The sequence below is a fragment of the Dama dama genome, chromosome 19 (genome assembly GCF_033118175.1).
Source record: "Dama dama isolate Ldn47 chromosome 19, ASM3311817v1, whole genome shotgun sequence".
NCBI lineage: Eukaryota > Metazoa > Chordata > Mammalia > Artiodactyla > Cervidae > Dama > Dama dama.
The window spans coordinates 81,253,809-81,830,524 of NC_083699.1; the positions used below are offsets into that span (position 1 = coordinate 81,253,809).

A 576,716-nucleotide genomic window follows, 5' to 3' on the forward strand; every position below is an offset into this window, starting at 1 on the left:
AAACAAGTTCTTTCTTATAGAAAATATCTCAGTGTGGCACCAAATGTATTTATTAACAGTCCTAAATGCCTTTAGTTTCTGACTTCCTGAAACAGTGTTCAGTACTTAATGTTTTGGCATCTTGTTTTATTTGGAAATGACCTAACTCTTCAATAAACTTCCATCATTTACCTTAATTTAGCACAATTCTAAAATTTCAAGTAAAAAATATCAAGTGAGATTATTTTTAAGTAAACACTCCTAAAACAATTACTCCATAAACAGTTCAAAAAATCTCATCTCATTTACATTTATTTATAAAATATTTCATCTACCAAGTTTTGTTTTCTTGCTGACAAATTTGCAACAAATGTAACAAGATCTTATTTGATTTTTATTAATCCTAGGCACAATAAAGGTATGATACTTAATATTGGTGATCTTAAAGATATGTTTATATCAATTAAATCAACAAACTTTAATAGCAGATATTAAATTAATATTGAATATTTCCCAGTTCCCACATGTACCTGAAATTCATTCTGCCTTAGTTTGCTTTTATATTTTGGAGCATTTGTATAAATGCTTAATTTCCTTTAAACCAATTTAGAGCTTATTTACAAATTAATTTTAATAATACCATGTTCACAGATATGTAGATAGACACAGCCAGAGATCTCATGCTTTATTTTAAAACTTAGTCATGAATCAGGTATTACAAATACCCACTATATATACCTACTAGTTTATAAATAACAGTTGGAATAAGTTAAATTTTAAAAGGCCTCTTTCCCCCCTGTTTTTCCTCCTGGTTCTCAGGAATCAGAGATGGTCTAGATAAAATAAGTGTTCCTGAGAGCCTTGATCTCAAGGCACAGGGAGAGAAAAGCAAGCTGTCCTAGAGGGACTTTTTCTCTCAGGGTCAGAATTCTGAAAAGATGTTTTATCAAGCCAGGCTTCTCTAACAACTGTGTATGCAATAAAAGAACCCATCTTAGTCATTTTCAGGTCAAGATTTAACTTTAATTCCTAAGTAAGTACTTGTTAAGTAAGTACTAGCTTGTATAAGTTTTGGACATACATAAAATTGACTGAGTTGGAGGCTGACTTTCTGATTCTTCTCATTTCTCTGTTTGAGAGGCTCTATTTCCCACTTTAAAGTTGAATTTGCCACGATAAAATTTGCTAATGAAATTGTGTGGTGGCCAGTGTGCTTCTTGTGAGCTTAACTCCTCTAGGCATCACCCTAGAGTCATTTCAGCCCTCTTAACTGTCTTGTTACTCCCTTTGGTGGTCTAAGACCACCGTGGGTGGTTGGATCACTGAATGGCCAATTCTTATATGTGATCCCTAGATGATCAAGTCTTTTCATTAAAGAGTGGGTCTATGGAATCATTGCATAGTACAAGGACTCTGCCTTTAGCATTTCTGGTAAAATTTTTAGTCTCCTGAGAAATCCAGTATTGACTGGGAGAAGTCTTGTCCTTCTTCTTTAGCGCAAAGCTTTCATGTAGTATATTTATGTTTATCTCAACAAATTCTATTGAGGCTGTTGAATTGAAGTAAGGCAGCAGATCATCCTTTCACTCAATCACTCAATCCAGACCATTCAGTGTCATTCAACTGAGCAAACCCCAGTATCTTCCAACCAGCAATCTCCACTATCTTTCAACCGGGGGGAGCAGACAACCTAAGAGCCATTTTAGGTTCACAGCTAAATTGAGAGAAAGGTACTGAGATTTCTTATATACCTCCTGCATTGACACCTGCATAGCCTCTCTCATTATAAGAGTGATACTTTTGTCACCACTGATGAACCTGCACTGATGTAGCAGAATCACCAGCATAAGCTTTTTAAAACTTTTGGTTTTTAAAACTTGCTTACATTGTTCTTCTCAGCACAAGTCTATTCTGTGTAGCACTAATGTTCACAGGCATCATAGTCAGACTGTATCAACAAGATGGCAAATTCTAGTCTCAGACTTATCATTGACTCATTACTGCTGTATAGTGGTCCACAGCTCAAAATTTTATTTTCACATTATCCTAGCTTCGTAGGTATATACTTGGGGTTATTTTTATATAGTGTCATGAGATCCTTGGGCAAAATGGAGGACGGGACAAATTTCAGAGGATTAGCTGTTCCCAGCCTCCTTCTGAGACACTTCTAAGTCAAATGCAGTCAAAGCCAATTAGCTCAGAGGAGAGATGCTGACCCTGAGAGATACCCGCTACAAGAAAAATGATCACCTGAAGTAATCAGATTTGGAAAGCTGGACTATAATTCAGAGTCAGTGAGTTGATGATATGAGTAGACCCACAGGGCAAAATGCAGGTAAAGAGACTAGCAGAGTTGCACAAGCAGGTGCAAAACTGAGGGATCAGATACAGGTATGTGTTTTTGGAGATTTCTGAGGCCTGAATGAACTCCAGGGCCCCATTACTCTAGAGCTTCAGATCTTTAGTTGAAGGGCTGCAATAGGTGGATGGGCTTCAGCGTATCTATGAATCCTCTGATAGTGTATGTAACATTTTTTGCCTATGCACATTTTTCTGGGGTGATGTACCATTCATAACTTTCTATAGACTCTTAAAGGTGTCTCTAATGCAAAAATGGTTATAGATAGAAAAATCTAGGCCTGTTTGTTTTGGGATTTTTCCATAGATCAAATATCTTTATTCTCTATATTAAAATATTAGGGTTTCTTATAATTTCTCTGAATCGATTCTGCATAGCTATTTTCCTTAGATCTCTCCCAGCTTGACATTAATACTTTAATCTTGAAAGAAATAGAGAAGTGTCTCTGTCTGATACATAAATAAATAGCACTGGAAAAAATATAGAAAGAGTCAAAAATCTCATTTTAAGTTGTAAAGTGACAACTTTTTATGGTTTTATGTTGTCCTTTCGAGTTGAAAGTACATCTACCTATAAAACTGTGTACTATGCTTGTTTGGTATCCTTCCTTCTTGCTCAGGTATGTACTCTGTTTCTCTCATCCACCAAATGTAATTCCAAATTTCAGAGGGTGTAGGAAGAAAAGGGAGAGATCATTATCACTTTGATAATGAATAAAAGAATGAAAGTCTTTGAAAAAATGCCAAAAACCCAGCTAAAGCTAAAAAACAAAACTGTTTCATTACAGTGTTGAAATCTACCCATAAGGAGAAAGGAGAGAGCCAGTGAAGTCAGTTTCTTTAAATGAATACAAGAATAAAAATCCTTGAAAAATGCCAGAAACACAAAAGCTGAAAAATAAAACTCTCTCTCATGAATGTGTTAAAATCTACCCATAAAAGAAGACATTTTCAATTGAAATTACTTTTTTTGGCCTTCAAATAATGTTTCCATATACTGAGACAGCTGCTGCCGTTGCTAAGTCACTTCAGTTGTGTCCGACTCTGTGCGACCACATAGACTGCAGCCCTCCAGGCTCCCCCGTCCCTGGGATTCTCCAGGCAAGAACACTGAAGTGGGTTGCCATTTCCTTCTTCAATGCATGAAAGTGAAAAGTGAAAGTGAAGTTACTCAGTCGTGTCCGACTCCTAGAGACCCCATGGACTGCAGCCTACCAGGCTCCTCTGCCCATGGGATTTTCCAGGCAAGAGTACTGGAGTGGGGTGCTATTGCCTTCTCCGACTGAGACAGCAAAGCAGACTAAAATCATGACCTCAATTTATTGGAGAGAAAAGGAAAACATGGAGTCAATGTAACCCATGGGTGCTCAGTAAGGTGGTAGCTCTCCTGGGTCTGGGATTCAGAGTGTTCCTCTCCAAGGCCCATGATTAGATCAATGATCCATATACCCCTCATGCTGGGTGCCCACAAGAGAAAGGGCAGATAATGGATTAGGTGATTTGAGATGAATGGTCAACTAAAGAAGGTCATACACAGGAGCTCATGATCTCATAGGTTGGTCCCTATTGAAGAGTCTAGAAATGTAAATCCTTGGAATGCTCCAGTGGTGGCTTCCAAACATTATTTTCACTTTTTTTCCCCCTTTGGATCAAAGACAGTGCTAATTTTCATTAAAAAAAAAAGTTATGTTTTAATTCTGGCCTATTAACTCTTTTTGGAAAATGTAATCACTTAGAGAATAGGAGTAAGTAGAAATTTTCAGTGAGAATTGAAAAAGTGGGTAGTGTATCAATTTTAAAAATACACACACATATTAAATCCAACAATAGATTTATTGTTGAATTCCCTTGGCAATGTGAAGGGCAAAAATAATCTTGTCAAGAAACCTAAAACATATTTCCCATTTTTCTTGCTTAAAAAAAAATTAAATATAACAAACATACTACAATGTGTCTAAAATGTCTTTGTTGTGTGGTATTCCATTGTGAGAATATATCACAGGTTATTTATCCATTTCCCTGTTAATGGACATTGGACTGTTTCCATAAAGGTTATTACAAGAAATGCTGCTTGCTATGAAGATTCTTATATTAAGTCTTTTGGTGCACATAGCATGTTTCTGCAGAGTTTATGCCTGGGGATGGATTGCTGGATCATTTAAGTATGTGTATCTTTAGCTTTATTCAATACTGCCAAACTTTTTCCAAGTAGCTATACCACACTTTGATATTTCTATTTTTAGCTATTATAATGATATGCCCAAGTTATGTGCTTAAGGACTGCACCTGGTTTTCCTGGCAAGAATAGGTTGGTAAATTGGTTTGGGAACAATTCTGTTTGCCAGCTCTTATTTTCCTTGATTAAATTTCCCCCACTGATATACACTACTTCAGACACTGTCTTGCATTTGCCATGATAATACAGTCATTTTAAAATCAACCTTTGATCCATATCAATATAGCTATATAAGATGGGAGTAAGAGACCCAAAAGAAAGCCAATACCAGGGAAACAATTTGCATAGGACAAAATTTCCCTTGGGCTTAGAGCATTTGTATTAAAGCTTCTGTGATATGTAATACAATCTATCTTTTAATTCCTTTTTAAGGTTATTTAAGTGATACCAGTGTAACAGAATGATTTAACACAGTTAATGCCAAACTGGGATTTTAAATACCAATGTTTTCTTCTTTAAAGTTGGATCCCTGCAGGATATTATGAGAATGCAGGCATCTTCATGGCAGTCTGTCACCTTGTGGCTCCAGAAATTGAAAGCTCATCATGTTCATGGATCAGCACCAGTTTTACTTATTAATATTTTTAGTGTCTGCCTATAAATCAGGCACAAAGTAAAGGGTGTTTAAAAATAGCCTTCTCAGTCTACTCAGGTTTGATACACTCTGCTAAAAGGAATTGTTGAAATCAGCATCTCCCTTCTTTCCCTTGCTGACTTTTCCCTGACTATGGGATGCACCTGTGTTGGATCTGGGCCCATCAAGATCTCCAAAGGTTTACATCACTGACCTTTGCTTCTGAAAAACTCTTGTGAAAATCATCATTTTATTATTTCATCCAAGGGCAGGTTTCAATAATTCAAAACTTGAAGCCAGAGTTTGGCTTGTGGCTAAGTTTTGGTTCAGCTTACCTAAGCACTGGGCAATAAAGAGATCTCACATTAAGTGAAGTAAATCATTTACATGATCAAAGTGAAGTCAAAGATGGTTTGGTTTGTGACAATTATGACAATTATACGGTATTAAGGTTTAGGAGGACATACAGGGACAAACATATTTTACAAATTTGTCATTTTATGTTTATATAAAGGGAGATCAAAATATAATTCAGGAGATTATACAGATATAAGGGAAATAACTAAAGAGTGAGTGTTAGAACTACAGCATAACATAATAGGATTTTAGGAATTCAGTAAGGACTAATTCCACAAAGTTAGATGCTGAAGTGAGGACCAGAAGAGAGTTTGAAGGAAGTTAGGCAGGGTAAGAGCACAGTCAGGAAAAGTACCTATAAGACATGATGATGGCATGTGAAGATGGCAGAGAGGCTGGATCATGTCTGAGAGCTATGAGAAACGTGTTGGCTTCCTAGTGTGGAGACCCATTCATGGAGAGCTTTACATGCCAGGTGGAGAACTGGCTAGGGGTGCCAGTGAATTTTCTTTAACATGACAGAAAAGATGAACTCATCATGATAATATCAGGGAATGGACAGGCAAGAGGAAATATTCTGGCCTCATTGAAAAAGAACTGGTTAAAGACGTTCATTGCCACACACAGTTGAGCAGATGGTGCATCATGATATAAATGGCACCAATAGAGCCGTGTGTGTACAATCTGAAAGATATTTTGTCTGGTGACAGAGAAATCTGGGAGAGTAAAAAGCCATCTCATATTTCATGGAAATCATAGTATTAGAGGCTTATAAAGTACCCCCCCCCCAAATCAACAGAACTATATTTGTGCATTAGAGCTTGATATATAGACTAACATTAACATCTTAAAAGTATATTGTTTCTTTTCCATACAAGTTCTAGTCTCAGAATATTCACAGTCTATCAGGTAAATGGGAAAAGAAATTGGAGCACATCCACCAGTGGAGTAGCTCTCTACAATAAAGGAGAATATGTTTCACAGATATTATGGTAAGTAAAATGAAGCCACAAAAAACAGCACACACTGTATCGTTTCATTCATACAAATCTATAGAGACAGGAAGCAGGTTGGAAGTGACCTGGAGGCCAGGGACTGCAAAGTTGCATAAGGAAACTTTTGGGAGTGAGGAAGTTCTTTATCATGATTACGGTGGTTTCAGTAGTGTATCTGTTAAAAAGTCATTAAATTAAACACTTTAAATGTTTGCAATATACTGTACACAAATCATAAGAGAATAAATTCAATTAAAGAGAGAAGCTAAGTTCTAATATACACTATGGAATATTACTCAGTCATTAAAAAGAATTCATTTGAATCAGTTCTAATGAGATGGATGAAACTGGAGCCCATTATATAGAGTGAAGTAAGCCAGAAAGATAAAGACAGTATACTAACGCATATATATGGGATTTCTTAGTTTTTAATCCTTCAATGTATTTTTAAAAGATCTCTATGTTTTAATCACTGCTATTAACAAATTTTGAAAATGTAATCTGGTTCCTTTGGAGAATGGGAGAAAACAGATATTAGTATGAGTCTGGAAATCAAAAGCAACTAAATTACGAGAATTAAAAAGTTATTTTCCCACTCACCTTATCTGATTTTGCATTTTAAAATGCAAATACATTTAGAAATTTTGTAAAACAGTTACTGTTACTACTTTTCCTGATCTTTCCTGATATTATAGAAAATTCAAGTTGAATCAATAAACTGGATCATTTCCTAGACAGTTTTTCTCCTATTAGGGATTTGCTGGTTTAGCTCTAGTGAAAGAAAAGACAGCTTGTGACATACTTGTCACAGGAACCAGGGAAGCTGAAGAGTGACAAGTAAACTTTAAAGGGCCTTCTTCACATGAGGTGGCGGTGGCTTGCTTTCTTTATAATAATCTTTTCTTTTTCTCCATGGAAGGTGAGCCAATTACAGTCATAACTCAACAGGAAGGTGTTCTTATACCTTTGATCATAAAGATATTAATCATCATTCTGCTAGTGAATCTCTGTGGTTTGGTCACATCAATTATTAATTTGTAAAGTGTGAGTTTGTCATTTCCTACTGAAATGCAGGCTATACAGATTGGTATACAGTGAAATGGAGGTTGAGCAAGGAGGCTGTCCCTTCACCATTAGGAATATCAGACCCTGTTTGAAAAAAAAGTGCAGTTTAGAAAATGCTTTGCTTTTATACATTCAGCTATTACCATCCAGGACTTGAGCCTTAAACCTTTTAAACATAGTATTTGTAAAGTCCATTATAATGCATTTAGAGCAGTGGGGTTCAACCTTGGTTGTGCTTGTGAATCACCTGAGGAGCTTTTTATTTTATTTTTTGAAGTCTTCAACAAAAAGTTAATTTATTTTTTTTCATTTATTTTTATTAGTTGGAGGTTAATTACTTTACAATATTGTAGTGGTTTTTGCCATACATTGACATGAATCAGCCATGGATTTACATGTGTTCCCCATCCCAATCCCCCCTCCCACCGAGCTTTTTAAAAATGTCAAAGCTGGGCCCCACTCCCGGAGATTCTGACTTAATTGGTCTGGGATAAGGCCCAGGCAAAGGTATTTTTAAAAAGCATCCCAGGTGTTTCAAGTGTGCAGTCAAGATGGCACAGCACTGATTTTTAGAGGCAGGACAGTGCTTTTTAAATGTTCTAAAGAAATGGAATATATATAAGTTTTTTTTTTTCTCTAATGAGATGGATGAAACTGGAGCATATACGTTTTCATAGACTATATTAATTCAAAAAGGCATTAAAATGGGTTCCAGAAATATATTCATCTAAAGATTTTTTTAAGTAAATGAAAATTATGATTATAATCTGAAAATTATAAATAAATGGAAATTAACACAAGAGGTACCATTTTCCCCTATTGGTAAAAATTTAAATGATTGATGATATCCAATGATGATGAGAATACATGGAAACAGAAATGCTGATAAAATACATATAGGAGTATTAATTTGCTGCTAGTTTCCTGGAGGACAATTTAGCAACATCTATCAGATCTTTCAGGTCTTATACCAATTTGTCTCTCAATTTCAATCCTAGGAATTTACTTGCAAAATTTCATCAAGATATAGGTTTACGGACATTCATTGCAAAATTTTTTGTAATAGTGAAAGCCTGTAGAAAACCAAAGTGTTCATCCTTTAGAGGACCAGTTAATTATGTACATTAACAAGATAGACTATTAGGGAGATATTTAAAAAGAAGTGCTCACTCTCTATGTGCTCAGACACTCAGTCATGTCTGACTCTTTGCAATCCCATGGACTATGGCCCACCAGGCTCCTTTGTCCATGGAATTCTCCAGGCAAGAACACTGGAGTGGGTTGCCATTTCCTTCTGCACCCTCTATATAGGCTGATATCAGAAGATCTCTTAGACATATTATTAGGTGAAAAAAAAAGTGTACAGGAAATTATGTACAGCATGATCTCTTTCGTGTAAATGTAAGTAAATGTAATTTTAAATGCTCACAGATGCACTTTTTTTCCTTGAAGGAAATGTAGTTATCTTTGGGAGAATGAGCTTTAGTAAAAGCAACAAGCCTTTTATTTTCATTTTGTACCTTTCTGTACAGTTTGAAATTTCTCACCAGCTACATATAGAGATATATAGGGCTTCTCAGGTAGGTCAGTGGTAAAGAATTTGCCTACCAAGCAGAAGACGCAATTTCAACCCCTCGGTCGGAAAGATCCCCTGGAAAAGGAAATGGCAACCCCACTCCAGTATTCTCACCTGGGAAATCTAATGGACAGAGGAGCTTGGTAAGTTACAGTCCCTGGGGTCGCAAAGAGTCAGACAGGACTTAGCAACTAAAGAACAACAACAAATTATATATACACATACATATATATATATACACATATGTATGTATATGTATGTATACACACATACACATATGTATGTATATGTGTATATGTATATATACAAATACAGATATGTATATGTATACCTGATATATACATATATGTATATATATATATATGTACATATATACATATGTGTGTGTGTGTATATATATATATATATATATAGCAACTAAAGAACTTAGCAACTAGGACTTAGCAACTAAAGGACAATAACAAATTATATATATAAACACACATATATATATACATATATATGTATATATGGAGAAGGCAATGGCACCCCACTCCAGTACTCTTTTGCCTGGAAAATCCCATGGACGGAGCAGCTTGGTAGGCTCCAGTCCATGGGGTCACTAAGAGTCTGACACGACTGAGTGACTCCACTTTCACTTTTCACTTTCATGCATTGGAGAAGGAAATGGCAACCCACTCCAGTGTTCTTGCCTAGAGAATCCCAGGGACGGGGGAGCCTGGTGGGCTGCCGTCTATGGGGTCGCACAGAGTCAGACACGACTGAATTGACTTAGCAGCAGAAGCAGAAGCATATATATATGTGTGTGTGTGTGTGTGTGTGTGTGTGTGTGTGTGTGTGTGTGTGTGTGCTTTGCTCAGTCGCTTTAGTCGTGTCTGACTCCTGACTCTGTGGACTGTATATACAGACAGAGAGACGGGTAGACCACAGAGGTATTGCAGATTTGGTCCCTGACCACCTCAATAAAGCAAATATTTCAATAAAGTGAGTCACACAAATATTTTGGTTTCCCAGTGCATGTAAAAGTAATGTTTACATAACAATATATACTGTAGTCAAGTAAGTGTGCAATAACATTACATCTCAAAAACAATGTACGTGTCTTAATTTAAAAATTCTTTATTGCTAAAAATGCCAACCATCATCCAAGCCTTCAACAAGTCATATGGTAACACAGCAGTAACATCAAATCATTAATTCACCACAACAATTGTAATAATTGTTATACATATCACCATAACAATTGTAATAATAATGAGAATGTTTGAAAGATTGTGCAAATTACCAAAATGTGACACACAGACAGAAAGTGAGCAAATGCTGATGAAAGAACTGCACCAGTAGATTCGTTTTGATGCAGGGTTGTCACAAACCTTCAATTTGTGAACAATGCAAAATCTGCAAAATGCAATAAAACAAGGCATGCCTGTATATACATGACATACAACTGAGTTTTCTGGGAGCTTAGATAGTGCTCCATTTTTCCTTATCATATAAACTTTTAAAAGTGAGGAAACCAGGAACAAGAGTTTTTTGAAAGTTTAAAAATAAAAGTACAAGTAATTTAGAATACAAAATACATGTCTTAAGGTCTCTGTGACTGCTGACTGCCACACATTTGGCACTGATCTAACAGCCTATAAAATAACCACTACCAAATCAATTGCTTGACTCATGATGCCTGTAAGATAAAAATGCATTTGTAGGGGAAGCCCAGCAATTCATAAAACTTAAGTGCAAGTTTTTAGGCAAATCTTAAAAAAGAGGGAGAGAGAGACTACTGTGTGTAATTACAGGGACATATCCTCAACAGTTGTTCACAAATAGGTGGGAAATTTTTATCTGTTTTGTAGAAGAGAAAGCTCAGTTACTGGCCCTCTCTATTGAGGTAGTAGTGCTCTTCGTTGCAACAAATGGCCTCTTTAGCCAGTGTTGCTACCGGTCACAGACACCATAGATAGCACTGGCCATGCTGAGCACTGGTACCAGAATGTCGTCTTACTGCTCCCAGAAACCAAACATCTTCACTGCCACCATCCCCAGAAAGCAGATCCCCTTTGTTCTTTTACAAACCAAAGTGTCCTGCATGACATTTGATTGGTGGACCTGAAGTCATCTGACTTGCTATGGCCACAAAGATAGTTGGAAAGCGGGCAGGTCTGATAATGTGGTGTTTCTCCCAGCATGAGGGCAGGATATTCCCATTCACAAGATGCAAGTTGGTCAGAAAAAGGATAAACGCTCACCAAGATTCCAAAGTTGATACAGGATGAGGGTCAGACAGCAATCAGCATCTGCAATTATGCTTTGCATTATGTCTCTTGTTTTGCTATCAGGAAGCTCTACTTACACTTGGTCTTAACTCTAATGTCTTTGCCAGTTCCAACATGTATCACAACAAACATGTAAACTAATATGAGCTAAAGGTTTGAGCATGCCTTCTTCTCATAGCTCCATATGCTTGATAGACATTTAAACAAAAACAAATTAAAGTTCAAAGCATAATGAAACCTGGAACAGCCCAAATACCTTTCAACTGGGAGATGGATAAACTATGGTACAATGTACAGTGATCAACATACAGCAGGAATGAGCTGTTGTTGCAGCTCACATGCATCAACATAAAAGAACTTACAGAACATTATGCTAAGTGAAGCAAGCCACAGTCAAAAGGCTACATAATATATGATTCCATTTATAACATTATTGCATAAATGAGAGGCCAGGGGAAGGGCTAGGGAGGTCAGGGGAAGGGCTTGACTATAAAGGGGCAGGCAAGGAGGAATTTGGAGGATGGCAGACCTATTATATATCTTGATTGTTGTAATGGTTACATGACTGCAAATGCTTGTCTTATCTCTCGGAACTGTATACTAAAAAGATAAATTTTTCTGCATATAAATTATACCTTAATTGTTAAGTGGAGGAAAAAACCCGATGAAAAATACCTGCATTCACTTTTCAACAAATCCTTACTGATCATCTACTGTGTGCCATACACTTTTAAATGACCATATTTTTAAGCAAATTGATTTCAGTGTATACAGTACATTGGAAATGACCTAAATTATGCTCCCAATTCCTTAAACTTGATTTACAGCCAAAAATAATGCATGAAGAACTTTAGCAGTGATGGGAAAGCATGGCAAGTAGTTTCTTTAATCCATAACAGACAAACTACTGAAGTCTGGTGTGAAGACATATTGCAGCCAATGGATTTGACGCCCCCCAAGTACCAATTTAGAAAATCATTTTAGGTGATAATTGGCTGTGAGAAACACATTTTTGGTGCAAGAAGGCTTGGAATTCCTGGTGGAAAGAAGTGGGGAAGGAAAATGGTGAGGGCAGCCTGAAGTAGGAAGGTGGAGGAAGCAGAGCACTAACCTGGAGATCTCACTAGTCCTACTTCTGACTTGGGTAAGATTACTCTGCCTTTCTGCATTCAGTTTCCTTACCCATAAAATGAATGAACTGGAAAAGTGGGAGAGCACTGACTCCTCAATAAAGGGCTCTTTCAGGGACCACCTGTGTGACCATGGACAAGTCAGTTTTAGTTTCTTTATCAAATGAGAGTTTAATTCCACAAGAATGTTGATACCACTAAACTGTACACTTTAAAATGGTAAATTTTATGTTATATATATTTTACTGCAATAAAAATTTTTCTAATTGAAAATGATTTAGACAAAAGGATCTTTGGGGTAATATAGTTTGATCTTTCCTCTTTCTCTTGGCATTAAGTCCAAATTCCTTAACAAAGCTGCCCATAGAGTGTGCAGACTCTGGGCAAATATTTCTTCTGGGCTCTCTATCTATATAAACAGTTTGAGTCATCCAAAATCAGTTTGTCATCACCATTCTGATGACCTAAGCTCACGTTGATTTCACACAAGAAATACTGCATCTTCTAGCAGGAGCAATCTGCTTGCCAAACTGACACTCTGGAGCCATCACTTGGCTCTTGAGCCCCAGGACAATCCCATAGTATGAGTTCTGAGGCATCTGGTAACCCCAAAAATGGGATAGAAGATTAAGAGCCACATGAAGGAGAGACACAGAGAGTCTGTGCAGGTCCCAGTCTGGGCTCTGATACTGTCATACTCAACTAGTTCAAAACACTAGAGAGCGACTTGGAAATTTTTGAAAAAGGCCTTCCAAAGCACAGGCCCTTGAGTCATGGGTCCAGGTTGGGCTCAGGGTGATGGGGTAGGAGTAGGGGTGCTTAAGGAATTGCCCATGTCTAAGTGTGGTACTTCTTAATTTGGCTGATAAACCCTCTCTGTTCTATATCTAATGTGCCAAGGAGCCTCTCATCCTTGGACTATACACCTGTATGGGGTTTCTCTGCTAGGAACACAGATTTCACCTTCTGCTCCAACACTCGTTATCCTGTTTACTTAAACCTATCCATCTGGGAGCCTCCCAGAAATCTTTTCTGATCCCTGATCCTGAGTTAGTGACCCTGATGGGCTATGTTTTTAGGTGGATCTAGGATTTTGGAAACTGTCTTCTCTTTTTCTTTCCCAAATCAATTCACCAGAATATTCAAAATAAAAGATAATAAAGTCACTCAGGAGTAGAATACAAATTTTAAATATGCTTCCTCTTTCCAGAGCCTGGAGAGGAATGAAATAATTTTGCATTGACCCCTCAGGGGAGAAACCTGCATTTAGAAGAGGGAGATTGATATTAGCCCTTCCTAAAGGTATCTGGGAGAAATTCCCAGTGGCTTACTGGTAAAGAATCTGTGGGCAATGCAGGAGACACAAGAGACACGGGTTCAATCCCCTGGTTGGGAAGATCCCCTGGAGAAGGAAATGGCAACCCACTCCAGTATTCTTGTCTGGAAAATTCCATGGACAGAGGAGGCTGGCAGGGCTACAGTCCGTGGGGTTGCAAAGAGTCAGATACAACTGAACATGCTTGCATTTATATAAGGTATCTGAAGCCTGTTCCTTGTAGAATTATACAGCTTTCCCTCATTCATAAATTTATGCATCCATCCATCCTTCATTCAATAAGTAAATAAGCGTTTATGTCTCCCTGCTTTACTTATGGCACTAAACTAGATCTGGGGTTAGCTAGGAGTTGGGGGAGAGTCAAACAAGACATGGTTCCTTCAAGATGCTCGTAATATATTGGACTAACCCACTCTGGGATGTAGTTAATAGTGTTATGCCAGGGACCATTGGAGAATCCTGAAGATATGTCTGGGGGCTTTCCTGACAATTTGCCATGGTACAGAGAATATGTCACTTATGAGCACATGAATTCAGAAAACTTGTTAGGAGAGAACAAGGCTTCAAGGGTTAGACTATGCCATGCCCTGGAAGCTGAAGGGAGCATGAAGAAGCATGGAATATTCTGCTTTCAGACCCTAGATCCAAAGACTGTCTCTATGCTTGCTAGTTTGTAGCATATCCTATAAAAAAAACAGAAACCCAAATGAGAAGCCAAGAATCATAATATGAGGTCTTTACTGTCAAGCACCCTGAATAGATGAGACACTGAAGAGAAAGAAGTAATGCAAAGTCATTTTTACATGACTTGACCACAAATAAACTCCTTAATTCGCTCCTCCAAAGACTAGGGGTCAATCAGGGAATGTGGTGGCCCCTAATAGCTATCCTTTGCAACAGCTTGACAGTTAAAGGAGAGGAACTTCACCCACAGAGGTGCTGAGAAACCAGTGTGGGTGATTTCTGAAATTAAGAGGCTTTGCTGAAAAATCTTTCTGACTAATGTCTAACTCTGTAATTGATTTTGGACTGATAAAAAATGGAAATTTCTCCTATTTGCCCCAAATTTCCCTATACAGAAAAGTTCTAAAGCATTTGTTCCATGACTGATATTTCTTCTGTCCCCAAATAGAATAAGCAGGAAAGATTAACAGACTGCCTGGTGTTTTCTCAGTGCCCTCTGCTTGGGAATGAACTATTTTGAGTCTATAGCTCCTTTTAGAGTGAGATGAAAGCTATGGGCCTCCTCCCCAGACAAATGTACATAAGCCTAAACACAAAGTTTTCCATATAATTTCAGTGGATTCAGAGACCCACTTGAAAAATATCCATATAGCCTAGGGAATCTGTGCTCCAAGAAATATTTAAAATGTAATTTGTTGCAAAATAGCACTTCTATTTAACTGCATTAATTAACAGGTCTCCAGAGATATTGGACAGTGGTTCTAAGGTTAGAGGTTTGTGGGATAGTTCCAAGGGAGGAGTAAAGTCAGTGGCTTGGAAGTCAGTATGGAAATGGGCACAGTGACAGACTCTAACCATGTGATAGTGACCCTATTCCTCCTAGTTAGGGTGGCCTGATAAAATCCAGGATACCCAGTTAAATTTGAACTTCAGATAAACAATAAACAGATTTTTAGTATGTCCCACACATATTAGGGATATTGTTTTTGTCTGGACTACTATAACAGAATATCATAGATTAGGTGGCTTAAACAACAAACACTTATTTCTCATAATTCTGGAAACTGCAAAGTCTAAGATTAAGACACTGGCAGAATCAGTGACTAGTGATAGCCCACTTCCCGGTTCAGGTATGAACATCTTCTCATTGTAACCCCATTTGGCAGAAGGGGCAAGGGAGCTCTCTGGAGTCCCTTTTAAAAGGACACTAACCTCATTCATGAGGTGAGCTCTATCTATCCTTGTAACCTAATCACCTCCAAAGACCCCCACCTCTAAATCCCATCACATTGGTTATCAGGATTTAACATACATATTTCAGGGGGATACAAACATTAAGTGCATTGCTTATACTAAAAATTATTCTCTGTTTATTTGAAATTCAAATTTAACTGGGTATATTCTATTTTGATTTGCTAAATCTGGCAGTCCTAGTCCTGGTAAATTCTTCTTTGGCAGGCTTTCCTATCTTGCACCTGTTATACCTCTGTTCTTTGTGTGTTTCTTTTGACAAGGTCTTTCTTCTTCCTTATCTCTAGATGTACCTTAATTTGATGCAGCTCTGACAAGAAGCTAAGGATGATTGTTACCATCTCTCCCAACAGCACAGGAATAGTGAAATTGTGTGTGTTTGTATACATGGATGCATAAGAGAGAGAAAGTGTAAAAGAGAAAAGTGATGAAGCATACAGGAAGAAGTTTAAGTGTTAGTATTTTGAGATAAACATGACTATTAGAAAAAGAAGTCTAACTTCCAGTGACTACAGAGAGAGGTATTAGTATAACTAGTACACGATTAAGATAGAGAAGTGAGTTCTTGTAACAAATTATGAAAAAATTCCTTGAGGTTTACAGAGCCATGAACTGCTTGACAATGGAAGTTAAGTCTTCTTGAAAATCAAATAGTTTGGGAGAACTGTTAGTTGCTAATGTCAATATCTATTTTCTTCTTTTCCTTAAAAAACCTCTGACCTCTGATTTTGGTCAAGGCAGTAGTGTGTCTAGCTAAAACACATTTTTCAGCATTGTTTGCAGCTAGAATAGTCACATGACAACAATTTCCAGTGAGACATAATAGAAGATTGTTGAGTATTTCTGGGAAATAATTGCTTTTCTGATATAGGTGCTACCTTTTTCCTCCTTTTGGCTTCCTTCTTGCTCCTACCCAGAGTACAGAAATAAGACGAGGGGTAAAATAGCCATCTTGAGATCATGAACCAATCATGAACATGAAAACCACATACTTAGAATGGCAGAGCAGAAAGGAAAATGGAGTCTGGGCCATTGACATCTGTGGTGGATATTGTGCTGTAACAGCATAAACTCCCCTCAGAACTGCAGTCTTTGATTCCCCACTGCTGAGACTCTCGATAGCAGGTGTCCCTCATCTGTTAGCCCTCACTGGAAATTGTCTTTGCCTGGATACAGACACCCCACACCGCATCTTAGGCCCTTCTGATGGTTAGTCAGCATCCAGTGATGCTGGTTGATAAGAGGGTATAAAGCCCTGCTCTCTTGTTCCAGCACAGAAAACTCTGAAGGGCCAGTTTTAGAGCTCCTCATATGATTGTCGAAGATCTGCTGTGACCACACCATGGCCCAGGTTCTTCCTTTTACCTAATCCTGTTGCCTTTCCTTACCCCACAGATATTAATCCCAATAGAACTCCTCAGCATTCAGTCTCCATTGCAGAGTCTGCTTTCCAGAAGATCCTGACCTGCTGCAATGATCTTGAACAGCTGCTATGTTAGCCTGCCTCTGAAATTCTGGTGGCATGAGAAGAGATTTTTTAAAACTATTGTATAAACCCCAGAAGCCATAATTTTCATATATCCAGCCCAAATCAATGCCTGTCCAAAATGGAGGGGTGTTTTATATCTTGAACCATGAGCTTAAAAGTCTACAAAAAGGATTGAGTCACAAGATTAGCATGTGTTTCTGAAGGCTAATGTAATATAAGTGAAATTTCTGGATTGACAAGGAAAAAATAATTCTCATCTGATTTCTGCTTTGGGACATGGAGATGAGGAAAAGTTGTTCCCTAAAGCTGTAGGAAAAGGCAGGGCCTTGACAGTTCTTACTGGAAGGCTAATGAAGGATGAACTCCTAAGAGACTTGGCTAGATTGAAACACAAATATTGACTACAAAAGCTGGCAGCCCTCTTTGACAAAAATAGATGAAGGCATAGGAAGAGTTGGTCGTATGGCCCAGAGTAAACAATTTTAGCACCAAGGATTTAATGTTTAAATGCAGATTTGTGTTGCTATTGACATACTCCTCAGACATCATTAATGCTGGAAGTTCTTGATAACTAGAGATGTTAAATCAAGAAGACCTCACATAGGTACCAAAAAAAAAAAAAAAAAAAGCCCCACAAAATTAAAAAGTAAACAAATCTAGAAATTAATAAAAAATGGAAGCAAATGACTTCTCTTTTTCCCCAGTGAATGGCATATAAGGATAAGTACACATTTGATTATCATAAAATCTGAAGAAAATGAATTTTAGGTGAAATAAACAATGAATCCAAGATCTCTTGAAAGTATAGAAAGCCTGAAATTAGTATTCTTCTTAGTGTCTCTGTTAGATGCATTGTGATTATGCTGTTTAAGGTGAAGCTAGAAAACCTAAAATCAGGAAAAAGTAAAGTAGTCCTGAGAGCTTAATCAATCCTTACCCAAGATCATTGCATCATTACTAATAGATCGCTGCCTTTTCTTTCTGGGTTTTAAAATTAGCACAATAGACCCTTCAAATAAGATAGTCATTGACATGAAAATGAGAAATGTGTACTTGGTGCATATAGGTTTTGGCTGCAAAGATATTTCCCAAAGTAATTTAAATCTAATGACTTCTCAGACATTTGCTTGCCTTGAAACTGGGGCAATGACAGAGAAGTACATCTGTCATTTCAAGAAAGTCCCAGCAAAAGCAGGGATTCAAGTTTTAATTTGTGTGCCTGGAATTTTTAGCATAGCTTTTCTTTCCCATTTCTCTACTTTACAAAAATCTGTACTATATTGAAAATGACCACATTTGGCACAATAATTTCAGTCCTTTAATTTAATGTAGTTCTATAATAAAACAGTCCAAGTCACTTTATACTCAGGCTAGAGGATTGATCTAGAGACCGCCAAAGATCATTCAAGAGCTGGGAGAATGTCTCTGGAATTCTCTTAGACCTAGTGTTTCAGAGTATGGGCCATATTTCCTCTTAGGATATGTGGCCTCCTTTCTTTTTTAGTCATGGAATCCAGATTTTATCCATGACAACAATGTACTCTGCCAAAAAAAAAAAAAAAAAAAAAAAACCACCCTACGGATCTCAGCTTCCCTTGCACTTCACAGTGATCACATAGCACAGATCTGAGAAGGAGCTGGGGAGATTTCAGGATGGGAACTGACCATGTTAGCCACGGGATGTACCTGTGGCCCATATCTGATTTACAGATATGTTTAGCTTGGTCCATAGAGATTTATTTTAAACATGATAAATTCTCATAAAAACTCAGATTTCTAGGTTATTAAAAATTTATGAGATGTGATCTATTTGCATTCCCACATTGCAGTAATGGGTTGCAACTCAGTAACAACGTGGCCCCTACTTCTTTCTATTGCCTTATCGTCTGCTATACTCCTTTCTACATTCAACCCACTCCAATACTCCTGCCTGGAGAATTCCATGAATAGAGGAGCCTGGCAGGCTAAAGTCCATGGGGTTGCAAAGAGTTGGACATGACTAAGGGACTAACACATAACACATACACCTGCCTCAATCTACCAGCAGAGTAAACTTGTAAACTTGCTTTAAACCATAGTCTGTCTCTCTCATTCTTTTTCCTTTCTGTCTTATGTTTTATCTATCTGTGCCTTGGCCCTGGATGACAGATTTGTCCTAAAATTCACACAGGGATCATGCCTAGGGAAGACTTTCTCAAATCTGCCACATGCATGAGTGAATAAATAGGATTATTATTCACTCACTTTAATATTTTAGTTACTGGTCTTGAACTTGGATCACAGGCCATATTTCAAGGTGAAATGGATTACATGATCACGATTACTTATGTGGCCTTAAGGATTAGAACTGAATTAAAAGACAGACCTCAGGGAGTTTTTACCATATACTTTTTACCAAAGGCAGCACCAGGGATATGTGATAGGAGGTAAGTAGTCCTCCCTTCTATGAACAATGAAAAACTAACAATTTATGGTTTTATTCGTCCACTTGACAAAAACACATTTTGATTATCTTTATTTTCCCTACTCACATCAGTCTCAGGGGTTGTGGTGGTGGTGGTTTAATCACTAAATCTTGTCTGACTCCTGCAACCCCATGGACTATAGCCTGCCAAGTTCCTCTGTCCATGGGATTTCCCAGACAAGAATACTACAGTGGGTTGCTATTTCCTTCTCCATGGGATCTTCCTGATCCAGCGATCAGACCTGCTTCTCCTGCATCGCAGGCAGATTCTTTACCTCCGAGCCAGGGAAGCCCCCTCAGGAGTTGTGCTATGCTAAGTCACTTCGGTTGTGTCCGGCTCTTTGTGATCCTATGGACTGTAGCCTGCCAGACTCCTCTGTCCATGGGATTCTCCAGGCAAGAATGCTGGAGTGGGCTGTCATGCCCTCCTCCAGGTGATCTTCCCGACCTAGGGACTGAACTCTTGTCTTTTACATCTCCTGCATTGGCAGGTGGGTTCTTTACCACTAGCGCCACCTGGGAAGCCCCCTCAGGAGTTGAGGGTACCACAGATTACACTCATTGAATGAAGCAGTACCTTTTTCATAAACTTCCCCAAGCTCAAGTTTCACAGGACCTTCTGCATTCCAATATTTCAAAACTGAGTGATCATTCTACGTATACAGTCCTTGATATTAGAGGTTATTATTGTCCTACTTCTTAGCTTCTACCATTCTGAAATGAAAGAAAACCTCCCCCTTTCATTTGGCCTTAGAAGGCAGCTGTCTGGTGAAACTCCTGCTTTCAATCAGGCTAGCTGTTCTTTCCTGAAATATTTTCCATTGTAACTTTCTTGAATTTCAGTAAGAAAAGATACATAAAGTTTTGTGGAAAGAAAAAATACATTTCTTTTGAATTATATTCAACAACTGGCTGATCATTTGAGTTGTAGTGCCACACTGAATTGACATCCTGGAATGATGTTACTCCTTTGGTCATAACCAATCACAGTGAGTAATTACTGTCATACATGGAATACTTATTAATTACGTTTTCTTATATTGTTTGGGGGTTTGTTATTTAATGACACGTTACAGTGATTCTAAATTGTGGTCCTTAGGCAAAAGCATCAACATCCTCCTTGACCCTGTTTAAAATGTATATTCCCAGCACTCACTGCAAATTTACTGAATCAGATACTCTTGGGGTAAGATCCAACAATTTTGTTGTGTTGTATTGATTACAAGCCTTCTAAGTGATTTTAATGCACACTCTAGTTGGAGACCCACTGGCATAGTGTTCTGTAAGTGACTGTGACATAGTGACAGAAAAATTCATAAGAAAGGAAGAGTCTACCTAGAAAAACTAGAATGTAAAGGAGTGGCAGAAAGTGAAGAGGAACTACAGAGCCTCTTGATGAAAGTGAAAGAGGAGAGTGAAAAAGTTGGCTTAAAGCTCAAAATTCAGAAAACAAAGATCATGGCATCTGATCCCATCACGTCATGGCAAATAGATGGACAAATAGTGAAACAGTAGCAGACTTTATTTTTCTGGGCTCCAAAATCACTGCAGATGGTGACAGCAGTCATGAAATTAAAAGACGCTTACTCCTTGGGAGAAAAGTTATGACTAGACAGCATATTAAAAAGCAGAGACGATACTTTGCTGACAAAGGTTCGTCTAATCAAGGCTATGGTTTTTCCAGTAGTCCTGTATGGATGTGAGAGTTGGACTATAAAGAAAGCTGAGCACTGAAGAATTGTTGCTTTTGAACTATGGTGTTGGAGAAGACTCTTGAGAGTCCTTTGGACTGCAAGGAGATCCAACCAGTCCATCCTAAACCAGTTCCATATCAGTCCTGAATATTCATTGGAAGAACTGATGTTGAAGCTGAAACTCCAACACTTTGGTCACCTGATGCAAAGAGCTGACTCATTTGAAAAGACCCTGATGCTGGGAAAGACTGAAGGTGGGAGGAGAAGGGGACGACAGAGGATGAGATGGTTGGATGGCATCGCCAACTCAACGGACATGAGTTTGAGTAAACTCTGGGGGTTGGTGATGGGCAGGGAGGCCTGGCGTGCTGCAGTCCGTGGGGTCACAAAGAGTCAGACACAACTGAGTGACTGAACTGAACTGAACTGAGAGGAGTGGAATATCAAAAGTATTGTTTTGTAATTTTTTTCAGTTTGTTAAGATTTATGGCTATTGAAGTAATCACTGGCAATATGTATGAGGTGCCCATGAGTCATAATTGATGTAGTACTGTCTAGGTTTGATGATCTTACTATAATTAGTAGGGGGAAAGGAAGACATTCAGGAATGGAGAAAAGAGTTTAACCTGAGAGGAACTTAAATGTTTACACACACTCTTATTAGCAGAGAGAACACAAAACCTGGAAAGGAAATGAAACATAAGTGAACGGTAATAATAAACCCTGTCAATAGGTAATGGCAATTGCCCAGTTCAGAGTAAAATCGTCAGAGTTGCCCACAGAAGGAGAGGGAGAATTCTAAGGATGAGAGCTTCCATTCACTTCATAAATGATTATTGAGTACTTACTCTATTCCAGGCATTGTTCTAAGCGCAATTGTTCTTGTTCAATGAAGGACAAGATAGAAATTCTAAGTTGCCCTCACAGAACTTAGTCTAGTAGGGGTCATGAGATACTGAATGGCCAAGTTTGATACATTGTGACAGAAGCCATGTTAGGGGATGTGCCAAGTAGTGGGGGCTCAGAGAGGAGGCTCTGAACTTAGATGGGAAAGGGGAGTCTTGGTAACGGCCATTACCTAGAGCAGAGGCATAGTGTCGGAGAAAACTGAAGGAGATTAGTAAAGCACTTTTCTGCAGCTCATTTCAAATGATCTCTCTGAGGTGGAAAGCATTAGTCCCAGCTTGAGGTTTTAATAGAAAATGTGTGTTAAAATGACATGTGACAGAGAAGAGAGATTTAGGACTATGGATAACAAAATCCTTGGCAGAAGCACAGGACTGGGTCCAGAGTCCTCTTTGAAATGATTTCTAACCTTAGGAAGGTAATCGTCACACTGCAGGGAGGGCTCTAGCCAAGAAGAAATGAACCTGTTAAAAAAAAAAAAGTCTTTGAAAACAGAAGACCTGAATGTTCTCCCTAATGGGTTGCTATTCTGAGATCTCAGGAGAGGTTTGAGCCATACAAGCTCTTAAGCAAAAATAGTTGTAGGAATATATGAGGGTCACATTGGGGGGCCCCCTTATTAGTAGTAACTTTTGTCAGAGGACTGTTGCTGATGGAGCAGGAGATGGCTGATGGAACTCCAAGGAAATCTCAGTATTAAAAAAAAAAAGCAAATAAAGGCAGGGGAGAGGGAGAAACAGCCTGTAACTTATTTTATTTCATTTTTATGTGTTTATATTTTTATTTATCTACTGAAAAAAATTTCATTTTAAAGCAGGTAACACTTACTGAATGTTTATTATGTGCCAGGCTTTCAGTTTGTTTTAAAATTGTAACTTTAAGTGTAATTGGCTAAGAAAGTCACAGGTGGTAGTTAATGTCAACACCTGCAATGCGGGAGACCTAGGTTCAATTCCTGGGTTGGGAAGATCCCCAGAGAAGGACATGGCAACCCAGTCCAGTATTCTTGCCTGGAGAATCCCCATGGACAGAGGATCCTGGCAGGTTACAATTCATGGGGTCGCAAAGAGTCAGACATGACTGAGCGACTAAGCACAGTACAGCGCAGTTGATGTCAAAAGAGATAAGAAACAATAGAAAGAGCAGGGTTACATTTAATTCTTATCAGATTTAATCAACTAGCCATTTCATTAAGTTATTTTAAGTCAGGCAAAGTCAGGAGACTACAATTGAGGTTCAAAGTCCTTGAATATTTAAGCCAAAGTAAACTTTGTTTGGGATTATCTTTTCTTAGGTCTCTTCTGAGTCTTTTTGTAAGAATAGGCAACAGTTACACATTTCACCCCTTCAGTTATACAAGTCAGCCCTTTCAGTGAGCAGATTCTCTCTCAGTCCTTATGGTTTGTCCACATTGATTTTGTTCAACTTCGTGAAGTGTTCTGTTTACATGGTCACTGTTACAGTTGAATAATTCTAACTTGCCGGTCTTTGTGGATAGTCTAGTAAAGGAAGTCACTATATTACTCTTTCAGTATCTTAACTTGCAGCAAATAACTCAGCCTGTGAAATATGCTCCTTCCCATTCTTGAACAAATCCTTTATCTCACCAAGATCAAAGGATTCCACTTATTCTTGAGTGACTTCCTTCCTTGGCATGTTAAAATAACCTCCTTTTATTGGTTCCAGAGACATGTGTAAGGTGCTCTTCAAAGTGTTTTTGTTGTAGTTATTATTCTCATTTATAATCGATTGGTTTCTTTTTACTTTACATTAACGCCCTTACCAATTTAGGGGAAGTGCCCTCTTTTATATCTGATAATTTATATGGGACTAGAAGTTCTCTTTTTAGCCCCTACCTCTTCTTATTTTGGTTTCTTGGTTAAATGCTTTTCATGGAAAGCAAACTGCAACAAAAGAGTATATAGTCTTTCATGTGGGTTATTGACTTTTTAAAGTCCTTCCTTTCAATTGTCTCCTAAATGGGGCCTGCATTTATTACATTTCCCTTTTAAAAAATCTAGAGTGTATGGGATGGGATTCTTGGTTTTCACCTGTCCCATGAGGATGTGAAATTTAATTATGTTATTAATTTTTGCCAAGTGTCTCACCCACAGCAATCTCTAGGGTCCATTTCTGATCCTGTTTAGGATGAAAGTTCTCTTCATTTCCCCTCCTTGTGGCATTTAGAAAGCAGTCCTCAATTTATTAACATCCAGCCTTCTACCCCCACCCCCATCTCCCATCCTGATTGGGCAGTTGGTTACTTTGTGTTTTGATAACTCAGCTGGTAAAGAATCTGTCTGCAATTCAGGAGATCCTGGTTTGATTCCTGGGTTGGGAAGATCCACTGGAGAAGGGATAGGTTATCCACTCCAGCATTCTTGGGCTTCCATAGTGGCTCAGCTGGTAAAGAATCCACCTGCAATGTGGGAGACCTGGGTTCAATGCCTGGGTTGGGAAGATCCCCTGCAGAAGGAACCAGCTACCCACTCTAGTATTCTGGCCTGGAGAATTCCATGGAGTTGCAAAGAATCGGACACAACTGAGTGATTTTCACTACTTTGTGTTTGGATGATTAAAGTCTCCCATTATTATTATCTAGATAAATTCTTCAGCTCCCTCATTTAACATTGTCTCAACACTTCGCCTGTTGCTGTTCTTCAGTCGCTTAGCTGTGTCCAACTCTGTGACCCCGTGGGCTGCAGCACTCCAGGCTTCCCTGGCCCTCACTGTCTCCCAGAGTTTGCTCAAACTCAAGTCCATTGATCGATGATGCCATCCAACCATCTCATCCTCTGTTGTTATATTCTCCTCGTGTCAGTCTTTTCCAGCATCAGAGTCTTTTCCAATGATTTGGCACTTCACATCAGGTGGCAAAAGTATTGGAGCTTCAGCTTCAGCATCAGTCCCTCCAATGAATATTCAGGATTGATTTCCTTTAGGATTGACTGGTTTGATCTCCTTGCTGTCCAAGGGACTCTCAAGAGCACCACAGTTCAAAAGCATTAATTCTTCAGTGCTCAGCCTTCTTTGTAGTCCAACTCTCACATCTGTACTGAAAAAACCATAGGTATGACTCTAAGGACCTTTGTTGGCAAAGTAATGTCTCTGCTTTTTAATATGCTGTCTAGGTTTGTCTAGCTTTTCTTCCAAGGAGCAAGCATTTTTTAATTTCATGGCTGCAGTCACCATCTGCAGTGATTTTGGAGCCCAATAAAATAAAGTTTCTCACTGTTTCCATTTTTCTCCATTTACCATGAAGTGATGGGACCAGATGCCGCAATCCCAGTTTTGTTTTTTGCTTTTAATTAATTTATTTAATTGGAGGCTAATTACTTTACAATATTGTGGTGTTTTTTGCCATACATTGACATGAATCAGCCATGGGTGTACCTGTGTCCCCCATCCTGAAACCCCTCCCACCTTCTTCCCCATCCCATCCCTCCAGGTTGTCCCAGTGCACTGGCTTGGACTGGTGCATCGAACTTGGACTGGTGATCTATTTTACATATGGTAATAGACATGTTTCAATTCTATTCTCTCAAATCATCCCACCCTCGCCTTCTCCCACAGAGTCCAAAACTCTGTTCTTTATATCTGTTTTTGAATATTGAGTTTTAAGCCAGCTTTTTCACTCTCCTCTTTCACTGTCATCAAGAGGCTCTTTTGTTCCTCTTCACTTTCTGTTATGAGGGTGGTATCAGCTGCATATCTGAGGTTATTGATATTTTTCCCAGCAATCTTGATTCTAGCTCATGATTCATCAAGCTCAGGATTTTGCATGATTTACTCTGCATATAAGTTAAATAAGCTTAAATAAGCAATATACAGCCTTGAAGTACTCCTTTTCCAATTTGGAACTGGTTTGTTGTTCCAAGTCTGGTTCTAACTGTTGCTTTTTGAGCAGCATACAGGTTTCTTAGGAGGCAGGTAACATGATTAGGTATTCCCATCTCTCGAAGAATTTTCCACAGTTTGTTGTGATTCACACAGTCAAAGCCCTTAGTGCAGTCAATAAAACAGAAGTAGATGTTTTTCTGGAATTTCCTTGCTTTTCCTATGATCCAATGGATATTGGCAATTTGATCTCTGGTTCCTCTGCATTTTCTAAATTCAGCTTGTACATCTGGATGTCCTTGGTTCATGTACTGTTGAAGGCTAGCTTGAAGGATTTTGAGCGTTAGCTTGCTAGCATGTGAAATAAGGGCAATTGTGTAGTAGTTTGAGCATTCTTTGGCATTGCCTTTCTTTGGGACTGGAATGAAAACTGACCTTTTCCAGTCCTGTGACCACTGCTAAGTTTTCCAAATTTGCTGGCATACTAAGTGCAGCACTTTAACAGCATCATCTTTTAGGATTTGAAATAGCTCTGCTGAAATTCCATCACCTCCACTAGCTTTGTTCATAGCAATGCTTCCTATGGTTCACTTGGCTTCACAGCCTAGGATGTCTGGTTCTAGGTAAGCGATCACACCATCATGGTTATCTGAGTCATTAAGGCCTTTTTTGTACAGTTCTTCTGTATAGTCTCATCATTTCCCTTGAGTAATCTATAAAACACATTTTTTCAACATGGGGAAGCTTCAACATGAAATCCTTTTACTATGGAAAGTTTTTATATGAAAAGTTATACCACAAATCTATCCTGTGAAACTGGGCTTCCCTGGTGGCTCAGCAGTAAGGAATTTGCCTGCAAAGGAGATGCAGGTTCAATCTCTGGATGGGGAAGATCCCCTGGAATAGGGCATGGCAACTCACTCCAGTAGTCTTGCCTGGAGAATCCTTTGGACAGAGGAGCCTGGTGGGCTACAGTCCATAGGTTTGTAAAGAACTGGATACAACTGAAGAGATACTACACAGGCATGCACACATCCTGTGAAGTTTATTCAAATAATGCTTTTTGAGTGTCTGTTATATACCAGTTCTAGGCACTTGTGATAAGCAGAGAATGAAATAAAAATCCATGTCCTTATATTCTAGTGAGGGGTAATGTAGGGAGACAAAGAAATAATTTGTCAGATGTTGATAAGAGCTAAAAAGAAAAAAAAAAAAATATATATATATATGTAGGATGCTAGTTTAGAACAGCCCTTTTCTACCACTTCCACCAGAGAATTAAGCTCTGGTGCCCAAAGGTACCCTTTAAATACAATGAATTAACTCCACCCCTATGCAACTAGAATGATACCAGCTGGTACCATCCTTGGGAGATGGGAGAAAACAGTCACTGAACTCATTTTCTATGGGGCTTAATACCTTCATGGAATGCTGGTAGAGAAAGTCGGCATTAGAGAGTCACAGTTGTGGTATGGCGTGGGTGCTTTGGATCGTCTGACCAGGAAAGGCCTCTCTGACAAAAAGTCCCTTGAGCAGAGACCTGAATGTAGTGAGGGAGGAGGGCCCTGCAGAGGCAAGGTGAGGGTGAGGGTAGGGAGTGGTGGCCAAGTATTCCAATCAGAGACAGGAGTGGATCTCTTGTATTTGAGGAACAATTAAGAAGGCCAGTATGGCTGGAGATGAGTTATCAAGAGACATAAAGGTAGAGATAAGATCAGAGAAATGGCTGGTGAGGGGTGGAGATGGGGTGGTGGGACATGCCAGAGGCATTTCAACTTGAGTTAGTTCACCAGAAATTTTCTGAGCTCCAACTGTGTGTCATGACCCGGGGGTTTCAAAGATGAATGAATCATGGTTTCCATTCGCTTGCAACTGGCAATATAGATTATATCACTTGACTAACACTAAGTAGTGTGACAAATGCTATAACTTAACAATCAGCAGACAGGTGGCTATAGGTTGAGTCCTACCAGAAGCAGAGCCTAAGCCAGGCACTCAGGTGTTAGTGATTTATAAAGGAAATATCCATAAGGAAGAACAAATAAAAGCCAAGCAAGGGTGGGATTTCAAGCAACAGATTCAGCCTGATCTATAGGGAATTTTGTACTGTAACTTACACTGCAGAGTTTGGCACATTTTAAAGCGAAGGAGTTGTTAGTCATTAACTATGGGCTGCCCAACAGAGTGGTGTCACTCTCAGGCATTTTGGGTTCTATATAAATGAGGTGGCTCCAGTTTCAAAGGTAATCCTCTGAAGATTATTACAGAGGGAGTGGAGGCTGGGGATGGGGGTGGGAATACAGAGCTAGTGAAAGGAATCCAGGGGCATCTTGGGGTACCAACAGTCTCCATTCTAGGGCTAATAAAGTTTCTCAGCCTAGAGGGTAGGGCTTGAAAGATGGGCAGACGATAGCAAGCTTTTCTTTGGTGGAAACCATGACTGTTGGCTTAGTGTTATGTCTTCAGCATCCAGTTGTTGAGAACTGCAGAGGTGTTTCTAAGTGGGAATGAATGAATGCATGAACAGCATCCCTGGCTCAGGACTTAGTCTTGAGAATTTTTAAGAATCACTTGGCAGAAACCACATGTGTCAATATTACATCTTCATAAAGGATGCTAAGCTCTTCTGCCTAGGAGTGGAAAGGTGGTAGACATATAGTTCAGCAATCTGGGAGATAAAGTCATAAAAATGTCATATACTTGTGTGTGAGTGAGAAGTAATCCATCAAAGGGACAAAAGTCCAAACTACTTAGAGTATGACGTGTTTTATTTAAAGTTACAAAGAAAAAAATCAGTGAAAACAATCTCTAAATTATCAAGAAAATATTTTGTGTGTGTCAGCAGCTAGTTTTTTGTGTGTGTGACTTGGTGTTGGGAACTGAGAGGGTCTTTCTAATCACAGAAAACTTGCTTAAATGTAGATAAGAATCAGTATAGGTGAGTGGCACTAGGATGCAAAGCTCGAAATCAGAGTTGTGTCAGGTACCAGAGAGGGCTGAAAGGTTTCCCCAGGTGCCAATTCTCATTGGTTGAAGTATCATTGTTTTTGTTCTTCAGTCGCTCAGTTCTGTCTGACTCTGTGACCCCATAGACTGCAGCACACCAGGCTTCCCTGTCCTTTACTGTCTCCCAGAGTTTGCTCAAACTTATGTCTACTGATGATGCTGTCCAACCATCTCATTCTTTGTCATCATTCCATTCTCCTCTTGCTCTCAATCTTTCCCAGCATCAGGGTCTTTTCCAATGAGTTGGCACTTTGCATCAGGTGGCCAAAGTATTGGAGCTTCAGCACCAGTCCTTCCAATTAATAGTCAGGGTTGATTTCCTTTAGGATTGACTCGTTTGATCTCCTTGTTGTCCAAGGGACTCGCAGGAGTCATCTCCAGCACCACAATGCAAAAGCATCAATTCTTCAGTGTTCAGACTTCTTTATGGTCCAACTCTCAACCGTACATGACTACTGGAAAAACCACAGCTTTGACTATAAGGACCTTGGTTGGCAAAGTGATGTTTCTGCTTTTTAATACACTGTCTAGATATGTCATAGCTTTTTTCCCAACGAGCAATCATCTGTTACTTTCATGGCTGCAGTCACCATCCACAATGATTTTGGAGCCCAGGAAAATAATATCTGACACTATTTCCACTTTTCCCCTATCTCTTTGCCATGAAGCGATGGAACAAGATGCCATTATCTTAATTTTTTGAATGTTGAGTTTTAAGACAGATTTTTCACCCTCCTCTTTCACCCACATCAAGAGGCTCTTGAGTTCCTCTTCACTTTCTGCCATAAGGGTGGTGTCACCTGAATATCTGAGGTTGATATTTCTCCCAGTAATCTTGATTCCAGCTTATGATTCATCCAGCCCAGCATTTTGCTTGAGGTACTCTGCATACAAGTTAAATAAAAAGGGTGATAATATACAGTCTTGAAGTATCCCTTTTCCAATTTTGAACCAGTTCACTGTTTCATGTCCGGTTCTAACTGTTGCTTCTTGATCTGCATATAGGTTTCTCAGGAGACAGACAAAGTGGTCTGGTATTCCCTTAAGAATTTTATCCATGTTTAGAATAATACTGTTAATAATAACTAACATTTATTTAGCATTTCTTACATGACAAACATTCCTTAAGCACTTTGAAAGCTTGCTTGCTTAGTCGCTCAGTTATGGCCTAGTCTGTGTGAACCCATGGATTGTAGCCCGCCACTCTCCTCTGTCCACGGGATTTTTTAGGCAAGAATACCAGAGTGGGTTTCCATTTCCTCCTTCAAGGGATCTTCCTGACTCAGGGGTCGAACCCGTGTCTACTCTGTCTCCCTCTTGGCAGGATTCTTTACCTGCTAAGCCATCAAGGAAGTCTGCTTAAACACTTTATATTGTTTAATTAGCTACTAATAGCTGTAAGAGGCAAGTGGTTTCATTGCCATTATATTTCCATTTTGCAGATGAGAACACTGTGCAATCATTTATTCAATATCTTCCAAGGGATAAGCTCTCCAGGTTTCTACAGCTGGTAAGTGGAGGAACTGGGATTTGGTCTTGATTCTTCTCACAAGGATAGAGTTGAATGCCATGACTGACTAGAAAAGAGAGGAAGGTCATTTGCCATCCTTGCATTCTGGTCTTTTTGTTATCTTTCAGTCACCTTCCATCTCCTTTCACAGCCAGTCAAATTAAACACCTTTCTGCTCGCCCTCTGCTGGCTTTTACTGGTGCTCTGAAATTCAGTTCAGGTATTGCTTCTCGCAGAAAGTCTTCTCTGATCTCATTAAGAATTGGTGTTCCTTCTTTCTTACAGTGAACGTGCCTCACTTGTAACATAAAACTTTTTATTTTGAACTGTGATGCCTTAAATTTAACTTAAAATGAGCTAAGAGCCAGGTTTCACATAGTATTTTTGTTGAATGAATGAGACTTGATTCCTTCCCTTATTTCTGTTGCACAATCCTTATGTAGTCTTCTAAAAGTTACCTGCATAGGAGTTGTTGCTGTTGTTGTTCAGTTGGCCAGTTGTGTCTGACTCCTTGTGGGATAGCAGCTGAACCACATGGAATGGAATCACAGAAGCTGAACACATGGAATTTCCAGTTTTGTTATTCTTTATCAGTTTGGAACTTCTAAACATTTTATTCAGTAAAAATTATGCTTATGTTTATGTTTTCTATTATATGTATACATATGGTGTTTTCTTTCATAAATCTTTCTCTCTCCTTTGTGGCTAAGCTTGCTAAGTGTGGTATCTCCATTTAAAGAATTAACTTGTTGGAAGGGGACCATGGGGTCTGTATTAATAATGTTTTATTTCTTAAGATGGGGAGGTATAGATGGGCATTACACATTTTAAGTATGAAATAATATATAAAACATTATAAGGAATATTTATAAATCTTTATAGATAATATATTTGTCACCCTGCTTATTTAACTTATATGCAGAGTTCAGTTCAGTTCATTTCAGTCACTCAGTCGTGTCTGACACTTTGTGACACCATGAACCACAGCACACCAGGCCTCCCTGTCCATCACCAACTCCCGGAGTCCACCCAAACTCATGTCCCTTGTGTCGGTGATGCCATCCAAACATCTCATCCTCTGTCATCCTCTTCTCCTCCAGCCTTCAATCTTTCCCAGCACCAGAGTATTTTCAAATGAGTCAGCTCTTCACATCAGGTGGCCAAAGTATTGGATTTTCAGCTTCAACATAAGTTCTTCCAATGAATACCCAGGACTGATCTCCTTTAGAATGGACTGGTTGGATCTCCTTGCAGTCCAAGGGACTCTCAAGAGTCTTCTCCAACACCACAGTTCAAAAGCATCAGTTCTTCGGTGCTCAGCTTTCTTTATAGTCCAACTCTCACATCCATACATGACCACTGGAAAAACCATAGCCTTGACTAGACGGACCTTTGTTGACAAAGTAATGTCTCTGCTTTTTAATATGCTGTCTAGGTTGGTCATAACTTTCCTTCCAAGGAGTAAGCGCCTTTTAATTTCATGGCTGCAATCACAATCTGCAGCAATTTTGGAGCCAAGAAAACTAAAGGCAGCCACTGTTTCCAGTGTTTCCCCATCTATCTGCCATGAAGTGATGGGACCAGATGCCATGATCTTAGTTTTCTGAATGTTGAGCTTTAAGCCAACTTTTCCACTCTCCTCTTTCACTTTCATCAAGAGGCTCTTTAGTTCTTCTTCACTTTCTTCCATAAGGTGGTGTCATCTGCATATCTGAGGTTATTGATATTCCTCCCAGCAATCTTGATTCCAGCTTGTGCTTCCTCCAGCCCAGCATTTCTCATGATGTACTCTGCATATAAGTTAAATAAGCAGGGTGACAATATACAGCCTTGGCATGCACCTTTTCATGTTTGGAACCAGTCTGTTGGTCCATGTCCAGTTCTAACTGTTGCTTCCTGACCTGCATACAGGTTTCTCAAGAGGCAGGTCAGGTGGTCTGGTATTCCCATCTCTTTCAGAATTTTCCACAGTTTATTGTGACCACACAATCAAAAGCTTTGGCATAGTCAATAAAGCAGAAATAGATGTTTTTCTGGAACTCTCTTGCTTTTTTGATGATCCAGCAGATGTTGGCAATTTGATCTCTGGTTCCTCTGCCTTTTCTAAAACCAGCTTGAACATCTGGAAGTTCACAGTTCATGTATTGCTAAGCCTGGCTTAGAGAATTTTGAGCATTACTTTACTAGCATGTGAGATGAGTGCAATTGTGCAGTAGTTTGAGCATTTTTTGTCATTGCCTTTCTTTGGGATTGGAATGAAAACTGACCTTTTCCAGTCCTGTGGCCACTACTGAGTTTTCCAAATTTGCTGGCATATTGACTGCAGCACTTTCACAGCATCATCTTTCATGATTTGAAATAGCTCAACTGGAATTCCATCACCTCCACTAGCTTTGTTTGTAACGATGCTTCCTAAGGCCCACTTGACTTCACATTCCGGAATGTCTGGCTCTAGGTGAGTGATCTCACCATCGTGATTATCTGGTCATGAATATCTTTTTTTGTACAGTTCTTCTGTGTATTCTTGCCACCTCTTCTTAATATCTTCTGCTTCTGTTAGGTCCATACCATTTCTGGCCTTTATTGAGCCCATCTTTGCATGAAATGTTCCCTTGGTATCTCTAATTTTCTTGACAAGATCTCTAGTTTTTCTCAGTCTATTGTTTTCTTTTATTTCTTTGCATTGATCACTGAGGAAGGTTTTTTTGTTTGTTTGTTTGTTTTGTTTTGTTTTTAATCTCTCCTTGCTGTTCTTTGGAACTCTGCATTCAAATGGATATATCTTTCCTTTTCTCCTTTGCTTTTTGCTTCCCTTCTTTTCACATCTACTTGTAATGCCTCCTGAGACAACCATTTTGCTTTTTTGCATCTCTTTTGGGGATCGTCTTGATTCCTGTCTCCTGTACAATGTCACGAACCTCCATCCATAGTTCATCAGGCACTCTGTCTATCAGATCTAGTCCCTTAAATCTATTTCTCACTTCCACTGTAGAGTCATAAGGGATTTGATTTAGGTCATACCTGAATGGCCTGGTGGTTTTCTCCACTTTCTTCAATTTCAGTCTATATTTGGCAATAAGGAGTTCATGATCTGAGCCACAGTCAGCTCCTGGTCTTGTTTTTGCTGACTGTATAGAGCTTCTCCATGTTTGGCTACAAAGAATATAATCAATCTGATTTCAGTGTTGACCATCTGGTGACATCTGGTGATGTTTTCTCTTGTGTTGTTGGAAGAGGGTGTTTACTATGACCAATGTGTTCTCTTGGCAGAACTATATTAGCCTTTGCCCTGCTTTATTCTGTACTCCAAGGCCAAATTGCCTGTTAGTCCAGGTGTTTCTTGACTTCCTACTTTTGCATTTCAGTCCCCAAAACAGGACATCTTTCTTGGGTGTTAGTTCTAGAAGGTCTTGTAGGTCTTCATAGAAATGTTCAAGTTCAGCTTCTTCAGCAATTACTGGTCGGGGCATAGATTTGGATTACCATGATACTGAATGGTTTGCCTTGGAAACGAACTGAGATCATTTTGTTATTTTTGAGATTGTATCCAAGTACTGCATTTTAGGCTCTTTTGTTGACTATGACGGCTACTCCATTTCTTCTAAGGGATTCCTGCCCACAGTAGTACATCACGCAAAATGCCAGGCTGGATGAAGCACAAGCTGGAATCAAGATTGCTGGGAGAAATATCAATAATCTCAGATACACAGATGACACCACCCTTATGACAGAAAGCAAAGAAGAACTAAAGAGCCTCTTGATGAGAGTCAAAGAGGAGAATGAAAAAGCTGGCTTAAAACTCAACATTCAGAAAACTAAGATCATGGCATCTGGTCCCATCACTTCATGGCAGATAGATGGGGAAGCAATGGGAACAGTGACAGACTTTATATTTTGGGTTCCAAAATCACTGCAGATGGTGACTGCAGCCATGAAATTAAAAGACGTTTGCTCCTTGGAAGAAAAGCTATGACCAACCTAGACAGCATTTTAAAAAGCAGAGATATTGCCAAGAAAGGTTCGTTTAGGCAAAGCTATGCTTTTTCCAGTAGTCATGTATGGTTGTGAGAGTTGGACTATAAAGAGAGTGCTGAAGAATTGATGCTTTTGAATTGTGGTGTTGGAGAAGACTCTTGAGAGTCCCTTGGACTGCAAGGAGATCAAACCAGTCCATCCTAAAGGAAATTAGTCCTGAATATTCATTGGAAGGACTGATGCTGAAGCTGAAACTCCAATACTTTGGCCACCTGATGCGAAGAACTGACTCACTGGAAAAGACCCTGATGCTGGAAAATATTGAGAGCAAGAGGAGAAGGGGCGATAGAGGACGAGATGGTTGGATGGCATCGTCAACTCAGTGGACATGAGTTTGAGCAAACTTATGGCTATTGTGATGGACAGGGAAGCCTGGCATTCCGTAGTCCACAGGGTCGCAAAGAGTCAGACATGACTAGCGACTAAACTGAACTGAAATGACAGATAATATAAAGATGTAAAGAATGTAAACTTATCTTAAAATGTCCAGTGTTTTAGGCTAAATCTACATACTTTTACACTATAAAGTGGAAAAAAGATAGCAGCTATTAAAACAAAGATACACAGACAGAAAATGGTTATCCTGGCTGGATTTATATGATAGGGACTAGAATCTTGGGTAATCAGTGGGTCTTCATGTATGAAATAAATGAAGTTTAGAGAAGCTATTTATTGCTAGAGAGATGAAAACATAATTAGCAATCATAAAGCAGTCCTGTGGAGGTTCTGATTATCATGGAGCAATGGGTGGATTTTTGGAGACTTGGCTGTTTATATCTAATCATTTTCTTTTCCTTTCAAATATACCTAAATCTCCTACTAAGCAATTTTGTGCTGGGGAAATGGGGAAGGGGGATTGCATAAGCTAATGCCTGATTTATATCAGATACTAACATTTCCATTTCCTGAGACAGAATAGCCAGGTTATACCTGTGAGGCAAACAGACAGAAACAGAAAATGAATGACAGCCTGGGTGTTCCTTTTTTTCCCCCAAATTTTTGTCCTCCAGCAAGAATTTCTTTTGTTTCTTGATGCATCTTTTTGAAATGAAGATATTCACAAGATAAAATAAATGCTTTTTTCTAGTTAAAAATTTAAATTACTGATGCTAGTTAAATATCAGTGAAAATTGTCCTTATTTTACCCAGTGGATAAAGCTACAAGTTTATGAGGTGAGAAAAATTTCTCCTCCTTTTAATTCTGTGAAATATATTTTTAAAAGTGTCAGAGCAGAAGGAAGTTAGATTTCAGACTTACACATCGGATTCCATATTTCTAATGTGGCAAATCAAATCATTTTTGAGCAAGATGGCTGTTGTTGGCAGAGTGTTCTGAGGGTACCTCACTAATTCAGTTAAAAACTAGGTCATATTCCACTACAGCAAATATCACTCCATAGAAAAACTCTGTGCAACAACAGGTTTCCAAGGTCCAGGCACTAATCATTTTATGTCACAAAATATAAGAATTTGGTAAAATCTCAATAAAGAGAATTGAGACTCTTTCAGAATACCTTAAAATGGACTCACCTCCTTCATTTCATGGCATTTCATTCATATCATGGCAAACTAAACTAATAGCAGAGCTTGAGAGTTTGAGATGTTCTGTAACAGAAGATACAATGTAGATTCAAGTTTAACTAGAGTTGGCTTCAGAATTGTTACAGGAGAGAGCCTAGAGGAAGTTTGGGGTGCCACCAGGGAATCTGTGCTTTCACCAGGACTCCAGGTGGTTCTGTTGCAAGTCCTGGGAAAAGCCTCAGAGAATAACTCTCAATAATGCTCAAATAGAAATCTGCTTTTAGTTAAGAAGGACACAAAACAAGTCAAGATAGCACCAGAGATTTCATCAGTTTGGAGTGGTTGTCAAAAGGTAATAGTTTTTTGGGGGGCAATATTTACTTAATCAACTGGAATTAAACCTAGTTGTGAACCTGGCTTTTAGATTTAGTCCACTAAATAGTCTTTGGAATATTTATTACCTATGAATTATTTTTTGGTTTTAAAAAAATCTGTTCTCACAAATTATTTGGAAGCTTTCCCTCTGTTTCCAGTCTTTACGTCCTTAGTGATTTGTGTTGCAGAGTTGATTTCCCTTGTTAAAAAATGAGTCCCTCAATCTAGCAGCTTATATAGGTATTCTCAAGCATGGCTGGATACAAATCACCGGTGGAACTTTTTAAACCTATTGTTGCCCAGGCTCCACTCCTCACTCCAATCAAAATCTCTAGGCACAGGATCCCACCCCCCCCCCCACCCGCCCAAATCTACTTCCTTAAAAGCACTACTGCATTTTCATTTTGTTTTTAGCTTTCTTTGCTGTGCAAAAACTTTTAAGTTTAAGTAGGTCCCATTTGTTTATTTTTGTTTTTATTACCATTTTGACAGATGAATGGATGAAGTAGTACAGGTAGGTACAATGGAATATTATTTAGCTGTTAAAAGGAATTAATTTGAGTCACTTCTAGTGAGATGGATGAACTTAGAGTCTGTTACACAGAGTGAAATAAGTCAGAAAGAGAAAAACAAATATCATATATTAATGCATATAGCTGGAATCTAGAAAAATAGTACTGAAGAACCTATTTGCAGGGCAGGGACAGAGGGGCAGACATAGAGAACAAACTTGTGGCCACAGCAGGGGAAGGGGAGGGTGGGATGAACTGAGAGAGTAGGACTGAAACATTTACATTACCATATATAAAACAGATAGCTAGTGGGAAGTTGCTATATAACACACGGAGCTCAACTCAGGGCTCTGTGACAACCTAGAGCAGTGGGAGGGATATTCAAGAGGGAGTGGACATATGGATACTTAACGACTGATTGACATTGTTGTATGGCAGAAACTAACAAAACATTGTAAAGCAATTATCCTCCAATTAAAAAAAAAACAGTGTTACTCTATACCCAAGCTTGAGAACCACTGGTTTAAAGATAGCAAAATAAACTTTCTCTGAGATTTTCAAACATATTCTTCTTAGTTGTTTACTCTTGCCGCAACCAGAACCATTGCTGCGCTAGATTCAGTGCATTCTTGTAACTCGGAGTTTTGTGCTATGCTATCTCTGATAGAGTCACTGGTGAACAATAGCTGAGATTATTAAGCAGGCTTCACTTCTGGGGCTGATAAGCCAGAGGCCCAAGGTATACTGACAAGGATAGAAGTTTTCTCTAAGTGACATTGTGATCACCTTGAGGAGCAGTGAGAGAAAACTGCTGAAGCAGTGTCGCACCACCCGGCCTGCAGTAGAAGAAGGTTTTGGAGACTGTAGCACTTAGACCTTTGAATCACACTGGTACGCTATTGGGGAATAGGACTATGCTGAACAACAAAGAGTCTAGCCAGTCTGAAAATACTCAGATTTAGGTCAAGTTTGAGAGATGACAGAGGCACTGGGCTTCCTGATTCCCAGACTCTGGGATTACTGACAGAAGTCTATCTGGGCAATTTCAAAGATTCCTAAGATAGGATATTACAAACTCTCTGGCTTATATTGGATAGTTCTGACCTGAATTTTCCAAGGAGCTGCAGCAATTAGCTCCCTGGATTTTATTCCTACAATGCTTCTTCCCGCGTTTGCCTGTGTAGTTCTGTTACTGACTGCAAATTTCCAAAAAGCAGGAACCATTTATGCTGATTCTCTGGACAAGAATACAGCACAGTGACACAACATGTCCAGTACTTCAGGATGACTTAATGTTCTCAATGAGGAGCGTCCACCAAATTAGTTACTGCCCCATGGAACAAAGATGGGTGATGTTCAAATCAAACATGCCTTCCCTCAGCCTGTGCCCAAACTACAAGCGTCACCAGAACACCCCTTGTTCAGTCAGTCACTGGAATGCTTTATCAGTTGAGGAAGGAAGAGGTTTTGAAACTTCTAGATAACATGGAGCAGGGGGGTATAACCATCATTTTTAGACAAGTGCCTTTAAAATCTTGCTACCCAAAGCGTGGTCCTCAGACCAGGAGCATCATCACTGTCTAGAGATTGTTAGGCAGAATTTCAAGCGCCCGTCTCAGGCTTACAGGATCAGAATCCACTTTTTATTAAGATGCCCAGGTCATTCTTGTTCATATTTAGAATTTGAGATATCAATAGATCTAGTAATTGATCAATCTAGCACCAATCAGCGCCCAAAACAGAGATTCAGCCCTTTGTACCCGCCTCTCACCCGATCCACTCTGTAGCAACCGAACCCCCGGAGACATCGGAACGGGAGCTGCCGAGGGCAGCTTGGTGATTGGCTAGTCAGACCACGTGACCTGCGCTGGCCCTCCCGTGCTAGTGGATTGGCTCTCGCGGACGCTGACGGACGGGGCGGGGGCGGGCCAAAGCCAGGTCGAAGGGGCGCGCGCGGTGGCGCGGAGGGGCGAGAACGCGAATGCGCGTGCGCGAGCGGCGGGGCTCTTTCCCCGAGCCGTCGGAGGGAGCGGGAGCGCTTCTCCCGAGGTAAGAGCTGCCGCGGGGCGGGCTCCCTGTCCCTCCGCGGCCGATTGCGGGCGAGCGGGGCGGGGGGAAGTCTGAGGTCCGCCTGCCCGGGGAGCCTCACTTGGGAGAGGATGCAGACCCAGGCTCAGTCGTCTCCCTCGGTGCCTCGGTTTCCCTTTTCTGCCCGCTAATGCATCTCCCCATCCTCCTCACCGCGGTGCCGGGTCCACCCGAGGGGACTTGCCCACCTGGTAGCCTCGCCTTCGCCTTTGTTTCTCTCCCGGAGGGATGCTGGTACTGGCCCCCTCCCCAGGTAAAGGATGAAGGGTGGTGGGGCGGGGACGTCTCCGGCGCAAGACCTGGCCTAGAGCCGGGAAGAAGATGGCTTTAATGCAGTGGGACCTGTCACATGTGAGAATGAAGAAAAAAAAATGTAGTGTCACTTTGGCCAAGCCACGGGACTCGAACTAATCCGGCGGAGGCGGCGGCGACCAAAGCCGTATTCCTGGCGCAGCCGTGCAGGCGGGGGTGGGGGCAGGACCCGCGGGCCAGCCCAGGTGCGCCAGTGGAAGGCTTCTCCCGACCTGCCTGGAGCTCTCACCCCAGAGTTGCACCGAAACGCTTTTAGCCTGCAGAAGGGATCAAGAGATTCGTAAAGAGAAGGGGGAAAAAAAAATATTTTAAAAGCCGCTGGGCACTGGCGGAGAAGGTCTAAGTGAGAGGCTACAATGAGAAATTACAGCGAAACTGGTGGCTGGTAGTTGTGAGGGGGAAGATCCCTGCAGTGAACTGCAGAGCAGACCATCACACGGAGATTCTCCTTCAAGAAAACCTAATATATATATATATATATATATATATATATATATATATATATTTGCCGGGGGGTGGTGATTATCTCTGTAAACTGAGGTTTTTCTGGGCTGCCGAATCAAGTAATGACTTATTTTTAGCATGTTAATGGGTGCTAGGGAGAAAGGAAGGCAGGTTACACCCGTTTAGATCTCCTTAATTCTTTCAAAAGTGCGTGTTTAAAGAAGGCCTTTGGATGCCAAAAGCTGCGTGTGTGTGTGTGTGAGAAAGAGAGAGAGTGTGTGGTTTGGGGGGTGGGGGAGATGTCTCCTTGAAGTCATACTTTACAAAAGGCATCCTCTGCCTCTTTCCTTCTCAATTTCCCTAGACCTGAAATAGCAAGAGCATACTGTACAGCTCATAACAAAGTATAAAAAGTCCCTTCAATTTTCCACTAGTTAATTTATTAGATATACCTGTTAGTTTGCTTGGTACGGAATGGTTTAAACTATCATTAGGAAGATTTTTACTGTATTTTGGAATTCCACTATAATTCATTTACAACTTATTCTGGTAGGAAATGGACAAGGATCTGTCTACCTGATTCCTCAGAGACATCCTGACAGGGGTTCAAAGGCTTTTTATTACTCTTACCTTCCCCATACAAAGTTTTGTTTCTTTAGGAAATGATGTGATTTTTTTTTTCAAACACCTCAGACACACTGCATGCCTGTGAAATGCCCAAACGTGTTAAGAAATCGATTTACTTGGCAAGTTCAAACTAACTAAAGAAGGAACACTTAAATTTGTTAGGGGGAATCAGAATTAACATCAACTGTAGCAGATCAACTTTTGGTGGTTTTCTGGGGTGAGCAAAAGTAAAAGAAAAGGTGTTGCAAAGCTTGTTGGGAATGTAACAAATGACCTCATAAAGTAAAATATAGATTGTCACCTGACAGATTGGTACATAAAGCAAATTAGAGTAATTTTAGAACTTGTCAGTGATTTGTTTCTAGCTGGTATCCATGGGGAGAGGAAGGAATTCTGAGCCTGGGGTGGGGAGTACAGTTTGAAAAGATATATGCTTTTGTGTTTAGAGAGAAAATGTCGCTTTTGTTATATAAACTACACAAAGGACATGCAGTGTTTATGTTTAGTCTGTGAATGGGAGGCAAGGGTTTTGGAAAGGTTGAAAAACACTTATTAGGTTAAACAAGGGAAAGCAGAAAGATTGGCAGGTTTAGTTCATCTTAAGGGAAGCAGTGACCTATAGGACAAGGTTTATTCTCTGATTCAGTAAAAGCCCACTAAGGTTGCTTCCAAAGCAACAACAGAATCATTTCCTTTATGTCGTTTCTGTCCCCTGGGTCAGGGAGGGAAGAGTGAATGAGAGATTAGACTCTGACCTGCATGCCTAAGCAGTATTGTCCTTTGAGCGGGATCTGTGTCACACTGTGTAAATCTAAGAGCCGTCACATTGATAGAGGTCTGAGCACCTCCCCTGGACTCTTGCTGTAAGATAGAGTGGGATAGCATTGCCACAGGTGGCAGCAAGGTGAGATCATCTGATACGGAAGCCCTAGGGTGAAGAGAGCTAGGAAGTGTTTAATTCAGTGAAGCTCTGCCTCTGGAGCTTTGAGAAGGCAGAGCTGCCTCTCTACTGGCTTGACTGGCTGGGTTTTCTACGGCTTCCCAAGGACCTGCCCTTCACGATGGGAGCTCCTGTGGATTTCTGTGTCTCAGGTTGTAAGCATCAGTTATGCTTGTAATGTGCTCTAGAAAGGGAAGGCTCACAGAAACACAAATCTAGGCTGCCGTTCTTTCAGGCATGTCAAACGCAGGCTTCCAGAAAACGAGTTATGCCCTCCCTACCAGTAGATGGCACTGCTGTCTCTGGGAATTCCTGGAGGAGATGAAACACGAGCTGGCAAACCAGTGATGTGCAGCCTCTGGTCTAGAAGATTTTGAAAGGCTGTGTCAGTTCCCAAAGAAAATCCTTAAAAAAAGGAAAAAAAAAGTTATGAAAGCCAGAAATATTGATACAAAGTAGGAATGATGGTTGTGGGGGTTAAGAATGGGTGCCATTACTTTGCTGGCTGTGTGTGGGAGATGGAGAGGGTAAGCTGACAAGCATTGGAGCACAGGTTTGAAAGCCCTTGAATACATATTGTTGGCTAATTGAAAATGAGGTTGAATTCATGATCCAATCAAATTTCCCAACAACTTCCTAGTGTCTACCTCTTTGCTTATAAAACTCATCTGTACACATGGACGGGACTATGGAAATACACATGTAACTTTTAAACCTAATCAATATCCAGTAATTATGTATCTGAAGATAGTGGTGAGAGTATTAGTAAAAATAATGCTCATGCTTTTAGGGCTGTCCACAATAGTAGGTCAAAGTTATTCTGAATCAGTTTCTTGTAAAACTTAAAAATTCCTAACAAGTATTCTACAATTTTAAGATTTTATTAGCGATTCACATCCTGAACTTTGGTTTTATTGACCTTATTAGCCAGGGTTTATTCATTTATTCCCCTCTTTTGAACTACCTTTTCTTTCATTTTTAAAAAATAATTGACTGTTTTTGATATGAATTTTGTAGCCATATATTTGAAGGAGGTGATACTGTTGCTAGTGAGGTTACTGTGCATATGAGCTTTGACCCTTCTGGAGGCATAGAACTCTGCTCCTGGGAGTCATCACCCGAATCACCTGCTTCCTCATGCTGTCCTTATGCTATGGCTCAGCTTTTTGGAGTTTATTTCCACCTCTCTTCAAGTGAACTCATGAGCTGATTTTTATTACCAATGCCAAATCCTAAAATCTTGCTGACGCTGGACAGCAGTAGTCACAACAGTTTGCTAACATTACCTCATTATGTGACCTCAAATACATTTCTTTGCCTTTCTGAACCTCAGTTTTCTCACCTGGGTCACTGGAATTGGGTGAGATGTGATACATGTCTCTTGAAGAAAAAAAAAATCCTTTCTAAGTCAAAATTCTACGGCCAGCTGATTCTCATAAAGTGTCCATATTTCTGAATCCCCTGAAAAATTCTTATCTAAAAGGTATTTTCATGCAGTGAACCTAGAGCAAAAAGAAATCTCACTAATACTTCTTCTCAGAGAATCCTAATAATTCAGAGTTGTAAGAAACCTTAGGGATGGTTTAGCTTGACCTCATTTTATAGACAAAGAGTTTCACCTCAGAGCTGAGTGATTTGCCCAAGCTAACAGAACTAGAGAATGGTAGAAAACTGGGACCCAACCTCATGTCAGTCCTGCCTTTTCCAGTGCTGAATTTCTTCACCTGCCATCAGTACACAGAAGATGCTGTGTCTACAGGGCTGGAGCCAAGAAAATTCTGAGTAATTCCTTAAAGTAGGGTTTTTAAACCACAGCATGAATAGTATTGTGTTGGGCAGAAATTCAAGGTCTGACTTCTTTTTTGCACCTCATTCTTTTCTTCACTGACTGTTCTTGAGTAGTATTCTTTACTATACATCCGTGTGTTTTTTTAAACTTTCCTGCAGAAGAAAAAAAACTTTCTTCACCCTAGAAGAGTCATTCCCCAATCAGATGTTTTTAAATTGGGTCCATGGCAAAAACAAGAATTTTTATTTTCCATACATACACACTGAGTCATTGCTTGAAAAACTTGGTTTGCCCTGTGACCCGCTTCCCTTTGGACATGTGAGATATAACTTTGGTGGTGATCACTGTTTCGAAGAACATTTGCTTGAAAAACTTGGTCTGCCCTGTGACCCACTTCCCTTACATTCCGTATGATGGTGGTCCATGCTGTTGAATGCGTCCTTCTGGTACCTTTTTAGATTTGGGCCAGAGCAGCCATTTACTCTCACTTTAGCAGAAGAAAAAGAATTACCTTTTCTTCTTCAGCAGCTTATCAATTGAATTTTTGTAATAACAGAAGAAAAAGTCCAATTTCTGTACTCTGATTCCAGCACACTGAGTTAGTATGAGATTTGAGGGACATTGCTGACTTCTGAGTTTGTTTCCTTGTCTGGAAAATAAGAGGGGAAAGCAGTGACCACTTAAATTCTTTCTAGTTCTGAAATCTTGTGACTCTTTGAAATTTTACCTGGTATCCTGAAAATGGGGATTTTATGTATAATCAAAGTTGGTGCCAGTTCTTTGTGTCTGCAGATCACTTTGTGGTATACAAAAATATTCTCTAATTTTTAAAATCTCTTTTGTACTTCACGTGTGGTCAAAGAACAGCATCTGGGAGTTTGCAACTCAGCATTTTGTCAAGATACCCAGGAGCTATGCTTGCTGTTTTGTCTCATTTTTGAGTTTCACATTGACGCATAGGTCAATGAGGGAAGCAGAGTATTTCACAGATGAGGAACCCAGATCTCAGAGTCATTAAGAAACTAAGTCAGATTTACTGTTAGTGTCTCACCCAGAACTCCATACTCTAAACCTAATATCTTCTTTGTCGGGCTAGAGTCAGGCTTGTGTGATACTGATTATTAGCTACCCAGCAACCCATGGATTTAGGTGTGGCTGTGTGACCAAGTGGAAGTGAAAAAGTATTGTGGTCCATTTCTAGGGGAAAAAAGAAACAAAAAGAGAGCACCCATGCAAGTTCCTCCATGCTGTTTTATACTCCTTGTAGGCTGGAATGGAGAGGGTCCCTATGAGATCTTGGGATGCTGTGTTAAAGGATGGCAGGACTTTTGTCAGCCTGGCTGCCTGGATTGCTGTTAAGGGAGACAGTTCAATTGTCCAGTATGTATATAGGAGCAAGAAATAAGCTTTTATTGAGCTTAAACCATTATATATGTTTGGGTTTATGTGTTAAGTACTGACAGTTAGCCTGTGCTAGCAAATTCATTTGAGGAGCAGTGGCTTGGAACTTGAAGTTATGGATCTTCTGGCCCAATGTATTCATTCATTCATTTTTCATCTTTGGTAGTTGGTGATCGATTGGTTGTGATCCACCATGCAGAAGTGAGTGATGAAAGGCAACAGAGCTGATGGGTCATGAGGATGTAAGTGCATTTGAAGGCTCTCACACCCTCTACTCCAGGGTAAGTCAAAGGCATTCTTTGCCATTGTTGTTCTGGTTTTACTCTTGTCTTAACTGAGTAAGACAAGATCCCCTCTTGGCATCAGTGCAGTGGGGTGCCCTATCTGTGAAAGTTTCCCAAAGCCTTTAGTGATTCAGGTCATAAACACTGTTAAGATCAGCACTTACAAAGCTAAAACTATGGTCAAGGTGATGGGATAGAATCTGCATGGGAATATCTCAACATAAGAATTTTTTAGTGAGTTTGTATGGGGCTTGATTTACATAGAGGGTGAGGGTGTTGCTGGGCCTTCCTGAGAAGGGAACTAGACCTGAGTGCTGTTTTCCTGTAGCTATATCATATTGTTATCTCTGCTGACACAAATTCCCCTCTCTCAGCACCCTACTCTTCCATGGATCACTTTGCTTAACTTTTCCTGCATTAATCACTTTTTTTTTGGGAGATGGAAAACTGCTTACCAGAGAGTTGATGATTTCCAATTTGGTAGATAATAGTGGTAGCAAAGCACATGCTTCTGCCCATGCCATTTTATTTTATCCAGTGTCACTGGAAGTCACATGCCCATTCCCTCCTCATCTGTTTGCAGTCCTTAGTGCAATGGATGTAGGCACCAGGAGTATTATAACTAAAGCTGCTTTGGATTTTCATCTGTCGTGAAGATTTTGAGACTAAAAGGAGATTTGGTGTGCCCTTCTCAGAGGCAGTGGAGGGCTGAGAGGGAGGAGTGAAAAGGACATCCCATCCTTTCTGAGGTCTCTGGCTTTTAGAGCTTAAACTAAAACCAGACTCACTAAAGAGAAAATAATAATTAATACAAATCTAAGCAGAGCTAAGAATGGTTAGGAAAAAGGGGGACAGCAGGTTATATTTAGAAAAAAAAGTACTCAGCTGAGAAACTGGATGGAGGATTGTTTTTAAGCATCTTAGTTCAATACTGTGGAGTCCTTGCTGATAATGTCCCATTACCCATGCTCAGACAGAGGGCACCCAGTAAGGCTAATGTCCTTCTGTGCCTCACGTGGCTCAGTAATGAGTACAATTTACTGAACAAAATAGACAATTAGGAGCTGTAGATCTCTGGAGATTCCCGTAAGCATGCATCATTACAGCTCTGGAGTGATGCATGTGCTTGGAGATAAGCAAAGCAGAGGACAGGGAGCTGTAGGGCACATCAACAACTGAAGAATCCAGGTGAGCATCCAGACACAGACCCCATCTCAGCGCCTGGGGGTCACTAAGGAAAGGGCCTGGGCTCTGCTAAACTTTGTTATTAGAGGAAAGGAGCCAGACTTTGCCAGCTTTCCTCATTTTCCTCTGTGGCGCCAAAAAGCTTAGCATGACAGAAATAGCACTCAGCTGGTACGTTTCCATGTAAATGCTGTATGAGGATCAAATTACAGAGGGAGCCATTCTTTATTGATTAGGAGCCAAAGAAACTAGTGCTGGAGATGCCAGAGGATCAGGGGTTCTCATCCTCAGCACCATGGGCATGCTGAGCCTGGTGAATCTTTGTTGCGGGCTATCCTGTGCATTGAGGCATGTTCAGCAACATCCTTGGCCTCTACCCTATGGATGCATGTGGTTTCCCCGACCCCCACCACAATCATTACAATCAAAAGTGTCTCCAGACATTGCCAAGTGTGCCCTGGGGAAAAAACTGCCCCTGGTTGAGAGCCACTGCGGGAGGTGATTTAATTTTGCTCTTGAGTTTCTCTGGGACGCCATTTCAGTAACTTAGCCTCATTATGCTAGTTTCCCTACCTGTAAAATAGACACAATGTTTCTAAGTCAGTAGCCTAAAGAAGGGCTGTATGAAGCACTGTGTGATTACTTGAGAGCTCTATGAATGCTAGTAAGTACCTGTCTCCTCAAATATCCAGGACCCAGGGATCACTCTTAATCCTTATGAAGGCAGTAGCTGAGGAGGAGGGGAGTTTGAAGGGTCAGTGGTGTGGGAAATGATGCATAGTGCCAGACTGATTTCACTTGAAGCTTTCATATTTAGTTCATTTCAACAATGTACTCTTGATAAAGGCTTTTTTTTTTTTTTTTTTTAAAGGGAAAAATGGGAGAGTGGAGGAGAGAGAAATAAGCTTTTAGAAGAGCAGTCCAGGAAATTGCTTTTAACTAGGGGTGGGAGATTGCGGTAATCTCTTAGAGTGACTCATATAATTAGTGCTAAGTTGCTTCAGTCATGTCTGATTCTTTGCGACCCTGTGCAGTGTAGCCCACCAAGCTCCTCTATCCATGGGGATTGTCCAGGCAAGAATATTGGAGTGGGTTGCCATGCCCTCCTTCAGGGGATTTTCCTGACTCAGGGATTGAACTTGAGTCTCTCCTGTCTTCTGCATTGGCAGGTGGGGTCTTTGTCACTAGCGCCACCTAGTGAGGGGAAGTCACTAGGACATAAAGTCACCAAAGGACATAAAGAAGTAACCCTCCCAAAGAAAAATATCCTCCCAAATTACTACGGATCCTAGAGCAGATTTTGTGAGTAATACAACAAATACCAGAGAGTGTTTGAGGAAATCTGTTTTTATTCTATAGCTTTTCCATCTTTTTCTTCTCTGCTTTGAAAGTATAGAAAAGGGGTTGTCTTCAACCCATGCCCTTTGAATGATACATAAAATGTTTTAGGATCACGGTTGTTCTGCTCATCTTCTAGAACTGTGCTGGAATGGTGAAAAGGGCTATCACCCTGGCTTGGGCCTGAAGTAGTCATGTTATTTTACTAGAAGATCTCAGTTTAGGAAGAGCAAGTGCAGGGATTAGATGTAAACTGTCCTGGCAGGTTTGAGTTCAGCCTTGCTGAGGTGTTGGTCTCTGTACTTACTAGATACACTCAGCAAACTTACACCAAGACCATATTGACATAGGCACGGTGTGGACAGAGCATGGCCATCATCGGGGAGTTCTGTTGGACAGCACTGCTTTAGACTATAAAGACTCTGTTTATCAGAAATCCATACTTGTAGTGACAGTGTGCGTACTTGTTATAACAAGACCTCCCCTCATTTAAAACAGAATTGTGTTTTGGACTTCTCCATCCTGGGTCACTTTTCAGTCTGTGAGAGGACCTTGCTGAACTTTTTGGCTTGCTGTAGCACCTGTCACAGAAAGTGCCATGAGCCTGTCTCTCTGACATAACTGAGTGCTCTGCCTCAAAAATATTTGTGCTTTAATCCCAGGCTGCTGAGCTGTCTCTTTCCATTTGGTGTCTCCACACCCTGACCCTCGGTGGTGAAGCTTGTTTGTGCAGGATGTCTCTTTTGATACTGCCTAGAGCTTCACACAGGGTCTGGGACAGGTGGTGAGAGAGTTTTCACCTTCCTTCCTTCCAAGCCCCAGCGTGGCTCAGAAAAGTGTTTCATAAGAAGGCATTAGTTCACAAGCTTAAGCTCTGAGGCGTTATCCCCTAAAGAATTAGTTTGTAAAGTAGTATAGGACATATTTAGTAGTTAAGCCCTTTAGCAACATGGAAGAATTTTCAGGTGATATTATCTCTCACTAGTACCAATATTAGTGGCTCTGAAACTATCATAATTAGAACAGATGAAAAGATGTAGAAATAAAGACGTATTTTAAAAGATGTAATTTAAATCTAACTGAGCCCAAGACTGTTTTGCATGGTAGAAGGAATGAAAGCAGAGGGTTTGCGTGCTGTGAGTTGTGTTGCAGGAGACAAGGCATGGAGATGGCTGGGCTGAGATGGTGCTCGGATGGCCTTCACTGACCGCGCCTCTCCTGGCTGTGTGGTGCTGATCCTCGTATTGCCCTCCTCTCTTCACTTTGTGTTTCTGTTCTGCTTTGGTCTGCTTGGAGTGTTGGAGGGGTCTTAGTGTTTCTCACAGGAGGTGCTCTTAGCATTTTGATAGAATGACTCATCCTTGTGTGAAACTTTGCTGCCCATTATAGGACATAGAGCATCCCTAGTCATTGAATGCTTGTATTACTCTGACCAAGTCATCAAGTCAACCAACAAGGCCCCCTGTATTTCTAAATATGGCCTCTGATTGAGAATCGCTGGCTGCTAGAGCCTTGGGGGGTTTTAGAAAGGGGGAGTAATTAGAGTTGCAGAAGGTGCAGGTGCTCGAAGGGGCTGGCTCATTAATTTCTGATATGACCTGACCTATTCCCAGTGCTGGAACTGCTTTGGGAGCCAATATTCTTCTATAGAGACCAGAAGAATCAGTGGAAAACTTGGTCCCTAAACCTCAAAATCAACCCAGAAGTCACAGGGGGGACGTCTGTCAGTGCCACAGAGGGTGGAGAGAATACTGAGGCTCCCAGAGCATGCTGGTTTTTATTCTTGACTGAGAGAAAAAATGCAGCAAGGGAGATTTAAAGACAATCCAAGAGAAAGGGGTTTTGCCAGCCATTTCTTTTCTTTCTCTGTGATTACAAAAACTGGCAAAGTAGCCCTAAATTTGTGAGGTTATTGTAGACTCTCAGATGGGAAATCTGAGGTTGTTTTATAGTTAGTAAAGAGGAAAAAAAAAACACTTTCAGATGTCTTACTGTGGGGCATCTATAAACATCTCTGATTACAAGAACAAAAGCTCATTCAAGTTACCTTAAGAAATGGCAGGCTTAAGTAAGGATACATGGGAAAATAAAACAAATGTCAGACGTGTGGCAAGTTGTGGGTAATCCCAGAGGTCTTTCAGGATGAGAAAGAGCTGTCATGTGGCCAGACCTCACGGTGACAGGAACTAACTCAGGACGAGGAAGATTATTGCCTGATCTGTTGCAGCTCCAGGGTTTGTCTGCACCAACAGTGCTTGATCAGTCTGCATTCTACTTCTCCACCATTTACATGGCTCAGGATTCCTGTTTTGGCTTCTCTACTCATGTCTTCCTGTCCCTACAACCTAACTGATGGTCTGTGTATGGACCAAGAAGGAAAAGCATATGATAATTCTGTAGTAACTATCAGCCCTCTGGTTATAGAGTTCCTTCTCCCAGGCAGTCTTAGAGGTACTGATGCCCTCTCTTGGTCCACACAGCGGTGTCCTGAGTCTTCTTGCCTCAATAAAGACTGTGGTTTCTCTGGAAGGGAGCAGTGGTAGGGTCAAAAGAATGTGAGACCTCTCTTGTGTAAGGACACTGAATTCTCAACTCTTAGAATCAACATAAACAGTGTTTGTGGGTTATGTGTATAATAAAGAGTTGAAAGATTACTTTTGAAGCCGCTGCATTCAGTAGCAATTATGAAAAAGCCTGAATTCGTTTTTTTAGGAGACTGGCTGCATCCCAGAGCAGAATGGTAGGGAAATTGCTGGGCTAGATGATTGGGAAATCAGCAGTTGTATTTTCCATATGGATATTTTATTTTTTTGCATCTGTCAAATGTGATTCTCTCAACCACCCATGTATCTTGTAGGAGTAATGGCTAGGTAGCTGTCTAAATGTTGAAAGACATTTTGACATCTCTGACAAGTGTTATTCAACAGCTGGGTTTGTAAAATTCCAGTTCTGACAAAGTAAAATAATTTGGCTTATTACTCCAGAAATAAATTCCATATAGATGGTGTCATTTTTGGAATTACTACTTTAAAGGCAGACTTTAAAATGTTTTGTGTTGTAGTGTGTTCTGTTTATTTACCCCCAGTCTTGGAGAGCTAGTTTCATTTGAGCTAATGCTTGAATATGACTTTACAAGGGAGTGCATCCTCATATTTGCAGAAGGCTCTCTCCTTATTTATGATTCTGTGATAGGGTAAGATGATGGTCCTGGCTTCATGGGCCCTCACAGCTGTGAAGGGCATGCTCTGTGACATCACACACAGCCCAGTGGCTCACTGAATTCATTTAAGGCTCTTACTCTTCTCAAGTAGCTGGAGCATGGGAGTGACACATAGAGAGTTAGTATTTCCTTAGCTGCAACTTCTGTTGAAAGTGGCAGAAGAGAAAAGTTCACTGGGGCTTCTGCAACTGCTAGTTGAGCAAAGAATGTAGGCTGTTACTGAAAGATGATTGGGATCAGCTTTCTCACTCAGCTGCTCGAAGGAGCAGAGATGAATTTTTTGCTTCAGTTTCTCTTCTTACTCTGGGAAGATCCCTATCCCCTGTATGGAATTTTTTTAATGAGAAGGGAAAAATAGAGAATTGTATCCAATACATTTTAAAATACATGATTGTATTTCTTCTGAAGAGGAAGATTTGTGTATAGTAACCATATATCACCAGATTAAAATCTTCAATTTTAATTTTAAAGAAATTCTAATCTTACAGTATAAACCAAAGATAAAGTCAAATTTTTGCATATATAATTTATTTTTTATAAAAATAAAACAAAATTATGTTTGTTCTCATAGAATCAGGAACTAATATGCAGCCCTTACATGAAGATTCTATAGCAATGGTAAAGACATCTGCTCTCTCCCAGGTGTAAAGAGATGAAAGATGATGCCTGAAAGATGCCTGAGAGTCCCAGGTCCTGAATCCTGGGATTTTGTCCTACTCTAGGCCACTCCCTAGATAAGTGTTGGAGGATAAGTGTGATAAATGGACACAGATGATTGAGGGGAGGGCTGAAACCTCCAGCTTCGGTGAAGTGTCCTGTACTTCCCATGAGACACAGGAGGAGTAGATCCTACCCAGGCCTTTCCCTCCTGAGCCCATTGTTGAATCCTGGCCTTAGCCTTTCTAGGAAACAAAACTATGGCTGAAGTAATATCCTCAAACATGATTTCTTATTAGCATGTCCCTTTTAAAAGAAGCTTCCTGGACGAGGAGGAAGGCAGACAGATGCATGCTTCCCTTAGCTGTCAAAAGCTGTCTCCTTTCTATTGGAAAGTGAAAGTGAAAGTTGCTCTGTCTTGTCCGATTCTTTGCGACCCCATGGACTATACAATCCATGGAATTCTCCAGGCCAGAATACAGGAGTGGCTAGCCTTTCCCTTCTGCACGGGATGTTCCTAACCCAGGAATTGAACCCAGGTCTCCCACATTGCAGGCAGCTAAGCCAGAACGCTTATTAGATCACTTCTCAAATTTTTAATTATTGCCATTAGTAAAATATTTTCTAGACATGAAGCAATAAGACATTAATAGAGACCCCCAATTAGTGTCTTTTAATTTGAGAGCCCCAAATCCCATGTTAATATGGTACTAGACTTCAGCTTCTTGTTCCTTCTGGTGTTTCTCTAAATGCATTTCCATCTTTTTCCTCCTCCCACTAACTGTGTTATCTAGTTTAGATCCTTTGGTCTGTTTACCCCCTTTCTTATATCTTTCTTGATTTCCAAAGTCCTGTGATTCCCAGCAGCCTGAAGGACAATGTGCTTCTTAACTAGGCATAAAGACAGTCTGCAGTATGACTCCAACTTACTGTCTGACTTTCTACTCTTTCTCTTCACAAACTGCTCCTTACTTAGACTGGTCCTTGGTCCAGTTGTCTATTCTGTGCATAGAATGCCCTTTCTTTCCAGTGACCATATCTGTTTGGTAGCATTGAAAACCTTGGTTCCATTAGATAGATGTGCTTTTTCTTCTTGTCTCTATCAGATTTTAGAAAGGTGACTTTGGGAAAAATATTTAGTTTCTCTTAACCTCAATTTTCTTATTTGTAACAAGGGACTCAAAATAGCCCCCTTATAGGATGCTTGTGAACGTAGTACCATGTCCTCGCTTCTGACTGCCCAGCACAGAGCTGTGTGTGTAGGCTAATCATGTGCACTTGCTGACGAAGTTACTGATCAGATTTGCCCAGCTGATCTGGATCACATTTCTTGATTAGCCATCCTCTTCCTACAACTGCCACACCTTCTGTAATCACGTTTCTTCTCCAGTACTCCTAAGTTGATCAGTAAGCACCTGAAAATATATGCTCCTAGGGTGTGACAGAAATGGGACCCTCCCACACTATTGGTGGGAATGTAAATTGGTGCAGACACTGTGTAAAACAGTATTGGAGCTTCTTTAAACTACAAATACAGTAACTATATGACCCAGCAATCTCACTCCTGGGCATATATCCAGAAAAGACAAAAACTCTAATTGGACTTCTCTGGTGACTCAGTGGTAAAGAATGCGCCTACAGTGCAGGAGACATGAGAGACACAGGTTTGATCCCTGGGTTGGGAAGATCCCCTTGAAGAAGGGAATGGCAACCCACTCCAGTCTTCTTGCCTGGAGAACTCCATGGACAGAGGAGCCTGGTGGGCTACAGTCCATGGGATTGTAAAGAGTTGGACATTACTGATCAGTTAACAATTTTTCTTTCTTTCTTTCTAATTTGAAATGATACATGCACCCCAGTGTTCATAGCGGAACTGTTTACAATAGCCAAGACATGGAAACAGCCTAAATGTCCATCAACAGATGGATGGATAAAGACAGTGTAGTGTCTTTACTACACACACACACACAAATACAGTGGGATATTATTCAGCCATAAAGAGAATGAAGTAATACCACTGGCAGCCCTGTGGGTGGATCTAGAGATTGTCATATTGAATGAAGTAAGTCAGAAAAGACACATATCATATGATATTGTATGTGGAGTCTAGAAAAAAGTACAAACGAACCAACTTACAAAACAGAAATAGACTCACAAACATAGATAACAAACTTACAGTTATCAAAGAGAAAATGGGAAAGAGGGATAAATTAGGAATTTGGGATTAACAGATACACACTACTATATATAAAATAGATAAAGATGTTGCTGTGATTTATGTCAGAGTGTTCTGCCTATGTTTTCCTCTAGGAGTTTTATAGTGTCAAGTCTCATAGTACCATTTGCTAAAGACATTGTCTTTCTAACATTGTATAGTCTTGCTTCATTTGTCTTAGATTAGTTGGCCATAGGTACATGGGCCTATTTCTGGGCTTTCTATCCCATTCCATTGATACATATTTCTATTTTTGTGCCAGTACCATACTGTTTTGATGAATGTAGCTTGGTAGTATAGTCTGAAGTCAGACAGCCTGATTTTTCCAGCTGCATTTTTCTTTTCTCAAGATTGCTTTGGCTGTTTGGGGGTCTTTTGATCCATCTCCCAGAATAATGAAAAGAAAAACAAAAATAAACAAATGGGACCTACTTAAACTCAAAAGCTTTTGCATAGCAAAGGAAACGATAAACAGAATGAAAAGACAATTCACAGATTGGGATAAAATATTTGCAAATGATATGATCAATAAAGGATTAGTCTCTAAAATTTATAAACAGCTATTATGTCACTTAATGGCATCAAAACAAACAACACACTCAAAAATGGACAGGAGGCCTAAATAGATATTTCTCCAAAGAAGACATATGGATGGCCAACAGGCGCATGAGAAGATGTTCAACATCATTAATTATTAGAGAAATGCAAATCAAAACTACAATGAGATATCAACTCACACCTGCCAGAATGGTTATCATCACAAAATCCACAAACAATAAATGCCGGAGAGGGTATGAATAGAAGGGGACCCTCCTACACTGTTGGTGTAGGTGGTGGGAATGTAAATTGGTACAGCCACTGTGGAGAACAACATGGAGGTTCCTTGAACTAAAAATAGAGCTACCATATGACCCTGCAATCCCAGTCCTGGACAAAAGCATGGAGAAAAGCATGGTCTGAAAGGATACATGCACCCCAATGTTTATGGCAACACTATTTACAATGGCTAAAGCGTGGGAGCAACCTAAATGACCATCAACATATGAATGGATAAAGAGAATGTGGTACATAAATACAATGGAATTTTACTTAGCCATTAAAAAGAATGAAATAATGCCATTTGCAGCATCATGGATAGACCTAGAAAGTGTCATACTGAGTGAAGTAAGTCAGACAGAGAAGGAGAAATATTGTATGACATCCCTTATATGTGGAAACTAAAAAGAAAGGGTACAAATGAACTTACAAAACAGAAAGAGGCTCACAGATTTATAAAACTTATGGTTGCCAGGGGAAAGGGATAGTTAGGGAATTTGGGATGGTCGTGTACACACTGCTATATTTAAAACGGTATAACCAACATGGACCTATTGCATAGCACATGGAACTCTGCTCAGTGTTATGTGGCAGCTTAGATAGGAGGGAGGTTTGGGAGAGAATGGATACATGTGTATGTATGGCTGAATCCCTTCACTTTTCCCCTGAAATGATCACAATATTGGCTACACCCCAATACAAAATAAAAAATTCAAAAGTAAAAAAAACAAGGACTTATAGTATAGCACAGGAGACTATGTACAGTATCTTACAATAGCCTATAATAAAAAAGAATCTAAAAAATAATATGTGTGTATGTGTGTTAGTGTGGTCATTCACATCCGACTCTTTGTGACCCCGTGAAGAGGCTCTTCTGTCAATGGGATTTCCCAGAGAGGAATATTGGAGCAGGTTTCCCTTTCCTCCTCCAGGGGATCAAACTTGTGTCTCCTGCATTGCAGGTGGATTCTTTACCACTGAATCACTTCTGTATATATAGCTGAATCACTTTACTGAACACCTTAAACATTGTGAATCAAGTCTATGTCAATAAAAATAAATAAATGAAAATGAAAAAAAAATGATTGAATAAACATGTTACTTTGGGAAAAAAGGATACTGTTCTCCCTGCACCTGTTATGGTGAAAATTATCCTGGACCTTCATAATGTCCTAATTTATCTCCCACATTAGAAATTGAAGGCAGTTTTAGGGTCACTCCATGCAACCTGAGCACTGGTTCATTATCTTCATAGTTGATTCCTTTTATGTATAGTGAGATTATCATGAAGATCAATGGTATGATTATAGCTGTCATGAGAAGTTATACCTCTTTGAAACAAAGTTTTCCCAGGCCCAACCAACAGGCTTTTTATTCCAAACATCATTTAATAAAATGCAACATGACACTAACAGGATTGCTTGTACGAACACTTGGAGTTCATTTAAGCACACTCTGCCCTATATTGATTCTCAATTATAGCATGTTTAGCATGAATAAACCTGCTGGTGTTCTCAAACAATGGTAATGCTGTCTTGGCAGTTCTGCCCTTCTGACTGTGGAGCTGAAAGCATATCAGTGTTTCTTTTGTTCACTCTTTTTAAATTGTGGTTTTCTACCTCTTGCTCAAGTGATTTAAGCCATACTTTAGGCTTATAAATTGTAGTTTTTAAAGCATATCTCTTTCTGGCTCTTCTCACTCTTTCCTTTATTTCTGCATTTTTCTTATTGTATCATGGACAAAATAAGACTGAAAAATTTTTTTTCTACTCAAGGTAAGAAAAATTTAAATACTTGTATTGCTTTTCTGGAGAAGGCAATGGCAACCCACACCAGTACTCTTGCCTGGAAAATCCCATGGATGGAAGAGCCTGGTTGGCTGCAGTCCATGGGGTCGCAAAGAGTCGGACACGGCTGAGCGACTTCACTTTCACTTTTCACTTTCATGCATTGGCGAAGGAAATGGCAACCCACTCCAGTGTTCTTGCCTGGAGAATCCCAGGGACGGCGGAGCCTGGTGGGCTGCCGTCTATGGGGTCGCACAGAGTCAGACACGACTGAAGCGCCTTAGCAGCAGCAGCAGCAGTATTGCTTTTCTGGTTTGAGATTCCTTTTTTAGTTATTAGCATTGGCTGCAATTTCGTATATACTTGTGGGTCTCTCACTGCATTTATTTTGTCTCTTTTCTTGCTTGTTTTTCAAAAAAAATTTATTGGTGCATAGTTGATTTGCAATGATGTGTTACTTTCAGGTGTACAACAAAGTGATTCAATCATTCTTTTCAAATTCTTCTCCAATATTGGTTATTATATAATATTGATTAGAGTTCCCTGTTCTATATAGTTGTTGTTGTTGCTCAGTTGCTTAGTCGTGTCAATTCTTTGTGACTCCATGGACGCCAGGCTTCCCTGTGCTTCACCATCTCGCAGAGTTTGCTCAAACTCATGTCCATTGAGTTGATGATGCCATCCAACCATCTCACCCTCTGTCACCTCCTTCTCCTCCTCACCTTAATCTTTCCCAGCATCAGGATCTTTTCCAATGTGTCAGCTCTTCACATTAGGTGGCTGAAGTGCTGGCGCTTCAGCTTCAGCATCAGTCTTTCCAATGAATATTCAGGCTTGGTTTCTTTTAGGATTTACTGGTTTGATCACCTTGCTGTCCAAAGGACTCTCAAGAGTCTTCTCCAGTACCACAGTTTGAAAGCATCAATTCTTTACCTCTCTGCCTTCTTTATGGTCCAACTCTCACATATATATGTGACTACTGGAAAAACCGTCACTCTGACTATATAGACTTTTATCTCTGTTTTTTTTTAATACGCTGTCTAGGTTTGTCACTGCTTTTCTTCCAAGGAGCAAGCATCTTTTAATACTACATAGTAGTTCATTAATGCTATATAGTAGGTCTTTGTTAGTTATCTAGTTTACATATAGTAGTGTGTATATATTAATCCCAATCTCCTAATTTGTTATTTCCCCCATGTTTCCCCTTTGGTAACCACAAATTTAATTTGATTTTGAGATCTGTGAATATGTCTCTATTTTGTAAATAAGTTCATTTGTATCATTTTTCTTTTAGATATAACCAATGTCATATGACATTTGTCTTTCTCTGTCTGACTTACTTCACTTAGTATGATAATCTCCAGGTCCATCCATGTTGCTGCAAATAAATGGCATTATTTCATTATTTTGATAGCTGAATAATATTCTATTGTGTATGTATATATATATATATATATATATATATGTATATATATACACACACACACCACACCTTCTTAATGGATACTTAGGTTGCTTCCCTGCTTGGCTATTGCTGCCATGAACATTGGGGTGGATGTATCCTTTTGAAGCATGTTTTCTCTGAATATATGCCCAGGAATGGGATTGCAGGGTCATATGGCAGTTTTATTTTTAATTTCTTAAGGAACCTCCATACTGTTCCCATAGTGGCTATTACCAATTTACATTCCCACCAACAGTGTAAGAGGGTTCCCTTTTCTCCACACCCTCTCCAGCATTTATTTTTGTGGATTTTGATGATAGCCATCTGACCAGTGTAAAGTAATGCCTCATTGTAATTTTGATTTGCATTTCTTTAATAATTAGCTGGGGCTTCTCAGTTGGCTCAGTAGTAAAGAATCCACCTGCCAATGCAGGAGATGCAGGTTCGATCCCTGGTTTGGAAAGATCCCCTAGTGTAGGAAATGGCAACCTACTCCATCCAGTATGCTTGCCCGGAAATTCCACAGAGGAGGCTGGTGGGCTACAATCCATAGGGCTGCAAAGAGTCAGACAAGACTGAGCACACATGCAGGCAGGCAGTAATTAGTAATGTTAAGCATCTTCTCATGTGGTTTGTGGCCACCTGTCTGTTTTCTTTGCAGAAGTGTCTATTTAAATCTGCCCATTTTTTTTATTGGGTTGTTTGATTTTGAGCTGCATGAGCCATATGGGAGAAAATATTTGCTTGAATTTATTGATGAGAGGTATAAGTAGAACTGCATGGATTTTTCTGCATTCTTTGGTGATATGAGCAGTGACTCACTGAACCCTTAACAATTGTCTAAATTTTGTGGGTTTTCTCTCTTTCTACCTTAGACTTTTGAGGGAAATTTATAAAAATCCATGAGAATATTTGTGGTAAGAAAGGATCCATTACAGTATACAGTCGGTCCTTCATATCCATGGTTCTGCATCCACGATTCAATAAACTATAGATCGAAGATATTTGAGAAAAAGAGTTACACAAAGTTCCAAAAAAAGGAAAACTTGAATTTGCTGCACACTGGCAACTATTTACATAGTGTTACATTGCATTTATAACAACTTAGATAGTATTTACATTATGTTAGGTAACATAAGTAATCTAGAGATTGCTTTAACACTGATGTTTTATATAAGGGGCTGGAGCACCTGCAACTTTCGGTATCTACTGGGGAATTAGCTGGGTCCAATTCCCCAGCAGATACCTACAGACGATTGAATTTTCCTTTCCAGATCCTCTTTTTGAAGATGATTTGTGATAGAATTGTTTGTTTGTTTGGGGTTTGGGGGACTCATAATCAGAAAGGTTATCTAGTGTAACTTCTTTGAATGGAGAGATATTTTAGGCATGCAGCAGGAGCCTCCCACCCTCTTCTCTCCATGAGCACTGATGGAGGGAGTGCCTCTGTGTGTGTGTTTAGGGTGACGGAAAGGGAGGGTGGTGACAATAAACTGGGAGACTCTATTGCATGAAGTTGCTTGTTAATCCTCCTGAAGGGGGAAAACCAGTGTCTCGGCCATGCGTTCTTCCTCACAGAGTTGCTCATAGTTGGAGGAAGCAAGAAATATACAGCCTATAATCAAGCTGGATTTTCTTTTAAGCTGTTGATTTTGAGTTTTTTTAAATTATGGGCACCGGGATGAGAACAGCAATGGGAAGATGAGGTGTACAGCAGCTGATACGTGGCCAGTTTGTGCCTTGTGTTAGGTTGAGTCTCCTACTCTTTCTTCAGTTTTAAATAAACGTCTCAATTTCCTGCCTGTGAGCTAATGAGAAACTTCTCCTACTGGAAGCTCTCCCCTGTTCCTTCAGAATTTAGGAAGAAGAGCAGATGGGATTATATCTTGCCTTGGGAGGATGATAGCCCCACTGTGGGTTTGTTCCTGAGGAAGGAAAAAGAACTCGCATCTTAAAGTACTTCCGGTCACATCCTGCTCGCGCCCTCAGAATCACAACTCTCAGGTGTGCTCTCTGCCACAGCCTGTCTGCCTGGGTTTCCCTCTTTGCAGCTGGGCAGACCACTAAGTGTTGGGGCTCATCCCTTGTGTCCACCACCTTTCTTCCCAGGGTGGAAAAGATGGGAGAGGGGTAATCCTCAGGGGCGAGAGAACCAACAAGAAGAGACCAAGAAGTACCAAGGGCAACATCCTGATTCCCAGTCCCACTCCAGGCCTTCCTGCTCATCTAGCTTTGCTTCTTTGGGCATTACAATTTGAGGCCACATTTTAGAACTAGGAGACTTTGTTACTAATGGGAATTGTTTTCCTCATTTACTTATTTGTCTCTGGAGTTAGACAATGAGGTCTCCTCAAGCGTGGACCCTGCCAGGAACTTCTTGTGCATTCTTTGCATGACCTACCCTATAGGAGGCACATGGCTAGGGTTTCAAAATAGGGAGATTTCATGGCCTTAATAGTTTGTAGCCTATCTTATTCATTCCCTTATGCGTGTGTGTGTGTGTGTGTGTGTGTGTTAGTTGCTCAGCTGAGTCTGACTCTTTGTGACCCCATGGACTATACGCCACCAGCTCTTCTATCCAAAAAATTCTCTGAGCAAAAATACTGGAGTGGGTAGTCATTCCCTTCTCCAGGGGATCTTTATGACCCAGGAATTGAGTCTGGGTTTTATGCATTGCAGGCAGATTTTTTACTGTCTGAGCCACCAGGGGAGCTTCATTACCATTTTAATGTATTTTTTCAATGTCCACTTGCTTGTTTCTCTCTGGAATAGCATTTATTTTTCCAGGTGGGTGAAAGTCTGAATGCCTCCAAAGCTATCTGCAGTAGGATTGATTTGGTCATATCAGACTTCATCTGTTGTTGAGCTGAATTTTACTTCTCTCTTGTAACCCTGTGTCAGGAACATGAGCCTCACTTTTTACTTTAGAGGCTTCCTTAACTACCAGAAGATGGAAAGGCTGGAGTTCTTTTCCATCAGGTCTCACTTAAATTGTCTGTGTGGTTACAGAGGAGTCAGTTCACTTCTGTGTGGTGTACTTTAATAATTAAGAGTCCATCCAGCTCCTCTTAGTCATATCACTTACTCTGTTATTTTTGTTTTCATTTAAGTTGTCCTATTCCTTTGTCCTAGTTGTTAAATGTAGTCTTTTTTCCTTAGCCAAAGCCATTTCTTTGAAGGGCAGGGACAAGACCTATTTCTCATGCATCCTTGGCTATCCTTTTTCTCCCTATAGACCAAGCGTAAGACTCTATTCAAATTAGATGATCCATAAGTGTTTTAACCTAATTAAACCCAAGCATTTATAGAATTCAACAGGAAGAAATGCCTTTAATACATTAAGATCTAAGCACATCTTAGAGGTCTTCTGGTCCACCTCTTTTTTGGATCAGTTTATTGATTCAGTTATTTCTTATTTCATCCTTCCTTTCTTCCCTCTATTTTGTGCCAGGCACTGCGTAAGGAGCAGGAGATCTGAGGTGAATATAGAGGTGGAGCTTACTGTCAAGTGGAGAGGATAGGCAATAAACAAATGATTAAATCTGAAAGCTGTAAGTACTGGGAACTCCAGAAGCCCACCACTGGGAGCTGCCTTAGGGTCCAGGGAGGCTTTTGTGAGAATGTAAGGTTTAAACTGGGGATTATCAACACAGAGAAAGGAAGTGACTTGCCCAAAGCCAGTCGGTAGCTCCTGTGTAGCAGAGGTCAGCCTGTAACCCAGGTTTCTACCCAGATTTCTTAGCAGAGGTTTGCCTGTAACCCACGTTTATTCCTCTGAATTTTGTGACAATTCTGTGAAAACCCTCGTTGTTAAAGTACTTTGATCTTCTGAATTTCATTGAGTACATACCATTTAGCTATTATATGAATAGGTTACATTTTGATGAGAAAGCCTTATGTATATTTTCCTTCCTTGCCACATGTGAAGCAATATACAATGTTTTAGTATCTTCCTTTCTTCTGGAGTACTTACTGGCTCGCCTTCTATTACGTTCTCTTGGTCCTGTGATAACTTATCTCCTTCATAACTTTTAAGTTTTATTTAATTTCCCCTAACTTATTAGGAGATTTTAAATTTTATTCTACAGGGTATTAAAAATTAAGGACTCAGGAATTATAGAAATTGAGAATGGCTAAAAGATAAGTGATAATAAGAATTTAATAAAAATTTCAAAATAAACTTCAGGGGCTCTCTGAGATGATCCCAAGAAGTTGGAACGGGATCTTTTTACCAGTTTTTCTTAACTCTTCAAAGCTCATTACATATGTGAGCTTGGCCAGAGATGGCAACTGGCAAATCCTAAAGAGAACTCTCCACATATTTACTCACAAGTGTTTTTGTGTAAGATGCATGGGAAGAAGACCAAGGCACTGGGAATGAAGTCCTTGAGAAGAAAGATATTAGAAAGGGGCCCACTTAACCTATAGATATAGTGAGTACTTTGAAAATTTATCATTCCATGGTAGTTTGCAGATAAATGCATAAAATATGATTTCCACAAGATCGCATATCAGGTTAATGAAGGCTTGAAATGTGTGACATTATCTGCAAAATGTTTACATTTAAAGACTTTTTTTTCTGGGTGTTTCTGGTTTCATCAGAATCTCAAACAAGGTTCTTATCACAAAATGGTTAAGAATAATGGTGCTAGCAGAAAATACTGATTTTAAAAAGTTTGGAGTGATAGAATCTTTCTATATGTGTCATGAATATCAGAAATTGTTTAAAAAATTATTCATTCATAGTATAATAAAACTTATACATGACAAAAATCACTATAAACAAGATTTACAGATGTGACTAACTGAAATATTTAGAGCATGTTTATTATTAATGTCTCTAACATGCAAGTAGAAATACATTTGCAGTGTGTTTCAACAGCATAATGGTGTTGGCAAGAGTGAGGACCTCTGGAGGACTTGGGTCTGTGTTGTTATAACTTGTTAGTTGGTTGGGTCTCTGTTGTTACAACCTTTGTTTCATAACATAGATGCATTCACAGGAATACCCATTGCAGGTTTATATTTGATAAGAAAAACTAGAAATAACCTAAGTATCCATTAGTAGGAGTCTTGTCACTAAATAATGATACATGTCTACCATGGAATACCTTATAGCCATTAAAAGTGACACAGTTCTGAACAGAAAGTCCAGAAATGAAGCCACATGTACATGGTCACTTAATCTTTGACAAAAGAGGCAAGGATGTATAATGGGGAAAGGACAGCCTCTTCAAAAAACAATGTCAAGAAAACTGGACAGCTTTTTTGACATGCTAAAGAGTCAAACTGGACTTTTTACTCATGCTATGTGCAAAAATAAATTCAAATGAATTAAAGACTGAAATATGAGACCTGAAGCCAAAAAACCGCTAGAAGAAAACATAGGCAGTATTACCAGTATGTCTTTTGATCTGCCTCCTCAGGCAAGAGAAACAAAAGCCACAGTAGTTGGACTAGATCAAACTCATGGCTTCCCTGGTGGCTTAGGCGGTAAAGAATCTGCCTGCAATGCGGGAGACCCAGATTCGATCCTTGAGTTGGGAAAATCCCCCGGAGAAGGGAATGGCAATCCACTCCAATATTCTTGCCTAGAGAATTCCATGAACAGAGGAGCCTGGCAGGCTACAGTCCATGGCATTGCAAAGAGTCAAACATGACTGAGTGACTCACACAACACAACAACAAAACTCGAAAGCTTTCCTCTGTGAAGGAAACTATTAACAAAATGAAAAGTCAGACTACTGAATGGGAGAAGATGTTTGTAAGTAATATATCCTATAAGGGGATTAATATCCAAAATATACAGAGAATTTATACAACTCAACATAAAAAATAAAACAAAAACTTTCTTAAAAAATGGACAGATCTGATTGGAGACTTTTCCAAAAAAGCCATATAGATGGCCAATAGAAATATGAAAAGATGCTCAACATCACTAATCATCAGGGAAATGAAAAATGGAAATCACAAAACCTCACACTGATGACAGTCAGAATGACCGTCATCAAAAAGGCAGCAAGGAACAAGTATTGGCCAGGATGTGGAGAAAGGGGAACCCTTGTACACTGTTGGTAAGACTATAAATTGGTACAGTCACTATGAAAAATAGTATGAAGGTTTCTTTAAAATCTATACTTATCACATGATCCAGAAATTCTACTCATGGGTATATATCCAAAGGAAACAAAAACATTAATTCAAAATTCCAACCACGGCCCTGCAGGATGGCTCCCGCAAAGAAGGGAGGCGAGAAGAAGGGCCGGTCCGCCATCAACGAGGTGGTGACAAGAGAATACACCATCAACATTCACAAGCGCATCCATGGAGTGAGTTTCAAGAAGAGTGCCCCTAGGGCACTCAGAGAAATCCGGAAGTTTGCCATGAAGCAGATGGGAACTCCAGACGTGCGCATCGACACCATGCTCAACAAAGCCGTCTGGGCCAAAGGAATCAGAAATGTCCCATACCGGATCCGTGTGCGGTTGTCCAGAAAACGTAATGAAGACGAAGACTCGCCAAACAAGCTCTGCACTCTGGTTACCTATGTGCCCGTCACCACCTTCAAAAATCTACAGACAGTCAATGTGGATGAGAACTAATTGCTGATGGTCCAATAAAGTTATTGAACTGCCAAAAAAAAAAAAAAAAAAAAAAAAGATACATGCACCCTGATGTTCATAGCAGCATTATTTATGATAGCCAAGACATGGAAGTAATTGAAATGTCCACTAATAGTTGAATGGATAAAAAAGACACATATGGAATATTATTCAGCCATAAAAATGGAATCTTGTCATTTGTGATAAGATGAATGGACATAGAAAATGTTATGCTAAGTGAAATAGGTGAGAGAAAGACAAATACTGTGTGATTTCACTTATATTTAGAGTCTCAAAAAAAAATGAACAAATCATTTGGAAACAGAGTCATAGATACAGAGAATAAACTTTATGGTCCTCAATGGGAGGAAGGTGGCAGGGTAAGTGAAATAGGTGAGGGAGATTAATAGGTCCAAACTTCCAACTATAAAATGAGTCATGGGGATGAAATGTACAGCATGGGGAATATTGTCAATAAAATTGTAATCACTTTGTATGGTGACAGAGGGTAACTAGTCTCATTGTGGAGATAATTTTGTAATTTATAAAAATATCAAATCACTATGTTCTAACATAACTAATGTAGTATAGTATGTAAATTACACTTCAATTAAAAAATACTTTATTTTTATGGGAAGCTATCTGGCAAATTAGTAGATTAAATTTAGGTTAAAATAATTATGATCACAGGAAAACTTAAGTAATGTGAGTCCATTTATATAAAATTGTTTTTATATATGTACTTGAGCAGAAAGGGCTTCCCCTTTCTGGCTCAGTGGGTAAAGAATCTGCCTGTGGTGCAGGAGATACAGGAGACACAAGTTTGATCCCTGGGTCAGGAAGATACCTGGAGGGGAAAATAATGACCCACTTCAGCATTCTTGCCTGAAAAATCCTACTGACAGAAGCGCCTGATGGGCTACAGTCCCAAGGGTTGCAAAGACACAACTGAGTGACTAAGCACTTGGACAGAAGGACTATTGAGTAACATCTTAGTAGTGTTTTTATCCAAGTGATTTTATTTTGTAATTTTTGTGTGTAATTTATATGCTTGTACAATGAGCATGCCTCATTAAAATTCCTAACAATATTTAAAACCTGCTTGAGCCTAGTGATCAAGTGTTTGTAGCACCATCTCAACAAGATAACATGTTAGTGGGCGGAAAGGACTGGGCGTTGTTTTTATAGAACATCTATTAAGTTCAACTTTATATACACCCAGGCATTAAGTGATAAGGATACAAATGAGTGTCTTTGTGCCTAGGAACTTAAAGTCTAGAATAATTCTAAAATGGCATGTTGTTCAGTAGGTATGCAGTTCATTGGCCTGGAATATATAAGTATCTGCATAGGAAAGCTTTTACGATGGATGGCATGTGTATTCAAATTTGTCATTTTACCTTGAATGTTTACCCACACGTGAAAGGAAAATCAGTGAGTGCTTCACTTTGAAAGAGATATTTGACACAATTTTATGGACCTCCAGAATCATTTAAGTGAATGTTGCTACTAGTTTTGACACTTAACTTTTAAAAGGAACTAGCAATTTCTTTCATTGGCTTCTTTAGGTATCGTAACCACCCACAATTTAAATCATGGACCCTGAGTCGTCTTCATGGCAGTGCTGGAAAATCGGGATGTGTATTCTAGGTGAAAAGGCCATTTATTCACTTTGCAACTAAAATGAGTGCTTAGTCATTCCTTCATCCAGTTTTTATTTCTCTGAGGAGGATGGTTTCCTCTAGCATCATCATATTATTTTTCCATATTGGAAAATTACAGCCTCTTGAGTGAAGGCAGAAATAATAGCCATGAACCTTTTTTAGAGTGTTTGGTGACTTTATTAATTCTCCATTAACATCTCATTATTTAAAACTTTAATTTTCTGTGGGCTTAGAAAGTAAAAACATCTATCTGCTGCTAATGGACATTCTTTTGGGCCAAAAGCTAGGAGATTTTCAAAGAATCTGTTTTAAGGGAAGTTGGTCAATGTCCTCTGCCATCCAATCTCCTCTTTTACTTTTATGGGAATTTGTGTTGAGGGAAATCTTTGTGAGCATTTTCTAACTCAGGATGTGTATATTGCCTGAGAAACTTGAAACAAGTCTCATGTGAAACTTACTTTCACAGAATTAAATTTGTTTCATTCTAAACTCTGATGACATTAATGTCAGTTCATTTCTGCAAAGATATATCAAGCCCTTATGGATTCAGGGAGAAGAAAGATGAGAGAACACTTTTGAGGACTTTAGCCAGTCCCTTGAGGCATGCTGAGGGCTCACTGGAGATCTTTGATTTGGAGTAATAGCATTTAGCAGAATTCTGTGACTTTCTTCTCTGAGCCTGTGTGTGAAGGAGTGGAGAGAGGAAGTCAAGCATGATGTGTGTTTACCAAGTGAGCAGGTCCCTGTGAGAGCGGGAGGAGGGAATGGTTCTGACAATTGAACATGGAATTTACACTGGTGAAAGAGGTGAGGCCAGACAAGAGGAGGCTGACAGAAAGTGAGAGGTGGGAGGATCAGTGGTTATCAGGTCTCATTGAGGTTGCTAGAGTTGGGGTACCAGAAGTGGGAAACTGACAGGATGGTGGTGGTTGGAGACGAATGTGGAGGAATTTCAGCTAGGAACTGGTATGTGTTCTTGGAGTTAGGGTGGAGAACAGGGACTGAGAAGTGGGGGGTAAGAAAGCTCATCTGTGTGGACACTGAATTCACCTAGAATCGTGGCCACCATAATGATGGAGTGTGACAGGGTGCCAGGAAACCATTTCTTCCTCGGCTTTGGGGGAGTGGATGGTACAGTCTGATTTTGTATGATTCAGAACTTCAGAGTTTTTATGGAAAAGGAGAGGAAGGACAGTGGGCCAGATGTGGTAGAAGCAGTAGGACCTCCACCCTACCTCTAAGGCCCTATGATTTGAGAATGTGGGAGAAAATAGACACCACTTGAGAGGGCTGGAGTGGGGGAGTAGTGTCCTCAGGGAACAGCCAGGTAGAAAGACAGAGGGAGCTTTCAGACAGGAAGGGAGTCTTCCTGATGGCTGCCTGTGAGTTCCAGAGAGCACAGGAAAAGGGCATCAGACCCTGAGAAGGAGGGGAGATAGAAGGTCAAGAAAAAAGTATGAAAGAGGCTGTTTGGGTATAAAAATTGGAGGAATGAGAGGTGATCTGGGCATCTCATTGTGTCTGTTGTCAACAGGAGTAAAAGGTGTAATGAAAAGAGTCCTGATAGTCCCAAGGCTTTAAGTATAAGGAGTGGGTTGGGGGGCAGGTAGTGTGGATATTGGGCATCTGGGGTTCTGGGTCTCCAGACAGATTCCTGCTTGAGGGGTCTTACACCAAACACAGAGGGCTTCCGTTTAACCCCAGCTAGAGGAGTGTGTGTGTGCATGCTAAGTCACTTCATTTGTGTCCGACTCTTTGTGACCCCATGGACTGTAGTCCTCCAGGTCCTCTGTCCATGGGATTCTCCAGGCAAGACTATCAGTGTGGGTTGCCATGCTCTCCTCCAGGAGATCCTCCTCACCCAGGGATCAAACCCATGTCTCTTAGGTCTCCTGCATTCACAGGTGGATTCTTTACCACTAGACTAGAGGAGGGACTATCTTAATTCTGAGCACTCAGCTCATCCTTACCCCTGCCTCGGGAAGGGTAAAGAGCTGCACAGGAACATGAAGGCTGTTCTGCTTTATTCAGCTTTGTGAATCACTTATTTCACACATAACATCCCTTTGGCTATGACATATTTCTTCTAATCACTTTGTGCCTGATAAAGAGCCCTCATTCTTTTCTTTTTTCTTTCCTTTCCACTTACACATTTGCACTGCTTATGTCTGGACAGATGAGGCTATAGTGGGTGCTAGTCTGAGGGCAAAGCATTGAGATGTGCCTATAGGACTCTGCTCAGTTAGATACTGTCTGCAAGAAGGCATTTGGCTTAAAACCAGGGATCACTTTTGCTAAACTCAAGGGCATCAGTTCTGTCTTCTGGGCAATCCAAAAATATTCCATAGTACAAGCCAAAAGAAACTAAACAACTAAATGTATGAACTGATCTTTAAGTATTTTGGGGAAGTTAATTTGTGTTTAACTCTTTGTAAGCACTGGATTTAAAATTCAAAATGAACTCCATGATAAGTCCTGACTGTCTACCTGTGGACATATGGTAGTGTCTTAATTCTCACAGGAAGAGATCCAAGAGAGATTTATCAAAAGGGCCTAATTTTAATTCTAACTCCTCTTTCTAGAATCCTGCTACCTTTACAAGGATATCGCACAGAAATGACATTTCATGAAACGTTTGAGTTGTTTTAACATTTCTCTTCTAAAGGTCTACTTTGTATGTAAGGGGACTTCTCATAAATTAATCATAGATTTCAAAACAAAGTAAGGGAACAAACATGAATATAAAGTTTGATTAGAGAAGGAAACTAATTTTTCTTGTGGAAAATAACAGCATATGGTAGAGGTTTCAAAGATGGACTGAAGCAGGGGAAGATGGCACTAATGAAATCATAATTTTAAAGGTACCCCTTCCCTCCTTACAAAGAAATCTCTCCTACAGATCCATGAGATGATATGTAAACAGTAAACACAACCCAAGCTGATTTTCTGGCATTTTTTTCAACTTTGCATTGACACTTACTTACATCTGCAATAGTCTTGATCATAGTTCAGTCCCTGCAAGATTCTGGAAGTCCTGAGTTAGCAAAGTTAAATCAGATCCCTGCCAGGCAGTAAACATTTAGAAAGCAGGACAAGACCTTTTATGTCTCACACACTGACTTTGGGAAAATGATCTCACCCTTTGGGGTGTGCTAGATGCTAAAGCCACAATGATGTGATATTTAAATGAATGTAAATGTGTTCAGTGTATATTTGTTGAATAAACTAAACTATGGTCTGTGTATTATTTGGTATTGTATATTCTTTTCTAATTCTGTGTCTGCTAGCAATCCAAATCCAAATGTGTAAGGAAATGTACAGATACACACATGTACAGGTACACACACACAGGCATGTTCCCACACAGGATATACCTGCATATACAAAGAGACACTCTGACTCTTTTTTTAATTAATTAATTTATTTTAATTGGAGGCTAATTACTTTACAGTACTTTACAGTATTGTGGTGATTTTTGCCATACATTGACATAAATCAGCCATGGAGACACCCTGCCTGTTAGCTAACAGAATTTTCAATTAGCCGGAACGTTGCCTTTTCCAACTAGGTATGTACATTAAGTTTACTGTAAATGTAGTTGCATTTTTCCAGTTTTAAATATTTTTCCTCATAGAGAAAGCAACCAGGTTTAGGAAACTGTGTCTTAGGAAATAAAAATAAGCTCAGGGAGGGGAATGTGTAATCTTGTCATCTCTTGGTGGCTTAAGCCTAATCTCTCCACCTCTGACCTAGTTTTGACATTTTCTTAAGCTCTAGTTTATACAGATGAAATCTGTTTTTTAAAACATAGTCTGTAAACAAACCCTTCTTTATGAAAAAGTGAAAGGGCCTCAACACAGGGTCATATTCCTTAATTGAGAGCTTCTATGATGAGAGGGAAGATCAAGGTTGGTGGGATAGGAGGATGTGGAATTCACTTCCCCCGACAAACACATAAAAAATACATCTACATATGGAACAGTTCTTACTGAAAACCAACTGGATCCTGGAAGAAATATGCCTATACAAACAAGGTTGTAAGAAAGATCCACATGGAATTGGGTAAGACAGGAAGAGAAATGTGCCCCAGGGAGGGGACTCTGAGGACAAGGAAGATTTTAAGGGCAGAGGTACTCCTTGGGGAGTAAATGCTTTGAGCTACATATTGGACCCCCTAGTCCTGCGGTCCAACACAGGAAAGACAAACTCTTCATTCGTTGGAGGACCAGTGAAACTAACAGGAGGGCTGTTGGAAGCCTGGCCTCCACTCCTGAGGAGTGCACCCTCACTTGCTTGCTCCCAAGGCAGGGCAAGGATGGCAGATTGAAACTGCGCAAGTGGCTGCGAGTTTCCTGTGACCGTCTGGGTACATGCCCCAGCCTGAGCAGAACAAGTGCTCCAGCTCCACATATTATATCATGTCACAGCTCCACAGTGGAGTGATGGTTATTATGGCCAAGGAAAGAGCTTGACTGTTAGTTCCAGAGGTGGCCCAGACCCCAAGTGATGTCTCAGCAGGTCAGGGACAGCCATCACTGGCATTTGCACAGGCAGTGTGTTAGAAGAGCCCAAACTCTATGGCTGGACCTCCACAGCCTGCACCCCATCACATGCCAAGAACTGTCACATGCTGAGAGCCTGCCTGGGTCCTTCTTGTCCCAGACTGCTCCCCTCTGGGGCAAGGGTGCCGTTGCTAGGGTGTGGGAGAGCTCACACTTAAAGCTAACAGAAACAGCTCAAATCCGAGCCTCAGGGCTTCTACTCCAGCAACCTGGGACCCAACCCTGCCCCTTGATAGGGCAGTGATGACCGCTGAGCAGAGGGGAAGCCCTGGCTCACACCCAGTTCAAGCCCTCGCCCCTCCTTCTCCATCATTACCTCCTACCTAGGTGAGAGCTGCTCACACATTCTGAGGAAGGATGTGACTCCTGTTCACATCAGATCCAGCTCTCCCACCAAAGCATGTGCCCACAAGAGAGCACATGTTCCTAGAAGGACACCCCTTCAAGACCTCAATAGGTAACTGTTTCACCTAATTTCACAGAGACAGAGGAAGTTAAGCAAAATGATAAGACAGAGGAATTGATCTCATTTAAAAGTAAGAGAAAACTCTTAAACAACAAGAGAGAAATCCACAATGAAACAGACATAAACAACTTACCAGATAGAGAATTCAAAGCATTAGTAATAAGAATGCCAACTGAGTTAGGGGAAAAAGTTGATGAACATGGTGAGAATTTTAACAAGGAACTAGAAAGTATAAAAAAGAACCAGTCAGAGCTGAAGAATACAAAAACTGAAATTATGAAAACACGAGAAGGATGGCCGAGAAATAAGACAGGGAGATCACATCTCTCCCCACAGATACATCAAGAATTCATGTGCATATGGAACAACTCCTACAGTACAGCTTCTGAATACCAGCAGAAGACCCTAGACTTCCAAAAAGGCAAGCCAGTCTCCTTAGAATGAGGTAGGGCAAAAGATAAAGTGATACAGGATTTCAGGGCACCTGTGAGCTGAGGAGGGAGTCATAAAGCAGGAAAAGTTTCTGCACACTCAGAAACCCACTCATGGGCAGAATCAGGGGTGAGCCTCAGAACTTCAGAGGGAAATGTAGCATCAGGTGCTCAAAAGGGAAAACGGAGAGAATTCACAACAGAAATTATTGCTAACCAGAACTTCCCAGCTGGGAAACAGGTTGCACGCCTGCATCTGCAGCCTGAATTTGCTGAGGCTTAGGCTCAGGGATCAGGCCCCAGGGAGGGCACTGGGGTTAGCTGCACATGAGGGCTAGCACAGTGCAGCTAAGGGAGCTCAGGAAGAAGACTGGGTGTCCTTGCTGGGGCACTCTAACCTCGCGCATCCGCAGACAGCATCTGTGTGCCTGGTGGCGGCTGCCAGAACTGGCAAAATTAGTAGGAGCACCAGCAGCAGAATTAGACATGACTGCAGTCTATGATCCCAAAGGGGGAAACATAAGCCACTGGCAACTGCCAAAGCCAGGAAGAGTGCCTGAGGCAGTGGACAAAACGCTGTGATGGCCCTGACCCAGAGGTGGCAGCAGCTCTCAGGCTGTGAGCAGGTACAGGTTACTGCCCAGACCTTGCTGGGACCCCAAGCAGCTTGGCTCTTCCTAGGGACCCAAGACCCTGGTCCAATTTCTCTGGGAGAGTGCAACCCGCCTCAGACTGTAACAACATTTGGCAGGTCTCTATTGTAGCAGGCACTCCCTGGTACATCCCAGTTGTGTCTGCCAAACCCCTCTTCCCAGTCCCATTGAGCAAATGAGCCCTCACACTCCTTGGCCTTCACGCCCTCTTGTCTGGGTGGGGAACAGACACCAGGGCAGCCTGCAAGCAGAGGCGGGGCCAAAACCAAAGCAGAGCACTAGGGGCGGTGCTGCCAAAGAAAAGGAAAGGAATAAATCCCTGCAACCTCAGGTGCAGTGGGTTAAATCCCTGCAGTTAGCCTGAGATTATGGACTTTGGTAGGAAGTACAGTCTGGAGTAAGGCCAAATCAGAGACAGAGCAGATCCCCTACTGCCCACAACAGGCCCAGAGATCTTCCTAGAAATATTGGAGGGCTTTCTGAGTAAGCAGATTGACTGGAACACACTGTGTGGAGTGGAAAATGGAGGAATCATGAAGGCATTCTTTTCACTATCACTCTATATATAATTTTCTCTTTTTTTTCTTTTTGTTTTTAATATTCCTTCTATATTATTCCTTTAATTTTTATTTTTTATAACCTACTTTTCCTTTTTAAAAACATCTTATTTTAAATAAGTTCATTTCATTTTATTTCCCTGTATTTATAGTAGCCTTTAGTTCTATACTTCAATACACAAGTATTTGTGTATTGAGTACCTCAATACACAAGGCAAATGCCAACAACTATTAAAGAGGAAATTGATACACAGTAATAGTGAGGAACTTTGGCAACCCCCTCACACCAATGGACAGATCATCCAGACAGAAAATGAATAAAGAAACACAAGATCTAAATGGAACATTAGATCAGTTGGATCTAATTGATATCTACAGGGCATTTCATCCCAAAACAGTGGATTTCACTTTTTTCCCCCAAGTGCACAGGAAACATTCTCCAGGATAGATCATGTCGTGGGTCACAACCAAGCCATGGTGAATTTTGAAAAAAAGTGAAGTCATTTCAAGCGTATTTTATGACCACAACACTTTGAGGTTAGCTATCAATTACGGGAAAAAAAAAACAAACCTAATACAGAAACAGATAGAGGCTAAACAACATACTTCTGAATAACTAAGAGGTCACTAAAGAAATCAAAGAGTAGATTTAAAAAATATCTAGAAGCAAATGACAATGAAAACATGATAACTCAAAATCAATAGGATGCCCTAAAACCAGTGCTATGAGGGAAGTTTATAGCAATATGAGCCTACCTCAAGAAACAAGAAAAACATCAAATAAACAACCTAACCTTATACCTAAAGCAACTAGAAAAAGAAGGGAAACAAAAACCCAAAGTTAGTAGAAGGAAAGAAATCATGAAGATCAGAGTAGAAAAAATTGAAAAAGAAATGAAGGAGACAATAGCAAAGATCAGTAAAACTAAAATCTGGTTCTTTGAGAAGATAAACAAAACTGACAAACCATTAGCCAGAATCATCAAGAAAATATGGGAGAAGGCATGAATAAGGAGGAATTACAACAGACAATGCAGAAATCATTGGATCATAATACATTACTGCATGCAACTATATGCCAGTAAAATGGACAACCTCATAGAGATGGGCAAATTCTTAGAAAAGTGTAATCTTTCAGAGCCAAACCAGAAAGAAATAGAAGATATGGACAGGCCAATCACAAGCATGGGAATTGAAATTATAATAAAAAATCTTCCAACAACAAAAGCTCAGGGCCAGATGGCCTCACAGATAAATTCTAACAAAAATTTAGAGAGTATAGAGCTAGCGCCTATACTCTTCCAGCTCTTCCAGAAAATTATAGAGGAAGGAAAATTCACAAACTCATTCTTTGAAGCCACCATCACCCTGGTACCAAAACAGGACAAAGGTGCCACACACAAAAAAGATAAATACAGGACAATTTCACTGATGAATATAGATGCAGAAGTCCTCAACAAAAGTTTAGCACATAGAATCCAACAATACATTGAAAGGAGCATGCATCATGATTAACTGAGCTTCATCCCAAGGATGCTAGGATTCTTGAGTGTATGCAAATCAAAAAATGTGATACACTATATTAACAAATTGAAAGATTGCATCCATATAGTCATATCAATAGATGCAGAGAAAGCTTTTGACAAAATTCAACACCCATTTATGATAAAAGCTCTCCAGAAAGTAGGCACATAAGGAACCTACCTCAACATAATTAAGACCATATATGATAAAAACCCCAGCAAACGTTATTCTCAACAGTGAAAAACTAAAAGCATTTCCTCTAAGATCAGGAATATGACAGGGGTACCCACTCTCACCACTGTTATTCACCATAGTTTTGAAAGTCCTAGTCACATCATTCTGAGAAGAAAAAGAAATAAAAGAAATCCATTTTGGAAAAGAAGAAGTAAAACTCACTGTTTGTAAATGGCAAGATACTATACAGAGAAACCCTAAAGATTCCACTGGAAAATTACTAGAGCTAATCAAGGAATATAGTAAAGTTGGAGAATATAAAATTAATATATAGAAATCACTTGCATTCCTATACACTAACAATGAAAAATGAGAGAAATTAAGGATACAATCCCATTTACTATTGCAACAAAAATAATAAAATACCTGGAAATAAACCTACCTAACAAGACAAAAGACCTGTATGAAGAAAACTATAAGATACTGCTGAAAGAAATCGAAGACAACACAGATGGAGAGATATACCATGTTTGTGAATTGGAAGAGTCAATTTTGTGAAAATGACTATTTTATCCAAAGCAATCTAGAGATTCAGTGTAATCTCTGTTAAACTACCAGTGGTATTTTTCACATAACTAAATCAAAAAATTTCACAGTTCGTGTACTAAAGACCCTGAATAGCCAAAGCAACCTTGAGAAAGAAAACAGGAGCTGAAAGAATCAACCTTCCTGACTTCAGACTATCCTACAAAGCTACAGTCATCAAGACAGCATGGTGTTGTCAAATATGGTATTGACAAAAATACAGACCAATGGAGCAAGATAGAAAGACCACAGATAAAACCATGCACCTATGAACACCTTATCTTTGACAAAGGAGGCAAGAATATACAATGGAGGAAAGAGAGCCTCTTCAACAAGTGGTGCTGGGAAAACTGGACAGCTACATGCAAAAGAATGAAATTAGAATACCTCCTAACGCCATACACAAAGATAAATTAAAAATGGATCTAAAGCTTAATGTTTATGGGGTCACAAAGAGTTGAACACAGCTGAGTGACTGAACTGAACTGAAAGCTTAATGTAAGGCCAGAAATTATAAAGCTCCTAGAGTAAAACAGGCAGTACATTCCTTGACATAAATCACAGCAAGATCCTCTATGACCCACTTCATAGAATAATGGAAATAAAGACAAAAATAAGTAAGTGGGGTCTAATTAAACTTAAAAGCTTTTGTACAGCAAAGGAAACTATAAACAAGGTGAAAAGACAACCCTCTGAATGGGAGGAAATAATACCAAATGAAACAATTGGCAAAGGATTAACCTCCAAAATATACAAGCAGCTCATGAAACTCAATACCAGAAAAACAAACAACCCAATAAAAAAGTGGGCAGAAGACCTAAACAAACATTTATCCAAAGAAGACATACAGACAGCTAAAAAATACATGAAAAGATTCTCAACATCACTCATTATTAGAGAAATGCAAATTAAAACTACAATGAGATATTGCTTCACACCAGTCAGAATGGCCATTATTAAAACAATCTACAAACATTAAATGCTGGTGAGGGTGTGGAGAAAAGGGAACCCACTTGCACTCTTGGTGGGAATGTAAACTGATACAGCCACTATGGAGGACAATATGGGATTCCTTCCAAAAAAAAAAAGACAACTAGGAATAAAGCTACCATATGACCCAACAATCCAACTACTGGGCATATACCCTGAGAAAACCATAACTGAAAAAGACACAGGTACCCCAATGTTTATTACAGCACTATTTATAATAGCTGGGACATGGACGCTACCTAGATGTTCATCAACAGATGAATGAATAAAGAAGTTCTGGTACATATATATAATGGAGTATTGGTGGTGGTGGTGGTTTAGTCACTAAGTTGCGTCTGACTCTTGTGACCCCATGGACTGCTCAGCTGAAAAAAGGAACACATTTGAGTTTGTTATAATGAGGTAGATGAACCTAGAGTCTATTATATAGAGTAAAGTTAGAAAGAGAAAACCAGATATCATATACTAACACATATGTATGGAATCTAGAAGGATGGTACTTATGAACCTATTTGCAGGGCAGCAGTGGAGGTGCAGAACTAGTAAGCAGATTTGTGGGCACAGTGGGGGAAGGAAAATGAGGGACACATTGAGAGAGTAACATTGAAACCTATAATGCCATGTGTAAAATAGACAGCCAGTAGGAATTTGCTGTATGATGCAGGGAGCTCAAACTCTGTGCTCTGTGACAACCTGGAGGGATCAGATGGGACGGGAGGTGGAAAAGCGGTTCAAGAGAAGGGACATATGTATACCTATGGCTGATTCATGTTGATTTACGGCAGAAAGTAACACAATACTGTAAAGCAATTATCCTCTAAATAAAAATAAATTTATTTTTAAAAGCACATAAGAAAGATCAAGAATAGACCAGGTAATACAGAAAAATGCATAAATAATCTAGAAGATAGAGTGATGGAAATCACCCAATCAAAATAGCAATAAAAAAAACAAATTTTAAAACATGAGCCCTGTTTAAGAGATCTCTAGGATAAATGAGACATGCCAACATTTGCGTTATAGGAGTCCCCAAAGGAAGAGAGGGAGAGATGGGGATTAAAAATGTATTTGATGAAATTATGGCTGAAAAATTCCCAAACCTGAAGAAAGAATCAGGTATACAGGTACAGAAAGCACAGAGGATACCAAAAAAGATGAATACAAACAGATGCACACCAAAATGTGTCAAAATGGCAAAGCTGAGGAGGGAATTCTAAAAACAGAAAATGAAAATGCCATATAAAAGACTGTAAGGCTATCAGCTGATTTTTTTTTTTTTTTAAATTTTGGGGCCAGAAGGGCATGGCATGATATATTCAAAGTACTGAAAGAGAAAAAAAACCTGCAACCTGGGCTACTCTTACTTATCAAGATTATTTAAGGAGAGAGAAAAAATTTCTCAGACAAGCAAAAATGAAAAAAAAAAGCTCAATAATAAACCTACCCTAACAGAAGTGTTAAAGGGTGTTCTCTAAGTGGAAAAGGCTGTATCAAGAAGTAAGGATCTATAGCAAAAGAAAAATATCCTACTAGTAAAGGCAAATATATAGTAAAGACTGAGGATAAACCACTTCAATAATCTAGCACAAAGGTTAAATGGCAAAAAAAAAAAAAAAAAAAAAATGTGGAAGCAACTCTAATAAATAGTGAATAGGTATTTACACATGAAGATGTGAAATATGATATCAAAAAATAGTGAATAGATATTTACACAGGAAGATGTGAAGTATGGTATCAAAAAACAAAGTGTTGGGGAAGAGAGTAAAAATTTTCTTGGGATATATAAATGACTGCCAATTTAGAACAAGTAGATAAAAGTTTAGGTCGGCGTATATGAACCCCAGTGGTAACCACACATCAAAAAACCACAGTAGATACACATAAACTGGAGAGAAGGGAAAATAAAGATACCACTAATGAAGATCATCAAACTACAAGGGAAGAAATTGAAAGAAGAAGAAAACACAGAAGAACTGGAAAACACTTAATAAATTGGCAATAAGTACATGCCTATCGCTAACTACTTTAAATGTCAGTGGACCAAATGTACAATTAAAAAACTTAGGGTGGCTGATCAAATTAAAAGAGAAAAACAGGACTCATCTATATGCTGCTTATGAGAGACTCACTTCAGAGCTAAGACACACACAGAGTGAAAGTGAGGGATGGAAAAAGACTTCCATCCCTCATGCCACAAAGGATGAAAAGTTCCATCTATTTCATGCAACAAGGACGTGACAGGAAAGTGGAGATAGCTATGCTCATATGAGATTAAAACTTACTTAAAAACAAAGGCCAAAAGAAAAGACAAAGAAGGGCATTATATGATGATAAAGGGATCCATACAAGAAGAGGATATTACACTCATTAACATATATGAACCAATATGACCCACATCTAAATATATAAAACAATTATTAACAAACATAAATGGAGAAATTGACAATAATACAAGGAGACTTTGACACCCCACTGACATCAATGGATAGATTATCCATATAGGAAGTCAACAAGGCAGCAGAGGTTCTAAATGACACAGTGTATCTGTTGAACTTAATAGATATCTACCAAACATTGCAACCAAAAAAGCAGAATACACAGTCTTCTCAAGTGCACATGGAATGATCTGCAGGATAGACCACTTGCTAGACCACAAAACAAGTCTCAATAAATTTAATACTAAAGAAATTATATTAAGAAATGTTTTCTAATGACAATAGCTTGAAACTAGAGGTCAATTAAAGAAAAATGAGAAAAGCACAACCATTGTGGAGACTAAATAACATGCTACTAGAAAACCAATAGATTGATGAAGATATCAAGGAGACAATCAGAAAATACCTCAAGACAAATTAAAATGGAATACATTTCCAAATCTATAGGATGCAGCAAAAACAGGTCTAAGGGAAAACTTTATGGCAATGAAGGTCTACCTCAGGAAACGAGAAAGATCTCAAATAAGCAACCTAACCTACTGTCTAAAAAAAAAGGAAAAGAAGAACAACAAAGCCCAAAGAGAAATAAATAAAATATAGACCAAAAGGCAAACAAATGAAAGCAATAGAAAAGAAAAATAGAAACCAAGATCTGCTTTTTTTTAAAGGTAAAATTGATAAGACTTTAGCCAGGATCATCACAAAGAAAAAAGAGAGGACTCAAGAGTGAAAGAAGGGAATAACACTGCAATACTAAGAGCAATTATATGCTAGCAAATTGGACAACCTAGAAGAATAGGGCAGATTTCTAGAAACCTACTACCCAGCAAAACTGAATCAGGATATAGACAATATGTACAGACCTATTTCTAGTATTGAAATTGAATCAGTAGTCAAAAACGTCCCAAAAAACAAACTTTCAGGACTGGATGGCATCTCAGGGAAATTTTACCAAGTATATAAAGAAGAGTTAGTACCTGTCTTTCCACAAACTATTGCAAAAAATCAAAGATGACAGAACAATCCAAAATTCATTCTACTTCACCATTACCTTGATACCAAAACCAGAAAAAGACACTATGAAAAATTACAGGCTAATGTCTCTATAATACAGATGCAAAAATGCTCAACAAAATATTAGTGAACTAAATCCAAAAATATGTAAAAGGATCAAGTGGCATTTATTCCAGGGATACAAGAATGGTTCAATATTCAAAAATTGATCAATGTGACCACTTTTACAAAAGGAAAGATAAAAATCACATGATCATCTCAATAGATGCATAAAAAAACATTGACAAAATCCAACATCACATTCTGTGATATATTTGGTTACTCCTCGATCTTATTTCTAACAAATTGTGGTATTCATCACTCAGCCAGTTTTTTAAATGAGAGGGTTTGTGTGTGTGTGTGTGTGTGTGTGTGTCCACATGGCATTTATGTGGTTGTAAGTATTTGTTTGTAGTATTCTAAGGATAAAAATGAATTTTACAATGAAAATTGCAGTACCAGCATGTCACTATTTCTACATAATTTAGCCACTTTCGAGGCTTAAAGTGAGTAGGATCCCATAAATGAATTTTTCAGTGTAATTAGAGTGTTAATAATGCTTGGCAATTTTGGGTCTATGAATAAGGAAATGTACTCTTCTGGAGGTTCTTCTGTATATCAGTTAAGTATATCTGTATATCAGTTAAATGTAGAAATCCTAAACCACCATAGTAGCTATGAAAAGCTACTCATATTTACTTTATTAATGTGGTTTCTGTGAGTTTTTGCTGTGATTATAATTCTTCACATGTACTTATAGTCCAATTACCTTACTATGCTCACAGCCCAGGAATGACATTCCTCACTGAATTTTCATTGAGTTGCTTAACACTCATATTTTATGTGAAGTAAGGATTTTCCTGAACTTGTATTTTAATTGGTATTATATTGTCATAACCACCAACTTTATTCCTATTTCCATGTAGAACAAGACCCTTTAATGTTCTGTTGGCCCAATTGCAGGATGATCCCTTCAATTTGCTCTATATTATCATATTATTTCAATGTACATCTCATTTCATACCATATCTTGCTGTATAAAGGATTTAGAATGTTGTCAAAAGATGCATTAAAATATAACAAGTTAAAATTTAAGACTGAATGTGAAATAAGGGAAAAAAAGATAAGGTAATAAAAAATAGAACCTGAATGAAGCTAAGGAAATTGCGGTTTTAGGCACTGTTATTCTTGCTTTTGAAGGGACAGATACATGGCCTTGGGCTTTGTAGCACCCATTTTGCAGGAGTCTGTGCTCTGTTACACAGTGTCCTTAATATAAGAACAAACCATCTACTTCTGTACTTTGGTCAATGTTTATTAATTGTTTGAAAAGAGTCAGTTGACCATACATAGAAGAGTAGTTATAATGTTATGAAGAGTACCTCCTGTGTACCTTGTGCATAGTCAAAAAATAGAACATTACCATTTCCTTTGAAGCCCCCAATATGCTCTTTTCCAACTGCATTCTTCTCCTTTCCCCTTATTAGAAGTAATCAGTATCTTAAACTTCGCAATTATTCCTTAAGGTTTTAAAGTTTTACATTATTTACATACAACATAAAAAATAATGAAAGCATCATGTGCATGTTTTTTTGTGACCTTGCTTCTTGTCCCCAGCATTGTTTGAGATTCCTCCATGTTGAAGTTTGTACCATAGTTCCTTTGTTTTCCCTTATGTGAGCATGCACTCTTTATTCCCTTATGCTATCAATGTTCCAATTTGTGTCTCCAGGTTCATGTCCTCCTTATGTATGTCTTACATAAGTACTGACATGTGAGACTTTCTCTAGGCTCTATAATTGTCAAACTGTTGTGTCATATATGCATATTCAGCTTTGCTAGACAATGTGAAATTATTTTTCAAAATCGTTATACTATTTTATAATCCAGCTACTGTAATTGGAACTCTTGGGCTTCATATCCTGATAATACTTGGTCTGACTCTTTAATATTTGCCCATCTATGGTGGATGGTTTATGCATTCTTTATAAAGGTATTGTGAGGTGGCTGCTGCTGCTGCTGCTGCTAAGTCGCTTCAGTCATGTCCGACTCTGTGCGACCCCATAGACGGCAGCCCACCAGGCTCCCCCGTCCCTGGGATTTTCTCCAGGCAAGGACACTGGAGTGGGTTGCCATTTCCTTCTCCAGTGCATGAAAGTGAAAAGTGAAAGTGAAGTCGCTCAGTCGTGTCTGACTCCTAGTGACCCCATGGACTGCAGCCTACCAGGCTCCTCCGTCCAGGGGATTTTCCAGGCAAGAGTACTGGAGTGGGTTGCCATTGCCTTCTCCAGTTGTGAGGCTAGAAGAGGTGAATTTCCTGCTCCCTGGATCAAAATCACTAATGTTCATAACCTGCTTAGGTAAAGAATTTAGAACATTTTCCAAATGTCTTTAGTTATTATTTTCTCAGTTAACACAGAAATCAGTAATTACTTGGCACTGTACCTACTATGTGCCAAGATGCGTGGTCTGCTCTTGGAGACCTTGTGTGTCCTATTAGGGTGCGGGCCGGCTGGGCTGCAGATGCTGTGCAGGAGGGGTCAGGTGCTGAGATGGAGATTAATACAGGAAGCACACCTCAGGAGGTGTGTCAGAGACAGCGTCTCACACAGGTGAATTTAGTTGAGACATAATGAGTAGGAAGAGGTTAGCTGGGAGATGTGACTACAGCTGACTCTTGAAATGCACAAGGGTTCATTTGCATTTACCTTATAGTCAGCCCTCTGCATCCATGGATCCTCTGCATCTGTGAATTCAACAAACCAAGAAAGTGTAGTACTGAAGTATTTACTATTGAAAAAGTCTTCATAAAGTGGACTCATGCAATTCAAGCCTGTGTTGTCCAAGGGTCAGCTGTACTGTGTGTGGGGTGGGTTGGAGGAAGGAGAAGGGACATTTCAGGCCAGGAAATGTACAATGTTCCATGTACAAGGAACTTGAGGCAGGTTAAAAACCCACATGTTTATGAATTGTAAGAAGCCCTATATGGTGGAAGGCAGATGCTGGATTTGGAAGATTGTGGTAAGAGATGAGGTTGGAGATTAAGAGCAAGCCAGACCATATAGAACCTTCAAGGAGGGTAAGAAGTGTAAATTCACACTTAACTGCAATAGAAAGCTGGTGAAGGGTTTGAAATGGAGGGGGTGGGGGAGGGTGACATGATATAGTTGAGCTGTTAAAAAGACTTTTGCTGATATCTGAAGAATGAACTGAATGACCTCCTGGTGAAGCATGTAAGAAAATTGATCATACTAACTGCCAAGTTTGCTGTACAAGGAAAATAGGCCTTAGAAACTCCGAAAAGGGAGAGATCACTGTGGAGGGAGCCACCAGCAAAGGCTTCCTGGGGCAGCTGTCAGTTCAGTGTGGACCTGGAAGCATGGGCAGAAGTTAAACAGCAGAGAATAGGGAAAGCATTCCAAGCAGAACAGAGCAGAACAGTGTAGACCTCTGGATAGAACAAAAGAAGGCTGGAAGGTGAATTTAGAGAGAGGGAAAGCTGTTCTCGAATCTCTTCCTTACTAGTGGAGTAGTAAACTGATAGACTTCATGGCTTCATGAAGATGTAGCTCAGACAGCTCTAGTTGAGAAGGTTTCACTAGGAATACAGTTTCTTTATGAATAGCACCACTTCATCTTTGATTGTAGACTGACTTTGTTGGCCCTGGATTACTATTTTATGGAACTTCACTAAGTCACATGGTTGATTTTAGTTTGTCGCTGGGTTTTTGTATAGAAGAACGAATTCTGTTTATATAACCTAAGAAGTAATTGGGCTTTTCTGGTGACCCAGACCATAAAGAATGTGTCTGTAATGCAGAAGACCCAGGTTCGATCCCTGGGTCACAAAGATCCCCTGGAGAAGGGAATGGCTACCTACTCCAGTTTTCTTGCTTGGGGAATTCCGTGGACAGAGGAGCCTGGTGGGCTACAATCATGGGATCACAAAGAGTTGCACATGTGAGTAACACTAAAGAAGTGATTAAACAAGTGCAGGTTTAGCTAATAAAGGCGCTTCTTTTACTCCCTCAAGGTTTTCATCTTTTCTACAGTAGTGGGAGGACATGGTTGAGCCAACATGCACCAGCAGGGTCAAGTCAAGTCTGTTGTTTTGAAGGATTGTAAGGTTCTATTCAGTACAGATCCTTCTGTTTATCATCCCAAACCCTTCCCCTCCATATCTCACCTTTTATTCAATGTTCAGATACCTCCCTAGATCTGCTCCTAAGTTGGAAATAGAAGGACCACCTGGTGTTTCATCCTGGATTCTGTCTTCCTTCATTTATGTGCGTAGCTGGGAGTGGTGTGTGGTCTGTTCCGTCTTTGTCTGGTCAAAGTCCGGCTGTATAACAATGTGTGATGCATGAGACAAGTGCTCGGGGCTGGTGCACTGGGAAGACCCAGAGGGATCGGGTGGTGAGGGAGGTGGGAGGGGGGATCAGGATGGGGAATACATGTAAATCCATGGCTGATTCATGTCAATGTATGGCAAAAACCACTACAATATTGTAAAGTAATTAGCCTCCAACTAATAAAAATAAACAGAAACAACAACAACAACAAAAAGTGTGCTTTCTTCAGTCTCCTTATCTTACCTGCTTTTTCCTCCATGTCTTTATACCTGTATATAATCCCTTGAATTTAACGATTTAATATGTATAACTTTTACTCACAAAACCTGATAGGGTCCTCTCCTCCAGAATGATAAATTTCTCTTTGACCGATGCTCCTCAGCCCCGTCCACCTTTAACAAGTGCTTCTAAATTTATTTTCCTGTAAAAGCCCATGGCTGCATTTTTGCCCATTTTCTCTTTTGGCTCAGTACCCCCATCATACCTCATTAAGTCATCCTCCCTGGGGCACTGATTGTTGCCATCCGTATAACAACTGTCATAGGTCCTTGCTTACCTTCCCATGCCTCTTCTCAGGTGACCCAAGCTATTTTGGTACCTGTCAGAGTCAGAGATTCAGAGGGACCCTCTAAGTGCCCAGTGTAACATCGTGCCTGGCTTCTGGGAGGCCTGCACTCTTAGTGGGAGAAGAGAGTTTATACATGTGAGGAGTGAGCCAATAATGTAAGGCTGGCTTCACCAAGTGGTCAGCCATCTGTGTTGAGCAGCCCAGCCTGGGCATTTGCAGGACTGTGGTTGCTTGCTACTACCATCCCCCATCCTCACAGTTTGTGGGCAGTAAGCTGCAGAAACTGAGGAAATTTAAAGTGAGTTTTCCACTGGAAAGGGTTTTAGACTCTGATGTGGCTTATGAGGAACTGCTGTGAATATGGATGTAAAGGAAAAATATAGTAAACCCTGAAGACTGGTTAGCCGGATTTAATCTCATTATAACATTTCATTATAAGGACTCATTCTCTATAATGAAGCAGTATCTGTGATGACCTGTAGAAAAAGCTTTTTGCTGGTCTGACTACGATAAACTTTACAGTGAATACTTCCTCTGATTCTTTTTCATTTAACAGCCATTTGTCATTAGAAGTAACTTGTGTTCTGAGCTACAGATGGGTTTCTGGGAGACAGGCTGCTAAAGTGACTCAAAATGTTCTAGTGCACCTTCCCTTTTAGACTCAATATTTACTGCCCTCAGGGAACTCTCAGTGGGGAGGTGAGGACCCTGGGCAGCCCACTGCTGCAGGTCTGATGTCCTTGAGGAAGGAGCCCAGTACCTTGTACAGTGCCTGATATGCAAAAAGTGCTCAGTAAGAATTCATCTTTTTGTTGTTGTTGTTTGGAAATAATTTCAACTTCTAGAAAAGTTTAAATGCAGTACAGAGATCACCCAGGTACTCACTGCCCTGATTCAGATACACTTACTGTTTTGTTGCATGTGCATGCTCGTGTAACACACAGTTTCTCCCTGCCTCTCTCTGGATACAGATGGGTTGTTTCCACTTTTGGGTTATTATAAACAATGATGCTGTGCACATTCACCTACAAGGCTTTGCGTGTGTATACTTTTTCACTTCTCTTGGATAGATACTTAGGAATGGAGTCGTGATACATTTATGTTTCTTTGTAAGAAGCTCCTAAATTCTTTTCTAAAGTAACTGTACTGTTTTACTTTCCTACTAGCAATGTATGAGGGTTCCAATTCCTCTGTGTTCTCACTAGTGTGTTATTGTCTGTCTTTTTAATGATAGCCATCCTGATAGGTAAAGAAGTATGTCATTATTTTAATTCATATTTCCTTAATGACTAATGATGTTGAACTTTTTTTTCCCATGTGTTTATTGACCATTTGTATATCTTCTTTGGTAAAATGTCTATTCAAGTATTTCGCCCATTTTCCTTTGGGTTTTTTGTTATCTTCTTTTTTATTTTTATATTCTAGATGTGAGGCCTTTGTTAGATATATGATTTGCAGGTATTTTTTTGTGACTTTTCTTTTTCTTAATGCTTTCTTTTGAGGTACAAAAGTTTTAAAGTTTGATGAAGTGCAATTTACCATTTTTTTCTTTTATGTTTCATGCTTTTGATGATTCTAAGAAAACTTTGAATAATCCAAGACCATAAAGATATTTTCTTATGTTTTCTTACATAGGTTACATTTATATTTATGATCCATCTTAAGTTAATTTTTGTGTAAAATGTGAGGCAAGGGTCCAAATTATTCTTTCTGTAAGTAGTTGTCCAATTCTCCAAGTGCCATTTGTTGAAAACACTATTCTTTCCACATTAAATTGCCTTGACACCTTTGATAAGAATCAGTTTAACTATAAGAGTTTATTTGTATACATTCAGTTGACATTCACCTTTTTGAAGAAAACTGTGTTTCCCCACAGCTTTTTTTAAAAAATAAACAAATCCAAAATGAAGAACACTATGATGTTTTCTCATAATTAGATTCAGGTTATACATTCCTGGCCAGGGTACTAAATAAGCTATATTGGATCCTTCTGAGATCATTACATTTAGAAGTACTTGATGTCCCCCTGTCCTACATTGGTGGGGTAATTTTGGTCACCTGGTCAAGATGTCCAATTTCTCCACTGTATAGTTACTATTGCAAAAATCTTGCTTCTCATAAAATACTTTCCCCTACACATAACATCCATTGATAATTCTTGCCTAAATCAGTCTTTCCTGGGATGGTTGCAAAATGATTTTTCCAGACCTACCCACCTGCCCTTTGCACATTTAACAATCATCACTAGACATTCTGCTTTTGGCAAGAGCTCTCCCTTTTCCACCATTTATACATTTCTCCATCTGTTTATGATTGGTCTGGACTGAAGGAGTACTGTTTTTTCAGTAGTTTATAATTCATTATGATCCTTAATTATTTTGGTGCTCAAATGAGCAGATTTGGCCAAGTGGACATTATTTGTGTTGAAGCTTTATATCAGTTGCATGAAGCTGAGCAGCCTCTTGGTGAGTCACAGTACAGTTTCATATCCAGAAATAGTCTAGCACCCAGTAGTCAGAAATCATCTGATACTTAAACACTGATACCCGTGAAAATAATTTAAACCTTCCTGAAGTTTCTTAAACAAGAACCAACGGGAAATCCCTACCATGATGCACAGTGCCACTTACCATATGCTGCTTCCCGGTCTGTCTTCATCTGCCCCACCGATCATGTCTCACCAACTGATCCCCCATCTCTTCCCTGTCAAAGCTCATGCTTGCTTGTCTTCTGTCTCTGTGTCCTTTTTACCTTGAACTTCTCTGTCTTCAAGACTCTGCCCATTTTTTATTTGGTGGCTTGTGTTTCGATGTTGAGTTGTGTGAGTTCTTTGTACAGCTTGGATAGTAACCCCTTGTTAGATATATTGTTTGCAGATATCTTCTTTCATTTGATAGGCTGCCTTTTCATTTTGTTGATGGTTTCTTTCACTGTGCGAAAACTTTTTGACTTCATGTAGTCCTATTTGTTCATTGGTCCTTTTGTTTTCCTTGCCTGAGAAGACAGATCCTAAAAAACAAAATTGCTAAGACTGATGTCAAAAAGTGTACTAAAGCCTCTTTTTTAAAATAACAGCTTTATTGAGATACAATTTACATATTATTCCATTCAGTCTTTTATAATATATAATTCAGTAGTTTGTAGTATATGCAAAGAGTTGTATAGCTATCCCTGCTCTATAGTTTCAGAATATTTTCATCATCCCTAGGAGAAACCTCATATTCTTTAGCAGCCACACCCTACCCTCTTGACCCCAGCCTCTGCCAACCACTAAATTTGTTTTGTATTTCTATGGATTTGCCTGTTCTAGACATTTCATATAAATTAATTCATTAAATATATAACCTTTTGTGCCTGGCTTCATTTACTCAGCATAATATATTAAAGGTTCATGTTGTTAGTACTTCATGTTGTTATTACTTTTTATGTCTATCTAATATTCCGTTGTTGGCATATACTGGATTTTGATTATCCATTGATCAGCAGATGAACATTTGGGGTTTTTTTTTTTACTTCTTTGGATATTATGAATAGTGTTATTTATGTACAAGTTCTTGTGTGCATATATATTTTCATTTTTCTTGAGTATATGCCTAAGAGTGGAATTGCTGAGTTGAATGGTAACTCTCTGTTTAATCATTTGAGAAGTTGCCAGATTGTTTTCCACAGTACTGTTACAGTTTGACAGCAGTGTATGAGGATTCCAGTTTCTCCACATACCTGCCAATACTGTTATTATCTGACTTTTTAATTCTAGCCACCTTTGTGCCTAGAATTTTTGATTTTCATTTCCTTAATGACTAATAATGTTGCTGTATATGGTGGTTGTTCTTGTTACACAGACACTTTAAGTTCAGAGCTTTGAGAACATAGCAAAAGTAGCAATTAATTTTGACTGATCTATCAGGAAGGTTATTTCAAATCCTAAAAGATGATGCTGTTAAAGTGCTGCACTCACTGTCCCAGCAAATTTGGAAAACTCAGCAATGGTCACAGGACTGGAAAAGGTCAGTTTTCATTCCAACCCCAAAGAAAGGCAATGCCAAAAATGTTCAGACTACCGCACAATTGCACTCACCTCACACACTAGCAAAGTAATGCTCAAAATTCTCCAAGCCATGCTTCAACAGTACGTGAATCGTGAACTTTCAGATGTTCAAGCTTGATTTAGAAAAGGTAGAGGAAACAGAGATCAAATTGCCAACAGCCACTGGATTATCGAAATTGCAAGAGAGTTCCAGAAAAACATCTACTTCTGCTTTATTGACTATGCCAAAGCCTTCGACTGTGTGGATCACAATGAACTGTGGAAAATTCTTAAGGAGATGGGAATACTGGGCCACCTTACCTGCCTCCTGAGAAATCTGTATGCAGGTCAAGAAGCAACAGTTAGAACTGGACGTGGAACAACACACTGGTTCCAAATTGGGAAAGGAGTACATCAAGACTGTATATTGTCACCCTGCTTATTTAACTTATATGCAGAGTACATCATGCGAAATGCTGGATTGGATGAAGCACAAGCTGGAATCAAGATTACTAGGAGAAATATCAATAACCTCAGATATGTAAATGACACCACCCTTATGGCAGAAAACGAAGAGGAACTAAAGAGCCTCTTGATGAAAGTGAAATAGGAGAGTGAGAAAACTGGCTTAAAACTCAACATTCAAAAAACAAAGATCATGACATCTGGTCCCATCACATCATGGCAATAGATGGGGAAGCAATGGAAACAGTGACAGACTTCATTTTCCTGGGCTCCAAAATCACTGCAGATGATGACCACAGTCAGAAATTAAAAGGAGCTTGCTCTTTGGAAGAAAATCTATGACAACCTCAACAGTGTATTAAAATGCAAAGACATTACTTTGGCAGCAAAGGTCTGTCTATTCAGAACTGTGTTTTTTCCAGTAGTCATGTATAGATGTGAGAGTTGAACCATAAAGAAAGTTGAGTGCTGAAAAATTGATGCTTTTGACCTGTGGTGTTGGAGAAGACTCTTGAGAGTCCCTTGGATTGCAAGGAGATCAAACCAGTCAATCTTAAAGGAAATCAGTCCTGAATATTCATTGGAAGGAGTCATGCCGCCTGATGTTAAGAACTGACTCATTGGAAAAGACCCTGATTCTGGGAAAGATTGAAGGCAGGAGGAGAAGGGGATGACAGAGGATGAGATAGTTGGATGGCATCACTGAATTGATGGATGTGAGTTTGAGCATGTTGGTGATGGGAGTTGGTAATGGGAGTTGGTAATGGACAGGGAAGCCTGGCATGCTGCAGTGCTTGGAGTCACAAAGAGTTGGACACGACTGAGCAACTGAACTGGCTAACTGATCAGGAAGGCCTAAAAGATGAGGGAGATGCTTTTCAATTTTCTGCTTTCTCCATCCTCACTCCATACCACCTGACTACCCAACACCTGCTCTTCCCGAGTGTCTATCTGCATTAAGTTCCATAGTTCATAAGTAAATCAAACTCAAGCCTGTCCTCTTGGAGCTCATATATCAATAGCCTAAATCCAGGCACCCATATAAATGGCACATGCATGAGTCAGGATAGAGTGTGCATGATTCCTCCTGCCTTTCTATCTCAAGACTTTTGTTTCTTTCCTTTTATTAATTCATAGTAGAGGTGACAAGCATCAGCTGACTAGCTGTTATCTCTCTCGATTGTGTGGAAACAGTACTACCATCAAAGTGTCTTTTGACTGTGTATGAGTATTTCTCTGGGATATATATACATAGAGTAAAACTGCTGGGCTGTACTTAATTTTACTAAGTAGTATTTAATTGCTCTTCAGAATGGCTGTATCAGATGGCTTCCCTACCAGCACTTCTTAGAGGTACTAGTGGCTTCCTGGGGATTTCCTCAAGTCCCCAGCAATGCTTGGCTTTATCCAACTTTCTAATCTTCCCTGGGCTAGTATGTGTGAAGTAAAATCTCATTGTTTTTTGCATTTCTTTGATCATCAGTGATTTGAACATGTCTTGCTGTTTTGCTGTGGTTTCTAGCACCCTGAAAGTTAGTCACTCAGTCGTGTCCGACTCTTTGTGACCCCATGGACTGTAGCCCCCAGGCTCTTCTATCCATGAAATTCTCCAGGCAAGAATTCTAGAGTGAGTTGCCATTTGCTTCTCCAGGGGATCTTTCCAACCCAGAATCAAACCCAGGGCACCCACATTGCAGGTAGACTCTTTACTGACTGAGCCACCAGGGAAGCCTTATAAAGCACCCTATTGAATAGTAATCTTAATTTTCAAGGAGTCTTAATTCTCATGGTAATCTTAAATCATTATCATTTCCTTCATCACTCTTCATAACTAGCACATCCCTCTGGTTTTAACTTCTCCCCTGTCCATATCCTTCTCCTTTGTACGTTATCCTTTGTGAGGTTGTAGGAAAGATAGCATATTATTTAGTCCACTCTGTGTTTTGTTTCTGGGGGATACAGGGAGCTTTCTCCTGCTTTGTACCAGCAGTGAATCACAGAGGAAGAAACAGATGGTTTAAAGGGTGAAAAAAAGCCACATGGGAATAATGCCTCCTTAAAAACCAGCACTCAACAGGAAGAAAGGAAGGAGGTTGAAAGAGTGAGGAAGACTGAGACAGGTGTCTAAGGAAGGGGTTGGTATCTGGAGATTCTGAGGTCCAAAGGAAGGAGGAAATGATCTAGAAGGTAATACAGCTTTGAATGATGAAAGACATTCTTTTTCTTTAAGTCTTTTTTTTTCTTTTTTATTACTTGTAAAGTTTTAGAAAGAACACATCTGAGTATCATTCTATTGGTGATGACAGTTGAACAATGCTCATAAACTGTAACTGTTCTTACATAGTAGTAAAAATTATAAGTGTTCTTACATACTATTAGAATAACTAATAATCATCAAAGTTTCTAATATACAGTATTGAGAAGTATAGAACAAAATGCAGTTTTTGGAGGACAGTTGCTCTACAGTATTGTGTTGGCCTCTGCCACCCATCAATACAAATCGGTTCAGTTGCTCAGTAGTGTCCAGCTGTTTGCGACTCCATCGATTGCAGCACATCAGGCTTCCCTGTCCATCACCAACTCCCAAAGCTTGCTCAAATTCATGTCCATTGAGTTGGTGATACCATCCAACTGTCTCATCTTCTGTCATCTTCTTCTCCTCCTGCTTTCAGTCTTTCCCAGAATCAAGGTCTTTTCCACTGAGTTAGTTTTTTGCATCAGGTGGCCAAAGTATTGGGAGTTTCAGCTTCAGCATCAGCCCTTCCAATGGATATTCAGGATTGATTTCCTTTAGGATTGACTGGTTGGGATTTCCTTGCAGTCCAGGGGACTCTCAAGAGTCTTTTCCAACACCACAGTTCAAAAGCATCAATTCTTTGGTCCTCAGCTTTCTTTATAGACCAAATCTCATGTCCATACATGACTATTGATAAAACCATAGCTTTGACTAGACAGACCTTTGTCAGCAAAGTAATGGCTCTACTTTTCAATATGCTGTCTAGGTTGGTCATAGCTTTTCTTCCAAAGAGCAAGCATCTTTTAATTTCATGGCTGCGGTCACCATCTGCAGTGATTTTGGAGGCCCCCCAAATAAAATATGTTGCTGATTCCATTTTTTCCCTATCTATTTGCCATGAAGTGATGGGACCAGGTGTCATGATCTTCATTTTCTGAATGTTGAGTTTTAAGCCAACTTTTTTACTCTCCTATTTCACTTTCATTAAGAGGTTCTTTAGTTCGTCTTCACTTTCTACCATAAGGGTGGTGTCATTTGCATGTCTGAGGTTATTGATATTCCTCCTGGAAATCTTGATTCTAGCTTGTGCTTCATTCAGCCCAGCATTTTGCATAATGTACTCTGCATATAAGTTAAATAAGCAGGGTGACAACATACGGTCTTGATGTACTCCTTTCCCAATTTGGAACCAGTGTGTTGTTCCATGTCCAGTTCTAACTGTTGCTTCTTGACTTGCATACAGATTTCTCAGGAGACTGGTAAGGTAGTCTGGTGTTCCCATCTCTTTAAGAATTTTCCACAGTTTGTTGTGATCCACACAGTCAAAGGCTTTGGCATAGTCAATAAAGCAGAAGTAGATGTTTTTCAGGAACTCTCTTGCTTTTTTGATGATCCAGTGGATGTTAGCTATGATCTCTGATTCCTCTGCCTTTTCTAAATCCAGCTTGAACATCTGGAAGTTCATGGTTCATGTACTGTTGAAGCCTGGCTTAGAGAATTTTAAGCATTACTTTGCTAGTGTTTGAGATGAGTGCAATTGTGCAGTATTTTGAGCATTCTTTGACAACACAAATCAGCCACAGATATTCACATGTCCCCTTCCTTCTTGAAGCCCCCTGCCATCTCCTACCCCATCATGCCCCTCTAGGTTGCCATGGAACACTGGGTTGAGCTCTGTTTCATATACCAAATTCTCACTTGCTATCTATTTTACATATGGTGATGTATATCTTTCCATACTATTCTCTCAACTTGTCCCACTCTCTCCTTCTGCCATTGTGTCCACAAGTCTGTTCTCTATATTTGCATCTCCACTGCTGCCCTGCAAATAGGTTCATCAGTACCATCTTTCTAGATTCCATAGGCATGCATTAATATATAGTATTTGTCTTTCTCTTTCTTACTTCCTCCACTTTATACCATATTCTCTAGGTTCATCCACCTCATTAGGACTGACTCTAATGCATTCTTTTTTTTTTATAGCTGAGTAATATTCCATTAAATATATATATGTACCACAATGGTCTTCCCTCATAGTTCAGTCAGTAAAGAATCTGCCTCCAGTGCAGGAGATCTGGGTTTGATTCCTGGGCTGGGAAGATCCCCTGGAGAAGGAGATGGCAACCCACTCCAGTATTCTTGCCTGAAGAATCCCATGGACAAAGGAGCCTGGCAGGCTACAATCCTTGGGGGTCACAAGAGTTGGACACAACTTAGCGACTAAACCACCACTACCTCCACAATGTCTGTATTCAGTCATCTGTTGATGGATATCTAGGTTGCTTCCATGTCCTACCTGTTGTGAAAAGTGCTGCAGTGAATATTGGGGTACATGTGTCTCTTTCAGTTATGGTTTTCTAAGGGCATATGCCCAGCAGTGGGATTGTTGGGTCATATGGTAGTTCTAGTCCTACTTTTTTAAGGATCTTTTTTAAGAATCTTGATCAGTTCAGTTCAGTTCAGTTCAGTCACTCAGTTGTGTCTGACTCTTTGTGACCCCACGAGCTGCAGCATGACTCCCTGTCTATCACCAGCTCCTGGAGCCCACTCAAACTCATGTCCATCAAGTCGGTGATGCCATCCAACCATCTCATCCTCTATTGTCCCCTTCTCCTCCTGCCTTTAATCTTTCCCAGCATCAGGATCTTTTCTAATGAGTCAGTTCTTCACATCATGTGACCAAAGTATTAGAGCTTCAGCTTCAGCATCACTCCTTCCAATGAATATTCAGGACTGATTTCCTTTCGGATTGACTGGTTCTCCATAGTGGCTGTATCGATTTACATTCCCACCAACAGTGCATGAGGGTTCTCTTTCTCTACCTCCTCTCCAGCATTTGTTTGTAGATTTTTTGATGATGGCCATTTGACCAGTTTTAGGTGATACCTCGTTGTAGTTTTGATATGCATTTCTTTAAAATGCTGCTGCTGCTAAGTTGCGTCAGTCGTGTCGACTCTGTGCGACCCCATAGACGGCAGCCCACCAGGCTCCTCTGTCCCTGGGATTCTCCAGGCAAAAATACTGGAGTGGGTTGCCATTTCCTTCTCCAGTGCATGAAAGTGAAAAGTTAGAGTGAAGTTGCTCAGTCATGTCTGACTCTTTGCAACCCCACAGACTGTAGCCTACCAGGCTCCTCCATCCATGGGATTTTCCAGGCGAGAGTACTGGAGTGGGTTGCCATTGCCTTCTCCTCTTTAATAATGGGCAATGTTGAACATCTTTTCATGTATTTGTTGGCTATCTGTATGTCTTCATTGGAGAAATGTCTGTTTAGATCTTCTGCCCATTTTTTGACTAAGTTGGCTTTCTGATATAGAGTTGCATGAGCTGCTTGTATATTTTGGAAATTAATCCTTTGTCAGTTGTTTGATTTGCTATTATTTTCTCCCATTCTGAGGGTTGTCCTTTAATTTTATTTGTTTCTGTTGTTGTACAAAAGCTTTCAAGTTTAATTAAGCCCCATTTGTTTAACTTGTTTTTATTTCCATTCCTCTAGAAGGTGGGTCAAGGAGGACCTTGTTGTGATTTATGTCATAGAATATGCTGCCTATAGTTTCTGGCCTTACATTTAAATTTTTAATCCACTTTGAGTTCATTTTTGTATATGATGTTAGAAAGTGTTCTAGTTTCATTTTTTTTACATGTAGCTATTCAGTTTTCCCAGGACCCCTTATTGAAGAAGCTGTCTTTTCTCCATTCTATATTCTTGCCTCCTTTGTCAAAGATTGGGTGCCCATGGGTGTGTGCATTTGTCTCTTGGCTATCTCGTTCCATTGGTCTATGTTTCAATTTTTTTGTCAACACCATATTGTCTTAATGACTCTAGCTTTGTAGTATAATCTAAAGTCCAGAAGGTTGATTCCTCCAGCTCCATTCTTCTTTTTCAAAATTGCTTTGGCTATGTGGGGTCTTTTGTATTTCCATAAAAGTTGTGAATTGTTTTTTGTTTGTTTTAGTAGGGGAAAACTTTAGATGTGATGCTGGTCTGACACTGTGAAAAAGAAAGCAGAGAGGAAGGACAACTGGATAGGAAGAGCCTCACACTTTGGTACAGCTCTGAGAAAGTCTTGTCTGACTCAAGAAGAAACTTTGAGTCAAAAATCACCTGCAGGGTGTCCCTGCTGGTGAGGAGTGGCAAGCCTTGCTCAGTCATTAGCTGATACTGCCTGGGGAGAGTATGGCCTCAGCTTGCGAGTTGAGGCAGATCCTAAAGACACACACAGCTGGGAACTATTGATTCACTGTGCTCCTTGCAGCAGATTCTCCCTGGAAAATAAATCTGAGCAACACACCTGTGACCACCACGGGCTACTTTGTATTCCCACCTCTACCACGCCACACTTCTGCAACCATCATTGAACAGATAAGAGTGCCTTCTTTGTGCTGGTGACCAAGCTTGCTGAGCAAAGCCAGGCTTGTCTGGGCCTGTGGTCTAATGGGGGAAACTGTGCAACTCAGATGTTCATACTGGCAGGAGCATGACTACCAACCACAGCTGTAGGAAACGAAGACCTTTCCATGGGAACAGGTAACAGAGGAACCTGAATTCCTTGAACTCATCTCAGCCTCTTGCCTTCTGTCTTTGCACATGTTGTCTGTCTGCCATAATATCCTTCCTCTGCTTCTGTGCTTGGCCAACGTCCTTCAGTAACATCAATGAACACCTATTCTGGGTGACCAAATGTCCCCTATATAAAGTACAATTCTAGTTGATTACTTCTGTTCCAGTATAAGTATTATCATTATGCTCAAGATATCTCACTTTGGACAATATACTGTATGGTCCTTTATTTGCCAAGAATTGGCACTGTTCTTGACATTTATATAAAATATTTGTTTTATACTCATATGCCTTTAAAATAGTAACTTAAAAAAAATTTTTTTTTCATTGTTGAACTGAAACACATGTTAAATTACTCCACCAAAGTCACAGAGCCAGTGATGCTGGGATTTGCACCGAGGCAGTGTGACCCTGAGTGTGTCAGACAGGCTGTTTTGCCTCTTTCATGGCTTTACTTGGGAAGCCCTCCTCTGGTGCTCTCTTGCACCCCTCAGCCTGGCCTACCTGTTTGTGTATGAGCCTCTGTTGTAGTACATTGTGAGGGCCCTGGAGACTGCCTCTCACTTCTCACCCCCTCACCCCGAACACCTCACACACTCCAGGCCTTAGGAAGTCTGTTGAATGAATGGTTGGAGACAGTGAGAGTCTTTGGTGTGTGCCATGTGGACTGTTAACTGGAACAGGCTCCTGGATGAGTAATTTTGCTCCTTTTGAGATGTTTTTTCTCTTTACTCAACCTTCAGACATTATTTACCTTCTCTTCCTGGCTGAATACTATCCCCAGACCTACCCACTTTAGAGCACTGGGGACTAAAAACGAGCTTCTTTGAAAGAAGTATATTCCAGAGGTCTTTGTTTTTTTTTTGTTTTAATTCTTCTTGTGGTGTCATGTTCATTGGGAAATGTACATTTCTTTTCATGTCCCTGAAGTAATACTTTATATTTAGATAGTTCTCATCCAGAGAGCATTCTGAAGACAGTGATATTTCTGGGCTTGTTATAAAGGAATATATAATTAAAACTCATGTTTTGCATTGTGCTAAGAGACTGTCAAAGAGATGAAACAGTAAAACAATTGGAAGATGAAGGTGTTGGCTTTACTGCTTTTCCTCTCACCTTTCGCAAGGGCTAGTCCTGGGGTAATATAGACAGGGGACATAGAGTAATTCTAAAAAGCTTCATGCTCCCTTTGCATTCATAGCTAAGACCTTCCAAGATAATTAAATTTCTTAACATGTTGAAGATGAAGTTCTGAAGCTCCTGACTTGGGTTGCAGGAAGCAGAGAAAATGCATCCAAGAGATCACTGTTTGTAATGGAGGCCTTTCCAGGAAGACCCGTCCCTTATACCCTCTGATGTAGTGCCTTTCTGAAGTACTGAGATAATAGTATCTGGTATATGTTCCCTGAGTTTTTCAAATGCTAAAAACCACCACCAAATGAAAAAAATTAATGATGATGATCATGAGCATGTAGCCCCTAGACCTTATGGCACCTAAGGATTGATCAGTTGTGTCCTACTCTTTGAGACCCCCATAGCCCACTGGGCTCCTCCGTTCATGAAATTCTCCAGGCAAGAATACTGGAGTGGGTAGCCATTCCCTTCTCTAGGAGATCTGCCTGACCCAGGGATCGAATCCAGGTCTCCTGCATTGCAGGCAGATTCTTTACCACCTGAGCCAGTAGGGAAGCCCAAGGATTGGTCACCATCAGCCAATCAGAGGATTGTGCATAAGTTAATCATAGACCCTGGGACCCCATGCCTTCACCTTGCCTTTAAAAATGCTTTGATGAAACCCTTCAGGGGGTTCAGGGTTTGGGGGGCACAAATCACCTGACCTCCTTGCTTGGCCGTATAATAAGCCTTTGTCTGCTCCAAATTCTCATGTTTCAGTTTGTTTAGCCTCATTATGTTGGACACAGGAACACAGTTCTATAATATCTTCAAGCAGGAAGTTTTCAGTCAATTGTGCAGTGCATACCCCAGTGTCATGGAGGATGAGATTTATTTCCATTAGGTTTTTAAACGTTTCATAGATTGAAAAAATCATTAGGAATTTTCAACTGATAAAATCTGGAAAGAACAGTGTCATGAACTGCATGCTCCCAACTTCAGCATTCATCTGCCCTCTGTCACCCTCATCCCAGACTTGCCTGCCTGAGTCATGAATGCTACGCTCTCTGGTCTGTCAGTTTTCTCCCAGTGCTTAGTTTCCCTTTGGTTAGGCTCCTTTTACTCTCACTGAAGAAATCAGTCTGTTAGACCTATTCCAGTTACTCTTCCCTTCTCTTCTTACTCTAGATAAAAAATGATCTTACAGCATGGTTTGGAGCAGGATGTTGTAAAGTTAACTCATCCCCAAATGGTGTAGACTTCCACGAGCTATTGCAAGAGCCACAGTGGCAGAGGAGAACAAGGGGGGCAGATGGGACAAATCCTGCTAGAATGATGAAAGCCTCAGAACTGGTCTTTGAAGTATTTTTAACTTTTGAAGAAGACTTTGAATGGATAACAAAAGAAATAATACTTGTGATTTTTTATAACCATAATGACAACAATAGATACCATGTTTGGCATGCATACTCCATGCCAAGCACTCTTCCAGGCACTTAACGTATATTATCTCATTAATTCTCACAGCAACAAACTGAGGCACAAGAACTGTTAATGTTACCATTTTACAGATGAGGAATCTGAGGCACAGGGGAGCTAGTTCACTCCAGGGTGCACACAGCACGTGGAAATGGAAGTTCAGACATCCATGGGCTCAGAGTGTGAGTGAGGGTCATGAAGACTGACTCCTTTGTTAAGGAAGCCATGACTCGAGGAGTAGGAAGCTTCTCCAGGACACATGGCTGGTGGGTGGGCAGAGCTGAGACTTCCCCAGGAACCAGACTTGGGCCGGGTGTGTTTCGCTGGTAGCACACGGCTGTCTCTGCTGCGAGAAGCTCCCCAGGAGGCCTCATGATACCAGTCTCTAACTTTCAGCATTTTGGGGATTGACTCTTCTCTTTCCAGGAATGTTTCTTGCTTTATATAATTTTTTATCTTAACTCTGCAAAATACTAAACCTTGGAAACATTTAGAGACTACAACTTATTCAGGATCCATAGTACAAAGTCAGTGTAAAGTTGGGGGAGGAATCTCTTGCCTCCTTATATGAAACTGTAAGCATAATGAATTATTTCTATTCCTTTTTTCCATTTCCTCCACCTCATAGTCTCAAAAATGTCTGGGGATAATTTTTTCTTCCTCTGCCACAAAAAGCATTGCCTACTGTCATGCTTATTCACTTTATTTTCCTTTTAAAATGGAAAAGGGCTATACAAAGCAAAAATAACAATGGGAAAGGAAAAGAACAATGGGAAAGCACAGAACTGATTCTTAATCAGAGGCTACAACAAGAGACGGGAATATAATTGAAATATAAGGGTTTCCCCCTTTTTTTTAATGCTTTATACTTATGAGTTTCTATCCATTTACTGTATTACAGTAATAGCCTTTTCCTCCTAAATTTGTCTTCTAAAAGTCTCTTTAATCTTGTTTCTGTGTCATTTTGACATAACCCTATTAATCTTTGAGTCGTTGTTGCTTGCTGTTTGTGGCAATAAGGTGTCCCAATAAGATGTCTTGTTGAATGTTCTTGCTAGATTTTTTTCTTTTTTGTAATTATTTTTTCTTTTGTGGCAGAATAGAAGGAATAGTGTAGATTATATGGATTTTAGAACTCCTTGGAAAAGTTTGAAAGCCATTAGTTAGATCAGTGTGCCATTTGTGTGTGTGTGTGTTTTTTTAAAGAATTTCAGTCTCCATCAGAGCAATATTTTTGGAGTGGAACATTACTTTGGAAGTAGAATTTATAAGTTTTCTAAATCAAGTGTTTCTATTTTTAACTAATTTCATCTTTTCTCTTTTCAACTCTTCACTTGTCTCTCTTTGCTGAGCCACATTTTTAAACAAGAGAGAAGAGAAAGAATACTGATAATTGCTCACTAAGGACATTTCACATGAAAAGAGACAGAAAGAATTCTCAGATGCTAATCCTGTGCAGAGAGCGGTGAAAGGGATGACATACCAGATATTTGCTGTCCTTGGAAACCATCTCTGCTCCCTGCTCCTTGAGTCTGTTCCTCTGTCCTGGGCCCCACTGGCCTGTCCAGGGTTGGCTAGAGGTAAAAACAGCTTACTTGACTTCAGAGCCAGATGTGCCTAGAATCACATTTTAGCTCTCTTCTTAGTTAATTTCTGGAGCATTCAAGTCCCCCGACCACCCCTCGGCAAGTATAAGGTGAAGCCAAACCACCCTTTTAAGTTGTAGGTGAGGATTAAATGATAAATTCTATACATTATAAGTGCAAGATCTGAAGCATTGCAAGGGTTCAGCAGTTGTTGCATTCTATCTACCTTGCATTATATTTATGCATGTGGGGTGTGTATCTGCCTCATTTCTATAAAGTTTTTTTTTTTTTGTTAAATATAAGACAACTATAGCAACAGTATCTAATAGTTATAGTTTGAAGAACTGTCATAAGATGAGCACCCTTTGACATCATCCATGTAAAACAGGTCTCATCTTCCTCCATTGGACAGGGTACATGCCAGAGAACAGGAGACGGTCTTGCTTCCACAGAATGGATGAGTCTAATAGCACCTTGCACTGCCGGAGGTCAGACATGGTGAACAGAGAGAACATTTCATTTAGCTAAATTAAGTTGGCCCAAATCCAGCAAAGATCATGTTAGCAGAAGGGAGAGCTCTTTGTCCAGTACACTGTGGTTTGGAGATTACTATGGGTTAGCTGCTTGATTCCACACTCCACATTTATGTCTGTGGAAAGAGTGGCCTGCTTTGTAGTTTTAAAGTTACAAAATGACCAGGAAAAATCTAGATGTGTAGAAATCCTTGTACATCTAGATGTGTAGAAATCCCAGGAATCTTAAGTTCCCACTTGTAAAAGGCAGTTGGGATTCCCTGAGGAGGAAGACTCAACTTTAGGACCTTGGCTTTCTCAACCTTCACTCAGTGGTGACCTTTGCTCATCAGTGTTTGGCTGCAGTCCTAATAAAGACGTGCCTGAATCACCCTATCTCCCTCTTCTCTGGGCTTCTCCCTTTTGTACTTTCTGCCTGTGACTCTGCTTTATGTATATCCTTGACTTGCTCTCCACTCTCCAGGACTCTGGGTTGGATAGAAAGTCTTGTTGAGTTATGAACACTGCCTTTAGTATTCCCTCTTACCTTGCCATCCCACCCTGACTCATCTTTCAAATTCTGTCCAGTTTGGATCTGGTAATCCTGGGGGGTACATATTCTAGAATGTGTCCCAGGCTCCATACCTTTTAACCACAGAATGTGGCCACTTGCCGACTTGTTCTGTTACCTAGTCCTCATCTGAGAGATCAGACATTGGTGGCTAGGGGTTAACCAAGGGAATGTCTTTTTGTTTTTGTTTTATGCTGGCCCTTAAAAAATGTGGTGAAGCTGTGGCATTGTGACAATTAGCTCTTGGCATTGCTTTTTGGAACCAGGTGAGGGAAACTTTCTTCTGTCTTTAAGACTGGTTGTGCCAGGCTCACACTGTCCACCTCAAAGCACCCTTCTTACACTCCCTGGCCTTGCTAATTAACTTGCTTTTGACCTTGTATCTCTAACAAGACTACAGATATCTTGAGAGCCAGGACCATGTACGTGACACCTGAGCACTTGGCGTGGTCATCTGTATACCATGTGTGGTGGCGGCAGCCAGGGAAGAGCCTTGGATTTACCATTTTGTTTTGCCCCGTCATCATGTGGAAGATCAGGTCATTGCCTGTTATGTCATTAGATTGAAGGTCAAACTAGGTAGTGCCTTTGAGAAATAATGCCTTCATTAGAAAAATTGTCTCCTCCCATTAGAGAGCCTTCAGAGAGCTGGAGAAAAATATCATAATCTTGGTATTGTACCTGCTTGGTGTAGGAAATCAGATTGTTACTGGAGTGTTGAAACTGACTTCAGGATTTTCTTGCTTAATCAGGGCCCAAATATTTTAGATAGGCATTGGAACAGTACAAGAATGGCTGTGGTCATTGTTCTCATGTTGTCAGTATCCTTGTTGGAGAGACAAGATCCACACTAAGCTAACCAGCAATGCAAGGGCATCTGAGAAGGGTGCTGTGGAACAGACAGCATGGGCTACAAGGGTGACAGTGCAGAAAAGACCTCACAAAGGTGGTAGAATGTGAAGGTCTTAAGTTGGACTTTCACAAATGGGATGATTCCTAAGAGCAGAGAGGCTGTGAGGGGTGACCCAGTTGTGAACAAATTAATGTGCAGAATGTGTCTGAAGGAACTGATGTGTCAGTTAGGCTGGAGTAGAAAGACGATGGGCTTCCCAGGTGCTCAGCAGTAAAGAATCTCCTGAAGTGCAGGAGACCTGGGTTCAGTCCCTGGGTTGGGAAGATCACCTGGAAGAGGGCATGGCAACCCGCTCCAGTGTTCTTGCCTGGAGAATCCCATGGACAGAGGAGCCTAGCGGGCTGCAGTCCACAATGTTGCACAGAGTCAGACACGACTGAAGCGACTAACAGCAGCAGAAAGAGGATAAAACAAAGAAGTAGTGGCAGGTAAATTGAACAGGGGCAAAAAATGCCAGACCAAAGGGTTTGGAGGTGAGAAAGGGTGTTCTAGTGAAAGTGATGTTCTCAGATTAGCCTTGGAAGAGCCTGTGGGGTAGTGGGGATGGGATGATGCTGAGAATAGGGTAATTGTGGGGATAGATTGCTGTTGGGGCTGTTTTTGTTTTTTTGTTTTTTAGTATCAAAGCTTAGGCCACTGTGTTTTCCTACTAAACTACTTCCAAACCATTTTTATAGATCTGTGCTAGCAGTTCATCACACAAAGACTTCTTGCATGATTTATGGTGCCAACCAGTGTGTTCACACTATATTGAAGTGTTTGGCTTTGAATAAATGTTGATGTTAATAATTCTCGTTAAGGACATTTCTGACTGATAATAGATATTTCAGTAGCTGCTTACTAGATTGAACCCAGAGTTATTTTGCTGTGGCATTGTGACAGCCCTTGACATTGCTGTTTGGGACTAATGAGGAGAGATTACTCTGTCATTAATATTGGTCGTGCCATGGCCACAAGTGCCAGAAGAAACCATCTAAAGTGTGCAGAGCCCTGCTCACTGTACACATTGATGCTTAGAAAATCAGAATGATGTCAGTTTTTTCGTTAATTTGCCAGTTTACATTCTGTGCCTTTTCAGTAATTTCAACATATTGTACTTTGAATTTTTATTTAAGAGATTTTAGTTTGTTTTTTTTAAAATAACATGCATATGAATCCTGTTTTGGGCCTGTAATTAATTCATTTTTATAGCTTTTTGGTCCGCTTTAATCTGAATGTGCCTCGTGACCTTTATGGTGTCATATGGCTAGATAAGGGCTCCCCTGGTAGCTCAGCTGGTAAAGAATCCACCTGCAATGCGAAAACCCCGGTTCAATTCTTGGGTTGAGAAGATGCCCTGGAGAAGGGATAGGCCACCCACTCCAGTATTCTTGGGCTTCCCTGGTGGCTCAGACAGGAAAGAATCCGCCTGCAGTGTGGGACACCTGGCTTCGACCGTTGGGTTGGGAAGGTCCCCTGGAGGAGGGCATGGCAACCCACTCTCGTATTCTTGCCTGGAGAATCCCCATGGACAGAGGTGCCTGGCGGGCTACAGTCCATGGGGTCGCAAAGGGTCTGAGTGACCAAGCACAGCACGTGGTTAGATAAACTTGGTGACCCCGATATAGGCTGTCATTTCACATGGAGAGTGACTGAGTAACCAATGAACCTGACAAGGAAAGAGAAGAGAGAAGAGTCTCAGGAGCCACAGAGAGCCTACTTTCTTTAATCTCAGATTTGTGCTGGACCTCATGGTTCAGAGGTGCAGACTAGCTTTCATTTCCTGACTCTTGAGGGGAAAAAAGCAAACAGCCTGGTTGGAAATCTTCTTCTTTCATAAACTAACCTGCTGAAGGTAGGTCTGAGTATCTTGAAGAGATGAAAAACAGGTCGGTTGACTGGTTGCATACCAACATTTGGTAAACATTCCAAGGTCAATCAAATGTCAGTTTAGCATGTGTTCAATATGTAGATTAAGTCCTGAACCAAAATACAGAAAAATGAAAGGTTCAACTAATGGAATTTAAAGGCAAGTTCACACTCTGCCAGCTTTGTAGGCTGAGCATAAGCAGAAGATTAAAATGAGACCAACAAAGATGAAGGACATAGTAGGGATGGAAGAAGTCGCCAGTGGGTCTTACTTTATGTTATGTTACTGAAACCCTGGAGAGCTTGTAGCAAGTGCCTAATTAGAAAATGAAACATTCATTACCTGAGAAGGAGATTACTGCTTTTAGAAAAAACATACAGAGCCCCTTTATCCTTCCTATCAAACCTCAGGAGCCAAACAAAAAGTTTGTCCGTGAGTATTTCTGAACTCTCTGGCATCTCAAGGCAGCAATATGATTCTCATTGCTTGATAAATATACAATTCTTCAGGAGAACCTTTTCCTCTGACTTAATTTTAAAAGGAAATTTCACATAGCTGCTGCTTTGTTAGGGTCCAGTCTATGAGTTTATACGGGTTTTGAAGTCCATCTATCATTGGCTCCTTCCTGTGTTAGCTCTGGGCAGGACCACTTTGGGACAAAGCTGTCAATATGCATCAGTAAGTCACTTCCCAACATTATAAAGATATTGTATACTAGTGTATTGCCAAATAAAGCTTGATAAATGCACCACCTCTCTTGTACTGATTCTGTAAGAAATTCCAGTTTCATTGTAAGAGTGAGATGAAGCAATCTTCCATGCAGCCAGCATCCAGAAAAACCCAACGATTAACAGTTTGGAATTTTTCCTTTCAGTATAATTTACATGCATATAAGAATGTACTTTTTATTTTATAAAATTGGAATCATACTGTTTATAATAATATGTGCCCTAAATTTCCACATGTCATATAATTTACCATGTCATTAAATGCTTTTTGAGAACATGAGCTTTTAAGGCTGCATGGTTCTCTATGGAAGTCCCAGAACTTACTTGCTATTGTTCTCCCTTAGTTAAATGAGCATTGTCTGCTGTATTTAATTACATAAAACAATGATAGTTATCCTTGCACATTCAACTAGTGTTTGTGAATTTTTAGGATTCAGTTCAGTTCAGTCACTCAGTCGTGTCTGACTCTTTGCGACCCCATGAACCACAGCACGCCAGGCCTTACTGTCTATCACCAACTCCCGGAGTCTACCAAAACCCATGTCCATTGAGTCAGTGATGCCATCCAACCATCTCATCCTCTGTTGTCCCCTTCTCCTGCCCTCAGTCTTTCCCAGCATCAGGGTCTTTTCAAATGAGTCAGCTCTTCACGTCAGTTAGCCAAAGTATTGGAGTTTCAGCTTCAACATCAGTCCTTCCAATGAACACCCGGGACTGATCTCCTTTAAGATGGACTGGTTGGATCTCCTTGCAGTCCAAGGGAATCTCAAGAGTCTTCTCCAACACCACAGTTCAAAAGCATCAATTCTTCGGCACTAAGCCCTGTTTATAGTCCAACTCTCACATCCATACATGACCACTGGAAAAACCATAGCCTTGACCAGACGGACCTTTGTTGGCAAAGTAATGGTCTTTGCTTTTTAATATGCTGTCTAGGTTGGTCATAACTTTCCTTCCAAGGAGTAAGCGTATTTTAATTTCATGGCTGCAATCACCATCTGCAACTGATTTTGGAGCCCCCAAAAATAAAGTCAGCCACTGTTTGCATTGTTTCCCCATCTATTTGCCATGAAGTGATGGGACCAGATGCCATTGTCTTAGTTTTCTGAATGTTAAGCTTTAAGCCAACTTTTTCACTTTCCTCTTTCACTTTCATCAAGAGGCTTTTTAGTTCCTCTTCACTTTCTGCCATAAGGGTGGTGTCATCTGTGTATCTGAGGTTATTGATATTTCTCCCAGCAATCTTGATTCCAGCTTGTGCTTCTTCCAGTCCAGCATTTCTCATGATGTACTCTGCATATAAGTTAAATAAGCAGGGTGACAATATACAGCCTTGACGTACTCCTTTTCCTATTTGGAACCAGTCTGTTGTTCCATGTCCAGTTCTAACTGTTGCTTCCTGACCTGCATATAGGTTTCTCAAGAGGCAGGTCAGGTGGTCTGGTATCCCCATCTCTTTCAGAATTTTCCACAGTTTATTGTGATCCACACAGTCAAAGGCTTTGGCATAGTCAATAAAGCAGAAATAGATGTTTTTCTGGAACTCTCTTGCTTTCTCGATGATCCAGCAGATGTTGGCCATCTGATCTCTGGTTCCTCTGCCTTTTCTAAAACCAGCTTGAACATCTGGAAGTAAATTAATGTAAATAAAGATATTGGTTAAATACATACATTTTAAATAAACATTACTAAAATGCACTGACTTTACTTTATAGTTCATCTATGACTATGAGAGGTTGTCTGTTTCAATGTGCTCCAATAATGCCAAGTATTACTGTTAAAAATTATTTTGCAGATTCATAGGTAAAGCATGGTATCTTAATTTTAATTTGTCTTTCTTTGTGCAAGATGTTGGATTTTTCCATACATTTGTATACTTGTATTTATTATTGTTTTGGCTTATTCTGCACTCTAGAGAGAGATCTTCTTTGCATATTGGCTTCCATATGAGATGAGTGATGGGGCAGTTGTAATTTATAACTTGCCACAAACCCAGACAAAGGACAGCCATTTTTATGGATTGGTTGATTAGATCAGTCCGTGTATCTACCTTTATAATAATCTACTTAATGCACATCTGTCATAACTTTCTGTTCCTTATTCTTTCCCTGACATTTATTGATTATGGTGCATAATGTAGTAAGTCAGCTTTAAAATTATCTGACGAGTGGTGTAGTCTTTTTTATTACAAATTTATGAATTCATTAGTATCATACCTTTAAACCTGCCTATTTTGTTAACTACTGCTCTTAGCTTATTCACCACCAACCTGATCAAATTCTTTGGTTTGAAGAAGACTATAAGATCATCAGGATCATTTTCTGCCCTTGTGTGTGTTCTAAGTTGCTTCAGTCATGTTGACTCTTTGTGACCCTGTGGACTATAGCCCGCCAGACATCTCTGTCCATGGGATTCTCCAAGCAAGAATACTGGACCGGGTTGCCATTTCCTCCTCCAGGAGATCTTCCAGACCCAGGGATCAAACCCACATCTCTTACTTCTCCTGCATTGCCAGGGGGGTTCTTTACCACTGGCTCTACCTGGGAAGCCCCTGCCCTTAGGCAAAGCCTAATCAAATTAGGCTGAAAAACGCAGTAGAGAGAAAGCACCATGTTAAATCTGAAGGTTTGGTTTTGAACTCTGGCCTTTTGAGTGACCTCGGTCAAGCCAGCTTCTCTGAGACTTAAGAGTTTCCATCTGTAAAATACATATAGTAATCACAGCTTTATTGGCCATAAAAAGTATTCATTAAAAAAGATATATATATAAATGTGTATATATATGTTGCATAAAACAGTTTGTAAAGTTTTATAAAGTGTGGAAATATAAGGAATTATATAACTTATTTTTATTTCATTAAGGAGTAGGCTTTCCAGGTGGCTCAGACAGTAAAGAATCTGCCTGTAATGCTAGAGACCCAGATTCAATCCCTGGGTCAGGAAGATACCCTGGAGAAGGGAATGGCTATCCACTCTAGTTTTCTTGCCTGGAAAATTCCATGGACAGAGAAGCCTTGGTGGGTACAGTGCGTGTAGTAGTGAAAAGTCAGATATGACTGAGTAACTAAACTAGCACTTTTTTATTTCATTAATGTGTTCAAATTCATGGGCCCAGCATGCTCCTGCTGTACTGCTCTGCTACCTGGAATTCAGGTTCATGAACTCTGTAAACACTGACTGTTTTTTACATGGCCTTCTGGTTTACAGGCCCCAGTTTTATACAAAGTTTGGCTCATACCTGAAAGGGCATAGTCCCTAATTCTCTAAACCTACTAATCTTGCTTCTAAAAGCTCTGATAAAGTGCTACTTCTTTGGTTTGAGAGTCATCTAAGAACTATCATGGTAGCATAAGAACATAAATGTTTGTTTTGATCTTCTCTGAAAACATACATTATTTGGTGCCTTCACCTGCTAAGTTCCCACTGGTCTGTCCCTGTCTAATAGTAAAATACTCGTCTATAAAGTGTGGTGACTTCAGCAATACTTACAGCTTCAATATTACAAGGCTTGCCATAGAAGGAGGCTTGCAGGTTTTTTTCCTCTGATGCCAAACTAGTGCATTCTTCTTTGTTGACTGTTGAAGTGGCAGGGAGGGGAGTCCATCATTTGAGCCTTGAATTTATAAACAGTTAAGTGGTAGAAATAAATCAACTTCATTCAGATCCAGACTGATAAGAAACCAGCAATGAGAAGTCAGCAGATTTCTTTCTCATTGATTAGTTGACACACTCAGAGGGCTGTGAAACATCTCAATTGTTACCTGAACTCCAGTGTGTAGGACCTGCATCTGATAGTATTCTGAAGTCTCTTTTACTCAAGTGATATTTAAAAGCTTTCTATCAAATGTAATAAGTATTTGATATAATATAACATAAATATAATTTGTTTTAGTTGTAAAATTTTAAATCTATCAAAATATTATAATAGTTCACTTTTTAGAATCATGGAAGTTTTGAAAAATAGCATTTGTTATTTTTTAAAAGGAAATAGTTTTTAAAATAGCATTCAACAGCTGCAACACAGTGGCAATTGTTATTTTAGTTAGTGCTTAACCTTTTTAGAAACATGGTTTTACAAAGTGTAATCACAGATTATATTCAGTATTTTTTTCCCTTAACATTAAATCCTAAAGGTTTTCCTGATTGATAGTGTCAGTTCAGTTCAGTTCAGTTGCTCAGTCCTCTCTGACTCTTTGCGACCCCTTGGACTGCAGCACGCCAGGCTTCCCTGTCCATCGCCAACTCCCAGAGCTTACTCAAACTCATGTCCATTGAGTCGGTGATGTCATCCAACCATCTCATCCTCTGTCATCCCCTTCTTCTCCTGCCTTCAATCTTTCCTAGAATCAGGGTATTTTCCTTTGAGTCATTTCTTTGTATCAGGTGGCCAAAGTATTGGTAGTTTCAGCTTCAGCATCAGTCCTTCCAATGAATGCTCAAGAGTGATTTCCTTTAGGATTGACTGGTTTGATCTCCTTGCAGTCCAAGGGACTCTCAAGAGTCTTCTCCAACACCACAGTTCAAAAGCATCAATTCTTCAGCCCTCAGCTTTCTTTATAGTCCAAATCTCACATCCATACATGACTACTGGAAAAACCATAGCTTTGACTAGACAGACCTTTGTCGGCAAAGTAATGTCTCTGCTTTTTAATATGCTTTCTAGATTGGTCATAGGTTTTCTTCCAAGGAGCAAGCATCTTTTAACTTCATGGCTGCAGTCACCATCTACAGTGATTTTAGAGCCCCCAAAATAAAGTCTGTCACTGTTTCCATTGTTTCCCCATCTGTTTGCCATGAAGTGATGGGATTGGATACCATGATCTTAGTTTTCTGAATGTTGAGTTTTAAGCCAAATTTTTCACTCTCCTCTTTCACTTTCATCTATAGGCTCTTCAGTTCTTTGCTTTCTGCCATATGGGTGGGTCATTTGCATATCTGAGGTTATTGATATTTCTTCCAGCAATGTTTCTTCCAGCTTGTGCTTCATCCAGCCTGGCATTTCGCATGATGTACTATACATATAAGTTAAATAAGCAGGGTGACGATATACAGCTTTGATGTACTCCTTTCCCAATTTGGAACCAGTGTGTTGTTCCATGTCCAGTTCTAACTGTTCCTTCTTGACCTGCATACAGGTTTCTCAGGAGGCAGGCAATTTGATCTCTGGTTCCTCTGCCTTTTCTAAAACCAGCTTGAACATCTGGAAGTTCTCGGTTCACGTATTGCTGAAGCCTGACTTGGAGAATTTTGAGCATTACTTTACTACCGTGTGAGATGAGTGCAATTGTGCGGTAGTTTGAGCATTCTTTGGGATTGCCTCCCTTAGGGATTGGAATGAAAACTGACCTTTTCCAGTCCTGTGGCTACTGCTGAGTTTTCCAAATTTGCTGGCATATTGAGTGCAGCACTTTCACAGCATCATCTGTTAGGATTTGAAATAGCTCAACTGGAATTCCATCACCTCCACTAGCTTTGTTCATAGTGATGCTTTCTAGGGCCCACTTGACTTCACATTCCAGGATGTCTGGCTCTAGGTGAGTGATCACACCATTGTGATTATCTGGGTCATGAAGATCTTTTTGTACAGTTCTTCTGTGTATTCTTGCCATCTCTTCTTAATACCTTTGCTTCTGTTAGGTCCACACCATTTGTGTCCTTTATCAAACCCATCTTTGCGTGAAATGTTCCCTTGATATCTCTAATTTTCTTGAAGAGATCTCTAGTCTTTCCAGTTCTGTTGTTTTCCTCTATTTCTTTGCATTGATCACTGAGGAAGGCTTTCTTCTCTCTCCTGGCTATTCTTTGGAACTCTGTATTCAAATGGGAATATCTTTCCTTTTCTCCTTTGTTTTCCGCTTCTCTTCTTTTCACAGCTATTTGTAAGGCCTCCTCAGACAGCCATTTTGCCTTTTTGCATTTCTTTTCCATGGGGATGGTCTTGATCCCTGTCTCCTGTACAATGTCACAAACCTCAGTCGATAGTTCATCAGGCTCTCTGTCTATCAGATCTAGTCCCTTAAATCTATTTCTCACTTCCACTGTATAGTCATAAGGGATTTGATTTAGGTCATACCTGAATGGTCTAGTGGTTTTCCCAGATTTGATAATGTATGAAATAATTTGCCAGTTTTGTCTAATTCTGTGATTTGTAAACATTTTGTGTGTTCAACAGTGCTCTGAATGGTCTGGCATTATGGGAAATTAATATAACTTACTGAGTAGAGGAAAGTTAATTCTGATGGGGGAAGAAATTTCTAAGAGCAGTTAGACAGAAGGCCCAATGCAACATCTTTAAAATATGTCTTATGTCTTTCCTAGCATTTCATGTTTACTGTTAAGACAGCTTATCTTTCTGAATTAGAAATCTAGCTATGAATAGAGATGCTTTCAATTCGTTTAAACTCAAGTGGTGAATAGTTGTGACTTCTTTTCTGGTTCCATTTTATCCTGCTGAGAAGTCAGTCCTTGGCCATCTATAAACCTTCTATTTAAATTTGTAACAACAACAACAACAACAAAAAAAAATTGTAACAACAGTATGACAGTGAGGGGAGCTGATGTGTGAAGCAGGCACCTTAATAGCGAAGGTCTTAGAAGCTTGAGTTGTTATAGTTCATGCTATGCTGTGCTGAGTCACTCAGTCATGTATGACTCTTTGTGACCCCATGGACTATAGCCCGCCAGACTCCTCTGCCATGGGGATTCTCCAGACAAGAATACTAGAGTGGGTTGCCGTGCCCCTCTCCAGGGAATCTTCCCAACCCAGGGATAGAGCCCAGGTCTGCTGCCTTGCAGGCGGACTCTACTGTCTGAGCCACCAGGGAAGCCATAGACCACTATTGTATAGACGGCAAATATTGTAGGCCACGTTTCCAGTCAAGTCCTTGTTTCCAAAAGGAACTTCTCTCATGATACGAAAATATTCAGATCTGTGTTTCTTAACCTTCTCATATCTCATGTCTCTCCTAATTAACCTCAGAGTTGATCATTCTCTCCTCCTCTTCTTGCATGTGTATGCACATAGACACACAGAGATGCTGCTAGCTACCTTGATAACCTTCGACACAAATGGAAAAATGCTACATTTATTTATTTTAGGGTAACTCGGTCGTAGAGTTAAATCAACCATCTACATCTCTGTGGCCTTGGATAATTTATCAGACTCCTGCTTCCTCTTCTGTAAAATTAGGGCTTTGGGGGTAGATAATCTCCAAGATCCACAACGTTATACTTTCTGAAGAATAAAGCCTGAGACATAAATAAGTGCAGGCCTCCCCCCAAGCATACTGGTAAAGCGTGGCATGCTGTCTGCCTCTGGAATTTCCTCCCTTTCTACACACCTCATCATTTTCTTTCCTTCCTTCCATCCCCACAGCATCTGGCACCAGTAGAGTTCTGCTGCTTCATGCCAGCTGGCTCCCTTAAACAGTAGGTTAGCATTTTTATGCCATTTCTTAAGCCATCTCTCCCACTTGGCATTTTCATGTGCTAGCCACCCTTCAGCACTTAGGCTAAATGCCTTTTCCATGAAGCCCTATTTTATCACTTCATCTATATTAATCTCTTTTACCTACTAACTTCCATACTAATACCATTTAAAAAATTCATGGTACTTTTTCCTGCTTTGTAGGTACAAATAATATTTCTTTTACTGGACTATAGTCCCATTGAGGGCAAAATTTATATCCCAGTTCCTGATATATCTGTTGAATGAATTAATGAGTGAATGAGGGAGGCAGTGAGTGAGTGGATGAATTAATTCATCACTGTATCCCCACTTGGTACTGTGATGTTCAGTTAGTAGATCCTCCAAAATTGTCGATAAATGCATAATTCCATTTTTCCCATCATTCCCTTCAGCCCTTTCTAGATAACTAGCTTCTTATTTTCTGATTAACTAAGAGGTCATTAAGAGCTGATAGCCTGATATGCTGGTGCTCAAAAGGAATTTGTGTTCTAGTAGTGGCTTCAAAGGCATGACTCATTAATCTTGTACATTTCAGATAATGGACTAGAAGAGGTTTGTGAGACTTGTGGGTGCGTGTAGTCAGAGACAGGAGATGGTTCCATCTACTATGCAGTGCCTGCCTCTCAGCCTCTGTAGAAAACTGCTCTAATTTACATGTATTAACTTCTAATTTATTATGCAAAACAAAAATTCTCCATAGAACACAATAATTGTGCAAAAGCTGAAAGCCATCTCTTTTGTTCCCTTGCAAATATTCTTTTTATCCAACAGCAGTTTTCTCACTTTTGCCATCTTGGTTATGAAGCTGTAAGCTATTCTAAAGAAAGAGGACTATCTGAGGTTATCCCAAAGAATGAAGATCCAGTGTTCATATGCTCTTTCACAGTATCTTCCTGGAGCACGTGAGCAATGCTCACTTATATTCCCTCATGAGTATGCAGAGGGCAACATTTTTCAACGTGACTGGAAGATGAGGGAGACTCTGAGGAACTTCTGTGCTCAGTCGCTCAGTTGTGTCCGACTCTGTAGCCTGCCAGGCTCCTCTGTCCATGGGATTTCCAGGCAGGAATACTGGAGGCAGTTGCCATTTCCTCCTCTAGGGGTCCTTCCCAACCCAAGTTTTGAACCAGCATCTCCTGCGTCTCCTGCATTGGCAGGCAGATTCTTTACCACTGAGCCATGTGGGGTGTTAGGATCTTAGAATGCCTCTATTAATGAGCAGCACAATCTCTCTTGTTCTTTGGATTGTATGTGAATGACCTCAACTCTTCCGAGCACACAATTCTGATGATTGTGCCTCGCCCAAATGTATGCGCTGTGTCTTTCCTATAAATCTTATGGTATAAGGTTTATCAGAGGAGACAATCAATGTTAAAGATATCGTACAAATTCTGAAGGCCTGCTTGATTGTGACTGCTTTTTCTCTTAATTCAGTCTCTGCAGTTTTTTGTGGATTATATTCCTCACATTTTAGAAGACCAAGTATATTTAAATAGTTTGGTGTAAAGCCCAGAAAATTATGATGAGTGAACTGAAATTGAATAAATGACCAGTGAGGAGAGGATGAAGGTTTGCAAATATGACAGCCAAGAAACCAGGGGATGATTCAACTTACCATGAACAGTTGACCCTGTTCAAGGGCCATGGCCGGGGGTGATGGAGGAGATGGCATGGTCTGTTATCTGTACTGCAGGTATCCTCTCCATTATTTTCTCCATCAGCCCCATTGCATATTAGAAACATTGTGTATACATGAAGGAAAAAAACTGAAACTTGGTTAAATTGGCTATTCCAAACAATGTTATTGAAATTACATAGAGGCCATGACCATGGGTCATTATAGGAGCAAGATACAGTCTTTGATCTGTCTTCAGAATGCCGTGTGTTTACAAAAGCAATCACACAAGGTTCATAGTTCTGTGTCCGTGGTATTTGGTATTTAAAGAATCAATTTAAACATCTTTTATTCAAACCAAAGCCTTAACAATGTTATGTGGTGGTTAATGCATTTTGAGTATACTTGAGATTTAAGGAGGAGACAGAAAGGAAAAGATTTCTCATGGTTTAGATTTTGTTGGTAAAAATCATTTTTTTTAAAAAAAAACTTAATTTCTTTAAAAATTTTATTCCATTTAAATTTATAAAAAAGTTCACTCATTACTCCCACCCCTAATTCTCATCCCCACATCTTGCAACCACCAGTCTGCTTTCCGTATCTATGAGCTTGTTTTTGTTCTTTAAACTCCACATATAAGAGTATATTGCATTTGTGTTTCTCTAACGTATTTCACTTAGCATAATGTCCTTGAGGTCCATCCATGTTGTCACCAATGGCAAAATTTTATTCTTTTTATGGCTGAATAATACTCCATTATACACACACACACACACACACACACACACACACACATATATATATATGTATGTATACACAGCACAATTTCTTAATTCATTCATCCATTGATGGACACTTAGATTGGTTCCATATCTTGGCTAAGTCTGTGATAAACATGGGGATACACATATCTTTTCAAATTAGTATTTTCATTTTCTTTGGATAAATACCTAGAAGAGGAATTACTAGATCATATATAGTTCTGTTTTTCATTTTCTGAAACCTACATACTGTTTTCTATATTGGCTTTACCAATTTACATTCCCATCAACAGTACACAAAGGTTCACTTTTTTGCACATCTTTGCCAATACTGGTTATTTCTTGTCTTTTTTATAATAGCCATTCTAAGAGGTATAATGTGATACCTTACTGTGGTTTTGATTTGCATTTCTTAGTCCCATGGACAGAGGAGTCTGCTGGGCTACAGTCCATGGGGTCAAAAAGAGTCAGACAAAACTTAGTGACTATACAACAGCAACACGGGTTAATGATGTTGAGCTTCTTTTCAGGTACCTGTTGGGCATCTGTATGTCTTCTTTGGAAAAAAATATCTATTCAGCTCTTATACCCATTTTTAGTTGGATTGTTTGTGAGATTTTTTGTTTGTTTTTATGTTTTTGCTATTGAGTTGTATGAATTCTTTATATACTGTTCTTTTGGATATTAGTCCCTTCAGTTCAGTCACTCAGTCGTGTCTGACTCTTTGCAACCCCATGGGCTACAGCACACCAGGCTTCCCTGTCCATCACCAACTCCTGGAGTTTTGTCATACTCATGTCCATAGAGTCAGTGATGCCATCCAACCATCCAGCCATCTCATCCCCTTCTCCTCCTGCCTTCAGTCTTTCCCAGGATCAGGGTCTTTTCCAGTGAGTCAATTCTTTGCATCAGACAGCCAAAGTATTGGAGCTTCAGCTTCAGCATCAGTCCTTCCAGTGAATATTCAGGACTGATTTCCTTTAGGGTTGACTGATTTGATCTCCTTGCAGTCCAAGGGACTCTCACTTGTCTTCTTCAACACCACAGTTCAGAAGCATCAGTGATTTGTCCCTTACCAGATACATAATTTGCAAATTTTTCCTTTCATTCTATGGATTTTCTTTTCATTTTTGGTGGTTTCCTTTGCTGTGCAGAAGCCTTTTACATTGGTGTATTCCCACTCATTTATTTTTGCCCTTATTCTTTTGCATTTGATGAAGATTCAAAAAATCATCACCAACACCTATGTCAAGAAGTTTACCACCTATCTTTTCTTCTAGGAGTTTTATGGTGTTATGTTTTACATTCCAGTATTTTAACCATTTAGGGTCAATTTTTGTATGTTAGGAGATAGTTGTTCAGTTTTATTCTTTTGCGTCTAGTTGTCCAGTTTTTCCAGCATCTTTTATTAAAGAAATTGTCCTTTCCCCATTGTATATTCTTGGGTCCTTTGTCACATATTAATTTACCATATACATATGGGTTAATTTATGGGCCCTCTGTTTTGTTCCATAGATATATGTGTCGTTTTTATGCAAATACCACATTGTTTTAATTACTACAGCTTTGTCGTATAGTTTGAAATCAGAGAGTGTGATACTTCCAGCTTTATTGTTCTTAAACTTGCTTTGTCTATTTGAGGTCTTTTGTGTTTCCATACAAATTTTAAGACTATATTATTTCTGTGAAAAATGCCATTGGAATTTTAATAGAGGTTAGATTGAATCTGTATGATGCTTTTGGTAGTATGAACAGTTTAACAATACTAATTCTTTCAATTAATGAGTGTGAAATATCTTTCCATTTATTTGTATCTTCTTCAATTTGTTTCATCAGTGTCTTGTGGTTTTCAGTATAGAGATCTTTTACCTCCTTGGTTTATTTCCTTCCTTGGTATTTTATTGTTTGATACAATTGTAATTGGGATTATTTTTCTAATTTCTCTTTCTGATAGTTCATTGTTACTGTGGTGTTAAAGTCTCCTACTGTTACTGAGTTGCTATCCATTTCTCCCTTTAGGTTTGTTTATATTTGCTTTATCTATTTAGGTTCTTGGTCCTGTATCAGGTGCATGTGTTTTTACAGTTATTATGCCTTCTTAGATTGATCCCTTTATCATTATGTAATGTACTATTTGTCTCTTATAGTATTTTTTAAAATTTATTTGATCTGATATAAATATCACTACAGCTTTCTGTTTCCATTTGCATGGAATACCTTTTGCCATCCCCTCATGTTAAGTCTGTGTATTTTGATCTGATTTGTCTCTCTTGTAGGCAGAATAAAGATAATCCTGTGTTTTAATCTATTCAGCCACTCTGTCTTTTAATAGGAGAATTCACTGTGTTCACATTTAAAGTAATTATTGCTAGGGGTGTGGTTATTGCCATTTTGTTAGTTCTTTGGAGCTATTTTTGTGGTTCCTTTCTTGCTTCTTTTCTTTTTTTAATCCTTTAATTTTATTGGAGTATAGTTAATTTACAATGTTGTGTTAGTCATAGGTATATAACACAGTGACTCAGTTATACAAATATTCATTCTTTTGTAGATTGTTTTCTCATCTAGGTTATCACAGAGTATTGAGTGGAGTTCTCAGTGCTATAGAGTAGGTCCTTGGTGGTAATCTTTATTTTGCAGAGTAGTGTGTTTGTTCATCCCAAGCTCCTGATTTATCCCTCCCCTCCAGGTTTCCCCTTTGGAAACCATAAGTTTGTTTTCAACCTGTAAATCTGTTTCTGTTTCGTTTCTGTTTCTGTTCACTTCTATCTTTTTTAAAAAATTAGATTTCACATATGAGCAATATTATATGATACTTGTATTTCTTTGTCTGACTTACTTCACTTAGTTTGATAATCTCTGAGTCCATCTTTGTTGCTACAAATGCCATTATTTCATTCTTTTTTAAGTGAGTAATATTCCATCGTATATATGTACCACATCTTCCTTGTCGGTTCCTCTGCTGATGGACATTTAGATTGCTTCTGTGTTTCAGCTATTGTAAGCTGTGCTGCCATGAACACATTGAGGTGCATATATCCTTTCAGTTTATGTTTTTCTCCTGATGTATGCCCAGGAGTGGGATTGCAGAGTCATATGGTAGCTCTGTTTTTAGTTTTTTAAGTAAGCTCCACCCTGTTCTCCGTAGTGGTTGTACAGTTTACATTCCCACCAAGAGTGCAGAAGGGTTCCCTTTTCTCCATATCCTCTCCAGCATTTAATATTTGTAAACTTTTTGATGATGGCCATTCTGACTGATAGGGAGTGGTACCTCATTGTAGTTTTGATTTGCATTTCTCTGATAATTAGTGATGTTGAACATCTTTCCATGTGCTTGTTGATAATCTGTCTTTGGAGAAGTGCCTAGATCTTCTGCCCATTTTTTTGATTGGGTTGTCTATTTTTCTGACGTAGAACTGCATGAGCTGTTTGTGTGTTTTGGAGATTAATTCCTTGCCTGTTACTTTGTTTGCAAATATATTCTCTCATTCTGTTGGTTGTCTTTTTGTTTTGTTGATGGTTTCCTTTGCTGTGCAGGAACTTTTAAGTTTAATTAGGTGCTTTTTTACTTTTATTTTTATTTTCATTATTCTATGAGGTAGATCAAAAAAATATATTACTGTGACTTATGTCAAAAAGTATTCTGCCTATGTTTTCCTCTAAGAGTTTTATAGTGTCTGGCCTTACATTTAGATCTTTGATTAATTTTTAGTTTATTTTTGTGTATGGTGTTAGAGAATGTTCTAATATCATTCTTTGATAGGTAGCTGCCCAGTTTTCCCAGTGCCACTTATTGAAGAGATTATATTCTCTCCATTGTATATTCTTACCCCCTTTGTCACAGATTTATTGACCGTAGGTACATGTGTTTATTTCTGGGCTTTCTATCCTATTCCATTCATCTATATTTCAGAAGAGTACCATACTATTTTGATGACTGTAGCTTTGTAGTATAGGCTGAAGTCAGAGGTCTAATTCCTCCAACTCTGTTTTTCTTTCTCAGGATTGCTTTGGCTATTCAGGGTCTTTTGTATTTTCTTAAAAATTTAAAATGTTTTTGTTCTACTTCTGTGAAAAATGCTGTTGATAATTTGATAAGGATTACATTGAAGCCATAGATTGCCTTGAGTAGTATAGACATTTTGACAGTATTGATTCTTTCAGTCCAAGAACATGGTATATCTTGTTATATGTGTTATGTCTGATTTCTTTCATCAGTGTCTTATAGTTTTCATAGTAGAGGTCTTTTGTCTCCTGAGGTAGGTTTATTCCTAGGTATTTTATTCTTTTGATGTGATAATAAATGAAATTGTTTCCTTAATTTCTCTTTCTGATATTTCTTTGTTAGTGTTTAGCACAAGAGGCTTCTGTGTATTAATTTTGTATCCTGCAACTTTACTAAATTCATTGAAAAGCTCTATTAGTTTTCTGGTCACATGTTTAGGATTTCCTATATTGTAGTGGCAGTTTTACTTCTTTTTTTTTTTCAATTTAAATTCATTTTATTTCTTTTTCTTCTCTGGTTGTTGTGGCTAGGACTTTCAAAACTATGTTGAATAAAAGTGGTCAAGATTGACATCCTTGCTTTGTTGCTGATGTTAGAGGAAATGCTTTCAGCTTTTCATCATTGAGCATGATGTCAGTTGGGAGTTTGTCATATATGACCTTTATTATGTTGAGATAGATTCCATCTAAGACCACTTTCTGGAGAGCTTTTATCATACATGAGTGTTGACTTTTGTCCAAAGCTCTTTTTGTATCTATTGAGATGAGCATATGGTTTTTATTCTTCAGCTTGTTTCATGCCGATTGTGGATATTGAAGAATTGAATCCCTGTGATAAAATACACTTGATCATGGTATATGAGCCTTTGAATGTATCATTGCATGTGATTTCCTAGTATTTTGTTGAGAATTTTTGTGTCAACATCAATGATATTGGACTATAATTTTCTTTCTCTCTCTTTTTTAGGGGGGGGTATTTTTTATCTGGTTTTGGTATCAGGGTGATGGTGGCCTTGTGGAATGAATTTGGGAGTGTACCTTCCTCTGAAATTTTTTTGGAAAATTTTATAACGGGTGGGTGTTTCCTATTCTGTAACAATTTGATAGAATTCACTTTTGAAGCCATCTGGTCCTGGACTTTTGTTTATTGGAAGATTTTTTAATCATAATTCCAATTTTGGTACTTGTTTGGTCTGTTCATATTTTCTATCTATTCCTTGTTCAATCTTGGAAAGTTGTATGTTTATAAGAATTTGTCCATTTCTTCCAGGTTGCCCATTTTATTGGCATATGGTTGATTATGGTAGTCCCTTATGATCCTTTGTATTTCTATGCTGTCAATTGTAACTTCTCATTTTAATTTTATTGATTTGAGTCCTCTCCCTTTTTTTCTTGATGACTCTGGCTAAAGGCTTATCAATTTTGTTTATTGTCTCAAAGAACCAGCTGTTAGTTTCATTGATCTTTGCTATTGTTTTTCTTTTACCTCTGTTTTCTTTATTTCTGCTTTAATCTTTATGATTTCTTTCCTCTACTAACTTTGGGTTTTGTTTGTTTGTTCTTCTTTCTCTAGTTGCTTTACTTGTAAGGTTAGGTTGTTTATTTGATATTTTTCTTTTTTCCTGAGTTAAGATTGTATTGATATACACTTCCCTCTTAGAACTTCTTTTACTATGTCTGAAAAGTATTGAAACATCATATTTTCATTGTCATGTGTCTCTAGGTATTTTTGCATTTTCTCTTTAATTTCATGAGTAATCCTTTGTTTACTTACTAACCTATTGTTTACCCAACTTGTGTTTGTGTTTTTTGCAGTTTTTTTTTCTAAAATTGATCTCCAATCCCATAGCATTGTGGTTGGAAAAGATCTTTGATATGATTACACTATTCTTAAATTTATGAAGACTTGATTTCTGGCCTAGGATGTGATCCTGGAGAATGTTCCCTATGCCCTTAAGAAGAAAATTTATTTGGCTACTTTTGGGTTAAATTATCTGTAGATATCAGTTAAGTCCATCAAGTCTAATGTGTCATTTAAGGCCTGTGTTTCCGTTTTGACTTTCTGTCTGAATGATGTGTCTTTTGATGAGTATGGGGTATTAAAGTCCTCCGGTATTATTGTGTTACTGATGCCTTCTCCTTTTATGTCTTTTATCATTTGCCTTAATATTGAGGTGCTCCTATGTTGGGTTCTTGTGTATTTACGATTGTTACACATTCTTCTTGGACTATTCTCTTGATTGTTATATTGTTGTTACTGTTCAGTCTCTAGGTCGAGTCTGACTCTTTGCACCCCCGTGGACTGCAGCACGCCAGGCTTCCCTGTCCTTCACTATCTCCATGAATTTGCTCAAACTCATGTCCATTGAGTCAGTAATGTCATCCAACCATCTCATCCTCTGTCACTACCTCCTCATTTTGCCCTCAGTCTTTCCCAGTCTTTTCCAGTTAGTTGGCTCTTTGAATCAGGTGACCAAAGTATTGAACTTCAGCTTCAGCACCAGTCCTTCCAATGAATATTTCGGGTTGATTTCTTTTAGTATTGACTGGTTTGATCTCTTTGTTGTCCAAAAGACTCTGAAGAGTCTTCGCCAGCACCACAGTTCGAAATTTTTCAGTGCTATCAATTCTTCAATGCTCAGCCTTCTTTATGGTCCAACTCTCACATCCATACATGACTACTGGAAAAACCAGAGCTTTGCCTATACAGATCTTTCTCAGCAAAGTGATCTCTTTGCTTATTAATATGCTGTCTGTGTTTGTCATAGTTTTTCTTCCAAGGAGCAAGCATCTTTTAATTTTGTGTTTGCAGTCACCATCTGCATTGATTTTGGAGCCCCAGAAAATGAAATCTGACAGTGTTTCCACATTTTCCCCATCTGTTTGCCATGAAATAATAGGACCAGATGCCATGAGCCTCAATTTATGAATGTTGAGTTTTAAGCCAGCTTTTTCACTGTCTTCTTTAACCTTCATCAAGAGACTTTTTAGTTCCTCTTCATTTTCTGCCATTAAAGTCGTATTATCTGCATATCTGAGGTTGTTGTTTTTCCCAGCAATCTTGATTCCAGCTTGTGAGTTATCTAACCCAGCATTTCATATGATGTACTCTGCATATAAGTTAAATAAGCAGAGTGAAAATATTTAGCTTTGATGTACTCCTTTCCGAATTTTGAACCAGTCTATTGTTCCATGTTCTGTTCTAACTGTTGCTTCTTATCCTGCATACAGGTTTCTCAAGAGGTAGATATTATGGTCTGGTATTCCCATCTCTTTAAGAATATTCCCAGTTTGTGGATAAACACAAGAGATGACTCTACACATGGACATGACAAGATGGTCATTACCGAAATCAGATTGATTATGTTCTTTGCATCCAAAGATCGAGAAGTTCTGTATAGTTAGCAAAAACAAGACCTGGAGCTGACTGTGGCTCAGATCATCAGCTCCTTATTGCCAAATTCAGGCTCAAATTGAAGAAAGTGGGGGAAATCAATAGGCCATTCAGGTATGACCTAAATCAAATCCCTTATGATTATATGTTGAAGGTAACAAATAGATTCAAGGGACTAGATCTGGTAGACAGTGTGCCTGAAGAAATATGGGTGGAGGTTTATAACTCTGTACAAGAGGCATTGACCAAAACCATCCTCAAGAAAAAGAAATACTAGAAGACAAATTGGTTGTCTGAGGAGGCCTTAGAAATAGCTGAGGAAAAAAAGAGAAGCAAAAGGCAGAGGAGAAAGGGGAAGATATAGCCAGCTAAATGCAGAGTTCCAGAGAATAGCAAAGAGAGATAAGGAAGTCTTCTTAAGTGAACAATGCAAAGAAATAGAGGGAAACAATAAAATGGGAATGACGAGAGATCTCTTTAAGAAAATTGGAGATACCAAGGGAACATTGATGCAAGATAGGCACAGTAAAGGACAAAAATGGCAAAGACCTAACGGACGCAGAAGAGATTAAGAATAGGTGGCAAGAATATACAGAAGAACCATACTATAAAGCTCTTAATGATCCAGATAACCAGGATGGTGTTGTCACTCACCTAGAACCAGACATCCTGGAATGTGAAGTCAAGTGGGCCTTAGGAAGCATTACTACAAACAGAGCTGGTAGAGGTAATGAAATTACAGCTGAGCCATTTAAATACTAAAGAAATGATGTTAAAGGGCTGTACTCAGTATGCCAGCAAATTTGGAAAACTCAGCTGTGGCTACAGGACTAGAAAAGGTCAGCTTTCATTCCAATCCCAAAGAAAGGCAATGCCAAAGAATGTTCAACTACCACACAATTGCACTCATCTCACACGCTAGCAAAGTAATGCTCAAAATTCTCCAAGTGAAGCTTCAACAGTACATGAACCGACAACTTCCAGATGTTCAAGCTGGATTTAGAAAAGGCAGAGGAACCAGAGACCAAATTGCCAACATCTGTTGGATCATCAAAAAAGTGAGAGAGTTCCAGAAAAACATCTACTTCTGCTTTATCGACTATGCCAAAGCCTTTGACTGTGTGAATCACAGCAAACTGTAGAAAATTCTGAAAGAGATGGGAATACCAGATTACCTTACCTGCCTCCTGAGAAATCTGTATGCAGGTCAAGAAGAAACAGTTGGAAGCAGACATGGAACAATGGACTGGTTCCAAATTGGGAAAGGAGTACATCAAGGCTATATATTGTCACCCTGCTTATTTAACTTATATGCAGAGCACATCATGTGAAATGCTGGGCTGGATGAAGCACAGCTGGAATCAAGATTTCTGGGAGGAGTATCAATAACTTCAGATATGCAGATGACACCACCCCTATGGCAGAAAGCAAAGAGGAAATAAAGAGCCTCTTGATGAAAGTGAAAGAGGAGAGTAAAAACTCTGGCTTAAAACTCAACATTCAAAAAACGATCAAAGATCATTCAAAACATTCAAAGATCATGGCATTTGGTCCCATCACTTCATGGCAGATAGATGGGGAAACAATGGAAACAGTGACAGACTTTTTTTCGTGTGCTCCAAAATCACTGCAGATGGTGACTGCAACCATTAAATAAAAAGATGCTTGCTCCTTAGAAGAAAAGCTGTGACAAACCTAGACAACATATTAAAAAGCAGATACATTACTTTCCTGACAAAAGTCCACACAGTCAAGCTATGGTTTTTCCAGTGGTCATGTATGGATGTGAGAGCTGTATCATAAAGAGAGCTGAGCACCAAAGAAGTGATGCTTTTGAACTGTGGTGTTGGAGAAGACCCTTGAGAGTCCCTTGGACTGCAAGGAGATCCAACCAGTCCATCCTAAAGGAGATCAGTCCTGGGTGTTCATTGGAAGGATGCTGAAACTGAAGCTCTGGTACTCTGACCACTTGATATGAAGAACTGACTCATTGGAAAAGACCCTTTAGTGTTTGCTTGTCCGAAAATTTTTCAGTTCCAAATAATGAATTTGCTCTGGGTAGAGTGTTCTTAGTTGGAAGTTTTCTTCTTTTAGTACTTTAATTACATTGTGCCACTCCTTTCTGGCCTGCAACATTTGTGCTGAAAAATCTCCTGATAGTCTTATGTGCATTCCCCGGTCTGTGGTGTTTAGACTTCTGATGAAAGTCGAATGTAACCATTTTTAAATATCTTAATGTTCTTTCTGTAGTATTTCCAGAATGCATTTATTGTGGTTCTGTGCTGTAAATACAAGCACAGAGGAGTTGATAATAATCCAATCTGGATGCTTTAACTGAGTATTGATTTTCTGTCATATGCCCTCTGCATGTTTGTGACATGCCACCCTTCAACTTACCTTTTTTTCTTTAAGGAATTAGAAAAATAACACTGGTGATGTTTTGAAAGAATAAATTTAGAAAATATTATATACTTTATAGAGTCTGTTTTTTCATATATGGTATGATAATGTCTTCATCATAGGAGGTAAATTAATGAATGAAATATATGTGAAGCCACTTTGTTTATTATCAGCTACCTTATAAATTTACTTTATTATAAAGTGAAAATATCATTTCTTGTGCAGTTTTTGTCACTTTGCCTTTCTGTTTATTGAGTAATCACATATGTATATAGGTGGCACTGAACAGGTTGCTTTAAAATTACTTACATTGTTTTCTTAACATGGATTACATTTACTATTACCTATTTTGTTGTTTTACTTCTATCTAAATGTTAGATTTCTATGTAGCTTTATTTGTAGTTTGGCATCATTTAGTAATTATCCAATGAGACAGACATGTGGTTTACTGTTATTTTCTTAAGACTAGATTTGTTAGTGAAGGAAGATAAGCCTTATCATATCCGTAACTCTGTATGGATGCTGCAATGATCTCATCCATGACTTTATAAAGAACTAGCTGTGAAGTTCCCATTGTAAGAATATTTAATTTAGGTTTCTTACCTAAACCTTCTGGTTAGAGTTTGAGTCAATCTGAGAAAGACCAAGTAAATCAAGGATAGAGCAGGACTGCTCTGTGAGGGTGGACTGAAAAAAGTGAGAATTTCAGCCTAGATAGATACTTATCAATGGGGCCATGTGATGTAATCAATAAAATGGTGAAGCATTAGGATTTGCTTATAACCCCCAAAAGAGTCCTCTTTAAAATTGTAAATATGCAGAGTTCGCGTGGCCTATGCCAGATACTGTCCGTAAGATCACAGTGACAGCTCCCATTGCCATACCACCTCACCGTTGTTTTACCAGCTCAGCAGGTACTTAACCTCATGTACTGACTGCTAACTTTGCTCCTCTCACTATACCAGCCTCAGTTAAAGCTTCATCGTTTCTTCACGGACTTACTTCAATAGCATCTAGTCTTGATTCTCCAAAGCATTCTGCATGTTTCCCACATGATCTTTCTCAACCAGGAATCTTATCACATCAGTGCCTCTTCTATGTTCTGAATGTGAAGCTACATATTCTTGCCTGTATGCAGAACTTGCGGTCATATTGCCAACTTCTCTAGCCTCATCTGTTGATACTTGCCTATTTACAATCCTGGCTTCAGTCTTCTTAAATTACAGTGGAAACCTTCTGATCTGAGACATAATTTTTAATACAAGTATTGGTTAAAATGGAGACCAAAAATGATACATTAAAAATTTTTATTTTAACTTAAAACATGTGTTCACATTTCTTCAGCAATCTTTTGATATAGGACCAAAGCCTTTGTCTTGAATGTGGCTCTACTTGTCAAAGTACCTCATCAGTTTTCTTGTGTAACCACACCCATAATATGTCTCATGATTTCAATTTTCTTTCAAGTAGAGTGAATAAAAGAGCAGAATCTTCTAGGTTGTTATGTTATATTTTCCAGTCTTTTATAGCCATCTCACTCACTTGTAAATTGACAGTAATTTTTTGGCAGCTAGTCTTTTCGAGTCTTTTTGACAGATTCAACCTAGTTTTCTTAGAAACAGTAACTCCTCTTTTTCCACACTCATATTTTGTTGACTTAATTAATTAATATTTAATTAAATAATATAATGTTTAACTAAATTAATTTTATTATAACTGGCACACACATGATGGGAACCAATATAAGTGACTCTTGGCAACCATTTCCCTCAACTGGGTGAGGCATCAAGTGCCCTGGCCCACTGGAGAGAATCCATTAGTATTTGGCTTGAATGTCAAGATGTCTTTCAGAGAGAATGGAGAGTGATAATTCAGGAGTTAGTTCTGTAGAAGTCAGTGAAATAAGTTTTTCAACTGTGTTTACAGCCCCTTAAATAAGTCATAGCCTCTTCTTTTTAAAATCTTGGCCACCTCTTTGCTCTCAGATCCTTACAGATTGAATTCTGCTAGCATGGCTTCTTCCAGAAAGCTTTTCTTCATAGCCCATCCCCTTCCAGCTAGTTGCTCCTCCAGTTTGCTCACTTAGTGTTACATGCTGTTGGCTAAAGTGTCCCTGTGAGTCCAGTGAGACCAGGACTGTGTCATTTATCTCTGACTCCATAGTCTTGGCTTTTAGAAAGCATTGGATAAATGAACTTGAATTTGTTTTTTCAGGAGGTGGTATAAGCTGAAAAATATAAATGCCATATCCTTATTATGGACACTCTTGATATTTCTGAACTCTTAATAGGACTTATAATAAATGTGTTTGCTTATAATCTCAGTAGCTATTATTGAATTGATGGTGTATCTTAAGCATCAAAGCAATGAAGTAGGTTAAGAAAAGCAAGACAGGTCACTTCAGGGACAGCTAAACCTTAATAAGCATAGTCATAGAGTGTAACAATGCTATTCTATAAACACCCCTCCACGCTGCTTCCCGAATCTCTCTTCTGGGCCAGTGCAGCATTTCTTTTTGACCTCTAGGTCTTAAGGGTGACTCAAGGTAGGAATGCTGTGCAGCCCATGGGTAAAAACGAAGACTGGAATCAGAGTGCCTGGGTTCAGATCTCGGCCCTGCCTCTTACTCTGTGCACTCAGACAAGTCAGGGCCTCACTTTTCTCATCTATAAAAAGGAGAAAATTCATAATTTTTAAATGATCCATAAAAGCCACTTAGAGCTGCTTGGCACATCTGTGCTGTCAAGGTAAGTTAACAGATGCTATTGCTATTATTGAGATACCAAAGAATTCATAAAAGTCATCTTATAGATAATATAATCACAGAAGAATTTATAAATGCTTTCATAAATAGTAGTGTCCCTTCTGCACACTCACTGAGAGGAATTCAAAGAGGAAATACTAGGTGGGTAGATATTTGAATTTGGAATCTACCATTTGCCAGTTGTCACGTTCTGGACTATTTTCTTCATGTCTCTTAGTCTTGGTTTCTCTACTTATGAAATAGAGATGATAGCAGTGTAAGGCTTGGAGGGTTATTATGAATATTAAATTATAGGATGAATATGAAGTATGGCTTTTGGAAGATAATAAATTTGATAAATGGCATCTGTCTCTGGCAATTACCAGTCACAGACTTGGTATGCAAAATAAAACTTTGTTTATAACTGGATTTTCTTACCTCTTGAACCTCCATTTCCTCCTTTGGCTGAAAATGAAATCTTGCCAACTTAATGGTAAATTCAGAAACTTCCAGACACTTCCCCTCAGTCTCTAGTTTGAGCAAACACTCAGTTGATTTGGGTGTCTTTCCTTCTGCCTTCTACTTTGCTTCTCTCTCAGGGTAAGTTTCTTGGGATTAGGTGTTATTCTGAGATCTGTGACACTTCCATTCAAATACAGGGTTTCCAGTGGTCTTTGGTTCTGCTGAGTGCACAGCTGAAAGTTTTCATTCCCTGCTGATACCTCTGGTTCCTTCCTCTCTGATACTTTGAGGGAAATTCTTGTTTTTTTTCCCTCATCTCACTAGAAAGCACAGACGTGTATGGTGGCCCCCATGCATGTCCCTGCTTTCCTTGTGCTGCCGGCTCTTCCATCCTTCCGGATCCTGCTGGGTGCTAAGCTTCTCTCAGCTTCTGAACTCACCAGAGGTTTCTTTTCCCCCATCCACATAGACTTGGTTCAAAGTGCAGATAGGGAGAGAAGCCTCTGTTTTCTTTTCAGAAACCCACGGCAGTATTTAACTCTTACTCTTTACATTGGTTTTCCATTGCTGCCATGACAAATTACTGGACATTTAGCAGCTCAAATAACGTGCATTTTATCATCTCACAGTGCTGTGTTAGGGGTCCGGGGTGGCTTAACTGACTTCACAGACTCGGGTTTTACAAGACTGAAATCAAGGTTCACTTCAGGCTTAGTAGGTTGTTAGAAGTTTCCAGTTTCTTGCCTTTGTATGCCTAGACCCACATGTCTTTGCTGCATGTCAACTGGGGGTTGTTCTTAGCTTCACGTGGCTCCCCACTTTCCTTGGCTCATGGCCGCCTTCTTCCATCTTCAGAGGCAGCAATGGTGGGTTGAGTCCTCACATTTTGAATCTCTCTGACCTCTCCTCCTTTCTCATCTTTTCTGCCTGCCTTTTCCTGTGCCTCTCCCTGACTTCTCTGACTGAGGTAATTACATTGGACCCACCCAGGTAATACCTCAGCTTTAGATCAGCTGATGAATAACCTTAATATCATCTGTGAAGTCCCTTAAGAGCAATACCTAGATTAACGGCTGGATTAGTAGCCAGGAACAGGAAATGTCGGGGGAGGTACATCTTTAGAATTCTGCCTGTTGCACTCTTATCCCACTCTTATCTTATCTTCTGACTCTCCTCTGTCAGTGGAGGGATAAACTGGCTGGGCATGTATTCCCCAGTTCTCCAGAAATCATCATTTATCCTAGGAGCTCAGCTTTTGATATCTGAGACATGTTCCAAAGTGCCAACTATTTTCTCTATCATAGGCGTCAAGATGCTCTGTCTAGAACTAAAATTAACCTTTCTCTGTTCTATCAGGTGTATCCCATGGACTTTGTGTGCAGAAAGGCCTTCCTGTCTCTTTGGATGGTGATTAAAGGATAAAGGCATGCTAGTTTGATTAATCAAACATTTATTGACTATTTTGTAGTAGACAGTGATATGAGAGAGTCTGACCTGAAGGAATGTATAAGCTAGTAGGAGTGAATTTTGTTTAAACAAATGCTTATAATAAATGCACAATGTGAGAAGCCTGTGTAGGAATACATACAGTGCTGTCAGAACTGAGAAGAAGATACTGGGACTTTCAATGGAGAGGAGAAGATTTAAGAAACAGTGATATACAGGCAGGCCTAGAAGGAAAGTGGTGGTTGAGAAACAATTTTACTTATCTGCGATCTACAAAGTAGTTTTCTATATTGAACTTCATTTAGTAACCACACTTACTTTTTTCAGTAGGGATTATAGTATTTCTGTTACAGATATAGGAGGTAAAACTAAGAGATTTGCTCATAATCAGACTCCAGGCTTTGACTGACTGAGATTGAACCCGGTTTTACTAACTCTAGATCATGTGCTTTTTTTTACTAACCATTTTAATATGAGCAGGAGGCGGAGGGGCCAGCCGTGTGGCAAAATGGCAGAGTGTGGTGGCTGGTGTGGTGTGTACAGCAGCTAGCCTCCAATAGACTCTTACAATCCCCACCTACTGGTATCAACACCAGTTAATATGTATGTATGGTCCCCTACCAAATGGGACTGGGCTGGCCTGTGTTACCAATAGGATATTACAGAAATGATGATGTCTGATTGTGAGGCTAGGTCAAAGCAGACCTTGTAGCTTGAAGCTGGCTTTCCTGAGTCTCTGTCTTTGAAGGGAAATAGCTGCCATGCCCTAAGAGACCAGCATTTCTTTGGGGAGGTGCCTGCGGCAAGGCTATGGGAAAGCCATCTTGGCAGCTCTAGTCAAGCTTTCATGTGACTGCAGCCTCATGGGAGACCCTGAACTAGAAGCAGCCAGTAGAGCTGCTCTCAGATTCCTGACCCACAGAATCTCTGTGAGGTATTTATTGTTGTTCTAAGCCACTAAGTTTTGGGCTAATTTGTTTCACAGTAATAGGTAGTTAATACACCATGGGTTTTACAAGAGCAAGTAATTAATATTATTTAAATGGTGTTAAACAGATTATTAAAAAACCTACTGTGCAGTCTAAGAACTTTAGTTTTTATTCTGTGTGAGGGAGACACTGTAGGGTTTTGAACAGCAGAGCCCTTAGAAAAATAGATTATTGGAGAGTCTTTTGCATATGGAACATTTACAGATTAACTGACTTTCATGCCATTTGGGGCTGGGAGGCAGTCACTGAGGAATTAAATATCTTATGAATACTTCTGTCTCATCTTTTTCTGAATTTGAAAATCTTAAAATCTGTATCTGACTCTTTGAATCCCAAGAATCATAGTTTATTTTTATTTTTCTGAGAGCTTCCTACTTGCAGCATCCCCACAAGGGTAGCACAAGGCCCTGAAAGAAAAATGTCTTGTCCTAAAAGTATGCTCAAGGCAGATCTGTGGGTCACCATCTGAAGAAGTGTACATGGTTTAAGCATGCTATGATTAGATTTCCGCCAAACACAGACATAGAGAGAAGTATCTAGTGGGAAAACTCTTATCAGGAGCTTCTATTCTCTGGCCTTCTGGTGCAGTCAGGCCCTTGGTTAGCTCTACCTGAAGGCTAGGGGCAGAATGATACAGTGGAAAGAACAATATATTAGAGTCAAGAGGGAAGTGCTAATTCTTACCAAGCCACTGGCAAGCTGTGTGACCCTGGGCAAATATTAAATCTTCTGAGTCTCAATATCTTTGCTCATAAAATGAGAAAGGGTTGGATTAGATGATTCCCAATGTTCATTATCATTACAATGTTCCATGACATATGGTTCCTTTAACGTGATATTTCTGTCAAAATTGAAATAACATGTATCTCTGGGGAGAGTTTAGAGTGATAATCTGACTATTCTAAAGGGAATAGGACAAATATTATAACCAAAAATATTCCTTGGAAACTTTTGTATTGTTATTAGACACAGTGTATATCCATTTGCTTGGTTTTATGTGTAACATGAGTATTCCTCTGTAATTATAAGAATTACTTAATTTCTAAAACTCATAAAGATTATTGTGGGAAAAATTAGAACTGCTGCCTGCCATTGCATGAGTTTATACGTAAGTCAGTAAGTCTCTGCCATAGGTATTGTTCAGTGTGTTTTATGTTCTGTTTGATAATTGCAGTTTTAATTGATTGTTGTGACTTTTACAATCATCTTAACACCTTGCAGGAGGTGCAGCCTTCTGCCTGTGAATATAGAGAGATCTTAGCTTTGGTGCAATATTAGCACACAACAGAAACTCTTAGACATTGCAATTTGTAGCTATTACAGATTTTCTTTCCAGGTTGGTAAGTGGAGACAGCACTCCTTATAGAACAGTACAGGATAATGAAATCTGCCCGTTAATCACAAATCCTGTATTTTAGCTTCCGTTGTAATTGTAGCTCTTCTTCACCAAACCTATTTTGACCACTTTTGTTTTCTCCTTTTTCACCTATCCATCTCTCAGAAAACTGGTGGGAATGCAATCAGATAAAAAAGCAAATAAATGAAAAGGAAGAAAATCAAGGGGCCTAGATGTTGCAAGAGCTTCATAAACTCAAACTCGGGCAATTCTGGGGTTGATTTGAGTGTAGGGAAGGAGGTTGGGGAGAAGGTCACCAGGTACAGTAGGTTGCCCTATTTGAGAATGTAACCCCAATTTCAGACACTGGCAGGCAGGATGACAAGCAGAAATAAGTAGTTGGTGCTGGATATGTGAAAGGATGCATTTTCACGTCATCCTTCCACTGTGGACCTTATTTACACACTCGAATAGGTGATTTTTATGGATTACACCCTCCATTGCTTTCTGTCCACAAATCCCCTCAGGCCATTTTATCAGCATGTTTGAGATATTTTTGGTTGTATCAGGAATTGACCATTCCTCTAATGGTCTGAGGAGGCAGCAAGCATTGCTGGGTGGCCAGAATAGCCAGAGGGTGTGAGAATTCCTTACTAACTTGTGGAGCAGGGCCAGAGGGATACTGGTAGTCTTTTTTTATTCTTTTCAAAACTCTGACTTGAAACAGATATTATACAAATTCTTGAACTTAATGAAGCAAAACTCTTACCTCCTCAGGCTTTGGTTCTTAAACTTGAGTTACCAACCCGGACACTCAGACTTCCTGATTCAGGATGTATGAAATAAGGCCTGATAATTTGTATTTCTGACAAGTTTCCAGATGATGTCATCCTGGAAACTGCTCTCCTAAAGGTTCTTCCAACCTGGAGTGATTGGAAATTAGGTTACAGACCCCTGGGGTTTCTCAATTCTCTCACTCCTTTGAGGCCAGCTTGTCTCTGTCCCACTGCTGCTTGGGTCTGGGGTCATGGGTGTCTGCCCATATTCTGTCCTTCAGACGCAGAGTGCTCGAGACAGCTGAGAACTCTGGGACGCCCAACCATCTGAATTTCTGAACATGGTGTAAAACCAGAGCTCTGGTGCAGAAGTTGTGATCCCCTTGTGACCTTAGGAATATTGTCATTTAATCTGGAAAATAACACTCTAGGTGGGAAGTATTCTCACTTTTATCTGTGAGGAATTGAAACTCAAAAAGTGGAAATTACTTGCCCAGAAGTAAATGGCAGAACCGGTATTTGAACCCAGGACTAAGGCTTCATTGCCTGATTTTCCTTCACCTAATCTCTGTTTCTCCTGGGTTCCATTTTGACCTCTTTCCTCATTATTATGTAACCAAGATTACACAGATTCTCTTTAATTAGGGTTTGAATTATGGCTTACATATACATATGTGTGTGTCTATCTATCTATCTGTATATATGGTGATATATATGATATACATGCTCCTTGGCTTCATTTTTATTATTTTGCATGTATGTCTAGTATAGTATGTAATATGTGTCCTTGAAGTTGCCCTGAAGCAGGTTAGAACAGGGCAAGAAATATATCTATGCCTAGTGCACATACATGTTATTCACATACAAACTGGCTTTTCCTCCATGCCTCACATTAAGTCTAAGAAAATCTGCCTCTTTGATTGCCATTGACTTATACTAAATTCCAGCCATACCCTTGACTGCCATCAGTAAATAAATGGAGATGAAACTGCCTTTGCTGCCCTTCCCTCCCCATATTCTCCCCAGCACTTCACGATAAAGGAAGAAATTTAGGGCATCGTTCAGTTCTGGGGAGGTGGTTGGCAGGTCTGTATTGACAGATCCACTCTGCTGGAAAACAAGAACAAGACCTGAGGGCTTTGAGAGTATGTCTGCAGTGAGAGTTTATATGCTTTGTCCACATTAATAGCAATGCGGGTATTTTGCTTTCCTATAGAAAACAGCTCTTTTTCCACTGAGAGGTGGAGCAGGGGAACAAACCAAAAAAACAAAAATTCTGGTGTCTGCTGTTGAAGGCTGTAGGGAACAAGGAACTGGGTTACAGGAAGAATGGTGATACAGAGGAAAGATTGGTAGTTGTAGGTACCCCCCAGGAACTAAATGACTGGGAAATATAAAATCACTTGTTTTTAAGTTTACTTGTGGAAGTGGGTGTTGGAAAGGTTACAGCTTGTAAGTTATTGTGAGTAGTGAAGGAGGATTGTTTGGAAACTGAAAGGAAATTGTAACAGCAGTTGTGGCTGGGTGGTAGGTTATCACTGGGTGAACTAGGTAACTGGTGGGTGTTGGAGGTACGTGCATGCTTGAGTGTACTTGGGTTCAGCTCTGTGTAGTTTTCTGCAGTCTCCTAGTGTTTCTCATGCTTTAAATTGTTCACAAGCAAACACAAAATTTGCATTATGCTCTAATTGTTCCCTAGTATATCAATTGCATTGAAACAAATTTTTGTTTTCAAAGAAGCATTATAGCACAACTGACTTTAGGTCAGTTCTCAGATGATTCCCTGTTTCATTAGAATACTTGATGGCTATCTGTGAGATGAGGGGCATGTGAAAATGCCTCTTTTATATATATTTCATTTCCTATCTCTTATAAAACTTTGTTGTTGTTGTTCAGTCCCTAAGTCATGTCCTACTCTGTGACCCCATGAACTGCAGCACGCCAGGCTTCCATGTCCTTCACTTTCTCTGGAGTTTGCTCAAACTCATTGAGTTGGTGATGCCATTCAACCATCTCATCCTCTGTCGCCCCAGAGGGGTGGTTAATTCTTCTTCTTTTGCCCTCAGTCTTTCCCAGCATCAGGGTCTTTCTAAGGAGTCAGTCCTTTGCATCAGGTGGCCAAAGTATTCGAGCTTCAGCTTCAGCACCAGTCCATCCAATGACCAGATGCCATGATCTTTGTTTTTTGAATGTTGAGTTTTAAACCAGCTTTTTCACTCTCCTCTTTCACCTTCATCAAGAGGCTCTTTAGTTCCTTTTCACTTTCTGCCATTAAAGTGGTATCATCTGCATATCTGAGGTTGTTGATATTTCTCTCGGCAATCTTGATTCTGGCTTGTGAGTCATCCAGCCCAGCATTTCGTATAATGTACTCTGCATATAAGTTAAATAAGCAGGGTGACAATATATAGCCTTGATGTACTCCTTTTCAAATTTGAACCAACCCGTTGTTCCATATCCAGTTCTAACTGAATATTAAAAAAATTAAGTAGTGCGTAAACCCCCCCATTTTGTGTAACATCACAAAATGGATGTTAAATTTTGGGGGGGAGCCACATAAAAATTTACCATGTAGCAAAAGGGCTTTGTTAAGGTGATCTGTTCTCACTCCATCTCCCACCCCACCACAACCTTCGAGCCAAGCCATGTGGGGCTGAGTCACTGATGACTGAATGTTGTTTGTTTTCTCCCTGATGATTTTCTTTGACTGATAGCCCAGAGAGGTACCTGTTGAAGTGGCCCTGTGTTGTTTGGTGAATTGTGTGTACTCATTTGTTCTAGCTCTCAGAGCATTTCCCAGGGTCACATTTATTGATTTCAGGATATGGCTGTGTGTATTAGACACTTCTTAACAATTGCATGCACAGTATTTGTGATAGTTAATTCTGGGGTACACTGGGTGTTTTATCCCTTTCAGGTCCGTCTTGGGAAAAAGAGAAAATTCACATGGAGAAAGAAGCAGCTTCACATCTTTGAGCCTACATTTGCAGGGGAGCCGTGTCTGGCAAAAACATAGATAAGGCAGTGCTTTTGGAAGGAATATCTGGTCATTTTCTTCAAGTTCAACATCTCTAAATGTAGCAGCTGGATTCTCATGTGTGCATTCCAATTACAGAGAGAGAAGAGTTGAACCACTTGTGGTGGCTCAGATGGTAAAGAATCTGCCTGCAATGCAGGAGATTCAGGTTCAGTCCCTGAGTCGGGAAGAACTCCTGGAGAAGGGAATGGAAATTCACCCCAGTATTCTTGCCTGGAGAATTCCATGGACAGAGGAGCCTGGTGTACTGCAGTCCATGGGGTTGCAAAGAGTCGGACACAACTAAGTAACTAACACTTTCACTTTCACTAACATAGTGTTATACCTGCTGGGAAAGGTAGTATCATTATAAACATGCAGGAAATTTTTAAAAATTTAAATGTAGGCCCTAGAATTTAGGGCTGAAAGGAAATGTGAAGAGAAAGGATATTTTTGTCCTATGTTTCATCTTACAATAAGGAATTTGAGTCCCATAGAAGAGGCATAACAAGCCAGCAGATCCTGTCTTGTTATAACATAAAGGAACCAGGACTTAAGACACTGGCTCTTCTTGTACCATGGTGTTGATTTTTGTAATTCAGTGAGTTCTGACCACTTCCGTAAGATCCCGGGAGCTCTCATTCTGTTGCTGCTGTTCCCTTAACCCTAGTATTTGTAACACGTGCTTGATTTGATTCCCCTGCTTTACCCACTTCAATTTTATTTTATATTTTAAAGCTGAGAAAAATGAGGGTTGCTTTTATTTAGGCCACGGCTACCACTAGTTGCCTTGCTTTAGTTGACATCCTTTCCTACCTCAGTGGATAGAAATATGATTAAGAATATCCTTGTACAAGGAGGACAAAAGTGCTAGCCTACTCTTTATGGAGGCCCATTTTCCAACAGTTCTATCTAGTCAATCGTTGAATGTGTTACTAGATATGTGAAGACCTAAAAAAGAAACCCCCCAGAAAATTTCAAGCAAAAATGTTTACCTCTTCAAGATAATTTTTTAAAACCAAATTGGAAAAAGGTGTATTATGAAAAATGTTTAGAATGAAATGCAGGATTTCACATATAAAGTGTTCATATGCTATGTTGCCTTTAATCCTTCAAAATGAATTCTTAAAAACTTATAATTGGAGGGTGTTTATGAAAGACCATTTATGGTGTCAGTTTAGTATAGTCTCCATACCCCAAAGACAAGCTAACGTTCACTAAGTGCTAATACTCACTAAGCACTTACTGGGTGTCAGACACTATTCTGCATGGTTCACAGGAAATCATTCATTTAATCCTCAATATAACATCTTGAGGAAAATGCCATCATTATTCATTTGATGGGGGGAAACTGAAGTTCAAAAAGTAGCTTGACTTGCCACTTGTACCTAAGGCCACATGCTAGTAAGTTGAGAAGATGGAAGCCTCCACTTGTATCCAAGCTTTCAAGCGTACTCTCCTAGTAGAAATGCAAGGAGGAGCTGGAAACACCTGCCTTAGTCATGCTTCTCACACTTATCAGGGCATCCATCCAGGCAGTTTTGTTCTCCAATAAAGGGGACTAAAAATAATACACAGTTTTCCTTTTCACAGATTTATTGTGATAATCCAAGAAGATAAGGGAGGGAAGTCATGTTTAATGAGCATCTACTACGAGCCAGGGACCACAGGAGTGGATGTGTTTCACTTAACATCAGCCGTTGCTGCTGTCCCTATTATCACTATTGTGCAGTTATCAAATTCTCTGTTGACTACTGAGTCACTGCCATTTTCAGAATGGATTAACTGCCATCTGTTCTCACATGTGGGTTTTCTAGTTGCCTCGCATGCCTGTCTTGTTCAGCTGATTTCACTGGAGGCAGGAGATTATTTTTACAGTGATACATGTTATTTGTAGAAAATTTGGGCAAAGGATTTGAAAAGGCAGTTAAAGAGGAGGAAACTCAAAAGGCTATCAAAGTATTGGAAAAGATACTCCAAGTCACTACTGATGAGAGAAATGCAAATTAAATGAGTAATGGCATGTATAGCATTTTAGAGGTCTCAGTTATGCGCAGTATTTCTGGGACTTTGGGGACCTTCATGCATTGTTAATGGGAGATAGACTGATGCTACCATTTTGGAGAGCCTGTGACACTACCTGTTTGAATTAGGGCCACTCACACCCGTAACCCAGAAATTCTACTCTGGAGATGTATGAAAATGTCTTTGTTTTATACACACACACACACACACATAATATATATGTATTTATGTATGTATATGTAAACACACGCATATATATATGCACACACATGTGCATATATATGCACACATATCCATATATCCCTTATGTATATATGTGTGTGGAGAAGACAATGGCACCCCACTCCAGTACTGTTGCCTGGAAAATCCCATGGACGGAGGAGCCTGGTGGGCTACAGTCTATGGGGTCACTAGGAGCTGGACACGACTAAGTGACTTCACTCTCACTTTTCACTTTCCTGCATTGGAGAAGGAAATGGCAACCCACTCCAGTGTTCTTGCCTGGAGAATCCCAGGGATGGGGGAGCCTGGTGGGCTGCCGTCTATGGGGTCGCACAGAGTCGGACACGACTGAAGCGACTTAGCAGCAGCAGCAGCATATATGTGTACACGTATGTATGCCTTTGTGCGTGCTAAGTTGCTTCAGTCATGTCCAACTCTGTGCAGCGCTATAGACTGTAGCCTGCCAGGCTCCTCCAATATTCCCAGGCAAGAATGCTAGAGTGGGTTGCCATGCCCTCCTCCAGGTTATTTTCCCAACCGAGTGATTGAACCTGCGTCTCTTTTGTCTCCTGCATTGTGTGTATGTAAAGCACCATTCTAGGACTTGAGTGTATTCACACAAGGTTATTGTGATGGTAAGAGGGAGTCTTACTGCTGAAGAATTGATACTTTTGAACTGTGGTGTTGGACAAGACTCTTGAAAGTCCCTTGGACTGTATGTAGATCCAACCAGTCAATCCTAAAGAAAATCAGTCCTGAATATTCATTGGACAGACAGATGCTGAAGCTGAAACTCCAATACTTTGGCCACCTGATGTGAAGAGCCAACTCATTAGAAAAAACCCTGATGCTGGGAAAGACTAAAGACAGGAGGAGAAGGGACGACAGAGGATGAGATGGTTGGATGGTATCACCGACTCAATGGACATGAGTTTGAGTAAGCTTTGGGAGTTGGTGATGGACAGGGAAGCCTGGCATGCTGCAGTCCATGGAGTTGCAAAGAGTCAGACACTATTGAGTGACTCAACTGAACTGAACTGAAGAGGGACTTGGAGGTAAACTGGTTGTCCTTCACTAACAAAGTGGTTAGTTCAAATTTAGTTAAAAGAGCATAAAGGAGTATTGCGCATCTGTTAGAAAAAATTGATTAGACGAACATTTATCAACATGACTGGATCTTAAGGACATAGTGCCAAATGTAAAGAGTAAGAAAAATGAGATACAGTACAAGTTAAATTACATGCCCACAAAATGATACTCATTTCTGTAAGTGCACAAAATGAGGCTGTCTGCTTTCAAGCTTATAGTCTTAGTAGAAATGAAGGGAAATACAGAAGAGGTACCAGTTAAACCTGTCAGAGTTGGTTGTGTGAGGGATGAGGGTGAGAAGTAGGTAGATAAAAAGGGAAATAATAAATAAAGCAAAAGAGAACCTTGCAAGAACAATGATGATAATGTGCCATAAACAGGGTAACAATAAATTCAACTCCTTGTAAAGGAAGAAAGTCAGAAAATACAAGTCAAAACACGAAAATAAAATTATGTGTAATTCTGTTTACAGATAACTGTTAAAACTTCAGTGAACATTCTTCTAGTATTTTGTATGTGTATATGTATATGTGTATTTTATGTTTATCACACATATATTTATCTACTCAGTAAATGAAATGTACTCTTTTTTTTTTTATCCTAGCTATGAAGATGTACTAAGTTATCTCTAAAATGCCTTCTAATTCTAAGACATTCTGTCTTCAGGGTGAATACCATATCATCAAATTCAAATTTTAAACTGACTTATGTTCAGCATATTTACTAAACATTCTTAGTATTCAACCACAAGATGCTAGTGCATTCAAAGAAAAATATATCTGCCTATGCTTTTAACTCGAATAGTACTTATTTTGGCTTGATTGTTAGAGATCATTTAAGTGCATTCAGACCATTTCACAGGCTGACAGTTTGCTCTAAGTTTGGATCACAGTATCAGATGAGCATTGATTCCAAATGGAACAACTTGGTCTAATGTAGCAGAGAACCTTCCCAGTGAGTGCCTGGATGGCTTTTAATAGGCTAGAGCCTATTAAAATGTCTTGCAGGATCTCCGTTCCCCAACATGGATCAAACCGAGGCCACAGGAGTGACAGTGTTGAATCCTAACCACTAGACCACCAGGGAACTCCCTGAGCAGTTTCTGGTGACTGTCCAAAAACAAGTAAGTTAGTGAATAATAGAGTCCTGAACCTGTAGTTTCAGCTTTATATGTGAACTATGAGCAACCTTTAATAAAGAGTTCATTCTTCTCTGCCAGGGACAAAAGCAGACCAAAGTCTATCCTGGCCTCTTAAAAAAAGCCAACAGAAACCTCCCAAGGGAGACTGAGATCTCAAATCATTGCACTGGCAGCAATGATGGAGTTTCCATTGGCTGTTGTTGCTATGGTAATCATTGCTGACCTCACAGATCCTTGCTAATGATGTTCTCAACAGGTTCACTTGTAGCATTTGTTCTGTGTGTGTGTATCTATGTCTTGTTTGCTTGTGACTAAGTTGTCTTACTCTGAATCCAGAGTCAGAAGGTAACAGGCACCAATGCCTTGCCCTTAATAATAAATGCTAAACAAAGATTTGTGAGGCTGGATTCAGTGCACTGGATTTGGGAAAACAAAGTTATAAGGAGTTTCAACAAATCTCTGCCGTTCTCAAAGTGTAGTCTTGGAAATCGATGTTGCTGGCTACTTTCTCACTTGAACAGTTCCGGCTGCTCATTAAGAGTCATCAGTAAACATGTGAAGTTTGCAACTCTCAGCCTGCAAAAGTTCCCCCCATGCCGCTCCCCAGCTAAGAGGGAGTAGTTATTTTGAAACTACCCTTCTTTAGAATTTATCATTACGCTTTTCTGGGAGAAGAGCAGCATGGACTTAACAGGCTACTGGCCATTCACCAGGTTTCTGAGTCTCTGGGGTTGGTTGATAGTGGTTCTCACAACCTGCTGAGTATAAGCCCTTCCTTGAGACTCCGGTGCCATCCAAGTGTGGGAAACACTCAATGGGATAATATCAAAACTGTTCTAAGACTTCCCAATTCTGAGATTTCCCCAAACCTAAATTGATAAAATTTTATCAGATTTTTGCTAGGCCTCCAATGAAAAAATAATCCTCCCACGGTAATATAGTATTTGTGGTTATAGAGTACCATGACTCTTAAATGGAATCAGTTTTCCCAAAAAGAAGGGAGTGTTGGTGTTCAGTCGCTCAGTCCTGTCCGACTCTCTGCGACCTCATAGCCTGCAACATGCCAGGCTTCCCTGCCCTTCACCGTCTCCCAGAGCTTGCTAACCTCATGTAGATTCAGTCAGTGATGCCATCCAACCATCTCATCCTCTGTCATCCCCTTCTCCACCTGCCTTCAATCTTTCCCAGCATCGGGGTCTTTTCTAATGAGTCAACTCTGAATCAGGTGGCCAAAGTTTTAGAGCTTCAGCATCACCATCAGTCCTTCCAATGAATATTCAAGATTGATTACCTTTAAGATTGACTGGTTTGATTTCCTTGCAGTCCAAGGAACTCTCAAGAGTCTTCTCCAACATCACAGTTTAAAAGCATTAATTCTTCAGCATTCAGCCTTCTTTAAGTCCAAATGTCACATCCATACATGATTACTGGAAAAACCATAGCTTTGATTAGATGGAGTCTGTGGGCAAAGTAATGTCTCTATTTTTTAATATGCTGTCTGGGTTTGTCATAGATTTTCTTCCAAGGAGCAAGCATCTCTTAATTTTGTGGCTTCCGTCAATGTCTGCAGTGATTTTGGAGCCCAAGAAAATCTGTCACTGTTTCCATTGTTTCCCCATCTATTTGCCATGAAGTGATGGGACCAGATGCCATTATCTTCATTTTTTGTTCTCGGTTTACGTACTGTTGAAGCCTGGCTTGGGGAATTTTGAGCATTACTTTGCTAGCATGTGAAATGAGTGCAATGGTGCAGTAGTTTGAACATTCTTTGGCCCCTCTTTGGGGTTGGAATGAAAACTGACCTTTTCCAGTTCTGTGGCCACTGCTGAGTTTTTCAAATTTGCTGACATATTGAGTGCAGCATTTTAAGAGTGTCATCTTTTAGGATTTAAATATCTCAACTGGAATTCCATCACTTCCACTAGTTTTGTTTGTAGTGATGCTTCCTAAGGTCTGCTTGACTTTGCACTCCACGATTTCTGGCTCTAGGTGAGTGATCACACCGTCATGGTTATCTGGGTCATTAAGATCATTTTTGTATAGTTCTGTGTTTCTTGCCACCTCTTAACATCTTCTGCTTCTGTTAGGTCCATACCATTTCTGTCCTTTATTGTACCCATCTTTGCATGAAGTGTTCCCTTGCTGTCTCTAATTTTCTTGAAGAGGTCTCTAGTCTTTCCCATGCTATTGTTTTCCTCTATTTCTTTCCATTGATCACTTAGGAGGGCTTTCTTATCTCCCCTTGCTCTCTTTGGAATTCTTTATTCACATGGTATATCTTTCTTTTTCTCTTTTGCCTTTCATTTCTCTTCTTTTCTCAGCTGTTTGTAAGGACCCCGCAGACAACCATTTGCCTTTTTGCGTTTCTTTTTCTTGGATATGATTTTGATCACCACCTCTTATACAGTGTCACAAAACTCTGTCCATAGTTCTTCAGGCACTCTGTCTATCAGATCTAATTCCTTGAATCTATTTGTCACTTCCACTGTATAGTCATAAGGGATTTGATTTAGGTCATACCTTAATTGCCTAGTGGTTTCCCTACTTTCTTCAATTTAAGTCTGAATTTGGCAATAAGGAGTTCATGATCTGAGCCACAGTCAGCTCCCAGTCTTGTTTTTGCTGACTGTATAGAACTTTTTCCTCTTTGGATGCAAAGCATATAATCAATCTGATTTCAGTGTTGACCATCTGGTGATGTTCATGTGTAGAGTCATCTTTTGTGTTGTTGGAAGAGGGTGTTTGCTATGACCAGTGCATTCTTTTGGCAAAACTCTGTTAGCCTTTGCCCTGCTTCATTTTGTACTCAAGGCCAAACTTGCCTTTTACTCCAGCTATCTCTTGACTTCCTGCTTTTGCTTTTCAGTCCCCTGTGATGAAAAGGACATCTTTTTTTGTTGTTCTAGAAAGTCTTATAGGTCTTCAAAGAACCATTCAACTTCAGCTTCTTCGACATTAGTGGTTGGGGCATAGTCTTGGATTACAGTAATATTGAGTGGGTTGCCTTGGAAACAAATAGAGATCATTCTGTTGTTTTTGAGATTGCACCCAAGTTCTGCATACTGGACTCTTTTGTTAACTATAAGCACTACTCCATTTCTTCTAAGGGATTCTTGCCCACAGTAGTAGATATAATGGTCATCTGAATTAAATTCACCCATTCTGGTCCATTTTAGTTCACTGATCTCTAAAATGTTGATGTTCACTCTTGCCATCTCCTTTTGACCACTTCCGATTTTCCTTGATTCATAGACCTAACACTCCAGGTTCCTATGCAGTATTATTCATTATAGCATTGGACTTTAGTTTCACCACCAGATACATCCACAACTGGGCATTGTTTCCAGTCTGGCTCAGCCTCTTCTTTCCTTCTGGAGCTGTCTCTCTGCTCTTCTCCAGTAGGATATTGGGCACCTACCAACCTAGGGAGTTCATCTTTCAGTGTCGTATCTTTTTGCCTTTTTATACTATTCATGGGGTTCTCAAGGCAAGAATACTGAAGTGGTTTGCCATTCTCCTCTCCAGTGGACCATGTATTGTCAGAACTCTCCACCATGACCTGTCCATCTTGGGTGGCCCTATATTGCATGGCTCATAGTTTCATTAAGCTACACAAGGCTGTGATCCATGTGATCAGTTTGATTAGTTTTCTGTGATTGTGGTTTTCATTCTGTCTGGCCTCTGATAGATGAGGATAAGAGGCTTGTGGGAGTGACTGGCTGTGTGTTGAACTGGTTCTTGGTCTGCTCTGGTGGGCTGGGCCATATTCAGTAAATCTTTGATTCAATTTTCTTCTGATGTGTAGGGCTATGCTCCCTCCCTGTAGTTTGGCCTGAGACCAAACTATGGTATGGATAATGGCAGTAATGGCAACCTCCTTCAAAGGACTTATGCCAGCATTCCGTGGCTCCCAGGGCTGTTGTAGTCAGTGCCCTGACCCCACAGCAGGCCACTATGGACCCATGCCTCCACTGGAGACTCCTGGACACTCACAGGCAAGTCTGGCTCAGTCTCTTATGGGGTCACTGCTCCTTTCTCCTGGACCTTGTGCCCACAAGGTTTGTTATGTCCTCCAAGAATCTGTTTCTCTGGGGGGCTCAGTCCCTTGCCTGATCTCCAGCGTGGGAAATCTGTTGTGGGCCCTAGAACTTTTCCAACAGTGCAAGAACTTCTTTGGTATAATTGTTCTCCAGTTTATGGGTCATCTGCTTGGTGGTTCTATGGTGGCACTTAATGGCGACCTCCTCCAATGAACTTATACTATATGCCACACTTCCTAGATCTGCTGAAACCAGAGCCCAAGTTCCCAAAGCAGGTCACTGCTGACCCGTGCCTTTGCAGGAGACATTCAAACCCTCAAAGGCAGGTCTGATTCAGTCTCTTCTGAGGGTCACTGCTCCTTTCCCTGAGTTCTTGTGTGCATAAGGTTTTGTTTGCACCCTCCGAGCATCTCTGGCGGATCTGAGGTTTGATTCTAAATACAGTTTCACCCCTTGTACTGTCTTGTTGGGGTTTATCCTTTGTCCTTGGATGCAGGGTATCTTTTTTTGGTGGGATCCAACATTCTTCCGTTTCTGGTTGTTCACCAGCTAGTTGCGATCTTGATGTTGCTGGAGAAGATGAGTGCATGTCTTACTACTCTGCCATCTTGGAGGTAATTTAATTAAGCATTTGTGTTAAATTTTATGTTTGCAAAATACATTTTAGTTGCCTCTCAAATGAGAGACCTACAAGCCTAAGCCACTCCTACCCCCATTTGATCTCAACTTTAGTAAGAAGGGCTCCCCAGGTGGCACTAGTAGTAAAGAACCTGCCTGCCAATGCAAGAGACGTAAGAGATGGGGTTCAATCCCTGGGTCGGAAACATCCCTAGGAGAAGGGGAAGGCATCCCCCTCCAGTATTTTTGCCTGGAGAATCTCATGGACAGGGCAGCCTGGCAGGCTCCTCCATGGGATCTCAAAGAGCTGGACATGACTCAAGAGACTTAGCACACACACAAGTTTTAGAACAACAGGTAATTCTCTTTGGACATTGCCCCCAAACAATGTTTTTCACTAGTGAAAGAGCAGATACAGATAAAACTGCTTAACATCTGAAAAGTGGCTGTTCCAGAACCTAAGTCCCTTGTGAAATCACAGTGAGGCTGAGGGGTATGAATCCTTCTCCACCCAGGGTTCTGTTTCCTATGGATATAAGAGATTGATGCTAAGGGTTGTCAGTTTACCATAGGGGTTCGTAAAAAAAAAAAAAAAAAAAAGTTTGTTATGTTTTAGGCAGTGTGGTATGGGGCCATTGCCACAGACCAAGAGTGAGAGGATTGGACTTGACAGTGGAATCTATCATTTCTAACAGTGTGGCCTTGATTGCATCATTAACCTCTCCTACTTGTAAAATGAAGACATCTGCCTTTCTTGTGATAGTGGTTGTATCAGATGAGTAACATGGATCATTCTTTGCAGTTTCTGGAGTGCTTTGGACATGTACTAACTCATTCATCAAGGTCTGATCATTCTGCACAGGCTGCAAAACATGTTTGCATGTGTGTCTTTCCTGAGTCTAGGCTGTCAGGCACCTTAGGCTCCTCAGTTTGAACAAGCTGACAGAGTGTATCCAAGAATACCAGATAGGGGAGAAAAGGAAAATAACACAGAAAAGGAGAGGAAAAGGGTAGGTACCCTCCTCTACCTATTCTCCTGCTCCATTCAGCACACTGATTTAATTCAGTTCTTTCCTGCTTTGTATGCATGGACAGAGCCTCTTGTGATAATGTGCATGAACAGAGGACTGTAAACCCACATTTAAAAATAACTTGAGATGTAGTTGACTGCAGCCAGCTGACAGAGCCCTGGATCTCTCTCCAGCAATGTCGTCCATTTGTAGCACACTGATTCATGGTCTTTAATAATTTTTTTGAGGCAAATCTGAAGTTTACTTTATCTATGAAGAAGGGACCCACCAAGCAAATGAAAAGTGTAAATAAGTTTGCTAGGAAACATACTAACCTGCTTAAGAGAAAGGGCTGTTTTCAAATGCCTTACTTGCATCTCTTTGCACCCTAACTACATACTGATTATGAGTGATTCTAGTCATTAAAGTAGTCCTATGAGGATTTCTACTTGGTAATATTTTATTAGCATTTAATTTGAATTACTCTAATAAAACTCCACTTCTTTAAAACTCGTCCGTAATTCAATATCGTCACCCAGATCTTCCTTCCATCAGGATGAATTTGTTGTAAGGTATTATTGTAATTAATTACATGCTTCTAAATCCCTTGGAAACTGCCTGGTACAATTACATCCTTTGAATAAGACTTTCAGTTTCCTTTGATTTCCTTAGATATTCATACAAATGTCTTGACACTTAAATGGCATTTCTGAAGTTTGGGTACCGAGAAGAGCAGCCTGTAGAAGCCAATTAGAGAGACTGATAATTAGTTATGTCCTCTGTGACTAAACTCTAGTCCAAATAGGAGGCCAGCTTCTTCCTGTGAAAAGTTGGTTGGATTTCTATAATTACGTACACAAACCTTTATTCATAAAACAACTTCTGCATTGCGCCTTATCTATAGTGAACATTGAATAAATATTTCATGAATGAAGGTATAAGAATATATACATCTTTGGGACTTTCCTTTTTCTTTCATATAGACTGTCTTAATGTTGACCAGCCTATATTATGATAGATACTCTGTAAGAGGATTGTGTTGTAAGTACTACCTGTTCATCCCATCCCACCTTTTGCCCATCTTTCAAATATATGGGGGGAACCTACTGTGGAACCACATTAAAAAGCAGAGACATTACTTTGCTGACAAAGGTTCGTTTAGTCAAAGCTATGGTTTTTCCAGTAGTCATACATGGATGTGAGAGTTGGACCATAAAGAAGTCCGAATGCTAAAGAATTGATGTTTTTGAACTGTGGTGTTGGAGAAAACTCTTGAGAGTCCCTTGGACTGCAAGGATATCAAACCAGTCATACCTAAAGAAAATCAATCCTGAATATTCTTTAGAAGGACCGATGCTGAAACTGAAGCTCCAATAGTTTGACCATCTGATGTGAAGAGCAGACTTACTAGAAAAGACCCTGATGCTGGAGAAGGTTGAAGGCAGAAGAAGAAGGGATAACAGAAGATGAGATGGTCAGATGGTATCTCTGATTCAGTGAGCATGAGTTTGAACAAGTTCCGGGAGACAGTGAAGGACAGGGAAACCTGGCATGCTGCAGTCCATGGGGTTACCAAGAGTCGGACACAGCTGAGCAACTGAACAACAAGAACTTTGGAACCAGTCAGGCATAGAGAAGAGACAGACTCTCTGCCCCCATGCATGTCATATTTAGTGTACAAACCATTTAACCTTTAGTAGAGAGATTTGCCTTTTACTGTACTCAAAGCTGATGCGTGCTTGGTCCAAGTCCAATCTCAACCGTCCTTCTGTGGTTATTGCTTTGAGCCTAACTGCACCACTAGTTACAAGGCAGATGCTATGAGCAATGGCTTATTCCTTCTTAATGTACCCCAGTTTTTCACTTTATGCTATGACTATGTAACATTTAGGGACTCTCCAGTACTAGGGATCCACAGTTCTAAATAAATAAAGTAGTTTTGTACTAAAGATTATAGCTAATGTTTTTGAGTGTTTGCTCTGTCTATGCCAGACACTCTTCTAAGAACATCTCATATGTTCTCTCATTTAATTCTCAGAGTATCTATGGAGTGTTATTATTATTTTCATTTTATGGATAAGGGAACTGAGTCATGGAGGAACACATTTGTATTTGACAGTTTCACACAGTGGAACCCTTGCTCTTTCTAATAGTAAGACCGCTTGGCACCATCCCCAATTTTTTCAGGTTGTTTTCATCTCACTTGATCTGTTACACCTGTCCCTATTCATTTACATGGGAGAAGTGAGGCATATGAGACTAAGTCTCTGCTTTCCATGGTTCTGCAGGTCCAGGACTGTAGTTCTCAACCAGGGCTTCTGAATCCTGGTCTAAGACACTTCCTCCTCCTTTCTGCTCATCTGACCGGAGCTCTACTGAAGACCTCTCACTTGTGGGAGATTTGGATTCTTGGTGACTGTAAGCAGTTATTGGGAGAGCATAATGTAATGTGTTTCATATCCCCTGCATTTAGTTGAGGAGCTAGTACCAACTCCCAACTTTTTTTTCTGCTCCTTTGTTGAATTAACATCTGGAACCTACCTTTAACAGTTCTAGAATAAAACCCAGTTCTATGCCCGGAAAATCAATACTACTTGGGAAATAAATCACATTGCTCTAGCTGAAAGGAAAAAACTCCCACAAATTTATGTGTCATTTTGATTTTGATTCATTCTTTCGTCTTTTGTAGTACATTTTCAGGGTCTCAGAGACTCTGCTCTTTCTGTGAAGGTGCTTGTTGAAGCATCTTCTTTAACATATGATCAAAATGGAGAGAGCAGTTCTTTTGACAGGAAACTTCACTACTTGTTACTGAAAACTGTCACAACAGTCATTATGTCTGGCTTTCAGAGACTTCCTGGAGTTAGGAGAACAATAGACAGTTAAAATGGCAGTGTCAAGAACATTCTGGGGTTTTAATAATGAGTACCACAGGAAATTTTTTCTCTTGAGTTTGTAAGAAAAAGGAATATTTAGGAGACTGGCATAGTATGAAAATGAACTTTAATGCTATATTTTTTCAATGAAGTGTTCTTTCTAACCTTTGGAAGTTGAAAATATTAATTTTATGCCATGGTCTTCACTTTCTTGTTACTGATGTGAAAGTGACTAAGGGAAATTTCTCTTCAGCTGTCCCCTTCTGCATTTTAAGTACTCTCCCCATTTTAAGTACTCTTCCCAAAAAGACACTTTTTCAGCTCTCTGATTTTTTATTTGATTAAACATCATTTAGAGTTCTTAGATCCAGTTTATTGGCTGTTAATTTTTGTGTATGTTTAGGACTTCTGAGGCTTATGATTTCTGATTTAGTAGCAGTACTTATTTCTCTGCTCCCTCCACCTCCTCTAAGTCTAAAAAATAACAACAAAAAAGACTCAAGCAATAGGAAGAGATGTTTATTTTGGGGGTTTCCCAGGTGGTGCTGGTGGTAAAATAATCTGTCTGCTAATACAGAGGATGCAAGAAACGCAGGTTCGATACCTGGGTTGGGAAGATTCCGTGGAATAGGAAATGGCAACCCACTCCAGTATTCTTGCCTGGAAAATTCCAGGGGCAGAGGAGCCTGGTGGGTTATGGGGTACCAAAGAGTCAGACATGACTGAGCTCACGCGCACACACACACACCACACACACACATACACACAATTTTTTTGTGTGCACTGCAATGTGTTTTTCCAATTTTTACCTTAATTTACATAGCTCTAATATGATTTCTTAATTTCTAATAGTTTTTATATATTTACCATGTTCAACACGTTGAAAGTACAGACTTTGTGAGCAATTTATGTGAACTGCTGCTTCCACCTCTGCAGTTTCTCACTTACCACAATAGCTGTGGATGGTTTAAGAGACTCCAACCCAGGGATAAAACCTAGGTCTCGCACATTGCAGGCAGATGCTTTAAACTCTGAGCCACCAGGGAAGTCCAGTATTAGTTACAAGGTTTACTTAAATGGTAAAAATAAGCTGCAGGCTTTATTTTTTAGAAAAACTAAATGATGGAAACTATATGAAAGCAATAACGAATTATTAACATTTTTAAAGTGTAAGTAAGGCTTCACAGTTCAGTTCAGTTGCTCAGTCATGTCCGACTCTTTGCGACCCCATGAACCACAGCACACCAGGCCTTCCTATCCATCACCAACTCCTGGAGCCTACCCAGACTCATGTCCATTGAGTTGGTGATGCCATTCAACCATCTCATCCTCTGTCATCCCCTTCTCCCTCCTGCCCTCAATCTTTCCCAGCATCACGGTCTTTTCAAATGAGTCAGCTCTTTGCATCAGGTGGCCAAAGTATTGGAGTTTCAGCTTCAACATCAGTCCTTCCAATGAACACCCAAGACTGATTTCCTTTAGGATGGACTGGTTGGATCTCCTTGCAGTCCAAGGGACTCTCAAGAGTCTTCTCCAACACGCTTACTTTGTTTTAAAATTGATCAACATTTTAAAAAGCTATAAAGTGAAAATAAGTCTTCCTGTTCTCTGATTCTCAAGTGTTATTTAAAGGTAACTAGGTTAAAGTTTCTGTAGAACCTTCCAGAAACGATCTAATGTTCTACACACACACACACACACACACTCACATCCACACACATGCATAAATATACATAAGTACATTGTTGTTGCTTAGTCACTAAGTCATGCCCAACTCTTTGTGACCCCATGGACTGTAGCCTGCCAGGCTCCTCTCTCCATGGGATTTCCCAGGCAAGAGTACTAGAGTGGATTTCTACTTCCTTCTCCAGAGGATCTTCCTGACCCAGGAATCGAATCCATGTCTGCTGCATTTGTAGATGGATTCTTTACTGCTGAGCCACCAGGAAACCTACATATACACATATACATACATATATACACATAACACACATCTGGACTTACCTATGCCTATGGGTTCTATTGTGCAATGTGTTTTTCTTAGTGATGTATCTTAGAAATCTGCTCATATCAGTATATATATTCTACCTTACTTTGTTGTCTATATAGTAGTGGTGGCATGTCATAATTTAAATTACCTTCTATTTATTAACATTTGGGTTATTTCTAGATTTATCCTGTCACAAACAATGCTGCAATAAATATCCTTGGACATACCTTCCACCTTTTATTTTATTTTATTTTTTTTGATGAAAGAGAAGTCACTCAGTTGTGTCTGACTCTTTGCAACCCCATGGACTATACAATCCATGAATTCTCCAGGCCAGAAGTGGGTAGCTTTTCTCTTCACCAGGGGATCTTCCTAACCCAGTGATCGAACCCAGGTCTCTCACATTGCAGGCAGATTCTTTACCAGCTGAGCCACAAGGAAAGCCAAAGCAGGGAAATTAACTAGTGAAGGTGTGTGCATTTTTAGATAATACGAAGTTGTCCTCCAGAATTACTGTATCAGTTCCAGCAACAGTGTTTCACTTCAGTATATACTTTATATGTTTATATGTTTTACAGTATATGTTTCACTTCAGTATATACTGAGTACTTACTATGTGTCTTCTGTGAAATAGGATCTCAGGATCAAAAATCATCCTTGTCAAGTCATGAAAGTGAGTATAAAGCATTGCCAGGGTCAACTTTTAGTTCTATTACTAGCCTAAATTGACAACTCCCCCCACTTCCCCCTTCTGTGTCAGTGGCTCTCATTCCTTGTGGAAAGCAGTAGCTTTTTTTTCCTCTAGGACCTCCCTTGATGATCCTGTTATTTTAGTTGCTTTTAGGAGCTAGGATGCACTCACTATTGGCCTCTGTTTGGAAAGGAAAGCATGGAATTCTATCAGCAGAACAGCACAAAGGCAGGAGAAACACAGTTTATTTATTACTGAAACTCCTTCACCTCTCTGGGTTCTCAGAGAAAGTATTTCACTTTAGGGCACTCAAGTTATGTTAAAGACACTGAGGACTTCTTCAGAATTCATTGAGGGGGGAAATGTGGATAGTAGCATTAGTCATTTGGGACCACGTTGGTTTCTGATACCAAAATTACCTAAATGAGTAAAATATAATCTGTAAGTTAAAATATCTGGTTGCTACTATGGCTGATTCATGTTGATGTTTGGCAGAAACCAACACAGTACTGTAAAGCGATTATCCTTCAATTAAAAATAAATTAAAACAAAACAAAATATCTGGTTGCTAGTCTGTTTAGTAAATCAATCAATAAATAGGAGGGTCCTTAGTACACAACATAATGGATGGATAAACCTGATTTTCTAAGTGGAGGCATATGCACTGATAATTCAACTCATAGCTGAGAATGAAAAAGATTTCTGGTTATCTAAGAACTGAAATTTCCCTGGAGGAAGCCCAGAGTGAACCCTTTAGAGCTGCCCAGTCTTGGGCCATTGCCCTGAGCCTGTGGGCATTATTTTACCCTGGGGTAAAAGAAGGCTGCAATTTGCCCAATAGCTGTGTGTGCTCCAGGCCACTACCAAGGGAGGCTGACTTGGCAGTTGCTCTTCCACAGCCAACCCACCAGCCTCTGAGTGTGTTCTAAAAGATAAAGAGAAAAAAGTAAGCCCCTTAGAGAGGCTGGAACAGGCTAGTAGTTGCTAGGCAAGTTATTCATGGGTCCTTGCCAAATGTCTGCAATGCAAATAGGGAACTTTCAGGGAAGAGGAGTGAGATGGTGGCGCGCGTTGGTTGCCATAGGAATGTTTCCCTGATTGGAACAAGACCACGAAGTGGAGAGAGCAAGACGGCTGTATCTATGGTTCTTTCCGCTTGGGGATGGGAGCCCAGAGTGGGCCATGGAACAGAGGTAAGCCATGGGGAGAAAGGGGCTAAACCCAAGAAACGTTCTGTGAGGCTAAGTATGTGCAAAAGGCAGAAGGACGCTGCATCTTGTGAAGGGAAGAAGGGCCTCCGCAGATGAGTCCCTAGATGCCCTGTGAAACTAATGGTTTCTGAAGCTAAAAACAGGCAGGAGAATTAAGAATAGTTTAACTCAGGGAAATTACATGATGAATCCCTATCCTGTTCTGAAGGTCTGAGACTTGGAGAAGCTATCATCTAGGATTAAGTCAGGGAAAATTCTGATTTTACTCTGGAAAAAATCTAGGTTTAAATTAGATGTAGATTTAAAATAGTGAGATTTAGTTGGAAGAGATATTTAATTTGAAGGTATTTTTTAAGTAAATATCATGCTAGATTATATCTTTATTTTAATTCATAAAACAAAGGTAGTGATAAAGATTTGTTAATTAATTATGCTGCTATATTTATTAAGTTCTCTTTTTATAGAGAGGGAAGCACAATTGACCAAGTTGTGTGCTACTGATGTCAGACCTTAAAGAGACCTTCTAAGATGGGCTTACTGCTCTGTTAATAAGCACCGTACATGTCTGGTGGCAGCTTCTGGAATGACGGCTCAGGGTCCAAGCAGAGATAAGCAACTTTCAGCGTTTTCAAATGTTGAACCTTTGTGCTATTTAACTTCTCTGTCACTGATCAATTATCAGCTCTTAAAATGGATGTGAGAGCTAATCCTTGCCTTTCTGGAATGTTGTGAGCATGGATGCTGCTGTCATTGAATACAGTTTCTGGAGGTGGTAGAAGATCCTGAGGGGCCTATGATGATAATGACAGGCTTAGTTTGTCATAATGATTTAGGTCAAAGATTTTTGTTTCAAGTTTTTTTCTTTAACTTAAAGGAAGCTTTGTTTAGCTGATCATTTTACTTATATATATGAAGTATATACATACATATATATATAATTATTATCATTTGTGCCATAGATTTGATTTGTGTTCAGAGGGTATTTAAAATAGTCTCATTAGGGTGTATATGTGTGTGTGTGTATTAGAAAAGTTGCTTCTTTTTTTAAATATTTATTTACTTACTTGGTTGCGTTGGGTCCTAGTTGCTGCATGCAGGATCTTTCTTTGTGGTGCGCAGGCTCTCTAGTTGTGACCCACAACCCATCTTCCATGGGTAGAGGGGACAGTGAGGCTTCTTGACCCAGTCACTCTGGAAGTCTGGAGCAAGGGGCTGAGGAGAAAAATTTTCTAATTCAAATTAATGTAAATAAAACTATGACCTTAATTAAGAACCACGTTGAAATGTGAACATTCGAATCTTCCACTGAAACAGAAACTAGAGCCACATGTGAAGAATGAAACAATAAGAAAGACGAAGGAGGGCCCATAAGCAGGAAGCACACTGATGTAAGTGAGAAACCTCACTGTCGCCTCTGCCCCAGAGAACATGGGCTCAGTAGTTGCGGCATACCATGTAGTTGTTTCTTTTAGTGTGGTTTCTTCTTGGGTCATGTAAAGAAGACTAATAGAATGTGATATTTATGATCAAATATTTGAATTATAGTGATGCATAAATACAAAGGATGGCATAGGACCCAGATTAGAGGTTACTGTATATTCTGTTTCAGAGTTCACTCCTTCATCAATGTTTTGGTCTGCACCTTTAGCATCATTTTTACTTTAATTGATCAGATAATGGTTGATTGACAAATTAATCTGAGGTAAATTTGTAAACCAAATGTCAAATTTTAATTTACTTGGAGAGTATAATTAGAAAAACTATCTTTGGACTCTTCAGATGGTATAACCTTTCTCTAGTTTGATCTTGCTTGCCTGGAAAATCCCATGGACAGAGAAGCCTGGTAGGCTGCAGTCCATGGGGTCGCGCAGAGTTGGACACGACTGAAGCGACTTAGCAGCAGCAGCAGCAGTTTGATCTTGACAAAGAAACTAAAATGTATATTGGTTATGTTTTAAGAAAAGTGATATTCTTATCTAGACCTACTAGAATTTAAGCAGCACTGTCTAATAAAAATATTATGTGAACCTCAAATGTGCACTTTCTATGTAATTTTAAATCTTTCAGTAGCCACTTAAGAGTAAAAGGAAACAGGTAAAATTAATTTTAATATACTTAACCAAATGTATACTGAGATGACCATTTTAACAGTAATTAATATAATTATTCATGAGATATTTTACATTTTTTCATATTAAATCTTGAAATCTAATGTACATTTTTCACTTATAGTTCATCTAAATTTGGACAGTACATTTTCACAGAAAACACATGATCTGTATTTAGATTAAAATTTGCAGTTGAAAAGGTAGATTCACATACCCAAGTCATTCCACACATGCATATCAACTTTGCAATAATTGAATCAGTATCTATTTCTAAATTTAAAGTTAAATAAAATTTAAAATAAAATTCAGTTCCTCTGTCTCACTAGCCACATTTCAGGCACTCAGTAGCAACACTTGGCTCGTAGTGGCTGCCATGTTGGACAGCATAGACAAGCCTGCTTTTCTCTAGCTTCCATTCCTCACTCCGACATACCTCAGTTGTGAGTTCTATCTGAGAACTCTAGTGGAGAAAGGACCTCACTTTGTAAGCATGGAACTACAAAGAGTTTACATTTTTAAAAGAGATTTCCATTTAAACTGTATTAGAACCCGCCTGGCAAGATTATCTGTTTGGTTGACTATACTATCTCCACCTTGCTCCCAGACATACCCTCAACAGATAAAAACATGCCATGTACCTCCCTCAGGCTTCTCTGGTCATCTCCACACTGGCTCGGTTCCTTCACATCAGCGTGTTTCCTGGTCATAGGCCCTCCTTTGTCTTTCTGTTTCATTCTTCACACTTGGCTCTAGTTTCTGTTTTAGTGGAGGATTCAAATGTTCACCTTTCAGCATGGTTCTTAATTAAGGTCATAGTGTTTGATTAATATTAATTTGAACTAGAAAATTTTCCTCCTCAGCACCTTGTTCCAGACTTCTAGAGTGAATGGGCCAAGAAGGCTCACAGTCCCTTCTACCCATGGAAATATTTTTCTTTGGGCAAATCAGGGTTCTTCACTATGGCCACCTGTGATTAGAGCTGTTAGCCTTTAAGAACCTCTTTTTTTTCCCTAGGCGGGAGGAATTAAGAAATACGTAGGTAGGTAGGTAATGATTTGGAAGATAACTGCCGCCCCTGCCTCCTTAGCCTTTCTAGAATTTTTTGCTTTGCATTTTGCTTGGGTCTGAACCTTGTTTGACATATAGCATGATTACCAAGAGGTTATAGAGCACAGAGTTCATCAGTTCCTATTGGATACTTGCCACTTTCAAGGGATATCATCAATGACAGTGTTGAAATTCACTCTGTGCATTCTGGGACATATAAGGTAAAAAGTACTTCCAGATCCTTTCCAGGTCTAAGGAGTCATGTTATCCAAGACAGTAACAAGTCCTCCCTTGGCAAGAAAACTAGCTCAGAAATTCACTCTATTGAGTCATTTTGAACTAATTTGAGTAGGAATGCACATTGTGCGCCTTCCTCATTACCGTCAGAATCAAATAATTTTTAAATAGGACTTTGTGGAATGATTATCAATGGCAGAAGGAAAACCTTGTATGCTAATCCCTAGTCCATGAGCTCTGAGGGGTGTGATATCAGGAAATTCATTGGCTTGCTTTGGGCCTCACTTCTCACCTGTCAAACGTTAGACCAGGTGGCCTTGAGGCCCATCTCAGCCATCACATGTTTTGATCATCTTGACTAATCCCACAGCTTCCCAGATAACCAGAGGCCTGTGAAGTCACTTCCTGAGAACATGTAGCAAGTGGGAGGCAGGTCTCTGGTTCTTAGTCATGCGTTTTGTCCACCCCAGAAGCTTCATCAGGCTCTTAGAGGCTGAACATGAACCAGATGAAGATATTCAGAAGAATGGCTGGTTCTGTCTTTCCCCATAACATCTTTCATTTTGTCTGCTGATATTTTGAGGTTGCTGGCCAAAACCTCTAAGACCTCCAGGTTGCCTGTTTTTTGCTACCTTCAGTAATTCAACTCAGGCATCTCTATGGCATAAAGTCCACCAGTGACCTCTAAACAAAATATATAAATCAGTTCTTTGTTGCTGAAGAGGTATGATGACAAAGGAAAAAGCAGCAGCTGGAATGCAGTTAACTTTGCTCAAATTTTTACCATTTAAACAACTATAACAAAGCAAAGCACAACAGAGGACCCCAGTGAAGTACTGCTGTTGAAGTTCCCAGTGTGGGCTGCAGGCCTGCTTCAAGTGTTGAGTCAGTAGTCACAGATAGGAAGCTGAACCTGACTTTCTCAGGAGGGCAGCTTTTTGCCAGGCAAATGCAGGAGCCTTTGTACTCCTGTCGCTCAGTTAAAAGACAAACAAAGGTGTCAAATAAGGAAGCTTATTGATTGCCTATTAGGTATACAAGGCATACTAAGTATTTTTTACATATTGGCTCATTTAATTCTGTAACTACTCTACAAGATAGATAGGTATTATTTCCATTTTACAAATCAATATAAGTACTCAGGAAAGTAATATAACTTCCTTAGGGTCACAAAGTTAAGTGAGAAGGGATTTTATTTGGCTCTAAAATCTAATTATTTTCCACTAATTCCACTCATATCCAATAGTAGTGATTTCAGTTTAGTTCCACTGAGTTTGAGGAGGATGCCTGATGCCAATCTGAAGATGCCAACATAAATGGACCAGAATGAAAGGGAAATATGTAAATAGAGTAATTCATTTATAAGCAGAGGTTGTTAAACTGCATCACAGAGATCCTTTGAAGATATCACAAGCAAAAATATTAAATAAAATTTTAAAATAGTAGGATTATAAAGGTACTCACTGATGGGATCATTGATCAGGGGCAAAAGGTTTAATCCTAAATCAAATTTAAGCTTCAGAGGTGGTGCTCGCTGCTTTTGGGGTGAAATATGGTGCCATCTTTTGGTTTTTAAGAAACTGTGTTGTTTGGGTTGGTGGTTCCTTTGAGGACATGAGAGGATGACATTTGCATTCAGTGTCCTTCCCACAGATGTGAATGACAACAGTTATCTAATGCTGCACAATGAAGTTAGTATCTTAAAGCAATGACCATGTTTATTTTGCCCACAGATCTGCAATTTGGGCAGGGCTCAATGGGGATCATTCATCTCTGCTCACTCATCAGCTGGGTCGGCTTGGAGGCTTTAGTCATCTGAGGCTCACTCACTTATATGTCTGAAGCCTGGTCTGGAAAGTCTGGAGTAGCTGGGCTCCTCTGGCATCTCTCTTCTTGGTGGGCTCTCCAGCATGAATTGCTGCAGGGTAGCTGGACTTCTGCGTTAGCTCAGTGCTCTTAAAGCACGTGACTCAAGAGAGAAAGTCAGGCTGTAACCTTATCTTTTGTGACCCACCCTAGGAAATCACACAGCATCCCTACAGTGCGTTCTGTTCATTGAAGCAGTCACAAAAGCTGCTCAGGTTCAGTGGGAATGGAAATAGATTCCCTCTCTTGATAGGGAAGTGGAAAGTTTCTGGAAGAGCATGTGGAACTGGAAATATTGCAGTGGCCATTTTTGGAAAATACAGTGTGCTCTACAGACAAGCCAGGATATGGGTTATATGCTGATGCCTAAGCCAGATGTGCCTCTGGGCATTTCTTGCCCACCCAAGGGAGCATATTGGTATGCAAATGAAATATAATTTATTTCCCTATAACTTAACCCACCATAATTTACACTCTTCAAAAAAGTAAATCATCTGCAAAATCTTGGCACTTTCTCTACCATTAGAAACAAATCACTTGTAAAACTTGAGTGGATTAGGCTAATGAGATAGCTAGTATACTCTTCCTGAATTTTCCATCATGGTTGAGCCCATGCCTCTTTAATGTTCCTGAATTGTCATCATATTTCTGCTTTTCTACATTGTGTGCAGAAGTAAACAGCCATATATTTATGTAAACACCTTGTATAGAAACCTTTCCACTTAAAATGAAAAAGTGAAGAAGACAGTTACACTTAAAATTGAATGTTTCCGGTAGGGGTTTATTCTAGTGTTTTAAAACATCTGCTGCCTCCTCTTTTGGAGATGAAATGATTATTCAAGACACATTTCTTAAACTTTACAAAATTAGTATCTTTTTTCAAGTGCTACTTGTAAAATGTGGGAATCCTGGGGCGGGGCACACAACAGGCTTAGGTACATTTTGCATTAATTGGGCTAAGTTTGTTCTAGACCTTTTTAAGACAGTAAAATATTCCATCCATATTAAAAAATTTTTAATTTATAGGTACAGCTTGAAGAAAAACATGAGTACTTGTGTATACACCCTGCAAGTTAGGAAGTAAACTGTCACCTTCCTTATCCCCTGGAGGTTAAACCCTTTCTTTCCTTTATAGTATTACCATATCTATAGCAAGACTACCCTGATAACCCAGATGGTAAAGCATCTGCCTACAATGCAGGAGACCCAGGTTCAATCCCTGGGTGGGGAAGATTCTCTGGAGAAGGAAATGGCAACCCACTCCAGTACTCTTGCCTGGAATATCCCATGGATGGAGGAGCATGGTAGGCTACAGTCGATGGGCTCGCAAAGAGTCTGACACAACTGAGCGACTTCACTTTCACTTTCATATCTATAGTAAAATCCTTTGTTTGAATCATCACATGATGCTTTTGACCTTAATTAAAGGTGTTTTACATTAAAAAAAACTTGTACATCTTTTGTTAGTTTTATAGTTGACCCTTGAGCAACCTGGGTTTGAACTGTGCAGGTACACTTATACATGGATTTTTTTCCTAGTAAATATGTACTCCAGTGCTACACAATCTGTAGTTGATTGAATTTGAAGATGCAGAGCTATGAATACAGAAGGCCAGCTACAGAGTTACATTTGAATTTTTGACTTGAGCTGCTCATTGACCAGTGCCCCTGATTCTTGTGTTGCTCAAGGGTCAACTTGGATTCTTAGGTACTTTATATTTTTGCTGCTGTTGTTAATGGTATCATTCTGATTATTGCCAAGTATGAACCTGCAGTTGATTTCTGCATATTAGTTTTGTGAAAATAAAATTTGCTGAATCTCAACTCAGGCATACTTATTTTTTCTTATTGTACTTCACAGATATTGCATTTTTTTTTACAAATTGAAGGTGTGTGAAAGTCTGTTTTGAGCAAATTTATCTGCACCATTTTTCCAGCAGTATTTGCCTACTTGGTGTTTTTGTGTCACATTATGGTAGTCCTTGCATATTTCATACTTTTATATTATTATTGCTACTCTGTTTTTTATGGTAATCTGTGGTCTTTCATGCTACTACTGTAACTGCTTTGGGGCATCACAAACTGCACCTGTTATCAGATGGTGAACTTAATTGATAAATGTTGTGTGCGTCCTGACTTCTCCACCAGCCAACCAGCTATTCTCCCATCCATCTCCCTCTCCCTGGGGCTCCATGAGACACAGCAATACTGAAATTAGGCCAGTTAATAGCCCTACAATGGTCTCTAAGTGTTCAAGTGAAAGGAACAGTTGCTCATCTCTCATTTTAAATCAAAAACTTTAATGATTAAGCTTAGTGAGGAAGGCATGTCAAAAGCTGATAGCTAGGCCTTTCCCACCAAACATCCAAGTTTTGAATGCAAAGGAAAAGTTCGTGAAGGAAATTAAAAGTGAACACATGAGTGATGAGAAAGCAAAGCTTCCTTATTGCGAATGTAGAGAAAGTTTTAATGGTCTGGATAGAAGTTCAAACCAGTCACAATATTCCTTTAACCCAAAGCCTAATACAGAGCAAGGCCTTAATTCTCAATTCTGTGACAGCTTGAGAGAATTGAGGAAGCTGCAAGAGAAAAGTTTGGAGGTAACAGAAGTTTGAAGAAAGGAGCTGTCTCTAACATAGAAGTGCAAGGTGAAGTAGCAAGTGGCTCCGCTAAACAGCAGATCTTCCGTGTAGACAAAACAACCTTCTACGGGAAGAAGATGCCGTCTAGACATTCATAGCTTGAGAGTACAAGTCAGTGCTTGGCTTCAAAGCTTCGAAGGACCAGCTGACTCTTATTAGGAGCTAATGCAATGTGAGTGGTGACTTTAAGTTTAAACTGGTGCTCTTTTACCATTCCAAAACTCCTAGAGCCCTTGAAGTATGCTCAGTGTACTCTGTGTGTGTTCTAGAAATGCAACAATAACTCCTCGGTGACAGCACCTGCTTAAAACATGTTTTAGTGAATATTTTGCAGAAGGAAATGGCAATCCACTCCAGTATTCTTGCCTGGAGAATCCCATGGACAGAGAAACTGCAGGGCTACAGTCCATGGGGTCACACAGAGTCGGACATGACTGAAGTGACTAAGCAGCAGCAGCAGTGAATATTTTAAGCCCACTGTGGTGCTCAGCAAAGATTGCTTTCAAAATATGACTGTTCATTTACAATGTACCTGGTCATCCAAGAATTCTTAAAGAGATATACACTGAAATTAATGTTATTTCCATACTTGCTAATGTGAGGCTGTCACGGCTAATGCCATGGCAGGCAGCCTAGATTAGGAGTAGGCCTGGTTTCCCGGGGTAACATAATTATCAGGCCTCCTGGAGCTAGCCAATCAACATATGCCTAGCCAGAAAAAAGGGAACCTATCAGGGGAAAGCTGAAAGCCCCACGTTGGGCCAACAAAAATTACCTTGCAACTGTGTAACCAATCAGCTTGCGCCAACTACACACTGTGTAACCAATCCAATTGCGCCAACTACCTGCTGCTTATTTTGACCTAATAAATACCAGAGAGAACTGGGGCTCGGGGCCTTTCGTCCTCACACAGCTGGTGAGGGCGGGAGGCCCTGGCTCGAGTCAGTAATAAATTCCCCTATTGCGAGTTGCATTGTTTCGAGGAGTCTTCTTTCCCGACCGGTGACTCGGACTACGGACAGAACAGCTAACACATTATCCTTTCTGTAGCCCTCGAATCAAGGAGTAACTTCAGGTCTTATTATTTAAGAAATACATTTCGTAAGGCTGTAGCTTCCACAGATAGTGATTCCCCTGATAGATTTGGATAAAAGAAATGGAAAACCTCTGAAGAGAAGTCGTCTTTCTAACTGCCATTAAGGACATTTGTGATTCATGAGAATAGTTCAGAATATCAACATTACAGGAGCTTAGAATAAGTTGATTCCCACCCTCATGGATGACTTTGAGGGGTTCAGGGCTTTAGTGGAGGAGGTAACTGCAGATGTGGTAGAAATGGCAAGAAACGTAGAATTAAAAATGGAGCCTGAAAATGTGACTGAGTTGCTGTTAATCTCATGATAAAAACTTCACAGATGAGAAATTGCTTCTGATGGATGAGCAAAGTTCTTGAGGAGGAATCCACTTCTGGTGAAGATGCTATGAAGATTGTTGAAATGACATCAAAGGATTTAGAATTTTATATAAACTTAGTTGATAAAGCAGCCACAGGGATAAAGCAGCAGTCAATCCTGAGAGGATTGACTTCAGGTTTGAAAGTTATGTGGGTAAAATGCTATCAAACAGCATTACATGCTACAGGGAAATTATGAGTGGACGCATCAACCAATGCAGTAACTCAGATGTCTCATTTTAAGAAATTTCCACAGCCACCCCAACCTTCAGCAATGCACAACCCTGATCAGTCAGCAGCTATCAACACTGAGGGAAGTTCATCCACCAACAAATAGATTAGGACTCACTGAAGGGTCAGATGATGGTAGCATTTTTTTAACAATAAAAATATTTTAAAATGAAGGTATGTACATTCTAATTTTATTATTTTTTTTTAACATTGTAATTTTAAACATAATGTCATTATGCACTTAGACTGCAGTATAGTGTAAACCTAACTTTCATACGCTCTTTCTGTTGTGGACCAGTCACTAGGTCATGCCCAACTCTGTGTGACCCCATGGACTGTAGCCTGCTAGGCTCCTCTGTCCACGGGGATTCTCCAGGCGAGAATACTGGAGTGGTTAGCCATTGCCTTCTCCAGGAAATCTTCCCAACCCAGGGATCGAACCTGCATCTCCAGCATTGCAAGCAGATTCTTTACAGATTGAGCCAACGGGAAAGCCTTTTTATATGCGCTAGAAAACCAAAAAGTTCATGTGACTCACTTTATTGTAATACTGATTTTGTTTCAATCTTATCTATCCTTATTGATTTTTATCTGCTGAAGCTGTCAATTACTAAAAGAATTATATTGCAATTTCTCTCTCTGGTGATTTGTCCACTTCTCTAGTTATGTCAGTTTTTTGCTTTGCATGTTTTCAGGTAATATTAATAGATACACACAATTTATAATTCTTGTGTGTGTGTGTATTTCCGTGTTTTAAATGTGTCCTTTACAATCAATGCACAGCTAGATTTTTATTTATTGTCTAAAAATATTAATTAGAAAGTGGGTCTTTTGCATTTATTGCAATTAATTATATATTTACTTTTATCTCTATCACTATTTTATATATTTTTATTTGTGAATGTTTTCTATTTCCCCCACCCCCACACATACACTTCTTGAGATCTTTTGAGCCAATCATTTTTTTCCTCAGTCTGGGTTTTTCCTCCTACTTCTTTTTAGGTTATTTGCTTAGTGTCTGCCCCCTTAGTAGCTGTTCTTGCTATTTCAGCAAACATATTCTAAATTAAAGTTTCTATTTGATGAGTATGTTATAACTCATGCTCCAAAATTCAAAGACTTACCTCTCCTCAGCTTCCCTATTTTTCTTCCACAAATTACACATTTTTCTTATAGTTTTAAATAAAGATTACTTGGTTTTATCCATCTACTTGTCATTATTTTCCCTTGTTACTTTCTTCCATTTCACAGTTTCATCTGTAGTCTTTTTCCTTCTTTCTGAAGTACATCCTTTAGAATTTCATTTAGTGAGTTTTTTAATAGTAAACTCTATACTACGTGTCAGTAATACAGAGATGAATAAGTAACACTCACATAAAGCATATAGTTGCAGTGTAAGTGTAGAATTCAGGATTAGGACAGTGTGTTGTGAGCATAGAGAGGAGAAGCTAAGTTTAAGGAGCAGGGGGTGGGGGCATCTCAGGATAGGAAATGTGAAGTGTGGAGGGCTCTGGGTGCTTTCATGGAACATTCATCAGTGCAGCAGGGGGGAGCTTAGGAGCAGGTTAGTGCCAGATGGAGCTAGAGAGGTTAGCTAGCTAGCGAGTGGGTTATGGAGAGCCTTAAATGCCAAACTGATGGCAGTAGCGAGTTGGGGGAGGTTTAAAGCAGTGGGGTGACATGACTAGATGCATTATTTAGGAGTGGTATGTGTGACTGATGGTGGGCCATAATCTGGGAGGAAGCTGGTAACTAAACCAAGGCAAGCAAAGGTAACGAAGAGGAGAACCGAAATTTTAAAGAGCATTGACCAGGTAAAGCTCTGTAAAGAAGATTTAAACAAGAGAGATTAGGTGATGCACTCCAAAGAGTATAATCTAGAGGATTAGCAGGATTGAGAGCATGGGAGGCGGTGTGCATGTTGGGGGTGTAGTGAGAGACCACTGCAAGGAGAAGATGAGGTGAGTTTGTCACATAAATGATTTGATATCTTTTGAGGACAGATGATGAGTCAGTCTTAGAAGAAATCAATGTTTAATAAATCAGGGATATCTCTGTGTTGAGAACACAGCAACATTTGATTTCGGTGGTTCTGGTCATTACTGTTTTTCCTTCTTTCGTTTCCTGAGTTAGAATATAGATCTCTGCTGCAGGCTGCAAAGGGTCTGTTTCTAGCAATAAATAACATGTAATTAAATAACCATTAGATTACGGGAATTTGAAATCTAGAACTATCTTCTCTGCTGTCTGCAAAATGATTGCTGCCATGCAGTGCTTGCTCTTGGCTAATGGGACCTCTTATTGGGTATCTATTTTTAACCTTAACACTGTCCACAGGCTGGCAGATGTGATCCAAAGTGTCTAAGAGCATCTGGTAAGACAGGAAGGAGTGGAAGGGAGGGAAGACAGAGGCTGAGCAAGGGAAGGGAAAAAAAACAAACCTCTATTTAATTAAAAAAGTATTTGCAACGCTTAGGCTTGCTACCTGCTGTTTTTAGCTGGCAAAAATCAGATTCCTCCCTGGAGATTGTTGCCTGGCCTGTGAGCCCAGATGGGGGCTTCCTTTTTAATGCATGAGTAATCACAGTGATTCAGTGACTTATTCGTCACTCACACGTAATGATCGCAGTGGACACTGCTGAGAGTTCAAAGGAACTTCTCCCTGTCAGGGTGGTAAGTAGCTTTAATAGCAGATGTGATGTGTCAGTTCAGAACATGAGCAGCTCCTTGCCTTCTACCTGGTGCCATCCTGGAGTGCTCTGGGCTTGGGCATGCGTCCATCAGTTCAGTATAGTCGCTCAGCTGTGTCTGACTCTTTGCGACCCCATGGACTGCAGGCCCCATCAAATCCAGGCATTTCTTGACAGAGGAGGGAGCTGGGAGTTTGGGGGAAAAAAATCATGTGCTCTAAAATGTTTTCTTTGGGGAGCTCTACTCTAGCTGGCAGCATCATGATCTGAAATATTCCTGGCCCTTTTCCATTTGTGGTGGTGGCTGACCCATGGGATCCTGATGTGTGAATTGGGTGCTGTTAAAATATCTCATCTTTTAGAAGTGACTCAGGAGGAAAAGTGTCAAGTAAAAGTTACTCATTTCAACCTGGCTGGAAAAAAATTTTGAGTTGTGAAGTTGCAGAATGATTCTTATAGTTCTTGTTGTTGCTATTGAAAACTACAAATATAGATTCTAAAATCTACTTAGAAATGAGTTTGTCACTATTAACACTTGCCTTTGGATGACGTTGGTAAGGTAGAAAGTTGGTGACACAGATGAGCACATGAGAGCAGTGTTTTATTGAATTTATCTAAATTTTACCTAAATTGTGTCATTTAATCAATTGTGCAGTTAAGGAAACTCAAAGAAGCTCAGCGAGTAAGGAAACTGTCCAAGGTACTGTCCAACTGAGCAAGTACATGGTGGACACAGTTCAAACCCAGGAATAATTAATTGGTGGCAAAATTTATACCACACTGCCTCTGGGCATGTTTTGGTATTTACTTTCGCTCATTTGAGAGAACAGATGTGTTTTCTGTGATAAATTCATCTTACCCAGGTGTTTCCCCTTGATGGAGACACCATGCCTCTATACCTGCCCTGAGTTCCAGCCTTCTATCCCTGGATGCTGTCTTCAAGTAACAAAAATAGGAGGAAAAAAAAAAAGCCTAAATAAGGGATTTGGTCCACAGTGCATCAGCTCGCCCTACTATAGTCTTTGCTTTGTACCCTTTCTTGAATGTCCATCACGCTATTTATGATGTTTAAACTATTAAAATTTCTGACTGTCCTTATCATAAATGCAGATTATACAAAGTTCTGAGAAGCAAAGACGTCAGCTGCATAAACACAGGGATTTATTTCTTCTTTTTTCCAGTGATTTAAATTTGACTAAATGCCAGGGATGAACCAAATGTCAAGCCATCAAGAACAACAGGAACATATAAAGGTTGTCTTGGGAGCAGGTTTCCTTGATACCAAACTGAAGTAACTTCCTGTATCCTACCATGCTTTGGGGAAACAGAGCTTTTAATGCACATGGAGTGTTCTTTTGCCTTCAAGAGAACTTATAATCAGTTGCTTGAATAAGCAGAATTTACAGTAAAAAAGCTTAAGGACATGCATAGATAGCATTTCATTATGAAAAGAAGCAGTGTTATAAAGACGAAACGTTTGAGATGAGATAATAGTTTGAGGTGAGTCATTTTCCCTGAGAGTTACAGGTACCCAACCAAAGACTTGGGTATTTTTAGCATGGGTTATCACCCACAAAACACACAAAATGAGCTAGATCCAGGAGTCAGGAGTTACGACAACATGAAACAATAAAAGGTAAGAGGATTGACTGAGAGCAATAACTGTGATAGATTGTCACTCACAGGCCAGGTGTCATCGGTTCTCCAGTGCAGCTTACCATCTGTTTGAGAGCCCCCAAGGAGTGACTCCTGAGGACCCCCTTCTAGTCTCTCAAAAGAAAATAAAACAAAGAGAAGGAAGACTGTATGTAGGATAAAGATTGAGGAAGATCTTTATGTATATTTGATACAGGTAGACCAAACTTACCTGACTAGCAAGGTAAATTTATTTTTAACTTTATGCTAACTTGTGGCAGGTAAATGAATTTCTGAAAAGTCCTATGGAGCCATTTGTACTAACCTCTGTTGATTTTCTACTAAGCTTATGGAAACTCATGTTCTTAAACTGCTCAAAGGCTTTGGTTTTACCACCTGTATAATAAAGGAGGCAATGCAGATGGTCTGTGATATATGATTTGTGACCACAGTGGGTGGATATAAATGAGTTTAGTTGTCAGTTGATGTGCTAGACACATGGTGAATGACTTAAGGAAAATCAGCGGAGGACAGGTAGCAAGTAGCTCATCCTGTCTGATCTCTGCAGAGCATATACAGCTTTCCAGACCACCAGAGAGAAGGGGGCTCTTAGCCAAGCTCTATTTGGCTGTTTCCTTCCCTGGATCTCCTTATTAAATATCTGGCTTGTCTGCCATGTTATGCTTGTCCCAACCTGTCAAGACCTCAGGCAACTCATGATGTTAAGCCTTTCCTGATTGTTTGCCACCAAGATAACTGTTGTTACCAACAGTTCCCAGGCAGGAATTTTTCCATAAAATCAACCCCCTGTAGCAGGGAGGTAGAACTGCCAATTCCCACAGCCTCTCCATCTGCTGAGGCTTGGGTAGAATTTTCAGGCATGAAGCTGAGGTGGGAGGTGGCAAGGAAGAGGAGCAATCTCTGACTATAAGGTCACAGAATCCTATTCTTCTTACTGAAGTTCAGTAGGTGTACTTGAATAAATCTTTCATTTATTATATGGCTTTGGTCAATTTCCAGAATTTTTAAGTGGACATTTTGTTTTGTTTTTATTTTTATTGAGATATAATTGACACATTGTAGTAGTTTCAGGTATGCAATGTAATTTGATATATGTATATATATATATACATATATATATGATATATGTGTATATTTTGAAATGATTACCACAATGCTCATTTAATATCCATCACCATACGTAGCTATAGTTTTTCCTTATAATGGGATTTTTAAGATTTACTCTATTAGCTGCTTTCCAGTATACAATAGGGTGTTGTTAACTATCATCGTCATTCTGCACATTACATTCCCAGGATGTTTTTATCTTATACCTGGAAGTTTATACCTTTTCATCACTGTGACTCATTTCTCCCATTCCTACCCCACACACATAACCCTGCCTTTGGTAACCACAAATATTTTCTCCGAATTCATGAGTTCATTTCTTCCTTCAAATTCCATATTTGAATGATCATACAGAATTTGTCTTTCTCTAATTTCACTTAGCATAACACCCTCAAGTTTTATTCATGTTGTCACAAATAGCAAGGTTTCTTTTTTTTTTATAGCTGAATAATATTCCATTTTGTGTGTGTGTGTGTGTGTGACAATTTCTTTATTCATTCATCCATTGATGGACTAGGTTATTTCCATGCCTTTGCTATTATAGAATGCTGCAATGAATATGGACATCTTTTTAAATTAGTGTTTTCATTATCTTCAGATAAGTATTCAGAAGTGAAATTGCTGGATTATATGGTAATTCTATTTTTAATTTTTTGAACAATATTCACATTATTTTCTATAGTGGCTGCACCAATTAACATTCTCACCAAAAATGCACATCCTTGCCAACACTTGTTATCTATTGTCTTTTGATGGTAGCCATTCTAACAAATGTTAAATGATGCCTCATTATGATTTTGATTTTCATTTCCCTTATGATTAGTATGATGTTGAGCATTTTTTAATGTTATCTCTTGGCTATCTGTATGTTTTCTTTGGAAAAATGTCTTTCCAGACTTACCCATTTTTTAAATCAGATTATTTGTCTTTTACTATGGGTTTATATGAGTTATTTTATATTTTTGGATAGTAGTTCCTTAAAGATATGATTTGCAAATATTTTCTCCCATTCTGTATGTTGCCCTCACATTTTGTTCATGGTTTCCTTTGCTGTGCAGAAGCATTTTGGCTTTCTGTACTCCCACTTATTTATTTTTTCTTTTATTACTTTGCATTTGGTGTCACATTAAAAAAAAAAAAAATCATTGCCAAGACCAATGTCTGGGAGCTTACCCCCTGTGTTTTCTTCTAGCTTTATGGTTTCAGGTCTTACATTTAAGTCTTTAATTCATTTTGTATATGGTATAAGATGGTGATATTGTTTCATCCTTTTTCATGTGGCTATCCGGTTTTTCCAACATTATTTATTGAAGAGACTGTTCTTTCCCCATTGTTTCATCGTTTGTCATGAATTAATTGACCATATAAACATTTTTTTCCTGGGCTCTCTATTTTGTTCCATTGGCCTATGTATCTGTTTTTAATGCCAGTATTATACTGTTTTTATTACTATAGCTTTGTAATATAATTTGAAATCAGGAAATGTGATATCTCCAGATTTCTTCTTCTTTCTCAAGATTGCCTTAACTATTTGGAATCTTTGATGGTTCCATACCAATTTTAGGACTCTTCTATTCCTGTGGGCGGGGCGGGGAGGGGTGGGGAGGGGATCCCATTGGAAGTTTGATAGGGATTGCATTGAATCTGTATATTACTTCGAGTAGTTTGAACATTTGATATTCTTCTAATCCATGAGTACAGCTTCTCTTTCTGTTTATTTCTATATTCTTTGATGTCTTAGGGTTTTCAGTATATGGGTCTTTTACTTCCTTGCTGAAACTTATTCCTAGGTATTTTATTCTTTCTGTTGCAATTATAACTGAGACTTTTTAAAAACTTCTTTCTCTGAAAGGTTGTTATTAATTTGTAGAAACACAATAGATTTTTGTGTGTTGATTTTGTATCCTACAACATTACTGAATTCATTCATTTTCTCTAACACATTTTTGGTAGAGCTCAGGATTTTCTATATGTAATATCACGTCATCTGCAAATAGAGACAATTATTACTTTTTTCCTTCTGATTTGAATCCCTTTAATTTCTTTTTCTTTTCTGATTGCTCTGGCTAGGACTTTCAATAATATATTGAATAAAAGTGGCAAGAGTGGATATCTCTGCCTTGTTCTTAATCTTAAGGTAAAGCTTTCAGCTTTTCATGATTATGATATTATCTGTGGCTTCATCATTTATAGTCTTTTCCATGTTGACATACAATCCCTCTGTATCTGCTTTGTTGAGAGTTTTTATCATAAATGGATGTTATATTTTTCAAATTCTTTTTCTGCAGCTATTAAAATGATTATCTGATTTTTATTCTTCATTTTGTTAATGTGGTGAATGACATTGATTGAATTGTGACTGTTGAACCATTCTTGCATCTCTGGATTAAATTCCACTTGATCGTGGTGTGCAATCATCTTAATGTATTGTTCAATTCAGTTTGCTAATATTTTGTTAAGGATTTTTACATATATGTTCATCAGGATACTGGTCTATAATTTTCTTGTGTCTTTGCCTCGTTTTGGTAACAGTGTAATGCTGGCCTCATGAAATGAGTTTGGATGCATTTCCTTCTCTTCCATTTTTTGAAAGCATTTTAAAAAAATTGTATTAACATTTAAAGAAATGTTTGGTGGCTAATGAGATGGATGAAACTGGAGCCCCTTATACAGAGTGAAGTAAGCCAGAAAGATAAAGAACATTACAGCATACTAACACATATATATGGAATTTAGAAAGATGGTAACGATAACCCTACATGCAAAACAGAAAAAGAGACACAGAAATACAAAACAGACTTTTGAACTCTGTGGGAGAATGTGAGGGTGGGATATTTCAAAAGAACAGCATGTATACTATCTATGGTGAAACAGATCACCAGCCCAGGTGGGATGCATGAGACAAGTGCTCGGGCCTGGTGCACTGGGAAGACCCAGAGGAATCGGGTGGAGAGGGAGGTGGGAGGGGGGATCGGGATGGGGAATATGTGTAAATCTATGGCTGATTCATATCAATGTATGACAAAACCCACTGAAATGTTGTGAAGTACTTAGCCTCCAACTAATAAAAAAAAAAAAAAAAAAAGAAAAGAGAAAAAAAAAGAAAAAAAAGAAATAATACAGCAAAAAAAAAAAAAAAAAAAAAGAAATGTTTGGTGGAATTCACCAGTGAAGACGTCTGGTCCTGGACTTCTGTTTGATGGAAGATTTTTGATTATTGACTCAGTCTTCTTGATAGTAATAAGTGTGTTCATATTTTCCATTTCTTCATGATTCAAGCTTGGTAGGTTGTATATTTCTAGGAATTTATCCATTTCTTATAGGTTATCTAATTTCTTATTGTATAATTGTTCATAATAGTTTCCTATGATCCTTTGTATTTCTGTAGTATCAGTTGTAAAATCTCCATTTTCATTTGTCATTCGGTGTATTTGAATCCTCTTTTTACTTGGTGAGTCTAGCAAAAGGTTTGTCTACTTTTTAAAATCTTTTTTAAAAAACACCTTAGTTTCATTGATCTTTTCTATTGTCTTTTTACTGTCTATTCCATTTATTTCCACTCTAATTTTGTTATTTTAAAGTTTCAACAAATTTGGTTGTTTTCAACAAATTTGTCCAGGTTTATCACTGCTCAGAGATTTGCCGAGCTCCTCACTCAAGCATGCCCCAAACCCCATATTTTCTTCATTTATTATACAGTTTTTTTCAAAACATATTTTAGCAGTTTATGTAACTTCAAATTAGAGATACAAAGAGAACATTTCATGCAAAGATGGGCACAATAAAGGACAGAAATGGTATGGATCTAACAGAAGCAGAAGATATTAAGAAGAGGTGGCAAGAATACACAGAACTATACAAAAAAAGACCCTAATGACCCAGATAACCATGATGGTATGATCACTCACCTAGAGACAGACATCCTGGAATGCAAAGTCAAGTGGGCCTTAGGAAGCATCACTACAAACAAAGCTAATGGAGGTGATGGAATTCCAGCTGAACTATTTCAAATCCTGAAAGATGATGCTGTGAAAGTGCTGCACTCAATATGCCAGCAAATTTGGAAAACTCAGCAGTGGCCATAGGACTGGAAAAGATCAGTTTTCATTCTGATCCCAAAAAAAGGCAATGCCAAAGAATGTTCAAACTACCGCACTCAGTAGTTAAAACTATTGCATTCATCTCACATGCTAGCTAAGTAATATTCAAAATTCTCCAAGCTAGGCTTCAACAGTATGTGAACTGAAAATTTTCAGGTGTTTAAACTGGGCTTAGAAAAGGCAGAGGAACCAGAGATCAAATTACCAACATCTGTTGGATCATCGAAAAAGCAAGAGAATTTCAGAAAAACATCTACTTCTGTTTCATTGACTATGCTAAAGTCTTTGTGTAGATCACAACAAACTGTGGAAAATTTAAAGAGATGGGAATGCTAGACCACCTTACCTGCCTGCTAAGAAATCTGTGTGTAGGTCAAGAAGCAATAATTAGAACCAGACATGGAGCAACAGACTGGTTCTAAATTGAGAAAGGAGTACATCAAGGCTGTATACTGTCACCCTGCTTTTTTAACTTACATGCAGAGTTAACTTATCATGGGCAGTAGCAGGCTGGATGAAGCACAAGCTGGAATCAAGATAACTAGAAGAAATATCAGTAACCTCAGATATGCAGATGACATCACCCTTATGGCAGAAAGCTAAGAAGAACTAAAGAGCCTCTTGATGAAAGTGAAACAGGAAAGTGAAAAATCTGGTTTAAAACTCAACATTAACAAAACTAAGATCACATGGCATCCAGTCCCATCACTTCATGGCAAATAGATGGGAAACAATGGAAACAGTGACAGATTTTATTTTCTTGGGCTCCAAAATCACTGCAGATGGTGACTGCAACCATGAAATTAAAAGATGCTTGCTCTTTGGAAGAAAACCTATGACCAACCTAGACAGCATATTAAAAGGCAGAGACTACTTTGCCAACAAACGTCCCTCTAATCAAAGCTATGGTTTTTCCAGTAGTCATGTATGGGTGTGAGTTGGACTATAAAGAAAGCTGAGCACCAAAGAATTGGATTTTGAACTGTGGTGTTGGAGAACACTCTAGAGAGTCTCTTGTACTGCAAGGAGATCAAACCAGTCAATCCTAAAGGAAATCAGTCCTGAATATTCATTAGATGGACTTATGTTGAATCTGAAGCTCCAATACTTTGGCCACCTGATGCAACGAATTGACTCATTACAAAAGACCCTGATTCTGGGAAAGAATGAAGGCAGGAGGAGAAGGGCATCACCAACTCAATGGACATGAGTTTGAGCAGGCTGTGGGAGCTGGTGATGGACAGGGATGCTTGGCGTCCTGCAGTCCACAGGGTCATAAAGGGTCAGACATGACTAAGTAACTGAACTGAACTTGAAATTAGTGCATGTACACTCTAGTTGTAAACATCTGAATCCATTCAGTTACCTCTATGGCCTTGCAGGTGCAGTTGATCATGACTTGACCATAAACCATGCTAATTTAATAATATAGTACAGTTTTATAGTGATAGTCACTCAGTCGTGTCCAACTCTTTGTGACCCCATGGACTGTAACCCACCAGGCGCAACTGTCCTCGGGATTCTCCAAGGAAGAATACTGGAGTGGGATGTCATCCCTTCTCGAAGGGAACTTCTTGACCCAAGAATCAAACCGAGGTCTCCTGCATTGTAGGCGAATTCTTTACCATCTGAGCAACCAGGGAAGGACAAGCAATCAATTATGTATATTACCTCATGATCTATTGGTAAAGTGAAAGATCGTGTCAACAGGCATTATCCTGTAAATGGTAGAATATCTGTGAATTTTTAAGTCAGAGGCTAAGTTGATTGAAGAAACTATTATTAGCTGGGCAATGTTATACTTAATAACTCCAATAAGTTTATAAGTTTTTTGTTTTTGAGAGAAAAGTCTGAGCAGTTAAGAGATGGTAAAGAGTCTTAAAAACACCCTTACAAATAAAAATCTAGTGCAAAATTGATTGTTCCTATCTCAGCCTATTCCTTTCATTTATCCCCATCCATTTTATGCACTGCATAAAACGTCTTGAACTGTAGTCACATTTGAGTGATAGAAACACATTACAGTACCAGAAGACAACAAATTTAAATGAAATAAGGCTTTGAGAATGAGATAGCAACTTATCTTGATTCATTTATTTTCTTTAATCATTAGGTATTTTGATTATTAAACTTTCCAGAATATTTGTGATATGTACCTTCTCATCCTCCCAAAATGTTGCATGTGCCGTCTTGATCTCCACCTCAGTAAGTGAAATGGACTGTGCCTATCAGAGTATTTTTTTTCCATTTATTTTTATTAGCTGGAGGCTAATTATAATATTGTAGTGGTTTTTGCCATATATTGACATGAATCAGCCATGGATTTACATGTGTTCCCCATTCTGATCCCCCCTCCCGCCTCCCTCCCCATCCCATCCCCCTGGGTCTTCCCAGTGCACCAGCCCTGAGCCCTTGTCTCATGCATCCAACCTGGGCTGGTGATCTGTTTCACCCTTGATAGTATACTTGTTTCAATGCTGTTCTCTCTGAACATCCCACCCTCGCCTTCTCCCACAGAGTCTAAAAGTCTGTTCTGTACATCTGTGTCTCTTTTTCTGTCTTGCATATAGGGTTATCGTTACCATCTTTTTAAATTCCATATATATGCGTTAGTATACTGTATTGGTCTTTATCTTTCTGGCTTACTTCACTCTGTATAATGGGCTCCAGTTTCATCCATCTCATTAGGACTGATTCAAATGAATTCTTTTTAATGGCTGAGTAATATTCCATGGTGTATATGTACCACAGCTTCCTTATCCATTCATCTGCTGATGGGCATCTAGGTTGCTTCGATGTCCTGGCTATTATAAACAGTGCTGCGATGAACATTGGGGTGCACATGTCTCTTTCAGATCTGGTTTCCTCGGTGTGTATGCCCAGGAGTGGGATTGCTGGGTCATATGGCAGTTCTATTACACAGAAATCCCTTGCATTCCTATACACTAACAATGAGAAAACAGAAAGAGAAATTAAGGAAACAATACTATCAGAGTATTTTAGAGGAGAGGCACTCACTGTGGAGGTTCACTTAAAAACCCAACCAGCTTTCCCAACCACAAGAGTGCTGCTCAAAGCTTTTGGAATCAAATAGAATTAAATCACAGCATCTATAAGGGAAAGGTCAGTATCCAGGAGGACTTTGAGGACAGGTGGTTTAAACTGTTGAGGGAAGTAGGCAAAAGTCTCTCTAATGGCCAGGCTGGTTCCACAGCTCTGATACCAGCAGAGCCATTGGTTTTGAAGTAGGCCCATGCTCAGTGACTGAGGTACTGAGAGCAGAGCACATCTCCTGAATAGCTGAGCCTGCTGAGAGTCAGAGGGAAAGGGTAGGACCTGAGTTTTAGGGTCGAGCAGGAACCCACTTAAGAATGTAGAGCTCATTCATGGGGACTGGACAAGTCTGGTGGTTAGTAAGAAAAAACTGCAATGAAGTGGGAATGTGGGTGCCCTGGAGTCCTCTCTAGTCCCCATAGGTATAGCTGGGTGAGAGCAACAGTATCAACCTCAGACCCTACCCTGCTCAGGAACAAGCTGATAATATCCAGGTTTCTAATCTGGGCTGAGGCTGCCAATAAAAGACTTCAGAGGCTGTAGCTGGGCTGAGATTAGAGACAAGGACTGACCTATATGGTTATCTTTTCAGTGCCAAGGAGATGTCATTGCCATTGTTCAAATCTCACTGTAAATAATCACTAGTACTCCTGCTACCAAGGTGACCACAAGGCCCAAACAATATAAATACAAAGTATTCCCTCTTGTTTTCCTGGTCATTATTGCAGGTGATAAGGAGCCCCATGTTAGTGGATATGACCCTGGAGTGGAAGTTGAGTTATTGCTTAGCTCATTGAGATAGTATAGAAAAAATCATGAAATGATTCTCATTTTTCCACTGTCCTGCATACTGTTGGATGAAGTTTCTCAACTGTGGTGCAGTGAATACCTTGAGCAGGTGATATGTTGTTATAAGGGAGGGCAGGCTGTCCTGTGCATTGTAGGTTGTTTTGCAGCATCTCTGGTCTCTACCCATTAGATGCAAGTAGTACCTCACTTTCCTAGCTGTGTAACCAAAAATGTCTCCAGATATTACCAAATGGTACTTGAGGACAAAATCATCCCTAGCTGAGAACCACTGCTGAAGTCTTGAAAAGAAGCCTGTGTAAATCATGGTTCTGTTCTCAAGAAATCCAGTTGGGTGTACACATCCAGCCTACATGTATAATGTGGTAAAAATTCTGTTTGGAATGGTGTGCTTCTTGGCATACATATGAAAAGAGTTAGAAACAGATTGAGATTGACTGACATGAGGAAATATGTTGAAGAGGAGCCAAAAGTGGAGCCATTCATTTAAGGATGGATGGCATATAACATGTGCAGGGGAAAAGTGCAGCTGGGAGCAAGGGCGAGCATGTTTGTTGGGAAACTGCGAGAACACTGCCCTGTTGTGGGGGCGGGGAGGAGGGGATGGGTTGGGATCTAGAGGGAGGGCGGCTGAGCTAGGAGCTGCTGCCCTGAAACAGAATTTCATACTCCGTGCTTCCCTGCAACTTCTTAAAAAGCACATCCTTGTCATGAAGTTAGTTCCAAGAAATGGATTTTACATGTACTCAATGTGAAGCTACTCTTCCTCTTTCCTCATGTGATTAAGTATGATAATAAAACAATTTCTAGTACTTTGAACTAACAACCCATGTCCCCTCATTAGGAACTCTACCTGATAAGATTATTAGTGGAATATATTTGTAGCTGACACTAAGCTTTCACTATGTTCCAGGCAGTCTTCTAAGTGCTTTATATATGTAAGTTCGTTTGTTGTCACAACAGTGCTAGTTGTATTATGTTGTCATTTTCTTGACTACATTTGAGGGGACTGAGGCATGAAGAAGTTACACAAATATCAATAGTAGGATGAATAAACGGGAATTGAGTACAATTGACCTGGCTTCAGCTTCTGTGCTTTTATTCCACACTACACTCCCTTCTCTACCCATGCTAATAACTTGCCATAATGTGGCAGAGATAGCAAAAAACTATATAGATAGGATAAAAAAAAGTATATGGCACTTGTGCCCACAGTCTCTGGCCTCTTGGAAATCCAAAAGTGTTGACTAAAGGCTTTGACTATGTGGATCACAAAAAACTGTGAAAAATTCTTAAAGAGATGGGAATACCAGAACACCTACCTGTCTCCTGAGAACCCTGTATGCAGATCAAGAAGCAACAGTTAGAACCGGGAATGGTTCCAAAATTGGGAAAGGATTATGTCAAGGCCATATATTGTCACCCTGCTTATTTAACTTATATGCAGAGTACATCGTGCAAAATGCTGGGCTGAATGAAGCTCAAGCCGGAATCAAGATTGCTTGGAGAAATATCAATAACCTCAGATATGGAGATGACACCACCCTTATGGCAGAAAGTGAAGAGGAACTAAAGAGCTTCTTGATGAAGGTGAAAGAGGAGAGTGAAAAAGCTGGCTTAAAACTCAACATTCAGAAAACTAAGACCATAGCATATGGTCCCATCACTTCATGGCAAATAGATGGGGAGACGATGGAAACAGTGACAGAATTTATTTTCTTGGGCTCCAAAATCACTGCAGATGGTGACTGCAGCCATGAAATTAAATGATGCTTGCTCCTTGGGAGAAAAACTTTGACAAACCTAGACAGTATATTAAAAAGCAGAGACATCACTTTGCTGACAAAGGCTTGTATAATGAAGGCTGTAGTGAAATGGTTTTTCCAGTAGTCATGTATGGATGTGAGAGCTGGACCTTAAAGAAGGCTGAGAGCCGAAGAAGTGATGTTTTTGAACTGTGGTTCTGGAGAAGACTCTTGAGAGTCCCTCAGACAGCAAAGAGATCAAACCAGTGAATTCTAAAGGAAATCAACCTGAAATATTCATTGAAAGGACTGATGCTGAAGCTTCAGCTTCAGCTTCAGCACTTTGGCCACCTGTTGCAAAGAGCTGACTCATTGGAAATGACCCTGATGCTGGGAAAGATTGAAGAAAGGAAGAGAGTGGGGTGACAGAGGATGAGATGGTTGGATGGCATCATGGACTCAATGTACATGAGTTTGAGCAAATTCCAGGAGATAGTGAAGGACAGGGAAGCCTGGCATGCTGCAGTCCATGGAGTCGCAAACAGCTGGACACAATTCAGCGACTGAACAACAGAAACAACAACTAGAAACGTATCTTGCTTTAGTCATTTTTTTCAATGAGATCTTTTGAATTTATCTCATTTCCAAATTTTATAGACTAATGTAGTCAATTAACACTTCCTGTAATATTAAAGTACCTTATATTCATCTAGGCCTGTTGTAAAATAATACCTTTTGTTTATAAAAGCCATTTTCAATTGCATTATTTTATCCTCAGAATAGCTCTAGAAGCAAAATCATTTATGACGCAGAAGAGTTTACAATGATATTTTCATTCCTTTGCCTTTTATTATTGCGTGGTATGGTAAGAAGATGTTGTAAATTGCTTTCCTGATGAGGAAACAGGGCTACAGAGAGAAGCAGAAGTAGGGTTTAGGTTTGGAATCCCCTTCAGCCCCGGGTAGATCCTGTGCTACACCCAACTAGGAGTAGAGACTCCATGCTCTACCTCAGCCAGACGGGTGCCCTGCCAGCCCAGTGGGTGCTCCTGCCTGCCCACACTCGTAAGTCCCTAGCCTTTAGTGTTCCTTCTCCTCCATCTGGTATGCTTCCAGTTATGAACATCCCACAGGGAGGGGAAAGCTTCTCTCTTACCAGTGTGTTAGATACTGGCCAAGTGCCTCGACTTCTCTGACGCCTCATTTTCTGATCTATAAAATGTACTCAGTATAATCTACTACCACCTGCTTAGAAGATTTTATTCAAAGAAACTCAATAGACATTTCAGTGTTTTCACCCCTCAGCCTGGCTTGAGACTCACCTATTTTGAGATCTTTCTTTGACTGAAACCTTTCTCTGATTAGAATACCCCCTGCTGTGAGTCCTTGAATGAATCCATTGTTGTTGGATTAAAGTTGGATATAACAATATGAACTCATGTTTATTTTAATGTATATATGGAAATTGAGTTATCGATGTAGCATGCATGCACACTCAGTTTCTCTGTCATGTCTGACTCTTTGCAACCCCTTGGTCTGTAGGCTCCTCTGTCCGTGGAATTTCCCAGGGAAGAATACTGGCGTAGGTTGCCACTTCCTACTCCAGGGGATCTTCCTGAACCAGGGATTGAACTTGCCTCTCTTGCATCTCCTGCATTGGCAGGTGGGTTCTTCAACACTACATGACCTGGGAAGCCCCTTATCTGTGTAGACATATGTATATTTTCTAGCTCTATTCCCTGAGAAGGCCCTAGGGACAGTAATACTCCTATCGCAATGAGCGTACCTCATTGCTAACACATGATGCCCAGATCTTGGTTGCTAAATACCATTTTCTAGTAAAATGAACCAGTACCACTTTGGGAAATGGCTGAATCTTGGGCTGATAGACGAAAATACCAGATAAATCTGGAGCATCCTATAATGCCAGGAAGTAAGTAAATACTCAAGGGGAAAAAAAAAAAGGAGGCCATGTTAAAAAGATACATGATTCGATGTATCTAAAAGAACCTCCAAAGACCAATGCTGAAGCAATTTTAGCAAATATCAATGATACCATACTAATATAAATAAATAGGGAGAGGGGATAAATATTTTTTTGGAAAGAATTCTAGGTATTAAATTTAGAAAAAATAGAGAGAAATAGAAAATTGTGATTCAAATACCACAATAAATTGCTGTAGGCAAGATTTATCAGTGAATACTAAATTTAGGCAAAACCTTGAGAGACAGAATATTTGGCATAGATTCAAAGTATCTCTCCCCAAATAGTTATTACTGTGGTGGTTTTAATATAAGTTGACAAGCCCTTTGAGGCTTATTCCTCCAACAAATGAAACTTGAATCCTCTCCCCTGGAGTGGACTGCGCTTAGTGACTCACATCTCATGGGTAGAGTGGAAAGGAAACATTACTCATTTTCCAGTGTCTAGGCCTGGCAGACACCACCTCAGCCAGGTGATCTAGGTGAACACCACCAGGAAAAAGTTGCATTGACATCAGGTACACCCTCATTTGATGTGATAAAAAGAATACTTCACTTCCGTGGTATTCTTCCCTGAAATTCACAGGCCCAAATCAAGGAGCATTCCACAAAATACTTGACCAGTACTTTTCTTAAGTATCAAGGTCATGAAAAAGTGAAGGCTAGGAAAGACAGAAACTGGAACGGAAGGAAGGAGCTAAGGAGGTGACAACTAAATGAAATGTGGGATCCTGAGCTGGAGGCAGGAACAGAAAAAGGATATGCAGTGGGGGGCGGAATTCTCTTTCAGGATCTCCAGCTGGGCTTAAGAACTACACTGACCTAAGACTATTAGCAGAAGAAAAAGCATACACCCTTCACTAAATTTCTGCTTGTACATGGGGGCCTTCAAAAGGGAATCAAGACCTTGAGGAAGTGGCCAGAGCAGGAAGCTTTTATACTTTTAGACAAAGAAATGATAGATTTGTGAAGAAATGGCAAAAGGGTTTGGGCCAGGGGCAACAAATTATGGGGAAGGCAATGGGACATAAACGGGGTGGGAGGGAAACCAGTGGAAGATAATATCACATCATTAGAGTAAGTTTGTACAGATCCACTTCAACATTAATTCCCAGTGTCTGGGAAACAAGGATGTTCTTTTCTTCCTGGTACAGAGGGCCACCTTTCTCATGAGAGATTTTATGAGCTGTTTTTGCATACAAAAGGCGAGGTCAGAGAGCCCTTCCTGAATCTGCTCCTTCAAGTGCCTTTAGTTCATAATAATCAATATGCCAAAGTGGCATATTTTGGAGTGCCATGTCCGGAACTCCTTCAAGGACATTATTGGGGAAAAATGAGTAAATTCAAATGACGTTGTAGTTTGCACGCATGCGTGCTTAGTCACTTCAGTCATGTCCGACTCTGCGACGCCATGGACTGTAGCCTAGCAGGCTCTTCCGTCCATGGGATTTTCCAGGCAAGAATACTGGAGTGGGTTGCCATTTCCTTCTCCCATTGTAGTTTAGTCAGTAATATTTTTCCAATTTTAATTGCTTAGTTTATAATTGTATCATGGTTGCAGAAGACATTAACGTTAGGGGAGTTTGGGTGAAAGGTGTATAGGAACTCAGTACTATCTTTGCAGCTCTTTTGTAAATCTAAAATTATTTCAAAATTAAAAGTTTAAATTTTTTTTCTCCTATATTTTTCTTGCTTTGCATATCTTCAGCACCTGCATTTACAGACTCCACAGGGCCACAGTTCACTAACATATCTTAATTAGGAATTCTGTTCTTTTCAAATATGTATGTTGCCCTCATTTTTATATAAACTCTATAAAAATTAACTTTTTGTAACCTCCTTGGTTCCAAGAGGAGGTTATATTTTCTTAAAATTTCTTTAATGAATGGATAAATAAATGAACAGAAACTGAGAAAACTGAAAGATTATTGAAATACACTCAATAAATATACAGTGTATACTGGTTTGTTACCTTTTTTAAAAAGATACTTGTCCTATGGAAAACAGTGTGGAGATTCCTTAAAAAACTGGACATAGAACTGCCATATGACCCAGCAATCCCACTTCTGGGCATACACACTGAGGAAACCAGATCTGAAAGAGACACGTGCACCCCAATGTTCATCGCAGCACTGTTTATAATAGCCAGGACATGGAAGCAACCTAGATGCCCATCAGCAGATGAATGGATAAGGAAGCTGTGGTACATATACACCATGGAATATTACTCAGCCATTAAAAAGAATTCATTTGAACCAGTCCTAATGAGATGGATGAAGCTGGAGCCCATTATACAGAGTGAAGTAAGCCAGAAAGATAAAGAACATTACAGCATACTGACACATGTATATGGAATTTAGAAAGGTGATAACGATAACCCTATATGCAGAACAGAAAAAGAGACACAGAAATACAGAACAGACTTTTGAACTTTGTGGGAGAAGGTGAGGGTGGGATATTTCAAAAGAACAGCATGTATACTACCTATGGTGAAACAGATCACCAGCCCAGGAGGGATGCACGAGACAAGTGCTCCGGCCTGGTGCACTGGGAAGACCCGGAGGAATCGGGTGGAGAGGGAGGTGGGAGGGGGGTTCGGGATTGGGAATACATGTAAATCCATGGCTGATTCATATCAATGTATGACAAAACCCACTGGAAAAAAATAATAATAATAATAATAAAAAAAATTATAAAAAATAAAAAAAAAAAAAAGATACTTGTCAGCCATGCCTGCCTTCAAGGATAAGGTTGGCTCTTTGAAGATATTTTTAAACAAATGAGGTACAGTTTTCTGAACTATGCTCATATAATAAACTGTAGAACAATGTCCTCAAAAACTGGGTCTTGGAAGGATACAGGCCACAGTTTGTATATGTTATTTCACTACAAAAACAAAAACAACAACAACAAAAAACCCAGAAGCTGACATTTGCCTATATTTTCCTAATTTTAAAAATATTCAGGGTCTTTTAATTTAAGATGAGCAGAAGTTATGACATGGTCTATTTGAGTTCCTAGCCAAATGTTTCCCAAGATAGAAAACTCAGCCTCATGTTCTGTAATTAAATTGTGCTTGTGGGGCATACATTGCCTGAAAAGTTTATGGCTATTGCTTTTGTTTTCAGGGAATCTTTAAAAGCAGTAATTAAAGTTTGTAATAAGTAGCTGTTTTTCTCTGGGCATTTGGGAAATGCATAGGATAACTTTGGAGCCAGAGTTTGGTTTTTCTGAGTTGACAGTTCTGTCCTTTTGTTCCTAGGGGCATTTGTTGTTTTTGTGTTTGTTTTATCTTCCATGAAAGTATTGCTTGTGTCATATGATTATGCTTCTAATGAGATGATCCTAACACTGGACAGAGACCTGAGGTTTCATTTAAAGATCTTCTGTACATTCAAAATATGAATCTACATTATTAACAGGGCAGGGCTTCATCATCATATTTTTTATAGTATTACATTCCTAATGAAGATCATTCAAGAAAGCTCCTCAGCTTTCAAAGTTACTGGTAGGGTTAAAAAAATTCATTTAACCCAGCTTATATAGTAATAAAAATGTCTAAATCAGTCAGATAGACTTCATGTCTGATATTATTGTGGAGAGGAATGTCCAATAGGAACTTGAGTTTTAGGCCTTGCTCACCCTTCAGCACCCACAGGCCCTCAGATGACACAGTTCACTTTTCTTAATCTTGGTTTTTCTGCCTAAAAAGTGAGAAGGGTTAGAATGTATGATCTTTAAATTCCCTTCTAAATCAAGAACATGATCAACTGATAGCTTTTCCATTTTAACAAAGATGTTATTTTTTATCAAAGAAAAATTCATTCAGTGGTTATGAAATGTCTATAATAGTTTATAAAGTGGGGTGGTACTATGGATGTAATGTACAACATGATAAATATAATTAATAGTTGTATATTATACATGAAAGTTGTTACGAGAGTGAAGCTGAGTTCTCACCATAAGGGAAGCTTTTTCAATTTAATTTTTATCTATATTAGATGATGAATGTTCACTAAACTTAAGTAGTAATCATTTCATGATATATTAAATCAAATTGTTATACTGTACATCTTAAACTTATACAGTGCTGTAGGTAGCACTGGTGGTAAAGAACCCAGCTGCCAATGCAGGAGACATAAGAGGCAAGGTTCTATCAATCGCTGGGTCTGAAAGATTCCCTGGAGAAGGAAATGGCCACCCAGTCTAGCATTCTTGCCTAGAAAATTCCATGGACAGAGGAGCCTGGCGGGCTCCTCCATCGCGTCACAAAGGATTGGACACAACTGAAGTGACTTAGGATGCATGTCAATTATATATCAATAAAAATGGAAGAAAAAGAAAACTGAAATAAAACAAATGAAGTCCTGCCAAAAAAAAATTTTAGTGAAAAAAAATAGCTGGGCAGGGAGGGTCAAATGGCATTGTTTGAGGAAAGGCTGAAGGCTACATACATACACATATTCTTAAAGTCAAACACCTTCATTTGGCTTCTACAACCTTTCATAATCTGGTCCCAGTTTACCTCTCTTGACCTCATTATCCCAACTCAACTGTATCAACAGTGAATTTTTCTTCTTTTTCTTTCATTTTCCATGTTCTCTCTCTTCCTAACCTGTATACCTGATCCTCCCTCTTCCCAGAACACTTTTCTACTGCTTCTTTAGCTCTTCTGTTTTATCACCATTCCTTCTAAGAAATCTGTCCTGAACCCCCTCTGGGTCTGAATAAGTGCACCTTCCGGGTGCTCCTTTAGCATGGATCCTCCTCTGTCATTAGCACTTGGCCGGGAATGTGTTTATCTTGTCCACATCCCCTGGTGCCTACCTCAGTTGCTGGCACCAAGATGCTCAATAAATACTTGTTGGATTAATTAATAAATGAGAAATAATAAATCTGAACCAGATTACTGGGAAGACTTTCCAGAGTTCACTCAAGAGATATTCAGTGGGAAAAACCACCATGGAAATCAAATTATAATCTACCTATGAAGATCACACCTCTGTAAGATCATTTTGTCACATATATTCCAAGAAGAATCTGCTGGACACTTGGGGTAGGGGAGGATCATAGGCATTATTAAGCCCAGGGTTTTAAGCAGTGGAAATAAATAACAGTAACAAAGAGCCTATTGTACTGCCGTAAAACTAGTCTTATAATTTGAGCTACTTTAATGAAGTATTTAAGTGCCATATCTTTTGTGTTTTATGTTTAAATAACAATAGACAAAACCCACTGAAGTGTTGTGAAGTAATTAGCCTCCAACTAATAAAAATAAATGAAAAGAAAAAAAAATATTATGCAACAACAACAAAAAAATAACAATAGAGTGACTATATAGCAGTTCCTAAATACTTTTAATTACAGATTGTCATTAAATTTTCTGTTATTCAAAATAGAAAGCCCAGAGATAAATCCATGCACCTATGGACACCTTGTCTTTGACAGAGGAGGCAAAAATATGCAATGGAGAAAAGACAGTCTCTTTAGCAAGTGTTTCTGAGAAAACTGTTCAACCACGTGTAGAAGAATGAAATTAGAACACTTTCTAACACCATGCACAAAAATAAACTCAAAATGGATTAAAGATCTAAATGTAACATCAGAAACTATAAAACTTTTAGAGGAAAACATAAGCTGAACACTCTGACATAAATCACGGCAAGATCCTCTGTGACCCACCTCCCAGAGTAAGGGAAATAAAAACAAAAATAAATAAATGGGACCTAATTAAACTTAAAATCTTTTGCACAATGAAGGAAACTATAAGCAAGGTGAAAAGGCAGCCTTCAGAATGGGAGAAAATAATAACAAATGAAACAACTGACAAAGAATTAATCTCTAAAATATACAAGCAGCTCATACAGCTCAATACCAGAAAAATGAACAATGCAATCAAAAAGTGGGCAAAAGAACTAAACAGATAATTCTCCAAAGAAGACATACAGATGGCTAATAAACACATGAAGAGATGCTCAACATCACCCATTATTAGAAAAATGCAAATCAAAACCAGAATGAGGTATCATCTCACGTTGGTCAGAATGGCTGCCATCAAAAAGTCTACAGATAATAAATTCTGGAGAGGGTATGGAGAAAAGGGAACCCCTCTTACACTGTTGGTGGGAATACAAACTGGTACAGCCACTATGGAGAACAGTGTGGAGATTCCTTAAAAAACTGCAGATAGAACTGCCGTATGATCCAGCAATCCCACTCCTGGGCATGCACACGGAGGAAGCCAGAATTGAAAGAGACACATGTACCCCAATATTCATTGCAGCACTGTTTATAATAGCTAGGACATGGAAGCAACCTAGATGTCCATCAGCAGATGAATGGATAAAGAAGTTGTGGTACATACACACAATGGAATATTACTCAGCTATAAAAAGGAACACATTTGGGTGAGTTCTAATGAGATGGATGAAACTGGAGCCTGTTATACAGTGTGAAGTAAGTCAAACAGAGAAACACAAATGCTGTATGTTAATACATATATATGGACTTTAAAAAGATGGTTATGATGATCCTATATGCAAGGCAGCAAAAGAGAAACAGATGTAAAGAGCAGACTTATGGACTCCATGAGAGAAGGCTAGGGTGGGATGATTTGAGAGAATAGCATTGAAACATGTATATTACCATATGTAAAAAGATGACCAGTGCAAGTTTGATGCATGAAGCAGGGCACCCAAAGCCAGTGCTCTGGGACAACCCAGAGAGATGGGTTGGGGAGGGAGGTGAGAGGGAGATTCAGGATAGGGGGGATACATGTGCACCTATGGCTGATTCATATCGATGTATGGCAAAAACCATCACAATATTGTAGAGTAATTATCCACCAATTAAAATAAAGTAATTTTAAAAATTTTGTGTTATTATCTCATTTTGTTTGTTTAACCATTCAGTGATACATTGGTTGCCTCATGCATGTTACCTTTTTTAGTGCTAGTGCCAGAGTAAAACATGAGATGGGTAAGAGAATGGAATGTTGAATGACATGGTAGATGCCAACAAGAGTAGAACAGACACTGTTATTCATCTACAGTTGACTGGCACAAAGAGAGTGACGGGGCATTTATTTGGTTATTGGAACTTCCATTGATCAAAACCGTATCTGACTTCTCAACTCCATGGGCAAACTTGTTCCGTTGACTGAGTCCTTCTAAGATACCAGTAGAGTGTTCACTTTAATCAGAGGTTCGTTCAAGTCATACTCCAGATACAAGAGACGGAAGAAAGCACTCTTCATTCATTGTCCATTTGAAGAATAACATTGGTCGCTAAGGAACAGCAATAGCATATTCTTGCGCAAACAGCTGGTTTGCTGGGAATTCACATTACTGCTTCAACCAGGTTCTTACCCTAGAAAGAGACAATATCTCTTTTTGGCTTCCCAATGTAATAGCAACATGCTGACTTCACTTAGTCTATTTTGGCCAAGAGGTATCCCAGGTGAACCTTCAAAAGGGCAAAGGAGAAGCTAGAATGGCACATCTGTTCTCTATTGAAAACTGATTTGATTCTGAAAAGAAAAAAGTATAAAAGAGGACACCAGTCTTTATAGTTGTTTTGGAAATTGCCACCATTTATTTGGGTAATGGCTTTGTTGCATGGCTCCTGTCTCTCTCTCCCCTGGGTTACAAAGGTCATGATTTCTGTTTCACAGAAATAAATTTCAGTGACTTACTTTGGAGGAATTGGAATTTAACTATCAGAGTCTGGAAAGCCTGGAAACCTGCAGAAATTTCCAGACTCATTACCTTGAAAAATACTTTTAAGTTGTTTTCTGAAATGCCCTTATCTAAGCCTTTTAAAAGAGAGCCAATTCAAGTTATTTCACTTTAAAGTGCTTTGCAGCACAGCAAGCACTTCTGTTAGCTTTTAAAATCCATGCAGTGTAGCAGTTAAGGGCAACTTAATTAAAAAACAACTGACAATATCATTAAACTGGTGAGCAAAATAGAACTAATTTCAGACTGGAGTCCTCGCCCTAGGCTGGAAAGAGCTTTGACTTAATACTTGGGTTAATTTCCTTTTGTTCTTAGGACACAATTTAACAGTGATCGGGATTGATTGTGTTCTATGTACTTATTAAATAAATGGGTTTTTCAGAAGAAATGAAAACTAACCAAAGTAAATCAACTTTGGTTCATGTAGAATCAAATAGACAGCTTCTTTATGTGTCAAACACTGTTCTAAATAAGACAGTCCTCCTAAATGTAAAATTACGGTCAAGAGACCCAGAGCCTATTTTGGCTCCACCATAAATTCTGTGATCCTGGACAAATCTCTTCAGTTTCTCTGGAGCAGATGGATTCCAAAGTTCCTTCCAGCCCTAAAATTTTCTTATATGTTAATATCTGAATTTTATTTTTTTTCTTTTTTTTTTTTCATTTATTTTTATTAGTTGGAGGCTGATTACTTTACAGTATTGTAGTAGTTTTTGCCATACATTGACATGAATCAGCCATGGATTTACATGTGTTCCCCCCCTCCCACATCCCTCCCCATCCCATCCCTCTGGGACTTCCCAGTGCTGAGCCCAACTGGCTCAGTGGAAGCATTTGGCAAAATTCAAAGGCAAGTACTACAATAACTGACATTTAGTGAGAAACTACTATGCATTAAGCCTGTTCTAAATGTTCATTGCATTACCTCATTTAATCCCACAGCAACCCTATGAAGTAAGTACCATTATTTCCCACAAACAAGGAAACTGAGGAACGCATGTCCTAGGACAGTTCCTTCTGTGGTTATATTAAGGCACATTAGATAAGCTAATGGAGAGTTGCCTTCACCATTAGCACCTCTGCTTGTTATTCAGACCTGGGTTCTAATCAGGCAGTTGGTTTTTGCGCCTTCCAGTCTTATCCCATAGGCAGGAGCATGGCATTCATTCCAGTGTTTCAGGACACATTCTGCCTGTGGGTATCCATGGAAATGGCATTATGACAGCAAAATGGCTCCTAGTGAATTCACAAAGAGAGGAGCTTTCAGTATCAAAATAAAGGTAAACAAGTCTGTGCAAATCTGTGGAGGCTGTTCTAAGAGTGATGCATTTTCAGGAGCATATGGTATGATTTGATGTGATGAAAATGGGAAGCACGTGCATGTCAAGTTTCATCCCTGTGAAACCTGTATCTGTAAAGGCAGGTAGCATCTGGAGGACATCTCTGAATTGAGCAGACTTAAGTTCTCCCTAACAATGAAGTTCTTGGTTTAATTTATCTAGTTGGCATCTTTCTTCTCTAATGCCCAAAGCATGGCCTTGGTGTTCAGAAAATAGTGATTCTGTTATAAATTAAACAAGACAAGCTTAGAAATATACTGCCTTTTATAAGATGAGATGAGATGAGATGTGGTGAGATTCTGTGAAAAACACAAAGTATATGACAATATGTTCTCAGAAAACATAAATTTAGCGATCTAGTACATGTATAATATACCTGAAGGGAAGAGTAATGTCAGATAATGTAATGAATAAATAGTGCAAATAAATGGCAAATTGGAATGCACTGCTTATTATGGGTGCAAAGACTGTACCATAGTAGTTTTTTAACTAAAAGATTAAGATTTGGAGTTCCAAACTGTTTGATTTACTATCTGTGTGATTTAAATAAGTTTTAATCTCTGCGAGCTTTAAAAAAAGAATGCTGATAGAACCCACACTGGACGTGTGCTGTGTGCGTGCATGCTAAGTCACTTCAGTCGTGTCCCACTCTTTGCAACCCTATAGACTGTAGCCCGCCAGGTTCCCCTGTCCATGGCATTCTTCAGGCAAAAATACTGGGGTGGGTTGCCACGCCCTCCTCCAGGGAATCTTCCCGACCCAGGAGTCAAACCTGCATCTCCTGTATTGGCAGGCAAGTTCTTTACCACTAGTGCCACCTGGGAAGCCCCTGTAAGGGTTGAGTAGAAATCAAATGAGGTAATGAGGGTGGAAAAACTTTGCAAAGTTCTTAAATTAAAGTTGTTATTTAGTAATAGCAGTTACTAATGTTCACTGAAAGTGTCCAGCTTAGTGCTTTTCAGACGTGTGATAGAATTGTACAGCCTTGCCACCTATGAAGTTAGGTAGGGCCATGTGACCTATTCTGGCCGATGAAACATGCGCTGAAGTGGATGTTACTTTCAGGTAGAAGTTTTAGCAGCCTGTGTGTGATTCACTGCTTTCTCCCTTCTTGCTCTGCCACTGTGATTGTGGAAGCATCATTGGGTCTTATATCAACCTACAGTCCCTTGTGTGGCTATGATGAGCAGAGCCCCCAGACAACTAATGTTGAGCTGAGAGCATGGGCAAGAGCATGAGCAAGAAGTATGTTCCTGCCATGGTAAAGTAATAAGAATCGGGGTTGTTACTGCAGCATAGTTTTTTTAGCACTCTGATTAGACTGTGTATCACTCATCTTTAATATTACTTGAGTACCTGTAGTATTGAGAAGTCCATGAACAGTATAAAAGTATATTGAGTACTGTAACTTTGAGAACCCCATGAACAGTATGAAAACATTACTTGAGTACCTGTAATATTGAGAACCTCATGAACAGTATGAAAAGGCAAAAAGATATGACAATGGAAGATGAACTCTCCAGGTCAGTAGCTGCCCAATATGCTACTGGAGAAGAGTGGAGAAATAACTCCAGAAAGAATGAAGAGACAAAGCCAAAGCGAAAACAATGCCCAGTTGTGGATGTGACTGGTGATGGAAGTAAAGTCCGATGCTGTAAAGAACAGTATTGCACAGGAACCTGGAATGCTCGGTCCATGAATCAAGGTTAATTGGAAGCGGTCAAACAGGAGATGGCAAGAATGAACATCAACATTTTAGGAATTAGTGAACTAAAATGGACCAGAATGGGTGAATTAGTTTAATGGGCAATGACCGTTACATCTACTATTGTGTCAAGAATCCCTTAGAAGAAATGGAGTAGCCCTCATAGTCAACAAGAGAGTCCGAAATGCAGTACTTGGGTGCAATCTCAAAAATGACAGAATGATCTCTGTTTGTTTCCCAGGCAAACCATTGAGTATCACAGTAATCCAAGTCTATACCCCAACCACTAATGCTGAAGAAGCTGAAGTTGAGTGGTTCTATGATGACCTACAAGACCTTCTAGAACTAACACCAAAAAAAGAGATGTCCTTTTCATCATAGTTCCCTGGCCAGGGGTTGAACCCAAGCCCGCTGCATTGACAGCATGGAGTCTTAGCCACTGGATCACCAGGAAAGTTCCCAAGAGTACTTTTAAATCTTGAGGAAGACTTTTGGATGGTGGCTAAGACAGCACACTTTATATTGCACTTTTTCTGCATGATAGAATATCCCAAGCCTACGTGTCACTAGCCCTAAGGATCTGAGCCATCAGCTAGAAAGAGGATTCAAGTGTTTCCCTCTAGGTGCAGGTGAGTTGGGTAAATAAGGCCCTCTTAGTTCTTAAATGAATGATTTGCCCATCCTCAGGCAGCATGAGTCTATTGAAAGACTGGTCAGTGCCAGCACTGGAGGTAGTGAGATAGGTATTTTGAGGGATTAGTCTCCCTAGACTGAATAGATTAACCCATTTTGGGGAGCAGATTCTACATGCCATATGTCAGGTACTGGAGCAATCATTTTCAAATGGGTTATCTCCTTTAATCCTTTGACAGTCCTGTGAGTCTTAGTCAACTTCCTTTATTTATAGATTAAAACAAACACAAAAAACAGAGGTAAGTTCTGCCTTCCACATTTCTCTCTGTTGTGCCTCATGTATCTTAGAGATTGGTTAGATGCAAAGTAAGTTGGCCAAAGGAAGGAAAATTTTGTTCTTTTTTTTTTTAACATCACAAAAATGATGCATTTTTAATAGATAATCAAAAATGCCAAAGTTACTAGGAGAATAATTCAATCACGCATGAAGAGTATTTGTTGAGACTTTGAAAAGCCAGCCCCAAGTGTGTATGTATAGAAGGAGAGGGGAGATACCACATCCCTCTTCCACAGGGTCATGAGCACTGAGTGTCTCAAGCATGCAGGGCAGGGGAATTGGCTCAGTAAATGGGCAATCGAGAGATGCTGTCACAGGGGTGATGTCCCTGGTTACTGCCTCCTGATGACCTTTCCTGTGGATGGCTAGTGTCAGCCAGCTGCTAATCAAAGCATGTGAAAAGTTGGCTAACACCGCAGAGTTGAGCTCAGCCCATGCATAGCTTACCAGGCTGTAAACACCACCAGCATTGCCCCTGCAGAGAGAGTGTGACTGTCATGCTATATCTGTCGGATCATGTGATGAATCACTTGGGAAAGGACAGCATAAATGCAGGCTTGCAATATACAAAGGAAAAATGTATTTCTCCTCAGGTTGCATTCACCTCCTCCCCAGATCTTCGCTGTGACATCCTGCTGTTTCTGACAGGCTGCCCTCCTAAGTTATCTCTCCTGTAAACCAGTGGTGAGGCCCTCCACATGGCAATGGTTATCATCCATTTCACAAGGATGTGTAGGAATCCATCACTCTGGCTATTTTGTGGTCTTCACCTGTTCATTACTTTTTATTCTAGTTTTCTTAGTTAAGTTAGATAAATCTCCACGGTCCATTTTCCTGGAATTTAGATATTTTAAAGCATTTATACACCTGTAGTTCTCTTGGGAAGACCCCCTGGAGAAGGAAATGGCAACCCACTACAATATTCTTGCTTGGAAAATTCCATGGAGAGAGGAGCCTGGCAGCCTACAGTCTATGGAGTCATAAAAGAGTTGGACGTGACTTACCGACTAAACAACGGCAGACAGTTCTCTTAGTTCTCCTTGGCTGCATTTATCCATACTCTAAATGGCAATTTTATTTTTCTCCATCTGTTCAAGAGGATCCATCCGTCTGACTACTTTGAGGATTCTTGTACATTACTTCATGTATTTCTGGTATAATTCTTTCCAAGAGTAGAACCGCAAGCTTACATTGAGTTTTAAGAAACCACAAGGATGATGATGTGATGGTGATGAGCACTTAGATCTTTAACTCTGGCCCAGACACTGCTCCACATGTTCCTGTTAATTTAATCCTCACAACAACCCTATGAGTGAGTACTGTTGATATCTGCAGTTTATAGATAAGGAAACTAAGTCACGGAGAGGTTAAATGAATTATCCAGTGTCATACAGCTACCACTGGCAGAGCTGGGGTTCAGACCCAGGCAGTGTGACTCTAGGGCATCTCTCCTTTCACTGCTCCTCTGTACTCTTTGATTCTGATTCCACTTTTCCCTTTTTCTGAATTCTTTCTCAATCTAGGTGAGGTCTCTCTCTGTTTTGTTTGGCAGAAGGCATCCTCCAGGGCAAGTGGACTCTACTTAGGGCTTACTTCGCCTTAGGGCTTCCTTCACTTTAACGGAGGTTAAAGTCCTCAAGCTCGTGAGGGCCTAACATGCAGGGAAATCAGTATTTGCTGGCTGGAGTCAGGAGTGGCCAGCACTCTATGATGGAGGGGCTGGTTCTGGAAAGTGGAGCTGGTGGGAGAAGAGGAACAGACAGCATTCAGTGGAATCATAGGAGGAAACAATTGTGTGTGCTTGGTGGGTAGATCCTGGGTGGACGGTTGCAAGAATATATATGTAGTTCCAGTTCTCAAACCCTAGAGAAGAGTTAAAGTTGGGTCTAAAACAAGACTGCGCTTTCATTCTAGTTTGTTTATGCAATCTTAGCAAACAAGAGCGCATTTTGCTTAGTAGTTTAGTATCTTTTCATTTCTGCTCTGCAGATCCCGGGCACTTGTAGGGCAAGCGGAAGTAGGAACTTAACCACCCTTCCACGGATGTGCCATCCCTTCCCCCTCACCCGCCACCTGGCTTCATGATGTTGTGGAAGAACTTCTGTTCGTGTATGGTCAGGCCGCCCAGGGTGGCTATTTTCTCACTCTCTGTGCATGGCCTGCTTGACCAGTCCCTGCTTCACCTAGACCCTACTCACCTGATTGACCTTCCTTCTTAATCATAGAGCCCAGTCAGTGCATGCCTACATGCCTGCCTGGGCCCCAGCTAGTAACTGTTCTAATCTTTAGATGAAAACATCTCCACCACCATAGCATAGCAAAGGGGCGGTGAAGGACGGTGCTCCTGGTTTCCTTGGTAACCAATGAGCCAACCTGACATCAGTTCCCTGTATAACTGATAACTTCCCTCTCCCCTGCCACCCCCGGAACAAAGGCTGCTGCTGTGTCCTGCCCACCATCTGCTACACACAGTGGGGTATTTCTCCAGGACCCTGCTTCAGACATGGACGCTTGCCCAACCGTAAAACCACTGATGTCTCTGTTGCTGACTCTGGGCTCTTTCTTGAGGCTGGGCAAGTGCAGGGCTTGCTGGCCTGCATAGTATGTAGAGCCCAATAGTTAGAAACTTAAAGCTTAAATAGGAGTGGCTTTATATATGACATGTTAAGTCATCTGTCATCTATAATCTTTGTTCAGGTGTTCTTTGAAAGAATGCTCAGATCCTTTTGAAGCTGGATTTAAATTCAGGGAGCACCCTGGCCTTGGCTCCGTTGTTACATAAACCAGGAAACAAAGGTCTGGAGAGATTTGCTCAAGTTCTCACAAGTAATTGTCAGAGCTGCAGCCCTGCTCTTTGGCCTGCCAGCCTTGTGTTCTCTTCTGCCACTTCATTTCTAACTTCTGCCTCTTGCAGGAGGGAACAGATATTACTTGGAATGCTTTGAAAGTTGACAGATACCATTTGCTAGAATTGTTAAACCTGTATTATATTTTAGCATGGCTGTCTTATTGTGGACAATTTATCCAACCCCTATCCCTTCATTTCTCCATACCCATTTAAACAAGTGTATCTGGAATCCTAGATTGAAAGATACCTTTTTCCTAGAATGCTTGATATTTACTTACTGTTGCCTTAAGGAGAGTGAGATGAGAGCAAAGAGAAGGTGGCTGAGAGAGAGATGGAGGCTGGGGAGAGAGGAAGGAAGAGAGAGAAAGAAAAGAAACAAGCAAACCAATAGGTACTTCCAACTTTGTGACTTGAGGAATCTGGTAACTTATCTCAACATCAAATTAACATGCTAGACTTGGGATACCTCAGTAATTAACTTTTGTTTCATTTACTTGGCGTCACTCATTTAACAGTGAAACACCAGCCTCAGCAGGAAGCTGAGATTTTGAGAAAACTGAAGCAATGAAAGGAGAAAGTAGTTGAAAGCTGCACTTTCCATGGCCTTTAATCCATGGCCTTTAATCATAGATTTTAGGTTTTTATTAAGTTTCAGGAAGTTGCTTGGAAAAAGGGCTTCTACTGGGTACTCTGTTCTGCCATCAAGAACCAAATAAAGCCTGGTTTGTACACTGAGGTTCTGAAAGTCCCTGGGCCCTGAGACTCATTCCCAAGAGTGTGAACACTGCCCCTTGAGACAAGGTTAAAAATATTTTAGCCCTGGACTGTGGGGCCAGGAGCCTGAATCAGAGCAGGGTTGCCTCGGGTTGCCACCTTTGAATGCTTTCCTGCATAGAAAAACTGACAGCTTCTCCCAGGGGGATCTTCTTAGTTGGCCACACCTTGCTATCACTGCTCATGGCCATGCCTTCAAATCTCGGTAACCTTGAAGATCTGCTCTTGTAAGTCACTCAGCCCAGCCATCCCACCCAACTTGTGTATCTAGTCAGCCCAGCACTGTCCTTACACCAAGCCCTAGTCCTTGTGTTTCATATCGCTCCCAGGGGGGTTGTTTGAGGACTTACTGAAAACGTGGCATCTGACATTAAGGCTATACTGTCTCCTGGGTCCCTGTAATGGTCTTCTACCTGGCCTTCCTGCTTTCACCCTGTACCCCCTCCCCCCTGCCAAAGCTGTTTTCTGTATAAAAACCAATTTGATCTTTTAAAAATGAAGATTCCATCTCATCACTCCCTTGTCTGAAGTCCTGCAGTGACTTCTCGATCTTGCCACATTGCCCCACTTCCAAGCCTGTGTCGCCCTGCGCCTCAGCTTCCTGCCTCTCTCTCAAATGTCAGTTTCTACCATCGCTCCCCTTTGACTCAGCCACACTGACCGGCCTGTTTTACCCCTCCAAGTATCTGCTGACATTGGCCCTCATGTAGAAGCTATTTCTGCTCCCTGATATGCTCGCCCATTGATCTTCGTGTGACTAGCTTCCTCACACCATCAGATCCCAACATCCTCAAAGAGGCAGTCTTTAATTGTCCAGTCTGAAGTAGCCACATAAATAGATTCTTTATGTCTCTTGTTTATGTACTTGTTCATCATCTCTTTACTTCTCATTTCATGAAGACAGAGACCTTTCATGGCCTGATCTTGCTGTTTTCCCAGTGTCAAGACTAGTGTTGAAAACATAGTAGGTGGGCAATTAATACTGAATGAATGACACCTGATAAATGTTCTATAAATGTTCACTATTAGTATTAATTATATTATCAAAAACAAAGAAGGTGAAACGTTAGTATAAGTGGGGTTCTATTTTGTCCTGATTCTATGCAGTAACATGTTCAGAAAAATAGGTGTCCAGCAGAAAAATATGACTGAAAGCAACTAAAATCTTTGCTCACACTCTTAAGAATATGCCCAAGATGGAAGGGTGTATTTTTCACCTATAGCAAAACTTGTTAAAATCCCATCTCACCATCTCTTTTGCCCACATTATCCAACACTCATGGCAGCCAGTCAATCAGTTTTCTCTTCCTATCTCCCCACCAAGTCCCAACCAAAGAACTCTGCTCAAAAACCCACGGTCTGGCTGAACACCTCTAGGTGTTGGACCCATTTTCTAAATTGGCATAACAAAAAGTCACAAATCCAACAGGCAGGATACATGAGGTTGGAGAGGTGGAGGTGAGGCTGGGGATATCCACAAGTTAACACACACACAGCAAAAAAGGGAAATTCAATAACAACCTGAGTGAATTCTGAGCTGAATAGTGTTGAAGAAGCACTATGGTGGCTCAGTGGTAAAAAAAAAAAAAAAATCTGCCTGCCAGTGCAGCGGACTAGGGTTCAGTCCCTGGGTTGGGAAGATCTTCTGGAGAAGGAAATGGTAACCTATTCCAGTATTCTTGCCTGGTAAAATCCCACGGACAGAGGAGCCTGGCAGGCTGCAGTCCATGGGGTCACCAAGAGTCAGACGTGACTGAGCACTACTACTACTCCTATACTAAAAAGCTCTACTTGGGAGCCTTGACTCTTAGGAACTTTTTATTACGACCCAAGTACACAGAAGGTATATGTCTTCATTCTTGGTTTCCTGCTACGGAGCGTTGAACCCAGGACAGGAGGGGGTGTCTCCTATCCCAGAGCTCTCTCTTAGAATCTTACAGACCCTGATTGGATGTAGTTATTAACTTACTGTATTATTTCATTTTTAACCATTGTGTATTAGAAGCTTTAATTTAAAAGGGAAGAGGAACAATTAGTAGCAGAGGAAAGAATGTGATGCCCAGCAGCCTGACGTGAGCAGACCGGGATGAAGCGTGATTTCATTCCCCTGGTCTGACAGCAATCCTGATCTCTCAAGTCCGGCCAGGTTCCACTTTACCTCTGAGTTTTTTCTCCAGTAGTGGATTCTGGCTTCGAGAGCCATCTGTTAGGCTTCCTCAGAGCCAGCGCACATTGCAAGACCAACTCTTGAGAAGACAGGCTACAATCAGGGAGGCAGGGCCCCACCCAGCACATTGCCAGGTCTGTCAGAGCAGCTTCCCTGAGCATACTGCTCCCACCAGCTGACCTCAAGTGACTCATCAGGTTAGGAGAGAGTGGGAATAGAAATCATTTCCCTGGGGGATCCTGGCTATATAATTGCTATCATTTGTATGCAGTTGAGCGATTTGCAGAGGAGCATGGCTCAGAGCTCCCAGCTGCATTCTGCCTGTTTATTTCTGGCACCATATGAAACACTTCAGAAGGTGGTTTCCAAAAGGTGATGTGGGCATTATGGTAACATCTGGGGCTGGGGTTTTCTCCCACCCCATCTAGATTTTGGTCAGAGGTCTGCATACAAAGAACCTAGGTTTAATGGCTGTGACTTGCTTTCCAATCACATGCCTGTCAGTTCTGCCCTGTGTCTGCCACAGTGCTGAGCCTCTTGGCTCAGGACTGCCCCAGAGAGTACCAAGGGAGGGAGTTAGACATAAATATTCATGAGAGAAAGAGAGAGGCTCAGAAGCCAGAGGTCAGGGAACCGTTTTTTCTGAAATGGGCTGCTGGCTTCTTACCTTACTTTCCTTCTTTCCCCATCCATCTTCTTGGAGTAAATTGACATTTAAAGTGGCCATTGTCTTCCCCATCCAGTGGGAAAGAGCCAGACACTGCAGGTGACAGAGCCTGGAGTGGAATGGGAACCGCACACGATCTCCTCCAATGACACTGTTTCACAGCACAGCTGATACCAGTCATGGGTAAATTGCCCCCCAAGTCCTCATTCATGCCAGGAGTCAGGAAGGATGGGATGAGGAGGGCAGAGAATTACAGGTGGCAATGGCTGTCATGGCTGACTGTGGAGGGGTGAGTTAGGAAGACTCTTCCTATTTCCCTTGGACTCTGCCTGGGGACAGGCATTCAGGAGCTCACACTGCCGCCTGCCCCCAAGGCTTTCTATACCAGGATAATCAGATCAAGAGAATGGAAGGCTTCAGTCTTGAAGGCTGTGGGAGAGGGAGGGTATTCCAGGCCTTTGCCTTCGGAGGGGTGGGGATGATGCTCAGTGGCCTGAATCTATGAGCCTTTGGAGAATTTTGCCCACAGTGGCGCATTCTCCTCTACTCACAGTCAAATCAGCACTGGTCACCAGGCTTCTAATGCTTGGGCTGCTGGCCAGGGCCCCACTTTGCCATATACCAGGGATCTCTTCTCTGACAGCTGTTTTAGCCTCAAGTTTCGATTTTCAGTTTTCTCACTATCCTAAACTAGGATTTTGCCAATTTCTAGTTACCCTCAGCTAGGTTTCCTCTTGTAATTTGCAATCAGAGATGCACAGTTTGATTAACTACCTCTTCATAATGTTCCTTTCCCTTTCCTTGCATTAGAGTTGGCCTCTTGAGTTTATTTATTAGCCATCACAACTATCTGTAGGTTCCTGCTTTTGTATGAACTATATTTAATGCCTTTTTCTATTAATACTGTGTGGCAAGAATAATTTTATCAATCTCAACAGATAAGACTGAGTTTCGAGTCACAGGAAGGGCTGTGGATTTCTCCCTGACTCGCTCTAACACTGGGAAGTGTTTCTTGACCCCTCCAAAGGCTCACCAATGGCTTAACACAGTCCTTAACCCAGCCAGTCTCATGAGCCACGTATGGAAAAAGCCTGACACCGTGACAGAGGAGGGTCCCTGAGCTTGTTGCAGAAACCACTAATCGAGAAACCAAGCACCGCACACGGAGAGTTGGAGAACTCAGGTTTATTACACCAGTGGGCCCAGTGGAGTTAACACTCTAAGCTCTTAGCCCCCAAAAAAGGGGTTACAGTTTTTATAGACCTACTATAGTGAGCAACACAACTGCTAATAGGCTGGTTTAAACTAAGGGGTTTTGCGCACTCGGGAACAGTAGTCAAGATGGGGAGGGGGATGCCTGACCTTTACATGGACAGGCATGATTAAGCAGGTTTGCAGGGGCTGGGCAGTTGCAAAGAGCAGGACAAGGGTGAGTGAGATAAGCTCCAGTTCCTAGTATTATAAGTCCCCACTTTCTGAGGCTTCGTGACCTATATGATCCAGACTTTGCAAGGAGCAAGCTGAGTTACAGAGGCAGAAGGAGCAAGAGGTTATGTAAAATTTTAACTTTTCCTCTTCGGTCCCCCCTCTTGATGCTTCTATCACTCATTGTAGAAAGCATCATCTCATGTTTTGGTAGGACATTCACAGCTCCCCATCACTTAGGGGGCTATATTGAGCTATTGCCATTTGTAACTTTATGGATTCAATTCGAGAGGTTATAACTGGGTAATAGCATTAAGAATACAAGGGCCAAACAAGAGCGCAGCAAAGAGCGTGATGAGAGGACCTGTTAAAGGGAGAAGCCACGATGCCCAGCTCCAGATACTGTTCCAATTATCCCAGGAATTAGCTGGTTTCTCTTTCCTTTTTATGATTTGTTCCCTTAGCTGTTGGGCCATGTCCCTGACTATTTCTGATTGGTTTATATAAAAGCAGCATTTGGATTAAAGATCTAAATGTAAGACCAGAAACTATAAAACTCCTAGAGGAGAACATAGGCAAAACACTCTCCGACATAAATCAAAGCAAGATCCTCTATGACCCACCTCCCAGAATATTGGAAATAAAAGCAAAACTAAACAAATGGGACCTAATGAAACTTAAAAGCTTTTGCACTACAAAGGAAACTATAAGTAAGGTGAAAAGACAGCCCTCAGATTGGGAGAAAATAATAGCAAATGAAGAAACAGACAAAGGATTAATCTCAAAAATATACAAGCAACTCCTGCAGCTCAATTCCAGAAAAATAAATGACCCAATCAAAAAATGGGCCAAAGAACTAAACAGACATTTCTCCAAAGAAGACATACAGATGGCTAACAAACACATGAAAAGATGCTCAGCATCACTCATTATTAGAGAAATGCAAATCAAAACCACAATGAGGTACCATTACACGCCAGTCAGGATGGCTGCTATCCAAAAGTCTACAAGCAATAAATGCTGGAGAGGGTGTGGAGAAAAGGGAACCCTCTTACACTGTTGGTGGGAATGCAAACTAGTACAGCCGCTATGGAAAACAGTGTGGAGATTTCTTTAAAAAGTGGAAATAGAACTGCCATATGACCCAGCAATCCCACTTCTGGGCATACACACTGAGGAAACCAGATCTGAAAGAGACACGTGCACCCCAATGTTCATCGCAGCACTGTTTATAATAGCCAGGACATGGAAGCAACCTAGATGCCCATCAGCAGATGAATGGATAAGGAAGTTGTGGTACATATACACCATGGAATATTACTCAGCCATGAAAAAGAATTCATTTGAACCAGTCCTAATGAGATGGATGAAGCTGGAGCCCATTATACAGAGTGAAGTAAGCCAGAAAGATAAAGAACATTACAGCATACTGACACATGTATATGGAATTTAGAAAGGTGATAACGATAACCCTATATGCAGAACAGAAAAAGAGACACAGAAATACAGAACAGACTTTTGAACTTTGTGGGAGAAGGTGAGGGTGGGATATTTCAAAAGAACAGCATGTATACTATCTATGGTGAAACAGATCACCAGCCCAGGTGGGATGCACGAGACAAGTGCTCCGGCCTGGTGCACTGGGAAGACCCAGAGGAATCGGGTGGAGAGGGAGGTGGGAGGGGGGTTCGGGATTGGGAATACATGTAAATCCATGGCTGATTCATATCAATGTATGACAAAACCCACTGGAAAATAAAAATAAAAATAAAATTAAAAAAAAAATAAAAAGAGAGTGCCTGAAGGAAAAAAAAATAAATAAATAAAAGCAGCATTCTTCATTCAAGAAGAGGCAGAGTCCTCTCTTTTCAGCTGTCAGTAGGTCTGCTTCTGCTACTGCTGCTAAGTCGCTTCAGTCGTGTCCGATTCTGTGCGACCCCATAGACGGCAGCCCACCAGGCTCCTCCGTCCATGGGATTTTCCAGGCAAGAGCCCTGAAGTGGGTTGCCATTGCCTTCTCCAGTCAGTAGGTCTAGCCCTCTCTTATTCTGTAAAACCACCTCAGCCAGGGACTCTAGTTGGTCCTGTAACAAGGAACACAGCAATAATACTGATTAGCGATAGAGGCTGGGGTTGACAATGAAAATCCATCGATATTTTGATAGCTGGATCCTCAAGGTTCCGCCGTGCATTGGCCAGCCAGCTACCGGAGTATGGCTGGAGCAAGGCTGAGGAATCCTCAAGCTTCTGCTGTGCATTGACTGGTCAGCTTCCGGAGTGACTAGAGCAGGGCTCAGCGTCCTTTGCGGGTGAGAGCCATTGTCTTTGGAACCGGACCTTGAGGAGGTTTTTGGGGTCCCAAACTGCTTTCCAGGTGTCCTCATCACGGGAAGTCACTGCCTTCTTGACTCTGGTGTGGTGGATCCAAGGGAATGAGACCTATAACTCTAATAGCAGTCGGGGTTGCCAGGATGACCGTGTGAGGGTCTGTCCAAACTGGCTGAAGTGTTGGTTTTTTTTTTTTCGTTCTAATCTTTAACCCATATCTCATCTCCTGGCTGATAGGATGAACCCAGTTGCCCAAAGGAATGGGTGTCCTTTCTAAGGTTTATTGGGCAATACGGAGGAATACTTTCTCCAGGGCCTGGAGGTGTTGGGACATCTCCAGGTCAGCTAGTTGTTGGTGGTCTCCCTTGAGCTTTTCTATCACTGGGGGTGCTCTCCTGTATAAGATCTCAAAGGGAGAAAGCCTGAGGTCCTCAGGGTATGTTTACAGAGGGAATTGAGAGTTCACAGAATGATAAGGCAGCTTGTTCCAGCATTGTCTGGGTGTTGGCTGGGGGATTCTTGTCATACTACTACTTGGAGAAACAAACTTAACAAGGAAGTTAAAGATATATGACCCAAAGATTAATAGAAGTAGGAAAGCTGTTGTGGGGCTAGGCAGGAGAACCAGGTCCAGACATTGGTTCGTGACAGTAGTGTTTCTCTAGATATGAGAAGATGCAAGAATTTGGATTCATAAAAATCTTTACCTGAAAACATCTGACTATCTGAAGGCCTGTTTTCCTGGGTTTTTCCCAGAGCACAGAGTGCCTTATCTTTTTCTCTACACCCTGAACTCCTTTCAAGGGGGTGTTGAAGGTCAGCATCTTGTAGCAGTCATGATTTAATCTTTGTAGAGTCAGTTGCCAAGGGCCAACTTCCAGTCAGCAGGGCCCCTTCAAAGCCACATATTTGACCATGTTTTGGGGGCATTTCATGGTCATTGTCAGAGAAGGCAATGGCACCCCACTCCAGTACTCTTGCCTGGGAAATCCCATGGACGGCAGAGCCTGGTAGGCTGCAGTCCGTGGGGTCGCTAAGAGTCAAACATGGTTGAACGACTTCACTTTCACTTTTCACTTTCATGCATTGAAGGAAATGACAACCCACTCCAGTGTTCTTGCCTGGAGAACCCCAGGGATGGGGGAGCCTGGTGGGCTGCCGTCTATGGGGTCGCCCAGAGTCGGACACGACTGAAGCGACTTAGCAGCAGCAGCAGCAGCATGGTCATTGTGTCCCATGGTTCTGGGAAGGCTCATTCCCAGGTCTAACAAAGGTTCCATTGACAGGCTACTCAATGTGTTATCACTGGACCAGGCCTTGTAAGTAGCAAAAGTCTCTGTCTTACTAGCCTCTTGGTCCAAGAAAATATTTCCTCCTGTTCTTTCTTTCCATATATAGAGTTACATTATTACAATTATTGATCTCATATGGAACTTCGTATCAGCATTTTATCACAGGCTCAGTCACACATTTAGTAATGTAAGAAATAATCTTCTGAAGCAATAATATATTAATATATATATATTATTTCTATAACTAGCAGTTATTAGTAAGATCACAAGCAAGAATTTAAGCCAAGAACTTTCGTTGGGTATAACCCGGTATACCCCAGGTCATCTGACTCAGATAAATGATTATGGCCAATTGTTAATCTCCTGGTTGTACATGTACCTGGTTGTACATCATTATTCAAAGATTGGTTACTGAGATAAGCTTTAGAAACAATCTTAGAGTGTATTTTTAATAACTTAATTAAAACTTTTAGCAATATAACATAACAAGGAACTATCTCAGAAGTGAGTCTTAGTAAGCACAGACCTTAATTAACAAAACTAGAACTTAATATTCAGTGAAACATAATTTTTTTCTTTTTTGGGAGAACTCATTGTGAGGGCATTAACTCTGTAGCCAGGGAAGGCTTTAACCCATCAAATAAAAATGAGGTCTGTCAGGGAACTGGGAAAAGGCAAGCAGCTGTCTTGGATTTCCCATAGCCCTGGCTCTTTGATTTTCAGCTGCTGTTTATCCATTTTTAATTTCCTGATATAGCAGACTATTGCCATGTTTTAAGGACATCAGGATAGCAAAAGTCGAACTGTGAGGGGTTATTTTTTGTAGAAGCAAAATGAGCTTTGTCTGCATGTACCATAATCTGAAATAATGTTAATTTACTTTACCAAAGTAACAAAAAGATTTTAAAGACAAATATAAATCACTTAAAGGCAAAGAAATTCATAATCTGTTATCGAAAGTTGCATTCTAAGAAAACTTTGTTCTCTAAACAGAGAGAAGACCAAATTCCAATCTGGTTCCAGCTTACTGTTAATAACAGCATTTGTTTATCTGTTTAACCTTAGAAAGTCTTTTTCATAAATCTTGAAGAACTAGCAGTATTCTTCAAAAGGCATGAGAGTAAAACCATAGAAAGCATGTTTAAAATCTGATTCTATTGCAGTTGACAGAGAAACCTGGTCATTGTTCTGATATGTAACACTTTAATATGATAACTAGAATTATAATTGACCATATTTTATCAGGGCATATCAGACCCATATGAATTTTACATAATGTTAGGATATCTATATTAGTAACATCAACAATACAGTATATCCTGAAAAGATTTATCACTCCTTTAACAGTACTTCTCATGTAATTTAACATGTCCAATGAACCAAGGTAGCTTAATAGCTCTTTGGGATGTCTCAGAGGCCCTCTGAAGCATACCAAAGTTAGCTAGAGATCAAGTTATTTGGGAAGTTTTGTCAATAAATGTCAAAAGGGTTTGTAACAGTCAGGTAGGATCATTTAAGTTACTGTGAAATAATAGTTATACACTTAGCCAAAGTTAGAAGATTTCAAGGGTAAATATAGAACAGATCAATTAAGAGATAAAGAAACTTAAATCTATTATTAAAAGCAGTTCAGCATCTGAAGAAAGTATGTCCTCTTAACAGAGAGAAAGGCCAAATTCAAGTTTTTGCACCAACTTACTTTAAACTCTTTTAGGTAAACTTAATTAAATTTATTTTAAACTTAGTCAGTCCTAACCACACACAGAACTGTTTTTTTCAGGGTCCACTTTCCAAAGACTTTTTAATCACTTTCTGTAACAGCCACCTGTAAGTCTGACCTACTTTCTTTTCTCTTTATAAAATGTAATTTAATATTTTATATCTTCTTTGCTAAAAACGTACATTCTACTTCCTTATGATATTAGCAAACAAACATTAATACTAGATATTTAATGTTGAATATTTCCCAGTTTACATGAATCTGAAATTTATTTAGGTTAATTTTTCTTGTATTTAGAATTGTTTGATTTGCAATGCTTACTTTTTTAGGCCAATTAAATTAGAATTCATTTACAATTTCAACAATATTATCAGAAAAAAACAAAAGACATGCACTGAGACATACATAAATCCAGACAGACAGACAGAGATCTTATAGTTTTCTTTTTGAGGTTTAAAGTATCTCTTTGACTCCTTTTTTTTTCTTTGCTTCAAGTTCTAATTTGCCCAAGGCTAAGGTCTCAGGCAAAGTTGGCTGTGTATTTCAAGGACATGGAAAGGGTAAACTTCAAGCTTTTTCCTAGGCCTTTTAACAAGCTAGTTGTTTTTAACTGCATATGTAAAAAAGAATTGATTTTGCAGTTTCCAAAAATAAAAATTTTTCTCATTCCATTCAATCATCAGTCACACACTCACAGTCATTCAGAGGCTATCACAGTGCCTCCCTTCGCCCAAGTCCCCAGGTTTCCTTAACTGTTGATCCCTTCCTGGGAGCTCCAAGAAGGTGATCGGTCTCCTCTTCTATCCGTTGGGGTAGGACCTGACTGGGGAAACCAGTCATCGAGAAACCAAGCACCACACTCGGAGAGTTGGAGAACTCAGGCTTCTTATACCAACAGGCCCAGAGGAGTTAACACTCTAAGCTCTGAGCCCTGAACAAAGAGGTTACAGAGCTTTTATAAACTTACTATAGTGGGCAACACTGGCTGCTAATACGCTGGTTTAAACTAAGGGATTTCATGTGTATGGGAACAGTAGTCAAGATGGGGAGGGGGATGCCTGACCTTTACATGGACAGGCATGATTAAGCAGGTTTGCAGGGGCTGGGCAGTTGCAAAGAGCAGGACAAGGGTGAGTGAGATAAGCTCCAGTTCCTAGGATCGTAAGTCCCCACTTTCTGAGGCTTCGTGACCTACGTGATCCACTTTGCAAGGAGCAAGCTGAGTTACAGAGGCAAAAGGAACAGGAGGTTATGTAAAATCTTAACTTTTCCTCTTCAAGCTGAATAGTGAAGACCCAGTAGGCTGTCATTGGTGAGGGTGGATGAAAAGCTTTCTATGTATTGGAGCTTAAGAGGTCAGCAGGAAGCAGTGTGATGTAAAAGGAGTACCGAACTTGTAGTGAGAGCCCTAGGTTTGGGAGCATCCTCACTCTGCCAGCTTACTGGCCAGACGACGTGGTAAAGATCTTTAGCCCGATACCATTTGGGTCTGACTGCTGTGTCCCTGGCACCATGTTTGACACTGCTAATGCAGTTGTGGGTGTGGCAGGACTTGCAGCTAAAGGTGACAACCCTGGTTTAGTTTTTACGGGGTTCTTGTGTGAGTCACTTCTTTTGTTAACTCTGTGTTCATATTACAAGTATTTTCAGTAACAACATTATTTACAGTAACAGGTATATTTTAAAGTTCACATGGAGATATCATTAATATATCCATCCAGGATAGCAGATTGAAAAAATTACACAGCAATGTAGATGGAGAATGCACTTTATCTTGTGGGAAAAGTTTCTTTATGCATTTATTCCCATACAATAGTAAAATGTAAAAGCACTACTGCCATTGATATAAGGGATATAAGTTGCTTATTAAAGATAATTTTCATGAAAACACATGCAGTCCAGTGTTCATAGCAGCATTGTTTACACAAACACATATACATACACACATACATACACATATATACAATGGAGTACTATTCACCCAGAAAAAAAGAATGAAATTTTGTCATTTGCAGCAACATGGATGGACTTGGAGGGCCTTATGATAAGTGAAATAAGTCAGAGAAGAACAAATACTGTATGATATTACATATAGTGTAATCTAAAAGATACAACAAAGTCGTGAGTCTAACAAAAGAGAAGCAGACTTATAGAGAACAAACTAGTGGTTAACAATGGGGAGAGGGAAGAGGGGAAAGGCAAGATAGAGGTAGGGGATTAAGAGGTCCAAACTATTAGGTATAAAAGCTACTAGAATTTATAAGTACCACACAGGGAATACAGCCAATATTTTATAATAAGTATAAAAGAAGTAACACCTTTAAAAATTGTGAATTGCTATATGATACACCTGTAACTTATATAATGTTGTACATCAGCTCTACTTTGATAAAAATAATAAAATAAATTTTCAAAGTAAATTTTATGAAACTCCACCTGATCCTCTAAAAAGCCATTTTTCTGTGTTCTTATTGAATACCTGGGAAGACAGCAGGCTCATAAAGAACAGCCTCGATTTACATAGCTTATTTCCATATCAACTCCTATAAGTGTCAAAAGCAGCAGAGTAGAGTGGTTGGAAGGGATGAACTGAGGACAGTCTTCAGATCACCCTTTCATGGAGATAAAGAGGCTCCAGAATGGCTTCTTTTCTTGTCTGGAGCCTGAAAGACAGCCCCTGGGATCCTCTTGAGAGATAGATACGAAAGGGAGATTGGGCCTGGGGAGACTTAGATTAGTATGCAAGTGGGTGATTCAGAGTAACTGAGAAGAACATTTTAAAATTACTAACTGTAAAGAGAGTTTACAAATTGGTAAAAAGACAATATCACATTAAAAACTCCTCATGACATACTAGTAAGTGGCAAAAAAAAAAAAAAAAAAAAGAGTAGACACTGTTTTGTACATATAATCTTATTAAATTTTGGAAGAGAAATATTTACAGGTGTGTAATGACATCCAATGGGATGATATTTTTCTGGGCCTACTTTTAGGCTTTTCTGAGTTTTCCAAGCTTTCTACAATAAGTGTGTATCTCTTTTACAGTCTTAAAAAAAATGGTGGTTATAAACAAAACCCTGAAGTATTATCTGTGCAGGAAGGGGACTATCTGCTGCTCACCATTTCATCCCCAGTGTCAGGGCTGTACATTAGAATCACCTTAGAAAATGGGTGAACTATACAGCTTTCTGAGTCTCATTGCTGGAGATACTAACTCAGTTGAACTGGTAGGAGACAAGGCTGCCAAGGAAAGTGGAAACAGATTCTAGACTAAGTCATACTAAAGAATATTATCAGAGCTGTCATTTCCCCTGTAAACTACAGGTTCATTGTAACATTGGGTAAAATCCATACTCCAGTTGAAGACTAACACTCTAACCTTCTGTCTATCTTAGCTCCAGTAGTTGCTCTCCCAGGGAAGGATAGATCTAGTTCAGTTTTCCCTGGAGATGCCTCATGGGCTTCTGGGACTTGGAAAAGGTAATTATCTCTCAAGTACCAGATGGCTGTGTAGATTAGCCCTGATGAGTAGAAACAGTGATGTAAACAAAGGATGTGATTAGCTGGTTGAATAACAACAGGTCATCTCAACACAGATGTACTGGAAACAAGGGTGGGGTTGGATACAAAAGTTTTTATTTTCTTGGGTTCATTAGCAATACGTTCATTATTTCAGTGGACATAAAGAGTGGCCTAACTTTATACCATAGCATTCTCATTTTTATTAAGGTAACACTTTCCTTAAAGCTTTGTGGTAAGAGATGACAATGTTATTTTCCATCCACTTGTAAAGAATAGTAATGTGTTCTTACTGGGAGATCTATCTATTTATTCATTTATTTAAGAATTCCAAACAAAGCATTTTTAGCTCCATTTATGACTGCTATGGAAAACTAATACTCATACTATCTACCTATACAAACACAGACCTATATTTTATTTAAAAAAAAAAAAAAAAAAAGGACAAGTGAAGCTACCCAAATATTTTAGGCCACCATTCCGTTTCTGCTTAGTTAAAAACAACAACAACAAATTGAAAGTTTTCAAGTTGCTGACTACTGAAAACCGTGCTATAGACTCCAGGGTCTCCAAGCTCTCAATTCCCTAAGGTATAAATGGAGAGAGAGGAAAAATCACAGACAATTTAAAGCGTGGTTAAACCAAAACTAGTCAAAATGTGGAACCAAAATTTTAATTGTCAACATATTTAGTTTAAAACGTGTTTAATATTCAGAAACATATTAACATTCTAAAGCGTAAATAATGTAGGTATTGATGGTGTGCAAGCACTAAACATCTACTTCCTCAACAAAGAAATGGTCAGAATATTAAAATAAAAAATATTTAAAATCAGAGTTTTAAAAAGATCAAAGTCTTTTAAAATATACTGCTTGGTTTTTGGGGTTTTGTTAGTTTGTTTTATTCCTGGGTTGGGAAGATCCACTGGAGAAGGGATAGACTACCCACTCCAGTATTCTTGGGCTTCCCTTGTGCCTGAGCTGGTAAAGAATCCCCGTGCAATGTGGGAGACCTGGGTTCGATCCCTGGTTTGGGAAGATCCCCTGGAGAAGGGAAAGGCTACCCACTCCAGTATTCTGGTCTAGAGAATTCGGACATGACTGAGTGACTTTCACTTTGTTCTATGAAGAAAGAGAGATGTCCCCAAGCTATGGTAGGAAATCCGATCTATTCATTAGTATGTATTTCCGATAAAGACACAAAGATGAAAATATTCATGCTGAATTGTGATGATTTTATTTTCTGACAGTTTATTATCCATGTATAGCTTTTGGGCATGGTTAATCTTCAGACTGATTTCTTTTCCACCCCTAGATAATGAATAGTTAAACCTCATATCACTCTGACCCATTTTCCTAACATTTAGGTGAGTAGTGAAGATTAGACAAGTAAAAGTAGTAGGTGTTACTAGCAAATACAGCTCTGTGAGGTGAGTTCATTGTCAGTTGATATTTTTTCATTATCTTACTTACTTGTAACCAATGACTCCTGATGTCATTGGTTCTGGCTTTCTCCTTTCCCTAACATCTGGATAATTTAACACCGGATAGGTGAAGCTGGTTGTAGCTGGCTTTCCATTAATCTATGCCACCATATTGCATTTTATCCACACTTACTAGGTGCATGCAAGAAATTAACAAAACTGTGGGATAAACAGATAGATGCTATGTGCTTTTAGAGAGTTACAATTTTATTTGAGGATGTTGGGGACAAAATAATGTAAACAAATTTTATTAATGATAAATAACTTTAAAATTATTTTATATTAAGTAAATTGTACATATTACAGAATATAAAGCAAAATGTGGTTTGGTTTTTAAAATGAAACAAGAGACTTGAAGGAAATTTCCTGCTTAGAGAGGATACTTTCTACTATACCCTGAGGGTCCAGAATGTAGGGTTAGAGTTGGGGTGGGTGGTATATATATTTTTTCTCATATTAAAGGTTCTTCTGTGAAAACATTGAGAAGCACTGCATGAGATAATCAAGAACAGTAGCATAACATTTATTTAAATCAATGTCCATTTAGTTATAGTTATGAAGGAATTCCATTCAGTTACTATACTTTTTCTGAAAAAGCCTACCTCTTAAATGAGCCAAGCATAATTCACTTACTATCCAGTTTATGAGGACTCAACATTTAGAAAACAGTTTAAAGAAATACAAATGGATAAATTCTCACAATTATCTGATAGAGAAGCAGTAGTTTCCTCATTTACCTACTTTAATGTCTTAATTACCACTTTGCATGTCAGAAGTCCCCATGACTTGTGCATACCTAGACACTTGCTGCCGAAGATTTCCTGCAGACTCTGATGGTGATAAAAATGATGGTGAAAGTATTAGTAGCTGAGTGGTATCCAGCTCTTTGCAACCCCATGGACTGTAGCCTATCAGGCTCCTCTGTCCATGGAATTCTCCAGGCAAGAATACTGGAGTGGGTTGTCATTCCATTCTCCAGGAGATCCTCCCGACCCAGGGATCGAACCTGGATCTCCCTTATTGCAGACAGATTCTTTACCGTCTGAGCCACCCGGGGAGCCCCTAAAGATGATGGTAGTCAGCACCTAATAGTGTTCACTGTGCACCAGGCACTGCTCTAAGTGTTTTTCATTTAAGCCTCACTAGCAACCCTATTGGAGAGGGCAATGGCACCCTGCTCCAGTACTGTTGCCTGGAAAATCCCATGGACAGAGGAGCTTGGTAGGCTACAGTCCATGGGGTCGCTAGGAGTTGGACACAATTGAGCGACTTCACTTTCATGCACTGGAGAAGGAAATGGCAACCCACTCCAGTATTCTTGCCTGGAGAATCCCAGGGACAGGGGAGCCTGGTGGGCTGCCGTCTATGGGGTCACACAGAGTCGGACACGACTGAAGTGACTAAGCAGCAGCAGCAGCGGCGACCCTATGAGATACAATTATCCTCATTTGCCCATTTTACATATGAGGAAACTGAGGCCTGGACGGTTCAAAAAATCTCTCAAGGGCATGTGGCTTAGAAATCGCAGAACCAAGGTTGGCCCTGGGTGATCTGGCTCCAGAATCTGGCTTGTAAACATTAACTTTTCCTGCTCTTTATTATAGAAATTATTAAATATGTACTGTTTACTGGGCTAGAATTCATGAAGTTATTGCAAGTAATGTTGGAGAACAGCTTGAGTCACGTGAAGAGCATTAACAAATGAGGAGCTGGTAGGACTGGGCAACCATGATGCAGTTGGTATTTCCAAAGAGAATCATTTGGCTAACAAAGGAAAGAAAATGAAGCCCTAAAATAGATTTTGAAAAATTGCTTTCATTATATTTGTTCTGTGAGCATCTTGTGTGAAGTAAAGAATGTCGTATGATACTATTGGGCCATTCTGGCTGCAAAACACTCCCCAAAACAGTCAATTTATTCAAAGAATGTGTTCTTTTTCCAGTTGTTTTCACATAAAGACAATCTGTACTAAAGTGTATGCTTAAAAGTTGTCTTCAGGACAGTAGGCAGTTATAGGAAGTTGATGGTGCCAAGTGCCAGTAAAGGTTTAAAGGAGTCTCATCGGTGCTCAGCTGTCCAGAAAAGAAGAGCCTGGTTGGCCATACCTCTGCTCCATCACCCCAGATTTCTTTATTTTTCTTTTATTACAAGGAAAGAGAGAGCCCTTCCAGCAGCTATTCAGGGGAGACATTGTTTCTTACCACTGCTCTGAACTTGGAAAGCATGCACATGCATGTTTAATTTCAACCTAGTTGATGGCTTCCTTCCTTAGTTCTGTGCCTTTTGAGGCAAAATCTCTGTTCTTTCTAAATACCAAATACTTAAGATCACTTCCTCATCACAGAAGTTGCCCCTCCCACAGCCTGGACTCAGTCAAAGATTGTCCTCTAATGAAGAGACCTCATTGCAGAGAGAGAAACATTTTGAGGCTTGTTTATGTAGAATATATAAAAGTTTTCAAGGAGTGATTTTGTTCCAAGAAAAGTTAAGATTTTAGCAGATTCAATCCAGAAGCACAAATTTCAGCTAAACAGAGGATTTAGTTTGTTAAAAGCTTAAGCAGTAAGCTTTTGCCTCTGAACCCCCAGTCTACCAAACCTAGTACTCCATCTGGTAGATCTCGCCCTGTCTAGGCAACCCCAGTTGGCTTTGATCTTCCATCATTTATCTGTCACATGTGTCAGCATCTAATAGTTTCTGCGTGTGCTTGACTGCTGGCTTTTTATTCCAGTTTTAATGGAAGCAGATTCCTTTCTTCCCGCAGTGGTAGATAATTAACCACACTGCATTGAGGGCAGGAAAGGTTAACTTTTCTTTTCAGGACTGATAGTCCTAAGCAGAATATAAAAGGTTAGATTTTGCTTTTATCTAGGAAAAGGCATAGATTGGAGTCTCCCCAGAGAGCTTATGAGAGTGGGCTCTTTAAAAGACCTGCTGGGGGTCAAGCTTTGGGGAGAAGAGCCTGAGATTTCCACATGGATTTACAACTGGGCACATCTGAGCATTAGCAGACCATGAGAAGGGAAACCTGGGAACCCCATGGTCATTAGATAATGGCGTGATCTTTATGATGTGGTCTTTATTTCTGCTACTTTGAAGTTTCATGATAATGCATTTCTTTCCATATTTTAATAGTCTTTTAATATGCCTTCTGCCTTTATTCACCTATGTGTGTGGGAGAAGCTACTTCAGCCAGCAAACCTCATTACTGTCTTGTCTGGAAGCATAGGGCCCAGCTGGAGGTATGCTGATACACCTGTCCTTTCAGTGAAGGTTTCTGGAGTCCAGGGAGGATTGTTGTTTTTTGTTGTTTAGTCACTCAGTCATGTCCAACTCTTTGCAACCCCATGGACTGTAGCCTACCAGGCTCCTCTCTCCATGGGATTTCCTAGGCAAGAATTCTGGAGTGGGTCGCCACTTCCTTCTCCAGGGGGTCTTCCTGAGCCGGGGATTCTGTGTCTCCTGCATTCACAGGCAGATTCTTTTACCACTGAGCCACCAGAGAGCCCCCCCTGCCCCCCGCCCAGGGAGGATACCTCTTATGAAATGAAATCTAAACCAAATAGGCCTGATAAGAAGGTGTTTCTGTAGGAGGTGCACCTGTCTGAGCTGTGGCCTCTCTGGCCCCAGTGTACTGACTGTAGTGTTCAGTCCAGACATCTATGCACAGCAATAGCAGGTGTTAATCCATAGCTAGAGGTAGAGGAGACTTTATAATAATAACAAAAGTATTAGTTGGCAGTGTTTGAACCCTCACATTGGAATTATATAAACAAAAACAAATGTTTATGTGTTCACAGATGTTAAACCAATGCATCTTCCCCCTCCTTCCCTTAGAGTCTGTCTCATTACAGCTCATCATTTGTAAGGCACATTGAGCTTATGGCCTTGGTGCAGGAGACTGGCAGGATGCTGAGCTTGAGAGCAGGCAGTGAGGAGTGAGAAGTCCCACCAAATTCCTCTACCTGATTCTTAGCTAAATGAAAACCCAGTTCACAGGGTTCGCCCAGTGTGGAGACTGGAGTCAGGAAACAAAAAAGATGATATAGGAGAAATAAAAGGCCTGCTGCTGTCCTGGCCAAGGTAAGAATGAAGCATTCAGGGAAGTGCCCGGGATTCTATCCCAGTGCTCCTGTTGGGACTGGGGAGCAGAAAGGAGCACAGTGCAGATGCCTCCCAAACCACTATGGAGCAGTTCAGTCCCTGAACACCAAGGATGCTCAGGTGAGAACCAGAAGCATCGCAGCAGATGTACGGTGGACTTGCAGCCCAGGGCCATGTGGTGCTGGGGCTGCAGCCAGCTGCAGCAAAGCTAAATAAACAATGGGGAAATGGCCAGATCTGGCTGGGAGCATTGCTGGAGGTAAAAGAAGGGGACAGCCTCATACTTTACTATCAGAGGCCAGAGGGGCACATGTGACCGGGAAACAAGCTCATTACTACGGACCAGTGGGTGCCAGGCAGTGCACACGTCAGGACTAGTACAAGGCTTGTGACACTGGGAGGGCCAGTTCTATTACAAGAGAAGGGGAAGCTATCAGAGAAGCTGAATGTTTTCTAAAAGAACTTTTCAGATTTTTGTATTGGACTAAGTTTTAAGCTTGACTGGGCATTCAGTTACAATAGAAGATATTACATCAGACATGATCAAAACTAATTTTTTACTAAGTGGTTAAAAGAGAGAATCATAAAAAAAATCATAAAAAAATACAGATATCTTTTAATGGTGACCTAAGACCTTTTCTTAGAGTCCTGCTGCTTATTTCTGGCATAAACCACCCCCGGAATGCTTTGTCTACAGTTTGTAGTTATATTTTCTTTATTGTGTCAATTACTCTTTGACTTTTGCAGTGAAATGTGAGCATAGAATCTTTGAGTTTTTACAGGTAAAATATTTTACAGTTGCCTTGACACCTAATTGAAAGCATCGTTAGAGGAAACTTGTATCAATTAAGTCTATTCAAAGCACTTGATTTAGTTTGCATACAGACAGCTTTCTCTTCAGTCCCTTTTTTCTCCTCTCACAGTGTGTTATGCAACTATGTTACTAGTCACTATGTTACTAGTTACTAGGTAACTAACATAACACATAAACTGGACATAAGCATATTTGGAGACACAACCTATTCTTGAAAGCAAACAATGTGGAGACACCCCAGAAACCTGTTACCTGTAAGTTCTTAGTGTTGCAGGGGAATCAGTCAGTGTGACATGGAGTGGAATGGAGAGTACTGGTTCATTTGCAGGTCAGTTAACTAAGGGTTGTTTAAGAGTGTAAATAGCATAACATTTTGTCTCTATAACATTTTCAAAGTTGTATTCTCCCCTGCACTTCCAAGTTGCGGGCAGTGTAGGTTACACTTTGAAAGTCCACTGCATACATTCTGTGATAAATTAACCAAACCATAAATGTATGTAGCTAGTTTATAAAAGGATAATCATGTAACACTCATTTTTTTCCTGCTGATTCTTTTCCATGATGTTCTTGACTCCATGATAGTAAAAACCAATATTGAGAAGGAAATGGCCGGTATTCTTCCCTGGGAAATCTAATGGACAGAGGAGACTGGCAGGCTACAATCCATGGGATGGCAAAAGAGTTGGACACAACTTAGTGACTAAATAACAACAACAAATAAGGTTTTTCTTTATTGCCTATAAAATTTATTCTATTAGGTTGACACAAATGTACTTGGGGATTCATACTGTGAATTTTAAATCATTATAACTAGGCTCAAACACATCTTTATCTGTCAAAATAGGAACCATTACAGTCAACACATTTTTGCCAATGAGAAATAAATTTGTTTATTCCTGTAGTGTAAAAATCTGTACCTCAGGATTCTGTGAACTCTTGGAAAGCATTTTCTGCCTCCTGCTGGTTGTGAAAGCATTTTCCCTGCAAAAAGTTTTCAAGGTACTTGAAAAAGCAATAGTTGTTTGGCGAGAGGTCAGGTGAACATGGTGAATGAGACAAAACTTTTTAGCCCAATTGATTCAACTTTTGAAGTGTTAGTTGTGTGACGTGTGGTCAGGCAATGTCTTGGAGAAGAATTGGGCCCTTTCTGTTGATCATTGCCAGCTGTAGGCATTGCATTTCTTGGTGTGTCTCATTGATTTGCTGAACATACTTCTCAGATGTAATGGTTTCGCCAGAATTCAGAAAGCTGTAGTGGATCATACGGATAGCAAACCACCAAACAACAACCTTGACCCTTTTTGGGTGGGAGTTTGGCTTTGGGAAGTGCTTTGACCTTCTTCTTGGTCTAACCACTAAGCTGGTCATCACTGTTTGTCATATAAAAAACACTTTTTGTCATATGTCACCATCTGATTGAGAAATGGTTCATTGTTGTTTCATAGAATAAGAGAAGAAGACCCTTCAAAATGACAGTTTTTTGGAATTTTGGTCGGCTCATGAGGCACACACTTATCGAGCTTTTTCACCTTTCTGATTTGCTTCAAATGCCAAATGACCATAGAATGGCTGATGTTGAGTTCTTCAGCAACTTCTCCTATAGTTATAAGAGGATCAGCTTCAATAATGCTCTCAGTTGGTCATTGCCAACTTCTGATAGCTGGCCACTGTGCTCCTCATCTTCAAATCTCTTGTCTCCATTGCAAAACTCAAACCATCACTGCCTGTATGTTCATTAGCAGTTTCTGAGTTAAATGTGTTGTTGATGTTAGGAGTTGTCTCCACTGCTTTACCACCCATTTTGAACTCAAATAAGAAAATTGCTCAAATTAGCTTTTTGTCTAACATTTCCATAGTCTAAAATAAATATGAAATGCACAGCAAGTAACAAGTAATTAGAAAAAAAAAGGCAAGAAATGTGCATTAAAATGATGTATAACATAACCATGTTTATTTAAGAATGTATTGCAATATCAAATGGCAAACTTCAACAATGCCAAACCTCAGTTACTTTTGTACCAACCTAATAGTTTCTGCTTAGCCACCTCATCTAAGGTTTCCTCAAATATGATCTTCATAGTTGTATTTGGAAGGAAGTTTACTTCCTGCCGGAAATTCTCCAGAATTACAGCTTCCTGATCTAACACTTAATTCAAGTTTGACTTGGCTTTGTTGCCCTGACTCTGTGTCTTTCTCTGCTCTATATCCTCTCTCAATGCGACGGCCTCATTAACTCTGACTACAGACTGAATAGGAGAGGATATTCTCAGCTGCTTTTGGTTGGAAAAGTAACTTCCTGTTTGAGGGTCCAAGCTATTGTCCAAACTCAGTCTCTGTTCACTGGTGCCAAATAGAAACGTAGAGACAGAGTTGGATGAAGTAGAAATGAGTAGCTTTATTGCTTCATCAGGCAAAGTGGGGTACAGTGGGCTAATGCCCTCAAGACTGTGTGACCCACCCTGAAGGTGTAGTGAGGAATTTTATAGGTTCAAGGAGCAGGGCATGATCAGCTCATGGATAGTTCTTGGATTGGCTGGCATCAAGGTGAAGTTTCAAGCATGAACAACTTTCTTGTTTGAACCAGTCTAGGGTCTGTGTTCTTGTGGTCAGCAGTTTTCATCTGGAGGGGATCTGCTTCCTATAAGCACAACTTAGGAATGTGTGTCAAGTGCTTATCTATATCTTTCTAGGAACTGGGAGTTCAGTGATTCTGCTATGTGGCAGAATTATAGTCTAAATAATTACCAGTTCCCTAGGCCAACAGTTATTCTTTGTTTCCACATCTTCACGTTTACCAATCCTCAACTCTTGAGTCAGCCCTTTACTTCAAAAGACAAGGACACAGGGCCTTGTACACAGTTTCAAAGCTAGAAACATTTCTTCCCGTGCATTGAATGGACATGTGGGTACTTTCTGCTTAACTCTTACATTTCACTCTGCCCTTCACCCTGCCTGCATTTCTCCCTGTCTCCAAAGGGGCGCCTGATTAACTGTTTCATGGCCAGTGCCAGGCAGGTTTCTCTTGTCCCTGCTCAGGCACTATTTCCTGTGCAGTGGTCTAAGGCCCCCTGAGCCTGGAGTAGAGCAGGTTAAAGGGAGAGTTGGCGAGCTCTTCCTTGGCATCGTGCCTGAGTGTGTGCACCACTTCTTGTTTGTAGAGCTAGAGATCCTACAGGTGAATTCCCAGCTGTGAATCAGGGGCCAGAATTTCAGCAAGTGCTCAGCAATTTCTCCAGCTATAGGAAAATTCTCACCCAAGAGTGAGCAGGTGCCTCGCTGCCTCTGGCCAATGAACTGAGGGCCTTCCCAGTCTGTCAGAGGATGCAGTCTCCAGAGTGGGGTTGACATCCTTCTCCGGTTGGAGAGTCTACAGTAATATCCATTTTTTGGGTTTCATTTGTTACTCTTTTCTCTAGAGCCAATACTGTCCAATCTATTAGGAACTGTTTAGGTTGCTTCACACTGTTGGTAACTATTTCTGATCCATTTGTGGCACATTTTTGAAATGTACTTTCAAAACATTGGAAGTGGGTGTTAGTTAGCTCTCCTCAAACTGATTGAGTTGATATTATTGTCCTGTTTCTGCTATTAACACAGCTCATAATTTATTTCTTACTGTCCTAGCTCTGATCCATGCCTGCAAAGCCATGTTGTGTAAAATAAGTTTTAAAAGCATCAACTGCAATGCTGGGGTCAATTTTTCATACTCTGAAAAGGTTTAGGAATCAAAACCCAGTTGAAAACTTAGTCTGTCCTGTTTGTGAGTAGAAATAGAAATGTCAGTCAAGATATTGTGACAAATCTCTGGGAAATGTGTCATCCATTGATTGGTGCAGTTATCCCTGGAAACAGCATGTAAAGAAATAAGTCTTCTCAATCCAAATTTCCTTTGATAAAACCTTGGCAACAAGGTTGGCAACAGCTTTTGTAATCCTAGGTTTCAAGTCTTTAAGAATAATTTTGCTGGATGATGCGTGCTTTGAGGATATAATATTTTAAATATCATCATCCTGCTTCCAGGCATCTGAGATTTTAATGTGCAAATTGGTATATCATTTTTCCTTTCTCTCTCTGTGTGTGTATGTGTATCATGTCATATCAAGTCAATCAGTCATATCAGAGAAACAGACCTTGGACAAGTCGGTTAGCCCTTCTGGGCTGTATCCTCACAGTGCAGGGTGAAGGAATTGCACTATGTTTTTATTTTAGACATTCTATTTTTATAACATGTTTTTACTTTAATGGGAAAGTACCTTGTGATCACATGCTTATGTATGTCCTCCATGTACAGATAACATATATTAAGGTTTTATCTCTGAGAGCCTGGACTGATATGATTCACATATATACAAGGACTGTTCTCTTAGCTTTTGTCTCACATTTTAATATATGTGAACTGAGAGGAAGGGGTTAAAAAAAAGACTAAAATATTTTTTGACTAAATATTAGATCCACCCCAAACCAGTCTTCACCAGTCAACCTGTGTTCGAAGCCATATAATAGAATAGTGCTACATGGGGCTACTGTAGGGATGAGAGATTGGTGGGGCGGGGGGGGGGTGGCACGGGGGGAGGAATTCTGGGCCTGGGTCTCCCAAAGCAGGACTAACTTATTCACAGGCAGGAGTAGTCTTGAGTGTGGTCTCATAGGAAAACATGGGTTTCCCAGCAATTTCCTATCTACATTCAGGGGAGGGCTCTATAACGTTAAATTTTGCATCTATCAGGGTGCTGACCTCTGGAAAATGAAAAAGATAGGAACAAATAATCAATGGACTTTAGAAAAAGTCTGGTGTCTCTTGTGCCATTTCTTCCTCAGAGCTGTTAAAGTCTGTCTTTTGGACTTAATTCTCTCTTAATTGTCTAACGTGCTAAGATGAGCACCATGGCTAGTCCTCTCCTCCTTTCTCGATTCTCACACCCCATTAAGATTGAAGCTAATTTGTCACATTGACACTGAGGAATGTTATTATTCAAAGCTGAATTTAAAAGGGAATTTATACAGAACAAAACCAATAAGCCAAGCAGCCTTGACATTTAATTTTCTTGGAAACCTTCCTCATCAAACCAGGAAAGTCTGCACACTACACGTTTGCAAAATGAAAAGTGGTGTTGGAGGAGGATAATCTCCCCATGGAAATGATGAGTGAATAATTGGAAAGATATTGGATGGTATAAATGGCCCTATCTCCTTCCCTCCTCCTCCCTGTCCCTGCCCTGAGTTGACATTTGTGAACTCCAGCTTCTGGAGCTATTTGTATTATTCCTTTTTTCATGGACATGGAGAGTTTGGGAAAGTAACAAGGACGAGGAACTTTATATTTGTTTTTGGCTATCAGTTCTAGGTTTGCACTAAATATCAAGATTTCTTCTTGGTCCTCAAGTTCAGAGGATCAATGAAGAGTGTCCATCTATCAAGAGTTGCCTCAAAATTCTAATATGGATTATTTAAGATTCATTCAGGACACTGAACTAGGTGGTCTAAACATATAAGAGGAACCATGTTTCAGGATCCACTTACTGCCTTTTTTAATCCAGGTAGGTAATACTGATTGCATTAACAAAAAACCCCAAATCTCAGTGTTTTGACATAAAAATTTATCACTCACATCCTGATCCAGTGTAGATGGCAGGAGTTGGGGTGAAGAAGGACCCTTAGCTCCATTTGTGTGCTAAGTCGCTTCAGTCGTACCCAACTCTTTGCAACCATATGGATTGTAGCCCACCAGGCTCCTCTGTCTATGAGATTCCCCAGGCAAGAATGCTAAAGTAGGGTGCCATTTCCTCCTCCAGGGGATCTTCCCGACCCAGGGATTGAACCTGCATTGCTCATGTCTCCTGTGTTGGCAAGTGGGTTCTTTACCGCTAGCACCACCTTGGAAGCCCCTGTTCCATTTAGGGACCTAGAATTTCTCTATAATGCAAGTCTACCTTCTTCTCAGATTCAGCATCCGTTTCCTGCATTCTCTGCATCTACCTGGCAACTAAGTGAGAAAGAGAGTAGAGGATCATGCAGTTTAGACAAAAGTGGGTCTGTATCCAGGCCATGGACTAGAACTTCTTGGCTACATGGTCCTACCTAACTGCAGGCAAGCTTTGAAAATGCAGTTGAGCCTGTGACCTGCAGGAGGAAGAAGCAAGTTTGGTGAACCCATAGCACTGACTCCACCTTGGTTTCCTTTCCTTTTGTACCCCTACCTGTGCACACTATCCTAGTCCTAGGGTGTTATGTGTAATTGTGTAATGACACCAGGGCACCTAAATAGACAGATCTAGTGGTTAGGAATATATCCATTTGACCCCATTTTATTCCATTTACTTTTCTCTGGAAGGAGAAGACTGTTATACATAGAGGCTTTTTCTCCTGTCAGGAGTAAGCATGTATAAATAGAGACCCTGCTTGAATCACCATATTTTTTAAGTGGAGTGGCTGCTGACTTTTGATATGCATACATGGAAAGTAAGAGGAGATATCATCCATCTATCTTTATATTAGGAAAATCTTTAAAAGATTGTTCCTTTCTACCAAAGTGTTCCTCTGAGGGAAGGAAGAAAACATAGAACTTCAAGATGGCCAAACGATTAAAAGAAAAACAAAGCCAGAGAGATTTCATATTAAATGATAATGGAATGGTGTAACACCAAGATATCTAGCAGCAGAAGATTACATGATTACAAGTTTAAGACATAGTGTTCTAGGGAGATTAATTTACACCCTTTAAACTTATTCCAAAATTCAAGGTCTAAGAGATTCTCAACTCAAGTTGGTTCTTGATTAAGAAGCAGTTCAGACATCTGAAGGACTTACTAGATGGGACCCAAAGCACTAGAGAAACATTTGACAAGGAACAGATAGAAATCAGGAACTGGCCTGTATACTCTGACTTTTAGTGAATCCTTCAGCAGGGCATGGTGAAGGGGTTTTATTTGAGCATCCTGGATTTCACAGGGGAAATTGCTATGCATTGACATTTAAGACCCATCAAATATGGTTCTATGTGCCTTTGCTTAGAAGCCGTTCCCCAAGAGGAATATATGAAAGTACTGTTCCCTTATTGATTATATACAACATCTTCCAGCAAAAGGCCAGCACTGCAAAAAAATCCCATCTCCATGGTAACAGAGATCTCAACTTTTAACTTGATATCACATGGTAAAAACTTGTTTTTTTTTTCTCTAGCCTTAAAGATTGCAGTTTTGTGAATGTGGGGAGTTATCTGTGGAAAAAGGATTTTGCTAGAGCATCTGGCCCAATGGGCTAATGTCCAGGGTGAAGGCCTTTTGAACTTTTAATATGTCGACCCTGATTTTATTTACATCAGGTCGAGAAGTGTTACTTTAACCATGTTAGATATCATTTTCCTACCCAGGAACAATGAACTTTTTAAAAAATGTTCAGGAGATATCTCAACAGTGGAAGAATAAGAAATTTAACTTGTTAAACTTCCCTGAATATTACCAGAACCCCAAAAATGGGGGAGGGAGGAACTAGTTAAATTGACCTCATTGGATGTAACTGCCTTCTTTTCTTGCTAAGTTCTTCTTCTTAAACCTCTGATGACAGTGGAGCCGGTCCTATAAGGGAGGGACACCTGATCACCCTGGTCTAGAAAACTGAGCTTCCCTAGAAGCTGTACAATAGAGAAATCTCCTGCCATCTCTGTTTTAAGGGCTTCCCTGATAACTCAGTAGATAAAGAGTCTGTGTGCAATGCAGGAGACCTCAGTTCAATTCCTGGGTCAGGAAGATCTGCTGAAGAAAGGATAGGCTCAGTTCAGTTCAGTTCAGTCGCTCAGTCGTATCCAACTCTTTGCAACCCCATGGACTGCAGCACACCAGGCTTCCCTGTCCATCACCAGCTTCCAGAGCCTACTCAAACTCATGTCCATCCAGTTGGTGATGCCATCCAACCATCTCATCCTTTGTTGTCTCCTTCTCCTTTTGCCTTCAATCTATCCCAGCATCAGGGTCTTTTCCAGTGAGTCAGGTTTTCACATCAGGTAGCCAAAGGATTGGAGTTTCAGCTTCACCTTCAGTCCTTCCAATGAATATTCAAGACTGATTTCCTTTAGGATGGACTGGTTGGATCTGCTTGCAGTCCAAGGGACTCTCAAGAGTCCTTTCCAACACCACAGTTCAAAAGCATGAATTCTTTGGCACTCAACTTTCTTTATAGTCCAACTCTCACATCCATACATGACTACTGGGAAAACCATAGCTTTGACTAGACAGACCTTTGTTGGCAAAGTAATGTCTCTGCTTTTTAATATGCTGTCTAGGTGGTCATAGCTTTTCTTCCAAGGAGCAAGCATCTTTTAATTTCATGGCTTTAGTCACCATCTGCAGTGATTTTGGAGCCCCAAAATATAAAAAGTCTGTCACTGTTTCCACTGTTTCCCCATCTATCTGCCATGAAGTGATGGGACCAAATGCCATGATCTTAGTTTTCTGAATGTTGAGTTTTAAGCCAACGTTCTCACTCTCCTCTTTCACTTCCATCAAGAGGCTCTTTGGTGGTTCTTCGCTTTATGCCATAAGGGTAGTGTCATTTGCATATCTGAGGTTATTTATATTTCTCCTGGCAATCTTGATTCCATCTTGTGCTTCATCCAGCCCAGCATTTCACATGATGTACTCTGTATATAAGTTAAATAAACAAGGTGACAGTATACAGCCCTGACGTACTCCTTTCCCAATTTGGAACCAGTCTGTTGTTCCATATCCAGTTCCTAACTGCTGCTTCTTGACCTACATACAGACTGCTTAGGAGGTAGGTAAGGTGGTCTGGTATTCCCATCTCTTTCAGAATTTTCCAGTTTGTTGTGATCCGCACAGTCAGAGGCTTTGGCATAGTCAATAAAGCAGAAGTAGATGTTTTTCTGGAACTTTCTTGCATTTTTGATGATCCAGCAGATGTTGGCAATTTGATCTCTGGTTCCTCTGCCTTTTCTAAATCCAGCTTGAACATCTGGAAGTTCACAGTTCACATATTATTGAAGGCTGGCTTGGAGAATTTTGAACATTACTTTGCTAGCATGTGAGATGAGTGCAATTGTGTGCTAGTTTGAACATTCTTTGGCATTGCCGTTCTTTGGGATTAGAATGAAAACTCTCCTTTTCCAGTCTTGTGGCCACTGCTGAGTTCTCCAGATTTGCTGGCATATTGAGTGTAGCACTTTCACAGCATCATCTTTTAAGATTTGAAATAGCTCAACTGGAATTCCATCACCTCCACTAGCTTTGTTTGGACGGGTGCTTTCTTAGGCCCACTTGACTTCACATTCCAGGATGTCTGGCTCTAGGTGAGTGATCACACCATCTTTTTTGTATAGTTCTTCTGTGTATTCTTGCCACCTCTTCTTAATATCTTTTGCTTCTGTTAGGTCCATACCATTTCTGTCCTTATTGTGCCCATCTTTGCATAAAATATTCCCTTGATATCTCTAATTTTTGTGAAGAGATCTCTAGTCTTTCTCATTCTATTGTTTTCCTCTATTTCTTTGCATTGATCACTGAGGAAGGCTTTCTTATCACTCCTTGCTATTCTTTAGAACTCTGCATTCAGATGCTTATATCTTTCCTTTTCTCCTTTGCCTTTAGCTTCTCTTCTTTTCTCAGCTATTTGTAAGGCCACCTCAGACAACCATTTTGCCTTTTTGTATTTCTTTTCTAGGGGATGGTCTTGATCACTGCCAAGATGATCTCTGTTCATTTCCAAGGCAAACCATTCAATATCACAGTAATCCAAGCCTATGCCCCGACCAGTAATGCTGAAGAAGCTGAAGTTGAACAGGTCTATGAAGGCCTATAAGACCTTCTAGAACTAACACCAAAAAAAGATGTTCTTTTTATTATAGGGGACTGGAATGTAAAAGTAGGAAGTCAAGAGATACCTGGAGTAACAGGCAAATTTGGGACTTGGAGTACAAAACGAAGCAGGTCAAATGTTAACAGAGTTTAGCCAAGAGAGTGCAAAACCCTTTTCCAGAAACACAAGAGAAGACTCTACACATGGAAATCACCCGATGGTCAATCCCGAAACCAGATTGGTTATATTCTTTGCAGCCAAAGATGAAGCAGCTCTATACAAAGCAAAAACAAGACCAGGAGCTGACTGTGGCTCAGATCATGAACTCTTTACTGCAAAATTCAGACTTAAATTGAAGAAAGTATGGAAAACCAGTAGACCATTCAGGTATGACCTAAATCAAATCCCTTACAATTATACAGTGGAAGTGACTAATAGATTCAAGAGTTTAGATCTGATAGAGTGCCTGAAGAGCTGTGGACAGAGGTTCGTGATGTTGTACAGGAGGGATAGGGTACCCAACTCCAGTATTCTTGGGCCTCCCTTGTGGCTCAACTGGTAAAGAATATGCCTGCGATGTGGGAGACCTGGTTCAATCCCTGGGTTGGGAAGATGCCCCAGAGAAGGGAAAGGCTACCCACTCCAGTGTTCTGGCCTGGAGAATCCCATGGACTGTACAGTCCATAGGGTCACAAAGAGTCGGGCAGGACTGAGTGACTTTCACTTTCTGTTTTAAGACCTTAATGTGACAGTGAGTCTGGTCAGACAGATCTCTTCAATAAAGAGGCAGGGAGGAGACGGCACAGAGGTACCTGACGTTCCTCGATCACAAGCTCTGTCCCGGACTCTGTGCTGGCTGCTCCCGGCTCTCAGATCAGAGTGTGTGTGGTCCTCCCTGCTCTTGTGAGCAAAGATGAACCTGGGCTCCTGCTGGTTGTCACTGGAGGCAATAACTTCTATATGAGGATCTAAACTAAGGGTTCAGCACAACATTCATTAGCCATTGATGTCAACGTATGATTCCATCAGAGTTGTTGATGGAGCTGGTATGTCAGTTAAATGGTGATTCACTGCAAGGAACAAAAATATCCTAAATATGCCAATCTGGCTCATTTTCACTCTTAATGAATGAAAAACATTAAATCCTTTTTCATTTAGAATTAATTGGAGGAAGCAACAGAATATATTAGTGAGTAGTACCATTGTGAGTAGAATTTGAGAATTGGGATGGGAGTGCAATAAGCAGAGTTTTTATTGTTGTTGTTGTTTTGTTTTGTTTTTTTAAGAAAAATATGGGGCATGAAGAGGCAGAACCAGAGAAGGGAGGCATAGTCCCCAACAGAGCCTTAATAACTAGGTTTTAAATGTGCTAATTTTCTCTTCAACTGTTCACTTTTGTTTAGTGAGCAAACTTTCACCTCTGTTATTATGAAATAGGCCTCTGCTCCTTTGGAGTTGCGAGAGATGTTTTTAAAAGTCATCATGTCTTTCTGGGTAGGCTGATTTGTGCTGTGGTGGCAAACAATCACGGCAGTTTGTTTCTCATTCACATTGTGACGAGGCAACAAGGATGGGCTGCAGCTCTGCTTACTATCCTTTTTACTCTGAGTTCTAGGCTGATGATGTAGCCTCTATCGGTAACATTACCAATTTTGTGGTCAAGAGGAAAGAGGATTCCTTCCCTTTAATCAAACACTGGCTGTTAAAGCTTTGGTCCAGAATCAGCACACATCAAGCCTGCTCATATCTCACTAGCCAAACAGATCACATTACCAAGCTTGGGCCGGGAAGGGAGTCCTTCTTCTCTAAACTTAATCTTATGCACCTTGAACTTAGGGGGAGATACCCTTAGTCTCTTATTCCTAGGTTATTTTGTCCACATGGGGGCTACCTGAAGCCATTCAGGGGCTTTTTAAAGGTTATGAAGGCCAATCTTTAATTTGGTCCTTGCCCTGAAACTGAGATTTAATTAGCCTTCATTGCTTAAGGGTCTTGTGAGTTTTTTCTGTTGTTGTTGTTCAGTCATTCAGTCTTATCCGACTCTGCAACCCTATGGACTGTGGCACGCCAGGCTTCCCTGCATATTCATATTAATCCTTCACCGTTTCTCGTAGCCTGCTCAAACTCATGCTCATCAAGTCGGTGTTGCCATGCAACCATCTCCTCTGTCATCCACTTCTCTTCCTGCCTTTGATCTTTCCCAGCATCAGGGTCTTTTCTAATGAGTCAGCTCTTTGCATCAGGTAGTTAAAGTACTGGAGCTTCAGTTTCAACATCAGTCCTTCCAGTGAATATTCAGGACTGATTTCCTTTAGGATTGACTGGTTTGATCTTGCAGTCCAAGGGACTCTCAAGAGTCTTCTCCAGTACCACAGTTCAAAAGCATCAGTTCTTCAGAGCTCAACCTTCTTTATGGTCCAACTCTAACATCCATCCATGACTAATGGAAAAGCCAGAGCTTTGACTATACGGACCTTATTGGCAAAGAACTATCTCTGCTTTTTAATACACTGTCTCGGTTTGTCATAACTATTCTTCCAAAATGGAAGCATCTTGTAATTTCATGGCTGCAGTCACCATCTGCGGTAATTTTGGAGCCCAAGAAAATAAAATCTGTTACTGCTTCCATTGTTTCCTTATCTATTTGCCATGAAGTGATGGGACCGAATGCCATGATCTTTGTTTCTTAAATGTTGAATTTTAAGCCAGCTTTTTCACTGTCCTCTTTCACTTTCATCAAGAAGCTCTTTGGTTCCTCTTCGCTGTCTACCATAAGGGTGGTATTATCTGCATATCTGAGGTTATTGCTATTTTCTGTTACAGTTTGGATTATAAAGAAATTGCCTCTTCTAATCCTATAAGACTTGGAATTTCTGGGCTCTCAGTCCTTTTTACTTCTGCTTAATAAAGTTTCACTTTCTTAAAAATCATCTCTTTCTCATGGTACCTTGTCAGACACAGCCAGCAGCAATCAGAGGATGCTATTAGCATTCCATTTTTTGCTCTCTCCACCTAGAGCAACAAACTCATTAGGTGTATTATGTGTGTTCTAAGTTGTCACAAGTGACAGTTTTAGCAAATATTTTCCTACTGCAGAATGGATTGCCATCCTTCTAGGCTCCATGAAAAGAATTTCTGCATGGGGCTACTGCCTGGCCCTAAGCCAGTGCCTTTGTTTTAGGGCTTTTTGTTGTTACTGGAGCACCCCATTTCTGATAACAACTACTTTATATATATAGTCAGGATATAATAAGTTATGCTGCAGCATCCAAAGACCTCCAGATTTGAGTAACTTAAAACACAAAAGGTTTACTGTTCCCTAACATAACATCCCCATCACAGATCATCTGTATCTTTATTCCTCTAACAAGGGCTATACTAGATGCCAAAATACGTGAAACTATATCAAGGCTTTGAGTGAATATATATTAGAAACCTAGCATTGTATTTATACTAAGTAAAGCAATTGAAATCTAAATGTTATATATCTTTTTAACTAGGCAAAAATTCATTAATTTTCTAAAATATTTGTATATATACATAGTATATATATATAGACACACACACATACACGAAAGCTTTTCTTTGCTATCTTAGCCAGCTTATATGCAGAGTACATCATGCAAAATGCCAGGCTGGATGAAGCTCAAGCTGGAGAAGTTTGCCAGGAAAAATATCAATAACCTCAGATAAGCAGATGACACTACCCTAATGGCAGAAAGTGAAGAGGAGCTAAAGAACTTCTTGTTGAAGGTGAAAGAGGATAGTGAAAAAGGCGGCTTAAGACTCAGCATTCAAAAAACAAAGACCATGGCATCTGGTCTCATCACTTCATGGCAAATAGGTGGGGAAAAATGGAAACAGTGACAGATTTCATTTTCTTGGGCTCCAAAATGCAGATGGTGACTGAAGCCTTGAAATTAAAAGATGCTTCCTCTGTGGAAGAAAAGCTATGACAAACCTAAACAGCATATTAAAAAGCAGAGACATCACTGTGCCAACAACGGTCCATAGAGTCAAAGCTCTGGTTTTTCCAGTAGTCATGTATGGATGTGAGAGTTGGACCAAAAAGAAGGCTGAGTACCAAAACATTGATCTTTTCAAACTGTAGTGCTGGAGAAGGCTCTTGAGAGTCACTTGGACTGCAAGGAGATCCAACCAGTCCATCCTAAAGTAGATCAGTCCTGAATATGCATTGGAAAGACTGATGCTGAAGCTGAAACTCCAATGCTTTGGCCACATGATGTGAAGAACCAGCTCATTGGAAAAGACCCTGATACTGGGAAAGATTGAAGGTGGGAGGCAAAGGGGATGACCGAGAATGAGATGGTTGGATGGCATCACCGACTCAATGGACACGAGTTTGAGTAAACTCCAGGAGTTGGTGATGGACAGGGAGGCCTGGCACGCTGCAGTCTATGGGGTCGCAAGGAGTTGGACACAACTGAGTGACTGAACTGAACTGAGTAATATAAGTAATTTCATTGGACATTTCCTTGAGCCTGTTTATGCCAGTTTTGCTGTGAGTAGTTTTCTGTGTCTGTTGACATTTTTTAAAATTATATCTCTTTTCTACTGACTAGATTCTCAGTCCAGGCTAGACAAAGAGAAATGAGTTCCCTCTTCTGCTGCATTGTTTATAGCAACTTTCTGAAAGTTCAGACTTATCAGCATCAAAGAGGGACATAAAAGCTCCATGATATTTTTGTCAGGATAAAATCTCATAACTTTACTTTCCAATAAGCAGGGAAGCTAATGCTTTTTCTGCAAGTTCACCTATTCTTACTTGCCAGAAAGCTGCCTAGGTATGATGGAAAACAAAACACAGGTTGGATACCAACTTTTGTTTGATGCCGAACTGCTTTCTTATATTGAAGGCTTCAGATTTCCTTTCTGGTTATAAACTCAATCTCATGAAATTGTAACATCTTTAACCCTATTTAACATAACCAAAATCTTGAGAATATAAAAATTTTCATTACAAAGACCTGTATGTTGACATGACAGTTACCATGAACACTAACACAGTAAAAAAAAAAAAAAAAAAAAAAATTCCAGTGTCAGACTTCAGTGAACTAATACATAGGGTGTGTGTGTCTGTGTGTGTCAGACAACTATTTAACAGTCTATTATACAAATCATGTATGATCTTGAGTCTGGAAAGAGAAAAACTTCTCTCATTCATACCCAGAAAATTTCCATATTTGAACATTTTGGTCCTGTTTGCTATATGTGGAAGAATAAGAAACACAATGATAATAATAAGTTAATTATATTTATATCTCTATCAGTTATAAGATAGTTCCCCCATATACTATTTAATTTAATACTTGCAATAAGTAGCCTCTAAATGGTTGTTGTTGTTGTTCAGTCACAAAGTCATATCTGATTCTTTGCAACCCCCAAGGACTGTAGCACTTCAGACATCCCTACCCTTCACTATCTCCTGGAGTTTGCTCAAACTCATGTCCATTGAATCAGTGATGCCATTCAACCATCTCATCCTCTGTCACCACCTTCTCCTCTTGCCCTCAATCTTTCCCAGCATCAAGATCTTTTCCAATGAGTAGGCTCTTCACATGAGGTGGCCAAAGTACAGGAGCTTCAGCATCAGTCCTCCCAATGAATATTTAGGGTTGATTTCATTTTGGATTGACTGGTTTGATCTTCCTGCTGTTCAAGGGGCTCTCAAGAGTCTTCTCCAGCACCACAGTTTGAAAGCATCAATTCCTCAGTGCTCATCCTTCTTTGTGGTCCAACTCTTATATTGGAAAAGTCATAGCATTGACTCTATGGACCTTTGTTGGCAAAGTGATGTCTGCTTTTTAATTCACTGTCTAGGTTTGTCATAGCTTTTATGGCTGCAGTCATGATCCATGGTGATTTTGGAGCCCATGAAAAAGAAATCTGCCACCGTTTCCATTTTTTCTCCATCTATCACAAAATTTCAATAGATCTAAAAATCCTAAGAGAATGGGACAAAATCCAAGATTTCTTGTTTACACCTTATTCTTTTCCCCTCACATTGATTGCTTTTTCATCTAAACATTCCTTTTGACATTCTGCCTACCTGTTGAGGTTCAACTGGGTTGTCATCTCCAAATGGGATTCTCTAGTCTTCCCAACTGGAGGAAATTCTTCATATTCTCAACTCCTGCAACCTCACATATTTCTGTTGTTGTTCTTAACCTACAGAGTCTTTGTGTTGTCATTATTACTATAGTATCATAACTGCTCCAAGACAATGAGCTCCTTCAGTCCAGGGGGTATTTAATTTATTACCACTTACTAGTGGCAGGCATTCAGGAAAAGTGTGACTGAGTGAGTGAATGAATATATATGAATGAGTGACATTCCAAGAGTCTCTGCCATAAAGCAGTGTTGTGATTACTGACCTCGCCAAGGGTCTTTCCTCTTAGATCTGCAGATAAGCAGGGGAAATGGCTCAGATATAAGATGAGGCTGAGCTTTGAACACAGAGCATAGTCCATGGCGAACCATGGAGGACACACCAGTTTGGGCTGGTCTTCTCTTTACAATTTATTTTTTTTAATTTCTCTTTTCAAGTTAGTATTCCTTTTGAGCCACAATAACTCTGGAGCAATCAGCTAGAAGGCTTCCCAGGTGGCTCAGTGATAAATAATCTGCCTGCCAATGCAAGAGACACAGGTTTGATCCCTGGGTCAGGAAGATCCCTTGGAGAAGATCCATTCCAGTATTATTACCTGGGAAATCCCATGGACAGGGGAAACTGGTGAGCTACAGTCCATGAGTTCACAAGAGTCGGACAAGACCTAGTGGCTAAAAAACAACAACAATCAGCTAGAAATGCCCCACCTTTGTCTCTTGGTATCTAACAGCTCTCTTTTCATTGAGAGCAGTGCAGGGACTTTCCACCTTTTACCTTTTGCCCATGGAAGCAGATCTCTTAGCTGTTGGTAAGCCATTACCACACTGGTTTTCTTGTCATCCTCTCATTGTTTTGCCTCTTTTCACCTCTGTGTCTTCCTTGACCACTAGAGTCACTTTGGAGCATTTGGGGAAAATTCTTTTCAAAGAAAGTCACACTGGCTGTCTTAAAGGTCAGCCTGTAATGAAATCACTATAGAGATAACATTGTATGTGCTGCTTTTCTTAATGGGCAACATGCTTAGAGTTGTTTTGACTAGGGCTCCCACAGCTTTTTCTCACCATGTAGCCTATGAGCCTGAAACCTACCAGTAGTATATTAGACTGCTAATCAAAGTGGAAATGAATTATCAAGGTAGTTACAAAACAATGCACCTTTCCAGAATATACAGCTTCAAATTTTAAGAGTAGCCATGTATTTTGATGTATTCCTTTTGTAAAATAATTTAGCAACATGAATTATAAATTTATGTATGTTTAATACATTTTTTGACCTGGAAATTTCCTTCTGGTTGTCTAGTTAAAGGAAATAATTCATAGAAATATGAATACAGTATACCAGGTATGGGATTGTACTCAGCAGTGTTAGAGAAACCATTATGTCAGCTTAACAAAATAGGCATTTATTTTTTTCATGTAGTAAGAAATAAGAAGACTAACACTCACAGCTGCTGGGGCATCTCCATGATCCTGTTGCCAAAAGCTCAGCATCTCTGTACACTGTCAGTGAGTCAAATCTTGCAGACAGAGGTTTGGGTGAAGTAGAAAAGGATAGCTTTATTGCTTTGCCAGGCAAAGGGGGACACAGAGGGTTCCTGCCTCGAAAAACTATGTGTCTTAACCCCAGAGGATTTGATGAGGGGGTTTATAACAATGGTTCAAGGGTGGGGGTCTCTGACAGGATTATGGTATGTGCAGGAATTGCAACCAACTCCAGTACTCTTGCCTGGAAAATTCCATGGACTGAAGAGCCTGATAGGCTATACAGTCCATGGGGTCGCAAAGAGCCCAGACACGACTGAGCGACTTCACTATTCACTATATTCTCATCTCAGGTGCTCAGTCTCCTAATCTTGATGAGCTTCTCTGCTCCCTTTGATTTTGCCTCTGGTGGTTTCTTGGCTGCTCTTCCCTTGATTAGCACCAGTTGAATCTTCCCCTTGGAACTCAGGGAAGGTCTTGGAGGGTACCTACAAAAAATGGGAAAAAGAAGAGCATCTGTGTCTTAGCTCAGCTGGTAAAGAAATCCGTCTACAATGCAGGAGACCCCAGTTCATATTCCTGGGTCAGGAAAATTCCCTGGAGAAGGGATAGGCTTCCTACTCCAGTATTCTTTGCCTTCCCTGGTGTCTCAGACAGTAAAGAATCTGCCTGCAAAGTGGGAGACCTGGGTTCGATCACTGGGTTGAGAAGATCCCCTGGAAGAGAGCATGGCAACCCACTCCAGTATTCTTGCCTGGAGAATCCCCATGGACAGAGAAGCCTGGCGGGATACAGTCTGTGGGGTCATGAAGAGTCAGCACAGCTGAGCAACTCAGCGCAGCACAGCCCCACAGGCCCCTTCTCAGTTTTAATATGATTGGATCACAGGCTTCTTAGATGGCGTTTCTCCTCACTATCCCTTGTGGTTGTAGGATGGCAAGTTAATCTCATGTCATTGTTCCAGGTGAGAATAGATAAAGGACAAGAGGACAGGTAAAACTTTCCTAGAAATCTCTGATGGACTTCTGTTTATTTCTCATTAGCTAGAACTATGTCTCCTCTAGCTGTAGGGAGATTGGGATAATTTCCCAGGTTTAGGTTTGATACATTGTCAGGTTAACCCAAATTGGGTTTTCTTAGTAAGGGAAATGGAGAGAATGGCTGTTGGTAAATAACTAATAATGTTTTCCATAGTAATCAATGTACTGAAGATAGTAAGTAAAATAGTAGAGGCATACTTAATATCCATTTGTAGATTAATGGATAAATAAAATGATCAAATGTGATGGAATATTCTGTAACTATATTAATTATAGTTAGGTCATGTAAACAGAAGCTGGTCTAGGTAGGAGGACTAGGAAATGTTTCATTACAGGGAATTAGAAGCTATACAATCTTTGGATGGCCAGAGGAGTGAATGTCAGGAAGACCCCTATCTTAGCTTAGATTCCTCACAAAGCAGAGCCTGTGATAAGGACTGTGAGCAGATAGTTTACTTGAGAAGTGAACCCAGGGATCAGCAGTTGGAGAGTAAGGGAAAGAAGAATAGCCAACCTAGGTAGGGTTGTGTTGTGGAGGGTAGGAGTTTGATTCTGTCAGAACCTACTGAGATACAGGATACCTTCCAGAATTGTCTCCCCAAAGATTAGAAGGCATGGGGATTTGTCCACTGGATCCCGAGAATTGCCCCCCAGAGATACTGACTTCCTATATTTATAAGCTGCCCATGTGTATGTGAGCCGGCTAACCCTTGTGACTTCTGAAATGTTGGAGGAACAGAAATGGAGATGTGTATCCTGCACGTGAGGCAGGATGCTGCTAGCATGAAGCGAGTTAAAGCTTGTGTGGAACTGTGTAACCGTGGCTGAAATCAGAGGTAAAGCCAAGAGGGTATGGACCATGGTACAGAGGCATCTGCTGCAACAATACCAGGAAATTTCACATAAAACAGTCCTAGGAGGGTAGTCCCCATAGAGGTGGTTCTCCGGGAGACACTCAGAAGCCTCTGGCAATGCCTTCCATCTCTCGTCTACCACTCTCCCACAGCTGCTACTGGGGAGGTAACTTCTCTTTACCTTTATAATGTCATGCAAGTGCCTCTGATTGGTGGGATCTAATGGGAAACCTGATGGCCAGGCCCTCTGAGAAATGTAGTTTCCAGGCTTCATACCCCTCAAGTACAAAGGAGAGCTCAGAAGGGTGGTGTTTGTCCTGAATATCAGTGAATGATGTCTGGCCCAGCAGCTACTGATGAATTATGTATGAGGAGTTTACAAAACTGGTTTTAATCACTTCCTATTCTCTTCACTGATGAAGGAGGGATCCTGCACTAGTGGCTTGGGGATGGCCAAACATACAACAACACTGGATAGATGAGATAAACAGCAGCTGATTAGTCACATGGACTCATAGCTGGAGGCTAAGGACAGGAGTGCCATGCAGGGCACATGGGACCTGTACTTAGAAACAGCATGAACATCCAAAGGCTGTGGGAAGCAGGCTTTGTAATATCAAGAGGCTAAGGAGCCTCTGATTCATGTGGAGGATGAGATTGGCTTGTCTGAAAAACTCCACGTACTTGGAGAGAACTGAAACCTCCTACTCAGGGTTAAGCGGGACCTGTGCCTGGTATTTTTAATGAGAGTTGCTTGACTAGGAGACTTTGACGACTGGAGCAAAGAGGGAAGCGAACTAGCAGGCCATTCAAGGCCTTCCCGGCTTTACCAGATGTCAAGGCAGACATATTAATGCACGTAAGCCTTATTCGTGGCCTTATACCACATAAATGGGCTTCCCAGGTGGCACTAGTGGCAAAAAAAATCCTGCCTGCCAATGAAGGAGACGTAAGAGATGTAGGTTTGATCCCTGGGTCAGGAAGATCCCCTGGAGGAGGAAATGGTAACTCACTCTAGTATTCTTGGAAAATCCCATGGAGAGAGGAGCCTGGCAGGTCACAGTCCACAGGACCACAAAGAGTTGGACACATCTTACCCGCATGGTGTGCTACTGTCCATGGGGTCGCAAAGAGTCGGACACGACTGAGTGACTGAACTGAACTGAAGCAACTTAATATGAACCCACCACATTTATTTTTCAGCCACTCAGTTGTGTCTGACATTTTGCAACCCCATGGACTGCAGCACACCATGGGGTCAGTCGTGTGCTCCACTCTCCCCCAGAGTTTGCTCAAACTCATGTCATTGAGTTGATGATGCCATCTAACCATCTCATCCTCTGTTGCCTCCTTCTCCTCCTGCTCTCAGTCTTTCCCAGCATCAGGATCTTTTCCAATGAGTCAGCTCTTTGCATCAAGTAGCCAAAGTATTAGAACTTCAGCTTCAGCATCAGTCCTTCCAGTGAATATTCAGGACTGATTTCTTTTAGGATTGATTTGTTTGATCTCCTTGCTGTCTGAGGGACTCTCAAGAGTCTTCACCAGCATCAGTTCTTTGGTGCTCAGCCTCCTTTTTGGTCTAACCCTTGCATCCATACATGACGACTGGAAAAACCATAGCTTTGACTATACGGACCTTTGTTGGCAAAGCAATGTGTCTCCTTTTTAATCTGCAGTCTAGGTTTGTCATAGCTTTTCTTCGAAGGAGCAAGTGTCTTTTAATTTCATGGCTGCAGTCACCGTTTGCAGTGATTTTGGAGCTCAAGAATATAAACTTTGTCACTGTTTCTGTTTTTTTTCCCCATCTATTTGCCATGAAGTGATGGGACTGGATGCTATGGTCTTAGTTTTTTGAATGTTGAGTTTTAAGACAGCTTTTTTACTTTCCTCTTACACCTTCCCTCAAGAGGCTCTTTAGTTCCTCTTGGCTTTCTGCTATTAGGGTGGTGTCTTCTGCATATCTGAGGTTATGGATATTTCTCTCAGCAGTCTTGCCTCTAGCAAGACTCATTCAGCCCAGCATTTCGTGTGATGTACTCTGCATAGAAGTTAAATGAGTAGGGTGACAATATACAGCCTTGACATACTCCATTCCCAGTTTTGAATTAGTTCTTTGTTCCATGTCCAGTTCTAACTGTTGCTTCTTGACTTACATAGAGGTTTCTCAGGAGGCAAATAAGCTGGTCTAGTATTCCCAGCTCTTCAAGAATTTTCCACAGTTTGTTGTGATCCACACAGTCAAAGACTTTAGCATCATCAATGAAGCAGAAGTAGATGTTTTTCTGGAATTTTTTTGCTTTTTTTTATGATCCAATGGGTGATGGCAGTTTGATCTCTGGTTCCTCTCCCCTTTCTAAATTCAGCTTGGACACCTGGAAGTTTTTAGTTCACGTACTGTTGAAGCCTAGCTTGAAGGATTTTGAGCATGACCTTGCTAGCATGTGAGATGAGTGCAGTTGTGCGGTAGTTTGATCATTCTTTGGCATTGCCCTTCTTTGGGATTAGAATGAAAACTGACCTTTTCCAGTCCTGTGGCCACTGCTGAGTTTTCCAAATTTGCTGGCATATTGAGTGCAGCACTTTCACAGCGTCATCTTTTAGGATTTGTAATAGCTCTGCTGGAATTCCATCACCTCCACTAGTTTTGTTCATATTAGTGCTACTATTTAAAATAGTAAGATTAAATGACTTTTATTTAATCATCTCATTTTGTAAGACAGCCCATTCTTCCCAGGATTTCCTCTGTGGCAAGCCCAAGAACCTCAAAAGGGTCAGACCTTTGTATAGTGTCCCCTAAAAAAGGATATTGACAACCTGTGTATTAATGAAGATATTGGAAGATCCTTGAATGAGTAAAAATGATCAAATGAATAAACTCATGAACCAGAAAGCAAACTGAGCCAAGAGAAAGAACCAGAACTCATCACTGCCTTTGCTTCTGCAGATGCTGTCATTTGCCATCCAGTGGTCACTCTTACCTGTTGGGGTGCCCACAGGTTCAACACCATCTTGTCCCTGATGGGAGAGGAATGCAGTCTCTCCTTAAATCTGAAACCCAGTCTTCCTTGCCTCAACCCCTGCTGCCACAGCCTTTAGTGGTTGAAGGGAAAGTGGGAAGAATCTGAAAACCATGAGCCATCCTACCCAACCTGCCCTTATCTGAACCACCTCCCAGAGTCAGAATTCATAAATAACATGTGTACTACATGCACAATAAAAGTATGCACTGCATACTTGTCTTTTGTTGCTTTTTCCTCCGCACATCTGTAGGCTCTATAACTGTACTGTCCAATATAGTAGCCACTTATATTTAAAATTTATGTCCCCAGCTACACAAGTCACATTTTAAGCCACCAGCTACAGGTGGCTACTGTATTGGACACTACAGCTTACAGAACATTCCTGTCATCACAGAATATTCTGTGACAGGGCCACAGTTTTGTGTACAGAACAGTAATTTGTAGGATCACTCGTGCATTTAGTCAATATGCTGGATACCTACCATGTGCTTGATCCTATTCTACAAACTGAGGATACATCAATGGATAAGATAAGCAAAATTTCTGCTTTCCAGAGACTTACACTTCAACTTACAAAGCCTGCATCCAAATGTCAGTGTGTAGCAATAGCTTGAAGTAGGACATCCCGGGGAAACAGATAGTTAATTGTTTTTTTGGTTTTTCTTTTAATCTTGGCTCATCACCAGTCTGATTTCTTTGAGATGTAGCTCTCTGTTTTCTTCTACTTTTAGACCTCTGAATTTTAGACATCTGATTTGAGCTGATTTGCACGGCACAGATGGCTTACACATTTGATTTACCTTTAAGTGTTGGCTGCCACTGTTAAGTTTTTTAGATTCTAAGTGAGAGATTTATTTGAAAGTAGTCGTTCTAGGATTTAATTGTTTAAATCAATTCTGGCTGCCTGTGTTTAGAATTTTAATTCAGTGAAAGGTCTAGTTCTTACTGATGGTATGTAACTACAGCAGAGACAAAATATGGCAATCATTTTGTCAGTTTTCCTACCACAAAGCCCATGTTTTAATACACACACCTATACAGGGGTTACTCACAGAGTGTTAACAATACCAGCCTAAAAGGTTGAATAATGAAAATGGGTAGTATTTCTAAATTGGCCTTTAGAATTCAGACACTGCTAAATGCTGTCAACAAGAGCCATGAATGCCAACACCAACAATCTGGTTGAACTAATGAACTGTAAATGTTTTTCCCACTGATGAACTGATGACTTATAGTCTGTTACAGAAGAAAGAGACCTTGGAAATGAGTCTTTCTGCTCCAAATCCCTCTTTCCTCACTATTGCTTCTTTGAAGAGTAATAATTTGTCCAAGCAAGAGTTGAAGAGTAAAACTCAGCTATAGCATGATAAAGGCGTCCAAAAATTCACCCATGCAAATCCTGGAGGGTTTGTTAAAGCACAAACTGCTGAACGCCCTCCTCAGAGTTTCTGATTCAGGGAGTCTAGGGTACAGCCTGATAATTTGTATTTCTAACAACTTCTTGGATGCTGCTGGTGATCTGAGGTCCACGTTTTGAAAACCCCACTTTGTAAACCACGTGATTATTCTACTGTGGAGTTGATGAAATGATGAGTGCCTGCACAGCTAGCCTAGAGATCTGAGGATCCAGCTACATGATCAGCTCTATCCAGGTGTGGACCTTGGTTTGGCACCAGCTGGTCATGACCATCTCGTCCTGGGTAGACATGATGGGAGAAGTTCTGGGTCCTGGAACTTCCAGGACAGTGAGATGCCAGCTATCTCATGGAGTAAGCATTTATTTGTTGTTCAGATCTGGGAAAACTGAGCCTCAGAGGCCCAGCTTCTGGCTCTCTGCTTCCCAACCACTGCCTGCTGCTTCCCTGTCAGTCTGTTGCCTCCGTATTTCCTTCCCAACCCTAGAAGATGAAATCTTGGACTCAGGCCTACCTGAGAAGCTGGAGAGCCAGTTACGCTATATCAAAAACTTCATTGTTTAGGAATTTTAAAACAGTCAGTAGTAGGTCTTCTGTTGTCTAATCATCCAAACTCCTGCCTCACTGTCCTCCCTCTGCAGCTTTGAGCTTTTCCACCTTTACTAGTCAAAATGCTTCTTCACCTTGAAAGTTAGTGAAGAGTCCATCTCCAAACACCTTGTCTGGTGCTCTCCAGAAGACATCATTTTTCCTTCCTCTGAAAGGATAGGGATATTATTTTAGTCTCAAAACAACCTTGTAGTGTAGGTGTGATACTTGTTTACAGATGAGACAAGAAGGATAACACATTTTCTACTTTGTAATAATTTGCTATAGTAAAATAACTTGTCTGATACAGCTGGTAGGGCAAAATCTGGCTGTAGAGTGATTTTTGGTATATTAATCTCTCATCATATATTAATTATGAGTGTAGGCACACATTATTTCATCAACACCACAATAGTATAGCCATGTGGCTTACAAAGTGGGGTTCTCAAAATGTGGTCAAAATTAATTTCTGACAAAACATGGTCCACTGGAGAGGGGAGTGGCAAACCACTTCAGTATTCTTGCCTTGAGAACCCCATGAACAGTATGAAAAGGCAAAAAGAGATGACACTGGAAGATGAACTGCCCAGGTGGGTAGGTGCCCAATATGCTACTGGATATCAGTGGAGAAATAACTCCGGAAAGAATGAAGAGGCAGAGCCAAAGCAAAAACAATGCCTAGGTGTGGATGTGACTGGTGATGGAAGTATGGTCTGATGCTGTAAAGAACAATATTGCATAGGAACCTGGAGTTCTAGGTCCATGAATTAAGGATAATTGGAAGTGGTCAAACAGGAGATGGCAAGAGTGAACGTCAACATTTTAGGAATCAGAGAACTAAAATGGACCGGAATGGGTGAATTTAATTAAGATGACCATTATATCTATGATGGTGGGCAAGAATCCCTTAGAAGAAAGTTAATAGCCCTCATAGTCAACAAAAGAGTCTGAAATGCAGTTCTTGGGTGCAATCTCAAAAACAAAAGAATAATCTCTATTTGTTTCCAAGGCAAACTATTCAATATCACAGTCATCCAAGTCTGTGCCCCAACCAGTAATGCCAAAGAAGCTGAAGTTGAATGTTCTGTGAAGACCTACAAGACCTTTTAGAACTAACACCAAAAAAAGATGTCATTTTCATCATAGGGACTGGAATGCAAAAGTAGGAAGTCAAGAGATACCTGGAGTAACAGGCAAATTTGGCTTTGGAGTAAAAAATGAAGCAGAGCAAAGGCTAACAGAGTTTTGTCAAGAGAACACACTGGTCATAGCAAACACCCTCTTCCAAAAACACAAGAGAAGACTCTACACATGGACATCGCCAGATGGTCAATACTGAAATCAGACTGATTATATTCTTTGCAGCCAAATATGAAGCAGCTCTATACAGTCAGCAAAAACAAGACCGGGAATAGACTGGCTCAGATCATGAACTTCTTATTGCCAAATTCAGACTTAAATTGAAGAAAGTAGGGGAAACCACTAGACCATTCATTCAGTTCAGTTCAGTCGTTCAGCCATGTCCAATTCTTTGCAACCCCATGGACTGCAGCACGCCAGGCCTGCGTGTCCATCACCAACTCCCAGAGTTTACTCAAACTCATGTCCATTGAGTTGGTGATGCCATCCAACCATCTCATCCTCTGTTGTCCCCTTCTCCTCCCACCTCCTCCTGTCTAGACCATTCAAGTATGACCTAAATCAAATCCCTTACAGTTATATAGTGGAAGTGACAAATAGATTCCAGGGATTAGATCTGTTAGACAGAGTGCCTGAAGAACTATGGACAGAGGTTCGTGACATTGTACAGGAGGCAGTGATCAAGACCATCCCCAAGAAAAAGAAACGCAAAAAGGCAAAATGGTTGTCTGAGGAGGCCTTAAAATGGCTGAGAAAAGGAGAGAAGCTAAAGGCAAAGGAGAAAAGGAAAGATATACCCATTTGAATGCAGAATTCCAAAGAAAAGATAAGAAAGCTTTCCTCAGTGATCAATGCAAAGAAAAAGAGGAAAACAGTAGAATGGGAAAGGAGAGATCTCCTCAAGAAAATTAGAGATACCAAGGGAACATTTCATGCAAAGATGAGTACAATAAAGGACAGAAACGGTATGGATCTAACAGAGGAGGTGACAAGAATACACAGAAGAACTATACAAAAAAGATCATCATGACCCAGATAACCACAATGGTGTGATCACTCACCTAGAGCCAGACATCCTGGAATGTGAAGTCAAGTGGGTGTTAGGAAGCATCACTATGAACAAAGTTAGTGGAGGTTATGGAATTCTATCAGGGCTTTTTAAAATTTTTAAAGATGATACTATTAAAGTGCTGCACTCAATATTTCAGCAAACTTGAAAAACCCAGCAATGGCCACAGGACTGGAAAAGGTCAATCTTCATTCAGTTCCCAAGAAGAACAATAACTAAGAAATGTTCAAGCCACAAAACAATTGCATTCATCTCCCATGATTGTAAGTGATGCTCAAAATCCTGCATATTAAACCGTAAACTGCATTACATGAACTGAGAACTTCCAGATGTCCAAGCTAGGTTTAGAAAAGGCAGAGAACCCAGGATCAAATTGCCAACATTTGCTGGATCATAGAGAAAGCAAGGGAATTCTGGAAAAATATCTAGTGAAGTTTCATTGACTGTGTGCTTAAGCCTTTGACTGTGTGGATCATAACAAACTGTGGAAGACTCTTAAAGAGATAGGAATTCCAAACCATCTTACGTGTCTCCCGGGCAGCCTGTGTGCCAGTCAAAAAGCAACAGTTAGAGCCTTATATGAAACAGCTGATTGGTTTAGTATTGAGAAAGGAGTACAACAAAGCTATTTATTCTCACCCTGTTTATTTAACTTGTGCTCAGAGCACATCATGAGAAATGCCAGGCTGGATGAGTTACAAGATGGAATCAATATTGCCTAGAGAAATATCAATAACCTCAATATCAATAATGATATGCAGATGATACCACTCTAATGGCTAAAAGTGAAGAGGAACTAAAGAACCTCTTTTTGAGGATGAAGGAGAATGAAAAAGCTGGCTTAAAACACTAAGATCATGGCATCTGGCCCTATCATTTCATGGAAAATAGAAGGGGAGAAGGTGGAAGCAGTGACAGATTTCCTCTTCTTGGGCTCTCAAATCACTGTGCATGGTGACTGAAGTCATGAAATTAGAAAACGATTGCTTCTTGGCAGGAAAGCTATGACAAAACTAGACAGTATGTTAAAAAGCAAAGGCATCACTTTGCCAGCAAAGGTCTGTATAGTCAAGGCTATGGTCCTTCCAGTAGTCACCTACAGTTATGAGAACTGGACCATAAAGAAGGCAGAGTACCAAAGAACTGATGCTTTTGAACTGTGGAGCTAGAGAAGACTCTTGAGAGTCCCTTGGACAGCAAGGAGTTCAAACCAGTCAATCTTAAAAGAAATCAACCCTGAATACTCATTGGAAGGACTGATGCTGAAGCTGAAGCTCCAACACTGTGGCCATGTGATGCGAACAGCCGACTCCTTGGAAAAGACCTTATGCTGGGAAAGATAGAAGGCAGAAGGAGAAGAGAGCAACAAAGGATGAGATGGCTGGATGGCATCACAGATGCAGTGGACATGAACTTGGGCAAAGTCCAGGAAGTGGTGAGGGACAGGGAGGCCTGGCATGTGACATTCCATGGGGTTGGAAAAGAGTTGGACATGACTTGGCAACTGAACAGCAGCAAGGATCCCTGGTTCTCCCGGAAGCTTCTCATGGTCCCTGGGGAGTTTGCTTGATTGATCCCTTATGTTCCTTTGTAGTTCTAACGTGCAGTCAGGCTTAGAGCAGCTAGATTCAGTCTTGGTTTCCATCCCTGGCTTATCATGAGAGTCAGCTTGAGAGTCTTTTAAAATTTTGCCCCATCTAAGAACCTAGAATTAGAATTCCTGAGGGAAGCACATAGGAATTTATTTTAAAAATAGATTCTGACTATCAGCTTGTTTGGGAAACAGCAGTCTTTGTTCTTCTGGATATTTATTCTAGCCCTTGTGGTCATCAAAGCAAGACAGAATTATCAACACAGTTAAATGAGCTGTTTAGTATTTTAGGCCCTCACAAGTGAAATCAAATGTATTACTTAATTCATGCTTCCTGAAGCAAGGTGTAAAGTTGAGGAAAAAATTGAGGTGTAAAGTTCATCAGAAATGCTTGGGATACCATGGCTTCCCTGTGGACTGAGCTTGTCTGCACAGGCCTTACCTGCGACCTTGATCCGTACTCTTCAAGTGATGCCTTCCGCTTTTGGTATTGACCCATCCCACTCTTGCCCACATAATTTTTCATGTCATTATAATTTTTATTCCAACTGCATATTCAACAGACTGTATCCTGTGAAATCACTTGACATAAATTAAGTATTTTCAAAGATTAAATGAAACCACAAATTAAAATGTCTTCAAACGAGTTCAAGCATTAAAGAAGCCTTTATGTGGATGGAGGTGGGATGGGAGGAGCTAAGGTAGGGGAAGAGAGTTTGAGGTTAAAGGTTTACAAATTAAAAATATTGCCTCCCGTATCAGTAAACAAAGGATGGTGCAGCCATCAAGCCACTATAGCCTCCGAAGGTGAGCTTTGAAGGAGCTCAGGATAGAGACAAATGAGTTAGCTTGTCAGGCTACCAAGCCCTCAGCTACTGCAGCTGCCCCAGTGGTATGCCCTGAGGGGTCAAAGGATGGGAAAGTATGCTGGCCCCAGATAGCTGAGGTGGATATCAAAGGAATGATTTCAATGAGCTGAGACTCTTGTGTCTTCCCATTCATAGAGAAGCACTAAATCTCCTTAACCTGAGATATCTGGTTTTCTTTAATTAACAGTAATCTTTTGATGTACCTGCTATCTGCCCTTTGTTGCAAAAATCCTGACTCCTCCCTTACCTCTTTGAACAGTCCTTCAGAGCTATCTGAGAGGCTGCTTCCCAGGCTTGATGTCCTCAGAAAGTCTGCCAAATAAAATATAATTCTCAACTGTTTGGTCATACATTTTTTTTCAGCCAACAAGTCAAAATTAAAATTTAGCAGTTGTTATGATATTATGAATAATTTCACATGCTGAAATATACTGCCCATTCAAATTGTGCATCATGGGTTTAAATAGTCTTTCCACGTGTAAACATTCTGATAACCGTTTTGCCTGTTTCATAAGGCCTTGCCTCTCTTTCCATTATAAAAATGTGGTGCATCTTTCAGAAGAAATGCCTGCTACCCAGAAGAAATACACACTTTTTTAGATCCCCAAATTCAATATCTGAGAATGTTTCTCAGACACTGCAAAAGAGAAAAAGAAAAATGCTTGAGTTAACTGTGGATGGGAAATAATCTTTTTCATAAGCTGGTACAGTCAAATGATAGAACATGTTCCTTTAGTATTTGGCATTGCTACAGTATCATGTAATTCCTTGACTTTGGTATTCAGTCTTTAATATCAAAACTATAAAATGGGCTGTGTAATAGGTATTTTTCACCTCACACAAGCACCTTTCTGTCTCCTCAAATGAGATAAGTGGTCTTAATACACTTTAATGCCAAAAGAAAAAGGTCTATGTCATTCTAATATGCCTCAAACTTCTGGTCCTATTTTTATCCTGCTACTGACTTCAATGGCTGTGGACAGCAGAATACCCACCCACAACAGATGCAAATAAAGTCCAGCTGGTCTTGAGGAGTGTTCAGGCAGTCACTTCTCAGCCCTCCAAGCAGAATCCACATCTTATGGATCCACTTTTGTAGGCTTTTCCTTAGCAGATGAATAATTTTTGCCCTTTTGTTTTAAATTCTCCTGAAATTAAATCTCAGTGGGCCTGACAAAGTCCCAGTAGTTTCTTTTCTTTTTCAGAGAAGGAAATATGAAGGGGAGGAGAGGGAAGGAGCTCTACTGAAGGTGTTTTTCATCCTTTGAAGTTTATTGGGCCCCAGGGCTCCTGGAGGACAGAGCCTGAGTGGAAGGCAGAGCTGCATGTTCTCTCCCTCTTCCCAGCCCCCAACAGTCACTGTGCAGGCTCTGCTGCAGGAGAACCCTTATAAGTCAGAAATCCCACAGCCTTGGCCCATATGAATTCATTGCTAGTACTGAAAATTTAGGGAAAAATTCTGAGAGGATTTTCAGTTTCTTTAAGGCAAAAGAAACAAAGAGCTATTTTTCCTGCTGACAAATGGCTGGAGACAAAAAAAAAAAAAAAAAAAAACCCCACTATTTTTTTTCTGCTTTCAAGTTCACCATAGTCCCCACTACTTCCTATAAACTAAACTCCCAGACCTGAGGCAAAGCAGCAGTCACTGTAATCATGCTCACACTGTTGATCCCAGAGTAGGGTGAACTAGTTCTTGCACAAAAATGAGAAAATTTGGAAGAAAGAGTCAGAGGGCTGTAAGTTTCAGGAAAAGTGAGAGAGAATATTTCTTTATGGAAGTGAAGGATATTCCTGTGTTTAAAATGCAAAGTGTTTCTATCAAAATAACTTTTTATTCTGAAAACACCATTATGACCCAGACCCAACCCTGTGGACGCATACACTTTTGGTGTAAGTGAACCTGAGGAACCATCACACTTGCCTTCCTGAGGTAACAGAGCAGCTCAGGCCCTGGGCTGACTTACCGAACATCAGTTCCCCCTATTTTCCTAGTTCTGTCTATCCCCATATGACTGGAAGCAGCATGTCTGTACACTAGTAGCTTGGCAGAAAAGAAGAGACACATACAATATATCAAGTACACAGTAAGTTCTTTACTTCACTGATTTCTCTCAGCAATCCTTTGATTTAGGTGTCAGCCCCGTTTACAGATGGTAAAGCTGTGGCTCAGAGAAGTAAAGTAACTTGCCCAAGTTCATGTAACAAAGCTCCTCAGGGGCAGGCCTGCCTGACTCTTTTTCCGAAGCACGGTGCTTCTAATGCTCATCAAAAAATGTTCCCTGAATTCCTACTTAACACAAAGACATTAGTGTTTATTGTGGATTGATAAGGAGCAGCCTGGCTTCCTAGGTGGCACAGTGATAAAGAACATGCCTCTCAGTGCAGGAGATGCAAGAGATAAGTGTTTGATCCCTGGGTCAGAAAGATTTCCTGGAGTAGGAAATGGCAACCCACTCCAGTATTCTTGGCTGGGAAGTCCCATGGACAGAGGAGCCTGGCAGTCTATGGGGTCACAACGAGTCGGACACAACTGAGCAACCGAGCACACACAGCATAAGAAGCAGCCATGGCAAGAATAGTCTATTTATATGCTTATCAGGAGACTTGTCTAATGATCTTTTCTTAGATTTTAATGGCAGAATAGGTTTATATTTCTGAACAAAATAGAGAATGTAGTTCTATTTATGCAGCCCCCCCCCCCCCAAAAAAAAAACTATGGTACCAGCTGTCCTTTTTGCCTTTATTTTCAAGAAGCTCCAAGGGAGGTGTATGTCCCCATTGCATCTTATGGTAAAATGAATTGCCCCCCTTCTCCCTGTAATTCTGGATCTCTCTTTCTGATGCCATTAATGTGCTTTGATTTGTTAGTATTTCTATTGTACAAGTTGTAGCTGATAGTAAACTTCCTCAGATCCTTTTTAAGGAAGACAAATGTATAAGTTCTAAATAAGAATCTTAAAGTTCAACTTATCCCATATAAGTAATTTCTAAAGTCAATTTAAATAAGATACTGGATTTACAGAAGGGGCTCTTTGGGGAATAGCCCAAAAGCTTTTGTTTTATGGCTTAAGGGAAGAAAAATTAAGATGGTTGGTGAGCTCTGGCTTGATTTGTTATCCTGCCTTCTGCATGGGTTGTCTCAGTCTTTGCCACAAGTATATCAAGGACTATTCTTATACCTTACAAGAAATGCAGGAATCAGGGAAGTCAAGAATCCAGCTCAAGGTCTCATAGATGGTAGGTTTGATCTTGAATAAAGACTGATTTCTTGACAAAAAAACAAAAACAAAAACACTACCAGGCACATGGAAGACATGAAATAAATTGTTAAATGGCTAAATAAAGGAGTGACCATAATTAATATGATTATTCCATGAGGACTTTTTAGAGAAAGAAAATCCTTCTTGTTCATCATACCTCTATTATAATTTTTATGATGAGAAATATAATGTCTAGAAAGGGCATGAATCTTAGATATCATATAAACTTCAGGGAGACCGGGGTTCAGTCCCTGGATCGGGAAGATCTCTTGGAGAAGGAAATGGCAACCCACTCCAGTGTCCTTGCCTGGAGCATCGCATGAGTGGAGGAGCCTGGTAGACTACAGTCCATGGGGTCGCAAAGAGTCAGACACGACTGAACGACTTCACTTTCACTTTCAGCTATCAAATTTTAGAGTATTAGAAATCATGTGGAGAACAAAGTCATTATTTCTACCTATAAAAAGACTATGGCTTGGTGTCTGTGTCCCTACCTGTAAAATGGAGGAGGATGCTCCATTCCAAACTTCTTCACAGGCCTGTGATGTTAATTGATATGTCAATTCTGCTATTCCTTTTCCCCTCTCTCTTTCACAGAGGGCAAGTGTTAGCTATCAGCTTAATCAAATCTTCCCCTGTCTCAAAGAGATGGTGAGCTATTATCCTGTTTTATTCAAACTCTACTATTGGCATGGATTGTTCATCATATTCATCCTTTGCTCTACAAAGTATTTTAAAGCTGAACTCAAATACCATGAATTGATTTTCATTACTTGTAATAGTTATGTTCTATAAAGTTGTCATGAATACTCAATGAGTAAACACTGAATCTGTGCTCCTAAGGGAAATATAGGGTTAGGTTCCTATTAGATCTGGTCACATTTTTGTCAACTGATCAATATATAGTCTTGTTTTATATGTGTTTCTGTCTAAAGATGCCTGTGTAATATGCATTGTATATTCATTAACTTTGAACTCACAGTCATAGCACTGTAACTCATGCCTGAACAAAGCTTATCTAAGACATGCGTTTTCTCTGTAAAGCTCATTACAGTCTTCTTGCACTTAGGAACACTAAACAACACCTCAGCACTATGCTTGGGGCCATTTCGAACAGAGATGTCAATAAAAAACACAAAATGCTTAAAAGCATGGCATTAAATTGCCTGTTGAAAGGACACTGTTCACAGTATGAGAGCTGAAACACAAAGACAAAGCATTGCCTCGCTCAGCCTTAGTTTGGAGCAGGTGTGTTGGCCAATTCAGATTTTTGCCATTCTGCTCATGTATGCAGACAACTGCTAAAGCACCGTGAAGATTGATTTGGGGGGAAATTTAGGGACTTTAAATCTTTCCTTCTTATAAGTTGAACATTTGTATAGTTTTTAACTTATATTTTACTTAATTATAGTTTTTACTGAGTAATTTTTTATGTTTATCTTTTTCCTTATTGCTTCAAACTTTGCCTCAGAGTTAGCAAAGCTTCTCTACCCCCAAGTAATACAAGAATTACTCATATTTCCTTCTAGTATTTGTCAAAGGCTTTTTCTGCATCTATTGAGATAATCATATGGTTTTTTATCTTTCAATTTGTTAATGTGGTGTATTACATTGATTGATTTGAGGATATTAAAGAATCCTTGCATTCCTGGGATAAAGCCCACTTGGTCATGATGTATGATCTTTTTAATATATTGTTGGATTCTGTTTGCTAGAATTTTGTTAAGGATTTTTGCATCTATGTTCATCAGTGATATTGGCCTGTAGTTTTCTTTTTTTGTGGCATCCTTGTCTGGTTTTGGTATTAGGGTGATGGTGGCCTCATAGAATGAGTTTGGAAGTTTGCCTTCTTCTGCAATTTTCTGGAAGAGTTTGAGTGAGATAGGTGTTAGCTCTTCTCTAAATTTTTGGTAGACTTCAGCTGTGAAGCCATCTGGTCCTGGGCTTTTGTTTGCTGGAAGATTTCTGAATACAGTTTCGATTTCCGTGCTTGTGATGGGTCTGTTAAGATCTTCTATTTCTTCTTGGTTCAGTTTTGGAAAGTTATACTTTTCTAAAAATTTGTCCATTTCTTCCAAGTTGTCCATTTTATTGGCATAGAGCTGCTGGTAGTAGTCTCTTATGATCCTTTGTATTTCAGAGTTGTCTGTTGTGATCTCTCCATTTTCATTTCTAATTTTGTTGATTTGGCTCTTCTCCCTTTGTTTCTTGATGAGTCTGGCTAACGGCTTGTCAATTTTATTTACCTTTTCAAAAAACCAACTTTTAGCTTTGTTGATTTTTGCTATGGTCTCTTTTGTTTCTTTAGCATTTATTTCTGCCCTAATTTTTAAGATTTCTTTCCTTCTACTAACCCTGGGGTTCTTCATTTCTTCCTTCTCTAGTTGCTTTAGGTGTAAAGTTAGGTTATTTATTTGACTTTTTTCTTGTTTCTTGAGGTAAGCCTGTGATGCTATGAACCTTCCCCTTAGCACTGCTTTTACAGTGTCCCATAGGTTTTGGGTTGTTGTGTTTTCATTTTCTTTAATTTCTATGCATATTTTGAATTCTTGTTTGATTTCTTCTATGATTTGTTGGTTATTCAGAAGCGTGTTATTTAGCCTCCATATGTTGGAATTTTTAATAGTTTTTTTTCCTGTAATTGAGATCTAATCTTACTGCACTATGGTCAGAAAAGATGACTGGAATGATTTCAATTTTTTTGAATTTACCAAGGCTAGATTTATGGCCCAGGATGTGATCTATTTTGGAGAAGGTTCAGTGTGCACTTGAGAAAAAGGTGAAATTGATTGTTTTGGGGTGAAATGTCCTATAGATATCAATTAGGTCTAGCTGGACCATTGTGTCATTTAAAGTTTGTGTTTCCTTGTTAATTTTCTGTTTAGTTGATCTGTCCATAGGTGTGAGTGGGGTATTAAAGTCTCCCACTATTATTGTGTTATTGTTAATTTCCCCCTTCATTCTTGTTAGCATTTGCCTTACATATTGCAGTGCTCCTATGTTGGGTGCATATATATTTATAATTGTTATATCTTCTTCTTGGATTGGTCCTTTGATCATTATGTGGTGTCCCTTGTCTCTTTTCACAGCCTTTATTTTGAAGTCTATTTTATCTGATATGAGTATTGTGACTCCTGCTTTCTTTTGGTCTCCGTTTGCATGGAATATTTTTTTCCAGTCCTTCACTTTCAGTCTGTATGTGTCCCTTGCTTTGAGGTGGGTCTCTTGTAGACAGCATATATAGGGGTCTTGCTTTTGTATCCATTCAGTCAGTCTTTGTCTTTTGGTTGGGGCATTCAACCCATTTACATTTAAGGTAATTATTGTTAAGAATGGTCCCGTTGCCATTTGCTTTGTTGTTTTGGGTTCACGTTCATACAACCTTTCTGTGTTTCCTGTCTAGAGAAGATCCTTTAGCATTTGTTGAAGAGCTGGTTTGGTGGTGTTGAATTCTCTCAGCTTTTGCTTGTCTGTAAAGCTTTTAAATTCTCCTTCACATCTGAATGAAATCCTTGCTGGGTACAGTAATCTGGGTTGTAGGTTATTCTCTTTCAAAACTTTAAGTATGTCCTGCCAGCCCCTTCTGGCCTGAAGAGTTTCTATTGAAAGATCAGCTGTTATCCTTATGGGAATCCCCTTGTGTGTTATTTGTTGTTTCTCCCTTGCAGCTTTTAATATTTGTTCTTTGTGTTTTATCTTTGTTAATTTGACTAATATGTGTCTTGGGGTGTTTTGCCTTGGGTTCATCCTGTTTGGGACTCTCTGGGTTTCTTGGACTTGGGTGGCTATTTCCTTCCCCATTTTGGGGAAGTTTTCAGCTATTATCTCTTTGAGTATCTTCTCATGGCCTTTCTTTTTGTCTTCTTCTTCTGGGACTCCTATGATTCGAATGTTGGGGCGTTTCACAGTGTCCCAGAGGTCCCTGAGGTTGTCCTCATTTCTTTTAATTCTTTTTTCTTTTTTCCTCTCTGCTTCATTTATTTCCACCATTTTATCTTCTACCTCACTTATCCTATCTTCTGCCTCCGTTATTCTACTCTTGGTTCCCTCCAGAGTGTTTTTGATCTCATTTATTGCATTATTCATTTTTAATTGACTCTTTTTTATTTCTTCTAGGTCATTGTTAAACATTTCTTGCATCTTCTCAATCCTTGTCTCCAGGTTATTTATCTGTAACTCCATTTTGTCTTCAAGATTTTGGATCATTTTTATTATCATTATTTTAAATTCTTTTTCAGGTAGATTCCCTATCTCCTCCTCTTTTGTTTGACTTGGTGGGCATTTTTCATGTTCCTTTACCTGTTGGGTATTTCTCTGCCTTTTCATCTTATCTAGATTGCTGGGTTTGGGGTGGCCTTTTTGTATTCTGGTAGTCTGTGGTTCCTTTTTATTGTGGAGGTTTCTCCCAGTAGGTGGGGCTGGGTGTTTCGCTTGTTGAGGTTTCCTGGTTAGAGAAGCTTGTGTCGGTGTTCTGGTGGGTGGAGCTGGATTTCTTCTCTCTGGAGTGCAATGGAGTGTCCAGTAGTGAGTTTTGAGATGGGTCTATGGGTTTGGTGTGACTTTGGGCAGCTTGTATATTGACACTCAGGGCTATGTTCCTGCGTTGCTGGAGAATTTGCATGGTATGTCTTGCTCTGGAACTTCTTGGCTCTTGGGTGGTGGTTGGTTTCAGTGTAGGTATGGAGGCTTTTGGATGATCTCTTTAATGTTCCCTGTAGTCAGGAGTTCTCTGGTGTTCTCAGGTTTGGGGCTTAAGCCTCTTGCCTCTGGATTTCAGTCTTATTCTTTCAGTAGCCTCAAGACTTCTCCCTCCATACAGCACTGTTAATAAAACTTATAGGTTAATGGTGAAAGGATTCTCCACAGTGAGGGACACCCAGAGAGGTTCACAGAGTTACATGAAGAAGAGGAGAGGGAGGAGGGAGATAGAGGTGAGCAGGAGGAGAAAAAGGGGGACTCAAGAGAGGAGAGACAGATCTAGTTGTACTCTGTTCCCTAAGTGTTCTCCACAGCCCAGAATACCCACAGAGATTCACAGAATTGGATTGAGAAGAGAAAGGGGAGGGAGGAAATAGAGGTGATCTGGGGGAGAAAAAAGAGAATCAAAAGGGGGAGAGAGTGATCAAACCAGTAATCGCACTCCTGAGTAAAAATGGGTACTGAAGGTTGGATTCTTAAATGTCCAAAATTGATATCAAATACTGAAAAACAAAGATTAAAAATCTAGGGTAGAGGTTAGACTCTTAAAAATACAATAGTAAAAAACCACAAAAACACAAAAAAATTTAAGAAATGTATATGGAGTTCACTTTAAAAATAGGGTCCTTTTTTTTTTTTTTGCCAGGTTATAGTGGGTTATAAAAATGAAAATTAAGGAGTAATAGAGGAGTAATAGAGGATTTTAAAAGAAAAAGGAAAAGTAAAAAAAGAAAAAAATTTTTTAATTAAAAAAAATAATAGTAGTAAAAATATATCTAGGAATTTCTCTGGAGCTGTTGCAGGCAGTGTGGGTTCGGTTCAGGTTCAGATAGCTCCTTGTTTGAGCTTACACTTCTCGCTATCTATAGGCCCCTTCCGGTGTAGTTGGTGTTACCTACAAGGATTTTAATCTGTTGCACCGGTCACTTCTGAAGAGGTTCCCTTTGTTTATTTGGCTTCTGTTTGCAGGTCTCTTCAGTGTCTAATTTCCACCCTGACACACGCGGGAGGAGGTGGTCTCTTGTTTAGATTCTCTTGTTCAGTCGTGCTGTGGGGAGGGAGGGGTGCTGCAGACAAATGTCACTGGCCTGTGTGGGGAGCACTCGCGGTTTTCCGGCCACACTGGGTTTGCCCCCACTCGCGGTGTGCGTGCCTTCCCCGTCCACACTGCTCAGGCTCCAGGCTGCCCTCCAGGGAGCAGGCCCTGAGTTGCATGCACCTCCCAGGCCTAAGCCACTCAGGTTTTCGGGTATTCCACAAAAGCACAGACTCGGTTGGGCCTGCGTTTTGTGCCTTCCCCGGTCGGAGTAGCTCAGGCAGCCAGGAGCTTGACTAGCGCACTTTGCTCGGGTGCAGGGCGCCTTATCCCCTCCGCGGTCCCAGCCTCAGTTTCCGTGCTGGCCAGTCGGGTGCGCCTTGTGTCAGTTCTGGAGAGCTGGACTCTAGCTGTGACCCTCCCGGCAGATGTCGACCATCCAGAATCTCAGGAAGTCTTTGGTTAGAAGCTGGAAGCCTGTTTGCAGTTTGGTAGGGGGTGCCGTCTTTGGGGCTGAGTTTGCCCCTTTCCCCTCCCCCCTGCCTCCTGCCTCCAGCGGGGGATGGGCCGGTCCGCCCTTCTCTGGTATTTGCTCAGTCCTTCGTTCTGGGAACCGGCAGGTAGTGCCTAAGTTTAGGGCTTTTCCCAACTTAATTCTCTCTCTCATGCTATCCCACAGTTTAAGTTGCTATCTCACGTTAGCTCCTTCTGATTGCCCTCAGGGCCCTCAGGCCCGGTCCTTACCCTAAGCAATGCCTCCCACTCCTCTCCATTCCGCCCCCACTTGCTGGTGGCGGATGCCAGCGTCTGGGGTACTTTTCTGCTGGGAGTTGCTTTTAGGCATGTAATCTGTGGGTTTTATTTATTTTTCCTCCCAGTTAGGTTGCCCTCAGAGATTCGAAAACTTCCCCCAGACCTGCCAGTGAGAGGGTTTACTGGTGTTTGGAAACTTCCTCTATTAAGATCCCTTCCCGGGACGGATCTCCATCCCTAACTCTATTGTCTCTCTTTTTATCTTTTATATTTTGTTCTACCTCCTTTCGAAGACAATGGGCTGCTTTTCTGGGTGTCTGATGTCCTCTGCTAGCGATCAGAAGTTGTTTTGTGGAGTTTGCTCAGTGTTCAAATGTTCTTTCGATGAATTTGTGGGGAAGAAAGTGGTCTCCCCATCCTATTCCTCTGCCATCTTAGTTCCCTCCGTCCTTCTTCTAGTATTTGTATTCTTTACTTTTTTTACAGTTAAAGGTCTGCCTTATTTGGAGTTTATGCTGGTATGTGATATTTGGAATGAGTACAGTTTTAACTTTATCCATATTGCTCTGCCATTATCTCAAAATTTTTATTTAAAAGCTCATCTTTTTGCTTGCTGATTTAATAATACTGTCCCTATTACATCATAAATATCCATATATAATTTGGTATATTCATGTGCCAGTTTAAAATTATATTAATTATAGAGGCTTTTGAGGATGTTTTAATGTCTAGTAGGCCTGACAGTCCCTCTCTCCCTGGCCGCATCTTCTTGGGATTTTTTTTTCCCCAGAATTTTCTTGGGTATTCTTTCTCATTTGTTGTCTGTGAACTTGTCTTTTCAAGTCAATTTACATATCAAATGCCAAGAGCTTTTCATTTGGTTCTGTATTACTTCTTCCCTGGGTACGTGGACATTTCTAAAGAGATTTCCCTCCCAAGTCAATAAAATTGACAGAACTGTTTCATTTAACCGAAAAGAAGAGGCAGGGTTCTATGAGGCTCGCACTTGTTAAGGAGTGATTCAGGTTACTTGCACCCTCTTATTTTCCCTGAGCTAATGATCAGCCAGGTCCCCACCTGTGTCACTGTCTCTGCATGTTTGGTCAAGTGTTTTCATTTTTATCCTCTCATTTTTCTTTTCTTTAGCCTTTTGGCTATAAAACTCTGTTAGAATTTCACCCCAGAAATTAGCTGTCATCATTGGAGTTCCTAAATTATTCCCTGAGGGACAAGACACAATTAATGTTAATACGGTTAATGGTTAATATGATTAATACAATTAATATGGTTAAAAAGAGGCTTTTGATGGAATCTCACCATGCCTCTCCATCCAGCCAAAGGAGCGCAAGTGACCCAAGAGACTCAGCTGAGAAACCATCGTTAGAACTCTTAAGTGAGTTCAGTTAGGTCACAAAGTAAATATACAAACTCAATCATTTCCATATAGAAGCGATTTAGAAAATATAATGGAAATGGAAATTCCATCCCGGTGGCAAAAGTACATATAGGTGTAAAATGCCTAGGGATTAAGTCGACAAGACTGCAGAACTTAAATGAAGGAAAAACATTACAAAACTCCACAGAAAGACCTAAAGATTAATTTTGAATAAATAGTAGGCCATATGGTGCTTGTAGTTAGAATAGCCCTGGGTAACCCTGAGGATCTCAAGTGTCCCATATTTATGTGCTCAGTTGTTTCTTTGATATTCGAATCACATGACTGTATTCCATCTCTCGTGACAAGTCTAATGGTTTCTTGAAAATCTCCAAGCATTTCCAGAGATGATTGAGGGGTTTATGTTCCTCTTGATCAACATCAACTACAAATACTTCTGTTCTCCTTTTACTTGATTATTCATTTATTCTTTCATTTATTTCTGTATTCACAGCACATTTGTTGCATGCTTACCAGCTCCTGAGCACTCTGAAGATGCCTACCAATCATTGCTTATGGTCCTTGTGGCTCTTATCTCCATTTCCAGTCACTCTTGCCTTAAGACATAGTCTCTTTCATTACCCAGCTGAGCATCGCTAACACAAGGCTGTTTTCTTTCTGAGGTTTGTGAGGGTCCTAGTGGTGGATAAGTGTTGTGGGAGAGAGAAGGAGGACAGATGTGGTGTCTAAGTACAAATAGCATAAAACAAGAAGCAATGAAAAATTAAATATTACACATATTAAAGTTTGTGGGGAATTTCTCACTCTATCCTTTATTCTTGTGTCTCACCTGCTGCTGTCTTTTGGAATTGCCTATTCTGCCTCACGGTATCTCCTGATTGTTATCTCCTCAGCCTCTCTGACTTCTAGACCACTCAATCCCTCTTTTCTAGCCTTTGGGAACTCAAACCTCCTCTTATATTATCAAAGTCAAAAGTTAAAGTTAGTCATACAGTCATGTAGCCTGCTTGGCTCCTCTGTCCATGGAATTCTCTAGGCAAGAGTACTGGAGTGGGTTGCCATTTCCTTCTCCAGGGGATCTTCCCAACCCAGGGATTGAACCTGGGTCTCCTGCATTGCAGGCAGATTCTTTACCAACTGAACCACTAGGGAAGCCCCCTCTTATATTATAATGGAGAGCAATTTAACTCTTTCTCTCCCTCTTACTCAGCTAGATCACACTGGGGGTAGGTTAGCCAAAGAAGTCATTGAGCTATTGTTCCCCCACCCTCTATCCCACCCTGCAAAACAAGAGCTCTTCTCTTCCTCTAAAAGGGATTCTTCTGATCTCCAGAGCTACAATCCTTAAAAAATTTAATTCCCTCAGCACACTTAGATTTTGATGAGATCAAGTCTCTCCCAGATTAATAAACAAATAGAAGATAATTTTGACTATAATCCTAATGATATTTTTTTCTGAAATTTAATAAAATTATCTTAAAGTTAATTTGGGGGAAGAACAAGCTCAAAGAACAACGTCCATCCATATGTGCTCAGTCATGTCCAACTCTTTGCAGCCCCATGGACTGGGGCTCCTCTATCCATGGAAGTCTCCAGGCAAGAATACTGGAGTTGGTTGCCATTTCCTACTCCAGGGGATCTTGTCGACCCAGGGATTGAACCTGGGTCTCTAAAAGGCACAGTAAGGCAGAACTAGTTCTACTAAGAATTTGATTTAAACAACACATATTGTTTAGTGGGAGAATGAGCAGACAGAGAAGTAAAACATAACACAAAGTTCAGAAACAGATCTAAATGAAATAAAAAAAAATAGCAGAAGAAAATATAGGCAACTATTTATAACTTTTTATGTACTCCTTAATTAAGTAAGGAAGGCATTTCTAATCATGGTTTTGTGTGTATGTGTGTATGTGTATGCATCATTCTTACAAAAATAAAATAAGAAAACAACAGCGTGCTTCACAACATGAATGAACCTTAAAAACACTATGCTAATTGAAAGAGCCAGGCACAAAAGGCTGTATATTCTATGTGAAAGGCACAGAATTGGCAAATCCATAGCACAGTAGATTAGTGGTTGGCAGGGACTGGAACGAGAGGATGTTAGGAAATAACTGCTAATAAACACGGGAATTTCTTTTTAGAGTGATGAAAATGTTCTGGAATTAGGTATTGGTGATGGTTGCATAACTTTTAATATGCTAGTAACCACTGAATTGTCTACTTTAAAGGCTGAATTTTATGATACATTAATTATATTTGAGAAAAAAATTAAAGATAGATCAGTTCTACTTGGGGTATTGTAAGGAAAAAAGAAAAAAAAACAGTATGCCAGTAGAGAATGGTTAAGGAATGTCTTTAAAAAATATTCAGTGACATTTGTTAAAGGTGGCAAGGCATACTTTATTCAGGATGATATGAATGGATGCAGGGACTATTGCAATGACATTTTATAGTAAGGGTGAGAGATTGGGCTCCACCCTGAATAAAGCACGGTCAAGTGGGAATAGATAGCCAAGGATCAGAATGGGAGTCAGTGGATGGAAAATTACTAAGAGGAAGCACCAGAGTAAGGGGTTTGGCTAAACTGACCTAACAAGGTTATGCTGAAGGCAGGATGGTAGAGTAAATCTGATCAGATATTGAGGGTTTGGGGTGCTGGTTAAACTGATTTGGCAGGGTTCTTGCTAAAACGAGTGTTACCATATTCAGGTTTGGCTGCTCACCACTCAAAAGCCAATAATTCAAGAGGCAAGTGTCAGTAGAAAGCAAAGATGCTTTAATGAGAAAATCTGGCAACCTCTGGGAGGAGGTGGACTCATGTCCAGAGACCAACTCCAAGGATTCTGCACAGCCATGATAGTTTTTAAAGGGAAAAATGGAGAAAAGAATGTCAGAATCGTCAAGGCAGGATGTTGGGTTCTGCATCATCTCTACTGAGTGCAGACTGGCTGACTCTCTCTCCAGATAATACCTTGCCCCCTTGATCTGCCTACAGGATTCCTTAGGGGGCCATTGTGAGGTAGAGAGCTAACCATTCTTTAACTAGTTAACTCTTTACTCTTACTTCTTCTTATCTTGTAGAAGAATTCATAGGTTAGACAAGGCATGGTGTGCATTCAGGAGAGTGTAAGTCAGTAGTTAGGTTAAATTGCCTAATGATCTTATTCCTACATTAAGTTCTTTAAAGATTAAAGTGAGTGAAGTCACTCAGTTGTGTCCGACTCTTTGCGACCCCATGGATAGTAGCCTTCACCAGGCTCCTCTGTCCATGGGATTTTCTAGGCAAGAGTACTGGAGTGGGTTGCCATTTCCTTCTTCAGGGAATCTTCCCGACCCAGGGATCGAACCCAGGTCTCCTGCACTGTAGACAAATGCTTTACCATCTGAGCCACCAGGGAAGTCCTTAAAGATTAAAAGGGGAGGAGAAATGGGCAAATAGGAAAGGGGCAAAAGAGCTGCCTTCACTCAGTTTTACAAGGAAGTGCACAGATAGGTCTACAGGAAAAGGTTCAGCACCTTAAACTAGAGAATCTTTGCCAAATGTGAATTTACAATTTTTTTAAAAAACTAATAAACATGTAAAATGCAAAAGCAATGAGATGAAATATGTGCCTATTTACTTGGCAATGATGGTAAGAAAATACAAGTTTCCTTCATTAAGTAGGTTGTAATCTAATGGAGATTTTCATAATATAGTGTTGGTGAAGGGCATCTCAGCAATATATTTCAAGAGCCTTAGATTGTGTCCTAGTGATTCCATTTCTAGGAAATTATCTTGAAAAAAATACTGTGTGCCATTTAGAATAAAGTTGTAAAATGCAAATTCCCTGGTGGTCCAGTGCTTAGGACTCTACACTTTCACTGCTGAGAGCCTTGAGTTCAAACCCTGGTCAGAGAACTAATATCCCATAAGCCAAGAGGTGTGGCCAAAAGAAGAAAAAAAAATGTAGTAAAGTGTAATAACAACAGAGGAAGATGTTTCTACTGCTAGGGAGAAAAATTAGAATGTACAGCAAAATAGACCAATAGAAGTGCACACAGGAAAAGCTGAAGAGATAGGTAATTTGTAGTTTCTTGTCCATTCTTAACTATATTTTGTTTAGCTACATTTTCCAGATATTCTACACTGGAGGTATCTTTTGTAATCAGAAAATAATAGAAAAATTGTTTAATATAATGCAATTTGAAATTGGTGAAGCTTTTGGGGGAGTGTTTTGTTTGGCGAACAGGATTGCAGAAATGAGATTACAAGTTCCTTGTTTCTCCTGTTTCAAAACTAGAGATGCAGGGAAGATGTTTTGTAAGTCTTCAGAATCCCAAGGCCAGATTCTCACCCTCTAGTTGCCCATATGAGTGATGTGTAGTTTCAAAATCTAACTGATTAATTGATAGTTTTATTACATAGATAGTACTGTGGTATATTTGTTCCAAGAACTTTTATCTTCAAATAAGGTATTTTGGGCTTTAACACCAGGATCATATTGAGTGGAGTTCGTTCTGATTACTGACTTGAATTCTGTCTCCCAGATGTAATGATTTTCTTCTCCCAATTTCCTAGACAGAATCATGAATAAACTGGAGGACAAGCAGGACCAGATGATACCATGAAGAGAAGTTTACAGGCCCTCTATTGCCAACTGTTAAGTAAGTTGATGTCACTTTTCTTCTGGCCTAGAATAGACCAATGTTATAATTTCACTGGTGCCAGAAGCTTACACACCTTCTGGAGGAAGACCAGTGTTTGGCTGGTGAAAGAGAACAGTACATTTTCCCTCTGCTTCATTTAGGTACTTGAGTATCAAGCATCAAGTCATTCTGTTGCCTCAGGCATCAGTTACTGTACATAATTATTGTAGACTTTTATATGATTATTCTAAATTGGCGTGTTAAAGCATAGTGAATTGAAAGTGAGTATCAAAAGTATTAATACTCTTGGTTATGTGGCAGAATTCAAAGGGGTTCTGGTATGATCCACTCTGGACTCTTCATGAAGAGGGACTGGTAGGCTTAGGATTTAGTCACAGGGACCTATTACCATTCAGTGACTGTACAGCCTGTACTTGCAATAGGTTTGCATAGTTCCATGTGTTCTTGAACAATGAGTGGTGAAATGTAATTTGTCTAGGTTTAGTGGTAGAATGGCGGATGTTGGATCATGATTTTCTTGGCACAATGCTCATGCGTTTTGTGGATTGTACCATAAAGTGCCAGTTGTCACATAGGGACTGTGTAATCTTTGGGACTGGATTGTTACTGAATGAATGTAAAATCTAACACCAGTTGGTGGGTTTGATGTTCAGATTGACACATGTGGGACAACAGACATTACCCACTCCAGGTCAAACCAAAGCCATTGAGTTGGGAAAACTTGAAATTCATTGTGCTTATCTTGCACAGGTAAATAGAGGACCTATCTTTCCTTGCTGAGGTAAATAGAGGACCTATCTTTCCTAGGCTGAGTGCTCCTTGTTAACTTTTGCCAAGAAAATAGCATGAAAAGAGATTGGGATGCAAATCACCAGTCAGCCCTTAGAATTTAGCAGTTCAGGTTATGTTGTGTCCCCAGTGCAAAGCACTTAATCTACAGACAGCATTCTTACTGGGTGTTTTAACTGACTCATTTTTGCTATTAAATTCTAATCCCTGAAACACAGATCACGTCAGCCTGATTTCATCCTGGTGGAACGTCACCGAGAGGTATAGGGACTCTCTCATGTTTTTCCTCCATATATTTTATAGGGTTTCTTGCTTTTTTTTTTTTTTAATGATAAGCTTGCTTATTAGAGAAAGGGCTTTATGGATTGAATTAGCAGTGTCATCAAGGAATGATTAATTCTGCCTTGATGAGAGAGGGAACATTTGAAAGATAAATAGGATTACACACACACTCAAGAAGGTGAGGCAGTTTTTTATACACAAAAGAAACCAGAAATTAAAAAGAACAGGATTGATTTAGAAGGCAGCAGAAGGTTTGTTGGATTCACCTATGCTGATTGTATGCCCCAAAGTTTGCGTAGTATTATAAGGTCATGATTATACAGTGGAGGTGATAAACAGATTCAAGGGATTAGACCTGGTAGATAGAATGCCTCAAGAACTATGGACAGAGGTTAGTAACACTGTACAGGAGGCAGTGACCAAAACCATTCCAGAGAAAAAGAAATGCAAGAAGGCAAAGTGGTGTCTAAAGAGGCTTTAGTAATGGCTGGGGCAAGAAGAGACATGAAAGGTAAAGGAGAAAGGCAAAGATATGCACAACTGAGTGTAGAGTCCAGAGAATAGCAAGGAGAGATAAGAAGGCCTTCTTAAATGAACAATACCAAGAAGTAGAAGAAATCAGTAGAATGGGAAAGACTAGAGATCTATTCAAGAAAATTGGAGATATCCAGGGAATATTTCATGCAAGAATGGGCATGACAAAGAGCAGAACCAATAAGGACCTTACAGAAGCAGAAGAGATTAAGAAGATGTGGCAAGAATACACAGAAGACCTATACAAAAAATGACTTAATGACCTGGATAACCATGACTTACCTTCCATGTACCTCATATATAAAATGGGACATGACCACCCAGTACATAAGATGGCATTCAGTGAGGTAATATGGCATATAGAAGACCTAAAATAAATGCCTGTTCCCTTATTGGGCCATCCTGTCTGTATGAAAAGGATACAGCCTCCCTAGGAGCTCTACTGTTAACTAACATTTGCATGGGACTTTTTGGTTCACAAAAATGTTTACAGGATTTAATCCTTAGAAACCTTATATGGCAAGTGGAACTTTGATCTCATTCTACAGAAGAGAGAGTTGACGTGATCAAGGCTGCCTTTCCCAGGTCATGTCGCAATTTTTTTTTTTTTTTAAAGTAACAATGGAAAGGAAGGAACATCATCACAAACATTTAAGAATGTGACATTACTGGGGAGGCACTGAGTTCTGAAGTGACAGATTTGGTCTTTGCCTGGGTGCTGTGTCCTGGAAATTTACTTCATTTTTAAGAAGACCAAGACAATCCTTTTGAGCTTATGAAAGTAAGTTTTTATATACCAGCATCTATTCAAATCAAAGTCGTTTGGATACTTACTCAAAGTTAAGGAGTAATGATGTTTAGTAAATTAAGCATTTGCTCTATACACAGGAATCTGTATTTCTTAAATCATACTCTGTATTATTGGCACATCTTGCTTATTGCATCCTCTGAATATACTGAACTGTGCAACCATACAAAAAATAATCCTTTGCCCAACCCAGAGAACTGTCCACAGGGCCTTATTACTCAGATGGTGGAAGATAAAGAGAATTCCTGTAGTAGATTTGGGTTCCTATTGTGTAGAATTTAAAAGGTAAGAAGTATCAACTTTTCCACCCTCTACCTGGACCATGGAGATTGCATCTGTCTCAGACTCAAATTATGCACACAGACACACATACACCCCAAAATCCATATTCCTCAACTCTCTAGGCTGTTTGAGGCATAATGAGAAGCTGCTTGAGAACAGAGTTCATTTCTGTTGGGATGATCTGCCTCTCATCTGATCTCTGCAACTGGGCATAAAGCCCTAAATTTACTTTACAATGAACAAACTGTCTTTTGTGTTTTTTCAGTGCTAACTAGCGATTTTTGCCAACCAGCTACCCAGTGACTTTATTCACTTCTTACTAATCATGTAACAATCCCTCTAATCACTTCTTAAACTAAAAATATCCAGATAGTAATATCTTCCACAGGGAGTTAACATTCTCCCTCTCTTTTCCCTTTTAATCCATAGTATACCCAGAGCCCTACCATGGTACCTACTAGGCCGGTTGCTCTAATGTGATCTGTGTTCTGAAGCTTTCCTGTGCTCATTAAGAAAGAAAACAATCTGACTAAATTAACTAATGCCAAGGTGTGCTTCATTGTCTAAGGAGAGTTGGGAGCTTTTCTGTAACCTTCAGGGATTATTTGCATTAATAAAAAATTAATTTTACTTTCTTAAGGCAAATGCTATGTCAGTGTTGTGTTTTTTTTTTTTTTTTTTTTTTAATATTTATTTATTTTTGGCTGCACTGGGTCTTTGTTGCTGTGTGAGGGCTTTCTCTAGTTGTGGTGAGTAGAGGCTACTCTCAAGTTGCAGAACATGGGCTCTAGGGCATGTGGGCTTCAATAATTGTGGCTCACAGGCTTAGTTGTTCTGTGGCATGTGGAATCTGCCCAGAGCAGGGATTGAACCCAAGTTCCCAACATTGGCAGGTGGATTCTTAACCATGGGACCACCAGGGAAATCCTCAGTGTCATTTTAAACCATACTGAGTATAGCAGTTTAAACAGGTAAGTTTGCCAGGGCCTGTCCATTTATTTGGATCTCTTTGAGTCAATGGTCTTGAATTTTCACATTATTTCTCTTTCTGGCTTATCCGATCTTGCCTCTTTGGCCAACTAAAAGCAGAAATGATCTGCTTGTGCCTTATCACCACCATTCTTCTGGATTTCCAGTGCTGAATACCTGAAGTTATGCATTTGGATATCAGTTCCCACAGACTCTTAACTTGTGAATCCATTTCTCTGTATTATTGTCTTTGCTTAAAGAAGGGCTTCCTATGGTCTTACCTGAGCCCTTTTAATAGTCTCCCTTCCTGCTGGCCTTATCTAAGGCCTCTTCCTTCTAATCCACCCTCACATTGCCACCAAACAGCAGCGTGTCCACGCTGATGATCTTTCGATGGCTTTGCATTACCAGCAACAGCAGTCCTCATAGTGTGGTCCAGGAAGCTCTAGGGACCCCTGAGACCTTTCCAGGAAGTTTGTGAGGCCCTCCTTTTCCAACAATATTGTCTCTATGAAGCCAGATTTTCTTTATATTCTTCAGCTATACTGCAACAGATTAAATGCAGAAGCCGATGTGAGAGCCAGCTATCTGTCTTTCATAAGCCAGACCTTAAGGAGATTTACAAAAATGTAAAACAATGGCACCCTTCTCATAATATTTTTGTTTTAGAAAGTATGGTTGTATTTTATTTAAAATGTTATATATTAACGTGTAGTGAGTTTATTGTTATTTTAATGGGTTAATATTTTTTGTTTCTCAGTTATAATAGCTGGTAAAGAATCTGCCTACAATGCAGGAGACCCCGGTTCAATTCCTGAGTCAGGAAGACCCCCTGGAGAAGGGATAGGCTACCCACTCCAGTATTCATGGGCTTCCCTGGTGGCTCAGATGGTAAAGAATCCACCTGCAATGTGGGAGACCTGGGTTTGATCCTTGGGTTGGGAAGATCCGCTGGAAGAGGGCATGGCAACCCACTCCAGTATTCTTGCCTGGAGAATCCTGGTGAAAAAAGGAGCCTGGCAGGCTATAGTCCATGGGGTCACAAAGAGTCAGACATGACTGAGCAACTAAGCACAGAACAGTACATAGTAAATATTAGTAGATATAACCCATATAAACAAAGGCTCTCTTTTAAGAGTATAAAGAGGTCATGAGACCAAAATGTTTGAGGATCATGAGGGATTAAGCCTAAATTTCTTAGATTAGCACTGCAGACTGGTTAGTACTCTGGTCCCAGATTGCCTTCTTCTTCCACGTCATCTCTCACTGATTCTCTCCATTTACATGGGTGCATGCACATGCACACATGTGTGTGTGCACACATGCACATGCACACACACACACACACACACATGCAGGCACGCACGCACGCACACTACTCCACCCTGGGGCATCCGCAGTGTGCTGACATTTCATCCTTCACAAAGCACAGTTACCCCTCAGGATCTGAGGGGCAGTTGGTCCCGGGCCCCCCTGTGGATCCCATTTCCATAGGTGTTTGGGTTCCTTACAGTCAGTCTGTGCATACTTAGAGTGGGGTAAGAGTGTATTTATTTAAAAAAAAAAAAAAACTCTGTGTATAAACAGACCCATGCAGTTCACACCTGTGTTTTTGGAGGATCAGCTTGTATTCACCTTTCCGTGTGCATATGCTTGTTTGCTTGTCTTCCAGTTCTTCAGTGTGGGGACTCCATTCATTCCCCTATCTCCAGTCTAATCTAGAGCTTGACTCATAATGGGGCTTAATATATGTTTAATGTAATTACCACATTTCTGCAAATCTAGAATGTCAAGGATGTCATTAATTGTAAAATGCACTGTTACTTTAATGAACCACTGAGAAAGAATTAATCCTTAACTGTAAAACTATCACAAGCCATCAACTATACATTACAATACAGAAGCACATGTATGGATAAAATACAGAATTATTAGAGTAGATTGTGGCTAACTGGGCAACATGTCCCTGGGTTTCTGCCACTAAATTCTCCTTTAGGACCAAGTCTCAGCAAACCAATCTGTATTCTAGCTCCTACCCTAAGTCAGCCCCATGTTTCAAATGAATTTCCTTTGGAAGCTAGAAAAAGATCCAAGTAAGTGGGCTATCCCTAACTGACTTTGGTGAGTGTATGCAGTCATCATGGTATGTTTTTCTAAGAAGTAAGAAGAGGTTGAGGTCCTTTAATGGACCAGAACCTGGTGGTCTGGAGTTGATGATAAGAAAGTGAAAGAGAAAGAAGTTAATATTCCCTGGGTTATGCAGAGAACCAATAAAGCCCTAGGACAGGGCTTGTACTGCTCACAGAGGCACAGGGCACCCTCTTGACGAGGTCTTGAAAGCCCAGGCAGGAGAGTGAGCTCGACAGATTTCCACATTCCAGAGAATTAGCCAGAGGGGGGGAGAGAGAGAGAGAGAGAGAGAGAGAGAGAGAGACAGGGACCCAACTTTCTGGTGGAGCAAGGGTGCTTTAATGATCTTTCTGTGAGTATATATAGGCTATTGTATAAGGAATTTCTTTCCACAATGATAAAGATCAGAAAACCAAATGTAGAGCAACCATTATTAAGGGAACAAGGGATTAACAATGGTCATAAGGTCAGGAGACAATCCATATCTCAGGAAAGAGGATCGAGACTAAGCAGTTTTGTCATAAGGAGAATGTTTACTGAAGGAGATTCATGCATGTGTTTCATCCTATGACCTCAGTCCTGGGAGCGGCGTGCTGTTCCACTCGTTCCTATTGCCAGGAACTGATAAGGAACAGAGGATTTGTCAGAAACAGCATGCAGGAATCCTCCTGTTAAACATTCCCTGACAATTCCCCCTTATTTATTTATTATATTTGTAAAAAGGGTCCTAACCATTTGAGTTTGTTTAGTTTTAACAATTTTTGCCTAAAGACAATGGTAAACAACAAATATAATTGTCAAGACAGTCACCAAAGTTCCAGACCTGATGCTGTGAGTAACACTCTGAAACCATCCGAGTGGGTCTAGCCCAGATAATTGATCAGCTAGTTGTTCAGCTAAAGTTTCCAAATTAGTGGAAGAGGGCAGATTTTTAGAAAAGGTTTCAAAGATTTCTTTTTATAATAATTGTACAGAGAGGCATTATCATGTGTTTTGTTTTATTTTGTTTTGTTTTTGTCAAATGTTTTATTGAGTGTAGACATCTGGAGTACTGTAAAACATGCATTATCTGTAGATTCAAAAGGAGCAAGCCACATTGTCCTCTCTGTCAAATGTGTCAGGCTTGGCATACATGATGGAGATTAATGAAGTATCATGAGAGTAATATGGTTCCTGAAAAGCTTCTACAATTTGGAGTAGGGTCTTAATCACGGGAAAAGCAAAGCTGTTCATGTTTAGTGAACTTGCAGCTCATTGGAGGTACACAGTATTTTAATTTTAAAATGAATAAAAATAATTGTTTGTGGAAGAGTCCCATCACCCCAACTTTACCTGCCCTTTCAGTTTTCAGAAATTTTAATTAAAAAAGAAAAGTATATGCCGTTTGGAAGTTGTACATTTATCTGAGCAATAATTAAAATTTATTTCTTCTTTGGTTGCTGAGGTGTATTAAATTTGAAGAAGATAATATCTCCATCTTCAACAATATAATTTCTGCCTTGTTGTCTGTACTTTGCAGCAGCCTTGACTGCATTTTCAGAACCTTCCTCTTTAAAATCTTCGTATTTCATTACTTCAGCCATAATGAATCCTTTTTCAAAATCTGTGTGAATCTTTCCTGCAGCTTGAGGAGCCTTCATCCCTTTCCTGATGGTCCATGCACGCACTTCATCTGGGCCTGCAGTGAAAAAGTATTCTAGTTGGAGTGCTGCAAACCCAGCCTTAATGATCTTTGGCAAAGTGCTTTGTGTCATGTTCGCTTCCAGATACTTCTGTCTCTCCTCAGCACTCAATTCTTGCAACCTGAGTTCCAAGGCCCCACTAAAAGGAATGACCAAGGCACCTGGGTCATACTCGTCCACCCACTCTTTAATTTTTATCAACCATTTGTTTTTCTTTCCAATGTAGTCTTTTTCGGAAAGATTAACCAAGTAGACCATTGGTTTTGAAATCAGAAATAAGTGTTTATTCAATACTTCAATCTCTTTGTCATTCCAATCATGATAGAATCGAACAGGTTTCTTTTGATCTATAACCCAGGATTTGACTTTGCACATTATGTCATATTCAGGTTTTAGTTTTTTATCTCCTCCTCTCACAGCCACTTTCTCTAGTTTATCTATAATGGGCCCAATCATTTCCTCATCTTTAAGCTGAAGCTCTTCATGTATTATTTCTATATCTCGAACAGGATCTACACTTCCTTCAACATGTGTGATATCGTCATCTTCAAAAGCACGTGTTAAATGAAAGATTCCATCACAGGCACTAATATGGGATAAAAAGGCATTTCCCAGGCCTTGCCCATTGTGAGCTCCTTTCACAAGGCCAGCAATATCCACTACATTTAGAAAAGCAGGAATTTTGCTTGCTGGTTTGTGGTACTGGCAAAGAAAGTCAAATCTTTCATCAGGCACAGGTACTCTGCTCTCATTTGGATCAATAGTGCAGAATGGGAAGTTTTCTGCTGAAGCTTGACTATTGGTTAGTACATTGAAGAAGGTAGATTTCCCAACATTTGGTAATCCAACAATACCAATTTTCAAGGAGGTTCCAAATCTTCCAATGATTGGGGGTGGTTTAATTCCATCACCTCCCTTTTTGGGGGGCATCGTGCTCGCGGCGCGCGATGACACGGGGTCCCAGCAGCAGCAGGAGATGGGTCCTGCCGGCAATGGGAGGCAGGGAGGAAGTATCGTGTATGTTTTGTAAATGAAATTTGATTTGTTCCCAGTTGTAGGCACTATGATTGAATTGAACAGGAGTAACACAAAATTGAGTAGAATTCCAATCACATTTTAGTATCACTTGTTTTTGTACATCTGTTCATTGATCTCCAACCCATTTGATGGCTGTTTTTAGTTCCCTATTTCATCTTGAATATCCTCATCTATCTGAGCCTTAGTGGCCCACATAGTATGAGCATCTTTAGTCCACTTTTGGATAAAATTATGTGTTTGAATTGAGGTTTGTAAAGCAACGTCAGCAATGGCAGCAGTGGTGCAAATAGCTATTAATCCCAAAATACCAAGAATCAGCCATCCAGTGAGTGGTTTAGATCACCGGGGCAGTTTAGTAAGTAACTGGGAAGCAAGTCCAGCCATGGGACCTTCTTCCCAGGGCCTCTGGAGATTTATTGGTAACCACAGACTACGTCAAGATCGAAGAATCAAAAGGGATTCATTTCTTAAGGAAACAGAAGAGTTAAGACAAGTATATAATTTGCAATTTATACAAGTTACAGAATGTAAAGTCTCATTGAATTGTAAACTCCCTATCGCTATAACAAAAGGAAGGGGAACACAAGCTTGTATGAAATATGATTGATTATAACGAAAGAAATAGTTACTATGATTACGACTGGTCCTTGTGAAGTGTCTAGTCCAAGTCCCAAGTTCTTTGGTGCTCGCAGCAAGTTTCCAGGTGTCCCATTGTTCAGGCCCAATCTGTTTACTGAAGACAATTTGAGGACAAGGGAAGGCCATTCCACTGTCAAGCCACCCAAGAAGTCCTTTGTCATGGTAATGCTCCATTGTAGTGTTAGTAACCTTCCATGCTACTTGAGTAGCATAGTCACACACAGTGCTGTTAATATCATCTGAGCAGTTAGATGACCACATACAATGGGGTCCCCATTCGACAATTGTATGATTAGCCAGTAATTTTCCTGATTTGGCTTGACATTTGTCCCAAGGAACAGGAGTATAAAGTTCTTGTAAGTAAACGCTTTGCATAATGTTCTTTGTTCTTTGCCTTACTCTTTCCCTAAAGTTTCAGTAGTATAAACATGGTTCACAGACAAAGATAGGGCAGTAAACAATCCAAGCAATGTCCAAAAGTCCTCTTTTGGAGTCAGGGTGAAGGCCCAAGTTTGTCGGCTAACGTTTATGCATAATTCTGTTGGGCCCATGCACAAAGGAAGGACTTCATAACCTAGAGAAATATTAGTTAGTTTCCCTTCTTCTTCAGGGTGTGAGGGCCCTTTAATGATTCATGGAGAAGGCATATGTATAGAGTCATTGGTTGATAGGATTGGTCCTTTCGCTGTCCATTCTACAACCTGTAGTAAAGGGGGGGTTGGGTATGTAAGCCCAGTAAGTATAATTAGTTAGTTCAGCTTGAGCAGGAGTGGGGAGCAGAAGCAAACAAGCAAAGTAAGCATGGCAACAAAAATATTTTCAGGACTTCGAGGCATTCCCTGTTGAGAAACCAGATTTTCAGCTTGAATAGTAAGGGTTTTAATTCGTCCCCAAGAGGGGAGATCATAAGGTTGATGCCGCCAAGGGCGGTGCTTCCTGGAGATCTTTAGAGCTGCCATGGCCCTTATTGGAATTTCTTCCTCCTGGGCTTTTTGTTGTTTTGTCTCTACTTTGAATGCCGGGGGGCCCCCTTGGGTTGAATCTTCCGAAGAGGAAGCCATGTGAGTTCATTGGATCCATCTGGAGAAATACAAGCATACCCCTTTCCCTGTAAGATTAATTTCCCAGATTTCCATTGTTTAGTTAAGCTCTCTTGGTACCAAATGGGCAGAGGAAGAGAAGTGTCCTTCAATTCCTTGAAATGTTTTTCTGCTCTTGTGAAGATATCTCCTTGTGGTAAGTTTAAAAAATTTAAAACAAATAAAGCTATATTAACAATAGTTATAGGTTTAGAGAATATCTTATGTTGGAATTTAGATAGTAGTGTTCCTGTGTATTCCCCCTTTTTAAATTTTTTTATTTGTAATTTTAGTGTGTGATGTGCTTGTTCGACTTTGTCTTATGTCTGTGGATTATAAGGAATACCTGTGATATGTTTAATAGAAAATGATTGTAAAAATTGTTTGAAATATCTTGAAGTGTAGGCAGGGCCATTGTCTGTTTTAATAGCACTAGGAGTTCCCGTTATAGTAAAGCAAGCTAATAGGTGAGTTATAACGTGTTGTGTAGCTTCACTGTGAAGAGGCATGGCCCACATAAAAGAAGAATTGGTGTCTATACAGACATGTAGGAAGGGAGATGGAGAGAGTTCAGGGCAATGAGTTACATCTATCTGCCATAGTTCATTAGGTTGCAATCACTGAGGATTAATGCTTTGTGCAATGGGTCGAAGATGTAGGGGTCTACAAGTAGAGCAATTGTTAATAATTTCTTTAGCCTGGTGGTATGGGATTTTCCATAGCTGGTGTAGAAAGCCAACATTGTTGTACAACAGAGCATGTTGTTCCTCCGGAGTAGCAAAAGAAACCAGTTTATCAGCCTGTTCGTTACCGTAAGTCATGGGGCCAGGAAGGCAGGAATGTGCTCAAATATGTGTAATATAAATGGGAGAAATGCAGTTGCTAGTAACAGATTGTAGTTCAAAAAAGAGTTGTTGAATAACAGGTTGATTGGAGTTTATGGTGGAGGTTTTTATGTTTTTTAATATGAAAACTGATTACAAGGAATCAGAGACTGTATTAGTGGGGTAAGGGTGTAGGCAAATAACTTGAATAAGAGCATATAATTCGTTTTGCTGAGCAGAATGGAATTTAGTGTAAAAGACTTCATATTCTTTGAGAGACCAGAATAAGGCTTTGGTGTTTTTAGTCCCATCTATGTAGAAAACTTCAGCTTGTGGTGTAGGCTGTGAGCTGATGATGTGGGAAATAATAAATTCAGTATTTTTGAAGAAATTCCATAGCTTGTTAGAAGGATAATGAAATGAAATTTCTCCAAAATATTTTAGAAAAGCTATTTGGAAATTGGTGGAAGTTTGTAATGCATTCTCAAATTGAGATTTATTGATAGGTATTATAATTTTATGAGGATCAGAGCCAATTAGAATTTTAGTTCTTTCATTGATAATGATTAGAGCAATTAAATCAAGGTAGGGTGTAAGTGACTTCATTCCTCTAAAATGGGTATAGATCCATTCTATTGGGTGTTCTTGTTGGGCAAGAAGTCCTGTGGGAGAATGAAGAGAGGGAAGTATAAATAATTCTAGAGGTAAATCTAGTCTGATGCGAGTAAGAAACTGTTTTTATAATTTATCTTGCACTAAATAGAGTTCCTCTCGTGCCTCTTGAGAAAGTGAACGAGGGCTATTTAAATTAGGATCTCCTTTCAAAGTATTAAATAGATTAGTCAGTTGATAATTAGCAATGCCTAATGAGGGTCTGGAGAAGGCAATGGCAACCCACTCCAGTACTCTTGCCTGGAAAATCCCATGGACAGAGGAGCCTGGTAGACTGCAGTCCATGGGGTTGCTAAGAGTTGGACATGACTGAGCAACTTCACTTTCATTTTCACTTTCATGCATTGGAGAAGGAAATGGCAACCCACTCCAGTGTTCCTCCCTGGAGAATCCCAGGGATGGGGGATCCTGGTGGGCTGCCGTCTATGGGGTCACACAGAGTCAGACATGACTGAAGCACTTGGCAGCAGCAGCAGCAGCAATGAAGGTCTAATCCAATTTATATCACCTAAGAGTTTTTGAAAATCATTTAAAGTTGATAATGTATCAATACGAATCTGTGTTAGTTGGGGAATAATATGTTGTCTATTAACAACAAATCTTAAATAATGGTAAGGTGTAGAGGTTTGAATTTTTTCAGGGACAATGATTAACCCAGAGTTTTTTAAGCATTGTTGAGATATATCAAACATGTGTTGAGTTTCTAAAACAGATGGAGCCAAAAACAATATATCATCCATATAATTAATAATAAGAAAATCAGGAAACTGTTTTCTCACAGACTCAAGCGGTTTAGCTACATAGTATTGACACATGGTGGGAGAATTCATCATTCCTTGAGGCAGCACAGTCCATTGATATCATTTATGAGGCCCAATGTGATTAGGAAAAGGGAGAGAGAAAGTGAATCTCTCTCAGTCTAAAGGGTGTAAAGGTATATTAAAAAAGCAATCTTGTAAACCAATAATAATAATGTGCCAGTTTTGAGGAATAGTAGTAGGTGATGGGGTCCCTGGTTGCAATGCACCCAAAGGTTTCACAGATGCATTAACTTTTCTAAGGTCTGTTAAGAGACGCCATTTGTTAGATTTCTTTTTTATAACAAAAATAGGAGAGTTCCAAGGAGAGCAAGATTCCTCAATATGTTTCAATTCTAATTGTGTGTCTATAAGTTCTTTAGCAGCCTGTAATTTTTCTTTCGTAAGGGCCACTGCTCTGTTCAAGTAGGCTCGTTGTTCTTCCAAGTTATTTTAATAATTGCATTATTTGTTAAATGAGCAGTGGCCCCTAGGAAAAATGTGGAATGTATATCTGAGTTTGTCATTGCATAAGTAAGTCCCTTTCTATTAGATTAAGGGATGCATCTATCACATCAGGTCTTAATGTTTCAGGTTGGCCTTCTGGTCTCTCACATGGGTAGATTTGAACAATTTGATAAACCTCTTGTACTTTGGTTTGAGAAATTTCTGCAGTTTGGCAAGAGATTTTTTGTGTAGGCCAGGATTTGGGCCATAAGTGTTTGGAAATAATAATAATCAGATCCAGTGTCGAGGAGACCAGAAAATCTTTTACCATTAATTTTGATATTTATATTTGGTCAGGCATATTCAGATACCAATGATGTCCATAAGGATTGTTTTTGATCTGTACTGTCAAATCTGTCTGTCCGTACATCATTAGAGGAGTTAATAGAAATGTAAGGTAAAAGAAGTAATTGAGCAATTTTGTCCCCCTTTTTGAATTGTCATAGAATCTGAGATGACATCATAATTTGAATTTTTCCTTTATAATCTCAATCAGTTACTCTGGGGTGAACAGTAATTTCTTGGAAGTCAAATTAGATCGGCCAAGTAAAAGACCAAAGGTTTGTAGGGGCAGGGACCCAAAAAGTCCAGTAGGTATTATAGAAGGGACTGTTTGAGGGTAAAGGAGAAAATCATTTAGAGCTGGTATATCGATGGCAGCAGTGTCGGATGTTGTGGGTTTGAGGGAAAAGATGGGATTTGACCCTGGTTTTTGTTGAAGGGGACCTGGGGTGTCCCCTGCTTGGAGTTTCCCAGAACAGGCTTTCCTTCAATATCAAATTTAGATTTACAATCTTTGGCCCACTGTATTTCTCTACGACAGCGAAGGCAGATTTTTGGAGGTCTTCTATTAGCCTTCTTAGGGCAGTCTCTTTTTAAATGCTTCTTATCTCCACATGTAAAACATATTTCATTTCCTTTTCTAAAGGCAGCAGCCATTGTTTCAGCTAGCATTTGCATCTTTTGAGTTTCTGATCCTAGATTGTGACAAGCCTTCAAATAATCAATAATAGTCTCAGTCTCACAAATCAGAGCAATAGCTTTTTGACATTCCTGATTTGCATTTTCATGAGCAAGTATTTTTTCTAGCTGTTTTTTGGCTTTTTCTCCGATTACAGTACAGGAAATAATCTAGCTAAAAAATCAGCATAATTTTCATTAGGTTCTTGTAATATTTTAGTTTAGCTACTTGTAGGCTCTCCTTGAGGATTAATTCAATCTCAAGCTTCAAGGGCCACTGTTTTTAATTGTTCATGCAACAAGGGAAGGCATTGTATTTGAGCTTCTATGGTATCAAATTGTCTGGTGCCAGTTAACATTTCAAAAGTAATTTGGTTTTGGAGAGCACCAACTCGAGCATTCTTGTTAGCATGATCTCTGGCTATATCATGAAACCACATTGTCCATTGAAGATATTTTCTTGGTTTAAGGAAAGCTTTTACTAAAATTCACTAATCATAGGGAATATAGTTTCCAATAGAAGATGTCACAGCATTTAGAAGCTCTTTAGTAAAAGGTGAATGTGGGCCATACATAGTTACAGCCATTTTCATTTGTTGTATGTAAAAAAAAAAAAACCAATACCTTCATATTGAGGTATTATGTGTCCTTGAGCATCAGGATTTCTTAAAACTGGAAAGGCAGAGAAACCATCAAATTCAGATACTTGTGATTGCAAAGCCAGTCATTCAGAGAGCCTCTGTCATGGAGGAAAGTGGGTAGGTATCGGTTTTTTGCAAGTATGAGTCTGTGTTAAAGACTTATCATTATTGTCTAGAAGAGTATTGTCAGTTTTGATGTCAAAAAGTGTCTCAGGAGAGTTGTTGTCAGATTCATTAGGTTTTAACAAAGAGAGACTTTTGGATTCATGCCTGTTGGCAGAGGATGAGCATTTGGAGCAACCGGGGCAGGGCTTGTAGGAAAATTTTGAAATATTTTATGTTGTTTTAATTGGGCCTTTTGTAAAGTTTTATCATCTAATTTATATTTATGTAATAAGTGTTTTGTCTGTTGTCGAGTATTGGGAGGGCTAGAATTACCTTGAAATGGCAGAATTACAGCTTTAATGAGAGCCCACAGGGGCCAGAAATCAACTGGAATATTTTTTCTCTGTCTGGCAGCTCATTCAACATTTTTTTTGAATTTTTTCAAAATTTTTTTTGTCAAATTTTTAACTCAAAACTGTCTTTATCAGGGAACCAAGGATTACATTTAACCATTGTTTGAAGGCAAGCCTCTATTTGTTGGCACAAAAGTCCCTGAGCTTTAAACACATGGTGAAGTAAAGTAGAGAAATGATGGGGCTTTCCAGCCGTTTGACCCATGTCTTAGTACTTACCGACCTCAATAGGTCATGAGTCACTCTGTCCGAAATGTCACGTATACCGGGTCCCTGTTTGGGCGCCATTTGTTGAGGTTCTTTAATGGACTGGAACCTGGTTGCCTGGAGTCAACGATAAGAAACTGAAAGAGAAAGAAACTAGTATTCCCTGGGTTATGCAGAGAGCCAATAAAGCCCTACAACAGGAGGCACAGGGTGCCCTCTCGAAGAGGTCTTGAAAGCCCGGGCAGGAGAGTGAGCTCAGCAGGTTTCCATGCTCCGGAGAATTAGCTGGAGGGAGAGAGAGAGAGAAAGAAAGAAAGACACGGGGACCCAAGTCTCTGGTGGAGCAAGGGTGCTTTAATGATCTTTCTGTGAGTATTATAGGCTGTTGTACAAGGAATTTCTTTCGACAATGATAAAGATCAGAAAACCAAACGTACAACAACAGTTATCAAGGAAACAAGGGATTAACAATGGTCATAAGGTCAGGAGACAATCCATATCTCAGGAAAGAGGATGGAGACTAAGCAGTTTTGTCATAAAGAAAATGTTTACTGAAAGAGATTCATGCATGTGTTTCATCCTATGACCTCAGTCCTGGGAGTGACATGCCGTTCCACTCATTCCTATTGCCAGGAACTGATAAGGAACAGAGGATTCATGAGAAACAGCATGCAAGAATCCTCCTGTTAAACATTCCCTGACAAGTTTTCCTTGAGGTTAAGGAGGGAGAGCTGGTGTAAATCATAACTGAATGATGTGGAATTAATGTCCAAACAAGTGTTAACTCCAGAAATCTAGGCTTTTTTAAATGTTACAGGCAGTCATAAAGATATTGCATTAGTTATATAGTGGAAGTGAAAAATAGATTCAAGAGATAAGAACTGATAGACACAGTGGCTGAAAAACTGTGGACAGAGGTTCATGACATTGTACAGGAGGCAGTGACCAAGACCATCCCCAAAAAAAGAAATGCAAAAAGGAAAAATGGTTGTCTAATGAGGGCTTACAAATATCTGAGAAAAGGAGAGACGTGAAAGGCAAAGGAGAAAAGGAAAGATATACCCATCTGAATTCAGAGTTCCAAAGAATAGCAATGAGAGATAAGAAAGCCTTCCTAAGTGATTAATGCAAAGAAATAGAGGAAAACAATAAGATGGGAAAGACTAGAGAACTTTTTACAAAAATTAGAGATACCAAAGAAATATTTCATGCAAAGATGAGCACAATAAAGGACAGAAATGGTATAGACCTAACAGAAGCAGAAGATATTAAGATGAGATGACAAGAATACGCAGAAGAACTATACAAAAAAGATCTTAATGACCCAGATAACTGTGATGGTATGATCACTCACCTAGAGTCAGACATCCTGGAATGCGAAGTCAAGTGGGCCTTAGGAAGCATCACTATGAACAAAGCTAGTGGAGGTGGAGCTGATGGAATTTCAGATGACCTGTTTCAAATCCTAAAAGATAATGCTGTGAAAGTGCTGCACCCAATATGCCAGCAAATTTGGAAAACTCGGCAGTGACCACAGGACTGGAAAAGGTCAGTTTTCATTCCAATCCCAAAGAAAAGCAATGCCAAAAAGTGTTCAAACTACCGGACAAGTGCATTCATCTCACAGGCTATCAAACTAATGCTCAAAATTCTCCAAGTGATGCTTCAATAGTACATGAACCAAGAACTTCCTGGTATTCAAGCCGGATTTAGAAAAGGGAGAGGTACCAGACATCAAATTGCCAACACTGGGTTACAGAAAAAGCAAGAGAGTTCCAGAAAAATAGCTACTTCTGCTTTATTAACTACACCAAAGCCAAGAACTTCCTGGTATTCAAGCCGGATTTAGAAAAGGGAGAGGTACCAGACATCAAATTGCCAACACTGGGTTACAGAAAAAGCAAGAGAGTTCCAGAAAAATAGCTACTTCTGCTTTATTAACTACACCAAAGCCTTTGACTGCATGAATCACAACAAACTGGAAAATTCTTCAAGAGATGGGAATACCAGACCACCTTACCTGCCTCCTGAGAAATCTGTATGCAGGTCAAGAAGCAGCAGTTAGAACTGGACATGGAACAACAGACTGGTTCCAAATTAGAAAAGGAGTATGTCAAGGCTGTATATTGTCACCCTGCTTATTTAACTTATGTGCAAAGTACATCATGTGAAATACCAGACTGGATGAAGCACAAGTTGGAATCAAGATTGCTGGGAGAAATATCAATAACCTCAGACATGCAGATGACACCACCCTTAAATGGCAGAAAGCGAAGAGGAACTAAAGAGCTTCTTGATGAAAGTGAAAGAGGAGAGTGAAAAAGTTGGCTTAAAACTCAACATTCAAAAAACAAAGATTATGACATCTGGTCCCATCACTTCATGGCAAACAGATGGGGAAACAATGGAAACAGCGACAAACTTTATTTTTGGATGCTCCAAAATCACTGCAGATGGTGACTGCAGCCATGAAATTAAAAAATGCTTGCTCCTTGGAAGAAAAGTTATGACCAACCTAGACAGCATATTAAAAATCAGAGACATTACTTTGCCAACAAAGGTCTGTCTAGTCAAAGCTATGACTTTTCCAGTAGTCATGTATGCATGTGAGAGTTGGACCATAACGAAAGCTGAGCACCAAAGAATTGATGCTTTTGAACTGTGGTGTTGGAGAAGAGTCTTGAGAGTTCCTTGAATTTCAAGGAGATCCAACCAGTCAATCCTAAAGGAAATCAATCCTGAATATTCTTTGGAAGCACTGATGCTGAAGCTCCAATACTTTGGCCACCTGATGGGAAGAAATGACTCACCAGAAAAGACCCTGATGCTGGGAAAGATTGAAGGGGGGAGTAGAAGGGGATGACAGAGGATGAAATGGTTGGATAGCATCGCCAACTCGATGGACATGAGTTTGAACAAGCTCCAGGAGATGGTGGTGGACAGGGAATCCTGGCATGCTGCAGTCCATGGGTTCACAGAGTCAGATATGACTGAGTGGCTGAACTGAACTGCACTTTCCTCAGAAATGAAGAGTTTTCATTTTCTCCACCCACCATTGAAGGAGCTTCCCTCTCTCACTGGAGGTGCCTGACTATACCCTCCATGGAGGATAACATGTGGCAGACACAGTTAAGGACTCAGATTGTGGATTAAGACTGTGTGGGCACTTGCTAAATTGCTTCAGTCATGTCCGACTCTGCAGTGTTATGGACTGTAGCCCACCAGGCTCCTCTCTCCATGGGATTCTTCTGGCAAGAATGCTGGAGTGGGTTGCCATGCCCTCCTCCAGGAGATCTTCCTGACCCAGGGATTGAACTGGTGTCTCTTATGTCTGCTGTATTGGCAGGCAAGTTCTTTACCACTAGCACCACCTGGGAAGCCCCAGGTTAAGACTGCTACTGCTAAGTCGCTTCAGTCATGTCCGACTCTGTGCGACCCCACAGACAGCAGCCCACCAGGCTCCCCCGTCCCTGGGTGTCTCCAGGCAAGAACACTGGAGTGGGTTGCCATTTCCTTCTCCACAGGTTAAGACTACTTTGGCTCAAATCCTGGTTTGCCACAAATTATTATCCAAATGATTTTTGCCTCTTTCGGTACCAAACTTGCCAGTTAAGCGTGCCTCCAAATAGCTGTTGGAGCATCTGCCCTCCACCCCTTACAGATCTATCTCCCCAGAGGCCATGAAAGTAGAAAAGCAAAGTGCTACCACCAGTAGCTATAACAATGGTAGTGACACATCTGTTCTCCAGTTAGCATTATGGAAATTGGAGGTGTCCGTTTCATCAGCACCACAATTCAGTATTTCAGAATGGATTACTCCGATTGGCTTTTGTTGCTGGTTCTCAAACCTAGATATACATTAGAATCACCTGGAGAACTTTTAATAAATCTCCTTGCCCAGACCCCAAACCAGATCAATTAGAATCTTTGGCAGACAGGGTGGAAAGTGTGGGGCCTGGGTATCCAGTGATTCTAACATGCAACAGGGTTGAGAATCACTGGCAACAGTGATAACCATGCAACAGAATTACCTGGAAGGCTTATTTAAATACAGATTGCTGGGCACCACCCCTGGAATTTCTGACTCAGTATATTGGGATTGTAACTTGCTCTTCTAAATTTTCTCTGATGCCAAAGAAGCTTTGGTCCAGGGACCACACTTTGAAAATCACTGTCTTAGACAAAAGAAGTGCTGTCTCCTGGAGCCAAAGATGCTTTCAATTTCCCTGGATCACTTGAGCCGGGTGAAGTGGTGAAGTGAATCTTGGAGCAAAACCAGGGTCAGTTAGGAAGGAAGAGGAAGGAAGTTTGAAAGGAAGGAAGTGGAAGAAATCCAAAAGAATCAGTATTTTAAGGTTAGGAACTGTTAGAAGTTGAGGTTTCAGTTACTTCTTGGGATACACTGGAAGTTAGTTTTCACTCTGTTTTTTTTTAAAAAAAAAAAAAAGGCTTAGCCCAGGTTGGATGCATGAGACAAGTGCTTGGGGCTGGTGCACTGGGAAGACCCAGAGGGGTTGGGTGGGGAGGGAGGTGGGAGGGGGGATCGGGATGGGGAATACATGTAAATCCATGGCTGATTCATGTCAATGCATGGCAAAAACCACTACAATATTGTAAAGTAATTAACCTCCAACTAATAAAAATAAATGGAAAAAAAAAGGTACTCAGAATGGACTAGCTAAGCTTATGTTGTTGTTGTGCAGTTGCTCAGTTGTGTCTGACTCTTTGCGACCCTATGGAATGCAGCACTCAGGCTTCCCTATCCTTCACCATCTCCTGGAGTTTACTCAAACTCATGTCTTTTGAGTCGGTGATGCCATCCAACCACCTCTTCCTCTGTCATCCCCTTCTCCTCCTGTCTTCAGTCTTTCCCAGCAGCAGGATCATTTCCAATGATTCTGCTCTTCGCATCAGGTGGCCAAAGTATTGGAGCTTCAGCTAAGGTTATAAACAGAGACAAAACAGGAGAATGGCCCTCAACTCTGGCTGTTTACTGCATCAGGCCCACTTTAGAACTTGATTTTATATGACTATTTCTTCATTTCATGCTGGATAATTAGTTTGCAAATCAGGAAATTGAGGCTGGAATTTTTTTATTGTGAAAAAAATTTTTCTTAATGTTTCCTAGGGAGAACAGATCTCCTTGATTCTGAAGGTTAACTCATTTACACAGAAAACTTGAGGAAATAACACTTTGGAGTCCAACAGTAACCCAGAAAACTTGTGCATACTGGGCCTTTAAAGGTGTCATGTTGATTTAATGTCTTTTACATTTTAGACTGTGATTTTTTTTAATTTGCCTAAGTTAGCAATTCTCTTATGCAGATTAAACAAACCATAATAGACATTCTCATTGTAAGCAATGCCAGTGAAGACTGAGGAATAAAATGTCTTAAAGAAACTCAATTTTATGACTTTAGAGTGTACTCCATTATACACACAGCAGAGGCATAGGTGAGGGAAGTCATGCTCACACCTAGAGCTGTTGACTTAGGTAAATTTAAATGTTAACAGTTAATGAATTTTAATGAATCATATAGAAAATTCAATTTCTACATCAAAATTCTATATGAATTTTCAATATGAAAGTACTTTTGCTAAAACATACAGTGGGAGAGAGCATAGAATTTGGATTTGAAGGATGTACTTTGTGCTCTCATGTCTTCTCTTAGCAGTTTTGTCGTTTTGCACAGAGCACTTAACTGCCCAGAGCTGCCTCATTTTCCTTAACTACATGACACAAATGATGTCTACCTTGAGGATTGTTGTGAGAGTTAAATGATCAGGGTATAAACACATTTCATAAGTTGTAAAATGCCTTCTAAACATGGGCTGTTCTGCTATCATCCTTAAATAACTTAGGGCTTCCCTTGTGGCTCAGGTGGTAAGCAATGCAGGAGACCTGGGTTTGATCCCTGGGTTTGGAAGATCCCCTGGAGAAGGGAAAGGCTACCCACTCCAGTATTCTGGCCTGGAGAATTCCATGGACTGTATAGGCGATGGGGTCACAAAGAGTCAGACATGACTGAGCAACTTTCACTTTTCACTTTAAATAACTTAAGCATTTTGTTGTTGTTGTTAAATTGTGCTATTGTTTAGTAAATCTCATTTAAAAATTTTAAAAAGGAAATGTGATAAACAGTCTAGTATGTCCCTACCCAGCTTCCAATTCAGTAGAACACTTATTCATGCACATGAAACTCAAGGGAGCTATTCTAATAGGGTGTTTTCTGGCTTATTGGGGTCTGATTAAATTCTGGAAAAATTCTTCTAAATGAGAGAGGTTGGAGCAGAATTTTTTTAATGAATAAAAAGAATTTTTCCTCAGCAGATTCATTTTGACTTGTAATAAATCTTCTCTGGAAGTTTTTTGGATGGTTCAATCATTGCCTTTATGAATATGAGGGACACTGGAAATTGTCCAGCTAGAATCCAAGAAGCTCCCCAGACCTAAGCCATGTTGCCTTTGCCAGCTCTCCTTAATCTCCCTCTCCTGTTCACCCATTTCCCTTCCTTCCCTTTGAGTTATCTTCCTCACCAAGCTCTCTCTTCCCTTTGTATTTCCCCTTCAGGAGTTTCTGAAACTTTCTCCTGCAAGGCATAAATCCTTTATCTGTTGCAGGTGTCCTGACAGCCCCTCAAAAGTAAATTTCTTGCCTTCGTTCTGGTGGTACCAGCATGTCACTTAGGATATCACAGGGTGCCCTGTGAGCTGTGGCCAGTCATATTACTTATCCCCCTGTCTTTGCATCTTCATCAGTTTCCTCTATAAAAAGCTCACTATGGCTGCCATATGACATTAGCACAAACTTGGTGGTTTAAAACAGCAGAACTTTTTTTTCTCACAGTTATGGGGGCCAGAAGTCTGAATTCAGGGTGTCCGCAGAGCTGCACTCCCTGTAAAGGCTCCAAGAGAGAATCCTTCCTTGACTCTTCCATTCTGGTGGCTCCAAGATGTTCCTTGGTTTGTGGCTGCATCACTCCAGATTCTGCCTTTGTCTTCACATGGCCTTCCCTCTTATTCTTGTGTCTCTCCTCTGTGTATCTCTTGTAAGGACACTTGTCAGTGGATTTAGGGCCTACTGGATAATCAAGCATGATCTCATCTCAAGATCCTTGATTACACCTGCAGAACTATTTTTTCCAAATAAGGTCTCATTAACAGGTTTCCAGGAGGACCACAGTCCATGGGATTGCAAAGAGTCGGATATGACTAAGTGACTAACACTTTCAACAGGTTTCTAGGTTAGGACATAATTAGGCCTTTTGAGGGACCACACTTCAACCAATCAGAGCATGATCTTGCTACACTTCATAGAGTTGGTAATATAAGTATATCAAGCCCTTAGCACAGTGCCGAGTTCCGAATGGGTGCTCAGGACATAGTGAGTGTGGTTGGAGGAGTAGGGTCTCAGGAAATGGAACCAGTGCGCTTATGAGTTTATACAGCTTTCTGAAGAAGTTTTACCACAAAGTGAGGGCAGAAGAGCACCTATTGTTTAAAAAAACAAAACAGTGAGCCCAACCCAACTGGGGTAAAAGTTCCCAGGAAAGATTTGCAGAGACTGAGTGCTGTAGGGCTATGAGCTTCAGGGACATGAGATGCACGCTGAGGCTGAGCCTCTATGGCAGGAATGGCTCTAGCTGAGATTCCCAGGCCCGTGTGTAGCTGGTGCACAGGCTGCGTCTCCTGACCTTGCCAGGGACTGCAGTATTTGATGAGAAGAGGCAAGAATTAGATTTCCTTGAACTGTGATGAGTGAGTCTGGTTAACACTGAGCATAAGGGCTTTAACGATTTCCCTGGGATATTCTCTCAGACAACTGTCTCCCACAGGGCAGAGCCCAGGCTCTGTGCTGGCAGCTGCAGGGTCTTCTAATTATAACATGGCTTGGGAGAGAGCCTGGAACCCTCTGAGATGAAAAGACGCTACAGTTTACTTTGAAATTCCTTGGTTAGGCGCAGAAATGAGAGCGTAACCAGCTTCCCCCAAAGCCAGAGTCCAGATGTCACCTGAATGGGGGACCAAGTATTGTGCCCCAAGTCCCTGCTGGGTCATGCCCCAGCATCCAGGGTTGCAGTGGAAGGTGCATAGGAAGGTGATAGGTGGGGAGGGTGGGAAGCTCTCGGTCAGGGCACTTGAACAGGGGTGGTGATTATTAAGACTCCAGCTCAGGCCTGGAGGCCACTAGGAGGTTGGAGGAGTGCCAGCCTGCAAGAAACCTGAGTGGCTGGGCAGCTTCCTTGTCTGAATACATGGGGACTCATCTAAGTACTTGGAACAGAGCCAAAAACTTTGAGTCATAATTATTTCCACCACTGTTACCATCCCTTCCCCTACTTATCCCATTTCTCTGGACTTAAAAGTGAAACCTTATCTCTCTTTTATCTCTGGGACCTGTTTTCATTCTCATATACCGTGTTACAAATCCAAGCTATTACATCTCCGCCCTTTCCCCTATGAGTCCCCTTCCTAAGTCTCCTTCTTTGAGAGCCTGTCTGGAGTCCCAGCTGAGCATCAAAAGTGACTGGAGAAGGACTGGTGATGAAAGTATCTGTGGTTAGAGATGTAATTGAAATCCGCCCGGATGTGGCCCCATGGGTGTCTCCTGTGCATTATTAAATTGGGATGATAAATGAAGAGGCTAGGTGTTTTCATCTTTTCCTGAAGATGTGGCTATTACAGATGTGGTCTCCTTGGGAGTTTTTCCCCATAGGTGGAACTTCAGCATGTCATTGCCAGTCTGGGAATCCAGATTTCCCCAATCAATGGGTACTTCAAAAATAAAAAATTCCAAAACTTAGGAATTATGTATAAACTTCTGAGGGATTTGTAGTATAATTATTAAGGAAGGAAGGCAGTCTTTATGCAGGACACCTAATTGTTCTTGTGAGAAAAACATCCTTGTGTGTACAGCAGGGAATTGAGGTTTACCTTCTGATGTTACATGAGAATGTATAGGCTTTATATCAAATAAATTTCATTTTCTTAAAAAAAAAGGAAAGAAGGGAGGAAGAGAAAGAGGAGGCATCAGATAAGCAATTGCTAAGTCTTGAAAGAGATTAATGGTCAGGATTTTTCCACTTGCTTCCTCTTTCTTTCATTTTCCATGACAAGACTTTATTCCCTGGAATATGTGGAAGAGTCAGGTACTTTCAGAGCTGAATGGAAGACCCTTTAGTAATTGCCACTCTGTCTAACAGATGAAGAAACTGATTCCATCCTGAAAGGATAAGTTGATGTGAGGGCAGAGGCTCAAACATGGGTCCCCAGAGCCAGAGGCAGAGCTCCCTCCAGGCTTCCTTCCACCACCCTCCACCCTCCATCTTCCCTTCTGCTCCAGCCTACTTCCTTTATCAAGTATTCCAACAACCTGGTGTGCCTGGCTCCCTGCTGCTCAGGATTGGTCCCCTGACCTCAGCCCAGCAGCTTCCTCCCCAACCAACCTCTCTCCATGACATTATCTTGGTTTAAGTTCTGCTAGCACACAGAGCTATCTGACATTTTTCTTTGCCCCTTGTTCTGCATTGCCTACATGTCCTCTTGGAATGTCAGCTGTGAGCCAACATACTGTATTCCCAGCATTGAACAGCACCTGGCTCATGGAAATCCCCCAACAAAAGAATGGATGAAGAAGTTGTGGTATATATACAAAAATGGAATATTACTCAGCCATAAAAAGGAACACATTTGAGTCAGTTCTAATGAGGTGGATGAACCTAGAACCGATTATACAGAGTAAAGTGAGTCAGAAAGAGAAAGATAAATACCGTATTCTAGCACATATATACGAAATCTAGAAAAAATGGTACTGAAGAATTTATTTACAGGGCAACAATGGAGAAACAGACATAGAGAATAGACTTATGGACAAGGGGAGATGGGTGGAGAGGGTAAGATGTATGGAAAGAGTAACATGGAAACTTACATTACCATATGTAAAATAGAGAGCCCACAGGAATTTGTTGTATGGCTCAAGAAACTCAGACAGGGGCTCTGTATCAACCTAGAGGGATGGGATGGGGAGGAGATGGGAGGGAGCTTCAAAAGGGAGGAAATATATGTATACCTATGGCTGATTCATGTTGAGGTTTGACAGAAAACAGCAAAATTCTGTAAAGCAATTATCCTTCAATAAATTTTTTTTTTTTTTCAAAGCAACATTACAATAGAATGAACCAGACAGAGGACCAATGGGCAGGTTTTTTGGGTGGTTCACATTGTCAGGTGAGACTCATATAGAAAGGGGTGGAATTATGGTCTAGATCATCACTGTCTGATAGACATAAAGAATGCAAGCTACAATTTAATATCTTCTAATAGCCATATTAGAAAAAGTGGGTAGAAATAGGTGAAATTAATTTTAGCACTATAGTGATATTTTATTTATTTATTTAATATATTTTAAATATTCTTATTTCAACATGTAATCAATATTTTTAAAAGTATTAGTGATGTAGTTTGCTTCTTTCTTTCATTCCAGGTCTTTGAAATCCCATATATAATTTGTACTTATACCACATCTCAATTTGGATGTTGAATTTTTATCAGAAATACTTGACTGACACTTAGATTTCATAAAACATATAGTTGAAAAATTAGATTCACATAAATGTTTTTCTAGCACTTGAATTTGGTATCAGTTTTTAAGTTTAGTTAAAAGTGAATAAAATTTTAAAACTCAGCTCCTCAGCCACTAGCAGCACTTCAAGCTCAAGGTGCCACCTGTGGCTGCACACGGGTGTGTCACTGACACCTGAGGGTTGGTTTTGGCATGCCTCTGCCCTTCCTGCCCTCCGTCCGCCCCATGGTACAGAGCCTGGTGGGCAGGACCCACTGAGGCAGAACACCGGGGCCTTGGCCATGATAGATGACTGTGCCTCTAGCCCACCCGTCTCTGGGCATCATGTTAAGAGGTAGGAGTTGGTAAATCCCTTTAAGTAAAATGGTTTTATTTTGAGTTGTTTTAGAGAAAGGGCAAGATCAGGGATTCTCATACTGCCCACAGAGACCATATAGTCCAGGGATGAATCAAAGCACACATTGGGGCCTCTCTTGTAGTGGTGGCATCAGACTCAGGGCTTAGAAAATACAGAGAGCGTCACACAGAGCAGAGGGCCCGACTCTGGAGCAACCTGCTCGCATGGCTCTGACTGGGTGAGCCACAGAGGCACCGAGAGTTTCTGTCCAGGAAGGCTTCTTCCTCAGATCCTCTGCAGGTCCTGCACTAATGAGCATCCCTCCTGCGAAGCATGTTTTGAGATCTGCAGCCCCCCTGTGTACATCTCATCCTGACCTCTCCTGTAGTCCAGGCCGGGCAGCACTGTGTCTCCCTCAGCCCCCGAGGAGCTTAATGATGCAGGGGTAGACATGCTATTTCTCACAGCTTTCTTACACTTGTCCGGGAGGCCTGGGTATCATGCAATGAGCTGACTTCACCAGCAGTCCCAAAGGAAACTTTCATGTTGCGTGCCTCCCTTGGGAAAACAAAGGTGAGTGTTGTATTGTGAAACATCAGATGTCACAGGCTTCTGTCATAGATCTAAGTTCATTACCAAGTGCTCTAAGAGCATTAGCTGAGTGACTCTAACTGAGATACACAGAGCACAGATGCCCAGATAGGCAAGGGGCCTGATGGGTAGACAAAGACTAAAGTTTGTCTTGTGGAAAACTATCTCACAGAAATTCTTAAGTCATAAACAGTTTGCAGGTAGAGCTCTTCACAAATGAATGAGCTACCAAGAATGGAATTTTTATTAGGCATCCCTACTTTAACCCCCTCTCTACAACTCATAGGTGGATCATTTGACATCCTCCTATTTTCATTATCTTTCAGTTCACTTTCATAAAGAACCAGGCATTGTGCTAGGCACTAGGAATGGAAAAATGGGCACACTTCCTTCCATGAGCTCCAGGCTAGTGGAGAGAGAAGCTTCAAAAGAGAGTTAGAGTACAAACATGGGTTCATCATGATCAGACAGAGCGCCAGCTACATGTATAGTTCTGGGAAAAATTCTGTGAATACAGAGATATATAAGACATAATCTACTATCCAGAAGCCTATAGTGTAATCAAGAAGACAAGTATGGAAAATAAAAAGAAAATAGTACATTTTAGAATATAATAAGAAGCCACAGGTCAAGCCATGTTCTTAAGTCCAGCTTAATAGTAATGAAGATGACATTTTGAATCAATTTCTGAGTCCTCTGTGTGTGTTTTAGTGGCTCCATACTTGGAGCAAAGCAGTGATTAATCCCTGAGACCAGCATTACAACCAAAGGAGACTAATGAAGACCAGCCACTTGTACTTCACGAAGTGTTTTCTCATCTGATGTGCCTTTCATCATCCTGACAACCCTGTTGTTGATGGGCATGATTTTTATCACCACATTACCACAAAAAAAAAAAAAAAAAAAAAAATGAAAACCCAAAGAAGCTAAGTGTTGTACTTAAGATCCTACAAGGTCCTACAACTTGGACCCAGGTCTTTTCTTGCTCCAAGTCCTATATCTTACCCACAGTCTCTCGTATTTTATCTAAACCACAGTCATTGTACTAGGAATACTGTACAACTCACTGAGGACAGTTGTGCCATCTGATTGTGTGTTTTCTTCTTGGAGTTTTTCAACTTGAGTCAAATGAACTCCTCCAGCCTTTCCCTTGCAGTATGCCTCATTTTGTTTTAGCAGATTTGGTAGTTGGTCTTTCTGTCACCCATCCTCTGCCCCTAGTCTGTTTAAAGAAATAAAGTAAACAGTAGCAGGGTAAAGATACTGGCTCCCAGATATTGGCTAGATTATATTTGGGAAAATAAATGTTGTAACCCATCAAGGCAGTGGGCCACTCCTTTTATAAGCCAGTGAATCTGGAGTTCACTTAGCCTCATTATTTCTTAGTTAGCAAACTCTGCTTGTGCCATCCTTATGGCGTGTATTTTTAGAAGTCTTAGATTATTATAATAACTGAGAAAAAGGATGGGAAAAGAAATCTGGCTCCCAATATACATTCACTTAATTGTTTCTTGAATTAAACGTGTCTTCATCCAGCCCTCAAAAGATACTGCACCCTTCCTTGCGTAGTTGCTGATGGGGCTGCCAGCTGATGAGAGGTATTTCAGGGTGCTGCAGGTCTTCCTCCTCGTCATCCAGATATTTATTCTGGGTACCAGAGTGCATAACAGTGACATGACATCTCCCATGTGGTGCCAAGTGAAACATTAACAATTTGTTTTGAGTCTGATATTCTAGTCATGGCGCTTAAGCCTCATTCAAGCTGATGTGACAAGAGGAAGAGACTGTAATGGGACAGCCCCACTGTGCATTAAATGACAAGGGGCTCAAGAAGTAAATAAATGTGGCAAGCTATTGGGCTGCATTGGGCTTCCCCTGTGGCTCAGCAGTAAAGAATCGGGCAGCAGTGCGGGAGCGGCGGTAGACATGGATTCCATCCTTGGGTCAGGAAGATCACCTGGAGGAAGGCATAGCAACCCACTCCAGTTTACTTGCCTGGAGAACCCCATGGACAGGGGAGCCTGGCAGGCTACAGTCCATAAGGTCGCAAAGAGTCAGGCATGACTGAAGTAACTTAGCAGCAGCATTGGGCTACATCAGAGCAGCTAAGGGCAGGGAATGTTAGCCCTTAAACAGTTTCTCTCACATTGTGGTTGATTATAGAAGAGCTCTGAAGGGGCTGTATGCGGAAACTAGAGGAGGGAATACTCTGAGCATGAAGGATGTGAACTGACATTCCACTGCCACCTCCTGAGTCTACAGCAGCATCGCCCCCCGCTGCCCTGCTGCTGTCCTGAGGGCCTCACCTGCAGGCTTCTCGCCCCCTGAGCTCCCATCAGCATCTTCCCCTAGGGAACTGGACTCTATTTTCCGTAAGTTCTCAGCACTGAGGGCCTGGCAAAACAGACTGGTCAGCCAGCACTGTGAGAGGGAAACCAACTTGGCCTGGGATCTCTGGGTGTTCCTAAACTCCACAGCTGAGCTCTCCTGGCCTGTCCAGGGTAAGGCCAGATATAGCATGTCCATGTTGCCAGCAGCAACACTGTAGCTGCTTGGTTTTTTCCAGCTCCACCTCCTGCTGGGTCTTGGCTCTTCTTTCATATCCTCACTGGTTCATTGCTGAGAGGCTACCGTGCGTCACCACCAAGCCCATCCAACATAGCTCTTTTTCCTTCAGCATTTATAGTATTTCAAGAGAAAAAATACAAGATGTGGTTGTGGGGCCAGTGAAATAATCTGTTTTGCCTTTTGCTTCCCCAGAGGAAGGATGATACAGTCCAGTGAGGAGAAGGCAGATGAAAAAATATTGTGAAGAAGCTTAGAATCCCAGAGTAATAAAGAATGAAGAAATGTAGATAGCAGAGTACAAGGAATTAGAAAAGCAGTCATAGTTGAGTCGAGAATTATTATGAAGATAGGAGGAAATGAATTCAGGCTAGGAAAAGAAGAAAAGTAGGAGACAGAAAATTAGAGTTGAGAGGATGGAGAAATTTTTTTAAGCAACCCCTAATCCCACAGTTACAGTCATAATGATGTGGACAGTTTAAAGTCATTATATTTTATTTACTATTTAATACAATTTTCATAATAGAGTAAAAGTTCCCAAAAGCCCAGCAATGCTACTGTGAAAATCCCATTAATTTGCAAGTATCTTGCAAAATTCTACTGTTTAGCTAGTAAGGCTGTCTACTTACTAACTGCACAAGTGGACTGTTAGGGTGAATTTCAACAGGAGTTTTGAGGTAGTGAGTGTATCAAAAGCCAAAGAAGCTCTTAAGAAATGGAAGAAGAAAATAAAAAGCCTAAAGTGAATCAAGTGGGCACCAAGCTATTAATTGTATAACAAAGTGCATTAAATTTGTTGAGTCCAAAAGTCAAAACACTATGTATCTGCTCATTGCACTAAATTATTTATATCAATAAATCATAATCAACGAAACAGCCAGACCTTAGTGATGAGTTTTCATGTTCTTTGGATATGCCTACAATAGTGACATCAACTATAGATGCTTAATCATTGCCATGGCTACCTAGATGCCACTAAGATAACCCTGATCATCTTTATTCTATAACTGATGACATTTCAGAAGTGCTTTTATCTGACTAGGAACACAGTTATAGGAAGCACCATCATTTTAAATTAATTTTGTAGTGATTGATTTTCTTCACATTAAGGAATAAAGGGTTTTTAAATTTTTTTAATCAATTTATTTTAATTGGAGGATAATTTACAACATTGTGGTGGTTTTTGCGAAACATTGACATGAATCAGCCATGGGTGTACATGTGTCCCCCATCTCAAACTCCTCTACCACCTCCCTCTCCACCCCCTCCCTCAGGGTTGTCCCAGTGCACCGGCTTTGAGTGCCCTGTTTCATGCATCAAACTTGGACTGGTCATCTGTTTCATATATGGTAATATACATGTTTCAATGCTATTCTCTCAAATCATCCCACCCTCACCTTCTCCCAGAGTCTGTTCTTTATATCTGTGCCTCTTTTTCTGTCTTACATATAGGGTCATCGTTAACCATCTTTCTAAATGCCATATGCATGTGTTAATATACTGTATTGGTGTTTTTCTTTCTGACTTACTTCATTCTGTATAATAGGCTCCAGTTTCATCTGCCTCATTAGAACTGATTCAAACGTGTTCTTTTTAATAGCTGAGTAATACTCCATTGTCTATATGTACCATAACTTTCTTATCCATTCGTCTGCCAATGAACATCTAGGTTGTTTCCATGTCCTGGCTATTGTAAACAGTGCTGTGATGAACATTGGGGTACACGTGTCTCTTTCAATTCTGTTTTCCTTGGTGTGTATGCCCGGCAGTGGGATTGCTGGGTCAATTGTCAGTTCTATTCCCAGTTTTTAAATTCTTTGAATAGTATAACAAAGTGATATGTGTACAGTAGGAAACTTTTTAAAAAGAAATTTTTATTTTATGAAAAATGCAGTTGCGTATATTCTCCCAGCTTTATTAAGATATAATTGGCATTTAACTGTGTAAGTTTAAGGTGTACAATGTGTTAATTTTATACACTTACATATTTCAAAATAATTACCACTGTTGACTTTAAAAACAGCACAATGTAAGAGTTGCAAGTTAAGTTATTTGGGGCAATATGAAGACTGCAGCCCAGGAGCCAGCACATCAAATAGCTCTGAGAAACTGCTCCAAAGAGGTAAGGGGGAAGGACAGTATATATGTGATTTTGGTAAAGGGGGAGTGCATGCAATCAAGCATGTTTATTTTTTAGGAAGTTTCTGCTGGTCTTGTGAAGCTTCTGCTAGTCACGGGAAACAGTCATCACTGTTTTTAGTGATGGATTTAGTGCTGTTTTAGATATGAGGAGATACAAGAATTGAGCTCATAAAATCAGCACCTGAGAATATCTAACTATCTGAAGGCCTGTCCTGCCAGATTTCCCAGAGCACAGAGTGCCCCCTTTCTGCTCTCCATCCTCCTGAACTCCTTTAGGAAGTGTTGGAGGTCAGCAGTTGCAGCAGCCCATGATTTAATCCTTGTAGAGAGATGGCAAGCACCGGTAGCAAGTGCCAATTTGTGGTTCACACACCATAGTGTTATCATGAATAATGCTGTTCACAGTTCATCTTTGTCAGTGATGCTGCAATGAACATGGCAATGCAGGTTTCTCTTTGAGGCCCTGACTTTATTTCCTTTGGATATGCCCGGGAGTGGGATTGCTGGATCATATGGTAGTTCTATTTTTAATTCTTTGAGGAGCCTCCATTCTGTTTTCCACATTGGCTGCACCAATACTTACATCCTCACCAACAATGCCCAAGGGTTCCCTTTTTCCCATATTCTAGCCAGTACGTGTTCTTTCTTGTGCTTTTGATGATAACCATGCTTCCCTGGTAGCTCAGCTGGTAAAGAATCCACCTGCAATGCAGGAGACCCCGGATCAATTCCTGGGTTGGGAGGATCTGCTGGGGAAGGGATAGGCTACTTGCTCCAGTATACTTGGGCTTCCCTTGTGGCTCAGCTGGTAAAGAATCTGCCCGCAATGTGGGAGACCTAGGTTCAATCCCTGGGTTGGTAAGACCCCTGGAGAAGGGAAAGGCTACACACTCCAGTTTTCTGGCCTGGAGAACTCGGTGGACTGTACAGTCCATGAGGTCACAAAGAGTTGGACAAGGCTGAGAAACTTTTACTTTCACATATTCTAATTGGTGTGAGTGATATCTTCCTGTGGTTTTGATTTGCATTTCCCTGATGATTAGTAACGTTGAACATCTTTTCATGTACCTACTGGACATCTTTTCATGTACCTCCTGGCCATTTGTAGTTCTTCTTTAAAAAAATGTCTGTTCAATTCCTCTGCCTATTTTTTTTTTCCCCTCTGCCTATGTTTTACTCACATTGCTTAGTGTTGTTTATGTTTTTTGTTTCATTTCTTTTTTGCTATGGAGTTATTAATATTTGAATTCTTTATGTATTTTGAATATTAACCCTTTATCAGATATATATGATTTGCAAATATTTTCTCCCATTTGGTAGACTGCCTTTTTATTTTGTTGTGGTTTTCTTTACTGTGCAGATATTTGGTTTGATCTAGTCCTACTTGTTTATTTTTGTTTTTGTTGCTTTCGCTTTTGGTTCAAATATTTAAAAAAGAAATTGTCATTGCCAAGACTGGTGTCAAAAATCTTTTTCCCTATGTTTTCTTCTAGGAGTTTGATGATTTCATGTCTTATGTTCAAGTCTTTAATTATTTTGAGTTGATTCTTGTATATGGTGTAGGATAGTGGTTATACACATTTTTTTTTAATGTATATTTTTAAACTTCAAAAAGTGTGCTTCCTTGGGGTATCAGATCATCATTATTATCTCTTCCTGTAGGGGTGGAGTGGCTTTAAAAAATTCTCTATTCTCTCAACTCTTAATTTGTCCCCTGCTTTTCTTCTTTCTTCTTTCATCTCAAAAATCAGAATTCTTTGGCATTGAGCCAGTTGCCTAAAATCATAGTGTATCACTGCAACAAGAATCCCTTGGATTTTGTTTGTTTATTTTCCTTTAAAATCGGTCTAGTCTGACTTGTATACTTCTGCTGGCATACCCAGTGGGTCAGTGAGGTTCCCTAGGATCTTAGTCAGTCCATAGCCAGCCATTCTGTGACTCAAACAGGACCTGAAAGAGATTAATAGTCAGGTAGTCAGGCACTGTGCTAGATCCTGGATGTATTCCTTAAAAGGCAAGTTCAATCAAATGTCCAACTCTTTGCGACCCCATGGACTGCAGCACACTAGGCTTCCCTGTCCATCACCAATTCCAAGAGCTTGTTCAAGGTAATGTCCATCGAGACAGTAATGCCATCCAACCATCTCATCCTCTGTCATCACCTTCTCCTTCTGCCTTCAATCTTTCCCAGCATCCGGGTCTTTTCTACTAAGTCAGTTCTTTGTATCAGGTGGCCAAAGTATTGGAGATTCAACTTCAGCTCAGTCCTTCCAATGAATATTCAGGACTGATTTCCTTTAGGATGGACTGGTTTGATCTCATTGCAGCCCAAGGAACTCTCAAGAGTCTTCTCTAACACCACAGTTCAAAATCAATTCTTCAGCGCTCAGCTTTCTTTATGGTCCAGCTCTCACATCCATACATGATTACTGGAAAAAACAGAGCTTTGACCAGACAGACCTTTGTCAGCAAAGCCATGCCTCTGCTTTTTAATACACTGTCTAGGTTGGTCATAGCTTTTCTTCCAAGCAGCAAGCATCTTTTAATTTCAAGACTGCAGTCACCATCTACAGTGATTTTTGGTACCCAAGAAAATAAAATCTGTCACTGTTTTCATTGTTTCCCCATCTATTTGTCATGAAGTGATGAGACCGGATGCCATGATCTTTGTTTTTTGAATGTTGAATTTTAAACCAACTTTTTCACTCTCCTCTTTCACTTTCATCAAGAAGCTCTTTAGTTCCTCTTCACTTTCTGCCATAAGGGTGGTATCTTCTGCGTATCTGAGGTTATGATATTTCTCCCAGCAATTGATTCCAGCTTGTGTTTCATTCAGACCAGCATTTTACATGGTGTACTCTGCATTTAAGTTAAATAAGCAGGGTGATAATATACAACCTTGTCATACTCCTTTCCCATTAAAAGGCAAACAAAATCTTAAAATCTTATGCTCCCTGAGAGTCAGATGAAAGTTACCCTTTCTCAGAATGAATTTTCTTTGACATTCACTAAGCACCTGTTATGATGGCACTGCAGAGGATGTACCCTAATAAAGACAGAGTCTCTTCTCTTTGAAGGAATTTTATACAGCCAACCAACCAACCAATAGGTATTGTTTTAATCAGTATAGGTTATCTGCTGTAACAAAACAGCTCCAAGATCACAGTGACCTAGCCCAGTGAAGATTTGTCTTTCACTTACCCGAAGTTCCCAAGTAGATGCTTCTGGTTGGGTGGCTTTCCTCCAAGCTTTGATCAGGAACCCAGGTTTTTTCTATCTCATGATCCCATTATCTTCATTGCTGGCCTCCAAGACTATCACAGAGAGGAGATAGATATTGTCTACTTGTCCTCCTCTGACTAGAGGTAATACACATGAATTTCTGTGCCTATTCCATTAGCTTGATTTAGTCACACAGCCCCATCTAGATGCAAGGGCACTGGGAAGTGCTTGCAGCCACTTCCCAGAAACCAGTATACACTGTGGGAGGGAAACATGAATCTTGGGTAGTCAACTAGTCACCTCTGTGTTTCTGGCTCTACACTTAAAATTCTAGGTGGAAAGTTAACTAATGAAACAAGACAACCTGTCAAGCACTCGAGTCTTCTGACAGCCTGTAATATTGAGTAAAATAATGGCCATAAGCATGGTTTTGAGAAATAGTTAGTTCTAACCCCTGTTGCTATATAACTCCTGCTGCATTGTTTCATAGCGGTTTTCTATTATGGAGCACTGTTACCATCACTGCCATCATCTGTTGATGTGAGTGCCCTTGAAATAAATGAGTGAGTGACCAGAACCACATTAATTTCAGGTTTTGATAGCCTCATGGGAGTAAATATTGCTGTTCACAGATTGAGAAGGATGAAAGGAAAGTGAAACATGATTCATTTCAGCTCCCTGTTATGGTAGTATTAAAAGAGCTGAAAAAGTCTGGGTATGTGAGATGAATGGAAACAGGGCCATTATCTAAGGTTATTCAGGCTGTGAAGTGCACAGCAGTAGGGGCACCATTCACATGCAGACTGTGTTAATGTTGTCCTTCTGGAATTATATGGCTCTCTTATAAAGGGCTGAAAGAAAATTTTAGCAATGGAATAGTAAGGAAAAATCCTGTTTTAAACATAGTTTATGATGCTTTAACTTAAAGCTCACATTGGGACCCAGCAGATACTTTCCTTTCAGTTTTTTCTGACATAAATTCCGTTTTTTTCTCAAAACAGTATATAAGGAAACCTTGCTTCATAAGCAGGTATTTCATGTTTCTGTGAAGAAATGGAAAGTAAAATCAAGAAGAAGAGAGTTAAAACAGAAGATGGAAGGGTCAAGGAGCTATGTCATTTGAGTGGATAGGGAGACCTCTCTGAGCCTTTTATCATCCATCTGTGAAATGGGATGCTTAAACTAGGAAGTCTCCAACGCCATGTCTATATACATTGTTCAAAGAAACCTAGAATGTAAAGCAGTCTATTGCAGAGGTTTCTGTCTTAGCTGACAAATACTACATAAAACAAGAGGGGTAGTTCTATGACAGAAACATTGGTCTGTGAGTCAGAAAAGCTGGATTCTAATGCTGGCTCTGCTACCAATACAGCCTTGAAGTCAGTTATTTCCTTGTCCTGAGTGAGCCTCAGTTTACCTATTCCTGAGTCTCAGTTTATCCACCTATGAAAAGAACATTTAAAAAAGAACATCAAGTGTTCTACAAGATTGTTCCTACTCTTAATATTCTCTGATTCTAGAATTTAAACATGATGGGTGCTTTTGCCCTAAAACAAAGACAAAGATCTGAGTGTCATTGAATCGCCACACTGGAGTCAGACTTAATGGGAAAAGCTCATCAAGGAAGAAGCATAAGGGCAAATATAGTCTTTTCACTTAGTCCATCCCATGTGTCACAGTCTATGAAACATGAGCTAAGCTATTTAACTCTTCAGATATGATCTAATATATACAGAAAACTGAAACACATGCCACCCTTCTGATAGGCTTTTTGAATCATAAATCTACCTGTAGGAAGATTTCTTTTGCCAGTGGTCAATGTAATTTCACCTGTTTTCATTATTTACCAAGCTTCTGTTGATTGGCTAATAGTCATCTTCAAAAATATGTTTTGTATATTTGAAATTTTCTAGGAGAACAGATCTTAAATGTTCTCACCACCAAGTAAAAAAGGTAACTGTTTGAGGTGATGAATGGGTTAATTAACTTGACTGTGGTGGTTATTTCACACTTTATCAAAACATCACAGTGTATAATGTAAATACATACAATTTTTGTATGTCAGTTATAGCTCAGTACAGCCAGGGAAAAAACAAAAAGCATCTCCTGTGCATGTTGAGCATTTGTAGTCACTGTGAGTTTTAAAGAAAAGAAAAAGATAATACACCTGATCTCATAGAGCTTCTGATTAATCCCTGCAGGTATGGGAAGTAGGTAATTGGAGAGGTAAGTTTAAAAACTAAACTGTAAACTGGCTGCAGCACTGCTGTGGGCGCTAAACATGTCGTGTAAAGGAACATGAGCCATATTCTATAAAGGAACACATAAAGCATATTTATTAAGTACTTGTAGGTTGAATGAATGTGCCTAGGAAATATCCACCTGCAACAAAGGCAGCCAGTGAACAAACTTATCAGTCACAGTCACAGCTATTAGTGGAGAAAAATAATAATAACATTAGCCTCTCTTGCAAATTTCTAAACATAGTCCTGCTTTCTTGTAGTTTGGATTTTGAAACCATATTACATATTCTGTGGTAACTCTGAAAGGAGATATAAATAAAAGTAATTCCAGTGATAGCACCTTCTGGAAGCTAGCCAGAACAAGTGGGAATTCTCTTGGTGTGAAAGCATCTTCAACCAAAGGATCTCAGGATACCTATAGATTAACTTTCATGTCTCAATAAAAAGTTACCAAACACATCAGGAAGCGAGCTATGATAGTGGGAGTCAGCAAGAGAGAAGAGAGAACAGAAAGAGGTGGGGGAGAGGAGGGGGAGAGAGAGCTTGGTTTAGACCACCAAGAACTTTAGCTGCTGGAATTATCAGATACTGAGTGTGAACCATTTAGGATTCTCATAGGGTAGCTCAGCGGTAAAGAATCCACCTGCCAATGCTGGAGGCGTGGGTTTGATCCCTGGGTTGGGAAGATCCCATGGAGAGGGAAATGGCAACCCACTCCAGTATTCTTGCCTGGGAAATCCCACGGACAGAGGAGCCGGGCGGGCTACAGTCCATGGGGTGCAAAGAGTCAGACATGACTTAGCAACTAAACAACAAGAGAATTCTCATTATCTATCAATGTTTAATAAATTACCCCAGAATTTAGAGTCATAAAACAACCATTTCTTATGCCTGTGGAGTCTGTGGGTCAGGAATTCAGGGTCCTGGGGAAATGGTTTGTGTCCACTCCGCAGTGTCCATGGCTGGGAGGCTGGAGTGCCTCAGCGGCAGGCTGCCGCAGCACTCAGGAGGCTCTTGCACTCACATTTCTGGTGGTTCCTGCTGTCTGTGACTGATACCTTAGCTCGAGTTGCCAGCCAGGACATCCAAATGTGGCCTCACCTCCTGGCCTGGGCTACCTCACAGCATGATGGCTGGTTTCCAGAGCATCTGTGGAGAGAGCCAGGCAGAAGCCATATCAACATTTCTCAACTAGCCCTGAGACTTGATGTGTGACTTCCACAGCGTTATTTTTCAAGGAAATCACAAAGACTGGCCAGGCTTGAGGGAAAGGAAAAAGACCTCACCTCTTGATGAGGGTATTCAGGGTTCTGAGGGGGAATTTGGCAGTAGAAATATCATTGCAGCCATTTTCTAAGAACTGTCAGATTAGGTAAAAATATTTGAACAAATGAGAGAAGAATATGATGAAGGGAGATCATGAGATAATAGACTATTCAAAGTGACCAGTTAGATTTGAAGGAAGAACAGCTAGAACTTACAGAATTACAGAATATGTAATCATTGGAATTTGAAACTCCATAGATGGATTAAATAGCAGATTTAATCTTTTTAAAAGAGTTAATGTACTACAACACGGAGCTTAAGAAAGTACCTGGAATATGTTATGAAGAAATAAGAAGGTGAACATTTTGAAAGTGACTGAGACATGGAAGGTTGTTTGAGAGGGCCTAATATGTTCATTGGAAGGACTGATGCTGAAACTGAAACTCCAGTACTTTGGCCACCTCATGCGAAGAGTTGACTCATTGGAAAAGACCCTGATGCTGGGAGGGATTGGGGGCAGGAGGAGAAGGGGATGACAGAGGATGGGATGGCTGGATGGCATCACCGACTCAATGAATTTGAGTAAACTCCAGGAGTTGGTGATGGATAGGAAGGCCTGGCGTGCTGTGATTCATGGGTTCGCAAAGAGTCAGACACGACTGAGTGACTGAACTGAACTGAACTGAACTGAACTGAATAGGTATAAGGGGGGAGCTCAGGAAGAAAGAATAGAGACAATAAAGAGGAAGAAATATTTGAAGACTTAAATTCTCAGAATATTTTCCAGGATGTAAGAAAGATGTGAACATTCAGATTCTGGGAGTACTGTGAGTCTGAAGAAAGTAAAAAGGAACGCCAAACCTGAATATACAAATAATGACATTGCCCATAATGAGATAATCTTTTTTTAAATTGGAGGATAATTGCTTTACAGTGTTGTGGTGGTCTCTACCATGCATAAACTCGAATCAGTCATAGTTATACATCTATATCCCCTCCGTCTTGAACCTCCCTTCCATGCCACCCCCCTAGGTTGTTACAGAGCCGCAGGTCAGGTGCTCTGTGTTATAAAGCAGCTTCCTGCTAGTTATCTATTTTACACGATAGTGTATATGTCAATGCTACTTTCTCAATTTGCCCACCCTCTTCTTCCCCTGCTGTGTCGACAAGTCCATTCTTTATGTCTACATCTTCATGCTGCAGTGAACATTGGGATACATGTGTCTTCTTGAATTGTGCCTTTTTTAGGGTATATGCAGGCAGAGGAAATAGTCACTTATAAAGGAGTAGCACTTAATATGACTGTTGGCTTCTCTATAGCCACTACAGCATTCAGGAGGCAGTGAAATAATGTGTTTAAAATGTTGATAGTTGATAACAGTCTACTTAGAATTATGAATCCAGTGAAACCATCTTTATAAAGCATGAGAGCAAAATAAAAACATTTTCAGATTTTTTTTTTAATAGGGTATTTCACAGATACTTTCATTTACAAAATTTCTAAAAAATATGCTTCAGGAAGAAGAAAATTTTCCCAGAAGAAAGGTCTTAAATGTAAGAAGGAATAGTCATCAAAGAAATTGGCAAGCAATATTCTGTATTAAACATTATGCATGCATACTAGGTCTCTTCAGTCATGTCTGACTCTGTGCAACCCTATGACTGTAGCCCGCCAGGCTCCTCTGTCCATGGGATTCTCCAGACAAGAATACTGGAGTGGTTTGCCTTGGCCTTCTCCAGGGGATCTTTCTGACCCAGGGATTGAACCCGCGTCTCTTGCAGCTCCTGCGTTGGCAGGCAAGATCTTTATCAGTAGCGGCACCTGGGAAGTCCCATTAAACAGTATAATGTTTAATTTGTCAGGTCAAATGAAAACAAAACTAAAAAAATACGCTGGACAATAGTAGCATTTAAGTTGGGAGGAGTTGAACAAAATCAAAGTCTTCTAACTCCCTTACAGTGTTTGAGAGGAAGGAAAATACATCAGTGAACTTAGACATTGTCAAGATAAATAGGCATGGCAAACTTTTAAGGACACCATTAAAAGAATAGAAATAGGAATCCCCAGTGGTTCAGCAGTAAAGAATCCACCTGCAATGCAGGAGATGTGGGTTAGATCCCTGAATTGGGACGATCCCCTGGAATAGGAAATGACAACCCAATCCAGTATTCCTGCCTGGGAAATCCCTTGGACAGAGGAGCCTGTTAGGCTATAGATCCATGGGGTTGCAAAGAATCAGACATGACCGAGCATGCATACACACACAGTCCAAACAAGCAGAGCAACAACAACAACCAAAAAAAAAAAAAAAAAACCGCTGTTGTAATTAGAAAAAGGCAATAAAAAATGGGCATGGAGAAGTTGGATGAATAGGAAAAGATAGAAATAAGTACAAATATCAGTAAGCACAGTAAATGTCAGTAGATCGAGATTACTATACATTTAATGCAAAAGTCAGAAAAGGATAACATGAGAAAGGAAAATTACTGCGTCAACTTTATGCTCATCAACATGATTATAAAGTCATGGCTTGGTGGGAGGGATGGCAATCATGAAAGCTGAAAAGAGCACAGTGCCTGCACCTGTCACCCTTGCTTTCTGGATGCCTCCCAAGAACAAGATCGTGCCTTCTTCTGGTTTATTTCTTGGGTGGAGGTTGGCAGGAGGTCTTTATTGATATCAATTCATTTGAGGCTGTCTCTTAATATTCATGACCGGAGGCTGCCACACAATGTCTGTGTTATACAACAGCACCTCTTTTACAACCCAAGATGTCATAGTCTGATGAGTAATGAGGTGCTTGTGGGAGTTATTGAAGGATTAACTGTAGACTCTTAACCAATCCAAGAGTTGCAGGAGATGAGGCACCATCATAAAGAATTTATCAAAGTCATCCGTCTCTGTTGCTGCGGACAGATTACATTCTCATTCTGTCTCTGAAAGTTTATAACCAGTCTCTGAGTAGTTACAAATGTATTATTAATAATCCTTAGAAAAGCAGTACATTTTGGTATGGTTTATGCATTGCTTAAGTCCAGAAATTTTCAACAATTAGACCTGACCTCATAATATCACTGCCTCTTGGCACTTTCCTGGTGGTCCAGTGGTTAAAACTACCTGCTTCCAATGTGGGAGGCATGGGCTTGATCCCTAGTTGGGGAAGTTCTATATGTTGAGTTGTGCAACCAAAAAAAAAAATTTGACCCTCCTGAAACAAAACCTAAAGCAGTGCTGTATCTCTCCCTTTGAGTGCCGAGGATCTGCCTGCCTTCTGTTCAGGGGCATGTTAAAGTGTGAGTTGGCAAATTAGGTTAAAGTTACAAGCATGGATTTACCTCTCCACCCTCCCTTCTCTGAGAGCTGTCAGTGAGGAAAGGATGAATGAAAAGGGATGCAAACCATCCATGGGACTAGACTGGACATCTGAACTGGGCAGAATAGATGCTGCTTAGTTGTCAACTTTGGTCAACTCCTGGTGATGAAGGAAAGTGCAAAGACTTTTCTTCCAGGCACTGATCTACTTAGTGCATAGCCCTGAGCTCTGCCTGTTGTGAAGCCAGAGACCAGGTAATCTTTACAAGAGGAAAGGATCTCCCCAGCATGAAAGGTTCCAGGAGGAGTTGTTTCATGTGTTTCCTTCAGGGACCTTGTAGGAAGGGTAGGACAGGAATCAGATGCCCCTGAGTCCCATGCTGAGAATACCATCCAGACCCCACCCTTGTCTCCATCCAGCTATGAGAGGGCAGTTTGTGAAGGCAGGAAAACATACTAGGTGTTTCCCCAGAAACTGGTTTGGAGGGCCATGTGGTGGGTCCAGGCCAGGGGGAGCTGACTGCTGGGCCCTGCTCCCTCTTGGTAAGAGTAGATGAACTAGTGGTAGAGTCCAGAGGAGTCCCTCAGGTACACAAGTGCCACATCCTTGTTTCTGGGGCAGCTGTCCATCCCACCTCCCATTCCCTGCAGCTCAGCAGGCCCGGCGGCACTCACACTCTCCAGCATGGCCAGTGTCGCTGCTGCAGTGTCCATCCTCATCAGCCCTGCCCCTCGGCAGTCCCTTCCTCAATTGTTTGAGGAAAGGACCTCCTCATCCACAGTGGTAGGTCGAGGGGGCAGGGGTGAGGCAGCGAGAGAAACAGAGAGAACAAGGAATTGGAAAACATCTTCTCATGCTGTGAACAAAGGGCAAAACATCCTGTAGGGACACCTTTTTCCCTTGAGGATGGGTAGGGTTTCTTTTTTGTCTTGGAGTGACATCTCCACTGAAAATAAAAAGATGGTGTCATATAAGTCTCTTGAACTAAATTTAGCATGTGAAGAGCAGTTTCAGGACAAGTTGATAGTTAGTGCAACCGAGAAAGCACCAAAACAGACCCTTTCTGTGCCAGCAAACCTGTAGACATGACTGAAAATAATAGGAGATTTTACCTTTTTTTGCTGTTTTTATTTACAGGTAAATGTGAAATGCTAAGTTACTCATTTGCTGTTTTCAGAATTCTCCTGCCTGATTTTTAGATTGCAAATGCTGGTAGTTAGAAGTATCAATTGCATTTTGAAAAAAGAGTTATATGGAATTTTTCTAGCAATACCATTATTCTACATGTCTACCTGTTTTAGCATGACAAGAGGAGGTGAGAAACAAATCCAAGCTCTAATATTATGCTAAGTCACTTTGACTTTAAATATTGCTGTTTATGCTTTATTGTTAAGTATCCACGATGTCAGTTATTTTGGTTTGATATGAACTGGTTGTGAACTAAGTGAAATAACAGCAAGAGTTTGCCATTTGAGCTTTGACGACCTTAGATTCAAATATAGGTTCTGTCATTTACTATCTACCTCAGTCTCTTCATCTTTCTAGGAGTAATATAACCCATGATGCTGGAGTTGTGAGGATTAAGGGAGATTACTTATCACCAGTTCTATGCACAGTACCTGGTAGTAAATAGATGCCAAATAAATAGAAATCATTCATTATTCACATAGCCCTCTAGTTAAGGACTCTGGGCTTGATGACTATTATTTAACATTGAATGAGAAACTTTGAGGGGGGGGGGGGAAATAATTCTCATTCAGACAGAAGTCTTAGGTACCTGGTAAGGTTCCCAGCCAACAACCTGCAAGGTCTAGAACTGCCAGTGAGAATTAAATTCCTCTCCCTTTCTTTTTTCCTTCAGACTCCTAATAAATTATACTGGAAATGTGAGAAATTCTTGAGACTTACTAGTATACAACAGCAGAAAGCATTACCCTGTACCTGGAGGAATATAAAGGGTGCCTAGAGTGCTCTATTTTCCCCTCTCATAAGATGCAAGCTGCATTCATTTATCACTGAGTATTTCCATTTTAAGAAGCTGTTAATTTCAGTAAGCTTTGATGGAGGTTTGAAGCATAAACATTTTAATGAAGTCATAAATCAAGACGTCAAAGCAGCTTTCTTCCTATGTCCTCAAACAAAATTAGCGGTGGTGGGCATCCTAAGGTGTTATAGTGCCTACTTTGGCCAGGCAGGAGCATTCCCAGTTTGGGTTTTAATAGGCTACAGTCAGCACCGTCCAATAGTAGTACTGAGAAATTTGACTTCATGGCTCAAGTGTCAGATCCCACAGGCCATTTTCTCATCCCCATCTCAGAGTCCAGATTTGATCATACCAGCTGTGAAGTTACACATGTCAAAGGGCAAATATCACTAACAGATGTCTTTGTTTCTTTAGTTTATCCCTGCCCTGTTAACTGCAGTAACCAGTGTATTCACCATTCAGATCAGGTCCCAGATTAATAGCCAACCTCCATTCAGACTAGCCTTGTGTACTCATCTCTAGAATTCCACAGCTATTACCTTTATGTGTTGAAATGAGAAAGTATCTCATCTATGGACTGAATTCCCTCTGGTATTTTTTTTTCAAATGTCTTAAAATATTCACTTACTTATAATCTCATACTTAATGCAGTTTTCCTGGGCCCAATGGATCTCTCTTTCAACATATTATGTCTGTTTTATATGGTGTCATGTATTATTTAAATGCGTTTATTATGAAATGGGACATGCACAAGCTTTGCAGATTGGCAAAGAGGTTGCCCTCTGGGCAGATTTTTCTATGAACTACATCACTCATGATCTCCTCCTCCTTCCCAAATGAAAATTTACAGAGCATCCTGATACTAGGCATTACTATAGTAACATAGAAAGATTGTTCAAAGAAAAATGAAAGAAACAGAGATAGCACTGAGCTTTTACCTTCGAGGCTTTAGGTTTCTGTGAGCCTACCAACTCAGACAGAGGGCCTAGAGAAAGCAGGGAGCCCATCCCCAAGGTTACTGATGATAATTAGAGATAAGAATGTTGTAGTGCTTATGATTCTGAGAATTCAGTTCATTGGATATTTAGTAAGTATGCACAATGTATCATGCAAGCAGCAGGAGATGTGGTGCTTCCTTCAAAGAACCTGTAATCTAGTAATCATACCTCTTTCCCACAAAAAGGATTGTTTTCCAAGAACCTTAACAAAATTTTCAGATACGATCCCTTTATTACCAGGCATCTTTGTTTTTCAAATCTCTTGAGAATGGGCTCTTGGTTTATGACTATAACACAAAAGTTTGTCCAAATACCCTGCTAATGGAATATGATCCTCCATTCAAAAATACTTAAGCAAGGCTTCTGTGTTTTCTGGAAGTTCTCTGCTGCTATAGATTATAAGTGATAGCTTAAAAAACTTTGCAAGCCAGTTGCTTTGTTCCCTTGCAAAGATCCTAACCTGTTGGGAATACCACAGGTGAGGTAGAGGGCACAGTGGTTATGGGAAACCCAGAGAGCCGTGAAGTGAAAAATGCTTGTAGTATCTTGAATAAAAATAATCAAAATACCATAGTGGTAAATTAGCGGTAATGAATTGAAGTGAAAATTAGCTGAATTCCATTTTGTGCATAAGCAAGTAGAAGGGAGCATTTATGTCATTCAGAGCTAAGTTATTTCTTGAACATTTGATACCTTTGAAAACCATATCAGTCCTTTGTGTATGCTATATATGTTACTCTTTACAACATTACTGTTCTATCCTAATTGCAGTCAGGTTGAGTGAGTTTTTTCAGTGCTTGGAGAATCTGACTTAAAAATAAAACAGTGAAATTTCTTCATGGATCTAAAAGAAGTTCATAGATGAGCTCATAGTGTTGAGTTATTAAAGATAAACATCAAAGAGTACTCACTGATAGTAACTTTATGACTTACTGGTTTTAATGAGTAACTGATAGTCTCATTTTACCTCCCTCAAAGTATTTATGCATAATAATTTCTCTCATTTAAATTTGAAAATGACTCAATTCCATACAGTATTTTTGTGGTGAAAAAGAATAAGCTAAACAAAGATTGTTGTTCAGTCACTAACATGTCCAACTCTTTGTGACCCCATGGGTTGCAGCATGCCAGGCTTCCCTGTCCTTCACTGTCTCCCAGAGTTTGCTCAAATTCATGTCCATTGAGTCAGTTTTGCTATCTAACCATCACATCCTCTGTTGCCCACTTCTCCTTTTCCTTCAGTCTTCCCCAGCATCAGAGTCTTTTCCAATGAGTCAGCTCTTCACATCAGGTGGCCAAAGTATTGGAGCTTCAGCTTCAACAACAGCCCTTCCAATGAATATTCAGGGTTGATTTCCTTTAGGATTGACTGGTTTGATCTCTTTGCAGTCCAAGGGACTCTCAAAAGTCTTCTCCAGCCCCACAATTCAAAAGCATCAATTCTTCAGTACTTAACTTTCTTTATGGTCCAACTCTCACGTCCATACATGGCTGCTGGAAAAACCATAGCTTTGACTCTGCGGACCTTTGATGGCAAAGTGATGTCTCTGCTTTTTAAGATGCTGTCTAGATTTGTCATAACCTTCCTTCCAAGGAGCAAGTGGCTTTTAATTTTATGGCTGCCATCACTGTCCACAGTGATTTTGGAGCCTGAGAAAATAAAACCTGTAACTGCTTACACTTTTTACCCTTCTATTTGCCATGAAATGATGGGACCGGATGCCATGATCTTAGTTTTTTTTAATACTGAGTTTTAAGCTAGCTTTTTTCACTCTCCTTCTTCACCCTCATCAAGAGGCTCTTCACTTTCTGTCATTAGAGTGGTATCATCTGCATATCTGAAGTTGTTGATATTTCTCCTGGCAGTCTTGATTCCAGCTTGTGATTCATCCAACCTGGCATTTCATGTGATGTACTCTGTGTATAAGTTAAATAAGCAAATAAATAAACAAATAAAGAGCAAATAAATAAAAATAAAAAATAGACCGTTCTAAATGTTTGAAATTTGACCTTCTCCGATGCCCTGAATAGTGCATCTTTACTCTTTGATTCTTAGGAAGGGTGAAAAGAAGCTCTTGGTGTGATACTACTTATAGACTCTAATGATATTAAAAAGTCAAATTCACTGACTTGAGTTTTAACTCTGTCATGAATTTCAGCTTCTAGAAGGATGGACTTTAACATAATTAAATGACTCAAAATTAGCATCAGAAGTGTGAGAGGGACACAGATAATCCACAAACTGTGGAGTCAAAGCTCACAGGCAGCATTTGGACAAGTTGAAGAGGTCAGTCTATTGTGCTATCTTTCTGCAGCTCACACAGCCACTGCTAGAGGGTCAGGCGGAGACCCCTTGCCCAAGTCACAACCAGTCTAGTGATGAATGTTTTCTTCCTCTCTAGCTTGAGAGAAACTATTTCAGAGCAGTCATTTGATATGTCTATGGAGCGGTCAATAGTTCATCTGACAAAGAGAATAATTCATGAGTTCCAGAATATTGGGGATCTGGAGGTGAAAATACGTAGAGTCCAGATACCTGACTTAATAGAAGGAGACAGATAATAGTATCAATTTCCCCAAAGAAGGCTGTCCTGTAGGGCTGTTCGGCAAGTGGTACTAGGTCACTTCAATCACTCACATCTCTTGTCCAGTTTCTCTTGAGCAAGAACTTCATGTGTAGCTGCTTATTTGTGGTTATATCTTTTTGCCTTGTCATACTGTTCATGTGGTTCTCAAGGCAAGAATACTGAAGTGGTTTGCCATGCCTTTCTCCAATGGACCACGTTTTGTCAGAATTTTCCACCATGACCCGTCTGTCTCGGGTGGCCCTTCACGGCATGGTTCGTAAATTTCATTGAGTTTGACAAGGCTGTGGTCCATGTAATCAGTTTGGGTAGTTTTCTGTGATTGTGGTTTTCATTCTGTTTATGGTTAGAGATTCATTCTATGAACCCAAAACTATGACTTTCTCAGCAGGAACATAGCTAATTTAGGATTGAAATTATGTCCACAGGTGTCAACACTATTTTCTAGCAAAGATAACATCACTCTCAGCAAGTTGTCATTACAACTTGCTTTCTGCTTTGGGTACAAATTCATCATACACACATACAAAAAGCATTGATATTCGAAGCATACACCCTGGCTTTTGAAACAATTCATGATATAGGTCTAGATTTGTTTGGAGGAAAAGATGTGGCCATGAATGTACAAAGTACTTACCATAAACAGAACTGGAGTTGATGATTATCTGTAAAACAAGCAATGGTAAAATTACCCACCTTAGAGGGTTTCTGAGGGGACTACATGAGATAATGCAAGGCTGTTGATTGGGAAAACAGTGCAGAAGCAGTAATCACTCTAATAGTTTGAGCAGAAAGAGGTTGCATATAGATGATTAAGTGCTCACTAAACTATTAGAAAGCTGGGATGGTAATAGAAGTCAGGAATGGTCAGGTCCAAGCACACACCCCTGTAGAAGCAATCCAGACGTCAAGAACCACCACAGTGACCACTGCAGCTGCCTCTTAGCTCTGAGAACACTGCAGCCAGGATACCGGAATGCTGAATGCAGATGCCTCACCACCTCTCATTCTGATCAGAACTGACCTGCGGGAGAGTGACCTCTTGCTGGCTTGGGCCTCCAGGTCCCCCACAGCATGCAGTGTACATCAAGAACACGGCCATACACACGAGTCAAGGAAACATGTTTTAGGCTCCTCAACCCCTCCAGCTAGGAGGAAGGTGGAATTCAGGTTGGGAAAACCAGGTCTCATTATCTACCACAACAGGAAAGTGCTGACTGCAGTGCCTACTGAAGTTTAGATACATTCCTCCTGCTTTTGCTATTCAGATTTAAGGTAGTACTTTTAACTCTCTTGTCTCCCTCCTCATTTCCTAGAGCTCTTTGGGCAATCTAATGATATCTAATGGCACCCAGAGACCCAGAATGATGGAGGAGTTGTTCTCCTAAATGAGTACTGTGTGCCAAGGCTTGAACTTGATACTCTGAGCTGGGAGGCCCTCTTGATCTGGTTGAGGCTGCTGGCAAAGCCCTCAGGGCACACAGCCAGCTGTCCCATGGAATATATAGCTTTACTTGGGGATAACCCCTCACTAGCAGATGAAGTCAGAAGCCTCAATTAGCAGTTCCAGAGGAGAAGCAATTTGGTTCAGATCCTAGAGAATTGTGCTGTTCAGTAGAATAACCACTTGAAACACATGGAGTGATTGAAATTTAAATTATTTGTAATTAAACAAAACTTGGAATTCTCAATTGCTACATGTAACTGGTAGCCATCATATTGGACCATGCAGACATAGAATAGTCCCATCAGTTTTAGCAAGTTCTGTTGGGTGGCATTGCTGGAATGTCTCTTCATGTGTCAATCAGAACTTGCGAGCATAGCTGAAATCTACAACCTTTGCAAGTTTTCTGAAATATTAATGGCACAGAGTATCCTTTTAGGGCCCCAGTCCTAGGGCTTTTCTATGACCCCCAAAGCTGCCCTTGGTGTTGGGCAAGAAGAGCCAGGAGTATGGTGATGGCTGTTTGATACGTCACTGACTGGTTGACCATTAATCAAAGGTCAAGTATTCCTGATGGACTAGTTTGGCATGGACCCACTAGGAATCATCACAGCCAGACAGGCAAGGCAAGATCCTTTGATTCCATGTTCTTTTCCTAACTTATTCTCTCCAGATATCTGTATCTTCTGCCTCGAACATTCTGTGTGCCTTTGAGGTTTGATGTTCTACCCTGAAGCTTTGAACTAATTCATTAAAAAGTGTGACCTTGAGCTCCCAACCTGTCGATAGACAAAACGCATGCTTTGAATTTGGTGTGATCACTGTGCCCTTCACTGCTGTGCTGCGCTCACTGCACGGTGCTTACAGGTAAAATGTACCTTCCCTACATCATTTGCTGGTGAAGTGATTCTGAACCCTGTGGGCAGGAGCCTTTGTTAACCAATGTAGCTAGCATTCATTCCACACATACACATATTCTGTCACCACCCTCCATCCTTGGCAGCAGAGCTACATTGGGAGAATATCCCAAATTTGGACTTGGGGAGTGGAGGGATGGCTACTGTTGAGCTTCTATAAGAAGTGTGAGTGAGACCATTGACAATGGATGGAATATTTATGATATTTTCTCCTCCAGGTTCTATCAGTTTCTTGTATCAAACCAGATGCAATGAAGGTACATACTTTTTTTTCCATTTATTTTTATTAGTTGGAGGCCAATTACTTTACAGTATAGTAGTGGTTTTTGCCATACATTGACATGAATCCGCCATGGATTTACATGTGTTCCCCATCCTGAACCCCCCTCCCACCTCCCTCCCCATCCCATCCCTCTGGGTCATCCCAGTGCACCAGCCCCGAGCACTTGTCTCATGCATCCGACCTGGACTGGCGATCTGTTTCACACTTGATAATATACATGTTTGGATGCTGTTCTCCATCGAAATACCTTCACCACCGTAGATTTTAATATGCTTTTGACTTTTGTTGAAAAGTAGATGTATATAAAAGTTTCCTACACTCTTTTTTATGTATCAAAAACATCATTCATTGTGTTTGAGTGTCTCTTATATAAAGAGTTACGAGATAGTTCCTCTTATAATTCAATACTAGAGCAGAAGCTGTATTTACTGACAGACTTACATGCTATCTCTTTCAAATGTTGAGAGCAGCATAATTCATTCAAATCTCTTCTTGTCTTGGCTCCAAGGAAGCTCTAAAAAAATTTGTAGTAGCTTCCCTAGCCTAGATCTTCTGTTATAAAAATTATCCCCTACTAAGACTTACCATTGCTTGTTCTTGTTATTATACTTCCCTATATTTAAGAGTTTGGGGGGAGGGTTGGTTATTCTTGTTTTGTTTTAGTAATCATATGTTCTTATAAACTTCCTATGCTTTTTGGACATAAGCATCAATAAATCAATGAATATCAACTTAGGGATGAAAAGTCACCTATGGAAACCTTTAAAATGTACATGACTGGAGCTCACAACTAGTGAGTTAGCATTTCTGGGGGCAGGACTGAAATATGTATGTAAGTGTGTGTGTGTGTATGTTTTTATTTATACACACACACGCACAAACACACACACACAGATGTATATATTAGTTGCTCAGTTGTGTCTGACTCTTTGAAACCCCATGGACTGTAGACTACCAGGTTCCTCTGTCCATGGGATTTCCCAGCAAGAATACTTGAGTGGGTTGCCATTGCCTTCTCTAGGGGATCTTCTTGACCCAGGGGTCAGACCCTGGTCTCCTGCATTGGCAGGCAGATTCTTACCATCTGAGCCACCAGGGAAGCCTCTGTGTGTGTGTGTGTGTGTGTCTGTGTGTGTGTGTGTATCAGTTCAGTTCAGTTGCTCAGTCATATCCGACTCTGCAGCCCTGTGGACTGCAGTATGGCAGGCTTCCCTGTCCAGCACCAACTCCTGGAACTTACTCAAACTCATGTCCGTTGAGTCAGTGATGCCATCCAACCATCTCATACTCACTCTGTCATCCCCTTCTCCCCTTACCTTCAATCTTTCCCAGCATCACAGTCTTTTTCAGTGAGTCAGTTCTTTGCATCAGGTGGCCAAAGGATTGGAGCTTCAGCTTCAGCATCAGTCCTTCCAGTGTATATTCAGGACTGATTTCCTTTACAATTGACTGGTGTGATCTTCTTGCCATCCAAGGGACTCTCAAGAGTCTTCTTCAACACCACAATGCAAAATCATCAATTCTTTGGTGCTCAGCTTTCTTTATTGTCCAATTCTCACATCCATACATGACTACTGAAAAAACCATATCTTTGACTAGACGGACCTTTGTCAGAAAAGTAAACACCTGTATATATATATGTGTGTGTGTGTGTGTACACACACATCTTCTTTTAAATCTCACAGATGATTATGATGTGTTCTGTTTAAGAGCCACTGAGGTAACTCAGTGGATGAGTGGTGTGATAAAAAATTGAAAATTCAGCAGTCAACAGATTGCATCATAGCTGGCCCTTGTGAGATGGCAGGTCTAGCAAGTAGTGGCAGGTGCTTAAAGAACTTCCAGGGTAAAGGGATATAGTTACTGTAAAGTCATGATTCCAGGGCAGTTGACTTCATTCACTTGTTCATTCATTCCAACATATATAAGTGCCTACTATGTTCCAGGTACTTTGATTAGCATTCAGGTTATCCAAATGGTACTGTCCCTTGCCTCGAAGGAGTTCACAGCCTCATGGGACTGTCAGAAATATAGATAATGACTGGACATTGTAATAAAGATAGGGATACAGACACACCCAGGGCATCATGGCAGCCCAAGGAAGAGGCATCTGGTCAAATCTTGAGGGATGAGGTTAGTGAAGGCTTCCTGGAGGAAACATCTGGAGATCAGGGTCTCAAAGGATGGCTAGAAGTTACCCAAATGAAAAGCTTTCCCAGAAGAGGAAAATAGCTCACAACATCCAGCATCAATAGCTACACAATAAACAACCCCAAAACTTGGTGACTTCAAGCAACAAACACTTATCTCACCATTCCTATAGGCCAGGAATTTGAAAGTGGCTCAGCCTTAAGGGTTCTAGCTCAAGGTCTCTCACTTGGTTGTAGTCGAGGCATCAGCTGGGGCTACAGGTAACTGAAGGCTTTACTGCAGCTGGAGGATCTGCTTCTGAAATGGTTCACTCATGTGGCTGTTGGCAGGAGGCCTCAGTTCCTTATCATATGAGTTTTTTGATAGGCCTGCCCATGTGTTCCTATGGCATGACAACTGGCTTCTCCCAGGGTAAATGATCCAAGAAAAAGCAAAGCAAAAGCCTAAATATCTTTTATGATCTAATCTTTTTTAAACTTTTTATTTTTTTTTTATTTTTTCCCCATTTATTTTTTATTAGTTGGAGGCTAATTACTTTACAATATTGTAGTGGTTTTTGTCATACTTTTTATTTTTTATTGCTATAGCCAATTAACAATGTTGTGATAGTTTCAGGTGGAGAGCAAAGGGACTTTGTCATACATATACATGTATCCATTCTCCCCCAAACTCCCCTCCAATTCAGTCTGCCATATAAAACTGAGCAAAGTTCCATGTGCTATACAGGAGGTCCTTATCGGTTATCCATTTTAAGTATAGCAGTGTGTACATGTCCATCACAAACTCCCTAACTATCCTTTCCCCACATCCTTCCCCCTGGCAGCCATAAATTCATTCTCCAAGTCTGCGAATCTATTTCTATTTTGTGAGTAAGTTCATTTGTATCATTTCTTTTTAGATTCCACATATAAGGGGTGTCATATGCTATTTCTCCTCTGCCTGACTTACTTCACTCAGTATGACAACTTCTAGGTTATGACCTAATCTTAGAAGTCACACAAAATTCTATTGATTGTACAAGTTAGCCCTTTGCAAGATGGGAGGGGACTACACAGGGGTGTGAGACCGAGATCACTGAGAAGATCTTGGAAGGTGGCTACCACACAAGGACATCAAGATTAAGACACCAAATGGCAGAAGAAGCTGTGAGGTGCAGAACTCAATCATGAAGGAGACCAGCAGCCAACACTGACAGGCTGACACTTCATCTATAGGCAGCATGGAGCCTCTGGAGGAAGTGGTAAGAAGAGAAGACTGGCACCAGATCTGTGTTTTAGAAAGTCCTCTTGGAAACTGTGGAGAAAGTGTGAAACAGAAGGGACAATGAGCTGTCACCAAAGTCTGAGATAACACCTAGATCAGGCAGTGTGGTATGGGATGTAGAACTCTACTACTCAAAAGGTGCTCCATGGAGCACAGTTCTTGGCAGCTCTGGCGTCATCTGAGAGCTTGTAAAACCGCTGAATCCTAGACGTCACCCTGGGCACAATAAACTCTGAGTCACATGGACCTAAAAGTTTGAGAAGTATGATTACAAGGGATGAAGTAGAAAGAATTGGGAACATGAGTGCTACGGGGAGAAGAGGGCAGAAGATTGGCTCCTAAGTCACATTTGCTCCACTTCAAAGCTGGAAAGCACACTGTAAACATTTTTACCTGAATATACAGAATGAGTCCATAGAGAGCTATGGATTTTCACAGTGTTGTTAATGGTGTGCTAAGACCTACTAACAAGAAGGCAATTCTTTCTCTACGAAATGTAGTCATGTAAAATGTGCCAACAAAGGAAACATACTGAATACTACTCTATTGTAGAGGTTCACAATATTTTCCAACTGGTATATTTGTTTTATCTCAGTCTGAAGAACAGATGTCTACATTTTCAGAGTAGAGGCAATGAGGAATGGAATCATATGATAAACAGGGATTTGGGAAGATAATGAATATTCTGGAAAATGTCCTAATTTCCAGATGACCTTTCCAAGCGTTTGTTGTCTTTTCTGGGATCAGCTTTGGGAACCAATTAACTACTGGGCCTCACACAGTAGATGTCTGCCAGGAAATCCATTACTTGCCTTATGTATGGGGCTTTGCACTTGTTGAGTACCAGTGTATCCTGTGAGGTCTGCCGGCTGGTAAGCGCCCACTGTCATCATGTGTCACGTGCCAGTCTCAGCTTTTTGCCTTCCTTCCTCTACCCAGATCTTTACTGTTAGAAACATTCTATAAATGAATTCATTCTGGATCTCAGAACTCAAATAAATATATTAGCCAGTTCTGCAAAGAAAGAAGCAGCAAAGAAATTAATATATATTAATCAGTCAAATGAACAGACCTCTAAAAAACCTATAACCGAGGATTGGCACCATAACAGTATTTTATTCTTGGAGGAAGGAGAGTTTCCAGTGAGTTATTGATCATTTTTTGAGTCGTTTTTAGTTGGCTTCTCACAGTAAGTTATCTGTTGCCATTTAGGGTAATTAGGCAGGCCCCTGACCAGTAAATTTGAGGCTTCCAGTAATTACAGAGCCTTGGTAGTAGATCTCTAACTGCCTATCACCTGCAACCTCCTCCTGTGGCATTTCCAAGGATCCCAAGTTGTGAGGAGGAAGCTTTCAATAGTACTGCCCTGTCCTGAGCTTTGGGACTTCCATATCCTTACTCCCAACCCAAACCCTTAGTGAGCATTGAAAATAAGACCCATCTTCTGCTCATGGAAATGAGCTAGAGTTAAGAGCTGCCAATTGGATCATTCTGAAACCTTGTGAAAGATAAATCTCATTTTCCTCTCTTTGATTATGTCATCTCAACAGGCATCATGTTCCTACTCAGAAAGTTTACTTAAGAGGCATTTTTGAGGTTCCAGAAAATCATCAATCAGAGAATTTGCTACTTGCACTCTCCCCCAGCCCCTGACTTCACCTTTCCTGGTTCTCCTTAACCTACTGTGCTTTATTTCATCCCATAATTTCATCCCATAATATTGATCACCTTCTAAATGACAATATAATATATTTACTTATCTTTATTATCAAGCTCCCTCCACTAGAACATGAGCTGCATGAGGACAGGGATTTTAGTGTTTTGTGTTTTCTGTTGTATCCCAGGCACCTTGAAAGTACCTAGGACATAGTAGGTATTCGATAAATATTATTTGAATAAATATAAGATCCTAAAAGACCTAGAAACCTGTAGCACCTTTGTTTAGAGATGAGACTCAGTCCCTGAGGGTTTGTGACTTGCCCAAGAACACACAGCTAGTTTGCAGAGTCAGATATAAACCTTGAACCCAGATCTTCCTCTCAAGCCTGTGTCCTTTTCACCACCCCTGCCACTTTTGGCTGATGCAGCTGGATTGGAGAGTGGAGGCTATTGGTCCTAGTCCATGAGAAGAACTTTCTAAAGGTTGCCCAGACATAGGCAGTTATCCTGGACATGCTCTCAAGAAGACCTTGGTGGTCAAATGTGGCTGAAGCCATTTGTTTTTTTGTCATGTTAGCCAATTTCTCCCTGCTTGAAGAATGGCCCTACATAAGCACACACAATTCTTCCGTCTCCCCAAATCACCACACAGCTCTGTCAGGAAGAGTCATACCCTCCACCCCCACCCTCTTTGGTCAGAGGGGCTGGTGATAGTCACTAAAGAACTGAAGCCCCCTGGAAGCCATCCTCTTGAAGCCAGCACTGTTCTGACCTTTGACTTTCTGTGACTCTTTGGTCCTTACCACTTCAGGTACTCAAGATATCACTCAGTCCAGCTCTGGACCCAACACCTGGGCAGTCTTTCTTGCCTCTTCATCTACTCTGTACCACCCTCACCATCATCAAGAGGCCAAGAAGGAGACTTGGGGAAATGAGGAAAGACTGAGTTCAGTGATTGAGGGAAAGGGTCAAGAGTTCCACAGTAGAAGGAGAAGAGCCAGGAAAGAGGAAGAGACCAGGAAACAGGCAGGGCCCACAGCCTTCAGGGGAACATTGTCTGGTGATTTGAATCAACTACATCACTTTGTCATTAGAAAATATTAACTTTTTACCCAGTGACAGCTATGTTCAAAACCTCTCTCACAAGGCCCATAAACTTCCTTATTACAGGGCTGTCATTTTTCAGTACGAATACCCAAATTCAGCAGTTCAGAAGTGATTACTCAGAAATAATTTCCTACTTGGTATTAAATCTCTAGAGAAAAATGTAGAAGGTGTTTCTGCATTCAGAGCGGGAATTAACAGCATGGTTCCATGGCTTCACAGGACTGTCTAGCTAGTGTGTGAGCTCAGGAAGTGTCTCATTTGCAGGGAAAGAGTGATTAACACCAGGTGCTGCTTTGGCTCCCCTGGAAGAGAGAAGAGACAGAGCTGAAAGGTGGCATCCACAGGCCATCATGAGCAGCCCCACTGGAAGCTAGCCCAGCTTGTTTTTATCATTTCTTCCATCTAGTGCACAACCCAGCCTTATTCCTGCACCTTGTTTCATTCATCTGAATCCCTACTGTGTGTCAGGCTCTGATGAGTCCTATGCAACCTGTCTTCAAAGACCTCGGGTGCTCAGTAAAGATACGAGTAGGTGAGCAAATAACCAACAGCTATGGCAAAATTAATGTATCATAATAAAAATGCATTGACATTAGGTTGTGGGTTCTTAGCTGCTTCAGGAGCTAAAACAGGCCTCTGAGAGGAGTTAGCGTCTGAACTTGGTGCCTTGCAATTTCCCTTAAGGTCGTCAAATTCCCAGATTCTCATCAATAAGCCCAACCAGGATATCCCCTCCCCTAGGACTGTTCTGTCTTTTTTTTTTCCTTGTTAGACGTTTGGTTTGTGTGATCTAACACTTAGGGCATTGAAGGAGCACTCTGGGTCCTTTGCCTGCTAGGAGCACTATTCACTTTTTTTTTTCCCCCATAAAGGGGTTTGTTACAATATCTGAAAGATTTCTTAGCAATTTTCTTGAGATGCAGGGAATCCCATAGAACCTACTCTCATTACTGCATAGAATCATCTAACTCTAGAGGTGAACTGACCCTCCAAGTCACTTCAGCCTGATTACAGTCGATGGGCATCAGCCTAGGAAGGTCACAGGACTGCCCAGGAGGGCCACATCTAGGCCAGGCCATGGTTCTGCACTCTTGGGGGTACCTTTCGGGTCCCTCCAACAACACACATCTGTTGGCATAGTGGAGTGAACAGGAACAAAAGTGACACTCAGAGAAGGGGGGATATAAATGAGGTGTCACTGAATCACAGAGCCGGAAGGGCATCTTGCCCACCTCCCACATTTTCCTCATGAAGAAAGAGAAGTGGGGGAAGACAAACTTAATTGTCTCAAGCAGGGGGGGCCCTGCCCTCTAAGGTGGTGTGGAACTATGCGTGATCATCGTTGGTTGTCAAAACGACTCGGAGTGATACTGGCATTCAATGTGCAGGTACCAGGGATGCTAAGCATAGTGAAGTAAGTAGAATAGTCCTATCCTGTGAGGACTGGCACAGTCCCAGATGGCAGCAACAACTGAGAACCACAGGATTAAAGTGACTTTGCTTATGGCAGCAAGAACCCATCAGGAGCAGAGGGAACTGGCCCTGTGAGCACTTACAGAGCAGCAGTTTATCACTGAGTGCGTCTGTGAGAGTGGGTCACCAACCCCTCTGAGAACTAATTAAAAATCTCCTCTTCGGGGACACTTTCACATACACATGAACTTTTCACTTAATTTTCATGGATTATAAGCCCCTTTAAGCCCATCCCTGAACCCCAGGTTAATAACTCCAGGCTAGAAAGAGACATAAAGGTAGAAGAAATTAAATATGTGTATATTTTCTTATAGATAAAGGGGTGTCTGCCTAATGGAGTGAATAATAAGTGTCTTTTTTCCCCTATCAAATAGGCATGGTGCTATACAGAATATTAGACCTTTTTTTCCCACTCACCAGAAGCCCTGGAAAATTCACATGAAAATTATAGCTATTGTTTCCTAGTGAGAGCCAACTGAACCCCAAATCTGCTTCCAGAACCTGTCTTCCCTGCGCTGTCCCCACATTACAAGTGCTGGGGTACAACAGAGATGGGAGTGGGTCACGGGCTCCTGCAATCCTGTGTGTCCTGGCTGAGGCAGAGGGAACACAGGTTTAAATGCTAGTCAAGCTGTAAATCATATGCTGCATTTTATAAATTTTCTAAGTGGGCAATTTCTGACTCATTAAATTAGTCAGATGGCAAAATGCTCCATTTCAGGATGCCTTGTTCCTTCCATCTGCAGCAGGCAGTGGATTGTCAAGCCTCTGTGGGGCTGTTTTGGAGAGGAGGGCAGTGGGGATGAGGAGGAGAAGAAAGATGGCCAGCCCACTACCACCCTGTGAGAGAGGACTTAGGGTCAAGTGTCAAAGTAGAGCCAAACAGACATTCCAAACGGTCACTCTGCAAGAACTTTGACTCACTCACACCTGACAGAACCCTCTGGGACATATTTTCTTGTCCGTTTTACTAATGAAGAGACTGGCTCAGAGACATGAAGTAAGTTTTTCACAGTTATATAAAATTCCCACCCAGCCCTCTGTGACTCCTAGGCCAAGTTCTCCCTACCCCAGGGCTTCCCAGACACCCAGCTAGTTGGTGTAAATGAGCAAACACAGCTAATGGTACTTTCAAACTGCTCAAATTATCTGCATAGCAGGGAGCTCCATACCTGCAAATGACTGCAGCTCCCCAGCTGCAGGACTCTTCTCAGGTTGCTCTGGGTGCAAGATGCTGGGGATGAGCCTGCCAACTGTCATTCAAATTTCTGGTGATCCATCAAGGCCACTTAGAATCCTGTCAAGGCAACGTCTCTCATGGGCGTCTTCCTTCTTTCTCTTGGTTGTGAACTTTTCCTTCTAGACTGATGGGAGAGGCAAGGCCCTGCTGATGCAAGTGCCTAAGAACGCAGCCCCTGAGAGCCTCCCAAGCCTGGCTGGACCATGAGGGAACTGCCTGTGCTCTCACTTTGTGATGGCTTTGTTCTGCTCCCCATGGAGATTTGTTTTTCCCTCAGTTCAGTTCAGTCACTCAGTTGTGTCCGACTCTTTGCAACCCCATGGACTGCAGCACACCAGGCTTCCCTGTCCTTCGTCATCTCCCGGAGCTTGTTCAAACCCACGTCCATTGTGTCAGTGATGCCATCTAACCATCTCATTCTCTGTCATCCCCTTCTCCTCCTGCCTTTAATCTTTCCCAGCATCAGGGTCTTTTCAAATGAGTCCGTTCTTCACATCAGGTGGCCAAAGTATTGGAATTTCAGCTTAAGCATCAGTCCTTCCAATGAATATTCAGGACTGATTTCCTTTAGGATGGACTGGTTGGATCTCCTTGCAGTCCAAGGGACTCTCAAGAGTCTCCTCCAGCACCACAGTTCAAAAGCATCCCTCAGTTCAGCCAAGCATAACTGTGTGCTGGTGGGCAAGGGTTCCTTCCCACTGCCTCCTATCAGGGAGTCTTAACTACAGCTGAACAAGTGATTCCCTGCTCCTGTGGCCAGGCTTACCATTCACTCAGACCCATCTTATTACTGAACATCTTCTGTCTAGAAGGTGAACTTTCTGAAGGTAGTGGATCCCTGTACCATTTGTCAGAGAGTAAGAGACACCCCCACCCTCCCTACTGGGTGTGGTTTTCCAGCCCGACCATCTCCAGCGGAGCTGATGAAGGAGCAGGTCTGATCAGAGCCTGAGTGAAATTCCACTGCCTCTGGTGCAGGGCACTCAGGGCTGAGATCTCCTCTTCTGAATCTGTTGAAAACTGATCACATCAAATGGATCCAGTGAGCTACAAATCTTTCTCATTTGCTTCTTCAAGTCTGATTCTATTATGGCTGAAACCATTGATTACAAGTCAGTGTTTGATTTTCTTACTTCCATCAGCAAGAACCACCAACACTCAGTCAGGCTCTAAAATTGGTCTTAGAATTCAAGAACCAAGTACAGAGCCCAGAGGCTGTTGAGAGACTCATCCTTTGAGAATTTTCATTCTGGAATCAGGTCTTTTGAAGGGAAAATGGAAAGAGCACTAACACAGGAGTCAGAAGACCAAAGGTTTAGCTCAGACTCAGCAACTAATTGCCCGTACTACCCAAGTCACTTTCTCATCTAGTTTTCCCAACTGTAAAAATGTTTTACACTTAGATAGTCTCTGAAGCAGTGCCTCCACTATAAATATAACAGGAGCCACACAAGTAGTTCTAAATTTTCTAGTAACTACATTAAAAAATTAAAAGACGTTTGCTCCTGGGAAAAAGAGTTATGACCAACCTAGACAGCATATTAAAAAGGAGAGACATTACTTTGCCAACAAAGGTCCATCTAATCAAAGCTATGGTTTTTCCAGTAGTCATATGTGGATGTGAGAGTTGGACTATAAAGAAAGCTGAGCACCGAAGAATTGATACTTTTGAACTGTGGTGTTGGAGAAGACTCTTGCGAGTCCCTTGGACTGCAAGGAGATCCAGCCAGTCTATCCTAAAGGAAATCAGTGCTGAATATTCATTGGAAGGACTGATGCTGAAGCTGAAACTCCAATATTTTGGCCACCTGATGCGAAGAACTGACTTATTTGAAAAGACCCTGATGCTGGGAAAGATTAAAGGCAGGAGGAGAGGGGACTAAAGAGGATGAGATGGTTGGATGGCATCACTGACTCAATGGACATGAGTTTGACTCTGGGAGTTAATGATGGACCAGGAGGCCTGGTGTGCTGCAGTCCATGGGGTTGCAAAGAGTCAGATATGACTGAGTGACTGAACTGAACATTAAAAAATAGAAAAATTAGCAAAATTAATTTTCATAATATATTTTATATAGCATAATATATCCAAAATAATGTTATTTCAACATGTGATCATATATTTCATTTTCTTTTCCCTACTAAGTTTTTAAAACTCAGTACGTATTTTACATTAACCATGTGTCTCAGTTCAGACTAGACACATGTCGAATGTTCAGTGTAGCAACATGGCAAATGGCTGCCATAGTGGACAATGAAGTTTTAACCTTCTGGCTGTTAATTTTTAAATATGCCACAGTTTTTTATTTGAACCCATTGACGTCAGACACAGGACTCAGAATTTTTCATATTACTATGTATATGGTATTTATCATATGTTATGTGATACCCCTAGGGGGTCTGGAACAGCACTCAGTGATCAAACAAATAAATATTTCTGTAGCAAAAAGTATGACAACTCACACTAAGCGAGATAAGATGATAATTAGTTTCTTGTTGGTTGAATGTTGCTGGCAAGTGAGTTAAATAAAAATTTTCGATTTTCAGAGTGTTTTATCTTTCAAAATTACAGATACAGGATGTGGATCTGATGAGATCAGGCGTGTTCCTGGTGGTATGGCCAGAGACAAGGATATGGATCTGTACCGTGAAAGCTGCGTATGCTTAGCTTCAATATTTACTTAGTTGTTTCATTTATCAAAACTCAGTCCAGAACTAATATGGCAATGCCATTGTCCATTTGCTAGCCACAGACATGGTATAATGGTTGAGTCTTCTCCCTTTTTTTTTTTTTTTGTATTTTTAATTTTTTTATTGGAGTATAGTTGATTTGTAATGTTGGGTTAGTCTCTGCTCTATAGCAACATGAATCAGTTATACATACATGTATATCCTCTCTTTTTCTTCCCTTATTTTGAATCTCAGTAGTGATAACTGTCTCCAGCAAATGTAAAAGGTAATCCTAGAGGCATAGTTTTAGGATTGCCAGAGAAAATACAGGACACTCAGTTAAATTTAAATTTCAGATAAACATCAAATAACTTTTTAATATAACTATGTCCTATACAATATTTGAATTTCAGATGAAACTTATTCAGAATTCCAATTTACCTGGCCAGATGTATTTTTATGTACTGACTCTGACAGGTTAAGAGCTACTTCAGAAGTAGCCCGCTGCTTCTCACTGGCCAGCTAAAGCAGTGTAAGTCTTTTTCATCTTGCATCATATTTTCTCAGACAAAATATGTGAAGCAGTCTAGATGGTTAAGGAGATTAGAAACCTGGTTTTTAAATTCCAGAATTCAAAAACTCCAGAATGACAAAGAATGCAGTTACCTTTGCAGTCATCATGGCAAAGGTCATTGTGAGGGAACTTTGAGCCAAAAGCTAATCTGACATTCTTTTTTTTAATGTTCAAATAAATCTTTATTTAAGGGTGCTAAATTTTGAATTCTGTGTAATATTCATGCATCATGAAACATTATCTTCTTAAAACTTTTTTCAACTATTTGAAAATATAAAAGTCAGTCGTCACTCATGGGCCATAAAAAATGAGGCAGTGTTTCAGGTTTGACCATTGGGCTATAGTTCACTGACTTCTTTTTTTTAAAATCTGACAGTCTTAGCTCATAAGAATTAATACATTCTTCATTCATAGCTGACTGTTTTAGCATCCTTAAGAACCTTGTGAAGTCATAAGCCACAAGGCAATCATACAGCCCCTGATTTAGGAGCTTCTTAATCTCCACTAAACATTCCAGAAAGAAAACCAAGGAGGGTGAATTAGGAACAATCTCTATTTTTCAAATGAGGGGTGCAGTGGATAGTGGTGGGCATTTGTTGACAGCATAACTCCCTCTCTAAATACCTCAGAAATTAAGAGGTGCTGAGAGGAAGTGCTACTGTAAGAACCACCTGGTTCCCCCAGGTCCAGGGATGGAGAGGCTTGAAGTTGCATCAAAAGTGGGCTTTGACTGTGGAGAATAGTGTGGAGATTCCTTAAAAAACTAGGAATAAAACTACCATATGACCCCAAAATCCCACTACTGGGCGTATACCTGAGGAAACCATAATTGAAGAAGACATGTACTTCAATGTCCACTGCAGCACTCTTTATAATAGCTAGGACCTGGAAGCAACCTAGATGTCCATTGACAGATGAATGGATAAAGAAGTGGTACATATATACAGTGGAATATTCAGTTCAGTTCACTTCAGTTGCTTAGTCATTTCCAACTTTTGGCAACCCCATGGACTGCAGCATGCCAGGCTTCCCTGTCCATCGCCAACTCCCAGAGTTTACTCAAACTCATGTCCATTGAGTCAGTGAGGTCATCCAACCATCTCATCCTCTGTTGTCCCCTTCTCCTCCCGCCTTCAATCTTTCCCAGCATCAGGGTCTTTTCAATTGAGTCAGCACTCAGCCATAAAAAGGAATACATTTGAGTCAGTTCTAATGATGTGGATGAACCTAGAGCCTATTATATTACAGTAAGTCAGAAAAGTAAGTCAGAAAGAGAAAAACAATGATTATATATTAATGCATATATAGGGAATCTAGAAAGATGGCATTGATGAACGTATTTGCAGGGCAGCAGTGGAGAGACAGGCATAGAAAACAGACCTGTGGACACAGTGGGCAAAGAGAGGATGGGACAAATTGAGAGAGTAGCCTTGAAACATGTATATTATCATGTGTAAAATAAATAGCCAATGAGAATTTGCTGTATGACGCAGGGAGCTCAAACCCGGTGCTCTGTCACACCTAGAGGGGTGGGGTGGGAGGGAGGTTTAAGAGGGAGGGGACATATGTATGCTTATACCTGATTCACATTGTTGTATGGCAAGAAACAACACTGTAAAGTAATTATCCTCCAATAGAAAAATGATCCAAGTATATATATATATATATATATATATATATTCACTATAGGTGAATCTATGTGAAGAATACAGAGGTTCGTTGTACCAGTCTTTATAACTTTTAGTAAGAATTTTTTTTTAATAAAAAACAAGAAAAGGATGGCAGCCTGGCAAAACCTAGATACAGATGTTCCAAGAAGATAGCCATGGGAAGGGTGAGGACCCGGCCTCCACTGAGCCAGGAGCTGCTGGAGTTAGAGCAGGTTCAGTCTCTTGCCCTTGAACTTCACTGACTCTCCATTTCAGAGGTAGTCTGGTGTGGTGGTAAAGAGCCTGCACATCAGACACACTCGGCCCTGGTGTCCATGGGCTGCAGGGCCCTAGCTGTTTAACCTTGCGAGCCTCAGTTTCCTACCCTGTAAAAATGGGGTGTGGCAACTTACCTCACAGGCTTGCTGTTAGGATTGGAAGTGACGTTTATAAAGTGCCTGGCTCGGCATCTGGCATGTAATAGGTACCTTCCCCAAATTAAATATATCTTTGTTTCCTCAGAAAGACCATGGCTGGCTTGTTCCAGTTTTTTCTATTATTATTATTTTCAGGCACAGAAAGCAACAAGTCTATTGCCAAGTCTGTGGGCCTGAAACTCAGGCTCTGCGCCTCTGGAAACTTCTAACTGCAAGCCCTGATGGAAATCCTGTTGGCTTAACTGCTCCAGGGAGTGATTCCAAGCATGACTGGTTTCTTTGCAGGTGTAATCATTCCAGGCATAACCACTGCAAGCCCTTTCTAGTCTGCTTTTGGAAATCTTTCCTTCCTTAGCTGCCACACAGTGTGAGAAGTGAGATCAGGTTATCAGCTCAAAAGCTTGAAAGGATGAAATTAACTCTGGGCTTTTTATCTTGAGACAAATGACCTCACAAGACATGAGAGGTAAAAGTGAAAAGAACTATTTGGGGCCGTGGGTGAATAGCGGTGATGCTGAGCTAGAAGCCAGAAGACAGATTAGAACTTACTCTGCTGTTTACTAGTGGCGGGGAGGTGGTGGGGATGTGTGTGTGTGGAGTGGGGGTGTTCCAGGCGAGCCACTCTGAGTCCATGACTTTATTTGTGAGATGTAGATGCTAAGGCTTCAGAGTTGATGAATTAATAAAAGAGATAAAATCTGTGGAGGGTTCTATGATATAAAGCCTTGCTTAAAGTGCAGTTAAATGTTGATTTCATGGGGAGACAAAAGCAGACTCTTGGACCCCACCCCAGCCCTACTGCATCAGAATTTACATTTTAACACCATTCCCAGGGCACTCAAATGCACAGAAAAGTTGAAAAGCTGAGCTAAAACATCACCCTTGAGTTGATTCTTATAGTATTAATAGTGTTTTTAAAGAGGTCTGAGAGATCTTAAAATCAGGACCTTAAAAACAGGTTCCCTGTTTGCTGGAACCTGAGACCTACTTGCTTTTCAGTGTTTTGCCTATTGAGGCTGTAAAATGTGTCATTCAAGGGCCTGGGAAACCAGCATAGTCTCTGGTGAACACTAAAAGCACCTTGAGAACCCTGACAGAGCTTTCGCCTCAACACTGGGCTAAGCCAGTCCTCTGTGCCACCCCCACCATGACCCCCAAAGTCAGCGCTGAGGGACCTGTTACTTCCAGGTCCGGCCTTTGTTCTGGAGACTGCCATGCTCCTCATGAGACCATCCTGGCTTTTTGAGGGAAGGACTATAAGAGTTTAGCCCAAAGTCAGCTGCAGGTAGGAATCAGGACTATCTGTCAAGTCTCCTTTTGCTGACAGAGGTGGAAGGTAGTGTCGAAAACAACTGCACAGCCTGAAAGCTGAGTTGTTTTATCTGGCAGATATTCTTAGGACTTCAGCCCAGGAGGCAGCATCTCAAGTAACCCTGAGAGAACTGCTACAAGGAGTTGAGGGGAGAGCTAGGATATATAGGCATTTTGCAGCAAAAAGAACAAAAGATTACTGTTAATAAATTAAAACCATATATCGTAAGGACTTTAGTGCTTTCCTGTGTATGGGAAGATGCAAGAGTCTGGGCTCACTGCAATTATTCCTTTGATAGGTACTTCAGCTACGTGGGGCCAGTATCCTGTGTTTTCACATCCTGAATTTCCTCAAGGTTTACCACTGGGAAGCTGCAATCGCTAATGACTGTGACATCCTTTGTTTACTGATATCAACTTAAAAAAATTGCACATCATGTGAGAGTTGTGAGTCAGATTTTATTTGGGGTAAAATGAGGGCTATAGCCTGGGAGACAGCACCTCAGATAGCTCTGAGAAACTGCTCCAGAGAGGTAGAATCAAGCACATATTTTTTTCAGAAGGTTTCTGCTAGTCATGAGGAGCAGTTGTCACCACAGAGGACTTTAGTGCTTTTCTAGATAGGAGGAGATATAAGAATTAGGCTCATAAAATCAGCTCCTTAGAATATCTAGCTATCTGAAGACCTGTCTTGCCAGTTTTTTCCCGAGCATGGAGTGCTTCATTTCTGCTATCCACCCTGAAGTCCCTTCAGTGGTTGTTGAAGATGAGCAGCTCCAGCAGCACATGATTTAATCCTTGTAGAGGTAGATGGCAAGGGTCAATGGCAATTGCCAATTTGTAGTTGACACTGAATATAGTAAGCAGTATTCTACTTCTCAGTGATGTTGACCCAAATGAACTCTGTTCACCTTTACAGTGGAGTAAAAGAAAGACCCCAGATGTAGCTCCTAAGTCCACAGTTCTTTTCATCTGCTTTACTTTGAGCCTAGCCCTGGCTAAGTCAGAGCCCTTGACAACAGAAACTGAAGGGCCTCTATCCTGGTTCTCAGCACTTAGCTCAGTAACGGGATGTGGCAAATGGCTGCCCAGTGAATGAATTTGATGAAGACCTCAGTACAATGCTTTATAAATATTAGGTGCTCAAGAAATAGCTATCGGTTGATTGAGTAGGCCAGGGTGACTTTCCTGTTAGACACCTATATGCACAGAGCCCAGAACCTGTGAATTCTTCAAGAGACTATGAAAATGTTTCAGACCTGAAGATCAACAATGGAGAAAGAAGTCAAAATACAGAAAGAAAACTATAAAGTAAACATTAAAATGTGTAATTAGGGGGATATCATACATAATATTAGCTAGTCAAGTGCAGCTTGACCCTGAGGGTTCTGTACAAATTATATTAAATTGTAGGACGTGGGTACATTTTAACACGTTAAATGTGGCATGAGTGGAGCTTCTGAAAGTTAATGTAGGGCCCACTGCTGCGGCTGTCTAGTGGCTAGGTCATGTCCAACTCTTTTGCAATCCCATGGACTGTAACCCACCACGCCCCTCTATCTGTGGGATTTCCCAGAGAAGAATACTGGAGTGGGGTTGCCATTTTCTACTCCAGGGATCTTCCTGACCCAGGGATCAAACCCATGTCTCCTGCATTGGCAAGCAGATTCTTTACTACTGACCTACCAGGAGAGCCCATGTAAGCCCCAAGAAGGACTTGAAACTGCATGGTCATAGCAGTCAAGTATGAGTCAGGTGGTATACGCCCCATATAGAGAGCCTGGAGCAGAGGCAAAAGTCCCTGCCTTTCAGAAGGAACTGAGATGGGCTCAAAGGTAAAACCCTAGGACAATGGCAAAGAAATGGCACAGCAAAAGTCACAGCAGCAAGATGTTTGAAAAATTACAGGGTTTTCACCCTGTCCCTAGACAATTTTCCTAGTCTATTCTTTGTAAGGAGAAAATCTTTTGTAAGGAGAGAATTTTCTGCTGCTTGTCTTACTACCATAGTATTGATTAATGACATGTCCTGTATCCTGTGGATTTCTATTTATTTCCTTAATCACAGGCTGTAGAGAATGGGGTGGGCTGAATGTAGGAGGAAAGTGGGAATCACATTTTCATCATTCTTTACCATTTCCCTATTCTCTTCAAGAAAACAATTTTTGTTCTAAATTTGTATTAAGTTACTCATTGAGGTACTGTACAGAACCAAGTACGAAAAGTCTCTTTGCTCTGGGGCCCAATTTTAAACATTCATGCAGACAGTAATAAAGGATCGGTTGGCTTTTGCTGCATAATAACAACCCTTCCCCCAAAAACACTTCGTGGCTTAAACGACTATCATTTATTTAGCCAGTAATCCTAACAGTTATCTATGTGGGCTGTCCTCAGCTGGTTGGTTCTAGTTTGGGCCACACTCACTCATGCCTTTGTGCTCAGCTGCCAAGTGGGTTGAGGGAGGCTGGCTGATCTGGGACAGCCTCATTTGGAACTGTTCATCTGTTCATCTCTGCTTCACATGGTCTCACTTGCTCCTGCAGGCTAGCCCTGGCTTGTTCACATGGATACTGAGCAGGTATCTATGAGAACAGGCAGAAATATACAAGACTTATTGAAGTCCACCCTCAGAGCTGGCATACTGTCACTTCCACCTCATTCTGTAGGCCAAAGCAAGTCACACAGCATCCTAGATTAAAGAGATGGGTAAGTAAACTTTACCTCCTGATGGGAAGAACTTTAGAGTCACATCCAAGGTGGGGCAGATACTGTGAAGGGAAGAATGGCAGTCATTTTTGTAATCTACCAGAGTCACATCAAAAGAAATAGAGGCCTGAGTGAAATCAGTAAATAAGGCTTAACCTATCAGGACAAAAGAAGAGGAGGGGTCAGAGGAGTGACATATTTAAATGAGTCAGACTGAGGGGGCAGGAAAGGAGAGCCAGAGCCTCTTCATTGCACTAAAGTTTACAAAGTTGATTTTGATGGGGAAATTGAATTCTGCTTTAGGAAAGGTGTGTGTATGGATAGGGTTCTGCCAGATAGCTGTGCCTCAAAGGTATGCAGAAGCATAGCATCAGATAAAAATGAACCTTGCGATACACACACCATAGATAGTTGGAAACAACTACGTCTAACTGAGCCTCTTCCTCTCTTTCTCTGTTTCTCTCCCTATACCAAGGACAAAGAAGTTTAAACAGACAGACAAACAAAAAAAAGTGTGTCACGTGGCTAAGAAAGGGGCAAACAGAGGTGGTACTTCCAGACAGAAGCTCGGGAGCAGTGGGCACGCTGGGTGTGATGGAGGGATACTGTGGCGAACAGCAGGAGGCTAGTTCAGGGCAACTCTGCGCATGGCCCAGGCTCTGCCACTGACCAGCTTTGTGATGAGGTCCAAGTCACCTCCTCTTCTTGGGCTTTGGTTACATTCTCTACCAAATAGGAGGATGAATTTGGTCGTCTCTGTAGTTCCTTCCAGTAGTGGAATTAGGATTTGGGGGCTGAGTACTTTATTTTTGTATTTTTTTAATTAATCTATTTAACTGGAGGCTAATTACTTTACAATATTGTAGTGGTTTTTGCCATACATTGACATGAATCAGCCATGGGTATACATGTGTTCCCCATCCTGAATCCCCCTCCTACCTCCCTCCCCATCCCATCCCTCAGGATCATCCCAGTGCACCCACCCTGAGTGCCCTGTCTCATTAATTGAACCTGGACTGGCGATCTATTTCACATATGGTAATATACATGTTTCAATGCTATTCTCTCAAATCATCCCACCCTCACCTTCTCCCACAGAGTCCAAAAGTCTGTTGTTTATACCTGTCCCTCTTCTGCTGTCTCGCATATAGGGTCATCGTTACCATCTTTCAAAATTCCATATGTGTGTGTTAATATACTGTACTGGTGTTTTTCTTTCTGACTTACTTTACTCTGTATAATAGGCTGAGTACTTTTACACATAATGGCTTATCCCAAGAAACTGTACAGAAGGAAAAGAGTATTCTTAAAACACCCAAACCCTGGGCTTTAGTGCAATTTTCCTGGCCATGGACCTCTCTGCCAAACCCAGTTTGCTTATTTTCCTTAAGATAAGAGGATAATGATGCAAACAAGAACCAGAAGAGACTCCATGGAGATTTAGAAGGTTTTCTCCCCTGTTGCAGTGCCATTTTAGGCAACACAGGGCTCTCTGCTGGAGTCCAGAGATTTGGGATCTTAACACAGTCATGTTGTTGCTGACATCCTTGCATGAACTATTCGAATATGGCATGCTTTGAAAACTTTCTTTTACTCCACATTTCAGTTCCCTGATTCACTGATGAATTGGGTCACCAAGAAGTCTTCAGGTAGTATCAAAGAAGGCTCTCCTGGCACTGATTAAAACCACACATCCTTGTCCTGTTGTGCATTTCCATTTGCCCATCATTACTTCATTTCTCTTTCTCTACTGGTATGACATTGAGTATGTGTTTCCTGTCCCCATCTCCATTCAGGTTTTTTGTAAAGGGTGAAATTCTTTTGCAGCAGTGTTTGTAACAGTGAAAAGTGGGACAAACCTAAACTCCCATAGAGGGAGGAGTGGTTTAATAAAATAGGGTACTGCTATTGGCGGGAATAGAGCACAGAAGTGAAAAAGGAGCAAGGTTTATTGGTATTAACATCAAACATTTTTCAAAAGATTTGGAGAAATGGGAAAAATGTGGTATTATTTATGGAAAAGTTAACTTAAACAATTACTTCAAGGGAAGTGTAGATGTGTACACAGGTGAGTTTGCTCAGGAAGGATACATTAATAGGTCATGGCAGTTTCTGGGGTCAGCAGAGTAGATGGGGGAAGGAGAGTAATGAGAATATTTGTTTGTTTATCTGCATTACTTACATTTTAAACATTAGACACATAGAATCATATGATTTATGACATTTAAAAAAATGTTAAATGGAATTTTTGTTAAGAGGTGATCAATACATGATTGATCCCTGGATTGGGAAGATCCCCTGGAGAAGGGAATGGCTACCCACTGCGGTATTCCTGCCTGGAGAATTCCATGTAACCTGATGGGCTACAGTCCTTGGGGTTGCAAAGAGTTGGACATGACTGAGTGACTAATACTTTCAACTGTTTTTTCAGTTTGTATTTACCTCTGGATATAAGAAAATAAGTAAAATGTGGGAAAAACGTACTTGTTCTCAGATTAATAACCCAGCGTCCTATATGTGGAGATGTCATAAACCTTCTGACCTGTCACTGTGAAGGAAAAGAACACAAAGAGGTTGCAGGAAATAGACAGGCCGTGTATCCCAACCTGGACAAGAACCATCTGAAAAGATCTGCATTTCAGGTTTGGATTGCTCCATTATTTCGGAGCTAATTCCAAGAAGTGACAACTTTTTCCAAACATGGTGACATTTAATTACAATTAACTCCTTACAATTTAATTATAGAAGAGTAATATTGATATTTCTTCATAATCTGGACAACTAGATACTCACATAATCAGTACTTTCCTCTTCACTCTGCTTTTTGAAAATGAGACAAATAAGCCAAAATTGGGGAACTTTTCCAAAAGCCTTTCCGGTTCTGTCATACAGTCAATCCAGATGATACTTAATTTCTTACACCTTCAGCAGTTATAGTACCATATACTGATAACTTTTGTTTATAACAATGGCAATAAGATACTGCATGTCCTTAATGCAACTTTGGGAATTTCAAAGAAAGCTCAAATGTGGCAGTATCTGGTGTTCTTTCTGTGTTTTCAAAAGTTATAATCCATGTGCCATGTATCTGGTGCCTGTCAGGTACCCAGAAAACTCAGCAGTGGCCTCTCCTCATTGAGAAACGTGGGAGAAGAGACCTGGGCAGTGTCTCCAGGTATCAGATGTGGACTAGCCACTTGGGCCTGGAGGTTGCTGTATTGAGCAGCAAGATTCTAGAGCATTCTGACAGAAAGTCTTCCTGGCCAGGGGACTGAAGGGTTGCCTGGTGCTCAGGGTTGGAGGAGGGCCTTGTCCTTCCCAGAGCCACTTCTTCCTCCCCCAGGCTGGTCTCCTGTGTAGTGCTCAGCTCCCAGGCAGCCAGAGGAAGAGGCATCTAGTCCCCTGAGAGCTAGTGTGTCCCTTGGGCCCCAGCCTCTGTCTCTGTCAGCAGGTCAGAATCACGCCACCCAGGAGTCAGCCCTTTCTTCCACCCTCCGCCCCACTCCCCCAGCCAGAGGTGGCTCTCCTGGCTCCCACCCCTTGCCAGAGCCCTATCAGTGCAGGCACAGAAGAGGCTGTTTGTTCAAGGGGCCAGCCCAGCTTGGCCCCCTGCCACTCTCAGGCAAGTTATTCTTTCTTTCTCTTCTTAAAAATTGATTTGAAGTACAGTTGATTTACAATGCTGTGTTTAATTTCAGCTGTCCAGCAGACTGTCTCAGTTCAGTCGCTCAGTCGTGTCCGACTCTTTGCGACCCCATGAACTGCAGCACACCAGGCCTCCCTGTGCATCACCAACTCCCGGAGTTCACCCAAACTTATGTCCATTGAGTCAGTGATGCCATCCAGTCATCTCATCCTCTGTCGTCCGCTTCTCCTCCTGCCCTCAATCTTTCCCAGCATCAGGGTCTTTTCAGATGAGTCAGCTCTTCACATCAGGTGGCCAAAGTATTGGAGTTCCAGCTTCAACATCAGTCCTTCCAATGAATATTCAGGACTGACTTCCTTTAGGATTGACTGGTTGGATCTCCTTGCTGTCCAAGGGACTCTCAAGAGTCTTCTCCAACACCACAGTTCAAAAGCATCAATTCTTCGGTGGTCAGCTTTCTTTATAGTCCAACTCTCACATCCATACATGAATATGGGAAAAGCCATACCCTTGACTAGACAGACCTTTGTTGGCAAAGTAATATCTCTGCTTTTTAATATGCTGTCTAGGATGGTCATAACTTTCCTTCCAAGGAGCAAGCATCTTTTAATTTCATGGCTGCAGTCACCATCTGCAGTGACTTTGGAGCCCCAAAAAATAAAGTCAGCCACTGTTTCCACTGTTTCTCCATCTATTTCCCATGAAGTGATGGGACCAGATGCCATGATCTTAGTTTTCTGAATGTTGAGCTTTAAGCCAACTTTTTCACTCTCCTCTTTCACTTTCATCAGGAGGCTCTTTAGTTCTTCTTCACTTTCTGCCATAAGGGTGGTGTCATCTGCATATCTGAGGTTATTGATATTTCTCCCAGCAATCTTAATTCCATCTTGTGCTTCTTCTAGCCCAGCGTTTCTCATTATATACTCTGCATATAAGTTAAGTAAGCAGGGTGACAATATACAGCCTTGACATACTCCTTTTCTTATTTGGAACCAGTCTGTTGTTCCATGTCCGGTTCTAACTGTTGCTTCCTGACCTGCATACAGGTTTCTCAAGAGGTAGGTCAAGTGGTCTGGTATTCCCATCTCTTGAAGAATTTTCCACAGTTTATTGTGATCCACGCAGTCAAAGGCTTTGGCATAATCAATAAAGCAGATGTTTTTCTGGAACTCTCTTGCTCTTTTGATGATCCAGAGGATGTTGGCAATTTGATCTCTGGTTCCTCTGCCTTTTCTAAAAACCAGTTTGAACATCTGGAAGTTCACAGTTCACGTATTGCTAAAACCTGGCTTGGAGAATTTTGAGCATTACTTTACTAGCGTGTGAGATGAGTGCAATTGTGTGGTAGTTTGAGCATTCTTTGGCATTGCCTTTCTTAGGGATTGGAATGAAAACTGACCTTTTCCAGTCCTGTGGCCACTGCTGAGTTTTCCAAATTTGCTAGCATATTCAGTGCAGCATTTTCACAGCATCATCTTTTAGGATTTGAAATAGCTCAAGTGGAATTCCATCACCTCCACTAGCTTTGTTTATAGTGATGCTTCCTTAAGGCCCACTTGACTTCACATTCCAGGATGTCTGGCTCTAGGTGAGTGATCACACCATTGTGATTATCTGGTTCATGAAGATCTTTTTTGTATAGTTCTTCTGTGTATTCTTGCCACCTCTTCTTAATATATTCTGCTTTTGTCAGTTATATATATATATATATATATATATATATATATATATATATTCTTTTTCATATTCTTTTCTGTTCTAGTTTATCACAGGATGTTGAATATAGTTCCCTGGGTTATGCAGTAGGACCTTGTTGCTTCTCCATCCTGTATATACTGCATCTGCTAATCCCAAACTTCCAGTCCTTCTTTCCCTCACCCCTGTCTTGGCAGTCACAAGTCTGTTCTCTTTGTGAGTCTCTTTTTGTTTGTAGATATGTTCATTTGTGTCCTATTTTAGATTCCACATACAAGTGATATCATGTGATATTTGTCTTTCTATGACTTACTTTGCTTAGTGTGTGATAATCTCCAGGTTCATCCATGTTGCTGCAAATGGCATTATTTCTTGCTGTTTAATGGCTGAGTAGTACTCCATTGTATTACTATACATGCACCACATCTTTTTTATCCAGTCATCTATTGATGCACATTTAGGTTGGTTCCAGGTCTTGGCTATTGAGACAACAGGTTCTTCTTGTCCCTTCAGTCAGACGGCCCCCTTCCCTTGGTGATGACCCTACTTGTCCCTCTTCTCATGGAGCAGGTGCCTTCACCTTCTGCTCCAGTGGCTGCTGACACCCTTGGTTGGTTGCCTAGCAACTGGCCAACGTTTTACATTTACCTCTTTCAAAAAATGTTTTTGTCTCTTTTTCCCATGTTATTTTTCTGAATTGCTGCCTGTACTGTTCAGACCATCCCAGATTAATGCCAAAACCTGACTTATTCAAGCCAAGAATGACCTGCAGCCCTCTTTTTCTACTGGTTTTGGGAACAACATTTCATTTTGTCTTTTGTGCTCCACCTGGCTTTAGGCCTCAATTTTGTCTTCCAGTTCACTAATTACTAAATCACTGTATCACTGTCTAAAGTTATTCCAAGCTTTAATGTTTTTTAATTTGATGAATATATATTTAATTACCAACATTTTAATTGATAAATGTAATTTTTTGCACTTTTTGCTTTATAATTTCTTTCTGTTTTTCAAGTGGAAGGTACTACTTCATTTAGAATTTTTGTGTTTTTTTCTGATATGATGCAGGAATGGAATAGGTGGGTTTTATGGTGGTAGAACTGTCTTAAGTAACAAATATGTTTTGAGAAATGTGTGTTGAAGCTTCTGCTCCAGAGTGAGTTGGTTAATGTGGAGAGACCTGTGAGTGGCTTGGTTCAGTTCCCAATCAGACCATAACTTTGATCTCCCTCCTGTTTGAACTTTCCACCTGCTAAAACTGCAGCCCCAAGTGGTAGCTAGAAATGACTGGCTTTTTCACTTTCACAAACAGAAGAGCCCTACCTCAACCCCAATCTCAAGCTATGAACCTGATTCCCATCCCTAGATCCTATGCCTTTAGTCACTTTTTCCTGCCAGAGCTACACTCCATCACTGCCTGCCTGCTAGCCTGTGGCTCAATAGTCTTCACTGCTTTACCTTTCTGTTCCAGTTCTGGCCCAAGTATGTTAGTCTTGCCTTTTAGTTCAGCTGTGTATTTTTAGTTTTCTAATTTTATGTTCTAACTGGCATTCCTCTGTGTTTGAGGCAGGGGGCAAAGTGGGGGTACATCAAAACACAAATTTACAAAGCTGTCTTGACCAGTGGTGTGCCCTGCAAGGCATTTCTAATCATAACACAGTCCTACAAGCACTGATTCCCTAAACATCTGGTCACAACTGTGAAAGAATACAGTACAATAGGCTCTCATTAAATATGTGTTAAGTGGATATATGAAATATCAAATCTAAAGACAAACATTACTCCAGAGCAGAACCCCACAAACTTTCAATAAGGTCCTTCTGTGTTATCTTAATGGGATGATGGGAAGTGTGTTCAAAACTCTATTCCACTGAGCCACACAGGCCCCTACAAATAGGGCAGGCACATAAATTATAATTTATTGTGACAGACTTGATTTTCTTGCAAATGGGACAGGCACATAAATTATAATTTATTATGACAGACTTTATTTTCTTGGGCTCCAAAATCACTGCAGATGGTGACTGCAGCCATGAAATTAAAAGACGCTTGCTCCTTGGAAGAAAAGCTGTGACAAACCCAGAAAAGGTGTGAGTCACTCAGTAGTGTCCGACTCTTTGTGATCCCATGGACTGTAATCTGCCAGTCTTCTCTGTCCATGGAATTCTCCAGGCAAGAATACTGGAGTGGGTTGCCATTTCCTTAAGCAGAGACATTACTTTGCTGGCAAAGGTCCCTATAGTCAAAGCTATGATTTTTCCAGTAGTCATGTATGGATGTGAGAGTTGGACCATAAAGAAGGCTGCACGTTGAAATTGATGCTTTTGAACTGTGGTGTTGGAGAAGACTCTTGAGAGTCCCTTGGACTGCAACGAGATCAAACTAGTCAATCCTAAAGGAAATCAACTCTGAATATTCATTGGAAGGACTGGTGCTGAAACTGAATCTCCAATACTTTGGCCACCTGATGTGAAGAGCTGACTCATTAGAAAAGACCCTGATGCTGGGAAAAACTGAAGGGAGGAGAAGGGGATGACAGAGGATGAGATGGTTGGATGGCATCCCCAACTCAATGGACATGAGTTTGAGCAAGCTCTGGGAGATGGTGAAGGACAGGGAAGCCTGGTGTGCTGCAGTCCATGGCGTTGCAAAGACTCAGATACAATTAAGATACTGAACAACAAATAATTTATTTTCCAATACCAACTCTTTTGAGAGTGAAAGAAAATGTCCTGAATAATTCCCCCAGAATAACAGACTTAAATTGGGTCTGTGTCAAGCAAGCCAGAGTGAATGGGCACTTGATTCTGTGACCAGGTTGGTGGTGTTGTTGCATGAGATTCCCGCATAAAGCCAAGTGACATCTTTTTGTTCACTTTTCTGTTACTATTCCAAGTGAGGGGCTGCAGAAGTGACTTTATACCCTTTCTTCTCTGGTGCCATCTTTCCAATCTTTTCTAAAAAGATAGTCCATGTTTTTAAAAACTCGGTGTGCAAAATAGGGAACTAAGATAATTTTTGTGGATCTCTTTCTCCCCTGGTACCTCCTCCAAATCATTGCAGTAGTCCACTTTATATGACCCTCAAGCAAAACCCCACACACCCAGATTCCTCTTGAATACTTTCCCTAATACCCCTCACCAGTCTTGGTTTCCTTTCATCAAAACCAGCAACAGAACTCTCCATGGTCTCCTCCAGACCAGCTGTAACCCCGAGAGCCCTTGGCTGATCCAGCTCACTAGTGGTTCAACAGCACATCAGCCATCCTACCCCAGGTTCTGGGCTGTGGCTCTCTAAGTGGCAGTCATTCTGTGGGATAGCCAGGCAGTGTACCTGGTGTCCTGTTATCCACTGCTGTGTAAGAAACTACCCTGAGACTTGACAGCTTCAAACTACAACCATTTTATTATAATATACCCAGTGGTTTACAGTGACAGGAAGTGGAGGACAGGGTTCAGCCAGGGGATTCTTCTGCTCCATGGTTCATTGACTGACTAAGAAAGCTTAATGGTATTTGGCTGGTGGGTTGGATGGCCTGGAGGCTGTCAGACAACTTTACAAGACAACTTTATATCTTAGCAAGGATGGCTGGAAGGCTGAGCATGGCTGCACTGACTGTGAGCTGGAGCACCCACATCTGGCCTCACTTTCAGAGAAGTCCCTTGGTAGTTGGCTTTCTTGCATGGCAGCTTGCGGCAGCCAGAGAGACTGTCTCAAGACAGCCAAGCAAAGTTTCTTATGACCTAGCCTTGGAGGTGCCAGAAGTCACTTAAATTGCATTTTACTGGTCAAGCAAGTGACTAAAGCAGTGTATGTGCATGCTAAGTCACTTCAGTCATGTCCAACTCTGCCACCCTTACTGGCTCTTTGGTCCATGGGATTTTTCAGGCAAGAATACTGGAGTGGGTTGCCCTTTCCTCCTCCAGGGGATCTTCCCAACCCAGAGATCAAATCCACGTCTCCTGCATTGCAGGTAGATTCATTACCGCTGAGCCACATGAGAAGGCCACTAAAGCAGACCCAAATTTAAATTTCCCATTTTAAGTGGAAATGGGAAAATGTGTGGAAATTAAACTTCACCTCCCAATGGGATGGTATCACACCTGACTTTTTAACGATCCTAAAAGCGACTCCAAAATGTGATTCACATGTTGTACCTGTATCAGCCTAGTGCTACAATAGGACAGCAGCAAGAGACCTACAGCAGGACGGCAGTAGTGAAACCTCTGCCCTTGGCCCCTGAGCATGCCTAGATACCAGCGAATGCAGAGGCAGGCCTTGTGGCTCCATCCCCAAGGCCTTAGTAACTGGAAAAGCTGCTTTTATCAGGAAATCAGGAAACAGACCAAATACGAAAAGGATTGATTCTTCCTTCACATAGATTCTGTCTTCTGCTTCTCTGATCCTTTTTTCTTATATTTTTATCTAATTAATACTTGTTTTCTTTATTTTTCCAGCTTTATTATTGAATCCTGTGTTCCTCTTTGCTTTCAGAGTAGACAGGAAGGCTGGACAAGTAAGAGGCTCAGGTCCCTCAAAGTCCTGCCTAGCTGACACAGGTGTTGAGAGTATGGTTGGCAGGAAGGTTCTTGGTATTTTTTAAAATTCACCTCTCCAGACAGTTTTATGTAATGAGGTTCAAGAGATAATGAGCAGATCACTGACAAAGAATATGGATTAAAATTCTCACATAGCCTTGTTTATAAAACCTTTTTAGAAGTAAATCAGGGCTGAGTATATTTATGGGTATGAGTGACCTCCATCAATTATTTTGTTAACCCAGGAAAAACTGTTTGAATGAAGCACCATGCAGTATTAAAGGATATGATACAAAACTTCACATATTATTTACTCCCTGAACAAAAACTGACAAATATGATTATACTGAGTTCCTACCTTCCTAAGTTGCACGGAAGTTAAGAGAGTTACTTCTAGACAATTCACTCTATTTTTCAGAATGACTTTATTTGCTTCTTTGTTTGAGATTGCTGGTTGTCTTTGAGGGGAGCTAGGTTGAAATTGTGATGTAACATTGATGGCAAATTATAATAAAACAAATGTTGTGGGAGAGGGTATGCTGATAAGATTCCAAAACAACTTCCCAGTCTAAGGTATGCTCAGTGCCTAAAAGAAGTGGATGCTTGTTGCAGATGGTTTGGTTGTATATTTTGCCCCTGGCCTAAGTAAAACCACTCCACTATTCCCTGGGCTTCCCTGGTGGCTCAGCTGGTGAAGAATCCACCTGCAATGCGAGAGACCTAGTTTCAGTCCCTGGGTTGGGAAGATCCCCTGGAGAAGGGAAAGGCTACCCACTCCAGTATTCTGGCCTGGAGAATCCCGTGGACTGTACAGTCCATGAGGTCACAAAGAGTTGGACATGACTCAGTGACTTTGGGCTTCGCTGATAGCTCAGTTGGTAAAGAATCTGGCTGCAAAGCACGAGACCCCAGTTCAATTCCTGGGTCGGGAAGATCTGCTGGAGACGGGACAGGCTACCTACTCCAGTATTCTTTGGCTTCACTGGTGACTTAACTGGTAAAGAATCCTCCTGCAATGCAGGAGACCTGGGTTCGATCCCTGGGTTGGGAGGATCCCCTGGAGAAGGGACAGGCTACCCACTCCAGTAATCTGACCTGGAGAATTCCATGGATTGTATAGTCCATGGAGTCACAAAGAGTCAGACACGACTGAGCGACTTTCACTAAGTAAAACCTGAAGAATTTTAGTTAGGGCCTCTCTCAGATCAGTAAACCAAACAGACTGTAAATCAAACAGAACAGATCAATAATTTGTTCAACTTTGTTGAGCACAGATAATCACTTAGGTTCCACAACAAATTCAGGAGAGTCAAGTGGAAAATTTTGCTGCTGCAGCATTGAAGTCAGAGGAGTGCTTCATGTTCCTGTCATCACCCCTCACTCACAGGATAATGGGTACAGGATAATGGACCCAGAGACCCCAAGATGGGAACAATTTAAATTACATTTTAATTGAGCCCCAGGAGGGAAGGGAGAATTAGGAGTGTCATTCAGAGAAAATAGCAATTGTTTCTTGTCTTCATAACCATTTTACACACCTCATGCCTCAACAGCTAGATAGATTAGCAGCTGTGCCCCTCACAATCAAATGTGTGTGTGGGCAGTTATGTGAAGCTGGGACCTCTCCCTAAACTGATTTTTCCTAGTTCTTTCATAACTGTGCTATACTAGATTAGCAGCATTCTGATACACTTAGTTTAGCAAAACCCCACTGCATCTGAAGCGCCAGGAGGTAGAAAAGAACTTAATCTTCTTTCTTACTCAGAGAAGATTTCTACCCAGAACGAAGATATCAAACCAGACTCTATGTGGCTCTGTGTGTCTATAAAAAGCATCTGATGCCATTGGAATGCCATGTATTCTCTAAGGCGGGAACAAGGAAATTCCTCGTAGAGAAACATTTACTAAATCCTATGTGGAAGGTGGTGAGTGCATTTGCCACAGCTCTGTTCTCTGTGATCATGGGTATTTCTTTATACTGGGCAGTATCACAGGAAGCGCACTCCTTTTTACCTGTGTGACACATCCCAGGAGCAGAGCAGAGTGCTTGCGTGTGGTAGAGCTGCTGTTGCTGAGATGACAGTGGTAACAATACCCTACACTTTGGGAAGATCAGCAGTCTGCTGAATACATCATGTTTATTAATTCATTTAATACTCATGAGAAACTTAAGAGGTGCTAAAATACAGATGGAACTCGGGATTTATGTCTCAGTTATGAGGGGCGAAGTATACAGGGCAGGGCTGGGGCAGAGTTGGTCATAATTGAATGGTTTGGGGTCTTAGTGATGGAGTATGTTTTGTTCTGTTTGCTTTTTTGTAGGTTTGATATTTCTTCATCATAAAAAGCAAAACAAAATCTATAAGGTAGATACTATTATTTTCTCTTTCTTGTAGATAGCAAACCTTGCCCGAGTGTCTGCTTGCAGCCAGCCACTCTGTCCATGGTTCTGAAACTGCATCACAGTTCCCAGGGCACAGGAGTAGGGTGGAGGGAGTGGATATGGTGGCCCAGTGCCCCATACCTGTCAGACACCACCTGAACTAAGAGCTCAAATTCACAGTGTGCACATTAAAGCACCCTGCTTTCTTCTGATGATTGTGTATCTTTGTGAAGCTGACTTTTCAGCACTTGTGATAAAAAACAAGGACCACATGAAAAATCAACGTGGAACCAGAACTGAAGGTTCTTGTGTCCCATCTGATTCTGAAAAGTTTGCCATCTCTAATAGGTGCATACATCCCATTACTAATTACAATATTAAAGAATAAAATTAAAATATTTTTCTTTCAGTGTATGTACTTTTCAAATGACTATTAAGTTGTTATGACGTAAATACTTCTTTATTTCTTTTTGATCCAACTAAGGGCCCTGCAACCTAAAGTTCTGGGAATCTGTGCACTAGACTACACTGTCTCAAATGTGGAGGCTAAAAAACACGGAGCATCTAAATGTTCAGAGGTTCGCAAAAGTCTCCAAGTGGCCAAAGCAATTCTGAGAAAGAACAAAGCCTGAAGCATCACACTTCCTGACTTCTAACTATACTACAAAGCTATAGTAATTTAAACAGTTAGTACTGGCATAAAAACAAGACACATAGATCAATGAAACAGAATCAAGAGCCCTACATATACAGCCAGTATTTGACAAGGAAGCCAAGAACACTCAATGGGGAAAGGATAGTTTTTTCAACAAATGGTGTTGGAAAAACCAGATAACAACATGCAAAAATAAAAAAAGGAAGAAATTGGACCTGTCTTATACCACTCATAAAAACTAACTCAAAATGGATTTTAAAAACTGGATTAAAAGTCTGTTCTGTACATCTGTGTCTCTTTTTCTGTTTTGCATATAGGGTTATCATTACCATCTTTCTAAATTCCATATATATGTGTTAGTATACAGTATTGGTCTTTATCTTTCTGGCTTACTTCACTCTGTATAACGGGCTCCAGTTTCATCCATCTCATTAGGACTGATTCAAATGAATTCTTTTTAATGGCTGAGTAATGTTCCATGGTGTATATGTACCACAGCTTCCTTATCCATTCATCTGCTGATGGGCATCTAGGTTGCTTCCATGTCCTGGCTATTATAAACAGTGCTGCGATGAACATTGGGGTACACGTGTCTCTTTCAGATCTGGTTTCCTCGGTGTGTATGCCCGGAAGTGGGATTGCTGGGTCATATGGCTGTTCTATTTCCAGTTTTTTAAGAAATCTCCACACTGTTCTCCATAGGTGCTGTACTAGTTTGCTTTCCCCCCAACAGTGTAAGAGGGTTCCCTTTTCTCCACACCCTCTCCAGCATCTATTGCTTATAACCTTTTGGATAGCAGCCATCCTGACTGGCATGTAATGGTATCTCATTGTGGTTTTGATTTGCATTTCTCTGGTAATGAGTGATGTTGAGCGTCTTTTCATGTGTTTGTTAGCCATCTGTATGTCTTCTTTGGAGAAATGTCTGTTTAGTTCTTTTGCCCATTTTTTGATTGGGTCATTTGTTTTTCTGGGATTGAGCTGCGGGAGTTGCTTGTATATTTTTGAGATTAATCCTTTGTCTGTTGCTTCATTTGCTATTATTTTCTCCCAATCTGAGGGCTGTCTTTTCACCTTGCTTATAGTTTGGACTCTGTGGGAGAAGGCAAGGGTGGGATGTTTCAAGAGAACAGCATCGAAACATGTATATTATCTAGGGTGAAACAGATCACCAGCCCAGGTTGGATGCATGAGACAAGTGTTCGGGCCTGGTACACTGGGAAGACCCAGAGGGATCGGGTGGAGAGGGAGGGAGGAGGGGGGATCGGGATGGGGAATACATGTAAATCCATGGATGATTCATGTCAATGTATGACAAAAACCACTACAATGTTGTAAAGTAATTAGCCTCCAACTAATAAAAGCAAATGGAGAAAAAAAAAAAAAAAGTGGATTAAAGACCTAAATATAAGGCCAAAGCTTTTACCCATATGTTAAAGACTCCTGGAAGAAACCATAAGGGAAAAGCTCCTTGACATTGGTCTTGGCAATGTTTTTTTAGATGCAACACCAAAAGCACAAACAAGAAAAGCAAAAATCAAAGGTGACTACCTCAAGTTAAAAAGCTTCCACACAGCAAAAGAAACAATAAACAAAATAAAAAGGCAACCTATTGAATGGGAGAAAATATTTGCAGACCATATGGTGGCTCAGACGGGAAGGAATCTGCCTGCAATGCAGGAGACCTGGGTTCAGTTCCCGGGTTGGAGAGATCCCCGGGAGAAGGGAATGGCAGCCCGCTCCAGTATTCTTGCCGGGAAAATCCCATGGACAGTGGAGCCTGGCGGGCTATATATAGTCCATAGGGTTGCAAAGAGTCAAACACCACTGAGCACAGCACAACAGCAACATGTAGTGGGAATGGGGCTTATATCCAAAATCTGTAAAGAACTCATACAACCTCAGTAACAATAACATTGAAGTAGAAACAAGTAATGCAATTTTTAAAATGAGCTGAAGAATTGGATAGACATTTTTCCAAAGAAAATATTCAAATAGCCAACAAGTACATGAAAAGGTGCTCAATATCACTAGTCACAGAGAATCAAAACCAAAATGGAGATCACTGCCTGTTAGAATGCCAACATCAAGAAAACAGGAGGGGAAAAAAAAGCAAATGTTGGGGAGAATGTGGAGAAAAGGGAACCCTAATAGACTGTTGGTGGGAATGTAAATTGGTTCACCCAATATGGGAAACAGTACAGAAATTCCTCAAATTAAAAATAGAACAACCATAGGATCCAGCAATCCCTCTTTGGTATCTAGCCAAAGGAAATGAAAATAGAATATCAAAAAAAATGTCTACATTCCCATGTTCATTGCAGCATTATTCAAAACAACCAAGATATGGAAACAGCCTAAGTGCCCATCAACAGATAAGCAGGTTAAGAAAATGTGGTATGTGTACACTGGAATATTATTCAGCTGTAAGAAAGAAGGAAATCCTGCCACAATATTGTAAAGTAATTAGCCTCCAATTAAAATAAATAAGTTTTAAAAAGAAAAAGAATATGGTAGTTACCAGGAGCTGAAGGATTGGGGAGATGTGAAAAAGGATAAACTTGAAGCTGGAAGACTAATGAGTTCTGGAGAGCTAATGTACAACGTAGTGATTACAGTCCACAAAAGAGTATTATGTATTTCAGAATTGCTAAGAGCCTGGTTTTCAAATATTCTCACCACAGTAAAAAGAAGTGATAGTTGTATGATATGGTAAAGATATCAGCTAAAGCTGCAGTGATACTCATAAGGAAATATATATAAATGTATCAACTCAACACTTTAATTCATACAATGTGTATGTTAGTTATATCTCAATTTTAAAACGTGATTTATCCATAAAATGGACTATTATTCAGAAGGAAAATTCTGTCACATGCTATGACATGGATGAAACTTGAAGACGTTATGTTACGTGAAATCAACCAGACACAAAAGAACAAATATTGTACCATTCCACTTATAAGTGGTACCTAGAGTAATGAAGTTCACAGAGACATGGGATGGTTGTTGCCCAGAGTTACCATTCACTGGTTGTTGGCCAGTTGTTGGGGAGTTAGTGTTTTAAGGGCACAGAGTTTCAGTTTGAGAAGATGAAAAAGTTCTGGAGGTAAGATGGTGACAATGGTTTCACAACAATGCGAATGAGCTTAATACTGCTGAAATGCACACTTTAAAAAGAAAACAGGTTAAAATGGTAAGTTTTATGTATATGTTGCCATGATAAAAAATAATCCTCAGAAGGAAGGAAGGAGGGAGGGAGGGATGGTTCATTCACTTATTCACCCATACTTAGAGAACACCTGCTCCTTGCCGGGTGCTGAGCTAGGCACGGGGGTTACAGCAGTGAACAAACAGACAAAATGCCTCCCTGATGGGGCTCAAATCTTGATGGGAAGACAAACAATAACCAGAATACCAAACAATAAGTGTGCATTCTCTTAGATTTGCTAACAGTGCTAAGAAGGGAACACAGCAGGCCAAGAACATAGAAGAGGTGGTGGGGCAGGAAGGAGGTGACAGGAGAGGCCTCACTAAGGTGGGAATTTGATACAGACTTAAAAGAGGTAAGAGAACTATCAGCCACTTAACTTTGCTGGCTATCTCTCTCTTGTTTTTTGGCCACACTGTGCAGTATGTGGGATCTTAATTCCCTAACCAGGGATCGAACCTGTGCCCCCTGCATCACAGGCAGGGAGTCTTAACCACAGGACCACCAGGGAAGTCCCTGTCAGTTATCTCTTAACAAAAAGAATAAACTAATTCAGAAATAAAGCCCTGAAATTACGTTATACAACAAACAGAAAGCTAATGAGAACTGACCTACATCAGACAGAATAACTCATGAAAGAACAAAAGAAAACTGGTCTATAACTTCTCTGGTTACCTCACTTCAGTGTTTTCAATAGAACCTGAACTTGGAGAAAGAGGAAACAAAGGTCATAATCACACAAACTCTGTACTGTACCTCAATCACAATGCGAAATGAAGAAGGGCCCAGAGATTTTACACAAATAAGAAATCACATTCTCTGGAGAAGGAAGTGGCAACCCACTCCAGTATTCTTGCCTGGGAAATCCCATGGACAGAGGCACCTGGTGGGCTACAGCCCATGAGGTCTCAAAAGTGTCAGACATGACTTAGCAACTGAACAAGTTCATATTTTAAAACAGCTGAAAATGCCCTACACAATAAAATTTAATACTATGTAAAGAAATATCCTTTGACTGTGTGGATCACAACAAACAGTGGAAAATTCTGAAAGAGATGGGAATACCAGACCACCTGACCCACCTCTTGAGAAACCTGTATGCAGGTCAGGAAGCAACAGTTAGAACTGGACATGGAACACCAGACTGGTTCCAAATAGGAAAAGGAGCACGTCAAGGCTGTATATTGTCACCCTGCTTATTTAACTTATATGCAGAGTACATCATGAGAAACACTGGGCTGGAAGAAGCACAAGCTGGAATCAAGATTGCTGGGAGAAATATTAATAACCTCAGATATGCAGATGACACCACCCTTATGGCAGAAAGTGAAGAGGAACTAAAGAGCCTCCTGATGAAAGTGAAAGAGAAGAGTGAAAAAGTTGGCTTAAAGCTCAACATTCAGAAAACTAAGATCATGGCATCTGGTCCCATCACTTCATGGGAAATAGATGGGGAAACAGTAGAAGCAGTGTCAGACTTTATTTTTGGGGGGCTCCAAAATCACTGCAGATGGTGATTGCAGCCATGAAATTGAAAGGCGCTTACTCCTTGGAAGGAAAGTTATGACCAACCTAGGTAGTATATTAAAAAGCAGAGACATTACTTTGCCAACAAAAGTCCGTCTGGTCAAGGCTATGGTTTTTCCAGTGGTCATGTATGGATATGAAAGCTGGACTGTGAAGAAAGCTGAGCACCAAAAAATTGGTGTTTTTGAACTGTGGTGTTGGAGAAGACTCTTGAGAGTCCCTTGGACTGCAGGGAGATCCAACCAGTCCATCCTAAAGGAGATGAGTCCTGGGTGTTCACTGGAAGGACTGATGCTAAAACTGAAACTCCAGTACTTTGGCCACCTCATGTGAAGAGTTGACTCATTGGAAGAGACCCTTATGCTGGGAGGGATTGGGGGCAGGAGGAGAAGGGGACTGACAGAGGATGAGATGGCTGGATGGCATCACCGACTTGATGGACATGAGTTTGAGTGGACTCCGAGAGTTGGTGACGGACAGGGAGGCCTGGCGTGCTGCAATTCATGGGGTCGCAAAGAGTCGGACACGACCGAGCAACTGAACTGAACTGAACTGAAAGAAATATCTATTATGCTAGTATTGTTTTAGTAGGTTGCAGAGCTGTCTGAATTTATGTTTTGTATAAGAGTCCTAAATGTTCTTCACTACCCTTTTTCTTCCTAGTAGAAGCAACATGACATAGAGGTTAAGAGCGTGGCCTCTGGACTTCTACTGCCCAGGCTCAGTTTCTAGCATGAGGCATGCACTTAACCTCTCTGTGCCTCAGTTTTATTTTCTGTAAAAAGAAGTGATAATAATAATATGTTAGGATTGCTTTGAAATTTAGATAAATTATTATTTTTAAAGCACTTAGAATAGTGTCTGGAACACAGGAAGAGCTATATGTTAGATACTACCATCATTATAGTTTGTATTTCTTGAATTATGCTGCAAAATAAATAAATAAATAAAAGGTTGGCTAAGAGCATTCGCTCCTCACTTTACTGCTGTAGTACCTTGCTTTGGTTTGGTTTTACATTTTTCCACAAGTGATTCAGATCTGGCCCATTGCCTGCAATGTTTTACATTTCTAAATGGTTGAAAAAATTTTGTTTAAATATCTTGTGACATGAAAATTATATTATATTCAAATTTGTGTCTATAAATTCAAGTTTTATTAGAACAATAATAAAAACATTCATTTGTTTTGCCTGTGGCTGCCTTCACATTACAGTAGCAGAGTTGAGTGGTCTGAAGAAGACCTTAGGCCCCACAGAGCCTGAGATAGTTACTGTCTGGTTCTTTACAAGCTTAAGTTTTCTTAGAGCTGAAAACATCACAGCCAATTTAGAGGTATACTTTTATATACGGTATATATTTCAGAAATGATGCATGTAGCAGTTTGTGGGTAGGTGGAGGTTTTTTGTAGTATCTTTATGTGCATTATATTTATATGTTACAAGACTAAGCATTAGTTAAAGATAAATATTTTAGCTGCTGGACTGTCATAACATGAAAACAAATATCCTGATGGAATGTAGCAGTAAATTATGAAATAAACATTGTCTAAATTCAATTGTTAATTGATCCCTAAAAAAAGAAAGAAAGAAATCATGTTCTGATGATTTGAGATGCTAAATAACACTAGCTAAAATTTCATGCATGCATGCTCAGTCACTTCAGTCCGTGTCCGACTCTTTGTGATCCCACAGACCATGGCCTGCCAGGCTCCTCTGTCAATGGGATTTTCCTGGCAAGAATACTGGAGTGAATTGCCATGCCCTCCTCCAGGGGATCTTCTGGACCCAGCGATCAGCTGTTTTAAATGGGATCACCACTGTTTAAATGGGATCTCCAGCTGCACACATAATAACAACGTAACAATATTTTGCTCTTGTATGTAGATGTTGGATGAATTTAGGAGTGGAGGGCCCTGAGAGGATGTTTTTTTCTTGAACTGTGGGTAACAAGTAGAAGTCAATACTGAAAATGCTAATAGCAATTAGAACCTTCAGTCATTCAAGAGGTGGGTTGTTTTCATTCTGGCACTCTTTAAAAAACCTTGTAAATGGAACTATCAGAAGGAAAAACATTTAAATTACCACCACTGGATTTCTTCATGGGACAGGTAGAAGCTTCATGGAGCTGTGGGATTTCCCTGGGCCTTGCACAAGAGAAAATTGCAGACTTATTGACTCTAAGCCCCTGATGTCCTGTGTTCCTCAGCTTGCCTTCCCTCTGGCTTCTGTGTCCTTAATGGACCCCTCACCAAGAGAGGCAGGGCCCTGAAGCATCTGGAGCCATGCAGCCCTTCGCTTTCCTCCTGGCCTTGCTCACCTCTAGACGGTTAACAAGCTTCAGCTTATCTCTCTGCCACCTCCTCCCCTTCCCAGAAATTTTGGAGTTAATCCCCCTATAAATCATCTCTTGTTAAAACCATTTTACAGAGCAGGATCTGTTGTGGTTTCCAGACCTGACTGCACACCTGGGTCCCACCAGGAGCTCGATAAGAACAGAAGTCTGTATTTAGTACATATGAGAAGAGACCCACGAGTTTGTATAAGTGCCTCTGATGATTCTGTTAGAAAACATTTCATGAGACTCTTGAAGGGTGAATAGAAGTTTACCAGATTGACAAAGGGAAAAGAATTCTTTTCACTTGGATGTAAAATGCCATGTGTACAAATATGGGTGAAGGTGTGTGCATAGCAAGTTAAAGAAAATGCAGGTTTTCAAACTACAAAAAAAGTGTTCAGGTGGTCAGGAGGTTCTTTTGTAAACATCAGAGTTCTTAATATGATTTCTTTTAATAAAGGTTTCACTGCCAGGCTCCCGTCCAGCTCTGCTGTTTCAGGCTTTCAGTGGTGGGTTCCAAGCCCTGTTCTCATAGGCCCAGAGCCAGGGTCTGGGTTGCTTCAAGCTTTCTTTGACTCTGCCACGACTGCCTCTCGCTTGTCCTTTGCTCTGGGACTGATCGTCATTGTAAGAAAGAGAAACAGCATGGGTGGGACTTGGAACTTGGATGTTTGTAAAATAGCTCAGGCAGGAACAGCCCACCCCAAAGTGCTCTGCAGTTGGCAGAGAGTTTGAATGGCTTTAGGGTTTAGAGTTTGAATGGGAACCCCAGAGACAGTTTTTATCAAGTTATTCCCAAGCATCTCTCCCATACTCTGAAGTACAAGATCTTGTCCTCCTTTGCCAGAACAGACAGACAGATGCCCTAGCCACAATTTTCTTATAGTAGAATTCTGGATTTAGTATTATCAATTTGATGGAACGGAGCTCTGTGAAGAGCTTGGGGCTTGAGATAGAACACCTGGCTTCCCATTCTGTTTTATAAGCTACTTACTTGTTTAACTTAAGCCAAATCACTTGGCCAAACGAAACGTTCTTTCCTGTCCCAGTTCCCCTTTCTATAAAATTGGTATTTTAGCATGCTTTATATACTTTTTGTGGCCTGGAATAATGGAGGAGAGCTCATGTGAATGAAGTTTTGAGGAAAGGGGTGTATGTTACAAATGAGGGGCTATTTCTTAAGAATGACAGGGAACAGAACCTTGTATAATTCAACCTTGTAAGGCAGATTGCTTTTTCTGAGACACAAAGAAGAATCAATTTACCAGCAGGTACCTTTCAGGAAATGTTAGCTCTCGCTGATAGTGTTTCCGTGTAGGCAGCCTGCCATCCATCATCGAATCTGGCCCCAGCTTTCTTCACCACTGACCCCGCAGCTGGAGTCAGTCATGCCTTCCCTTGGGTTCCTATTGAAGTTAGCATTTCCCTCCCTGAAAACCTTTATCACACTCCTCAAGGGCAGAAACCTTCTTTGTATCTGTCCCCAGGACTAATACAGGTCTTCACACATAGTAAGCCCTTAACAACTGTTGGCTATTAAATGAATGAGCTTGGACACTGTCCAGCATTGGATTAGACGTACTTCAAGCCAAAGATTAGCACAATATACATTACTGAGTTGGAATGGATCTTAAGGGTTCATCTTACCAACTTCCTGCACTTGGCCAGAGCCAACTTTCCAGCACCTAACAAATTAAGGTCCTTTATTTTCAGTTCCTTCCTGAGAAGGACATTGAGTGATTTCACTGGCTAAATAGTGACTTAGCTTCCTTTGCACAGCAAAGTCCATTTCCTCTTTAACTCAGGAATGAAAGGGGTAGAACATGCCCAAATTTTATGTATAGGAGGGATATTTTTATATATAATTGAAGATTTTTCTTATATCGGAGTCTGATCTAGTTTATGTTGGAAGCAGGGACCATCATCTCAACAGAAGAGCTAAGAAGCTGTCAACTTGAATTTTAGAATTACTTCCGATGGCAGCTGGTACCATGGGAATCTGCTTTAGCACGCAGAGCAGAGATGCTACGGCTTGGAACACCGCCATCCTTTTGCCAAAGATAGACTAGTATGCAGAATATCTTGCATTTGTCATGTCTGAATATTAATTTTCTACTCTCTGAAGTGTTTAGTCCCCTGTGATTAATTTAATTCAGTGAATTTAATTTACTAGAATTGCTTTTTTTGGATAATGAACATTTGTATTTCTCTTCTTTATACAAATTCAGGGCATCTTCAGGCACAAGAAAAGTGATAGTATTAAACACGAAGAAGAAAGTTTTATTGTCCAGTAAAAATCTCTCAACTCCAGGGCTGTCTTGAGCTGATAGCACTATGGCTCTAAAATTCTTTGAACTTCTAGAAGAATGTGGAAATAAAAAAGCAACTATCCTTTTTGCTATTTGTTTTACTTTTTAAAACAAATTCTAATTTTGAGTTGAGAGGTCAAAGAAAACTATAAAACAATAAAAACATATAGCATTATGTCACTTCATGATGGAGCCATCACTTCATGATGACTCATCTGAAGATGTTTTCTCTACTTCCTTCAAATATGATTATTTCTGGGCAATTTAATTTAAATACTGGTGTAAGGATGATTTCTGGAGATGGGGGTTTGCCTCTTGTGATAATTCTCTCATCTACAGAAGGATAGAATCATTTTGATTCTCAAGTAGCAATATTGAGATGCTATTTTTTATTTGTTTGCTTGATTATTTTTTAAACTTCTATCATTATTGATGGAAACTAATTAAAACTAAATGCACATTGTTTTTATTAAATGGCTGCTACTGAGATGGTGAAGTTCAGGAAATGATAGACCAGCCCATTCCCTTTAATGATATTAGCTGATTCACAATTGGGATAATTTCAGATTTATGAGATTTCAAGCATCCATATGTCCTTACTGTTTCCTAAAAAAAATTTTTTAAGGAAATGAATGTATGTGCCATTTCAATCTAGTTAGAGCAGAACCACCAACAGAATAATGTACATTCCTTGTCTGAAGTAAAATTTTACCAACTCTAGGAGTGTTGCTGTGGGCAAAACCATTTGAGGTTTATCAAATTAAAGGCTATTTTTCAGCTACTCCCCACTGTGTGCTTTTATAACAACAAATCATGGGGAAATAATGAATTTAGATAAAACTTGGAATCCTAACATCACAATATGTCATAATCTTCTTTCTTCATGTTTGTTTCATTAAAAGAACAAGTTTAGAGATTAGTGTAAGTTATCCAAAATGCAGAAGCTAGGCAAAGTTTGCCCTGAACCCTAAGAATCATAGCATTTAAGATCTGAAAGAAGGCTTTTAGAACAACTCACCAAGGAGATGGGAGAGTGGGCAAAGCAGAGCTCTGGTCCCATACCTGCTCACTATGGTCTAGCCATGTGGCCTTGGACCGTTAGGTAACCCCGTGACCCACAGTTTCCTTATCTTTAAATGGAAATAATGACAACACCTCTGCCTACCTGGAAAGTTGTGAGCATGAAATGAAATATCCTAGAAGCATGTGAACTATAAAGCCCAATGTCAGTGTCAGTTTTGTTACTGTTTAAGAAAACTCTCTTACTTTTCCATTGAAGAGCAGAAGTGTGCATGACATGCCTGAGAGCATTCTTTGGCAAAACCAGGTTTGGAATCCAGAAGGTCCCAACATCCAGACCAGGCTCTTCGTATCCCTGAGGAACACTGAGAGAGCTGAGAGGGAGGTAATGAGTGCCAGGTTAGGGCCACCACTGGCTGCTGGGCCACCAGTTACAACTGCTTCACCTCTTCTGCTACAGAAGGGTCAAGAGTTCCAGGCCAGAGGCAATGCTCCTGGATAAGCAACACCAGCGTGGCAGCGGGCCACTGAGGAGAGAAGAGCATAGAGTCAGGAGAACACAGCTCATCAAGACCCTCTGATGAAAACATTCTCTAACCAGCAAAGGGGAATGGATCTGTCTTTCGGGGAGCAGCCTCTCCTACTAAAATGAAAGAACAAGACAGAATGCTTGAAGACTGGAAAGAGCTCTTGTCCCAGTTGACTGTTTCTCCAAAATTCTCCCTTATTTCTATTCCAGCTGCCCCTAGTCTGTCTAACGACTGAGCATGTGTCCACCCTTAACACTCTGGTTCAAATATTAACAAAAGTCCCCTCTTTCTTGGTTTTCTCTTGGTCACATTTAAGTTTTTTAAAAAATTTTACTAAATACTAAAGGCAGGCAAAAAAAAAAAAAAAACAAGCCAAAATAATAAAAGAAACATTAAAGCTATCAAAGCAGTGAAGTCTGAATTTAAATCTCAGAGTCTCTGCCCCCAAAGCCCTTGCTTTTTTTAATTCATTAAACATAAAACAACCATTACATTGTTAAAACAGGAATTACACCCAGGAAGCAAAATACTTAGAATTCACAGGGATATTTACATACAAAGTGCACAAAAAATCTGTTATACAAAGAAATCATGTTTCTGCTGATATTTCCAGAACTCAAATTATCATGTAGCCAGGCTAACCAACAAGTACCATGTGAGCATCAACTGTTACTACCTGGTTACTAAGCTGCCCAAAAACACTAACAAAAAGCAATAATCTGACATTTCCATTGAAGTTCATGCTTATCCAGATCCCTGTCCCACTCCTCAAGGATAGATGGCTAGGCTGGAGGAGGCACCTGCCTGAACCAATGTGGCAAGGCCAGTGCACCTCAGAAGGGGTTGTTGGGGCCACTTGTGGACAGTGGGGCTGCAGTCCAGCACAGAAAAGTCAGGAACAAAGATGGGGAAGTGTCAGGAGGACCACCAGAAACCAGGTTTGAATGAAAGTGTGTCTCATTCAAAGGTATAGACTCTAAGCAGACAGCTTTCTCATTAGATGGAAGGAAGAATAGAGAGTATGAACCAGTGAGGATGATAGATCCCTGGTGATGTCAACTACTGTCCCCACCTTCTTGGGGAGCCTGGTCCTCAGATATCTGATCAAGACTATAGCACAAGGCCCAGGTCTGAGCTGAGTCTCACACCTTCTTTCTGATGGAAGTCAACAGCACGGGGCTAACAATGGCTTTTCCTTAAATGCATGCAGATGCACTAATAACACTCATTAGGCATAGAGCTCACTCATTCAATTTGGTACATCTCATTGTGTCCCTGCCTCATTGCCAGGACAGATGGGTGCCCTGCTCAGGGATACTTCTCTCTTCCTGAGACGGATGTTGGGTGCATGCTGGAACAATGCCGGTGTGTTTATTAGTAACAAAAGATTGTCAGCCTCCCTTTGCCCAGTTGAGGTTTTCATTCTTGTAGTTAAAAATGCCAATCCCAACCCAGGATAAGAAAGATTTTGAAAGAGAGGAAGAAGTAGGATGAAGGTGGAAAAGAAAATAGTAAATGAGCAACAGGTAGAAGAAAAAGGGAAAGTTTGGGTCAGTTGTTGCCTATCACTAAGATAAACTAGGAGACTTATAATTCCCACAGGTGAATTGATTCACCTCAGGGGAAATTAAAATGCAGAATCCTTACCCCACCCCAGAGCTACTACTTCTTAAAGCCTAGGACCTGTATATATTAAGTTCCCTAGGAGTGGACTGTGGGCCAGACTTGAAAGCCACTGGCTGAGACAGTCTTTAAGGTTTCCTTGTATACTTGAGAGTCTTATGAGAAGGGGGAAAGGGAGATGTGGTTAAACACAGAGGGCAAGGCTGCTGTATCCAAGCTGCTTTATCCTGAGGAAGCTGCTGCCCTCCTGGGAAGGGCTGATAAGATATCCAGGTCAGGAGAGGAGAGGGAGGCATGCTTGATGCTGGTGTTTATTTCTTTTGTTGGAGTTTATTTCAGTGACTATGGACAAGTCCCTGACAAATGAGGGTATTCTACCCCTACCTTGTAAGTCTCAAATGCTTTGATCTCTTGCTGTCTTTGTCCATCTTGCCAAGATGGTCTGAGCTCCCTCCTCCCAACATGGACTGCACCAGCAGCAAATCAGGGAGCAAGGAAGTGCCTGCCCACTGACTTTGGTCCCTCTTCCCTGTCCTGGCTGCTGCAACCCTTTTCCCCAGTTACCTCCCTCTTTGAGGGTATTCTTATGAGTAGGTTTCTGTTTACTCTTGGTAGAGCAGGCAACCTTCCCAGCTTTGCCAGAAGGATGAGGTGATTCGTTCCAGCCAGGGGCCCAGGAGTAATGTTGCCCTTCCACTCTTGCCTCATGAACTTCCTTAAAACTTAATACAAAAGCTACACAGAATGTCTGGAAAACAGAAGATGCCCCTGAATCTCAGTACAACTGTTTTCATTTTATGTAGTTCCTTGACGAATTTTCATATTCATATTTTTGAAATTTACCTTTAATTGGAGGATAATTGCTTTACACCATTGCATTGGTTTCTGCTGTACAACATCATGAATCAGCCATAAGTATATATATATATATATATATATATATATATATATATATATATATATATCCCCTCCCTCTCGAACTTCCCTCCCACCCCGCAACCTAGAGCCTGTAAAGCAAGTCAAAAAGAGAAAAACAAATATCATATATTAACGCATATAAATGGAATCTAGAAAAATAGTACTGATAAACATATTCATATTTTATATAGAGTACTTATGATTTTGTAGAACCTTTTCCATTATAACCCCTTTCCTCATTGCTGAATAATCTTGATAGTGATGTTTATAATAGCTGTAAAATTCTCCATCTAGGAAAGGTACCACTTACACAATGCTTTGTGTGTACCGGACTCATAAATATTACAGTAAATATTGTAAATATCATTTCACTCACAGATGTTTATAAACTCATTTCACACTCCTAACAAATATCATGGTCACGTTATAGATGAGGAAATCAAGACTTAGAGAGACTAGGTAACTTGTGCAAGGTCACATAGTGGTGAGCGGCAGAGACAGGTGTATGCTAATCTATGCTCATAACCACTGTGCAATGCTGATATTTTAGTTAACTGTCTTCTCTTCAGAGTTATAAATAACTGCAAAGAACATCTTATTGCTCATGACTTCATCCTTTCAGATTATGTGTTTAGGCTAGGTTTCCAGGAGAGCTGCCTGCTCTACTTCCTGCTTTGAACTGACAGAGGTGGCAGTCCTACATAAGTTCCCACTGGGGAGGCCCGCACTGGGGGGTAAAGGACACTTTTTTTGTGAGGCTGTTACTACTTGATTCATGGCAAGTGTCATCTAGGAGCAATCAAGGAAAATTATAAAGCTTGCAGCCTGGCAAAATGAAGCCTGCAGAAGAATGACACTGTGCCGCCAGGTGACCTGGAGGCCAGAAAGCCACTCTTCAGACAAAAGGAGTAAATTGTCTCTGCTTCAGTGGGGGAAATACAACAGTAACTTTTCAGTGGCAAATACATTTAACCAACCAGTTGGTGAGTCTCATCTTACTCTTTTAATCTGGACTTTCTGACAAGCTGTGAACACAAGTCAATTTGGAGATCAAGACCAAATCTCCAGAATTTCTGTAGAGGTGGAGATGAGGTGGGCAGTCTTTTTGGAATGGAGTGTTAGGGAGACTTGCTTGGAGCTACATTTGTATAGCAAGCAGGATTGTTCCTTCTGCAGCACATTTGTTTATGTGGTGGCTTAGCATGAAGGAGCTCATGGAAATTGCACTCCCCTCCTGCCCTGGGCCCAGCACAGACTCAGACAACTCATGCTTAAGATTTTTGAATGATGTTGGACCAAAACCATCAGAGATCTTAGTGAAAAAACGCTTCTTTGCTTTTTTCTCCCTTATGACACAGGCCCACTGTTCTCTGCCTGGGATGCTACTATAAAAAACAAAAACTGAAACTGTTCCCATTCCCCCAGGCCAATATATATCTTTGACCACACACACGCACACACACACACACACACACACACACTTCTCCTGAGCCACCCTAATGGTAACAATCATACATCTGTTCCCAATTCTCTCCAATTATGAGTGTGATTATCTTATGTCATTAGCACATTTTATTAAAATGGTCTTCCTATCACATAGAAGTGATAAATCTGAAAACCAGAGTTAAGAATAAGGAAATGTCAGAGTGAGGAGAAAATAGGACTAGCTGATTTTTCACCCTAAGTTTTCAGGAAATTACAGTGAGCCAAAGAGGTCTGAGTGCCAAAGAATTGATGCTGTTGAACTGTGGTGTTGGAGAAGACTATTGAAAGTCCCTGGGACTGCAATGAGATCAAACCAGTCAATCCTAAAAGAAATCAATCCTGAATGTTCATTGGAAGGACTGATGATGCTGAACTGAAGCTCCAATACTTTGGCTACCTGATGCGAAGAGCCAACTCACTGATGCTGGGAAAAATTGAAGGCAGGAGGAGACGGGGACCACAGAGGACGAGATATTTGGATGGCATCAGCAACTCAATGGACATGAGTTTAAGCAAGCTCCAGAGATGGTGAAGGACAGGAAAGCATGGCGTGCTGCAGTCCACGGGGTTGCAAAGAGTCAGACACAACTGAGCGACTGAACAGTAACAAAGAGGTGTAAGTGAGGTACTTTAATGGCATAGTTAGAATTCATAGGTTACCTGACAGGTCCATGCCTTCCCTTGCTCCATATTTCTCTGTATCATTTATCAAACCATTGGAAGTCTCAAAAGTGTTTGTTCAAAAGATAAAGGATTGTGTGTGTGTGTGTGTGTGTGTGTGAGGGGAAAGGAGGAGGAAGTAGATCATGACCACATTTAAGAACATAAAGACCGGAGTAAATAAGTCCTGAAGGAGCGTGATTAATGACCAGGGACTGTAGGCAGCATACCTGATGGTGTTGCCTGGCAACCTCAGCTGTTCCTGGAGCAATAGAGTCCAGGCAAAGAGAGAAATTGGTGATGTGTTCAGAGAGCTAATTTACCATTCCTACCCCTCTTTGCTGGCTCAGCTGGTAAAGAATCCACCTGCAATGCAGGAGACCTGGGTTCGATCCTTGGGTTGGGAAGATCCGCTAGAGAAGGGAAAGGCTACCCACTCCAGTATTCTGGCCTGGAGAAGTCCATGGACTATATAGTCCATGAGGTCGCAAAGAGTCGGACACGACTGAGCACCTTTCACTTCACCCCTTTTTGCTGACTATGAATAAAATTGGGTAAGGATTTCTGTTTTAAAGTGTACCCAGGATTTGTTTCAATCAGGTATGGTAAGACACACAGATATGGAGATCACTGCCATGAAGGCGTGTCTCACAGATCCCTAGAAACAGCAGGCATGGTGTGCCACACAAGGCCACCCACGAAGGCACCAGGGTCAGACAGGAGGCAAAGGGGTAGCAAGGGCGAGAACCCATGTTATAGTGTTCATGGGAAGGAGAGGGCAAGACTGGGTAAGCAGGGTAGACAGGCTTAGAATTGGCTGATTTAAATAACTTTAGTGCTATCTGGACCATAAATTGCCCATTTCCTGGCCCTGGTGTAATTAGGGCAGAAGGATGGTGTCCATACTGCAGGGCCCTCATGAAGTGAAGTGAAGTCGCTCAGTTGTGTCCAACTCTTTGCAGCCCCATGGACGGTAGACTGCCAGTCTCCTCCGTCCATGGGATTCTTCAGGCAAGAATACTGGAGTGGGTTGCCATTTCATTCTCCAGGGGATCTTCCCAATCCAGGGATCAAACCCGGGTCTCCCACATTGTGGGCAGACTCTTTACCATCTGAACCACCAGGGAATCCTGGTGTTTTCTAGTTCACTATCTCTAAGAATTAGCTCACCCTGGGAAGGGTAGCCCTCCCGCAGGTCTGCAAGGCCCAGGTGCCAGAGTATTAGAATATAGAAGATAAGAAAGTATAGTTAATACTGGTCTTAATACACACATAAGCAAAAGGTCTACTGTCTGTTTTGTGATGTAAGAGATATCTCGTGTTTTCTGGGACTGATATTCCCAGAGTGGGGAATCTCTGGTGGCTCAGCAGTAAAGAATCTGCCTGCAATGCAGAAGATGTGGGTTCAATCCCTGGGTCAGAAAGACCCCCTGGAGAAGGAAATGGCTGCCCACTCCAATTTTCTTGCCTGGGAAATCCCACGGGCCAAGGAGCCTGGCGGGCTACAGTCCATGGGGTCACAAGAAGTTGGACATGACTTAGGGACTAAACCACCACCCTTCCCAGAGTAAGAAAGGAGCCCTAAAAAGCAGTGTGAGAACGATCTCCTGTTCCTTCCCTGGCCCTCTGATGCCCAAGAACACAATGTGCACACCTACTAATGCCAAGCAAGTGCCTCAGGAAAAGCCATTCTCTGAAGATGAGCACTTTAGGACCTGGAGAACACTGAAGCCTTTTACACAGTACTGGTGTGTAGTCCCTGAGGCACAAACTTGAAAAGATAACTGCAAACAGTGCGAGACTCAGGTCTGGTCATTTTGATTATCTCAACACAGAAAAGTGGAGAATGTGTTTTCCTCAGCTCACCTGACAGGTTTAACCAGGGTTGAGGCATGAGCTGTGTCATTTCCAATTACACACAGTGGGCATTGCTAAGAAGGAGTTACTCTATTATGCCATTGTTGAATGAGGTTCAGTAATGAGAATAAACATTCGCAGAGCCTTTTGTGTTTGTAAAATGGTTTACAAGCACCGGCTGACTCACTTGTTAATCATTACTTTGGGGGATTCTTAACAATGCATATTTAGGAGATAGAACTGATGATTTGGATGGGGTTAAGGGAAAAGCCAAGTCATAGAAAAGCATGTAGCACAGTTGTTTTTAGTTCCATAGTCTCCGCAAGCCTCTACTGACTAACCGTTTTCCTTGCATTTGGTTACACATTCCTGGGCTTCCCTGGTGGCTCAGATGGTGAAGAATCTGCCTGCACTGTGGGAAACCCAGGTTCAATCCCTAGGTGGGAAGATCCCCTGGAGAAGGGAATGGCAACTCACTCCAGTATTCTTGCCTAGAGAACTCCATGGACAGGGGAGCCTGGCAGACTACAGTCCATGGGGTTGCAAAGAGTTGTACACAACTGAGAGAGTAACACTTTCACTGTCACACATTCCTAATGTGCAAAGCCCAACACAAATGCACGCACACTGGGTAAAACCATGTTCTAAGCTTTATGTTATCTGCCTTGCCTTATTGCCACAGAACATGGGTACAACCCCGGAAGCACTCCGTGAATGTCCTACCACCTCCTCTGCCTCTGCCTCTATGATGAATCATCCCTACAACTCTAAGCTTCGGTGTTCTCAGCTGTGAGATGGCTGAGCAAGGGCGGTACAGAGGGCACAGGGGGCTGTAAGGTCTCGGCTCTTATATCCAGTGAATCCACGATCTTCCCACTTTTCGTTGTTTGCCACTCCAGTGTGTGACTCCAGGTGTCTCCTGCTCATCACCTTACTAAACCTTAAGCTGACACATTAGTGAAACCACAAACATATACATGTACACACACACCCAGTTACCAAACTTCACATACCGGGGAATTTATACCCTTGGTAGACTGAAGACATATTCCAAACTGAAATGTAAAATTTCAATTTACATTTTGAAAATATAAAATCTAAAATATACAGTTTCATGGATCTTCTGAAATTTCTGTTCTACATATAATATTGCAGTGTTTTTACTCTAATCCTTGAGTAATATTGGCCCTACAGCATGATCCTATAGCATCTGGCATCCCTGAGCCTTCCCCCCATGAGTCCTGTCAGCCCTCGAGCATGAGAGGAAGAGCAGTCAGCCTCACACAGATCTGACTTCATTCCTTGCTAGGCCCTCAAGCCTGAAGTGAGGTGGGACATAGGACATAGGACAGTGGACCTCCTACCTGCTGCCTGTTTTTTAATTGTCTCTTGATGAGTTCTGCTGGTAGAGATTAAAGTGGTCCAGGAAATATGCTCAGAACCAGAGGCCTGTTTGATGATAAAGCTGTTCTATGGGATTTTTTTTTCTATGACACTCATCTCTAATTTTATAATATAGCTCTAGTTATAGAAACAGGTGTTCTTTAGAGCTAACAGTAGCAGCAAACTTCTCACGGATAATTACTGCATGGAGTATTTGTATATTAGAGCTATCATTTAGAAAACACTTTTACATACATTTTAATGGTAACCACTGTATTTGGAGGATGTACATGCTACATACTTTGCCTAACATCAGCAGCATCAGTCAGGGTCCCCGTAGAGAACAGATGCCCTACAACAGGGAAGTGGGTGAGTTTTGGGTCTTTCAAAGGAAATGTTTCATAATAGTGACAAATCTCATAAACAATGAACTTTATCAGAGTTTACCAAAGACAACTTTCTTTCAGGTACCTTCTTAAACATTCCACAATATATGGAAAATCAGTCAGAATACCTTTGAAAATAACTTCCTAATATCCTTCTCATAAAATCAAACTTAAGCAGTGAAGGAATTTGGTCATTATTTATTCATTTGTTATGCAGTCTTAATGAAACATGAAAGCCTGCCTTAGTCATTAAAAAACCACATACACTCTTAAAGTGAATACCATTAATTTACTAACCCAAGGTTGATTTATGAAGGTTAAATCATATGTAATTATGTGACAATTCACTTTGCAAAACTTTACTGTTATCATGATGAAATATCAAGGAAATCCAATTTCAGTTGATTACCCTGTTATAGTTGTTTTTTTTTTTTTTAATGTCTGTTGAAAAGACAAATGGTTGTATAGTTACGTGGTTGCTATTTCCTTTCTGGCTAAGCAGGAAATTGAAGTCTCTTTCTGCTAATGTAGTTCCTGACTTTATTTCTGTCTCAGCGCTCTATGTTTTCCATGTCTTACTATATAAGCCAACATAGCCATGTGGCAGCTACTACTTCCAATAAGTCTCACGATGTGAGATCCAGCTTCATCAAGCCACACTAACAGGACTCTGCTGTTCTAACAAATTCTGAGCTGAAACCTGCAAAATGGGAATAATTATCATCTTCATTGACTGTCGTAATAAATAAATATAAGAAAAAGAACCGTCATAATGCCTGGCACATACTGCCTGGCTCAATTCTTTACCTTTGCTACATGTGCCATGAAAGAGCTGTGGACATCTCACTGCAAAAAAAGTAGCTGACATTTTGATTCAGCCATGATCAAAGAAGAATGGCCTGACATAGTGGAAGCCGTCTGTATTACATCTTCCTTCTGAACTTGGCTTCACAAATGGTCCCCAACATATGCTGGTCTGACTTGAGATTTTTTGACTTTACAGTGGTGTGATACACATTCAGTAGGAACCATAATTTGAATTTTGAATATTGATCTCTTGCTGGACTGGCAGTATGCGGTACAGTCCTTTTTTTTCTTTTTTATTTTTCATTTATTTACATTAGTTTGAGGCTAATTACTTTACAATATTGTAGTGGTTTTTGCCATACATTGATATGAATCAGCCTTGGATTTACATGTGTTCCCCATCCTGAAGCCCCCTCCCACCTCCCTCCCCATCCCATCCCTCTGGGTCATCCCAGTGCACCAGCCCTGAGCACTTGTTTCATGCATCAAAGTACAGTCCTTTCTCGTGATGCTGAGGCAGTGGCGGTGAATTTCAGCTCCCAGTCAGCCACGTGACCACAAGGGTGAACTAGTAATGTACATAGAACCTTTCTGTCTTCTACCTTCAGTACAGCATTCGATGAATTATGTAATATATTCAAACCTTTATTATAAAGTAGACCTTGTGTTAGCTGGTTTTACCTAGCTGCAGGCTAATGTAAGTGTTCTGAACCTAGGTAGGCTAGGCTAACCCGTGGTGTTCAGAAGAATCAGTGCATTAAATGCTTTTGTGACTTGTGATATTTTGATCTTACACTGGGTTTATCAGGACATAGTCCCCTTGTAAGTCAAGGAAGTATAATTTTTAACAGCTTTGTTGAAATATGAATTATATAACCATAAAATCCACCAATTTCTGACATATCTCCATTTATGGAGATAATAGTACAATTATCTCCATAAATGGATGGAGCTGTGGAGCCATCGCCATGCACAGTTATAGAGCATTCATCATTGCAGAGTTTCCTTTGCCCACTGGCAGCACCTCGCTTCTACCACAGTCTAGGTAGCAACTGATCTGCTTGCTTTCTCTATAAATTTGCCTTTTCTATGGGCTTCCCCGATGGCTCAGATGACAAAGAATCTGCCTGCTCTGTGGGAGACCTGGGTTCAATCCCTCAGTCAGGAAGATCCCCTGGAGAAGGGAATGGCAACCCACTCCAGTATACTTGCCTGGAGAATTCCATGACAGAGGAGCCTCGCAGGCTACAGTCCATGGGATTGCGAAGAGTTGGACACGACTGAGTGACTAACATTTTCACACTTTCAAACACTTATATAAGTGGAAATATATAGTATATGCCATCTTTTATATCCGATTCTTCAGTGTACATGATGTTTTTTAAGGTTCGTCTGTTGTATCGTTGTGCTAGAGTTCTCCAGAGAAACAGACCAATAGGAAATGAAGAGATATGTAGAAAGGAATTTGTTATAAGGGATTGGCTCTTGTGATTCTGGGGGCTCAGATGCCCCATAGCCTGTCATCCACAATCTGGAGACCCATGAAAGCAGGTGGTGTAGTTCTAGTCCAGATATGAAGATCTGAGACCAAACTAGCCAGTGGTACAAGTCCTCATCTGAGTCCAAAAGCCCAGGAACCAGGAGTGCCAATGTCCAAGAATGAGAGAAGGTAGGATATCCTACATCAACCGAAGAGAAAATCTTCCCTTCCTCTGCCTTTGTGTTCTATTCAAACCCTTAAAAGATTGGTTGATGCCCACCCAAAGTGGGGAGAGGAATTCTTTATCCAGTCTACTGATGCAAATGCTAATCTCTTCTGGAAACACCATCACAGACACACCCAGAAATAATGTTTTTTCAGCTATATGGACATCCCTTAGCCTAATCAAGTTTATGCAAAAAGCTAACCATCACAAGCATATATCAAAATTTCATTCCTTTTAATTGCTGGATAGTATTCTATTATATGGATATACTACATGTTGTTTATCTTTCATTCCTTGATGGAAATTTGGACTGTATCCAGTTTGGGTCTACTAAAAATAATATTGCCAAGAGTATTCATGTGTTTGTCTTTCTGTGAATATTTGTTTTCATTTCTCTCGGTTAGATTCCTAGGAGTAAAATTTCAGGGTTCCATGATAAGTTTGTGTTTATCTCTTTAAGACTGCCAAACTGAGGAGAGAACAAAATGGCGGAAGAGTAGGTGGACATGGAGTACATCTCTCTCCATGGATACTTCAGGAATACACCTTTAGTCACAGAAGTGCATGCAGAACACCAGCTAAGAGCAGACAGGAGTACCTGACCCGTGGAAAAGAATATATAGAACCACGCCAAACTCGGTAGGACAAAGGAAACAGGGGGAAAAACAGAAGTGTTAGTAAGATTGGACCTGCCCTAGGTAGGGGAACTGAAGCAGGGGGTCCGATCCCCATATCAGGACAATTGTCTGAGTCAGAGAAGAAACATTTAAGGCTGAGAGTGAAACAGCTGATCTGTGGCAGCCTAAGTGGAATGAGAATCAGACAGTCCTTGCCACAGCCACACATACCCCAGACAGGGACACAGGTCCCCTGAAAGGCACAGTGGCTGGAAGCTGGAGTTTAGGGATTGTGGAGCAATCCCAGGGAAAGTGCTGCTATTGACTGCAGAGAGACGGATCGAGGGGATCTGAGGAGAAGATTGCGGTGGGAAATGCCTGTGGAGAAAAGCCGGGGCAGCCATGGAAGCAAGGCAATGCTACTGAGTCATGCGCAGCGGGTGGAGCCATCCCCATAGCCTCGCTGACCCCACACACCAGCATTGGCAGCTGAACAATAGAGAGGCTGGCCCATCAAATGCCTGACGCACTGACATACAGAGTAGGACTCCACCCAGGGTGCTCCTTTGAGTGACTGATGCACACGCCCTAACCAAAGAGTAGGACCCCAGCCAGCGGGGGCACCAAACAACAGAGAAGAACCCCTGGCAAGGGAGCCCTCTAAGTGCCTGAATGGGCAGAACTACAGAGAAAGACTGGCCAAAGAGGCCTTCTGATCGCCAGCTACAAGAGGCTCAAAAAAAGACTCTGATAGGGCCAGAACTCCCGCCATGGAGGCAGTCTGTGTCCCTGCACACTTGGCACCGCCAGAGTCCCTGCAAGCCAAGCAGCTGTGCCACCTTTATGCTCAACTCTCACTGGGGAGAGCTGCCACAGGCAAAAATGTCTTGCGTCTCTGCGCACAGGGTCACTTGGGTCATATCCGACTCTTTGTGACCCTGTCGACTGTGGACTGCCAGGCTTCTCGGTCAGGGAGGGAGGGGCGTTCTCCAGCAAGAACACTGGAACATATTGCCCAATACTGGTTGCCATACCCTTCTAGAGCACTGTCCTGCTGCCCTAACCATCAACTCCCAAGTACCTGGTGCTGCCAGAACCACTGTGACCCAAGCAACTGCACCACCTCTACACCTGGCCCTCACAGGGACAAACCCAAGTCCTTCAGGGCCTCAGGAGAAAACCTCAGTGGATGACCCACATTCAGAGGTGGAAATAAAACCACAGTTGAAACCCAGGGGCAGGGTGGCTGAGGAAGAAGACCCAAAACCTTCCCACTAGCAGTGCAAGCTGCAGATAAAATCCACACAATCAACTAGGCAGACTCTGTCTATGGAATATATTAAAGGACATTGAGAGCTCCCACAAAACAAAACGCACTAGTTCTGATAGCTGTGGACTTTGGAGGTAAGAACACACAGGAGTAGGACCAGATTAGAATCTGAGCTGCCCCCACATCACGTCCAGAGATCTGAACAGTGTTGGAGGGCATTGTAGGGAGACAAGGTGGACAGTGACTCCCAGTGAGGGAAAGGACTCTGACAGCAGTGACTCAAGAAAAACATTTATTATTCCTATGTTTTTACTTGTTCTGTAGATTATTTTGAATTTTTTCCTTTTTTTTTCCTTTATTTTTCCCCCCTCTGTTGTAGTTGGTGATTTTATTGGGACTATGAAATCTAATTGAACTCTTGAGCTTTTTTTTTCCACAGTCACATTTTTTATTGTTCTCATAAACGTCTGCCTCTACTTTGAGCTTTTTGCAATTCTGTGGAGTTTTCCTTTTTTTTTTTTTCAATTTTAATTTTTAATTTTTTAAACCTATTATTATTTTTCTACATTTATTCCTCTGTTTTCTTTCCCTACGGTTCTTTTCCCCCTTCAGTTAATCTTTGCTTTATATAAATCTTCTTCATCTACCTCCATTTAACTTTGCATTTCTATTCTTTCTTTCCTTCCCTCTCAACATATCGTTAGTTTTGTTTTCATTGCTTTATTCCCCACTTGGGAACTTGCTTTAGTTTTATTTTCCAGTCTGTGCTTTAGTTATTTCTGTTCTTAACTGCTAAATATAATTTTTTATTTCCTTTGTTCGCCAGGCCAATCTACTGTACTTTATTTTAGTTGGACTGTTTTGACTTTGCTTATGGTTGTATGTGTATATGTGTATATTCCATTATTTTAATTATTATTTGCCTGATTTTATACTGCCATTTGTCTGAGGTTCATCTTTGGATGCTTGTTTTTGGGTATTTGTTTTAATCTCACTTAATGCTATAACAAACCACTTATGGAATCTTCATTTCTGACCAAAGATCAAGCCCTGAGCCTTTGGAGTGGGAGCACTGACTCCAAGACCCTAGACTACCAGAGAACTAACCCTAGGGAGTATCAAATAGTGAGAACTCACACAAAGGAAACCACTGGAATACAAGACCTGGCAACACCCAACCACCAGTAGGTATCCCTGTGCAGTACACCTCATCTAAGCAACAAACAAAACAAAATAAAAACCCAATCATCAGCAGACAGGATTACCACATCACTCAGCCTTGCCCATCAGAGGAAAAACAAATGAACAAACAAAAATACCTCAGTACAAATCTCACCCTATATGAAGCTTTCACAACCCACTGGACCAACCTTAGGAGGGCAGAAACCAAAAGAAGAAAGGATTCAGCCTTGAAGCCTGGGAAAAGGAGACCTCAAACACAATAAGTTAAAAAAAAACAATAGCAATAATGAAAAGGCAGAGAAATACTACACAAATAAAGAAACAAATTAGAAACACAGAAGTCCAAATAAATGAAGAGGAAGTGGGCAAACTACCTGAAAAAGAATTCAGAATAGTGATAGTAAAGATGATCAAAAGCCTTGAGAACCAAATGGAGAAAACGCAAGGATCAATTAACAAAGACCTAGAAGAATTAAAGAATAAACATACAAACAACACAATTACTGAAATTAAAGATGCTCTGGAAGGAATCAATAGCAGAATATCTGAAGCTGAAGAATGACTCAGTGAGCTGCAAGATAAAATGGTGGAAATAACTTCTGAAGAGCAGAATAAAGTAAAAAGAATGAAAAGAACTGAGGATAGTCTCAGAGACCTCTGGGACAATATCAAACACAACAACATTCAAGTTATAGGGATCCCAGTAGAAGAGGAGAAAAAGAAAGGGTATGAGAAAGTACTTGAAGAGATTATAGTTGAAAATTTCCCCAACATGGAAAAGGAAATGGTCAAGTCCAAGAGATGCAGAATCCCATACATGATAAGCCCAAGGAGGAACATGCCAAGACACATACTTATCAAGCTAACAAAGACTAAACACAAAGAAAGAATATTAAAAGGAGCAAGGGAGAAGCAACAAGTAACATACAAGGGAAATCCCATATGCTTAACAGCTGATCTTTCAGCAGAAACTGCAGGCCAGAAGGGAATGCTAGGATATATTTAAAGTACTGAAAGGGAAAAATCTACAACCAAGATTACTATACCCAGCAAGGAGCTCATTCAAAATTGATGGAGAAATAAAAAGCTTTTCAGACAAGCAAAAGTTAAGAGAATTCAGTACCACCAAACCAACTTTGCAACAAATGTTAAAGGGACTTATATAGTCAAGAAATGCAAGAGAAAAAAAAGATCTACAAAATCACCCCCAAACAATTAAGAAAATGGCAACAGAAACATATATATCAATAATTATTTTAAATGTAAGTGGATTAAATGCTCCAACCATATATATGTCCTGGCTATTATAAACAGTGTTGCGATGAACATTGGGGTGCACGTGTCTCTTTCAGATCTGGTTTCCTTGGTGTGTATGCCCAGAAGTGGGATTGCTGGGTCATATGGCAGTTCTATTTCCAGTTTTTTAAGAAATCTCCACACTGTTCTCCATAGTGGCTGTACTAGTTTGCATTCCCACCAGAATTTTGGACTCTGTGGGAGAAGGTGAGGGTGGGATGTTTCGAGAGAACAGCATCGAAACATGTATATTATCTAGGGTGAAACAGATCACCAGCCCAGGTTGGATGCATGAGACAAGTGCTCGGGCATGGTGCACTGGGAAGACCCAGAGGGATCGGGTAGAGAGGGAGGTGGGAGGGGGGATCGAGATGGGGAATACATGTAAATCCATGGCTGATTCATGTCAATGTATGGCAAAAACCACTACAATGTTGTAAAGTAATTAGCCTCCAACTAATAAAAATAAATGAAAAAATAAATAAATAAATGCTCCAACCAAAGACACAGACTGGCTGAATGGATACAAAAACAAGACCAATATATATGCTGTCTACAAGAAAACCGTTTCAGAAATAAACACACATATAGACCGAAAGTGAGAGGATGGAAAAATATATTCCACACAAATGGGAAGCAAATGAATGCTGGAGTAGCAATCCTCATATCAGACAAAATAGACCTTAAAATAAAGAAGATTGCAAGAGGTAAGGAAGGGCACTACATAATGATCAAGGGATCAGTCCAAGAGGAAGACATAACAATTGTAAATATCTATGCACCCAACATAGGAGCACCTCAGTACGTAAGACAAGCACTAACAGACATAAAGGGAGAAATGGACAGTAACACAATAATAGTAGATTTTAACACCCCACTCACACCAATGGACAGATCATCAAAACAGAAAATTAATAAGGAAACACAAGTCTTAAATGATACATTAGATGAGATGGATCTCATTGATATCTTCAGAGCATTCCATCCAAATGCAGAAGAATACACCTTCTTCTCAAGTGCACATGGAACTTTCTCCAGGATAGACCACATCTTGGGTCACAAATCAAACCTCAGCAAAATTTTTTTTAAAACCTCAGTAAATTTAAGAAAATTGAAATTGTTATCAAGCATCTTCTCTGACCACAATGCTATGAGACTAGATTTCAATTATAAGAAGAAAAAAAAACTGTAAGAAACACAAACATGTGGAGATTAAACAACACATTTCTAAATAAACAGATTACTGAAGAATTTGAAATGTAAATCAAGAAATTTCTAGAAACAAAGAACAATGAATACATGACAACTCAAAACCTATGGGATGCAGCAAAAGCAGTCCTAAGAGGGAGGTTGATAGCAATACATTCCTACCTAAAGAAACAAGAAAAACATCAAATAGACAATCTAACTTTACACCTAAAACAACTAGAACAAAAATACTCCAAAATTAGTAGAAGGAAAGAAATCATAAAGATCAAGTAGAAATAAGTGAAAAAGAAATGAAAGAAACAATAGTAAAGATTAATAAAACTAAAAACTGGTTCTTTGAGAAGATAAACAAAATTGACAAACGCTTAGCCAGACTCATCAAGAAAAACAGAAGGTTCAAACCAACAAAATTAGAAATGAAGAAGAAGACGTTACAGCAGACAATGTATAAATACAAAGGACTATAAGAGACTATTATAAACAACTATATGGCAATAAAATGGATAACCTGGAAGAAATGGACAATTCTTCGAAAAGTTCAGTCTTCCAAGACTGAACCAAGAAGAAAGAGAAATGATGAACAACCCAATTACAAGCACAGAAATTGAAGCTGTGATCAAGAATCTCCCAAAAAACAAAAGCCCAGGACCAGAGGGCTGCACAGGAGAATTCTCCAAACATTTAGAGAAGAGCTAATGCCTATACTTATATACTCATACTCCTTCAAAAAACTTCAGAGGAAGGAACACTTCCTAACTCATTCTACAAGGCCACCATCACCCTGATACCAAAACCAGACAAAGACAACACAAAAAAAGAAAACCACATGCCAGTATCACTGATGAACATAGATGCAAAAATCCTCAACAAAACTTTAGCTAACAGAATTCAGCAACACATCAAAAAGCTCATACACCACGATCAAGTTGGGTTTATTCCAGGAATGCAAGGATTCTTCAATATATACAAATCGATCAGTGTGATATACCATATTAACAAATTAAAAGATAAAAACCATATGATCATCTCAATAAATGCAGAAAAAGCCTTTGACAAAATTCAGCACCCATTTTTAAAACTCTTCAACAAATGGGCATAGGAGGAACCTACCTCAGCATAATAAAAGCCACGTGTGATAAGGCTACAGCAAACATTATTCTCAATGGTGAGAAACTGAAAGCATTCCCCCTAAGATCAGGAACAAAGCAAGGGTGTCCACTTTCACCCCTATTATTCAACATAGTTCTGGAAGTCCTAGCTACAGCAATCAGAGAAGAAAAAGAAATAAAAGGAATCCAGATCAGAAAAGAAGACTTAAAGCTCTCAATGTTTGCAGGTGACATGATACTGTATGTAGAAAATCCTAAAGATAGTATCAGAAAATCAATAGAGTTAATCAGTGAATTTAGCAAAGATGCAGGATACAAAATGAATACAGAGAAATCACTTGCATTTCTATATACTAACAGTAAAAAATCACAAAGAGAAATTAAAGTATCAATCCTGTTCACCATTGCAACAAAAGGAGTTAAGTATCTATGAATAAACTTACCTAAGGAGACAAAAGAACTACACACAGAAAAGGCACTAATGAATTGTAAGACACTAATGAAAGACATGAAAGATGACATAAACAGATGGAGAGATATTCCATGCTCCTGGGTAGGAAGAATCAATATTGTGAAAGTTACTATACTACCAAATGCAATCCACAGATCCAATGTGATCCCTATCAAATTACCAATGGCATTTTTCACAGAACTAGAACAAAAAATTTCACCTTTCTTATGGAAACACAAAAGACCCCCAATAGCAAAAGCAGTCTTGAGAAAGAAGAATGGAGCTGGAGGAATCAACCTTCCTGACTTCAGATTACTCTACAAAGCTACAGTCATCAAGACAGTATGGTACTGGCACAAAAACCGAAACATAGACCAATGGAACAAATAGAAAGCCCGGAAATAAATCCATGAACCTATTGGTACCTTATTTTTGACAAAGGAAGCAAGAATATACAGTGGGGCAAAGAGAGCCTCTTCAATAAATGGTGCTGGGAAAACTGGATAGCTACATGTAAAAGAATGAAATTGGAACACCTCCTAACACCATACACAAAGATAACCTCAAAATGGATTAAAAACCTAAATTTAAGACCAGAAATTATAAAACTCTTAGAGGAAAACATAGGCAGAACACTCGATGACATAAATCAAAGCAAGATCCTTTATGACCCACCTCCTACAGTAACGGGAATGAAAACAAAAGTAAACAAGTTGGACCTGATTAAATTTAAAAGCTTTTACACAGCAAAGTAAACTATAAACAAGGTGCAAAGACAACCCTCAGAATGGGAGAAAATAATAGCAAATGTAACAACTGACAAAGGATTAATTTCCAAAATACACAAGCAGCTCATACAACTCAATACCAGAAAAACAAACAACCCAATCAAAAAGAGGGAAAAAGACCTAAACAGACATTTCTTCAAAGAAGACATACAACTGGTTGCCTGAGGAGGCCTTACAAATACCTGAGAAGAGAAGCAAAAGGCAAAGGAGAAAAGGAAAGATATACCCATTTGAATGCAGAGTTCCAGAGAATATCACGGAGAGATAAGAAAGCCTTCCTCAGTGATCAGTGCAAAGAAACAGAGGAAAACAATAGCATGAGAAAGACTACAATCTCTTCAAGAAAATTACAGATACCAAGGGAACATTTCATGTAAAGGTGGACACAATAAGGGACAGAAATGGTATGGGCCTAACAGAAGCAGAAGCTATTAAGAAGAGGTGGCAAGAATACACAGAAGAATTATACAAAAAATATCTTCAAGACCCAGAAAACCATGATGATCACTCGCCTAGAGCCAGACATCCTGAAATGAGAAGTCAAGTGGGCCTTAAGAAGCATCACTATGAACAAAGCTAGTGGAAGTGATGGAATTCCAGCTAAATTATTTCAAATCCTAAAAGACGATGCTATGAAAGTGTTGCACTTAATATGCCAGCAAATTTGGAAAACTCAACAGTGGCCACAGGACTGGAAAAAGTTTTCATTCCAATCCCAAAGAAAGGCAATGCCAAGGAATGTTCCAACTACCACAAAATTGCACTCATCTCACATGGGCTAGCAAAGTGATGCTCAAAATTCTCCAAGCCAGGCTTCAACAGTACATGAACCAAGAACTTCCAGATGTTCAAGCTGGATTTAGAAAAGGCAGAGGAGCCAAATTGCCAGCATCCATTAGATCATCAGAAATAGCAAGAGAGTTCCAGAAAAACATCTACTGCTACTTTATTGACTACGCCAAAGTCCTTGACTATGGATCACAACAAACTGTGGAAAATTCTAAACGAGATGGGGATACCAGACCATCTTACCTGCCTCCTGAGAAATCTGTATGCAGGTCAAGAAGCAACAGTTAGAACTGGACATGGAACAACAGACTGGTTCCAAATTTGGAAAGGTGTACATCAAGGCTGTATATTGTCACCCTGCTTATTTAGCTCATATGCAGAGTACATCATGTGAAATGCCAGGCTGGATGAAGCACAAGCTGGAATCAAGATTGCTGGGAGGAATATCAATAACCTTAGACATGCAGATGACACCACCCTTATGACAGAAAGTGGAGAGGAACTAAAAAGGCTCTTGATGAAAATGAAAGAGGAGAGTGAAAAAGTAGGCTTATTACTCAACATTCAAAAAACTAAGATCGTGGCATCTGGTCCCATCACTTCATGGCAAATAGATGGGGGAACAGTGGAAACAGTGAGAGACTTTATTTTCTTGGGCTCCCAAATCACTGCAGATGGTGACTGCAGCCATGAAATTAAAAGACACTTGCTCCTTGGAAGAAAGGGTATGACTAACCTCTACAGCATATTAAAAAGCAGAGACATTACTTTGCCAACAAAGGTCCATCTAATCAAAGCTATGGTTTTTCCAGTAGTCATGTATGAATGTGAGAGTTGGACTATAAAGAAAGTTGAGTGCCAAAGAATTGATGCTTTTGAACTGTGGTGTTGGAGAAGACTCTTGAGAGTCCCTTGGATTGCAAGGGGATCCAACCAGTCCATCCGAAAGAAAATCAGTCCTGACTATTCATTGGAAGGACTGATGCTGTGCTGAAGCTGAAACTCCAATACTTTGGCCACCTGATGCAAAGAACTGACTCATTGGAAAAGACCCTGTTGCTGGGAAAGATTGAAGGTGGGAGGTGAAGGGGACCACAGAGGAGGAGATGGTTGGATGGCATCACCAAGTCGATGAATATGAGTTTGAGTAAGCTCTGGGAGTTGGTGATGGACAGGGAAGACTGCATTGTGCAGTCCATGGGGTTGCAAAGAGTCAGACATGAATGAGCGACTGAACTGAACTGAACAAACACATAAAAAAATGCTCAACATCGCTCATTATTAGAGAAATGTAAATCAAAACTATAATGATATATCACCTCACACCAGTCAGAATGCTATCGTCAAAATTCTACAAACAATAAATGCTGGAGAGGGTATGGAGAAAAGGGAACACTCTTGCACTGTTGGTGGGAATGTAAATTGATGCAGCCACCATGGAAGATGGTATGGAGATTCCTTTAAAAAAACTTGGCATAAAACCACCATATAACCCAGCAATCCCACTCCTAGGCATATACCCTGAGGAAACTAAAATTGAAAAAGACACATTATATCTAATTGTTCATTGCAGCACTATTTACAATAGCTAGAACATGGAAGCAACCTAGATGTCCATCGACAGACGAATAGATAAAGAAGTTGTGGTACATATACACAATGGAATATTACTCAGTCATAAAAAGGAACACCTTTGAATCAGTTCTAACAAGGTGCATGAACCTGGAACCTCTTATACAGAGTGAAGTTAGTCAGAATGAGAAAGATAAATAGCATATTTTAACGCATATATATGGAATCTAGAAAAATGGTAACTGAAGAATTTATTTGCAGGACAGCAGTGGAGAAATAGACATAGAAAATAGACTTATGGACATGGGGAGAGGGAGGAGAGGGTGAGATGTATGGAAAGAATAACACAGAAGCTTACATTATCATGTGTAAAATAGATAGCCAACAGCAATTTGCTGCATGGCTCAGGAAACTCAAACAGGGGCTCTGTCTCAACTTAGAGGGGTGGAATGGGGAGGGAAGTGGGAGGGGAGTTCAAGAAGGAAGGGATATATGTATACCTGTGGCTGACTCATTGGAAAAGACCCTGATGCTAGGAGCGATTGGGGGCAGGAGGAGAAGGGGACGACAGAGGATGAGATGGCTGGATGGCATCACCGACTCAATGGGCATGAGTTTGTGATGGACAGGGAGGCCTGGCGTGCTGCGATTCATGGGGTCACAAAGAGTCGGACACGACTGAGCGACTGAACTGAACTGACTGATGGCTGATTCATGTTGCAGTTTGACAGAAAACAACAAAATTCTATAAAGCAATTATCCTTCAATAAAAAAATTAATTGATTAAAAACTGTCAAACTGTTTTTGGCATACCATTTTACATTCCCACTAGCAACATATGAATAGTCCAGTTCCTTTGCATTATTACCAACCCATGGTTCTACTGTCTTTTTTGTTACAGCCATTCTAGTGAATATGAAATGATATTCATTATGGTTTTTTATTTGCATTTCCCTGATGACTAATAATATGGAGCATCTTTTCATATACTTGTTTGCTATCCATACATCTTCAGTGAAATGCCATCAGATCTTTTGCCCATTTTTAAATTGAATTTTTTTATTGCATTGGAAGAGTTCTTTATTCTAGATACATGTCTTTTTCCAATGTGTTATGCAAATCTTTTCTCCTGTAGCTTACATTTCTATTTTTGCATATGGCTTATATTTTCTTTTCTTAATAGTATCTTTGAAGCACAGTTTTTTTAATTTTGATGAAGTTAGTATTATTTTTAAGAACTCCACCCAACCAAAAGTAACAAAGACTTTCTCCTATATTTTCTTCCAGAAATATTAGTTTTAATTCTTACATATAGGTTTACATGCCACATTGAGTTCATTTTTGTGTATAGTATAAGGATCTCAGTTCATTATTTTTGCATGTGGCTATCCAATTGTGTCAGCATCATTTATTGAAAAAACTGTCTGCCATCCCCATTGAATTGTCCTGATCCCTTTATCAAAAATCAAGTAACCATAAGTATAAGGATTTATTCCTAAACTTATTTCTGTTCCATTTGGTTTATATTACTATCCATGTGCCAAATACCACATTGTCTTAATTACTGTGATTTTATAGCAAGTTTTGAAATCAAGTAGTATAAGCCCATCAACACTGTTCTTTTTCAGAATTGTTTTGACTATTCTAGGCCCTTTACATTTCCATATAAGTATTAGGATCATCTTGTTAATTTCTAAGAACCTACTAGAATTTTGACAGAAATTGCATCAAATGTATACATCAGTCTCAGGAGAACTGACATCTTAACATAGTTTAGTGACTTTAAAACAACTTTTTATTTGTAAGAAAATTCAAACTTAAAGAAAAGTTTACAGGAATAGTATGAAGAAAACACAGGTACCCATTATTCATATTCACTAAATGTTAACAGTTTGCCTGTTTGCTTTATCAATCTCTTCTGTGTGTATGCAATTATCTCCTGGCCACTTGAGGTTTAGTTACATATATCACGCCCTTTATCCCAGGGATTTCTGTGGGCATTTCCCAAGAAGGACATTCTCTTACATAACCACAGTAAAATTACCAAGTTCCCTTTGATATGCTTTCATCTCTTGATCAATTACCTATATTCCAATTTCACCAACTGAAATGTGCTTCATAGCCTGTTTTCCTCCTGAATAGGATCCAACTAGAATCATATAGTTCCTTTAGGTGTCACGTCTCTTTAATCTGAAACACTCCCCAGCCTTTCTTTGCATTTTATAATATTAACAGTTTTGAAAATACACTTTCAAAAAACATTAGACAATACATATATATTCACACTTTTGAGAATTATTTTTACATCATTTAAAAATACATTTTAAAGTAAATATTCTTTGGTTTTTCTTGTCTGATGTTTCCACCTGATTCCCTTCACGTTGTGCTTCTCAAGTCAGGACACCACTCAGTCGTGTGTCCTTCTCAGGGCAGTGCATCTGGAAGTGCACGATGTGTCCATCTGCCTCACGGATGTTTCTTTTCATCACCTAATCAAGGTGGGCCCAGTTTCTCCACTGTTTAACTACCATTCTCCCCTCACATTTAGTAGGTCTCCTGATTTCTTTTTGGACCAATGTTATAGATTTTTCTCAGTGTCCCTGGCAGGGGAAAACCCTCTCTACTTGGAATACTACAGGTGATTGCTCCCTCCTGTGAAGAGAACATTGATAATGGCATTTAAGGCAGAAGACCTTTTTAATTTGTATTTAAGGCTTTTTCCTAATGCATGGATGATGAGAATTAGAGAAAGATGCTACCAAATGAATGACAGTTTTCTTATCCACTGTGATCTAATACAAGATTAACTCCTTTCAGCTGTTCTATTAATATCTCCAAAGACTTCCCTGATTTGATCACTGCCATGCCTGTTTGTCAATAAATGGATGGAGCTGTGTTCCTGTAGGGATTCTTAAGGTTTTGTTTTTGTTTTTTTTCTTTTCCATTAAATCAAGATAAACAAACAACTCAAAAGAAAAGTAATGGCTCAGATTTTATTGGAAAGTGTAATACATGGAGAAAAAATATTTTTAATGGCTTGGAAAAATAAAAAGGATGATGACAAATCCAAAGCATGTGCCACCTCTCATCAGTATCTTGGCATCTATTTAATAGGAGAGGATGACAGCTTTGTTATTAAATTATGTAAATGCTAATTGAAGGCACGACTAAATAGGAGGTTAGTTGCTTTCAGAAGCATTTTCAGCTTACTAGCTGTGATTTCAGAGATGTAACTATAGACCCATTTCTAATTCTCTGACTGATACTGCTCCTAAGAGCATGCATGCTTTGGGAAAGAATGGTTGTACAGCTAGTAGATGTATAAAGTCACTTTTTCAGCTGAAGACATAAGCTTCCTTCCATTATATATTACGGGCTTCCTTGGTGGCTAAGATGGTAAAGAATCTGCCTGCAATGCAGGAGACCCAGGTTTGATCCCTGGGTGGGGAAGATCCCCTGGAGAAGGGCATGGCAACCCACTCCAGTATTCTTGCCTGGAGAATTCCATGGACAGAGGAGCCTGGCGGGCTGCAGTCCATGGGGTCACAAAGAATCGGACATGACTGAGTGACTAACATATATTACAGCCAAGGTCCTTTAAGAGCCGTAAGCTGCACACTACAGCCATGTCTCCACCTACTCACACAGAGGTCATGGGCTGGGGCTTTGTAGCACGGAACCTATCATGGGGGTTGTTGGGTGGGTTAGACTTTGCCTAAAGGTCTGGAGCTAGGACAGGTAGCATCAGTTTAGGATTTGGAGTTACTTGGTCCCAACCCCAAGAGCTTATTACTGTTGGTACACCTCTCTGAGAGAAGTATGATGGCAGTGACCACCTAATTTGCATGGCCTTTCAAACCACTCTTAGCAATTTCTCCTTTCAGGCAATATAGCCAAAATGCTTTGGTGTAAATGTTGGCCTCACCATCTTCTTAAAGTTGTCTCACCTTGCTGTGTCTCAATTTCTTCATGCGTAATATGGAGATAATAGTGGTTCCTTGCTCTTAGGTGATCGTGGGAACTAAATGAGATAATATTAATCATGTGCTTAGAATGATGCCCGACTTACAGGAAATGCTTAATACAAGTATTGTCCTCATCCTTATATTCTACTAGAGAACACAAAAGCATGGACTGATAGCCTGTGTGTTTCTTTTTGTAATGTGATTTTTATTTATTTTTGGCTGTGCTGGTGTTTGTTGCTGTGTGGGCTTTTTCTCTAGTTTTGGGGCAAGTGGAGGCTGCTCTCTAGTTGCAGTGCACAGACTTCTCTTTGCAGTGGCTTCTCATTGCAGAGCACAGAGGCTCTAGAGTGCAGGCTCAGTAGTTGAGGCACACAGGCTTAGTTGCTCCATGGAATGCGGGATCCTCCCAGATCAGGGATCAAATCTGTGTTTCCTGCATTGGCAGGCAGATTCTTTACCACTGAGCCACCAGGGAAGCCCTCCTGTTTTTAACAGGGGAAGAAGTAGGAGCCAGAAGTTCAATGACTTGCCTATGATCCCACAATAGTTGAAAATTAAAAGAGAAGCCATACTCCTGAGTGTATGAAACAGGCCTGGACCAGTCTGTATCCCCACAGAAATGCTTGACCCCTTCCCCAGCCCCCAGGCCCACCAGAGCCTGGATCTATGGCAACTGCCAGACACAGAGTCAGTGAGGAGCCGGTCAAGTGGGGGCATGAGCAACACAAACCCCATTCCGCCCCTGCCAGGCGCCCAGATACCCCAACAGGAAATCTCACCGACCTGCTGCTTCCATGAAGCCCAGCAGTCACAGTCACATATATAGAGAGTTAGGTCTCCCTCAGAAATGAAGACCATGAAAATATCTGAGAGGTGGCTTTTGTAACTTCTGATCTTTAGGGAATGAAAATTAAATTTGACACAACTTTGACAGCGGACACCACAGAAGCACTTGTTTGCAAAGCTCACTTTCATCTTTGCATTACACAGTAACATTAAAAGAAAAAGCAGAATACATAATTGAGTGAGCACTTGTATCATCCAGTTATTAAGAGAGATAAAAAGCATATACACACTCTACAGCTTTGGCAAGCACCTGCTCTTAAAGTAATCCTCCTGCACCTAAGATTCAGGGACAGCCGGAAGCCCTGACGCCTCTCCTGAAACACAGGCAGATGACAAAGTGGGGAGGGGCCTGTACAAACATTCCAGTAATCAGCTATTCTGGAGTCCCTGTTACATTAGTTATTCCATTAATCACAGAAGACAAGAAAGATAAAAGGAAGCACATAAATGGGGCAGGAGGAGAAAAAGAAATATACTCCTCACATTCTTAAAAAAAAAAAAAAAAGACTGGAAGAAATACACCAGTGGGTTGAGTGATTCCCATTGGGTGGTGAGATTGTGGGTGTTCAGTTTGGATCTTCCTTCTCTAGGTATCCTCCGAATTTGTAAGAATCTATTTTATAATGGAAATTGAAGAAAACACTCTCTTTAAAAGAAAATCAGTATCCGTTGGACACCAACTGTAAAGGTCTGTTCTGCAGAGCCTGTGTCTCTAGCATCATCGCTTAGGGAGCTGTGTGGTCGCTAGGTTTGTTTCCATCCTATGTGCTGACTGCGAACTGAACAGCACTCTTCCTGGTACTTAATTGAAGAGATCTGAACCTTAGAAAGTGAGAACATGCCATTACAGGAACAGGTAGGGCATATAAAGGCATGGGTGAACATCTTTTCTTTGTCGATAAAGAGATGTAGCCAAACGCTGTATCTCATCGGTACCAATGGAATGACTGAAAATGAGCCATATTGTCAGATTCCTCCTCTTACCCAAACAGGGCCCAGCTGGCAAGGTCCCCAGGTACTGAGTCAGAACTAAGGTGGGCAGATTTGGCCCTCAGTTTATAATATGCAAGACCAATGGGGAAGCTAAAAATCAGGGTCTTGGGGAGGTACCTAATCAAAAAGTCAGAAGAGTGAGTTGGTATAGATGGAGGAAGGAAAGCTGGGTAGCCAAGGATGAAGCTGAGGGTGGGAGAAAGTTCTCTGAGGGAAGGGGATCCACAGCAGTATCTGTCTTTAAACATGAATAGGGAGAGAACCACTGAGTATGCCAGCGAGGCCTGATGGGGTGGTTTGTAAACTCTTTTGAGCTTGTCAGAGTGAGCACTGATTCGAAACTACAACTGTGCCTCTGTGAGCAGCTGAAAAGCACTCCAAGTTCCTGGGCTGACAGTCTCTGTTTTCACAGCCCTACTGTTGCCCATCTCAATCTGATGGCCTGTAAATCAAAAGGGATTTCTATCCCCCAAGGAAATGTGTGTGTTGCTGTTACTGTAATACTGTGATGGCTTTAAAAAAGGATGCTATTCTCTTGACACCAGATGTGTGACAGATTCAGTAAAAATTCTGAGTTTTTACTACCTTTGCTAAGGAAGTAATTCTTTGCAGCCAAAGATGGAGAAGCTGTATACAGTCAGCAAAAAAAAAAAAGACCAGGAACTGACTGGCTCAGATCATGAACTCCTTATTGCAAAATTCAGACTTAAATTGAAGAAAGTAGGGAAAACCACTAGACCATTCAGGTATGACCTAAATCAAATCCCTTACAATTACAGAGTGGAAGTGACAAATAGATTCAAGGGATTAAATCTGATAAACAGAGTAGAGTGCCTGAAGAACTATGGACAGAGGTTGGTGACATTGTACAGGAGGCAGTGATCAAGACCATCCCCGAGAAAAAGAAATGCAAAATGGTTGTCTGAGGAGGCCTTACAAATAGCTGAGAAAAGAAGAGAAGCTAAAGGCAAGGGAGAAAAGGAAAGATATACCCATCTGAATGCAGAGTTCCAATGAATAGCAAGGAGAGATAAGAAAGCCTTCCTCAGTGATCAGTGCAAAGAAACAGAGGAAAACAATAGCATGAGAAAGACTACAATCTCTTCAAGAAAATTACAGATACCAAGGGAACATTTCAGGCAAAGATGGGCACAGTAAAGGACAGAAGTGGTATGAACCTGACAGAAGCAGAAGATGTTAAGAAGAGGTGGCAAGAATACACAGAAGAATTATACAAAAAAACTATCTTCATGACCCAAATAACCACGATGGTATGATCACTCACCTAGAGCCAGACATCCTGGAATGAGAAGTCAAGTGGGCCTTAAGAAGCATCACTATGAACAAAGCTAGTAGAGGTGATGGAATTCCAGTTGAGCTATTTCAAATCCTAAAAGATGATGCTGTGAAAGTGCTGCACTCAATATGCCAACAAATCAGCAGTGGCCACAGGACTGGAAAAGGTCTGTTTTCATTCCAATCCCAAAGAAAGGCAGTGCCAAAGAATTGCCACACAATTGCACTCATCTCACATGCTAGCAAAGAAATGCTCAAAATTCTCCAAGCCAGGCTTCAACAGTACGTGAACCTAGAACTTACAGATGTTCAAGCTGGATTTAGAAAAGGCTGAGGAACCAGAGATCAAATTGCCAACATCTGTTGGCTCATAGAAAAATCAGGAGAGTTCCAGAAAAACATCTACTTCAGCTTTATTGGTTATGCTAAAGTGTTTGACTGTGAGGATCACCACAAACTGTGGAAAATTCTGAAGGAGATGGGAATACCAGACCCACTATATGTTCCTCCTGAGAAATCTATATGCAGATCAAGAAGCAACAGTTAGAACCAGACATGAAACAACAGACTGGTTCCAAATCAGGAAAGGAGTATGTTAAGGCTGTATATTGTAACCCTGTTTATTTAACTTATATGTAGAGTACATCATGTGACATGCCGGGCTGGATGAAGCACAAGCTGGAGTCAAGATTGCTGGGAGAAATATCAATAACCTCAGATATGCAGATGACACCATCCTTATGGCAGAAAGCAAAGAGAAACTGAAGTGCCTCTTGATGAAAGCAAAAGAGGAGAGTGAAAAAGTTGGCTTAAAACTCAACATTCAAAAAACTTAAGATCATGGCATCTGGTCCTATCACTCCATGGCAAATAGGTGGGGAAACAATGGAAACAGTGAGAGACTTTATTTTCTTGGGCTCTGAAATCACTGCAGATGGTGACTGCAGAAATGAACTTAAAAGATGCTTGCTCCTTGGTAGAAAAGCTATGACCAAACTAGACAGTATATTAAAAAGCAGAGACGTCTCTTTGCCAACAAAGGTCCATCTAGTCAAAGCTATGGTTTTTCCAATAGTCATGTATGGATGTAAGAGTTGGACTGTAAAGAAAACTGAGCATGAAAGAATTGATGCTCTTCACTCAGTGACTGAACAACAAATTTTATTAATTGTACAGTATACTCACAGAAATTAAAATTATATCTATAAAAAAAAAAAGAATTGATGCTCTTGAACTGTGGTGTTGGAGAAGACTCTTGAGAGTCCCTTGGACTGCAAGGAGATCAAACCAGTCCATCCTAAAGGAAATCAGTCCTGAATATTCATTGGTAGGACTGATGCTGAAGCTGAAACTCCAATACTTTGGCCACCTGATGCAAAGAACTGACTCCTTCGAAAAGACCCTGATGTTGGGAAAGATTGAAGGCAGAAGGAGAAGGGGACAACAGAAGATGAGATGGTTGAATGGCATCATCAACTCAATGGACATGAGCTTGAGCAAGCTCCGGGAGTTGGTGATGAACAGGGAAGCCTGTGTTTTTCAGTCAATGGGGTCACAGAGTCAGACATGACTGAGCAACTGAACTGAACCGAAGGAAGTAATAAACATTATCTCAACGAGAGGGGAAAAAAGATTTTTGCCAAGTCTTGAAGATCTTGGCAGATACCAATAATATGATTTTTACTAGAAATGAGTTTCTCCAAATTGTGAGTAATGGATTTACAAATTGCTCAGATGGCTTAGTAAATAAGAGGTTGGAAACAGAACATAAGTTATAGGCAAGAACATAAACACCAAGCCAAACTTTGAAAATAAGCAGAATAGAAACCTGAAGAGCATTAAGAAATAGTAACTGTTCATAACCTTTTTTTTTAAGCCTATTTATTTATTGGCCATACCACATAGCTTGCAGGATCTTAATTCCCTGACCAGGAATTGAACCTGGGCCCCTGGTAGTGAGAATGCCAATTCCAAACCACTAGACCACCAGGAAATTCTCTGCTTGTAACCTTTAATGTCTTCTTGGTTAGAAATGTTATTTGGTGTGGATGCCCCAAATAGCAACTGAAAGGGCTTTTTTTCTACATGATTCAATCTAGCAAGTATGAATTGAGTGGCTTCGGTATGCCAGACACCATTCTAGGAGTTGGGGACACAGCAGCAAACAAAACAGCCCAAGTTCCTGCCCTTGTGATGCTGACACTCTATTAGGGAAAGACTAATGAACAGGAATAAATAAACAAAACATATGTTGTGTTAGATGGGGCTACATGCAATGAAGAAATAAAGCCTGAAAGGGGAGTAGATGTGTTGAAGGGTGGTGCTTCGGCTTGAAAAGGGGAGAAATGTGCCAGAGGCCCTGATTCAGGAAAGGATTGGGTTCCAGAGTGGAGATGGGGGCTCCAGCCAGGCACCTTCCTCCCTGGATCTCCTTTTCTCCAGCGATTGAGTGGTGCAGCCAGACTGGGATCATTGTCACCTCACATCTGTGGTCAGTGGTGGCACTTTGATATGCAAGACAAGGGAAATTAAGAAGAAGGTTGGATTTCAACCTTGCAAAGTGATTCACCAAGTCATGTTCTTTTGTGCCAGGAAAACAAAGCCACACCTCACCCAGAGGGAGCTTCTGCTCTAGTGGGGCACTCCCGTTAGTGGCCTCATTGGTGCTCCCATTCTGGTGATGGCAGATGGGAGGGAAATGGGGAGAACTGTTTAACACTTTGAGGATATTGCAGACTTGTACAGTTGCCTCTTTAACATTCACCACTTAGTAGGCACTGTCATTTTTCAAGCCCATTTTATAGGCTAAAAAATGGAAAATAAAGATTAAGTAACTTGCTCAAATTCATACAGTTAATTCCAGTTTGAGGATTTAAACCCACATCTGTCTGAGTCCAGAGTGTGTCTCCTTTCACTCCACCTGGCCACGTTCTTACTAGCGCCTCACACTTCACCCTTAAAAACCTTTCCCAGATGTAGATGTACTCAGCAAAATCCAGAATGTGGGTCACACCACAGGACAAGCTGCCTGGTTTGTTCAGCAGATTAATACAGGGAAAAGAGTGGGGGGAAAACCTATAGATTAAAAGTGACTTAAGAGACAACCAGTTTCAAAGCTTGGACCTTATTTAGATCTTTATTCATATAAACGATTTAAAATCAATGACAGGCATTCAGGAATTTGAACACTAGCAGGGTATTTGATAATATTGAAGAATTATTTTTATTTTTTCAGGTGTGATAAAAGAGTAATATTTTTTAAAAGAGTAAATTTAAAGGTACATGCTTACATATTGCCAGAGGAAATGATATGATGCCTGAGTTTACTTTAGAGTAATGTATTTGAACTTGCACTGGTCATCTGTTTTACAGATGGTAATATACATGTTTCAAAGCCAGTGCTCTGGGACAACCCAGAGGGACAGGGTGGGGTGGGAGGTAGGAGGGGGGTTCAGATTGGGGAGAACACATGTATGCCTGTGGCTGATTCATGCTGATGTATGGCAGAAACCATCACAATATTGTAAAGTAATTATTCTCCAATTAAAATAATTTTTTAAAAAGAATGATGTATTGGAGGGATCATAAATAAGACTGACCATGTGTTGAGCACCATTGTAGCAGTTTGTTATACTGTTCTCTTTAGTTCTGTATATGCTTACACTTTTCCATAATAAAAAATAAAACCAAACACCCCTGCCATGGTGAATGTGGAACTGGTTGCACTGACCACCTGCCAGAGCTGGCTAAATGTTGGACTTCCTGCCCATGCTATACTCCCCTGTCTTGGGGCTGTGGCTTTTCTGCAACCAGCTCATGGGTCATCTCACCCAAGGAACAAGGGGGTGATGTGGTATAATGAAAAGAAGTCTAGCCTTACTTTTAGGAGCTGCAGACCTAGAGCAAAGCCCTTCACCTAGCTGAGCCTTGGGGAGTTGTGAGGATCAAATGGAATAGCATTAAACAATAGAATAGTATAAACCCTGAAGATCCCTCCCAAGTAGATGGACTCCCAAATTCCTGGTCAGCTTAGACCCAGCAATTAATGAATCGGGGGAGGGGTGGTCTCTGTAGGGGGAGTGACTCACATTTTCTGGATCTTCTTTCTCCCACTTTACACCACGCCCCGTGAGAGAAGGAGCCCGTCTTGTGCTTCTTTATGTTCCCAAGAGAGTTAGGTGGGAACAACATGGCTTTGGCATCAGAAAGTCCTGGGTTTTAATTCTATATCTATCACTTACCTACCACAGAGCCTTTGGCAAAGCTTTTAATTTCCTTATCTGTGAAATAGCAATAATGAAGTCCACCTAGAAGATTTAACAGAAGACATTGAACGTCCAGTGCACAGTTGGTGCTCTGGGAGTGTTAGTTTCCCACTGCCCTCAGGTGATACTTGATACTTGGTGGATGAACAAGTGTAACGAGGTGTGTCTGTGAATGTGGGCGCCTCAGCAGCAGAGTCACCAGGCACAGTCACACAGGCTTGTCCCTGCACAAGGGCCCCTGGCTGGGCTCAGCTGTGCACCCCAGTGCAGGACATCTGCCCGAAGGAAGAGTGTCTTTGCCCACTCTGTGCAGAGTTGCTGAGTGACTGCTCTGTATTCCTGCTCAGAAGGGAAATGCCAGTCACCCAGAGGAAGGGATTTGTTTTTATAATGCATGACTCCAACTAGTGCCAAGAGTCAAGAGGAAAAATAACTCCAATTCATATTGTCAGAGCACTGGGCCTTCTTTGAAACGAACCACATCTTGAGACCATGTTAAGATTTTTTGTTGGTTATTCAGGTTCTCTAGCTTGGGCATTATGGGGCCAGAGTCATTAAAAAGACAGAAACATAAAAGTGCTGGTTTTCCAAATGGGCTGCCTAAGGAAGGTGGCCACCATGGGCCTCGCTGCATGTTAGGACTGACTTCCCCAAGGCCACCCTCCAGACACAGTCAACTCTGCATCCCAGGTGGATGCCTGGTGAATCTTAACTAGTGATAGGAGTCCTCCTGGCAAATGTCCATGGGCAGAAGAGCCCCTAGGGCTGTTGCTTCCTTTTAACCATTTAAAGAGGTGCTGCCTCTCCAAAGTGGTGGCAGGGTCAGTGTGGTCAGCTGACCCAGGGTCAGCTCTGGGTGAGCACACACGTCTCTGCCCCACCACACTACTTCATCTCAGAAGCTCGGGAGCAAGGATCCCACCCTTCTAAAAGGAAAAAGCAGAAGCCAGGCCTACTGCTGTAGATGTGTTTGGGGTGGAGGTCAAAATGATTCTAAAGTCTGTCAGGACAAGCAAAGGCAAAAGGAGAGCCAAGAAAGTTATGAAAAGAAGAGCAGCAAGGTTCAGTGAAGGAAGAAGGGAAGGCAAGAGGGAGGCGTGCGTAACATGTGGACAGCGTGAAGTCCAGATATACATCACTTTTTTCTAAATGTTTAACTGGCTGTCCCAGTACTATTTGTTGAAATTCCTCCTTTCTATTCTTTCCCAAAACCACCTCTGTAGACTCAATTTTTAACTTTGGGGGATTTTCGGTTTAGTTCCATTCATCTTTCTGGTCTCTAGCTGGTATCTAGGAATACTTAATGGTCCAAAGGGGATTTGGAACCACATTCAGAATTGAAGCTAGATGTGTGCTTCCCTAAATGGGGATTGCTATCATTTTGCATTTGGGAGCCTAATATCATGAGGTGGTGTGTATGTAATAGAGGATCAATCATTTGTGCCTGACTAAGATCATGCCATGACTCTTGACCACGAGGGAATAAAGGGATATTTACCAAAATCTCTGAGCTCATCACTTGTAGTTGAAAATCTGGTAGAGCTCAATAAAAGTCCCTATAATTTGATCCGTTTTTCCTTTTTCTATAATTAACAACCGTGTGAGCTCCTACTGCGTGCCTACTGTCTGCAGTGCCCAGCCTGAGTCAGCAGGTATCTTCCCTCTATGGCCCTGTGAGAAGCAGAGGGATTCTGGTTGTACTCAAGCTGGTGAGAACAGTGTTACCAGAATCTCCAGGCAGAGAGCAGTGGTTGGTTTTTCCTAATCCTGCCCTACCCTCCTCACCTCTTGCTGTCAGGCTATCTCACGACAGCACACAGAACCAGTCCACTCTAGCAGAGCAGTGGGCAGAGGAAACCAGATTGTGTTTGTGTCCAAGTCTGTAGCAGGGCATGTGTAATGTAGGACTGAATGCAGAACGACACTCTGCACCTTCTATGCCACAGGTTCCCGAAATAGCCAGGGGATGGGAGAAAGGAAGAAAGAAGGGAGGTGGTTAGAGATGATCTTCACACCTCCCTTTCTAGTCTCACTGTGTTAGACCCATACCTCTGTTTTAACCCTTGTCAGATTTTGAGGCTGTTCGTTTATTTATTTATCTATATGTCCCCTACCCACCCTCCTTGAGCTGCCTAAGAGTGTCATGACTGTTTCAAACATTTTCATAATCTATTCTGTTGTCTGGAGTATATTAGGTAGTAAATAAGTGCTTGAAAATTTATTAAGTGAGAGAATCTTGGCGTATATATGACAACACTATTAATAGTATTTTGTGGGCGGAAAAAAAAACCATTATTCAATCTAAGCACATTGTGTGGGGGCAGGAAAGCATCTCCTTTTAAAAAATTAACAGCCCCACTGTTGCCTGTTGCCTTGGAACATGTTCCAGGTCTGTGTAATTAAAACCAGAGAAGGAATCTGGGAAATGAGGTTGGGCTCTTTGCTGAGGAAGATAAATATTCTCTAAGCAGGTGACATGTGAGTTCATCAACGCCTAGAGCCCATGACAGCCTGGCAGTGACTGGCAGAGCTTTTCTGGGTCTTGTCTCTGTAGACAGGATCACATGGCCTCACAGAAAAGCTCCAGGGAAAAAGGAGGAGGAAAATGCTGAAAGTGGTGGAAGCTCTGCTTCCAATTGCTCCCTCACTCTGCAGCTTCAACTCTGGGCAGCTGAGCTAGCCACATAGGAGAGTCATGAGGGGAGATTTTATTTTCTCTTTCCTTTGCTTGGTTACCCTCCATTTTTATTTATTGTTGTCTTTTAAGGCAAAGAAAAAGTTCAAATAATGCTTATCACAGTTCACAGGCACAGGAAGTGAAGACCCTGGGCCCTCTGTTGAACCCCACTCAAAACTACACACACAGCACCAGCAATCTCAGAACCTCTGGGAGAGAGTGGTTAATTTCTAATTAAACATGCTTCCAGGCTGTGACCTATTACTTTTTCTGGGAGAAGGTTATAGGGCAATGTGTGGTTACATCCCCTCTACAGAAAGAAGATTAAGTTCCCCATAAAGAGGAACTTGATGCTGGGGGAGATGCAATTTGGGTTTCTTTGTCTTTTCATCCTTTGTACCTGGCACTTTTGCTTTGAAAAGAAACTATCACAATAATGGCAAAGAGGGAAAGGAACATTAAAAATGTCATAAACACAGCTATTAGCCTGCCCTGCAAAGTGCTGGGTGCACACAATTCCTTTCATGAAGACAACTTTTTAAAAAAAGGTAAGTTGCCTTTAGATGAGAAACTTTCTCTTGGCCAGCTCCACTTCCTGGCCTTGCCACATGTGCATCCATGTTGCTCTGGAGAGCAGCTGGGCCAGGAGACCCCACAGGGCGGTGGGGTGCGGGGGCAAGGTGGGTAGTGCGGTGGGGGAGGAAGCGGACTTCTAAGCCTAAAGTCTCTGTCAGGAAAGATGAGGCAGGGGAAACCATGTCCAGGTGCGAGAGTGTGGGAGAGAGAGAGGGACAGAGAGACAGATGTTATATTGATATGTGGCTTATAGTTAGTTTTCTTGGAAAAGTTCTTTTCTAGAATGACATTGGTGAAAACCTTGGGCAATAGAACCACCTGGTTTTATAGGAAGGTATCTCATCAGATAGAGTAGACCTTGTGTTTTTCTTTTTTGCTGTTGTTGCTGTGGCTGGCAGGAGTATGATCTCTTTGTTTTGTTGCTCTTACTAAGAAGAAATACAGTACTGTGTCCTCTAACTACATTCATCCCATTCTAGAGAATGGAGCTTGCTTTGTGGACTGGATTCTAACTCATGCTTTCTCTGCTGACAGGTTGCCTCTGTTTTTTTTAATGTATTCAATTTATTAAAAGTAATAAACAAGTAACTTTATAACATATCAGGCTGGGGAAAGAAAAGGATCCCTGAAAGTATGATATTTGGAATTCACTTCAAAATAGCAAAACATTAGAGGTGAGAAGTAGACAGTGTAACATATCAGGCAAGGGGAATAAAAGAGATCCCTAAAAAGCAGTTATTATTATACAGTATTTGGAAATTTACTGCACAGCAATGCAAGAAAGGAGGGAAGTGTGTGGGGGATTAGATAAGCAGGACTGGCCAGGAATTGACACATGTTGGCACATGAAAGTTTCCTAATACTCTTTTGCCTACTTTTACATAGGTTTATGTTTATCTGTGATAAAAGGTAAAAAGTTGTACCCATGTCCCTTAGTCCAAAGATATGGAAGCAATCACAGGAAAAGAAATCAGGCTGCAGGCTACCAAGACATTTTACTGAGAAAGATACTGACATATACTGTGGGTGGTTGCCTTATTTGGGGATATGGACTGTCATCAAATGTCTCAGTAATGAAAAAATAGTGCTGGAATAAAGAAACTCCTGGTTATGGATTTGATCCAGACCTAATAGGTCTCTCCCAGCGCTGAGTATTTTATGGGGCAATTTACCATCCTAATGAAGCATTCCTCTGATGGAACATTCTAATAGAGGCAGAGAAACCAGACAAATGACTCTCTTTCCTAAAACCAACAACAAAACATCCAGTGCAGACTGCAGTGTGGGTTGAACAGTCAAAATATTGCCTTTCTTCATCTGTTATAACCCCCTGGGAGCAGAAGGCATGTGGAATCTTCCCTTAGCTGCTATATCAGTGCCATTTATAGACTGCAAGCTACATATCCACAGAGCCCCCCCGGGACCCATATTGATTATCATTTCTTTCTCTTCTGGTTTCCCCAGAAGCATGGCCCCCTGTGTTCCATGATGCATGCATTTCCCTGGGGACAAACCTAATTAAATCTCAAGAATCAGAGGAAGGAATCTTATTAATACTTGTCAGGGGAATTCTGGTGATGGGGGGTAGGGCAGTCTCAAGAACAGAGAGCCCAGACTAGAAGTCAGTTTGTGTCACAAATACAGACTGAAACTTGTGGCTGAGGCCTTTGAATTGATCTGCCTAGATAAGTCAGAATCTTTAGAGGGGGCTGAGGTATCCAATTTGCTACTGGAATAGCCTTTTTTTGTATTGGGAAGGCAGTGTATAAAAGGAAAATGGTTTCTCCACTGAATCATCTCATATCTTAGAGGTTTGAGGATGCCACAGATCCAACCTAGGTTAGAGATTCACTAGGAGTAATTCTGTCGAAGGGGGATGCTGAATATCTGGACACATCCCTGTGCAACTCCCACTGTAGCCATGCCAAGAGCTGACAAGAGAGAGCTTCTTGGAATCCAGGTACCAAATGTGAATCAATACATCTATTCCCACCAGTTCTGGAGGATGGTTACCATGTTCAGCAAACAGGAAATGATGAAAGAGTTGGAATATGTGGCAAGAGATACCAATAGTGAGGCCCAGAGACCAGAGATCTCATCGCAACTTGGACACTCCCTAGAGGTGGGCAGATGCAGCAGTGTTAGAACAAGATCCTTCCGGTGCATGGTCATCAGCCCGTTTGAGAAATGCTTTTGGCCCCAGAATTAAATATAGAGCCAGGTTCTGGTGTGTTTCAATACTTTCTAAAGATGCGGGGGGAGGAGGACCTAACCTTAAAACCCTTCAATTATAGCCTTTATCAAGCATCTAGATTCAGTCTTCTTCCTGTCCTTTCAGCTAATTGGTCACATTGCGCCAGTGTGTTCCTCTAACCAAGGAACCACTAAGGCAGTGGGTGGCCATGAGTGTCATGGTTATGAACTATTTCAGGCAGATAAATTGAGAGAAGAGAGTCTATCCCCTGTAGTGCTCCAAGTGCCAGAGCATTTGTCATAAAACCAGACCACCTCCTCAGTTCCTGACACTAACCCATCAAGACCTCATCCAAGGTAAGGTTTGAATAACTGCATAAGCCATGATGGCAAAGCCCTAGGGAGTTCTCTCTGTATGCAACACCTCTCTTTGCAGGGTGAGGTCCTCTTCTCTTGGATCCTGTGGCTTATTTACATTGCCTCTAATTCTGTGATGAGAGTTCTAGACCTGTACCTCCCTGTATGGTAAGCAATTAAATTTAAATTTTAATTAATCAAAAACTCAACTCCCAAGTAGTACTAGCTACATTTCAAGCATTCAATAGCCATAGTATGTTTAGTGGCTACCATATTGGACAACACAGATTAGCTACCATATTGGACAATACCAATAAAGGACATTTTCATTATGGTGGAGAGTTCTTGTGGCTAGCGCTGCACTATACCATGGATCAGCGAACTGTGGCTCGTGGGCCAAGTTCAATCCTCCTCCTATGATAGCAGATGAAGTTTTATTGAACGACAGTCATGCCCTTCTTTTATATATCATCTGTTGCTACTTTCAGACTATATGGGCTGGGTTGACTGGTTTGCAGCAGAGACCATTTTGTCCACAAACTCCAAAAATTTACTGTCTAGACCTCTATAGAAAATGTTTGCCAATCCTACTATATACCCTTTGCCCAGAAAAATGTACATGGCTGCAGACAAAATTTTATACCTAATCTTAGGACCCCCTTACTTGGTTTACTCCATGTAAACCAAGCTCAGCTTACAAATTTCTTTACTAGTTCCATTCTTCTAGACTTTTCAGGCCTCAGTTTCATACAACGGATATCTACAAATGCTAGATTTATATGATTTCAAAAGATTTCAAAAATCTTAAATAACTGATGTCACCAGAGAGTTTAGGGTTATGCTAAACTATATGTACACTTTCATAAAATGTCACTGACAAGCTTACCATCATTTAAGAATCAGGCCTTTGCCTCTGCTGAATATAAACCCCCTTCTTACTGTTCTTTATTGGAGTATAGTTGCTTTACAATGTTGTTTTAATTTCCCCTGTGCAACAAAGCGTATCAGCTATAAGTATACATTTATCCCGCCCCCTGGGGTCTCCCTGCCACCAGCCTCCCATCGCACCCCTCTCGGTCATCACGGAGCACTGAGCTGAGCTCCCTGTGCCATACAGCAGTTTCCCGCTAACTTCCTGGTTTATACATGATAGTGTGTGTATGTCAGTCCTAATCTCTCCATTCCCTCCTACCTTTCCCTTCCCTGCCCCCCACCCTGTGTCCAAATGTCCATTCAGTATGTCTGTGTTTCTGTTGCTGCTCTGGAAATAGGTTCATCTGTATCATTTTTCTAGACTCCACATATATGTGTTAATATATGTTTTTCTCTTTCTGACTTACTTCACTCTGTTTGACAGACTCTTGGTTCATCCGCAGCTCTACAAGTGATCCAATACATGTAAAAGAATGAAATTAGGACACTACCTAATACCATACACAAAAATAAACTCAAAATGGATTAAAGACCTAATGTAAGACTGGACACTGTAAAACCCTTAGAGGAAAACATAGGAAAGGCACTCTTTGACATAAACCACAGCAAGATCTTTTTTGAGTAATGAAAATAAAAATAAAAATAAACAAATGGGACCTAATTAAACTTAAAAGCTTTTGCACAGCAAAGGAAACCATAAGCAAGATGAAAAGACAACTCACAGAACGGGAAAAAATATTTGCAAACGAAGCAATAGACAGAGGATTTGTCTCCAAAATATACAAACAGCTCATGGATCTCAATATCAAAAACAAACAAATAACCCAATCAAAAAAATGGAGGGAGGACCTAAATAGACACTTCTCCAAAGAAGATATATGAATGGCCAAGAAGCACATGAAACGATGCTCTACATCACTAATTATTAGAGAGATACAAATAAAAACTACTACTTTTAACTCTTTTTCTGAGATTATTTTTCATATAAGGTTAAAAGCACATTGTATTTCCTTCCTGACCACTTGCCCAGTCCACATCTCTTCAAGAGAGAGGAGCTTCATCTAAATTATTTCATCTGATTGATAATTGTCATTTATAACTTTATGGCTACTTATGTCTCAGGTATTCCTTTGGAAAAGCTGTGTGGATTCATTACATATTCTAATATATTGTCTATGGATTATAAGATAAAGTCAAGCACATATCTGCTGATACTTTTTCAGTTGACCTGTCTTTATACTTAGAAATGTCTCTTAATAGTAGGCATCCCTGTTGGCTCAGATGGTAAAGAATCTACCTGCAGTGCAGGAAACCTGTGTTCAATCCTTGAGCTGGGAAGATCCCCTGGAGAAGGAAATGGCAACCCACTCCAGTATTCTTGCCTGGAGAATTACATGCACAGAGGAGCCTGGCTGGCTATAGTCCATGGAGTCGCAAAGAGTCAGACATGACTGAGAAACTACCACTCACTCACTCCGAGAGTCTAGATTCAGTGAACGCTGTTGTTAGGTTCACTAGCTAAGCTCTATTAAAAAGTGAGTAGAAATTTGTCCAAAAATCCTATGTACTTCATATCTCTTCTGATTCTTGAGATTTTTATCACTAAAACAACTTCATTTAACCTTCTCCTTCCTCTAGCTATTCTGTTCATTCTCAAATATGTATGCATCATGCTGCTATAGTTACATTTAGAGGCTGTCACCTTAAGGTTCAACAACATATCTTTACCGGATTTTTTGAGTTGCATATTAGTTGGAAGAGCATGTGCTGGTGCACTTTTAAGCATGTAAATACATACCACACACACACTTATCTAGACTTTCTCTAAGTTTAGCTTAAGTACCTGATTTAATTAGCCAAGAGGACAAAATATCATCTGAAGTCACAGGATGTGAGATCGCACCACGTGATATAGGGGCAGAAGGTTATATAGTTGTTGCAACATATTCCAAAATGCCTCTTTTTAACCCAAGAGTTCACAGCAGTAACACACAACTGCTGGTGACACTGTACACACTGGTCTTTCTGGGTCCAAAAAACTCCCATCTTTCTACATCACAAGCAAGGTCCATCACCATCTAGATAGAACATAATCAATCAGTGTTTTTGTTTTGATTTAGGGCCTTTTAATAAATGGTAGACCCCTCCTGTCTTTTTTTAAACAAACTCAGCATCAGCAAAACATGTGCATCTTCATTCATTCAATCTGTCATTCATTTTTTCTTTAATTTATCAAGTACTTACTATTTACAGGAACTTTTCTAGATGTTGGAAACATGCCAATGTACAAACCAAAACACATATGTTACGTTGGTGGTACTTACATTCCAGTGGAGCATACTAAAATAAATTTATTTTATTTTTAGTATTGCATTTATGGAGAAAAATCAACAATTGGTTCAAAACTCAAATAGCCTTTTAAACTACTTCATGAAATTTAATCAGCATAAATTTCTAATGGAGTTTTAGTATGCCTGTATATTTACAGGCATACCTCATTTTATTGTGCTTTGCATATTTTTCTTTTTTTCTTCTTGTTTTTTTTATATTTTGTTTTTTTACGAATTTAAGGTGTGTGGCAACTCTGAGTTGAGCAAATATGTTGGTGCCGGGAAATAAATTATTTAAAAAACACACTGAAAGTGGGCCAAGAGGGAACATATCTCAACATAATAAAGGCCATATATGACAAACCTACAGCTAACATCATACTCAGCAGTGAAAAGCTAAAAGTATTTCCTCTAAGATCAGGAACAAGGCAAGGATGTCCACTTTCCTCACTTTTATTCAATAGAGTCTTAGAACTTTTAGCCACGACAGTCAGAGAAGAAAAAGAAATAAAAGGAAAAAAAAAATTAATCCTTTGTCTGTTTCTTCATTTGCTATTATTTTCTCCCTATCTGAGGGCTGTCTTTTCACCTTACTTATAGTTTCCTTTGTTGTGCAAAAGCTTTTAAGTTTCATTAGGTCCCATTTGTTTAGTTTTGCTTTTATTTCCAATATTCTGGGAGGTGGGTCATAGAGGATCTTGCTGTGATTTATGTCGGAGAGTGTTTTGCCTATGTTCTCCTCTAGGAGTTTTATAGTTTCTGGTCTTACATTTAGATCTTTAATCCATTTTGAGTTTATTTTTGTGTATGGTGTTAGAAAATGTTCTAGTTTCATTCTTTTACAAGTGGTTGACCAGTTTTCCCAGCACCACTTGTTAAAGAGGTTGTCTTTTTTCCATTGTATATCCTTGCCTCCTTTGTCAAAGATAAGGTGTCCATAGGTTCATGGATTTATCTCTGGGCTTTCTATTCTGTTCCATTGATCTATATTTCTGTCTTTGTGCCAGTACCATACTGTCTTGATGACTGTGGCTTTGTAGTAGAGTCTGAAGTCAGGCAGGTTGATTCCTCCAGTTCCATTCTTCTTTCTCAAGAATACTTTGGCTATTCGAGGTTTTTTGTATTTCCATACAAATTGTGAAATTCTTTGGTCTAGTTCTGTGAAAAATACCGTTGGTAGCTTGATAGGGATTGCATTGAATCTATAGATTGCTTTGGGTAGAATAGCCATTTTGACAATATTGATTCTTCAAATCCATGAACACAGTATGTTTCTCCATCTGTTTGTGTCCTCTTTGATTTCTTTCATCAGTGTTTTATAGTTTTCTATGTATAGGTCTTTTGTTTCTTTAGGTAGATATACTCCTAAGTATTTTATTCTTTTTGTTGCAATGGTGAATGGTATTGTTTCCTTAATTTCTCTTTCTGTTTTTTCATTGTTAGTATATACGAATGCAAGGGATTTCTGTGTGTTAATTTTATATCCTGCAACTTTACTATATTCATTGATTAGCTCTAGTAATTTTCTGGTAGAGTCTTTAGGGTTTTCTATGTAGAGGATCATGTCATCTGCAAACAGTGAGAGTTTCACTTCTTCTTTTCCTCTCTGGATTCCTTTTACTTCTTTTTCTGCTCTGATTGCTGTGGCCAAAACTTCCAACACTATGTTGAATAGTAGTGGTGAGAGTGGGCACCCTTGTCTTGTTCCTGATTTCAGGGGAAATGCCTTCAATTTTTCACCATTGAGGGTGATGCTTGCTGTGGGTTTGTCATATATAGCTTTTATTATGTTGAGGTATGTTCCTTCTATTCCTGCTTTCTGGAGAGTTTTAATCATAAATGAGTGTTGAATTTTGTCAAAGGCCTTCTCTGCATCTATTGAGATAATCATATGGTTTTTATCTTTCAATTTGTTAATGTGGTGTATTAGATTGATTGATTTGCAGATATTAAAGAATCCTTGCATTCCTGGGATAAAGCCCACTTGGTCATGGTGTATGATTTTTTTAATATGTTGTTGGATTCTGTTTGCTAGAATTTTGTTAAGGATTTTTGCATCTATGTTCATTAGTGATATTGGCCTGTAGTTTTCTTTTTTTGTGGCATCTTTGTCTGGTTTTGGAATTAGGATGATGGTGGCCTCATAGAATGAGTTTGGAAGCTTACCTTCACCTGCAATTTTCTGGAAGAGTTTGAGTAAGATAGGTGTTAGCTCTTCTCTAAATTTTTGGTAGAATTCAGCTGTGAAGCCATCTGGTCCTGGGCTTTTGTTTGCTGGAAGATTTTTGATTACAGTTTCGATTTCCTTGCTTGTGATGGGTCTGTTAAGATCTTCTATTTCTTCCTGGTTCAGTTTTGGAAAGTTATACTTTTCTAAGAATTAATCTCAAAAATATACAAGCAACTCCTGCAGCTCAATTCCAGAAAAATAAATGACCCAATCAAAAAATGGGCCAAAGAACTAAACAGACATTTCTCCAAAGAAGACATACAGATGGCTAACAAACACATGAAAAGATGCTCAGCATCACTCATTATTAGAGAAATGCAAATCAAAACCACAATGAGGTACCATTACACGCCAGTCAGGATGGCTGCTATCCAAAAGTCTACAAGCAATAAATGCTGGAGAGGGTGTGGGGAAAAGGGAACCCTCTTACACTGTTGGTGAGAATGCAAACTAGTACAGCCACTATGGAAAACAGTGTGGAGATTTCTTAAAAAAGTGGAAATAGAACTGCCATATGACCCAGCAATCCCACTTCTGGGCATACACACCGAGGAAACCAGATCTGAAAGAGACACGTGCACCCCAATGTTCATCGCAGCACTGTTTATAATAGCCAGGACATGGAAGCAACCTAGATGCCCATCAGCAGATGAATGGATAAGGAAGCTGTGGTACATATACACCATGGAATATTACTCAGCCGTTGAAAAGAATTCATTTGAATCAGTCCTAATGAGATGGATGAAACTGGAGCCCCTTATACAGAGTGAAGTAAGCCAGAAAGATAAAGAACATTACAGCATACTAACACATATATATGGAATTTAGAAAGATGGTAACGATAACCCTATATGCAAAACAGAAAAAGAGACACAGAAATACAGAACGGACTTTTGAACTCTGTGGGAGAATGTGAGGGTGGGATATTTCAAAAGAACAGCATGTATACTATCTATGGTGAGACAGATCACCAGCCCAGGTGGGATGCATGAGACAAGTGCTTGGGCCTGGTGCACTGGGAAGACCCAGAGGAATCAGGTGGAGATGGAGGTGTGAGGGGGGATTGGGATGGGGAATACGTGGAAATCTATGGTTGATTCATATCAATGTATGACAAAACCCACTGAAATATTGTGAAGTAATTAGCCTCCAACTAATAATAAATAAATAAATAAATAAAAATTTTAAAAAAAAGAAATAAAAGGAATCCAAAGTAAAAAGGATAAAGTAAAATTGTCACCGTTTGCAGATGACATAGTACTGTATACATAGGAAAACCTAAAGATGCTACCAGAAGTCTACTAGAGCTCATCAGTGAGTTTGGTAAAGTTGCAGGAAACAAAATTATACGGAAATTTGTTGCATTTCCATATATTAACAATGAATGATCAGAAAAAGAAATTAAGGAACCAATGCCACTTACCATCACATCCAAAAGAATAAAATACCTAGGAATAAATCTACTCAAGGAGGCAAAAGACATGTATTCCATAAACTATAAGATGATGAAAGATATTGAAGATGACACAAACAGTTGGAAAAAAATACCATATTCTTGGACTGGAAGAATCAATATTGTTAAAATGACCATACTACCCAAGGCAATCTACAGATTCAGTGCAATCCCTATCAAAATACCAATGGCATTTTTCACAGAACTAGAGCAAAAAAAAAAAAAAAATTTAGCTTTGTATGGAAACACAAAAGACCCTGAATAGCTAAAGCAGTCTTGAGAAAGAAGAGCAGGAATAGAGAAGTCAGGCTCTCTGATTTCAGACTGTGGCGCTAGCACAAAAAACAGACACATAGATCAGTGGAACAGGACAGAGAACCCAGAAATAAACCCGGACACTTACAGTCAATTAATCTATGACAAGTTCACTTCAGTTCAGTCACTCAGTCATGTCCAATTCTTTGCGACCCCATGAACCGCAGCGTGCCAGGCCTCCCTGTCCATCACCAACTCCTGGAGTCCACCGAAACCCATGTCCATTGAGTCGGTGATGCCATCCAACCATCTCATCCTCTGTCATCCCCTTATCCTCCTGCCTTCAATCTTTCCCAGCATCAGGGTCTTTTCAAATGAGTCAGCTCTTCGCATCAGGTGACCAAAGTGTTGGAGTTTCAGCGTCTACATGAGTCCTTTCAATGAACACCCAAGACTGATCTCCTTTAGGATGGACTGGTTGGATCTCCTTGCAGTCCAAGGGACTCTCAAGAGTCTTCTCCAACACCACAATTCAAAAGCATCAATTCTTCGGTGCTCAGCTTTCTTCACAGTCCAACTGTCACACCCATAGATGACCAATGGAAAAACCATAGCCTTGACTAGATGGACCTTTGTTGACAAAATAATGTCTCTGTATAGAACAGTCTTTTGGACTCTGGGAAAAGGCGTGAGTGGGAAGATCTGAGAGAATAGCATTGAAACATGTATATTACCATACGTGAAACAGATTGCCAGTCCAGGTTCGATGCATGAGACAAGGCGCTCAGGGCTGGTGCACTGGGATGACCCTGAGGGTTGGAATGAGGAGGGAGGTGGGAGGGGGTTTTGGGATGGGGAACACATGTACACCACACATGTATGGATGATTCATGTCAGTGTATGGCAAAAACCACTACAATATTGTAAAGTAATTAGCCTCCAAGTAATAAAAATAAATGGAAAAAACAACAACAACAACAACAACAACAACAACAACAAAAGAACAAATTGGACTCATTAAACTTAAAAGCTTTTACACAGTGAAGGAAAGAAACCATCAGCAAAACAGAAGGATAACCTACAGAATGAGATAAAATATTTGCAGATAATGTGACTGATAAGAGATTAACTTCCAAAATAAACAAACAGCCTAGACAGCCCAATATTAAAAAAAAAAAAAAAAAAAAATGAGCAACCCAATCAAACAGCAGGTTTATGAAAATATACTAAACATCATAATTATTAGAGAAATGCAAATCAAAACTACAATAAAGCATCACCTAACACTGATCAGAATGAAAGTGAAAGTGTTAGTCACTCAGTATCTCACTCTTTGCCACCTCAGGAACTGTAGCCCACCAGGCTCTTCTGTCCATGGAATTTTCCAGACATGAGTACTGGAGTGGGTAGCTATTCCCTTCTTCAGGGGATCTTCCTGACCCAGGGACTGAACCCAGGTCCCCCACATTGCAGGCAGATTCTTTACCATCTGAGCCACCAGGGCAATCAGAATGGTCATCATCCAAAAAATCTACAAATAAATGCTGGGGAGTGTGTGGAGAAAAGGAAACCCTCCTACACTATTTAAGTGTGTGTGTGCTAAGTCACTTCAGTCGTGTCCAGCTCTGTGTGACCCTATGGACTGTAGCCTGCCAGGCTGCTCTGTCCATGGAATTTTCCAGGCAAGAATACTGCAGTGGTTTGCCATGCTCTCCTCCAGGGGATGTTCCCCACCCAGTGATCGAACCTGCATCTCCTGCATTTCCTGCATTGGCAAGCAGATTCTTTACCACTAGCACCATCTGGGAAGCCCATACTATTTACACTGGGATGTAAATTGGTGCTGCCACTGTGGAGAACAGTATGGAGGTTCTTCAAAAAAAACTAAAAATAGAGTTGCCGTGTGATCCAACATTCTCATTTCTGAGCATATATCTGGAAAAACTCTAATCGGAAAAGATACATGCACTCCAGTGTCATAGCAGCACTTATTTACAATAGCCAGGACATGGAAGCAACCTAAATATCCATCAACATGTGAATGGATAAAGAAGATGTGGTACACATGTACAATGGAATACTACTCAGCCATAAGAAAGAATTAAATAATGCCATTTGCAGCAATTTTGATGGAACTAAAGATTATCATACTAAGTGAAGTAAGACAAACAGAGAAAGACAAATGTCATATAACATCATTTGTATGTAGAATCTTAAAAAAAAATAATACAAGTAAACTTATGTACAACACAGAAATGGATTCACAGACATAGAAAACAAACTTATTTTATGAGTGTTATTCAGTGGAGGATAAATTAGGCATTTGGGCTTAATAGGTACACACCACTGTATATATAACAGATAACAATAACCTATTTATGGCACAATATTGAGTATTACAGGATACACAATTTCTTGTATAACCTATACTGGAAAAGAATCTGAAAAACAATAGGTAGATTGATAGATATAGATACTAAATCACTTTGCTGTACCCCTGAATGTGTACACCTGAAACTAACACAACATTTTAAATCATCTATGCTTTAATAAAAAGTTGTTTGTTTGAGGGGGAAAAGACATGTAATATGAACTGAGGTAGAATAAGTGTATGGAAAAAATTAAGTAAGGTCAGAGGATGAAGGGTGTGATGTGAGACAGTCAGGAAGAGCCTCCATTGAGTGGAGAGGCCCTGAGGGATAAGCCTGCCTGGTGTGTTGGAAGAGCAACATGGAAATCAGTGTGGCTGAACCAGAGTGGGGGTGGGGCAGGGAAGAAATGAGGTCAGAGGAAAGATCAATGGCATTGTTAATACTTGACCTTTTGCTCTAAGTGAACTGGAAATCCTAGAGAGTTTTGAGCACAGAAATAATGTGTAATAACTATTACATGTTTAACATCATTTTCTCTGAACAGTGTTTCAGCCCCTCCATTTTTAAGCCTTCTGGGAAATTCCATTCTGTTGAAGTCCAGTCCAGACTGATTTAATGCTCTTTTTTTCTGGGCCACCCTGGCAGAGTTAGATCTGAGGACTTCAATCCCAAATCCATTTCCCTTGGGCCACCGGCCTCATCTCCTCATAGCCCATGTTTTACTCTAGCTGTTGCTACAGAAATTAGGCACATAGAGAAGTAACCAGACAGCGCCTGCACTCCACATTTTTCTCATTCTAACCCCACCTTCCCTGCCACAGCCACGTGAGAAGGTTGTGAGGAGCACACAGCCCTCCTGTTACATGCACACTCCTGCCATGTGAACAGGATAACATCCCAAGAGGCAAGCACCTTTTGACTAATGAGGGATAGAGCCAGATTTTTCCCTCTCCTGGTCCCTGGAGGGGCAATAAGATCCTACCTTGCTCCTCCAAGGATCCTTAGTGAGACTGCATCCCAAATGTCCACAGTGGTGACCAGCTCAGTAACGTATGTTCTTTCTCTCTTCCACTTTTTCATTCTTTCCTGTCGCCTACACAGGTTCCCTGAAACCACTCTCCAAAGTTTAAGCCATGTCTCAGCTTGCTTTGGGGAGAAAAAACAGGGTTAAAGTATCTCTCTCCTTTTACCTTACTCTGCTCATGCTTCTTCTTTCAAAAAGAAAAAATCAAATAATCTTAGAGTCAGAAAAACCTTTAGAGAACGTTCATTTCCACAACGTTTGGTTACAGGTAAGGAAACAGAAGTCTAAAGAGATTAATATGCCTCTGCTATAACTGTCTTTGTGAAAAAAAATAAGAGCAAGTGGAAAATCAAAAACATGTAAGGGACAGCAGAGCTTGTCAGACAGTTCCAAAGTTTTTTAAGTTTATTAACAGAGAGAAACAAGAGCTAACCTTTGGCATGGCATAAAAGGAATCAGTGCCTAGAAATTGAAATAGAGAAGTCATTGTACAATTCTGTGATAAATAATAAGTGTTTGAGAATATTCAAAGTTTGTGGTCAGTTGCATCTTTCCGGAGAGTTTAGTTTCTTAGTAAGTCAATCTGTATGTTTTCACTGAGCATTTTCTTGAGATTCATAGCGGTATTGTAGGAGAGTCAAAGGGCATTCCAAAATAGCTCCCAGCAGGCTAGAGATCAGGAAATTCAACTTCTGATTATATTTTGGCCATTAAGTCTATGAACCTGAGCAAGTCATTTTCTCTCTTTGGGCTGTTTGTTGGTCCCTTCTTTGTTAAAATGACTATTTGTCTTATCACGAAATCATGAAATGGTTGACTTTTGAAGTATCTTGGAACTCATCCTCATTCTGCAGGTCCAAAGAATGAAGTGATTCTCTGAAAATCATGAAGTTAGAATCAGATATGGCATTGTAATCCTGGTCTTCCTGGTCCTCAATCTATGAATGAGTTTTGAGATTCTTCCCAACCATGAAGTCTTATAATTCCATGATTGAAATGTAAGGTGGTGTTTCTTCCCTGAAGGATCCCATAATCAATTTGAAAGGACACTTAGCACACAGAAATAGTTATTATAAGACAGCAGATGAGATCTCACAAGCAGAACAACAACTTCCACTTCTTTGGCCATTCAGAGAAGCAAGCTGTTAGCAAAATCACTGAGATTTGAACTGATCTTTGAAAAAATGGTTGAAAGTAAAAAATTATTATGGATGTAGGAAAGTAGCCAGAGAAAAGTTGTGCACCTGAGATCAGCCAGGACAGTGGCTGGGTCTGTCCAGCAGGAGTGGATGGAGTATGGTCCTGCTAGAGAAGGAGTTCTTGGTGTTTGTCTTTTGTTCCTTGAGGCTGAAGCTGATATGAAATTTTTATAGTGAGAAGATCTGACTTATCTCAGTCTATAGCAGAAGGAAGTAAACTGTGAAAACTGTGACCAAGATCTCTTGTAATAATTAAACAAATAGCTAAATCTGCTAATTTCTGCTTTGTCCTTAAGCAGTTATATTTTTAAGTGACATTTTAAGCATAATTGATACAAAGTGTCCTTGGCACAAGGACTAGTTAGAAAACTCAGTAGAATAATGAAGAAAAATTGACCTTTTTTTGCTGATAGTTCTTTGGAAGATCATTTAAATGAGTACAATTGTTTAGAAATAGAAATGGATGAGGCCCATTCAGCTTGATAATCTCCTGTTTTGAGTGGAATCGGTGGAGAGGTGAGGGAGAGATTCAATTTTGTGTTTGGCATGGATAATTAGAGATAATTATTGAAAGACAGTAAAAGTTTGTATACTTTAAAAATGAAGAAACAAGTGAGGAGCCATCAAAAAACAGAATGGAAATCATAAAAGAAAGTGAGAAAAATAAGACCTAAATTTATATGAATAAATGTAACCAAAGTCTCTTATTAGGTGACAGATGTTCATCTAAAATAAAATGTAGCTGATGTGCTCCATTAACCTAAAACATGACGCAAAAGATTGGTAAATACAAGGATAGAGGAAAATCAGCAAAACTCAAGTAGAAATATATTTTATTCAAAGCTCAGTTCAGACAAATTCATAACCTTGAAAGTTTTCATCACTTAATGAGGAAGAATGAAGATAAATTATCTGTGAATTCAGCTAAAAAAAATTTTTTTAACAACAAAATATACTTAAAGCTTAAAGAGGAAAATAAAAAAGTAAGTAAAATTGTAAATTATAAAAACAGTCAGACATATATTCAAAAGTTAATTTTTTGAGAAAATAAAATGTATGCCTTTGACCGGCTTCCCAGGTAGTGCTAGTGGTAAGAACCTGCCTGCCAGTGCAGGAGACGTAAGTGACACAGGCTCAATCCCTGGATCAGGAAGATCCCCTGGAGGAGGGCACAGCAACCCACTCCAGTATTCTTGCCTGGGGAATCCCATGGACAGAGAGGCTGGCAGGCTACAGTCCATAGGGTTGCAAGGAGTCAGACACAACTGAAGCAACTTAGCACACACACATGCCTTTGACAAGTGTATTAAAAGAGGGAAAACAAACAACATTTGGTATGAGAAAAATATGTAATAGATGAGGAAATTTTAAAACAAGGCTACACTTTGTAATGTGTTTAGTGTGAAACTTTTAACAAAATTACAAGTTTCTAGAAAAATACAGTAATCAAAATTATATAGCAAACCAGGTAGAACTGTAAGCATAGGAAGTATTTTTAAACTGTCAAATTTTTAAGTTTTTAAGGTGTGAAAGAATTATCTCCAAAAGAGGCTTTTTACTGTTTTACAAATAGTAAAAAAATAAAATAAGGTTTAATGAATATCTTACATGCTGTATAAAGTTGCCCAGATCACAGAAAACAGTTAAAGATTCTCCTTTCATATTACACAACCTATGAAACCCAGTTACCAAAACCTAACCTGTTACCTTAAAACCACTATCTCAAACTTACAGACCAGTATTAATCATAAATGCAGATATAACAATCTGAAACAAAGTTCTGTCAAGATCAAATGAAGGTTATTCAAAGAATACACAGATGGATTGCTCTTAGTATCTATTAATATAGACCATGAAGTCTTAAGGAGAATAGTTGAATGACAAGCTCAATAGATTACATGGAAAATATTTGATAGTATTTAAAATCCACTCCTTTAAAAAAAAAAAAAAAACTCATAATTAGATTCAGAAGGATATTTCCTTAACCTAATAGCTGTTATTATATATAGTCATTTCCATTAAAACCAGGATTAAACAAGGATCCCCACTAACATCATGTTAGATTTAGTTAACCTTATTCTGGACATTCAAATCAATACAATAAAATAAAAGTAAGAATAATAAATGTATAAAAAAGTAATACAAAACTATTATTCATAGAAATATTATTGTTTTCCTGAAAAATTCTAAACTGTTAGAACAAATAAGAGATATTGGCAAAGGGTATGGTTATAAAGTCAACATACAAAAAATTAATAACTAATTGTTTTATTTATACGAGGTTCAAAAACAGACAAAACTAATCTCTAGTGGTAGAAATCAAAACAAATTGTTGCTCTGAGAGGGGAATATTGGCTGAAAAGGAGTATCAAGTTTCTGAGGGTATAGAGATGTTCTATATCTTGGTTAGGGTAGTGATTAACAGATGTATACTGCACATTTAAAGCATGAATGTTGGCTGATTGGATTTTAGAAAAGGACCTTTCAATATGCTCCCTACAAGAGACTTACTTCAGGGCTAAAGACACACACAGATTGAAAATGAGAGGATGGGAAACAATACCCCATGCAAATAGAAATGACAAGAAAAGAGGGTAGCAATACTCATGTCAGACAAAGTAGACTGTAAAACAAAGGCTATAACAAACACAAAGAAGAACACTATATACTGATAAAGGGATCAACACAAGAAGAGGATATTACACTCACTAACATATATACACCCAAAACAAAAGCACCTAAATATATAAAGCAAATACTAACATACACAAAGGGAGAAATTAGCAATGATATAATATTAGTATAGACTTTAATAAAATCAGTAAGGCACTAATGGCCTTAAATTACATAATAGACCAGGACTCTAAGACAGAATAGACCAGATCATAGGATATTCCATCCAAAAACAGCAGAATACACATTCTTTTCAAGTACACGTGGAATGTCCTCCAGAAGAGATTACAAGCTAGGCCACAAAACAAGTCTCAACAAATTCCAGAGTATAGAGGTTATATCAAGCATTTTTTCCAACTACAGTGGTATGAAACTAGAAATCAACTACAGAAAGAAAAATGGGAAAATGACAAAACGTGATAACTAAACCATATACTACTTGAAAAACCAGTGAGTTGATGAAGAAATCAAAGGGGGAATTAGAAAACAATTTAAGGCAAGTGAAAATGGAAACACAGCACTTCAAAATCAATGGGATGCAGCAAAAGAGTTCCAAGAGAGAAGTTTATAGCAATACAGGCCTTCCTTAGAAAACAAGAAAAGTCTCAAATAAACAACCTAGTCTACCACCTAAAGGAATTAGGAAAATGAACAAAGCTCAAAATTGGCCAAAGAAAGAAAATAAAGATCTGAGAGGAAATAAATAAAATACAAATAAAATTATATAGAAAAGACAAAGGAAACCAAGAACTGAGTTTTGTTTTGTTTTTTAAAAAGTATGAAACTGGTAAACTTTTAGCCAGGCTCACCAAGGAGAATAGAGAGAGGGCTAAAATAAACAAAAGAGTGAAGTAAGCCAGAAAGATAAAGAACATTACAGCATACTGACACATGTATATGGAATTTAGAAAGGTGATAACGATAACCCTATATGCAGAACAGAAAAAGAGACACAGAAATACAGAACAGACTTTTGAACTTTGTAGGAGAATGTGAGGGTGGGATATTTCAAAAGAACAGCATGTATACTATCTATGGTGAAACAGATCACCAGCCCAGGTGGGATGCACGAGACAAGTGCTCCGGCCTGGTGCACTGGGAAGACCCAGAGGAATCGGGTGGAGAGGGAGGTGGGAGGGGGGATCGGGATTGGGAATACATGTAAATCTATGGCTGATTCATATCAATGTATGACAAAACCCACTGGGAAAAAAATAATAATAATAATTTTAAAAAAAGAAAAAAAAAAAAGAAATGAAAGAGGAGAAATAATAACTTATGCCACAGCAATACAAAAAAAATAAATCATAGAAAAATACTATGAACAGTTGTATGCCAACAAATTGGACAACCTAGAAGAAATGAACAGATTTTTAGAAACATACAGCCTGCCAAGATGTAATCAAGAAGAAATAGATAATTTGAGCAGACCAATCACAAGTAGTGAAATTGAATTTGTTATTTTTTTAAAAAGATTCCAGAAAACAAAAGTCCAGGATCAGATGATTTCATAGGGGAATCCTACCAAGCGTGTAAAGAAGAACTAATACTTATCTTGCTCAAACTATTTAAAATTGAAGAAGATAGGATACTTCCAAATTCATTCTATGAAGCCACCATTTCCCTGATACCAAAACCAGACAAACACTACAAGGACAATACAATTGTAGGCCAATATCTATGATGAATATAAATGCAAAAATTCTCAACAAAATATTAGCAAACTAAATCCAGCAATATATAAAAAGAATCATATACCATGATCCAAGTAGGATTTATTCCAAGGGCACAAGGATGTCTCAACATTTGCAAAGCAATCAATTACTACATTAATAAAAGGAAGGATTAAAAATTACATGATCATCTCAATAGTCACAGAAAAAGCATTTCACAAAATTCAACATCCATTCATGATAAAAAAAAAAACCCTCATCAAAGTGGGTGTAGAGGGAACACGTCTTAACATAATAAAGGCCATTTATGACAAACCTACAGCCAACATCATACTCAATGGTGAAAAGCTGACAGCTTTTACTCAAAATCCAAAAACAAGATAAGGATCTCTACTCTTGCTACCTGTATTTAACATAATATTGGAAGTCCTAGTCACAGCAGTTATATAAGAAACAGAAATAAAAGTCATCCACATTGGAAGGGAAGAAGTAAAACTATCACTGTTTGCAGATGACATGGCACTCGATATAGAAAACCCTAAAGTCTCCACACAAAAATTATTAGAATAAGTGAATTCATCAAGATAGCAGGATACAAGATTAGAAAAATCCATTACATTTCTCTACACTAATAATGAACTATCAGTAGGGGATTTTTTTTAAAAATCCTGTTTAAAATCATATCAACAGGAATAAAATACCTAGGAATAAACTTAACCAAGGAGGTGAAAGATCTATACTCCGAAAACTATAAAACATTGTTGAAGGAAACTGAAGATGATACAAAGAAATGGAAAGATACCCCATACTCTTGGATTGGAAGAAATAATACTGTTAAAATGACCATACTACCCAAGGCAATCTAGAGATTCAATGCAATCCCTACCAAAATACCCATGACATTTTTCACAGAACTAGAAAATAATCCTAAAATTCATGTGGAACAACAGAAGACCCCAAACTGACAAAGCAGTCTTAAATAAAAAGAAAAAACCTGAAGATATCACCCACCCAGACCTCAGACTATACTACAAGGCTACAGTAATAAAAATAGCATAGTACTGGCACAAATACATAGACCAATGGAATGAAATAGAGAGCCCAGAAATAACCGCACATACATATGTTCAATTAATCTACAACAGTGGAGGCAAGAATATACAATGAAGAAAAGATAGTCTTTTCAACAAATAGCACTGGGAAAACTGAACAGTTAAATGTAAAGCAGTGAGATTAGAACTTACTTCATACCATATACAAAAATAAACTCAAAATTGATTAAAGACCTTGGTGTGAGACCTGAAACCATTAAACTCCTTCCTATGAGAGAGCATAGGCAGAATACTCGTTGACATAAATCATAGCAATATTTTTACTGTCTTAAGGCAAAAGAAATAAAAGCAAAAATAAACAAATGGAGGCTAATTAAACTTGAGTGTTTGCACAGCAAAGGAAACTGTCAGCAAAACAAAAAGACAACCTACAGAATGGGAATAAATGATATGGCCAACAAGGAATTAATATCCAAAATATGGAAACAGTCATTACTACTCAATATCAAAAGAACAAACAACTCAATCAAAAAATGGACAGAATAGACATTTTTCAAATAAGACATACAGTTGGTTACAAACCCATGAAAAGATGCTCAGTATTGCTAATTGTTGAGAAAAGTAAATCAAAACAACAAGATAGCACCTCACACCTATGAGAATGGCTATTATCAAAAAGTCTACAAATTACAAACAAGGAGAGGATGTGAAGAAAAGAGAATCTTTGTAGGCTGTTGGTGGAGAAATTGGTACAGCCACAGTGGAAAACTGTACAGAAGCTTTCTTCAAAACACTATAAATAAAACTGCCATGTGGTTCAACAATTCCACTCCTGGGTATATATCCAAAGAAAACAAAAACATTAATTTGAAAAGATACATGCACCTCAATGTTCGTAGCAGCATTATTTACAATAGTCAAGATATGGAAGCAGCCCAAATGTCCATCAACAGATGAATGAATAAGAAAGATATGAAAGACAGAGATATATACACTTACATACATAAACACACATGTAATGGAACATTACTCAATCATTAAAAAATGGAGTTCTGCCATTTTCAATAAAGTGGGTTGGCCTAGAGAATATTATGCTTAGTGAAATAAGTCAGACAAAGAAAGACAAATACTGTATGATATCACTTATATGTGGAATCTAAAAAAAAAAATACAAATTAATGTGTATGCAAAACAAACAGATTCACATAGGAAACAAACCAGTGGTTACATTGTAAATCAACTATACTTCAGTTTAAAAAATAAAATGAAATGTGTGTTATTGTATACAAATAGAATCATATAGCTTTTGGTGCCTTCCTTTGGCCAGGAAATTCTAGGGAAGGGATTCTGCTGTGAGCAACCAACACTCCTTTCTGGGGGAAGACAGCCTCAGTCTTGAAAAGGAGAGCTGAGTGGCACACAACAAAATTATAAAACAAATGGAAGAAAATATCAAATAGTCCAAAAATGAGATTGCAAAGGACTTTGTTGTTGTGATATTTCCCAAATCAGGTAGAAAGAAATGTAGAGCAGCTATAATGACAGTAGGTTTTATCAAGGTGGGGAGTGTAGGTGAAAGGGACAGCAGTAAGAAAAGCCACCAGCATCACTGTGGTCCAGGACGGACCTCTCTTGCCTAAAAGGCTGAACATCTGGAGGACAACATTTCCTTCCAGTGCTCCTTTTCTCAAAGCCCTGACAAATGGCTTGCACATCAGCCTTAGTTTACAGCACTACTTCACATTTGTCTATGGTGGGGAGGGGCTGATTTTGAGTCACCCAGAGGGTCTTGCTTATTTCAAACTCAACATGCTTGTAAGAAAGCATGGTCTCCAGGGGATATTCTCCCACTGGCTCCTAGCTCCCCCAGCAACTTGCCCTTCCCTTGATGACTTCATCCCACCTTTGTGTGCTATTAAAGAAAGTCAAGGCCATAGAAGCTACTGAGCATCCAGCATGTGGGCTTTTTCTGGACATCCCATGTTCTCACTTGCTGTTTTATTCTGAACCCTTTGGAAGGCTGATCAATGGTTAGAGACTATGACACTTTAGGAAGGAAAAAGAAACTTTCTGACTTAATATTATGATAATAGCAGCCATAGTGACTGTACCAGACACTGTGAGAAGCCCTCTCATATATTATCTCACCAAACGTTTTTTTTTTTAACCAGTTTCATTCACTTTTTTTCCTCATATAAAATTATGTGGTAGCTACCGCTGGAGCCTGGGTGCTTGCATGGAGACTGGTGTGGGTCCTTACAAGATGGTCAGTGAACTCCTGATACAGAGACTTGGGGGACACTGTGTCTTTCCAGAGATCAGGAGTGAGATAACTGTAGGTCTTGGAAATGGCATCAAAAGTGGCCTTGGCGGAGTTGCCCAGGGTGGCGGTACAGCCCCTGGCAGAGGTGTAGCAGTCATTGGTGCCAGCCATCATCAGGAGCTTCTTGGGCACAGGGGCCAAGACGATGCCAGTGCCCCTGAGGGCAGGGATGAGGCGCACCAGCACTGAGCCACAGCGGCCAGTCACCTTGCAAGAGATGGTGTGGGGCTTGCTGATCTTGTTTCTCCAGTAGCCTTGTCACATGGGACAATGGAGAGCTTGGCCAGGATGATGGCCCCTGTGACCGGGAGAGCAGTGGCTACCTTCTTAGAGCACCTGACACCCAAACTGACATGTCTGTTGTAATCCCCAGTGGCAACAAATGCCTTGAACCTGGTCCACTGGCCAGCACGGATCTGCTTTTGCATGGGCATAGTCTTCATAACCTCGTCCTTGAGGGATGTCCCCGGGAAAAAGACAATGCCCTCAGATTCCCTGATGGGCAGACAGAAGAGGTAGGTCTCCTCCAGGGACCTGATCTTCATGTCCTTGACCAGAGGGCCCCGCTTGGTACTGGGGAGCCACTCCTTGTCCTTGGCCTTACCTCCAAGAGCGCAATGGTGTTTACCCCAGCCCTGACCCTGGCCGCAACCCTGGCCCTGGACACCACTGCCAAAGTCTCCACGGAAGCCACCACAGCCTCCTATTCCAGGGCCCCCGGGGCCTCCGGGCCCTCCCACAGCACCGGCGTCAGCCTTCACTTGGTGTTTTTACGAAGAAGCCTCACCAAACTTCTTAAGTCTCTATTTTACATATGGAGGAAATGGGGCTTAGAGTGATCAATTGCCCACGATTACACAACTAAAAGCACTTTCCTAAGACACCTGGATGTGAAAGAGGATCTACCTGATTTCAAAGACCTCATTGTTTCTGTCCCCTCAGCTCCTCTCAGGTTCCATTGAGCAAGATGGGCTATGGAGACCAGGGGCGGGAGACTTAGTGTGCAGCTTTTATTACATCAGTGATTCTCAGTCTTGGCTTCACATTAGATTCACCCAGGGAGTGTCTTAAAATCCCATTGGTTCCAGTGAGAAGCTAAGGTTGAGAACAACTTATTAGAGGCACCCCCAAAATATCCTATAATACAGAGTTGGTGTCATCTTAAAAGCTAGTGTTATCTCCTCCTTATGCTTTAACGAGATTTCATCATGGATGATCCAGTGACTATTTTGAGCATTTTATTTACAACTTGATATTCATATTGACCTAACAGAAATGGTAACTAAACATAAACAGAGCATAGCAGCTTTAGTAAGCTTAGGAATTTTAGGTGCTGCCATGCATCCTCATGTGGTGGGAAGTCATCACTCTGAACAGAGGTAGAAAACCTAAATTCAAGTTTCAGTCCTGCCATGTACCACCTGTGTGACTTGATCTTGAAATTCCTCCTTAATCTGAAGGAAGCCAGCTAGATTTTTGAGCAGCAAATGACATGCTGGGATGGGGATGGGGAGAACCTCTTTCTAAAATACCAGAGGCTGGAGACAAAAGATGTTGTTCAAGGGATATGAGGGTACTGATAATGCTTCCTTTACCACCCACCTCTGTGAAATTAAAGTTATGGGAAACAATCTGATGCTGATTGTGGCTCAAGACTTAGAAAAGCCTGTTTTTGTAACAATTCCTTAAACAGAACTACATATATTGTTAGTCTTGCATGCAAGAATGAAGGTGCAAGACCCAAGCCTACCAGGGGAGTGACAGCAAGAACTTGCAAAACTTCAGACACCCTAAAGATCCTATCCATCAGGGAACCGAAAGCCAGGACTCCTTTGCCAAGGACTGCTGATCTGCTTCTGCCCTGTGCCGTCTCCTCATCTCTGACAATAAATCAGGCCTTTAATCTAACTCAGAGTGTGCATGTGGGGTCACCCCAACTCTACTGCCCCCCTGCTCCTAGATTGGCAGAGAAGTACTAGATGTGAGATGTGAACTGGGAGAAAGGTGGTGCAGTGAGAAGAAATAATCACCTCTCACATACATGGAGGCAATTTAAGAGCCAAAACCTCACTGCTACCCAGTTGCTGTGTTCTGGTTCTCCCTGTCAGAAAAAAGAATAGAATTGTGTCCTGCCTATTACCCATTTTAATCATACAGCCCCCTTGCCAAACTTTCCTTCACAAGCATCGGGCAGGCACGTGGTTTCTGCCAGATTTGGCTCCTCCACATTCTGGAGAAACGCCAGTGTGCTTGTGTCCTTTAAGGCGGCTTAGCCATGAGGCCACAGGAGGCAGGGCGAGCAGCAGGGCATTTCACAGGCGACTCTTGCTTCTCCCTGTTGTCTTTGCTTCCACCCTCTGTTTCAGCTCATTTTAGTCTTCTGTAACGTTTTGATCTCAGTTTTTATGTTACAAAGCTTATATTTGTGCCCATCCCATTGTAAACCACCTTGAATCCTTTTTGAAAGCATGAAAGGCATATATCAGAAACAGTTTTGTTATTTTGGACCTCCACGTCTATGGCGGGAGGCTGGCAGGCACCAGTCAGGGGTGTGTCTGAGTGAGGGTCTGAGCTGTGGACACATCTGGAGGCTGACTCACATGGAGGCACCCAAGAAACCTGGTCAGGCGTCTGACAGACTCACCACGCTAAAGGAGCACAGAGGGTGAGCTGGTACCCATAACATCATGTCACTCAGCCTCATCTTCAGGGGAGCATGGCCAGGAAGCTTGTTTACTACAAACGAGTTGTACAGAATAGAAATATCAGGGGTTTGATAGTGATCCTAGCAGCACTTTTGTGAAAGAGCATAAGGTGGAGAGAATAGGGGATCAAGGTTAGAGAGACCAGAGTCTGAACCTCGGACAGGACAGAGACACAAGATCCATAACCAAGAGAAGCCCACGGTATGCGTGTGCTTTCCTTGTCATGCCAACACGTAACCACACCTCCCAAGATCCCTGCACCCCCACCCCGCCAACAGAGCCTGGCAGGCCCAGCTGGGAGAGGGGCTTAAAAGAGCCAAGCAGCCTCCTTGACTGTAGCTATAGTTGTCAGATCTTACTTTAAATGTCATATAACCATTTTTTACACAGATATAAATTTCTAATTTGGCTTTTTCCTTTACACATTTCTTTGGCATATGTGCTAAGCACATGCTTGGGGAAAAAAACTAGTTTAATTCTGATTTTCTCCCTTTAAAACGATCAGCATTTCACACTCTTATGCATAATTCATTAAATAAACCAAAGATTTTTTTTTTTTTTTTTGAGCCATGGGAGGGAGGACAAGTGTGAAGATATACTTTTTGTGGGTCATATCAAGAACTCCATGGTTAGACCTGTTTCGATCCGGGTGACTTTCATGACAGATATTCAGCTGAAATATCTGAATATCCCTGCGTAGCATTTGGAAATGGTTGCAAAGAAGAAAGATGCTACAACATGCTGCTTCAAGGCACTTTGTTTTTTCTTTACCTCCTACAGTAGGAAAGTAGGACTTTGTTTAAGCACACACCTTTCTCTAGGTTTATGTTGTTAGAGAAGCTTCTGTTCTTTTTAATGTCTCTGAGACCGAGATGCATCTTAAGGTCACTGTCAGTCAGATAGTGATCACAGCCCAAGTGGTGAGTGTCAGCTGTAGTTATTTACCTCATCGCCTCTCTATTTGAGGCATATGCTTCATTGGTATTGAGCATCTTTAATTGCTATCTTAAATTCTTCAAAAAGATTTATTGTGGCTCAACCTCCAAAGGTTGTGTTGTGTGCAGAGGGCATAGAAGCAGAGCAGAAATTTGATATTTGTGAAACAAGTGTTCATCATGTAAGAATGGTCTCCATTCCATATACCAGAGCAACGGTCAAGTTCTAAATGGGAGTAAAGGAAAGAAGACCCTCATAAAACAGTTGAAACTGGGTTGTGTTTTGTTGCTGAAATGTTTGCAAAAGGATTGGCAATTATGTACCACATGATATAAGTGAAGGGATGCATGATGAAAGTGTCTAGATAAGTCTAAAGGAGCTCTCTCAGTAGCATAGAATAAAAATTGTAAATGTAGGAAAGCATTGTGTTATGGTGTAATTGGCAGTATGTTTTCTTTCTTACTGGGACATAAAACAATAGTATGTTGTTTCTAATGTTTGATGAAATGTACTTAAAAGAGAAGAGCTTGAATTTCCTTAGGTAAGTATTCTACCTATTGCCTGGTTGTTAGCACAGGGTAAGTTATAAAATTCACTCCCAGAATCTGGCCACAAGCTGATGCAACCTCACATGGTTTGAGTGTGAACAACAAAGATTTCATGGAATCCTAGAATGAGGAATCTGTAAAGGAGTCTTAGGGATTCTATGGTCTTACAGATGGAGCTGCTGGAGCCCAGAATTCAGAAGCCTCTGTTCAGTCACTGGACACTTGTTTAATCAGTGGATCATGAGAATGTGAGGCATAGATGCCTGTTTCCCAGTGCTCCCAGTAGACATTTTGGCTTCGAGGAGGGTGGACAGGAGAGGGGAGAAGTGGAAAGGGATGGGGTTTAAGGTTGGGCAGCTGTTCATTTGTCCCTTAGCTGAGGATTTGTTTTCTGTGGATGCCTTCTCTACAGTTCCCCTCCTCACCTTTCCCTTATCCCTCCACCATGTCCCTCACCCCCCACAACCCTGTCATTTTTTCTTTGCTTTTGTCCACTATTCTCCTTCCTTCTCGCCCATCTTCTAAGCCTTGAAGTTGCGGATTAGTTGAAGTGGGGAAGGGAACAGGACATGTGTGAAGAAAGCAGCACAGACAGGAGGCCTTGAAGAAACACTAAAAATTTAACTGAGGTACTTCCCTGGTGATCCAGTGATTAAGAATTTACCTGCCAATGCAGGGGACATGAGTTCAATCCCTGGCCTGAGAAGATTTCATGTCCTGCATGAGCAACTAAGCCCATGCACCACGACTGTTGAGCCCACTCTCTAGAGCCTGTGCTCTACAACAAGAGAAGCCACTGCATGAGAAGCCCACGCACAGCAATGCAGAGTAGTCCCTGCTCACCACAGCCAAAGAGAGCCCACATGCAGCAGTAAAGACTCAGTACAGCCAAAAATAACTAATTCATTACTGTTTTAAAAAAATTAACTGGGGAAATTCCCTGGCGGTCCAGTGGTTAGGACTCGACTCTTTCACTGCTGAGGGCCTGGGTTCAATTGGGGAACCAAGATCCCACAAGTTGTGCAGTGAGGCCGAAAAAAAAAAAAAGAAAGTTAACTGGAAACTTTTCCATCTCAAATCCTACCCTACTCTAGAGCAGGAGTTGGCAAACTACAGTCTTCTGCCTCTTCTTGTAAATAAAGTTTTATTGAATCACAGCAGCATGCATTCATTTACATCTTGTGTGTGTCTGTTTTGTTGTTTTTTTTTTTTTCCATTTATTTTTATTAGTTGGAGGCTCATTACTTTACAATATTGTAGTGGTTATTGCCATACATTGACATGAATCAGCCATGGATTTACAGCGTGTCTGTTTTTACACAGTGATGGCAAGATTGGGGGTCCACATAGCCCAAAATGTTTACTAGTTGGTGTAGACAAGTTCTTCCCCAAGAGTAGTCTACAGAAGTCTGGTCGTGCAAAAATGTTAAAGAGGTATTTCTGGAAAGAAAAAGCTTCTTGGGTCAAATAATTTTGGAAACTTTGCTTTTTTTTTTTTTTTTTTTAGTTTTATTTATTTATTTTTTTCAGTGGGTTTTGTCATACATTGATATGAATCAGCCATAGATTTACATGTATTCCCCATCCCGATCCCCCCTCCCACCTCCCTCTCCACCCGATTCCTCTGGGTCTTCCCAGTGCACCAGGCCCGAGCACTTGTCTCATGCATCCCACCTGGGCTGGTGATCTGTTTCACCATAGATAATATACATGCTGTTCTTTTGAAATATCCCACCCTCACCTTCTCCCACAGAGTTCAAAAGTCTGTTCTGTACTTCTGTGTCTCTTTTTCTGTTTTGCATATAGGGTTATCGTTACCATCTTTCTAAATTCCATATATATGTGTTAGTATGCTGTAATGTTCTTTATCTTTCTGGCTTACTTCACTCTGTATAATGGGCTCCAGTTTCATCCATCTCATTAGAACTGATTCAAATGAATTCTTTTCAACGGCTGAGTAATATTCCATGGTGGCTGCTATCCAAAAGTCTACAAGCAATAAATGCTGGAGAGGGTGTGGAGAAAAGGGAACCCTCTTACACTGTTGGTGGGAATGCAAACTAGTACAGCCACTATGGAAAGCAGTGTGGAGATATCTTAAAAAACTGGAAATAGAACTGCCATATGACCCAGCAATTCCACTTCTGGGCATACACACCGAGGAAACCAGATCTGAAAGAGACACGTGCACCCCCAATGTTCATCGCAGCACTGTTTATAATAGCCAGGACATGGAAGCAACCTAGATGCCCATCAGCAGATGAATGGATAAGAAACTTTGCTTTTTAATCAGAGGATTTCTTAGAGCCTTTAATAAGCTAACATGCACTGTGAATTTCTGAGAGATAGCTGAAGTATACAGCATTTTCCCAAGTTAATTTGGGAACCCTTTTCTTACAAAGGACCTTATGGGTATAGAGTTCCTCAAAAGACACTGTGGAAGATGGTTCTCTAACAGTATCCAAGATATATTATTAATATTAAGTGAGAAAAGCAAAGTGTATTCATTACACACCCATCAGTGTAAAGTGTGAAGAAGGAAACTGTGGTTAAGTGTTTGCTTATAAATGTTTCAATCATCTCTTGAAAGATCCATAGTGAATTGGTAGTACCACTCACTTTGAGGTGTGTTGAAGCTGGGAGATAGGCTTTTCACTGTACCGATTACCTGAATTTTGACTTTGGGATCATGCCAATGTACTTCATTATCTAAACAGTCTGTCCACCAACATAATTAAATTTTAAAACAAAAATATAAAATGACAAACCACTTTGGAAAACAGTTTGGCAGTTTTTAACAAAGTTAAATATATACTTACTGTATGTCCCAGCAGTTCTTCTCCTAGAGAAATGTAAATATATGTGCATGCGTACACACTCTGTAAATAAAATGATGGGAGAGCAGAGACAGGCTTCCATATAAAGCTGTGTTGGTTATGTACCTGCAGCCTCCTCCATTGTGACACTGCCCCATGGAGCCCCTTCTTCCCAGCTGTCTCATACCACTTCCCTAGGAAGAAATGTGGCATGGGCTTGGCACATTCACCTTGTGGGTAGAAACCACCATGAACCACCCACACCACATGCATGGCCTCTGGACTGGCATCCTTCTGTACGACCCCACTGAAGACTAAGGGCAGAATGTGGACTTTATCCGTTGAAAGGCATGAATCTGGTAAGAGCACAGGAGAAAATGAAGACCACAAATCCAAAGGGTAAAATCACGGAGTTAAGTGTAGAGTCTTTTCCTAATGGAGGAGGATCCCTGCATCCCCACCACCACCAGCCTGTAATCCTCCACTGACTCACAGTGCTCTCAGAAAGGACTGTACTTACAAGCTGACCCTCTTGTCACGGGCTGGCTCAGCAGTTGCTGCTTCTCTCTTGCAGTCTGTTTCAGGACCTGAGCTGCCCAGTTGGCACCACATCCACAACCCACGGAATAATAACCACACCTTTCTGAGGTTGGGCTTTACAAATGCAAATTAAGTTCACTGCTGGCAGACAGCTCAGATTCCATTTGTTCTTGGCTCACTTTAGGTTAAAAAGGTACAGAGACCAAGAAACCTAGCCAGAGCCAGAGGGCATCGTTTGCAGAAAATGCAGCATCTGAAGGAGCCAGGCAGAGCAAGGATGGAGCATTGCTGTAGCTCACCTGACTATTTTTATTTCGAATTTACTAACTGCCTGGACCATTTTCTTTGTGGCCTCTGCAACTACATTTTCTCCATTATTATCCTGTGGATGACATAGTCTCCTCCTCCAATAGAACAGGTCACTGATTCCTCTGCACTCCCTTTGCACAGTACCTTTCAAAATTTGGTGAGATTAGAATCACCTGGAGGTTTTTTAAAACACACACACACACACACACACACACATTGCCTAGCCTGTTCCCTGAGTTCCTGATTCAGTAGGTTTGAAATGGGGATCCAAGAGTGTCTATTTCTAGGAAGTTCCCAGGTGATGCTGATGCTGCTTGTGATCCACACTCAGAGCAGCTCTTCTCACGGTACATATACCTCTATTATGGTATCTGTTATATTCTGCTTTCATTGTTACTTTTATAGGAAGGACTTAGATCAGTACTGTCTCATAGAAATGTGACCTATGTATATAATTTTAAATTTTATAGTAGCTAGTAATACATTAGTAAACATGATACAATTAATTTTAACAATACATTTTATTAATAATCAAATATATCCAAAATGTTATCACTTCAACATGTAATCAATACCAAAATAAATATTAATCAGATATTCTATATTTTTTGTACTAAGTCTTCAAAGTTAGGTATGTATTTTACACCTAGAACACATTTCAGTCTGAACTAACCACCTGTGGAGTGCTCCATGGCCACACGTGGTCAGTGGCTACCACACTGGATGGGACAGCCTGAGGTCATGCTCACTGTGTACCAGAGAGTGTTGTAAACCCTTTAACTCATTTAATATATATTTAACCTTGTATATTAACTCTAGCCCCTCACAGTAACCATAGAGGGTAAACAGTGTTATTAATCTCATTTTACAGGTGAGGAAACTAAGGCCCAGAGGGCTTTAGGTAACTTGCCCAGGGCCCCTGAGCCAGAAATTGGGGGCAAGGGGGCTGGAGCTTGGCATCTGGCTTCAGGGTCAGCCACATTTCCACAAGGCTCTCATGCTCAACCACAACTCCCTGGAGGGTAGGGAGAAATCACTGTCTTTATGGGTTCCCAAGCAAAGACCCTTGAGAGTCCCTTGGACTGCAAGAATATCCAACCAGTCCATCCTAAAGGAGATCAGTCCTGGGTGTTCATTGGAAGGACTGATGTTGAAGCTGAAACTCCAATACTTTGGCCACCTCATGCGAAGAGTTGGCTCATTGGAAAAGACCCTGATGCTGGGAGGGACTGGGGGCAGGAGGAGAAGGGGATGACAGAGGATGAGACTGTTGGATGGCATCACCGACTCAGTGGACATGGGTTTGAGTAAACTCCGGGAGTTGGTGATGGACAGGGAGGCCTGGTGTGCTGTGATTCATGGGGTCGCAAAGAGTTGGACACGACTGAGCGACTGAACTGAACTGAACTGAAGCAAAGACCACAGTTAGCTCAGATAGAACACCCAGTAAATGTGTGCTGAATGACTTAATGAGATGGAGAGGATGGTTTTGTCAGACATTCAACCAACAGGATCAGGTAACCTCAGACCACCACTGTGAGTGGGTGAAAGGGGATATTTTAAAATTAAATTTGAAATTATCTATTCTCAAGCTACTTCCAGGCTAATAGAAAGATGTGAGAAAATACACAAAGACAAGAATAAAGGTCTTACGTACTGTTATGTATAGAGGCATTCACAGTTTCAATGACTGGAACCAGGAAGGGTTACACTGAGAGAGGCTACCCAGAGTTGGTGAATCTAAAGCGATGTTAGGTGAAATGGAAAGAATGTGGTGCAGTAAGACACAGGAAAGGAATGATAAGAAGGAAGAATCCTCATCAGCACTGACTGGGTGCTGTTTACTGCAGACCTCAATCCCGGGAAGTAGATCGTGGGCTACAGATTTGCATACAACACTTCCAGGAGAGAAAGGGTATGGGAAGAAGCTGAGCTGTGAGGCCTCAGAAAGACCCTATGGAGACCTCGTGGGCTGGGGTGGTCCTCCCAAATTGAGGTAGGAGACCAGTCCTTGTAACCCCACATGAACCAGCCGCTGGATGCAGATTTCACAGAAAGGAGATGTCACCTTAATCTGAGAGCAGTTCCTGAAGAGAAACTTGGCTGTATATCTTCAGCTGCCAACACTTCTAGCAGTAATAGCATGAAGACCTCCTTGCCGGGAGGCAGAAGGAGGAATCTGTAGTGCACCACAGTGTTCACTACACTGATTCAGTGAAAAATCCAAAGAACCAACAAGAGAGCATCATGGGTGAATGGAAATCACAGAATAGAATCCCAACGTAGCCAGTTTTTGTGGGAAATTCATGCAAGGCCATGCAATTAGTGAGTGAATTTACACCTAGTTCTCTCTTGTTCCTGACTTCCCTGGTAACTCAGATGGTAACTCTGTCTGCAATGCAGGAGACCTGGGGTCAGTTCCTGGGTCAGGAAGATCCCCTGGAGAAGGAAATGGCAACCCACTCCAGTATTCTTGCCTGGAAAATCCCATGGACAGAGGAACCTAGTAGGCTACAATCCATGGGGTTGCAAAGAGTCGGACACGACTGAATGACTTCACTTTCTTTCTGGTTCCAGTATCTATGTTCTCTCTATACCTCTCCAGGAAAGAGGAAAGAGAGATGAAAAACAGAAGTTGAACACCCTTTATTACAAAGTGTGCTTTTCCTTGATATGTAGTATTTAAACACTGTGTTCTAGATTCTACAAGAAATCTGGACCACATTTGGAGGCCACATTTACCTGTGTGCCTTGGGTACCTTAAATGTTGACTGCCATGTCTGGAGTGTGGGAAGAACAGCTAATGACATTTCAGTGACAAGAAAACATCTCAGGACTTCCTTGGTGGTCCATTGGTTAAGAATCCACCTAGTCAGTTCAATCCCTGCCTATGAATTGAACCTGAGTTCCTAGTCAAGGAGCTAAGATCCTACATGCCACAGAGCAACAAAGCCCGAGAGCTGCAACTACTGATCCCAGGCACAACTAGAGAGTTCATACGCTGTAATGAAAGATCCCGCATGATGCAATGAAGATCTTGGGTTCTGCAACTAAGACCTGATGCAGCCAAATAAATAAATATTTCTTAAAAAGAAAGAAAAGAAACTGTCTCCCATTCTCCCTGCCTAGGAGAGAGATGCAGCTACCTTTCTACTTCTAAGCAGGGTGCCTACAAAAATGGCAGCCCTAGACTTGCCCTGGGGATCAGAGCCTTTCAGAGATGTGCCTCAGTTTTGATCCTGATCTTATATTCTTGGGTTCAGGTCAGAGGCAGAGTTTGGAGTGTGCCTGGAGTAGAGCTGTACCAAGTGGAACAGCCTTTGAGAGTCTGATTCTGCGTAGTCACCCACTTATCTTCTCTAAGACCTGGTGAAGTTAGGAGTCCTTTGCCAGATGGTGAGCTCGCTGGGAGTAATCAAGTGTTATCACTAAAGGGCTTTTGCAGCTGACAATGTCCACTGAAAATAGAAAAGAAGAAGGAAGGTAGGGAAAAACAGAAATATATGTGCATATCATGGGTCCCCCTTGAATTCTGTGACCCTGAGTAAATCCTTTAATCTCTGTGAACCTCAGTTTTAGGAAATGATACCTACCTCACAAAAGGTTTTATGAGTATGTATCAGTTTGCAGGAGTGAAGTACAAATATAATAATGCTTAATAAATATGTGTCTTACATTAGAGTGAACATACCTAATACATGTATGTCCATACATACATATGCATAATAGTGGACATTAGCACACTATAAAGCGTTTCCTACCCATAAATAAACTAACCTTTTCAGAAACTGTAAGAATTTTCTCTGCCAAGATGCATTTTATTAGTCATGATGGGGAATGAGGTAATGGCAACCACCTCCATGGCTGAGATCAGGATGCCAGTTTATCCAAGAAGCAAAAGCCACACTCAGCCCTCAGTAGATTTTTGTTGAACATGTGAATGAAGAAATGGGTAGATGGTGGAATGATAGTAAGAGGCTGTGGATTTTCCTCCAGGAAACCTTCCTGGGTTCCTCCAGCTTTTGTGGGTTCCCTGCGTGCCACAGCACGTAAAATGTGCTCCATCCAAAATAGTCCTGCCTTACAGCCTACCTTCTGTTGTTCCCTGTTTGTTCTGTATTCTCATCAGAACACTCGGCTCAATGTAGACCAGATGTTTTTATTATTTTTTCCTCCAAAAAACTACATCCAAGTCCATGTTGAATTATTTAGTTACCTATATCCACAGACCTTTATTCCAAAAGAGAATAATAAAGAGGTGAAGGGTGAGTACCCTTATCATTATGTAGAACATGGGTTGAGACTTGTTCTTTCTTATCTCAGAGGGTTTTGCGAAGATTGAGTAAGATGACATAAAAATTTCTTAGTAGAGTTAGTGCCTGGCACATAGTAGGTGCTCAATAAATGGAGATGGAGAGAAGGAGGGATGAGGTAGGAGGGAAGCTTTCATCACCAAGCACACACAGCCTGGAGAGCTGACTTTCAGAATTCAATTGTGAAATCTAACTCATGCCCAAAGCCTGATTATACCTTGGAGTGTGGGTATCCTGCCTTGAAATGGCAAATTAGACAGTTTCACAAGGATGCACAGCTGTGTTGCCTGAGCCTTTTTGTTCCAGGCAAACTGAAACAGGCGGTGAACCTTTGGCAATCAAAGAGAGTAGTGCCAACCAGCCTGCAGCCTGCCCGACAGGAGCCGGGCTGGAATGCCAAGCAGCCTCAAGCCCAGGAGCCATGCGGCCAGTGCCACCGAGGGCAGACACCAATCTTGACGTCAGTCAGTTCCCTGGCACCCCGCCTGCCCACCCCTCCCCCAGGCACCTTCCCACTGGCCCTGCTATATCCCTGCCAGCCTTCTCCCTACCGCTCTTCCCTTCTCTCCTTGGCAAACTCTTTTCAGAGGAGGAGCAGGTGCTGAGAGATGACACTAGACTGTCAGCAAGCCCTAGAAGATGTCAGGTCAAAAGCACCAATGCCATTTTTAGGTAAGTGACTCCCAGATGTGATCAGGCCAGGACTCTTTTTCTTCTCCTCCTGGCTTTGGAGAGTTCTGAGCTGGGGCTGGGCTTCCCAGGTGCCACTAATGGTAAAGAACCCTCCTGAGCTGCAGGACACACAGGAGACACGGGTTCAATCCCTGGGTCAGAAAGATCCCCTGGAGGAGGAAATGGCAACCCACTCCAGTATGCTTGCTTGGAGAATCACATGGACAGAGGGAGCCTGGCAGGCTACAGTCCATAGGGTTGCAAAGAGTCAGACACAACTGAAGTGACTTGGCACAGACACATGAGCTGAGGGTAGACAGATGCCTCTGTGCTCAAGCAGGTACCTCAGCCTCTTCAGGCAGGTTCCGGAACTCCCCAGGGCTCCTCTGGAGTCGAGAGATCATGTTATAGTTGCTGAGGTGCTCACTGGACCAGACCTCAGGCTGTGGGGCTGCAGATTCTTGGGGAGTCATTTTATTGGGTTTGTAGGAGCCACAGGTTCAGAGCACCATGGCTTCTAGGACACATTGAGCCCCCCACGGGCTGCCTTGCCAGCACCACCAAACACAAATCCTCCTTTTTGTCCTCCTTCCTTCCTGCTCTCATCCAACCCTCCCAAGAGGAGGCACCTTGAGTCAGCAAGCCAAAGCTGGCACTTGTCTGTAAATCCCCAAGTCCTGGCAAACACTCTCATATCACCAGTTCAGTTCAGTCATTCAGTTGTGTACGACTCTTTGTCACCCCATGGACTGCAGCACGCCAGGCTTCCCTGTCCATCACCAACTCCCAGAACTTACTCAAACTCATGTCCATCAAGTCAGTGATGCCATCCAACCATCTCATCCTCTGATGTCCTCTTCTCCTCTACCTTCAATCTTGCCCAGCATCAGCGTCTTTTCCAATGAATCAGTTCTTCGCATCAGGTGGCCAAAGGATTAGAATTTCAGCTTCAGCATCAGTCCTTCCAATGAATATTCAGGACTGATTTCCTTTAGGATTGACTGGTTTGATCTCCTTGCAGTCCAAGGAACTCTTAAGAGTCTTCTCTAACACCACAGTTCGAAAGCTTCAATTCTTCAGCACTCAGCTTTCTTTTTTTTTTTTTTTTTTTTTAATATATTGTGGTGGTTTTCGCCATACATTGACATGAATCAGCCACAGGTGTACATGTGTACCCCATCCCAAACCCCGCTCCCACCTCCCTCCCCATCCCATCCCTTTGGGTTGTCCCAGTGCACTCACTTTGAGTGCCCTGTTTCATGCATCGAACTTGGACTGGTGATCTATTTCACATATGGTAATATACATGTTTCAATGCTATTCTCTCAAATCATCCCACCCTCACCTTCTCCCACAGAGTCCAAAAGTCTGTTCTTTATATCTGTGTCTCTTTTGCTGCCTCACTTATAGGGTCATCATTCTAAGCTTTCTTTATAGTCCAACTCTCACATCCATACATGACTACTGGAAAAATCATAGCTTTGACTAGACAGACCTTTGTCAGCAAAGTAATGTCTCTGCCTTTTAATATGCTATCTAGGTTGGTCATAGCTTTTCTTCCAAGGAGCAAGCATCCTTTCATTTCATGGCTGTAGTCACCATCTGCAGTGATTTTGGAGCCGAGGAAAATAGTCTGTCACTGTTTTCATTGTTTCTCCATCTATTTGCCATGACGTGATGGAACTTGATGCCATGATCTTAGTTTTATGAATGTTGAGTTTTGAGCCAGATTTTCACTCTCCTCTTTCACTTTCATCTAGAGACTTTTTCATTCCTCTTCACTTTCTGCCATAAGGGTGGTATCATCTGCATATCTGAGGTTATTGATATTTCTCCTGGCAATCTTGACTCCAGCTTGTGCTTTATCCAGCCCGGCATTTTGCATGATGTACTCTGCATATAAGTTAAATAATCAGGGTGACAATTTACAGCCTTGACGTACTCCTGTCCCAATTTGGAACAAGTCTGTTGTTCCATGTCCGGTTCTAAGTGTTGCTTCTTAACCTGCATACAGATTTCTCAGGAGGCAGGTAAGGTGGTCTGCTATTCCCATCTCTTTAAGAATTTTCCACAGTTTGTTGTGATCTACACAGTCAAAGACTTTGGTGTAATCAGTAAAGCAGAAGTAGATGTTTTTGTGATATTCTCTTCCTTTTTCTATGATCCAGCGGATGTTGGCAATTTGATCTCTGGTTCCTCAGCCTTTTCTAAATCCAGCTTGAACATCTGTAAGTTCACAGTTCACGTACTATTGAAGCCTGACTTGAAAAATTTTGAGCATTATCTTGCTAGCATGTGAGATATGGGTCAGCAGTGGCCTGCTGCAGGGATAGGGGCTCTGGGTGCAGCCACCTGGTTCACACAGCCTGTGGCATAAGCCCTCTTGGAGGAGGTCACCGTTAACCCCATCATAGAGCCGCCAAGCAGATAACCCACAAACTGCAGAACAATTATACCAAAGAAATTCTCACACTGTTAAGAAAGTTCTAGGACCCACAACAGATTTCCCAACCTGGGGATCTGGCAAAGGGACTGAGAATCCCCAGAGAATTTGATTTTGGAGGCCAGTGGGATTTTATTACAGAGCTTCCACAGGACTGGGGAAACAGACTCTTGGAGGGCACAAACAAAACCTTGTGCACACCAGGACCCAGGAGGAAGGAGCAGTGACCCCACAAGAGACTGACCCAGACTTGCCTGTGAGTGTCCAGGAGTCTCCAGCAGAGGCGTGGGTCAGCGGTGGCCTGCTGCAGGGTCAGAGGCACTGAGTGCGGCAGTGCGTGCTTGGAACCTTTTAAAGGAGGTTGCCATTATCTTCATTACCTCCACCATAGTTTGGCCTCAGGTCAAACAACAGGGAGGGAGCATAGCCCTAAATTGGATTAAAGATTTACTGAGCATGGCCCCACCCATCAGAATAAGACCCAGTTTTCCCCACAGTCTGTTTCTCCCATCAGGAAGCTACCATAAGCCTCTTATCCTTATCTGTCAGAGGGCTGACAGAATGTAAACCACAGTCACAGAAAACTAATCAAGCTAATCACATGGACCACAGCCTTGTCTAACTCAGTGAAACTATGAGCCAAGCAAGACGGGCGGATCATTGGGGAGAGTTCTGACAAAACGTGGCCCTGAAGAAGGGAATTGCAAACCATTTCAGTATTCTTGCCTTGAGAACCCCATGAACAGTATGAAAAGGCAAAAAGATATCACCAGTTAGAACTTTGGAAAGGCATGAAGGCTGATTTGCTTAGGGGATGAGGAACAGAACTAGCAGTGGTGGGTGCAGCAGTGGGAGGGGGTCTCGGGAGAATCTGCAGGAAGCTTGTTCCATGCATCTCAGCCTTCTTCTGCCTCCTGTCTTATGTGTTGTGTGTCCATTTGAACATATTAATGTTAATCATTAAGATAAGCAAAGTGAAAACAAGATATGTGTGCATGTACACACACACACACACACACACACACACACAACCATAATGCCATGTCTCAGGACTCACATTGTTTACTGTTTACTTCTGTTGACATTGTCTTCAAAATAAACATCTATAATTTGTGGCAAGCATTTGGCTGCAAATACCTTAAATGATTGGAATCCTCTAAGTTTTCTTTTACCCTCTCATCTTTTACAGAAAACATTATTGTGCCCCTAGTACAAGTCAGTGAACTAAGTTCTAGGGTTCAAGATACTGAATAAGCTCACGGCCCTAGGGGACTGACCCAAATGTAGTAGAAGATAAAACAAAAGTTTTCACCTGTTGCATCCGGGCCTCAGTGGGGCCTCTGTGCCTCTGTGTCATGTTCTCATCCCTGAAAGCACACTAAAGTTAGGCATGATATTCCTTACGTACAAGAAGGAAAACAAAGCTGAACTCATCTGCCTAAGGTCCCACTATTAGGACCTTCCAGAGCCAGGATGGGCCTAAATCCCACTGACCGCAGGTCCATCCCTGCCCTCCCATGACACCCTCGGCTGAAGGGTTCTGTGGGGGAAAGGGCCATGTATGAATGGGAGCAAATTGCCTTGTGAGTACTGGACAGGGAGCCACCAATTCCAGCTGGACAAATTGAGGAACCATGATCTTGTCAAGACAAGGAGACAGTGATGTTGGGTTTTTGGAGAGGGATCCAAGCAGGAAAAGGATATGGGCAGAAACTTTGATTGGTTGTATAACCATATCCAATACCTCATACAGTTTGCATGTTTAGACAGCAGGGCAATGTAGCCCCATGGTAATGAGACATAAGCTTTGGTTTCCATGCAGCCTGCTTCCTTGGTCAAGAGTGTTTATATTACACATGTAGCATGTATATAAACTAATCCCTCAGTTGAAATTTGAACAGGTTAAAAAAACTATGTGTTCAGGCTATTAGTCTCCCTGACCATTTCCCCTCCAAACTCCACACTCTGTATGAAAAGACTTTAAATGGTGAGAAGTAGAGGGGATGGATGGATAGATAGATAGATAGATAGATAGATAGATGTGACAATAGTCACTCCCCTCTGTAAGTGGGCTCCAAAATGCATCTGTGGACACATGATCTAACACCAAGGCTCTGGGAAAGTTGCCTGCAAACCTCCCTTCAGCTAACTTTCCTTCCAGGACACACTCTCACATATCCCTGCTGTCTTACCTCCACGGAACTTTTTTTAAAATGTCAGGCTAGATTTTTGTTTTGGGTTTCTGTTGGGGTTTTTTTTTTTTTTTTTTTTTTTCATAATTTTTATTTATTTATTTTTGGCTGTACTGGCTCTTCGTTGCTGTGTGCAGGCTTTTCTCTAGTTGCGGTGAGCCGGGGCTACTCTTTGTTGCAGTATTCAGGCTTCTCATTGCAATAGCTTCTCTTGTTGCAGAGAATGGGCTCTAGAGCACAGGCTTAGTAGTTGTGGTACACAGGCCTAGTTGCTCTGAGGTATATGGAATCTTCCTGGACCAGGGATCAAACCCATGTCCCCTGCATTGGCTGATGGATTCTTATCCACTGCACCATCAGGGAAGTCCCAGAGTAGTTTTGAACTTACAGAAAAATTGCAGAGTAAAGCAGAGAGATTCTATATAGCCCGCAGCCAGTTCCCACTATAAGCAGTGTCTTACAATGCTGGTGTATATCTGTGTACACAATTAATGAGTCAATATTGATACATTATTATTAATTGAAGTCCAAACTTTTACTCACATCTCCTTCATTTTCCCCCAGTGTCCTTCTTCTGTTCCAGGAACCCAGCCAGGATTCCACTTTACATTTAGCTGTCGTGTCTCCTTAGACACCTTTCGGCTGTGAATGTCTCAGACTTTCCTTGTTTTTGATGACCTTGGTGAGGAGTACTGGTCAGATATCTTGTGGCATGTCCCTCATTTGGGATTTTCAGATGTTTTTCTCATCATTAGACTGGGGATATAGGTTTGGGAAATGAGAGCTACAGAGGTAAAGTGCCGTCTTCATGTCCAGGGTGCATACTGTCACCATGACCTTGATCACCTGGCTGAGGTAGTGTCTGTCAGGTTCTCTACTGCAAAGCATGGAACATTTTTATGAGTCTTTTGCTTTTAGTTTAGGAGAGTACAAAGTAGTCTGGACTGGTGCATTTGTGTTCTTTCCCATGATGTCAGCGAGATTTTCCTGAATATTAATGATCCTGTTATTTTATTAGAAACTGAGCTGACCTTTTCATTCCTCTAGTTTTGACTCCTGTTGTTTGGAGAAAGTCTTTGAGAAAACATCTTTGATGTGTAGATTTGTTCCCCTGTCACAGATGGTTCTCTTCCCTTCCAGAATGACAGCTCCTTGAAGCAAATGGTCATATATGTCTTCAATATGTAGGCACCATATATACTTACATATACTCTTTGAACTCATCTCTTCAATGTGTGGTCACGTCATGCTAGCCTCCACCTCATTCCATCCGTGCCCTGGTCCACAAAGTACCTAGATGCCAGGAACTTCATGCCCCTGTTAGTATGCATTTGTTCCTTCCTTTCTTTGATGTTAAGTTAAAGTGTTAGTCACTCAGTCATGTCTGACTCTGCAATCGCATGGACTGTAGCCTGCCAGACTTCTCTGTCCATGAAATTCTCCAGGCAAGAATACTGGAGTGGGTAGTCATTCCCTTCTCCGGGGGCAGGTGGCAATTGTAACTGTAGATTAGAAAAATCATGATGCTGAAGAAGGAGCCCAGAAGTGAGCTATTTCCCTTTGGTTGTATCTGGGCAGGAAACAAAAGTAAAGGACCCAAGACACTTTCAGCCTGTTGAGCCCCAGCACTTAAAACCGCTGATGTTTAAATCCAGGGGTTTTAAAATGAAAGAACTTTAATTTCACTTCTACAAAGACAGTATACAAGTTACTATTACTGCCTAACAAACTGCCTCAACACTTAAACATTAATCATTCATTTTGCTCATAAATCTAGTTTGGGGCATCACTTGTCTCTGCTCCATCTGGACTCAGCTGGGGTAGCCCACATAGGGTTGAGGATGGCTAACTCCCCTGGCTGGCAGTCGGTGCTGACTTCATCTAGAAGTTCAAGCTGGAACTGAAGGCCAGGGACTCAGCCCCTTTCCAGATGGGCCTCTTCATGGACTGCTCAGGCTTGCTTACGTCATGGTGGCTGACTTCTGAGAGAATACCCAAGAGTAAGGACTTGGAGGAAGCAGTACCATCTTTTATGACCTGGCCTCAGAAATCATGTAGCATCACTTCAGCCATAGTCACAAACCCACCCAGATTCCAGGGAATGGAACACAGACTTCACCTTTCAGTAGGAGTGCTGAAGTTACATTTAGGAAGAGTAAGGTGGTTGGGCTGTGTTACAGTGGTTATTTTTGGAAAATAAAAGCTGGTTAGTGATTGATTTAGAAGAGTTTTCTTTTTTCCCAGTTTTATTTCAATATAATTGACATATAACATTGTATTACCTCATAATAATTTGATATGTGAATATATTGTGAAATGATTACTGCAATAAGTTTAGTTAACATCAGTCACCCCACATAGTTACAAGTTTTTTATATGAAGAGAACTTTTAAGATTTAGTCTCTTGAAAGAGAAAGTGAGTGAAAACACATAATTTTTTTTACATGATGAGTATATTTATGAAATGCACACATGTAACATTTATGAAAATGTACACATGTAAAGTGAACTTATAATCCACATGAACAGAAAATTGGATTAAAGATTTACTGAACATGGCCCCGCCCATCAGAACAAGACCCAGTTTCCCCATCAGTCAGACTCTCCCATCAGGAAGCTTCCATAAGCCTCTTATCCTTATCCATCAGAGGACAGAAAGAATGCAAACTACAATCACAGAACACTAACCGAACTGATCACATGGATCACAGCCTTTTCTAGCTCAATGAAACTATGAGCCATGCAATATAGGGCCACCCAAAATGGACAGGTGATGGCAGAGGGTTCTGACAAAATGTAGTTCACTGGAGAAGGGAATGGCAATCCACTTCAGTATTCTTGCAATGAGAACCCTATGAACAGTATGAAAAGCAAAAAGGTATGACACTGAAAGATGAACTCTCTAGGTCGGTAGGTGCCCAATATGCTACTGGAGAAGAGTGGAGAAATAACTCCAGAAAGAATGAAGAGACAGAGCCAAAGCAAAAACAACACTCCAGTGTGGATGTGAAAAGTGGTGGAAATAAAGTCCAATACTGTAAAGAACAATATTGCATAGGAACCTGGAATGTTAGCTCCATGAATCAAGGCAAATTGGAAGTGGCCAAACAGGAGATGGCAAGAGTGAACATTGACATTTTAGGAATCAGTGAACTAGAATGGACTGGAATAGGTGAATTTAACTCAGATGACCATTATATCTACTACTTGGGCAAGAATCCCTTAGAAGAAGTGGAGTAGCCATCAGTCAACAAAAGAGTCCAAAATGTTGTACTTGGATGAAATCTCAAAAACAACAGAATGATCTCTGTTCATTTCCAAGGCAAACCATTCAATATTACAGTAATCCAAGTCTATGTCCCAGCCAGTAATGCTGAAGAAGCTGAAGTTGAATGGTTTGGAAGACCTACATGAACTTCTAGAACTAACACCCCAAAAAGATGTCCTCATCCTTATAGGAGACTGGGATGCAAAAGTAGGAAGTCAAGAGCTGCCTGGAGTAACAGGCAAATTTGGCATTGGAGTACAAAATGAAGCAAGTCAAAGGTGAACAGAGTTTTGCCAAGAGAACGCATTGGTCATAGCAAACATCCTCTTCCAGCAACACAAGAGAAGACTCTACACGTGGACATCACCAGATGGTCAACACTGAAATCAGATTGATTATATTCTTTGCAGCCAAAGATGAAGAAGCTTTATACAGACAGCAAAAACAAGACCAGGAGCTGACTGTGGCTTAGATCATGAACTCCTTATTGCAAAATTCAGACTTAAATTGAAAAAGTAGGGAAAACCACTAGACCATTCAGGTATCAGTTCAGTCACTCGGTTGTGTCCGACTCTTTGTGACCCCATGAACTACAGCACACCAGGCCTCCCTGTCTATCACCAACTCCCGGAGTCCACCCAAACCCATGTCCATAGAGTTGGTGATGCCATCCAACCATCTCATCCTCTGTCGTCCCCTTTTCCTCCTGCCTTCAATCTTTCCCAGCATCAGGGTCTTTTCCAGTAAGTCAGCTCTTCACATCAGGTGGCCAAAGAATTGGAGTTTCAGCTTCAACATCAGTCTGTCCAATGAATATCCAGGACTAATCTCCTTTAGGATGGACTGGTTGGATCTCCTTGCAGTCCATCGGACTCTCAAGAGTCTTCTCCAACACCACAGTTCAAAAGCATCAATAAATCAAATCCCTTATGATTATACAGTGGCAGTGACAGACAGATTCAAGGGATTAGATCTGATAGACAAAGAGTGCCTGAAGAACTAGGATGGTGGTTTGTGACATTGTACAGGAGGCAGTGATCAAGACCGTCCCCAAGAAAAGGCAAAATGGTTGTCTGAGGAGGCCTTACAAATAGCTGAGAAAAGAAGAGATGATAAAGGCAAAGGAGAAAAGGAAAGATATGCCCATTTGAATGCAGAGTTCCAAAGAATAGCAAGAAGAAATAAGAAAGCCTTCCTCAGTGATCAATGCAGAGACATAGAGGAAAACAATAGAATGGGAAAGACTAGAGATCTCTTCAAGAAAATTACAGATACCAAGGGAACACTTCTTGCAAAGATGACCACAATAAAGGACAGAAATGGTATGGACCTAACAGAAGCAGAAGATATTAAGAAGATGTGGCAAGAATACACAGAAGAACTATACAAAAAAGATCTTCATGACCCAGATAACCACGATGGTATGATCACTAACCTAGAGCCAGACATCCTAGAATGTGAAGTCAAGTGGGCCTTAGGACACATCACTATGAACAAAGCTAAAGGAGGTGATAGAATTCCAGTTGAGCTATTTCAAATGCTAAAAGATGATACTGTGAAAGTGCACTCAATATGCCAGCACATCTGGAAAACTCAGCAGTGGCAACAGGACTGGAAAAGATCAGTTTTCATTCCAATTCCAAAGAAAGGCAATACCAAAGAATGTACAAACTACCACACAATTGCACTCATCTCAAACACTAGCAAAGAAATGCTGAAAATTCTCCAAGCCAGGCTTCAACAGTACATGAACCAAGAAATTCCAGATATTCAAGCTGGATTTAGAAAAGGCAAAGGTACCAGACATCAAATGGCAAACATCCATTGGATCATCAAAAAAGCAAGAAAGTTCCATAAAAACATCTTCTTTTGCTTTATTGGCTACACCAAAGCTTTTGACTGTGTGGATCACAACAAACTGGAAAATTCTTAAAGAGATGGGAATACCAGACCACCTGACCTGCCTCCTGAGAAATCTGTAGGCAAGTCAAGAAGCAGCAGTTAGAACCAGACATGGAAAAACAGACTCATTCCAAATCGGGAAACGAATACATCAAAGCTGTATACTGTCACCCTGCTTATTTAACTTATATGCAGAGTACATCATGTGAAATGCCAAGCTGGATGAAGCACAAGCTGGAATCAAGATTGCCGGGAGAAATATCAATAACCTCAGATATGCAGATGACACCCTTATGGCAGAAAGCGAAGAACTAAAGAGTCTCTTGATGAAAGTGGAAGAGGAGAGTGAAAACGTTGGCTTAAAACTCAACATTCAGAAAACTAAGATCATGGCATCCAGTTCCATCACTTCATGGCAAATAGGTGGGGAAACAGTGGAAACAGTGGCTGACTTTATTTTGGGGGGCTCCAAAATCACTGCAGATGGTTACTGCAGCCATGAAATTAAAAGATGCTTGCTCCTTGGAAGAGAAGCTATGACCAACCTAGACAGAATATTTAAAAGCAGAGACATTACTTTATCAACAAAGGTCCATCTAGTCAAAGCTATGGTTTTTCCCGTAGTCATGTATGGATGTGAGAGTTGGACTATAAAGAAAGCTGAGCGCTAAAGAATTGATGCTTTTGAACTGTGGTGTTGGAGAAGACTCTTGGGAGTGTCTTGGACTGCATGGAGATCCAACCAGCCATTCCTAAAAGAAATCAGTCCTGAATATTCACTGGAAGGACTGATGCTGAAGCTGAAACTCCAATACTTTGGGCACCTAATGCAAAGAATTGACTCATTGGGAAAGACCCTGATGCTGGAAAAGACTGAAGGCAGGAGGAGAAGGGGACAACAGAGAATGAGATGGTTGGATGGCATCACCGAGGTGATGGACCTGAGTTTGAGAAAGCTCCGGAAATTGGTGATGAACAGGAAGCCTGGCATGCTGCAGTCCATGGGGTCACAAATAGTCGGACACAGCTGAGCTACTGAACTGTACTGAACATTTAAGATTTACTCTCATAGCAACTTTCAAATGCACAATAGGTACTGTAGCCCACCAGCCTCCTATCTCTGTGAGATTTTCCAGGAAAGAATACTGGAGTGAGTAGCCATTCCCTTCTCCAGGGATTATGAACTATAGACACTATGCTATACATTGCACCCAAAATTTATTTATTATAACTGGAATTTTGACTACCTTACCCCATTTCCCCTGTGCTCTGTTCCCCACCTATGGTAACCACCAGTGTGTTCTGTATTTCTATGAGTTTGATTTTTATTTTATTATAATTTTATTTAGTTATTTATTTTTGGCTATACTGGGTCTGCACTGATGAACAGGCTTTTTTTTTTTTTCCATTTATTTTTATTAGTTGGAGGCTAATTACTTTACAACATTGTAGTGGGTTTTGTCATACATTGACATGAATCAGCCATGGATTTACATGTATTCCCCATCCCGATCCCCCCTCCCACCTCCCTCTCTACCCAATCCATCTGAGTCTTCCCAGTGAACAGGCTTTTCCCTAGTTTGCGGTGAGCAGGGGCTACTCTCTAGTTGCGATGTGTGGGCTCAGTAATTATGGCTCCCAGGCTCTAGAGCATAGACGCAACAGTTGTAGCACAAAGGCGTAGCTGCATGTGGGATTTTCCTGGACCAGGGATCAAACCTTGTGTCTCCTGCATTGGCAGGCAGATTCTTTACCACTGAGCCACCAGGAAAGCCCTGATTTGTACTTTAGATTCCACACATAAGTGAGATCATATGGTACTGGTCTTTCTCTGTCTGACTTATTTCGGTTAGCATAATGCCCTCAAGGTCCATCCATGTTGTTGCAAATAGCAGCATTTACTTCTTTTTGTGGCTGAGTAATCTTGTGTGTGTGTGTGTGTGTGTGTGTGTGTGTGTGTGTGTGTGTAATACCACATTTCCTTTATCCATTCATGCATCAGTAGACACTTCGGTTGTTTCCATGTCTTGGTTATTGTACATAATCCTGCAGTGAGCTTGGAGGTGCAAATATCTCTTCAAGATAGTGATTTTTGTTTCCTTCAGATGTGTACTCAGAAGTGGAATTGCTAGATAATATATTAGTTCTATTTTAATATTTTGAGAAAACTCCATCCTATTTTCCATGTTGGCTATACCAGTTTACATCCCCACCAACAGTGCACAAAGATTGCCTTTTTTCCACATCCTCACAACACTTGTTATCTCTTATCCTTTTGATTATAGTCATTCTAATGGGTGTGAAGAGATATTTCATTTGTTTATTGTGATTTTGATTTGCATTTCTCTGATAATTAATGATACTGAGTGCCTTTTCACGTACCTGTTGGCCATCTGAATGTTTTCCTTTGGAAAAATGTCTATTCAGACCCTCCAAGCATTTTTTTTATCGGATTATTTGGAGTTTTTTGCTAATTGAGTTGTATGAGTTCTTATATTTTGGATATTTAGGAGAGTTTCTTATTCTTCAGCAAAGATTTGTTGTGGCTAAGGTACTGGACTAGATATGGGGAAATATCATTGATGCAGACACAGTCTCTGCCCTCTGGCAGCTTAGAGTTCAGACAGTGTGCATTTAAAACAGGACACTGGGCGTTTCCATTTAGAGAGATGAGGCCTGGATCAGGGGTAGGAATGGTGGTTACAGGCACACAGGAGGGGCTTCTAACAATGGCTTCAAGACCCAAGAGGAGTTCTAGTTGGAAAATGCTTGTCCCCAAATGAACCGAGTGATTAGGCAGAGAAGCAAAAGCTGAAGATAAAAGGTGGTGTGGTTGCCAAGTGTTTCTGCTTGGGGGTAAATTTTTGTTTTTTAGGTATGGTCATCATAGCTCCTGCCTGTCTTCATAAAGCATAGGACATTTTCCCGGACTAAAACTTTCTCAGTACCTAGGGTCTCAAGCAGCCAGGATCAGAGAAACTGTGTTTAAATCCTGACACTGCTACATGATGGCCATTTTGACTTCAGATGAATGACTTAACTGTTTATTACCATGGAGATGATTGGAATTCTCACATTTGTCATTCTTCCTTATTTCCTACTACCAGGAGAGGAGCTTGTGGGTGTGTGTGTACTCACATGTGAGTACACATGTTTTTTATAGAAAGCTGTGATCTGTCAGCTTCAGAGTTGCAGCATGAAGTGAATTCATGCTAGCTGGAGACCATAGGAGTGTCTGGGTCACCCAGGCCCACCTCATGTTGTTTTCTTGCTTACATGTGTTCTAGAGATTGTACTCTGAGCAATAATTCTCAGTGGAGTCATGGATCTGATCAGTGCAACTGTTGAATCAGTGATCCCCAGACATTTCTGGAACCCACCAGGTGATGGCCTCAGGTGTCTCTCAGAACTAAGCAGAACCCTCTGTGCTTTAAGTTTTGTGACCTGAAGCATGTCACCAGCAGGACTTGATAGGAGGGAACATTTGGAAAGTGGCTGCCTGAGAAGGGAGTAGCAGCGAAGATACATACCCCAAACTCCTTTTTGTCTTTATGAAAAAGAAAGATCTGCCTTTCATAAAGAAGCCCAAGGTCACAGGTATGAGTACCTCTTCAGAGCAGTCACCCAGCTCACCCTAAAGTCAGTGATGCACAGTTATTTCTGAGCATGGACAGAAACCATGCTCTTAGAAATGACAAGCTTTTTAATCTTTAAAACAAAAGGATTTTGTTTTTAAAAGAAGTCCAGAGGAGGGAGCACTAGAATACCAGGCCCACAGCGATGTGAAGAGAGCCCTGTGGGCTGGTGCATCATAGTATGTGGCCCAGAGTGAAGATTCCACTTCATTGAGCCTCAACCTTCTCATCTGTCAGTGAAGGAGTTAGATACCAGGGAGCCCTAGCGCCCCTTCCAATTAAAAGACAATAGTCTTGAAATGAGAAGAGCCTGTTTCCTGGCAAGATGACATGTTACTGCCCATGTAGAAAACAGACTTCATGATGGTCAAACTTGGTGTGCATGCATTCTCTTTTTTTGTTGTTGTTGAAACATCAGATGCAGAAGCTAAATTGCAAAATAAAGTTAACTAACTTGTTAAAAACCTAAATGTTAATGCAGAGCCCTGAAACGGAGCTAAAAGAAAACAAGCAAGAGGAAAGAAAGGTCAAAAAATCAGTAATAGAAAATCAACTCCCAAAAGATTTTGAACCATTGCTTTTGAATATGCAGAGTGGAATGGTGAGTGAACATGGTTGAGTGTGTGGACTCTGGGGCCAGGCTGCCAAGTTCTAATCACAGCTCACTATCTCAGGCTGTGTGGAAGGAGGCAGCTTCCTGTGCCTCTCTGTGCTGCTTTTCATCGGCTGCAAAGGGGAGCTAATGATAGTACCTGCCTCATCAGGTTATTATGAAGATTAAATGTGTCAGGAACAGGCTCAGCCCTTCAAATGGCACGTGGCATGCAGGAAGCATTCAGCACAGATTAGTCATTTCTCTCTTCACCAATTCCCTCCTTGCATTTACCAGATGCAAATATCATGCCCAATATGGGCTGTCGGCAGCCAACCAAATAAACGGAAGGAGGAAGGCCTTTCCTTCCCTTGGGTCCTGGGATCACTGGGCACTGGAATTGCAGGGAGGAGGAGGCCTTCCTGCCACATCTGAGCACCCATCAATCTTTGGTTCCCACCCCCTACACTTGTCCTTATTCTGGCATCCTTTAAAAATCGGTTCTACATTTAAAACACATCAAGTAGGATTTTAGTTATAGTCTCGCCTACATATTTGGAATTAGAGCCTGCAAAGTCTATTATGCAAATCTATGCAAATTACATTCAAAGAGGCAGTAGCCCCAGATTGTGGGGAGGGGAGTGAGCAGGCCAGCACAAAGGGCCTGGAGTGGAAATTTGCATCTGTTAGGGGAGCCCTGGGTTGAAGGCCTTGAGCAGTAATTGTGATAGTGTAAGCCTTTGCATTCACTGCTTAACCTTTTGGGCCAAAGAGGAGAGGCGATTTCCATAGTGAGGATGACAGTGGATGTTGAAGGAGGCATTTGGGCATTGTGGTGGTGTAGCAGTTTTTTTTGTTTTTTTTTTTTATTAGTTGGAGGCTAGTTACTTTACAATATTGTAGTGGTTTTTATCATACATTGACATGAATCAGCCATGGATTTACATGTATTCCCCATCCCGATCCCCCCTCCCACCTCCCTCTCCACCCGATTCCTCTGGGTCTTCCCAGTGCACCAGCAGTTTTATGATACAAATGAAAAGTTGCTTTGAAATGATGGCTGTAATCCACGCCATGTCGCAGCCAGCTGTGTTCTTGGACAAGTCACTTCACTCCTTCCGTTGCCCCTTCTGTGAAATGAGGGGACTGGACAAAGTTGCTTCCAGAGCCCTTCTCACTGTGACAGCGAAATGTCATCCTCTAGGTGAAATCCCTGTGCACCCATGATGGCAGTATCCATTCATTTTATCAAAGCTTTCCAGTCTGAAGAAAAAAGGGCCCTAACAGTCCTCCTAGAGAGAAAATGCCTTCAGGGGATGCTGGCAACTAGAAAGAGCTGCAGCAAGGACGCACATGTTTACTTCCACAGAAAGTCTTGCAGGAAGAAGAACTCCAGTCAGTTATATACTTCCCACCTTGGAGGATTCTAGCCTCAGGGATGTTCATGGTGGGAAAGTCAAGGGAATTTCTTTCCCTGAGTATTTTGAAGACCAGGGTGCATTAAGCCCTCTGCCTCTAGAGGCTGCAGAATTTCACCCTGGAGGCTGAGCTACCCATCTCCTACCTCTGGCCTGTCCCTGGGGTCCCTGGGGGCCTCTCTGAAAACTCTGGGCTGCCCTTGATGCTGCTGCTGGAAGGCAACAGTGTCCTTGTCCTTGGTCATGGGCCTCAGGTTGTATGGAGCACATTTGTGCTCCACCCTAGGGATCCTCTGGGCCCTCAATTTTAACCCCAGCTGTTGTGCCAGCCACCAGCTGGGTACAGGTGAGCAGCCAGCCCCTGCCCAGAGCCTCTCTGACTCAATCAGGTGGGCCTCATGGAGGAGCGAGGAGGTGGGTGAGCAGCACTGGTGGTGGGAAGGGGAGCTGCCAGCAAGAGGTGCTCAGCTCCTCGGAGACACCCAGCAGATTTGAGTTGCACCCTGATCAGTTCATAACCTACCCTAGGATTGACTTTCCCTGTTTCATTCATCTCAGGCCCCCATGGCTGTCCCCTAGGGCCACTTTCCAAAATAAACTCCCTGCACACAAGTCCCAGTCTCCACTTCTCATTTTTCAGGAATCTCTAAGGTAAGACATGGGTATCAGTCTGTTGGGTCTGCCACACAAGGTACCACATGCTGGGGGGTTAAACCACAGAAAGTTATCACGTCACAGTTTTGGAGGCTGGAACCCCAAGATCTAGGTGCCAGCGGGGTTGGAGTACTTTGACTCCTTCCTTCTTGGCTTGCAGGCAGCTGGCCTCTCACTGCCTGTCTGTGTGCGGGCATTCTTTGCATCTGTGTCCCGGGCTCCTTTTCTTATAAGGACACCATTCAGATTGGGTTAGGACCTACCCCATCAGCTTCATTTTGCCTTAATCAGCTCTTCAAAGGCCCTAACACCCAGTTCCATCCTGAGGTGCTAGGGCTAGGGTGTCAACATATGGCTTTAAGGGGAATGTGTTCAACACATATTGAACCAGGGTGCTGGTGACTCAACAGAGGCTTATTAGGGAATGTCCCTTAAAACCTCAGCAGTCACGACCACCAGTTCTAGGAATAGATTGTCCCTGTGGGGCTACACTGCCAGAGAGGGGCTACAGTAACGCTGAGCACATAGTTCCTTCTGTAGCTGCAACTTCCTGTCCTCTTCTCCTGCCTCGTATGTGCTGGGTGACCAGGAACTCTATGGATTTTGGATATGCCTGGGTGTCACATACTTCTCTACTGAGGGGCTTTGAACACATTACTTAATCTCCCTCAGCCTCAACTTCCTGCCCCATCAGGTGGTTAAATCAAGGGTTAAATCAAGCATGAAAGACAGGGCCAGAGTGATGCTCAGTAGCCAGATTTTAGGATTGACCCAGATAAGGAGAAAACACTGTTGGTGTATGGGCTAAACTATGAATTAAAGTGTTGAGAAACTCTGTTGTTTAGGGAGAATTGTTGGTCCTGGAGATGTGAGTGCTATAGTCTCTACTCCATCTGCCGTCCCTCAGCCTCCCCCACCCACTAAGTCAGACACGCAGGATGTGGGAGCACTGACCCACTCCATCCCCTCCCCTAAGTGGGGGAGGCCTCAGTGGTGACCCTGAACCTTGCTTTAAAGCCACGTCAGGAGGTCTCCTCCCCGTCTCTGTTTCCAGAAACTTGCCAGAGCCCCTGTCTTCCCCTGTCAGCTCTGCTGACCACCCCAGGTTCCCCAGAATCACCAGCAGGGCCCCTGCTTTGACCGTTCATCCTGCTGGAATCTGTGGGGGAGGGAGGCCCTGAGAGGGTGACCAGTCAGAGGCCCACCTCTACCTGGGCTAGTCTGGGCAGCTGGCAGTGCTGAAGGAAGGGCAAGAAAGTGACTGAGCAGGGGGCTCCTGTGAATGGGGGAGGTCTCAGGTCACAATTGGACTTTAGAGGTCTGTCAAGCCCCCCTTGGTGGTAGGAAGCAGCTCTTTCTAGCCCGTGGGTTGTATGGGGTGGCCAGTTTATAATCCGAATAGATCCTACATATCACATTGATCTGAGGTATGATTTTTAAAGATGGGCACATGCTGTTGTGATTAATAAAATCCACACATCTTTAGAAGAGTTTTTAAATATATAGGCTTTTGTCCTTGTGCATTTTTCTCAGTGAACAAAAGCACACATACTCACCATCATGCAAAGTCCATAGTTTTCTGTCAATGCTCAGAAGGGCTCCTCCTACTCCGGAAGGCCAGGCACCACCAGTGGTTTTCCAGAGTTCAGCCTCATGAGCACATAGGACAAGCAGTTAACATAACAACCATACAACCAGCTGGTGTTTATGGACCACACCTTCTCCTGTAGGCTCTGTGCTAAGTGTTTCATAGGCACCGGATCTGGTCACCCTCTGAATCCCGTCCCCTTCTGCCTGTTGGTCACCAATGACACCGAGATGTCTCTGCCTTGTTTTAGGATTGTTTGTGGATTTGTATGACCTCACCCAGGCCCTGTTCATTTTTGTGTCTCCAGCATCAAGGAGGGGGTAGAGCCTCCTTACCTCTTTGGTGGGTGGGCCTGAACAAGCAGAGGTCTGTCGTTTGTACCTGTGTCTAGTTCATAAATGGAGGAGTCTGAAAAGGCGTGGGTGCTGGTCAGCTCTGCCCACCCAAACCTGCTCAATGACTCAGGGCGGCTCACACAGAGTTGCTGGCTTCCTTGTGGTCACACTTTGGACCGCTCCCTGGTTCAGAAGGCCAGCAGCCACTCAGGGGCCACAAGGCTTCCTCCACGCCCCTCCTCCAGCCTGTCTGAGCATCTGCCCTTGGGCAGAGGGCGGAGGCATTTCAGAGGCACTTGGGAAAGGACGGGCCTAGCTGGTTTAGCTGTCTCTGGTTCCCCTGTGGTTGGCTTCTCTCTGGGAGGGGTGCTGGGTGGAACCAACCTGATAGACAACCCCGGTCCCCATGGTTCTGTGTGCAGTGAGCGGGGACCTCAGGGATCCTCCCAGTGTTTCCCTTGAGTTCCCGGGTGTTTCAGGTTCATGGGTAAGGAAGGCACAGGGCTGAGCTGCTCCCGGGCATTTCACCTCTGCTCTCTGTCTCCCTCTCAAGGCTTCCTCCTGACCGTGGCGCTGACTGAAGCACTGGTATTTGCTGCCCAGGAACCATCTCCTAGGGAATCTCTTCAAGTTTCCCCCTCAGGCACCATCCCAGGCACCATGGTGACAGCATCCCTCAGTTCTACCAGACACTCCTCCGTGGTGGCCACCCCTGCCTCTGTGGTGACACCAGCCCCTCATCCTGATGGACCCTCCTCACAGGCCACAGCTCCCATGGCAACGACAACACCCCATCTAGATGGACACCCTCCTACAAACACCATCTCCACCATCGTGGCGACAGCATCCACCCCCCATTCTGAAAGCCCCCTGTCCACAGGGCCACTTCCTGCTGCCGCGGCAACCACATCCCCCCATCCAGAGGGCCGCTCCCCGGGCGAGACTGTGCCCACCATCCTGCTGACAAAGCCAGGGGAAGCCACCAGCCGTCCCCCCACAGCCCCTTCCAGGGCTACCACACGCAGGCCCCCCAGGCCCCCTGGCTCTTCCCGAAAGGGAGCCGGCAGTCCACCACGCCCTGTCCCCGCAGCACCCAGTGGACATGCTGGGAGGAAGGAAAGCCAGCGGGGAAGAAACCAGAGCTCCACACATCTGGGGCAGAAGCGGCCCCTGGGGAAAATCTTTCAGATTTACAAAGGCAACTTCACAGGGTCTGTGGAGCCTGACCCCTCCACCTCCACCCCGAGGAACCCGCTCTGGGGTGACTCCTCCTCGCCACAGCCCCAGACAGTGGCCGCAACCTTGGCGCCCAGCAGGACCTCGTGGGTACCACCCACCACCCCCCTAGTGCCTGTGGAGGACAAGCCCAGCCTTAGCAGGGCAGACCAGGGGGGTGGTTCCACCTTCACCAGCCAAGGAGGGGAGCCAGATGCCACAGCAGCCTCAGGCACCCCTGCCAGCCAACAGCGTGCCCCAGTGCCTTCCCAGCGCCCCCACGGTGACCCGCAGGATGGCGCCAGCCACAGTGACTCCTGGCTTACTGTCACTCCCGGCACCAGCAGACCGCCAGCTACCAACTCTGGGGTCTTCGCAGCCACCACGGGGCCCATCCAGGCTGCCTTTGACGCCAGTGTCTCAGTCCCTTCCGAGGGGCTTCCTCAGGGAACATCCTCAGCCCCGCAGGCCCCAGCCCACCCAACAGGGGCTTCAGAAAGCATTGTTTCCCAAGCCGAGGAGAAAGCTGTGGCCACCCCCACACCCACCATGATGGGCAGGGTACCCAGTCCCCTCTCCACAGTGGTGTCCACAGCCACAGGAAACTTCCTCAACCGTCTGGTCCCCGCCGGGACCTGGAAGCCTGGAACAGCAGGGAATATTTCCCACGTGGCCGAAGGGAACAAACCCCAACACAGAGCCACCATCTGCCTGAGCAAGATGGACATCGCCTGGGTGATCCTCGCCATCAGCGTACCCATCTCCTCCTGCTGTAAGTGCCTCACACGTTCCCTTCTCCCCTCACCCGCCACCACGGCAGCGTGCCCATCCCCACAATTCCTTTGCCCCACACTTGGGCAGTCCCCATCAAGTGGGCTGCAGAGTTCCCAGAACCCCAGGAGAGAAGGCAGCAGAACAAGAATCCCAGGTTATCCCACTCCTGGTCCCTAGCTCAGCAGGCCATGGCTCAGATGCCCACTGATCATAAAGGCACAACTCCTAAGAGCTGGGAGTCAAGTCCAACTCTGCATTTTGCAGAAAGAAACACCAGGCTGGGGAGGGGACATGGTTTCCCCAGGACCCCAGAGCTCATGAGAGGCAGAGTTAAAATGTGAGCTCAGAGCACCCGTCTTCCAGCCCAGGACTCATGTCATGACACTCCCCTGCCTGCTCTCTTCTCTAGCCACGTGACACCAACACCCCGCAAGGGGAGAGCTGGTGCTTCCAAACCGACAGCCTCCAAGTAGCAGAGCCCTTGGAGCCTTCCTCCCCACCTCTCTTCCATCGCCCTTACTGCTGCTCCTTTCTTCTCCTCCTGTCTTCCCCCAAGAAAGAAGAAAAGATGAAGTTTTGATTTTGCAGGAAGTTCTATTAGCCCTGACAAAAACAGTTCTTATAACTGAGGTTTACAAGTTACATGTGAATTTAGCTATTTTGTGGCTCCTTCCCATTTTGTTTGTCCATGAGTGGTGTGAAGTGGTGCTTTGTGGATCTTGTCATTGCCTTTGCTCCCACTGGATACATGGGGAAGGGCTCCCCTAGACCACAACAATAGCGGGCCGCCAGCGCCCCCTTGCTGCCACCACCACCCCCACCATCACTCCTGTATTGAAAACTCCAGGGGCTTCTTCCTTCCTTTTGCAGTGTTAGTTGCTGTCATGTCTGACTCTTTGCAACCCCCTGGGCTGTAGCTCACCAGGCTCCTCTGTCCAAGGAATTCTCCAGGCAAGAGTACTGGAGTGGGTAGCCATTTCCTTTCTCCAGGGATCTTCCCAACCCAGGACTGAACCCAGGTCTCCTGCATTGCAGGCAGATTCTTTACTGTCTGAGCCACTGGGGAAGCCCTCTTCCTCCCTGACGTCTCCACAAAGAACCTGATGCAGTCACTCGGGACCCAGGGCTGCCTTCATGTCTCCCCCATGCACCTGATCTCAATTCTTAGAGTTCTGATGGCCTCACAGGAATCCTTACTGTGCCTGCCCCACCACACACACAGACATCATCCAGGTGCCCCCTCAGTCCTTTCAGGGGTGAGAAACCCCTGTGCTCCCCACTTACCAGCCCCTTTCTCCTGTGACTGTTTCCAGCTCTCCTGGGGGCCTTGTAATTTCACTGTTGTAAGTTACACTCTTTGGTTCTAACCTCTGTCCTCTGAAACCACACAAAACAAGCCCATCCACTAACCCTGAGGTACATGAAACCGCTCTCGAGAGCAGGCCTTTCTTTTCCAAGCTGTCGTCCCTGTCCCTTTGAGTCTCTTCACAGGGCCACCTGGCCCTGGTCCTGCCCCTATCAACCCCTCCAGTGGCCTCAGTTAATGCCTGCTCCCAGAGGAAGCACGGCATTGCCCGTGCCCGGCTGAGACAGAGGAGCGCGCGTGGCAGTTCCTCTGTTCAGACACTTCAGTCACATTCAGGCAACCTGCTCTGGCATCAGGTCCTCACGTCACACCATGGGCTCAGCCTGATCTCAAGGGGAACGAAGCCCCAGAAACTTTCCCAGAAGAGGCTATGCAGCCAGGTCTCCCAGCCTATCTTCATGTTATGGCTAAATCGAACATCAGCACAGGAGCTGTGTGCCTTTAACATCAACCTGATGTCTGCTTGGCATTGTATTCTGACAAAATCCTTTTTAATCTGGAGTCTGGATTCCTTCCAGGAGCTGCCTCTCCCAGCTCCCTGTCTCCTTCTAGTTGATAAGCAAAGCAAACTTTCCATGTTGGGGAGAATCCAGTCTGCTCAAGGACCCAGTACGGGAAAAGTGAAAATGTATACAGGTTGCATATTTTATTCTTTCCTTAAACAGAGTTATTGTCAGTCATGGGTACACACAGGTATTCTTAAAGCTGTGATTGCCCACTTCTAAACAGAAGAATGATAATGAGAAAATGTAGCACTATTAGCCAATAAATTATTAATAATGGTCATATTTGAGAAGTAATCTCATTAGAGACAGCTTTCTAATTTTCCATTCTTTCCATGTGTCTAGAGGCTCTAGTTTACAAAGGGAATTCCTACTATTTTTAATCATTCATCCTTAAAACAGACTAGCAGCTAGAGCAATAAAATAAAAAGACAAAGCAGATGCACCATACCCGTAGGAAGTATGTCACCAAGTGAAGTGACTTGCCCAGGGTCCCAATCACACGTGAGTCAGCCCAGACCTGGTGGCAGGATCCATTTGACTCAACAGCATCTCCCAAGTGCTCACTGTGTGCCAAGCACTGTTTCAAGCACGAGGGACCCAGAAGTGTATGACACAGCTTCCCCCACCCCTTTCCCGACCTGCACCCCCACAGGCCACACCCACCTGGGTTTGCAGGTCTAAAAAGATGTCTCCAGCCCTTCTGCTATATGTGAATTTGAAATTAGATCAAATTTTACTGCAAAGCAGAAAACCCATGGGCTGCCTAAACCATGCATAATAACATCAGCCAAGACAGAAGTGAGGACAAGCCTGGAGCTGCACCGTGAGAATGCTTCTGGCACTGACAGGCGCCTTCAGCTGCTGGGCGAGAGCATATTACTTCAGAAAGGAAGATTTCCCCTGGGACCCACAGCCCCCGCTTCCTTTGGTGTCTGTCTTGCATTTCCACCATCCTCAGGCCAAGCCCTCACTCAGCAGGGTTCCAGCCTGGCTGCCTCCACATCCACACAGCTCCCTATCCTGTGGGACCATTGCTGACCCTGTGAAGGTCCTGATGAGAGGGGCACGGAGAAAGAAGATGCTTGTCCAGCTTAAAACACTGTGCTGTTTGAAAGCTCATAGCCTGGCCAGGTCTAGGGGCCCCACAGTCAGACCTTCTCAGCAGCTACATTTATCCTAAAGCACACTCTCCAGCCCTCAAAGAAGTTTCCTCTTTGGCTGGTTTGCCAGATATTTCAGGCAATCTGCATTGGTAGCAAAGTACATGCATAGATTTTCTCATCTGGTTTTTCTGAGTAGTCCAGGCCCTGGTCCTGCTTTTCTGGGGCTGCTGGGCAGGCCGGCAAGTCCCCAGTTTCTGGTGGAAGCAGAGGGTGACTGTAGCAAGTCTCAGGTCTGCTTGAGAGGGGCTGTCATCACTTGCACCTGCCCTTCAGATCATGAACCCTTTCTAGCAGCTGGAAGGATGTATGTTGTGCCAGGTCTGAGAAATGCTTTGTCTCTTGAGCCACACTGGAAACAGCCACACTCAGTTTCCAATGTGCTGAGAACTGAAACTGATTGGATCCAGGCCACATTTGGTCGGGGTCTGGGAGCTGGGTGGCTCCTGAGATGGTCTCTGCTGCCACCATCAGGACGCACAGCCCACCGCCTCCTGCTGGAAGCCTCTGGGTCTGGTGCTGAAGTGGTCCCTGCCCTTGGCTGCCAGAGCTCTGGGTTTCCATCAGGAGGTCGGCTGTGTGGCTCTGTCAGTCTCTCTGGCCTGGCCTGCACATACCACATTTGTTGTCAAGAATGTCTTCATCCAGCCTCCCTGGAAGAGATGGGAGTTACATGGGGTGAAAGCAGGAAACGAGGCCAGTTACAGATATTTTTCAGCACCAATCCAAGGGGAGCCATGCAAAGCAGAGCAACCTCTCACTGACCCAGGATTTGTAAGCATTCACATGCACATTACCCAGGACAGGCTGGCCTCCTTCCAGACGTACAGAAATGCCACTGGGGCAGCAGAGAGAATGCATCCTTGTGCCAGGTGGCTCGTGGCTATATTACCAGTTGTTCTGTGAATGTTACTCAAATCCGAATATACTCACAGACCCCAGTGACTTTGTAGTTATTATATTTAAAAAAAGAAAGAAAGAAACCTGGATCAGAAGTACTCTTTGCAGTCAAAAAGAATAGATTAGGACGGAAAGTAAGCGTGACCAGGTTTGTCTCCTCGGGGTTTATGAACCAACTGAAGGAGGTGGGGCAGCCTTTGAACAAGGCAGGCTTACCCGGGAGTGTTCCTGAGGCTGGACTAGAGTGTCCTGGCCACACTCACAACTCTTCCTGTGCTTCCCAACCAGCGCCCCCTGCAGGAACCTTCTGGAGCTTCTTCAGGCACATCTCCATCCATCAGGGCAGAAAGTCAATGAGCCCCCAAACCTGCTTTCCCCAGGCCCGTGACCCGGTCCAGCCCGGCCTCCTTCCAGACCCTGAGGCCTCCCTTGACCTCCCCCAGCCTCCAGAGTGAGGAAATGATTGTCCACAGATGGGCTGGCACCACTCGACTAATCCTTTCCTCCAGAGTTTCTGGTTTCTAATCTACCTAATGGAGGGGCCAACTGAGATGTCAGAGCTCCCTGCCTTCTCTGATTTGCCTAACTTTAAACTCGTGTGAATGGCTTGAGAGGGAGCCTGCTGTAACAGGAAGCCTTGACTTGGGAACCAGGCGCACCTGGAAGTAAACCCAGCTCTGCCACTAGTCGCCCCTGGGACTTGGACAGGTTAACCCTTGGGCCACCGTTTTCTTACCTGCAAAAATAGGACTGATGTCCGCTGTGTTAGTTCAAGGCCTTCGGGAGGCAGATACCAAAACAGAATTAGGGCTGCAAGAGATTTATTGGGGAAACACCTGTGAAGTATTGATATAGAGGAAGAAGGAGGTGAAGGGCTGGGAAGGAAAGGGCTGGGATGGCCGTCCTGAGGAAGCTTCCGCGAGGTGAGGGGAGCCCTCAGACCATTAGAGGAGTTTCCTGTCCTGCGGGAACAGACCTGCTCCGTCAGTAATGGCTGGGAGCAGCCTCAGCACACCCACTGTGGTGGTCAAGGGGGCAGGGGCAGGAGCGGTCCCTTGACTGTCCCCACGCAGCAGAGAGCTTCTCAGGCACTCTCGGGGCTGCAGCTGCTGCTCCAAAGCCTTGTCACGCACAGCAGATGCATCTGAGGCTCCATCACAGCATCTACCGTGGGGAGGTGCCCGGGGAGGACACGGTCAGAGGGTGACGATATTCATCTCACTGTCAGGACTTGCCACACATTCTCCAACTGCCCATGGAGAGCACCCGCAGCAGGTGTTTTCAAAGCACCCTCCCTCAGGGTCCTGCAGGCTTTCGTTTCCATTTCCCATCATACAGCAGGTCCCAGCCCTGAAATGAGACCCCTTCCAGAAACATCAGCACAGTACCCAGGCTCCATCTTCACGTCCGCGACCCTCCTCCTTCCTGTCGTCCCTCCGACAAGCTGTGGCTGATTCCCTGCTGATGTGCTGGAGAAGCTGGGAGAGCTTGCTTCACTCTCATTCCAGTTTCAAAACTAGAGGAAATAGGGATCCCACTGACCTCCTCGAGGGTCTTGGCAGCATTTCCCTTTGGAGAAACAGAGCAGTTGACGCTTTTGGCAACATGGGAGAGGGCGCGGCTCACACCTGAGTGTGCAGAATTGTGTGGTTTAGAAGTTTAGGCAACTTCAGTTGCCTCTGCTGTGAATGGCAGGAGTGCCAGCACCTTCGTAAGGCAGCCGTTTTGTGAGTTAAATCAGACTGGAGAGCACCTGAGAATAAAATAGAGACACCATAAATTTGATTGAACTTTTCTTTCGGAGATGAAAGTTCAGACCCCCAAATAATGGAAGTACTAACCTAACCCTTGGCCTTGAACCACGCAACAGTCATGCAGCCCCATTTTTTCCTGCAGGGTCTCCCTTTAAGGATGATGTGAGAACAAGAAGGAAACTCATATTAGTGAAGCACCTATTGTGTGTCAGGCCATGCTCTCAACATTTGGCATTCATGATCCTTAGAACCCTGCCAAGTCTATAGTGATCAGCATGATGAAGTGACGCCTAGTGTAACACACAGCCAAGTCAGACTTGAACTCAGGTCTTTTGGACTCTAAGCCCATGCTTACAGGAAGTGTAGCCGGGCTGGCTTCTGGTGTGTAAGTGAAATGGTGCTTGAGAAGCACCAAGAATTCCCTGATAGACGTGTAATCAGGCTGGCAGCGCTAACAACATGGGAGGAGGAGAAAATGAGGAACAGAACTCCCCATTCCAACCCCCAGCCCTTCCCGCAGGGCAGGATCCTGGTCGTGCGTCCTAACCAGGCCCAGGCCCTGGAGCAGGGGCAGTGTGGGCTCAGAGGGCACTGGCCTGGGATTCAGAGGACCTGGATTCTGCAACCTGCACACACCTAGGTTAGTGGACGGGGGTGGAGTGGGGTGGGTGGAAGTGGTTCATGCAGCCTAGCCCTCACCCTATGGCTTGGGTTTCCCGGACTTGAATTCCCCTGGGCTGCTTCACCATTCCAGTCCCAGGAGCAGGGTGAAAAGTAATAGTGACAATGAGGAATAAAAATTCCAGAAGAGAGGAGAAGGGACCAGGGCCTTACCCCAGCCTTGCCACTTGCTGTGACCTGTGGCAAGCTGGGTTCCACATCAGAGTCTTTCTCCTCTATAGAACAGGTAGGTGTGCCCTAAATTAGCAGATTTTCAGGCTGACTCTGTAGCCTCTCTCCTCACCCCTTCTTCCTTCAACCAGTTGAAGAGAGGGCTCTTTGGAAGGAAGGGAGGAAACCCACAAAGCTTGAAAGAATCTCTACCAGCAGATCTAAAAATGTCTTTGAGCTCAAGTATTCAGAAATTGGCTTTCTATTTTTAAAACTTTTTTGAGAAGACCTGGAAGAATGGTAAGAAAAGTAGAAGACTTTTTGATCAAAGCAGATTGGATGGAATGGAAACTTGCCCAATCTCTTGATCTTGCCTGGAAGCTTTCTCAGATAGAGATGCCAGCAAGGCCAGCAGCAGGAAAGAGCTACAGAATTCCTCAGTCAGCCTGCAAGGCTCTGGGCTCTGGGCCCTGAGGTCTCAGCCTGTGTGGATGCCAACTTTTGCAGTTCCCCCACACCCTGGCATGCCTAGGCCCCCAAAACCACCAAGCCTTCTGGCCACTGTGGGCAGAGACAGGCCTCCACTGCCCCCTGGTGGCCACTGCCACTATGGACGGCTCAGCCTGCCCATCACCCGCCAGCACAGATGATGGGCACCCCCAGGATGTTGAGTGCAACCATGCCTACCCCTGATCCAGAGTTTCAGCCACCCCATAGGCTCTGGGGATGGCTAGCATGGGCAGGAGGTGCCCAGTCTTCATTGACTGGCTTCTCCCCAAGACGGCTCCTGTCTCCCTGGGGCACTGCATCTCCTGTTCCCCTGTAAGACCCTGGACAGGCCACCCCAGCTCTCCAACCTTGGAAACCTTTCCTGTCAGCATGTCCAGGCCACTCTGTTCACTCTGTTCACTCTGTTCAGCAGCAGCCTCCAAACATGCTCCTTCCTCCCGTGCCCCCGAGGGTCCGAGACAACAAGCAGGGTGGCACGCCGAGCTGTGTGGAGGCGGGATCAGACCTCTGTGTGCAGCGAGGTTTCCATGTCAGCATCTGGCCTGTCTTTGTGAGGCAGAATCATGGATGGTTGAGAGCATGGACTTTGGAGCCATGGATTTGCTCTTGGAGCAAGTCACTTCACCTCTCTAAGTCTCCATTTTCCTGTCTGTAAAATAGTGACCCTCGTTAGTACCGACCTCATGGAGTTACATGGAGGATTAAATGAATTCATGTTTCTAGAGTGCTGGAGCCCTACATACATATGCTTTAGGACTGTTAGCAGCTGTTGGTTTCTGATGATGGTGGTGGTAATGAGACCGGAGCAATCATTTTATCAGGGTCCAAGACCTCTGCCTAGAGATTTTGCTCTGAGCCTCTGCCCTCTGTGGAAATCAAGGCCCATTTATAAAGTTCCCTGGGCTCTGCTCATCTCTATGCCACACTCCCGCTTAGGGAACACGCCTCCTCAGTCCTGAGGTGCAGCTTGGCACATATGTGTCATTTCCTTGCAGCTGAGCTCTGGGGAGCCCTCCCAGTGAGAGGGCAAGGCCTTTCCTTGGAGCGAACTCCCTGGCGCTGCAACATGCCCAGGTATCCGAAATTCCATGCAAACCTCCTGCCCCTGGGCCTCACCTCCCACCTCACTCGCTCCCACACCAACCACACTCCAGCCATGCTGCTGTTTCCTCACATACATGCAGCCTGTCCCCACCTCAGGACCCCTGAGCATGTCCACTTGCTCCCTCCACTTGGACACTCTGCCCCTGTTCCACCCATGGCCAGCTCCTCCCCCACCTGCCAGTCTCAGCCTTAAGGGCTCAGGGAAGCTTTTCACGATGGAACCCCTCCCGCAGCTCCCCTCGGCTGTCTCCCTCACTTCCCCGTGTTTCCTTTCCTCTGAACAGTTATCTTCCTATACTGTCTAACCTTCGTGCACCCTCCATACACAAGCTAGGAGGAAAGCCTATGAGAGCAGGGCATTCCTGTCTTTTTCTTCTCTCCCCCGTCCCCAGCACCTGGCACAAAGCAGGCGCTCCACGTTTATAGATATTTGTTGAGCTAATGAACAAGCGAATCAATGAGCGGGGCACGTGGCTGGATGTGTGACTGTCACGGCCCCACCTGGAGGCTGGCCTCCCTCCCTCTGCGATGCTGGCCCGGCTCGCCGCCCCTCCCTCTCTCTAACCCGGACTCTCTCTGCAGCGGTCCTGCTGACCGTGTGCTGCCTGCGGAGGAAGAAGAAGCCAGCCAACCCCGAGAACAGTCTGAGCTACTGGAACAACGCCATCACCATGGACTACTTCAGCAAGCATGCCGTGGAGCTTCCCAGGGAAATCCAGTCCCTGGAAACCTCTGAGGTAACGAGCCCCAAACCAAGGGCTGCCCCAGGGAGGACTGCCACTGGGGGAGGAGCACCCACTCGCCTCTCCAGCCTCCTCCTGGCGGCAGGAACCTGCAAGGTCCTGAGCCGCGGGGCCCCGCCCCAGCCCTGTCAAATGGGCATCTGCTTGGCGGGGCATGGTTCTTGGGACTTTGGGTTTCTGGGAACAGGCCAACAACTGTTTATTGAGGACAGTTTGGTGGCAGGCGTTCAGGGGACTGTGAAGGTGGGAGCTTGCTCCCAAGGGGTCCAGGCTCTGAGATGTGGTTAAGGTACTGGACCTTGGCATCATTCAGATAATACCGGGAGAGTAGTATATGAGGGGGATATGGGGAGAGTTAGAGGGCTGTGAAACCTATGGAGGAGAGCCTCATAGAGCAAGTGCTGGCAGGGTGAGTGCGTGCAGGAAACCCCAGCCCGGCCAGTGAGGGAGCTGGGCTTTGAACCCGGTGTTCTGACTACAGAGACCACTGCTCTTTCCACTCTCACAGAAGGGTGGGGCAGGGACCAGGGTGCCCCAGGAGAGGTAGATGGATTAGGCACGGCCTTGGGTGAAGTTGGATGGAGTTTGTGCATTAGTCTCGGACAGCTGAGAGTCTGAAAGTTAAGCTTTTTGTGACCTAGTTGTAGAAAGATTGTGCTGATGGTCATCATCAGTGAATGAATAAGAAGGAAAGGAAGGATGGTTTAGTGGATGGCTGAATGGATGAGAAGACAGAAAGACAGATGAGAAATCAATAAGGGATGCAGTTGAGATGGCCCGGGAGAAGGGTGGTGGACAGCTAAGTAAAGATGGAGGTGGGGCTGAGCCTGCTTCTGGTGGAACAGTCCCCTCCCCTCCTGCAGACCCATCCCCCCAGCATCCAGGTGAGCTTTTAGAGACATGCCTGTGATCACATCACACCTGTGCTCAAAACTCTTCCATAGCTTCCCATTGCTGGTAAGTTGAAGTTCAAAGTCTTTTCAGGGCCTGTGAGGTGAACCTGTCCCCACCCAACCCTCCAGCCTCATGTCATGCCCTTTCCCTCATCTGCGAAGGTCAGATGACATTGGATTTCTTTTCACTTCACTGTGGCACCAAGTTATATCCCACTCCAGGGCTGTGCAGAAGCTCTTTCCTCCCCTGGTGTGTCTCCTAGTGTGTCTCCTGTCCCTCCTGGGCATCCCCCTCACTGTCCACTCAGTGACTCCTACCCACCACTCAGGGTGCAGTCCAACCGTCACCTCTTCAGGGAAGCCTCCCCTGACTGCCGAGCTGGGTGCCTTCTCCTATCATCAGGTCTTGGCTCCTGTGCTTTTCCACTGTGGCACGTACCAGCGTTGTGATTACACAGCCACTGGTCTGATATGACAATTTTGAATCTCTCTCCCCCACTAGAATAGCCAGTTGCCCCCACACTGCTAACCCCGAGGGGCAGTTCTCAAGCACTGACTTTACTCCACCTACCAGCAGTATTGGCACGTTCAGTCATCTCCTCCTTAAAACATTTCTTCACTGTTCCCTCCCACTCCCAGCAGCTCCTGCTTAATCTCCATCATGGTCCCCTGTCCTTTCTCCAAGCTCCAGTCACAGGAGGGCCCAGGCTGAGCGCTCCCATTGCTTCTCTTCTCTATGAGAGAGTTCCATGACTTTAAGTCCCATTTCTCACCATGACTACCAAGTTCTCCTCTAGCCTGGCCATCTCCCCTGGGATCCAGACCCATGTGCCCAGCTACCGATGCACACATTTAACTGGCATCTCAGAGTGAACAGCCCGAGACTGATCTTTCAGCGTTTCCCCGCCACCTCAACACCCAGAAGCCCCCTGGTGTCTCTCATGATTAGATGGCACTGCTGGCCACCTTCTCCTCTGCACACCCCACATCCCATCCGTCAACAGTCCCTAGTCCGTTGGCTTTCCTCCACATGAGCAGGTCTCAGTACCAGCACTGTGGCCACCCCCCACCCCAACGACACCCGCCCGGGTTGCCATCATCCCTCGAACCCTGGATTGTTGCCGCCGCTCTGCAAACAACTCTCCCAGCCGCTGTCTGCCCCCACCCCAACCCCCAATCCCCGCTCGCAGTCTGTCCTCCACCCAGCAGCCAGACCAGCTTTTCAAGGGAGGACCTCATGTCAGGCACGACTTCCAAGCCTCACAGGGCTCCTCCTCACACTCTGGTCAAAGTCCAGATTCCTCCTAGCAGGTTTTTTCTCAGGCTGGCCCTGCCTACCTCCTCCCCGCTCTGCCAGGGCCCCCGGGAGTACAGGTCTCAGTCCCTAGAGTAAGCTCGTCCTGGCACCTGTCTGAAATGCTCTTCTCCCTGCTGCCTCCATCTGTCACTCCCTCCAAGCCTCTGCTGCAGTGCCACCTCCTCGGAGAGGCCTTCCCTGACTGCTCGACACAGGTTACAATCCCACCTTCCCCCCACCCACGATGCTCTGTCCCCACCCTGCTTCGTGTTTGTTCAGAACTTCTCCCCCCCACCCGGCACTGTACCCTGCTCTCTCTGTTGACTGCTGAGTAGACATCTCACCTACTAGAACCCATGCCGCCCCAGGGCAGGAGGCTTCCTCACACCCCATGCCAGCTCCTAGAGCAGTGCTGAGCACTTGGTAGGTACTCAGTAAACGGTCATCATGTGAGTGAACTCTGCTCACAATCTACCCATCATCCACCCCAAAGCCTGACACACAGTGGACGCTCAGTAAAAAAAAAATTATCTGAAGGACAGAGGGACAGGCCTTGATTGTAATGGCATTGATCTTTAGTGTGGCCAGGGTACAATTTGGTGGCAGGAGTGTTCCTGAAAACTGTCACAGTGAGTAAAAAAATACAGGTAACTTGGCCCAAGGGCTGGCCCACTTTGAGTGTGGGCTCTGTACCCCTGGTCCCTAGACTGCTTACAAATTGGTAAATGAAAACCAAAAGCCAGAGGACAGTGCTGGTGAGCACAACACCCACAGCCCCAGGCCACCAGGGGGCACAGGCCAGAGGCCCTGCTAGGAGCCAGGGTCAGGGGGCGGCAGCAGCGCCAAGCTTGGCTGGCTTCAGAGTGGGTTTCTCACCCTCTCCCAGTCGGCCTGCTCCCCTTGTTCCGCTGTATTCCCAGTAACAGCAGCTGTCCCCTGTCCCCTGGGCACAGAGGCCCTGCCCACCCACACAGCCGCCGCAGTCATAGGGCCATGAGCTCACTGCCAGGCTGCCAGCTTTGGAGGCTGCCAAGTGCTTCGCCTAAGCAAGTTTCCCTGGCACCCCGCTCCCCTGCTGGGCTGATGAAAACAGCAAAACAGAATTATGTGGGCAGAACTGTGGTGCCCAGAAGCGTTTGGAAACTTTTTCATACTTTCTCCTCTTTTTCCCTCCCCTCCTTCCTTTTTTTTTTCCTTCCTGCTTTAGTTATTTTCTACATAACTTTCTCTTTTTTTTACACAGAGTAACTTCCCCCACATGGTTTGCCCTTAAACTCTTGTGAGAACTGTAAAACCACAGCATATCTCAGGCTCCAAACTCCCCATCAGCTTAACCCCAAAGCCCAGCGGAGAAAAAGGATTTCTGTCCCCTCACTGACACGCCGCCCTGGTCTCCTCTCTTAGACAGCTGACCCCACGTCCACCCCTAAGATAAGTGAAGGAAAGTCTTGTCTTCTGAAAACATTTTACTACAAATGGCCTTTCTTCCTTTCTCTCCTTATTTTACCCATAAGTAATATGTGCTCGTCAAAAATCACAAGCTTTTTATTCATTTTGGGGGGAGTATAGTGCAGTGAAAACAAAAACAAAAAAGTCTGCATGTTTTGTTTAAAAATAAATTTCAGAGTATTAATCATTACATCTTAAATTGAAGCCATATCTAAGCTGGTCTGGCCTAAACCAGTTACACCCAAGTCTGCCACTGAGTCTTTGCCCTACAATAGCCTGCAGGCTCTGAGGCTTCCGTTATGTAGAACTGGAACAAACTGTGGCTTTTTTTCCTCTATGTCAACACCTGGGCTGGAGTCTGAGAACTGCTATTGCATAGCCCCCATGTGCCTCCATGGCTGAGGCCAAGTCATTCAGATGACCTGAGCGGGTTGTCTGTTTCCAGGCTTTCCCGCTCCTGGGGCTGTGTAGATGGACAGAATTTTTCACTCACCTATTGTGCAGTCACACACAAAAATTCAGATCCATTCAGCTCAGCACATCCAGTGCTATAAGAAACAGGCACAGCATTCCGACCAGGCTCTGGGAGGACTCGGGAGGGTGGAATGAGCTCTGTAGGTTCTGACAGGTGGGTCTCAGGAGAAGAAAGAAGAGAGCAAGCGTTGGGTGTGTTCAGGAAAAAAAGTGGTGAGGCCTCCTGGAGGTCTGTGGGGAAAAGGTGGAAGGAGAGTCCGGGGCCCACGTGGGCCAGGTTTTGCCCACTAGGGCAGCAAGCTGTACACCATGTGTCATGCGTGGAGAGCAACGCCACCTCTTGCAGCCTAGAGTAGAGATGATTCAGGAAGCAGGAACTCTTCTTTGGAAGCTGCTATAAGGATCTGAAAAAAGAGCAGACAGATCTCTGAACCCCAGCATCAGCAGTGAGGATGATGCGAGTGGTTAAGATGAAGGGTAAGACAGGTAAAGGGGATTAAGAGGAACAAACCTCCAATTATATAATAAATAATAAGCCTCACGGATGTAATGGTACAGCATAAGGGATATGGTCGATAATATTGTAATAACTTTGTCTGAGGGCACATGGTTATTATGCTTATCATGGTGACCATTTCATAATATGTGTAAATGTCAAATCACTATGTAGTACACTGGAAACTCATGTAACTTTGTATCTATATTTCAATAACTTTTTTCATGTTTACCAAGCACTCCCAAGTGGAAGTAAATGTTCCGGTGGGTATGTGACAATGGCCACCTGATGAGCCCTCCCCAGCTCACCCTGTCTCCTCCCTCTGGCCTCCAGGACCAGCTGTCAGAGCCCCGCTCCCCGGCCAATGGCGACTACAGAGACACCGGGATGGTCCTCGTTAACCCCTTCTGCCAAGAAACGCTTTTTGTGGGAAATGATCAAGTATCGGAGATCTAACTGCAGCAGCCCTCGCTTTACCGGTCCCTACCTTTCATCTCTAACTTATCAATATACAAATATATATTATAAATATAATCTTTGTGTAACCCTGACTTGATGAGAAACATTTTCAGCAGCTTTTTTTTTTCCTAAGAATTGTCAACATCTTTTTTATAAGTGTGGTTTAAAAAAAAAAAAAAATCTTGGCGGAACAATCCATGGCCTTTATAAAATAAAGGTATTTCTAAGCAAAGCAGTTGCATTGATTGCTTCTCTTAATAACTGTCCTTGTACGTGGGGGTCCCAGCAGCCCCAGGCAGGTGGGAGAAGAGACTGGCCTGTACAAGCGGATATTAAAATGGCCAAGTGCAGGGCCTTGGAGGCTTCTTACAACTCTAGTTCCTCTGGATTCAATGTGAAGGACCCCATTTCCGTCCCCTCATCCGCACTTCAATGACGGGAACTGGGCACCTAGAAGGACGCTGGCGGACAAGGAAGAGGGAGCCCTGGGCCCTGTGACGGCACCCCTCGCTGTCGAGGGTAATTCCATACGAGGTGTGGACAAAGGCTGGAGTGTGGAGGCGGATGAGGACCTCAGTGTCCTCAGGCCACGCCCCTGACATCCCCCGCAGGGAGCCCCACTGTGCTAACAACAGGACTACTTTCCCCTCCGCCAGCTGGAGGCTCCCCTCCAAGTGTATCCCCACATTCTCTCACCACCCGCAAATGCATTAGACACAGTGCCTTTCTCTGGAGACGGTTTGGATGTGGATCCCAGCCCCGGAGCTTTGAAATGCTTGCCCTTCCTCAAGAATCCAGTGTTTGGGGGTTCACCTTTGTTTTCTCAAAAGACCATCGCATCACACCCCTGAGGAACGTGTTTGTGGATGAAGCCTTGGAGTGTGGAGCTGTAGTTTTCTAAACCTTCCTCCCAGGATCTTAAAATAACAAGATTGCCAAGGCGGATCTCTCAGAAGACATCACTGTATCTGTGCTGGGCGCTGCAGACCTGCCTGGGGGTCACCAGGGGTCTTCACCTCTCGCTGGTCTCTCCCTGGGTGGTCTCCCGCTGCCCCACCCACACCCCGGGGTTCACAAACCAACAAGGCTCAGACCCCCGGAGACAGGAGAAGGGCTTCCAGAGATGGCTGCTTATCCATTTTTTTCCCTAATATATAGTGGCTGATAGAGAAGATAACTGCTTTGACACTTCCTTTCTCTAAATGAAAGATAGTTTGATAGTATATTTTGATTATAGATGTTCTTATAGTCAGATTGGGACTTGAACTTGAATGTTGAGTCATATGTTCGTGTTATTGCTGTGGTCTTTTTATCACAACTTTTTCCTTTCCTACATTTTCCTTTTAAAAAAATGGCCTTTAAACTTGTGTGTTCTCAATGTCATATGAATGTACTTAACATGAGTTTGGTGATTGTCTCTCTTCCAAGACTCTTCAACCCACAAGGAAGCAGGTTACATGTTGCTCTGAGACTCATTTCCCAGTGCATTGCTGTCTGATCTTTCAACCTTATCATATATTTCTGTCAGTGATTGCATTTAAAATATCAATGTGTGTGTATATAGAGAAAGAAATCTGTTTGTAAAGTAGAATTTATATATAATATATGTAATCAGAGATACATATGTTATATATACATATGTGGGATGTATGACTTATTTTTCCTTATACACAGAATTCAGCTATCATGTATATATAAATAAACTTATTTTATTAGCCAGAGGATTAAGTTGCTAATACATTTTGCCTTCTTTTCATTTTTAGATAACTTTTAAGCCTTCCTTAAGTACCAACCCCATGTGTCCATCTGTATTTTTTAATCTATTTTAACAGTAAGTTGGATTTTTATTAGTGTGATGAGCTAATAGCCATTTATCATTTGATAAATTATTTAGGACATGCTTGGGATTTCTCCCCCAAAAGTCTTTTGTCTGTGGGTCTTTGGAGATATTGGCGTCAAGATACGTCCTCCTCATCCACCCCTCCCTGGACTCTGCACCGTATTGTAAATATCTTCAGTCAGAGAAATCTGAAGTTACCCTGACCACAGAGTGTCACCATGTCATAGAGTAACAGTGCCTAAACGTGGCACCCTTGCAAACAATTTTTGTGGCTTGAGCCCTCCGTTCATTCTTAAATGATCCATCCTGGAATTCCTGCAGCTCTTGGGGCCCATTAGCATCACCTATTTTAGGAGGATGTCATTATAAGGCAGACTAGTGGGAACCATGGGCCTTCAGGGTATACCAAGAAAGGGTGCTTTGTGTTCACAGCAAGAAAGCCTCGTCTAAATAAACAAGAGGCACTGCCAGCCTTTACTTGATCTAATTGGTTACTTAACCTGATAATCATATACTCAACATTGATATTCATAAAATACTTTCCATGTCATTTCAAATAGAAAAAGTAGAAGGGGGAAAAAAGGAAAGAGCATATAGAATGTTCCAGTAAGTGACCAGGTTTTTTAACTCTGCATGTGTGACCTTGCGCAGGTACCCTGTTTTCTGGGTGTTAGGAGACAGGGTGGGTCCTAGATAAGTCACTAGATTTGGAGTCAGAAGAAGACTTCTCATTCCAAATCTGCCACTTCCTGGACAGGAGACTTAAGTAAGTCATGCAGCTCTCAGGACTCTCATCACACAAGGGAGAACAGGTGGTCATAGGCCGTGTGATGATACTCCTGGAGTTGTGCAGTGAACAGCCCTAATGGCAGTGCATGTCAGCCTTGATCCTACTTACTGAGGTCAAGTTGAGAACTCAGTGTAGTGAGCATGGGAATGTGCACAGTACTGGCTGCATTCAGCTCCCTGCTTCCCCTTCCCTCCTCGAGGTGTGTCCCCACATTGCAGGATCTGGGTTTTGGTGACTTCATTTCTCTAGGGTTAAACTTAAATGCAGTGGATTTTAGGTCCATTTTGTAACCTTGGGGACTGTAAGAGCCTTTCTGGGTACTGAAGGCATAAATTAGCCCAGAAGCTGTCATCCAATAAAAAAGCCCAAAGGGTGTCATGCAATGCTAGCTTGGAGCACCCTTTAAGATTTTTAACCAAAAAAACCTCTTTTTTTTTTTTTTTTTTTTTTATTTACCAGCTTTCTGGCAGATGGGGAAACCAAGACGCAGGGAACATCCAGAGCACGTATGGCCAACATGTGTGAGAACTGAATTTGCCCACAGTCCCTTTCTAGCACATCAGCAAGTTACAGCCCAAGCCAGTGCATGGGAAATAAGGTGCAGAGAAGGGAAGCAATGCGGTCAAGGTCAAGCAACTGATGAACACCATGCTCAGGGGCAGAGGGGTGCCAGGCAGGGACCTGAATTTGCTGCTGGGTCTGAGGGAGCCTGAAAGAAACAACAGGCTTAGTTTGTTTCCTTTGAGTCCCTGGGGCTGCCTCCCACCAAGGCTGGTTCCCAGTCACCTCCAGGCACATGTCCACAGTCACAGACGCAGCGCAGGTAAGGCTGGTGAGCCCTGACGGTAGCCCTGATGCACCTGGAGTCAGTCCTGGCCCAGCCGCTCTCTCTACTTCTGATCTAATGGCCCTGAGCTTCAGTTTTGTCATCTGTGAAATGGGACTGCTGGGTGCCGGCCTTGCCCTCTTAGGCAGTGAAATACACAGGCCCAGATGAGCCACCCCCACGGCCTACACGGATCCAGCCTCCCCACCACCCGCAGAAAAATCTAGGAGGTCAGGCACATGATCCTGCTGAGAATGCCTGAGCGCCTCTCTGCACACAGCCCTGGGCGGGCCGTTTCCCTTTCAGCTTGGTGAATGGTGGAAACTCATGGAAAACAGCAGACAAAGCAGCCCTGGCACAGGGAAGCTTCCAGAGAGGCCCAGTCACGGGGATGCTGGGGCTGGAAACCAAAAACCACTGGGCTCTGTTAGTCCACCAGGCACAGCAGAGGCAGAAGGGGAGATGAGCACACGGCGGGTGGTGGTGGAAGCGCCCGCGGGGGCCGGCTCCAGCATGCCTCTGCAGAGGCACAAGGTCTCCTTCAGGGCAGCTCAGTCACCGTCCTCCCTGGACGGCCTCCCAGCTTCCAGGACCATTGCCGTGGGTGGTCTTGTCCGAACACCCAGGGTCTACGTAGGGATGACACCCAGTGGGTCCACAGGTGGCCTGGGTGCCCGCGTGACCCGCAGGGCCCTGGGCATCAGCAGCGTCTTCCTGCAGGGCCTGCGGAGCTCAGGCCTGGCCACGGCACCCGCTCCCAGCCTGGAGAGGGACCTCGGTGCGGTCGAGGACCTGGGGGGCTGCCTGGTGGAATACATGGCCAAGGTACACGCCCTGGAGAAAGTCAGCCAGGAGCTGGAGGCACAGCTGCGCATGCACCTGGAGAGCAAAGCCACGCGCTCAGAGAACTGGGGCGCCCTCCGGGCCTCATGGGCCAGCAGCTGCCAGCAGGTGAGTGCCTGAGAGAGGAAGCTGACTGGCTGCCTGCTGCCCCATCTCTGGGGGGCATTAAAGAGAGCAAGGGTGCTGAGGCGCGGTGGGGGTGGGGGGCAGGGAAGTGAGTGGCCTGAGGCCAGAGAGACTGACCATAACCCCTTACACTTCCATGCTAAAGACATTAATGACCGTGATGAAAAGAATCAAAGGGGGCACCATTTATTAAGGTGCCCTCAGGGCTGGGCCCATGCCAGACCCTCTGCAGACACTGTCTCCTCTAGGGTTCAAAGCAGTACTGTGCAGAGAGGATCGTTCACTGGTTGCATTTTTAGACGAGAAAATTGAGGCACAAAGAAGTTATGTGCCCCAAACCACACAGCCGATGGGGAAACAGAGCTGAGATGGGAACCTAAATTGTCCCAGCTCCAAAGCTTGCATTCCTCCCCTCAGCCTAGGCTGACTCTGTAACTTTGTGTTAAGAAAGGGTTTTTACAGCCATCATCAAGTGGAATGGTTTTTACAGCCATCGTCAAGCCATCATCACCACCAAATGGCTGTGGCATTAAAAACGATGGCTAAATGGAGGCGTGTTCCTACTTGCATCAATTCAGGGCTGTCCCATAGAAATCTGAGCCATGCAGGTCATTGACAAATTTACTACCCACAGTAATAAAAGTAAAAAAGAAACATGTGAGGTTCATATTAGTGTATTTTATTTAACTCATTATATTTTAAATGTTATTTCAACATATAATCAACACTAAAATTATTACTAAGATAAGTTACATTGGGATAGAAGTTCTGCAATGATGGAAATGTACTGGATCCATACCATTTAGTTATCTCTGGCTGTTGAGCACTTGATGTGTGGCTAATGAGACTGAGGAACTGACGTTTCTCTTTTATTTTATTTTCATTCCTTTAAATTTAAACAGCCACAAGTGGCCAGTGGCTACCTTATTGACCAGGGCAGGGCACAGAGGTTTTCTCCTTGCTTGGTCAGGACCTCTCCAGGGTGGTTCTGCAGGGCGCTGAGATCATCAGTCACATCTGCTTGCAGCCTGCGGTTCTGACACTGGGCCCGCAGCCAGCTTTGCACATTTCATCTGTCTCTTTGTGGGTGGCTGGCTTCTCTGTTTTCCTCCTCCCACAAATGCTGGCTTTGGCATCCCTCTGAGCTAAATCAGCCTCTAGCCCAGCCAGGAACTGCCAGCTCAGACCCCTTGCACCCTGGGGCTCAGCACACAGCCCTCAGCGGGACGTCACAGACCTTCATTCGTGTGTGACTGGGTGATGCTGGGCAGACACACTCAGGGGCTCCTCATTTGCCCCTCTTGCCTCCCACTTCACCCCCTAGAGGCTCTCCACTGCCAGCTGGTGCCCGCAGACAGCACAGTACACATGACACCCAACACTGTCCTCTTGGCTCTTCCTCAGAGCTGCTGTTCTGCTCACATCCATCTGTGTTGTGAGGAGAGCCATCTCAGAGCAGCCTGGGGCCTTGAAGCTGACAAATCTCAGCCAGCCATTCCTCCAGGGTTCTCTCCAACAGTAATAATTCCAAATATTTGTGTCCTACAAGCCACCAGAATGCCCCTATTCCAATATTTCTTTATTGGAATATTCCAATATTTCAGCTCCTGCCAGATAATTTCTTGCACTCAGCTGCCACACAGACTTTTTATAAGTCAAATGTCCCAATTCCTAAGTCAAAAAGTACAGTGACAAAACTTATTCCGTGTTCAACAGAGACTGACTTAATCTGGCTTCCGAGGCTTCAGCAGCTTGCCCAACTTCTTTGAACCTCAGTTTCCTTATCTGTAAAATGGGTATAATAATGCTATGGGAATTCCAGCAAGTCCATAGATAAATAAGTTGCATAAGTCCTGCCCGTAGGTAGATTACAGATCAGAAAAGTGCATACTGAGAGTGTACAGGTACAGTGCTGTGGGCTGGACACCAAGACAGTCAGCCCCCAAATAGGGGCCATTTTCTTTTTAAGTGACTTGAGATTCTAGCTATGAATACAGAGTTCCCTTTTTCCTCTTTTATGAAACACAAACTTGAAGATACAGTTAGAACAACCTGTAAAATGGAATTATTTCTGTTCCACATGCAGTCCTCCAGCCATATCTAGCTCTGTTTCATCTACAAAAAAAAAAAAGAAAATCCTACATATCTGAGAAAGACACACAGTTTTTCCTCTGTTGCTGCTGCAAAACTGACACATGTGGGTTATCCGCCTCCAGGCCTGCCCCTTCAGCTTTACTAACACCTTCTCTCCACCTGGTATTCTCCACCCCGTCACCAGAGTGATCTTTTGGACACATGCAATCCACAATGCAAATTCTGCGTTATGACCCTGCCCGAACCCTCTGGGCTTCTCCTCACCGGTGGACTAAATCCACAACCCTGAGCTCAGTCCACAGGGCCCTCCAAAGTCACCTCTGTCCCAGCCACACCACCCACCCGGGAGGCCATGCACACACCACGTGCCCTCGGTCTGGCTCTGCCTCTGTGGCCCCGTGACAGCCTGCACACACATCCACTGCGGCGGTTGCCATGTTGTCCTGTGTCATTTGTGTGTCTAGGCCCTCACATACTAGGCTCACTGAGGCACATGGAAAGGTCAGGGGAACCTGAATTTGGATGTTGGCTCTGCTACCTTCTAGCTGGGTGGCTTTGAGTCAGTTACGTAACTTCTCTGAGCTTGTTTCCTCATTTGCAATTTGGGCGTCACTGTATCTACTGTGTGGAGCTGTTAGGGGGTTAACTGAGTGTCATGTACTTAGTAAAATCAGCGGCTAATAGCCTAGAAAGACAGTTTCATTCCTGGCACTGCAGATCCCTAGAGCCACATACACAATCGAAGGTCAACACTGAGAGGGACCTGTTCCCTTCAAATTCTGGCTCTGGTTCGTCCATGTGAGGGGCACATCCACCCCACACCTCCCTTTCCCTGTCTTTGAGGTGGATGAACACCTCACCAGTGGAAAGGGGCCACTATGAGCATGAATTGAAAGAAGATATGACAGGGGGCTGCATGGATTATGAAGGGCTGTGTGTCCTCAAAGAGGACCTGCCCCCGTGGGAGCTGGGCCACAGGCCCTGGGGTTGCTATGGGGACCATGGCCCCCTTCAGGGCCTTAAAATGACCTCTTACTCCCCCATCCCCAAGCAGTGTCCTCATCACCCAAGGGCCGCGGGAGATAGCTTCCTCCTAAGCCCCATCTAGCCCCAAACAGCAGGCCCAGCTTCTGGGCGCTGAGAAATGACGCCTTTCCCTTGGGGAGTGGGGCCCACTGCCTCCCTGGGTGCAGGTCATGGAGCCCTAGACTCCCACCTGCCAGTCCCCATAGAGCTCAGGAGGGACCCATCCACCAGGCACTGTCCCTCTTCTGGCCTAGAGATCAGCCCCCCGCAACCTCCACAGTCCATTTATTTCAGAATGTGCCGCCTTCTCCTCGTGGGGGCTCAGAGGCAGCCACGCATGCCGAATGCTCCTGGGCTCCTCTGCCCTCACTTGGATTTCGTGGCCTGGAGCTTCCTGCCTGTCTCTCCAAACACCTTTTCCCAGCATTCCCGACACTTCACAACACTCCCTTACCCTCTCCCCTTGGCAGCCCACTCTCCTCCATCTGCAACCACTTCCTCCCCTCTGTGCCCCTCCTCATCCTTCATGTCTGTTTCAATGGCACCTCCACTGTGAAGCCCTCCCTGATCCTCTTTGGCTCCTCAGGACCAGCACTGTGTTTGAGGCCTGGGGTCAAGCTCTCAGTAACTGAACACTAAAGGGGCTGAATGGTGGTTGGATACCTAGAGAAAAATGTCACCTTCTCCCTAGCCTGGGCCCCCAACAGAACCCTGTCACCCAAGAGTAGGTTGGGCTGGGAAATCCATTTCAGTGACACTTTCTCAGACTCAGCTATAGGAGCAGTGGAGAAGTTCAGAGCAAGTACCAAGCATGATTTCATGTCCAACACTTCTATAGCTGTCTGAGAAGGAAAAAAAAAAAAAAAAAAAGATTGAGAAGGGATAGTGTTAATGGAGAGCTCCCAGAGCGTTTCTGGGAAGAGGCCCCTCTGCCCCGGAGCCTCCCACGCCTCTCCATCTCCACCAAGAGCTTTCACCACCAACCTTGATGAGACACAGGCGTACTTTCAGAAGAACAAGGAAGAGGGCGAGGGGGGAAAGAGAGCGCTGTCCCTGCAGACAAAGCCCCAGCATGGAACGTGACCCAGGACGGGTCTCAGGAGTTCACACCAAAGCAGTCCAGTGAGCAGCCTGGGGAGATTGTCTCCCTCCCCCTTCACTGTGTAAGTTTATCAGCCTTGGAAGAACTCATGGGGGCAGGCCCACTGCCGCACTATGGAGCCCAAACTCTAATAGGCCCCAAAGTTGAGGTTTAAGGCTCAGTAGCTGCTATATTGAAACTTTCACTTGCTGTTTCTTTGAATTCGTGTTTTGTAGGTGAAGTCCAATGGCACAGTGAAGCGTGTGTCAGGGACTTGGAGCCTCGGCTCCCCTGTCTCTCTGGGACAGCCAGGTCCTATGACCCCTTGCAACTCAAGGCCTCTTCTGACCTCCCCTTCTTGTCCCAACCCCCAGCAGAGGCCTGATCACAGGGGCAGGGAGGGTCAAGGTGGCATCTCAGGGGGACAGATCTGGGACCGGCAGCACCACGGTGCATTCAACAGGCAACTGACAGGAGACAGGTGAGCCTTTCACCCACCCTTGATCCAGGTGCATACAGAGTAGTACTGAGGTTCAGTACTCTTAGGGGTCCCTTGTCCTCCATGTTAGGGTAGCCAGTCAATAGAACGGGAGATGCCTGGCTGGACTTCCCCACCCCTGGCCAGGACCTAGCACATCAGTCCAGTAGCTGGCAGGAAGGGCAACCCTTTAGTAGCGGGCCTCACAGTACCCCCAGATCACAGGGCACGGCCCCCTGGGTGCCTGTGAGGGTTGCATCTGTGCCTTGATTACCCCTGTACTCGAAAGATTACAAGATTACATCATTTTAAGATTAAATCATTTTAAGATGAAAAATGAGCATGACAAGTCAAGAGAAAAACCAGAAAGAAAGGAAAATTCTAATACCTTTCAAGGCACCCCTTTTCCTGCTTTTTGAAAGCAGGAAAGCACAAGGAGCTCTGGCTTTCATTTTGCACCGGGATTCACAAAGTATGATGCCTGTCCTGGTTAGAGTCAAATGTATGTGAAGTTCTTTTTCATGTTCAAACCTCTCTCTCAGTGACTCAGCTGTGTTAGAACAGAAACTCTCAGCTCCTTCTGCTCTGCAGTAAAACAGATGGAAGAACTCCAAGCTGGTGGCCAAGAGGTCAAGGAGGACCTGGGCACCAACTCAGGCAGAAGGTGGTCCTCTCCCTCTCTGGCTTGGCTTAGCACTCTGACTTTTCTTGCCAAGTGAATAACGCTGATAACAAGTTCTGGCGGCAACATCAGGCCCCTTCATCCTCAAATAAGCCAACCGCAAGCTTGGAATTAGGCAGTCTCCCTGCCTCAGAGCTGCTCCTGAAAGAGGAGTAGGAGCAGAGGTGGGGCAGCCTCAGAGTCAAAGACAGGGAGTGAGCAGAGGCCAGGGCTGTGGAGACGCTGCGGGGGGAAGAAAGGGGACCGTCTCCACCGAAGTCTCCACCGAAAGTAGTGGTCTCCATGAGACAAAACAGCGGCTTATACCTCCAACGGCAAGGGCTATCAGCTGGGGGAAAGGAGAAGTCAAAACTGTTGAAAGGCAAAAGGATTCAAATTTCAAATGGGCCTGATTTTAATATCTTCCCCATTCTCAGTCTCTCTTTCTGTCCCTTGCAGAGAAAGAGTCCATACTCTGAGGATCCACCTATTTGGAGAAACTACCAGAAACAGGGACTCTAGATTCAGGCCAGGTTTCTCTCCTCACAGCATTTGTGGTCCTAGCAGTTTTTGTTTTGTTTTGTTTAAAAAGAAAAAAAAAAGATATGAGAAGAACCCTCCCCACTGAATAAATGAAAGACCACAGGGTCACTGTTGTGAGTGACTACCTTACTGGTTTGTCTTGGGTAAATGTCCCTGAAAGGTGGAGAGAGGAAGAACCTGAGCAGTTTTAGAACCTATAAAAGCTTGAATACATTTACCCAAGACAAACCATTCAGTCTGTTTCTCGACAGATACAATTTCTGAAGTGACAGCAGGCCAGTAAGGTAGTCACTCTGTTAGCAGATCTATAAGGGACACTGAAGTATCATTAGAAATGTAACTAAAGAGAGAGAAATACATTGAGAGTTCCTCTGAGGGAGAGTGATGTGTAAGATTGGAAAAATTCCTTGGATGGAGCAGGCAAGGGGAAGGAGGCCTGAGGCTCTTGAGTAATATAGGTGGTCAGTAACTTGCTTTCTAAGAAAAGTTGTTTTTAATTTCTTGGGGGCTCTTCTTTTGCTACATAGAGTCTCTGAGAGGGAGCAGAATTGCTGAAGAAAATAAGGGAAGAAACCGAGTCCTGTCATTTGGGGCCTCTGGGCCCTTCCCACACACTAAGTTTCAGTTCAGTTCAGTTCAGTTCAGTCGCTCATTCGTGTCCGACTCTTTGCGACCCCATGAATCTCAGCACACCAGGCCTCCCTATCCATCACCAACTCCCGGAGTTTACTCAAACTCATGTCCATCAAGTCGGTGATGCCATCCAGCCATCTCACCCTCTGTCGTCCCCTTCTCCTCCTGCCCCCAATCCCTCCCAGCATCAGGGCTTTTCCAATGAGTCAACTCTTCGCATGAGGTGGCCAAAGTATTGGAGTTTCAGCTTCAACATCAGTCCTTCCAATGAACACCGAGGACTGATCTCCTTTAGGATGGACTGGTTGGATCTCCTTGCAGTCCAAGGGACTCTCAAGAGTCTTCTCCAACACCATAGTTCAAAAACATCAATTTTTTGGTGCTCAGCTTTCTTCACAGTCCAGCTCTCACATCCATACATGACCACTGGAAAAACCATAGCCTTGACTAGATGGACCTTTGTTGGCAAAGTAATGTCTCTGCTTTTTAATATGCTATCTAGGGTGGTCATAGCTTTCCTTCCAAGGAGTAAGCATCTTTTAATTTCGTGGCTGTAATCACCATCTGCAGTGATTTTGGAGCCCAGAAAAATAGAGTCTGTCACTGTTTCCCCTGTCTCCCCATCTATTTCCCATGAAATGATGGGACCAGATGCCATGATCTTAGTTTTCTGAATGTTGAGCTTTAAGCTAACTGTTTCACTCTCCTCTTTCACTTTCATCAAGAGGCTCTTTAGTTCCGCTTCACTTTCTGCCATAAGGGTGGTGTCATCTGCATATCTGAGATTGATATTTCTCCCGGCAATCTTGATTCCAGCTTGTGCTTAGTCACTCTTAAATCTCTTAAGATCTGTTAAAACGTCAGGTGCATGTTGAGGAATCGGGCAGAGGAGTCTAGATAATGAAAAATAGGGTTGTGCTGCAAAGCCTGGGGATTATTAAGCCCGGGAGACTGAGGCCCCACAGACCTGGAGGCAAGTTCTTCCTTGATCGCTCTACATCTCAATTCCTCATCTGGATAATGAGGATATTTGGACACTTTCTTCAATGATAAATTGTCTCTAAGAAGAAAACACTGGTAGCCTTCCTGCAAAAATTTAAAAAAAAGGATGAGTACTATCTCTACTACTGTGTAACACTGGTCAAAGGTAGTAGTCAATGTGATCAGAAAACAATTGGAAAGCACCAAGAATTTCAATACAAGAGGGAAAATGTTGGTCTTTCTGGAGTATCCAAAAGGTTCCATGTGAAAACTTTACCACAAACAATAACATAGCCTGGGGTCGCACAGGGTCACCACTGAAGCGACTTAGCAGCAGCAGCAGCAGTAAAGTACCAGATTACTAAAAAATTAAAAGTCAATGCTATTGTATCTATAAATAACAAAAAAGATACAATGAAAGAGAAAAATCTTACTTATGATAGCGAAAAATAAAATGAAATGCCTTTAAATGAACTTAACAAGAAACGTCCAAAATCTATATAAGACCACCATAAAACCCTCCTGAAAGACCCAAATGGAAAGAAGTACCATGCACTGAAATATAAAGACTTGAAAGCATAAAGATGCCAGTTCTCCCTATTGATTTATAAATTTAATGCAATTTCAATTTTTAAAATAGTAACATTGCTTTTTTAGAGCTAGATGGGTTCATTATAAATTTCATTTGTAAGAGGAAAAAGGCAAGAAGAGCCAAGAAGAAAAACTAAAAAAGAAGAAGAGAAAGCTCTTCCAGATAATAAAACATACTAGAAAGTCTTGATCATTAAAGTAAACAAAGGATAAAAAGGCCACTGAAACATAAGACAAAATTTAAAAGTAAGCCCCACTGCATATGGAAATTAGTATTGATCAAGGCAGGCTTTGAAACCAAGCCTTTTCAGTGAGTGGTATTCAGGAAACTGGATAGTCATAAGGAAAACAATAAAATTGCATCCATCCTTCACTATATTCTAGGATCAATTCCAAATTCATTCTATATTTAAATGTAAAAGAGGAAGCCATACAAGGCTAAATTCTTTATAACTTGGCTCTGGGGACATTTTTTCTTGGTATAATTCAAAATCTAAAAGCAAAGTTATTGATCTTTTAAAATATTGATAAATTTGATTACCAAAAATTTTTTAAATTTTGCATTCTCAAACAACAACATAAGCATAACTGAAAAATAAATGGCAAACTAAAAAATAAGTCTTTGCAACTTAGAATATAAAGGGTTAATATCTCTATTATATGGACAGCATTTAAAATTTGAGGATTAAAAAAAGTCAGCAACACTCTTATTTTTAAGTGGGCTAGAGATATGAACAGACTGTTTACATAAAAAATTAAAAGAAAAAATTTTATAGTCAATTAATTTCTTTTAATTGGAGGATAATTACAATATTTTGATGGTTTTTGCCATACATCGACATGAATCAGCCACAGGTGCACAGGTGTTCCCCCATCTTGAACTCTCCTCTCTAAAGTTAAAAGAAAAATTTTTTAACCACATAAAAGAATGCTCAATTTCAGTCATAATAGTAAAATACAAAAAAATAAAACAAAACGAAAACCTCCCTGAGATACCATTTACATCTATCAGATTGGCAAAGCTCCACGAATGTGTCGTCTATTTTGTTGGTGAAGCTCCGTACTGTGCGCGGCTCAGTCCCTCAGTCATGTCCGACTCTGTGCGACCCCATGGACTATAGCCCGCCAGTCTCCTCTGCCCATGAGATTTCTTGCAAGAATACTGAAGTGTGTTGCCATTTCCTACTCCAGCGGATCTTCCCAACCCAGGGATTAAACCCGCATCACTACGTCTCCGACATTGTCATGAGGATTCTTTACCCCTGTGCCACCTGGGAAGCCCAGGTGAAGCTCTAGGGAAGTTCACATAATACTGATGGGAATAGAAAATATTGCAACCACTTGTGAAGAAGGATTTGGCAGTATCTATACAAATTTATATGCATGTATGTATATTGAATTTGATCCAGCAATCCCACTTCTAAGACTCTCTCCCAATGACACACTGGCAAAAACATGAACAAGAAGTATGCATAAGGCTATTTGTTTCACTTGTACGAATAATGGCAAAAAATTGGAAGCAACCCAACTACCTATCAGTAGGGGACTAGTTGAATAAGCTATGAATGATATATCCACAGAAGAAATGAGAAATAACTCTGTAAACTCTTATGGAAAATCTCCAGGATATATTGTTGGGTTAAAAAGCAAGGTGGAGAGAACATGTGTGTTATTTACCACTTGTCTAAGAAAGAGGAAGGGATATGAGTACATGCATACATATTCCCTTATAATTGAAAAAAAAAATTTTTTAACATGCTTTTAAATGATCACTTACAGGAAGCAGGTAGAGGGAAAAGAAATAGACACTAGAGTTGTTTTAATTTTTTCTTGTTATGTGGAGATGACTTTGGGACCATGCAAATACTTTAGAGAATTATAAAACAAAATTAAATCTTAAAAAGAAAGCTCTAAAAATCAAAAAGAAAAAGAAACAAATGAATCCAACTATGTTTCAAATTTATGGTATAATCACACAGAGAAGAACTATTCCAAGTGACTTTTAAAATCACAGTAATCCATAGTGGGGATGCAGAAGAGTACTGCAAAAGAATTTCAAATCATTTCAGTAATCATGTTGTTGGTTGTAGGTCAACATAAAATAAATATATACCCATTTCCTAACTCTGATCAGTGAAAAGACTTAGAAACTATGGCCAACCCAGTGGTACTGAGCATTTTTAGCCTCTGGTTTTGGTCTCTAACCACCATCTTTCACTATAAGAACAGAAGCTCCTTGGAGAAATGGCTGGATCCAGGTTTGGGGGCAATGAGTCTGAGAAACCAAGGAAACTATAAAGAACTACTAGAGTCACAGTAAAAGACTTAATAGCCAATTTGAATAAACTCCCACTAACCAAAGATGGCTAAATACCAATAAGAATATTAACTATAATAGATTGAAATACATAAAAATGTTTAAATCTATGCATTCAGTATTGTACTGTTCCCCTTCAAAATCCACCTTGGAGTCTGCTGGGGAACCAACTCAGTTTTTTGAAAACTGGTAGATAATGAGCCAGACATTTTTCCTGACTTTCCTATAAGAACTGTAGGTATATCATGGTTACAGTTTAAAAAAAGAAGAAGAAAAGAGGAAGCGTCATTTTGTAGAAGTATTACAGTTAAAAAACAAATAAGAATGTAATTACTAATTTTATTTGTATATCATAAAAGTAATTCTTAAAACAGAATTTGAATATCACCACTTTGCAAATAATGTGTCTAGGCAATAACAATCATCAAATAGCTACTAATCTCACAACAAAAGACCAGCAGACTTGTACCTTCTGATGGAGCATGCAATGCCACCTATGAGTAGTCTTGCCAAAAACATAAAGAGACAAACAAAAAAGAAAATTGCAAGTGGTTAAGTCTCAAGAAAGAACTACAGGGAATACAGAGGTCAGATGAACACGTTAACTGACACAATGGGGATGAAGTCAGCAAATCCAGACAGTAGGAGGCTGCAGGGCTAACCATCCAATTTTTTCAACAAGCAAAAATTACCAGGGGAAAAAGGAGAGATGGGGGGATCTATAAGTTAAAAGAGATTAAATTGACATATCAACCCATTGAAATGGACTTTATTTGGACCACTATTCAAAGAAACTGTAAAAAATATATCAAACAATTGAAGAAAGAGGAACTGGATATTTGGTGCTATTGAAGAATTGTATTTACCTTTTAGATGCTATGTATTTTAAGAGTTGTAGAAGTTATGTGGTTTTTAAAATGCATGTTTATAATTTAGCAATACCATACTGAAATATCTGAAGAAGAAATAATATCCAGGATTTGTTTAAAACAATCTGGGACAGGATGGAAATGTGAGGTATAACAAAAGAAAAAAAAAGCCATGTGTTTATAGTCATATTGGTGATGGGTATATGGGGATCCATTATACCATTCTCTTTTTATGTATGTTTGACATTTTCATAATAAAAATGATTGATCCATAGGTATAACATGAAATAATGTATGTACATTACTGGGAGCATACTTAATACCCAATTAAGTTTGTAGAATTGGATAAATGAGAAGATGCAGACATTAAGTGGGTGGTAACATAAACAACTATGTTTACATGAAAGGTTCAAACCACAGACACTGCAGGAGTTTAGAGAGGAGTGGGGTGCTGACTAGCTCTCAGAGGTACCCCCAAGAAATGGAGACCAAATGTGAGACCCAAAGAACCTGCCAGAGGGTGACCATTCAACCCAGGCCCAGCGTAGACCAAGCTGAGAGTTAGGACCAGGTGTGACCGACTGCAGGGTAATCTGCACTTGGAGCTGACCTCCCAACTGTCAAAGGGAAGGTCTGTATTAGACATTTGTTAAAATCAGCAAAACAGGTTTTATTAATATTCAGACTACGGCAGTAGGAGAGAGAGACTTCAGAATAGAACTGAGCTCAACTCCACTGCAACAAAAGGTAGGAGGCTTTTTAAACGCTCTTGTGCTAAAGGAGAACACTGAAGGAGGTTGAGGAGGGTAGTCTAGGTGATTTGGCCATCCATGTTCCAAACCCATGGCTTATCCAAAGGAGAAGCACAAATCTCACATCTTTATGACAGGAACAGACTGGAGCAAGGAGCCCCCCGAAATTAGCATCATACCCTCCCACAGGAACCAGGAGAGGGGGAGCTATGTCCCCAGATGTTTGCATTTCACAGAGATGGCACCTAGGTCCTAGAGGAAACATTCTGGGTTGTAGGAGAGTCATATCTCAAAAGAGTAGAGAAAAGATTTACAGTTTCATGTTTCCCAAAGTAATTGTCTAAGAAAAGGTAGAGCAGGGGCCTGTTGTTAGGCTGGAACAGTAAATTCTTCAGGGAGCTTGAGCCCTCTCAGGAAGGCATTTTAAGAGGGCTGGGGTCATCCTAGGGACATGCTCTGATGTAGATGGAAGCCATGCTAGAGTTTTGTCAGGTCCCCTAGTTGGAGGGTGGTGGAGGATGGAGAGTGTCATGCAGTTTGCAGGTCTCACCTCCAAGTGCCAAGCTCTCCCAGGCTGTGCCCTGTTCTCTAGTCCAAGAGTGGGTGCAACACAGCACACAAAAGGCAGCCCCCAAAGGGTAGGGCAGTGAGGGCTGAATACAGAATCAGGCAGTCTAAGGTTTCAAATCAGAACCCTGAAGTGAAATGCTAGAAACAGCCCAATTGCGCCATAAAGCTAAGTAATGCAGCAGACTCCTCTGCAGTTATAAGAAAGAAAGAAGGAAGCTTGTCAGGTACTAATGAGAAACTATGGTGCATGCTCAGTACCTTAACTGTGTCTGACTCTTTGCCACTCTATGGACTGTAGCCCGCCAGGCTCCTCTGTCCATGGGATTTTCCTGGCAAAAATACTAGAGTGGGTTGCCGTTTCCTTCTCTAGGGGATCTTCCCAACCCAGGGATTGAACCTGCATCTCCTGCTTGGCAGGTAACTTCTTTACCACTGAACCACCTGAGAAACTAAATATATATATATATTTTTTAAATTAAAAGGCAGACTGTAAAACCTATCTATGTTATGCTACTGTTTGTGTTTAATGCAAAAGAAAGAGAGAGAGGAAGGAAGAGAGGGAGGTCCTTAAGGAAGGAAAAAGAGGGGAAGGGATGAAGGAAAGAAGGGAAGGAGGGAGGGAGAGAGGAAGGAAGGTGGGGGTGCAGCCCGTCCCTGGAAGCATACACAAAGTGGTGGCAATGGGTGCTTCTAGTGTGGAGCTGGGTGACTGGAGACACAGATAGGAGCAGGCTTACTTTGGGCTCTTGCACCAATTGAATGATTTATCTTAAAAGAAAATGAAGTTATAAATAAAACTCCTACCAATGACTTGGGGCGAGCTCCAGTCAGGTCCAGGGCTGGTGAAGCCCCCACAGCCTCAGAGAAGTACCAAACCAGGTGTGAGGGAAGAAAACTTTTCTCAACAGCCTCCTCTCAAAACAAAACCCCAAGAGCAATGGGGAGACCCTCTACTGACCTACAGTCTCCAGAAGAACTAAATTAAAACAATCCAGGCAAGTGCCAAGGACAGATGTGGTGCCTCTTTCCAGGGAGTTATTAAAAAAATGGTTGAACCCAGCAGAATGTAATCCATGCCCACCACTCCCCCAAAGGGTTTATGCTGATCTACCAAAGATGAGGACTCAATTTAGGAAAATAAAATCTAGTTTATCGCTGTCTGGCTGGAGAAAAGCACATAAAGACTCATTTACCTGGTTGTAAATGAGATGGTAGAGCAGAGTGTCACAAATACATGATTTAGCCGAAATGAGAAGTTATGTCAGCCATTATCAGTAAGTAACGAAAAGCAGTGTGCACAGAGTGGAAAACAGCATCACAAAACCTACCAACTGGTAGTTTTTATTTATCTGTTTAAGGGATCAGTGAACAACCATCTAAATAATTCTTAGGGGAGACACGGAGAGAGAAGTAAAGTTAAAAAGGGCTCCCTCTCAGCAGACCCTGGGCAAAATTTCACCCGAGGCAAAGACCCCTCACCGCCCACACCTGCTGGTGCCCTGTCCCCCAGCACCAAGGACCAGAGGCCCCGCCCCCGGCACCCAGGCCCCGCCCTCCCTTGCTCTCCCTGGCTGACCAGAGTACATCCAGGCCTCACCCCCAGCCTTTAATTGTGTTATTTCTTCATCATCTCTGACCACTTCAGGTAAGGGCCCTCTGCTCAGGCCTGCTCCCAGCTAACTCTGAGGAGGAAGGTTATCTGATAAACGAATTGACTGTTACTTGGGGAGGGATGTGACTCTTAACTTACTAGCGCTGGTTTGTGCTCCTAATAAAGGTGGAAAGGCTCTTTGCCCATGGGTGGCTGTGAAGTGTGAATGAGACAAGGACGACAAGTTCCTGGCCTGTCCCCAGGAGCACTGCTTGCAGAGTGAATTGCACCTGGTGGGATTTTAGCTCCCGCAGGCACCTAGCAGCTCAGCCAGGGCCAGCCAGGCCAGGCCTTCACTGCAGGGGACACCCCTAGGCAACCCCCACTTGCCAGGTGGTTCACCCAGATCCCAGATGCCCTCTGGAGCAGGCATAGGTGCCCTGGGAGTTCTATACGATTCCTGCCTGAGAATCCTGCTCTCTGATGAAACCCATGGAGGTGAACTGTGTGCGCTGTCACTATGCGCCGCTCAGGTAGCGCCTTCATGTCAGTGTGACACCTGCAGATATTAACAGGAGCTTTTATTCACTGTCTCAGTGGGTTCTCTCAACGGTGTCTGTGTCACCCAGAAAAATGGAGGTCTGCCCACTTGATCAGCCTGCCAGGGCTGCCATAGAAAATTACCACAGACAGGGCGATACTGGCTGGCTTAAACAACAGAAACTTGTTCTCTCACGGTACTGCCGGCTGGAAGTCCGAGGTCAAGGTGTCTGCGGGATTGTTCCCTCTGAAGCCTCACTCCTTGCCTGGCAGGTGGTCGTCGTCTCCCTGTGTCTCCACATGGTCTTCCCTCCATCTGTTCAGTTCAGTTCAGTTCAGTCGCTCAGTCGTGTCCGACTCTTTGCGACCCCATGAATCACAGCACGCCAGGCCTCCCTGTCCATCACCAACTCCCGGAGTTTACTCAAACTCATGTCCATCGAGTCGGTGATGCCTCTATACCTGTGTCCAAATTTCCTCTTCCTATAAGGACCCAGTGATATCAGACTACCGCCACCTCATTTTAACTTAATCACCTCTTTAAAAGCCCTTTTCAAATGCGGTCACATTCTGAGGTACTAGGGGTTGGGACTTCAACACACACGTTGGAGAGGGGGACACAATTCAGGCCATTAACACCCACTTTATAGACAAAGAAACTGAGGTCCACAGAGATGAAGTTTCTCCTGGAGTTAGTGCCCTAGTCAGGACCAACTCAGTGTTGCCTGCCCCACTGCCCCCACCCCCCAAATTATGAAAAGCCTCCTATTAAACTCACTGAAAAGATCCCAGGGACTTCCCTGGTGGTCCAGTGGTTAAGACTTCGCCTTCCAACGCATGGGGTGAAGGTTGGCTCCCTGATGGGGGAGCTAAGATCCTACATGCCTCACAGCCAAAAAACCAAAACATAAGACAGAAGTAATAGTGTAACAAATTCAATAAAGACTTAAAAAAAAAAAAAAAAAAAAGAATAAATAAATAAGAGACCCCAAATCCTTAAGGGTAAACTGGCCAGTGATCCCCTGAGTGCCCACTGTTTGATAAGATGGAGTCATAGTCAGTGACAGCCCTTCTCTGAGAGGAGATTAAACTCTGGGATATGCTTCCTTTTTCTCTGCTTTTCTGCCTCTTCTGATTTGGGAGGAACTGCCAGAAACAGTGATTGATCCTTACCCAAGCTTGCTCTAACTGGAACGAACTGCTTTAGCGAGGACGCGCGAGGCTGGGTGCCTTCCAGCTGTCAGGCCGCTCAGTACTGGGACTTGAAAGTTTAATAGCTTGGCTGTCGGGGAATGGTGCGGCCCCCCAGGGATTTCTATTTTTCTTCTTCAGTGATTTTTTAATGCTTAGAAAAATGTGCTGAGCAGTCGGCCCTGAAGGCTGAACCTCTTTATCTGAATGGAGCCGAGGAGCTCCGGTGGGAGCCTGTGGGGGAGGAGAGAGGGGTGCTCCTTGGAAAACGCTCTCCTGCATCAGAGGTTTCCACAGACGGCGGGGGTGGAGCCACAGTCTCCCCTGCGGGGGTGATGGCTGCCACCACACCTAGGTCCAGGGGGCCCCTTGAAGTGCTGAGGGGTCTTCCTGGGAGGCGAGAGGCCACGCCCAGTGGGAGGAGCCCCTGTGCTGACCCCCAGGGACCCGGGTCTGGGAGTGAGGCAGGCACCAGTTACAGCCAGGCTGACCACTAAGAGTGCACAGACAGGGGGACAAAGTCAGGTGGATCACTTGCTGAAGCAGGAGAGAAACACTCTGAGGGAACCTGGGACATCTCAGGAAGAGGGATTGCAAGGAGCTTGTTGGGAGGTGTAGGCTTGTACTGGGCAACCTGGGGGAAGTTAAGAGCAAGGTCTTTTTCTGTGTTTGATGCTGTCAGGAACCAGGGGCTCTTGGACGATGGGGTAGCTTACAGTTTGGACCTAGCGGACAAGGTGCAGCAGGCCTAGAGCTGCTGTGAGTAAACAGCGGTCCCTCACAGCACTGGCTGGAAGGTGCCCATTGAGTTTATGTGGTTGTAGAGCAATTGCCTCTCAGTTCAGATGTGATCTTGCGGAGGCCTTGTCTCTGTCCCCTCCCACCAGCATCGCAGAGCAACACTCTGGTGGTCGCTGATACACTGTGAACGTCTGTATGCAGGTGACCGTACCACGGCCCAGCTGTTAACTGCAGCTGCCTGCTGTCAGGGCCAGGGTTTTCATCCTCCACCCAAACGGGGCCTCCTGAGCAGCCCGACCTCAGTGGGGGAAGGAGGGACCTGAGACAGAGCTGGCAAGTCGAGATCTCTGCCTCACATGTGGCTACGCAGGGCTCTCCAGGCTGGGCCAAGGCGTGGTTTCTTTGGGAGACAGGACTCTGACCTCAGAAATGCTGGGGCCCCACACCCCTGCCTGTCTCACCTTCTCCCTGTAAATGAGGTGGAACAGAGTGACAGAGACCAGGCCCAACTTTGTCCTTTCCTAATGTGAGGCCCTTATCTCAAGTTGAGGGGGGATGACCCTATATCACAGAATTGTGAGAATTCTGGGAGATAATGCAGGGGAACTAGAAGCTTCCAGAAGGCAGGAACTTGACTTCTCTACTCCCGGATCTTTCTCTGGCACCCTAGACAGTGCCTGGCACCTAGTAGATACAAGATGAACATTGATTAAATCGACAGACAAACATGACTCACAAAGTAACTACTTAATTATAGGTTTTCTATTATATTTGTTTGCTGGCTGCCAGAACAAAGCACCACAAAGAGAGTGGCTTAAACAACAGAAATGGACTGTCTCCCACTTCTGAGGGCTGGAGTTGGAAATTTAGGTGTCAGTGGAGTCGGTTCCTCCTGAGGGCTCTGAGAGAGGATCTGTTCCAGGTCTTCTTCTACCTTCTGGTGGTGGCCTGCCATCCTTGACCTTCCTTGGCTTGTAGATGTATTATTTCAGATTCTAACTTCCTTTTCCCTGTGTTTCTGTGTCCAATATTCCCTCTTATAAGGACACCAAGTCACACTGGCCTAGGGTCCACCCTAATGACCTCATCTTAATTTGAATGCATCTGTAAAAATCTTATAATTCCAAATAAGGTTGCATTTACAGGTACTTCAGCATGTCTTTTGGCTGGTACACAGTTCAACCCATAACATCAACTATTGTTTTTACCACATTGTAGTCCTGATTTCCAACATTTTATCCTGTTTCCTCAAATGTCATTTAAAGGTTCCAGAAATGCCAATATTTCCCCACCTATTTCTCTCACTTCACCCTCACTTCCTTTTGCACTTGAAATCAGATCCCAAATCTGTGTGGTGTTTGAAACCACACGCATGGTACAGAGAACCCAAGAGAGTACTATTTATGTATTAGAAACACAGTAAGTGTCACTAAGTTGCTGTTTGATCTTGGACAAATCATTCCACATCTCTGAACCTCAGTTTCCTCAACTGTTAAATGAGATTGTGTCAAACTGACATCTTGCAGACACACAGGTAAATAGGTCAGATTCCATTCATATCACTTCAATCCATGGACACGAAGACAAGTACAGGTGACTCCCATGTCTGTCTTCACTTCAGGGCTAAAGGGCTGTGTGCCCTGCGGCAAACCCATTTCACTCCACGTTTCCTCACTTACAACAAGAGAGGGTGAAATTCTCTGATCTCCCAAGCCTTGGCCCTAGACCTTCTGTCACTGTTCCTCATTATCCCCAAGCCATAGAGGACGCCTAAGAGAAGAAACCGCCCTCCCATGAGCCTGGTTCCCTAATCTTTCGTGGCTCTGCTAGTTGGCCAGCTGGGATAGGACTGTTCAGTATATGTTGACCACCTGCTTCATTTTCAAGGGTCAGGTGGTGTCTGTGCTCCAGTATTGATGAATCAGTTTTATTGACCCCCCCCCACACACACACACACCTGCCAGAATATTTCAAAGGTCTTGCTAACTGACAGTGAGGGGAGAAATTGGCTTATTGAGAGAGCACAGAGCCCACACCTGATCCATGATCACAAAAACCCAGATTAAATGTAACCAATGGACACCTGGAATTTCCAGATTGAACACCCCTCAGCATCATGCCTGACCTAAAGGTGGTCCTGGATACAAGTGAATATTTTTCCTGTTCTCAGGCAGATGGGAATCACGCTCCCATGGCCCACTGCTGTCATTCATCCCCAAGAGCAGAGGTTTAGTCCAACAGGTCCTGAATCTAACCCCTGGGACAATGCCAGGTACAGAGAGCAGAGGAGAGAGGGCAGGAGGGCAGAAGGAGACAGTGCCTCACAGTGATTGACGGTACAAACTACAGAGTCCAAAAAGAACTGCATTCAAATTTGACTTTGCAATTGAGCGGACTTGTGATGGTAAACAAGTTTATTGGCCTCTCTGAATTTCAACACATCCTCATCTGTAAAATGTGGATAATAATATATACCCTACAGGATTGTCATGGGAATTAAATAATTCACTTAAAGCATTTAGCTTAGTGTCTAGCCAGGCACGTGCTCAATTAACTGTAGTGGTCATTTATGTCATTGTGTGTAGTGGTTAAAATGATAATATCTGCTTGGATTGCAAGTCCTTTCCATTACCATCTGCTCAGCTAACTCTTCAGTACTGCAGGGGGAAGGAATTAGCAGTTGCACAGGGGCAATCAGAGAGGAATACCTTTTATGGGTGTCAGTTCTAGAAGGTCTTTAAGTCCTCATAGAACCATTCAACTTCAGCTTCTTCAGCATTACTGGTCGGGGCTTGGATTACTGTGATATTGAATGGTTTGCCGTGGAAATGAACAGAGATCATTCTGTCATTTTTGAGATTGCACCCAAGAACTGTATTTCAGACTCTTTTGTTGACTATGAGGACTACTCCATTTCTTCTAAGGAATTCTTGCCCAAGTAGTAGATATAATGGCCATCTGAGTTAAATTCACCCATTCCAGTCCATTTTAGTTCACTGATTCCTAAAATATCAATGTTCACTTTTGCCATCTCCTGTTTGACCACTTCCAATTTACCTTGATTCGTGGAGCTAACATTCCAGGTTTCTATACAACATTGCTCTTTATAGCATCAGACTTTACTTACATCAGTAGTTACATTCACAACTGAGCATTGTTTTTGCTTTGGCTCCATTTCTTCATTCTTTCTGGAGTTATTTCTCCACTTTTCTCTAGTAGCATATTGGGAACCTACCTAGGGTGTTCATCCTTCAGTGTCATATCTTTGTGCCTTATCATACTGTTCATGAGGTTCTCAAGACAAGAATACTAAAGTGGTTTACCATTCCCTTCTCCAGTGGACCATGTTTTGTCAGAACGCTCCACCATGATCCATCTATCTTGGATGGCCCTACATGGCATGGCTCATAGTTTCTTTGAGTTAGACAAGACTGTGGTTCATGTGATCAGTTTGATTAGTTTTCTGTGATTGTGGTGTTCATTCTGTCAGTCCTCTGACAGATAAGGATAAGAAGCTTATGGAAGCTTCCTGATGGGATAGCCTGACTGTGGGGGTGTTGTTCTGATGGGCAGGGCTATGTTCAGTAAATCTTTAATCCAATTTTCTGTTGATGGGCAGGGCTGTGTTCCCTCCCTGTTGTCTGACCTGAGACCAAACTATGGTGCTTGGAGATAATGAAGATAATAGCGACCTCCTTCAAAAGGTCCCAGGCACCCACCACCACTCTCAGTGGCACTAACCCTGCGGCAGGCCACCGCAGACCCACACCTCCTTTCTGAGACTCCTGGACACTCACAGGCAAGTCTGGGTCAGTCTCGTGTGGGGTCACTGCTCCTTCTCCTGGGTCCTGGTGCACACAAAGTTTTATTAGTGCCCACCAAGAGTCTGTTTCCCCAGTCCTGTGTAAGTTCTGGTGGCCCTACAGTGAGGTTAATGACGACCTCCTCCAAGAGGGCTTATGCCACACCCAGGTCTGCTGCACCCAGAACCCCTGCCCCCTGTGGCAGGCCACTGCTGACCCGCACCTCCACAGGAGACACTCAAGCACTCAAAGGCAAGTCTGGTTCAGCCTCTGTGGGGTCTCCTGGTGTGTACAAGGCTTTGTTTGGGCCCTCTGAGTGTCTCTGGCAGGTATGGGACTTGATTCTAAACATGATTTCACCTCTCCTACCATGCTGCTGGGGCTTCTCCTTTGCATTGGGCATGGGGTATCTTTTTTTGGTGGGATACACCATTCTTCTGTTGATGGTTGTTCAGCAGCAAGTTGTAATTTTGGAGTTCTCACAGGAGAAGACGAGCTCACGTCCTTCTACACTACAACTAACACCCAAAAAAGATGTCCTTTTCATTATAGGGGACTGGAATGCACAAGTAAAAAGTTAAGAGATACCTGGAGTAACAGGCAAATTTGGCCTTGGAGTACAAAATGAAGCAGGTCAAAGGTTAACAGTTTTGCCAAAAGAATGTACTGGTCATAGCAAACACCCACTTCCAACAACACAAGAGAAGACTCTACACATGGATATTACCAGATGGTCAATACCAAGATCAGATTGATTATATTCTTTGCAGCGAAAGATGGAGACGCTCTATACACTCAGAAAAAAACAGGACCACGAGCTGACTATGGCTCAGATCACGAGCTCCTTATTACCAAATTCAGACTTAAATAATGAAGAAAGTAGGGAAAACCACTAGACCATTCAGGTATGACCTAAATCAAATCCCTTACGATTACATAGTGGAAGTGACAAATAGATTCAAGGGATTATATCTGATAGAGTGCCTGAAGAATGGAGGTTCATGGCATTGTACAGGAGGCAATGATCAAGACCAGTCCCAAGAAAAGAAATGCAAAAAGGCAAAATGGTTGTCTGAGGAGGCCTTACAAATAGCTGAGAAAAGAAGAGATGCTACAGGCAAAGGAGAAAAGGAAAAATATACCCATTTGAATGTAGAGTTCCAAAGAACAGCAAGGAGAGATAAGAAAGCCTTCCTCAGTGATCAATGCAAAGAAATAGATGAAAACAATAGAATGGGAAAGACTAGGGATCTCTTCAAGAAAATTACAGATACCAAGGGAACAGTTCATGCAAAGATGAGAACAATAAAGGACAGCACCTAACAGAAGCAGAAGATATTAAGAGGTGGCAAGAATACACAGAAGAACTATACAAAAAAGATCTTCATGACCCAGATAATCACAATGGTGTGATCACTCACCTAGAGCCAGACATCCTGGAATGCAAAGTCAAGTGGGCCTTAGGAAGCATCACCACAAACAAAGCTAGTGGAGGTGATGGAATTCCAGTTGAGCTACTTCAAATCCTAAAAGATGATGCTGTGAAAGTGCTGCGTTCAATATGCCAGCAAATTTGAAAAACTCAGCAGTGGCCACAGGACTGGAAAAGGTCAGTTTTCATTCCAATTCCAATGAAAGGCAATGGCAAAGAATGTACAAACTACCACACAATTGAACTCATCTCACATGCTAGCAAGTAATGCACAAAATTCTCCAAGCCAGGCTTCAACAGTACATGAACTATGAACTTTCAGCTGTTCAAGCTGGATTTAGAAAAGGCAGAGGAACCAGAGGCCAAATTGCCAACATCCGTGGGATCATAGGAAAAGCAAGAGAGTTCCAGAAAATCATCCACTTCTGCTTTATTGACTACACCAAAGCCTTTGACTGTGTGAATCACAACAAACTGTGGAAAATTCTTAAAAGAGATGGGAATAGCAGACCACCTGACCTGCCTCCTGAGAAATCTGCATGCAGGTCAAGAAGAAACAGTTAGAACTGGACATGGAACAACAGACTGGTTCCAAATCAAGAAAGGAGTAAGTCAAGGCTGCATATTGTCACCCTGCTTACTTAATTTATATGCAGAGTACATCATGCAAAATGCCAGGCTGGATGAAGCACAAGCTGGAATCAAGATTCCTGGGAGAAATATCAATAACCTCAGATATGCAAATGACATCACCTTTATGGCAGAAAGTGAAGAGGAACTGAAGAGCTTCTTGATGAAAGTGAAAGAGGAGAGTGAAAAAGCTGGCTTAAAACTCAACATTCAGAAAACTAAGATCGTGGCATCTGGTCCCATCACTTCATGGAAAACAGATGGGAAAACAATGGAAACAGTGACAGACTTTATTTTTTGGGCCTCTAAAATCACTGCAGATGGTGACTGCAACCATGAAATTAAAAGATGCTTGCTCCTTTGAAGAAAAGCTATGACCAACCTGGACAGTACATTAAAAGGCAGAGACATTACTTTGCTGACAAAGTTCAGTCTACTCAAAGCTATGGTTTTTCCAGTAGTCATGTATGGATATGAGAGTTGGACCTTAAAGCTGAGCACCAAAAAATTGATGCTTTTGAACTGTGGTGTTGGAGAAGACTCTTGAGAGTCCCTTGGACTGCAAGGAGATCCAACCAGTCCATCCTAAAGGAAATCAGTCCTGGGTGTTCATTGGCAGGACTGATGTTGAAACTGAAACTCCAATACTTTGGCCACCTGATACGAAGAACTGACTGATTGGAATTAACCCTGATGCTGGGAAAGATTGAAGGCAAAAAGAGAAAGGGATAACAGAGGATGAGATGGTTGGATGGCATCACCGACTGGATGGACATGACTTTGAGCAAGTTCTGGGAGTTGGTGATGGACAGGGAGGCCTGGCGTGCTGCAGTCCATGGGGTCGCAAAGATCCAGACACAACTGAGCGACTGAACTGAACTGAATCAGAGATGTACCCTTGGTGTCTGAAAAGCATCTCACTTTGTGGTGGAAATCCAACAGTAGACTCCAGGCCAAATTAGAGCGTCCAGACTCCCTTGTAGGCGAGGCCGGGGGCGGAGGACCGGCGGGGTCCCAGGCTGCTGCCTGTGACCGGATTATCTTGGCAAGTGGCGCCACCTTCTGGCTCCTCTAGGAACTGACTTGAACTCCTAGTCACCCAGCTGCAAAATCTGATTTGTGCCCAATTCTGGATGCCTATAATCATCCCTTCATTGCTAGAGCCACCCTGATCCAGAGAGGCCAGACACACACTTCATACCGCGCCTCAGTCAGTCCATTCATGTCAGCATTTCCATGACAGCTGCCAATTTCCTGAGGATTATAAATCAATCATAAAATTGCACTTTGCCCTGAGACTTTGCATATTATTATCTAGCAAGTCTGTTCTTATTCTCTCCTGCTTCCACTTGTGGTGGGAGAAACCACCCCCTCCTTTTCTCTTTCAGCTGCATTCTCTGTGGCTTTGGGTTTTAGGTGAGAGCTTGAGTTTGCAGTAGGGGTCCTGAGTCCCACCTGGTCTCAGCTCACCAAAGACTTTGCCTGGGTCCCCAGTCTCTCCACCTTCATCTTCTCATCTACAAAAGGACAGACAGAACTACACCTGCCATCATGGCCCCAACTCTTTTGAAACTGAAGGAGAATAATATGAGTGGGGAAAACGCCCTGTCAGTGTCAGAGATCAGGCTGCGGCTCCTCAGCCTGCGAGTGTGTAATTAGTGTCACACGTAAGTACAGAATCGTAGTGATAAGGGAGCGTGCTGGCCCCAACCCTTCCTCAGCCGCGGGCTCCACAGTGTAACCTTTGTCATGGTGGCTGCTCTGGAGCCGGCACAGAACTCATTTTTATTCTGTTCATTCATCAGGCACTGATGGGTCTACTCTGCACCAGGCACTATGGGATTCAGATATTAAAGGGTCAGAATTCTTGGCCTCTAGGACCTGGAGAGCCAAGAGGGATGAGGAGTGAACAAATGAATCCACACATTGTTGAGAGCCTGCCGAGTGCCAAAGCATACCGCAGGGTGTGTGATGGATGTCACCGGTGTGTGAAACAGGAGGGCCTTGTGAGGTCCGCTTACAAAGGCAGCTTTGGTTTGAAAGGGACCTCTTCCAAGGTCCCCTTCAATGTGTTCAGTGGGAGGTAAATCCTGTCTCCTGCCCCTTGTAGAAAACAATGAATGGTCTCAGGATTTTTCTGATCACTTATAGATAATTAAAAATGCCATGCTTATTTTAAGTCCCAAAACACTTTCTCAATCCAGTAAACAGCATGACTGGTCAATATGTTATTCAACCCATGGACCCATGTTTTCCCTCCTCCCAGGTGGGCACCGCCCCCGCCCCCCGGCCCCGCCCTGCCCTCCCCGCTGCTGTTTCTGATACAGTCAATGTAAGCAGGAAAGAAGGAGAGGAAAGGATGGCAGGAAGGAAGGAGAGGAAAGGATGGCAGAAAGGTTCTTCCTTGAGAGACACTGTTATAAGGTGGCTTCACAGTGTCTGGGTGTGGCTGGAGTTCAGACCAGGTTTCTTCTCCTGAGGACACTTTTCTTAGCTCTTCTGAGATGCCCTTCCCCCTCTGCAGGACTAGCTGCAGGGAGAGGCCTCTCCTCTGCTGGTGCCCCCCACGGCAACCCCACCCCCAAAGGTGCCCTCTGGTAGACCCCTCTCAGTGGAGCCCAGGCTGCCACACCTGTCGCAGGTTCTGCCTTTGCTGCACCCCCGGCACTGAAAGAGGGGTGAGCAGCTTCCCTGTCTGGGCTCAGACAATTTAACCTTCTGTTACACATGCACGTCGTTTAGTCCTCTTGCTACTCTGGGGAGAAAGTTTCCTTATTCCCATTCTACAAACAGGGGCTTTTAGAGCATCACACATCCCCAGGTGACAAAGGCAGGGTTTGAAGTCCTGTCTCTCCGATAAAGGCCATGTTTCTCCCATGAGTCCTTGCCATGGTCACTAAAGAGTGGAGGGACCGGCCATCACACCTCTCTGGGCCTTGGTTCTTCATCTTGCATGATCTCCAAGAGCCCTTTGCATTCTAAAACTGCATCATGAAATGTCTGAGTTGAGGTTTCCTGCAAGCCGTTGGCAAAGAAATCTGCAGGGCCTCAACCTCCAGTGTGGGAGGCAGCACAGCTCAGCGCTCCACTTCCTGCTCTAAGGCCCCACGCGTCCTGCACCTTAATCAGTGCAGGGAGAGACAAACCCCTTTAACTGGTGCTGGCCTTCTTCTCCCTCCGTGAGGATGTGCCCTGTACTGAGCATGAGATAAATTTGCTTCCTCTTCCACAGGCTCAGTTCCCACCCCCTCTCCTGCTGAGAAGGTTCTACCTTGCTGAGCAGGTTGCGGTGTTTCAAGAGAGGAACTTTCCAGATAGCATAGCTCTTCTTCTAAATCAGCTATCTCATCTGGAGAAAAACCCCGGCTGTCCTGGATGTGTTGGTTGTCGGTTCCCCAAATAGTGTCCTCCTAAGGGAGGACTCTTGAGAGTCCCTTGGACTGCAAGGAGATCCAACCAGTCCATCCTAAAGGAGATCGGTCCTGGGTGTTCATTGGAAGGACTGATGCTGAAGCTGAAACTCCAATACTTTTGGCTGCCTCATGCAAAGAGCTAACTCATTGGAAAAGACCCTGATGCTGGGAGGGATTGGGGGCAGGAGGAGAAGGGGATGACAGAGGATGAGATGGTTGGATGGCATCACCGACTTGATGGACATGAGTTTGAGTAAACTCCGGAAGTTGGTGATGGACAGGGAGGCCTGGCGTGCTGCGATTCATGGGGTCACAAAGAGTCAGACACGACTGAGCTACTGAACTGAACTGAACTGAAGGGATTTCCAAAGTTTATCTGGGCTGTGCAATGGCCCTGCTCTCCTAACACTTGCTTTGGCGCCCTCTGTAGGAATCAGGGCACAGCAGTGCACGGTACCTGGCATGTTCCCTGCTCTGTCTCCATAGATCCTCACAGCCTCTCTGTGGAGTCAGATCTGGTGTAATTACCTCCTGTTACTGATGGGGAAACTGAGGCTCAGAGGTGAGAAATACATGCCTGGTGAAGCCCAGAGCCAGGACTGGAACCTTGATTTCCTATTCCAAGTCTAATACTTTGAGTTCTGTCCTCTCTTTTCTGCTGGTGCCCTTCTCTAAGTGTCTGTCTATCAAGTCCCATTCCTGGACATGGAGTCCAAACCCACCTTCCTGCTCCTCAACCAGCCCCGGGGTTAGAAGGTGAGATGGGATCTCAGGCAAAGGAAGGGTGAGGATTCTTCTATAGTTCTTTCAATGGACTATTAGCCACATCCACCCTGCCAATCTACTGACCTGCCCACTGTAATAAATTGAGGTTTTATGTCCATGTAACAGAGGAGGGTTTGTCTCCTTCGTTAAATTAGCCTGGGTGTTCAGACCCAGGTTCAGGGGTAAAGCATATTAATTCCTAATTGCCCTTAAGTTCTAGTGGAGGGTAACAAAGCTAATGTTTATTGAGCACTTACCATATGCCAGAATTTGTTCTGAGGTTCTTGCATCTCTTAAGCCATTTGACCTGACAACAGCTCTATGTGGCCCATACTTTTATAATCCCCTTTTTATTTTATTTTTTTCATTTATTTTTATTAGTTGGAGGCTAATTACTTTACAATATTGTAGTGGTTTTTGGCATACATTGACATGAATCAGCCAGGGATTTACATGTGTTTCCCATCCTGAATCCCCCTCCCACTTCCCTCCCCATCCCATCCCTCTGGGTCATCCCAGTGCACCAGCCCTGAGCACTTGTCTCATGCATCCAACCTGGACTGGCGATCTGTTTCACACTTGATAACATACATGTTTCAATGCTATTCTCTCAGATCATCCCACCCTCGCCTTCTCCCATAGAGTCCAAAAGTCTGTTCTATACATCTGTGTCTCTTTTTCTGTCTTGCATATAGGGTTATCATTACCATCTTTCTAAATTCCATATATATGCATTAGTATACTATATTGGTGTTTATCTTTCTGGCTTACTTCACTCTGTATAATGGGCTCCAGTTTCATCCATCTCATTAGAACGGATTCAAATGAATTCTTTTTAATGGCTGAGTAATATTCCATTGTGTCATATGTACCACAGCTTCCTTATCCATTCGTCTGCTGATGGGCATCTAGGTTGCTTCCATGTCCTGGCTATTATAAACAGTGCTGCGATGAACATTGGGGTACATGTGTCTCTTTCAGATCTGGTTTCCTTGGTGTGTATGCCCAGGAGTGGGATTGCTGGGTCATATGGCAGTTCTATTTCCAGTTTTTTAAGGAATCTCCACACTGTTCTCCATAGTGGCTGTACTAGTTTGCATTCCCACCAACAGTGTAAGAGGGTTCCCTTTTCTCCACACCCTCTCCAGCATTTATTGCTCGTAGACTTTTGGATAGCAGCCATCCTGACTGGCGTGTAATGGTACCTCATTGTAGTTTTGATTTGCATTTCTCTGATAATGAGTGATGTTGAGTGTCTTTTCATGTGTTTGTCATTCATCTGTATGTCTTCTTTGGAGAACTTTCTGTTTAGATCTTTGGCCCATTTTTTGATTGGGTCATTTATTTTTCTGGAATTGAGCTGCAGGAGTTGCTTGTATATTTTTGAGATTAATCTTTTGTCTGTTGCTTCGTTTGCTATTATTTTCTCCCATTCTGAGGGCTGTCTTTTCACCTTGCTTATAGTTTCCTTTGTTGTGCAAAAGCTTTTAAGCTTAATTAGGTCCCATTTGTTTATTTTTGCTTTTATTTCCAATATTCTGGGAGGTGGGTCATAGAGGATCTTGCTGTGATTTATGTTGGAGAGTGTTTTGCCTATGTTCTCCTCTAGGAGTTTTATAGTTTCTGGTCTTACATTTAGATCTTTAATCCATTTTGAGTTTATTTTCGTGTATGGTGTTAGAAAGTGTTCTAGTTTCATTCTTTTACAAGTGGTTGACCAGTTTTCCCAGCACCACTTGTTAAAGAGGTTGTCTTTTCTCTACTGTATATTCTTGCTTCCTTTGTGGAAGATAAGGTGTCCATAGACGCGTGGATTTATCTCTGGGCTTTCTATTCTGTTCCATTGATCTATATTTCTGTCTTTGTGCCAGGACCATACTGTCTTGATGACTGTGGCTTTGTAGTAGAGTCTGAAGTCAGGCAGGTTGATTCCTCCAGTTCCATTCTTCTTTCTCAAGATTACTTTGGCTATTCGAGGTTTTTTGTATTTCCATATAAATTGTGAAATTATTTGTTCTAGTTCTGTGAAAAATACCATTGGTAGCTTGATAGGGATATAATCCCCTTTTTAAAGATAAGGCAACTCACAGACTTAGAAAAAAAACTTTTGGTTACCAAAGGGGATAGGGAAGGGAGGGATACATTAGTAATTTGTGATTAACATATACATACTACTATATATAAAATAGACAACAATCTAGAACCCATGATATAGCACAAGGAATTCTATTCAGTATTTTGTAATAACCTATAAGGGAAAAGAATCTGAAAGACAATATATATGTAAGAGAATATATATATATAAAAGACTATATGTAAAAGAATATAAACATATATATAACTGAAAGACTGTGCTGTCCAGCTGAAACAACACTTCATAAATCAACTCTATTTCAATGAAAAAATAAAACTTAAAAAATAAAATAAAGATGAAGCACAGAACAGTTAAGTAACTTTTGCAAGGTCACACAGCTAATAGGTGATAGAGACAAGTCTTTCAGCTTGGGTAGTTTGATTCTACAGCCTATGTGCCCAACAGCCCACTAGACAGCTTGAGGTATCCTGACCCCAGAGAGTTTCTGGGATGAGAAAAATGCTTGTCCTAGATGGATGCCCTAGAGGCAGAGCCCAAGTCTAGGGCTCTTCAGCATGTGGCATATTATAGAGGTGTTCCTGGAAAACCTGTGAGGGAGAAACAAGCAAGCAAATCATCTCAGCTTCAGGGGAACTCAGGAGGGGAATTTCTACTCAAAGTTGTCCTAATCCCAATTGAGGGAGCTGGGCTTCTGCACCTCACGCCTATCAGTCATTCCCAAAGGACTAGCCCGGGGAACTGAACAGTGGGCTCTGCTGGCCTGAAGGCCCTGCTCCAAAAAGAGTCCCAAGCACAGACTATGGGAAGTGAAAGCACAGGAAACCCACAGGCACAGAAAATGGTGGAAAAAACAATCCAAGGGGATGTGGCCGAGCACTGACAATGTCTGCTCCAGCAGCCACACTGAAATGGGGAAGAAGAACTTGCAATTCAGTTTAAGTCTCAACAAGTCCCCAGTGTATTTCAGAGCAACACAAAATCCTCTGATGTTGGCAAGATCTCAGGAAACAACTCTTGTCAAAGAGAAGTAGAGGATAACTATTAACATTTCTGCAGGGCTTCCTCCAGGTAAACACAAAGTGCCCCTCGGAGAGCCCATGCAACCATGACCATATCCATGTGGCTGACCCATGCCTCTGCAGCCACCTACCCCAGCCTCACCCACACAGACCACACTGCTTTACCCCACTCTCCCATGCCAAGTCCACCTCATCTTCATCCTTGCTGCCCAGAGGCCTCTTCTGGAGCTCTAGAGATCTCCATTGCCCTCTACCTAGTCATCTCCCACCACCCTTGATCTGTCTTCTCTACCCAATTGTCCCAGCCACTCTTGCTCTACATTTTAGGAGCATGGGCATGCCATCCACTGCACTGACTTTCTTTCCCTTGTTGTTGTGTGGTGTTGTCTCATTCTTCTTAATTTATAAAATATGTCAGATATATAAAACGGATACCCAGCATCCGAAATTGTCCACCTTAATGTTATTTGCTACAGACTTTTTCTAAAAAACACACAATCAAAGATTTCAGATACAGCTGAAACCCCCTTTGTGCTTTATCCTGATTTCATTCTCCTCTCCAGAGGCCACCACTCCTCTACATTTGGCATTTATCATTCCCACTAAGCTTTTATCAATTTTACTATGTGTGTATATATGTATCATTTATAGGATTGTTTTGCATGATTTTAGACTTTATATTCAATTGTACTACATTGTGCATTAGGGTTCTCCAGAGAAACAGAATCAATAGGATGTTTCAAGGAAACATTTTAAGGAATTGGCTCACACTATAATGAGGCTAGAAGTCCAAAATCGAGATGTCAACAGGTTAGACACCTGCGCTGCTAAGTCGCTTCAGTCGTGTCCAACTCTGTATGACCCCATAGACGGCAGCCTACCAGGCTCCTCCATCCCTGGGATTCTCCAGTCAAGAACACTGGAGTGGGTTGCCATTTCCTTCTCCAATGCATGAAAAGTGAAAATGAAGTCGCTCAGTCGTGTCTGATTCTTTGTGATCCCATGGACTGCAGCCTACCAGTCTCCTCCGTCCATGGGATTTTCCAGACAAGAGTACTGGAGTGGGTTGCCATTGCCTTCTCCAAGTTAGACACCTAGGAAAGAGCTTTTGTTCCAGTTGAAGTCCAGAAGCCATCTGCTAGTAGAATCCCTTCTTCCTCTCGGGACCTCAGTCTTTGTTCTATTCAGGTCTTCAACTAATTGAATGAGGTCCTCTCACATTGTGGCAGGCAATCCACTTTACTCAAAGTCACCAATTCAAATGTTAATCTCATCCAGAGTACTGTTGGACCAAATATCTGGGAACCATGTTAGTTAGTCGCTCAGTCATGTCCAACTCTTTGCGACCCCATGGACTGTAGCCTGCCAGGCTTCTCTGTCCATGGAATTCTCCAGACAAAAGAATACTGGAGTGGGAAGCCATTGCCATCTTCAGGGGATCTTCCCAACCCAGAGATTGAACCTGGGTCTCCTGCATTGCAAGCATATTCTTTACCATCTGAGCCATCTTGGCACCATTTGTTGTTGTTGTTGGGTTGCTATGTCCAACTCTTTGTGACCCCACAGATTGCAGCACACCAGTCTTTCCTGTCTTCCACTATCTACCAGAGTTTGCAAAACTCATGTCCCTTGGTTCGGTGATGCCATCCAACCATCTCACTCTCTGTCACCCCCTTCTCCTCCTGCCCTCAATCTTTCCCACCATCAGGATCTTTTCCAATGAGTCCCATCAGGTGGCCAAAGTATTGGAGCTTCAACTTCCTCATCAGTCCTTCCAAAGAGTATTCAGCGTTGATTTCCTTTAAGACTGACTGGTTTGATCTCCTCACTATCCAAGGGACTCTCTCAAGAGTTGAAAGCATCAATTCTTTAGTGCTCAGCCATTTTTATGGTCCAAATTTCACATCCATACATGACTACTGGAAAAACCACAGCTTTGATGATATGCATCTTTGTCAGCAAAGCAATGTCTCTGTTTTTTAATACACAGTCTAGGTTTGTCATAGCGTTTCTTCCAAAGAGCAAGCATTTTTAAAAATTAACTTATTTATTTTAATTGGAGGCTAATTACAATATTATAGTGGTTTTTGCCATACATTGACATAAACTAGCCATTTCATGGCTGCAGTCACCATCCACAGTGATTTTCGAGCCCAAGAAAATAAAATCTGCCACTGTTTCCATTTTTTCCTCATCTATTTGCCATGAATTGATGAACCTGAGTGCCATGATCTTAGTTTTTTGAAGGTTGAATTTTAAGCCAGCTTTTCCACTCTCCTCTTTCACCTTTGTCAAGAGGTTCTTTAGTTCCTCTTAGCTTTCTGCCATTAGGGTGGTATCATCTGCATATATGAGGTTGTTGATATTTCTCCCATCAATCTTGATTCCAGCTTGTGCTTCATCCAGCCCACATTTCACAGCTCAACTCTGCATAGAAATTAAATAAGTAAGGTGATAATATACATCCTTGATGTACTCCTTTCCCAATTTTGAACCAGTCCATTTTTCCATGTCCACTCAGAACTGTTGCTTCTTGACCTGCATACAGGTTTATCAGGAAGCAGGTAAGGTGATCTGATATTTCCATCTCTTTACAAATTTTTCACAGTTTGTTGTGATCCACAAAATCAAAGGCTTTAGTGTAGTCAATGAAGCAGAAGTAGATGTTTTTCTGGAATTTCCTTGCTTTTTCTATGATCCAACGGACGTTGGCAATTTGTTCTCTGGTTCCTCTGCCTTTTCTAAACCCAGCTTGTACATTTGAAGTTTCTCAGTTCCTCAACTACTGACGCCTTGATAGCATGTGAAATGAACACAATTGTACAGTAGTTTGAACATTCTTTGCCATTGCCCTTCTTTGGAATTGGAAAGAAAACTGACATTTTCCAGTCCTGTGACCACTGCTGAGTTTTCCAAATTTGCTGACATATTGAGTGCAGCATTTTAACAGCATCTTTTAGGATTTGAAATAGCTCAGCTGGAATTCCATCACTTCCACTTCATAGTAATGCTTCCTAAGGCCCACTTAACTTCACACTCCAGGATGTCTAGTTCTAGGTGAGTGACTACACCATGGTTATCCAGGTCATTAAGACCTTTGTACTATTCTTCTGTGTATTCTTGCCACCTCTTCTTAATCTCTTCTGCTTCTGTTAGGTCCTTGCTCTTTCTGTCCTTTATTGTGCCCATCTTTGCGTGAAATGGCCTAGCCCAACTGACACATGAAATTAACTGTTAGATACTGTTTCCTTAAGCAACTTGCTTTCTTAACTCTCCATTTTGATTTTGAGATTTATCCTTATTGATGCATGTAGCATTTCATTGTATTTACATCATAGGTTATGAATTTTTCTGTCAATGGATAGAGGTTGCTTCACTGTCGAACCGAAGAGCTTGCTTCGGTTCACTGTCACAAACAGGAGGGGCATAAACTCCACAGGGGAGATTCTTTCTAGATCTGAGGTGGGCAAACTACAGGCAGGCCAAATCCAGCCAGGCATCTATTTTGTAAATAAAGTCTTACTGGAACACAGTCACACCTGTTCATGTGCTAATTGTATACTAATTGGCTGCTTTCACACTCCCAGGCAGAGTTGTGGATTTGCAACAAAGACCACAAAGCCTAAAGTATTTCCTCCCTGGCCCACTAGAGAAAGGGTTTCTGGGAATTCCCTGGTGGTCCAGTGGTTATGATTCTTCACTGTCCCCACTGAGAGCCCCAGTTCAATCCCTGGTCAGGGAACTAAGATCCCACAAGCAGCCACAGCACATCCCCCTCCCAAAGAGAAAGGGTTTCCTACTGGACTCCAGGTTGGTACCAAGGAGCAGCATGGGCTCTGCCTATAATCAGCTTTTATCCGACATTGCCAAATGCCTCCCCAGAGTGGCCACACAAACTTATCCTCCCAGAAACAGACCATGAGGCCCCCCTTCTTCATATCCTCTACTTCCAAAGGTTTGCCAGCCTGATGCTTGTGAACTGGGTTCTCATTGCTATTTCATGTTTGGCTCTTTAAACATGTATCACTTATTCATTCAACAAACATCTATTAAGGGATCATTGTGGGCCTGGTACTATCAAGATAAAGCTGCTCCCTTTGACAAGAGAAAAAACTAAGCTACTCAGTGTTAGAATCACGATTCAAACATGGTGGGTGGTGAAGCAAAATGGTTGTGTGTGGGTGGTGCAGGCATGCCCTGGAGAGGGTAGCACCATGAAAAATGATCAAATAGCTGAATGTTCTGCAGGCCTGAGGATGCTCAGTTGAGAAATAAAGCAACAATTTGGCTCTCTGCCCACAGCTCCTCACAATCAGGGGCACTGCCATCGTAATTCTTAGCAAAAAGGACCTGTAGTTCACACAGGCATCATTAGAGTTGTTTAGTAATTAAACTGGTTTCCTGTCTTCTCTTTTGACCTTAGAATATAAAACATCTGCAACTATAAGAGAAAGAGTGAATGTGAGAAAGAAACTGCCCATAAATGATACAGCAAGACATACAGCTTTATTATTTAAAGTTACCAAGAGAGCCAATAAATAAAGGAACGTGGAGGTAGAGTGTGAGAGCAGTAAATCTTCATATGTCTGCCAGGAAGTCAATAAATAATGCCTATGGCTCAGAACTCAAGCAATCAAAAAATCTGTAGAAAGTTGGGGCAAGCTCTAGACAGACAAACAGCTGGGGACTAGGACATGAGGTGAGAAAAATGTGGGCCTGGGGGTGCTTTTTCTTTACAAACCTTTATAAGCATTTCTTTTTAGTACTGTTTAATTTTTAAACTAGTGCATGCATGGCTTTGCTAATTTTTAAGTCGAAGTACAAGAAGTACAAAAGAGAGTTTCTGAATAATTGCAAATGAAGTGACATGTGTATAACAATCTGAGATAAGGAGTAGGGGTCAGTGGAAATGGAGGCTTTTTTCACTAGGCATGAGATTTTAATTGTTGAAGTGAGGAGATGTGTCTCTTTCTACCTTTATATGTAGTTTTATGTAGTTGAAATTTTCCATAATAAAAAATTTTTTAAAAAGAAAAAGTCAGACATATAAGGATTAAATTCAACATGGATGCCTAGTCTTATAGGCAAGTTCCTGAACTCTCTGGGCCTCAGTTTCCCCATTGGGAGGCTGGGTGGCCTGGTTTGGTCATGGCATGCAGAGGTAGCAGTGTGAGTCAAGGTCTGGAACCTGAAAAGGCCCTCATCTGTTCAGGAAAATAATTTAACCCACAGCGGGGGAGAGGAGAGAGAAAGCCAGAGTGAAGGACAGGGTCAGGTTGCAGGGTTTATTTAAGAGCACACCCCTGAATAAATTCAAATTTGCTCTTAGTACGTTCATTTCAGTAGAAAGGGGAATGGGAAGTTGGAAAGCATTTGTTTCAAATGTAGAAAGTGGAGAGACACAGAGAGAAGTCACAGAGGGAGACCAGCTGGCTACCCAAACAGAGCCTCCCAGAGTCACCATATCTTCAAATGCTTGGTGCTCAAAACTCCGATTTTATTAGGGCATCTGTAGAAACTAGGGTCAGCTCATGACAAAGAAACCCTTCTGACATGTATACCCAGGATCACATATTGCTATACCGTGATGATTAAACTATTTGCTCAAAGCAAGTCCAAGGTAACTGAGGCAGGATGTTGGGGGGTGTGGAATGAAGGAGCCCTCTGGGGAGGGTGAAGACAAGGGAATTCTGTCCTCCCATGACAGAGGGCAGCCTCTAGGGACTAGGAGCTCCCGATTGCCCAGCGCTGTGAACACCAGCACGAACTATCAGCCTCTTGCTCCGCACTCCTCCAACCTCTCCTATTAAGATGGACTGCAGTGTAATGATGAGGTCAAAACTCACATGCAGTACAGACTCAGGAGGGTTCCCCCAACCTCAACTTCCCCAGAAAGACCAAAATAAGCCCTCAGTGCCCCTGATTCTCCCTGGATGCCCAGTGGCTGTGACTATGCTTGGGATGAGCTGTCTGGGAGGTGACACCTTCTCCACTAACCTGATGACATGTTCCCTAACTCCACCTGCAGGTGTAACCTAAACTCACTCTGTGGGCTTCATATTTTCCATCTACAGGTAACAACTATCAGGCTGAACTAGCAAAGAGATGATTAGGACTCAAACCAAGCTGGATAAGGGATGGGAATGGAGTGAAGCACGTCAGTGTAGGGAACTGTTATGTTTGACTTGGGCGTGAGGGGAGATGCCAAAGGTGATTCTCAGGTTGGAACTAGGTACAAACCTGGCTGTGCCTTGAGGGGCTCCCCTGTCTGGCTGTTAGGGTTAGGGTTAGGGTTAGAGTTAGAAGCAGCACCATTTCTGGGCTCATTTATCCATCTCATCCTGTACCAGGCACTGCGCTGGGGATGGAACAACAGTAGAACAGAAACGCAGTGCCTGGCCTCAAGGAGTTTATATTCTGGCAGAAAATACACAGATAGCAACTAATAAACCAAGAAACAAAAATTGGTAATAATTATAAGCTGTGATGGACTTCTCTGGTAGCTCAGCTATTACAGAATCTGCTGCAATGCAGGAGACCCCAGTTCGATTCCTGGGCCAGGAAGATCCCCTGGAGCAGGGATAGGCTACCCACTCCAGCATTCATGGGTTTCCCTGGTGGCTCAGACAGTAAAGCATCTGCCTGCAATGTGGGAGACTTGGGTTCGATCCCTGGGTTGGGAAGATCCCCTGGAGGAGGGCATGGCAACCCACTCCAATATTCTCCTGGAGAATCCCCATGGACAGAGGAGCCTGGTGGGCTATGGCTAATGGGGTCACAAAGAGTCGGATGTGACTGAGCAGTTAAGCACACATAGCTGTGATAAGTGTTTTAAAGAAAGAGAACAAGGCAGAGAGAAGAAGAGCAGAAGATCCTGCCTTAGGTTGGGAGATCACAAGAATGGAGCCACCCCCACAAAGAGGGGAGAGCAGCAGTCCAGGCTGCAGAGTCACCGCCCGCCAAGGCCTCGAGGCAGGAGGGAGGCCAGCATGGTCCGTGAAACTGATACCAGCAGCGTTGAACCTGTGAGCAGTGGGAAGATCGTCACACCTGCAGGGCCTTGAGAGCTGCTGACAGGAGTTTGGGTTTTATTCTAACCAAAATAAACTCTGCAGAAGAGTTTTTATTTAATTGAATCACAGCAACATGATCTGACGTGAAGAGTTGAAGAAAATCTCCCTGGGAGCAGGATGAAGAACGGACTCAAGGAGAGGAGGACAGATGGACTAGGAGGATGGTGCCTTGGGGTCAGAGAGCATGATGGGATGTACACCAGGGTGAGGGTGGAAATGTGAGATGTAGATGGATTTGCGGTACATTGGGGTAGGAGTGGGCGTAAAACTGACTAACCTTGGTGTTGGATTAGATGTGGCAGATGAGAGAAAATGTGATGTCAAGACTCCGGTCTTTGGGTAGACGTTGGTACTTTTACTGGCATGAGAAGTGAGGGGCGGTATTTGAGGGAAAAAAAAACCCGTTTTAGTCATGTTAAGTTTGTTAAGTAGAGAAGATGTCAAGGGGAGAATGGTACACAAGCCTGAAATAGAAAGGAACGTTCTGGGCTAGAGACAAAAATACAGAAGTCGTCGCATATACATTTCAATCCATGCAAATGAATCAGATCACTTATGACTATAAAGAACAAACCCAAAGACCCAATCCTGAGAAACTCTAGCATTTAGAGGTCAGAGATGAGAGAAAGATGAAGGAAAAAGTCAAAAGCTGGCCAAAAAGTAGAAGGAAGAGTCGGGGAGAGTGGCTCAAGGGAGCCAAGAGAGGAAAGTATGTCTTGTGACAAATTCAGTGAGCAGGTCAGGATGAGCACAGAGATGCATCTGTTTGGCTTGGAGATATGGTGGCCTTCACCATCTTGGTGAAACTGCAGTAAAGAGTGGGGTATGGGGACAGGTGATGATTTCTTGTTCATTTATTGCTGAAAACAAGTCATTGTTGCTGTTGTTCAGTCACTAGATCTTGTCTCACTCTTTATGACCCCATGGACTGGAGCACAACAGGCTCCTCTGTCCTCCATTATCTCACAAAATTTGTTCAAATTCATGTCCATTGAGTCAGTAATGCCATCTAACCATCTCATCCTCTGTCACCCCTTCTCCTTTTGTCTTCAGTCTTTCCCAGAATCAGGTTCTTTTCCAGCGAGTCAGCTCTTCACATCAGGTGGCCAAAATTTTGGAGCTTCAGCTTCAGCATCAGTCCATCCAATGAATATTCAGGGTTGATTTCCTTTAGAATTGACTGGTTTGATCGCCTTGCTGTCCAAGAGACTCTCAAGAGTCTTGTCCAGCACCACAGTTTGATAGCATCAATTCTTAGGCTCTCAGCCAACTCACATCCATACATGACTACTACAAAAAACTGTAGCTCTGACTCTGCAGACCTTTGTAAGCAAAGTGATGTCTCTGCTTTTTAATAACGCTGTCTAGGTTTGTCATAGCTTTCCTTCCAAGGAGCAAGGTCTTTTAATTTTATGGCTGCAGTCACATACACAGTGATTTTAGAGCCCAAGAAAATAAAATATGAAACTGCTTTCACTTGTCCCCCATCTATTTGCCATGAAGCGATGGGACTGGATGCCATGATCTGAGTTTTTCAATGTTGACTTACAAGTCAGCTTTTTCACTCTCCTCTTTCACCCTCATCAAGGGGTTCTTTAGTTCCTCTTCACTTTCTGCCTTTATAGTTCAATCACTCAGTCATGTCTGACTCTTTGCAACTCCATGAATTGCAGCATGCCAGGCCTCCCTGTCTGTCACCAACACCCTGAGTTTACTCAAACTCATGTCCATCGAGTCTGTGATGCCATCCAGCCATCTCATCTTCTGTCGTCCCCTTCTCCTCCTGCCCCCAATCCCTCCCAGCATCAGGGTCTTTTCCTATGAGTCAACTCTTCACATGAGGTGGCCAAAGTATTTCTGCCTTTAGAGTGGTATTATTTGCATATCTGAGGTTGTTGATATTTCTCCCAGCAATCTTGATTCCAGCTTCTGACCAACTCTGACATTTCACATGATCTACTCTGCATAGAAGTTAAATAAGCCGGTGACAATATACAGCCTTGTCATACTCCTTTCCCAATTTTGAACCAGTCAGTTGTTCCATGTCCAGTTATAACTGTTGCTTCTTGACCCACATACAGGTTTCTCAGGAGACAGGTGAGCATTTATTCTAAATTTGAAAGTCAAACAAATGTGAGAAATGTTTCCAGGGCTCTTACATCTGCTAGTGCACCAGCTGAGCCTCATCTCCTGGGGCCCAGTCTTACCCACCTCCTCCCCTTTCTGCAGCTGTCTGCTGGCATGTCAATATCATTAACTCCGAATAAAGCATTCATTATACCCTTGAGCCCAAACAATAAACCCTTTAGAAAATGTTGCTCATCCTTGCCCTCTTTGAAACACAATGATAGTCAAATCCCTCACCTGCCCTGCTTCACATGAATCAGCTCATGTGATTCTCCCAACTACCCCAGGAGGCAGAGCATGGCATTATCCACATTTAATGGATGAGGAAACTGAATCATAGATCACTTATCCCAGCAACTGGCCCAAACTGGTGAGGGAGGAGCTGGAGTCAAGAATAGGCCAACATGTTCATTGCCTACACACCATTTACACTGTGTGGAGAGTTGCAGATGTGATCACCAGAGAGTGGGGGAAGGGGATTGACTTAGATGTAGGATAATCCAAGGAGGAAGGAAGGGAGGCAGCAAGGGCCAGTTTGGTTTTTTGTTTGTTTTTTGTTAGTTGCTCAGTCGTGTCCAACTCTTTATGATCCCACGGACTGTAGCTTGGCAGGCTCCTCTGTCCATGGAATTCTCCAGGCAAGAATACTGGAGTGGGTAGCCATTCCCTTCTCCAGGGGGTCTTCCTGACACAGGAATTGAACCTGGGTCTCCCACATTGCAGGCAGATTCTTTACTGTCTGAGCTACCAGGGAAGCCCCCAGTAGCTCCACCTGAAAGCCTAGGGTTCATCATTAATTCCTCTCTCTCATGCTCCCTGCAACTGCTCCATCCCTACCTCCTCCCTAGTCAAAGCACCATCACCTTTCCTGGGTGAATGCAGAAGCCCTTCAGCTGGGCCCTCGGCATAGCCCCCAGTGTCCTAAGCTCCCTTCCTGCAGGAGTCAGAGGAGTCCACTTATCATGGGGGTCCATGTGCCTGTTCACAAGCTTCCAGTGACTTCCCAGCAGAGGCCATCTCCTTTCCACTCTTCCCAAGACCTTCACCCTGAGATCTGGCCTCTGCCTGCCTTTCTAACCATGTCTCCTACCATACCTGCTGATTCCCCAAAACCAGCACATAGCCAGCACAGAGGAAATCATCATCACGTGCTGGAGACATAAAGGCAGGAATGAGTGAGTGAATAAAGCAGCTTCATAGACAAAGCCATGTTCAAGATGAGCACGAAAGTGGAGAAGAGTTTCTCAGGTGGCCAGGTTCAGGGTGGAAGACCAGGTGTTCTAGGTAGAGACCACAACGTGGGCCAGGACAGCAAGGAGGGCCAGGGGCAGCTTGGGGGCGGCCTGAGCAGGACTGGAGGCAGGTCTGTGCAAAGCAGAGGCTCTTTAAGTCCAATGTGCATTGTAACCCCCTAGAAAGCTGGTTAAAACAGAGATCATTAGGACCCACTCCAGAGATTCTGACTCAGACATGGGAGGTGAGGTCTGAGAATTTGCATTTCTCACAAGTTTCAGGTGATGCTGATCCTGCTGGTCCAGGGACCATACTTTGAGAACCACTGGGGTAAAGTCTGCTAAGGAAGCCTCCACGTGGAGGTGCAAAGGAAGACAGGTCCAGGGATGTCAGATGAGACAGCTGCAGGCCACGCCCAGTGCAGCTTGAACCCACACAGCCAGTGGGCAGCCCCTCCCTCACAGAACACACCCCTGCCCACCTTGACCTCTGACTGCCATTTCCCTGCTAGTCAACCCCAGCTACTCTCATCCACAGCATTTTAGGCTTTGCAGTTGACTTTTGTTTTTGCTTCTAGCAAAACCAATAAGTCCTAATCCCTCAAAACCAGCTAATCTCACGTAGCAATTTGTCCTATTGCTGCTATGATGGTGTTTCTTTTAACAGAAGTGGTGTTAAGTTACATGGCCTTGATGGTAGGAGTCCCAGCTCTGGGCAGTGGGACAGTGAGAAGGAAAGGATGTCACCTGCTGGTGTCCCCAGCATACCTGGGGACAAGCTGCCAGGCTGCCCTCCCTTAAGTCTGCCCTTGAGAGTCACTATTACATATGTTTATGTTATACTTTTCTCCTACTAGAAAAGTGGACAGGTATGGCCCCAGGGTCATGAATTGCATTCCCAGCATCAGTCAAGGACTGTACATCTTAGTGTGTGGTATTTTTATTGCCTTCTCCCCAGAAAGAAAAGGTGATTGGAGAAATGAGGTTAATTTGCATCCACTATAGCCATAAATCCAAGAGGACCAGATAGCTAACGCACGCCTCTTGCAGTCTTAAATACAAATGACCTCTGCTGTCTGGGGCCTGACAGCAAAGCATGTAGCCGCACAAGCCGTCTGGGCCTTCAGAGTCAGACCACAGATCTGCCTCAGCTCTTCCCAGCTTACAGAGCTCAGAAATGAAAGCTCAGGGACTTAGGGTGGGAGATGGCTTAGATTGATTGGCTAGCATTCTCACACACAGTAGGGAAGATGTCTCTTTGTCTTCATGATGGAGTCCAAATAGGAACCGGGAATCCTGACTCTTCTGTGTTGGAGCGAAGACAGAAAACAGTCCTCCACAACACGGTCTCTCTTAATTCTGATGTGTCTTTTGGTTTCCAAAACTGATGACAAAGATTTGCACACGTTCAAGTCACATTAACCTGGCTAGGCCTTCTGGCGCTGCCACATTCCAGCTATGCCATTGGGGCAATTAATATATGCCTTAGCATCCCCATCCGCAAACTGGGTGTGTTGATATCAGCATGGGGGCGATGGCAGGGGCGGCAGGGGGGCATGAGAATGTAGTGAAGTTGTGAATGTAAGTACTGAGTGGGAGGTGGGGCCCTGTTGGTGAGCTGAGATCTGACTAACAGCTGGCTCTCCATGGATAAAAGGTTCTGGGGTACAATATTTGCCAGTCTCTCTAGTGGAGCTACTCTCACGCAATGACATCAGGCTACACACACAGACACAGAGTTAGGAAGAGAGGCATGTAGGATAGTGTTACACAGTTTCACCTGTCTATTAAAGAAAGATGCACAACCTAAGAGTTGAGGATTAAGTTTTATTTGGGGTCCTACTGAGGATTATAGCCCAGAAGACAGCCTCTCGGATAGCTCTGAGGAACTGCTTGGAAGAGGTAAGGTAAGCTGCAGGATATAGGAGTTTTATGCTAGAAAACAAACATCAAAAGATTACTGCTAATCATTAGAAACTGACATCTCAAGCCGATGATTTCAGTGCTTTTATATATAAAGGGAGATGAAGAGTCTGAGTTCATTGAAATTATTCCTTCAATATGCATCTTAACTATCTAAGGCCAGTATCCAAAGCACAGAAGGCTTCCTGTTTTCCTCCATCCTGGGTTCTCAGGGTGCACCATGGGGGTAGGGGGGCAGCTGCAGTGGCTGATGGCTTGGTCCTTGTAGAACTATTAATAGAATGGCAGGCAACATTCTTTGTTTACTGGGATGGCAAGCAATGTTCCCTGTCCACACATCACTATAGACACAATGGAAACAAATAACCTCAAAAGCAGAGATGACAGTCAAACATAGTAAAACAATTTGGAACCGATGAGTATTCATTACTTTTGTATTCTGAGTCTTTATTACTTTTGTTTTTAATATAATTATGTAATTGTAGGGCTTCCCTGATGGCTCAGATGGTAAAGAATCTGCCTGCAACGCAGGAGACCTGGATTCAGCCCCTGGGTGGAGAAGGTCCCCTAGAGGAGAGCCTGGCAATCCACTCCAGTATTCTTGCCTGGAGAATCCCCATGGCAGAAAAGCCTGGGGGGCGACAGTCCATGGGGTTGCAAAGAGTTGGACACGACTGAGTGACTAAGCACAACACAGCACTTGTAAAAGTTCACATAATTAAAATTTTCGTGATGGCTCACAAAACTCCTGAAATAGTTAACAGTCAGCCCTGGCGAGCCAGTCCAAGCCAGCACCAGCAAAAGGAGCCAGCAAAAGGCGGGGGGCGGGGCGCACACTTGTGGATGGGCAGCAAGTCCGACTTCCCCTCCTCTTCCTTTTCTGTCCTCAGCCCCAGAGAAGATGGTTTTCCCAGATATAGAGACAAAGATGGTCCCTGTTCCACTGCAGGCTCCATGCTTACTCTTGGCCTCGGCCACAATCCCAGTCCTCAGCCTGTGCTAAACCTCAGCTGAGTCCCCGCCCTGGACCGGCCTCCCGGCCCTTTCCTGGCTGCGGGCGCTGAGCCACCAATGACACCCAGAGGCCGTGGCCTCTGCGGGTCTGAGGGACCACAGAGGAAGGCTCTCCGTGGCTCAGGCCTGGCTGGAGGTCTATTTTAGGATCCCGGCTGTGGACATGGGGTAGCACCGCCAGCCAACTGTGCTTTGGCAAGTGGGGACCTATAATTAGCCTCTGCCTGAGGCTCGAATAAACCCCTTGTTGATACTAAACAACAGTGAAAGCAGGAAGGCCCCCAGCTTCCCGGAGCCCAGCGCTGCCCAGCCTCCTCGGACAGAACCACTTCATCTGCTGGGCAGCGTCCAAACAGTCCCAGGCCGCCTCGGGTCCTCATCCGGGGTGAGGAGGAGAAGCAAGGGCAGGGTCCCAGCCTTGCCTCCTATCAGCCGGCACCTCTTACCGACTCCTGCGCCGGGGCTCCTGGCAGCCTCCTACTTAGAGTCTGCAGTCCATCGGGCGGACGTCACTGATTCCCACAAGACGCGCCCCAGCCGTAACGCAGCACATGTAAGAACTAGTGTGTTTATTCTGGACAACTAGACATGGGCGACTGCATCCCCAGGCATCTTTCTGCTTTTCCAGATTTGTGTGCCTCTGAGTATGGTACACACATACCGCCACTCATGCCCCAGGGTTGAGTTTTGTTTTTAACTTTTTCTGTCCAACCCCTCGTCCCCACTTTTAAAAGCAGACACAAAATGAAGCTGTACCCAAGAGAACAGTTTAAACCTGGAGCTCCCTCAGTGGCACGCCCGACCTTAGTCTTTATACATGTATATATACTTATCTATTTATGGCTGCACTGGGTCTTCCTTGCTGCCCAAGGGCTTCAGTAGTTGCACACGGGCCCTAGAGCTTGTGGGCTTCAGTAGTTGTGGTGCACAGGTCCAGTTTCCCCGCAGCATGTGGGATCTTCCCAGACCAGGGATCGAACCAGTGTCCCTTGCATTGGCAGGTGGATTCTTAACCACTGGACCACCAGAGAAATCCTGCATAAGTCCTTGCTTTATTCCTTTTCTTAAAGGTGGTCTTCCAAATGGTACAAGCTTCAGGCCTGTCCTGCCCACATCAGCCCCACATGGCCACATAGTTTAGAGCACTTCTGAAGCCATCTTCTCTGTATCAGGGGTTTTGAGCCCACAATCTGGACACCTTCTACGCCTCGAGGTCCCATACCGGGGTGGAATATTTGCCAGGGGTACAATTGTGAGAAGATGAGCAGAGTGAGTGCCCTGAGCTTCAAATTCATCATCTGCAAGATGGCATCACTGAGCATCCAGAGACAAGGAAAGGGACTCCTGATATGGGGGTGGCAGTGAGTGAAGAGGATGAAGAGAGGGCTGGGTCAGAGCTGCCAGAGATAGTCCTCAGAGGCCTCACTTAGCCAGAGCCCTTGAATGAACTATATTCAACAACATAACTATATCTTCTTATTGTCTGTATTCTTGATGCTCAGACAGCTGGGGCCTCCTTGACAGGCAGAGACTGTGCTTTCACGGGGCTAGCAAATCCTAGAGATAGTAACTACTTACCTGGGAGAATGCCTTCGAGATGCAAATCAGCCCCTTCTGAGTCAGTACCCCAACCTGACTCCTGTTGCTGGCTCTCACCTTCCAGGAGGCAATATTCTTCTGCTCCGACCACCCAGGGCTAGGTGCCAGAAAACTGGGGACCACCACTGTAGCATAGAGACCACTGAAATTATTTAAACCAGCCAGTCCCACCTGCTTACCTTGCCATGCCCATTTCTTCCCATGAAAACCACGATAAAACCTTTACCCATGCTTTCCCCTCACCCCTTCCTGACTAACCCTGGTGCTTCTCCAGATGTTGATGGAATGGGCACCACAAGCCAGAGCTTGGGGACACAGCAATGAACAAGGGGCTGACCTGAGGAGGGCTACTTCAGCATGGTGAGATGAGACTTTGCTGGGGAAACAGGACACACAGGGTGGACCAAGTCCCAGCTCCAGGTGGAAAGAATGGTGCTCTTCTGATCCAGTAGGGTCATCCTGTGTGGTTTGTCCACGTCATTGATTTTCCCAACAGCAACCTCATCTTCTCACTGCTCCAGCCCCACTCTGACACACACAGGGGAGAAGGAAACTGGTGTCTGTCTCCTTCTCCCCATTCTTTCTCATTTCACTCCAGTCTCTGACCTCTGGTGCTGGAAGTCCTCCACCAAGTGAGCAAAGAACTTGCAACTCACTAACTGTTCAGAGCAAAGGAATGATAAGAGCTTAAAACAGTCATTTGCATCATTTTAGTTTTTCAATTTTACATATTTTTATTAAAGATAACTTGTGCTGTGCTTAGTCGCTCAGCCCTGTCCAACTCTTTGTGACCTCGTGGACTGTATCCCTCCAGGCTCCTCTCTCCTCGGATTCTCCAGGCAAGAATACTAGAGTGGGTTGCCATGCCCTCCTCCAGGGGGTCTTCCCAACCCAGGGACTGAACCCAGATCTCCCACATTTCAGGCAGACTCTTTACCATCTGAGCCTCCAGAGAAGCTGAAAACATAACTTACATATAGTAAAATACACAAATCTGTAAGGTACAGCTTAACAAATTTTTACCTATTATGTGTGTTAATCATTCAGTCATGCCTGACTCTTTATGACTCCATGAACTAGAGTCCACCAGGCTCCTCTGTCTTTGGAATTCTCTAGTCAAGAATACTGGAGCGGGTAGCCATTCCCTTCTCCAGGGTATCTTCCCAACCCAGGGATCAAACTCAGGTCTCCTGCATTGCAGGCAGGTTCCTTACCATCTGAGCCACCAGGGAAGCCCCTTTACTTATTATATATCCGTGTAATCATCAGATCCAGATATGGAACATCTGGGTTTTTTTTAAATTTTATTTATTTATTTATTTTTGGCTACATTGGGTCTTTGTTGCTTTGCACAGGCTTTCTCTAGTGGGGGCTACTGTTCATTGCAGTGCAAGGGCTTCTCATTGTAGTGGCTTCTCTTGTTGTGGAGCACAGGCTCTAGGCACTCTGGCTTTCGTATTTGTAGCACATGGGCTCAGTAGTTGTGACATGTGGGCTCTAGAATGTGCAGGCTCAGTAGTTGTGGTCCATGGGCTTCATTGTTCCCTAACATGTGGAGTCTTCCCAGATCAGGGGTCAGATTCATGTCCCCTGCATTGGCAAGTGGATTCTTTACCACTGGGCCATCAGAGAAGTCCCTGGAACATCTCATCACTCCAGAAAGTTTTCTCAGGTTTGCTTCAATTTTTTTTTAATTTTATTATTTATTTTTATTTTTGGCTGTGCTGGGTCTTCATTGCTGTGTGAGCTTTTCTCTAGTTGTGGCAAGCAAGGGCTTCTCTGTTGCAGTGTACAGGCTTCTCATTGTGAAGGTTCTCTTGTTTCAGAGCATGGGGCTCTAGGACACACAGGTTTCGGTAGTTGCAGTTCCCCGGCTCTAGATCATGGGCTCAGTAATTGTGGCACACGGGCTTGGTTGCTTAGGGCATGTGGGATCTTCCTGAATTAGGAATCAAACCTGTGTCTGCTGCATTGGCAAGCAGATTCTTTACCGCTGAGTCACCAAGAGAGCCTCTTGTCTCCTTCTTTTAAAATACCAGTTAGTTTATCCCCCAGCCCAAACTGAAGATTATACAAAAGTCAATATGTGAAAAAATATATGTTTTTTAAAAGAAGTTTCTCAGGTTAAAAAGAGGACCATCCCCCCAATTCCCACCTGTGGGGATCTTGAGAGGTGTTGTGGTTCAAGTTTGAAAAACCATTCTTCTCCATAAAACCTCTGAACTGTATACAATGTTTATGTTCATATGTATGTTTTCAGAGTGGACAGAATTCTAGAGCTGTCCATCATATGCTGCTGTTGCTGCTAATTCACTTCAGTCGTGTCCGACTCTGTGAGACCCCACAGACGGCAGCCTACCAGGCTCCTCCGTCCTTAGGATTCTCCAGGCAAGAAGGCTGGAGTGGGTTGCCATTTCCTTCTCCAATGCATTAAAGTGAAAAGTGAAAGTGAAGTCGTTCAGTTGTGTCCGACTCTTCACAACCCCATGGACTGCAGCCTACCAGGCTCCTCAGTCCATGGGAGTTTCCAGGCAAGAGTACTGGAGTGGGTTGCTATTGCCTTCTCCATGTCCATCATATATTTAAATATAAATAGTTAAGTTTAAATAAAATTGAATGCTCCCCTTCTACAGTTGCCTTTACCACATTTTGAGTGTTCCATAGCCACGTGGGGCCACTTTTTGGCCCACGCAGTGTAGAACAGTTCCAACGTCATAGAAAATTCTGTTGGACAGCACTGGTCTAGAGAGTTCATCAGCTTCTCAAGGCGTCCATGACCAGAAAATGTTAAGAGACACTAGGTTGAGCCAGTGAAACTTTGTTTAAGGAGCCAGAAATTTCTCTGGAGAGCCAAAAGCTCATCATTGTGAAAGAGGCTATGGACAAGTCTGCCTTAAGTAATCTTTTTGCTCCAAAATACAACCCTAAAAGCCCTTAAAATACATCCAGATTTTAGACTTTAGTGTTTATCTCCTCCTCTCTTAAAGAGCGATACTTGAATTCTAAAAATACTTGCCATGAGAAAAGTGCTCTCAGTGCCCAAAGCCTCTGTGCCCAGCATGAGGCCCAGTGGGAAGTGGGAAGACGTGGCAGTGACCTTGTCCTTCGGTGTGTGGTCGTTCTAGGTGGGCGAGGCGGTCCTGGAAAACGCACGGCTCATGCTCCAGACAGAGAATATCCAGGCGGGAGCGGACGACTTTAAGGAGAGGTAACACTCTGCAGCAGAGGGGACTGTCCCTCCACACCCAGGACTCCTGGGCCACTTGGGTAATGTGTCTGCAGCAGACACCTCAGTGTCACAGAAGGCTGGGTGGGATAATAGCGGTCCTGGGAGAATCCAGAACCAAGACCACTCCGCTCAAGCGCTCCTTGTCGACACAAATAGGTCTAAGGCCTCAGAGATTTCACGAGTGTCACTTGGTTTACAGCAGGGGTCTCAAAACTCATTGAACATTAGAATCACCTGAGAGGCTGATAGAACACACAGATGGCTGTGCCCACACTCAGAATTTCTGATTCAGTAGGTGGTACCTAAAATTCACATTTCTAACAAGGTCCCAATGATGCTGATACTCTGGTCCTGGAAACACTCTTTGAGAACTACTGGTTTGGATTTATGCTTCTCAATTCCAGCTGCAATGAGAATTACCTGGGCACTTGAAAGTGCCAGTACACAAGCCCCACAGGCTAATTAAAACAGAGTCCCAGGGATGAGGCCAGGCCTCTGTATCTTTAAAGTTCCCCAGGCTTTCTTGATGTCCATCCAGCCTTGAGAACCACCTCTTTGGAGTCTAATACAGTATTTCCAGAAATGTGGCTGATTAAGATCATTTTAAGTGGTATGAAGATTAACATTTTATTTTTAATGGTCGTTGATCTTTAATGTTACCTTCTATTTATGGCCCATGAAACTGTCTTTCCACTATAGTGCTACCATTTATAGTATCAATTTAAAATTTATTTAATATAAAGAGCTTTTAAAGTTTGTTGATTTAAGGTTTGCTCTTTAAGTAGACGAACGTGAGGAACAATAAAAAGTAAATAATGGTAAAGGAGATAAACATTTAGGGCAAAATCATGGAGGAGAGTGAGTTTTGCAAAACACTGGCCTAATGGAAAAGCAAAATGAAGATGCCCTTTTATGGATGAGCACAGTGATTTTGAGAATATTTTGTGGGAAAGGTGTCCTGGGAGGTGAGCAAATGGGTGAGTCATGGGATTGTTATTCCACAAAATGACAAATATGAAGAAGAAAGGTATATAGTTGGGAGTCTGTAGGGAAGACCATGATCCCACAGTCATTCTTATCTTAGGAATAAGAAGGATGTTGTGATGAAACTCCAATACTTTGGCCACTTGATGCGAAGAACTGACTCCTTGGAAAAGACCCTGATGCTGGGAAAGATTGAAGGCAGAAGGAGAAGGGGACGACAGAGGATCAGATGGTTGGATGGCATCACCAACTTGATGGACATGAGTTTGATCAAGCTCCAGGTGTTGGTGATGGACAGGGAAGCCTGGCATGCTGCAGTCCATGGGGTCCAAGAGAGTTGGACACTGAGGGGCTGAACTGACCTGTGATGAAAAAGGGAATCCCCACCATCTCCTCAGATCCCTAGTCTTTTCCTTTCTCTGACACCAAGCTCCTCTGCCTGCTAAAAGGCCTCCATTAGTGGCCACTCTGGAGTCAAAGAGACTCTCAATCAGCCAGGGTTGCCATTTACCCAGCACTGGTAGCCAATGTTACAGGCACACAAAGAAGTGGATCCATCATCCAGTCACGATGACTCAGTGTACAATTAAAGACAAACACCAGTAAATAGCAATTCACACTAAATTTAATGTGGAATTTAATTAAGTGTGATAAAGCAGGATCTGGCTGAAATGTCTTTCATTCATTTATTCCTTTTGGCATTAATTCATTCATTCATACATTCATACATACCTTTGTCCTGCCATTCAACAGAATAGAATGTAAACTCACTGAAAGCAGGGGTTTGATCTATTTTGTGCCCCATTGTATCACCAACTCCTAAAACAGAGGACATGAAATAGATGCTCAACAAACATTTGTTGAATGAATGAGTTCAACATGTCTTTGAATGTCCACTTATCCCAGGCCCCTTGCCAAGTGCTGGGAGTGAAGTGAATCAGGCATGGTTCCTGACCTCAATGAGCCCATAGTTTAATGTCGAAGACAGAGGAATGAGCAGATAGTGGTCTCACTGAGCATTTATGCCATCACTGAGATGAGCCCAAATGAGGGAGGTTGGCAAAAGAGGTGATACCTGATTTGGATCCTGAACTCATGTAGAAGTTGACCAGGAAAATAAAGGACACATGATTTTCCAGGCAGAATGAGCAGCATGTGCCAAATTGGGAGGACATGAGAAGACACGGTGTGTTAGTGGAATTCCAAGCAGCTTGGGAGACCGGGGCATGTAGAGCAAACGATCCTGGAGGACCACATCAGCCATTCCAAAGGGCTCAGACATTATCTGAGACCAGAGGAGACCCTCAGAAGGGGTCTGAGCGGTGGCCCATCATGACCAGACTTGAGCTTTAAAGGAAGCTTTGTAGTGGTAGAGAGAAGAGGCAGGCAAATGAGTAGGAAACAGTGGGAGTGAAGGGTCTGGATTGGGACAGTGGTTGAAAAGTCAGTTTATCAGATTATTGAGGAGCCAGAGGATGTGACAAGCCATCTCAGCAGAGAGATAATTCACTGTGGTTAAGTACAGTCACTCTTCGGGCAATACTGTGAGTCTGGGAAGACGTGAGAAGGCAGGTGTAGTTCAGGGCTGGCCTGGGATGGTAGTAGTGGGCAGACTTGAGGGATGGGTTGAAGAACTAACTGGCTGGATTTGAAAATTGTCTACTTAGCCTGAAGAGAGAAAGTTAAAGGTAAATTCCAGACTTTGACCTTGAGTAATTTAGAACACTGGTGATTCTTTGAATGAAATGGAAAATTGGGGAGGGAAAGCTTGTCTAAAATTCAGGCATTGATAATGAGTTTGGTTTTGAGGAAGCTGAGTTGAGCTGATGGTGGAGCAGTCAAGCAGAAGTGATGAGATGCCATAGACACTGTCATGTCAGGGAGGCCTGCAGCTCAAGGCAAGATGGTTCTGGGTGCCATGAGCACCCAGGGATTCTAACTGAAGCACCACTCGAAGTAGGGTGGTAAAAAAGGCTAAAAGTTTAACACCATCCTTGGGGGATGTCACAGAGATATTTCAAATCCTCAGAGGACTTCCCAAAAAATGGTCTGTAGGGGACCAAAACCTCCAGTAATGCTGAATGGATCATGTGCTAGAAGGGACCAGGCTCCCTGGACAGGTGAGCAAAACAGGACTGATGAGGCACATGAGGGGTTCTTCCAACTTGGGTCAAAAGGGACCAATCCCCATTATACAAGTGGCTTTCCATTTCAGCTGGAGGGACAGGATTTGTCTCCAAAGGGACTAAATGTTAATAAGAATACAATCCTTCAAAAAAGAATACATTTGGGTAGAAAATGTAATCCCATATATAGAACACAGACAGATGCTTCAGAAACTATCCTTGAGTGTGGATTCAAAGATACAGGTCCAGCTCTGAAGGAAGTCTCTGGTGGTATGTCACAGGGCTCTGTCCTCAGACTTCTCATTTACTACTTTTAACTGCAAGGTACTTGAAAGCAGATGTGACAAAATGACCAATGATCCAAAGCCAGTAGGGGTGGTGAAGAGTAGGCTGACAGAATCATGATTCTGGTCCCAATATATTGGAATAATAGGCCAATGAAATTGTAAGAGGATTGGCATGAACTCCTATTTTGTGATTCAAATACTAGGTGCACTTAGAGAAGACAGGAAAACTGGGTTTCAAGCAGCTCTTATGAAAAATGTTCAGGGGTTCTCCTTGTTTAGTCAGCAGCAAATACAGCTGGTCAAACTGAAACAAACAAACACAAACAAAAACTCACAATGCAAATCTTAGTGTGTGATGATGAATAAAATTAAAGGGTTTAAACAAAGGAGCAGACAGTCCCACAGGACTCTGAACTGATCAGGTAATATCTGGAGTTTTACATTTCATTCTCTGTATCACATTTTAAGAAGGATGTAGACCAGTGACAGTATTTCTAATCATTCCACAAATATATCTTAAACCTGGTGCTGGGAAAACAAAATGGAAAGGGTCACAGACCCTGCCCTCAATAATGATGGATATGAAAACTGATTTACATGAAGAGTGGAGGAAGGAAGTAGAAATATTTAACCTGAAGGAGAAAGGTCTTGGAGGGGTGGAGGGGATGGAGACAGGATGAGAGAGTAAGGGAGTATCACCAAATGTTTGGGGACAGCCAGTGAAGGATTTAGACTGACTTCAGGTGTTGCAGAGGATGGAACTCAGCCTCTTATAGGAATGGAAACTAAAGCTCTTGAAGGAGGCAATTTGCAATAGTTAGAATCATTCAAAAATGGCCTGGTGGCCTTGGGCGATGAGGTCCCATTGCTGGAAGTTTTGAAGCCGAGCCTGCATGATCACCTATCAATAACACCGTCAAGGGATTGTCACCTTCCAGGAGCTTCAATAGTCAAACACTTAAGTTCCTTAAAATTCTAAGACCTTAAGTTGCTTTCTGGAATGAGAGGTGTGAGATGTCTCCCTTCTGTGGATAGATGAGGGTAACATGTGAAATGTGACTGAGTGGATGGCGGTGGAGGAAAGGGGTGACACTGGGAGAAATTGGAAAAGATGTTGGATAGTTGTTAGAAAAAAAGGCCTGTGCAAACCAGAGATTGAAGTGACTCAGAAGTGATGGTTTCACACTTGTATCTGTGCATGTATGTGTGTGTGTGTGTTATTGCATGTGTGTTAGTCACTCAGTACTGTCTGACTCTTTGTGACCCCATGGACTGTAGCCCACCGGGCTCCTCTATCCATGAAATTCTCCAGGCAAGAATACTGGAGTGAGTAGCCATGCCCTCCTCCAGGGGATCTTCCTGCAGGCAGGTTCTTTTCCATCTGAGCTGCCAGGCAAGCCCCGTGTTATTGCATAGTTCACATATAAATCCAGGTCTCCAGTTTCTATAGAAGAGAAAGGCACGCCCCTTCTGATGCTGCAGTGTTGGGGAGGGGATGGGCAGCAGGGCCCCTGTTGCTGAAGCATGTGTGTTCCTAGGCGCATCAATCCCCACTTCTAACTTTGGCCTGGACCTGGCCCTCGTCACTCATCTGTATACCCCTCTTGGCCCCTGAAGGCACCTGGGTTTGCAGCCACAGTCCTGAAATTTTACATGGGCTCTTTGGAGAGAGGAACACATTCTTCATTTTGAGATTATTAACACATAGCCTGGTAATTAGCAGATTCTCAGTAATGTTTGTTAAAGTATCCTCAGGTTAAAAGGATGACAATTAGAACAATGATGACAGTACTGGTCTCCTTACCTGGATATGGTCTCTTGGAGAAGCTTTCCCTAGAACTCCTTGCTTCCAGTGCTCCATGAGGCTCGTACTTTGTTAGCCCAGGTGCCCTGTTTTCAGCAGTTGTCTGCAATCATTTTTATTTTAATAAATCAATATGTAACAATGCATTAACAGTGCCCTCAAACCCACTGAGGAGAAGGAAATGATGACCCACTCCAGTACTCTTGCCTGGAAAATCCTGTGGACGGAGGAGCGTGGTAGGCTACAGTCCACGGGGTTGCAAAGAATCAGACATGACTGAATGACTTCATTTTCTTTTCTTCCTTTCAAACCCACTGAAACACTGACTTTTAATATTCATTTCCTGACTATCCCATAATTAGCCTGTTGGTCACATTTATAATCTGATTGTTTTTCCTTGGGGTTATCCACTCCTGCTGATTGGATTCTTTTACCTACAGGTATGAAAATGAGCAGCCATTTAGAAAGGCAGCAGAAGAGGAAATTAACTCTCTGTATAAAGTCATTGATGAAGCGAATTCGTCAAAAATGGATCTGGAGAGTCAAATAGAAAGCCTGAAAGAAGAACTCGGCTTTCTGTCCAGGAGCTATGAAGAGGTAGGTGGGGACTGGGCTGTCTACAGATCCAGAAGCCCTCACCTGTCTGGCTGAGCTTCACAATGCAAGTGACAACAGCCTTTCTGTGTCACTTGCCCTGGGCTATGGGTAAAATGCCAATAAAATATTTTCAGATTCTTATAGTGGGTGAGGTTATTGTGAGTCTCAAACTCAAATTGCTTCAGGGACCAGGCAGGTACATAAATGGCGAGGGAGCAGGTCCAGGCAGCAGTGAATGATGGAATGTGTGTTGAATTAAAGGGAGCATCTCCCAAGGTTCCTAGCTAGGACCTTTTTTCAACACTGGACAGAACAAACGAAATAACTCTGAGAGTAGATTCAGGCTGTAGCTTAGTCACACTTTATAATAAAATTAGGTCAGATCAGAGTGACAAGACCAAAGGGGCCCACCAAAGGTGATGTGGTCCAGTGTCCTGCAGAACTGCACTGATTGTAAACTACATCACACCTGTCACTGATCTAAGATCTAAAATGCTTGCAGTTGAAAAAGTGAAAACCCACTTAACCATGTTCACATTGGGAAGTTACTTCTTTTGTCCAACCTTAAACTAACCACTTCCTCCTGTTCTTAGTTCCATGTTTGTCACCCTTTTTAAAAGGTACCCCTTTTTAAAAATTTCACAGTTATCTTTAACTTTCTTTCTGCCTACTCTGACTTTTTGAAGTTCATAAGTTTCATCTTGCTTTTGTTGCTTACTCTGTGTTGTGATTTATTTTGAGTTTTGCTTTGGATGGGTCTGGGATTGTGAAGACCAACCTAAGAAATGCATCCTAGGGAGAAGAGAATTTGGTGCCCAAGCTGCCTGTCTCTGTGAAGCCCCACGATTGGCGGCAGCAGCCGACTGAGAAGCCAAGTATCGCTCATGGAGCTGGGCTTTGGCTGCTAGAACTTCATGTCTTTCCTTTCTCCTCTTGAACTCACTGAGGTGTGTGTTGTCATTTTCAGGATGTGAAAATGCTGTACAAACAGCTGGCAGGGTCTGAGCTGGAACAACTGAATGTTCCCATTGGCACTGGGCTGGATGACATCCTTGAGACGATCAGAATTCACTGGGAAAGAGATGTTGAAAAGAACCGGGTGCAGGCGGGAGCCTTGCTCCAAGCTAAGGTGAGAGACAAGACCAGCACCCTCACTCTGCCCTGTGCAGAAGGAGGCCGAGCAAAGGTGAATAGTAGCCAACATGTGAAAGAAGAAAAGCAACCATTTCAATCTCATTAGACAGAAAAAAACATGCAGTTTACAGCAATAGTTTTTTGCTTACCTGTCTAAATGCAGAAAATGTTTAAAATGTTAATACTCAATGTTGGCAAGCATGTGGGTGCTCTCCTGAGTTATTGGGAAGCACAAACCAGTCTGACATCTTTGAGGAAGGGATTTGATGGTATGTATTGAGAGTCTTAAAATGCCCCTACCTACCAATTGAATAATCTAGACCCCATCCTAAAGATATAATTGAAAATATAGATAAAGTTTACATCCATATATACCCACTGAAGCTTTATTATTACAAGGGTGAAAAAATTGGGAGGAAAGACAGACAAATATTTAACAACAGGAGAAAGAGTAAGCCACAACCTGAGGATGCAATAGAATATCAGGCAATTATTAGAAATTAGATTTATGAAGCATTGACAGCAGTATGGGGACTGCTCAGGCAATAAGGTAAAATGGGAGTAATAAAGAGAGTACAGAATGCTATGTACCAGGGGTCAGCAAACATGCTCGGTATAGAACAAGATAGTAAATACTGAGGCTTCCTGGGCCAGAGGTCCTCTGTTGCAATACTCAGCTCTGCCACTGTGGCATGAAAACTGCTGTGGACAGAAAGTACCAGTGAGCATGGCTGTGTTCCAGTAAAACTTTATTTTCAGAAACAAGAGGTGAGTGGGCTCGATTTGGCCTTTGGACTGTAATCGCTGACCCCTGCTCTACCCAGTAGGTAAACCATTCAAACAAAGATGCTAAGCCTCAAGAAAAAGTCAGAAGGAAGTTTAGTTTATTGTACTTCAATTATACCTTTATAATTATATAATTTAGGGCTTCCTTGGTAGCTCAACTGGTAAAGAATCCGCAATGCAGGAGACCCTGGTTCGATTCCTGGGTTGGGAAGATCCCCTGGAGAAAGGATAGGCTACCCACTCCAATATTCTTGGGCTTCCCTGGTGGCTCAGATCCTAAAGAATCCTCCTGCAATGTGGGACACCTGAGTTCAATCCCTGGATTGGGAAGATCCCATGGAGGAGGCATGACAACCCACTCCAGTATTCCTGCCTGGAGAATCCCCATGGACAGAGTAGCCTGGTGGGTTACAGTCCATGGGGTTGCAAAGAGTTGGACATGACTGAGCGACTTAAGCACAATTATACCTTAATTAAGCTAAAGGTATTAGCATAAGCAGTGGTTTTCTTTAAGTGAGGGACCCATTTCATGTTGTAGTGTTTTGTTTTTTTTCTTGTTTTTGAGTATTTCTCAAACTTTTCTTAAATAGTATTATTTATATTCGTGGAGGGAAAGCATCTTTTATTAGACCTCAGAAATAAGAAAGGAATTAACCAGAAAATATAAAGCACAGGATTTGTTCTTCCCTCCTCCATCTCCCACCAATTCATGACTCTGGAATTCTGAGGCAGAGGATGAAAGAGCAGAAGAGGAAGGGAAGCAGAAAGGAAGTGAGAAAAATAAGATAGAATTTGAAAGAAGGCAAGAGGGTTGCTCTGAGATCTTGGTGACCATTGAGTGGGTCTCAATGCTGACTGCACAGCAAAATTATTTCAGAGCACTTTCAAAAATACCCAGACCCAAGACCAATTAAATCAGAAGGAGGAGAGGGACTTCCTGGCTTTTAAGTTCACTGATGATTCTAATACATAGCCAAGGTTGGGGACCATGGGTTGATCAAATCTACCAAAAGGAAATGAGGAAGGCCTTTTCTGTTCTTTCTTTTCTCAGCCCTCCTCAACCCCTGCCCCCACATATCAACAGGAAACTTCCCCACAGGGTCTTCACAAATGTGGACCTCCCCAAAGTTCTCCAGTCCAGAAAGTGTCCTCCACTCCCCAATTCTCTACCTTCTACCCCTTTCCAACACCTCTTCTTTCAACTCCTTGGGCCAGGTCACTACAACCAATTTCCACAGCAAATAGTGCCTAGTAACTCCATTGAAATACAGCCTCCACAACCGTGAGAGGTGAAACAATACAGAAAGGGAAACCAAAACATAGATTTGGTTTGGGTCTGTTGTTTCTTAGGGGACTCATGAATATTTACAATGAATGACCCTACAGACCATCTGTCCCATTCCCTCATTTTAGAGGTGAGGAAATTAAGACCCAGAGAGGGCAGTTGATGTCCTGAGGTCACACAGCTGGTTGTAACACCACTGTTTAGCTCTCCTGACTCTGGGTCCAGGGACCCTTTCTCTGCATTGGGCTGTTACTTCTCTTTGGCCCTGTTCCCAAAGCTAAATCATACTGACCCAGCAGTTTGCAAACTTGCTTTTGTCCCAACACCCCCGGGGTCCTTGCCACACCATAGTGATTATCTCTCTGGGAAAGGGTGGAGGGGCACTGTAATTAACAGAAATAAATTGTGCATCGCATGAAAAAGAAAAAATATTTTCGCTATTATTCATCCCCTACCCTCTTGAGAATCATCATCAGCCCAACAGTCGTTCAAACACTAATTCTAAACAGATCCATTAGAGTTTTTGTGTTTTTTTTTAATAGAGTAATCTGAAAGCTACATCTCAGAGAATACAGACAGTATTTGTTTCAGTTTGGCCAATGCTTCCAGTGGGCCTCTCGCAGAGAGGTGGAGCCAGAAAATATTTGCAGAATGAGTGAATTCTTCTAATCATCCATAGCAATCAGAACTGACAGCCAAAAGTCCTCCAATAAATAGTTTTGTCAGTTGCCATCATGCCCTCAGGGGCTGACTTTTGTCCAGCCTGAACATCTCTTGTCAGTTTCTTGGCGGCAAAGCATAAATGTGAAATAGCTTAGCACACACTTCTTTCAAAACTTTTGCAGAGAGATTACAGACATGTATTTAATTACCTCTCAGTCTGGAGAGGCTAAAAATTAATTGACATGATTAATTTGTCTTCATTTACATTCCCCCAGAAACTGATCCTGAGACAAATGTAGAAGTGTAGGTAGTTTCTTTGGAAGTTGCAGGAAGCAGAGAAGTGAACCAACAAAGAACACAGTATCCAGCCAGCTCCCACTGTGAGAGACTGGAGTGTCCCCATGGTAGGTCGGGGGGACAGTAAAGAATAAAAGAGAGACAAGGAAGCTGGGGTAGTAATATCCTCTCCTTTCAGTCATCTGACATCTGCTAGCAGAATGACCTTTCAGAGTCTTCAGAGAGAGCTCCCAGGTGCAGAATCTGGCAGTGGGAAGGAAGCTGGGGAGAACTAACTTGTCACCTAAGGAGTCAAGGTGGATGCTATCAGCATCTGCTACCACTTTCCTGCCAACTCTTAATCAGTAAAAGCTTGTAAAGAAGTTCCTGATAGGTTCTCTCTAGTCATGGTGTTATAGATGTTGGGAACCTCAGTGGCCCAGTTTTTTTTTTTTTTTCCTTTATTTACTTTCAATTGAAGGATAATTATAATATTGTATTGGTTTCTGCCATACATAAACATGGATCAGCCAAAGGTATACATATGTCCCCTCCCTCTTGAGCTTCCCTCCCACTCCCCACCCCATCCAGCCCCTCTAGGTTATCACAGAGCCCCAGTTTCAAGTCGAGTCATACAGCACATTCCCACTGGCTATCTATTTTACATATGTTAGTGTATTCGTTTCCATGCTACACTCTCCATTCATCCCCACTCTCCCCTTCCTACCCACGCCCTCGCCCCGTGTCATAAGTCTGTTCTCTGTGTCTGCATCTCCATTGCTGCCCTGCAAATAGGCTCATCAGGACCATCTTTCTAGATTCCATATATATGCGTTAATATACCATATTTGTTTTTCTTTGTGACTTGTTTCATTCTGTTTGATAGGCTCTAGGTTTATGCACCTCATTGGAACTGACTCAAATGTGTTCCTTTTTATGGCTGAGTAATATTCCACTGTATATATGTACCACAACTTCTTTAGCCATTCGTCTGTTGATGGACATCTAGGTTGTTTCCATGCCCTAGATATTTTAAATAGTGCTGCAATGAACATTGGGATACATGTGCCTTTTTCTTTCTTTTTTTTTTTTTTTTTTTTTGTGCCTTTTTCATTTATGGTTTTTGCAGGATATACGCCCAGTAGTGGGATTGCTGGGTCATATGGTAGTTTTATTCCTAGTTTTTTAAGAAATCTCCACGCTGTCTACCATAGTGGCTGTATCAATTTACATTTCCACAGTGGTCCAGTTTTTGGTCCAGTTGCAGGATTCAGTGACATCAAGATTCAGTGACATGCAGGATTCAGTGACATCAGGTTGGTCCAGAGAATTTCTAGAGTGTTTTAAAGTCTGGCACTTTCTTTTCTGTTTGATGTGGTTACCCAACTCAGGATATCTGGGAATACTTTGAGAACCTCCAACAGCATGCCACACCACCCTCCAGACCACCTGGTTAACCATGGAACATACTACCCAGTCTGCAACTAGCAGACCTTAAAAAGTCCATCTCAGGAAATCCAGCAGGGTCACTATTATTTGCCTGTTTCCTAGATTCATGTGCTGAGATATTTCCACTCTGTAGAGTAACAAACAAAACAGAGAGTCCTGAGTGCAAGAATGCTCTACCCAGACCTTGGCTAGGTTAAGATCTTTCAGTGCTCTTCTTCCTAAAACTTTTGCAGAACTTACGGGTGCATTGAAGTCATCTGTCCATCGCTGTTAAAAGACTATTAATAGAATTCAAAAATAAAACCAATAACCATGTGAGGCCATTTGTGCTGGCTAGACCTCTGACATCCTTTCTGTTCATTCAAACAGCCTCAAAAGTAGGAACTGTTGTTACTCCCACTTCACAGATGTGTTTTCTGCAACCAGGAAGGAAGAAAGGAAAGCAAGCAGAAAGGGAGAAAAGGAGGAGAAAGGGCTGGGAACTTCTAGTTTCCCTGCAATCAGGCTGTTTCTACTGTTTTTCTTTCACAGGTACAAACCACTTCAGTTTGCCCTTGAAGGAATTGGAGGCCCTCCTCCCAATTCCTAGAAGTTGCATCTCTGTCCCTTGTTCATTGCAGCTGGGTGATGTGCACAATAATCAAAGGCTTGCTTAATGGGGGGGGGGGGCGGGGGGGGCAGTGCTCTGATGAATCCCTCGGTGGCAGGTACTCCACAGTAAATAGATCGCTCCCATGCCTTCTGCCCTGACAGTAGGCCACATTTGCCTCAGATCAGTTTAAGGCATTTGTGGTCAGAAACTCTATCTGCTCTGTAACCATCGTGCCTCAAATAGTCAGGATGACAGAGTGTGGAGACGGTTAAGAATGAAGAGAGGTGAACAGATGGAGATGAATTGTGAGGTTTCTGGTTGTTGCTAACTTAGAGCTGGAGAAGACACTGAGATTGACTGGAATGATGTGCTGTGGTGAAAATGTCCGTGGGCAGGTGGGTGGAGGGGCTGGTCTGTAACCTGTGCAGCAGGCCAGTGAGGGAGCTCAGTCGAGTGTGGGTACTGAGCACCTGAAGTGTGCCTGACACGACTGAGAACCTGAACTCTTGATTTATTTTTTATTACTTCTTACGTAAATCACTATGTGTGGGCTAGTGGTTACCATATTGGACAGCATGGATCTAGATCTACCCATGAGCAGCTAGAAGCTTTGGATAACATGTCACCATGTCAGCGATATTCACAAACACTAGCTTGCCCTGTGAGGGTAGATATTTTATACAGGCTGCTGTGTCTGTGCCTTTTCTTTGCTTGCTTTTACCTGGAAGAGTCAGTATTTTCTAGGGTATATGAACTCGGATTAAATGCATTTCTGGCACTCAACTGTCACCTGCTCTAGGCTGCAAGATGGGAAATTAGAAGCTCCATGTGGTCCTGCCATGATAGTCAACAGGGGGAGTTCCTTTGGGAGAGCAGACTCCGAGAGTATCTGTAATCTTGGGGTCTCCGTGTGCTGATGAGTTGGCTATAATCTCAATGGCTCTTCCGTGAAATAAGTCCTCACAGCAAGCACTGAAGAAGAGTCATGTTGCATTTCTAAACCTCATAAAAACAACACAGAGTCAGCTTTGAAAAGAGCCCCAGCTTACTTTTATTTCTTTTTTTTTTTTAATTTCTCCTTTATTTATTTATTTTTTTCCAGTGGGTTTTGTCATACATTGATATGAATCAGCCATAGAGTTACACGTATTCCCCATCCCGATCCCCCCTCCCACCTCCCTCTCCACCTGATTCCTCCTCCCAGTGCACCAGGCCCGAGCACTTGTCTCATGCATCCCACTTTACTTATTCATTTTAATATCTAATACCTTCACCTGGTTCAAAATTCAAAATATACAAAATAATAAACAGTGAGAAGTGTCACTTCACCCATGTCCCAGGCACCCAGTCTTTGTTGTTGGGTCAATAAATGTTACCCTTTTCCTATGTGCCCTTTCAGAGACATTTTATGCATATACAACAAAATATGTACATATTTTATCTCTTTCTACACAACTAGTATTATTTGGAACATACTGCTTCCTAGCTGCACAATATTGTACCACAGAGGGCAACAAAGCTAAATCTGGCCCACAAGCAATATCTGACCTGCTGCCTATCTCTCCACAAATAAAGTTTTATTGGAATGTAGCCATGCTCATCATTTACATATTGTCTACAGCTGTATTTGCATTATACCAGCAGAGTTGAGTAGTTGCAACAGAGACCATATGGTCTGCCAAGCCTAAAACATTTACTATCTGGCCCTTTACAGAAATGTTGCCAACCTTTGTTCCAGCTAATGTGTATCCCAGGGTTTATTTAACCTGCACCCTGTTGATGAATGGTGGCTTCCAATCTTTCCTATAATATTATAAATGACTAGTCACTAACTTCATATGTTCCTCCTTTCCCAATATAAAAATGTATCTGTTGGATAAATTTATAGACATGGAATTGCTGGAGCAAAAATTATGTGCAATCAGTAATTTTGATAAACATTGCCAAATTACCTTCCATAAAGGTTATAACAATTCTCATTAGAAATGTTTGAGAATATATATTCCCTGCATCCTCATCAAGACTGTGTTCTCACACTGTGATCTCTTTGTGATCTTTGCCAATATTATAGGTAAAAGTGGTTTTTCAGTATATTTTTATTTTGCCTTTGTCATATTATGAGGAAGGTGGAGCATCATGGCTGAATTTCATCCATAGTTGCTTTTGTGTATTCTATCAGATCATATCTTTTGCCCATTTTTATTAGGTCTTGGATTCTATTACTGGTTTGTAGTAGCTGTTTGTATGTTAGAGAAATAATTAATTCTCTTTCCATGATATAAGTTGCAAATATCTTCCTAGCTTGTCACTTGTCTTTTTTTTTTTTTAGCCACATTGCATGGCTTGCAGGATCCTAGTTTCCTGACCACAGAATAAACCAAGCCTTGGCCGTGGAAGCACAGAGTCCTAACCACTGGACCACCAGGGACCTCCCTGTCACTAGTCTTTTTACTTTTTTTTTTTTTCATTTATTTTTATTAGTTGGAGGCTAATTACTTTACAATATTGAAGTGGGTTTTGTCGTACATTGACATGAATCAGCCATGGAGTTACATGTATTCCCCATCCCGATCCCTCCTCCCACCTCCCTCTCCACCCGATTCCTCTGGGTCTTTTTACTTTCTTTATGGTGCTTCCAGCTAGCTTTCAAAAGCTGTTGTTAGCCTGTAAGGAAGTGTTAGTATAGGAGCCAGGGGCCAGAAGTTGGTTCATGCAGCTGTGTGCTGTGGCGGTGTGACCCAGCTGGTACAGCTGGGGGCAGGTGTGGAGAGTCAAGAGTAGGAAAGATGAAGAGACTGTCTCACCCTTCTCTTTACCTGACTACCCGGCACAATCACAGGTGTTGTCAAGGGCGCACCCAGGTCCTCACCTCCTATATTGTGTTTTCAACCCCATGACTGGTCAACACTCAGTTGACTATCAGGGGATCACTCACTATTACAACCTTGTCCTCACACCTTCTACCAAGAAATCTTCACTCACTCACTCATTCAGACGCTGCTGTCAAGCACAAACCAGGTGCTAGGCCCCGAGCTTGGTGCTGTGGACACAAAGTCCCTGGCTTCAATTCTTGGCCATTCCTGGCACCTGATTCTGCTGATCTCAAAGCTGTCTTGGATATTTCTTAACAGTAGCTCTTTCCCAAGAAAAGCATAGAGATCTTACTTCTAAACCAAGAGATCTGCAAAGACAAGACAGCACAAATCCCTGAGACATTAAGGTCGGGGGGCTTGTATTCAACATTTGGTCTCCTGGCAGGGACAGAGCGGAGGTGAGCCTTCTTAAGAATGGGGTGATCTCCATGAACCAGAGCAAAAGTGCTGTCATTCCAACTTTTTCAATAATTACTTTAGGAAGAAAAATCTATTTTTCTTCTCAGAATACTCCTCCTTCCTGAGCCTCTTCTTCCTTTCATCAGCGGGCGCGCTTGCCCGCTACCAAGAAGGCAGGGGTCTGCCAGACCACGTGCCCCCGTGGGTTTCCTTTGGCAGCTTCAACTGAGGCTGCACATTTCTCCTGTACCCTAAAGAGAGAATCTTCAGCAGCCAAACAGCTCTCACGTAAATTCAAGAAGATATTTGGCTCAGCCAAGCCAGGCCAGCTCTTCTGCCAGTGTTGATGTTTCACTGAGGGAGACGAGAATTTCTTTTTAATTCCCACTAAGGAGAACCCACGTCCTCCTGGGTGGCATCCAGCCTTCTCCCTAGTAAATCCTACATCTGGCTGGGGTAGCTGCCTGGCAAAAGCTTTCCTCAGCTAAATAGCATTTATATGACACTTGTGACTATGAAGTGCCTTATAATCATAATAATGACAGCTAGTCCTCCTAATGAAAAGGAGATTTAATTCCATTCCTGGTAGATCTTCCTCTTACTGTAGTCCCAAACCTGTGCCTGGGACACATTGTTGACCTTAAATAAAGGTCGCTGGGTATGTTCTAGGGGTAAAAACCAGTTTAGGTGCCTGGGGTGGAAGTTGAGGGGTGAGTAAGATGTTGTTCTTGCACACAAGGTGCTACCCCCAAGTGTGAGGTTGGCTGGGGAGCAGCTCTGAGGCAGTGGACAGAAAGACCACTCTTCCACAAGACAGAGTGAGCCGAGCCAGGAAAGCAGGAGCTTACTAAGGGTTTACCAAGTGCCAAACCGTGTCCAGAGCACTTGATAGGCCTGTTCTTATTTCATCTTCCTAACCCGAGATAGCTACTGTGATTTCATCCATTATATAGAGAAGGAAACTGAGGCACAGAGAGGTTAGATAAATTACCCAAGATCACAAAGTTAGGACATGGCAGAGCTAGGATTCAAACCATGTGTTCTAACTATAGAATCAACATTCTTTACTGTTAGGTTGACCCAGACAGATCACATGGAGTGGGTGGGGAGCTGGGGAGCAGGGAGACCTTGATTCATCCTCTTTTTTAAGGATGAGCACAAGTGACACCATGTGTGAGGTTGGGAGGGCTTTGTCTTGAGGAACCAAAAGGTTATGCCAGGCTTCTTTCAGGATCTTTCCAGACCACAATTCTGTGCCTTTCCTGTGGATGTGAAAATGAAAGTGTCTGTTGCTCAGTCATGTCCAACTCTTTGAGAGCCCCATGGAGTGTAGCCCACCAGGCATAAGATTCTTCTGTGGAGCAAGATCAGAAACCCCTGCTTCTCCAAGGAACCCATTGCTTTCCCTTTCTCCATGAAAGTGACCATAATGAGGTTGAGCAAGGACGTGGGCAGAGTGATGCTCTCAGAAAGCTGTTCCCCAGCTGCAAAACCCAGAGAGCTTGTGACGCTCCGGAGCCCAGGCAGCAACTGCTCAGGGAAAGGCAGACTGCACACGTCCACCCTTGAGCGCTCGGCCTGGACTTGTGTTCAGTGCTCGACTTGGACCCGCGTCACTGCTCTCCATACTCTGCCCCCTCTTAAACTCTCACTCTCCCCTCACACCACACAATCACCACTTCCAAGTCGCCTTTCCAAGTGCCCAGGGTGTTTGGAGGAACGGCAGCCCTAATCAGCAAAGTGGGTGGGGTGTGGAGATGGCTCTTTTCCCCTCCAATTGGATGGTTCTTTACCATCCAGTTCTTCATGCTGACTTCCTTGACAGCCTGTTGCTCTTTCTCTCTCACATCCATCCTTCATGTGCAACACCATGCCAATTTGTAAAAATTAATTTGAATTTTTTTTTTTACCATATTTCTAAATGCCACTATGCTCTCCTGCCCCAGAAACATTGCTGGAGTGCACACCTGAGTAGCCCAGCTCCTGCACAATGGAGCCAAGGTTTCAAGCTGGTTTGCAAGCCTAGGGACCAACATATTTGAATCTCAGCACACATCCCAGCAATGGCCCTGAACCACAGATCAAGGTCCCCCCTTCCCATGCTCAGCGGCTAGAAACACACACCTGCTGTTTGGTGTGTGAGGAGAAATCTGGAGGTGTTGGGTCAACATAAATCTAAAAGCCATTGGAGAAGAACATGTTATACTTTTAGGTGAGTTAAAACAATTGACTGTCCCCATATGAAGGGCCGGAGAAGGCAATGGCACCCCACTCCAGTACTCTTGCCTGGAAAATCCCATGGACGGAGGAGCCTGGTAGGCTGCAGTCCATGGGGTCGCTAAGAGTCGGATATGGCTGAGTGACTTCACTTTCACTTTTCACTTGTATGCATTGAAGGAAATGGCAACCCATTCCAGTGTTCTTGCCTGGGTATGAGAATCCCAGGGATGGGGTCGCACAGAGTTGGACATGACTGAAGTGACTTAGCAGTAGCAGTATATGAAGGGCAAGTATCATTTGTGGCAAGCTGGTTTAAGAAGGTCGTCATTATTGTTCAGTCACCAAGTCGTGTCCAGCTCTTTGTGACCCCTGTGGAGTGCAGCACAGCAGGCTTCCCTGTCCTTCACTATTTCCTAGAGTTTGCTCAAACTCATGTCCTTTGAGTCAGTGATGCCATCCAACCATCTCATCCTCTGTCACCCCCTTCTCCTTTTGAGAATGTTGGAGATGTGATATAAAACAATATTTAAACCCATAGGGATCAAATTAGTTTATTTTTCTTTCCACCTTAATTTAAAAAATGGTGCAAGAAAGTTTCCATTTAGTGCTGGGATGTCACTAACACTTCTCTTATATGTATTAATTCCACCTTTCAACAAAGAGAAAGCCAGCTTTGAAATTCAGCAGCTTGGCAAGCAGCATTTGTTAAAATACAATACAGTGGCTTGTTTTCATTTTATTGATTTTTCAGTTATCTTTTATCTTTGGCAAGTAATACAGTTTTATCAGTTTCCGTAACAACCTAGAACTTTGCTTCCATGGACCAGGCGTCACGTGGAAGTTTTAAATGCACATTCCTGGGCCCCACTCAGGATCTCCTGACCCAGAATCTGCATTTTCACAAGGTGTCCCAAATGATGCAGCCACACATTAATATTTGAGAACTTAACTGCAGATCACATTTTTAAGACACTTATTTACAAAGAAAAAGTGAATTGACTCAAAAACAATTTAAATAAGTATTCATATATGTGACAAACCATGCTAGTTGTCTAAGAATACTTGGGAAACACTTGGGTACAGCATTTTGCTAGTAAAACTGAGACATGGGGATTAATCTCTCCAGAGACCAGTGTGTACCACTGAACCACAGACTACATTATCTGAGTGGAGGAGAGGGACAGTTCATTCCTTGGCCAGCAGCTTTACCCCAGACCTGCCCACCAAGGAACTGAAATGTGTCTCCATGGGACTGGACTTCCCCTCATGCCCAACTCTAACTCATGCTGTGCTGGTGACATTTCCCAACTACTCTCTGCAGGGAAATGTAAACACATATAGTTATGTGCCAGTCAAACTCATATTACTACTTAGAGGTAACATAAAAGTTTTTGTTGATATTTTCTTTATGTTATTTTAAAAATAACAAATTTTAAGATAAAATACCTTGTTTTTCCATTAGAAACTATAGCTTCAGTGTGACTTGCTATTTCTTACAAAATCTGCCAGCCATTTTAATAATTCTGTCGTCAACTGTAGTGTCACAACATCAGAAAAGTGCTTGATTATTAATATCAAATTAAACAAAAAGTCACTCACATCATATGAATGAGGACAACTCTGCTATGAATTTTGGTTGATATTTCCATTGACTTTAATGAGTTCATTAATCAGTGCTATGACTGACTTCTTTGTGAATCACATAGTAATTTTCAAATACTGGAAGAATAGCCCCTCTAATTTTTGTGACATTATCAATGCAATAGCTATAGACATGACCCACTTTTAAGTTTAATCTGCATTATTAACACTTTCTGCATCCCTTTCTTAAGTCTGCACAATCAACAAAACAATAATTCAATCCCTGATTTGTAGTGTTTGCCAGTTTCCATGGTGTAAGTACTCTCACCATGGCTGATTTCAAACTACTGTATAGCTCAGTCATGTCTGACTCTTTGTGACCCCATGGACTGTAGCCCACAAGGCTCCTCTGTACATGGAATTTTCCGGGCAAGTATACTGAACTGAATTGCCATTTCCTCCTCCAGAGAAGCTTCCCGATCTAGGGATCGAACCCGCATCTCTTGTGTCTCCTGCATTGGCAGGTAGATTCTTTCCCACTGAGCCACCTGGGAAGCCCATTAGTTATCATTAGGAATATTCAACTATAGTGACTTTTGCAAACTCATTTGTTAGCTACTATTCCTTGTTACATATAGAAAATACACAGAGCCAATATTTGCACACTTTTAAGGTTCTAAAAACCTCCACATGCATAACTGATGGGAGTCTCACAGTGACCCCAGGAGGTAGTCATCATATGATTATCATTCCCCACTCAACATCATCTAAGACTGGAACTCAGAGAGGCTGAATAATGGGCCAGAGACACATAGCCATGGGCCAACCAGTCAGAGCTGGGCCCACAGATTCTGCTGTCCTTCAGCTGCTCCCTGGCATTTAATGGACATTTTTGTTGAGCTCTTAATAGACCTCAAATAGCAAGAATTGGCAGAACTGCTACTGAGATGTGAGCCTTTTGATTTGGGATTTTTTAGCCACTCAATTAGGTTGGACTATTTGGGCATAATTCTATAAATAAGTATTCATATGTAGTAAAGATGGGAAACTCAGAAAGCCAGTAACCTAAGAGAGAAAGCAGTTTATTTTCTCCTACATCATTGACTTGGAGACCTTTCATCGGATTGCGCTGAAGAAACACGAGGAAGAACTCTGGTGTTTTCCCTTTTCTCCAGCAAAGAGGAGTAACACAGGCCCGCTCTCTTGAATGTGGGAGGAATCAGAATATGTCCATCTTGCTCTGGGGAGAAACACAGATCTTCCCCCTATATTCACAGTGGTGGTCAGACGGATTTTTACAGGAAAACAGCAGCTATCAGGTCGAGTTGGTTCACCCTTTGTTGGAGGAAGGTGTGGGGCAATTGCAACGCTGGAGGGAGTTGAAATTTCCAAAGTTTATCATGGTTACAATGCCTACTTTTTTTTTTAATACTTCCTGATGACCCCTTAGCACTGGGTTTTTTGTTATCAATTAATTAATTTTGGGGAGTTGCACTGGGTCTTCATTGCTGCACACAGGCTTTCTCTAGTTGTGGCAAGTTGAGGCTTCTCTTCGTTGTGGTGCACCATCTTATATTTGCAGTGGCATCTCTTGTTGCCAAGCATGGGCTCTAGGCACACAGACTTCAGTAGCTGCAGCATGTGGATCAGTAGTTGTGATTCACAGGCCCTAGAGCACAAGGGCTCCAGTAGCTACGGTGCATAGGCTTGGTTGCTCCCCAACACGTGGAATCTTCCCGGACCAGGAACTGAACCTGTGTCCCCTGCGTTGGCAGGCGGATTGTTAATCACTGAGCCACCAGAGAAGTCTGAAATGCCTATGTTTTTAACTCAGCAGTTTCACTACAGCAATTTACCCCTCAGAGATCCCCCCATGTATGGAAAATGAGGGATTGCATCATTGTTCATAACAGGCCAAGACTGGAAACAAGGTAAGTGTCAATCAGTGGGAAACTTCCAAATAGTCACAGTACTTCCAAGCAAGGTAATATCATGCAACCCTTAAAAAGAATGTGATTGATCTACATGTACTGCTATAGAATAGTTTCTAAAAATGTATTAAGTACCAAAGCAAGGAGGGATGCTCATATGCATCTGTTTATAAATGAATGAAATAGCTCTGGTAGGAGATATAAGAAACTAGAAATAGAATGAAGTAATTAGGGCAAGGAAGAAAAGGTGACTTTCTACTATATATCCTTTAGAAGATCTTTTTGTATTTTGTTCTATTTGCATGCATTATATGTTCAAATTAATTAAGTGTTGCAATGCAAGTTCATGTGGGTACCTATTAAAAAAAAAAGTGATTTTTAAATCAAATGGCTGTTTCCAAGAGGGTGAGAGGGAACGACGAGTTCAGGCCGTGGCTGCTCTGCTCACTCCTGACTCTCCACAGCAACAGGCGGAACTGGCTCGCAGGGCCCAGACCCAGGAAGAGAAGCTGGCTGCAGCCCTCAGGGTGGAGTTGCACAACACTTCCTGCCAAATCCAGAGCCTGCAGGCTGAGACGGAGTCCTTACGAGCTCTGGTGAGTAGGCCAGGAACAGTCCTGGCCTTTCCTGTGTCAAGTTTAACTCTCGACTGTCTAACTGTAGTCATATGGGTTTCCCGTCTCACAGCACGTGAGAGTTTTGAGGCCTGCAAAGAATCATCTGATACGGAATGCTAAGCGTAGTAGGTAGAGTTAGCACCCCAGATCTTACCAGCAAATAATAACCAGATCAGACACTGATCTACATTTATTTCTACTAACCACATTTTGCTACCTGTAGACATTCCTAGGATGGGAATCTGAGTCAACCTTCTCATATCCTGTAAAGTTAGGAAGGTTTAAATAAGATAACATGGTGGCCTCTGCTTAACAGTAGTCATGATTCAAGATGACATCTTGACCAAGAATCTTCCATTTCAGTCACAATGGTCAAAAGAGAGTATAGAAACTTGTTTCAACAAGACTCAGTCCAATTTAGAAAGATATTTGTTTCTTATGTGTCATATAAAAAGCCAGATTCTAAATTATAGAACTACATAGTTAGAACTACTAAAAACTGTTAAAGAGATGCATACCACTTTTTAAAGGTGTTTACTGGTCAGTAAAGCCCTACAGTTTGCAGGGCTTGGTATATGGGAAGATGAGAAGAAAGTTTCAGTCTAGTGGGGAGATAGGGCAGTAAGTGTAACCATAATACAAGTGCTGTTATCTAGGCAACACACACACACACACACCCCTGCTCTGTATCAGGTCCTGTCTTGTCTCTGGGGTTATAGAGACCAGGTTCCTGCTCTCAAGGAGCTCAGCATCTGCTAGAGGAGACATGCCCCTAAGAAGCTCTGCCCACTTCCAGGGCGTGTGTGTGCTTGGCAAGCTGTGATACCCAGAGAAAGGACCCCCTAATCCAGCCTGTTGGTGGCAGGCACAAGAGGTTTCCTAAGAAAGGTGACCCCTGATCTTGGACATGGGGTGAATAGGAGTCAGCCAGGTGAGGAGGAGGGGGATACAAGGAGATTTGGGCTTTAGACAGCACGTGGTGACTGCTATTAGCGACAGGGTAGGGGCGGGGGTGGGGCTGCAGTGCAGAGGAGGAGGAACTACAGTCAGGGGAAGTGAGCTGGGAGGCCACGAGCTTCCTCCAGATGAGAGGTGATAAGCATCCTTCCAGGGTATTGGTGGCTGGAGCAGAGGGGGCACAAATGGGAAAATGTTTCAGAATATACAAGAGGCAGGACTCTGATAATTGAGTCTGGGAGGGAAGCAGGATCAGGGGCATCTCTTTCCCTGGTTTCTAGCTCCTGTTGAGTTCACCAGCTCAACAGGAGCAGAGGGGCCAGCAGGTTTGGAAGGAAGCCAATGGCTTCATTTTGAACACCTTGATTTGAGGTGCCCACAACCTGTGTATATTTCTAGAAAGAACCTCAGTAGCAAGTCTGCATAGGTGGGGAGAAGTCTGTGCTGGACACATCAACACAGGAGTCAGTCCCAGAGATGACCAAGTCGTGAGTCTGGTAGAGACCAACTGGTGCGGCTCAGCTCAGAGAGAGGTGGGCTAAGGGTGGGGCGGAGGGGCAGCTGGGGAAGAGGAGCTAGCACAGTGAGCTACCGAAACGCTAAGGACAGACATGCTGAGGGTATAGAGACCAGCGACGTTGTTTCTGACTGGGGAATGTGGGAAGCGTGCAGGGGGAGACAGCATCCCAGCAGGACAGTGAGTGGGGGTTCACAGAGGAAGGAAGGGGCCCGGAGGGTGAGCAGTCAGGAGCAAAAAGGCTTGGAGGCGGTTCAGGGAGAAGACTGCAAAATTTCTTTGAAGAAACACCTGCAGGCTGCCTCCTGTGTGTCTGTGTGTGTGTGTATTTCTGTTTCCTTTTATCTCTCTCCTTCTCTCACTCATCTCCCCCTCATTTTCTCTCATCATTCTGTCTCATAGGCCCTCCCTCCTGGCCTCCCTCCTCTCTTTTTCTTCCTCATCTCCCTCTCCACCTCCACCCCCAGAGGAAGGATCAGTGAATTAGACTAAACAAGACTCTGGCCTCCCCAGGAGGATTCAGTACTTCCCCACTGACCCACCTCAGTCGGTCAAGGTAATCGTCCTGGCAGAAACGGACAGACCAGGCCGAAGCCAGCCCCTCCCACTGCTCTGCCCACCTCCCTCTTCCCAGGGCCCGCCCGTCGGCCTCGAGCTTGGCCCGCGTTCCCTCTCTTGTAGAAACGAGGCCTGGAGAACACCTTGCACGACGCCAAGCACTGGCACGACATCGAGCTGCAGAACCTGGGGGCGGTGGTCAGCAGGCTGGAGGCGGAGCTCAGGGAGATGCGCGCGGAGGCCGAGCAGCAGCTGCAGGCCCGGGAGCACCTGCTGGCCCACAAATGCCAGCTGCAGCGGGATGTGGCCTCCTACCACGCGCTGCTGGACCGCGAGGAGAGCAGGTGCGTCTCTGCTCCGCTTTGCTAGGAGAGGGGTAGGTACTCGTGGGTTTCGATTCAACATTTTCTCAAATACTATAAAAGTAATTAACGTAAAAAAAGGAGAAATCACCGCCCAACACACCCCCTCAGCTCCCACAGCCTGACTGTCCTCCCAGGACTTTTCCATTCATATGTACGTAGATACACAAGTATTTGTCTCCCCTGGTGGCTCAGTGGTAAAGAATCCACTTGCCAAGAAGGAGACAAGCATTGGATCCCTGGATGGAGAAGATCCCCTGGAGAAGGAAATGGCAAGCAACTCCAGAATTTTTGCCTGGAAAAATCCCATGGACAGAGGAGACTGGGGCTACAGTCCATGGGTTTGCAAAGAGTCAGACACGACTTAGCAACTAAACAACACAATATATAGATGAATATATAGTGTATACTTATGTGTGTATACATATATGTGTGGATGTCAGCATATATTCATGTATACAGACATATAGACAGACACCTATAGACACACCTATATGGTTCACACACACCTCATACTATGTGGTAGCTGTTAGCAGTGCTTTCTGCTGCATGTAGCAAGTCCTAATTAATGAAGCTATAAACCAGCACTCCTGAAACATGTCAAGCCAGGGCATCTTTTTAAAAATGCAAATTCTGCTTCTGTAAGTCTGAGACAGGACCTGAGACTCTGCATTTCTGACAGAACTCTCCGGTGGTGCCTGTGCTGCTGGTCCACGGACCACAAGTTGAGCAGCAAGGGCATAAACCGTGTTCACCTGAAAGTTTCAGAAATGAGGTAGGCTAGGCCGCTCGTGATGTCAGTCAGGTCCCCAGCTCATTTCATCCCTCTGATTTACCATTCCTGTCTTCAATTTTGTCACCCATGGTTGCCAAATGCCTACCACAGCTCCAGACAGCATAACTTCATGCATGGCAAGAAGAAGGAGGGAAGAGGGGACAGAAGAAAGGATTTTCCTGCATGACTCACTCCTTTCAGTGAAGGGAAAATGTTTTGAGAAGGCCTCCAATCGACTTTCTCTTTTATCTCGTTAACCAGAGTCTGCTCACATGATTAGACCTACCTGCAAGGGAAGCTGGGAAAGCAACTATTTAGCTTTTCCAACCTCCATAGTGGACAGAGGTGAGAGGCTGGGAATGACATGTGTACGTCAATGTACATATATGTGTGTATATGGTATATATACATTTATGTGTGTGTGGTACATATATATATATAACACACACACACATATATATGTGGTATATATACATATACACCAAGCACATATATATGCATATAGCAGTACTTTTTTAATGGGTAAGGACACCCTGAAGCATAGGCATGAGGCTTGGGGCTCAGCTTCCTTGCCAATTCTTTAAGGAAATTCAAGCCTTTCTTTCATCATAATTCTATATCTTCATGCCCTGCAAGGTCCATTCTATGGCACACATTGAATGAGAAATAGAATAGCAGGGCTAAGAGACAATTTGTTGATTATGTAGTACAATGGCTCATGATTCCAGAGAGAAGAAGTCCAGAGCAGAAAAAGATTTTCCCATGGTCACCCGGGCAGGCAGAGCTGGACTGGATCCCAGGTGTCCTGGCTCTCACTGTGCTCTGTACATCCCCTTCTTAGAAGGTAAGAGGGCCAGGAAGCAACCTAACACTCACTCCTTTCAAAGGAAAAACATGTCATCCAGCTCCTGTTTCCAATTGTCTTTTTATTAGATTGATTTCTGTTGATTATAAAAGCTAGATGTTTGTAACAATGCTAATTTTTTCAGGTGCGTATGAATAACTGAAATACAAAAGTAACAAGATAGGTTAAATTTACTTCAAAAACTCCATTCAGTGAGTGCCTGCTATGTGCCAGCACAGTCTCAAGCTCTAAGCTATCTTCATTTCAACTCAAAACTGCCAGAACCACATCATTATCCCCATTTTACAGACAGGAAACTAAATCAAAGAGAGCTTAAGTCATTTACCCAAGGTCACACAGCTAATAACCATGGAAGTAGGAGTTGAAACCCAAACTGTCTTGTTCCAAAGCCCAAATTCTTTCTGTGAAACATTTACCTTTCCTGTAAACCTATTGTGATTTATTTACTAATTTTCATCATCTATGGCTTTTCTCACTCAAATGTGTTTTGGGGGTTTTGTTTGTTTCAGCTAATGGAGAAATATCCTCTTTTCATGAAGAAAATGCTGCCTTCCTCACCAAGTGACCAACGAAGTTCCCTGAGGAATTCGCACCCCCACCCCCTTACGCCCCCAACCCCCATCTCCCCTCACCCTTCCCACTCCCCACCCCAAGCTGGATTTCCTGGTTGGTTCAGCTTGAGCTGAAAAGCTTCCTGGAAATGGAGAGGGTCCTGTTGCCTTAATTCAAGTAGTCTATAGCTCGAGCAACCTCCCTTGCCCCTCTCAAATAAATGCTTTGTGTGTGGCTTCCAGTCTGCCCACCTTGTTCAACCCACTATCAGATAGAGATGGATATCAATTTACCTACCTGGCCTTACCTCATGGGGCCATTCTTAAAGGCTTCTGGAAGGGTGCTGGAGCATGATGCCATCTTCCTCATTATGCAAGGGTCAGCTGCTCTTGGGTTTATCAACATAAATGTGCTTCTGGGGTGAGAGTTGTGCTCAGCAAACCAGAATGCCACCACTGGAGGGAAAAACAATGTTCTTGCTAGAGGGGGTCTAGCATGTAGCATGATCACAGAGCACTCAGGTGTCTTTAGCGTGCTCTGCATGAGTAGGTATGCGCAGACACCCACATTTCACTGCTCTTGGCAGAGTATCTCTCTCAATCAGTTTAAAGGGAACTTCAGTTTAAATCTGTGGGAGATGAATTAGGTTGTGACTGTGGTTGCCTACAATTGCAGCCTCAGAACATTCTTCCAGGGTCCTTCCCCAGCCCTCTCAGGGCCCAGGCCAGCCAAATATAGTTCATGAATCTGCCGCCTACCCATTCGAGACTCCCCTGCCTTCTGATTAAAACTGAAACCACCACCTGTGTCCTAGCACAGGCTCTCAGTGCCTCCAAAACCACACACACACACACACAGCCCAGACTTAATTTCTTAATTCCTCCCCCAAGCTCCTGTCAGCACACCTGTCACACAGAATTACAGACCAAAATTAAAAAACTATCCAAGCTGAGTCTCTGTCCTCACATAAGCAGCTAATCCAGACAGGGCAGTGTGTCCAATATGGGCACATTCAAAGACCCCCTCCTTCAGTTCCTGGGCTTCCAAATAGCCAAGGTCAACATAAACAAGTGGAATCTTATTTACCTTTAAGAAAGTTAGAAAGAGAAGTGAGGCAACACATGGGGATCGCCTGGTTGAAATCGCTCCAACTGGCTTCCCTTTTGGCTTCCAGGATCAAAGGAATTGCATTAGTAAGTCAGGTGGGCAGGACAGCTATTTACAGTTTGCGTGGCACCTTTGCATGATTCCCTTTGTAGTCTGAAGCATGGAAACAGTCGAGACACCACCTACAGCTGCATTTCAGAAAGCACTGATCTCCTGCACACCCAGGGGTGCCCAAGACTGAAGCCCTGGGTACCAGGGCCTCCCAAGAAGAGTGTGCAGCCAACTTTATAGAATGCCCATTCACTGGGATCTGCTTCTTTTCTTTCTTACTTATTACGGTGAATTTTTGTTCCCCAGCCACAATCTAAATCCCTAACTTAAACACAGCTGGAGAGCCTCAGAAGGCCGGCCATCAGAATGAGGTACTTCTGGATCTGAATGGCTGTGCATTTCCCAGAACCTGGAAGCTAGGAGAGGTTGTACACCCTCCCGAGCTTCCACCAGACAGCACACTGTGCCGGCCGCACACACTCAGTCTCCTCGGCTCTGTAATCTCAAAGGGCAGCTGCCGTAAATCATTAAGTTAATCATCCTTTGGCAAGGAGAGCCCAGCAGACTGGTGCTTCGAGTTCTCAGCACGGTTTCTTGCTGTTTCTAATGAGGCTTCATTAACAGGTAAGAAAAGGCACTGCTGGCCCTGCTGAAGCCTCATTTAATTCAGGCTTCCTCTCACAGCATCCGGTACAATTACACTCTGGCAGCAGTTCACTGACAGGTGGCAGGGAGGCTGTTGCTTGTGTTGGCCTCAAGGATGGAGCACTTGTTCTCGGGCAAACCAGAGAAGGGCTTTCGACAGATTCCTCCGAAAGCGCAGATGGACTCTATTTCCAGACCAGGTTACTCCACTGACCTCTGGCCTGGTGCCTGGGTCACAAAACTCCCACTGAGACTGTTAGAATATCCATTGGATTTCAGACCAAGGTAAGTCTCCCTTTCATTGTCATGTATCACACTTCCAAGCATCTGCTGGTACCCAGACATTTTGTTGGACTTTGGGGATCCCAGTAAAAAGAGGACACAGTTTCTGCCCTGTTGGGTTTGCAATCTCATTGAGGAGTTCATATGGGCACATAAAAGGGGAAACAGAGCAAAGAAGGCAGAGCAGCACATTACAATTTGCGTGACTCCTTTAACATAGTTCAGTTTATCATAGAAAATGTGAACACAGACACTCAGATCTGACCTCTGTTGGTTTCAGTAAGATGATTCAGCAGGAACCACCAAACACCATGCTGGTCTCTGATTATCTCCATATAGCACACAAATATTTTTCCCAGATTTATTAAAACTGATGTGCAACACCATGTAAGTTTAAAGTATACAGCATAATGACTTGACATATTGTGAATGATTACCACAATAAGTTAACATCCATTATCTTATATCAGTTCAGTTCAGTTCAGTCACTCAGTCTTTTGGTGACCCCATGGACTGTAGCACGCCAGGCCTCCCTGTCCATCACCAACTCCGGGAATTTACTCAAACTCATGTCCATCCAGTCGGTGATGTCATCCAACCATCTCATCTGTGTTGCCCCCTTCTCCTCCTGCCTTCAATCTTTCCCAGCATCAGGGTCTTTTCAAAAGAGTCAGTTCATCGTATCAGGTGGCCAAAGTATTGGAGTTTCAGCTTCAGCATCTGTCCTTCCAATGAATACACAGGACTGATTTCCTTTAGGATGGACTGGTTAGATCTCCTTGCAGTCAAAGGGACTCTCAAGAGTCTCCTCCAACACCACAGTTCATCAATTCTTCAGCACTCAGCTTTCTTTATAGTCCAACTCTCACATCGATACATGACTACTGGAAAAACCATAGCTTTGACTAGACCGACCTTTGTCGGCAAAGCAATGTCTCTGCTTTTTAATATGCTGTCTAGGTTGGTCATAATTTTTCTTCCAAGGAGCAAGCGTCTTTTAATTTTTTGGCTGCAGTCACCATCTGCAGTGATTTTGGAGCCCCCAAAAATAAAGTCTGTCACCATTTCCACTGTCTCCCCATCTATTTGCCATGAAGTGATGGGACCAGATGCCATGATTTTAGTTTTCTGAATGTTGAGCTTTAAGCCAATTTTTTCACTCTCTTCTTTCACTTTCATCAAGAAGCTCTTTAGTTCTTCTTCACTTTCTGCTATAAGGGTGGTATCATCTGCATATGTGAAATTATTGCTATTTCTCCTGGCAATCTTGATTCCAGCTTGTGCTTTGTCCAATCCAGCATTTCACATGATGTACTCTGCATATAAGTTAAATAAGCAGGGTGACAATATACAGCCTTGATGTACTCCTTTCCTGACTTGGAACCAGTCTGTTGTTCCATGTCTGGTTCTAACTGTTGCTTCCTGAACTGAATACAGATTTCTCAGGAGGCAGATCAGGTGCTCTGGTATTCCCATCTCTTTAAGAATTTTCCACAGTTTGTTGTGATCCACACAAAGACTTTGGCATAATCAATAAAGCAGAAGTGGATGATTTTCTGGAACTCTCTTGCTTTTTCAATGATCCAATGGATGGTGGCAATTTGATCTCTAGTTCCTCTGCCTTTTCTAAATCCTGCTTGAACATCTAGAAGTTCCCGGTTCACATACTGTTGAAGCCTGACTTGGAGAATTTTGAGCATTACTTTGCTAGTGTGTGAGATGAGTGCAATTGTGTGGTAGTTTAAACATTCTTTGGCATTGCCTTTTTTGGGACTGGAATGAAAACTGAACTTTTCCTGTTCTGTGGCTAGAAAAAAATCTTCATGACTCAGATAATCATGATGGTATGATCACCTGCCTAGAGCCAGGCATCCTGGAACGCAAAGTCAAGTGGGCCTTAGGAAGCATCACTCTGAACAAAGCTAGTGGAGGTGATGGAATTCCAGTTGAGCTATTTCAAATCCTAAAAGATGATGCTGTGAAAGTGCTGCACTCAATATGCCAGCAAATTTGGAAAACTCAGCAGTGACCCCAGGACTGGAAAAGGTCAGTTTTCTTCATTATAATTTGGATATTAACCCCTCAGTAGATGTATAATTTGCAAATATGTTTTCCCAATCCATGGGTTGTCTTTTGTTAGTTTTTGTTTGTTTGTTTTTGCTGGGCAGAAGCTTTTTAGTTTGATGTCGTCTCACTTGTTTACTTTTCATTTTGTTGCTTGTGCTTTAGGTGTCACATCCAAAAACTCGTTTGTCAAGACCCATGTCACAGAGCTTTTTCCCTATGTTTTCTTCAAGGAGTGGCATGAGTTCTCATCTTACATTTAGGTCTTTAATTCATTTTGAGTTAATTTTTGTGAGTAGTATAAGATAAGGGGTCAAGTTTCATTCTTTATGTGATATCCAATTTTCTCAGTTATTGAGGAGATTGTTTTCTTCATTGAATATTCTTGGCTCCCTTGACAAATATTAGTTGACCATATATGCCTGAATTTACTTCTGGGCTCTCAGTTCTGTTCCATTGATCTGTATAACTAGTTTATGCCAATATTATACAGTTTAATTACTGTAATATTATAGTATGGCTTGAAATCAGGAAGTGTTGTGCTTCTCTCTTTGTTCTTCTTTCTCAGGATTGTTTTTGCAATTCATGGTCTTTTGTGGTTCCATGTAAATTTTAGAACTGTTTTTTCTACTTCTGTTAAAAATGCCATTGGACTCTTGATAGAAACTGCATTAAATTTCTAGATGTCTTTGAGTAGAATAGACATTTTAACAATATTAATTCTTCTAATCCATGAATACAGAATACCTTTCCATTTATTTGTGTCTTGTTTGATTTCTTTCATCAATGCCTTAACAGTTTTCAGTGTAGAGATCTTCCCCTCCCCGGTTAAACTCATTCCTAACTATTTGTTTCTGATACTATTGCGCTAAAGGTATCCTTTCTTAAACACATCATCTTTTTGTTTGAGAAATGGTAAAAGAAAGTGGTGGCTCTTTGGGGTCATTGTAGCATCTTATCTAGAGTTGCTGGACTTAGTGAATAAAAATATAGGTAAATCTGAATTTCATACAAATAATGAATAATTTTTAATAGAAGTATGATATGTCCCACATATTTCATGAGACATACTTCTACCAAAAAATTATCTGGCAGCCCTAATCATATCAGACAAAAACACTCCATACTTCATATTCCCCACATAGTATCTGACCTTAAATGATATAATGAAGGTTTGTCCAGCATTTCTAGCTTGGATATTGGAACACAGGAAAAGGGGAAAAGGTGATCTAGGCCATGTCCTTGCCCAGTCTTGATTGAAAACTCAGTCTCCTGACACAGCAGCACAGCAGTTCCAGTCATGTTCAAGAAATTAATCTGCTTGTTGAGTGATGAAATAAAGCAAACTATTTTATCTGCTGAAGCGACTGGCTTAATTAGATCATATAGACTGGTTATTTTGAACAATAGGTTGAGCAGGAACCGGAGTAGATCACACCATAGATGTGCTGTGTTGCAGAGTCAACAGAAAACCCACTTGTCCCTGTCAAGCATAAGAAAAAATATTCCATTTTCTCCAGCTCCTCTTGAAAGGGAAAGGTAATTCACATCACAGAGAGTCAGGCTTTCAGTGCAGTACAAGATTGGACACAAAAGCCATGTTGAGAACTTTCCTGGTGGTCTAGTAGTTAAGAATTCACCTCAGTGCAGGGGACCAGAGTTCAATCCTTGCTCCAGGAAGATTCCACATGCCACGGGGCAACTAAGCCTGTGCACCACAATTACTGAGTCCATATTCCACAAGAGAAGCCACTGCAATAAGAAGCCAGTACCCAGTAACTAGCAAATAGCCCCCACTCACCAGCCGTTCACAGTAACAAAGACCCAGTGCAACCAAATAAATATTTTTTTTTAAGCCATGTTGAATTTTAGGGGAAGAGGCTTCATAAAGTGGATAAGCAATAAACTACCTAACTTCTTTAGACAAATCACAGGTATTTGTTGTTCTGTTTTGTTTTCTGCAGCTGAATTTCTTACTGAGGGCCTGGACAGGAAATGCATATGAATGAGGTTCACAGTTTCAAACTCAAAAGCCTACTTGGCAAACCAGACTAGAGGCAGTTCAGTTCAGTTCAGTTCAGTCACTCAGTCATGTCCAACTCTTTGTGACCCCATGAATCACAGCACGCCAGGACTCCCTGTCCATCACTAACTCCCAGAATTTACTCAAACCCATGTCCATCGAGTTGGTGATGCCATCCAACCATCTTATCCTCTGTCGTCCCCTTATCCTCCTGCCCCCAATCCCTCACAGCATCAGGGCTTTTTCCAATGAGTCAGCTCTTCAAATCAGGTGGCCAGAGTACTGGAGCTTCAGCTTCAGCATCAGTCCTTCCAATGAACACCCAGGACTGATCTCCTTTAGGATGGACTGGTTGGATCTCCTTGCAGTCCAAGGGACTCTCAAGAGTCTTCTCCAACACCATAGTTCAAAAGCATCAATTTTTCGGTGCTCAGCTTTCTTCACAGTCCAACTCTCACATCCATACCTGACCACTGGAAAAACCATAGCCTTGACCAGACGGACCTTTGTTGGCAAAGTAATGTCTCTGCTTTTTAATATGCTATCTAGGTTGGTCATCACTTTCCTTCCAAGGAGTAAGCGTCTTTTAATTTCATGGCTGCAGTCACCATCTGCAGTGATTTTGGAGCCTGAAAAAATAGAGTCTGACACTGTTTCCACTGTCTCCCCATCTATTTCCCATGAAGTGATGGGACCAGATGCCATGATCTTAGTTTTCTGAATGTTAAGCTTTAAGACAAGTTACTGCTAACTCCCTTCATAATAATCAGTGATGCTATAAGTGCTTTGGGAAGAAATCAAGGGGCAGTGGTGGGGCAGGAATCAATAGACCAGTAGTAGATTCAACACTTCATCATTTAGCTAGTGGTGACCAAGAGAAAAGATGTTCGAGAAACATGGAGAGTATAAGCTCTCCTGGGAAAGTGAAAGAGTGGCTTTACACATTATTTTATGAATTCAGTCTTAGCAGTTTACCTGAGCACCCATCATGCTCAGCTGTAGAAAACTTGCTCCAAGATTAAATCATCTTCCTCAATGACCATTTATGTAGCCCTGTTACATGTCACTGAGGATATGGATAAGGACAAAATGTGGACCTGCTTTCAGATAATCTAGATCAGCACTGTCCAACAGAAATGGAATGCAGGGCTTCCCTGGTGGTATAACGGATAGGAATCTGCCTGCCAATGTAGGGGACATGGGTTTGATCCCTGGTCTGGGAAGATGCCACATGCCACAGGGCAACTAAACCCATGTGCCACAACTACTGAGCCCATGTGCCTAAAGCCTGTGCTCTGCAACAAGAGAGGCCACCTCAATGAGAAGCGTGCACACCACAACTAGAGAAAGCCCTCTGCAACAGTGAACACCCAGCACAACCAAAAATAAAGAAATAACTTCTTTTAAAAAATAAAGCTCTCTTTTAAAAAAAGAAATTAATGCAAGCCACATATGTCATTTTAAATTTTTTAATAGCCACATTTTTAAAAGGGAGTGGGGGACCAATGAAACTAATCTTAATGACTTATTTAATCTTGCTGTATCCAAAATCCTATCATTTCAGCACACAATTGATGTTATGTTTTATAATTATTCATTAGAAATTTTCCATTCTTTTCTTGGTACTAAATTTTCTAATCTGGCTTATATTTTGCCCTTCTTTTCCATCTTGATTTGGATACTAAGCTTTTATCTGAAGTATTTGATCTGTATTTAGCTCTCATAAAATTTATAGTTGGCAAGTAGACTCACAAACCCAAGTTATTCCAAACATACTTAGAAGTTTTCCAATAACTGAATTGAGGACCAAAAAATTGTTTTCCTTCGATGTTTACAACTATACTGACCATTTATATTCACCTTTTTCAGAAGAATTTATGTAACTTTGAAGCAAAAGCATGTCAACTTCAAAATCACACCTAGTCAAGTTAAGTAAATCCACTGACTCTTATGTTTAATTATTAATATCACATTTAAGGAGGTATTGCACAAATTGAAAATCAATTCTAAATCTATAAATTTCAAAATGAAACATGTTTCAATTTTCTTGTAAGTTTTACAGGACAAATATTCTATATACCTTCCATTTTTAAATTAAAATTAAATAACATTTCAAATTCAGTTCCACAGCCACACTATCCATATTTCAAAAGCTCAGTAGACACACATGACTAGTGTCTACCTTATTGGACAGTGCAGATTAAAGTTGAGTAGAGGTGTATGGGATGTACCATGGGCTTAACTACCTTCTGAAAACAACTAAGGTCATATTTGCAAGCTTATTTGTAAGAAGTCCTGCTTAATTTCCCCAAATATGTCTGAAGTGCCTGGCAGGGAGGTATCCCTGAGTATCCTGGTGCTGCTGCTGCATCCTAAGTGAGTATAAATTGAGTGACTGCCATCCCAACAGTTTCACCGGCTTCCTCCAGGTAATCCTTCTTCTCCACTACACTGCTTCCCATAGCTAGCTCTTTTGGAAGGAGTTCCCCCAGCAGAGTGCTTGGCCTCCTGTGACACAGGTCTTTCGTTTTATGCCACATCCCTCTCCTCCTTACTGCACAGGCCCTGGAAGGGGTAATAAATCAAAAGAGGCTCATATCTAGCCCCTACTTGCTCAGCTGAGCCATTCTGCGAGTTCTCACTCCCTCATAGAGGTCCCATAGCCTCTCCCTCAGTCTAGTTACATCCAGACTCACCTCCAACCATTTCAGTTCCTCAGACAGATTTGAACCCCACATCTGGGCTGAATTCATATCCTTTCCTCAGCTCCACACAAACCAGGATATGTGACCAGGCATTTGTTTCAATGTCCCCACATATTTCTTGAGTTTTAAGAAACTCCTGAACTGTCCATTGTAGTTGAGGGAGGGGAAGCTAATCTCCCCAGACCACAAAAGGAACCTCTAGGAAACAGTGCTGTCCAACTTCACAGGCTGGCCCCCTGGATCTCAGCTGGCCCAGCCTGAGTGTCCTATTACATACTGTTCATGGAACTTAAGGCATCACTGATTATAAAATACATCGTTATTGAACATAACACTAAGAAATAAAGCCACTGCCAATGGAAGTCTGCTACAAGACCCCCAGATAAAGAGACACTAAAGGCCATGGCTTAGGGGTAAATGAGAAATATACGAAAAAGAAATAGCAAGAAAAAGACAAGCAGAATGACACAAGAGAAGCTTCAGCCAGAGCCTGAAGTTTATGCAATTTGGGCCATCTTTAAGAAAATGTATATGAAATATCTTATTCTTACAAATTTTACAAAACCAGATGATCATGTGAAACTGTGACTCAGGCCCCTTGCAGGGCCTTGGAAGAACCACACAAGAGAGGGACCTTGAAGTTTTAGTTTCATTGATTTTGAGTACACCTAACTCTGCCCACAAGGGACTGGCAGAAGCAAACAGAAAGCCTCTGTGAATGCACTCAGTTTTATTCCAACTGAATAGCAGTAACACATCATCAACTGTTATCAAATCTTGATTTCAGGGACTTTAGTGTATAAAGCAATGTGCTCCTTAGGACCAGTGAAATATGGTACTTATAAAGGAAAGCGGTAATCCAAATGTTGACCCTGCTTTGCCTTAAACAATAACAATGACAACACGACAACAATTATGATGATGGCTACCATTCATCAAGCCCCTTCAGTGTGCCATCCTTCTTATAATGCTTTTCTCTTTCCCCATGAGAGCTTAATGCTACCACCAAAGACTTGAAGATGCAGGGTAGTGGTTCCCACCTTATCCACAACTAACTCACCTGTGTGTGGTCAGCACACGGTCAGGTGGGTCATGGAGAAGGATCAGAGAGGAAGCAGATGCTGAGGTGAATCATAGCATGACAGCAGGGGTGGTATTTCCCCCTGGAGCAAAGCCACACAGCCCTGGCACCCGGAGTGCCACTACTAACCCAGCAGATGCTTTTCTCCCCATCCTACCCTGTCCCTCTGGCAGGAACAATGAAATGCCTTTCCTGTCTTCCCTCAAGCCATGTCTTCTCCCCTGTACATGGTCATAATGTATTCTAGAAGGACCGAAGAATACCAAGATCATCCATTACAGGTTTTCATCATGCTAATTGGACTTGGTGGGCCCAAGGAGCCAGCACGTAGGTCCCTCTGTAAGCCAGATGGGGGAGATAATCCCTGAGAACATGGGTGGAGCCTCTAAGGGTCCAGTGGTCTAGAGCTGTTGGTACAGACCTTCTAAACTGAGATACATGTTGTACTTTACACACCCGCCACCACAAGGAAAGAAGGGCCAAGCTAGATTTTCAGAAGCAGCACACAAACAGTATTTGGCTGTGAACTAAACTCAATAACACATAAGGCTGCAAGGTTTGACCTTTGAGGATTTTTTTTTTTTACTTTTTATTTTGACATAATTGCAGACATACAGGAGTCAAAAGAATAAATTTCAAAGAATTCCCACATATCCTTCACTCAGATTCCACAATATTAACATTTTAGATCAATAAACCATCCCAAAATTATTAATACAGCTTTAAGCTTTATTAGCTTCAGAAGTATAAATGCTATGAACTTACAAGAAATTATTGTTTTAAAGTTTTAATTTCTTATACACTTATCTATTAATTGTATACTTATCTAATATGTTAATAACTTGAAAGTTTTTGACTGGCAACACTGAGACAAAAGCTTTACATTTTATATTTTTTATTTAAAATTTATAAAATTTTGTAAAAATTTCTAATTAGTAGACTTTATTTTTTACAGTGGTTTTAGGTTTACAGAAAAACTGAGCAGATTGTACAGAGAGCTCCTGTATACTGTCTCTCCTACACAGAGTTCTCTCTAGAGAGACATTAAAAAGATCAGTGGTTTCCAGGGGTTCAAGGAGACGGAAAGGATGAATGGGTAGAGCATAGCGGGTCTTTAGGGTGGTGACAGTATTATCTATGGTACTATTATGGTGGATACATGTCATTATACATTTGTCAACCCAAAGAATTTACAACACAAAGAGCAAGTCATAATGTAAGTTATGGACTTCAGTTAATAATGATGCATTAATACTGGTTTAATTAACCTCTGGTTGGGTCAAACACAGGTCTCCCACATTGCGCAGACTCTTTACAGGCTGAGCCACAAGGGAAGCCCAAGAATGCTGGAGTATGTATCCTATCTCTTCTCCATCAGATCTTTCTGACCCAGGAATCAAACCGGGGTCTCCTGCATTGCAGGCAAATTCCTTACCAACTGAGATATCAGGAAAGCCCCTCTCTATTATTAACAACTTGCATTAGTGTGGTATATTTGTTACAACTGGTGAACCAATATTCAGGTCAGTCACTCAGTCGTGTCCGACTCTTGGCGACCCCATGGACTGCAGCATGCCAGGCCACCCTGTCCATCACCAACTCACAAAGATTGCTCACATTCATGTCCATCAAGTCGGTAATGCCATCCAACCATCTCATCCTCTGTTGTCCTCTTCTCCTCCTGCCTTCAATCTTTCCCAACATCAGGGTCTTTTCAAATAAGTCAGTTCTTTGCAGCATGTATATTATCTATGGTGAAACAGATCACCAGCCCAGGTGGGATGCATGAGACAAGTGCTCGGGCCTGGTGCACTGGGAAGACCCAGAGGAATCGGGTGGAGAGGGAGGTGGGAGGGGGGATTGGGATGGGGAATACGTGTAAATCTATGGCTGATTCATATCAATTATGACAAAACCCACTGAAATGTTGTGAAGTAATTAGCCTCCAACTAATAAAAAAAAAAAAAAAAGAAAATTCCATTTGAGCAAAAAAAAAATAATAATAAGTCAGTTCTTTGTATCAGGTGGTCAAAGTATTGGAGTTTCAGCTTCAAGCATCAGTCCTTTCAATGAATATTCAGGACTGATTTCCTCCAGGATGGACTGGTTGGATCTCCTTGCTGTCCAAGGGCCTCTCAAGAGTCTTCTCCAACACCACAGTTCAAAAGCATAATTTCTTTAGCACTGAGCTTTCTTTATAGTCCAAATCTCACATCCATACATGACTACTGCAAAAACCATATTTTGACTAGGTGGACCTTTGTTGGAAGACTAATGTCTCTGCTTTTTAATATGCTGTCTAGGTTGGTCATAGCTTTTCTTCCAAGGAGCAAGCATCGTTTAATTTCATGGCTGCAGCCACCATCTGGAGTGATTTTGGAGTCCCAAAAACTAAAGTCTGCCACTGTTTCCACTGTTTTCCCATCTATTTGCCATGAATTGATGGGACCAGATGCCATAATTTTAGTTTTTGAATGTTGAGCTTTAAGCCAGCTTTTTCACTCTCCTCTTTCACTTTCATCAAGAGGCTATTCAGTTCCTCTTCACTTTCTGCCATAAGTGTGGTGTCATTTGCATATATGAGGTTACTGATATTTCTCCCAGCAATCTTGATTCCAGCTTGTGCTTCATCCAGCCCAGCATTTTGTGTGATGTACTCTGCATACAAGTTAAATAAGCAGGGTGACAATATACAGCCTTGACACACTCCTTTCCTGATTTGGGACAACTCTGTTGTTCCATGTCCAGTTCTAACTGTTGCTTCTTGACCTGCATACAGATTTCTCAGGAGGCATTACTTTGCAAGTATGTGAGATGAGTACAATTGTGCAGTAGTTTAAACATTCTTTGGCATTGCCCTTCTTATTAATGCATCATTATTAATTGAAGGCCATAATTTACATTATGACTTCTTCCTTGTGTTGTACATTCTTTGAGTTTTGACAAATGTATGACATGTATCTACCTTAACAGTACTGTAGAGAATAGTGTCACCGCCTAAAGACCCTCTGTGCTCTACCCATTCATTCTTTCCCACCCCCCCCCCAGAAACCCCTGCCAACTACTGATCTTATTACTGTTTTTGCTTTTTCCAGAATGTTATATAGTTGGAATCATACAGCATGTAGCCTTTTCAGATTGCTTTCTTTCTCTTATCACTATAAATTTAAAGTTTCTGCATGTCTTTTCGTGGCTTGATCAATCATTTCTTTTTATTACTGAATACTGAATACTATTCCACTGTGTGAATGAAATATGAAAAACCAATTTGTGTATCCACTCATCCATTGAAAGAATCTTGGTTGCTTTCAATTTAGGGCTCTTATGAATGAAGCTGCTCTAGACTTGCGTGTGCAAGTTTTGTATAGACATAAGTTTTTAACTCATTTGGTTACAGTATTGTGTATTACTTTAAAATACATGTTTTGGGGACTTCCCTGGCAAAAGTAGGAAGTCAAGAAATACCTGGAGTAACAGGCAAGTTTGATCTTGGAACACAGCATGAAGCAGGGCAAAGGCTAATAGAGTTTTGCCACCAGAACACGCTGGTCATAGCAAACATCCACTTCCAACAACACAAGAGAAGATTCTACACATGGACATGACTAGATAGTCAATACCAAAATCAGATTGATTATATTCTTTGCAGTCAAAGATGGAGAAGCTCTATAGAGTCCAAAGAAAAAAAGACCAGGAGCTGACTGTGGCTCAGATCATGCGTTCCTTATTGCCAAATTCAGACTTAAGTTGAAGAAAATAGGGGAAACCACTACACCATTCAGGTTTGACCTAAATCAAATCCCTTACGATTATACAGTGAAGTAACAAATAGATTCTAGGGATTATATCTGATAGACAGAGTGCCTGAAGAACTATGGACAAAGGTTCATAACATTATACAGAAGGTAGTGATCAAGACCAGCCCCAAGAAAAAGAAATGCAAAAAGGCAAAATGGTTGTCTGAGGAGGCCTCACAAATAGCTGAGAAAAGAAGAGATGCTACAGGAGAAGGAGAAAAGGAAAAATATACCCGTTTGAATACAGAGTTTCAAAGAAGAGCAAGGAGAGATAAGAAAGCCTTCCTCAGTGATCAATGCAAAGAAATAGAGGAAATAGAATGGGAAAGACAAGAGATCTCTTCAAGAAAATTAGAGATACATAGAGAACTTTTCATGCAAAGATGAGCACAACAAAGGACAGAAACAGTATGGACCTAACAGAAGCAGAAGATATTAAGAAGAGGAGGCAAAAATACACAGAAGAACTATACAAAAAAGATCTTCATGATCAGATAAACACGATGTTGTGATCACTCACCTAGAGCCAGACATCCTGGAATGTGAAGTCAAGTGGGCCTTAGGAAGCATCACTACGAACAAAGCTAGTGGAGGTGATGGAATTTTAAAATAGGTGAGCTATTTTAAATCCTGAAAGATGATGCTGTGAAAGTGCTGCACTCAATATGCCAGCAAATTTGGAAAACTCAGCAGTGGCCACAGGACTGGAGAAGTTTAGTTTTCATTCCAATCCCAAAGAAAGGCAATGCCTATTGCACTCATCTCACACACTTGCAAAGTAGTGCTCAAAATTCTCCAAGCCAGGCTTCAACAATACGTGAATGGTGAACTTCCAGATGTTCAAGCTGAATTTAGAAAAGGCAGAGGAACCAGAGATCAAATTGCTACCATCCATTGGATCATCGAAAAAGCAAGAGAATTCCAGAGAAACATCTACTGCTGCTTTATTGACTATGCCAAACCTTTGACTGTGTAGATCACAACAATCTGTGGAAAATTCTTCAAGAGATGGGAATACTAGACCACCTGACCTGCCTCCTGAGAAACCTGTATGCAGGTCAAGAAGCAACAGATAGAACTGGACACAGAACAACAGACTGATTCCAAATCAGGAAAGGAGTAGGCCAAGGCTGTATGTTGTCACCCTGCTTATTTAACTTGTATGCAGAGTACATCACATAAAATGCTGGGTTGGATGAAGCACAAGCTGGAATCAAGATTGCTGGGAGAAATATCAATAACCTCAGATACGCAGATGACATCACCCTTATGGCAGAAAGTGAAGAGGAACTGAATAGCCTCTTGATGAAAGTGAAAGAGGAGAGTGAAAAAGCTGGCTTAAAGCTCAACATTCAGAAAACTAAAATCATGGCATCTGGTCCCATCACTTCATGGCAAATAGACGGGGAAAGAGTGGAAACAGTGGCTCACATTATATTTTGGGGGGCTCCAAAATCACTACAGATGTTGACTGTAGCCGTGAAATTAAACGATGCTTGCTCCTTGGAAGAAAAGCTATGACCAACCTAGACAGCATATTAAAAAGCAGAGACATTACTTTTCCAACAAAGGTTCATCTAGTCAAGGATATGGTTTTTGCAGTAGTCATGTATGGATGTGAGATTTGGACTAATAAGAAAGCTGAGTGCTATAGAATTGATGCTTTTGAACTGTGGTATTGGAGAAGACTCTTGAGAGGCCCTTGGACAGCAAGGAGATCCAACCAGTCCATCCTGAAGGAAATCAGTCCTAAATATTCATTGGAAAGACTGATGCTGAAGCTGAAACTCCAATACTTTGACCACCTAATACAAAGAACTGACTCTTTTGAAAAGACCCTGATGTTGGGAAAGATTGAAGGCAGAAGGAGAAAGGAATGACAGAGGATGAGATGATTGAATGGCATCACCGACTCAGTGGACATGAAGTTGAGTGAGCTATGGGAGTTCGTGATGGACAGAGTCGCCTCGCATGCTGCAGTCCATGGGGTCACAAAGAGTTGGACATGACTGAGTGACTTAACTGAACTGAACTGGCAGTCCAATGTTTAAATCAGTGCTCCCAGTGCAGGGGGCACAGGTTTGATCCCTGGTTGGGGAACTAAGATCCCACATGCTGCACAGTGTGGCCAAAAATAAATAAATAAATAAAATGCATTTCCGTTTTTTTTGTAGTATCAGTTTGCTCCACTAGAAAAGATGCACTTGTTAGCACAGCCTTTTCTTTTTTCCTTCTCTTTCTCTCTGAGTATTTTTTTTTTTTTTTTGGCTCACATCATTTTTATTTAATCAAGATTTGCAGTGTTCACTTTTTTTTCTGAAAATGCAAATCCTTTTGTTGTCAGCCTTAGTCTGTCCATATTTAGCTATGAGTACTTTAACCACAGCTTTTTCATTCCTAGATTCTTTATTTTGTTTCATCTCTTGTTTAAATCAATTTATCTTTATTGAATTTCCTAAGTGCTGGTGGCTGATAGGTACTGGACTTCTTGACTTCCTTCATGTTTGAGCATGTCTCACTGGTTCTGTTACATCTGGATAAGAATGACTAGGTACAGTGTTCCCAGGTCACATTTTGTTTCCTTCAGAACTTGGCAGACTTTACTTCATAGTCTTTGGCTTGGACTGTTGTGGAAAAGTCTGAGGCCAGTCTACCTCCCACTGCTTCTTCCTGAACACTTGAATAATTTGTCTTCATTTTTCAAGTTCTTAAATCAGACTGCAGATCTGCTCTGATCACCATCATTTTTAATCAGTTTTTACAAGCATGTGATATGCCCTATCTGCCTAACAATTTTATCCTTCTTTCATTTTAAGGTAAATTTTTTTTTATATTACATCTCTGCATACATGTTCTGTTCCATCCGTGAGAGTTCTACTTCAAAGCCATCAAAGAGTCATCTTTGCCCTCTTCATGTCTATCATCTCCTGTCTAATTTTTTATTTTTTTTCCCTTTTCTCCACATTCATTCTGATTATCTCAAGACTCTCCACCAAAATTTGACTTTCAGTTATATCTATTCATAGCTATTAATATATCAGGTTTATTTGATACATACCAAATAGTACTAACTTTTATTTAGTTCTGAAATATCCTCTTCAACCCATTCTGCTGGTCTTAGCTTATTCGCTCATAGATATTATTATATTAAATTAAGAATCTATATGTTCTCTTAGTGCAAAATACTTATGGAGAATATGTCCCTGCCTAAGGGTGCATGCTGGTATCTTTCTATGTTATTTATATTTGAATCATTTGTTTGACATAGATTTAAGTACCTACTATTGTAAGACAGTGTTTTGGTCTCTGGGAATACCACAAAGCAGAAAAAGTTCTTGCTTTAATGGTACTTATGTTGTGTGGGTGTGCTTGCATGTGTACACAGAATATGTCTGTGTATTTGGGTTTGTTATGATATGTTTATGTAACAACTACATCATTTTTTGCCATTTTACTGATAGTTAACCTGGTCTGTGCTACACAGATCCTTCATTTCTCTAATGAAGTGAGATTGAATTTTCCTTGACATTTATTGTTTTCTTATTCTCTAGAACCAGATTGAATTCCCTTCAGTGCTTCAGATTAAATTATCCATGTTGATTTTAATCTACTTTTCTGTAGCCTGAGGATAAGATTGTTGTGATTAAATTTATGGACTTCAACTTTACAAAAGGGAATTCACTTTGTTGTCATAACAAACTTTTCTTTATAAATTTAATTTTACTTACAAATCATATAACTACAGTTTCAAAAAGCTGGAAATGAATAAAGTCGCCTGTACATGTTTATACTTGACAACAATTCATATGATTTTTGTTTTTTAGTAACTGGACCATTACCTAAAAATGAGTAAGCTGAGGAACCAATAGAAGAAGCCCAAGAGCTTCATGGTAACCTGTGCATCATATGAGTCTGAAAACTCCTCACTGACTATTTAGGAGCAAACCACTAAGCTTTTTTCCACACAAATGAGCAATCCTGAAGGTGTTCCATAGCTTGGTTGCATCTCATGACAAAAATAACCACATACATAGATATGATCCACGTGCAAGTACAATTTCATTTCTGTCCAAACTGGAAATACAGCTTTCACCTTCTTTGTGTTCCTCCCAGTCAAGAATTACATTTGTCTCTTGGGTGGAATAGGAAGGAATGGTGCCAAGTTATCAGAAATGAAATATGCCATCTCTAGGTTGTCTCCAAACAAAAAAAGAAAAGAAGACAAGAGGAAGGACCTTTGGCAAATTCAACAAACACAAAATTGCCTTAAGCATTCACAAAGAAACTTTTCAAGGACTGACACTCAAGGGAACTAAGTACAGAAAGATAGAACTAACTTAGCCTAAAGAACACTCCTGCCTACAATCATCAAATGTATATCTGAGTTTCCTGGCAACCAGGATGAGAAGAAAAATATAAATATCATACTTCTTTTTGCCTTATAAATGAATGGCAAGACTCCAGATTTTTCCCACTTTTGCACTCTTAAAGGAGAATTTTTACATGGATCTTTATCCATAGAATCGTGAACAATGGAATAGACAACACTCTCAAAATATAAAGAGAGATCTACTTATGTCATCTATGATCCCAGATATAAGAACATTAAAGGATGTAGTTTTATAAACTCAGTGCCACAAAAGGAATTCTTCAAAGTCCTGTCCAGACTAATGAATCCCTTGTGTGACTTTCTTCTTACTCAGTGTTCTATTTTCCATTGCTCTTGCCTTTGTGTATGTGTGTGTGGTTTTTTTTTTTTTTTTAATTCTGTTTCTCTCTTGGGCATGAAAGCGTCATCTGTTGCAAACCATTGTTAAAACAAACATTCTGAAAGCCAGAAGAGAATGAGCAAGCTGCTGTCAGAGGCAGGTTGTGCTGAAAGCAGGAAGTGGGAACCATCCTTCTCTGTTGCTCTCTCACCTCTGCACTGCCCCCTGCATCCCTTGCCTATGGGGTGGGGGGTGGGGGTCCTCACTGATTTCTGGGCTTACAACTTCCCACTGCCATGTGCTATCCAGGCTCACCTCTCAAATATTGTCACAGCTTAGAGATTACCTCCTGTCTCTTTTTTAATTAGTTTACTTTATAGAAGTATAGTTGATTTACAAAGTTGTGTTAGTTTCAGGTGTAGAGAAAAGTCATTCAGTTATATATACATACATATTTTTTTCAGATTCTTTTCCCTTATAAGTTGTTACCAAATATGGAACAATGTTTAGTTCCCTGCACTATGCAGTTGGTCCCTGCTAGAGATTACCTCCTCACTTTATTTTCCATTAAAACCTCTCTGTCCTCAGGGCTGAGTGAAGCATCAAAAGGAAATTACGTGTATCAATCCGGGTCCAATCAGGGAGGCAGAACCAAAGTGCACTCTGGGATAAGGAATTTGGAATTAAACCTTATGCAATTATGAGGGGAGCATGGCAGTGGAAGTCAGAAAGGAAGAGTGAGAGGAGAGAGTTGCCAGCCTATCAATCAGAGAAGCACATCCCAGTGGGATGCGAAGGGGAAGCTGATAGAGAAGCTGTGGGCCCACAGCATCTGGTGATGGGCTTGCTGCTGCTCTTGGTCACCAGGGACACCACTGGGATAGAAGAGCTGGTTTCAGAGCTCAGGAGGGCCAGGGCTAGCCGGAATGCAATGGCGCCTCTTCGTATGGCACTGCCTCTAACCAGCCTGACATCCAGAGAGTAGTGGCTGCTTCCCTCTCACCTCCCCAGTTTGGTGCAAGTTCCTCTTTCGGGCAACTCTAACCTGAAACCAAACAGGAAAGGGATTGCGGAAACATAGTTCCTGTTTAACAGGGTTGACAATAGAACTATCCAATAGAGTACACTTAGATAAATTCACACTGAGTTACAAAGCACCCGATACTCTCTGTGACCTTGTCTGAAAAGGATACTTTCCAGGGAAACACTCCTTCAGAGAGATCTTGGGCAGGTAAAGAACATCCTGGGAACAGTTAAGATAGTTTCCACCAATCACCTGATTACAGATGACAGTAAATGTAGACTTTGGAGGACTAGGATCATAGCCCAAAGAAGTCCACCACAAACTCATAATTTCTTTCAAGTCTTCTCTTTTATTTCATTATTCTTGAAAATCCTGTGTCTTACTTTGCTTGTTTCAGTATCAAAATAAAATTTTAAGTTGCTTCCTGGGGATAAGTTTCTTTTTTCTTCTCAAACCAGTCACTTACATGTGGGGAGATGCACTCATTCCTTCTGTGGCTTCAAAAGCCCCAACCACACCACCACCTATCCCCTGGCAAGCGCACATGCAAGACTGAGGAACATAGGCTTTCCCTTGAAAAGTGGTTCAGCTAATCAGCCACTTCCTGGCTTCAAATATTCAAAGGGTTCCAACCGCTCTCAGGGTCAAGTCCAACCTCTTGAGCCCATCATTCAATGCCTCCATGATCTGGGATGACCCGCTTCTCCTGCCTCTCTTCTAATCTCGGCACCCACTCCTGCCTCCTAAAGTCTCCCTTCCAGCCCGTTCCTGACCACCCTGTGCTGCTGATGCTCCCACACCCTTCCCTGTGCTGTTTCCTCTCCTCTGCCCACTTCTTCAGCTGAAGAAATCTTTCTCAGGCCTGCAAGACCCCACTCGCCTGTCACATCCCTGAAGCACCGCCCCCGATCTTCGCACCATTAGGGCCACAGCTACATACCATTAGCTGTTATTGTTTTGTCTGGCTTCCCAGGTGGCCTGTGAACACCTCAGGGCAGACACTGTCAGAAGCCTCCTCGACAGCCAGGCTCCTCTTCTGCCTTGCTGATGGAAGACCAGTCCTATTTGGAGGAAATGTAATTAAGCTAAACTAGTATGGCGATCCCATATTTCTCCACCAGTGAGGGTCATAAGTGTGGGCCCATGACTCATTTCTGGTTATCAGGGTGCCAAGAGGAGATACAAAGGTCCTCTTCCACTGTGTCTCACTCTCTCTCTCTCCCCCATGTAGGACACAGCAGAAGGTAGCCACTTGTCAGCCAGGAAGAGAGCTCTCACCAGAAACTGAACCCTGCCAAACGTTGACCTTGAATATTCAGTCTTCAGAACTATGAGAAAATGAATTTCTGTTGGTGAAGTCATCAAGTCTATGGCATTTGTTATAGCAACCCCAGCTGCTAGTTGATTCACGCTTAAATAGCTGAGATTTGCAAAGTGCTTGCCGTATACTAATCACTGTGCTTGTACTTAGTCACTCAATCATGTCTGACTCTTTGTAACCCCATGAACAGTAGCCCATCAGGTTCCTCTGTCCATGGGATCTTCAGGCAAGAATACTGGAGTGGGTTGTCATTTCCTTCTCCAAAACACTGCTCCAAGTATTTTTTAAGCACCAACTCATTTAATATTTACTACTTTCCAGTGAAGTAGGTACAATTACGATCTTCTCCACTGTACAGATAAGAATCTGAGGCACAGAAAGTCTGAGTACTTAACTCTATATCATAAAGCTAAGAAGTAGCAGAGTTGGGATTGGAACAGTTGCCATTTGGCTCCACATTCATTCTCACCCACTGTAATATTCTACTGCTTCTCAAGGGCTGGCCTTGTCTGATTCACCTTACAAAATTCTTCAAGGCCAGCACAGTGCCTACCTTTGGTAAGGCATTTACTGAGCATTGATGTACTAGGCAATCTACCAAGCTTTGTCAATAATCATCTAATTTCAGCTTCACAACAAGTCTATCAGCATGGTAGTTGAGAGTCCTGTCTGCTTATGGCTGAGGGGGTTCATGGGATGCAGGTCTTTCTATTTAAAACTGTGGTGGGTTGGTCACCTTACCTATTCAGAGTGTGTTACAACTCTCATTGGCCCAGGAATTTTTGCTTTTGAGGGCACCTCCCACAAAGTAGACTTTGGTGGACCTTAAAAATTTTGCTTTTTTGTTACATGAGAAAAAAAGTGTAAAATATCTTCTTCAGCCCTAAAGGTTTATTTTTTTTCTTCTGGTTTTAAAAGAAATCAAACATTTTAGTAGGCTCCAAAAAATATCATGCGTGGCTTCCCAGGTGGCTCAGTATTAATAAAGGATCTGTCTGCCAAGCAGATGTGGGTTTGATCCCCTGGGTCAGGAAGATCCCCTGTAGAAGGAAATGGTAACCCACTCTAGCATTCTTGACTGGAAAATTCCATGGACAGAGGAGCCTGGTGGGCTACAGTCCATGGAGTCGCAAAAGAATCAAACATGACTTAGTGACTAAACACCAATAGCCAAAATATCATGTACCTCGTGTTTGTGCCCAGGTCCTCCAAGGCCTAATGGATCTGTCATAATTCCCATTTCACAGAGAGTTTAACTAATTGCCCAATAGTCATACATCTAGAAAAGTGATGGAGCCAGGATTTGAATTCATTCTAACTCGAGTCTGTGCTTTTTTTAACCACTCTATCAGTGTTTTCAAACATTTCTGATGGTGACTCACAATAAGAAATAAGTTTTATAGCACAGTGCAGTATTCACTCACATTTATACACACACACATACATGCACACAGAGAGGAATCAAAAGGTGAATGTAACAATATTTGCCCTTACTGCACATAATTCATGCTGATGGTTCCTGTTTTATTTGGTTCTATTTCATTTTTAAAAATGTCCACTGCAGCCCAACACCATTCATGACCCATCAGTATGTTGTGACCCACAGCTTGAACCCTGTACTCTAATATCATCAATAAGTATTTGTAGAATGAATGTCTTGGGTGTAGAGACAGGATAGGGACATCACCCAACAAAAATATTTTCAGCCAAGTAACTATCAGTTTCATCTGTCTGAAATAACATGAAAAGGAAACGTGTTATTTTAGAAACACAATGCCAGTGGTTGAACATTTTAAAATATCTGCTTCCTAGAAAGAATGTGGTGAGAACTTTGATTTTACGTGGTTTTGTCTTGAATAAGTCTTAACTCTCAGCATTCCATTCTTAAGACAGGGCATGTGCTTCCCAAAACTCATGAACTAAGGAGTAAAATGAGTCAGCTCACTCTCCTGGGTGTGTGCGTGCCTGAACAGGTCCTTGATCACATCCAACATGAACATTTCACCAGTTTCTTTAACTGTGTGCTAGGGGAAAATGTGAATTACAAAGCTGGCTAGGTAGATAAATAATGGTTACTAAACTGGATCAAAAATGAAAATCAGGCTATGTAAATAAGCTACTGGGCAAATTTTAAATCATTCTGAAGCCTGTAAGACTTCTGAACTCCCAAACGAAGATGTTATTACTACTGATATTAATTAGAAATTTTCAAGTGACCCTGAGGGGCTGACACTTCTGTCCTTCTACATTTGGGGACTCTTCTTTTTTTAATTATGTATTATTTATTTATTTTTGGCTGTACTGGGTCTTCGTTGCTGAGCACAGGTTTTCTCTAGTTGTGGTGAGCAAGGGCTACTCTCTCGTTGTGGAGCACGGGCTCTGAGGCATGCAGGTTCAGTAGTTAAGGCTCATAGGTTCAGTAATGATGGTGCATGGGCTTAGTTGCCCTGCTGCATGTGAAATCTTCCCAGACCAGGGATCAAACTGTGTCCCCTGCACTGGCAGGCAGATTCTTAACCACTGGACCACCAGGGAAGTCCTGGGAACTCCTCTTGATAAAGAAGAATTTTCATTTACTAGGACCCTCTGTTCGCTAGCTGTATACTCAGTGTCCAGACAGGACCTGGGTACCAAATAGCAGTTGACCACTGATGGATGAATAAAGGCCTACATGAAGGAATGAATGAGTGTTGGCACAACCTCAAATTAAAGAAGTTTAGACCAAGAAGCTATAAAACCCAAGCTCCCAAAGTAGGGGTGGTGAGGCAGGAGGAGAAAAGTCAAAGAACAGTTGAGGACACAGAATCTTAATGGAAGGTAGGTAGGGGGTGTAGTTTCTGTCAATTTTGGTGTCTAGCTTTCAGCGTGATAGTGACAATAGCCTTCACTTTTTTGACGTTCAGTATCCACAACAGTGAATTGAGATGTCTCCATCCAGTGACATTAAATGTTCCTTTCAGCACTCAAATTTCAGAATTTTCAGAACACTAAAGGTCTTGACTTAGATATTTTGATGTTAGAAAGAGTTCTCATGCCCAGAGAGATTGGGACCCCTACTCAAATCTTTATTGGATGGCATTGCTTTCCTGGGGTTGGGCTTGGGAATTCCTTCACTGACTTGCCAGCTAACCAAGGAGAAGCCCCATCATGCCCTGTAGCCTTTCTTGGTGTTGGTTTAGTTGCTAAGTCATGTCAAACTCTTTGTGACCCTATGGACATAGCCCAGCAGGCTCCTCTGTCCATGAGATTCTCCAGGCAAGAATATTGTAGTGCATTGCCTTTCTTTTATGTTCCTAATTATAAGTAAAATTGTGCCAAGCATTGGGCTAAATTCTTTCTGTGCACAAGCTCATTTTGTCTTCACAGCAGCCTGTGAAGTAAGGAACTCTGTGCTATGGGTCCCCGCCTGAGGAAAATTTCATTTTCTCTCTTTTCTGTTCTTTCCTACTTCCAGCTTTCAAGATCCTGACCCCTGAATTTGATTACACTTCCTCCTTCTTGGTTACAGTGACAATGGAAGCCTCACAAGATTCTATTACTTAATCTTTTGGTATTCCTTATCCAAGCTTTACTATGTAGTTCTTTGTGTTGAGTTATTCTTACTGGTTTCAGAATTTGACCTGTGGTGTTTGCTCCTCTTCATAGCATATGCTGCCAGTTTTCTTGAACGATTTTAAAATTAAAATCGTTAATGGATTCCTCACCTTTGCACCATATGAAAAAGGCTTTCTACACTGTCAATGTGAATCATCTCACCCCCTCCTGAGAATGCCTCACCCGCTTCAGGAAGGAGACATGGCATCCATTTTGACACCAGTGACCTGGCCCCTCCCTGACCATAGCTGACTGAACCAAAAAAGAATCGGTCAATTTTCTCCCCAAAATGTAAATTGGGCCTAAAATAAGAAAGTCCATTTTTGTTGGTTACTTGATTGAAAGATGGGCCAGCTCAGAGGCTGTGGGTGGGCAGAGAAATCTAGATGCCTAGTCTACTGAGGGGAAGACCCAAAGCAGATGTGCAGAGAGAAGGAGAAACAGAGCAAGTTTTGGAGAGTCAGATGCTATCTGTACCTTGGCTCTTAGAGTCTGTAGAGTTCAAGGCCATGGCAGATTCTGATTTCTGTGGGTCTCAGAGAACTATGCGATCCATAAACTTATCCTTTTTGCTTTAAACTAGCTTCCATGTGACCAATACCAGGGATCCTGCAAGACTAGGAACAAATGTTCCTTGCTAGGAGATGCCAACCAGACCCTTTCCTCAGAGTGAACATTTCTTCCTGGGATTCCTGTACTACCACAGTCTGCCTGTATACTACCATAGTCCTCCTGTAAACTACTACAGCCCTCCTGTATACTACCATTGTCCCCCTGTATACTACCACAGTCCTCCTGTACACTACACATTCCTCCTGTACACTACCACAGTCCCCCTGAATACTACCACATTCCCCCTGTGTACTACAACAGTCCCCCTGTATACTACCACATTCCTCCTGTATACTACTACATTCCCCCTGTATACTACTGTATACTACCACAGTCCCCCTGTATACTACCACAGTCCTCCAGTATACTACCACAGTCCTCCAGTATACTACCACAGTCCTCCTGCACACTACCACAGTCCCCCTGTATACTACCACAGTCCCCCTGTATACTACCACAGTCCCCCTGTATACTACCACAGTCCTCCTGTATACTACCATAGTCCTCCAGTATACTACCACAGTCCCCCTGTATACTGCCACAGTCCCCCTGTATACTACCACAGTCCTCCAATATACTACCACAGTCCTCCAATATACTACCACAGTCCCCCTGTATACTACCACAGTCCCCCTGTATACTACCACAGTCCCCCTGTATACTACCACAGTCCTCCAATATACTACCACAGTCCTCCTGTATACTACCACAGTCCTCCAATATACTACCACAGTCCTCCTGTATACTACCACAGTCCCCCTGTATACTACCACAGTCCCCCTGTATACTACCACAGTCCTCCTGTATACTACCACAGTCCTCCAGTATACTACCACAGTGCTCCTGTATACTACCACAGTCCCCCTGTATACTACCACAGTCCCCCTGTATACTACCACAGTCCTCCTGTATACTACCACAGTGCTCCTGTATGCTACCACATTCCCTCTGCACACTACCACAGTCCCCCTGTATACTACCACAGTCCTCCTGTATACTACCACAGTCCTCCAATATACTACCACAGTCCCCCTGTATACTACCACAGTCCCCCTGTATACTACCACAGTCCTCCTGTATACTACCACAGTGCTCCTGTATGCTACCACATTCCCTCTGCACACTACCACAGTCCCCCTGTATACTACCACAGTCCCCCTGTATACTACCACAGTCCCCCTGTATACTACCACAGTCCTCCTGTATACTACCACAGTCCCCCTGTATACTACCACAGTCCTCCTGTATACTACCACAGTCCTCCTGTATACTACCACAGTCCCCCTGTATACTACCACAGTCCTCCTGTATACTACCACAGTCCTCCAGTATACTACCACAGTGCCCCTGTATACTAACACATCCCCCTGCATGTTACCACAGTCTTCCTGTATACTATTACAGTGCAGACCCTCTGTATACTACTACTGCCCTTGTACTACTATCACACTCCTATCACTGCCCTTGCACCCATGAGCATCATCTGATTTCTCATCAACTAGACTTGAGCCCTCACATGGCAGTTATGGTGTCCACTTCAAGCCACTTCTCTTATGCTTAGAACAACTATATAGTAGATGCTATATAGATTTTTTTAATTTAATTTATTTTTGGCTGTGTTGGGTCTTTGTAGCTGTGCATTGGCTTTCTCTGTTTGCTGGGAGTGGGGCTTCTCTTGTTGTGGAGCACAGGCGTTAGAGCACGAGGGCTTCAGTAGTTGTGGCCTACAACCCTTAGTTGCTCAAGGGTTGTGGGATCTTCTTAGATCAGGGATCAACCCATGTTCCCTGCACTGGCAGGCAGATTCCTAGCCACTGGGCCACCAGATAAGTCCCTAATTTTTTTTTTAATTTTTAAATTTATCTATTTTATTTTTGGTTGTGCTGGGTCTTTGTTGCTGCCTGGACTTTTCTCTAGTTGTGGCGAGTGGGGCCTACTCTGTAGTTGCTTCTCATTGTGGTGGCTTCTCTTGTAGAACACTGGCTGAGGGCACATGGGCTTCTGTAGTTGCAGTTCCTGGGCTCTAAAACACAGGCTCAGTAGTTGTAGTGCACAGGCTTAGTTGCTCCAAGGCATGTGTGGTTTCCTGGATCAGGGATCGAACCCAGATGTCTCCTGCATAGACAGGCAGATTCTTTATCACTGAGCCACCAGGGAAGCCATAGATATTAGTGAATGAAACAGTGAGACAATTAATTATGAGTGGGAAATCACTTGACTATTATTCAATGACTCTCATTCAATACTGGACATTTCAGATTTTTTTCAGCTGCTTATGAGAATTAGACACAAGCACTACAAGAGCAGGTGCTTCTTGTCCTGGCCCCTCTGTGTTCCAGCACCCCACACAGCGTCAAGTACAGTGGACACTCAGTAAATGTTTGTTGAATGAATGATTTAGCAGGTATGGGAGGGAAGAGAAGTAGTGGGTGTTTGGGCCACAAAAACTCTAAATCTTAACTTTCTGCAAATCCTTACCCACAGATGTTAATTTTCTAAAGACTACCCATAATTCTTTCCCTATTATTTTCATTCCTTGTTAAAGAAAACCTACAGAAGGAAATGAAGTGCTCTCATCAAAAGGAGCCCTAGACCCCTGTTTTGGCTGACTTCCTACCTCCTTACTGCATTGCTGAGCAAAGGCAGATGGTCCCCTGGAAGTTCTGCTGTTTTCTCTTCCTATTCATCATCTCATTTGATGAGGAAAGGAAGATATCATCTTTCTAACAGTAACTCACCTTTACTGCTGATGACATCTCCTCTCTTCCTTTCTCTGTCTTACTCTCTCATCCTGTACTTCCTCCTTCTGATGAGCCCAAGCCCTGAATTTTCTTCCCCCACTTCTCACCATTCATTGTAATCAGAAGCTCCTGGTAAATTCTTTGCTGAGGGAGGACAAAAAAAGGAAGTGTGACCATTGATTCCCATAACAGATGTTAACTGAGTGTCCATGATGTGTCTTACATATTCCAGAGTCATTGGGCATACAAACAAAGAGTTTACAGTCTTGGTCATCAAATAGCTTAGTTTTATGGAGAAAACAGATATGCAATTCCCATGGGATTAAGAACACTACCCTTCCCCAAAAAATATGGCTAAATGGGGTTTTAAAGTGATCTCTCAAGTAGTTATGGATATATGCACAGATTTAGATAAATTTAGACACACCTAAGATACTTATAACAACTTGATGCTAGTTTGCTAGGGCTGCCATAACAAAGGCCCACAGACTGAATTACTTAAGCAATAGAAATTTATTGTCTCACAGTTTATTGTTCTGGAGGCTAAAATTCCAAGATCAAACTGTTGGCAGACTTGTTTCCTTCTGAGACCTTTCTTGGCTTGCGAATGGCCACCTTCTCATCATAGCTCATGTGGTCTTTCCTCTCTGTGCACAAGCTTCCCAGTAACCCTTTGTGTGTCCAGACTTCCCCTTCTTTTACAGACACCAGTCAGATTGGATTAGGGCCCTGTCTAACAGCATCAGTCAGTTTAGTCGCTCAGTTGTGTCCAACTCTTTGAGACACCATGGACTGCAGCATGCCAGGCCTCCCTGTCCATCACTAACTCCCAGAGTTTACTCAAACTCATGTCCATTGAGTTGGTGATGACATTCAACCATCTCATTCTCTGTCGGCCCCTTCTCCTCCTGCCTTCAGTCCTTCCAGCATCAGGGTCTTTTCCAGTGAGTCGGTTCTTCACATCAGGTGGCCAAAGGATTGGAGTTTCAGCTTCAGCATCAGTCCTTCCAGTGAATATTCAGGACTAATTTCCTTTAGGGTTGACTGGTTGGATCTCTTTGCAATCCAAAGGACTCTCAAGAGTCTTCTCCAACACCATAGTTCAAAAGCATCATTTAACTTAATCAAATCTCTAAAGACCTGTCTCCAAATAGTCACATGCTGAGGTATTGGGTTAGAGCTTCAACAAATGAATCTTGGGGGGACACATTTCACCCCATAATATTATAGAATACTGATAGCTAAACACATTAGAACCAAGTGAAATATCTAATGATAGGATAATGATGAAACTCATCCAACAAATATATACTGAGTGCTTGCAGGGCCAGGTACTACTTTGTTTGCTGAGTTCCTGTCCACGGTCTAGTGGGAGCAGGAGATTAACAGACAAATCATAAGAGACTCAGCCAAGAATGATACTCATGTGCACAGACTCTGGAAGTAAACTTCCTTGCTCCCCCACTTACTAGCTGTATGACTGTGGGTAAGCTGTTTAACTTCTCTGTACCTCAGTTTCCTTATCTGTAAACAGGTCTGTTTTGAGAATTAAATATTTATAAAGTACTTAGAATTGTAGCTGGAACATAGCACTACAAGTGATCAATAAATAAATTTGTGAACATTCCCATGAGTCTGGCATTGAAAATGAGGTCTGTGGTAGACTGCAATCTTGGCTCCAATTTCATCTCCCTCCTTGTATCTAGGGCCTTTGCCATGTGACTGCAACTCCTCCACAGGTGGAGGAATCTGTTTCTTTGACTTTTCACTTCTAGCTGGCCCATGTGATTTGTTCTGGCCAATGGAATGTTAGCAGATGTGAAATTAGTAGAGATTTGAAATGTGCCAGTGGGGTGTGTCCCCTTGTGTTTCTCTCATCATTATGAGAACTTGCTGGAACTAATCTACTGATCCTAGTGGCAGGATGGAGACATATGGACCAGAGTCACCCCAACTGACCAGAAAACATTTAAATGAGAACCAAAGCTAACTGTTTTGTACTGAGAATTCTAGGTTACTTGTTACCTAGTAGTAACTAATAGGATGTTGATTGAGATTATTTCATCAGGAAATGTTCCCAGTAAATTACATGATGGCAAAAGTTGATTACCAAACAATTCATACAGTAAGATCCTATTTTTTAATTTTAAATAAATTTGTTTATGTGTTTTTGTGTATTCCTGAAAAAAGTGTAGACCAAAATGTTAGTCAGTTGTTTTCACTGATGGGTGGTAATTTTTATTTTGTATGTATTTTTTCCTATGCTTCAAGTAAGCTAAATGACCATGTTTGGATTCTTTGTTTAGATGGGTGGAGAGATGCATGGTAGTTGGGTGGATAGAAGCAGCCCTCCCTGGTGCCTGTTCTCCCAGATTGGTCTGAACTCATCTATGGTGATCAAACACACACTGCAGCAGGGCTGGAGGCCAAACAGAATGTCTGTGATTATAGCAGTTTGGAAAATGATTTGTAAGATAGACTTTCAAGGTGAGACAACTTGTTAAGATTCTTCCAGGCCCTCTGAAAGATTCCTGTAGGGCTTGGAACATCATGTTTAAATGCATCTGGACATATGCCAGGTCAGGATGAATTAGAGGTTAACATTTAGTTTAAGAACAAGACAAAAGAAGGCCTGCAAAGCAAGCTTGAAATATCTGTTCTACTTGCAGAAGTTACTTCATTTTAGGGCACACTGTCCCACACCATTTCCTTGGTCTCCCCAGAGTGATCAGCCCTGGTAGATGACGCCTGGGCATATGGGCCTTGACCTCTCCAGCCAGAGCAGGACACACTGTAGCCGTCACTCCATCTCACTATGGATTCAGAATCCACAGTGGCACCACAGTGGATTCTAAGCCTTGGTAGGAGAGACTTTTGGTTTGCTTTTTGGGGTGTTTTTTTTTTTTTTCTGATTTTTTAAAATCAGTTTTGTTGAAATAAAATCCATCCATTGTACAGTTTGAACTTCCCCGATGGTACAGTGAGTAGGAATCTGTGTTGCCAATGCAAGGGGGCACGGGTTTGATCCCCGATCCAGGAAGATCCCACATGTCTCGGAGCAGCTAACCCGGTGCACCACAACTACTGACCCCAAGCTCTAGAGCCTGAGAGCTACAAATACGGAGCCCATGTGCCTAAAGCCCGTGCTCCACAACAAGAGAAACCCCTGCAACAAGGAGCCCATGCATCGCAACTAGAGAGTAGCCCCCGCTTGCCACAACTGCAGAAAGCCCAAGTGCAGCAACAAAGACCCAGCACAACCAACTAAACAGGCAAAATTTTTAAAAATAAATAAAATATACAGTTTAATGAGCTTTGACAAATGTACACCCTCTTGTAATCAAGATACAGAATTTCGCCATCACCCTCTCAGGTTCCTGCCAGTCCCTTAGTAGTCAATCCCAACTTGCATTCTCAACTTCAGGCAACCACTGATGAGCTTCCTGACTGTACATTAGGTCTGCCACTTCTAGAATGTGACAGAAATGAACTCATACAGCATGCACCCTTTTGTGTCTGGCTTTCTTTGCTCGGTATAATGTTTCTGAGATTCATCTAAGTTGTGTGACACCTTAGCTTTTTTCTTATTGTTTCTAAAGAGTATCCAGTTTATGGATGAACCACAATTTCTTTATTCATTCAGCTTTTGATGGACATTTGGGTGGTTTCTAGTTTGGGACTATTATAAATAAAACTTTTCTTTCCCTTTTTGAATTTCAACTATACTTTACCCAGTAGCTTCTATGGGACTCGCTACAAAATGAACAATTTTCCCTGAAGCTTGCTTTTGCACTAAGAAAAATTATCTGTGATCAAACAACTTGATAGTTCATTATTTCATTCAACCAAGCACTCATTTAATGAGCCATTTATCCAGTAAACATTCACTTACCACCTACTATTATTACTAGTAATAATTTAGTAATATATTGAGTGCTTAATAAAGTGCACCATGCCCCAAATACAGGGATTATCACATTCATTTCTCACAACCGTCCTACCAGCTGTGACTGGTCTCAGCTTAAGGTGTTTCTTAAACCATAAAGTGCTATGCAATTAAAGTTGCCTTTTTTAAACAAAAGAATTTTCTGTGCATCTTTGGCTTTTCATTTATTTATTGGCCTGCCCTCCTCTCTCTCTCTCACTCCACTTGAGTTTTGTGAGATTTTATGGCGTTGCTTCTTTAATCAGGACCAAATGACCTATGACGTTGCTCATGCCTTTATGTTTATTGGCTGACACCAAAAGTAAGACATTATGACATCCCTGGGGTCATACACAGATTGGTATTCACTCCAGGCACACAGGGAACACTTCATCTTTCAGAGACATGATTGAGTCAAGGTGCTACATAAGTCAAATAAATAAGTATAGCTCTGGAAAGCCAAGGGCAGCTCTGTCCTTTGTGACACGTGGAAATACAGTCAACTTTCTGAGTTCTACTGAATGCTAACATGAACCAGGAACTTTGGAAAAAGAAAAAAAAAGATGAGACAGAGAAAGACTCTCTTAACTCTTGAAAAGTTTAATTAGTATGAGAGCCAAGAATAAGCCAAAAGAATAGTTTTCAAGAAAGCATAAATAATGGGAGAAAACTAATATGTCTTGAGCTTCTACCATCTGCCAAAGAATGTGCTAATCCATGTGCTCCAATGTGGCAGGTCCTCATGATCCCCTAGGAGACTTATGAAAACATAGATTACTGGGCCTTACTCCCAGAGTTTCTGATTCTGTAGGTCTGGAGTTGAGCTGAAGAATTTACATCTCTAGCAAGTTTCTAAGTGCTATTGATGCTGCTGGTCCAGAGACCACACCCTGAGATCCACTCAGAGTTGATAATATGTGCTAGACCCACGTATTATCACATTTAAACACCCCAAGAGCACCATGAAGTAGGTCTCATTGTCCCAAATTTGTATGTGAGGAAAGTAGAGTTCAGAGAGAAATTCCACAATTGTACCCTGAGTCCATAGCTAGTGAGCAGCACAGCCATACTTTGAAGTCACAATTGTCTTACTCTAAAACCTATGGTTTTCCCACAATTTCAAACATCCCCCAGACTCTTCCTGGAAAAGCAGACATAGAATATTATGTGAGCTTTTCAATGTTGTCAGAATCTCCAGTGCTTGAGTATAAACAGGCACAGTGGCATTATTTAAGATTACATGCTTCCAAAGTAATAGAATGGTTTGGAAAGGATCCAGAATGTAGGAGTCAATGACCCTGACGAAAACTATGTGCTTCTTTGAAGCAACTCAGTATGCAAAAAACTTCAAGGTGACCTATCACTCTTGCTTCCTCCTTTTATAAAGACAGAGCCTGGTTACAAATCAGATTTATATCTGACTGTCTCCCTTCTGCTTCCCATAAGCCTCCTGCTGCATTAATTCAGCATAAGGAATAACTCTATAAAATTTATAAAAGCAAATACTTCAAACATAAGTAGATTTTCTCATATGAACAAAGAAATTCTGTCTTCCTTGTTGAATTTTTGTCCTCTAAAAGACTTTAATTCAGGGATTTCCCTTGAAGTCCGGTGGTTAGGACTCCATGCTTCCAATGCAGGGGGCTGATTTGTGTATGTGGATTTGATCCCTGGCCAGGGAACTAAGATTCTATGTGCTACAAGATACAGCCAAAAAAAAAAAAAAAAGACTTTATTTCAGACACAAATTACCAATTTAAGAAATGAGAGAAGACATCACTGAAGAGTCTACAAAGATTAAAAAGATGATAAGAGATGCTTATGGAAAATTTTATGCCAATAAATTTGACGACTTAGATGATATGGATGAATTCCTTGATAGATACAAACTACCAAAGATTATGAAAGAACAAAGAGATAACCTGAATATCATATCTATTAAAGAAATTGAATTTATAGTTTAAAACATTTCCACAAAGAAAACTCCAAGTTCATATGGCTTTATAAGTAAATTCTACCAGACAAGTAAGGGAGAAGTAATATAAATTCTATACAAATTATTTTAGAACCCCACACCCTGTATTGAAAGTGCAGATGCCCAGCCACTGGACCACCAGGGAGCTCCCCGTGGAGCTTTTATAAGACCGAGGATTCCATTTCATCTGGCATTACCAAAATTGCATTTTTTCTCCCCTTAATATTAAGTGCAGTCTTTGGTCTGGAAGTAAAGTCTTTGAATTTCAGTGTAATTTTAACTTAATAGTTAATTGGTAAATAACTTCTCCTCTTCAATTTTCTGGGCTTCCTTGGTGATTCAGACAGCAAAAAATCTGTCTGCAATGCAGGAGACCCAGGTTCAATCTCTGGGGTGGGTGGGGGGACTAATATACTACATGCCTCGTGGCACAGACAAAACTGGGAAAAAAAACTCCAGGAAGTAACCAAGATTCATGTGTGTCCTTGCTTTGCAGATAAAAAAAAAAAATCGGCCAAGGAAACAGGGTGGGGGGAGTTTGACCTACACACCTCCCCTCTGGTGGTAAGGAAGGCAAAGATAAGGAAGACACACAAAATAAGCTATTTCACTATTTCCGTATGGATGAGATTAGAAAAAATTCAAAGTTACCAGAGAATAAAAGAGATGGTTCTTAGAGAAGGAATCCAGAAGAAATGGCAATGTACCTCATGGGAAGATTTTTTTTGGCAGGGGGCTGGTGCTTCATCACATGGCTTACAGGATCTTAGTTCCCCAATCACAGATTGAACCCAGGTCCCCTGCAGAGGAAACACAGAGTCCTAACCACTGGATTGCCAGGGAATTCCCTAAACTTTATTTCAGAGAATTTCAAACTTACCTAAAAGAAAGTGAAAGTGAAGTCGCTCAGTCATGTCCGACTCTGCCATCCCATGGACTGTAGCCTACCAGGCTCCTCAGTTCATGGAATTTTCCAGGCAGGAGTACTGGAGTGGGTTGCCATTTCCTTCTCCAGGGGATTTTCCTGAACCAGGGATCGAACCCGGATCTCCTGAATTGCAGGCAGACACTTTACCATCTGAGCCACCAGGGAAGTCCCAACTTACCTAAAGGAGATAGAATATAATGAAGTCCCATAACATTTACCCAGCCCCAAACAACAACCATCAACAAGTTCATGCCTCCAGACCTCCATCCATTTCCTCTGTCACATACAGTTATCCCCCCTTGTCTGTGGGAGATGCAAGACGCCCAGTGGATGTATGAAACAGTACTGAACCCTAGATGTATGATTTATTTCCTATACATGTTTGCCTAAAATACAATTATAAATTATGCACAATAAGAGATTAACAATAGTAACCAACAATAAAATAGAACAATTTTAACAATATACTGGAACGAAAGTTATGTGAATGTGGTCTCTGTAAAATGAGGGTTACTTGAACATGAGAATTGGGTTACCGTGACAGTCAACAAGATAACCTAGATGGCTACTAAATTACTAATGGGCAGATATGCTGGACAAAGGGATGACTACATCCCAGGCAGGATGGAGTGGGAATCCCATGGGATTTCATCATACTACCTTGAATGGTGTGCAAGGGGCTTCCCTGGTGGCTCAATGATAAGGAATCCACCTGCCAACGTGGGACATGGAGTTCAATCCCTGATCCAGGAAGATCCCATATGCCAAGGAGCAATAAAGTCCAGACACCACAACTTCTGAGACTATGCTCCAGGGCCCAGGAGACACAACTACCAAGCCCACATGCTACAACTATTGAAGCCCTCATACCCTAAAGCCCATGCTCTAAAACAAGAGAAGCGAGAGAATGGCATTGAAACATGTGTATTATCATATGTGAAACAGATCGCCAGTCCAGGTTTGACACATGAGACAGGATGCTCAGGGCTGGTGCACTGGGATGACCCTGGGGGATGGGATGGGGAGGGAGGCGGGAGGGGGGTTCAGGATGGGGATCACATGCACACCCGTGGCTGATTCATGTCAGTGTACGGCAAAATCACTACAATATTGTCAAGTAACTAGCCTCCAATTAAAATAAATAAATAAAGCAAGAGAAGCCACCACAATCAGAAACCCGCACACCACAACTAGAGAGTAGCCTCTGCTTACCACAACTAGAGAAAAGCCCTCACAGAAACAAAGACCCAGCACAACCAAAAATAAATATTAAATAATTAAATAATTTTTTAAAAGAATGGTGTGCAACTTAAAATTTATGAATTATTTATTTCTAAATTTTTCCATTTAATACTTTTGAACCAGAGTTGACCACAGGTAACTGAAACAGGGCAGAAAACAAAACTGCTGATAAAGTGGGGGAGGGGTGGGGCACTGTGTTATTTTAAAGCAAATCCCACCCATAATATCACTTTACCCACAAATATTTCAGTTTGTTGTTGTTTAGTCACTAAGTAGCGTCCAACTCTTTGGTGACCCCCCACACTGTAGCCCTCCAGATTCCTCTGTCCATGGGATTTCCTAGGCAAGAGTACTGGAGTGGGTAGCCATTCCCTTCTCCAGGGGATCTTCTAAACCCAGGGATCGAACTTGTGTCTCCTACTTGGCAGGTGGATTCTTCACCACTGCCCAAATATTTCAGTGTGTATGTCTAATATAGAGCCTCTCAATCTCAGCATCGTTACCATTGTGAGCCAAGTGACTCTTTGCTGTGAGGAGCTGTCTGGTGCATTACAGGATGTTTAGCAACATCCCTGGGTTCTACTCTCTAGAGCCTGGTAACACCTTCCCCCCAGTTTTGACAACCAGAAATGTCTCAAGATTGCCAAATATCCTAAGAAGCAAAATCTCAAAACTGAGAACCACTGCTCTAAAAGATGAAGGCTCTTGTTTAAAACATAGATGATACTATTATCATGTGATTTAAAATTAGTAGTTATTTCTTACTTTAACCAAATGTCCATTCCATGTTTACATTTCTAATTGTCTCATGAATGGTGGGTTCTTTCCAACAGTATTTTTTAATAAAATAAGGATTCAACTATAGTCCATACATTCTGATTGGTGGATATATCTTTTAGGTATCTTTTACACTGTTTCCCCTGCATCCTTTTTTTTTTTTTTCACTTTTTCCTTTTTTTTAAAGAAAATAAGCCATTTGACCTATATAGAGTTGCCCTCAGTCTGAATTTCATTGATTACATGCTCATAGTAGTTTAACATTTTCTCTGCATCTGAAATAAACAGACACTGATGATTGATGACATTACAGTTCTACCATTCTGTCTCCATTTATTAACTGAATTCTTACATAAAGGGAAATTTGCCCTAATGAGCAAGCTCTTTACATTAGTAATGGCCACCTGTAAGACTGAGGTGAATGATTCTGAACACTGTGGAAATTCAGCAGGTGGGTTACAGCCATAAACGTGCACTCTCCTAATCTCGAAAGCTAAACAGGATCAGGCCTGTTGGTACTTGGATGGAAATTCAGCATGTGATGGGACAGTGGTAGTGATTTCTATCCCTGATCTAATCTACTCCCTTCTTTGAGAATTGAAGGCTCAGTAGAAAGAAGTAAGATTACATACTTGAGGGCAGAGAGTTGAATATGATTATTGAGTCAGGATAGGCTCACAATCAAAGGGGTTCTTTTTTCTTTTTTATTGATAATTCCCAATATTGACAATATGCAAGGAATGGCACTTTCAGACACTATTTGTAAGAACATAAACTAGTACACGGAGACGGCAATGGCATCCCACTCCAGTACTCTTGCCTGGAAAATCCCATGGATGGAGGAGCCTGGTAGGCTGCAGTCCATGGGGTTGCTAAGAGTCAGACACGACTGAGCAATTTCACTTTCACTTTTCACTTTCATGCATTGGAGAAGGAAATGGCAACCCACTCCAGTGTTCTTGCCTGGAGAATCCCAGGGATGGGGGAGCCTGGTAGGCTGCCGTCTACGGGGTCACACGCAGTCGGACACAACCGAAGCAACTTAGCAGCAGCAGCAGCAGCAAACTGGTACAATTTTTCTGGAGGACATGTAAACTTGACAACATGTTAAAAAGCCTTTAAAGTTTGCATATCCTTTGACTGAGAAATTCTATTGCCATAAATTTATCCCAGGGATGTCCAGAAGACTCAGTGAAGTTTATTCACGATAAGTCTGTAGTAATAAAACATTAGCCACAACCTAAATGTTCGCCTATAGGGGATTCACTAAAGGCAGTATGTTATGCCATTGATGGCCTTGAATATTACAGAATATATCAAGGCATAGAAAGGTATCCAAGATATATTATTGAGTGAAAAAAACTCAGACCTTAAGTAATATAAGTTGGAATCAAGATTTCCAGGAGAAATATCAATAATCTCAGATACGCAGATGACATCACCCTTATGGCAGAAAGTGAAGAGCTAAGGAGCCTCTTGATGAAAGTGAAAGAGGAGAGTGAAAAAGTTGGCTTAAAACTCAACATTCAAAAAACTAAGATCATGGCATCTGGTCCCAACAGTTCATGGCAAATAGATGGGGAAACAGTGGAAACAACAACAGACTTTATATTGGGGGGCTCCAAAACCACTGCAGATGGTGACTGCAGCCTTGAAATTAAAAGACGCTTGCTTCTTGGAAGAAAAGCTATGACTAACCTAGACAGCATATTAAAAAGCAGAGACATTCCTTTGCCAACAAAGGTTCATCTAGTCAAGGCTATGGTTTTTCCAGTAGTCATGCATGGATGTGAGAGTTGGACTATAAAGAAAGCTGAGCACCTAAGAATTGATGCTTTTGAACTGTGGTGCTGGAGAAGACTCTTGAGAGTCCCTTGGACTGCAAAGAAATCAAGTCAGTCAATCCTAAAGGAAATCAGTTCTGAGTATTCATTGGAAGGACTGAAGCTGAAGCTGAAACTCCAATACTTTGGCCACCTGATGCAAAGAACTGACTCACTAGAAGAGACCCTGATGCTAGGAAAGACTGAAGATAGGAGAAGGGGACAACAGAGGTTGAGATTGTCGGATGGCACCGATGGACATTAGTTTGAGCAAGCTCCAGGAATTTGTGATTGACAGGGAATCCTGGCATGCTGCAGTCCATGGGATCTCAAAGCAACTGAGAGACTGAACTGAACTAAGTAATATATAATCAGTAAATTCATGTTTCTATTTTTTTTAAAAGGAATTATGCATATAAACATATGCATAATGGAAAAAGAGGTCTCAGTAAATATAACGAAGTATGAACAGCTAATATTTAAATATTAATATTACATGATGGTAAAATTAGGACTAATTTATATTTTCTTTCTTTTGCTTATAGGCTTTCCTTGTGTCTCAGCTGGTAAAGAATCTGCCTGCAATGCAGGAGACCCGGGTTCGGTCCCTGGGTTGGGAAGATCCCTTGGAGAAGGAAAAGACTACTCACTCCAGTATTCTGGCCTGGAGAATTCCATGGACTGTATAGTCCATGACGTCTCAAAGAGTTGGACACAACTGAGTCACTTTCACTTTCACTTTCCTTTTGCTTATCTGATTTTTCAAAATTTTCTGTAACTCATATTATTTTTTAAAAGAAAAAACCTTTAATAGCAAGTACTTTATTTTTTTTTTTTTTTATTTTTTCAATCAGATAGGAGCAATCAGGGTGTTGCAAGTCCTGATTATGGAGAGCCCTTAATCATAAATCAATCAATCCAATCATCACGTTCTATTCTGCCCTCCAAAAAGAGGAATAAGTAAGGATTATCCTACCTGACAATAGCAAGTACTTTAAGTTAGAGTTGCCAGGTATCATGGGACATACTTACAGCAAAAAAAATATTCATTGTTTAATCTGAGTTTTAAATTTAATGAGGTGTTTTGTATTTTTATTTACTAAATCTGGCAAGCCTATTTTTAATGTAAAGCAATCAAAGGAGAGACTTGGGTGCTGTCCCGTTTGAGGACAGAAGAGTCACTGATTGTATCCAGTCTTTTAAACCAGGAAACAGGATTTGATGGAATAAGACAGGAAGATAACTGTGGAAGCCACATAGTCCTTATCTGAAATCTGGACTCTGCTACCACCACCACTATCCCCACGCCCCGCCCCAGCCCCATTCACCCCACAATCTGGATGTCCTGGGGTGAGTCACTGATCTCCTCTGAGCCTCATAATAATGCCTGGCTTGCCAGGATCAAATGAGAACATGTGTGTGAAGGTTCTTAGTAAACTGCAAGTGCCAAGCAGCACATTATTATCATGTTAACAAATTATACACACAAGGACCCGTCAAACAGGAACAAAACATCTGCCACAAGACAACTGCAGAATTGTTCCTTGCAACAGACTTTTGATGGCTCTCTGAGGTCAAAACAACTCAAGGTTTAGTCACTCCAGGACTGAACCCATACATTAATATCTATCCAGATTGTTCTTACGACCCTATTTATAGATACACTGATCATCAAATACTTTGGAACACTTTGCAGCGAGTCAGTTGTTAAATTGCTTGGCGAGTGGCTCAGAGGAAGCCCGCATGGTTTATGAGTTTGGCAGCTCATAACTCCAGGCCCTCACCTTATCACCTTATCCTCACACACCAGGCTCAGTCACCTTGGAAACTGCCCTATTCTGGATGCAGAACACAGAACGCCTGACTGATGTGGAATTCCTCAGCAGTCGCCTTCTTGTCTGGTCTCTGTTACTAAAAAACTGTCGGTGCCTCTCAAGCCACTTTAGGGAGGATCCAACAGGGGAGTTTCAAGGATCTTCCAGGGGAAAATTAATACAGAGATTGAGGTTTATGACAATGTGGAAAAACAAGTTGAGAGAGGAAAAAATTAAGGGAGAAGGAAAGAGGAGAGGAGGGAAGGAAGAAGAAAATGGAAAAGTTCAGAAGAAAGAAAATGAGAGTATCATCCTATTTTACAGATGAGGAAACTGAGGCCCAGAGGCCCAAGGTCACATGACCAGCAAAATAGCTCCTCAGGGGAACCAGACACTCTGGAAAGAGCAACATGAAAATGCAGCTTGTGAGTGAAGTGGCAAGGCACAGGGGAGCGACAGCAAGAGGCAGCCACCCCCCAGCCTTCACCAGGCACCAAACCTGATGTGGGACTCACCAGCCTCCAGAACTGAGAAGCAGATGCCTACTGTTTAAGCCCCCCAGCCCATGGTATTTTGTTACAGCAGCCCAAGACATTTGGCAGTTCTCTTTAACTGATGGAGGAACTGCCGAACTATGACTGCCCCAGTTTCCTTTCCCACCATCAGTGTCTGAGGTGGGGGTACCAGTGTGTGGTCCCATCGTCCCCAGCCCAGATCTTCACACTGCCACACACTCAACTGGGTGACCTCTTGGAGTCTCAATTTCCTCATTATAGAATGGGAACAACACACTTGAGGGAAGATTACACAGATGATATACAAAAAGCTCCTAGTGCATGGTGCTCAGCAAAGAGTGGTTTCCTGGTCAGTGTGCAGAGAATCAAAACATCTCAGTGTAGGAAGGAGCCTGACAGGTACAACATGTGATGCTACTTCCTGGATTATTATAACAAGGTCCCCTGGCCTGTGTCCTGCCCGAATGCTGCTCACTGTAGGGCAACAGTGGCCAGAACCAACTCCACAGGACATAAGGAGGCATTTCCCATTATTTCTTGGAAACCTGGCTTTCATGGGGTATAAATGAGTGCTATAATGGGAGAAGGAGGAAGAATTCTGAAGTCAAATAACTGGGAAAGACTGGATTGAACAACACCAAGGCAGATTTCTCTTCTGCAGGACTCCTTGGAGCATTGAACAGAGTCATACACTGAAATCTCCAAGTAGGAATAGAGCATTTCTAAACCTCTCTGTCCTGTAAAATGAAAGTCTGCATCCAGACATAAGACATCTGTCCACACAGCAGGGAAACCACATACAACCACCAAGGTTGAGCTGTAAATACTCACCCCCAAACCTCTGTCTGCCCTGTAGCAATTCTCACCTTTCCTTCTTTATCCCAAATGACAACTTAAAAACTGCGGCCACTGCTACTCTGCTGTCTTCCTTAATGTCTCCATCCATCCCTGCTGCCTGAAGTCAATTTCCAAGTTCAAGTTCAAGGAGTTAGATAATCTTCAGAGGCTGAGTGAAGCGAGTCACCATGTGAGGACTGAGGGAGTTCGCCCTCCCCATCCCCATGCTGAAGCAGATACTGAACACAAGTGAACAGAACTAGGTTTCCCTTCTCAGCCAAGGTTCTCAGCTGAGATTAGAAAATTGCCAAAGAGCCAATTGTCTTGGGTCCTGCAATTGCCCTTTTGTATGTTTATGCACTTTTTAAAAACTCCATGATTTGTCTGGAGACTATAACTAAGAGATGTAAGGAATGGTCAGGATGTGAGACAGAACAAAACCCTTAACAATTTTTTGAAACCCTAGGTAAGAGGCTGAAGGGATTGTTCCAGAAGACCTGACCTCTAAAGTTCACAGTAATGCAAATGCAAACAAGTTATACCCTTCTGCTGCCCCCACCTCCCAGAATGGCGAATAATTCCACCTCAGATGGCTACCCTGGGCTTCCCTTGTGGCTCAGCTGGTAAAGAATCTGCCTGCAATGCAGGAGACCTGAGTTCGATCCCTGGGTTGGGAAAATTCCCTGGAGAAGGGAACGGCTACCCACTCCAGTATTCTTGCCTAGAGAATTCCATGGACAGAGGAGCCTAGCAGGCTACAGTCCATGGAATCATGAAGAGTTGGACACAACTGCATTGCAGGCCTGGAGAATTCCATGAACTTGAATTTTGCATCCATGGGGTCACAAAGAGTCAGGACAGATGGCTACCAGATAAACAACTCTCACTTTATGTACAACTTACCCTGAGTTCTTTATTCTCAATGGCACCAAGGAAAGTGAGGCCTTTTCCTGAACTTTTTTAAACAAAATGAAGACAGTCCCAGGATGACCACAAAACAGGGACAACTGCTGCCAGTGAATTTTTCTTTTAATAATTTTATTGACTGATTGATTTTTGGCTATGCTGGGTCTTCATTGCTGTGTGGGCTTTTCTCTAGTGGTGGTGAGTTGCTCTATAGTTGCAGTGCTCAGGCTTCTCATTGCAGTGGCTTTTCTTGTTGTGGAACATGGGCTCCAGGGCACATGGGCTTCAGTAGTTGCATCTCCTTGGCTTGAGCACAGGCTCAATAGTTGTGGTGCACGGGCTTAGCTGCTCTGCAGCATGTGGAATCTTCCCAGACCAGGGATAAACCAGTGTCTCCTGTGTTGGCAGGCTGATTCTTTACCACTGAGCTACCAGGGAAGCCTACAATGAATCTTTATTAAGCACCTACTGTGGGATAGACGCTTATGGTCCAATAGCCAGAGAGAACAGCCAACCACACAAATGTGTATGGCTGGAATAAATCCAACCCAACCCTGGGAGCATCACCAGCTCCTCCAGACTCTCTGCCCAGCTGGAGTTTGGGAAGCTAAGCAATGTCTGTAATGTAAGGAATCTGATGCACCCAGCCCTTATCAGCCCCGTCCGAAGAATGCAGCTTAGCAAGTCCCTTAGGAAGATTTACTCAAGTATGAAGTTAGAAGTGGGTTTGTCTTTCATCAACACACTTGATGGCAATAGGCACTGGTGACCGCAGAAGAAAGGCTGGCCCAACTCTATGGGGGGTAAGGTGGACCTCTGCCTGGGAAGCAGGGGGCCTGGCTGCAAAAACTATGATGTGATGTGTGGCTCAGGACATTGCATGTCCCTGAATCTTAGCATTTTTGGTAGGGGTTGGGGGTAGGAGACCAAGGATGTTGAGGAAGAGAGGTAGCCTGCTATGGCAGGCTGGGGGGTCACCAGACT

At 41.6% G+C, this 576,716-nt stretch overlaps 4 protein-coding genes, 1 non-coding gene and 1 pseudogene across 7 annotated transcripts; 3 read left to right on the forward strand and 3 right to left on the reverse strand.

Moving 5' to 3' along the window:
- The first annotated feature begins 39,188 nt into the window (after positions 1-39,188).
- On the forward strand, positions 39,189-456,282 carry TMEM108 (transmembrane protein 108). 3 transcript variants are annotated; one of them, XM_061167608.1, is made up of 6 exons: positions 39,189-39,212; positions 44,931-45,045; positions 258,012-258,097; positions 439,229-440,662; positions 449,378-449,532; positions 454,481-456,282. In XM_061167608.1, the coding sequence occupies exons 3-6, from the start codon at positions 258,058-258,060 to the stop codon at positions 454,601-454,603; spliced, it is 1,752 nt and encodes a 583-aa protein (XP_061023591.1). In that variant the 5' UTR covers positions 39,189-39,212; positions 44,931-45,045; positions 258,012-258,057; the 3' UTR covers positions 454,604-456,282. The 3 variants fall into 3 exon arrangements, with proteins under 3 accessions (XP_061023591.1, XP_061023592.1, XP_061023593.1); XM_061167609.1 differs by having other exon boundaries at positions 258,016-258,097; XM_061167610.1 differs by lacking the exons at positions 39,189-39,212; positions 44,931-45,045 and adding an exon at positions 223,380-223,497 and having other exon boundaries at positions 258,016-258,097.
- Positions 39,199-64,359, forward strand: LOC133073729 (large ribosomal subunit protein eL31-like). The gene is made up of 3 exons (XM_061167611.1): positions 39,199-39,212; positions 44,931-45,045; positions 63,937-64,359. Exon 3 carries the CDS (start codon positions 63,938-63,940, stop codon positions 64,310-64,312), a length of 375 nt encoding a protein of 124 aa, XP_061023594.1. The 5' UTR covers positions 39,199-39,212; positions 44,931-45,045; position 63,937; the 3' UTR covers positions 64,313-64,359.
- LOC133073727 (obg-like ATPase 1) lies at positions 265,252-266,581 on the reverse strand. The gene has a single exon (XM_061167606.1). It carries the CDS (start codon positions 266,504-266,506, stop codon positions 265,316-265,318), a length of 1,191 nt encoding a protein of 396 aa, XP_061023589.1. The 5' UTR covers positions 266,507-266,581; the 3' UTR covers positions 265,252-265,315.
- On the reverse strand, positions 407,687-421,121 carry LOC133073830 (small ribosomal subunit protein uS5-like; annotated as a pseudogene).
- A 2,242-nt stretch (positions 456,283-458,524) lies between the features above and the next one.
- BFSP2 (beaded filament structural protein 2) lies at positions 458,525-533,475 on the forward strand. Its single transcript, XM_061167995.1, has 7 exons — positions 458,525-459,013; positions 506,941-507,023; positions 512,686-512,842; positions 513,810-513,971; positions 528,496-528,627; positions 530,804-531,024; positions 533,192-533,475. Exons 1-7 carry the CDS (start codon positions 458,525-458,527, stop codon positions 533,193-533,195), a joined length of 1,248 nt encoding a protein of 415 aa, XP_061023978.1. The 3' UTR covers positions 533,196-533,475.
- A 39,034-nt stretch (positions 533,476-572,509) lies between these two features.
- On the reverse strand, positions 572,510-572,643 carry LOC133074295 (U8 small nucleolar RNA). Its single transcript, XR_009697141.1, has one exon. It is a non-coding gene; the product is annotated as a U8 small nucleolar RNA (small nucleolar RNA).
- Positions 572,644-576,716: the final 4,073 nt, after the last annotated feature.

Excerpts from the sequence above, each read along its gene's own strand:
- LOC133073727 (XM_061167606.1), bottom strand. The coding sequence starts at position 266,506 with ATGCCCCCCAAAAAGGGAGGTGATGGAATTAAACCACCCCCAATCATT.
- TMEM108 (XM_061167608.1), top strand. The coding sequence starts at position 258,058 with ATGAAGAGAAGTTTACAGGCCCTCTATTGCCAACTGTTAA. Across the intron at positions 258,098-439,228 it reads CCTCTATTGCCAACTGTTAA|GCTTCCTCCTGACCGTGGCG; the intron begins GTAAGTTGATGT and ends CTCCCTCTCAAG. Across the intron at positions 440,663-449,377 it reads CGTACCCATCTCCTCCTGCT|CGGTCCTGCTGACCGTGTGC; the intron begins GTAAGTGCCTCA and ends CTCTCTCTGCAG.
- BFSP2 (XM_061167995.1), top strand. The coding sequence starts at position 458,525 with ATGAGCACACGGCGGGTGGTGGTGGAAGCGCCCGCGGGGGCCGGCTCC. Across the intron at positions 459,014-506,940 it reads GGGCCAGCAGCTGCCAGCAG|GTGGGCGAGGCGGTCCTGGA; the intron begins GTGAGTGCCTGA and ends TGGTCGTTCTAG. Across the intron at positions 512,843-513,809 it reads TGTCCAGGAGCTATGAAGAG|GATGTGAAAATGCTGTACAA; the intron begins GTAGGTGGGGAC and ends TGTCATTTTCAG.
- LOC133073729 (XM_061167611.1), top strand. The coding sequence starts at position 63,938 with ATGGCTCCCGCAAAGAAGGGAGGCGAGAAGAAGGGCCGGTCCGCCATC.